The sequence below is a fragment of the Rhineura floridana genome, chromosome 8 (assembly GCF_030035675.1).
Source record: "Rhineura floridana isolate rRhiFlo1 chromosome 8, rRhiFlo1.hap2, whole genome shotgun sequence".
NCBI lineage: Eukaryota > Metazoa > Chordata > Lepidosauria > Squamata > Rhineuridae > Rhineura > Rhineura floridana.
In genome coordinates, this window is record NC_084487.1 from 122092210 (window position 1) to 122668925 (window position 576716).

The 576716-nt window shown below is 41.7% G+C and overlaps 1 protein-coding gene and 2 pseudogenes across 1 annotated transcript; 1 reads left to right on the top strand and 2 right to left on the bottom strand.

Moving 5' to 3' along the window:
• Positions 1-132086: 132086 nt before the first annotated feature.
• On the bottom strand, positions 132087-149830 carry LOC133363369 (serine/threonine-protein kinase 4-like; annotated as a pseudogene).
• Positions 149831-151321: 1491 nt separating this feature from the next.
• On the top strand, positions 151322-483941 carry SEMA3A (semaphorin 3A). Its single transcript, XM_061582314.1, has 18 exons — positions 151322-151374; positions 240183-240442; positions 323034-323191; positions 329554-329616; positions 353039-353158; positions 398816-398909; positions 404772-404891; positions 431605-431747; positions 434375-434489; positions 434604-434673; positions 435444-435588; positions 439193-439412; positions 447275-447366; positions 460306-460347; positions 465916-466073; positions 469699-469766; positions 477915-478057; positions 482413-483941. The coding sequence occupies exons 2-18, from the start codon at positions 240328-240330 to the stop codon at positions 482866-482868; spliced, it is 2322 nt and encodes a 773-aa protein (XP_061438298.1). The 5' UTR covers positions 151322-151374; positions 240183-240327; the 3' UTR covers positions 482869-483941.
• Positions 248618-248738, bottom strand: LOC133363458 (5S ribosomal RNA; annotated as a pseudogene).
• Positions 483942-576716: the final 92775 nt, after the last annotated feature.

The following is a 576716-nucleotide window of genomic DNA, read 5'->3' on the forward strand; positions in this document are numbered from 1 at the left end:
CTTCCCTCTACTTAGCAAACCATGAGCCTTGATAATTATCTTTGCTTCCAATGTTATCAGAAATCTGTGTTCTGCTTTCACACAGGCCACGCTACATCATGATTGGTTTGGGCTGAGTGCTTTTTGAATCAGATAGGCAGAGAGAATCATACTTTCTCGTCGCTCATTTATATTGGCCAATGGGAAGAATCAGCATTCTCTTTGGGTGGGTAGTTCAACAGACGCCTGATGTGCTTTGTGGACTTTGCAGCTTGTTAGTTCACCAGCTCATTAGATCTTTCGTTCATCAGAGGGCAAGTATAAAAGGGCTTTTCACAGCCCAGTGTGTTTCAGCCCACTGCTGAAGGTAGCATTGAGTCAACCTATTGTGATGACCCCAAAATGAATTTCTGAAAGGCTGAGTGGTAGGCTACTGTGTTTGTGGTGATGGCTCCTTCTTGCTTGAACAAGATGAGTCATTCACTCTTGTTTGAGGACCAAGGTTCTTAAGATTTTCTCTGAAAGTGTGTTGGACTGTAAGCAACCTAGATCAGTGTGTCCCAAGCTTCTGATTACTGAAGCACATTCACCCCACCTCAGTTTTAAAAGTGGAAGCACTCTTAGACCCACTTCCTTTAGTTTTAGAGTGTGTGGGAGTCAGAAGCATGTGCTTTCAAGATATCCACCTCCACTTGTCCTTGGTCACTCATTGCACACAAACAGACATGTATACCTGTGTCAAATGGCACATGTAATCAATTCTTTACACTATAAGAGCAGAGCTTAGCATCAAAGAATGCACACTTGTGTTCTAAAATAGAAATATGATTCACATACAGGTTGTTACAGAATAAAAAAAGGCAGTTGGAGCAGTCTGAGTGTCCCATGAAGCAATTGCTCTCCTGGACCTACAAAATGGATCCTTTGAGAAAGCACCCCAAACTGAATTCAGTGGGGCTGGGGCAGCCCAAATTGAACCCAAGCAGGAAACCTTTAAGACTGAGACCTGACAACCATATGATAGGTCAAAACATGTCTGAAGGGTTTCTTTTTGCCTACGGGATAGAGAAAAGGTCTTGATGAGCGAGTAGGAGTTATCCTGGGTAGGAAATGAATAAAGAGAGATCAAATTCATCCACATACCTCTTGGTGGATGGTTTTTAACCTTATGATATGTTAATAGCTATTAATGGGTTGACCAGCGTTGGTAGTGCATCACGCATGGCGTTTTAGTGAAACCAGGCTCTTAAAAGGATCCAGCCCCCCCCACCCTCAAAAAAGCACAAAGGCTATTCTGAACCCTGAAAGCAGCTTTGACTCAGCCCCAACTCCCTGCATATATCTCCAAGGTGCCATCTTTGCATGTCCAAAATTACTAGCTGGAACAATGATTTCATGTTGCATTTTAAGAATTATATCTATCTGTTGTGTCTACTCTCTGTGTGTAAAAACATTTTTACATGAGCAAATTCTTTTAAAAAGTAGCTAGTAAGCTAATTAAATAGCAAAGGACTTTCTCTGGGAAAACAACATTGATTCACTCTCTGTTTCTCCTTAGACTAATTAGAACCAAATGATGCCTGTGTCAGATAGCTGGCTTGCACTACTGAAAAAATAACATCATGGTGAGAATTAAAAAAAAATTCAAGGCACAACACATCTGAAAAGCATAATGAAACAGGAGAGCACGCAAGCCTCCACTCAAGTTTTTCTTCATATATCTATTTTCGGCCTTTGTGTTATGATTAGTTTACTTTTGTAATAAACTTTCCATGTTCTCGTCACAAAAGACTTGCTGTCTTAAGAGCAATGTGGTCCTTCATTTTTTCCGAAAACACTAAATATGACGGTAGGGTTTGATCAATCTACTACCCTTTGCTGCCAGACTATGACTGCAGAAACAGGGGAGTTATCGAGTATTTAGTGGGCCACAATTCATTGCAAGTGGGATACGTTTAGCTTGTTGTGCCATATGGTGTGGAGAACTGTCATAGGCATCATTGATAGCTAGGAGCAGGACAGAAACCTGCACAAGGAAGACTCTGGACCAAGTCACGGAAATGCAGTGACATTGAGAGCACCTTTCCCATGACTTCTTTTCATGCTGCTTTGGTAACATTTGGATTGAGAAACCATAGCAGTGAGGGTGATTACATGGTTCCTTAACTATTTAAGTGCTATCCTGCATCCAGTGCCTGTGCCGGGCTATTTTGCACCCTAGGCAAGGCTAACTACTTGCACCCCCCCAAAAAAAATTGCTAACTTCAATTTTCAAAAACAGATGCCTTGTAGAAAAAATGAAAAGCACAAAACTTGAAACTGCTAAATTTATTTTAAATTGCAAGAATAAGTAATACAACAATCTTTGATTATCTTTCTCAAATACAAAAGAAAATCATAGAATAGGAGAGTTGGAAGGGGCCTATAAGGCCATCAAGTCCAACCCCCTGTGCAATGTTTTAGCACACAAATCATTTTGAATTATCTTGTGAATTGTGATGTTAAAATTTAAGTCTCTTAAAAGTTTCAATTTCAGGCACATCAAAATCTCACTTTGCGTGCCTTTTCCTTTGCAAATTTTGTCATCAATTCCTTCAGGTCAATTGCTGATGCTTGGGCATGTTCAGCTTATATAGTTGCCAAGCCAACTAGTCTCTTTTGCAACATTGTTGAGCGTATGTAAGTTTTTATAAGTTTGAGCTTTGAGAAACTGCGTTCACCACTTGCCGCTGGCACTGGAAGTGTGAGAAGGATCCTTAGAGCAACAGAAACATTAGGCACATTATCCAGGAGTTTTTGTTGTAGTATGAAGAGAAGTACTCCTTGTGGCGGCATAGACTTTGGAAGTCTTCGAGCTATTGCTATAAGTTCACAGCACGGATCTTCAGCATCAATATCTTTGTTTCCATTGTGCATCAATGATTTTTCCAGATTCTTGCAGGTCTTAAGTACATCTTCAGTAGATTTTTTGTGGATACTGTATATATCATACAGGAAGCCAAATAGGGAATTATATTGTTGTAGCTGTTGGAATCTCTCTTCAACAGATTGTATGGCCATGTCTAAGACAGCATAGTAGAAACCTACTTTGAATTTCTGCTTTGGATCTTGCGGTGCCTCTTCCTGGGCCTCATACTCAAACTGCAGTTTCTTTCTCCTTTTTCTAACCTGTTCTGTCTCAAAGTTTGGTAGTATTTCTAGCTCCTTTGCAATCTCAGTAGCATCTATCAAAACTTGTTGAAAACCCTCATCCCACCTGCAGCCCACAAGGTAATTCTTAGTCACTTGCAACTGGCTTGTAGCTGAATTTAAATCAGCTTCCTTACTTTCTAGTAGCTTGCTTGTGCTTGTCATGAGTCACATGGCGCAACGTATCCAGCTGTAAACAACACATGTTGCCAACTAAGAATAAGATTTTTTTCTTAGCCAAAAATATCACCAAATTTCAAAAATAAAATACATATAAAAAGGATAAACAAAAAACAGAATATAGAAATTTTTCATAAGACTTTATAATTAATTATATTCCATAGCACCATTGTGGTATTTATCTTAAAATAAAAAATATAAATTGTCAGTTGCATTTTTTCCAAGGGTTAAAAAAACTAATCTGTATAAAACTGTGCCCCTCAAAGGTCAGTACTGTGCCCCTCTGAGGTCTGCGCCCTAGGCGGCTGCCTAGTTGGCCTAATGATAGCACCGGCCCTGCCTGCATCCCATCTGGGTGACAATCAGGCAGTAAGGAAGCATGTCCTCAGGCCTTCTCTATGATTTCTGGATCCAGCATTGTTGGGACCAGATGGAAAGGAGCCAGAGAAAAGCAGCTGCAGCGTGCCTATTGCATGTGACTTGACTCAAGAAAGATGTGCAGTGACATCCCAACAGAAGATATAAAGAAAATGTGAGGCTATGTGGGATAATGTAAGGCTATTTGATGTAACCTAACCTAACTTTCTCACTATACAGTATACTTTCTATGTTTTTTACATGGAAGACCCTTAAACAAAGACCCAGCTCTAGATTTACGTTCCGAAGAGATATAGTGCCCAACTCAAGGGTGGGGGCAAGGATGCACCCACAGACCCCGTCCCCAACTCTCTAAATTACGTGAACTGTCTGACCTTTACATGAGTAGTGCAAAGATCTGAAGGGAGGTTTAAAGCATGTTCAGTTGAACGTGCTTGGAAACCTTCCCATCACTGGGAGACCTGCCTTATCAGCATTCCCAATCACAGAGAGCTTTCTGAGTGTATTCAAATGAAGATGCTTAGAACTCCCCTTCTGACCTTCATGCTAAGTATGCTAAGATTTAAATAGGATCCTGCATGCCTGGGGGCTTTGAGATGGGGCTTGCTTGCATGAACACCCTTAATCCCACCCACAGTTTCAGCAGTCACATGTTCAGGCAAATGCATGAACACACCTGTAGCCTAAGGGGGCTATACCAGATGATATTTTTTAACTTGGTAAAAGTTAAGATCATCCACTGAACTTGGTAAGCATAAGCCTTACTTTCTTCATTCCATTTACTACTGATTTCTTGTATCCTCCTGTTTTGTTTTGGTTTTGGTTTACACACACAGAGAGAGTGGTAAGCGGCGGTAACGCAGCCGAACCTCTGCTCACGGCCGGAGTTCGATTCCAATGGAAGGAGGAAGTCGAATCTCGGGTAAAAGGGGTCGAGGTCCACTCAGCCTTCCATCCATCCGTGGTCAGTAAAATGAGTACCCGGCATATGCTGGGGGGTAAAGTAAGGCCGGGGAAGGAACTGGCAATCCCACCCCATATATATGGTCTGCCTAGTAAACGTCGCAAGACGTCACCCTAAGAGTCGGAAACGACTCTCACTACAAGTGTGGGGACACCTTTACCTTTTTAAATTAATTAATATCCTGCCCTTCCTCCCAGCAGGAGCCCGGGGTGGCAAACAAAACCACTAAAACCACTCTAAAATATCATAAAAACAGACTTTAGAATTGTATTAAAACAAAACGCTTTTAAAACTATATTAAAACAAAACATCTTTATCAAAAAGCTTTAAAAACATCTTAAAAAGTAGCTCCAACACAGACGCAGACTGGGATAAGGTCTTTACTTAAAAGGCTTGTTGGAAGAGGAAGGTCTTCAGTAGGTACCAAAAAGATAACAGAGAAGGCGCCTGTCCAATATTTAAGGGGAGGGAACTCCAAAAGGTGGTGCCACTACACTAAAGGTCCATTTCCTATGTTGTGTGGAACGGACGTCCTGATAAGATGGTACTTGCAGAAGGCCCTCACCTGCAGAGCACAGTGATCGACTGGGCATATAAAGGGTAAAACAACCAGGTATCCTGGTCCCAAGATGTATAGGGCTTTGTACACCAAAACCAGAACCTTGAACTTAGCCCGGTAGCTAATGGACAGCCAGTGCAATTTTTTCCGCAGCAGGGTGACATGTTGGTGATATCTTTCCCCTGTAAGCAGTTGCACTGCCACATTTTCCATCAGCTGCAGTTTCAGACCAAGGGCAGCTCCACATAGAGCATCTTACAGTAATCCAGCCTGAAGGTTAGCAGTTCAAGGACCACAATGATCAGGTTATCCCGGTCCAGAAAAGGCTGCAGCTGTCTTACCAACCAAAGCTGGTAAAAGGCACTCCTAGCCACTGAGGTCACCTGGCCCTCTAGTGACAAAGATGGATGCATGAGCACCCCTACAAACCTGCCCTTTCAGAGGGAGTTAGACTCCATCCAAAGCAGGCAACCGACCAATTATCTGAACTCGGGAACCACCAACCCACAATGTCTCCATCTTGCTAAAACTCAGATTCAGTTTATTGGTCCTCGTCAAGCCCACCACCAAGTCCACGGACTGCTCCAGGGCTTGCACAGCCTCTCCCGATTCAGATGTTACAGAGAAATAGAGCTAGGTATCATCAGCATATTGCTGACACCTCACCCCAAACTTCCTGATGACTGTTCCCAAGGGCTTCATATAGTTGTTAAACAGCATTGGGGACAAGATGGTACCCTGCGGCCCCCCACAGCACAACTGTCAGGGGGCTGAAAGACAGTCACCCAATGCTATTATCTGAAGATGATCCTGGAGGTAGTATCGGAACCACTGTAAGACAGTGACTCTGATACCCATCTCACTAAGTCAGCTCAGAAGGATACCATGGTCAATAGTATCAAAAGCCTTGAGAGAACAAATAAGTGTAATAGGGTCACACTTCCCCATTCTTCTCCCTAAAAATGTCATCCATCAGAGTGACCAAGACCGATTCAGTCCCATAACCAGGCCTGAACCCAGACTGGGATGGGTCAAGATAATCTGTTTCATCAAAAAATGCTTGCCATTGCTGTACCTCAACCCTTTCAATCACGTTCCCTAAAAAGGGGGTATTTGCGACCAGTCAGTAGTTGTCACAAACCAGTGGGTCCAGGGTGGGCTTTTTCAGGAACAGTCATATCACTGACTCTTTCAGGGTGGCTGGAACCACTCACTCCCGCAATGACATGTTGACCACACCCTGGATCCACTTGGTCAAACCCCCTCGGCAAGCTTTAATAAGCCAAAAAGGGCAAGAGTTGAGAGGGCACTTTGCTGGCCACATCATCGCAAGTGCCTTGTCCACATCATCAGGCCGCATCAACTGAAACCAATCCCAAGAAGTTGCAGGAGATGTTGCACTGGACACCTCATTGGGACTACAGTAGATGTGGATGGGGCATAAAGATTGCTACAGAGCCCAGTAACTTTACCCTCAAAGTGCCTTGCAAACAATTCACAGTGGGCCTCTGAAGACTCTAAAACTCAGTTTCCTGGAGTTGATGTCAACAGACCCCTGACAGTACGGAAAAGCTCCACTGGACAGCTACTTGAGGATGCAATGGTGGCAGAGAAGTGGGCCTTCTTTGCCACACTCATAACCACACAGTAGGCATGGTTATGATGTTTTACTTGTGCCCGATCAGCCTCACAGCACATCTTTCACCACTTGTGCTCTAGCCATTGTCCAGCCTGTTTCATTGCCCTTAGCTCACTGGTGTACTAAAGTACAAACCGGGCTCCACAATGCCAGAGAGGACAGTCAGGGGCAACTGTGTTAAGATCCTGATGCACCTTGCTGTTCCACAGCGTGACAAGGGCTTCAACAGAGTCTCCTGCTGTATCTACTAGGAAGTCCCCCAGGACATCCAAGAATCCAGTGAATTCCATTAGTCTCTAGTGGTGGACCATCTTAATCTGTCCACCACCCTTGCGGGGGGGGGTCAAAGCTGTAAGTCTAAAACTTAGCAGGAAGTGGTCTGACCATGACAATGGGGTAACATCCACCCCTATCAGCAAAAACTAAGTCTAGAGTGTGCCCTGCCCTATGCGGGCCAGTGACAACTTGAGACAACCCCATGGTTGTCATGGAGGCCATGAAGTCCCAAGCCAGAACACTAGAGGCATCCTCAGCATGGACACTGAAATCATCCAGGACTATCATTCTGGGCTCCTCCAATACCACAGCCAAGACAGCCTCTACCAGCTTGATCAGAGAAGCTGCTGGGCAGCAGGGTGGATGATACATCAGCAGCAACCTTAGTTTACTGTCTCCTTGGCCCAACACCAGGTGCAGGCCCTCGCAGCCAACTCCAAGATAGAGGGGTTTCCTGGTGACAGAGATGGAAATTTTATAGACCACAGCAACCCCTCCCCCGTCCCTGCAGCCTGTGCTGGTGTTGCACCAAGTATCCAGGTTGGCAAAGCTGGGTCAGATCAATTCTTCCCAGCTCACCCACCCAGGTCTTGGCAATGCACACCAAATTGGCACCCTCATTTATGATCAAATCATGGATGAGTGTGGTCTTATTGTGTACCTATCTGGTGTTAAGCAGAAGCACACACAGGCCAGTGGGCACAGCAGTTGAGCATCGAGGAACCCATCCATAGGAGGAGTGGGAGTGAGGAACAAGGCATAGATAGCCTTGCCATCGTCTTCTATGGTAATTCACCACCTCCCCATGGCTGTACCTCCCTCTACCCATGATCACTGAAATTGGGGTGGCATCACCCATGTTCCTCCTTACTCAGACTCCTCCTAGACACCTGATATGGCCCCAACAAGAGCTCACCAACAAAACCTACCTGAATCAGTTTTCCCAGTAGGCCTCTGAGAGAATTGGGAACAGTCATACCCACTCAATATTCTTCACACAGGGCATATCTACTTCCCCCCCATCTCACACCCAGGAAGGACTAGCCTTCTGCCAGTTACAGACTCTCACTCTGAAGGCATCTGGTGACTTTCTCCTATCATTCAGTTAACTGCACAGGCTCTCACCCTTCACAGGAACTACATATGCACGTTATTCCATCCCCACTACCAGTCTCTTTTAGATTGGCAACCGTGTCAGAGGCAGACCCACTGCCCAAGGGCAGTGGGGCTTTTGTGCCCCCTGATCTAGCCAGGAGCTGATGCAAGAGGCTGCAAGATTGACTGCAGGGGGGCCTGCAGTCAGGAAAGCTCTGTCTGGATTCAGGGTCAGGCAGGGGGGCCCAGTCCTTGCAGCGCTTACCAGGGACCTCAGCTGTCTCAAGAGACAGCAACCCAGAGGAGCACGCAAGCATCCAGATGCTCAAGTACTCACTCCCAGGACAGGTCTTCTCCAATCCCCCAGTGCCACATCTGGGGTTCAAGAATTGGGAATTGTATTATAGTGTTATGGGGTTTGGGGATTGAGATAGATGGTTTCTATGAATCTCCTTTCCAGCCTCTGTTTTGAGACCTGCAAAGGAAGAAACCTGCTCCACTGGTCAGACTAGTTTCCTTTATTAAGCTAGTCGGGAGGCTGATGGGTTTGTCAAGTGGCTACTAGTGGCATATGTAAGAAAGTAGCACAAAGAGAATATAGTTATTGGAACTCTTTCTGGAGAGAGCCCTCCCCCCTGCATCCTGGAGCGAAAGAGAGGCTTGTGTTTTTAGTCTAGTCTGAGGAAAGGCTGGGAACTGGAGACAGACAGAAAGGCTTGCTTGCTTTCTGTATCCCCAAAGCTATGGGCGATGGGGAGCAAGATTTGGACTGATAGTGCTGAGAACCCCTCCATCTTAGACTCAGATTGTAAATATGTGTGAATAAACCATATATCATAAAGACACCACAGTCTCCACTGACCTTCTTTCCAAGGAAACCAAACCCTGGACAAATGCAGGAACCCCTCCTAGCACTGTTGGAGCCTGTTTCATTACTGGAGAGCAAGCATGGCGTACTGGATATTATATTGGGCTAGTATTGGAGTAGAACTAGGGTGTGGCCATCCTGGACTAAAGAGATGAGGGTTCAAATACCTGCTTGTGAAGTTTGTTAGGTAGATTTGGGCAAGTCACTTTCAGCCTAGTCTACCCTAGAGACTAGTTTCTGGATTGACAAAATGGGATATAGGAGCATAAGGGGTATAGGAAGCTGCCTTACACGGATTCAGACCATGGATCCATCTGGCACAATATTGTCAGCACTGATGGGTAGTGGCTCTCCAGGGTTTGAGATAGGAGTCTTTCCCAGCCCTACTTGTAAATGCTGGAGACTTAGTCTGGAGCCTTCTGTGCGCAAAGCATGTCCTCTACTGCTGAGCTACATCCTGTGTATACAATCCTGAATGTATTAGAACAAGAATGGGTTTGTATATATATAAAATGTATGTGTGTGGAGAGAGAGAGAGAGGCATGGGCAGCTTAAAAGTAAACATACTGTCCTGAACAAGAATTCGCTCTGCATTCAATAATTTCCCACAATGCAGCATTGTTGCTTGCAGCAGGTGTTTGCTGTCATGCCCATGTGAGCAAAGAAACTTTCATTCTTGAGATCAAGCTATTTCACTGTGCTAGCTGGAAAACAAAACCCTGTTTGCAGTCACCACACAGTTGAAATGGTATGAATAATTCCCAGCTTATAGCAGTCACGCAGTTCCAGCTGTGTGGCCATGTTAACATGATATAGTGGTTCGACGTGTTCCAATGCTAACATCAACAGGAGAAGGGGAAGCCTGTGATGGTTGGTGAAGATTTACTTCCCAAATCATGGCCCTTGTTTCCTGGCGCAAATGGCCATAGAGAGTGACGAGTGACCTGCTGTTCTCAGCTCAGACAAGTTACAAAAGGCGAAAAAGAAAAACAGTGCACCCGGTCACTGTCAAGTGAACTCTGCATTCATCAAGTCAAGGAGATAGATGTCTTGCTACTGTTATCTAAAAGCCTTTGCAACACCACAGTGCCTTGCCTTGAAGGGAGAAATGGAACAACGCACTAGAAAAAAGTAGTTTGGCTGATTCTAGCATTCTTGAGGGGGTTTTCCCCCTTAGCTATTCTAAGTTAGTCATCTCTGGCGTTAATAAATTAGAAGCCAGTATTATTTTTAGCTAAATTCTGGCAATTCTTCTGTTACTTACTTTAATTCTTACTGTTAATATTTTTATAGGTCAACAGATGGCATATATGAGCAATGGTAGAGCACTAAAAACCTTTATAGATGGTTTCATGAAACATGTAAAATCAAGTACTACGATTATGTTGTAACATCGGATGTTTTACTTTTGGGATTCTACAGTTTGCGCTAGCTTCTGTGAATGGTATTAAGATACAATGGTATCTTGGGTCCCACCAGGAAAAGCTGTGCTGACGTCTATAAAGGGCTACTGTAAAGTTGCCAGGGAGAGAGAAGGGAGAGAGGCTGCTTTCACACTGCCCTTTATTCTGTTATTCTGACAATTTCTTCCCTGGTAATTTGCACATTATGTTTGATCACACAACATACAAGCTCGTTCTAGAATTCTAGGAATATTGTGCAAGTTTTAGCGCTAATTTTCCATGATAAGTAATACCAGAAACAATCCGTTTGCAAGCTTGGGAACCTGGAAAATCATGGGAGTTTTTCCCTAGCTGCAGTCACTCACGTGACAGGCATCCCAGCATGCAGTGCATTCCCGCCCTTTAGGCACACTTTGTCTACATGACAAAAAAATGTGCTGGTATTCCAGGGAAGGCTTGAGTAGCAGCAGCATTTCCCACACACACCCCTGTATATATAACAACGCAAAAATATGTGTTAGATGCTAAAGGGAGAAAGGTTGCATGGCAATGAGATCTTAGACTTCCTTCACAGTGGGGAACTACAGTGCACATGTGTATAATGTGTTAATTTCAGCCGTGTGAAAGACAATTGCGCGAAATGCCGGTATATCTGCTGAAAAAGCTGCTGTCCCTTAACGGAAAAGGTACTGCAGTGTGAAAGGAATTTTAGAAATCGGGACAGAAGCGCTACCATTTTCATCCATTAAACTAACCCAATAAGCCCCATGTCTGAAAGCAGCAGGGGTTAAGGATGTGGTGATGCAAACAGTACTGTGGTGAAAGTGTGTTACTATTTGGAGGAGTGATCATCTGCTTCACAGAAGCAGTGTAGGAAGAAGAGACCTGATGTTTGAGGATGTTGAGATGGCTGATTGTAGCTTGATGCTCTAGCCCTCATTTGTATTTTATTTTTAGTCAAATACAGCCTTCCCCAACCTGCCCCCCCCGATGATTTGGACAGATGGAAGTTATAGTACAAACATCTGGATGGCGCTAGGTTAGAGAGGGCTAGACTAATAAAAGCAGTGTTTTCATAAGAAGCTGTGTCTGTTCTTGGTGCAATCCAGAGAACGCCTCTGAAACTTTATTACAAGAAAGGGGAGAGGCATAGGGGAGAGGAATGGCTCGACAGAAAATACCTGAGCATTGTGGTTTTAAAATTTGAAACCTAGGAAGTCTCTTAGTCAAAATCATTAAATTAAATTGTAAATTAAGTTGTAAATTAAAATAGCTACGGCTTTCTGACATTTTCACGCATAACACTTCTCAGTATGACAAGGAGTAGACTTTCTGGCAGGGTAAAAACTTTCATGAACTCCCTTGCTTACCTTCCCCCCCCCCATTCAGTCTACCCCCCCCCCATTTGCCACCTGGTCACAACTGCTTCTTTTCTCAATCTGCAGCTTTGGCACCATTAAAAAAAAACACTGCCCCAAATCAAATGTTAGTGGATATCAAATATGAATTATTGACCTTATGTCTGAATATTGGAAGAGTATTCAACCTCAGAATTTGCAGAGGAGTATTCACTTGGAAGGACTAATTCATTTTCTTTTCAGCTCCATGTCAGACTCATTTAATTTGAGGATATAGTTGGCTCATGGTTCCCTTATCAATGGATATGCAATATACACATGACTCAGTTATAATACAGAATATTATGTATCCAAACACACACTCAGGAATACATGATTTATTTCTCTGTCAAACTGGAATATAGGTTTTCACTCATATAAAAAAATGTGTTTTATTTTTGTACTGGCTGATAGCAGCCTTTATTCTGTTTCCACATTTCTTTCCTCTTATTGACCCCTCCCCACAGCCACCATATGTATCTTTATTTAATTTCTCCAGAGTAGATTGATTATGATGCAGCATCCCATTTAAAGAACGTTTCTATTCCACTTTTTAATTAGAAAAGAGAAAATATGAATCTCTGGCAATGCATTCATCTTCAAGACAGGGGAATGATCTGAATTTACATGCAATCCCACTTTGGCTACTGGAGGCTAAACAGCTTTCTGAAGACCAATTTCAAGATGTGAAGTTGCCACATGAAAAGCAAACGGAATATTATTTATACCCTGCAACAAAGGTTCCTAAACAACTTGGCTTCTCCACTGAAGGTACACAGTAAGCCTCACCATGTTAGTTTTCTTCTTAGCTTTCTGATTCACTGTAGGAGAAATAAATTATCTCCTCCTGAAAAATAACATTATTAGCATGCTTTTTTCGTTCAGAATTGATTGTTTGCAGCTGTGATGTTATTGAAATGCTGGAAAGACATTCACATTTGATTGTGGGGTAAAAGAGGAAAAACACAGGTTAGGGCTTTGAAACTGAGGCTATCAAGAAAACCCTGGCACTGGCACAATTGTACACAGTAATACCTCGGTTAACAAATTCTTCAGGAATAAAGCTCATTTTAAGGAAGGCTTTTTAAAGATGAAACTGACCGGCTTTGGTTTGCTAGAGATACACTTTCAAGCCTATGCCTTTGCTTTAAGGCAAAATTGACTGCCCTGTGTCTTTGTTTTGCTATGGATCAACTGAGAAGCCTGTACCTTTCCTTTAAGGTGAAACTGACCAGCCTATGCCTTTGTTTTGCTGTCAACAAACTGATAAGCAGAGCTTGGAAAAGTTACCTTTTTGGCCTACAACTCCCATCAGCCCACTCCAGTGGCCATGCTGGCTGGGGCTGATGGGAGTTGTAGTTTAAAAAAAGTAACCTCTCCAAGCTCTGCTGATAAGCCTGTGCCTTTGATTTGATAGGGTGAAACTGACAAGACTCTGTGTTTGCTTGGCATTGAAGACATCTCTTGCTTTCTTCCAGGGCTGGGGAGGGAAAGATCCAGTATGATTCAGAGGAGGAAAAGGAAGGGATGGGGTAGATGGGTGGGTGGATGCTGGGTAGGCACCCTTTAAAGCCCATGTTGAAACTGCCCCCACCATCTATGACCAGGTGTAGGAACCTATCCCTGTTCTTTCCATGTTATTCCTACCTCTAGGTAGCAACGTTTCTGTTAAAGAAATAATGTCCAGAAACACATCTACTTTGTTAACTGAGGTATTACTGCATTTGAATCTATAACCCTAGTCAGGTCTTAGAAATTATATTTGAAGGAGTTAGCATGACCCACTTGCTGCACCACCCCTGATGCTATGTCTCCCACCAGCACCACTCTGTCTATGTTTGGGCAGAATGTCTGGAATGGGAGAGTCTACTAAATGTTCATAGGTTCTCTCCATGCTCTGGAACCATCTTAGCCTTCTAGCTCACAGGCGGATTCTATGTATGTTCAGCAGGCTTCCCTGTTGCAGACACTCTTGTTGAAGAATGGGGACAGGGACAGCAAGGGATGCTCTCCCCTTCTCGTGATTGTAATTGCATTGTTTTTAGTGCCTGAACAGGGGTTATGAATGTCTAATGTTCATGACCAAGGCATATACATTGTCCAGTTCTAATGGGTGTCAATCTGTGCAAGACCAAGTTGGCATTTAAGGCGTAAATGGAACCATCTAAACCAGAATTTTTCAAATGAAGACTGGAGATTCATCAATAAGGAGAAAGGCTAGAGATCTATGTTTCAATGAGCTGCAATTTTCCTATTAGCACTATTGCATCCAAATAGCAGAACCATGTGGATAGGCCATTCACATGGGCCCCTCCTAGTTACTCATCACCCTCCCTCTTGGCTGGGCACCATCACTTGGAAAGGATCTATGCAATTTGCCCCTCCATGTGGTCTGAGTATCCTGACATATATTATTATAGCCATGCAAAGTGTCATTGCCACCACACCCAGGAAAGAAGATTCGTGAGACATGGCATTGGTTTAAATGTTATATTTAATAAATATAACATGATTCGAATACAAATTCAAACATATCCAATTGTAATTAATAACTACTTATAACCCACGGGCAGGTGAGGAATTGCACTATTCTGGTGGGGATGGAATCCCCCCAGTCTCCTGGGCATGTATCACAGCTGATAGCTGTGGTCTCTGATGCAAGGATATGGGCCAAGACTCCCTCCTTGCCCAGTGAATCTTGGGAGCGGTCTGCCATGCGCATCCTGGCCCCACTGTACACGTGTTCACTCCAATGCGCATGACAATCCACAGGGGCACCCGCCAGTTATCTGCAGCCCGGAGTCCTGTAAGATTCCTGAGGGGTGTCCTTACCCAAAAATGCCTCAGAATACCTACCTCTCCCTCCACCAAATTCCTCACCAGCCCAAACTCAGTGCCAAAACTGGCCGTCACCACATCACTCCCTTAAAAGCCAAATGAATTGCCCCCACAGTATAAAGTAGGCAAAACGTGAAGGGCTCCAAAAAGCGGGGCCCAACCAAAAAAATGCTACTTGGCCCCATTGGCGACCGGCAAAGCCCATACTGCCAGAGGGAGGGAGGGCACGAACAAACACGAGGACAAGAGTTAGGGAGGGGGAGCGGTATTAAATACTACCGCTCTCCTCTCCCCCCCACTGAGGCATGACATGGCCTCACACTACTCCCTCACCCAATCGAGAGTAGACCTCCCGAGCCTTCTCTACCCATAGGGGATGAAGGCAAACCCACCCCCACTCTAAGGTGGGAACGCCATTGCAGAGAAACAGTTCCAGGTGTGATATGGTGAATGATGCCTCTGAAATCAAGATCTTTGTGGCTTGGGAAGAGAGGGTGTGTATATGTGTTGTGTAGGTCAGCAGTGCTGAATTGGGAAGTAACCATGTCATCTGTCTAACTGACATGGTTCTCATTTCCAGACATGACTTCTCAGGCATTGGATTGCACATGGAAGTTGCAGCCATGACTCAAATATACAAACCTAGGTGATAAGCACACTAAAGCAAATGCCTGAGGTCTATATAGATGAATGCATGTGAGACTGCTAAGATCTTGCTGGCTGGCTTTGTGCCCTGACCTCCACAAATTCAGGGTCCATCTGCGCCATGAACCCCCTGATGTTCAGTGCACATGATCTGTGACCTCCACTTTTGCAAGATACAAATGCACATAATATAGCCTATGCACATTGGGGTGTATGCACATAGGCTGTTATGCAGACAGGACCTCAAATTCATGGAGGCTGTTGGACTATTAAGTGCAACCTGTCACATATTCATCTATATATGCTTTGAATGACTGTTCAGGGCTACTATGCAGTCTTACTATATCTTGGCCTCAATTAGTTATCTGTAAAAATCAGGAAAAAATGGCATACATTGTGACAATAAAATAATCCATCAAACCCAAAGAACAGTTTGCACCACACTCTTTCTCCCCTCAACATCTGGATCCAACTCTCCTTTGGCATATTTGTTTCTTCTTCAGTACAAAAAAAAGTCATCTAAAACCAGCAATGAAAAGATTAAGCCTTTTATTAAGCCAGAGTTGAGCAGCATGTTTACAGTAACCGCGGCAAAAGGAAAGCCCCATTTCAGAGTGGCTAAATTATTTATATTCTCTTGTCATTGAGTTTGAAGAATGTACAGTGACTAACTATTATTTGTAAACAGGATGGATTATAAAGCCCTTTGTTAAAAAATATAGTGAAGCAAGTTTATATAGTCAATTCCCACTTGGCCTTTTCTTGGTACCATGTGAAGTATAGCATGTCTTACATTTATGGACAAAGTCACCAGGAACTCATTGCTCTATTTGGCCATTTCAGGATAAGGCATAGTGTTGTACTGTAGAAGACAGCAATATTTATCATGCTGAGAACTGTAGTGATTCATGAAGATTGTAAGTTCAAATTGTACATGACCCGATTGCCTGCAGTCTTGCAAATTACAATAGTGGACCTGATCCACTTTGGACAAGTCATCAGTTTGTAACCTTTGGTTGCTCCTAATAAAAGTATAGATTTTAGGATCTGTATCAACATGGCTTATTTTTAAAGCTTTTGATAAAAATGTAAATGTACTGCCTTCAAGTCAATTCCGTCTTATGGTGACCCCATGGATAGGGTTTTCATGGTAAGCACTATTCAGAGGGGGTTTACCATTGCCTTCCTCTGAGGTGGAGAGGCAGTGACTGGCCCAAGGTCACCCAGTGAGCTTCATGGCTGTGTGGGGATTTGAACCCTGGTCTCCCAGGTCCTAGTCCAACACTTCCTGCTTAGGAAGTTTTACCTTCCTGAGCTTGTCAAAAACACTTAGCTAATCAACTAGACCCAACTATGACATGTGGTTTAAAAAAAACAAAACACTATGCCATATACTTCACAATCACTTCAGTTTAATATAAAAATATGAAATTATATTAAGACTTGTTCTTTGTAGCACAGGAGTATTTGCATGCAGCAAAGTTATCTGCAGTCTGTTATTAACCCAATACTGATTACTGTATTACATATTATCTCTGATTTCACACTGATGCACATTTCCCATCCACTCAGAACATAAGAACATAAGAAGAGCCTGCTGGATCAGGCCAGTGGCCCATCTAGTCCAGCATCCTGTTCTCACAGTGGCCAACCAGGTGCCTGGGGGAAGCCCGCAAGCAGGACCCGAGTGCAAGAACACTCTCCCCTCCTGAGGCTTCCGGCAACTGGTTTTCAGAAGCATGCTGCCTCTGACTAGGGTGGCAGAGCACAGCCATCATGGCTAGTAGCCATCGATAGCCCTGTCCTCCATGAATTTGTCTAATCTTCTTTTAAAGCCATCCAAGCTGGTGGCCATTACTGCATCTTGTGGGAGCAAATTCCATAGTTTAACTATGCGCTGAGTAAAGAAGTACTTCCTTTTGTCTGTCCTGAATCTTCCAACATTCAGCTTCTTTGAATGTCCACGAGTTCTAGTATTATGAGAGAGGGAGAAGAACTTTCTCTATCCACTTTCTCAATGCCATGCATAATTTTATACACTTCTATCATGTCTCCTCTGACCCGCCTTTTCTCTAAACTAAAAAGCCCCAAGTGCTGCAACCTTTCCTCGTAAGGGAGTCGCTCCATCCCCTTGATCATTCTGGTTGCCCTCTTCTGAACCTTTTCAAACTCTATAATATCCTTTCTGAGATGAGGCGACCAGAACTGTACACAGTATTCCAAATGCGGCCGCACCATAGATTTATACAACGGCATTATGATATCAGCTGTTTTATTTTCAATACCATTCCTAATTATTGCTAGCATGGAATTTGCCTTTTTCACAGCTGCCGCACACTGGGTCGACATTTTCATCGTGCTGTCCACCACAACCCCGAGGTCTTTCTCCTGGTCGGTCACCGCCAGTTCAGACCCCATGAGCGTATATGTGAAATTAAGATTTTTTGCTCCAATATGCATAATTTTACACTTGTTTATATTGAATTGCATTTGCCATTTTTCCGCCCATTCACTCAGTTTGGAGAGGTCTTTTTGGAGCTCTTCGCAATCCCTTTTTGTTTTAACAACCCTGAACAATTTAGTGTCGTCAGCAAACTTGGCCACTTCACTGCTCACTCCTAATTCTAGGTCATTAATGAACAACTTGAAAAGTACAGGTCCCAATACCGATCCTTGAGGGACTCCACTTTCTACAGCCCTCCATTGGGAGAACTGTCCGTTGATTCCTACTCTCTGCTTTCTGCTTCTTAACCAATTCCTTATCCACAAGAGGACCTCTCCTCTTATTCCATGACTGCTAAGCTTCCTCAGAAGCCTTTGGTGAGGTACCTTGTCAAACGCTTTTTGAAAGTCTAAGTACACTGTGTCCACTGGATCACCTCTATCTATATGCTTGTTGACACTCTCAAAGAATTCTAATAGGTTACTGAGACAGGACTTTCCCTTGCAGAAGCCATGCTGGCTCTGCTTCAGCAAGGCTTGTTCTTCTATGTGCTTAGTTAATCTAGCTTTAATAATACTTAGTTAATCTAGCTTTAATAATACTTTCTACCAGTTTTCCAGGGACAGAAGTTAAGCTAACTGGCCTGTAATTTCCGGGATCCTCTCTGGATCCCTTTTTGAAGATTGGCGTTACATTTGCCACTTTCCAGTCCTCAGGCACGGAGGAGGACCCGAGGGACGAGTTACATATTTTAGTTAGCAGATCAGCAATTTCACCTTTGAGTTCTTTGAGAACTCTCGGGTGGATGCCATCCGGGCCCGGTGATTTGTCAGTTTTTATATTATCCATTAAGCTTAGAACTTCCTCTCTCGTTACCACTATTTGTCTTAGTTCCTCAGAATCCCTTCCTGCAAATGTTAGTTCAGGTTCAGGGATCTGCCCTATATCTTCCACTGTGAAGACAGATGCAAAGAATTCATTTAGCTTCTCTGGAGATATGAACTTCCTGGAGATATGAATAAACAATATTGAATGCTCAACACCTACTTATCAACAAATGCTGTATTAACATATAGTATCAATTACATTGTTAAATTAGAGTTTGGATCATATAGCCCCCCCCTTTTAATTTAGGATGTAGAATTTATTTCCCTTCCCCCATTTAATTTCGGTCTAAATGATTTCAGTGTATGAAAATTCATCCACTTTTTTAAGCACTTCACAGAGGAGATGTACAGAAACCACAATCAAATCAACACCTAAGTGAAATACGAGTCAAATTTAGTCCCCAAAAAATTGTAGGAATGCTGAGGGTACTTAAAATAATGTAGACTTTTAAAAACTGCTCAGGGCCCATTTCTATTTCAATATAAGGTCTGGGCATGCCTACTGGTCCCCCCCCCTTTCTTAATAGCAGATGTTCATGCCATATCAACAATTGCTTTTGAAATTGCCCTCACTTTCAAAAATGGTTTGTGAAGCAGCCTAAGTATTGGCATAGTGAAGTTTGGAAACATTACATCCAAAGATCTCTTTGGCATACAGAACCAGTTGCATGATTCTTTGAATCCAAGCCACTGGCGTAGTATTATCATATCATTCAGGTAATAAGAGGAGGTAAAGGTTTTGTTTAATCCAAGATGGGGAAGTTTCATTTCCTTACTTGATACAGACTGAATGGCATACCTGCTGGAGTCTGAAAAGATTTAATCTCACATTTTTCTAATATGATTTCCTTATGTAGATAGATGGAGAGGGAAGCCATGTATTTCAGGCAGAGAAAAGTATGCAAAAGCATTGCAGAAAATTGGGGAATAACTCTCACCTTGTAAAGTAATACCAAAACTGTGACAGAGAATATTATTCATAATTCATCCAGAGGAATGGGATAATAATGGTTTATTGATATTTACATTAAAGTGTTTAGATAATGAAAAATGAGCCTTCCATCCCTTTTGTATCACATAACTCTGCAGATTCTATGCACATTTGCTTGGAAGTAAGTCCCACTGTTCTTTGAGGCTCATTTTTTATCCATGATTATTATTATTTTATGACACTTTTAAACCGCCCTATAGCAACAGGCTCTCTGGGCGGTGTACAATATGATAAAACCACATTAAAACCAACGAATGTGGGTAAAACATGTAAATATAAAACACATTAGAACAGATTAAGACAGTTCATCTAGATGCATGCAGGACTGCAGCCCTATAGTGTAAGAAGTTAACTGATCTATAAGCTATAAATGACATTGTAGGGGAACTGAGTTCCACACAAGAAAGGGCCCACTTATCCATTACATATAAGGCCGCATTCCTTTCTGATCAATCTACCAGGGGGCATGTGTAAGTGTTGGCTGGGGCCAGAGGCAAAAGTATTTTACCTTTATACAGTAGGGTTGTTTCTACACACATTCACATACTCCTAGTTGTCCTCCATTCAGGCAAGCAAAAGGCATTATCTGAATCCAAGGATACATTCCAGCCCTTGGGAGAGGGTGTGGGTGGGAGGGAATGTGGCCTGGAGTCAGCCCTGAGGGCCAGGAGAGAGGGCCACATACACACTCCTGCTCTGAGGTTCCCCAGCCCTGCATTACACAGAGCCCAATGTTTTGATTAAATGTAAATGTACTGCCTTCAAGTCGATTCCGACTTATGGCGACCCTATGAATAGGCTTTTCATGAGGCTGAGAGGCAGTGACTGGCCCAAGGTCACCCAGTGAGCTTCATGGCTATGTGGGGATTCGAACTCTGGTCTCCCAGGTCATGGGAGCCGGCACATCCATTGCCTTAAAATAGCTTTCTTCGCCGCCGCCAGTACCTCGCAGCGCCCCCAGAGGCAAGAAAGGGAGTGCACGCTATCACGGGATGGCTAGTCCCTTTGGAGGCATTCAGTGCATCATCAGAGAAAAGCAGACAGAGTAATCTTGGCTTTTGAAAGTAAGATATTTGAAGGAATTTCAAGTGAACAGTTCCTCTGCAAGTCTCTCATCTCTAAGTTACAAAATGGAGGATGGCGTTTTTGGGAGTCATGAAGATCAGGTCCTGAAAAAGCTGAAGAAGAGCCAATTTGTGTCCTTTCAAATTGAGACTGTCTTACCTCCAGAGCAGAGCATATCTAGTATAAAAAACCTGGCTGAATGCGGTTCTCTTATCATGACACATTTATATGTTTTTTCTTTTTTTTTAATAATGTTATTTGTTATTTAATTTTGAAAATTGCATTATTGTATTGATGTATTATGATGTTATATTCGTGTTTTCGTAAGCCGCCTTGAGGGCCTTTTGGCCATAAGGCGGGGTATAAATTATGATGTTATATTCGTGTTTTTGTAAGCCGCCTTGAGGGCCTTTTGGCCATAAGGCGGAGTATAAATTTAATAAATAAATAAATAATAGTTCAACTCCTTAACCACTACACCACACTGGCTCTATGTTTTGATTATTGATCCACAAATTTTGGCTTGGCTTATTAGCCAGCCATTATTTGTGTTTGTCATTACCACCTCCCCCACTTTCTCAGGTACATGCAGCAAATGTGGTAGAGAGATGTCTGTCCTTACTTAGTGGTGTGCTTTGCAGAAGACATCAAACAGGGGCATGGACCAACTGGCTTTCAAGGCTTCCTCCATGTCTATGATTTTATGAAAGCCAGCAGTGAGACATGTGCTCCTCAGTACTACAAAAACTCAGTGCCAAGTGAGACAAGTGACTGAATATTGTCCTCTGGAACAAGCAAAAGAATCAAAGGAAAGATCCTTTCTGTAACTTTCCACTGTTCTTTAGAGAAGAAAGAAGGTGGCTGGAATCTCTCTGCATTCTGGATCACTACAGGTATGTTGAAAATCCTGGAAGAATCTCTGTAGCCTGGAAAGCAGTCTCATTCCTTAGCCCTGACTGTTGCTGATTTGGTACCCGGGCAAATCCATGGGGTTATTTACTTGAAGGATCACATTCTGCCATATATGACCACTCGACTACTTCAATCTGCAGAACTGGCACTTTATAAGTGCCACATAATGTCACTGCACACTTGCAAGGAATCAATCCTTTGTGTGGCAGCACCCACACATTTCAACTCCCTGCCCGTTGATATTAGGTAGGTGCCTTCACTGCCCTGTTTTGGCACCTGCTGAAAAGTGTTTTTGTTTAAGCAAACCTACCCAGACAAAACACCTGACAATACACAAATGGCTGGGATATAAGCGGACTCTCAGTGCAAGAGGTGGTCCAATGCAGGCAAAGTTCAACTGAGTCATAACTACCAAATTCCATGTATAAATCCATTTAAAATGGATTATTCCTCCATCCCTGATGTTATGTCCTATGGCTTGGATCACCAACACATGGAAGTATGTAGCATATAAATAAAATATGTAGAAAAGCTCAGTCCCAAAATACGAACTGGTTTAAATAGGTTTCAACAAATTCAGATGTTGTGCACAGTCAAATCTATATCTCCTTAGACTGAAGATGCAGAATTACATGTTCAAATGCTCCCCCACTGGCAATCCTGATACATAGAAAATGATTGTACCAGGGAGAAAACTAGACTAAATCTTTTCCCTCTGAAACCTAGAGTGCTTCCAGATGGGGTTTTCATATTGCAAATAGGGCAATCAAATATTGCAAAAGGGGTGTTGGCAACATACTCATTTTTAATTCAGCATATTTTCCACAGATAAATTGGTGGGGAAATACAGGGTGACATTTTGATGTCAATGACATTGTGTGGGTGCTGCAAAAAAACTTGCATGCATGAGAACTACTGATCTCACAATAAACACCCATCTAGAAGCATCCCTTATTTTACATGTACAGGGATGTGTTTATATAAAGGAGAATTCAATAGTACAATTTCTCATCCACTGAAATGGCACAGTGCAGGAAAAGCTTTATCATATGATCTATAATTCAGTGTACTGATCATTACATAATTCTGTCTTCTCTTCAAATAATGTTTCTCTTTATACGTATTAGTTCATAGCTTTTAAAAGCTCTCAAATTGTCCATCAAAATCTCTAGCAAGAGAGGCCCAAATTGCACCATAACAGCTTATGGCAAGGGCCAAAAAGAAACTCTACCCAGAGAGCAGGGCAGGGCACTTCAGCACAGCATAGAATTATAGCCAGCATGGATTGTTCACATTCCACAGTGTTAAATTGAAAATACCCTCATGCCATTCTGATCCTTCCCATAAGCTCATTTCAAAACAAAACCTTACAAAACATATAGTCCTCAACTCAAAAACGCTTGCTTAACAACCCTCTAAATTTTCATGGTGATACACAAAACAGTCAGAGAGAATCAAGAGTTCAAAGTCTAAAAAAAGAGAGAGAGAAACAGACCCCTTTTGGACTTTTTTCTGTCATAATCTGTTGAAATTCATTAAAATCAGCCATGTCCACAGAGTACCTGTAATCCTATTACTGATGTTGCCACATACTCTGACTTTCATCTTCTGCAGCTTAAAAGATTAAAAAATGCCTGGCTGATTTTTAATTAATTTAATAAATTTAGCATAGAATTCAACGGTAAGGCCGGGCATGCTCAGTAAGAACCAACTGTCAGTGTTCTGAAAACCAGACTCACAGCTGCTGGGCTTGGCTAATCGGGGCCACACCCACACCAGACTTTTATTTCATTTGAGACAGTCATGGCTTCCCCCAAAGAATCCTGGGAACTGTAGTTTGTGAAGTGTGCTGAGAGGAGACTCTTATTCCCCTGACAGAGCTCCAGTGGCCAGAGTGGTTTAACAGTCAGCTGCTCTGATTAATGCTCTGTGAGGGGAACAGGTAATTCCTAGCAACTCTCAGCACCCTTGACTAACTACACTTCCCAGGATTCTTTGGGAGAAGCCATGACTGTGAAAAGTGAAATAAAGGTCTGGTGTGGATGTGGCCAGGGACAACTTTGGTTTAAATTTGTGTGGGAAGCTACATGTGCCTGCTGTAGAATAAAAAGGTGGGGGGAAACCCTGAAAAAGAATGATACTGTTCACAATATTTTCCTTTTGGAAAGGAAAGGGGCTTCCCCTCTGCCCAGTGCCCACACATCCAATCTCCTCCCTGCCCCTCCTATTCCTGCCCTCCTCCTGACCTCCCTGCCCCTCCCCCAGGTCAGTTCCCCCTATCCTAAGCATGATTGCACAGGAGGAAATCCCGCTGAACTCAAAAAGCATGCAAATGATCAAACCTGCCCTCCCCTCCTCCTCCCTCATATCCCCTCCCTCTTGCCTCCCTTCCTTCACTCCTCCCTTCCCCATCCCCTTCCAATCCCCTCCTTCCCCCTTCTCGTTCCTCTCCCCTGCCCTCCTCCCTCCTTATGGTTTCTTAAGCATGATTGCATGGGAGTAAATCCCATTGTACTCAATAAGCTTGCAAATGATCAAACCTGCCCTTCCCTCCTCCTCCCAGAGAATCTAACCTAGAAAATTATATTCCTCTCATTATTCATTATAGAAATCTTTGTTAAATTTATTTTTATTAATTTCAAAGCCTTTTTATTGGTCAGTGTCATATGATGGTAAAAATAGCCTTTTTTGTTTCAAACTGGAGGTTATGCTCTATTTCTATTTGGGGCACATTAACAGTTGAATCTGAAACTGCAGTTTAAAATCAGACGGATTACAATATATAAGCAATGACTCTAGCTGTTGGAAAAAACAAACTTGGCCTGCCCAAGATGCATGTTTTCAGCCTGCTATGTTTAAACTACTCCACTTACGGCAAGGTGGGCATGGTCGATTAAAAACATAGAGCCCACCTAGAATTTTGCTAGACTATATTAACCTCCCACTGTTTTATCTTGTGCAAACTGAGACACTCCTCATGCCCATTGGAAACTATTCTGCAGAACAGTCAGTGCCATTATTCCACAATTGTTTTTTGAGCTTTTTTTTTAGTGTTGCAAAGTGTTGCTGTAGTTCACATATTCACAGAAACAGAAGCAAAAGAAAATGATTTACTGTAGGAAACTTCACTAAAATTGCAAAGTAAATAAAACATATTTAAAGTGACTATCTGAACAATATCAACTGTTTAAATAAAGTTGCTTCCTCCCTGCTAAAACAAGATAGCACAGCACATCTCTTGTTTCTGTTATTTGGGCTGACTGCAGGTGTTGTCACCACTCCCCATATGCTCAGAGGCACATGTTACCAAATTCTTCCAAGCTGCACAGGAAGTGGATTGGACTGTGAAAGACCAATCCAAATTCTGTTTTCATTTTGACAAATTTGTAGGGCAGTACAGTATCTCAGAGAGGAGGTCAGGTCTCCTGCTCCCCTGGTGCATTCACTATAGCTGCCCAATTTCTGTTTTTAAAGTTTGATAGAAATAGCTGTGGGCTATAGGTACGTTCTTAAACCGCAAGTTTTTTTGCCTATTACTGAATTACATTAGGGGCAAAAAAGGAGTTATAAATGGAAAGAGCAAAAGCCAGTATTCATCCAACAGAAGACCTTTTCATGCTTTGTTTTTAGATATTCTAAAGATACTGCATTAATAACAACAAAAAAGGCATTGAAAATGTAACATATTTGTTAGTGTTTTTAAAATTGTAAATTTCCTGTACAAGAGAAGTTAATTAGATTTACTGTGATTGGCTAAATGTTGGAATTGCAACTGCAAGCATTAATAAAAATCTTTGTAATTTCACTAAAAGATCACAGACCAAAATTACACAATTTTCACATTTAGCTTCTATATAGATATTTGCATAAATTGCATGCCTCAGGACACAATTGAGCCAAAGTTAAACACTGTTACGTCACATACATTTTAATAGCCTGACCACTGTTGTCCATGCACTGGTAACCTCCAGGCTGGATTATTGTAATGCACTCTATGTGGGGCTGCCCTTGAGGTTGGTCCGGAAGCTGCAGCTGGTGCAAAATGCGGCAGCGAGACTGCTCCCTGGGGCAGGGTATCGCCAACATGTCATCCCGCTGCTGAAGGAATTATTTATTATTTATTAAATTTATTAGTCGCCCATCTGGCTGGTTATTCTGCCACTCTGGGCGACATACAACATAAAAACATACAATTTACATTAAAGCATAAAAAAATCTCAACCAATGATAATAAAACCTAACCCACCCCAAAAGCCTGCCTGAATTGCACTGGCTGCCCATTTGCTACTGGGCCAAGTTCAAGGTTCTAGTTTTGGCATCCAAAGCCCTATACAGCTCGAGACCAGGATACCTGAAAGACCGTCTTACCCCTTATATGCCCAGCCGATCACTGCGCTCTGCTAGTGACGGCCTCCTGCAGATACCATCTTATCAGGAGGTTTGTTCTGCACAATATAAGAAACGGACCTTTAGTGTGGCGGCACCTACCCTGTGGAATTCCCTTCCCTTGAATATTTGGCAGGCGCCATCTCTGCTACCTTTTCGGTGCCTTTTGAAGACTTTCCTCTTTTAATAAGCCTTTTAAGTTGAAACCTATCCCAGTCTGCATCTGTGTTAGAATTGCTTGTTAATGTTTTTTTAAATAATGTTTTAACCCTTTTTTAAAAATATTTTTACATTGTTTTGTTTTAATGTGTTTTAAGGTCTGTTTTTATGATGTTTTAAAATGTTTTTAGAGCTTCTGTTTGCCGCCCTGAGCTCCTGCTGGGAGCAAGGGCGGGATATAAATCAAATAATAAACAAATAAATAATATAGAAAGGTTAAGCACATGTTTAAATCTCTTCCATTGAAATCAGTGGACCTTAAATGCACTTCGCTTTGGCTGAATTACTCCCTCAGCATATATCCTAGTGCTCTGATTATCATTATGGGATAGACATAAGTGTGCATGCTGGGGCATGGTGGTACCTAATTAATATGCAACTTGGGGATGGAAAGATCTGTCAGTTTTGTTTCGGTTCCTCATTTTTCCAATCTTAAATTCAATTCTCCACATTTCTGCAGCAGCTTATGAATTAAAAAAATTCCTTGTGAAAATTATCCAGCATTTTAGTGCGAATTTCTCCAAATAAACACATTTTTGTAGGCAGTTTTCACTAATGTGCACATTTTTGCAAGGAAATGCTCATCATATAATGTGTTTTTGTATGTTATTTTCCCTCATATATTCATGTTTATGCACACTTTCTCCTAACACATGCATTTTTGTAAACATTGGTTGGTTGGCAAACTCCATCGCAAAGTCTGAAAAAGTGCGGATTGTGAAGGATGGCTGGGTTTCGGTTCTCATAATGTTTCAAAAAGTATGAATTTAATAGATTTGGATTGAAATGCAAACTGATCAAATTTCTTGTCCATTCCTAATGCAGAATCACATTTGTACACCGTGCAGAAATTTGTAGGCCACACAATATATTTAGTTGCTCACTCTCCTCTTAAGTCTCTTAAATTCTGAGCATTTTCCCTCTCTTCCCCCCTCCTTGGCCACTGAGTACAGATAGGAGCCTTCATTTTGATAGCAAGCAAGTCACATAAACAAGCACTATTGGTACTAGTAAATGTTGCAACATTGGAATCAACATCTGGGATCACTTATATTATCTTAGCCTATTGAGTTTTTCAACGCTAAAAGATTTCAGAGGTAGCAACCAGCACTGATTTCCCTTTTTCACAGCAAGGATTGCCAGATGTCCCTTCTTTTAAGGGACACCTCTTAGTTTATGGATTTAGTGTGCCAGTCCCATGAAACATCATGGACATTCCATATTTTCAGAGCACTGCAAATCAGTAGGGTAGTCTCCAGGTGCTCACATGTCCTTGAGAAGCAAACTAACAGTGATGGCAGCACCTGTTTCTTTCAATGCACATCTGCTCCAATCAAATAAAAACTGAGGTCTGGGCTAAGAATAGACAAACCAGCCTATTTCAAGGCCATTTCACTTCACATGTGTTCACACTTGAGTCTGTCCTGTCCTGTTTCCATATTAATCTGTGGTGTTTTTTAATCCACATTAACAAATGCATTTATATACATATTTACATAGAAGTTTAGAATGTTTTATATCAAAATACATATTTTCTTTCAAAAGACACGTTTTAAAATGTCTTTTGATACTTTTTTTCTGCTACCAATTGGATCAGAGCATTTTTAAAAATGCAGAAGCTGATAGATAGCTACACTAGATCTGCCCAAGTCTAGGAGTGCAGGTGTGGTTGGTTCATATCAGAAACTGGAATGCATTTGGAAATGTCAGAGGACTCATCAGACAAGGATGACTCAGGAGTAACAGCAGCAGACCCAGAAGCAGCAGACTCAGAAGGAGAAACGGAGGAAACTCCTGAGAACCCAGCTCCTTCTCCCCCTCAGCTGCAGAGCACCCCAGACACAGCTGAAGCTCTTCAGCCAGAAGCAGTCAGTGAACAGGATACTCCCCCCTCACCTGCAGAATGTAGACAACAGAAGGTCAGGCAGAAGAGGGGCAGGCCTGTCCACTTAAGGCCAAAACGCTGATGGCTCACACCTGCTGACAAACCTGCTCCTTAAAAGTCAAACCTTGGTTTCAGCTTGTTGCTGACAACAACGTCAGGAGTGGCTTCATGTGTTTCCAGATTCCCTGAACCTTATGTTGGACTGACCCCTTGGCAATTGAACCCGGACCTCTACTGACCTCGCTTCTGGTCTTCTGGCTTGGCACGTAAGCTTGGAAAGGGCCTTGCCCTTATCACGCTTCATCCTTGTTAGCCTGGCAGATTTACGACCAAGCTGCCAGCTAAGGACTTTCCCGCCCTGGTAAATACCCAGGAATTTCCAGCCCCCACCTGTACTGCGATCCCAGTGCAGAGCTGACATGGCCCATGAACATCCCCAATTGGAGGTCGGCCAATATCAAAGGTGCTATGGACTTTGAAGAAGCACGAGTACAGGACAAAAGGGACAAACGAGCTAAGTGGAAGGCACGTCAAGTAAATCCTCATCGTGACCATCTTCCATCTGGAAACCTATGTCCTCACTGTGGGAGGCTGTGTGGATCCAGAATTGGCCTCCACAGTCACTTACGGACCCACTGTTAAAGACCTTATCATGGAAGACAATCTTACTCGGCCATGAGTGATCACTGATGAATGAATGATTACATTGTGATGCTTATCACCCCTATAACTTTACCACATTTTTTGCTGATATAGTGGTTTAGGATTGGTCCATAAAAAGAAGCTCCTGGTGGCAGGGCTATGTTTGTTTCTGACTTTTGTGGTACAAGAGCATGCTGCCTCTGTTTAGGAAATCGCAAATGAGTTATACTGACCTCAATCTAAAGTCTGCTAAAGAAAAAAAATACCTGAAGTCAGCCTTGCTATTGTTATGGAGCCTGATCCCATGCACATTTACTTGGAAGTAAGTCTTTAGTGAATGCAATGGAAATTCCTTCCTTCCAAGCAAGACTGTACAGGTCTGCAACCTTACAGTGCATTTCTATGCATGCCTACTCAGAGGTAAGTCCCGGTGAGTTCAGTACGGAGTTCATGTAAGTGTGTACAAGACTGCAGCCTTATTGTGCTTTAAATCAGGATACATTGGTTTTTCTTTCTTTTTTTCTACATTTTTGGTGGGTAGTCTTGACCCTTAGACCGAGAAGCTCAAGCAAGCAGCTCACAAGCAAAGAAGATAAAAGATTTCGTGTTTTGGGAAACAGTGCCAAAGATCCCTTTATTTTATTTACTTCTTCCTTAATCCATCTCTGAGCACAAATAGCACAAATACAAATAAGCAGCTTTAGGGGGATTTCTAAGTGGCAGGCATTGTTCTGAATAAATTGTCTCAGAATGTAAAAATGTCACTCTTTCCCCTCCCCCTCCCCGGTGCTTTCAGCTCCATTGTTTGCAAACTGTGACATAGTATCAGATTCCTGCCTTTTAGTTAAGCACTCGCCAAGGAACAACCCACTGCTCATGACTTGGCACTCCAAGATCCAATTGTGTAATAGGTGTAATTAGGGGCCCAAATTATGATGAACTACAAGGAATGTCACTGTGAGATTGGCTGTAACCAATGAGGCCTCGACTGATCCTGCTGGTTGAGGGAGGGGAAAAATGTGTTGACCTTTTGGTATTTGTCCATGATCCATACATGTAGTTAGCGCAGCCTCCCGCCTGCCAGTCTTTTCATCACTGTGCTTTTAAAACCATTAACTCTCTTTGTAATTTTAGCGAGACGTACATTTTTAGCTTATCACAAGTGAAATCTTAGAAGATGCCTTTCAACATATGCCAGGCAGAGTTTAAAAGAGGTGGGGGGGGAGCAAGGCCATTATGATCACTGGAAAGGTAAGAGAAATTACTCAAGGTAAAATGATGCCGCTCTGGTGGAATATGAGAAGTATGAAAAAATATCATTCTGTAGTTTGAAGAGATGCAATAAGCTATGTATGGGAGTGGCTAGAAGGAACCATGAGACTGCAAAGCATGGCTTTGTTTGGTTTGCTACTCAGTTAATCCAAAGAAGTTGCCATCTTGTCTGTGTTTACTGGTGAGGAAGCCCATCTGAACTCAGTATGACTTAATGCTGAGTAAACATGCTTAGAAATTGTGCTATAAGACTGCAGTCTAGGGTTGCCAGGCTCAGAGCCTGAGGATGATTCTGTATCTTTAAGAAAAGAGAAAATTCAGCCAAGTGCAGGTTTGCTTGCAACACTGTAATTGGAAAAACCACAAGGTGAAATTCTCCCTTCTCCCTGCACAACTTTTAAAGATACAGAAGACCTCTTGGTTGCCAGGCCCAACCTCCAAGAGATCTTCTATATCTTTAAAAGTTGTGCAGGGGAAAGGGAGAATTTCACCTTGTGGTTTTTCCCATTACAGTGTTACAAGAAAACCTGCACTTGGCTGAATGTTCTCTTCTCTTAAAGATACAGAATCATTCTCAGGCCCTGAGCCTGGCAACCCTACTGCAGTCCTAAGCTCATATGCAACCCAATGTTATGCAAATTGATGCAAGTACTTCTTGCTGAGTTCAAAATGACTTTCTCCCAAATAAGGGGCATAAGGATTGCAGTTTTACTAGGAAATATATCCCACTGACTACTTATTTTATAGGTACTTCATGAACATGCATGGAATCAGGTTTTACAACTGTAATTCTGTATATACTTTCCTATTATTGCAATTTATAAACTTCAGTTGGTTCAGAATGCTGCAGCTGGGCTCATTACAGGAGTGTGATAGGGGGGGTACCTACTGGCTAGTTATTTGTTTTACACTGAATCTATCAAATTCACACTTCCCAAAACATTATGAGAACTGAAACTTGGCCATCCTTAGAAATTCACACTTATCCAAATTTCGCAGTGAAGTTCTTCAACCAATGTTTACAAAAATGCATATATTAGGTAAAAGCATGCATGAAATGTATATATTAATGAAAATAATATACAACAATGCACTCCATTAGGATAAATTGCTGGCAAAAATGTGTGCATTAGTCAAAGCTGCATTCAAAATGTGATTATTAAGAGAAGTTTTCACTAAAGTACTGAAGAATTTTCTTGAGGACTTTAAAAAAAACCATGAAAATTGCTGCAGAAATGTGGAGAACTGAATTTGAGATTGGAAAAATGACAAACCGAAATTGTCAGTACCTGTTAGGGAAGAATTGCTGAGCTGGTTCTTCTAACTCACCTGCCGTTCTTCATACTCCACTGTTTCTAGTTTGAGCTTGTTGGACAACTGATGCTAAAGGGGAGAGAGCTTGTACATATGAGGGTGTGGCAAGTCCTTGCAATCCCAACGGTGGATCTATATCAATATTTATGAGTTGCACCCATTGTTCTTGAAAATGTTGAGGCATCTTGCCTGAGTATGGGTTTGTCAAGAAAAAATCCTGTCAAACTAATCTCATCTCTTTTTTTGATCGGGTCACTAGCTTAGTAGATGGTGGAAATGCCATAGATGTCATCTATCTAGATTTCAGCAAAGCATTTGACAAAGTCCCCCACGACCTTTTGATTAGCAAACTGGTCAAATGCAGACTAGATGGAAGTACTGTCAGGTGGATTCACAACTGGTTGGAAAACTGTACTCAAAGAGTGTTCGTCGGTGGCTCTGCTTCGGACTGGAAGGAGGTTTCGAGTGGAGTGCCACAGGGTTCTGTCCTGGGGCTGATACTCTTCAACATTTTTATCAATGACTTAGATGACGGAGTGGAGGGAAGCCTTATGAAGTTTGCGGATGATACGAAACTGGGAGCGATAGCTAACACAATGGAAGACAGGAATAAAATCCAAAGGGACCTGGATAGACTAGAAAATTGGGCTGAAATTAATAAAATGAAATTCAATAAAGACAAATGCAAGATTCTGTATTTAGGCCACAAAAACAAAATGCACGGGTACAGGATGGGAAATACACGGCTTAGCAGTAGTGCGTGTGAGAAGGACCTTGGATTTGTAGTGGATCGCAAGTTGAACATGACCCAGCAGTGTGATGCTGCGGCAAAAAAGGCAAATGCGGTTTTGGGCTGCATAAACAGAGCTATAGTTTCCAGGTCGAGGGAAGTAATAGTCCCACTATATTCTGCATTAGTCAGGCCTCATCTGGAATACTGCGTTCAGTTCTGGGCGCCTCATTTTAAGAAAGATATAGACAAGTTAGAGCGGGTTCAGAAGAGGGCGACAAGGATGATAGCCGGTATGGAGAACAAGTCTTATGAGGAAAGGTTGAAGGAACTTGGCATGTTCAGTCTGGTGAAGAGAAGGCTGAGGGATGACATGATTGCACTCTGTAAGTACCTGAAGGGCTGTCACATAGAAGAGGCTACAGATTTGTTCTCTGCTACCCCAGAGGGTAGGACTAGATCTAATGGTTTTAAGTTGCAGGAGCGTAGATTCAGATTGGACATTAGAGGGAACTTCTTGACAGTAAGGGCGGTTCGGCAATGGAACCGACTGCCTAGGGAGGTGGTGGGATCCCCTTCGCTGGATGTCTTCAAGCAGAGGCTGGACAGCTATCTGCGGGAGATGCTCTAGCTGTGGATTTCCTGCTGTGAGCAGGGGGTTGGACTCGATGGCCTACAAGGCCCCTTCCAACTCTATGATTCTATGGTTCTATGTGTTGATATATTTGCTTGTGAGCTACAATTAACCTCACAAACTAGATCCTAGTTCAAGATGGTGGTCCAATAGTTCAGAGAAAAGTCCGCTATCACAGTGCACGCACCTTTGCCATAACCTTTGACTGGTGACTCAGAGTGAGTTCATGCATGCAAGAGCCATTTGTGTTCTCTAGACCAGCCTTTCCCAGCCTTTTGGTTCCCAGATGTTCCTGGACTATAAATCCCATCAGCCGCAGCCAGCATGGCCAATAGTCAGGAAGTATGTGAATTGTAGTCCAGCAACATCAGGGGACCAAGGTTGGGAAAGGCTGCTCTAGACGATTGTGAACATAAGCACTTCATATTGACTGCATGCAGGAGCAGCATTAATGTGGACCAAATGCCACATGGAGACAGCAGCCAGCAGCATTGCCCTTTCTCCGAAAGAATGACCAAAAAGTGGAGCTGTATTTTCCTACTATGCTACTGTGTCACACCGTGCACAGAGCTGCCAATTCTCACCCAAATATCCAACATTTTAAAATGGGGTGTCTCAAGTAAAATTTGGTGGAAATACAGCATTTTTAATTTGGCTCTACAGTAGACATCAAAACCCATTGCTGGGTGAGGGGGGGGGGAAATGGGACGATTATTCTGTAAATAACTTCACACCCACATGAGAAAAACACATTTTGCAATCAAAAATATTTATTGCAAAATGCCCACCAATTGGTTGGAATGTGTCCTGCCCAGAGTAAGACTCACGAGACGGAGACGAGAGTGGAATTAATTCTTGTTTTATTAAAGTAACATTGAAGGCAATGCGTTTCATAGGCACGCTATGCTAACTCACTACCATCCCTAACTAAGCTACTTAAGCATACTCTGCGGCGTGTAAAGAGAGTTGACTCAGCACCCAGATCCGGGGGGTGCAATCTTAAATAGGAAAGGTCTTCGCTCGTAATCTCTGACTCTGACCCTCTGACTGAAGCACTTCTCCCGGCGTCTGGCATGCGGCAAAAGGGGGTGTGCCTCCGCTGGCTCATCAGACAACACAGTCTCGAAAGGTGTCTACTCGGCTTCAGGAGGCAGGGAAATGCTTGATGTGCCATGAGGGGGGCTCAGGGGGTGGAGTTGGCATGCACACCAAGACATCCCCCAATGTTTCGGGGGGGCGTCTGGAGGTTGAGCGCAGTCTTCTTCGGCGGGAGAACTGACCGTGGGAACTGGCACAGTGTCAAACACACCTCCTGCCTCCTCGTCCAGGAAAGTCTCAACACCCTCTGATTCTTCTCCCTGCCCTAACGGAAGGAACGGAAGCTCATCTAGCCCCCCTCCTTGATCCTCCTGAGGGCACTGGGGCTCAACAGAATGTGTATAGAGTAGCTGGCTGATTGTTGATTGTAACACATTTTATTCTAGGGCTGCTAATTAAACTTGGCAGTCTTCTTTTACCCTTCTGTAATGTGAGGTACGTTGGTTGCTTGGCATGTAAATAAGCTTGAAATGAAAGTGGGGATTGGTGCAATAGCTGTTGATGTCACAAAGCACAGAAACTAAAGGAAGGGGAAATATTGGTATTCCCCATTCAGTTTTTAGGGTAAAACAACATTTAGGAGGCTATCCTAAACAGAGGCTACTGTAAGAACAGAATATGGAGAAACCAATTTGTTCCCCATCAGAAAGGGTGTGAGAAGGGGTGTATTTTATCATCCTATTTGTTTGATCTATATGCAGAATTTATCATACGGAAAGCGGGATTGGACCAAACTAAAGGAGGTGTGAAAATTGGTGGGAGAAATAACAATAATTTAAGATATGCAGACAATACTATACTACTCGCAGAAACCAGTAATGATTTGAAATTAATGCTGATGAAAGTTAAAGAGGAAAGCACAAAAGCAGGACTACAGCTGAATGTCAAAAAGACTAAAGTAATGACAACAGAAGATTTATGTAACTTTAAAGTCAACAATGAGGACATTGACCTTGTCAAGGATTATAAATACCTCGGCACAGTCATTAACCAAAATGGAGACCATAGTCAAGAAATCAGAAGAAGGCTAGGACTGGGGAGGGCAGCTATGAGAGAACTAGAAAAGGTCCTCAATGCAAAGATGTATCACTGAACACCAAAGTCAGGATCATTCAGACCATGGTATTCCTAATCTCTATGTATGGATGTGAAAGTTGGACAGTGAAAAAAGTGTATAAGAGAAAAATCAACTCATTTGAAATGTGGTATTGGAGGAGAGCTTTGCGGATACCATGGACCGCAAAAAAGACAAATAATTGAGGGTTAGAACAAATTAAATCAGAACTATCACTAGAAGCTAAAATGATGAAACTGAGGTTATCATCCTTTGGACACATAATGAGAAGACATGATTCACGAGAAAAGACAATAATGCTGGGAAAAACAGAAGGGAGTAGATAAAGAGGAAGACCAAACAAGAGTTGGATTGATTCCATAATGGAAGCCACAGACCTGAACTTACAAGATCTGAACAGGGTGGTTCATGACAGATGCTCTTGGAGGTCACTGATTCATATGATCACCATAAGTCCTGATCGACTTGGCAGATAACACACACACCCCACCCAAAAAGATTGCAGGTTAGTCAAACAAAATATATTACCCAATTCTCTTCTCAGCTTTCATATCTATTAGCTTCTCCCACCCTTATCAGCAAAGCAGATGAGGAAGAAAAGGCAAAGGAACAGATTTGGATAGACATGGAACATTACAAACAATGTACTTCATATATATGAAAAGAACAATATATTGTTTTGTGTTTGTGCACGAATTCCCAAAAGACATATTCTATGATGTGCATGCCTGTAGAAAAGCCATCTACTTTTTACTTCCACATTTTGTAAGAAGCACTATCTTTCCATTTCATCTGAGTCAGACTGCTCTGGCTGGAGCTGCACTCCTCCTCAGGGAACAAGCACATAGTCTGGAGGTGCTCCTTGATTCCTGCCTGTCATTTGTGATGCAGGTGGTCTCATGAGGCTGGCCTTGAAAGCAGCTGAAGAGTTGCAGGTAGTACAAAAAGCCACTGCCAAGTTGTAATGTGGGGCAGCAAGATGAAATCATGCACTATTGATCCTTAAAGCCCTGCAGTGGCTACCTATGAACTACTGGGCCCAATTCAATGTGGTGGTGTTAGTGTACAAAGCTCTGAATGGTTTGGGACTCAAGTACTTAAATGAGTGGCTTCCCCAAGTACCATCCAGCCCATGCACTGAGTTCAGAAGGTGAGGCCCTGCTCGTGGTTCTCCCATTATGTATGATCCATTGTGCAGTGACACAAAGCAGTGTGTGTCTTCTCAGTGACAGAACCCCATTGTGGAAATCTCTCCAGTTGGAGATCCGGTTATCCCCCACACGATTATTGTTGTTGTTAATTTTTTTGATGAATTAGTTGCTTACTACAGAAAAGTCTTAAATTGCTTACAAAAAGTTTAAAAGCCAAAAGGGCATAACATGGAATACAATATTTCAATGAAACCATTTCATTGACCCATAAATAAAACCAGCAGAAAAACATCAAGCATTTCAGCAACAATAACAGAGCATCCAAAAGGCCAGCAATCGGCTTGTCATAATGAGTCAAATGCCTGGGAGAAGTTTTAATCGCACACCAAAAGGATATTAATGATGGCACCAGATAGACATCATTGGAGAATTTTACAAATGGGGAGCCACACCCCAAAAGGCCCTGTTCCTTGTTGCTATCCTCCAAACCTCCCTCAAAGGGAAGGAGAAGGGCTTCGGATAAAGACCAAAGGATCTAGGTATATTCATTTTGGACAAGGAACTCTAAAAGATGTTGGGATTGTGAGCTGCAAAGTGCTTTAAAAGATAAAACCAGCACTTTGAATTGGCCCCAGAAACATACAGTTGTCACCTATTGTCATTTAGGTGATAACTTAAAAAATATTTATTAAGTTCTTTGGTACATAGCTGGAATTCAATAATACAAGGACTGCTATCTGCTGCCCTGTGCTTCATTGTTGATGTTGTTGCTTTGATTACTGTTTTATGCTGACTATATTTTTTATATTTGACTTTACCCACCCTGGGCTCCTACAGGAGGAAGGGCAGGATGTAAAAATAAATAAATAATGAGGAGAAAGTGGATCAGGAGCCTTGCTGGATCAGAGCAATCATCCACCCAATCTAGCATCCTTTTTCCAGCCAGGTGCCCCTGGGGAGACCAGAAGCAGGACATCAAGGCAGTAGCCCTCTTTCATTGTCACTCCTGAGCAGTTGCTATTTAATTTTCTTTCTTTTTTTTTATGAGAGTAGATTGTCACAGATTTTTCAAAACATCTCACCGGAGCTGCATTTTAAATTGCAAATGCAATCAGTGTTCAGGAGGACATAAGCGTGTGTTTCTGTTCTGCTAGTTGCTCTTCTAATGGAAAAGCTGCTGGTTGTGTGACAAGGAAATACACTGTTTCAATTGGTGATCCATACACCCCTCTACAAATTGGAACATTATGTATGTTTTCATGGCTTCTCCAACTTCTTAATGAATCCATAAGCAGTCTAATAAAGGAAAGGGTCACCTGGAAGGAGCCAATGACACAGCATGAGCTGTGGGTCAGCTGACTAAGCCTACTGAGTGAAGGGCACATAAATGTACCCTATAAAGGCAACATAACACAGCTTGGTATAAAAATCCATTTGAGTTAACAGCCTATCTGTGAGATATCAAAGAAGATGCTGAGTTATTGAAAGTGGTTTATTGATTGCTTTAAAAAAGAAAGAACAAGGTCAGATCTTGCTTCAGCAAAGTGCTGATTTTAGAGCCTATTAAAGGTTAAACGAATTCCAAATATTCCATATTCCATCAGTGCAACTGAATGTAAACAAGTGTATAAGCACATTGTTGGACAACACTCTACAAATAAATATCTGAACAATGTTAGCAGATAGGCCATGCATGGGAGCCAGTTGGTTGAGAATGATTTGCACCAGACCAAAATAATAACAAAAACAATAAATCATGGATTCTGCATTTTGGAAACCTCGATACCTTTATGAAACTGAATCATATTTACATATGATCTATTTATAATCTCCCAACTAAGCATGCAGGGGTGGATGGTGGAACTGGGGAAATTCTGTAGGTTTGATGAATGATTCTGCCCATGATAGACACCTAAGGTACCCTGCAGGACCAGCCTTAGATTCTCAACCACATCGCCAAGGAGAATGAATGATAACAGACCATGCCTAGTCCATGTGTTTGCTACTGCTGGAGACTATAGGTTGAATCCAGTGTTAATAATACTTCGGGCAGACCCACTGAAACCAGTGAGAGTTATATTTAGTCCTGACTAACATAAGTATTTATTTAATTGGGTCTACTACTATAAGCATGACTAAGCCTGGATCCAATCCCAGTGGGCCTCTAGAGTCTAGATTATTTATTTATTGAATTATTTATAATCTTCAATTTCATAAAAGCATAGATATTGTTGGAGTCTATCTTCTATCAGCTCCAGTCAGCATAGCCAACATTTATATAATTCTTAATTGGACCCAAGTGGGCTGAAACTATCCTGTCCCATTAATTGCTGTGGGACTTTGACAACCTTCTCTGGCCTGGGGCCAATAAATTCAGAAATCCTGATTTTTTTCCATATAAATGAGAACCACCACCCCGAAATGACAAAATTTATTAAGAGATTCATGGAGTATTGTAGAGAGAGGAAGAGATTATGATGTTCCAGTGGTCTTGGCTAGATTCCTTCAAACACACATGTTCATGTTCCTGGAACATCATGACACATTTCATACTCAGACAACAACAATTGATATAATGAGTAAATCTGTGTCATGTTTAGCCAGAAGAGCCATAGATTCTTTTCCAATGTTCTTTTTATCCATATGAGACCATTACAGATGTGCAACATGCAAAAGAAGTATCAGACCACATTTTTTTCACATGGCCAGTTTGTGACGGTTGTGTTCTCATGTAGGCTCTTTAAAGCGTCTTCATGGTAACGTTTGTCTAATTCAGGTAATATCCAACATAGTTCCTTAAGCAGTTCCTAGTGCAGCCTGTGGCACCCTATAACTTTCCACAGATTATTAAAAATGTACACTCCAGATAACACAAAGGAAAATGAGTGCTGGCAGGATGGCACTGGACAAGATCTCTGACATATTGACATTTGCTCCCTGCTAGTTGTGAGCAGACTCCATTATGTACAGGATGTAGGCTCAGGAACCAAAATGTATTTGTGACTATGTGATCTTTTGCCACCCTGAGCTCCTTCTGGAAGGAAGGGCAGAAGAATGAAGGAATCAATCAATCTTTTATTTTCTGTTGTACCATATACGTATCAGGATAAATACAAGAAGCACCACAGCTTTCATCTGATACATTTGTTTATTTAAAATATATCTATCTGCCCTTCTATCCCACAATAAATAAATAAATGCACAATAAAATATATATTAAAATAGGTAAAAATACATAAAATAGCTAACAATTCAAGGGGAGTGATATTAAAAGGGGGCTAAATAGGTAAAACTCGAAAGGGGGGAAATAAAATCAGTTTCAGGCTATACCTTCAGTCCATTCCAAAGGCTGTCCGCAACAAAGTGGTTTTCGAAAGTCTCCAAAACACCATCAGGAAGGGAGTCTTGAGTGAACTTCTTGGGGTAGGGTATTCCAAAGCCTGGGGGCCATGACTGAAAAAGCTCTCTTCCAGGTGCCTGCCAGTCTAACTTTCATTCCAGGCATGCAGAGGAGACCAGAGGCAGCTGATCTTAAATCATGAAAGTTATATATGGACATAAGCAGACCCTCAGGTACATTGGTCCAAGGTCGTTTAGGGCTTTAAAGGTAAAAACCAGCACTTTGAATTGGCCCTCTAAACAAAGTGGGAACTAGTAGAGTCAATAAAGGACAGAAGTAACATGATCCCCACATTGTGATCCAGTTAACATCCAGTACATGCAATTCTCCATTCCATCTTTCTTTCTCTTGGGAAAATTGTATGGACATTTATTTATTTTTTTTGGCATGTATGAAGAACGGAAGTATTTATGCTATCAAAGGCAATGTCAACAGAAAGCGTCTTGCCTTGCTCCAGCTAAATGTTGGCTACTGTACAATGGATATCTTGTTTCTGCTTCCCTTACTTATGATGTGAACCATGGAAGGACCTTAGATCTTGTTTTCATGCACAGAGGAAAAGGAATCTTCCCCCAGGTGAGTTTTGTTCTGAAGTTGGGAACAAGGGTTGCCGCCTCCTATTACTGCTTGAGTTGCATCCTGTGTACTTCTTAAAGTTCATGGACTAGTTTTAGTCAGTTGCATTCATTGCAGGCCTGATACACACCTAGGGCCAGGCCAGTCCTACTATGGACCCAGAGGCTGTATGCAGATGAATTCCTTAAAGGACAAAACAAAGCCCTATTTTTCTGTGTCCTCTTGAGGTGTGCATATACGGGCATTTTGGCACTCAGCATGCCAGAGCATTCACCAGTATCTAGCCTTGCTCCTGAATTCTGATAGTGCCCATGGCCAGCACTGCCTTATGCCACCTTCATATTGAGCATCAGCTGCTCCCTATCCTTGATGCTTGAGGTCTGCTTTCGTAATCCATTCCTTGGTGCAGTCTAGATTAGATTACTGCAGTGTGTGTGCTCACCATGGGGTTGCCTTTGGAGAAAATTCAGAAACTTCAATTGAACCAAAATGAAGCAGTCAGAATTCTAACTGCATTTTAACATAATCTAGGCTGCAGGGACTGCAGAACATTGGCCCCCAAAGGCAAAGGTTGTGTGCATGTTTTACATGTGAAAGATTTGGCACCTCCAAATAGGTCAGGGAAAGGGCTCCTGTCAAACCCTGGAGAACCAGTGCCAGCCAGCATAGACAGTACTGAGTTAGACAAACCAGCGATCTGACAATATAAGGCAGCTTCCTGTGCTGCTAAAGATCTACCCTGGCTCCCTGTCAACTGCTCTTTACCAACATTAAAATCCTACATAGCAAAGGTCCTGTTTTTCTTAAGAAATACTTTCTCCCATCTCTCACTCTCTCTCCCTCACTCTCCTCTTGTGTGTTGAGAGAATCTGTGGAGGCTCTTATATGAAGGCCCATACCACCTGACTGTAAAATCTAGAATCTCATCAGCTACGGTGCTACAATTGTGGAACTCCCTGTCCATAGATTTTATTGTCTTCATTGTTTTGTTTTGAAATTGTGAACTGCTCAGAAAGCATTTCTGCTGGAATGGTGCAGAACATTAATAAATAAACACATTTAAGATATATGTTAGTTTGTGCCTTTTATTTAATGGCAATGTCCAAGATGGACTTCAATGGACACTCTACAAATATTAACATAAAAGCATCTTCAAGACTTCTATAGACTTTTATCCTAACGGCAGTAATGCTTTTGTATGTGCAGTCTTTTCAGTTGCATCTGTTATGTAAGGTCAGTTTTGTACATCTTTGAGGGATTTGCCACAGTGTGACACCAGCAGAAACCTGATCAGACACTTGCAAATGCCAACATTAAAGCATCCTGAGAACACTTAACCCCACAGAAGCTTATCCTAGCAAGTATACATTTTCGAAGGGCTTTTAAATCCAGAAATCCCAACCAAGCCCTTAAGCCCACCTGTCACCTTGCAAACTTTCCCAGAGTGGCTGAGCTTTAAAAGGTGCTTGTTTTGAAAGCATTTTTCATATCTGTTTGTACTAATTCTAAGTCTAGCCACAACCTTTAAAAAAAAAAAAAGGCAAAAGAAAAGAAACATTTTTAGCTGAAACACAAAAAATGCTGTGTTTCTCAAAGCTAATGTAATTGCATGTCTGCAATCAACCTTAGGAAAACAATCCATTGTGCAGTATGGTATTGAAATTATTCATTAAAATGGGCTGTTTCCATTACGCACAGGTGGTAAACCTGTCTCTCTCTCTTTAAATATATATATATATAAATACAAGGCCCAAAACGAGCGAGCCCTGGCAAGCAACACATAATGGTGTCATTAAACTGATTGTACACATGCCTGTTGCGGCAGATGCGTGCTTTCTTTCAGCCGATATACATTTGGATTGTTGGTTAAGATCAAACAAATGCAGGCAGAAAGAAATGTCTGAGTTCTGTTTGTGAAAAGATCGGTTTCCTTCAGAGCCTGGACAGCTATAAAATAGCCAGACTTGCGCGATCAGATCCAACGTCTGTCCTTGTTTTCTTTGATTAGAGCAGTGCTCACCACATTAGTCCCCCCCCCCAGTTCACTGTTTGAAACAAGCCAAGCGATTGTGTGTTGCATCAAGTGTCACTCCAAGAAAATATTTCGGCAAGCCAGCTGAGGTAGAGAAATATACAAAACTTGGCAGCTGCTGTGTGTCTGTAATATTTATATGTACGTACATATGATGGCCTTTTGGTCTCATCGAGAAATGTTGCTCTCGGTTTTAATTGCCTCCCTCCCAATGATTGTTTACTCTGCCTTACGAAGTGACATGGCCTGGGGTGCTGTTGCACAGCAGAGGATACATTACATTTGCACACATGTCCTTTATTGAATATAGTTCAATAAAACTCTAGCAGAAGAGCTGGTTCCCTCTTCTTTAGAAAGAAATTGGTTAAGGTTCAACTCTGCGTGTGAACCAAGTGACGTTCAGATATGAGGAGAAGGTTTAAGAGGTATATAAGTTAGGATAATGGATTTGGGTGATGGAGGCTGGGATATTTATTTATTTATTTAAAACCATATATTCCACTTCTGTTTATAAAAATGGCGTACAAAAATGGATAATGGAAAGGTAGCCCTTTTATGTCTATACTTGGGTTTCTTGATACTGGATACCCAATCAGCATGCAAAGTTCAAAATATGATGCAGGAACAGAGCAGTGAGAGAAAAGGGACTGCTCTGAAAATTAGAAAAACAAGAATGCTCTACACCAATCTACTCTTATGCATCTCTCAGTTATGTCCCCCATCCTCCAGAATTTTGAAACCTCCCCCAATAACAGGAAGAGAAAGGAATGGGAGGGATAGAAACCTCACGCTCTGAGTGAAGTGGTGGCTCCTCTTTCACAGCGAGCATGAGATTTATCTCATCCCGCTTTCTGTGGCTATCAGTGGAGATGCCTTCAGAGTTCTCAACAGATAGAACTTGCTTAGCCAGGCTCAAAGACTGCAATCCTAAACTTTCATATTTATATAGAACATTCATATTGATTTACCTCATAATATTTGCAACAGCCTAGTCAGGCACAGCTGTATTATTATTCCCATATTGCTTGCACATGAGAGCTCAGTCTGGGAATTAGTGGCTTGGTTAAGTCCTCCTAGTGAGCTCATGGGAGAGGCAAGTTGTGAATGGGAAGCTTACCACTCATTCTCTTAGTTGCTACATGGCACCACCTGTCATTGAACTAATTGGACTTACTTCCGTTTCCGCCGGGTTTCCGCTACGCCCAGCAGCCGAGGGTGGGAAGGCAGGGAGGGGGAGTGGCAGTCATCTATCGGGAATCTTTGGTTTTTACCAGACCTCCGCTCCCGAGGACCAAGTTAGTTGATTGCATGTATTGGAGGTTGGGCCCGAAGGGCAGTTTAGGGATTCTGCTTGTGTACCGCCCGCCCCGCAACACAGCAGACTCCCTGGCCGAGGTGATCTCGGATGTACGAGTGTTGTCCCCAGAGCTATTAATTCTCGGGGACTTCAACGTGCATGCTGAGACCACTCTCATTGGAGCCCCTCGGGATTTCCTGGAAACCATGGCTTCCTGGGAACTGCACCTTAATAATACTGAGCCCACCCACGTAGCCGGTCATGCTCTCGACCTTGTATTTGTCCTGGGAGAGGAGGGAAGTGTTCTGAAAGTAGGGGCTATTTCTTATACCCCTGTGTCATGGTCAGATCACTATCTGGTGAATATAGATTTCTCGTTGTCACACGCCCTCCGCAGGGGCAAAGGACCTATTAGAATGGTCCGCCCCAGGCGCTTGATGGATCCAGATGGATTCCTGACTGTGCTTGGGGAATTGGAACCTGCTGAAGGTCACTCGATCGAAACCCTGGTGATGGAGTGGAATGAGGGGATCACCAGGGCATTGGACCAAGTTGCCCCGAAACGTCCTCTCCCCCTGAATAGAACTCAGATAGCGCCATGGTATACACCACGGCTGCGCAATCTGAGGCGGGAGGTGAGACGACTAGAACGCCGGTGGCGGAAATCTCGCTCCGAAGGTGCTCGGACACAGGTCAGAGCAGCAGTAGCTGCCTACCAGGTGCCAGTAGAGGCGGCAAAGAAGGATTTCTTTGCTGCCTGTATTGCATCCGCAGAGTGTTGTCCCAGGAGGTTGTTCCAGGTGGTCCGAAGCCTGGTCGGTCCAGTTGCTCAGGTACCCCTGGAACATTCTAAGACCTCCTGTGACAAATTGGCAAAACACTTTGCTGATAAAATCGAACACCTAAGGAGCTCGATTCCGTGCGCCGTGGATGCAGTGAAGGAGCCAGAATTGACCATCTGCAATCTGGTCCAGTGGGATCGGTTTCGGCCTCTCCCTTCTGAGGAAGTGGACAAGGTGCTGTCATCTGTGAAGCCTACCACCTGTCTGGGTGATCCTTGCCCATCATGGCTCCTTGTGAATTGCAAGGAGAAACTGGGCGAAGGGATTAGGGCGGTGGTAAACACATCCTTAGTGGAGGGTGTGATGCCACTGGCCCTCAAGGAGGCAATTATAAAACCTATCTTAAAGAAGTCCTCCTTGGATCCCCAGGTTTTGAACAACTTTCGCCCTGTTTCGAATTTGCCATTTTTGGGCAAGATCATTGAGCGAGTGGTGGCTAACCAATTGTCAGCACACTTGGATGAAACGGATTATCTGGATCCATACCAATCGGGTTTCAGGACTGGACATGGAACTGAAACAGCCTTGGTCGCTCTGGTGGATGATATGAGGAGGGCATTAGATAAGGGAGAATTCACCTTTCTTGTTCTCCTAGATCTTTCAGCGGCTTTTGATACCGTTGACCACGGTATCTTGATGGATCGCCTGGAAGGACTGGGAATTGGAGGCACTGTTTTACAGTGGTTCCGTTCCTTTCTCTCTGACAGGCACCAACAGGTAGCATTGGGAGATGAGGTTTCAGACCCTTGGCCCCTCACTTGTGGAATGCCACAGGGTTCTATCCTCTCTCCCATGCTATTTAATATCTATATGAAGCCGCTGGGATCTATCATCAGGAGATTTGGGCTGCGATGTCACCAATATGCGGATGACACACAGCTCTATCTCTCGTTTAAGTCTTCACCAGAGTTGGCTGTGGAGACCGTGTCCAAGTGCCTGGAATCCGTGAGTGGATGGATGGGAAGAAACAGGCTGAAGCTAAATCCTGACAAGACCGAGGTACTGCTTGTGGGAGACAGGGGTAGGCTGGGTCCTGTTGACCTGAGGTTTAATGGGGTACAATTACCCCTGAAGGACCAGGTCCGCAGCCTTGGGGTTGTTCTTGATTCCAGGCTGTCCATGGAGGCTCAGATTTCGGCAGTGAGCCGGGCAGCCTGGTACCAACTACACCTCATACGCAGGCTGCAACCCTACCTCCCTGTTCATCAGCTCCCACTGGTAGTACATGCCCTGGTCACCTCTCGATTAGACTACTGCAATGTGCTCTACGTGGGGTTACCCTTGAAAACGGTCCGGAAACTTCAACTGGTACAGAATGCGGCGGCTCGTTTACTTACAAACAGCTGTCGCCGTGATCATATTACACCAGTATTATTTAATCTACACTGGCTTCCAGTAGTTTTCCGGGCCCAATTCAAGGTGTTGGTGTTAACCTTTAAATCCCTATACGGTTTCGGTCCGGTTTATCTGAAGGAGCACCTCCAGCGTCACCAACTATGCCGCCCGACAAGATCAGCCACGCAGGGCCTTCTCTCAATCCCACCAACAAAAGTGGCTAGGTTGGTGGGGACTAGAGAGAGGGCTTTTTTGGTGGTGGCCCCCACTCTCGGGAATTCCCTCCCGTTCGATCTTTGACATGCCCCTTCCATGGATACCTTCTGCCGAGCCTTAAAAACTTGGCTGTTTGGTCAGGCCTTTGGGACTATTGGGATGGGCTAATTATATACTCAATGCCCGTTGCTATGTATTACATTTGCTGCTATTTGTCACTGTTGATTATTTGCATTTTATTGAATTTACTGTAATTACTGTATTATTGTATTTTATTGAATTTGTTATGTACGCCGCCTAGAGTGGCTTCGGCCAGATAGGCGGCCTAAAAATTAAATTATTATTATTATTATTATTATTACTTGCAAGCTAGGATATGTAGAATTGGGATATAATGGTGTTAGAACTGGCTCAGTTTGAAAAATAGTAGTTTGGCATAGTTTTATTATTGGGTTCAGTGCTATGTGTGTAAGTCTTTGGTATAAAGTAGAAAAGTAGAGCATTTTTTGTTTTTTGTATTGCTATGATTTTTAAAAAAAAAAAACCTCTTGTCACTACCAGTAGCCAAAAAAACTATAGGAAAAATTCTGTAAGGATTCATTTAATAGTGACTTTTATCACATATTTGATGCTTTGTTGTTTTACTGCTTTTTGCTTTGCCTGATAAATATTTATAGCTGTCATTTTTATTGATAGTGTCAGGAATATATGAGCCCAGCATAGTTTGGCAAGGAAATAGAGCAAGAGAGTACAGAAGATACTCTATATAGGATTTGGGGGGGGGGAAACAGCTGAGGAACAAGGAATACGCTATAGAAAGACAGAGAGAGGATGCAAAAACTCAAGCAGTTAAATAATTTAACATTCCGCCTTTTAGCTGATGAATTGATTCCTTCAATTTGAATAAATTTTCATATTGCAAAAACTAAAATATAGGAGCCTTTTAAAATAAAGTGTTAGAGAACAAGCAGTTCAATGCAAGTCTAACTGAGAAGTGGAACATGCTTCCAAATACATACAACAGGATGGGACTGCAAAACTCTCTTGTTAGAAAGAAGGACCTGAAGCTCAGTGACAGAGCACGTGCTTTGCATGCAAAAGATACTAGGTTCAATCCTTGGTGTCCCCAGGTAGGATTAGGCAAAGATTCCTGTCTGAAACCTTTGTGTGCTGCTGCCAGTCAGTGTTGACAGTATTGAGCTAAATAGGCCAATTGTCTGACTCCATATAAGGCAGCTTCCTAGCCATCTTTAATATTCATTATTTCATTCCCTAATACAATAATTCATCACAACCAAAATAATCTCAGAAAGTCTTAAGCAGTTAGCAATTAGAAGGGTATGATTAAGATTTTCCGAATTGGTTAATCAACTAACGCTTTAATTATATGATTTTGCCATTCAAACCAATAGTTGTTTGTGACATTGGATGTAAGCTATCTATAAAGATATCACATCTTTGCTTTCAGCATGCGAGCTTTGACATTTAAAACATCTTGTGTTGATTCAAGTGATAATCTATTTAAGGATTTTAAGGATGCTGTATGTAAGATTAGCCAAGTTTCAAATGCCCCTTTATTAGGAGCACAGAGACAATATTATGTCTTTGTAAGCAGAAAGCACTTTGGCACACATGGGGGACATTTCCTTCCAGCAAGAACCCCTTGTGTTGCTCCTGGTGTGCTACTCTGAAGCCTCCTTGATCGTGGGACTTGTGAGGAGACGTGCAGATTTCTGCTGGAGTGAAAGCAGCAAAGATTTCAAGTGTGAGCAGAACACTTTTAGATGGTTCTTTGGGTCATCTTTGTCCCTTCTGTCATGGAAACAGATGTAACAGTTTTAGAACAGTGGGGATGATTTTCCAATACTCTCTTACTAGTGCTGTGCCTACCTTTTTTGCAGTGCATAGCCGGGAAATTAAGAGGCAAGACAAGATAAGGTGTGGGTAAATCAAGGGCCACATTTATTTGAATAAAGCCAATTACATGCTTGATTGCATGGTAGAATGATCTGCAGAGCCATTGTGGAGCTTATCTCACGCCCATTGGGCGAGGGCACCCTGCCATGGGAAAAGGCGGGTGAGCCAAGCCCAAGCCCTTCTTCCAGGACCCATCCCCGCAGGGTGGTTAGGGAGGCCTTCCTGATCCACCCCCCCTCAAGGCCACACAACCTCTGAGTGGGTGGTACAGGTTAGCCCCAAAGGTGAGCCTTATCCTGCCAACCGGCTGCACAACCTGGAAGGCAGGCCTCAGAACCCACCGATCATCTTAAAGGGTGCCTAAGGGTGGTCACCAAACCCTGCCTTGTGAAATTCCACCACAATCCGCCACAGAAGAGGACAAGCAGTTTTCTGCTGGTGTGAAAGCACCAAAGATTTCAAGTGTGAGCAGAACACTTTTAGATGGTCCTTTGGATCATCTTTGTCCCTTCTGTCATGGAAACAGATGTAAATGTTTTAGAACAGTGGGGATGATTTTCCAATACTCTTACTAGTGCTGTGCCTACCTTTTTTCTAACCATTCCTTCTTCATCAGTTAAGGAGACAAGAAGTTGCATTTGAAAATTAACAAAGGGGAGACAAAAGTTCACTGAAATTTTCATGGGTGGAGTGCAGACTTTTTTCTGCTTAGTTACTTTTGGGGTGGCCAAGGGGTGTCTTTTCTTTCATTCTACAACTCATCTCTCTGGTGATATGCATGATGCAGCCTTCCTGGATGACTTTGTTTCCTGAAAGCCCCATGATGTCCTCAGGTAGGCATTCCTGAAAGTATGGGAAAGTGAGGAGAGTGCCTACCATACAGCTGACAGCTGTTCATTGTGATTTTTGAGGGCTTTTTCCTTTGAAATAAATAAATGCAGAATGTTGTTTTTTAATTTAAAAAAAGGTAAAAGGAAGACCTTCCTTTAAAAAATATCAACAATCACACCAATCTTTCCATGCTTCAGTGAAAGCTCAGGGAAAGAGGTCATGAAGTCACTACTCTCATGAGGCTTTTCTCAGATCAGGAAGTGCAGGTAGCTGGGGAGGCTGCAGAGTGCTGGATAGAAGGTTAATGGAAAGAAGGGGGAAGAACAGTACCCATGGCCACCTCACCTCTTTTTAAAATCCCATGTTGATTGGGATAAGGAGACACAAAACAGCTGTATGGTGTATTTCTTGGAAGGGACTTACTGGATTCACAATTACTCTTGTAAATCCAGACCTAATTATTTCTGTCCATCAATAAGCTGGGGGGAGTGTAGTTCTGCAAATTTGAAGAATCTGAAATTCTTTTGTATTATTGGTTGCAACAACAATTTGTTCTCTGTATACTTTTACATACCTCTGTATGTTTTTATGTTTTTAATGTATTTGTCATGGCTTTTGGCTAGTACAATAAATTGAATTGATTGGATTAATTGAATTGATTGATTGAAGAATATGATGCTGGTTGGTTGGCTCCTTATAAGGATACTTCCTTCACAATCCTCAAAAGAATTTTGCATTTTTAAACACAATCTTTTAAAATTAATTAATAAAGGCGACAAGCGGAGATCCTATGCAGATGTAAACCTCACTGAGTTGAAAGAGGCTTAATCTAAGGAGTGTGTATATAGGTAAGGTATATAGGGATACAGCCTAATTAACTGATAAAAACATGAATGAAAGTAGCACTTCTGGAGAAGCAGAAAAGCAGGTGGGTCCACCTGAAGCTCGTGGGGAAAAACAAGTCTGATAGTTGAGCCAATGTTCATTTTCCATTCATTTTGGTTATAAAACTGGAAAGAATATTTCTTCCTACTGTTGTTTGAACATCTTATTAATTAAGGTTAAGATGGAGAATTTAGTTAACCAATGTGTTCTGGAAGTGTAAAAAGTACCTTTAGACTCAGAATTTTACAATTAGTATGTGCAATGTGAAAATGTGAAACAATTTAAAGGCAGGGGCTCTCCTTCAAAGGACGTCACTGTGAATAAAGATTCTAAGATCTGCTTTGAAAAAATCTGATTAAGGAATGTTGTGCTATTTAGAGATGCTTGTTATATTTACTCTGTAGTGTCCTATATATTCATAAAATCAGAACATCAGTCCCCTCTAGATTTTTTCCTATGGGATAAGATATGAACAAACACCTAATATAATTAGTCTGAAAATTGTTCTTGCCCTTTATCATGACAAGGGAAACATCTGGGTGATCTGGAATGTTGCTTTCTAAGTCTCACTAAATTAAAATTAATTCCTTATTTTCTCCTGCTGACCTGCATTTTAAAATCTTGACAATTTGTGACCATAATCCAGAAAGTGGAAATATGTTAAACCAAAACTTTCTGGAATGTTTCTTATGAGTCAGACTGTCAGCAGAACCATGGAATTTGAGAAATAAGAGTTAATCTGAACGTGTGAACATGTGTGATCTTCATTACAAGGGAAGTTCAGGAATGGTGTTCAACTTAATTTTGAGAGAAGCATATCTGACATTCTTCATCTTCATTTTGAAAAACCTCTAATAATTTTCCGAGGAATTCCAGACTGGTTTCCTAGAACACAAGTTTAAACATCCCAGGCATAGATTCTTATATCCAATGGTGCTAATGAAAAGCGCTTGTATTTTTGAAAGACTGGACATCCAATTTTTGCAGATCTTCTTTACGCAGTGCTGCCCCCCAAGCTGTCCCTGAGGGTTGGGCAACTCTCTGGAACAGTAAGGTATATGGTGAGAAGACTATAGTAGGTGGGGGGCGGGATTGGCCAAAATTAGATGTCCTGCCTTATGTGAATGGAAGCCTTTTCTGTTACTGTAAAGCCACTATTGAATGCAACTCATTATTAAAACATTAAAAATACAAGCCAATCTATAGAGATTTTTATAATTAATATTATTTCTAAGATCAACACTGGTGACGAAGTGCATTTGTAAATCTTGCTAAACGTTTTCAACAGTGTGTTCATTTATGAAAATCAGAAGAGTTGAATCCAGTGAGATTAGTCATCTCAACCTAGCAGCAACAAAATCAGTCTCTAACACACATTATGATTTTGAAAAAACACAGACTCTTGAGCTAATGCCCTTGTTTACACTTGTACCTTTTGAACCAGAATAGCCAAGAATAAAATGCCGAATTAAATGTATAACATGTAAATAGCTCATGTTCTGAATGCTCTCTCTTTACTTTATGTGTACAGTAGGGCCCCGCTTTACGGCGTTCCGCTTTAAGGCGTTCCGCTGATGCGGCGGCTTTTGTTTTCCATTTTAAAGGGTTTTTTTTCCCTTTTGCACAGTTTTGCGCCGTTTTCGTGTCATTTTCGCGTGACGCGGCCCATTCAAGCCAATGGGGTTCCGCTTTAAGCGGGGCCCTACTGTAGTGTCATTTGGTCCAGAACACAACAAACCGATAAAAGCTAAAGCTTTAAAATCCATTTTGCAATCTAAATGGAATATGTTTACTTTATTTGATTCAGAATACAGTTACTACTTTCCCCACTTATTGCCAGTTCTCCAACCAACCAATATTAGGGGAACTGTGCATACAAATGAATATATTAGTGAAAATAACATACAAAAATGAATTATATTAGGAGAGATTGCTTGGAAAAATGTGTACGTTAGTTAAAACTGCATACAAAAATGTGTTTAGTAGGGGAAATTCAAACTGAAATGCTCAAGAATGTTCATGAAGATTTAAAAAAAAAATCACCAATTGCTGTAGCCATGTGGAGAACTGAATATAAGGTTGGAAAAATGAGAAACTGAGAAAACTGTGTTTTTTTCAACCCTAGTGATAACCTATCTCTACCTATCACAACTATAACAATTTCTTTATCACGTGTACAAGTTAAATGCACACATTTGTTTCGACAGAGAAATTCATTATTCTATGCATATTCAATAGGCGTAAAATAACTTCTGTTTCATAAACTTGATGAAAACATATGAAAAGTTTTGCTGAATTCCTTCATATTCTTCTTTAAAAACTACTTGGTTCCTGCCAAAAGATGATTTCTTTCTATGAGGTAAGTTGAGTGGCCAATACATATTCATTTCAGCTGGTATGCATAAATCTGCTCTGAATAGCTGCACCTGTAAAAAGAGAGGAATCGGAAGTGCATTGATTCATAAAGAAGCCTCACTGTGTTCAGTGGGACTTACTGTTAGGCATGGATGCAGAAGAATATAGGCTAAAAGATGGTACACAACAGACATTTACAGCAGATCTCCAAGGTATATATGGCCAGGGCCGGTTCTAAAGGCCAGCCAGGTTGGGCACTGGCCCGAGGGCCCCAGAGCTACAGGAGCCCCTGAGGGGCCCTCCACTCCCCTTCCACGATCTGCCTCCCCGACACCCCCCACTTACCTGTCAGCCAGCTTTTTAGCATTGCCCTTAATGAAGATGGCGGCTGCGGCTTCCCTAAGGTACTGAAGCTGCTGCTGCCATCTTAGTTGATGGCAGAGATGTGCGCGCATAGCACGCACGTGTGCCATCAACAAAGATGGCAGCGGAGGCTTCATTCCCTTTAGGGAAACTGCAGCCGCCATCTTCATTAAGGGCAATGGTAAAGACTAGACAGGTAGGGGGACCGTGGGGGGTGCAGGGCCCCCCGCATGCCTGGAGCCAGCCTTGTATATGGCAGAAGGCATTCCCTCACATATGGTGAACCCAGAGCTTGGAAGTAATTTGTTACAAGTAAAGAATTACTTGTAATTAATTACTTTTTTAAAGAACGAGTGGGTAATTTCCTTACATTCTGATTATAATAGAACTAGGAGTAATTTTATTACTTTTCTGGAATAATTGTAATGTTTCCAGCATTACTTTTGGGCATTACTTGAGGGGGGGAAGGAGGGGAAGTCTTCTGCTCCTCTGACTTGTGGATGAAAATCATGTGCCTCAAACTGGGCTTCTGTGTAGCGTCGCTCTTCCCTCATGCCCTGTGGGTGCGTATGAGGTGACAAAGGAGGAGGTGGAGAGTGAGACGGGGTGGAGTGGAGAAAACACAGTTTTAAAAAATGGATGGTGGTGGTGAAGAATGGAGTGGAGGGGAAAAGGAGCCAGAGGACAAGAACATGGATAAAGTAGGAGAAGGAGGCAACAGCAGAATGGAGATAAAGAACTGTGGAGGTGAAAGATGACAATGTACGTGTATGTATGTGTGTGTGTGAATACTGTGTTTGCACTTGGCACACAAAGTGGCCTCCACCACCCTCTCTGGCTACTTTGCTGCATTTGCAGTATTTTAACTTTTTTGCATCTCTGGGGAAAATGTTTGCTTGGGTGAGTGTCCCTTAGTTGGTTGCAGGGCAGGGTCTAGGAGGTGGTTAAGTGAGAGAGATTATGCTTGCTGGCTGAGTGGGGGGGTTGCACTTGGTTTGGCATGCAGAGATCTGAGTAGTGGGATCTGCCTCCCTCCCCACCTCCCTTACCAGCAGAGAGACCACCAATGCTATCTTATGGATAAAAAGAATTATTCTACTGCCTCTATATGGGTGTGTTTATTTTTAATATTGTTTTAGGCTACTTAGATGTGCAGCAGCCAAGGCCAGTATCTTGTAGGCATTTTTTTAAAAAAAGTAACTGAAATATAATTGCAGTGATTACGTTTGAGAAAAAGTAATCAGTTACTTTCAGAGCAATTGTAATTGCAATGGTAATTACTTTTTGGGCCATGTAATTGTAACTGTAATTTATTACTTTTAAATGTAATCTTCCAACCTCTGGGTAAACCCCGCCCATTTGGGGATTTAAAAATAAGCACAACACTTTGAATTGGGTTTTAAAAACTTATATTATGTGTGGTCAATGCATCATTGTGGGAGGGAGTGGTTCCAGCCACCTTGAAAGAGGCGGTGATCCGACCACTCCTGAAAAAGCTCACCCTGGACCCATTGGTTTGTGACAACTACCGACTGGTCGCAAATACCCCCTTTTTAGGGAAAATAATTGAGAGGGTTGTGGCGCAGCAATTGCATGTACTCTTGGATGAAACAGATTATCTTGACCCATCCCAGTCTGGGTTTGGGCTTGGTTATGGGACTAAATCAGCCTTGGCCGCCCTGATGGATGACCTTCATTGGGAGAAGGACAGGGGGAGTGCGACCTTGTTATTCTTACTTGATCTCTCAGCACCTTTTGATACCATTGACCATGGTATCCTTCTGGGCTGACTTGGTGAGATGGGTATTGGAGGCACTGTTTCCAATACTATCTCAAAGGTTGTTCTCAAAGAATAGCATTGGATGACTGTCTTTTGGCCCCATGGCAGATGTGCTGTGGGGTGCCACAGGGTACCATCTTGTCCCCCATGCTGTTTAACGTCTATATCAAGCCCTTGGGAGTGCTCATCAGGAGATATGGGGCGAGGTGTAAGCAGTACACTGACGATACCCAGCTCTATTTCTCTATAACATCTGAATCGGGAGAGGCCATGCAAGCCCTTGACCGCTGCCTGGACTCAGTGGTGGGCTGGATGAGGACCAATAAACTGAATCTGAATCCTAGCAAGATGGAGGTGCTGTGGGTTGGTGGTTCCCAAATTCAGATAATTGGTCAGTTGTCTGCTTTGGATGGGGTCTTCAAACCTCTGAAGGAGCAGGTTTGTAGTCTAGGGGTGCTCCTGGATCCATCTTTGTCGCTAGAGGGCCAGGTGACCTCCATGGCTAGGAGTGCCTTTATGAGCTTCAACTGGTAAGACAGTTGCAGCTGTTTTTGGACCAGGATAGCCTGACCACTGTTGTCCATGCACTGGTAACCTCCAGGCTGGATTACTGTAATGCTCTGTATGTGGGGCTGCCCTTGAGGTTGGTCCGGTAGCTACAGCTGGTGCAAAATGCGGAGGCGAGACTGCTCACTGGGGCAGGGTATCGTCAACATGTCACCCCGCTGCTGAAAGAAATGCATTGGCTGTTGCTACCGGGCCAAGTTCAAGGTTCTAGTTTTGGTGTACAAAGCCCTATACAGCTCAGGACCAGGATACCTGAAAGACCGTCTTATCCCTTATATACCCAGTTGATCACTGTGCTCTGCAGGTGAGGGCCTCCTGCAGATACCATCTTATCAGGAGGTCTGTTCTGCACAACACAGAAAACGGACCTTTAGTGTAGTGGCACCTCCCCTTAAATATTAGACAGGTGCCATCTCTGCTATCTTTCTGGCACCTATTGAAGACTTTCCTCTTTCAACAAGCCTTTTAAGTTGAAAACCATTACAGTCTGCATCTGTGTTGAAATTGCTTTTTAATATGTTCTTAAACCTTCTTTTTTAAAATGTTTTTAATCTTAGATGTTTTGAAAGTTTTTTTAAGTAATGTTTTTGAAAGTGTTTTGTTTTAATGTGTTGTAAAGTTTGTTTTTATGATGTTTTGATGTTTTAAGTGCTTTTGTTTGCCACCCTGGGCTCCTGCTGGGAGGAAGGGCGGGATATAATAATAACAACAATAATAATAATAGCAGCAGTGAGCTACAATCAGTGTAATGTGCTATATCTTGCTCCCATCAAAAGGATTTGGGCCATCTTTAGAGATGTCTCTCCCACCCATTCAAAAATTATGTTGTGGCTTTTGCACATATTACAGAGCAGACATGAGCAGGAACCAGGCCCATGCTAAGAAACCCCTCCTCTGGTGGCTATGGCTACACTGTAAACATTTGAAGGGAGGGATGGACCTAGTTATTTGTTTAAAGCTGAATCTATCAAATTCACACTTTCCAAAATACGTTGAGAACCAAAACAAAGCCATCCTTAAAAATTTACACTTATCCAAATTTTGCAGTGCAGTTCATCAACCAATGTTTACAAAATGCATACATTAGGTAAAAGTGTGCATAATATATATTATATATATTATATATATATATATAATATATATATATTATATATAATATATATATATTAAGACAGTTTTGAAAGCAACAAACAGAACCCCACTCAAGCTTGCTCTGGATCCCTATAAGGATTCCATTAATCACCTATATATATATATATATATATATATATATATAACTGAGAATAACAAACAACAATGCACTCCCTAGGAGAAATTGCTGGCAAAAAAGTGTACATTAGTCAAAACTGCATACAAAAATGTGATTATTAGGAGAAATTTGCATTAGAATGCTGAAGAATTTTCATTTTTTTAAAAAAAAAAACATGCAAATTGCTGCAGAAATGTGGAGAACTGAATTTGAGATTGGAAAAACGACAAACGGAAATTGTCAGTACCTGTTAGGGAAGAATTGCTGAGCTGGTTCTTCTAACTCACCTGCCGTTCTTCATACTCCACTGTTTCTAGTTTGAGCTTGTCGGACAACAGATGCTAAAGGGGAGAGAGCTTGTACATATGAGGGTGTGGCAAGTCCTTGCAATCCCAACGGTGGATCTATATCAATATTTATGAGTTGCACCCATTGTTCTTGAAAATGTTGAGGCATCTTGCCTGAGTATTGATATGTTTGCTTGTGAGCTACAATTAACCTCACTAACTAGATCCTAGTTCAAGTTGGTGGCCCAAAAGTTCAGAGAAAAGTCTGCTATCACAATACACATACTTTTGCCATAACCTTTGACTGGTGACTCAGAGTGAGTTCATGCAGGCAAGGGCCACTTGGGTCTCCAGATGTTGCTGAACTGCAACTGCCATCAGCCCCAGCCAGCATGGCCAATGGTCAGAAAGTATGTGGATTGTAGTCCAGCAACATCAGGGGACCAAGGTTGGGAAAGGCTGCTCTAGACGATTGTGAACATAAGCACTTCATATTGACTGCATGCAGGAGCAGCATTAATGTGGACCAAATGCCACATGGAGACAGCAGCCAGCAGCATTGCCCTTTCTCCGAAAGAATGACCAAAAAGTGGAGCTGTATTTTCCTGCTCTGCTACTCTTTTATTATTATTATTATTATTATTATTATTATTATTATTATTATTATTATTATTATTATTATTATTATTATTATTATTATTATTATTATTATTACCCCGCCCTTTTTCCAAAACTGGAACTCAGAGCGGCTTACAAATAAAAACTACACATAGATAAAAAACATACAAAAATATACAATTAAAATAGAATTAAACTATTCGTAACATTAAAACCATGAAACATACACTTAAAATACTAAGACAATTTAAAACATTAAGAATAGGACCATAGAACAATACAACAGACCTTATGAGGTCCTATCTTAAACATCTTCTAGTCCAAAAGCCTGTCGGAATAAAAAAGTCTTTGCCTGCCGACGGAAGGATAGTAAGGAAGGGGCCATTCGTGCTTCCCTAAGAAGAGAGTTCCAGAACCTGGGGGCAGCCACCGAGAAGGCCCTATCTCGCGTCCCCACCAATCGCGCTTCCGAAGGTGTTGGGACTGAGACTGACTGACTGACTCTTTGTTCATATGTGTTATATTGTGCACAGAGCTGCCAATTCTCATCCAAATATCCAGAATTTTAAAATGGGGCATCTCAAGTAAAAAATGGTGGAAATACACAGACAGGCTTCCACATGATCTGGAAGCCTGCTGTGGTAAGTGGTAGCACTGACTTGGTATCCTGACCACCATTTTGAATCCTCCACCGTGCTCCAGACCTCATGTCATTCTGGAGCATTGGGGGAGAGAGGGGGAAAGGAACCTGTCAAGAAAAAAAATGCAGAGGATATTTGGAGAAATTTCTTCAAAGGAGGGTGGTGAGGATTCCCATAAATATTCCCAGAAGAATGTCTTCTGAGAAATTTTGGTTAGTTCTAAAAAAAAAAAAAGTTGAGCATTATATACCACCCTGATGTATTATATGAAAGTGTGGATTACTTTACTATATATATATGAATTCATATATTTATATATGTGTGAAAGTGTGGATTACAAATAAATAATATAAATAAATAAAGTTATATATAGTTTGGACCTAAGCCATATGCTCTGTTTGGAATGATCACCAAGTCCTCCAACATTATGTGTGTATTGGGGAGGGGGGAGGGTTCTAAACAAGCAGTACTCTTTGTTTATGTTGATGAAGGGAGTGCTGTGCATAGTCCTTCAGCCAACCGCTGGAAAAACAGCCATTGAACTGTTTTTCAGCTCTGTAGCACTACTACCACCTAAGGAATTGTGTAGCATTTCCAAGTTCATGTACCAATGATCATAAAACCTGCTGAGAAACTGGGAGCAGTAACTTTAACTCTGAAAGCACACAACTGAAATTGAAATAAGAGTTCTAAATATAATACGTCAGCATTCATTGCAGACACACGTTTGGCCATGAAAGGTGCATTTGAAGAGGAAACAAATGGAAGCTGTCTGAACTAATATTGAACATGCCATTTGCAGGATGAAAGTTAGTGTTAAATTCAGTTTCGTCCTTCCCCCCCCCCGATGACCAAAATACATTCTAGAAGCATTCATTTAAGAACAAACGAAAGAAAAATATCAGTTCTGTTTTTCACAAATCCGGCCAATTCTCTGCTTACCAAATTGAACACTAGAAATGTGTTATACTTTTTCCTCGCCCTTTCTCCAAGAAGCTCAAGTTGGTGCACATGGACTCTCCTTCCTAGATTATCCTCACAATAACCCTGTGAAGCAGGTTGCTGTGAGAGATAGTGGCTGGCCAAAGGTCATCCAGTGACCTTTATGACTAAGTGTGGATTAGAACCTTGGTGTCCCCAGTCCTAATCATATACACTCCTCACTCCACCATAATGCCTTCTTTTCATTGCCTTGAAAAACAACCACCACCAAAACAGTGCTCTTATTAAACAGTGGCCTCTTTGGCCATTTTAAGCTTAATATGTGAAGCGTTAGTACTCTTCTTGTGTTTTTATGACACCACAGCAGTTTGGCCAATGGCTGGGAGTGGAACAGCTTGCAAAATAAAACAGAGCAGACAGTTTGTTCTACTAGAAAATATTTGGCCTACTTGAAAATGCAGAAACACCTGGAGTGGGAGACAGGTTCGTATGATGAAAACTAAGGCTGGAGGTATGGGACACACAAAATGAGAAACCAGATCATTATCACTACCCACCCATGAATTCAAACCACATATGAGCAGGTGTAGAGGATTTATAGGCTAAAAGGTGGTATACAACAGACCATAACAGCAGACCTTCAAGAACAGGGAACATATACATATGACTTTTTTTTTTACATAATATTGAGTGATAAATCCATATGATCTTAATACATACAGGCTATGTAGAAAAGCCAGTGTCAATGCTATGCATTGAAACCACTCAAGGATTTTTTCCCCTTCTACATACCCATCATCGATATGTTAAGAAAATTATGTTAAGCCCATTTCCTGTGTTTGCTCTGATTTCCTGTGTTTGCTCTGAGCTGCTAGTGTTTTCTCTAAATTGTACCGGTAATATATTTTTATACATATGCATTCTAATGTATGGGTTTGCCTCCTCATTAAGAGACATGTGAATTGGTTCTGTTTCAAAAGGAAAAAATCCTCCACATTTAGGCCCATTTACCACAATCATCAGGAGCCAAACATTTTGTACATGCAGCCAGTGGGGCCTCAGGAACTGCATACACACTGAGCATACAATGTAATGTGTGACCAAAAACATTTGTGCAAAACATAAACAAGGATGCTTGATTCCCACATTCCTTCATTTATTTTTGGAGGGGGAAGGATACAGAGAAGAAGGCATGAGTGTATGCTTTATCACATGTTATTGCATATGCACAATGAGATATGCATTACTCTAAATGCCTCTCTTATGTTTGAACGTCTAGCCGGCAATTGTTTTGACATTGGGTAGAGTAGGTTATCTGTCTTCTTCATTTCCTGGCTAGTTCTTCATTCACATTTTCAAGTTTGTAAATCATGAAGATATTACTAGTTCTTTTGAAAATCCTCTTAAATCGTTCATGGAAAATGTTACTGAAATAATATCACATAAAACAAAAGAGACTAACCCGAAGGTGCAACAAAATCTGTTTAATAAATCTTCCGTGATTATCCAAATACTTTTCAAGCCTGTACAGCTCTTTGTCAGGGATGTGCTCCCTTATCTCACAGCCTTATTTTTCCAAAGTCCATATTCAGGTGGCAGCATTGACCGATAGGACATGACAATATGTGATTCATGTTACAGAACATTTTGTATTTGTCTAGCTTTTCTCTCAAATATTATGCATTCTTTCCACATAAAAAGGTTTGTTAATGCCAAATTCTCTAGGCAAACAGCTGGTCTTCATATGCGCAACAGACTACTGAATATTCCATTCTAGGAATGATTTATAAAAGCAGACTCTGGAGGTACAACTTCTTGTTGTTGTTTTTAATGTCACCTGTATCTGAGAAAAGTTCTCTTTCAGTTTACTGTGTGAGCAAGGAATATGCAGACAATAAAAGGGCTTTGGAACATCCTGCCTGCACATGGTGCTGGCACTCACCATGAAGTAGATGTAATGTTTTTACAGCATTCTGTTCCTTTTTTGCCTCCTAGAATGATCCTTTGAAAAATGCCCATGGGTCTGATAACCAATATTGGCCTCTACATCTGATTTGAGTAAAAGTGTGATATTTTTCAATGGATCTAATTAAATCAGTGCAGTGTCTGTATATGAATAATGAAATATCAAAGAGGAGCTTCTTACATCAATGGAAACTACTGACAAAAAGCTTCTTTATTCTACATTAGAATCTAGCAGCAAATTGTATAGTCTTTCCTTCTTACCATGTGATAACCACAAGTGGATATTACATTTCTTCAGTATTTCTCATTTCCAACTCCATCTACCCCAAAAAATACTTTTCATACTTCAACACCTTTTTAAGCCTACAAATTAAAAGCATCTGAACAATTGCTATGAATTGGTGTGACCAACCTGTAAAATGCACTCTTTTGTACCTTCTCAGCTGTGTCCCAGGTTGCATCTACTGTGCCACACAAAACTTCATGAAGCCACTTACAAAAAAGCTTCCTTCTATTTTGCATAATACTACCTTTCATTTGTGTAGACCTGCTCTGGGTACCATTTCTTGGGGAAGAAGCAGTAAATATGTCTTGAATAAAGGGGCAAGACATGAGCAGGTGATTATCTGGGGACACTTCAGGTCTCCCAAAAGTGCTACTTTTACTAAAAATGTTCAGACATGAACATTCAGTGCAGCCCTTTCTTCACCTTCTAAAATCACCAGTGCAACACCACTACAGCGTACATGGGCATACCATCTTGTGTGATGTAATATAGGTAGGGGTGGCCAGGTGAACAAGAATTAAGAGCTGCAGCATTTTTAATAGCTGGACAGAAGAGGGAATTTCAGGAGGTATGCTTGTCATGTAAGGTACACCTCCTGAAATTTCCTCTCCTACACAACTATTACAGGCACATGAGCCCTGTCCAATTTTGCATCTAGCATTTGGTGTTGCTTTGCATACCTATGCATATATTTGCCAGAAGAACAAATGTCAGGATTAGATTACCCCTTACCTTTGGGGGTTTAATTACACAAGGCACAATCCACCTGAGAGCTGATGTATCAGCTATGCAGGTTGGGAATGACATTAGACCTAACAGCACCCTGTTTCCTATGTGTCTGTTTTCAGTGCAGGCTATTGTGTGGATTACACCTCCTGTTTTCCCACCCAACATTCCTTCCCAACTCTATGCAAATTACACAACCTTAGAGCTCAGATAACTTGCACCACATGGAAAGAGATTGCTGGCCTAGAATAAGAGATCAGAAACAGAGCTCCTGATCCCTGTAATGGTCTGGGTGGTGTGTTGTATGTGAGCATGTCAAGGGGAAAAGAGAATAAAAGGGACTCTATGGAAACTTATTGTGATCCTTCTGTGAATAGGTGCTTTAATTGCTCTCGCTTGGGTCATGCCCTAAAGTAATTGGCTTATTTAGGCATAAAAGTTAAGCCCCTTTTACTTTGAAATAACTTTATTTTCTACCTCTTTTACCACCACCCCATCTCTTTGTCTTTGTATTTATACCGTTCCTGATTCCCTTCTCACCAGGGCCAGTGCCAAGATTCAGTGTGTTTAGGCACCAGCTGAGGACCCTACCACAAAAGGGGGGCTGCTGACCAGACCCCGACAAGAGCCCTATTCATCATTGCAGCCTTCTTGTTCACCTACCTCTTGCCTTTCCTCAGATGGGATGAGCAAGCAAAACTCTGCTAGTAAGGGTGAAAGTAGTTTCCACTGACTGCTCACTCATTGGCTATGTCTGGCAAAGAAGCCGCTCATAGCAGGGATAAGGCAGAGAAACACCAGTAGCTGGCAGCAATGACAGTGAGGGGGTAGAGGGAGAGGGGCACAGAGGCTGAATTGCTCAAGGCCAAAGCTGGAGTCAGCATTGCTTCTCATTAAATTTACCTCCTTTCCTTTGCTCTTACACTTGTTATTTTTCTCTTATTGGTCCAAGGGCTTGTTCACATGGAAGCTGGACTCCGTTTTAAAGATGAAGCTTTTCCCATCACGATAGAGTTTAAAGGTTCACACTTCTTACCTTATATGAGCGCTCAATCCACTGTTTTCCATACTGAAGGGAAAGGGTCAGTCACACAGCTTCCTAATTACCATGCTCTCTTGAGGTCAAACTATCACTCCCACTGGTTACCTTGGCAACTGAGCATGGTCAGTTTGTTCCAGAGTAAGTTTCATTAAAAAAAAGAAAAAATCCTCAAGTGCCATTGTTTTTATTTTCAGAATCCAGCAGAAATATAAATATTTGTTTGAATGAGTTATGCTTTTTTGCACAAGGTAGGGGGGAAAGAACATAAAAGCACTGTTTGCAGCAGGCTTGCAGAACGGGAGCCAGCAAGAAATGACATAACAAAGGGAGGAGGAGGGAGTGGGTGTGATCTTACCAATGCATCGGGGCTAAGCGTCTACAAGCCCCTAGAGATGCAAAGCACAGACAGTTTTTCCTTCCCTTTTCAGATTAAAATGGATTGATTTGCTGCGGATTAAAAGGGGAAAGCAGCAGGACACCTTCCCTTTGCCTCCTACATCATGTGAACTGTGCAAATTAAACAGGCATGGAAGTAGAACCCATCTCACGTTAAATCGCCATGTGAATTCTGTTCCCCTGATATTGCTCTATTTTGCTATGTTTTCCAGTTTTGTTGAAAAGACTCATCCTATCCTCCATGCCTTTCCTCGGTTTGCATCCTATCCTCCATGCCTCTCCTCCGTTTGTCCCTTCTTGTAGATTGCAAGCATGCAGGCAGACAATTTGCCTAGCTGCCCAATGTATTTTTTTTCTTTTGTGTGTTAATGTGGACCATTTATGCATGGCCTAGTACTGTAGGATGTACTAGTCCAATCAGGAATTCTTTCACAGCAATGTTTGTGGTTTTGGTGTAAGCTGCTGTTTACAGTATCCTGAAAACCAGTCATTAATCAGTGCCTAATGTATTTCAACAGGGAACACAAAGACAGATGGAAAACAGGAAATTCTGTGCTTATTTCTTTCTGTTTGCCTTGGCCACTGTAGCATGCCTAGGAAGGAACAGTCTTGCATGATCCTGTTGCATTACTTTTATACCTGCAGAAGCTACATAAGACAAAATATTTTGCAAAGAGGAGTCTCATAAAACTATATTGATGCATATGCTCCAAGGCTCAAAGCATTTGACAAATGGATTTGGGTGAGGTACATGCATTGAGGTGAATAAAATCCCTGAGGCCATGCTCATCACAATTACATAACATTCATCATATAATTAAGAACAAACTGAGCAGGATGAATAAAGAAAAAAAAGGCCTTGGGTTATAGTTTTGGCTTTGGAAAAACAGTGATGATAGGATGAGTCAACTCAACACATCCAACATGAAATCCAAATATAATATTAATTTCTTAATAATAATTTTGTATTGTCAAAGGTTTTGGAATTCACCAAACTGGATCCCCCAAAGTGCCATTTGACACACAGTTATGTGATTGACACAATATATTTTGAATGTATAGACTTTAATTACTATTATTTAATAACACAGAGATTATTAGGCCAAAAGCAAGATCTGTCTAATCTATTATGATTTTTCTAGTGAAGGATAAATGTCTCCTCTCTGGCCTTCTAACAGTTATTTATAATATCAAGTTTCTTTTGTCTTGAAAACATTGTTTTGATGGATATCTTGAAGGCTGATGTCAAGAGCACCATCAATGGAGTGCAAGGTGAGCAGTTCACACACACACACACACACACACACACACACACACACACACACACTGAACATTTCATTTTTTTTCACTTAATTTTTATTCAAATTTTCAAAACCAAAATACAAAAAAAAACACAAATCAATAACTAATATAATAAAAAAGAAAAGAAAAGAAATATAAAAATATTGACTTCCAATTTGTAATAGTTCAGCTATAAATCTATAATATATAACAAACCTATCTCTTAATAGATTATAAAATCACCTTCCTCCAGCGGTTATCTTAATTGGTTTCAAATCTCATTAACATCATATCATTTTAATCTTCCACAAAAAGTCAAAGAGAAGTTTCCAATACTTGAGATATATATCAATCATTTTTTTTCCTAAATAAACATGTCAACTAATCCAACTCATCAAGTCTACTAAATCCAGTAATTTCAAATCGCTCTTCTGTCTTTATCCGTATTAGGTCCATCTTCCATCTTCCATCTCCACGCATCCAAAAATCTTGCTGTCATAGTCATATAATAAAAGTCTGATAGGAATTTCCTCCATCACAGATATTTTCTTGCCATGAATTCTGAACATATGACTGAAGTATTGCTGCAAAGCCGCATCTCTGTTCCTCTTTTCCACATGATACACTAATACATCTCTTGAAGATTTTTCCATTGACACAAACCAGGGATTAATTCTGTTAACTTTCTCCATTTCAAATTCCATCAAATTCTTCCAGTCCAGGAATTTTTTTGAACCGATAATATCTTTATCTCCAATCTTTTCAATTCCTTCAGGGACAGCGCTGAATTCCAAACTATAATATTTGTCTCCAGGATCCGTCAGAGCCAGGAAATCCAAATCTTTTTTCATGTCCATATTTAATCCAATCTCCAAAGTTTGAACCTTGCCTTTAATTTCTCTTTCATCTTTTTTTGGTTTTCCAGATCTATCTTTATTCTCCTTTCTCATAGAATCCTGAATTTCTTTCAGCTCCTGTCTCATTCATGAAATTCAATTTTCCACGCTTGTCTATTATTTCTCAGTTCTTGTTTTATTGACTTAATCTCATTCATTATTTTCTGAAACATGTCTAAAGATAAAGTCCCTTCTTGTACATCCATAATCTTCTTAATTGTCATTCTTAAAGCCAAAGGAACAAAACTCCTTCAATTTTCAATGTCCCAAGCAAAGAGCAGTTTATTTCTTTATCCAGTTACAAAGGAGTTAATCTTTCCAACCAACTGACGTCACACGCTAGACAGTCCTTATCTCTTATATGCCCAGAAGTGCAAAAACAGCTTTAGTTCACAGCGTCCAAATAACTAGTAGCAGAGAGAATGAGCAGATTCGTCAAAAAGAAAAGTAGATCAGGAAAAATAGTCCCATGCATATATTACACAAAAGTCTTATAAATCAAAAAGATTTTTCTTATCTCTTCCAATCAGAAATCCCTCATCCGTTGTAATCTTTAAAATGCTATTTTCCATATCAGCTTTTTGCAATAAAAGAAAGATAGGCTATTTTTGTTTTCTTCCCCCTTAGTTCCGTGAGTAAAGAAGGAAAGTCGTAACTCACCTAGGTTATCTTAATTGCTGTTACTTTGACAAATCTCTTTAGCTGTATAGATAAGAAAATGATAAGCATAGACAGGAGGATTCCTGCTAGTCCGTTATTCTTTAAAGAAAAAAAAATGGGTCACTAATTCAGCTGAGCTAGCATAGAAATCCTCGCTCCGTCTGAGCAGCTGGAAGCCTTTCTTTCGCAGACAATTCTGATGAATTCCAGACTCCCACAGTCACGACAAAGCTATGTGGGAAATCTCACGTTTCTTCCTTATCCAGAAGAAATTATCCCCAGTCAGAAAAGACCCTTCTGACTGAATTTATAGCTGAAAAAGTTTCATCTAAGACGGGAGCCCGTCTCAGAGCTACACAGGCGGAGGGATCCTCCTGGGAAAGTCACACACTGAACATTTCAGACCACATGTGATAATTCCTCAGGAGCATCTAAATCTCCGACCTACATACACTGAATTACATAAAGTGATCCTATGTAGTAGTTTCATATTCCACACGAACATATTGCTGTGTTGATAACATTGTATCCTTATTATGAGGGATAAAAAAGCAATCTCAAGAAATATTTTATTAAAGAATTTTTATCCCACCCTTCAAAAAAGAAAGAATAGAAAAGTCCCCCCCTCCTCCCAGATAATCTATTTTCAAAATTGTTTAATCTTACCCCATCTCCTCAACCACTGCAATCCACAAACCAGCCTTCAGAAAAGTTTGGCTAGTATTTATATTTTCCTTGATGGAGTTCTTTGGTTCAGTGTTGTGCCTTTGGTTACCAAGACATGAAGCTGGCATATAAATGTGTTAGTAATCAAGTAATTATAATGTAATTCTCCTATGGAATTGTGTGACTCCATCCCTCTAGCACCTTCTGTGCAATGTGCAACAGAAGACTTAGGCTTCAATCCAATACATAGTTACCTGGGACTAGGTCCCATTGAATCCAGTGGAGCTTACCTCTGAATAGACATGTGTTGGATTGCAGCGTAAATGGCCTAAAAACCCAGTGGGAGTATTGTTTTGCCCAGAGACAAACACAAGAATATGTATTCTCTAATTTTAGAAGGAATGGGCAATATAAATGGTTGTAAGATTCTTCAGTGACCCAGGAAAATAAAGAAAATAGGTCTGAGAGAGTAGGGTTTTATTGCAACAACTTGAGTGTCAAACAAGTACTTAAATTGAAGTCTGTTAAAATCATAGCTGTCTGGCCAGATCTAGCTTGGTACTGAGCTTGATACGTGCTCAGATGCCCACCAACAAAGATGGAAAGGTTGGCAGGTACACAGAAGAGGGCCTTCTCAGCGGTGGCCCCACAACTGTGGGATGTGATTGCATATGAAGTTCCCTTTATATTTTCTTTCCTCTGCTTACTTTAAAAACAACACCCATGTATTTTCAAATGGGTTTTAAAAACCCACCTTACTGTGGCTTTTAATTGCTAATTGTTGGACCACTCTGGTTTTCTTTGGTTATGCTATATATGGTATTTTGTTTTTCTAGTGCTGGTTTTAACAATTTGTTTGTGTTTAAATTAATACATGGTCATTATTGGGTGTTGAAATTGTGATTTCCTGCTTGTGACAAACTCTAGACCGCTTTGTGAAGCTTATGCTTAAAAGTGGTCTAAAAATATTTCAAATTAATAAATAAAACCCAGATCAGAATTGCTCCAGATTCTAGACATGGAGCTGAATTGTAAACATTACAGCAGCCACTTTCTCCCATGTAAAATAACTATTGGAATTGTATACATGACCAGTGTCTTTTTGGCATGCATTTGCTCTCAATCCTTCACTCTGATTTGTCAAGCCACTACATAGGTTCTGCCAACGAACAGGAGGGTAAAAAATGACAACTTTTGCTTTCTCACAAAAGTCATAACAAACTTTTTGGATCTGTGCAGCATTTTTTTTCCATGCAAAAGGTTGGTCGATTCCACATATTTTTCTAGTGAATATATTGTTGACTTCTGAGGTTTCATGGATTAAAAAAATATTCCTGACAGTCATTTTGATTGGACTTACCTCAACTCCAATTTTCAGTCTGGCAGTATTCAAGGCAAAGTTAGACCCTCTCCATCTTCAGAGACTTGCCTTTCAACACAGAGGAAAAATGCATATGTTGAAATGGCAAACAAGCTGTGTTTTGCTTTTCACATATGTGGAAAACAGGGGATTGCTTTTGGCGGTATTTCTTCCATAATGATAATTTATTCCACAAAACTTGCTTTCTTATGGCTTTTCTCATTTCTCTCACCCTCCCCAGCTTTCTGTCAATGATGCTGTTTCCCTTTTAACTATTAAGGCAGCTTTTTTGTTTATTTTTTTTCTCCTCTCAGGTCCAGGCTGTCATCAGCTCCTGTCAGTTCTTCCTTTATGACATCCCTAACATCTGTCATCTGCCCCCTCCTTCCTGCAAATACATTAGCCCATGTTTGGGCCATTCCCTCATCTATCCTTTCCTGGCCTCTCTGTACCTTCCATCACCGTCAAAAAACTGTTCTGAAAGGCTGCAGCAGAAGTCACCTTCAGGCCATGGGTTTTATCTGGTCATATTTCTTCACAACATTGTACACAGTCAAGCCTTTCATTCTCCTTTTTAATAATTTTAAACATATCGGTTTAGAACTCAGCATCTTTGCCTTCCTGGCCCCTTATCTTTATCTCGGGTTAGCGTTTAATAGCAAACAGAAGTCTGTGGACAGAGAAATTGCAAAAGAACACCACTTACGGCTGGTGATTCTTTGGGGTGGAGGAGTGAGTACACCTGTTATGTTCCCCCATGCATGCAATACAACATGTGATTGAAGTGGGCACTCCACAGAAATGGCCTGCACAGATGGGAAATATATTTCTTGAAGCCCCATGTGATGTATCTATGTTTGGGCTGTACCGTTTCACACAATAGGTAAAAGTCAAATGTTTGAATACATCCCCGTAAGTCCCATATTTTGAAACACAAAAAAAGTAATTTTACCAGAATCCTGACTACCAATGAAAGTTCAATGTCTCAATTTTCCAGTGCCATGTAATTCAAGAAACAAAGAATAAAAGGAGAGGATATATACATCCATAAACAAAACTGGGAAAATTAGATATAAATCTCTGTTCATCCAGTAAACCTATCAGTTTGACCCTAGGCAAAAATTGTAATCTCTTAAAAGGATTACGAGAAAAGTTAAGGGTGTGTTATAAACCAAAGTGTAAAGTACCAAGCACATTAAAGCCCTGTTTTAAAAGAGTAGATCTTATAAGTAAAGCACCCTTTCAGAAGGTCTCAAAAGAAAGCAAACATACATGAAATATTTGTCTGAACTTTCATATTTAAGGCTAGGAGTGGGGAGGGCAGCTATGAGAGAACTAGAAAAGGTCCTCAAATCCAAAGATGTATCACTGCACACTAAAGTCAGGATCATTCAGACCATGGTATTCCCGATCTCTATGTATGGATGTGAAAGTTGGACAGTGAAAAAATCAGATAAGAGAAAAATCAACTTATTTGAAATGTGGTGTTGGAGGAGAGCTTTGCACATACCATGAACTGCGAAAAAGACAAATAATTGGGTGTTAGAACAAATTAAACCAGAACTATCACTAGAAGCTAAAATTATGAAACTGAGGTTATCATACTTAGGACACATAATGAGAAGACATGATTCACTAGAAAAGACAATAATGCTGGGAAAAACAGAAGGGACTAGAGAAAGAGGAAGACCAAACAAGAGATGGATTGATTCCATAAAGGGAGCCATAGACCTGAAGGTACAAGATCTGAACAGGGTGGTTTATAACAGGTGCTATTGGAGGTCACAGATTCTTAGGGTCGCCATAAGTCATAACTGACCTGAAGGCATATAACAACATTTAAAATATACCTTCAAAAACCCAGGGGATGATATATGTGAGAGGAATAGTTACTTGAGAGGAAGGCATGTCATCATATCTCAGTTGGGGAAAAGGTGCAAGACCTCCATTTGTCACTTCTGGGGGCACCAGTTTACAAAATGGCATGTAACGACCCTCATAAGCTTTATCATCAGCTGAACAAATAATATGATTCATAGTACAGGTTGTGTTAGGTAGTATTATACCTGAACAGGGAATTACAAATGAATCTCTCCATGTGTGTCAGCCCCACCCACTCCCTGGCTGAACTTTCCAGTTGAGTGGGAAGGTCTGAAAGGGGGATTCTAAGCATGTTTAACTGAAATGTATTTGGAAGCCTCCTCATGATCAGGAACCCAGATAACACAGAAGCCTCCTTCACAGAGCCGCCCCTAGGCACCGGGAAGCGGGGAAGCGGGGCAGTTCCCCCGGGCCCTGTGCTTCGGGGGGCCCCCGCGCTTGGCGATGAGAAGCTGGGCTGCGGCAGGGTTTTTTCTCTTCAGCCGTGCAGTCTCGCCAGCCGCTTCCCGCTCTTGGGGAATCTCCTGCTCTTTGGCTGCATGCCTGAGCGGTTTTTCCCCTCTCCGCTCATCAGCTGTGAAGCAGGTGTGCGTGTGGTGCTTAGCTAACTAATTTTAGGTGGGAGGTTTGAATCTCCTGCCTGAGTGGCTTCCTTGTGCTGCCTGCCGCCCGCTCATCAGCTGTGCAGTGCGTTTACAGGCAGCGCTTGCTGGCTTATTCTGGGCGGAGGGGTTGAAAGAGAGAAATAATGTGGGGCGGCCCCAACTATGCTTTTGCCCTGGGCCCCGCACATGCTAAGGACAGGCCTGCTCCTTCAGATCTTACTTCTCAATGTCGAAAGGCTATCGTGGAGTTGATGGGGTTGTTGGGGGTAGGGCTGGCATGTGCAATTCCATGCCCGCTACTAGTGTTGCCATTCCCTGTTCAGGAACAGCACCTGAGCAGGACCAGAGCTTGGAAAAGTTACTGTTTTGAACTACAACTCCCATCAGCCCCAGCCAGCATGGCCACTGGATTGGGCTGATGGGAGTTGTAGTTCAAAAAAGTAACTTTTCCAAGCTCTGCAGGACTATGGACCAGGAAAGATTACAAGTTATTCTAAAAATATCTTGGAGCCTTGCCTCCCATTTTGCTTCAAGAAATTTTGGAATGACAATGGATTGGATTCAATATTTGAATAGACCTGTTGAAATTAATTGGTATAACTAACTTAGGCCCATTAATTGAAATGGGTTTACTTTGAGTAGAGCTTAGTTGAATATAATCCAATGTCATGATACTAAGGCAGCAATCCTTACTTAAGTGTGTATTAACACATTTACCTGAAATTAAGCCCCAATAAACACTGTGGTACTTATTATTAGTAAACATGCTAAGTGGTGAATTTGTTGACAAATACAATTCAGTTTGTCTCTCTGTAAATGACAGCTTTGTGCTACAGAGGCTGGAGCAAATGCTTACTCCTGTCCTAGGCAAAATATGCAAAAATAATCTACTCAGGATATTAATATAAAGCCTACATTTTTATTAAATTACTGGTATTGTTACTGCAGAGAATTCAAACTGCATGAGTGCTTCCCCATATGGTTAATCATCTGTATGTGAAGCAACCTTCATGGAATTGCAGTATGGTTGTGCCAATTTTAAAAATACTTTTAACCGCTAGCTAATTCCTCACCAAAAGAAATTTGATTAACTGGCATGGTTAGCATATGTTAAATTCAGAGACAGAAATATTGAATATAGTTCAGGATGTAACCAGCTGCTACCTACTAAGAAAGCCTTTATGTTCTTTTGAGCTACTATAATGATTGCAAAATGGTAATCAGCTTACTTACAGCAACTAAGATGCCAAAACACTGGAATATTCCCAGTCAAAGCAAGACTAGTACTTTTAGATCTGAGATTTTCTGTCTATACCAAACTAGCAAATGTGGTTCAAATCAAAGCAGGATGGAAGGAACAAACATTTGTGCAAAAATAGTTTCATTTTTTGGATTAAGTTTAAAGACAATGCAAATCCATGTGAGATGTTTTCTCTAATATAATAATGATTGATTGTTTTGATAAAATGTATTTTTTAAATGATGAAGCATATGAGATGGTCATAAAAACAGGTAAGACTGGGTCACACAAGCTGCACTTAATTTCAGACCAGCTAAAGTTTCCTTAACAAAGACACAGTACAAAGCATAGTACATTTGGTTTCCTAGATGTTGTGTTTAAACTGGGATATGATAGTAACAAGCTTTAAAGTTTCTTAGGGGAAAATGGTTAGATTTTCTGCTTCCACGCAATTCATATAAGCAAATCACTGCTCCTATGAAAATAGGGAATTTGGCTGTAACAGCAAACACATTTGCAGGATTTAAATGTATGTTTTAAAAAATTATTTCAGATGAGAGGTTCATGAAATGACCTTGCAAATTCTTAAGACACTATTTCTATATAACCCTTTTCAGTCTAACCATCCTTTCCCCTACCATGTACATCATTGTACTCACTCAGCCTAATGCCTTCCACATTGTCGGATTTTCTAGTTTTAAAAAACATCCTCATTAGCATTTTTTCAAAAATGTATGTTATCTAAACACTGTATGTGCATTGTATATCAGGCAGATTTATCTGAATGCTTTTTTCCTAAACTGTAACTCTGTTAAATGCATCCACACCTTCACAATCTTTGAGTGGAATTGGATGAAATTTACAGACATGATTGCGCCTTCTGAGGGCATGAATCATGCCAAATGTCAGAAGGATAGCTGCAGGGTTTTCCCACAGGAGAAGCCATTACACTTTTGGGATGGATAAAAAAAGGAATAATTTAATCTCCTCTAGTGTTTTGGGGTCTCAAAATTGCAGTCATGAGAGAATTTGTCCCTGCGTAAGAAACATGCCAAAATACAAACCAATAGGTCCAGAGACATTTGTTCTAGGGACCTTTAAAATTGATTGTGAGGAGGCAATGGTGAGTATGCCAAGCCTCCCGGTGAGTATGCCAAGCCTCCCTGTGCTTCCACTGCTGACCCAACCAGAAGTAAACACAGGTGGGCCATGGATGGTACACTGCAGCAGTGGACAAAGGGAGGGTTCCATTCATGGTCAGAATAGGTCAGAAGAGGAAACCAGGGAGGGTGAATTCCTTGAGCTCACTGGTCTGCTAAGGAAGAGAGGAGGAAGGGAATATTTGAGGGTCACATTCTCATTTAATAATAATAATAATAATTTTATTTGTTAGTCACCTATCTGTCCGACTATACGGACACTCTAGGCGACTTACAACAACAATTAAAATACAATATACAATATACAATAAATAAAATACAGATTACAATATACAATACAACTGATATCAAAACATCTGATTAGTACAGCAATCTAATCCATCCCGAAATTATAGGCCTGCCTGAAGAGCCAGGTCTTTAAAGCTCTATGGAAACCCGTCAGGGAGGAAGCATGTTGAAGATCATAAGGGAGAGAGTTCCAGAGAGTGGGGGCCACCACCGAGAACGCCCTCTCCCTGGTCCGCACCAGCCTAGCTGTTTTGACTGGTGGGACCAAGAGGAGGTCCTGTGTGGCTGATCTTGTGAGGCGGCTTAGTTGATGATACTGGAGGCGGTCCTTCAGATAAACTGGGCCGAAACCATTTAGGGTTTTAAAGGTCAACACCAACACCTTGAGTTGAGCCCGGTAAACCACTGGTAACCAGTGTAGGTCTACTAACACTGGGGTAATATGGTCCCAGCGACGGCTATGCTTAATTAAGCGTGCCGCCGCATTCTGTACCAGTTGCAGTTTCCGGACTGTTTTCAAGGGTAACCCCATGTAGAGCGCATTACAGTAGTCTAAGCGAGAGGAGACCAGAGCATGTATCACTTGCGGAAGCAGATGTGCAGGAAGGTAGGGTCGTAGCCTCTGTATCAGATGTAACTGATACCAAGCTGCCCGGCTCACTGCTGAAACCTGAGCCTCCATGGACAGCTGGGAGTCAAGAATGACCCCTAGGCTGCGGACCTGGTCCTTCAGGGGCAATCTTACCCCATTAAGGACCAAGTCGATGTTTCCCAACCTTCTCTTGTCACCCACAAGCAACACCTCAGTCTTGTCAGGGTTAGAATGGAACAAAGAGAGACTTGCAAAAAGGATTGTAGAAGGGTGATGCCCTCAATATCTGGGGATTTAATAGGCAAAGGTGAAGACTGGCATCAAAGAAAACCAAGGGCTGTTGATTCTGGGTCTAGAAGACCCAGTGGTGAGCCTAAAGCTGAGAAGTGGTGAAAGATAAGGGAAGACAAGAAGGGATCTACATTAAAGAAAAGTCTGGGTGAAGAGTCCAGTGATGAGAAGGTTCCGGAGCTCTAGAATTAAAGGTCCCACCAGGTATAAGAGTGTCCTGGGGCTCTGAAGATCCCCTGAGGAGTGAGTGGCTTTTATTAACAGAGGAATAGTACTTTTGGATGGGGAGAACTAAAAAAGATTCACTTCCTAGGTAAAATCATTCCACCTGATTATAAGCTTGACCCCACCCTGCTCTGATATTTTCTCTCCCGTTCCCCATCACCCCTCCCTGCCATTATGATGTTATGATAAGCTTAGAAGCATTCCTTTCTCTTTCAGCAGACACTGGTCTGCAGAATTCTTTAATGTCTGGATTCTCAAGATGTCATGAAGCATTTTGGGGGGTTCTGCTTTAACTTGTACCACCTCAGAGGGGTCTCACATTGCCTCAAAATTTGAGATTTGTCAGAATCTGATCTACACCCCTAGTTTAAAATGAGCTTAATTATCTGGATTTCTCCTTCATCAGTGGAGGATTCATAACAAGGAATTTTTAGCACTAGCAGAGCCAGTGTGGTGTATTGGTTAAGGTGCTGGACTACGACCTGGGAGACCAGGGTTTGAATCCCCGCCTAGCCATGAAGCTCACTGGGTGACCTTGGTGATTTAGTGTGTGTTTGGGGCTACTCACATCCCCTTTTATTTCTCATGGTTCACATGACATTATTGGCAAACAGAAGCTATCACACAGTTTTCCTCCTGTAAATTCATAGTAACCCAATCCTCTGATAACACGAAAAGGGAAGGAAAACACATCTTCATGCCATATCTCTAGTGCTTTTAGGTGGGTGTGTCAATCATTCCCCTCTCCCAAGTCTATGCTTGTTCAAACAGTTTTTAAAAGTTACTGATCATGTATAGGTTCTGTTCAGAAGATTAGATGAAAGTGTGAAGGCTGGGGTGTTCCCATGAGCATGATCCTGACCTCCATACACATACACATACACATATTTATTGTGCACAGCATTTGTAGGGCTTATAACTAGTGTTGGTGCCAAAACTGATAACTGTCTAATTTGATAGAGGAATTTGTCCAAATTGTAATCCTCAGCTGTTTTATGAATCAAGCGCCATTTATCCCAGAACATTTTCTCTAGTGCAGCATGTTAAATCAGAGGTGTCTGCTACCAAAATCAAAACTGCTTTCTGCAGCAACTGTGCATTGCATACAGTTGTCTGCAGAGAAATTGCAATGCATGAACACCTACTTGAATGTATAACAGCTTCACATGATCAGTGATCAGGTCACCCAGTAGCACAGGTGTCTCAACTGTGCAGGGCCCCTAGACCTGAGTAGGTGCTCATATTTTGGGATTTCTCTGCAAACAACTAAATACAACATGTTGTTGCAGAGAGCATTTGCAATGTTGGGGATGAGCCTAAATGTATGACCCCCACTCTGCCCTTGGAAATGCCCTACATACAAATAACAGAAGAACAGATGTAAGATTCCATGCACACATGATCAGCTTTCAGCAAATCAGGCACCCAAAGCTAGTTCCCTTGTTTTGTGGAATTTTTCATTCTGCTATTACAAAAGTAATGTTATTTTATTTTATTTTTAGTGTCTCTATGAGTCTTATAATGCCAACTGTTTAATGAGACTTTGGTTAAATTGCTTATCGTGGAACAACACTGCACAATTGCTTGGTAAGGTTTTAAAATATCCATGTTAGCCATTAATGAAGAAAGGAACTTTTAAGATATTGCTCTTAAGTGCTTCTGTAATGGAGGAATATAGACAGACATATCACCAAATTTTCCTACTTGGGTCCCATCTAACAGATTTTGAGATCAAGAATGAATGTTTTAGGAAACCTGATTAATAAAGTCAGTGAATATCACTTTCTCATCTAGTGCTGACTTCAAAACTGTGTGAACAGGAAGATGAAATGGCAATATAATCAATGGAGATTAGTTAAATACGTATAGGTTCCTGTGGATCTATCATATTTGTTCCCATGCAAAGATAAAAGTTCTAAGAATCTCAAACCTGATTGTTTATGCATTTGTTCCAGGATGTTACTTCTAAAGAGCCTATAATGCCATCAGAAGCAGTTTTTTAATACTTTTCTCCAACCCATATAGGCTAGCTACTATTCTTGAATTAAAATCTCCATGCAGCACCATTTGGGCTTTAGAGAGCTGGAAATCAAGGTTCACTAGGGATACAGGAAGCTATCCCTAGCTATGAAGGAATGTCAGTTTTTATTTCTCTCAGTTTCTTATTTTTCTGATCAAGTTCAATTTGCCACATTTCCACATCAGCTTATGGTTCGTTGGTTGGTTTGAAAAAGTCCTCATAAAAATTTGTCAGCATTTTAGCATGCATTTCTCCTAATATACACATTTTTGCAAGCAATGTTTCCTAATATAATGAATTTTGTATGCTATTTTCAGTAATTTGTTTTATATTTTATGTTTTTATAGGCACCTTCTGGTTGAAGAACTGCATCACAAAATGCAAAGAAATGCAAATTTCAAAGAAATGTTGCTGCATTTTGACTTGACTATTGTTTCCCATTCCTATCCTAGATGTTATCAGTACCTATGTTTAGAAATGGGGGGGGGAGATATAGTCCTTTGTATGTGTAGCTATTTGCCCTGGATCAAAAGTATCCAAATAACTCATGAGAGACACTATTCCATATTTGAACGTCAGCCTCTGAGTCATTAGAAACAAACATAGCTAAGTCACTGCCACCTCACCCTTTCAGATGTTTTTTTTTTTAACCGAGGGAATTGCAGACCACCAAATTCTGTGTCAGGGTTTCATATGTAACAGAACAGTTCACTCGCAATCTATTGAAAGCCAGCCTTTGACAAATTATTTGTAGTTCCTCTATTGGTACAAACACAGAAGTTCTTTGGGGTTAACCCCTTACTTCTGATGAAACTCTTCTTGACTGAAAGCAAGGTTAAAACAGACATATAACTTACAAAATATGTATAGTGGGAGGATTTTATTTTCCACGGCTTTTCAATATCTTATGGTATTATTTATTTATTTATTTATTTATTCATTCATTCAATTTATATACCGCCCCATAGCCGAAGCTCTCTGGGCGGTTCACAACAAGTAAAACATCTGATATACAATTAAAACCACATATCAAGCAATTTAAACATACATTAATAATATCAAAAAAATTAAAACATATGTATACACATACAAATACATATTAAATATTATAACACTGCCATTTTATCTCCTGTTTTTTTACTACTTGCTTTTACTACCTTTATTGAGCAGTGACTTTCTGCTAGCAGAAAGTGGTTATGCTTCCACAAGGATGGGCATCCAATTTTTGCTGGCCCCCCTACCTACTGTAGCCCTCTATAATATCTCCTATACTGGTTCAAGAGATCCCTCAGCCCTAAGGAGCAGCTTTTTTGACCAGCAGATTTTGAGTGCATGTGCGAGGAGATATGCTTTCCACTAATGCAAAGTCACAGCAGGGATGGGTAAGAAATTCGACTCAGTTCTCATTTAAAGCTGAATTTATCAAATTCACATTTTCTGAAACAGTATGAAAATGCAACCATCCTTCAAAATTCTCACTTATCCAAATTTTGTGATGCAGTTCTCCAACCGACCAGTTTTACAAAATTGCATACTTTAGGGGAAAGTGTGCACAAAATGACTATATTGGTGGAAATAACATACAAAAATACATTATATTAGGATAAATTGCTTGCAAAACATGTGTACATTAGTCAAAACTACATAGAAAAATGTATTTATTAGGAGAAATCCGTGCTAAGATGCTGAAGAATTTTCATCAGAACTTTTTTAAAACAAATTGCAAATTGCTGCAGAAATGTGGAGACACTGAGAGAACTGATATTGACAGATCATTCTGTCCCTAGTAAAATAGTAAATAAAACACATTGCTTTTACATATTTTTGCAAATTACCCTGAATTTTTTTGTTTTTGTTTTTAGATTGAAGGATGGGGTGTGTGTGGGGTGTGTGTGTGTAACAATTATTTAGAAACCACCTTTTGGCCATACAGCTGTCAAAGCAATGCACAAAACAGACTTATCAGTATCTGCAAGTTAAGTACTGAGCATAAATCCCACTGAACTCAGTTGAACTTACTTCTGAGTGGAGATGCATAAGATTATGCTGTAAACAGAACAAATTAAAACAACAAAGCAAAATCAAGAGCAGAGCAACAAAGTCTCAACAAGGGTAAAAGCTATCTATCAATCCCTGGATAAGCCAGGCATATGGTACCAAACTAAATCATAATTGTGAAAAGGAAATGTGATAGCGTGCATGTACGCAACACCGTAGGCACACATATGCCAATATTATGAGCTAGGAGAAAACTCGCAGAAAATAGACAAGGTTTTCCAAACACCTGTCAAGGAAGTATGTAAATATTCAGCCAATTCCAAAATGAGCAAGGGAAGATCACTTACCGCTACTGATAACATGCAATTGTTACTTAGCAAAAACATGCGCGGGGGTTGGGGGGGAGATAAAGATTTAGTGGCTTTGTGCTTATGCACATTGGGTTTTACGTTCTGTGCCCAATGTGCATAAGCGACCTGGATCCAGAAACAGGGTGGCTAGATGTGATCATATAGCCTCACTGTGTGTGGAGTATACATGTGCTAAGATACTTGCAGAAGGATTTTTTTATTATACTTTGTTTTCTAGTCCAGAGGGAATAACAATGCTTATATAAAATGGTTTTGGTTTTGCTCCCCATCTAGAATGAACTATCCAAGGGAGGGGTGCGCAATTGCTGCTCCTCTTGCTGATTTCTCACTCACCCCTTTAGGTAGATCATTCCAGATGAGGGGCTACATAATACTGGTTTTAGTGAAGAGGTTTATGCTGAAACAATACAGGATGAATGAACCGACAGTTTTCCCTCAATCGTCTAAGTGGTAGTTATGCTAGACAGAACATTTGACTTTTGAATGAAGCATTCATTTCCAGTCCCTCTAGCCAAAAATAATTGGGGGGGGGGAGCTTGGAAGAGGCAGTTAAGTTGAGTCAGACTGCAAAATTATTTCCAAAGCTTTTCATAGCTGATGAAAGAACATCAGGCATCGATCCCTAAAATTACAGAAAAAGAATTTAAATGTGGTGGTGGCAGTAGAATAAAAGTTTGTTTCATTTGGAACCCAGCTGTTTAGCTGAGTTCCTGCTCTTTGTAAATATCAGTGAAAACATTTCCTGCTTCCTTTGAAACCGGTCTAGAGATTCCCAATTTCAGCCTATCAACTCAAACAATCAAGTTCTTCTGGCTTAAATTTGGCTTTTGTTTCAGCAAGATATGTTATTATTCTGTACTTATTCACCTTTTTGTGCCACCTCCCCAACCCTGTGAAACAGCTGTTGCCTCAGACATTCAGCCCAAGACATTCTTATCAACCAAACTGAGGCGGCTTTCTCACTTGCCATCTGGCAACTATCTGGGGCGGGAATTCTTAATGGCAAAGCACAAATTCAACTTTTCTGAAACTCCAAGTTGCCCGAAATTTCAAATTTAAATATTCACCTTAGCATTTCAACTTTCTGCACACAAATATAACTAATTATAGCTTAACAGTCAGGAGCTGGAGATTCCAGGCCCAAATCCAGCCCAGTGAAGATTCACAGCTGCCTCCACAGTTGCCAGATCAGAGAGATATGTGGAGGAAACGCTGCATGGCATGCAATAGGACTTACTTGGCAATCCCCCTCTGGAAGGTGAACAAGTCTTGGCTTCAACCCTGTACCCCCTCAATGGCCATTCCATAAAATTTTGCTGATCAAAATGTGGACTTTTGTAGCACACTTATCTAGCTCATATTTCTGGCAGCAACACATGTACACACCCCTGATGATGATATAAACACAGTCGGTATGAACCAGCCCTTTGTGTATTTCCATCCTTTTAGTATCCCTTTAAAGGGAATATATGTTTCCACAAGCATATTGAACATTTCATAGATTTACAGAGCAATCCAACTCAGGGGAAGCCGGTGCAAGTGGTGCCGGCATAAGAGAAGCCAGTGTAAAGTTCCGCCACATCCAACTGCTGTTCAGGAGCCTCTGGGTTGACTGAATGCCAGCTCAGCTGGGAGCTGCACACAGGGACCAGAAAAAGTAAAAGCCTGTTCTCTCAAATACCCCTACTGGGGAGTAAGCCCTCCACATTGACTTCTATTATATTTTTTTTCTTAGACTAATCTTTTTCCTGGTGTAACTTTTGCCTGAATTGGGACCCGCAGAAATGTTCCAAACACGAGCTGGATGCGGCCTAAATCCCCTCAGCCCCTCCCCTGTCACACCCTCAATACTCCCAAAGGCACCCTCAGAACTTCCCTTTTTGGGGACTTACACTGGTCTCCAATGAGTCAGCTGAGCCCTGGCTGAGGGACTTACACCAGCATAGCCTAGCTGAGCTAGAACCCAGCCATCTTAGCTGGAGATCTGTTGCATCCATCGCCCCTCAGCCTGGCGTAACTGCAAGTTGGATTGTGCTCTAAAACATTGTCAGCACAGCTATAGGAGCCCTGAAGATGCTATACATGCCCATGCACTGTACGTGTGAGTTGAAATTCAGAAGTAAAAGATGCTATCAATCCAGTGTTGGTGAATGTACACATTTGTCCTTAGAAGTACTTCTAGAGAATTCACTGACTTGTCTTACATTGCTTGCTGAGGGAGTATGCTAAGACATAAGAATATATCTGTTGGCTAGGGATTGTTTTTTGTCTGTAGGTTGCTTGTGTGTGATGGTGGCTTTAGTAGACACTAATGGCCTCAGTTGTCCATGCTCTGGTGACCTCCCACCTCAATTACTGTAATGTGCTCTATGTGAGGATGCCTTTGAAGACTATCTGGAGGCTTCAGCTAGTGCACAATGCAGATTGGTTAGTGAGGCAGCCCGATGATACCATACGCCACCAGCCCTGAAAATGCTGCATTGGGTGCCAGTGAACTTCTGGGCCAAATTCAGTGTGTTAGTACTAGCATGCAAAGCCCTAAATGGCTTGGGACACCAGTATTATCTCCAGTATCAAACATCTCAGTCTCTAAAATCAGCAGGCGAAGCTGCTGGGTGCTACCCAGTTGCTGTTGACCCGTGGCAGGGCCTTCTTGGTGGCGGCTCCCCATTTGTGGAATACCCTCCCTCTGAGGTGCATCTGTCCTCCTCTTCCAGAAGGAATTTAAAAACATTCCTGTTTACCCAGGTATTTGATGAGTGAAAGCTTTTGTTCCAGGCAACCTTGAAATTATTAGCTGTGAGAACATATGGATGCTTTTAGATATTTTAAATATGCTTTTATTTTATTTCTAATTGCATTGTTTTAATGCCAATGTGTTTGCTGCCCTGGCTGCTTTGGGAAGAAATGAGGAATATAAATTTACATTTATAAATTTAATAAATGATACATTTATTCATTTATCATTAAATTTGCACATTGCAGTTTGTCAATTGCATAATTCTGATGACTAACAAATTCTGGTAGCCTTTCCCAGTCCATCATACATTCAACAAATCTTGCCAAATGTATGTGAAAAAGTATTCCATGGCAGAAATTGATTAATCAGTCTGTATGTGGACTAAGTCATTTTCATGTGTTTTCTGTCATTAATCCAATCCATTAATCCATTAATTCCACATTAGTCTGCTATGTTTTTTAAAAACATCTGCACAAAATTTGTAATATAAATATGTATCTACATACATATTTATAAGCATAGTGTCTCTCAAATATGCATTTTAAATGTATTTTGGTTTCTTTTTTCCAGCCGAGAACTGTGTCAGAGCATTCAGGAAGTGAGAAATCTGGTGGATAATTAAATTCTGATTGGGGTGGCCAGATGGAAAAGGAGACAGGGCTCCTGCAACTTTACCACTTGTGCAGAAGAGGGAATTTAATCAGGTGCAGATTGCATGACAAGCTACACCTGCTGAAATTCCTTCTTCTGTAGAACTATTAAAAGTGTTCTTTTGCATCTGGCCATCCTCGTTCTGATCTGCGCATTAATCTGGGAGGTCATTTCATATTGGAATTTACAAAAATTGTATTTCTCAGGCATTCTTAATCTATGACTCTGGTGGTGCCCTGGTTCCATGATGGGTGATGCTGGTATGGGAAAGAGCTATAGTCTATGTTCCTGTGGGCTCCCCACATTATACTGGTAACAAGGGAAGCATCCATGATGCAGCAGCTTCAATAGCACAACATTCAGAGGCACCTGTGTCTTTGAAGCCATTCTATATGAAAAAGCACTCATTCTGCTGGAAGAGTTACAAATGATGAAAAAAGTGTCATTTTAAAATTTTCATTATATTAACTGAAGCCACCCCATTCATTATTGTAGTGATGCATCCATCTCCAAACAATAGGGAAACATGTACTGAAAATTTCTAGCAGTGCCTAATAAAATGTCATTTATTGCTAGCAGTAGAGCTGCTCTTAAAATACTTGGAAGAAACAAATCACCAGGAACAGATGGCATACCAATAGAGTTGCTACAAGCTACTGAGACTGAATCTGTCCACATTTTGACAAAAATTTGTCAAGAAATATGGAAAACTAAACAATGGCAGTGATCCTGGATAGACCTTTTCTGTGATGGCCCCTCAGTTATGGAACTCTCTCCTTCCTGAGATACAATTGGTGTCCTCTGTTGACGTAATTACAAATGTTCCTCTGCTCTCCCAGGTTTTTGCTGAGGACTCATTGCAGTGCTCTTTTATAGTATTACTGTTATATTTTGATTTTTTAATATTTTTCATTTTGTGTATTTTTACTGGGATTTTGTAACCCGGCCTGGGACCATAAAATTGATAAAGGATGGGATATAACTGAAATAAATTAATAAATAAAATAGGTGTATATCGGATTGCTGCTTCCGACACGCAGCCAGTGCAATACATTAAAAGCATGGTGGTAGCAATGATTGTGCTTCGTGAGTTATGCATGAAAGCAACTCTTGGTCCCATATAAAAACTGTGTATCCCATATAAGAACTAACTTTATTTTACATATTGTTGCTACTATAAGAACCAGTCAAGAGCAATGATGTTCTTCAGTTTCAACATCCATCCCCAAAAATGCACCCCTTTCCTTTTGTAGGGAGAGGATTTGTTACATTATAAGTACTGTACAGCATTTGCCTTGGCTTAATTTCACTTATATGGCTCTTACTTATGTGGTGAATAAATCACTTTTATTCTGCCTAATCACAAAAAATGAAGCATTGATTTATAAATAAGGACACACTTGATATTGAGGTTCCATGGCTTTTCAAAGGTTAATAAATGACTAACAGATGTTATGTCAATGTTTAATAGCATGCTATTGCTCTTATGATTTGACAGAATGTTGTAAGGAATGTTATGGATGTTGGTAACATATGTTTGTGCTCCTGTGACCACTAGTGAAAAGCAACATACAAGTACAGGTATTCTTGATATAAGTAAAGACATTGCTGAGTTTTGTAATTTCCTGATGTGGAATATGAGCCTCAGCCACTTACAAGGCTTTGCCGTCAAGGTGAGGTGACCATTATCACACACACACTCCAACTTCTGAAGCCCAGACTTAACACTTAATTGGAAAAGAATTTACTCCTTTCCGTTCTCAAACCCAGAGCTTGGAAGATTACTTTAAAAAAGTAATAAATTACAGTTACAATTACATGGCCCAAAACGTTACTAATTACTGTTACAATTCAAATTGCTCTGAAAGTAACAGATTGCTTTACTTTTTCTCAAAACTAATCAATACAATTACATTTCAGTTACTTTTTTAAAGGCCTACAAGGCCTACAAGGTGCTGGCCTTGGCTGCTGCACACCTTAGCCTAAAACAACATTAAAAATAAACACACACATATAGAGGTAGTAGAATAATTCTTTTTATCCATAAGATAGCAATGGTGGTCTCTCTGCTGGTAAGGGAAGTGGGGAGTGAGGCAGACGCCGCTGCTCAGATTTTTGCATGTCAAACCAAGTGCAACCCCCCCCCCCCACTCAGCCAGCAAGCATAATCTCTTTCACTTAACCACCTCCCGGAACATGCCCTGCCACCAACTAAGGGACATTCACCCAAGTAAACATTTTCCCCTGAGATGCAAAAAAGTTAAAATACTGCAAATGCAGCACAGTAGCCAGAGAGGGTGGTGGAGGCAACTTTCTGTGCCAAGTGCAAACACAATATTCACACACATAACACACACACACACGTTGTCATGTTTCACCTCCATAGTTCTTTATCTCCATTCTGCTGCTGCCTTCTTCTCCTCCTTTATCCATGTTCTTGCCCTCCGTCTTCTTTTTCCCTCCACTCCATTCTTCACCACCATCATCCATTTTTTTAAACAATTGTTTTCTTCACTCCACCCTGTCTCACTCTCCACCTCCTCCCTTGTCGGCTCCTACCCACCCACAGAGCACGAGGGAAGAGCGATGCTGCACAGAAGCCCAGTTTGAGGCACATGCTTTTCATCCACAAATCAGAGGAGCAGAAGACTTCCCTTGCTTCTCCCCCCTCAAGTAATGCCCAAAAGTAATGCTGGATACATTACAATTACTCCACAAAAGTAATAAAATTACTTCTAGCTCTATTACAATCAAAATGTAAAGGAATTACCCACTCGTTCCTCAAAAATGTAATGAATTACAAGTAATCCGTTACTTGTAACAAATTACTTCTAAACTCTGCTCAAATCCAACCCATCCACTTACACTGCCTTGAAAAAATACTCAGACCCCTGACCAATGCTCTCATATTACTGAATTAGAAATGGTGCATTGTAATTTTGTTCTGTATGATATTTTATTTTGAAACACGAACTCAAAATCAATTATTGTAAGGTGACATTGGTTGGGAAATGTTTGTAAGAAACATAAAAATCTGAAACATGTCGCTTGCCTAAGTATTCAACCCCCACATTAATATTTGGTAGAGTCACCTTTCACTGCAACAACAGCTTTAAGTCTTTTGGGGTAAGTATGTACCAGCTTTGCACACAGTGTCAGAGGGATTTTGGCCCATTCTTTCTTGGCAGATTCACTCCAGGTCGTTCAGGTTGGTTGGACATCACTTGTGGACCACAATTTTCAAAGAGCACCACAGATTCTCAATGGGATTGAAATCAGGACTTTGACTGGGCCACTGTAGGACATTCACCTTTTTGTTCTTGAGCCGCTCCAATGTTGCTTTGGCCTTGTCCTTGGGATCGTTGTCCTGCTGAAAAGTGAATTTCCTCCAAAGCTTCAGTTTTTTAGTGGACTGAAGTAGGTTCTCTTGCAGTATTTCCCTGTATTTTGCTCCATCCATTCTTCGTTTACATTTAACAAGATGTCCAGTCCCTGCTGATGAGAAACATCACCACAGCATGGTTCTGCCACCACCATACTTCACTGTAGGGATGGTGTGTCTTGAGGCATGGGCAGGTTTGCGCCACACATAGGGCTTTAAGTTTTGGCCAAAAAGCTCTCTCTTGGTCTCATCTGACCACAAAACCTTTTCCTGCATCGCAGCTGGGGCACTCTCATGCTTTCTGGAAACTCCAGATGTGCTTTCAGATTGTACTTTTTGAGTAACGGCTTCTTTCTTGCCACCTTCCCATACAGGCCAGTGTTATGCAGAGCTCTTGATATGGTTGACTGGTGCACCATTACTGCACTCCCAGCCACTGAACTCTGTAGCTCCTTCAAAGGGATTGTTGGCCTCTCTGTGGCTTCTCTCACAAGTCTCCTTCTTGTTTGAGCGCTGAGATTTGAGGGACGGCCTTTTCTTGGCAGTGCCTAGGTGGTGTGATGCAGCTTCCACTTCCTGAGTATTGATCCAACTCTGATTATTGATCTATCTCTTGGATATCGCTGGGATATCCAAACACTTGGATATTTTGTACCCTTTTCCTAATCTATGCATTTTTATTACATTATCTCTCATTTCATTTTCCTTCAGATCCACAACCTGGCCAATGATCTTTCAACAGTGGGGGGTTTTATCCTGACAATGTGACAGCAACGTTAATGGTTCACAGGTGGAGGCCAATGGTAAAGTAATTGAGTCCTGGATAGGGCACTTTCTTTCATCTGTGTGTAAACTGGGAGCTTCTAAAGCACAGGGATTGAATACTTGTGCAAGCAACATGTTTCACTTTCTTATATTTCTTACAAACATTTCCCAACATGGCCTCCTGCTGGGAGGAAGGGCGGGATATAAATCAAATAATGAATAAATAAATAAACATAAAACCAATGTCACTTTACAATAATTGATTTTGAGTTTCGGTGGTTCAAAATAAAATATCATACAGAATGAAATTACAATGTATCATTTGTAATTCAGTTATATGAGAACATTGGTCAGGGGTCTGATTACTTTTGCAAGGCACTGTATATAGGTCCTGCACCAGCATCAGCAGCTGCTATTCTGGCAGCAGCTGGAAGGAAGAGAGGTCAGGGTTGCTCGCTCACTCTTTTCCTCACCCCTTCATCCTCTTCCTGCAGATGCTCTGAGTATTTCTTTTTTTATCAGAGTTGGTAAACTATTTTCTTTGGTTTTTGCTCTAACATATCAGGTATGTAGATGCCATTGTAGAACATGGACTGGGGCAGGTGAGAGAACATTAATTATGTGCTTTACAACTAAACTAATACGTATGGCCATCTAAAAGGGGGTTCCTGTAAGACCATTTAAGTCCAGAGTCTAAAGTTACCCAGCAGCACCACTGACATGAAGGTGCAAATATATGGTAAAATGGTCATCCATAACTCCAGTGAGAGCTTATACGGACAGCTCTATTGCAACAGATTCTACCATACATTAATCTACATATCTGCATCGGATGTGACAAGATGATGGTGAATATATTCCTTACCACAGTTGGGCAGGAATATTAGCATTACAACAATCTCCAGGAAATTGGCTAAGAGGGAAGAAATTCCTGCAGGAAAGGGCCACACCCAGAAACTTTCTGGTGCAAGTCTAGTCTCAGCCACAAACTCACTAAGTGGCTTTTGTTTTGTTCAAGCGCGTATACACACGTGTGCATACAACATTGGCCTTAGGAAGTATTTGTAGCTCAAAATATGGCATTTGGATTTATAAATCTTGAAATTTGGTTCTTCAAATATCAAAACGAATAACTCCTGAGAAACCAATATCAGAATAAAAAACTGAGTCTTAATTCTCAAATGCCAGAATGGCTGGAGAATTCCTCTATGGGTTGTGGGTTCTCCATGGGGATGGGTCTGCTAGGAGACCACAAATATAGGCTTGCCAGCAGTGGCCAAAATTTGAATTCTGATGACCAGCAGGGAAAGTTACCCTCAGCACAGGGAGGATCCTAGTGTTTCCTTCAAAATGCCCTCAGGCTGTGCTTTGTACTGGGATGCAGCATCAATGTCAAGGTAGGAGAGGAGAGGTTGTTACGAACACACACCATCCACTGTTCTTCCCCTTAAATCCATTGACTCCCACAGCCCTGAGTTAACATAAGAACAGGCCCTCTTGTGTGCCTTTTCAACAAAATAATTGGGCCAAACACCACAAAAAGGAAACCAACTCAAGAGCATGGTTGTTACCAATTTTCCTCAGAAAAAGAAGGCTTATTACTTCCTGCAGACCTCTTCTATTATGTTTATGCCTCTTGCTCTACCCCACAGTATACTAACAAAATGTTATGTGGGTAAGCTGTCTTACGCTGCCTTTCCCAATTAAATTAAACCAGCCAACTCTTATTTGGCTAACAACTAATCTTATTATAGCATAGAGGCTGCCACACACTCCTCGGAATGTTGCCTTCGAGAGCTAAAAATCTGGATGAGAAAAGCCAGGCCTTTCTGACAGTGCAGTAATTAAAACAAAGTCATCCACTTAGCTGAGATCAGAAAAGAGTAGAGTTTGAAACTCTCCTAAGAGAAATAAATTGGGGGAAACTGCCTTTCAGTGGGTTATTGTACTAACCTTTACATACCCTTGTAATAGCGTGCCCCACTGGAATTGAAGATTGAAGAATAGCTTTGTCCAGCTTGACTTGCTGGCAACCTCAAGTGAGAAAGGGAATCGGCTGCCTCATTATAAACACCAGTGCTTCACTGGCCTTGTGAGATATATTGAGGAGCGCATGGCTGAGAACCAAGACTTGCAACATTGTAGTTGCTAACTCTGAGTATGCTGGCTGCTTCTTAATTGCTTTGAGAGGGCCCAAGTTTCCCAACCAGCAAAGCACCCTAGGATTCCACCTCTATTCACTCCATGCCACACAACTATGGGAAAGAGTTCTAGCAACAATCTTTTGGATACCCTCTCTCTTGCCAATTTTCTCCACCAATGATGGGGAACCTATGGCCCTCCAAATGTTGCTGGACCCCAACTCCCATCACCCCCAGCTACTGGCCATCAGCTGGGGCTGATGGGAGTTGAGGTCCAACAACATCTGGAAGGCGACAGATCCCCTCACTTTTCTACACAAAAGTTCTGGTGGCATAGGTGCATTTTTCTTAATACAGCACATTAATGTTTCCCAGCACATCATTTGCAAATGACTGATCTATGCTCCCAAACAGGCAGGCCTAGATCAGTATCACTGCTGCAGCAGTTAACATCTCAGTCTGTTTCTCCTTCATTACCATGATATCTGCTTTGATTCTGACTTCCTTTACTAGAATTACTGGTTCCATTTACGTCAAGCAGACTTCATTTCAACTTCACAAATGGAACTTCAGATTGGCTGGTTGCTTCCTGAGAGGCCCAGAGCAATTCCTGACTTCTGTTCTTAGGAAATAACAAAGACAAATGCATGAAGAATAGAACAGAGGAGAAAAGCAGGTTTCTGGGGAAGCGCCTGTGGATTAACATAACTAATAGCAGAGAATCAAGCTTCTGTGCCCTAGAGTTTGATTCTTAACTTTAGCTCCTTCAAATGGGAGCCAATATTCTATATACTACTTGTGAACTCATTCTCCCAGAGTAGATCCTTATGAAACCAAAATGGCACCATCCATGCACAAGAGAGCGGCATCAGCAGGCTCAAGGTTTGCAGGAGTACTCTTAAGGGGAGGGAAAAAACCCAAATCAGCCCAATGAGGAATAAGAATACACGATCACCACCAAATGGTAACTAATTGTTGCAGGGAGATGGAAAGTGGGGGGAGAGGAAATGGAATCAAGACTGAGATGCTGTTGGTGAGGGGTTTCTCTGATCAGATGGTGGATATATACCCTGTCCTGGATGGGATTACACTCCCCCTAAAGGAGTGGGTTTGTAGCTTGGGAGTTCTTCTAGATCCTTCCTTGTCACTAGAGGATCAAGTAGCCTCGGTGGCACGGAATGCGTTCTACCATCTTCGGTTGGTAGCCCAGCTACGTCCCTATCTGAGCAGAGAGGACCTTACATCAGTGGTACATGCTCTGGTAACCTCGCGACTGGACTACTGCAATGCGCTCTATGTAGGGCTGCCTTTGAAGACAGTTCAGAAGCTTCAGCTAGTGCAAAATGCGGCTGCCAGACTGATAACAAGAACTAAGCGGTCCGAACACATAACACCTGTTCTGGCCCGCTTGCACTGGCTTCCAATTTGCTTCCGGGCTAAATTCAAAGTGCTGGTTTTGACCTATAAAGCCTTATACAGCACAGGACCACAATACCTGTTGGAACGCCTCTCCCAATATGAACCTGCCCGTACACTGCGCTCTTCATCAAAGGCCCTCCTCCGAGCTCTGTCCCACAGGGAGGCTCGGAGGGTGGTTACAAGAACTAGGGCCTTTTCGGTGGTGGCCCCCGAACTGTGGAACAGTCTTCCCGATGAGGTACGCCTGGCGCCGACGCTGCTGTCTTTTCGGTGCCAGGTTAAAACCTTCCTCTTTTCCAGGGCTTTTAATCTAACTTAATTCTGTTTTAAATTGTATTGTAATTGTTTTTAGATCTCCCATTCTCTGTACTTTGTGGTTCGTTTTATTGGATTTTATTGTATTTTGTATTAATCTGTTGTTCACCGCCCAGAGAGCTATGCTAGTCGGGTGGTATATATATTTAATAAATAATAATAATAATAATAATAATAATAATAATAATAATAATGGAGTGCCCCAATAAAGGTCCTGATAAAGGTCATGGCTTGCTGGAATCCTGAACAAGAATACACTACACTAGGGATGAGATCTGGTCGGTCGGTCGGTCGGTCGGTCGGATGGATGGATGGATGGATGGATGGAAGGAAGGAAGGAAGGAAGGAAAGTATTTTGTTGACCTAACAAGCTGGTATCTATTCAAGTTTGTTCTTTGTTTGCTGATGCATTTACCAATCTGGGTTTTTTTAAAAAAAGGAAATATAGATAAATGAAAGGAAACATTGATAAAGTTATCGTTCTTAATATTTATATTTTATAGGCTGATTTATTTTTTTAAAAAATCCATTTTCAAAAATAGCTGCAGAAAATCACTATATAAAAAGATCTAAAGAGCAGCCTATGCACTATGAGACATTGGAGGCAGGACATGTGTGTGCATTGTTGCCCTCAATCCCAGTTCATCCTTTTATGTGTTCAGATGAATGCCTGAAAACAGCATAGTGAGCATCATATGACATATTATGTAAGCATAAAAGTACAACATTAGTGGGAACTTTTTTTTTTGCAGAGCAGCATAGTTGCACTTATGAAGATGGGAGCAACCATACAACTGGAAATGAATTGCAAAGTGGCCATCAAAGTATTTGCATACCTGACACTGAGGCTACAATCTACGTACTTACCTGGGCATAAGTACCATTGAACTCAATAAGGCTTTCCTCTGAGTAGAGATGTGTAGGATTGCACTGTAAATGTGCATTTTGAGTTTCTCTATCTGTAGCTCAAATACACATTGGCTTGAAATATCTATCTTACATTAACAGTAATCACTCAGGCACACTCCCCCTCCTCTCCTTTGCCAACTCAATATCGCCATTGTAAGGCCCCTTTTTCATTCATGGGGAAAACATTTAAGGTCCCTGTATTTTCCCCATACCTCCCTCCTTCCTCTGCTTCAGCTCACTAAGGAATGGAAGAAAGTATCAGAGAGAACTCCACTTTACAAATAATTTAGGTCTCAGTTTTCTATTCTTGTGTGGCTGGTGTGCTCCTTGTTGGGTAATGTAGGATGCCAGGGTTATAACCACTGAATCCCACCCTGTCTTCCATTAAACCCCAATGATTAAGGGGAAGGGAGCCCCACAGTTTAGTAGCAGAGCACATGGCTTGCATGCGAATGGTCCTAAGTTCAATCTCCGTGTAGTACTGGGAAATACTTCTATCTGAAACATTGGAGAGCCTCATTTAGTGCTGATAATACTGAGCTATATGGACCCATGGTCTGACTGCATAAGGCAGTATATCCTTGAAAGCTATGTGACGACTCTCCACCTTCTTGTAAAGAGTTCTGTCCCATAGTCTGTAGCCTGACTATGGTTATGGTTTAATGGTTTGCTGCCATATAAGAGAAACACCTAAACATTGTTCCTGAAAGCAGACACAATGATTGCAAAATCTATGATGCTTTGTGTCTGAGCCAGATCCATTTATCAGGGCTGAGAAACAGTGTAATAATTGCACATCAAGTCCTGCTGTGGACGTCCTGCTAGCTTCACACACACTTTCACACCAAATTCAAAATGGGCATGCATTACAGTAATATGTGACTTTCCTCAATTGTTACTGAAAAATCTTTTTCTTTTATTTTCTTATGTCATAACACTGGGAAGGTAGCTATAGCCACATGCAGGGGCAGTTTCCCCTTCCTGCTGCTAATGGTACTGAATAAGATTGCAATCTGTTCTTGGAAGAGAAACCAAGCACACAAATGCACAAGCATATGTTGGCTATATTATTGTGAGCTGTTCTCCACAAATACTGAAGTTCTGAAATATGGTGATCAGGAAACAATACCAGCATCTGACTCTCACTGACTATTCCTTTTTTGTTGATGTTGACAAGAGGCTTTCTCCAGCTTCTTGACATTCTAGGCACCTTTGGAAATCCTGTGTTGATCTCAGACCTCCGTCCGGAATTATGTTCCTCTCAGCAAAGGAATGGTTTCACAGAAATTTAACACACAGTTCATGCGGTCAATTTTATCTGTATGCTTTGCTCTTAGAATGCAGTTATTTGGAGAATGTGTCATCTGACCCATAGTTTCAAAAGATACAGCTGTTGCTTTGGGCAATGGGGGGAGATACATCCCACTCTTGCAGAGGTTGAAAAAATGTACTGTTGCAGTTGTACATCCATGGAGATTCCAGCTCACATGAGACAGTCTCCAGTCAAATGTGTCTCTCAGGGTGCCTAAGAAGCATCTCATGGAAACAAAAATGACCATCTAGCAGTGTTGAGAAACAACTTCATAACCTGAGTGAACAATACTAGAGTTAGTCTTATCAGTTACAAAGACAGGTAATGTATGACAAACACATATATGGACCAAATTTGGGGTAATTTCTTTTATTGATGCATTCTGTTGGGATCTTTGTCACTTGTGTACCTTCTGATGTGGATTGGGCTCTCCACTGCCCTCAAAGAATTAATCCAAGATGGGATAATTGAGAGAGAGAGAAAGTAATATTCCAAAGATTAATTGCAAAGAGCAAAAGGATGATCAAAAAGTGGGCACATTCACACCAGACATTTATTCCACGATTATTCCACTTTAAACAGTCATGGCTTTCCCCAAAGAATCATGGTACGTATCATTTGTGAAGGGTGCTGAGAGTTGTTAGGAGACCCCTATTGTCCTCACAGAGCTACAATTTGCCATAATAGTTTAACAGTCATTTCCTCTTTCCAGGAAACTCGGGAGAATTGTGGCCAATGAGTGAAACAGTTTGGATTTTTCAAGGAAAATTTAGCAATTTACCCATGAAATAACATTAATTGTGGTATACTACATAAAAATGGGTTGACAGAGTTCAGGATGTGTGAATCGTATTATAATATGTATGCTTACGGAAACATTTGGAGAGTCTTGTAGTGGGATTCTGAGAGGAACTGCCAAGACCTTCAGAGAAAGGTGTCATCTATGACGGGGGGGGGAAGAAAAAGGATGAACATAAAATGGAATCACAGAGGAAGCAATAACACTGCAATGGAGATAATGGGCAGCTGTCCTTTCCATTGGCCATCGTAACTTATCTACAGGCTGGGCCCGAAATGATTTCCTGGATATGAAGTAAGACCTGCTTACAAGTCAAGAAATGGCCCGTGGCTAGAAAGCCACACAGTGAACAATTTATTTAATGGGGAGTGAAATCTGTTTACTTGTAGAAACCTGCTTGTGAGCAAGAGTGAGGCATGGAAGCCAGGAAATGGCCTTGGCTGGAGAGCTACATATAAAAAGCAGAGGAAGGCAAGTGGGAAGGTGCTCTGTAATTGCCTATTATTGAAAAGGGAGGGCAACCATGTCTCCTACTATACTGGTGATAGGTGAAGCATTTTCTCTTTGATGGCTATATGTAAGATAGACCCAGGAGTCTTGGAGAAGACAGAATTGGGTGATAACACTTCCTTTCCAGTCAAAGTCAAGGGGGCTCAAGGCTTTCCTTGCCCTGCCCTCCTCACAGTTAGCAATTGGGAAGCTGTGTCCTTATTAATGAAATATCTCCACTAATGCATACACAAAATTCAAAAATATGAAATGCATTTAATCTAAGGTCATAAGGACTTTCCAATATGAGTGCATGTTAAAAACTTGGCCATTACAGAAAAAGACATTAAGTTCTGATATGCTGTAGTGTGCAGTTTCTAGAAATTCATGTCTTTTCTCCAGTGGCCCTGAGTAATAGAATATTTATTTTGTTCACAGAAATCAAACTAATCTCCCTTCTAAACTCATCTCCACGTGGATGAATGCAGAAACAAATAGGTTTATGGGGAAATAAATTCTACCATTTCTTCAACTCTGCAAGTAAATGCCCACATCAATTTTGTTAAGCTCATGAAAAATAGATTGCAATAGAAGTAGTAGTGTTATTGAAGGCATGGAATCTCTGCCATTAAATACTGGAAGAGAATGGTACAAACATGAGGCTGGTTGAAGCAGCATAGATTTATGCCACTGAGCAGAAGAAAATCCTTAACACAAGAAAGAGCAAAGAAATCCCAATTTGCTTATTGAAGAGCTCTTTATGAGTAAACGTAATCATATCGTATATAACATATATTGGCATGTTATTGTGAACTTTACTGTTTAACGTCTCCTCTCTTAGATATATACTATATCTGCATAGAATATAATAGTCTTGGTGTACTTAGGAGGTGTATGAACTCACTCATTCATGGGTCTGTCACATGCAGATACTCCAGGACTCTAAATGGAAGAGGTCAAGATAGGAGTGCTCAATTCTGCTCTCACCAATTTGGCTCTTCCCTGTCTCCCCACAAATCATTCAGGAATTATGTTACCTTGAAACATGGCATGAAAGCCACTGTAGCACATTCCATCATTCCTGGGCTGTTCTGGTAATGCAAGATGTTCAAGGTCATGTGGGAACAGACCATGACACAACTTTCCATGCCAAGATTGTCACTGTCTCTGAGAGGGATAGCAACACATTATATGTGATTGTCAGTTTTGGAGTGGTGCAGGAGGAGCAGACACTGCATCTACTCTTATGCCATTGAGGTAATGTCTGCTGAGGCTCTTAAATCCAAAGCAATAACAAATCTTGAGTGCCACTCTAAATAGCCCAGTGTTATAAATGGCCAGATCTTAAATTAAATTAGCTGAACTCGTTAAATAAATTAGGTTTATATTTATTCATTTATTCACAAAATATTAGTAATATTTATAAACCACCAACTCACAAAATATTAAGGGGGTGTACCTTAAAATCAAAACATAAAACTATAAAATCGTAAAATTATAACAAATGACCAACACTGAATCAAATTAATTCTCTAAGAACACTTGGTGAAACATATTTTCAGCAGGTAACAAAATACCAGGATTGTAGGTGCCTGTCTTTTGTCAACAGGAGCAATATTCCCATTTATTGGTGCCACTATGCTATGCTGGGCTGAGCAGAAACTGAATGAATATGAAACAACTGTGGTTAGTCAGGAGGACTTCTCCAGATTATCACAATGATCTGGCAAGATGATCCTTCAGATAACTTGGCCCTAGGCCATTTAGAGCTTCTTACACTAACAGTAATGCCTTGAACCTAGCTTAGTAATGTATTGGCAGCCAGTACACAGCTTTGAGGACCAATGTAGTATGCTAATGCAGAGCTGTTCTAGCCAAAACTTGGGCTACAGCATTCTGCACTAGCTGCAATTTCTGAACCACCCTCAAGAGTAGCTACACAAAGAGTGCACTACAATAGTCCAGTCTAGAGGTCACCTAGTTCTGCACCACTGTGGCTAAGTTATCCAGGAATGGCTATAGCTGGCATACCAGCTGAAGCTGGAAAAAAAGCAGTTGTTGAGAATACACTTGCCTCCAGTAACAGTGATGGACCTGAGAATACTCCAAAGCTGTGTACCTGGCCTGCTCCTTCAGGGGGTGCAACCCCATCAAGAACTGGCAACATGCCAATTTGCTGAACTAGGGAACTACTCACCCACAGACCTTCTGTCTTATCAGGTTTCAGCTTTAGTTTATTGACCCTCATCCAGTTCATCAATGGCTCCAGACACTGGCCTAAGACTTGCATGGCCTCACCTGATTCAAACGTGTACAGCTGAGTGTCATCAGCATCCTGGTGGCACTTTGCTCCAAATCTCCTGATGATTGCTTCCAACAGCTTCAGGTGAATGTTAAAGAGCCTTGGGGAGAAGATGGTAATGTGATGCTCCTGTATTTATAATACTATAAATATGGTAAGTATGGGTTTATTAGAGTATATATGGTAAGTAGACTGAGTGAGAGGGGGGAGTACATGGGCTGGAATGCTGGAGAATGTTGTATTATGATTGGCTGAGCATTTGAATGTCTGAAGGTATAAATGAGAGGATGACAGTTGAGAGACAGTTCTGTTGGTGGGGCTGATTGAGGTGGTTGGTTGATGATTAGTGGGTTGGGGTTGGTTTGAATTAGATGGGTAGTGAGGCAGGTTATTGACGGCTAAAAACATAAAGAGTAACGCATCTGATGAAACCGTATGCTTGTTAAACAATACCTTTAAGTAATCTTGTTATTCCCTGTATATATAAATAAATATTTCTTGGTTTACCAGAAGGCCTGATCCTTGGCTGGGTTACACAGACCAGAAGGGTGGGCAGGGCATATACCAAGGTTGGGAAACAGTATCAGTGGTGGCAGCGGTGAAGAGATAATGTAATGTCATCAAGTATCCAGAGCAACCCAGGGCTGTATTCTTTATAGGCACAAAAATACAGGGGGTTTGTGGCCTGCAAGTGCACCTAGACACAAAGTAGCAATAAGCCAAGAGGAGACGAAGGCACAGTCTCAAGGCAATATTGTTTTACAGGAAGGTCTGGTGGTGCTGCCTAGCAGTGGGATCTTGAGAGATCTTTGCTAGAGCCGGTGAGAGAACCATTTAAAGACCAGGACCCTGAGGTGTAACCGTGACAAGGGGGTGACCGCAGGCGGAATCCTAACAGGTGGCGCCTGAGGTGGGATTCTGACAGGAAGGGTCCTGACAGGTACCCTGAGGGATCATATACTGCAAATGCAAAGGAACTGACAGTCAGTCACCCAAAGCCACCTTTGTGAACAGCCCTGCGGGTAGGAACTGAACCACTAAAGTACAGTGCCACCAATTCCCATCCCACAGAGCTACTCCAGAAGAATATTATGATCAATTATATTAAACACCACAGAGAGATCAAGTAACAGCAGCAGGGGCACACTTCCCCTGTCCCTCTCATGATAAAGGTCATCCATCAGGGCAATGAGGGATGATTCAGTCCTGAAATCAAACCTGAAGCTGGACTGAAATGGCTCAAGGTAATTCGTATCTTATTTATTTTATTTATTTAAAAAGTTTATATCCCGCTTCAGTTCCAAAGAATTCTAAGCGGCAAAAACAATGACATAATATAAACAAATTATACAATATAACAATATATAAAAACAATTATCTCTCACATTATACTTCAAAAGCTAACCGAAATAAAAAGGTCTTAACTTGACGACGAAAACTAATCAAAGACAGGGAAAAACGAATTTCCTGCAGAAGAGAGTTCCAAAGAGTTGGAGCTACCACCAAAAAAGATTTATTCCTAATGCCAGTCCGATGAATTTGAGAAAAGGAAGGAATATTAAGGCCAGGGTCTGATGAAGATCTTAGGGGACGAGCAGGTTCATAAAATGAAATACGATTTGATAGGTAACTAGGGCCTGAGCCAGATAACGCTCTAAATGTTAACATCAAAATTTTAAACTGAATTCGATAAGAAATTGGGAGCCAGTGTAGTTGTTTTAGGAGTGGGGTAGTGTGGGCTCGCCAACTCGCTCCTGTTAACATCCTGGCAGCTGCTGTTTGGACTAGTTTCAGTTGATGAAGTGTTTTAAGAGGAAGTCCTGTGTAAAGTGAATTACAATAATCTAACTTAGACGTAACCAAGGCATGAGTGACCGTGGTTAGGTCAGAGAGCTCCAGAAAGGGGCGCAGTTGGCGAACGAGTTTTAGGCGGGCCAAAGCGCTTCTGGAAGTTGCTAAAACATGGGCCTCCAAGGTCAAGGCTGAATCTAGAAGGACACCCAGACTACGAACCTGGGTCTTTAAAAGGAGTAAAGTTCCGTCAAATGACGGTACATTCCCTATTTCCAACTTGGTTCGGTCCCCAACCACCAGCACCTCTGTTTTATCTGGGTTCAATTTCAGTTTGTTCTGCATCATCCAGGTTTTAACTGCTGTTAGACATTTATTTAAGGGGAGGATAGCATCTCTCATATCCGGAGGGAAGGAAAAATAAAGCTGGGTGTCATCAGCATATTGGTGAAATCGAATTCCAAAACTCCAGATGATCTCACCTAGCAGCTTCATAGAAATATTAAATATTATTAATATCTTCCAAGAGTGTTTAAAGTTATACCATCACTACTCCCTTGATTGCCTTGCCCAAACCCAGATTATTAGCAACTGGACAGTAATTGTTCATCACAGTTTGATCTAAAGTTGTCTCCTTTAGGAGTGGTTGCATAATAGTCTCTTTTAAATCCAGAGGCATCATTTTTTTCCTGTAATGAGACATTCACTACTGTTCGGACCCGCACAGTCAAACTTCTCCGGCTAGCTTTAATCAGTCAAGACAGGGAAAGGTCAAGAATGCATGTGGATGGACGCACACTAACAAGCACCTTGTCCACATCTTTGGGCTGCATCAACTGAAACTGACCTCATAGAACTCAGTTAGATGGAATATTGGATGCCTCATCTAGACCTGCCATCATAATATTTGTATCCTGCCTCTGTATAGCTCAGAGGCAATGTCTGACAACAATTAAAAGCAATTTAAACATTTGAATAATAAAAAGCTGCAGCAGCAGAAGTGATGCAGTGGGTGTGCTCAGAGGCAAATGGATCGCATAAGGCAGTGATTGTGGGATTTGCACATTTACCTAAGTTATAAAACTACCTTGAAATGTGTATTTGTGCCAAAGTAAAGAAGAAGAAAGGACACAACCCTACCACTTGACTTCTAAAAACAACTTCAGAAGATCCCATCCAAGTGGCATTTGAGTTATGTCAGAGTACTCACTGCATGCATTGCAGCTAGAAGTGCATTTTACCAGCTTTTGTTGGTAAGACAACTACAGCCATTTCTGGATCTGGATAGCCTAACCACTGTTACCCATGCACTGATAACCTCCAGATTGAATTGCTACGCTGCACAACCCTTGAAGTTGAAGCTGGAAGATGCAACTAGTGCAAAATGTGGCACCTCAACTGCTCATTGGGATGGAATGTCACCATTATATTACACTGCTGCTGAAAGAATTGCACTGGCTGCCAATTAGCTACCAGTCAAGGTATTGGTGTACAAAGCCCAAATAACTGGGACCAAGATACCTGAAAAAATGTGTCATTTTCTACATATGACTGTGTTCTTCAGGAGAGGGCATCTCACAGATTCCATCCTATCTGGATGTCCATTCAGGCATGATGTCAGAATCGGACCTTTAGTGTGGTGGTATTTACCCTTTGGAACTCAGATATTGTATTTTCGGCACCTACTAAAGAAGTCCCTCTTTTAACAAGTTTTCTATAATCTTTATCCCAGATGGTATCTGTCTTGGATTTGAACTGATTTTATATATGTGCTGTTGTTCTCTTACGCTGCCTTTATACTAATAATTGCTTTTTAAAAATTGTTCTATATATACAATTGTTTTAACTTTTTATATCTGTATCTGTTTCATATATGGTATTATATTGTAAATTGCTTCGGGATGCCTCATGGGGAGCAATTCATAAATTAAATAAATAAATAATACATTAGATTAGAAGGTAGCAGGAAACAGTATCCAAGACAGAAGACAAACAGAAGTAATTCTCCCCCGCGCAAAAAAAAGATGAATGGTTAAATTCTCCTCTCCCCTCACTTCAATTGCAGTGCTGCAAGCAACACTCTAAACCACTTATTTATTTATTTATTATTTGATTTACATCCCACCCTTCCTCCCAGCAGGAGCCCAGGTTTTGTTGCAATTAAATTTAATTTGCATTTCATTAAATAAATAATAACTAAACACTTTGCACAGGTGTTCAGTGGTTTTGTGCTTGTATTTGAGAGCAAGCAACAATATTATCCAAATGAAATGGAATCAGGTTTGCCTCCTACTCATACAAACCAGCCAATAAGGGAGAATCAATTTCCTTCAATATTTCAAAACTGAAAATATCTCTAGGGTTCTTAACTATCCTTGTATAAAGGAGCTCCTCATTGCTAAATCTCTGCTTGCTGTACTGTTGTCTTCTGTTCTGCAGTGGCTTCAGAAGCAAGATGTGTTAGCAAAACAAGTAAGAATAATGTTTAATAGATGTTTGCAGCCTGATCCTATGCATGTTTGAAGCAAGTATGCATAGGATTGCAGCTGCTGGTTAAACAAGAGGTGTTGTTTTGGCCTCTCTTTCATCCCAGCTAACTAACAGCTGCAGTCTTTCTATTGTTGTTGTTGTTATGCCACAAGAGTGGCTGTATACTGCAGTCAGCATGGATTTTTTGCAGTCCGCAATGTTAAATTGAAAATACCCCCCATGCCATTCTGATGCTTCCCATAAGCTCAATTCAAAACAAAGCCTTGTTGTTGTTGTTATGTGCCTTCAAGTCAACCACGACTTATGGCAACCCTATGAATCAGTGACCTCCAAGAGCATCTGTTGTGAACCACCCTGTTCAGTTCTTGTAAGTTCAGGTGGTCTGTGGCTTCTTTTATGGAATCAATCCATCTCTTGTTTGGCCTTCCTCTTTTTCAACCTTCTAACTTTTCATGGCAATACACAAAACAGAGAGAATCAAGAGTTCAATGTGTAAAGAGAGAGAGACTGAAACCAGAGCCCTTTTGGACTTTTTTCTGTCAGAATTCTCATAATTTGTTGAAATTAATTAAAGATCAGCCATGTTCACAGAGTATCTGTAATCCTATTACTGACCTTGCCCCATACTCTGACCTTCATCTTCTGCAGTTTAAAAGTTTTTAAAAAATGCCTGGCTGATTTTTAATTAATTTAAGAAATTTAGCATTGAACTCAATGATAAGGCCAGGCATGCTCAGTAAGAACCAACTGTCAGCATTCCAAAAGCCAGACTCACAGCTGCTTGGCTTGCCTAATCAGGGGGCCCCACCCACACCAGACCTTGATTTCACATAAGACAGTCATGGCTTCCCCCAAAGGAAAGTGTAGGGAAGTGTAGTTTGTGAAGGCTGCTGAGAGGAGACTCCTATTCCCCTGACACAACTCCAGTGGCCAGACTGGTTTAACAGTCAGCCGCTCTGACTGAAGCTCTGTGAGGGGAACAGGGCAACTCCAAGCAACTCTCAGCTCCGAGCTGGAACACTAGAGGCAGCCTCAGCATGGATATTGAAATTACTCAGGACTATCATTCTGGGCACCTCCAATACCACAGCCAAGATGGCTTCCGCCAGCTCGGTTAGAGAAGCTGTTAGGCAGCAGAGTGGACAGTATACCAGCAGCAACCCTAGTTTACTGTCTCCTTGGCCAGACACCACGTGCAGCTCCTCACAGCCAGCCCCAAGACAGAGTGGTTTCCTGGTGACAGAGATGGAAATTCTGTAGACCACAGCAACTCCCCCCCCCCGTTCCTGCAGCCTGTGCTGTTGTTGCACCAAATAGCCAGGTGGACAAAACTGGTTCAGATCAACTCCTCCCAGCTCACCCACCCGGGTCTCAGAAATGCACACCAAATTGGCACCTTCATCCATGATCAAATCATGGATGAGTGTGGTCTTATTGTGTACCAATCTGGCGTTAAACAACAGCACACACAGGCCAGTGGGCACAGCAGATGAGCAACAAAGAACCTATCCATGGGAGGAGCGGGAGCAAGAAGCAAAGCATAGATAGCCTTGCCTTCAACTTCTGTGGTAGCTCACCACCTCCCCATGGCTATACCTCCCTCTACCCATGATCACTGAAATTGAGGTGGCATCACCCATGCCCCTCCTTATTGAGACTCCTCCTAAACTCTTGATATGGACCCAACAAGAGCCCACAAACAAAGCCTACCTGAACCAATTATCCCTCTGAGAGAATTAGGAACAGTCAGATCCATTCAATATCTTTCACACAGAGAACATCTACTCCCCTCCCTGTCTCACACCCAGGGAGGGCCAGACTTCTGCCAGTTACAGACTCTCATTCTGAAGGCATCTGGTGACTTTCTCCTATCATTCAGTTAACTGCACAGGCTCTCACCCTGCACAGGAACTATACATGAGCCACATGCCCTCCCCACTACCAATTGCCTCTAGATTGTTTTTTTTAAAAAATAGAAGGGGGTAGTGCCCTCACCCTTAGGACTCCCTAAGGGACAGCTCACCACCCAAGCACAGCTGGGCTTTTATGCCCCCTGACCCAGCCAGGTGCTAATCCAAGAGGCTGCAAGATTGACTGCAGCCTCTCTCTGGATTCAGGGTCATGTAGGAGGTCCCAGTCCTTGTAGCACTTACCAAGGACTTCAGCTGTCTCGTGAGACAGCAACCCAGAGCAGCGAGCAAGCAAGCACCCAGATGCTCAAGTAGTCATTCCCAGGGCAGTCTTCCAGTGCTGCAGAGAGTAAGCCCCAATAAACTCAGTGAACTTGCTTCTCTCTGGAAGGCAATATGGAGACATAATAGGGGTGTATGTTTTATATTGGGAATGAGTATCAGAAAACAGGGATAGTCACTTTTAAATAATATCGTGGAGTGTATGGAGCTGTACATTCCTCTACCATTGAGATGTCATTCTCTATGTAGGGATACAGTTTTACTTAAAGTTCTCCAGTCCATAAAGAGGCCTAGAGATTAATATCAAGCTGAGCTCAGGAAGAAATAACTGATGAGGAGAAACTGAGATTAAACCTGCAGTCCTATAAACCAGGAGCTCTTAATCTGTGGTCCATGGACCCCTAGGGCTTCAGGGAGTCTGGGAACCAGGCACACAAAAAATCAATTTCCAATGCAATAAAATAAATTGTATGCAAAAGTTTGTGTATGTTTTCTGGGGACGTGTTCCATAGCTTTCATCAGGTTCTCAAAGTGGTCTGTGACCCCAAAATGGTTAAGAACCACTGCTATAAACACTTACCTAGTAGTAAGCCCATCATAATCCACTAGGACCTACAACTGAGTAGAACAGTTGCACTGTTAGTCCAGGATGGAATCCAAAAGTCTGTATGCATTACCATGCATGTACTGCCATTGTTTCAGATCGTCCTTCCCACTGCAGCCCCTTGACACCTCCCAATGCTCCTGAAGGTTGGTGACCTTCCAGAGTGGCATCCACCATAGCTTAAAGAAGTTTGCAGTCAGAATTTAAAACCACCAACGACCCACTTGCACAGATGTTCTCTCACTGTATGTGTATAATGCAGGTTAGATGTTAGATGCAGGTCTAGGCTCCAGAAATATTTGCATTCCTGTTTAACAGCTACAGGTTATACAAAAAAAAACCCCTAAGATAAATGGGATTGTACCACCTAAGAATGTAATTGTGTCTTTAAAAGCAGCTCCTCAACAAAATTTCCTTGCATGCAAAACTTCTGGCCCAGGCTGAAATCTCTGACTTCAAAATTCCACCATTTGCACCATAAAACAGGTATCTCTTTCTCCTAAGCACTTCCTGCCCACTTTGACGGCCTGTGATCTCAGACCCAACAGCTGACTTGTGGCCTGTGTTAGCGATGCATTATGACTTCATTATGAGATATCAGATTTCACCTCTGCAAATGATATGAACTGGTGTTGTAATTGCAGACCAAACAGTAATTATATATGCTTTCCTGGGAAAGAAATTTAATTTAGTAAATTAACAAATGTTGGAGAACGCTGAATGCTTTGCTGTCGGGACTACAGCACCATGCCTTTCTTGTCCTCTGTTTCAGCCATATGTTCCATACTTTCTGTATAATAGGCTCTTGTTTTGCTAAATTCATTGGATCTGGCAGATAACTGAATTCCAAAGAAGGCTCTGAATTTACTTTATAACCGAGACTAATGTCAAATCTGAGCTCTATCTAATAGAAATATTGAATAACCTCATGCTTATCGTATCTGTATGCCAGCTATGACTAACTGTAATAGCCCCCCTCAGATCACTATCCCTGATCTATTTTCCTCTTCCCAAAGATTTGTTTTTGGTGAGGAGCCACCCTAGAGTTTACCCACATCCCCTGCTACAAGCCAAGCTGGTATGTTAAGGTTTAAAAACATTATTCATACCCTGTAATTTTAAAAACCTTGACTCATGGTGTCCAGAATTCAGCAAACCTACCCTGCAAAATGAGTCAACACTTCTTCCACATATCATTTTATCTGTTTATACAATTCAATATATTTGTGTCCCAATATTTTAAACATTGCAAGAACTCAGGAATTTATTTTCACATGAACTCTGCAAGATTATTATGGTATGGTTTTAAAATAGTGCTAAGAAAGGCAGAAATAATGTTCAGAATAGCAGGGTTTTTTTTTAAAAAAATCATATACTGTAGATGTACATTACCAAGAAAACAATATGTGATACTGAGACTGTGCAATACTGGAGAGTTGGAGGCATATAGTTTTTCTATGTGTGCATTTGTGCACTTTTGTCCATACATGAGCACTTTACATTTTTTTGCCTCTGATACTATGTTGAAATTTCCCCATCACAATATTTGGTGGTGCTTGATAGGATCTTTAGGCATTGTTGTGCATTGTTCCCACTCCTCAATTACTACTTACTTGCTCTTCATTACCTTCACTACTTTTTTCCCAGCTGGGCATGGGTGTGTAGACAAAGAGTTGGGTGTTTGGGGGAGGGGGAAGGCAGCTAGGAAAGGACAGAAGGAGGATTATGATGGTACTACTACTAATAAAAATATCTCCCACATCTCCCACTTTAATGAGTGCTGCTGTCCTCTGTGCCTCTGTCCCCTTCTGTCTCTCAGGTATGGTTTTAAGATGCACAGAGAAATCTCAAATTCTTCAATGCACAGAGGAACAAAGATACTTCCCCCTTCCCCCACTAGTCCAGAATTTTAACTTCTTCGCTCCATGAAGTTTTCTAACAACAAATGAACTGTAACTTAGGCTGGATCATGATATTCATTTCTTGTGTTTAAATAGATTTGCTGTTCAAATCTGTAATGGTGTGGTAATCAACCTTGATTTAGGATGCAATCTGTCTCCTTACCTGGGATCAAGCCTTAGTGTGACTGACCTGTGAGTAAATGTGCACTGTGAACAAATGTGGATTACTCCGTAGGGTATAATCCATGATCACTTATCTGCCATAGAAATAAACTCCGCTGAAAACAGTGGGTCTTTCTTTCAAGTAAGCGTTGGGCTCGGTGGCACATAATTGCTCATATTATTTATCGTAGAATCCAACTGCAGAAGAAACTCTTGACATTTTTTAAGAGAATGCAGTTCATCTTAACTGTATATCTGTTTTCATATTTTTGTTCATATTTTCTTTCCTACGTTTCATTTGTTAGCTAGACTTTATTATCCATACCAAACGCCTGCTTGCTGTGTGAGGTAGAGAGACCATTTCTGTTGTTATCATTGATTATTTCAAGACAATGTCCCCCTCAGCTTTCATCTGCAGAGAGTTGGAAATATGAAGAAGCACCTCTTAAGAGCTAACTTGAGACCTCCTGCCAGATTGTGACCACACAGGTGAACTGCCAGGGTTAATAAGCACATTGCAGTGAACCCAGCCCTCCACAGCAGAGGGATGCCCTCTCAAAGCCAGATTATCAGTGGAGCAACTGAAGCTGTAAAAGGAAAACAGTAAATTAATAAATCATTAAAAAAAATTAAAGCAGATCACTCTTCTTTCCGTAGCCCACCACCCTCATACCCACCTGAAATAATTCCTTAGAAATCAGTCCCCTGTGCACACTAACTTGGGAGTAAGCTCAGCTGAACACAAGTGGGTTTTATGCAGCTAAAACATGCAATAATCAGGTCAGATTGGTTGAAGTTTTGGAGCTGTACTAATTTGGGTGGGAGTCGGCCGAAAAGCATGTCCCTTTACAGGACAAAGATGCATCACTCTGGTTAATGGAGCCAAAATTTGATGCTTATGATACAAGCACCAAATCCTGTTTTGCAGGCATTTTATACATCATATATCTTCACAACAGCGGTGTACGGTAGATTAAGCTGAGAGGTGATGACTGACTCAAGGCAGGAAGTCAAAATAATGATGAGCTGGACTGCCTTCAAGTCGATCCTGATTTATGGTGACCCTATGAACAGGATTTTTGTGGTAAGCGATATTCAGAGGTGGTTTATCATTGCCTTCCTCTGAGGCTGAGAATCAGTGACTGGCCCAAGGTCACCCAGTGAGCTTCATGGCTATGTGGGGATTCGAGCCCTGGTCTCCCAAGTCATAGTCCAACACTGTAACCACTACACCACACTGGCTCTGTAATGATGAGTTAAGTGACTTTAAAATGTAAAAATCCTCAGAGTATTTTCAGGTTTGTTTATCAAGGTTGGCAAAATGTTTTTTGTTTCGTTTTTGCTGGGAGCTATGAATCTCCACATGCTCAGGGTATTTTTGTAGTTATCAAAAAAGCTTATGCCATAATAAATTTGCTAGTCTTTAAGATACCACAAGTCTTACTATGTGGTACCTTATTTCATGTGTTCCATTTTGGGAGAAGGGTACCCTATTTTGGAAAATGCACCAAGGCCCCCATGCAAGGCTAAGAGCAGCAGGAGTAGAAACAGAACCATTCCTAAAGGCATGGGGGGAAAACAGTCACTGGATGTGGCAAGTTGACAAGAAAGGGGGTGATGTAAGGTGCTGAATCCAGTGCTCAAATTAGGGTTGCCAGGTCAGAAGCATCCCAAAGCCTGAGATTTCAGGGGCAGGCCCTAGTGATATCATGGGGAGGGGCTGCAGTGATGTCATTAAGCATGATATATTAAGCATCAACCACAGTTGCTTGGAGCATACCATTCAAACAAAAACATTTCTCTGTTTGGAAATTAAGATAGAAGTCTTAGCTAAAATATAGAGCCTGGGTAGGAAACATTTAATCTAGCTTACTTGCTTCTGGAAAGAAGGATTTAAGTACCCTCAGGCCAGGCCAGTAACCAGAAGGCCATTGTAGGAAGAAAAATGTCTAGTGTTGTGGAGATGTTACATAGGAGCACTCAGGAGTAAAGACGGGTGTCTCTGAAGGCTGCAATTCTAAACACACTTACTAAGGCCCATAGAACTCAAAAGGACTTACTTCTGAGTAGATATGTATGGATTGTGCTGTTGGTAAAGCTTGACTAGGGATCCTCTGCAAAGATATCCATATCCAAGCAGGGTTGACAACCCCCTGCCTGGAATGCCCTGCCCTTATCTTTTAATGTGGCTGCTCCAAACTTCTTTACAGATTTGACCCTCCACTTCCAAAAGAGAAATAAATAAGAGTAAGAAGATTCTCTACCCTTTTCTGTCTACCTCGTGGGCTGCTCTAAACTCACTTTGACAGCCAACCCAATTCTAATGAGTAATAATTGACACAGAGAAAACACACATGGTTTGATCTACCTTCACAGACAGCAGCTTGGGAACAACAACAATTGCAGCCACACTACCCAGTATGTGAATTCTATTTTACCACTATTGGGCAAGAAACCAACTGTCATGCAACCAACAAGATGCATCATCAGTGGGTTTAAGGGAGTTGAGCTGAGCGCATGGAACCACTGTTGTTGCTTCTATGGATATAAGGGAGTGAGGTTAAAGGTAAATGAATTGCAAACAGAAAAAGAAAAACAAAAGACTGTGATGATTTTCTAAATACAATACCATACCAACAACAACAAGATTCCTATGAGTACAGCAGAAAACTCAGCATCCCACAGCCAGTCAGGATTCCTAACCAAAACTACAAAAATCCTGGCAGCCAGTCAGCTAAGGTCACAGAAATCCCCATGCAGCACAACCGGATGCAGGAGCTGCAATTAGTGCAGAATGCTGTGGCACGATTCCTGACAAGGGTGAGACCCTATCAGCACATAATACCTCTGCTCTGAAATCTGCACTGGTTGCCCATTTGCTACCAGGCCAAGTTCAAGGTGTGCTTTCCATGCTATGAGTGCCGCATAGTACTTGTTCTGTTCTTGTAAGAAATCATCCCTTTAGAGTAGCAGCACCTACGCTTTGGAATGCCTTGCCTATTGACATTAGGCAGACACCTTCATCATACTCTTTTCAGCACCTGCTAAAAACATTCTTGTTTAGGCAAGCCTAGCAGGCATGCAGAAGGTATTGTGGATGTTTTCTGGTTTTAACTCATTGTTGGTTTTATTATTTTGACCATTTTTAAATATCTGTCTTTAACTGTTTTTGCCACTAAATTCATTGTTTTAATTCCTTCTGCAAACTGCGTTGGAATTTCTTACAATAAAGCGGTATATAAATGTTGTAAATAAAATACATAAATAAATGTTGGAGTCACTGTGGTCCTATCTTATACCAGCTCAGGCCAATTGATACCATCCAGCTTAGTACTCGTGACATGGACTAGCATTGGCTCTCCATGACTCCAGACAATAGTCTTTTCCAGAAAGTGAATTTTGGACCTTTGCATGCAAAGCATATGCCCTGCCACTGAGCTACAGCCCTTCCCCTGTTTAATTTTATTTATTTATTTATTTATTTATTTAATTACGCTTTTAAACCGCCCTATAGCAACAAGCTCTCTCTGTTTAAAAAAGTATCTTTTAAAATTATTCTTTTCAATTCACTAATGAATGCACAGCATACCTAGGGCAGATCCACATCATTCATTTAAGGCACATTAAACACACATTTGAAGCACATGAATCCCACCACAGAATCCTGGGACCTTTGATTTGTTAAGGGTGGTGGGAACAATAACTGTGAGGGGGAAAACTACACTTCCCAGGATTCTTTAAGGGAAGTCATGCGCTTTAAATGCGAGTTGGATGTGTTTTAAATGTATTGTGTGGATCTACTTAATAAACTTTGCCTGCATGTAATTTTTTTAATAAATTTGTTAAAATGGAAATGAGCTATAAAATTTACTGGGTGATCATCGGCGACTCACCATCTCTCAGGATAAAAACAACAGAAGGGAACCATGACAACAACAAGAAAGAAGGGAACACTTAAAATGTAGAGGAAGTAATAATGTACAACTATAGTGTGAAATCAAATACTTATCGGGACCTGGTATAAAGAAATATTTATATAAGCATGACTACCAAAGATGTTTATTATTTACACAACCTGTAAAGATATTTGTAGTGTAATCCTACTTTTGTTTACTCAGAAGTAAGTCCCAATGTATTCAATGGGGCTTACTCAAATAGGGAAGCATGCACAGAACTGCAGCCTCAAGTGAAAAGGTACTTCACTCACCCAACCCAAAATTCAGAATCATGCCACTTTAAGCTGTTATGTACCTGTTTATACTTTTTATTGTTATTGGATTTTAAAGGGATTTATTTCTTGTGAGCTGCCTTGGTTTCCAGTTAGCAGTACTATCTCACAGGGTTGCTGGGAAGACTCCATACACACACACACACTGGAGATGAAAAAATACATTGACCCCATATAATAGTTTATTGTCAGAATGAGTTGGTCATTGCAGAACTTTTTATAAAAAAAATATAAAGTCAGTATTAGTTTCCTACATAACAAAAGCAGTGATATCTATGCGGGGCTGGCCCCAGACATGCCGGGGCCCTTGGGCAAAAGCCTGCCCCAGGCCCCAGCACTCCCCTTCTGTGACTCACTCACGGCAAGAGCTTTGGGACTCCACCATTCCCTTCCTTAACTTACCTTCATGGCAGGGATGTGAGCGCACAGCACACATGTGTGCCATCAGCCAAGATGGCAGCAGAAGCTTCAGCCCCTTAGGGAAACCTCAGCCGCCATCTTTCTTAAGAGCACCGCTGCATGCACAACTGCAGAACAAGGTAAGTTAAGGAAGGGAATGGCAGAGTTCTGAAGCTCTTGGCCTGCAATCCGCAGCAGCAATCCTGCCGCAAATCACAGAAGGGCAGCAGAGGGTCTCCCTGGGGGCTCCTGTAGCCTCAGGGGCCCTTGGGCCAGTGCCCCACCTGGTCACCCCTTGGAACCGGCCCTGTATCTATGTAAGCCCTGTCTAATTGCTTTAAAAAATAGGATTGGAGAGGGAGAGAAAGATTTACAACACAAACACAATCCTTTGCTCACTCAAAAGTCCCATTAATTTACAGTACAATCCTAATCATGTCCACTCAAAAGTAAATCCTATTGGATTCAATGGGGTTTACTTCAGGTATGTGGGATTAGCATTGCACCTTTACTCCCAGAAAAGCAAGTATTGGATAAAAGCTTCATATTGGGAAGGTTTTCAAAACACTGCCATTGTCAACAGCCCAGGAAAATTTAAATTTGTTTGACTCCTGCACACGAGAAAAAAAATACTTTTGATACTGCTGAAAGCTATATACTTACTCAATTTATGAGATTTTCAGATAAACAGGAAAAAACAACAGTTTTCTACCTTTGCAATGGAGTCTAGGTACGGCCCAGAAAGAAATCCCTTGTCAATCACAACCCTGACTTCACTTATTGGCTACAAACCTCGAAGGGTGGGGTTAGAGCAGCCAGCTAAGAGATAATTTCACGGAAGTTGCGGGGAGATGGCTGATGTTTTGGTGTATATCTTGTGAACCAGACCACCTAGGAACTTATATTTTTTTTAAATGAAAGCTGAGAGTTCAGAGATTAAGGTGACTCACCCAGAGACCCGGAGAAGGCCCACAAAAACTGGAGTCTCCGGGCAAAAACCAGACACCTGGCAACCTTAGCTCAAATAATAGAGTAAGAGGTAGGGAGGCCTTTAATGAAATTCGCAAGCCCTAACCTTGATTCTCAATCAATTAAGTCAAATCTTGGTCTCCATGGCCAGCTGTGTTTGGGTGTGGTGGAGGACACTGTCTTTTTGGAAAATTCAACTGTCAGCTTGGTCAGCTAATGTACAAGAATTGGGAGTGGGATGTAGAGGCAGAATCTTGTCCTTCACCTCAAACATCTTGGATCAGCCATGGATCCATTCACTTCTGTAAGGGAAAAGTAAATCATTCTGCTATGTAGAAGTTATGAAGGAAACTACTTTCAACTTTGGCTAGGCTTCCATTGATAGGAATCTTATACTAGGTGTGGTGCTTCTTTGCGCACAGAAATTCCATCCCTACCCCACCTCCCATAGCCCTTGCAGTATTTATTTTTATTTATTAAATTTATTAGTCGCCCATCTGGCTGGTTGTCCAGCCACTCTGGGCGACGTACAAGATAAAAAACAATACATTAAAACGTTAAAATTTAAAACCATAACAGTAAAAACCTAACCCACCCCAAAAGCCTACCTGAAGAGCCAGGTCTTCAAGGCCCGGCGGAAGCTCATCATAGAAGGGGCATGGCGGAGATCATTTGGGAGAGAGTTCCACAGGGTGGGGGCTACTGTTGAAAAAGCCCTCTCTCTAGTCCTCACCAGTCTAGCTGTTTTAACCGGTGGGATCAAGAGAAGGTCTTCTGAGGCTGATCTTGTTGAGCGGCATCCCTGACGATGCTGGAGGCGCTCCTTCAGATAGACTGGGCTAAAACCATGTAGGGTTTTAAAGGTCAAAACCAACACCTTGAATTGGGCCCGGTAAACAACCGGTAGCCAGTGCAACTTCTTCAGCACTGGAGTGATGTGATCTTGCTGGCGGCTGCCTTTAATCAGACGAGCTGCCGCATTCTGTACCAGTTGCAGCTTCTGGACCGTTTTCAAGGGTAACCCCACGTAGAGCGCATTACAGTAGTCGAGGCAAGAGGTGACCAGGGCATGTACCACCGGTGGGAGCAGATGGTTGGGAAGGTAGGGGTGCAGCCTCCATATCAGATGGAGTTGATACAGCACTGCCCGGCTCACAGCCGAGACTTGATCCTCCATGGACAGCTGGGAGTCAAGAATGACCCCCAGGGTGTGGACCTGGTCTTTCAGGGGCAATCGTACCCCATTGAGCACCAGGTCCACATCCCCCAGCCTTCCCTTGTCTCCCACAAACAGTACCTCGGTTTTGTCAGGGTTCAGCTTCAGCTTATTCCTTCCCATCCAGCCACTCACCGACTCCAGGCACTTGGACAGGGTTTCTACAGCCAACCTCGGTGAAGATTTAAATGAGAGATAGAGCTGCATGTCATCCGCATACTGATGACATTGCAGCCCTAATCTCCTGATGATTGCCCCCAGCGGCTTTATATAGATGTTGAACAGCATCGGGGAGAGGATGGAACCCTGTGGCACCCCACAAGTGAGAGGCCAAGGATCCGAGCCCTCATCCTCCAATCCCACTCTTTGGTACCTACCAGAGAGGAAGGAATGGAACCACTGCAATACAGTGCCCCCCATGCCTAACCTCTTCAGGCGGTCCAGGAGGATAATGTGGTCAACTGTATCGAAAGCCACTGAGAGATCAAGGAGGACAAGGAAGGTGCTTTCGCCCCTATCCCACGCCCTCCTCATATCATCTACCAAGGCGACCAAGGCTGTTTCAGTCCCATGTCCAGGCCTGAAGCCCGATTGAAATGGATCCAGATAATCCGCTTCCTCCAAGTGCGCTTGCAACTGCTTTGCCACCACCCGCTCAACCGCCTTGCCTAAGAATGGCAAATTTGAGACTGGGCGAAAGTCTCAAAGTATCTGGGCCTTTCTGCCCACCACACCTATCATGACAATGGACATTTTGCTAGTCACATAATAAGCAGCAAATGGCAATCACAGAATTGCCTTCTGGTCTCCCAAAGCCAGCTTTAGGCTTTGCCAAAGACTTATGCCATGAAATGTCACCGCATAACACTGCCATTAGCAGAGCTCAGAAAAGTTACTTTTTTGAACTATAACTCCCATCAGCCCAATCCAGTGGCCATGCTGGCTGGGCTGATGGGAATTGTAGTTCAAAAAAGTAACTTTTCCAAGCTCTGGCCATTACTATAAATATTATTAACTGACTGCTGTATTCTAAAATAAGACTTTCCCTCTGCAGATGGTTTTAGTTGTGAACTATAAATGCAATTTCCTTCTGAAAAGTGGGTCTCTATCACTTCATTAAAAGTGATAGATACTCAAGCACGACTCATTTCCTCCCAGAGGCAGGAAGCTGTAAGTTACTTGCAGTAGAGGGGCAAAATAAGACACAGACACATCTGCTTGGGTTGAACAAGGGCCACTTTATTAAACTATAGCAAAAAAAACCCTTTTGTAGTGACCTGCAGAGGGAAAACTTAGGTGCGGGAACTGTCTATAAGCCATACAGTTCTCGGGCAAATAAGCCCCAGAGCTCCGCCCCTCCATGCCGCACGCCGCGCGCACCTAACAGCTGTGACGCACAACGTTGCCCTTTCAAAAGATGGTGGCGGCAGCATCACCCTCATCTGCAACTATGCCCCACTTGTCCAGGCTGCGCGGGCGAGCGGGGCGGTATATGCAAACAAGTTACCTAACTCCAGCTGCATACGTATGATTTTGTGTACACTCACATACCTTAAATCCGACTTTGCTTATGGGGTTGGGGAAACAGATAGATAGACAAGGCTTATTCAGTCAAGGTGTTCACAGAAAAATCAGGTACAATCCCTAAACAGATAAGTGAGTTACTCAAGGAAAACTATAGATTTCCTATCCGCGATGTGTAGGTTTGAGGCAATAACAAATAAGTGAGACGAGCTGAAAAGATTTGTTGACATATCAGCTGGGAAGGAATCACACATTATCTCAGCAAAAGGTAACATCAGTGGGGGGAGCAGCATTTGTAAGACAGGAAGGCTTGTTTAATCCTTCCCTGGCCTGCCAGCTTTCTCTTACAATGTACAGTCATTTCCTTCCCAGTTAAGTCTGACTTGGGGGGAAAGATGGGATAAAACAGCTGTTTTATGGTTTTGCATGTTTTTAATCTGTTCCTTGCCTCTAGTGCTCCCTGCCATGGAGAAAAAGGGTTGTTCCCATTAGCACAGTATCACTCTGTTCCTTTGTCACACTGGAACAGCCTTCCCTGACATGGTGCACCGCCATGGGGCTGATGGGAGTTGTAGTCCAAAACATCTGGATGAGACCAGGTTGGGGAAGGTTGCATTAGAATGTTACAGAATATTGGGGAACGGCCTTTTATATTTTATATTTTAAATTGTATGGGCAGGATCCGATGTGCTGTTCTGCTAGGGCAAGGATTTATGCTTGCACAATGGAACTTCCCCCCCTCTCCTCTCCCCACACGTGTCCTTTCCCCTTCCCAAATCTGCTCCAGAGGGTTAGAGAAAAACCCCAGAACAGGCTTAGGAGGCACATGAGGGGAGGAGGGAGGGAAGAGTCCTGTTGCTCAACATAAATCCTTGGGCCAACAAAACTACTCACTTAGGGCTACATTGGATACAAGCCTGTGTCTTGGTCTTGGATGCATCATAACACCTTCTGAATAATTAATTCTAGGTCATACAATTTACAGCACTGAAAATTCCTCCATGGTCTTAAAAGTGATATGACACATGATGCGGTACCTAGGAGACAGAACATGAAAAGTGAATGTTGATCAGACTTGGCTATTGATCCATCTGAACCTGTAATGACTAATGCAATACTCTGTTGAAATTGAAATTGGAACTTTATTTTTACCCCGCCCTTTTTCCAAACTGGAACTCAGGGCGGTTTACAAACAGAACTACATGTAGTTAAAAACATAGAAAAACATACAATTAAAATACAATTAAACTATGCACAACCTTAAAACCGTAAAAGGCACTTAAAAATCTAAAGAAAAAGCAACTCCTTCAGGATTAGTGGCCTGTATTAATAGCTTATATGAGCAGGCTTTGCGTAAGTTGAATTGCCTGTGGTTCATGTGGGCTTGTGGAAATAAAGGGATGGGCAAATTCCAGCTTTTAGTGTTATTACTTTGAACACTGATTTTAAAACAGTGATTGCCTGTGGAAGCAACAGAGGAGCCTTAATATCCCAAAGAATGAGTCTCTTCGGGGAAAGATTTGGCAACTGCTAACTCAGAATATCAGAAATTTTCATTCTTTTAATTCTGTCACTGGAGACCCACACGTTACAGAACACAAAAGTAAATAAGTCAAAGAATCTTGTAGTACCTTGGCCCCACCAAGCTCCTTCTATATAGAAATAATGGAAGGATTTATCTCTGTGCTGTTGGATTGAGCAAAGAGTGACATCTGCTCATCTAACTTTTATCTGGCCTGACAAAATGTATCTGCATTTAGTAAAGACATCTGGAGGGAACACACTCATGGTTATGCTTGGTTTTCGTTTTTTTTCATTCGCTCACAAGAATCATGGCTTTTCCTCCAGCACCTTTCAAAATCTGTGATGTGATGGTTAATAATACTTTACCATTTTTAGAAATAAACCAAGCAACAGTGCTTTTAGCCTGAAGTTTGAACTGAAGCCAAACCATAGCTTTTACAAAAGTAGAAAGTCATTTCAGAGAGGCATCACTCCCGTCCCTCGGCACATACACACATTTCTCTTGTTCTACTGGAGGCTGTAGTCAAGCTGGTTGGGCAGGGTTTTTAAATGATATAAAAAATCTGCCCGACCTGTTCAGTAAAGCAGAGAGTGGGATGAGGGATCACATCATTAACTGAGATCCTGCTTTCAAAGGTTTTTGGGTACTATAAGCACTCTGTGACATGGGTGAACCATGACTGGATATCCCAATATTATTTTGCAAACTTAAACAGAGTTGTGGGAGTTTCCCTTATCAAGATAGCCCCCCAAACTGCTCTTAGCCCATTGGAAAAGAGAGAGAGAGAATCAGGCCCCTGAAGTCCCGTACCCAAACAGGGCTCCAGTGCTGAGGTAAAGTGTTCAACACCCCCTCCCCTAGCGATGCTACCTGAATTGCCCCTGATCACAGACCTCCCACATCATGTGTGTTTTGGCCCTGAAAAGCTAACCTTGGGTACCAACTTTCCCCCAAAACATTCCTGATGCTGTTGATTATATATTCTTTATGGGGACAGTTACATGAACTGCAACTAGTTCTATGAGGTCACATCATGCCCTGAGGTGAACTTGCTTTTTCACGATGAGATATTTATTTATTTATGATTGGTGAAAGATGCTGAGATACTAATGGATATGCATTTAGAGATACAAGAATTAGAAAGACTTAAGAGAGGATTTGTGGTATTGAAGTCCTCTCAACTAATGTAGATTTGCCCCTGCTGCGAGACCAAATGTGTAATATGCTGCCCTGGGCTCCTACTGGGAGGAAGGCCAGAGTACAAATCTTCTTCTTCTGATGATGATGATGAAGAAGAAGAAGAAGAAGAAGAAGAAGCAGCAGAAGAAGAATAATTAATCTTGGGAAAATATTTTCGCATTGCAGAATGCCAGAGTGACTTGTCACTGCTGCACATGTAACCAAATTCAGTACTGCAATATACATTCTTCACCTTGCTCCTGAGAAAGTACTACTTGTTTCTTTCTTATACGGCTAGAGATGTAATGAACATTCCTCATCCACAGTACTTTCTGACATACTCCTCTGTGTATATGACATCTAACAGTATTTGATATCAAAAGAGCATCTGTGGTTTGAACTTCAATGTGAGTTGATATTTGACAGTCAGGACTAACGCAAATTATATGTTAAATGTGTCTATGCATTTAAGGTGTAGGAGGAAGAGAAAAATAGTAACCATGGGTCCAGATCTTATCTGGACTCTGCTACATCATGAAATTTGCCCTTTTCCAAAGCTGTTATTTGCCCCAAGAGGGAAGTTGCTATCTCTTTTAAACTTCTGACGAGCTGCTAATGTCTTTTCATAATGTAGATACATAGTCTTATGGCAGTGAATTGGTTTCATGAAAACTAGCGGTTCTGAAAAACCTTCAGAAGATGAGTTGAATAGGCTATTGCATGTCAGTTACCACTGCTGAAGTTATTACATCTGGTTAAAAACACCAAAATCTGCTGAAACAGTTAACCCATGGCAATATCAGAGTCCTGTGGCATCTAAAAGTCTAGCAAATTTACCATGGAATAGACTGTTATAGTCTGGAACCCATTTAATCAATATAATTTTGTGAGTTCAGCCACAATAGATTATTTCTCCAGCATCATCGTACTGATGCCTCCTGGTCCATTTGTCATCTTGTACAGTCTCCCCTGACCCGGTGTTCTTCTTTATCTTGTGTCCATACTTTAGAACTTATCAATTTGTTCTCCGATGTACAGAAATTGTCGTCATGGAAATGGATTTCTTTCTTTCTTTCTTTCTTTCTTTCTTTCTTTCTTTCTTTCTTTCTTTCTTTCTTTCTTTCTTTCTTTCTTTCTTTCTTTCTTTTCCAGTAATATTCTCCAAATCATCAAGCTCACTTAAGATTGCCAACCTGACCTCAGAAGTGTTTTCCATCCTTCCTCATTTTTATATCATCTGTTAATGTAAGGCTCTCTCTCCAAGCCTTCGTTCAAGTCATTAATTAAAATGATGAACTAGAATGGGCCAAGGACAAAACAGGAACCTGCTTTATCTTCTTCTCAGTTTGACAGTGATCCATTAATCATAATTAATCCCCCCTGTACCGCTCTACTGTACTCATTGTAACCACTTGATGGTAATTGTCAGTCCATACTTATTTCTTAACCAGATGTCTGGTAAATGGAATTGGATCAAAATCCTTTCCAGTGTTCTGCAATGTGTTTCCTATTCCTGAGTCAATCTTAATAAATGCTAGAAGATGTTTTGGGATACTATGCCCTTATTTATTTATTATTACAGTTATACATTGTATAAAAGGACAGTAGTCTAATTTCATAATTAGGGGGCATACTATTTATGACTGTTACATGACTCTAAGCAAACTGACATGAATGTACAAATACTCAAAGAGCCATTCATACACTTTTTCATTCATTCATACAGTTCATTACAAAAAAAACCCATAGAAGCTGTACAGTGCAAGATTGCTTCCTTTTCTTCCTATATACTTGATTGCTTTTCTTAAGCAAATGTGCATTGCACCAGTTATAATATAGGCACCTTAAACATGAGAGGTCACTAATATCTAAATGAAAACACAGAATAATAATCTTAAACCTATATACATAATTTATCACTTTTATCCTATTCAGTTTCAGGTGTCCCTTTATGGCTGAGCTCCAGTACATTTAACAATTCACATGAGAAGATATTTAGTAGGTGAAGCTTTTCCTTGTATAGGAAAGCAGTGATGAGGAAAAGCTTCACCTGTTAATTTTCTGTCTGTTTCTAAAAGTGCAGAAACCTTGCCAGAAAATAGTGCAGTGCTCTCAGTCAGTGTGAGGAGACTTCAGGCTCAGAAAAGGATCAGCTTTGTTGTGTGGTTTCTAGAACCAGAGACTGGTGCAAAAGCCAATAGTGTAGAATTTAATAATTCTGAGCCGAGGAATTGGTTCTGAGTATCAAAACTGAACAGAGCTCACAGTCCTTCCACATAAAAATCCATTTGTGTGTGTGTGTTTCAATTCGTTGCTGCTATTCTTAAACAACTGGGATTCAGATGTCCTTGTTGATCTATTGCAAATCACCAGAGATCTACCAGTACATCCAGATCTACCTCCTCCTCATCCCTGCTCTAAGTTCAGTAGTGTAGTGTCATATTCAGAGGTGCAGGGTCCCTTCATGATAGTCACAGCCACGCCCCTCCCTCTTTTTTTGCTGCTGGGTTGAGAATGAAATCCTTGTTAATCCTTCTCTCACAACAACAGATGTACCTAGGAGCCAATACGCATGGAATAGGAGAGTGTTAACTACTGAAAAGGGTCTTCTTAGTGGCTGACTCACCTTTCACTCTGATTAGCTCCAATCATCAGAAAAGGACAAGGAAGCGTGTTAGAAGACTCTTCTCAGTGGCTAACACACTCCCCTTTTGTGTTGATTAGCTCATAGGATGCTGGAGACATAGAGACCCTGCTGGGACCCTGCTCCCAAAAAAGTAAGGGATCTAAGACCCACTGAGACCCTGGACAACTACACCACTGTCTAAGTTACTGCTGCTTTGGTTAATGGGATGTTGCGCCTGGGAAATCTGTATGTAAATAGCATATAGGGTCACTATTTCCTTGACTAGATAGCCTCTCCGCCTGCTTCTTTTTACAATAGTTCGTTTTTGCGCTTTTGGACCCCTACATGAGTCCCATTTAATCCCAGATGAATTTATCTGAAAAACAGCAAGGCAGTACTGAGAAGTAGGGATGGAAAGTCCTGTCAGTTTCAGTTCTCTCAGTTTCCCATTTCTCCAATCTATATATATATATATATATATATATATATATATATATATATATATATATATAGTGTATAGCTTAGCTCTGAGAATCAAACTTATTGCAACACTGAAGATAAATACCAGAGAAGGATCAGTGAACTTAAAGAACACCTTCTTCGAAGAGGATATTCTCCACATATTATGAATTGCAACATCCACCGAGCCTCCATTCTGTCCAGAAAAAACCTCCTCCATCATACTGAGGTGTCAAAGAGCAGAGAGCAACGGATTCCATTTGTGGTAGATTTCCATCCAGCATCTCTTAACTATCACCGAGCAATCAAGGAGAGCTACCCATTGCTGGCAAACTCTGAACATCTTACCAGAGCCATCAACAGGCCTCCTGTTATAGCATTTTGCCAACCTCCTAATTTGCGCAGACTGTTGGTGAGAGCTGTGCTTAAGCCACCTATCACCAATCCAGGGTCTCATCCTTGTCATTCCAAACGCTGTATCACCTGTGTGTACCTCAGGGAGACAGCCACTTTTACAAGCACTAGGACAGGCAGGACATATTACATCAAACAGAACATCACCTGCAGGTCCTGCAATATAGTTTACATCATCGAGTGCAAAAGACCAGGATGTCATATCCAGTATGTAGGAAAGACCACAACTGACCTACGCATGCGCTTCAGGAACCACAAGTCGGCAATGTTGACAAAAAAACTGGAGCAACCAGTTGCAAAGCATTTTAACATTGAGGGTCACAGCCTGTTGGACTTTTCCATTACAGCGATAGAGATGCCAGCAGATCCAGCAGCATTGACCAAAAGGGAGAACTTTTGGATTTACTCTCTGGACACATTGGCACCACATGGCCTGAACCTGGAGGACAGTACCACCACTACTTAGCTTCTGCAAATGAAGCCCCTCTGAGCATTCCATCCTCAAAGCTCTGTAACTGCCACCTTGGTAACAGCATTTGTATGTTGGCAGCTGATGAAGACGGAAGCTGAAACGTTTTGTTAATATAATAAAAACCTCTGTTTGGTTAATCACAATTACGTTCACACACACACACACACACATATATATATGTGTGTGTGTGTGTGTGTGTTTTAATTCTAGGCTGCCTTTTGGCCAAAAAGGCCCCCAAGGCAGCTTACACACAAATAAAAAACAGAAATACAAATAAAAACAGTACAACTTACAAACACTCAAACTAACAAAATTATAGCATTTCTAAAAAAAATCTTAACTTCAGTTCTCCACATTTCTGCAGAATTTTGCATTTTTAAAAAACAAAATCCTCATGAAAATTCTCCAGCGTTTTAGTGTGAATTTCTCCTAACAAACAATTGTTGTAGGCAGTTTTGATTAATTTATACATTTTTGCAAGCAATTTCTCCTCATCTAATGCACTTTGCTTCTTATTTTCATTCATAGATTCATTTTTATGCACACTGCCCCTAACATATGCGTTTTTGTAAACTTTGTTTGGTTGGCAAACTGCATTGCATAATCTGAATAAGTGCGAATTTCGAAGGATGGCTGTGTTTCAGTTTTCATATCGTTTCGGAAAGTGCGAATGTGATAGATTTGGCTTCAAATGGAAACCGAATTGAATTTCTCACCCATCCCAACTGAGCAGTAATAAGTGACACTTAAGAAGGTTCAGGAAGAAGCAAATCATCTCCATAACAACTACTCATGCCCTCCTTTGAAGCCTAAGTTTACAAATGTCTAAGTTAATGAACTTGTGTGCAATATCATTGATTTTGAAATAGCATTAATATATTTGTCTTTCATTTTAGGATTGGGAAAAAAAGAGATCACTTGGACCACAGGACTCAGTTGGATCATAGTTCCTAAGAACTCTTAGGAAATTATGTTATTGGAAGGTAAGAAACATTTTCAGCTATTTAAAAAAAAGGTAAAGGTGTCCCTGCACTTATAGTGCGAGTCGTTTCCGACTCTTAGGGTGCCGTCTTGCGACGTTTACTAGGCAGACCATATATATGGGGTGGGTTTGCCAGTTCCTTCCCCGGCCTTTCTTTACCCCCCAGCATATGCTGGGTACTCATTTTACCGACCACGGATGGATGGAAGGCTGAGTGGACCTCAACCCCTTTTACCGGAGATTCGACTTCCTCCTTCCGTTGGAATCGAACTCCGGCCATGAGCAGAGCTTTGGCTGCGTTGCCGCCGCTTTACCACTCTGCCATCTCTGAAAATCCAGACTTCTCTGAAGAAAACATACACCGTTTTGTTTGTTTTCAGGCCATGCTTGTCTCTTTGTCATAGGCCACATTTACACCATACATTTATTCCACAATTGTTCCATTTTAACCAGTGACCGCTTCCCACAAAGGATCCTGGTGAGTGTAGTTTGTGAAGGGTGCTAAGAGTTGTTAGGAGACTCCTATTCTCCTCACACAGCTATGGTTCCCAGAATGGTTTAACAGTCAGCCCCTCGTCCTCTTCCCAAAGAACTCTGTGAGGTGAATGGGGTCTCCTAACAACTCTCAGCACCCTGCACAAACTGCACTTTCCAAGATTCTTTGGGAGAAGTGGTGCATAAAATGGCATAATAGTGGAATAAATGTATGGTGTGAATGCGGCCATACTCTAGTTTGACCAAACATGGGATTCATGAGACAGCTAAGCAGATGAAGGGGCAGATAAGGCAAGAGGTTTAAGGTTCTGGTTTTGGTGTACAAAGCCCTAAACAGCTTGGGACCAGGATACCTGAAAGTTCATCTTACCCCTTATATACTCAGTTGATTATCCCTTATATACCCACTTGATCACCCAGTTGAGGGCCTCCTGCAGATACCATTTTATCAGGAGGTCTGTTCTGCACAACATAGGAAATGGACCTTTGGTGTAGTGGTACCTACCCTTTGGAATTCTCTCCCCTTAAATATTAGACAGGTACCATCTCTACTATCTTTTTTGCACCTACTGAAGACCTTCCTCTTTCAACAAGCCTTTTAAGTAGAGACCTTATCCCAGTCTATGTTGCATTGGAATTGCTTTTAAAGATGCTTTTAAAGCTTTTTTTAAAGTGTTTTTAAAGAAGTTTTGTTTAAATATTTTTCAAAGTCTGTTTTTAAGATGTTTTAGAGTGTTTTGAGTGTTTTTGTTTGCTGCCCTGGGCTTGTACTAGGCCGAAGGGTAGGATATAAATTTAATAAATAAATAAATAATAAGAGTATGTTTGGCTCTCTATGGCTCTCATTTAGTTTTATGGAACATAGTAAATGGGTTCTAATTTTTAAGTATTTGCAGAGAGACTGTCATGGTTCTGGCCTCAAAGGAGGCCTAGCCCAAGACTGGGGAAGTGGGGAGCTGAGAAGCTCATTAGGGAATTGGATCAAGCTCCCATCACTGAGCCTGAAGATGATCGTTGGGATCCTGCTGAGCCTAGAGCTGATAAGTGGGGGCTCACAGAGACAGAGACAGCATCTTGCCCTAAACCTGAGAAGTTGAGTGTCTTCTTCCACATGACCACGTTTCCCTAGTAGAACAGTGAGCATGCCAAGTGGGAAGCCACAGAGAGGTCGAGAAAAACCACTCATCTTCAGGTTAGATATTTGGTCCTTTTAAGAATCCCCATTCTTCAACCAAGGTGGTAAAGACTGGGAGACGTGACGGGAGGCAAAAGCTCATAAGGAAGGTCTCAGTTAACCTCCAGCCTTCGTTGGAGGATGTTGCTCACTAGAAGCTGTCCATAGGGCAGCAACCACTGGCTTGCCTTACTGCTGTGCATTATGAGTACCAGACAGATCAGAACAGGCAGTATTTACCTCAGACCCAAACACTCGGGTCTCAGGAGCAGCATAGTAGATTTACCCACAAACCCAACAGTGTTCCTGATTATACCTTATTATTTACTTCCATTAAGTCTACCGTAAACTCCTAGGGGCGGAAGGCTGATGCTGTAGTTGAAGGTCAAACCTCCCACCTTGCATAACACTTGGTGTTTAAGCTTCCACTAACAAGGATACATCATGAGGAGCTCTTCATTTTTGTACATAGCATCCCTAACGAGTGAATGTGTAATATATTAACTGTCCGTCACCTCCTGTCCAATTTGGGTCATTTTGCTAGTAAGTGATAACTATCACTTATTGACTGCAGAGTTTGGAAAAGTTACTGTTTTGAACTACCACTCCCATCAGCCCCAGCCAGCATGGCCACTGGATTGGGCTGATGGGAGCTGTAGTTCAAAAAAGTAACTTTTCCAAGCTCTGATTGACTGGCAAATTTCCTTTGATAACCTGGCAGCCATTGTTGGGTAATCACATGAGTTAAAAAGTAGAAATGCCATTGATTTTTGCTGTAATATTGCTGCTTCAAATATCAAAATACTTGGGGTTTGTCATTCTTTTCTCTCTAAGTATCTGTATATAAGAATTCCCTATGCATGCCCAGACCAAAAGCCTGTTTAGTTCAATATTCCGTCTCTGACAGTGGCCAACCCAGTTTACCCTGGGAAGCTCACAAGTACAACAAGATGGCTGTTGCCTGCTGCAGCATTTGCTGATCAAACCTATACTCGCACTGAACGTGGAGGCTGCATCTAGCTGTCATGGTTAATAGCCATCCTTCAAGCATTTGTGTAATGTTTTGAAAAAAACTGTAACCCTCCTGCTTTTATGTGTCTTGTCAACTACAGCTTTGCAGTTATTTATTTTCCCCTCCATCTAAATTGTCCTCTGTGTACCAATAAAATGAGTCACATTTTAATGAAGGACATTTCCTATGCACTAACAAAGTACTTTCCAATTTACTGAAGGGTGTGGTTATTTTCCCCAAGATTTGGAGAGTGGATTAGTAGTCATTGTGACCCTTAAATATACACCTGGAAGATAAAGACAGAGAGATTGAAGAGCAGATACCAGACAGCAATATATTTAAAAACAATAGTACAATGATGAGTGTTAGGTAAACAGAACGTTGTAGAATGTAGCATGCAGAGACAGAAATCCCAAGGAAACATCTGAACGGATTGTACTGCCAAGTCATTTCCCCTAAGCAACCAGACAGGCACTGGCTATAATCAAGAGCCATGTGCTCCTTGCTTTGCAAGTGTCAGGGTGTCGTAGAAATAAGGAATATGGTTCATTGTTGCATTGTTCTTATCCTGTCCTTGAGAACAGCGTGGGGATCAAGAAACCTAGACTGGAACAAACCTACCCAGGCAAAAGCGTGCTCATAGCAAGTATGCAAGACCAATTTGGGGGTGGGCATTTTGAAGATGGGAGTGATGAGTGGTGGACTATACAACTCAGGACCAGGATACCTGAAAGACTGTCTTACCCCTTATATGACCAGCCGATCACTGTGCTTTGCAGGTGAGGGCCTCCTGCAGATACCATCTTATAAGGAGGTTCGTTCTGCACAACATAGAAAACAGACCTTTAGTGTGGCGGAACCTACCCTGTGGAATTCCCTCCCTTTTAATATTAGGCAGGCGCCATCTCTGCTATCTTTTCGGTGCCTTTTGCAGACTTTCCTCTTTCAACAAGCCTTTTAGGCTGAGACCTATCCCAGTCTGCATCTGTGTTAGAATTGCTTAATATGTTTTTTAATAATGTTTTTAACCCTTTTTTAAAGTTGTTTTTTTTTAAAAAAATGTTTTTAACGCTTTTTTGTTTTAATGTATTTTAAGATCTGTTTTTATGATGTTTTAAAGTGTTTTTAGTGCTTTGTTTGCCGCCCTGAGCTCCTGCTGGGAGGAAGGGCGGGATACAAATTAAATAATAAATAAATAAATAAATAAATAAAATATCCCTCAAAATGGATTGCCAACTCTTTCTCTATATGCATTTCATGTCTGTGGATTGGCATTTGTGGTGGGTGCAGAGCTTGTACTGCTGAAGGGGCTAGATTTGGTACCAAAGCCTCCAACTGCTGTACTCTAGTCAAGCAGCAGTAGAAAAGAGCCATGCCACTTCTCCTCCATTCTCTGCAAAGAGCATTCTAAGAACATAAGAAGAGCCTGCAGGGTCAGGCCAGTAGCCCAACTAGTCCAGCATCCTATTCACACAGTGGCCAACCAGATGCCCATTGGAAGCCCACAATGAGGACCACAGTGCACTCTCCCCTCCTGCAGGTTCCAGCAACTGGTATTCAGAAGCATACCGCCTTCTCTGAACAGAAGCCCAGGTATAAACCTTCCTGAATATGACTTGCTTTTGGAAAAATTACTGACGTTGCCTATTGCTAAGGTGGCTAGATGCAAAGGTGGCCTGAGTAGACCTGTTTAGAAAAGGGAATTTCAGTCTTAAGGGAGTGAGAAAGGTGCATTTGTCCAGCTATTAAAGGCATTGGTCCTTTGTTGTCCTTTGCATCTGGTCACCCTGACCATTTGTAATAGAAAGTCCTGTACATCAGGATATCTGTGTGTGAATATATAAAGAAAACACCTCTAGACCCCTGTCTCTTTTCCTGTATCCCTAAATCCTCCAAGAAGAAATGGATTTAGTTTCTGAATGGAAGCTCCATTCCTTCTGGATCCAGAACTAACCATTCGGGCTGGATCCCTATGTCTGTTTTCAAAATACAGCCTTAACAACACTGCCCAGTGGGGTTTGCATTGATACGTACAAGCTAAAGTGAACTGAGGTCCAGCTGATCAGGAGTCGCTGTGCTATAAAGTCTTTCCCAGATGTTGAAAAATTAGGATGTAATGATTGAATTGTACTCTTGGGAATTAATGGCTAACAATTAGTATTGCCCCTACAGACTGATGAGGTTATTGACATGCCAATCATACCAGTTTAACTAAGTGTTAACCTAGTGTTCCGCTCCCTTGATACAACCATGCATATTATTATAATATATTTCATAAACTTGCACTGGTCTTAGAACTCTTTGCTTGAGTAGATAGCTCGTTAAATTCTAAGCTCACTTGTAGCACACAAAGTAGCTTCCAATTGTATGATCCTGCACCCTGAACAATTAGAGAAGAAGCTCAGAGTGGCCCCCCAAAGGATGTTGTTATAACCCCCTTCTCCTGACAGCTGCCACGGCATGCAGAGCGTTTCCTGCTGCTGGGGCGGCTTGCTCTGCTGCATTCTTAGAATATGCATTCTAAGCTATCATTGTTATGTTTTTGTACTTGGGTGTCTCAAAGCAACTTACACAATAACAAAGACATGGGAACATAAGAAGCTGCCTTATATCAAGTCAGACTGTTGGTTCATCTAGCTCAGTATTGTCTACACTGACTGGCAGCGGCTCGCCAGGATTTCAGTTAGGATTCTCTCCTAGCCCTACCTGGAGAAGCCGGGGATTGAACCTGGGACCTTCTGCATGCAAGGCAGATGCTCTACCACTGAGCTACAGCTCTCCCCTAAGACATTAAAATCAGATTTAAAAAACAGCACTAACTAAAAATATATTTAAAAGGAACAAGGTCTACCCACTCCACTTAAAGAATGAGCACAACAAAGGTCACTGACATATCTAACTATCCTCCGAATTGAAAACCAAAAGCCTGGGTAAATAAAAAAAAAATCTTGCCACCTAAAAACAGATAATGATGGTGTCAGGCATCCTTCCCTGGGGAGACCACTCCACAGAGCCACTACTGAAAAGGCACATTCTCATGTCACCACCCTCTGCACCTCCCTCAGAGAGGACACCCCAAGAAGGACCTCAGATGAACACAGTGTCTGGGATGGTTTACGTGGAGAGAGGCTGTCCTTGAGCTTTTGGAGTCCTGAGCTGCATAAGGGTGCCTGAATGTCAGCTCAACTGCAGCCAAGATCCTTGCTCACTGTTCACCATGTCACCACATTCAAGTCTATGACTTCTCCTGCTGATAGTAGTTTCCATACTTGGGCCCAGAAGAAAGGCAAGCTGGGTATTAATGGTGAAATGCAGGAGGGCCTCATTGGTGACTGAATGTCCCTGCTAAGTTACAGCACACTTGGCAGAGCAGCAGCACCCTTACACAGAGGAAGGGAAACTGGCAAGGGAGGTGAAGTTATCATCAAACTCTGTGGGAACCACTCCTGTCTGTGAATGCAGGATGCACAATTGCATACACATTAGGAATGAAGATGTGATTGCCTTGAAATTCTACTGAAAGGCTAAAATACACATTATTGTTGCATTTTTTAAAAAATGTGCTTAAACTGACCACTATTATTATTATTTTTTGGGGGGGAGAAGAATTTGTGGGGCTCCAGTCCACAACATCAATTTCCGTTGAACACCACCACCACCATCCTGATCTGCTATTTGCCTTGCATGTGCAAATAGCAAGGTGCAGTGATTTTTCAGCACAAAATTGGCAAGGGGCTCCAACCTGGATCTCATATTTAAACCTTGCCATAAACTATCCAACTCACCCATGGGCCCCTTCATACATTAACTGTATGAAGGAACCTCACCTGATAACTGGGCAAGCCCTGCTGGCTCCCCACCCAGCATCATGTGCCCGGACTAGCACCAACCCCAGCACACTGAATACTGACTTTGAAAGAGTATTCCCTACGTGTGAGTTTATGCACTTATTTTGAGGGTACTTCTGATACCATGCAGCGCTCCCACACTAACTTGGGACAAACCTACTGGTGTATATTAACTGCTGTGAAGAAAACTTGACTAATCTGCAAACTGAAGGACCTTCAAGGTTTTATTCACACTAAAACATCTACACATTTTAAAGGTCATAACGTATAGGAGTTTCAACAGTAACTTTAATCAGCTGACGTTTTCGTTGATTAATCTGTGGGTGCACATGGGATTAAGCAGGATAACTCCCTGTTTAATCATTTGAGCTGAAACAGAAATACAGGCTTTGTTTTTTGAAGCCATTTTGGCTCTGGTGTGTATGGTAAACAAAGACGGCAAAACACCCTGTTGAAGATAATGATTGTATCCTTATTGTGAGTCAGGATTTTTTTCAATAAAAAGCAGGTTATTTTATACTTCCTCATATTGAGGTTTTAGCAATACTGAACTTTTATTTTAATTTAGTAATTAATTGCTTAAAAGGGTAATTTTTATATACATGTATATACTTGTCTGCTCAGAAATACGCCCCATTTACTTCAGTAGGGATTTTCCAAGTTAAGTATGTATAGGATTGCAACTTAATAAGTGGACAACCTTATTAAATGTTTTACCTGATGTTAATGCAAATATTTATATAGAATTCATACCTTTCTAATGGTTCTTTATCTCAAAATGATTTAACGTGGTTATAATTAAAAGTGCTGGAGGTTACAAAACTGTATATTCCCTGCCTTTACACTAAAGTGGTGATGTAGCAGATGCCCATTAGCAAGGATGTTGCTGGTCTGCAACTCACATACTCCCTGACTATGGGCCATGCTGGCTGGGCCTGATAGGGGTTGGATTCCAGTACACCTGAAGGGCCATTTTTTGAGGAAAATAGTTGTTTCTCTCTCATTTTTGTAGTATATGTCCAATATAAGCAGTGTTTTTTTGTGGGACAGTGCTCACCGACACAGATTACAGTCACCTCTTTTTTTATTACCCATGGCAGTAATGTTGGTCAAGGGAAGAGTACCCACACCTCTATTTTTTATTTTTTAAATCTATAAGCCATCAGACCAAGCAGAAAGTGCCTTCATGAGACTGTTTAATGTGGTGACTAATATGGCTTTCTTACTCTTACTAATTTGTATCCTGATGAGAAGACATTTCATTGGTGAGAGACAGTGAAGTCATCTTCCCACCTATCTCGAACACACTGAGAAGGGTCATTACTCTGCCAGAAACATTTTTGCTTTTCCTAAGCATTTCTCAGATGTTTTGCTTGAAAGAGAACTCCCCAAGTTTCCTTTAAACTTTGCTGTAGGAGAAACCAGGTGGGTAAGCTAGTGCTGTCCAAAATCCTTTTAGGAATATTGCTCTTCTCACTGAAACTCTTTTCATTTCCTTTAATGTGCCCCAGATGTTTCAAATAAGAAGAAAAATCCCAAATTCACTTTGAATTTTATTTATGCAAAAATTTGGTTGCAGTTCTTCTCGGGTTTAGGAGGCAAATAACCACAGCAAATAAATAGCACTGAGCAACTGCTTCATGTTCTCACAGTGAACAAGGAGCCTTGAAGGAACAAATTTGGTCCCCAGGGCTGACGCCTTTCTTAATTACTAAATTCAATTAGGCTTGTAAAAACTAGGCAGTTCACAGGAGGGTGACGCCGGCATCAGAAGGTAGCACATAGGGCTCCTTCCCAATGTCATAAAACAATACTCTGAAGATAACTTCAAAAGACTTGGATGATTCAAAGTAATATTTGAGAAAATGAAAAAAGTGTTCTGAGGTCATAAGAGCTTTTGGTCCCTGATACACTTGCCATTTATTTCAGTAGGGGTCCAAATGTTTTGCAATCCAGCTTGAACACTGAAGCTGTCTGAGGAATAGAAAAGGAAACAAACTTTGCTTTATCCTATTTCCTGAACATTTTCATGATTTTTCACCTCCTTTCATGCATATGCTTTGAAAATGTACACAAACCTCTGTACTGTGGGCTCCTGCTGGGAGGAAGCGCGGGATATAAATCAAATAATAAATAAATAAATACTCGAGTGAGGATTATACTGCCGCACACAGATCCATTCTTAATCCACCCTTATCTGGATTTTGTGCAGGTAAATTAGAAGGAAAGTGTAGGATAACTTCCTGCCTCTTATCTTGCAGAGTTATGCTACAAAGGCCGCTGTAATGTAGTGATTAGTACTAGAGGGCAAAAATACACAAATACCCACACAAGCATTGAAGGTGGACGTTATGGGATACCTCAGTAAATTGTTCTTTCCCCACTACAAACAGCTTTTAAAATTATCACATGAATTTTAAACAGAAAAGAAATGTAGGGCTTTCATTGATAAGTCATAGAATCATAGAATAGTAGAGTTGGAAAGTGGCTATCCAGCTGCATCTTGAATGTCTCTAGTGTTGGAGATCACACCACCTCCCTAGGCAATTGGTTCCAGTGTTGTACCACTCTAACAGTTAAGAAGTTTTTTCTGATGTTCAGCTGAAATCTGACTTCCTTTAACTTGAGCCCATTAATTCCTGTCCTGCTCTCTGGAATGATTGAGAAGACATCCAGACCCTCCTCTGTGTGCCAACTTTTCAAGTACTTGAAGAGTGCTATCATATCTCCCTTCAGTCTTCTCTTCTCAAGGTTAAACATACCCCTAACTTTCTTTTCCCATCCTTAGAATATTAGACCAACCCTTCCCCACTCTCACCCGAAAACACAGCCTAGGACCCAAAGAGCTTCTTGCGCACATACAAGGGCCTTGTGATAGGTAGCCCTGTGGAATTTTTGAGTTTTTTTCTTTGGACAATTGACTGCCATGCCACATCACAGATGGCTTTCCATGTGGCATAAAGAGCTTCTTTTTTAGAAAAATCAAGTTCACACAACTTATTTCACAGTTCTTTGGATCCTGGCCATTGAGAAAAGTACTACGAAAAGACCAATGTATGCTCTTCAGGAATCCAATGTTCGGAAGACGTATCTCAAATATATTTACATTATACTTCCAAAATGCCATTTGGATACAAAACTATACATAATCACAGATAAACCAATCTAACAAATAGAAATAAACCATTGTTTTAAAAATGAAGTAAAACATTATACGTTTATAGCTTCCCAATAAAGGCTCACCTAATTTTATTCCCTTACCATGTTCAACATTTGCTTCTGTAGTTCTTCATTATAAGCTTGACTCGGGACAGGACTGGTAAGGAAAGAAGGTTTTGAAGAAAGTCAGTTGTTGTAGCTATAGTTTAGTTGAATGTGAGGCAGGAGGACATCTCACTAGGAACATGTTTGAAGTTCATTCTCCTGCTAATTTCAATTGCAATAGAAAAGGCTAGAAATTTGCCAGGCCTGTTTGGTTTCATATCCTTTATATGATCCAGTTTTGTTCATGGCAGAGCTTCATGGGCAGGCTGTAATCAGCCTGAAGTCTGCAATGTATCATTCACTGTTGTTGTGTTTTTCAAGTGCCAGACAGTAAAAGCAAGAAGTATGCTCCAAGGACAAGCAGTGTGTTGCTCACTCCTGCATCAAACAATGTGCATTCAAGAAAGCATAAAGAAGACTCTGTACATTCAATATTAAAGAAATCAAAATGATGCCCCTAAATGAATGAAGGCTGAAGGCTGTAATCTAAGTTAAGCTATTTTGCATTTTTATGCATTTATATTGCAGCAAAATATGGTTCCATGTGACCCTCCTTTGATATCTACAATTCTCCCTTCTGCCTTCTGGGATGTTATTTGGCATTGCCTACACTCTCCAATGTCTTTCTAGATTGGATGCTGAACACAGGGCTGTCTCTGAAAACAACTGCTCTATATTGAGTTTTCCTTCCTTTCCTGGTAACTTTCAGGCAGATGTACCTGTGTCATTCACCCCTTATCATAACAGTAGTAGCCAATTATGTCCTAAATATTACAGAGGAAAATTCTTGATGACACCCCACATTAAGGCTCACACCTTTTTTTGCTTCCCATGACTATAACCTCAAGTAGTGGCTAGGACTGTGACACAGAGGGGGAGGAGCCATCAAGGTTAGGAGGGCTAGTGGCACAAGCTGAGTATATACTGAACCCAGATCCTTACACTGAGTCTGAACTTGAGATATCGCAAACCTAGAACCCCCAGAGATGGCACTACCTTAGCCAGATTTCAGTGAGGGGCCAGCCCCATCAACACCAAGGGCTTTACATGTACCAGTGTTCACTCACCAATGCAGGCAATGCAAGAGGTAGGAACTAAAAGAGAGGTGATGGAGTGCTAAGCTTCAGGCCAAAGAGTTACCCCTCTAAGCCTCTTCACTCCTGAGGAAGGGAGAAAAGCCTTGAAACATTCTTATTTATTTGATTTGATTTATTAGTCGCCCATCTGGCTGGAAACCCAGCCACTCTGAGCAACGTACAAAATAAAGGCATATAAACATCAAACATAAAAGTATATAAACATCAAAAAACAAGCAATAAAACTAAACACAAAGTAGAGCTATTCCCCAACCTACACAGCCCAACCCAAAGATCAGAAAGTCCTCCTAAAGAAACTGCGTTTGAAGGCTGGAGGGTGGGGCAAGGCAGGTGGAAGCAGCCTCCCCTGATGGCAACAGAGTCTCTCTCCCCTCTTCTCTAGTTCAGGATTCTTAATTTTGGACTGGGGACATAGTTACTGCTCATTTATTTTTCTTTTGATTATCAGCTCAAGACAGACAGCCAGACCTGCTTCCCTTTCATGGGCATACTCTCACCAGGACTAGAGATAATGGCTAAAATATTCATAATGGCTAGAAACATGTATATATTTAAGCTATGCTTAATGTTCATCTGTGAACACACATTGCTTTCAAGTCCCCAAAATGTTATGCAACGCCCCCTCATTCACCTTGTTAGCAGCCTATCCAATCAGTTGCCACTTCAGCACGATTTTCTTCTTTGTTTTCTTCTTCCTGTGTATCACATAGCCCATCAGATATGGCTATTAAAGAGAGCAAACAAAGTAAATTCAGAGTGAGGGCAATGCTTTCTGAATTGTGTTGCTCTCCCTTTCAACCAACTGAGGCTCACACATTGGGTGTTCTGTATTATCAAATCACAACACCATATGGCAGTTTCGGATTCAAGATAATGCTTTCTGCCTTGTGTTGCCTCCATGCTGCATGCATGAACACTTTCACATCTCTTTTGAGGATCACCAGAGGTGGTTGGGGCAAACGTGTTTGTGAAAGTGTTCCCCATATTTTGGCTCAGGCTGGTGTTGGAAAACCATGAATTACACACAGCACTAATTCTAAGGCTGCTTTTCAGCTGTCCCTGTTACCTTTCCGCTGCAATAATGGATACATTAAAGCAGCGTTCATTTTGCTTATGACGTTTCTCATTTGAACTGCAGTGGCATGCAAGGTCACAAAGGACGCTACAAAGGGATTAGAATAAAACCACAAGATAAAAGTGAATAAAGATTGATTTCTCTTTCATTTTTGAGTGCTGCAAATAGGTAAGCTGATTTCAGTGAGGTCATCAGTCACAAATGGACAGTAATTTGAAAATGGATTACTCCAAAGTTGCAATTTCTGCTCCACAGCAAAAAGTAGTTCAGTGCTACAAGAGACCTTATAAACTGATGGAGATCAATGCCTACTTAACATGTCATAATATAGTGGGCACACACTGCAGTGACGACAGAGTTGCTTGAATTGTTTTCTTCCTTTCTGTCTTCTCTTCTTCATTTACCACTCATAGGTGCAGTGCGGCATTGTTTTGTTCCAAAACTTCACCAGACCATTCCCCAGCCTTCTTCTGGCAAAGTGTTCGGCTTTTAGGCTGTTTTAACATGTGAACTTAAATGACAATATTTATGGTACCAGTCTTCCTTACTTGAAAGCATGTCCCACTTATTTGAGTAAAAGCTACTTCCTCCAAGTGACTACTTAGTACTGAACCCTCCATCAACTTAAACCCAAGTCCAACTAGCTTGCAGATCAGACTATAAGATATTTACCCTTACCATTGTCTGCAATAATGTTGAAGCAGGAATGAAAAACTATATCTTTATTCACATTCTGTTAGGACTAACTACAGTGTGTTCTGCGACTCGCTTAGTTTCATAAGTTTCCTCAGAAAGGATGTTAAAGGAGGAATAAAATATTTTAAAATGGCATGATGGTGAACCATCTTTCTAGTATTGGAGTGAAACACCATCTCTCAGCTTAATTGATTTCACAGGCTGGTTGAGAAGAGAAAAGGCTTATATGAAAAAGATATCTTGGGATGCCATTATAGTATATTTGACGGTCTAAGGATAAAATAGTGTAACACCCTGAGCCCCTTGAAGTGGAAATGGACTGCCTTCAAGTCGATTCTGACTTGTGGCGACCCTATGAATAGGGTTTTCATGGTAAATGGTATTCAGAGGGGGTTTACCATTGCCTTCCTTTGAGGCTGAGAGGCAGTGACTGGCCCAAGGTCAGCCAGTGAGCTTCATGGCTGTGTGGGGATTCAATTTATTTATTTATTTATTTCATTTCATTTATAAACCGCCCATAGCTAGTAGCTCTCTGGGCGGTGTACAACAGAGTTAAAATACAATGTTACAATAAAATCAATAACAAATATCAGCAAAATTTAAGCTAAAACATTAAACATAAACATTAAAATGCCTGGGAGCATAACCAGGTCTTAACCTGGCGCCTAAAGGAAAGTACTGTAGGCGCCAGGCGGATCTCTTCAGGTAGGCTGTTCCACAATTCGAGGGCCACTACAGAAAAGGCCCTAGATCTAGTAACAGTCCTCCGGGCATCTAGATGGGTTGGTACCCGGAGGAATTTGAGAGCTGAAGACACAGAAAAGCCTACCTACTCTCTCTGTGACATCCAGTTCTGTCTCTCATAACACTAGAACTCATGTTCTTACTTTGGCACAACCGTTCCAGAGATGGAGGTCTCCCAGGTCAATCTGGTCTCCCAGGTTATAGTCCAACACCTTAACCACGTAATAAATAAATAAATAGCCCACTGAAATTTTATACAGGTGCAAATATATATTTATCTGACTCTAGGGCTGCAATCCTAACCTCACTTACCCTGAAGTAAATCCCATTGAATTCAATAGGACTTCCATCTGAATATATGGTTAGGATTGTGTTGTAAGCCACTTTGTATGGGTGCCTGCAATCCAACCATTGTTGTTGCACTACTGCAACAGTCTGCCATCCACATATTAACAAAAGGGTGCACTTTTGCACCAAAAAGGGTTTAGTTCAAATTATTTAGCTCTGCACATTATGGGGTGGCAGGGGGTGGGAAAGATTTCAAACAAAGCTGTTTCTTCTGTACCTCTCTGGCATGAGAGGAAGAAAATGGCAACTGTTATGTGTTGCACTCCTTGTGCCTTCAGTTATCTGTCACTTAGCAATTACAACTGTTGTTATTAAAGGCTAGTTTCATATGCAAAAGGTTTCAGATGCCAATCTTATGGGTAGCAATAAATACTAGGGGATAAATAAATACTAGGGGATAAATAAATAGGGATACTATAGGGGGAGAATAATTAGAAGCTCTCCTTTTGAGAGGACTCTATTTGTTTTAATTGAGAACAGAATCTGGAAATTCACCTGCCACCGTTAAGATTGGAAGAGCTTAATCCTGGCCTTTATGGCAGCAGGGGGCCAAGCTTGGCGGCTGAATGTGACTACACCTGTTTCCACCACAGGCATTTGTGCCCTTTAACTTGTATCTAATCTGCTAATCATTGTTATGTTTGGAGTTTACAGCCTTTTTCTGGAGATTGCAATCAAATGTCAACATCTGGTTAATAAACCAATGACACTGTGATTATGGCATAGCAAATTAGAAGTGAGGTGTGATTTCCTGCCTTCCAGTAAGCTCCCGCAACCAAAAAAAGACAGTTTCTCTGGGTGACACTGGTTTCTCTCTCTCTCTCTCTCTCTCTCTCTCTCTCTCTGACCCTGGGAAATGAAAGTGACTCTTCAAAGGATTATTGATAGAAAAAGATTCCACTGAACAAATGCAATTGCCAATGATGTTGATGAACAAATGCCCCTTTCATTAAAATATAGGAAAACAATCTGTGTCCATTTCAGTTTCACATATGTTCATCCAGAAGTCCATTCTGTCCTATTTCCACATCAATCAATAATTTTTAAAAATTATATGAGAAGTCACATTATTTCCCCACAAAAAAGCTATTTTTTTTCTACACAAAATCACGTTTTTGTATGCAATTTATCTTAAAATACACATTTTATACCCTATTTTGAGCCAGGAATTCTAATGCAAACTTCAGAGAAGTGCAAACACCGAAGGCTGGAAACTGCTTTGTAAGAGGGATAGGAATTAACCCTGCCCCTCACCTAAGTCCCACTCCTTCGGGTAAGTATGGATACCTTTCTAGGTCCCCCACTACTTTAACTGGACTCAGATTAGCCTCAAAGGTGCTCTGTATCCTTCCCACTGGTCCCATAGCCCTGAGCAGAAAGTGCCTATCTTTACCTGGTTATTCTTCCCATGTCTTCCTGCCAAAATGTGACCAGTAAGCCTAATTAAAAATGTCTCCATGCTAACTGTCCACAATCCATCAGAGCTATATTTCACAGTAGCTGAAAACCTGCCCACAGGGCCAATGTGCAAGCAGGCCAAAAATTCCTCCTTGGCAATTCCTCCTACAACAACCAAGGAAGGTTGGGTGCATGCTGAAGAATGAAGAGAGAGGCGGGGTGTGTGCGAATAGCCTAACACCCTCTGCCGGTGCTGACATATGAGCATATAACCACATTGTCTCTGCCCTTCTTCCCTCCCTGTCCACAAAACATGCCCTGGCCAAATGCTGTGGCACAGCCTTGGGTGGGAACCTGGTAAATCTTTGTCTTCTCTTTCCTCTGTCTGGTTCACTTACTCTAAAACCTTCTGTGTAGAACGTGTAGTGGATGCCACCATATATACTATACTCTATTTAGTATTAGCAGAAGTGGGTCACATGGGAGAAGCTAGCAACATTCATTCACTCACTCACTCATTCATGCCCTATCTTTCCATGATTCAGTGCCAACATCAAGACACAACAATAAATTATAACAATAGCAAAAGAATGTAATATAATTAAGAAGCAATAGCAGAAATAAATGTACACAGCAGAAGGGTAAAAAGAAAAAAGAAAATGACAACTCAGTCACAGATTAAAAGATCAAAATTATATACATACATACATACACATATATATAACATGTAAGAAATAAAGAAATTAAAAGTCTAGAAAAATAAAAAGGTGTTTCTCTGGCACATAAAGGACGTCAGAGTAGGTGGCTGGTGAGCTGGCCTTGGGAAGAAATTCTACCGGTAGGGCTCTAACTCCCTGCTTGCCACCTGCCTCACCTCTGAAGGTGGAAGCACATATTGAAGGGGCGCTGCTGCTGATCTTAAGTGACAGGAAATACGATTCCATTCCATGCCAGCATTATGCTTCTAACGGTCCATGGCTATAATGGAATGGAAGGAGTGTCAAAGGCTCAGTGGCGTCACTAAGGTTGGTGTCACCCGGTGCGGTAACTCCTTAGCGAGCCCCCAAATGTCTTGTTGAGTGTGCGCGTGCGTGCACAAGGCCAGCCACCCATGCCCCTCGGAGGGCGCGCTCCGGAGGGGCACCCAGCCAGAGAAGCAGGCCTGGGAATGCTGGTGCACCTCCCTCGCCCCGCCGACGCTGCTCCCGGTCTCGCCCGCCCACCTGCCTGCCTCCCTCCGAGGAGTTGGCTGCTCCGACGCCGACCCGGAGCGCTTCTTGGCTCCTTTGCCGGGCAACAGCACGGGCGCCCTGTCACGCGATGGGGCGGCTCTGGGTGTCACCCCCCTCATGGTGTCACCCGGGTGCGGTCCGCACTCCTCGCACCCTGCTAGTGACACCACTGCAAAGGCTCCCCCCACAGGACCTCAGCCCTCTGGCATTACAGGATCAGTGTGGCAAGCAGACATCCTGCAGCAGCTCCCATCCTGCTGGGGCAAAATACAATAAAAATAAAAAATCAGGAGCTGCGCTATAGCCACACACTTTGCATGCAGAAGGTCCCAGGTCCAATCCTTGTCATCTCCAGGTCCTGTTTGAAATCCAGGAGACCAACTGCCACTCACTATAGACAATTCTGAGCTAGAGAGACCAATGATCTGACTTAGTATGTTCAATATGTTCATAGGCAGTAATGTCCTCTCTCTCTCTCTCTCTCTCTCTCTGTCTGTCTGTCTCTCTCTCTGCAAATGAGAGGGGGGGAAGGAGGCTGCCTGTACCTGTAGTTATTTTTTTATAAAAAAATAATAAAAACATTGCCAAATAATTGGAGGCACCTTTTTAATTGACCAAAAGGTTTTTGATCAAGCAATTTAGCTGATTTAAGGCTGTAATCCTAAAGAGCAAGGGGAAGGGGAAGAGAACACAGATACAACACAGTACCCATAGTGGATTTTTTAAAATTCAACTATTTCCTTCTCCTTTATTCACACCCCCTTTTTGGATGCATCCTTTGAATTCATGGCTTCCCCCCGTACACTCCAGTACACCCCCAATACATCCCTGGCACATACTCTTTTCAGCCCTACCAATGTTGGAGTTCTGATGCTGGTTGGACAAGGGCCACAGAGATCCAATCCTTCCAACAGCCAGGTCCATAGGGCTGCCGGGTAATTGACTCAAATGTTTGTTGCAGCGCTAATTATGGTGTGTGTATATACCACACTTGATGCCCTGCCTGCACTAATGGTGTTGTTTGGAACACACACATCCCATTCTGAGTCAAAAATATTATATATATATGAACGTAATTGTGATTAACCAAACAGAGTTTTTTATTTTATTAACAAAATGTTTCAGCTTCCGCCTTCATCAGCTGCCAACATACAAATGCTGTTACCAAGGTGGCAGTTACAGAGCTTTGCGGATGGAATGCTCAGAGGGGCTTCATTTGCAGAAGCTAAGTACTGGTGGTACTGTCCTCCAGGTTCAGGCCATGTGGTGCCAATGTGTCCAGAGAGTAAATCCAATATAGATAGATAGATAGATAGATAGATAGATAGATAGATAGATAGATAGATAGATAGATAGATAGATAGATAGATAGATAGATAGATAGATAGATAGATAGATAGATAGATAGATAGATAGATAGATAGATAGATACAGATACAGATACAGATATAGATATTTGTACAGTGGACTTTTCAACAAAGCTGTTTTTAATTCTCCATAGATTAATGCAGGCTGTATTCTGAGTAACAAAAAATCTGCTTGTTCATTGCCCTAAAATTATTACTGTTATTGTTACAACACACTTGTACTGAAACATTTCACTTGGAAGAAATTCTATATAATTTGTCTTGCTCTATTAAGATATACCATAGGATATTGCTATTTTTAACACATCCAGGTGGAATGAAGTTTATTTTGAGAGATATGTTACAGTTAACATTTTTTGTTAGAAAAGCTTCAATTCAGTCTATTAATCAGGACTGTTTTAAATTGGACTTGTTTAATGCTTCTCCGTGGAACTCAGCACCTGCTATTTTAGCCTGTGCATTATAGTGGAATGTGCTTTGGAGCTGGCATTGCCGATTAAACTATCCCCCCTTATAGAAATGTTATCATCTACCTGGGAACCCGTAATAAACTCCCCCCCATCCCTCCATTATATTTTTACATTCTGAAATTGTATTAAACATATAGAATCGTAACAGTTCCCCAGAAATTGTTTTAATTTGTAGTAAAACAATTCAGTTTTCCATAGAATTACAACACATCCTCTTTCTTTTCTAAGAATGTTAGCAAATTTATCTTCCAAAGAATGGCACTCTAACAGTGTAATGTTTTGTGGTGCATATTGCTTCATAAGCTTTATGCCTCTAAAGATGAACTCATTTGGTTTTAATTTGAGCAAGTTTTAAATTTCCATAAACTATAATGAAAATCCCTGTGTTCACATTAGCAAATGAGAATAACTAGTATTTTTTATATATGGAGTAAACCTTTGCTGACTCTGGCTCAATATTGTCATATTGTGTGTGTGTGTGTATTACCACACATTTTGAAAAACATTCTAGAATGAGAAAATATAATAAGTAGAGAGCATTTGAAGGCCACACTAGTTCTTACACTGAAGGAGTGTGAATAATCTCCCAATCTTTTGAAAGAAGAAACTGAAACACAGCCTCGGAAAAATTAGCAGAAGGATGGGCTGATTAAGCCATTCCCTTTCTGCAGTCAAATTCCCCCCACCTCACCCCAGCTACTATCCTTCCCATAAGAGAAGACATTGCAAGGTCTGTATATCGTTTCCCCTTTGGAAAAGAGAAAAGGTCCACATAACCTTTCTCCTATGGGGAAAAAAGTGGCTTCAGGAAGGCAATTTTGAGTGGATTAACAGTAGGGAAATAAGCCACTCTAATCTTCCCCCTACCATTCCTGCAGTCAAACTGCCAACCTCCAGTTGCTGCTTCTCAGGGTTTAAAGGCAGGACACTGTTAGGGTGTCTTACAGGTAACATCTCATGGTTTCCCAAACTTCTGAGTTCATTGACTCCTTGATGAGTTTATAAAGTTGTGATCAGCTCCAACCCAAATTCTTAGGAATGTAAATGAAATAAAGTCAAGCAACATCAAACATTTATTATTAATCATGAATCACCATCTTATTAAATACATTGGCATTGGCAAGGGAGGTGCACTCTGTATATGCCCATATCCTTTATTCTTGAGGCTCATAGTTCCTAATTTAATTTCTCACACTATACCTCATTAACCTCTCTTCTACCCCTAGGCCCTTTTTGGCCCCCTTTTGGCCCCTAGGTCTTTGTTCACTCCTTGCCCATTCCCATCAACACTAGGGGATCAATAGCAATCACTTTGGGAAACCCAGATCTAGTTTGATATTTCAATCAATCCAAAGCTTCACAGGCAAACGCGGAGAGCTCTAGAGAGCATGGGCATCAACAATAATTTGGATATTTCTGTTGGGTATTTGAGTCTGTTGTAAGCATAGTGGAATTGTCTTTGTTACTGAAGACAATAAGGGAAGACCCCCAGATGTTGAAGCTCCCTTGCCTGCAAAAAGCACACCTGGATCAGACACAGGGTAATATATTCTCCTACTGGGAGGAAGGGTGGGATATAAATTTAATAAATAATAATAATTCAACAATCTTTTTATTATATGTAGTATTACTATTGTCTTCCATCTATACTTGGCTATATTGAAGGAATGAATATGACATGTTTATGATGTAGTCCAGTGGTTCTCAAACTTTTTTGGTTCGCGGCACACTGTAAAACATATAAAAATTTTCTGGCGCACTTCGTGTACAAAATTAAAAATATATTAATGTATTTTAAACTATGAATAAAAATAAACTATAGAAAACTATTACTTACCCTATACAAATGGGTTTCTTCTCATTTTTAAAATATACTTTCCTAATATTTGAGGCACACCTAGCCACCTCTTAGGGCGCACCAGAGTGACTGGACGCACCGTTTGAGAATCACTGATGTAGTGACTGATAGTGTGAGCTGATTGGTCCTGATTTATTTATTTATTTATTTATTTGTTTGTTAAATTTTTATACCGCCCCACTAGCATAGCTCTCTGGGCAGTGTACAACAAAGAAGTACAAATATATACAATAAAATCCCATAATAAAATACAACAAAAATATAAGAGAATAAGAAATCTAAAAACAATTACAGCACATTTTAAAACTAAATTAAGTTAGATTAAAATGCCTTAGAAAAGAGGAAGGTTTTAACTTGGCGCCGAAAAGATAGCAATGTCGGCGCCAAGCGCACCTCATCGGGAAGACTGTTCCACAGTTCAGGGGCCACCACTGAGAAGGCCCTAGTTCTTGTTACCACCCTCCGAGCTTCTCTATGAGTCGGAACTCGGAGGAGGGCCTTCGATGTAGAACGCAGTGTATGGGCAGGTTCATATCGGGAGAGGCGTTCCAGGAGGTATTGTGGTCCCGCGCTGTATAAGGCTTTATAGGTTAAGACCAGCACTTTGAATCTGGCCCGGAAGCATATTGGAAGCCAGTGCAAGCGAGCCAGAACAGGTGTTATGTGTTCAGACCGCTTGGTCCTCGTTATCAATCTGGCCGCCGCGTTAGTCTGATCCGATTGGCCCCTATCTTATCTTTGCCATAATAAGCTGGCCTTAGGCAAGCTGTTAGCCCCCCAACTCTTCTGCAATGGGTGGATAATTGTTGTGACCTTTTTTACAGGAGATCTCTTACACATTTCTTTTTTGTATGCAACATTTTCCAGTCCTGGATTTCTTGAAAATGTAGTTGCTACTGCCTGCCTGATAAGGCACAATGTGTCAACATTTTAAATAATCTATTACACGGCAGCAAACCCAGGTTTGCTATCTAGTTCATACTTTGCAGGGAGCTGCCATCAATCCCAGCTCTCTAACATGCCTTCCTGTATGATGCATAAATCTGTCACGCCTGCTTTACATAGCACCTGTTCGTTGCATTCACATTTTACATTTTTAGGTGTACAGTTTTTTAAAAGATTAGGTATACATTTTAGATACTGAATATGTGAAGCAGGACTGAAAGATTAGGTTTGTGAGTAAATTAAATAAATTGTATTCAGATTTCACAATAAACGATGAAAAAGTGCTCATACTCAACACCTGTTACCCTGGTTTTTCTCTTCCCTGTTCTTTTCTCTTCCTTTATCTTCTTCACTGCTGATAGTTTTATTTATACTCATTTTCCAAAAACTTCTATAATGCCATCATTATGAAAAAGAGTATCATGACAGTGAATGCCATAAAATTAACAAAAATCCAGTCATAAAACAAGTACAAAATACATCACAAACGCACACAAATAGTTGTAAGCTTTTTGGGGCATATGCCTGTCTTTTCATTTATTTTTATTTATGTTGCCCTACCAAATTTCATATAGATTGATGCCGTTCAATTATTATTGTTGTTGTTATTTTATTTTATTTTATTATTATTGATGATGATGATGAAATCTCATGAAAGAGGAAAATATGCTGAGATTATTTAAAAAAGAACTCCCACTCCTCATTTTTTATTTTTTCTAATTTTAATATGGACTAGAGTGCTTTTAGTATTGTTAATTTTGTCTTCAGTATAAGCTCTCTTGGGATGGTGCTGTACTGACTGAAAGCTAGCTATACTAAGGAAGTGCTCAGCTATGGCCCACTGGCTGAAGTCAAAAGGCCAGCATCTGGTACTATTCTCTTGATATTCAATTGCTTCTTTCTTTCTGCTCTTTTCTGCTCAATGTGCAATGCAAGGAGTTGTGTTTTTCTGTTAAAGAGCCCTAGTGAAATAGCAGCCTTTTCAGCATAAATCTGTTCTCACTGCCAACACCCTGAATAAGCCAAACAGCCACAGGCCTGATGCCAGGTGAGAAGGATTTTTTAAAAAATCAAATCTATCATCTCCTTTCAAGCTGCTAGAGGCCTTTCCTTCTAAATGTGAGCCTAGCTTAGAATTGCCTATTGTATAAATCTAACAGTAAAATTACAGGGTGGTGATACATATTGCAAGCTTTTTCCATTTTATACTTAGATACAGAGCATAATAATATATTCTCTCTGTGGTGATTTTAAGGAACGCTTGATAATTTATAACAATAAATGAAGTGGTTGCATAGAGCAAAATTCAGCACATGAAGCAGTAGCCATATCTAGGTTGGAAATCTGGGTTTTCTCCTAGCAGTATCCTATAAGAATCACACAGAAGCAAAAGTGAAAAATGGCTTATCCAATTGAAACTTCATGGGGAATTTAGGTAAGCACAACATAATTACTAACTTAGGCGTCTGGTTAGGGGGTTAACACCCCTACTGATGTGGCAAATTCCATGGGACCTTTAACAGCTACTAAGTGGCCAGGGTTAGGGTTTTAGGTTTCATCTGAAAATGCAGTTCACTAGGCCATTTCCTAGTGATCTGTGATGATTATTTTTTTCTGTGTGACCAATGTTTATGCCAAGTTTAGATAAGTTGTGATTTATACGCTGAAGGGATTTCAGTCTGCAAGAGAAGAGTCTCTGCAAAACAGGGATGCTATCATGGAAAGGGCAAAATAGGAGACATTTGGTTTGGTTCACTTCAGAGAAAACAGGAGACATTCTGTGTCATGCCACAGCAGACAAGTGTCTTGCCACATGGCGACATCTGCCACATGGAGCAATTCAGAGGAGCTTCCGTTATAGCAACAGTTTCATATGAAACTGCCATCATGCTGAAATCTGTGAAAAACAAAAAATAAGGGCCCTGTTAAGAACATACGCTCCAGCATTTCATATATAGGAACACCTGCATATTATTTGTAACACCAACAGCCCAGTCCCAGACACGCCTCCTCAGAGGGAAGGCCCACTGAGTTCAATGAGGCTTGCTCCCAGGTACACTTGTATAAGACTGCAGCCTTATTCTCACAACAGAAGCAAATAAGCAGGGTGTTGAGGCTCGGCTCTCCCTGAAGGAGCAGGGAGGGGAGAGGCATGAGCTTCAGGCGCCTCAGCTGCCAGAAGGCGCGGAAGGCCCAGGAGTTGTTGAGTCTGCTCGGGACCTTGGGGGGGGGCAGTGAGCCTGAACTCCAGCCAGTTCCCACGGGTGGCGCAACCTCCAAAGAGGAGAGTGTGCCACCTCCAGTTGTTCCCGAGGACCCATCAGGGGACGCCCCAGAGATTGTGCCAACTCCTCCCTTGCCAAGCAGTTCCCAGGACACTTCCAGCGTGACGCCCCCTTCTGACCTCGAGTCTGCAGCCCAAGAGCAGGTGTCTTCCGATGAGCCGTTGGAAACATGCCCCCCTTCACCTCGTGCCCGCCGCCGCAAGAAATGGACAGGGCAGAGACAGGACTTGCGAAGGAGTCAGTGATTATGATTGAAAATGTTCCCTGCTTAAGCTGGCAGATCACAGAGGGTAGTCGCTGAGTCAACTTCCTTTACACGCCGCAGAGCATCTCTAGAGTGCCGATAGGGATTTCTAGTGAGTAAGGTTTCTATATGAAGCACAATGTCTGTGATGTATCCATTACTTTAATAAAGCAAGATTTAATTGCACCCGCGTCTCCGCCTCGTGGTTCCAGCTCTGGACGGGACACAGGGTTGAGGAACCTATGGCCTTTCATATGGTGCTGGCTGAACTCCAGCTCCCATCATCCCTGACCATGGCCATGTTGGCTGGGGCTGATGGGGGTCCAAAAACATCTGGAGGCCACATGTTTCCCATCCCTGTGAATAGGGAACGTAAAGACAAGTAAGGGATGCTGTGGATATACAGGGTGGCCCCACTTCCAATGTCCCTGCTTGAAGCCTAACCCTACACACTTCACTCTCAGCCTGAGCTGGAAGGAATCCTGGTTCTGAAGGACAGATGTGCAAATTCTCAGCTTTTCTGATAATCAGGTTTCTTGGAGGGTTACGTGTGTACCAAAGTTCAGCTTTCTTGCAAGCGTAGGAGTAGTTTTAAGTATTTTGTGCACACTGTTTGGTACACATCTAGACTCTTGCTTTGAGCAGAAAATGTGCAAATATTTTTCTTACACTGTATGGGCACCACATTTCAAGTCTCAATCACATGTGAGTAGCTTAACAATTCCAATACCCTTGTAAATCAGAATAAAACAGGCTGCAATTTATTTAATGTTTTACTTGCTACCCGCAGTTGCTCTTCACTGGGACTGCAGTCCTAAACTCACTTGTTCAGAATAAGTTCCATTAAACACAGTGGGGCTTACCTCTGAGTAGACATGCCCAGGTATGGCTGATAAACCTGTTTGCCACAGTGTGAGCGACATATAAAGAAAATCAATCAATGTATCATTATGGTATTATTTGTTTGTTTTTTGCCATTCCTGTATCTGAATTGAAAAATAGATCTATTTGTTAAGAAAAGAGGAAAGCAAGAAAGTCCTGTGACAGGATTTATATAGAGTATAGAAGTTCACATAATAAAATTGGCTATGATGCCATTGAATAAAGATGGAGGGGAGGGGCTGAGGAATATATATTTACCTCAGGTTCTATATGTGTGGAGAAGGAGGGCTGCATGGAATCTGTCCCTTTAATTTCAGAGATATGTGTGCCACTGTGCACTGATGGCATTATTCTTTGGGACAGTCATTTGCACAAGCAGATACATTGTTTTCACAAATGCGATACAAATCATGGTTGTGGATTGCTTCTGTATTAATTCTCACAACTGTGCATCATGTTCTGCTTTCAAAGGCATAGACTATAGAAAAGACTGTGCAGAACTATCGTCTCACAAAAGCATGCATAATTAAGCTTCTGCTTTCTTTGTGTGTAGATTCAACTATGCTACTTGGAAACCTGCTGCTTTTCAGGATACATTTTCAACAGCAAGTGTTTGGTTTTCACTTTGAGAGCAGAAACTATGGATGTGTGTGGCATCCCCAGAGAGGATGTCTATTTTGTATTTGTGAAGAAAACACCCAATTCAAATTCTAGGTAATGGTAGATGTTACAGTTTCCTAGGGAACCCTGAGGCAAAACAAGCATGGGCGCATAGAATTCTAGAGACATACAGTCAAAGATGTGGCTGGTTATTTTGAACTGATATGTGAAATGCAGAATATCACATGTACCAAATCTCTATGTGCATCCTGCCCAAAAGTCCTATGTAAAGGTTTTCTCTACCTTCCTCTTTCCTCTCTTTTGAAAGAGGTGTCGTTACAAAACTAGGTCCTTTGGTAGGAACCCGTAGCTAATAATCACGGTATTACTCCTCAATTGCCCTTGAATATGTACTGATTTGTGTCATGTTCTCTTTTGATTCATTTTCTTTTGACCAGAACACCAGTCAGACAACTAACTGCATATCTGGCATGCATATCACGACAGGCAATGTGCGCCTGCGTACATCATGCACACAGGTGTTCCAGTCTATATCCTTTGCCCTGCCAGCAGTTTCTTTTCCCCTCTCAATTGGCAATCAAGACTTTTGGCAGTCTCATTTGGATGGTTAACAGAAATGCATGAAGCAAGTGTAGCCCACCCACTGTGAATGAATGAAGGCTCATTCAGCTTCTCTTGTCACTTCCTGGTCATTCTCATTCCTCAAGCAGCACGTCAAAAGGAGCATGTGAATCATCTTGGAAATATTTCCAGATTAATTGGGGTGGGGGGTTGATAGAGAAAGGATGGGAGTGATTTCCCTAGCAAAGCCCTATGCAGATGAAGCATGAAGTGTCCAGGTTGTTTTTGTGAAATACTGCTTGTTTTCTTACTCATCTCTTTGACTATCTTTACGAAAGCACACAGAGAGGTCAAATGACTATCCCCAAGGTCAGTATGAGTCAATGCCTGCATTCAGACTGAACCACCACCATCCGCTTGACTCCCGATCTTTTGTTCTAGCCACTAAAACCACCCAGAATTAATTGGTGCGGCCTTCCAGCACATGGCAGCAAGTGGTTTCCTTTATGCTTCTGACAATACTGTGGTAGGATTTTCATGCCAAAGTTATAAAAAAAAAAAGTTGCTGCAGAACAGAAATCACAAAATGTATGAAGAGGGCTATATACAAAACTGGGGAACTTTGTCCTAGAAACAGAGAGTGTCCTATGCTTCATGTAAAGTAATCTAAGTATTTCCCACAAAGGACTGTTTCCTTTTATGTCAGCCTTTCCTTGAGAATATTTTTGCTGTGACCAAGCTTTTCATAGCATGGGGAAAAGTGAAGTCAGAACAACTGTTGTTTGCATTTCCCTCTCTGAAAGCCCTAATTGGAAGAGTTGTTACCCCACATTTCACTTCAGATGAAACTGGAAGTTGATTCAGACATTTGGGGTGGGAGACATGTACAGAGCTTAGGGATGAAAAAAAGGAGTATTGATATAATCAGCAACCTCTTACAACATGCCTAATTCAGATACACACATTCACAGGTGTAAATCTGGGTGTTACCTGCCTCTGTCCAGTACTGGATGTCCTGTTCAGTTTGGGACTCAGTAAGAAACTGTCCATGCAGTGGAAAAAGTTAATAAGAGGGTTAATGTTGCCAATGAATGTCACCTGCAGTGAACTTTGGGGACAAATGTATTAGTTCCAGCTTGGAAGAAACATGAGTTTAGATAAGACTAGGAAAATTCCTCACAGGGTAACCTACCAACTTCTATGAAAAGCAAAACTCAAATCTAAATTGGAGGATCCTGTTCAGGCAAATTAAATAAATAAATAATGGCTGAGGGAGGCTGGAAGAGTGTTAGGAATGCTGACAAAAAATTCTCAAGGAGAAGGGGGGATCCACACTAGTGATGGGCAAGAATTTTGATTCAGTTCATATTTCAAGCCAAAACGATCAAATCCATACTTTCTGAAGAATATGAGAACTGAAACACAGCCACCCTTCACAATTCACACTTATTCAAATGTTGCTATGACGTTCACCAACCAACCAATGTTCACAAAATGTATGTATTAGGGGAAGATGTGCATAAAAATGGATATATGAGTGAAAATAACACGCAAGAACGCATTATAAGACAGAAATGGCTTGCAAAAATGTGTACATTCGTCACAACTGCCTGAAATGTATGTATTAGGAGAAATTCACACTTAAATGCTGGAGAATATTATTATTGTTATTAAATTTATTTATACCCCGCCTTTTGTCCAAAGCCCTCAAGGCAGCTTACAAAGAAAAATGAACACAAGTATAAAAATTCATCAGTAAAAGCAATACAATTTACAAAAACTAAACTAAATAACAAATAACATTATTAAGAAAAAAATGTCCTTCTATGCAAGCCTCACAAGGGTCTGTCCTATCCTTTTGACCCTCCGCAAGAGTTTGTTGCCACATTCCAAAGTGGGTGAAGTTGACTTGGCATTTGGACTTCTTGGTCATGGAGCACCCACTTGCCCAGGATGTATTCCACGTTGTTGTGCACTGTGTTGTCGTCACACCCCTGGTATGGCTAGCTATTAAACGCGACGTTGATAGCATATCTCTTCGCTCCGGGCTTGCTGATGTGGACCGCAAGGCCATTTTCCCCAAACTAAGCCCACTCTTCATTGTCCCTTCATCTTCTGCATTTATGACCATTCTTCTCAGCTGAGACTCTAAAGTGTTGTCGTATTCTGTCATGGTGTTGATGCCATCACTCATTCCACAAGCAGCTCTGATTGTACCAGTTTCTTGTCCCTGTGCCCGCACCATGGTCCTAGAATCAGTTTCATTTTCTTCTGAATTTTCTTCATCATCATGATACATCTCACGCTGAATTTTCCTGAATTTTCAATTTAATATCCATTGCCTCATTAATCAGGACTCGCGGGATGAAAACTCCTTTAGCACTTTTAACGAATGGATGCTGGAGCAGCTGCGTGGCAGTGGCTCTTTTTTCTGGACATTTCACAAGACACTGTTTTACAAAGTCTGTGAATTCATCTGACCAGAGTTCTGTCTTTCGGAAGGTTGGAGGTGGATTTGTTGGAATCATGAAAATTGCCCTCATAGGGTGAATATCAGCATACGGTGGCTTTCCTTCAGCCATTTCAATGGCAGTCATGCCCAGAGACCAGATGTCTACTAGACAATTGTATCCAATTTCTTGGATTACTTCAGGTGCCATCCAAAACGGAGTTCCTATCACTGTTTTTCTTTTTGCCATGGTATCTGCAATTTGGTCAGCTACCCCAAAATCTGCAAGTTTAACATAATAATAATAATAATAATAATAATAATAATAATAATAATAATAATAATAATAATAATAAAATTTTCTTTATGAGTCGCTTATCTGGCCGAATTAACGGCCACTCTAGGTGATGTACATTACACAATAAAATACAATATAAAAAACCACAATCAATGAGTAATCTAAAAAAAACCCTTCCAGTTAATAACAGCATAAAAATTAATCCACTCCAGAGATCCTGTAGGCCTGCCTGAATAGCCAGGTCTTCGAGGCCCGGCGGAACCCCATCAGGGAGGGGGCATGGCGAAGGTCAGAAGGCAGGGAATTCCAGAGGGTGGGAGCCACAATTGAAAATGCTCTCTCTCTGGTCCGCACCAGTCTAGCAGTTTTAACTGGCGGGACCGAGAGGAGGTCTTGTGTGGCTGATCTTGTCAGGTGGCATAACTGATGATGCTGGAGGCACTCCTTCAGATAAACTGGGCCAAAACCGTATATGACCTTCTGTATTGAGTAGTATGTTGCCAGCTTTATGTCACGATGTATTTTCCTCATGAAATTGAGGTATTCCAGTCCTTTGAGTGTTGATTGTATTATCGTAGCAATTTCATCTTCCATCAATGTTATATTCCATGACAATCCAGAGGTCCGTGTTCTTAAAATAGCTGCCATAATATTTGACTACATGAGGACTATCACATTGCTGCATTATGGATATCTCTTTAATGATCTCCTGCAAGTCAGACTCAACAGGAACTTGCTTAATTGCAACAACTTGGCCTGTTTCTTTATAGATAGCTTTGAAAACACTGCCCTAGGACCCTTCTCCAAGTTTTTCTAGCACATCATACACTTCTGGTTGTTTTGTCAAACTATCTTCATCTAACTTCCTTAGCTGCCAGCTGCCGGCGCGGGTGACATAGCTGCACAGTCTCCATGGCCGCAGGAAGAGCCGCCATGTGAGGGAGGTGGTGAGGGTCGGCGCACCTTATTGCCGCTGACCGCCGCTCCATCTCAGACACCCTCCTTCACTTCTAAGCACTTCTGACTGAACCTCACAGCCCCGCCTCCTGAACACCAAGGACACTTCCGCCTCGCAGCCCAAATCCCGCCCATTAGCCAGAAACCAGGGGAGGGGGGAAATTATTGATATTAATGAATATTTTTTTTTAAAAAATGCAAATTACTGCAGAAATGTGGAGAACTCAGTTTAACATTGGAAAAAATGAGAACCTGTGAATTGACAGATCTTTCCACCTATAATCCACACATGTTTAGCTATGTAGCTCTTATATTGCCTGAAGAAAATATATCCCTTACAGACTGAAAATCATACATCCTTGGCTTAGAATGGGAATTTTGTTGTTCCAAAATGCTTGTATTTAACTACAAGATAACAATTATGATTCCTGACTTCTTATCTGGCTTGGATTTATCCTCTCCCTCCCATCACCCACAGAAGAGTCTCCAATTGCTCCCACCAACTTATCTGGCTGCTGCTCCAGCAGTAGGAGGAAGAAAAGGATGGGGTCTTTTCCCCCTTCTCTGTCTGGGGCTAAAGCATGGCTACATCAGTGAGCCAGCACATGGAGTTCTGGAAAATGTGATTTTCTAAGTCTACCAATGTCCTGTGGATGGGGTTAGCAGGTTTGCAAATGGGTGAGGTTGAAACCAGATCCAGTTGTACTTCCAGTGATGTAATGAGGGGTTCTGAGGTTATGATCAGACCATACCATGGTCCTGATGATATTGGGGGGGAGGCATAACTGGGTCTGAACTGAGATTTTCTCAACTGAAGAGGGGGGAATCATTTGGTTTTCCAAGCCCAAGTACAAATTGCACTGGGCATGGTTGGTTTGCCCATCACTCATTATCTTTATTCTCTAAAGAATTTCATTTAAAGAGCTGGAAAGTTAACACTTCTGGATTTCAAAATCTTTTATTATGTAAATCCCCTCCAGAGCTTACCCTAACCTGTTTCCAGGATCAGCTTCCTTACCATATGGGGTGGAAAATGAATGTCTAAAGATCCATTTTGTGTAAGTCTGTCAGCTTGTCTTAGAAATATGCAACAACTATAGTTCTTCCCTTGTCCAAAATAGTGGATGCTAGTGCTAACTCACTCATTTTTTTAAAGTGGATGTTTTCCAACAAGGATACCTAGAAATAGGTATTAATTAATTAATTAATGTCCTGCCCTTCCTCCTAGAAGATAGTTTCCTTATTTTTATTTTTAAAAATTAATCTCCCATTCCCTTCCTTTTGCGGCAGCTTAAATAATGAAAAGTAAAAGTAATGCTATTGTACAAAAGAATTAACCCCCTTAAAACACTATTTTTCAACAATCAAGATAAAACCCCAAACAGCTGTGCCAGTTTAACCAAAGGCCTGTTTGAACAGAAAGATGCTGGCTCACTAAGAATGGCATGTGAGAGGACCTGGTGGGCTCTCTCCCTGCTCCTCTCCTTCTCAACTGCTAGAGGTAAGTAGAAGTTACTTTGGTAATATTTATAATGAAGTCCCTCAAAATAGGTTTCATAGACCCCAGTTACAAGTACCTCCTGGAATTTCTACAGGTTTTTTTCAGGGCAGAATTTGGATTATACTTGTTGAAATGTGGATAGTTATGGCACCTATTTATGTACTGATTCACATGTTTCAAACTGTCCCTGTTTATGTCGGATAAGTCCTGTTTTCTGGTGCTGGTCTCTAGTAAAACACTACTCCTGTTTTGTCTTGGGGAGGGGTCTTAATTTGTCAGAGTTTCCATTTGTCAGGTTTCAGTTGCCTCCTTTGGGATCTCTGAAGGATAATCTGAATGAGGAGCAGATGGAATGTGATTCTAGTGTTTGAGGTGCGGTTGTAGTTTGTCTGAAACAACCAGATCCAATGAGAGATGAAACATTCTATTATACTTCATTAGGAAACTGTAATGGTCAGTTCGCTAACACAGAAGGCAGTACAGCCCAGGCTGTTGCAAAGTAAATGCAATACATTGCATGCAGAAAAGAGATCTCAGCAATGCATAATTGGTCTGTGCAAGTGATTTAGTAGTCCTTGGCATGATGGTGTTACAAATATACCTATCCGATTTTAATCAGGGACGTTGGAAGATATGCAACTTTGCTCTAATGTTTTGAGGAAAGTAGACTACCCAAAAACATCTTATAGAGCAGGTGACAAAATGTAATCAAATTTGCTGATGGCTAAAGTGTAATCACAGGATGTGCAATATTGATCATTAAGATTCTTGACTTTTGACTGAGTACAAGAGTATATTGTATTATATGGGGGGCTTGTTTGCAGACTTGCAAAGGACCTGATGATTGATCTACGGCTCAGGTTTTTCTTTTTTGTTTTATAAAAATGAGCCATATTTTGGAGTGGTATTGGCATGCTTTGTCTTCTCTTTCTTTCAAGCTTTTAGCTAAATCTGCAAAAATCAAGCCATATCTCGAAGGTTAACACGTATTTTTTTCTGTGTGGTTTTGTATATGTGGTGTGCATGGTATGAAAAGAACAGATCATAATTTGCTATATTGTTCAATTTATGACAATACAAGAAAGGATATTCGCTTGAGTTATTGAGACATATTGAAAATGAAAATGATGAATCAAAGGTGAAATTTCTTCTATACAATCAAATATACCTATGCCAATTTCATGGTTGCTACATTCACTCAGGATAGCAGGAGAATGTTTTTGCATATAAAAAGTGGTGACTGGAAGTGATGTTATTGTCAAGATCAGATCACCCTCATAGAACAGACTGGTTTTATTTTATTATGATTTTATGCTGTTTCCAGCAAAGACTACGATGCAAAGAGTTATTTCAGGTGTGCCAAGAGTTTGGGTAGGCCCAGTGGAACTTTTGGCTTTCCCTCTCTGCTTTAAGCAGCCAACCCCTGTGCCAGATTACAGTGTGGTCTGGTGGGCTGCTTTCACACTGCACTTTATTCCATTATTCTGATGATTTCTTACCTGCTACTTTGCGCATTATCTTTGATCTTTCACATCACGTACAAGCTAGTTCTGGAATTCTAGGGAAATATAGTGCAAGTTAGCGTTAGTTTTCGTGTTAGATGATACCAGAAATAACCAGTTTGCAAGCTTGGGAATCCGGAAAATTGTGGGAGCTTTTCACTAGCTGCAGCTGCTCACATGACAGGCATCCCAGCATGCAGTGTGTTCCCGCCCTTTAGGAGCATGGGATTTTTTTGTCTGATGAAAACTGTACCAGTATTCCAGCGTAGACACAGGTAGCAGCAGCCTTTCACGCACACACACCTGTGTCTCTACAACTAAGCACAGAGGGGTTGCATGGCAACAGGATGAGATCTTAGACCTCCCACACAGTGGGGAACACAGTGTGCATGTGTATAATGGGTGTAGGGACGAAAACAATATGTTCATTGCAGCCATGTAAAAGACAGTTGCACAAAATGCCAACATATCGGCTGAAAAAGCTGCTGTTCTTTAATGCCACGGGTACTGCAGTGTGAAAGGAATTTTAGAAATCAGGACAGAAGCACTACCATTTTCATCCGTTAAACTAACGCAATAAGCCCCATGTCTGAAAGCAGCCATGTTTGGAGTGTTAGAGATGGACTGGAGATACTTGGAGTAAAACCCCACTTGAGCCACAAAGATCACTGTGTGACCCAGAGCCAGTCACTATCTCTCAGGCTAAACAGGGTTGTTGAGATAAAGTGAAGTAACCTTATCCAATTATGCCGCTTCCTTAAAGAATGCTGGAATATAACTGCGAGTAGCAGGAATGATCATAATCACAAACAGCTTTTGCAAGTCCTCTTGGTTTCAAAAGAGGACTTCCATGTTGGGCAGTGAAGCAGGGGACTTTTGTTCAATAAGCGCAAGGTCAAAGCCTCCTGTTGTATAGTTTTTGAACCTACTCACTGCATTTTGTTTTATGTACTTCTGAGCTAATGTTATTGTTTAGATCTGTGTGGTAGCTACAAGGAATAAACTGATGATAATAACAACAACAGGAGCAAGGAGGGGAGGAACCATCCAGCCAAAGATGGAACTGTGTCTGACAAGGTGGAAGGAAAGAGAAAAATGATTTATGTGGCTGGTTAGGCAAGTGACTGGTTTTTGTTCTAAAGCTTATTAAACACCCTCTGCATGATGCTAAAAGCCATTCTACACATTATGCATAATGAGACAGCAGATTGCAGTGGTAAGATTCTGGTCTATACCACTTCAGACTACAGTTGCCTGGCATTTTTTAATGCTCCCGCATACAGAAAGCTCCCTACATGTAGCAAACTAGCACAAAAGAAAGACAGGTTCAGTCAGAACCTCTTTTTCTGATGTGTTGCTTTGCTATGGAAGTTTTTTGCACTGGGGAGCCTTTAGAAATATTCCCCACCTCCAATATTTGGAGTTTAAAGTAGTATGTTCTCATGAACCTATAAAAATGTGCATATCAGCCCATCTCTTTATTTTATGGTTAAAATGAAGACAGTGATACTATTGCCCATTAGAGTGGCAAAGTCTTCGTGACAGTCCCTATGTTGTTAAAATTTTATAGGTGTTAATTCACTGTTTGTTACATTTGCACCACACTCTTCCTTCTTGTGGTAGACAGGGAAACAATCCCATTTCATCCTCAAAATTTATGAGATATTGATTTATTTATATCCACGTTTCTGTTTGGTTTAAATGAAATAGGAACAGTTTGTAGTCCTATTTCTTAGCAAAGTATTTACACAGCAGCGGAACTTAGAATAACCAGTCCCACCTTCCCCTCTCATGCACACTACTTAAATTGAAATAAACAACAGTCTTCTTAGGTAAAAAGTATAGAGAATGTTTACTCACGACCTTTCATAGTTCAGGAAACATAGGCTCTAGCTTGGATAGAAAAATAGAAGTCTTAGTCCATGGTAATGGTCATCTTGGAAGAGAAGCATATGATGCTTCTCACTCCCTCCAGCTTAATAGAGAATATGCTAAAGAGATCAACATCCTTTAAACAAAGAAGGAGGGAGAGAAGTAAATAACCCCACCCTTTAAGGAAGTTACATCATGGTAAACAAGCACAGAGATGTCCCCCAATTCTAGCTAGAAGGGGCATCTCCTTATCAGTGGGGATGCATGCAAGTTTGTTTATCCCAACAGTTTTCCCCCAAGGATCTCAAGGTAATGTACATGGTTCTCCCCTCCTCATTTCATCATTACAACCCTGTGAGGTAGATTAGCCTGAGAGATAGTGTCTCAAGGTCAATTCATGAAGCTTCATGGTCAAGCTTCATGGCTGAGTGGGGATTCAAACCCTGGTGTCCCAGGTCATAGTCCAACACCTTAGCCACTACACCACACTGGCTCTCAAATGAGAAACCAGGAGGACCAAATTTGACAGGTTCTTCCATCCCTATGACATTACATAAACAGTTGCATCCAAAAATCAGAGTCATCCTCTCAATGTTTGCTATTACATAAGAAGCTGCTTTATACTGAGTCAGACTATTGGTCCATCTAGCTCAGTGCTGTCAAAGCTGACTGGCAATGTCTGACCAGGGAGTCTCTCCTAGCCCTACCTGGAGATGTGTGGATTGAACCTGGGACCCTCTGTATGCAAAGCATACAGCTATGGCTGAATGCGCACAACAGGGCCCAAGATCACCCAGTGAGTTTCATAACTGAGCAGGAATTTAAACTCAGGTCTTCCAAAACTGTACCTGCCACTCCCCCACTGCACTAACTCTCGGGCTTGGACTACGTATGCTGCTAAATGTGGTAAAATCAATATTTTAGAGTATACCACTTCAGACTAGGGATGTATGAACCTGTGCTGCATGTGAAAGTAAGGTTGTCATTTTTCTCCTTGCACACTGAATTTCCATTGTTTATGTTTCTTTTGTTAGCCTGGCACATTCCTATATGTTGGGGAGAATGGGTCTTTGCATAATTGATGGCTAAGCAGGGGAAATGGGTGGGGCTCCCCAGGGCCTGGCAAGCCACACTAAGAGTAGCTGAGAGCTAGATGCCGTTTGAGGGCTTTAGATTGCCTGCATGTGTTTTAGAATATATGTGAGACAAATGGTGTCCCATAGCTTTTCTAGGAATAGGGTGTTTGCGTGATCTTTATTTATGGAATTTTTCAGGCAAGGGAACAGAGATTGTATTTCCTCTGCAGAGTTTCAAATATAATTACATCCTTATTGCATTAATTTCCACTGTGACTAGTGAAGAACAATACCCCACTTCATAAGGCCATGTGGATGGCTTAAAATATTTTACACAAGGGAAAGGAAGTCCTTTGGTTTTATCGACATATAAATAAAGAATTGACTCTGTTTCACTTAAATTATAACCCCTCTGTTGCCATCCTACATGCTACAAGTCTATGACCCTGAGCCATAGATGAGTCTATAGGTTACCGGGAGAAACACTTCATTGCACTTTCAGCAATAAAAAGGGTAATTGGCTTCCTGCATTATATATAATTATCCACTGATGCTTCTCATTTGCTAGCAGTTTGGGATGCCTCCTGATAATCAGAACTCCCAGTTAGTTACAGTTATTTAACAGGATTTTTTTTTCCCTGCAAGATGGCCGTTTATTGTGCAGAAGGTCACAACTCCTTAATGGGTCCTTCTTGCCTTAACATGTGCCAGTTGTTGTAATATCTGGGGTTGCGGGATTTTCAGCAACTGAAACAGCATAGCGGCTCTTACTGACAGTAAGAACTTAATATTTTGTCTACACCAAAACAATGTCAGTAAAAATAAGATTCGTGCATGCATGGGTGTGTGCATGGGGTGGGCAGAATTCCCAGTGTTTTGAGGAATGCCCATAAAATGCAAGGCTTGTATTGAAAGAATAAACCTCCAGAAACTCTCCACTTTGCGTTTCAAAAAAAAAAGGAAAGGGGATCCCAACATTCACTTTTCACTCAGCATCAAGGGCATTGTCAGGAGGTGCTAAGAAGGCCTGAGCCTCAGATCTTTTGTGCCGGTCCCCAGATATCATGCCCTTTCCCCCATTTTTTGTAAAAAAGAAACACTGTTCTTGTTTTTTACTCTACTTGCTGGCAACTGGATGGACCGCAAAGCCCAGTGCTGGTGAGACCCCAGCTATCCATCACTTTAATTCCCCAGAGACACTTGTTTTATTTTTTTAACAGTTTTTATTAGATTTTGAATATTTTATGTGCAAAAAGAAAAAACAATACATGCAAGGGGAAAAAACATACTCACACAAATACACTAAACAATAATTAAGGAAATAATGACATTTACAATAAACAATTGTTATGTACCTATGTGGAGACAGAGAGGGAGAACACAAGAACATAAGAAGAGCCTGCTGGATCAGGCCAATGGCCCATCTAGTCCAGCATCCTGTTCTCACAGTGGCCAACCAGGGAGATTTGATTATTGGCCCCAACTTGCCCATTGTTCATTGTTTATGCAATCAAGTCTGTGTAGGAAGTCCATATATCCAATCGGTTTCCATCCTTTCCCCACTTATAGAAGGCCACTTTCTCATAAGCTGCTTGTTGGGTCACGTTTTCGGTCCACTGTAGGATTGGGGGAGAGGATCTTTTCTTCGACTATCGAAGAGTTAAGCTTTTAGTCACCATGAGTGTTTACAGCAGCCAATCACGTTGCCCTTCAGTCAAGTTCCAAAGGGTTGGTACTTAATTCAAAAAGATGCCGACATCTTTGAAACTCAGGGATGTGTCTAGAACCATATTTATGTGGCTGATTACCTCTGGCCAAAATGTCACAACTTTTGAACAAGAACATGGCATGTAACACAGTGTTGCGCGAGAGGCATCACAGCACCCACACCTATCTGTTGTGGGGGTCTAGTACACAATAAAGATGGCTTTTTGCTGTGTTAGGTGTAGCTTAATATCCACAGCAACCAATCTGAACGAGGTTAATATTGTTTTCCACTACCTAACATGCACAGGACATTCCAACTTGCAGCCCTTGTTCGAGTTTTATCATGTGCAGAAGAAGCTGCTCTTGGTGACAGATTGCAGGTGGGGCTAAGGACCCAATCCACATACAGCATACTGGGCCCACTGTCACCTCATAGTTCAGAGAAAACCCTGATGGCCATAGTTTCCCATTGTTTAAAAGTCAGCCTAAATTTGCATCTCTACATATAAATGAGCATATGTAAATTTGCGTGATGGATTTGTACCTTGCAATACCCCTTCTCACCAGGGGTTTGGCAGGAAAGGGAAACCTCTAATTTATTCTTGGAGGAAGGAACAGACTGCATAGCAAGAACTAAGTGCTCCTGTCTTGGGTTGGTGCTCCACACATGTTCCTTCATCCACAATGTAGAAAGCACAAAAGAAAAGAACAGCCAAGTCCAGGAGCAGCTGGTACAGTGGGGTAGAGCTGCACTGGTGCCCTCCCAACAATGGGTGAGGCAGAGTGGGGAGGTTGAGGCTGTTCAGGCTCACCAGTGCAATCAATCCAAAATTCCTGCCAGTGCACCCACACAGGCTCGACCTCACTTCCACCCTCCCAACTCCCACACCATCCTGGTAAGTGACAGCACCATGGCACCAGCCCACCAAGCCAGCTGCTCCAGGCAATGTCACCCTAGAATAATTAGGAACAATAAATTATGGCTTTTGTAAAAATCCTCTCTCTTGGTCCCTTGCTCCTTTCATTCCACAGCTGATCTTTATGTTGCTTATTCACGGCTCAGCCAATTCCTCGTGAGATTTCAGTCTATGTGAAACATGCCATGTTGTGTCGCATGGTCATTTTATATCCCCCACCAACATCTGCCACAGACAAATGGGCAGGGAACAGGGAGAAACTCACAAAATATGCTATTTCATCGTGTGTTGCTTGTACACGGTAGGACTTGCATGTGCCTTTTAGGTATGTATTTCATACTGTGAATCAGTAGCATAATAATATTGTTTAGCTTTTACGTAGCACCTTTCAGGTGCTCAGAGGATAAGCTTGTGATTTTTAAATTCAGGGCTACCTACCTACTACATCAATGTTTGAAAAAGTTATATTAAATAATTATGGTCAACAGTATGATATTGGGTTTCTTGACACACAGTAAATAAAACTGGAGGGTTACTCCTTTGCTTTTCTTTGAAGTCTTGTGTGGAGAAAAAGAATTAAGTTCAATAGGAATCTCTTTCACTAGGCATCAGTCATCAAGTGTCCATTTGCAAGGGAATTAAGGTGCCTGTAAATGAAATGACACAACTAAGCAAGCATCACCTGACCCTTAGGAGTTTGAAGACACACTCTCCCAAACTTCTGAGGACTGAGTTATTGCCCGTAGCTCCTTCCTTACCAAAAAATGGCCCTGAGTAAATGAAGTGCTGCATATGAGTGTGCGTGATAAGGGAGGTGGAACAGATTCCTCTGTGACCCTGAGCTAAGGAGCGTTGACAGGCTAGACACAGAGATTGAGGTTTGAAAGAAAGTACACAGGAACATATCTCTGCAGCAAGATGGAAACAGCTGCTATGCTTATCAAGCAGCAGCACTGAAATAGGGTGCCTTCTGTAGCAGCCAAGTCACAACACTACGTGTGCCACTATGAGATTCGAGGTGCCTCTAAAATGGGGGTCAGAGGACACAGTCAAAAGGTTTTATCAATGGTGTTGACACAATGGGACTCTCCATTGCCTTCTTGCTGTTTCATCCGTTTGCGGCTTCATCTGTCTTCTATGTCTTGGTGGTCAAATACAAAGGAGTGATATTGGGCAGGTGCATCTCTCCAGAAATGTCGTTTTCTGTTCAGTGACTGAATGTAGCTCCCTTTTCCTTCACACTGGTAGACTGGTTCTCACCTTTGCCAGTAGATGGTTAGAAAAGAAACTCCAGGGTCTGCAGGTTAATTTGAGACACATTCACCAGGGGCATTACGTTATTTCAAATGCAATCAAAAAAGATAACACCACAAGGGAGCTAACATGCTTTGAGAGGCTGATACTAGAATATGGACATACTATAAGAGGCTTGTTTTCTTTATTAATTTCTACTTTATTAATTGAGACAGAAATAATTTCTTCCAGTGCTTTGAGGATGGCATGGGAGAGTGACCTGGGTGTGCAGATATGTGTGGAATAAACTACCTGTTCATTCTATCTCAGTGGTCACCCAAGAAAATTCCTTAAAATGGGTTCATAAATGGTATTTGACACCACTCAGACTGGTCCATATTATAAGCGCAGGGAATAATAACTGCTGGCGAGGTTGTGAACAAGGAGACACTTATATAACGAAGCATTGAGCAGGGGGTTGGACTTGATGGCCTTATAGGCCCCTTCCAACTCTACAATTTTATAATATCCATATAGTCTGGCTCAATGTGATAAGGTATATAAATACTGGGAGACATTTTATTTTTGGAAATGAGAAAAATAACAAAACAGTATTGTTATGTCCCCAGTGTTCATATTGTTAAACATCTGGGAGGAAGAAAATGGTGGAGGTTTTCAACAGGCCTTTGATTGGCTTATTATTGGCAGCTGCCAGGATGCAGATTGCAAAGAAATGAAAACAAGCTGATAATTTAACAAGAAAACTGGGTCACCTGTCTCTGTTATATTGTAATGGCTGAAAAAAAATGACTTACAAATTGTGACTAGCAAAGGGAAAATCATCTGCAGTGGACTTTCCTGCAGTATGGGACATGTTTGTATTTTATGTTCGAGAGCATAGGTCCACAACAGGAATGACTGGGCCATTCCTCAGGCTCTGGGACAAGGACAAGAATTGTAGATGGAATTGTTACAAAACTGGAATATCCTACCTCTATCATTTGGTTTGAAGAAATGAATGCTGCATAGTTTAATTGGCTATATTAATATGTGTAGTGTCATCTTATTGCTTTTTAAAAATACATTTTAAAAGAAAAATTCTAGAGATTTATCTTCCTTCTTTAGGTTCCCAGGGAAAGGTCTAACATCTCAGGGTATGGACCTAGAATCAAGGAACAGGCAGTTTTCTGCTTAGCTGGAGAGACTTTGCCACTTGTGCCATCCCATCATGTCTATCAGGCTCCATCCCTGGTGAAGCCAGGTGCCACCAGGCTCCAGTCCTTGATCTGCTGACTCTGGTCTCAAGGTCTGGGCCTCGGTATTGGAAGTCACCAAAGTCTGTTGCAATAAAAACAGTTTGTTAAGACCACTGGTGAAGGTGAGAAAGTAAGCTAAAGGTTTATTTTCTTCTAGCTTACACAGTCATCTCTGAGTGGGAGCTCAGGGTGGCATGTCCTTACACACAGATGGAGAACAAAGGAGAGAGCAATCTGGTAAAGAAGAGGGAAGAGGGGCAACCTTCCCCCAACCAAACAAGGTTGCTTCCTGAGTTACAAAAGAGTGAGTCAGTGAGAGGAACACAAGGATTACTTTTTCTGTCTATCACCCCCTGCTGGTTCAGGTAACTAACTACAAGCTTTGTTGTCCGCCATTCTAACACTCAAGAGACCTGGAGTCCCAAGTCAGTGGCCAGAAGTGCACCAGCTAAATCATATACCATTGATTTACAAAGCCACAGAATATAATTATCACAATATTTAGCATTTTAAATACAAGAGAATTGCCCTAAATCTTTTCTCTAATTCTTCTGGTGGGTATTAACATTTTAATTCTGGTATGAATAATTTAGTTAAGAGTTAGAGCTTGTTATGCATGATCATTTTATATTTAACATGCACATGCTTCAAGGTGACATGTGTTACTCTGAGCCACGCTAACCCTGGCCTGAAGATTCTGTTTAGAAGTTGTAATAAAAATGCCAAAAGGAAATGACAGGAGTGTTCAAATATAGCAGTTACAAAGGAAATCCAAACAAAGATTTATATGCCCAATTAAATTAACGAATTCCCTAGGTAAAAATGTAAGTTGTTAGATAGGTAGTACACTACACAAATATCCAGCAGAACTGAATTATAGATGGGCTGCCCACAGAAAAGGTTCAAGATCAAAGAATATCAACAGTCTTTTTTTTTTAAAAGGGGGTATTTCCAATGCTTATTTGACATTTATTACATTTTAAAAAAATAAATGTTTTAATTATTTAGAGACGCTGACTTTTCAAGTTTAAGGAATGTACTAGGAATCAATCAAGTACTGATTATTATTACTTGATTCACAAATACTATAGGTACTATAAATGTAAATGTACTGCCTTCAAGTCGATTCCGACTTATGGCGACCCTATGAATAGGGTTTCATGAGGCTAAGAGGCAGTGACTGGCCCGTCACCCAGTGAGTTTCATGGCTGTGTGGGGATTCGAACTAGCAGCAGCACTAAATATCTTGCTGCCAGGATCTCAGATGCCAAAGACTTGGAAAACACATTCCATAAACATGCACACACAGAGGCCGTTATACTATACTATACAGTGCCTTTTAGGGTTCATGCTCTCAAATAGGTTTATGCTGGAAGGCATTTACTTAATGCTTACCACCAAGGATACTTTCTTAAATCAAGGCTTTAAAAATATAGCATGCCTATAGGGTCAGCTTAGCCCAATTTGTGCATTCTGCAATTCCATAGGAGCAGAGAATTCAACTTTTGTTGAAAAATAATTCGTTTCTCACCTTTATGGCTGTGAAAACATGCTTGAAAGTTTATGTGAAGAATGTACTGTATGTTATAATCTTAGAAGACAAGGAGTGGCCGAATAAAATATCTAGTAGGTGAGGGACGGGATCCATTAGCTCGCTGTGTAGCTCCTTGCAGTACAAAATTATGCAAAATAATTGAAATTTTGCAAATGTGCATAATTTGCACAGGTTGTATAATCTTTTCTTCATAGAAAATTTGGTAGTGCATTGTTTTTATAAATTTGGTAGTGCATTTTTTAAAAAGCACACCCAGCAATATGTGTGTGTGTGTGTGTGTGTGTGTGTGTGTGTGTACACATGCATGCACACACACATATACACACTGCTTGCTGGATCAGATCAAGCATTCCATTTTGAGAACAAAAGATGCCTTGGGCAGCAAAACTCACAAGTGGGACATGAAGGTGAGAGAGTGATTCTGTTGTTTGGCTCCAGCATCCATTACATGCAGACATGCTGCCTCTGATCTGCTGAACTTATTCATATACAAAAACTAGAGCTGTGTGGGCATAGGCTCTGAAAATTCACCATCCCATTCATTGGCTAAACATTGGAGTGATCATTTCACTGACATTTTCCAGGGAGTGAGAGTCACCATTAGCAGTGGCAATAGCACAGCTTCTTCCTTTTCCCCTAAGTTTGTGAGGGGGGCAGGGAAGCATGCTAGCTACCACGTTTCATTCTCCACAAGGTCCCAGACCTAGCATCATCCCAGGGTATCATGTATGTTTGTATGAGGGGAGGGGCAGAGAAAAAGAGAGAACAGCAGCCTCAACAACAATCACAAAAATATAGACAATAGTCAGAGAAAATTGTCCAAAGTCACTTTTATTTTCAACTGCAAAGGGTAAGAAAAGAAAATGTCAGAAATTTTCTCAGAAAAAAAATGCTGAGAAATTTCAGCTCACTGTTAAAGAAATAAAGTTTTCAATTCTGCAGCTGATCATTGTAAAGGCATCATGTTTCCAACAGTGATCAGCCATATGCTTTGGGAAGCTCACAAGCAGGACTTGGAAGTTACAGTTTCCCCCTCTTGTTTATCCCCAGTAACTGATATTCATAACTACACTGCCTCTGTCCATAGGGCTCCTATTTATATATCACGGTTATTAGACCTATTTTGATATCATGTGACCCCATCCCCCATCATCATCATCATCATCATTATTATTAATAATAATAATAATTTGCTTTCCCATGACTTGCACACTCTGATTGTGGTAGGCAATGCAAGTGGCAAACACTCCACCACACGGCATGGTGATGCCACTCTTCTGTTTTTGGAAATTTAACAGGGGCTGTATATTCAACATTTTCTAACATGTGCTGCTCAATTAGTACATCCCAAACAGAGTCATGTGATGCAGTTGATTTGGGGGTGGGGAGAGAACACCATAACTTAATCTGGAAAAGGTGCTTTTTAAATCGGTTCAGAATCTTGTATATTTATATCCGTGTGTTTAAAAATACAACCCAAAAGATGTTAACCATATGCCGTCCTCTGTTTTGTGACTTCAAGGCCTATATAGTTACAGGGCCTCTTTGAACTTGAGACCAAAACCTGCGTTTTGCATTCCAGTGCATGTCAAGCCAGAAGGACCCTGTCATTCCTGCACTGCGATACACCATGTTGTGGCTTTAGTTCTATGCCACACAGTATGTCAAATGTTACATTTATGACACCCAGTAAACTTGGATTCTTTTGAAGCAGATGTTTTGGTCTGAACGGTCATTTAAAACACACACACTTTCCATATTTCAATTTAAAATGTTGCTTACTCATGCAGGAATTTTTTGCTTAGAAACAACTACCCAGTCATCCAAATGCAATGTAAACCTTGGGCACTTTTGTGAAGGGATGTGCAGGCGCTCAAAGTCCGACTTCCTCACATCTCTGTGCATCCCAGCTGAGATCAAGTTAACTGAAAATGCCCAGGCAAAAGATTGTTTTCAGTTTGGAGGTTTCTGAATCCTAAAGGTGTTGCTTCTTTTGTGCTATAGTTGCCCACCAAAAGCCATGCCAACACTGAATCCTACTGTGCTGAAGAGATCTCCACCTGCTGCTCAGTTGTGTAAGGTCAACCTTCACACATGCATATTAGGAGAGAGAGAAAGAAACTCATGCTGCCCATTATCAATCACAAACAAAAACTACTTGGGAGTAGCCATCAATCCTCTTTGTTGAAAGCAGAGAGGATTATACTACCCAAAGGGTGTATTGCCATTGTCGCAATGCAAGCAATCATCAAAGTAATTTTTGCTTTGCCGCAAACAGTAGGCAGAGGGTTCAACTGAGGTTAAACTGTGTTAACAAATGAAAGCAGTTGTATAGACCTGAGTAACATAGCCCTGTTTGTCTTTCAGTGCAACCCACAGACTGTTCCAAAAATGGCTTAAGCCACTATAATCCATTAAAGTTAATGGGATTTGTGTTGTGGGCTTCAATGTCTTCCTTCAAATCCTCACTAAAGCCCAACTTTGGGGGGAAGCCTTTGGTGTAACCCCTTAATCTGCATCCTTCACAAAAATAAAAGCGAAGTGTGAGCTACAAAATTTGCAGATGTTTATACCCATCCCTTCCATCCCACAATAAACTGTTTTTACATTATTTCAGTTTTATATTGTGATGTGATGTGTGATGCGTTATATATTCTTTGAGGTGTATAATAAAATAAAAAATAAAAATAAACGGAGGTCCTAGATTTTGCTAAATGAAATCCTAGATGGCAAATGCAGACATATCCCCTTTTGCCCCTCCATAATGAACCCATTTGTATTATTAGCAAACTTCTGGCCTGAATGTTCCTTCATTAAAAAAAAAAAAGCTGCACATGACATTTAGCATGTCACTCTGCCCTAAAGTGAATGGTTGTGGGGGCTTTTCGTTAGCAGGTGCAGTGTGCAGGTCCAATCCAAATTAGCATGGGGGGTATGGATCTTTAACCTTTTGCATGCCCTATGGTCCCAATCCAGATTCTCCCACACCTGCAGTTTGCATTGCCGAACAAAGGTCCCCAGTGAATGGAACTTTTAGTGGCAGTGCAAATGCAGACAGAGCCCACAATGGAGGGCAAAGGGGGTAAAGGCCCCTACTGTCTATTTGCCAAAACAATCCTGCTATTAAGGGCAAAGCTATGTGGTGGGCAGAACAATTCAAGTCATGGGAAGCTGGTGGAAAACTCGCTGTTTGGGTGCTGCTGGGCTGGCTGAACACTGGTTCATTTGGGAGTGAAGCACACAAATGGAAAAACAAAGGCCGGGTCCGACGAATACCCCTACCAGCAAGTAAGCACTCCCTATTGAGCACCATTGTAATTATTTTTCCTATGCAGCAGAAATATTGCCCAGATCAGGACCCATGGGAGTGCCCCGAACATGAGTAGGATGTCATGTAAGCCCCCCCCTTGGCTCCTCCTCCGCTAAGCCCCCGGAATGCCCTGTTTTCGGGCCTTCTGCCAGCTCTCTGTGCGCCAGGCTGGCCATCCCCAGCGGACCACTGGCTGAGCTGACAGGGTCCTGGCCATGTCACGGCTCAGCCAGAACAAGGGCTGCCAGCAGAGCCCAGCGGCGCCAGGAGCCTCCTGGCTCAGCCACCTCCCCCTAGCCCAGCGCAAATACAAGTTGGATTGTGCCTTAACATAATATGTAGTTTGGTCCTAAATGTCAGAGAGAAGACACTTCTCCTAGCTTTCTCCCTGACATGCTAGTTTTCTATATGCAGATCCTGTTTTTGTATTGAGGAAGATTCCATCATATGAACCCATCCTGCAGCAGTACAGCCAAGACACTGATTCACCAACTTCAGGGAAACTAGTCTAGTCTACTAGAAATTGGCTCATGACCTGATAACATATTTCATGTTCTCCCACCTCACATCATTGGGTAGTGGATAACAGGAGAAAGGGGAATATCAGGATGCAAAGTAAGTTACAGAGGTGGAAGATGTCATTTTTTGTGAGACTGCACATGTGCAGTTTAACAGGATTTGCTCCCAGGTAACAGTGTATAGGATTTCAGCCTTAATGTCACTTCTGCTTTGGACCTTTGATTGGAAATTGTTCAGAGTTTACCATTCCTTCGATAGAGGGGGAGAATTCCTTTAGACCAAGCATCTCAGTGCATCTTTTTTGCAAGTCCAAAAAAAGAAAAGAGAATGAAAAACTATCCTCAATGTCTTGCCTTTGTCATGAGCAAAACACACTTTGTAGCAACTTTTTTATATAGATTCACTGTTTGTTTAGAATAATGAAAAAGGGGTTGAAAGCAACTTTTCACCAGAAATGTGCAGAATATTTCTAAGCAGTGTACTAAATTGCTTGAGCATTAGATAATTCAGCTCCCTCCAACCTACAGCAATTTTACCTAATGATAAAATTAAATGTGTAAGCCTTCAGGATGGGTTATTTCTGGAGAAGCTGCAGCCCGTTTTCAGACAGACAAGTTTCAATAAACACCCTGTCAGCTCTTGTTTATAGAATTAAAAGAACTTCCATTTTATTCTCCCTTTAAACATACCTTCTTCTACACAAAGCTCTTTGATGTCTTTTCCCTCCCCTCCCCCCTCCACTTTCTTTCTGCCTAACAGCAAAGGCCCTGGAGGGAATTCAATAAAGCCTCCATTTACAGCCATAATATGGCAGTGTTCGCACTTCAAGTGAAAGCTGTTTATGGTGCTTCCATTTTTAGAGAAGGGGAGGCAGAAATTAAACCTTGCAGAGGACAAAATCCCATCCGTCCGCATACAATCCAGGTCACTCAAAGGCCAGTCTTGACAGTTTAGCTGTGACACTGTGTGAAAAATGTAAAGAGATCCCTTGATTGCTATAATTTTTATTCTTACCAAGAGCCAGTTTTACATTTCTCTTAACACCGCACTTCCATAGAACCCTGCTTTTGTAGAAGAGATGGTAAAAGAGCTTTGGTTAGACTGCCAGCTCAGCAGAAGGGCGTCCCTTTGGAGAAGTATCACAAGCTTGCAAAGTGATACCATCAGTTAGATATTATACAGGCTTGCAAAGACACATCCAAGAAGGAAGCTCTTTTTCTTCTTTTCGCTAAAAGCAATCCTATCACAGCTTAAACGATCAAGTTCTGTGGGGACTATTGCTGACATGGAACACGCACTTGATAATTCAGAACTTCCCTGAATGTTTGTTGTCTTTTAAACACATTTTAAGGCCCTCCGTGGCGCAGAGTGGTAAGCGGCGGTAAGGCAGCCAAAGCTCTGCTCACGGCTGGAGTTCGATTCCAACGGAAGGAGGAAGTCGAATCTCCGGTAAAAGGAGTCGAGATCCACTCAGCCTTCCATCCATCCGTGGTCGGTAAAATGAGTACCCGGCATATGCTGGGGGGTAAAGAAAGGCCGGGGAAGGAACTGGCAAGCCCACCCCATATATACGGTCTGCCTAGTAAACGTCGCAAGACGTCACCCTAAGAGTCGGAAACGACTCGCACTATAAGTGCAGGGAGGCCTTTACCTTTTTAAAACACATTTTAGAACAAGAATAAGACTGAAGTCCTGTGCATACTCACTTGGGAGTGGGGACTAACCTCTGTTGCAACCAGTGAGAATTCCAGGTAGGAATTGGGCTGCAATACTGCTAGTTTATTTAATTATTATTCATGTTGGGGTGTAACCCCTGTATTACTATTAGTAGTTACAGATGCTGTTAACATAGTGTCATCAGTGTACATCGTGTTTTACATTAGCAACAAGAAGGTTCTCTGCTGCTTCAGGGTGTGGTCTGATGAGAGGAACATGCTGCAGAGAAGGTTAGATGATGGTTGCCTGCTCTCCCACATGATCCAGCTCTCCTCGGAGTAGCAGCAACAAAAAAAATTATCTGCCCTGAAGAGCTTGCTTTCTAAAGAGACACATTTTGGGAGACAGAAGAGAGGTTGGAAAAATAAAATGACAGAATATTCTCAAATGAGGTCACATGTATTTACAGTGAGACTTACTTCCAAGTAAATATCCATCGGATTCACACTGACTGAGCCAAAGAACTCAAGAGTTTATGGAAACGGTGTCCTTTGAAGAGGTAGGAATGAAAGGAAGAAACAGAAAGCATGAAATTCAAGCTCTGGGAGGTATGATACAGGACAGTAAAGCCAAAAAAAAAAAAAAAGCAGACCTATTCAGCAACGGGAGATTTTGGGTTGCTGAGGGTGCTAGAGTTGGCAGAACAAAGGGCATGGGTTTAGTTGTGGTGAGATATAATGGGAAAAATATATAAAGAAAGGAAATTTATATTCAAAGCCACCTTAATTTCCAATAAAGGTCCAGAATATTACCAAAAGTGGAGTGATGTCTGTGTCATTTTCCTCTGTAATTACTACCCCAAAACCTTTGCATTTTGATGCTTCTACCACATGTAATTTAAACAAATGTAGAATCTGCACACCAGTGCATTGCATAGTCTTGCAGATGGTGTGGCCACTTACACATCACCAAAAAAAGAGGAAATTCAGCCCTCAAAAGTGACAGAAATTTACATACAATTTGCATATGCTGATTTCTATCCTTAGATACAATTTTTGAAACAACTACGATAATTGAAATATAAATACAATACTTCCCACCGTAGGGGAAGACAATGACCAGGAGCCGTGGACCTGCTCAGTCTGCTCTCCAGATGCTAACTGCTGCCAGGCAACTTCAAGCATTTCTGCTTTTTCTTCTTATGGTTCTTTATCCCTAAACAGGCAGAGAGCTGGACAAGCCTTCAAACACTGTCCTCTGCAGGGCACATGGCCACCCTAACCCTGGAGATAACTACGTGGCATATCAAAATTAAAAGTTGCATATATTTGGACAGACTATCACAGTAAAGGCATATCAATGTTACATTCTGCCATGTGGATCTAGAGTTGCTATGGGTTTTTGTGATTATATCACATAGATAAAGAACAATATAAAAGCGCAGAACATTTTACACAGAATAGAAGGCTGACACCAGCATCCAAGATCTCCACTGCAAGGTGCAATATTACTTGCCCTGTTTTGCAGCTACATCGAATGATATGTTAGCTAGGATAAGGAAACTGAAAATGGAGGTATTGGTTTTGGTGGTAGCCCTTTATCCTGAGTATGGTGTGATTGTGGTGTATCTTGAGCCACAGTGACCAATCATAAGAGTTCCCAAAGTTCTTATTCCTGGCAGACCAAACTCCTTGCCAGGGCCGGCTCCAGGCATGGGGAGGCCCTTAGGCATCAGCTTGCCCCAGCCCCCCGGTGGGTGGGTGTGCACGCGTGCGCATATGCACACACACGCAGCCCCCCATGCGCTCCACCCACGGCCCCCTACCTGTCTAGTCTTTACCATTGCCCTTAATGAAGATGGCGGCCACAGTTTCCCTAAGGGGAATGAAGCCTCCACCGCCATCTTTGTTGATGGCAGATGTGCGCGATACGCGCACACATCTCTGCTATCAACTAAGATGGCGGCAGCAGCTTCAGTACCTTAGGGAAGCTGTGGCCGCCATCTTCATTAAGGGCAATGCTAAAAAGCCGGCTGAAAGGTAAGTGGGGGGGCGTGGGGGGGTGCGGATTGTGGAAAGGGAGCGGAGGGCCCCTCAGGGGCTCCTGTAGCTCCAGGGCCCTCGGGCCAGGGCCCAACCAGCCCTGCTCCCTGCCAATTTCTTGTCATTCTAAAACTCTATGTTACTGTGTTCAGCCACTGTTTAAATCTAAAGCACAATCCTTCTCTTTTTCACTTCAGGGCAGTTCTTTCTGATATACCCTGGTGAAAATGGGTGATTGTATCTGATGTGTGGAGCCTGGTGGATTGGGGGGGGGAATGAAAGCTGAAGTAATTTCTCCCCCCATCCCTGCAATACATGCAAAAATTTCCCTTTTTTGTGTTTTAGGATTTTATCCCCTCTATCTCAGAGGCAGAAAAGGTTTACACACACACCCTGTCTTGGGAAAGCTCTAGTTTACAACCACAGTGTCTGTAGTAAATATTGTAATCACAGCCCATCTCTGTCACTCCTTCTGATTGCGTCCTGCTGTAACTCAAACACATGTAAAGGTTGTAACCTCTGTTGCTACAGGGTTTTTTCCTCCTTTTTTATTGTCCAAGTCAAAAGGATTCTCAATCTGTAAAAAGAAGAGATGGTTTTCAATAAAATATAATTGGAGTTGTGTTTTAGATAGAGTGACAACCAGATGCTGAGCGAACGTTGGCTACAATTAGAAAAGATTTTCAGAACATTTAGTCTATCCAGAATTATCAGCAGACATTTTGTAATTCTGCTTCCCTTCTCCCCCCTTGAAATTTACATATTGCAGTACCCCTAAGACACAAACCCTGGAACCCATGGGAACTAGGGGAGAGTGGGATGGGTTGGAGGCTGGTGGGGGTTGTTTGCCCCTAGCGGGTGAAGTCTAGCGGGCCATAAAGCTTGGCTGTGCATTGTGTCTAAGGGGGAAGGTTGACGGACATGGGACAGAGCTAATAACACCAACAAACAGAAACGCCAGTGGCATTCACTTGAGCCAGGCTCAGAAATAAAGTTTGGGTCCTCCATATCTTAACTCTCCTGGAGTCCAAATCTTGAAGCCCCCAATCTCTAAACTAGAGAATAATCCATTATCCCCTCTGCCCAAAAGCTCTGTCCCTCAACATCCCCCCAATGCAGTTCCCACCTCCCTTTTTCTTCCTATTTAATAAGTGCAGGAGTGGAAGAAACAGCAGAATCACACAGCAGAGGGAGAGGACGGAGTCCTGCCCACCCTTTCCTTCCTTTTTGGACACTCCAGCAGTGCACCAGGATGATGGAACCCAGTGGCCCCTGGGAAAAGTTGTTCTCCCAAAGGCTTGTGCAATTACAGCAGAACAAGCCCCTGAGATTGGAGTGGGGAAAAATACCCATCTCTGTGTATAAATTTTACTGCTCATGCCAAAGGTCCCCAAAACACATAAATAAACACATAAATAAACAGAACACAACATCTTAATGTATTCATAAATTAACACAAGCAAGCAAGCAAATATGCTGTAGAATTCACTCCAATATTACCCTGAACAGAGCTTGCAAAAGTTACTTTTTTGAACTACAACTCCCATCAGCCCAATCCAGTGGCCATGCTGGCTGGGGCTGATGGGAGTTGTAGTTCAAAAAAAGTAACTTTTCCAAACTCTTCCTTGATAGGCTTCAAGGAGAAAGAAAAAGAAATTAATGGGAACGAGGAAAGATTTAGTTTCTTTTTAAAAATTAATTTATTTAACATTAATAAAATACAGATCTAGAACAAAAAGTAATCTCTACTGTCAAGAGAATAAGGCATAAGAGGGTAATTTTAGTATTTTTAGTATTTTAGTATTTGTATTTAATGTTTGTAAAGATAGTTATATGTTTCATCTTTTTTTTCTCTAATTACTTTTGATTTGTATTTAATATGGGTTTATTATGTTAATCTCACTTTTGTTGTATGTTTAAATCGTTGATTTGATGATCAGGTGGTTTTTAAATTGAATGTAAATATATATATATATATTTATCCAATGTACACCGCCCAGAGAGCCTTGCTATGGGCGGTATAAAAATTGAATTAAATAAATAAATAAATAAATTGAGGAAAAAGGAAATAAGTAAACACTGAGAGAGAGAAAACAATTGAAAAACTATATAAGAAAGATCAAAATACCATAGCCCCTGACCACAAGAAAAATGAAAAAAGACAAACGTGGCCTCTATAAATATATCCATACAAAGTAACTGTGCATCTCCTTGTAGCACCTTAAGGTAATGAGTGAGTATTTCTGAAAAAATGATGTACAGCATGTTTTGAAACCAGTTATTCATGGTAATGCGGGTGGCATCCTTCCAGCCCTGAGCTATCCCAAGCCTTGCACTACTAACAAATAAATCACTAAAGTTTTTAGAACAAGAGTATAATTGGCCCCTTTAGATAACCAACAAAAGGCCTGGATCAAGGTGTATTATTTGGCCAGTAGTAGCACTTATTTCTGACACTACCTCAATCCAGAGCTTGGAAAAATTACTTTTTGAACTACAACTCCCATCAGCCCAATCCAGTGGCCATAGTGGCTGGGGCTGATGGGAGTTGTCGTTAAAGAAAAAGTAACTTTTCCAAGCTCTGCCTCAATCCAGAACTGATTCACTAGAGTCAGGCCCACGATAAATGCCGGTAGGTCCCAAAGGAACCACAATTGCGCCAACAATGTCTGTTGTTGATATTCTGAATATATGCCATTCTGAATATATGCTATTTTAATTTCTTGAGATGTTAATCTGTCCCCTTGAGATGATGACATAGATGGATCTATCCATTGTGCTCTACATTAGTCCTAATTAGAGTGGTCATGTGTTCTACATTACAGGGGACAATCCTCTGTCTGAAGGGCTATGAAAGGACACACCTGTCTTTGAAAGGCTGTCCTGTCCAAGTCTAGTTTAACAAAAAGAACCCTAAGAAGGGAGAGGAGCAGGGGCCTTGAAGTTGCCCATCAGTAGTTAACACCTGACCAAACGTCTGCACAGACACACAGGCCATCTGGTCACAGTCTTCTACACTATGGTGGGATGAATTGCATTTCTCCTTAAATTATAGTAGTTATTTCTAAATTTGGATCTATAGAAATTCTCACATGCAACTTTTATACAAATCGGAATCCTCTTTTTGGGGTTCATTACAGCAATCCAAAAGGAACATATATGCAGTTATATTCATAGGGTGCTTGTAACTCATGAGACTTATTCAAGAGGTGGGGCAGCTCAGTGACTCAAAGATGTCCCTTCCATTGAATCAAATGAGGAAGTCACCACCTGCAGAAGTGAATGCACATAAACATTACTTGTGCAGCCCTCAAGTGCAGCAGGTAGTATCCCCCAGTGGAATGAGGTAGTTCAAATCCAGGAACTCTCTGAGTGGTTGTGTGGACTTAATTATATCTGGGCAGAGTCATGTGTTTCCTGTTGCTGTTATTGTTTAAGACTAGAGACATTTATTTATTTATTTATTTATTTATTTATTTATTAGATTTTTATACCGCCCAACTAGCAATAGCTCTCTGGGCGGTGTACAGCAGAAAATACAAAATACATCTCATAAAAAGTGCATAATAAATATTACAAAAACGTATAAAGTGCAAAAATCAGATTACATAATTTTTTTAAATTTAAATTAAAACGCCATAGAAAAGAGGCAGGTCTTAAGCTGGCGCCGAAAAGACAGCAGCGTCGGCACCATACGCACCTCAACGGGGAGACTATTCCAGAGTTCGGGGGCCACCACTGAGAAGGCCCTAGTTCTTGTCACCGCCCTCCGAGCCTCTCTATGAGTTGGGACTCGGAGGAGGGCCTTCGATGTAGAGCGCAGTGTCCAGGCAGGTTCATATCGGGAGAGGCGTTCCGACAGGTATTGTGGTCCCGCGCCGTATAGGGCTTTATAGGTTAAAACCAACACTTTGAATCTGGCCTGGAAGCATATTGGCAGCCAATGTAAGCGAGCCAGAACAGGTGTTATGTGTTCCGACCGCTTGGTCCTCGTTATTAATCTGGCCGCCGCATTTTGGACAAGCTGTAGCTTCCGAACGGTCTTCAAAGGCAGCCCAATGTAGAGCGCATTGCAGTAGTCTAATCGCGAGGTTACCAGAGCATGTACAACTGATGTAAGGTCCCCTCTGCTCAGGTAGGGACGTAGCTGGGCTACCAACCGAAGTTGGTAGAACGTGTTCCGAGCCACCGAGGCCACTTGAGCCTCAAGTGACAGGGAAGGATCTAAGAAAACTCCCAGACTACGAACCCGCTCCTTTAGGGGGAGTGTAACCCCATCCAGGACAGGGTAAATATCCACCACCTGGTCAGAGAAACCATCCACAAGCAGCATCTCAGTCTTGTCTGGATTGAGCCTCAGTTTGTTAGCTCCCACCCAGTCCATTATCGCGGCCAGGCAGCGGTTCAGCACATTGACAGCCTCACCTGAAGAAGATGAAAAGGAGAAGTAGAGCTGCGTGTCATCAGCGTACTGATGACAACGCACTCCAAAACTCCTGATGACCGCACCCAACGGCTTCATGTAGATGTTGAAAAGCATGGGGGACAGAACCGATCCCTGTGGGACTCCACATTGGAGGTCCCACGGTGTCGAGCAATGTTCCCCAAGCACTACCTTCTGGAGACAACCCGCCAAGTAGGAGCGGAACCACTGCCAAGCAGTGCCTCCAACTCCCAACTCCGCGAGCCTCTCCAGAAGGATACCATGGTCGATGGTATCAAAAGCCGCTGAGAGATCAAGGAGAATCAGCAGAGTTACACTTCCTCTGTCCCTCTCCCGACATAGGTCATCATACAGGGCGACCAAGGCAGTCTCAGTGCCGAAACCGGGCCTGAAACCTGATTGAAATGGATCTAGATAATCAGTTTCATCCAATAGCGCCTGGAGTTGGCCAGCAACCACTCGTTCCAAGATCTTGCCCAGGAATGGAACATTTGCTACTGGTCTGTAGCTGTTGAAATTTTCTGGGTCCAAGGAAGGTTTTTTCAGGAGTGGTCTTACTGCCGCCTCCTTCAGACAACCAGGGACCACTCCCTCTCGTAAAGAGGCGTTTATCACTTCCCTGGCCCAGCCAACTGTTCCATCCCTGCTAGCTTTTATAAGCCAAGAGGGGCAAGGATCTAGTACCGAAGTGGTTGCACGTACGTAGTAAGATCCTCCATGGCGCAGAGTGGTAAGCGGCGGTAACGCAGCCAAAGCTCTGCTCACGGCCGGAGTTCGATTCCAACGGAAGGAGGAAGTTGAATCTCCGGTAAAAGGGGTCGAGGTCCACTCAGCCTTCCAGCCATCTGTGGTCGGTTAAATGAGAATCCGGCATATGCTGGGGGGTAAAGAAAGACCGGGGAAGGAACTGGCAAACCCACCCCATATATACGGTCTGCCTAGTACATGTTGCAAGACGTCACCCTAAGAGTCAGAAACGACTCGCACTATAAGTGCGGGGACACCTTTACCTTTTTTTTAGAGACATAGTAAAGTACCTGTCTAGCTTCGAGACTGGTATGTCTTCTGAACTTCCTATAACAGTGTCTTTCAGCAGGTCATTATTTCACCTGCAATATAGGAAAAGTCCCACTCCGCCCACCTGAGTGAAGCCTGGATAGGCAGTGCATATTTGCGGCTGGGGTTGAAGCCCCAGTCACCATGGGAAGACAGGGCAGCCATCGCCTGTCACACAGGGAGTGTGTGCGCGGCACACTGCATAAATGGACAGGGCAGCAGCAGGCCTATTTAAGCCCAGGCCACCCTCCCAGTCTTCCTCTTGACGCGTACTCCCTCCCCGCCCTCCCATTACTATGGCGTGTTCACGGTCGCTTTGGGGCCGAATAGGAATTTTTGACCTGCCCACCCTGGTTGGCGAACAGGTTTTCGGCCTCTTCCACACTGTAGCAGTGGGATGAAATCGGGTTAGGGGGCATTGTGTTTAATAGGTGATTTCGGCTAATTTGGCTAATTCAACAAAGTTAAGGTTAATTCCCTGAGTTGGGTTTAAGTTGTCTGGTCAGTTGTGCGGCTAGGTGCGGGAAGGGAAGTAGGTAAGGACAGATAGGTGGCCCCCTTAGGTATCTTTGGAGGTGATTGGTGGTTCCAGAGGCCTGCCAGGAAAGGCTTTACAGCCCGAGTAGGCTTCTGGGGCCCACTTACCTCATCCACCTGGAGTTGTAGGGCCCTGGGGGGAGGTGATGTGGGCTTACCCTTGCCCCAGCAGAGGCTGGTTGCCCGAGAGCTGTACTCCAATGCTTGCTTATAGACAGTTCCCTCACCTTTGTTTTCCTCTGCAGATTAGTTTTTGGTTATAGTTTAACAAAGTGGCCCTTTGTTCAGCCCAGTTTACTGTGTCCATGTATTATTTCAACCCTCGGCCGCAATAACACCGATTTGCCTTGCAGAGTTATAGGAAGGACTGTTAAGTTAATGTAAGTGAAATGCTTTGGGTACTGGCGGAAAGTATTATAGATATACCATTAAAGATTCTATGGCCTCCTGTCCTATTCATCCCTATGAACAATAAATTATGATAATAAGAAAATATAGAGGAGGAAGGTGGACAGAATCAGGCCATGTGTGTTTTATTTTCATAGATATATGTTTTTAAAGTAGGCAATTCAGTATTCTTGGATTTCTTTTTATCCCATGGAGTAATCAAATTATTTGGCATGGGTGCATGTACAAGTCACTAAGGAAGCCTTGGAAGAGGTAAATCTGGTTGTATGCACTGAACACTGGAAAGGATTGGAGCTGGAAATGATATGGTTAAATATATTTGTCCTTGGCAAAGAAAAATCCTCTTCTATTGTGTTAGCAATCTTGTTTCATGGTGTTAAGAGGCCTGCTTGCACTGGCTGCCTTTATGTTTCCGAGCTCGATTCAAGGTGCTGGTTTTGACCTATAAAGCCTTACACGGCTTGGGACCACAATACCTGATGGAACGCCTCTCCCGATATGAACCCACCCGTACAATACGTTCAAGATCAAAGGCCCTCCTCCGGGTGCCTACTCCGAGGGAAGCTCATAGGATGGCAATAAGGGAGAGGGCCTTCTCAGTGGTGGCCCCCAAATTATGGAATGATTTATCTGATGAGGTGCGCCTGGCGTCAACACTGTTATCTTTTCGGCGCCAGGTCAAGACTTTCCTTTTCTCCCAGGCATTTTATCATGTGTTTTATATTGTTTTAAATTTTTTAACTGTGTTTTTTAAAAAAAATTTAAAGATGTATTTTAAATTGTATTTGTTTTTAGTTATTGTAAACCGCCCAGAGAGCTTCGGCTATGGAGCGGTATACAAGTATAATAAATAAATAAATACATTATTCAACTGCCATATCTGCCCTTGCCTTAGCTGGATCCATATATAGGAACATGGGAAGCTGCCTCATACTAGGTCAAACTATTTGCCCATCTAGCCTAGTATTCTCTGCTCTCCAGCTTCTCAGGCAGAGGGTTTTCACATCCCCTTTCACATCAAGCCAGAGATGATGGACGCTGAACACAGGAACTTCTACACGGCCAAGCGTCTGCTCTTCCACTGAGCTACAGTCCCTGATGTTATCTCCTGTTTCATATGAGAACTAGGAGGTCATCTAATTAAAGAAAACCGAAGTTTGGTTAAGACAGGAGTATCCTGATCTCTCTCCTGTGAATGATGTGGGAGTGAGAGCTCACGTGCCAAGGGTGTCGGGGAGAGAGGGACAAGTGGGTGCCTGTCCTCCCCTGGAATTCTTAATGGTGGGTAGAGTGGGTTGCTAATGACCTGGGTAACAATTCATAGACTTTCCCCCCTCCCCACAATATTTCTGCGGACACTCATGCACATGGCACACCCATTCTGCCTCTGGAATTACTAGAAACCAGCTAAAGTTTTTAAAAGATCCATGCAGACACTATGTGGCAAGCAGGCATCGCTGTTCAGGCCTACACAAGTTGGCCTGAATAGTTCTCTTCCTCCACTATGATGTCTAGGTGTGCCCAACAAGCACCTCAGGAATATGCAATGTAGCTTCTTACCACATGTAGGAGAGAGACTGGGGAAGAGTATATATTGTCTTCACTTGGCTTATGTTAATTATGTTAATGCATCTTAACGTTAGTATGCTAGAGTTTATTTTATTTTATTTTTAAGTTTGTTTATATATAAAAACTGTATAATCCAGTCTGTTTATATGCAATTCTTCTGCCTTTCTGCATTTAAATATTTGTGTTTGTATGGCGGGTCATTAATCACAAACAATAAAGTAAGTAAGTAAATTATGTTAATCTTCTTGAAGATGATGCCACCTGCAGTTTTTATAAGTACATATCTTTTTTTTTTTTTTTAAAAGGCTTCCTAATTAATGAGGGCACCTTTTAGTCAATCACGAAGTTTGAACAGATTAATCTAGCTGATTAATTGGCCGGACATTGCAGTCCAAATAGAAAACTTTCTGATATTTGTTTTGGTGCTATGTGAGACTTGACCTCAAATATGCCTCACATTTTTTGGTTTGCACAAGCAACGTTTAGCTGGAACATGATGGATTGAGACACTATAATACGTGTCAGCTTCAAGGGTGATATTTAACTGTGTGTCTCTTTTTGACAGCATCTGGGAGATGGAGTAGCTAGAAGTAAAACCAGTTTTTTTTTGTAAGTGATAAGAGTCCTCTGGCTATAGCTAACATCCTGCCTCTCAATAATTGACTTTTTTATCTCATTGTAACTCTTCAGAATGTCTTTATCAGCCTCTCCTTGTGTGTCACTGTATGGATTTAATTCATATTTTTCTTCTTCTTCTTCTTTAGAACTTAAAAAAAGTTCTTATAAGCCAATACAAATGTAATGATTTCACAGGAAGAAAGAAATTTACAACTTAATGCAAACTTATACATGTATACTCAAAAGTAAGTCTCATCGAATTCAGTGAGACTAACTCTCAAGAAACTGGGTATAGGATTGCAACTTAATCCAGTGCAAGTATCTTCTTCATAAAGTAAAAAAAAATGAAGCCTTTACATAAATACCAATAACAAAACACTTAAGCTGAAATGCATGTATACTAGTAGTGAGAAGTTTGTTCCTTTCACTGAGGGCTAATTTGCATTGATGAAGTGATAAAACTCAACCTTTATCACTTCAGGTGTTGGATCTTATCTTTAAAGCTTTCCCATATTTTAAAAGGCAAAAAGGCACAAAAAAAGAAACAGATATCAGGAAGGGAACTCTAGCTTAGCTTTCTCCCTGGTATGTGTGTGCAAGGATTCCACACATACCCCAATTGGAAAGTATTCTGTAACAATGCACTTTCCCACTTGTAAGTTGCAGTAGTAGTCGCGGAACAGTTTCACCATCTCATCTACTATTTATGTGAACTGGGCCTCATTGGGATTATTTGCAAATAAAAATGCATAGGGACTGTGCTGTTAATGTGGTTGATGTTGTACATGCATGCATGTATGTGAACATAAATATACATGTATTGTAAATAAAAAACATTTTTGAAATGGTTTAAGAGTTCATTATCAGACTGGCTTTCAGAAAGCAGCTTCAAGGTGATGAAGTGTATTTATCTGATAAGGTGCCTGCACCTTTTTGCTTGATTTGAATTATAAGACAGGCTGGTATAGCACAGTGGGGAGGACAGCCTGGCTATGAGTCCAGAGTCTGTGAGTTCAAATCCCCACTCGTGTCTCCTGGATGTCAAGGGCCAGCTAAAGATCACCCCCACAGGGAGTGGCTCAGGGGTTATGTGCCCTGCCACCTGTGCAGCCGTGGGCAAACTGCATAGTCCCAAGGAGTTGCCCCCCAGCTGGCAGTTGCAGACAAGGAAGGAGCTGGCTTGTGCAGCTGTGGCAAGCTGAGCAAGCCCTAGCCAGCTGGGGAGGACTAGCCTTAGAGGGAGGCACTGGTAAACCCCCTCTGAATACCACTTATTCATATTATTACCATGAAAACCCTGTTCATAGGGTAGCCATAAGTCGGGATCGACTTGAAGGCAGTCCATTTCCATTTTTCAAATTAGACATGTTGGTTGTTACACTTTCACTTTTGGCCCTATATGTACCATTTGATGAATGTTCAGAGCCAACATTTCTGCATTTGACCCACTTTTAACACTTTTAACATGGCTGAATTGTTCAAAGACGAAGACCATGCAGACATTTCAGTTTTAGAGGCTTCTGTTTATTGAAACAAATCTTACTTGAAATCAAGCCTGCCTCCTTGTAGGAAGAGCTGGTCTCTAGAGTTTTGCAATAGAGACAGGTTGGTTGCTTTAGAAAGGGCATAAGAATAGATTACCCTACTGTAGTTTTGTCTTCCCCAGCTCTGCCTCACCAAACACCAGGAAGAGTTACGTAAATGATTTGGTTTTGTTTTCAGAAGTGAACTCGTTAAGACCCAGGAAAAAAATGTACTCTTATTAAGTTTCAGCTGTCTGGTTGCTTTTTTTTTTAAGCCACTCCATCCATCGCTAAACACTAGACGAAATGTCTCACCAAACTTTGCCGCTCCTCAGAAACAGTTCTTTGGCCTACATTTTTTTCCAGATACTAATCTGGAAAGAAATCATGCAGTAATTCTTCCTACCCAGTCATTCCACGAGACTTGATGTTGAGAATTATTAGGAAGTGGATTGGATATAAATCTGCCAATATCATAATGCCCTTAATAATAATAATAATAATAATAATAATAATAATAATAATAATATATGGTGCAACCATATTCAGAATACTGTGTACAGTTCACCAAAAAACACACAACAATATAGCACTGGGAAAGGGCCAGTAAAGAGGGTTTCATAACGATCAAGAGAGTAGTGGGGCACCTTTCCTATGACGAAAGGCTAAAACGTATGGGCCAATTTAGTTTAGAAGAACAAAATACCTTTTTTTGTGGTGGGAGGAGAGAATATAGTAGACTGTTCTGTTGCTGCTGCTCATCAAAGTGAGTGTTATTTCTCAATTTATAAGACCTTTTCAGACAATTTAACAGAATGTGCTGGGGAGGGAAATAGGATTATGCCTGCTGACCCTGCCCTTACGTACAATTAGTAACTGACCTAATTGTAGTGCAAAATTGGTTAAGACTTGTTGCACATGTTACGACAATATAGATGTATTTGACAAAGTTACCCTCCAGTTCACTGAAGCTTATGCTACAATGCATCCGCTATTGTTGTCTTTGCATTTTAGACTAACATGGCTAATTGTTGCAGGGACAAGCCTACCATAAGACACTTCTTGTCTCAAGTAGTGGATTGGTAGGGGTGGGGAAATGAGTACACGCCCCCATTGCCACCTTTCCAAGCCTCTGCCACATTGCTAGAAGCCAGTGCTTCCCTGCCTGTCTCTGCAGCAGCCCTGCTCAAGTCCCCACTGCCAGCAGTTGCCTCTGGCCAGTTGCTCAGTGACCAGGTCTGCCATACTGGTGAGTTGCTTTAAAGAGAAAGTGTGTAGTGACAGCTCCCCAGCAGGGCATTCCAGTGTTTGCTTAGGCTGGCTGGTAGCTGGAGCACCAGACCGGACAGTAGTCACCCACCAAATGAAGCGAAGTCACAGAGGGAGAAGCCTTATATAGGCCCCCTGCTGCCATCTCGCCAAAGTCTTGTGAGACCCTGCAAAATCTCACAAGCAACTTCTCATCGAACTTAGCTGACGTCTTGCAGTCTTTGTGTTGGCCTCTGCACGGTGCCAAAGCACCTTTGGTAAATTGCAGCTGCCAGCAATGCGGGCTCTATTTCAGACAGCAAAATGGCTTGGGCCAACCCTGTCCTCTGGAATTTTTTAAGAATAATGTGTGCATGGTTCTTTTTATGGGCCGTTGTTGGAAAAGGGATCCAACTATCTGCCTGATCCAGCAAAGCTCATCTTGCATTCTTAAGTTCTTTGTGTCAGATCCATGAACTGAAGAACCTGTCAAAATTGCCACTGTCCTTGATTACCCAACATCCTTAATCTTGCTCTGAGAAGCACAGATCTAACGCTTCAAATGTAAGAATATATAGTGATGCGATAGGTTGCAATACATGATACATTAGGGACACAGGTGAAGACAACTGCCATTTAGAGAATGTGAGTCAATCATTGCGTTGCACTTCACAGCTGGCAGTATGTGTATGTGTGCACAAATCACAGGGTTGATGATGGTGATAGTAATCATTAACATTTATATGTTAAGGGGGAATGTAAGTTATGCAGTGAATGTGCATAATAACCGGCACATTCACCAGGCCTCATGGAGAATGCAAACATTAACCTTCCATGAAGAGGAAATTATGCACATTTTCTGGTCAATGTACATAATCTCCAACAGGCCTTGGGAAATGTACATATATTGCCTGAATTTTATACATTCTCCGATTAGTAAGCATAATCTCCAACTAGCCTTGGGGAATGTGCATATATCACATGAATTTTGTACATTATGAATTTTGTACATAGAGCTCAGCCCTGACAAGTAAAAATGCCAAGCTTTTTCTTTTTTAGTTTTTCCCAAGATCTCAAAGCGGCAGTCTTTCCTGTCCCAGATATCCTTCTATAATCCATTTTAACTGAGAGGGGCTCTTCTGTCAATTTCCCATGCTCTATCTAATCAGCTGTCTGCACCACTCAGCCAATCCCAGACCAGAGGTGCTGTATGGCCAGGAGGTCCCACCTATCCGTCTCCAGGCAGAAAAACTTTCTGACAGTAGTTTTTTTATCTTTAAAGGCTAGCAAATGTATTATTACATGCATTTTCATCTATTACCAAGAATAATGCATCTGATAAAGTGCCATAATAACTTTGTTAGCGTTTAAGGTGCTGCTACTGTGTTTTTGTTGTTGTTGTTTTGCTAAAAATGCTCTAAGAGCTGTTGTGGCTGTTCACAACAGGGCTGTTGTGAAGACAGCAGACTTTGGCAAATTTAAAATACTACTGTATTTCAAAAAGTAGCATGGTACAGGGGATGGTTTAGATGAGAACCCAGGGTGCACAGCCTATACGTCGTATGGGAGCATGACTTGCACCCTTCCTGCACATCTCACACTCAGGCAAGTCTGCCCCAGCAGACAGCTACACACTGGATTTGCTGAGAACCTACATGTAAAGTCCAATGTTTGTAGACCTGAATATCCTGGTTGTGTCCCAGGGTTTGTTTTTTTAAAGTTTTTTTTTCATGATTCCAAACCTGCCATCCCCACCCCTTCAGAGACACCTCCCCCAATTCAAAATCAGAGATGGGCTAGCTGGAGATTACATTTATATCCATTCCACCTTTCCTCCACGGAGCTCAAGGTAGCATTCGTGGATCTCCTTTTCCCCATATTATCTTCACAAGAACCCTGTGGGGAAGGTTAGGCTGAGAGACATTGACTGGACCAAGGTCACGCTGTGGCTGAGTGATGATTTTAACCCTGGTCTCCCAGGTCCTAGCTTATTTAGTGTTCCTCCATCATATTCCACTCTCCAGAAAGAAGACACAGAAGTGAATAAGAAGCTTAGGCTCAAAGCATGAGCCCTGGAGCCAGTCACCATAGACTCTCACAGGGGAAAAGTAAAGGCATGTGCAGATAAAGGAAGCATGAGACACCTGTCCTTAGTCAGCCCACCTGAGATAGGCCATGCAGCCTCCAATAGGACCTGGTTCACGCCTGAAAGCACGTTGAACTGGAGCAGAAGAGATGTGTACCGTATTCCTGATGGATCTGTATGCCGATCCTTGCTCATGGAGAGTCAGCCTGCTATATTGATTGCCTGCCTCAAATGAAATAGGCAGTGGGTGTTCATAGCAGAAATAGATGTGTGGCTGTCGCTGGTATAGAGTGAGGGCTGAACTCCTGCCTGGCTTTCCACAGTTTGGTGGGGCTAGGGCAAACCACATGCCAAGGTAAGGGAGCAGTGTGCATGTGTGTGGTTTGCCCCTAGCCCACCCAAGAGTGTGTGTGTGTGTGTGTGAGTGAGTGAGTGAGTGAGTGAGTGAGTGAGTGAGTGAGTGAGAGAGAGAGAGAGAGAAAGAGAGAGAGAGAGAGAGAGAGAGAGAGAGAATGTTTCCAGTAGTGTGCGCTATAGGTTTATCTCACACTTGGGGCTTGACGTCTGAAGCACTTAACCAAAAAACACTGGCCACTACTCTCATAGCCAGCATTCAAACATAACCTGGTAATTTTAGCCCAGTTCATCCCAGTTTGGCACTTGTGAATGCATGAGAAATTATGAGACCTGAGAAATTAAACTTTGTTTGCTTTCGCATGCATAAAACAGGCTATGGGCAGTATAAAAATTTAATTAATTAAATAAATAAATAAATAAATAAAATAAGTGTCTGTTATTTTTCTAAGGTACTTAGTGCACTGAGATGCAATATGGAGGAGAGTTGTGCTGCTTCTGAAAGATAGGGAGGGCATGCATATTGAGTCAACAGCCAGTGGCGTCACTAGGGTTGGTGTCACCCGGTGCGGTAACTCCTTGGCGAGCCCCCAAATGTCCTGCTGAGCGTGTGCGCACATGCGCACATGCTCACAAGGCCACCCACCCATTCCCCTGCCAGGGCATGTGCCGGAGGGGCACCCAGCCGGAGAAGCAGGCCTGTGAATGCTGGCACGCCTCCCTCGCCCCGCTGACTCTGCTCCCGGTCTCGCCCGCCCACCTGCCTGCCTCCGAGGAGGAGTTGGCTGCTCCGACACCGACCTGGAGCGCTTCTCGGCTCCTTTGCCAGGCAACGGCGCAGGCGCCCTGCCCCACGACGGGGCGGCTCTAGGTGTCACCCCCTCATGGTGTCACCCGGGTGCAGTCCGCACTCCCCGTACCCCACTAGTGATGCCACTGTACAGCAAGGATAGAGGAAAATATAGCTGTGAGAGAGTGTTGAGCACCATCCCCACGTTTGTGTGTGTGTGTGTGTGTGTGCGTGTGTGCGCGTTAATGGAGAAATCTTTACTAATATAATCAGAAATGGATAGTGGGCAAAGACAGCACGCTAACAAACTTATCACTGTCGTATTTCTGAGAAATGTCCCTGGCTTAAATATATTCTTGCTGAGGTTACAATATGTTTCTCATTTTGAAAGATGTCACATATTTTTAAAGATCATCCCTTGGTTCCAAATTCTGAAGCTCCAGAATGGCCTCCTTTTCAGGACACTTTAGTTCCAAAGAAGCTCATAAAGCAGCCATTAGATTGGATTTATTTTGAAATTTGGGTCTGGCAGCATTTATGTCTAATGGCAAAAAAGTCCTTCTGGAGGCTGTGGGCTGATAGCAACATTCTTTGGCTTAATAATATTTATTTTATTTGCTTGTTTTATTTAAAGTATTTCTATCCTGCCCTTCTACCCTATAATAGGGCACTCAGGGCAGCTTACAAAAATAAAATCAAACATGTACATAATAAAATTGTAAACAATAAAATCACAAAAACATTAAAATAAATTAAAATACATAAAATACAATTAAAATACATAAAATACAAGATAGATAGATAGATAGATAGATAGATAGATAGATAGATAGATAGATAGATAGATAGATAGATAGATAGATAGATAGATAGATAGATAGATAGATAGATAGATAGATAGATAGATACAGAGCTTGGACAAGTTACTTTTTTTGAACTACAACTCCCATCAGCCCCAGCCCACATGGCCACTGGATTGGGCTGATGGGAGTTGTAGTTCAAAAAGTAGCTTGTCCAAGCTCCCAAAGGCTCTCCGGAACAAGATCGTTTTCAGAAGTCTCCAGAAAACCATCGGGGGGGAGCAGGGTGGACGTCTTGGGGTAGGGTGTTTTAAAGCTTGGGGGCCACAGCTGAAAAAGCTTTAATAAAAATGTGATTCAACAAAACAAGTGTTTTTTTTTAAAGAGAGAGTGAGAAAATGTGAAAGCTTTACTTTATGTTCAAGGGCAAAGTATGGCCAAGCATCTGAAACTGTAAATGCATTTTTCTGTCATTTAAAATGCTTGTATTCACCCTCAAGCAAACTTTTATTTGTTTTGGGAAAGGTGAAAAAAAATTGTGGTATTGGCCCTCTTTTTTATAGTGGATTTCACCCCCGCTAGAGATGTCTAATGAGAAAAGATAATGAATGTAAGATGTCTTTAACGATACAATTAATCGTTTTATTTTAAAAATGCCTCTTGCCTTTACTGTATTGCTGATCAGACTCCATGAGCCCAGAGAATGCAAACATTATGTTAAAATGCAGTCACTACATTCCCCCCCCCTTAATGAGTAAGCTCAATTTCCTCCAGGCTTTTTTATGTAATTGTACATACCAGCAATTCAAGTGCTGCTGATTCAGTCCTCAGTCTTGTATGCCGTTCCCCATGCTTCAGGCAGACTGTCTGCCTTTTTATTTTCTAAAGTGTGCATTTCATTAAACATTAAATTGCGGACTTAATTTTTTATTATTTTAAAAAAAATCAAAATCAATTTCAAAATAGTTGGAAAACACCTCCAGGAATGAGGAAGGTGGATTCATGACGACACAGGTGCTAGTTAATCAGTGCTGTGCACAACCAACTCCTGCCAGTAGAGTATTCCTTGAGTTCTGAAAGAAAGCTGTCCATTTGAACAGAACACAGTGAGAACACTTCCCCAGCAGTTGCACTTCTCAAACAACATTACTTGCTGTGCAGGGCTTTGGGCAGGAAAGGAATCCTTCTGGGGTTGCCAGGAGTCACATTCAGAGTCTTGGGGGTTATGGAGCATGGTGACTCAGGACAGCCTCTTTCGACACCAGAAAGGTGTGGCCAGATGTAGAAGCAGGCTGTGCACTGCTCAAAGCAGGTTATGGCTTTCCCTCAATTAGGCAAGCAGGTGGAGGTCACACGATGGCTCCAGCCTCCACCAGTTGTGCACTGCTGATCATATTTATTGCAGATCTCCACCATTAATGTTAATAAAGTTGTTGCCTTAGTAGTTCACCCTGTACAAGTATCTCTATTCTGAGCGTGGGCACAAAAGCTTCCCCTCCCCCATTTGATTCTTGCTGAATGTATAAGAGTGGCATTAACCAGATGCTCATTCCTGATTGGTCTCAACGGGGGGGGGGACCTCCCCTGACCACAAGTGGAAGAATATTTGTTCATGCGCGTTTGACCTAAAGCTGCCCTCAATGCACATTTTTGCCTGCAATGAAATATACGAGTGGAGCTAACCACAGCAAAATGACAGAGTACTGTTAAAACCATAAGTGGAATCAATGGAGTGAAACTTCCTCCTTATTGTGCTGTTTGGATTCATAGCCCTTTATTTAACATTTATGTTCAGCCCTAATGTTTGGCTTGTGTTGGTTCAGTGATGGAATATTGGAAAGCCTCTCTCTCTCTCTCTCTCTCTCTCTCTCTCTCTCTGAAGGGTTGAATTGGCCCAAGACATCTGGCATTCTTGAAGTTACAACTTATCTTCAGCAATATAAGAGCAAAGAGAGAGAAGAGCAGGAAATCTGCTTTTTTGTTCTTCAATAACACGCTTAGAGGGGCAAACACTTGTAACTCAAATCATGCTTTTGTTGGGATTGGGTGAAAAATGTCCCACTGGGTGTCCTTAATCCATCTTGAGAGAGACATCCTGGGGCAATTGACTCATTTGCAAATTCTCCACATTTTTCCTCTACTGGAGATGGAATTGGTTTATTGCCAAAACCTGCTTAAACAGTAACCTATATACAGTTCATTCTTTAAAGAAAAGAAAAGAAAAGAAAACCCACTTCCCACTCCTTTATCATTCATAAATTTACCTTCTATTTATTCATTTATTATTTGATTTATATCCCGCCCTTCCTCCCAGCAGGGGATGTTCATGTGCTAATAAAATAGATGCTCATATTTTCATTGTCATGTTCTCCTTCAGGAAAAGGATTGTGCATATGTGCAGAGATCCTGAAAGCCTACCAAAACATTTAAGGTGGCTATTTACATGGAATAAAGTGTAATTTGTGATGAATAACGCATAGTGACTCATGCCAAATGCATCACTGCCTTTAATAGGAGTCTGGAAATGTGGTGAAGGGGAAGCCTTCTTAGCTCTTTTTATAATCACATCTGCATAGTAGTGGTGGCATAAATAAAAGATCACATGACCTCTTTATTTTCTGGATGGAAGCTAACATGCCCTCTTGGCAGACAGCAAATCACCTTTTAAAGCTACTTCTGAACTTGAGAATGAAGGTAGAAGATCATATGCTTGAATGCTGCCCCCTAAAAGAACTTGCTGTCCATAGAAAACTAGATTTCAGGAGAAAGAGTTCTAGCCTATCCTTCTCCCAAACATAATGGTGTGTGTGTGTTTCACACACATGTTCAAACAAGAAATAGAGTCTGAACATGAGGTAGCACAGCTCAGAACAGTTTTACCATGAGATTCACTGTTTGTGTAGACAGACGACACCTAATTCAGTGACAGAAGAAATTATTTAACTAGTCACTGCAAAACTGGTAGAGAGTATATTGTTAAACCAAAATAAAACCAACATAGATGTACAAGTATGAACAAAAGTAAAAAGCAGTATTCTGATAGAATCTGTACATTTGAAATGCAATGAACATAGGTTTGGACTGAAATTCTACTCCTTCCCATTTTTATAAGCTCTGTTTATACTCTGAAAAATGTCTTGCTCTTAGAGGGTGTTTCTGTAAAGGAAAGACCTGTAAAACTTGTGATTTTTTGACACCTCTCTTGTTCCCAACATGATCCACAATGTATGTTGTCTGTCATGTATCTCAAATTCCCATTCTACAGGAATATGGTCAAACTTAATGACTTACTTTTCATTCATTTACTGGTTGTCTCACATGTCTGGCCCTACATTTATACAGCCTCTCCTGAATACTTAGAGGATTAAGGGTGCCATTAAGTGAGAGCAAAGGGCCTTACCCGTTTGTTTCAGTCCAATTGCAATTAATCCTCTAAAGCACCTCTGTGTCTATCCAACTCATTGGTTTTGGAAGCAGAACAAGTCACACACACACAGAGGCCACTGCTGCCACGCTGCTTGTGGTGGCAGTGACCGAGGGTGGGATGCTGACAGAACAGGCCCAATGCCAGCCAGTGCTGACTTTAAGAGTGACTCATGATCCAGCAGATCCTGGCCACCTTAGCTCTGTCCCAAAGAGACAGGCAAAGAGGATGCAATCTTACGTTCTTCTCCTCTGATCTTCACGCCTCCTTTGCTTGGGTCTTGCGTGGGTCCCGTTTGACCCAGTCCCATTTGACCCAGTAGGTTGGAAGGTGAGCAGTGCTGAAGAAGACGAGGAATCAAAGAAGCAGTGGCTGTATTTTATCCTCTGATCTATTACACAGACACAATCCCTGGGTTTACCACCTTGCAATCCTAAATTAAGCACATGCCTTTAGCCCTTTAATTCTTCTGTTAAAATCAATAAAACTTAAAAGTGGTGGACTCTGGCACTGAATAAAGGACTCTGGATTTACCCAGAACATATTAATGATAGGAATGGAAGCAAAAAAAAAGAATAGTTTTAGGCAAGTATGAGTCAAAACACAAACACCAAGAAAGTCAGACGAGCATACCATTGGAACACTGTTGCCTAGCCCTGCCAAAACATCTAGCAATACTCTCAAGCCAAAAAAGCGCAAGAAGATGCCAGCTTGGGAAACCACCCACTAACCCACTGGCAGCTTCTAAAACAAATCAGAGTTTCCAGTCAGGCCCTGGATCAGCTGCTTGTCACACCCTAGCAATGAAGAGAACAGTGCATCTCTCATTTGGGTGGAAGGACTGTACACAGATGGCAGCGCCATAAATATTAACTTGGAAGGTTTTAATTTGGAAAAATAACATCAATGCACCCAAGCACATATGACTTATTTAGGGTTTGGGGAACATGGTTGGCAAAACACTCATCCAGTGAGTCAAATTTGTTTGCACTATTTTTTGCCGAACATATTGGTTTAGCTCTTTCGTTGCAGCCAGTCTATTATAAACAATTTGCACACATACTGGGCAGAATTCACAGTGAATTAAGGCTGATCAAAGCTGATGTGGAGCCCTAGCCTTCTAGCATTGTGGATAAAAGCATAAAAGGGCCGAGGCTGAGGATGCAGTGTCATCGAAATTCTGTGTTTCCTGTCTTCGGCTTGTATTACAACATGTAATTTTCATTATAGCTTTTGATTTGGAAATGCCCTTCCTTTAGGGATTTACTTTAATGACAGCCTCCATGAAATACTTCCTGGAATGTTCTGAATGTATATTTAAGATCTGATTTTGTAAAATCTGCATTTCATTTTTAAAGTGTGCAATTCCACATGGCTCTACTAATAATCCAAATTTGTACAATAATACAGCCGTTCACCTCACCCACACCCAGTAAAATGTAGATTGCATCATTGCAGAGAGGCTACTTCGTGCATAGAATTCCCATTCTACTTGGGCTTTTCTTCATGCAAAGGTACTGCTGGCAGGTATTGCTGAGACGTGGTAGTAGGGCAGTCACCTTTTTAACTTGGCAAATTATAGATAATCCAGCCATTGACCACGTCAGCAGAGCAAAGCAAGCAGGACCTCAAGGGGCTTATTGCAGCCATTGTGTAATAACAAAGGCCTAGACCAAACCTCATCTTAAAATTATTTGGCCATAGCAGCCTAACTGTTCATTATGCCCTTTATTACTCTATACAGTTATTTCAATTTTCAGAGTCTGTAGCCAGAAACAGCAGGGAGAAATGTTGCAATGTGCGTGCCAGTGCTCAGATGAAAGCAGTGATATCAAAAGATGGGTGGTACTGGCTTATCAATTTTCCACTGGAAATGTTACTTGGGCTGTGAGCTAGCAAATCCTCAAGATTGGCATTGTGATTGGCATTCACAACTTGCAGCATTATGGCAACAAACATTATGTTTTATTAATGAGATCGTGCATGTCTTTTTGAGGAAATCACCTGAAAACGAAATCTCACTGGACGTATTCCAGTTGGATTCCAGATATTGACAGTGCTAAGACCTGGTCTAGAATCAGCATGTTGCTTCAAAGATTAGTTGATAAGTATTTCAGCTATTTCCTTACCAGCTGTAACCTGCTCCCTTTGGAATGATCTGCTTGCCTGTTTTGTTTACTTCTTAAATATACTTGATGCCATCAGGGTGGATCACAATATGGCCTTTCATGAAGAGTTCTGAGTTATAAACAAACTGGGATTTTGTAAAATGCCTAGAGAATGATTTGCACCCCATATGCTAGAATAGGGAAACTGACACAAAACATGTAGCTATATGTCTGACAATTCCCCACTATCCATATGCACACTGAGCACACTGTCATAATTAACTTCCTCTTAGATCGTTATCATTTATCTGAAAATCTGAGAGGTGGTAATCCTGTGCTCACAGTTAGGCAGCTTAAATTACACTGAAGACCATTGGGATTTAAACAATTTAACTGCACAGGATGGCACAGTCCCTTTGCAGATGCACAAATGAATGACACTGAAGTAGCATGTGCCACACAGTAAGGAACTTGACAGCACACACATTTAATTTATTTCATTGTGATATGCACAACGGCACATATCAATAACATTAACGTAACATCATGCCTTAGGAGTAGAAGAAACACTAGTTCGTTACTGAAATAAACACTTTATCATTATATTTCTTTGGGAAACTTCAGAACACCTATCAATTAGATTACAGGGTTCTCCAAATTTTGTGATACAGTTTCAGTTGAAAAACTGAACATGAAATGCATATTTTATAAGAAAAATGCATATAGAACTGTGCTGAAAAGTGTCAAGGATTGAAAACAGTAAAGGATTGGCAAATTCCTACCATTACCAGCACAATGAGCAAAGTAACAATATGCTCAGCATTCAAAGGATAACCTGTAAAACATTTCTGAATCCTCTGATTTTCTGTTTTATTTGCGTTCATGTGTCTTATATTGCTTTTATTGGTTGTAGGTTGTGTTGTTGGTCTTGTTTTAATGATACATTGTTTTTTAGAGTGTAGATCAGAGAGATTTTTGTGAGAATAAGTTTATAAATGCTTTTAAATAAATAAGCAAACATGAAACTTGGAGAAGTAATTCTCCCATTCCTCAATAAACTCAATGTTGCCCAATGGTGAGATAAAAACTGCATGAGCAAGGTTTGCTAACATACATATAAGCACTTCAGTACAATATGGAAAGATCTTCTACACAGCAAGACGACAAGTGGGGTGTAGAGGTTATGAAAGGGACCAGCAGTCAGATTCCTCTCCAGATGATGAAGCCGAGGGTTCCAAATCAGAAGAGGAAGGGCACCCAGGGCCAGTCCCAGAAGCACTGCTTGAAAAGTGTGCAAACATTTGTATTTTATGACCAGAATATGTAAAATTAAATTGCAAATGCTTTGTGCTTATTTAAAAACTCTTCAAAAATCAAGAAGGAACAAACCTATAACTGAGCACATGCAAAACTGATGTGAAATATAATAGGCCAGGACTGGATTTAACTTGGAAACTCTAAAGCATCTTTACAACTGTTGGACAAATGTAAGATATTGAAGTGCTGAGGCATTCTCAGAAGTCGTTGGCTTTGTACACATTTAATGTCATCTATAAAAGCAACAACAGTGAATCTGTCACTAGGCACAGAATCAAAAGTTCCTCCAATGAAATTGCCAAGATCAAAGGGCATATATAATAGCCTTAAAGGCATCTCTTCTTACACAGGGCACTCTTAGCCCCTCTATTGGCCTTTGGGATAAATTAAGCACCTTAGGATAAATGTTGAATAAAACATAAAGCAACGAAGGGTTAGATTTCACAGGAGATGAATTAGTTGGATTATGGACAGGGAAATAAGGAGCCTGGGAAAATACAGAGCATTTGCATTTCAATTTTTTAAAAAATAATAAAAAAGAAACAATGGCAATTATCACATTTAGCTTTGAAACGATCTACCCATTTACTTACTCACCTCTACAACAAGCCTTTCAGGCCTTGGCTGCTGTTAAACCAGACTTTCCTGTTTTCTGTGGTGAATTCTTGTTTCTCATCCATTAAAACAAATTGCAAAGTTCTTGTTAAAAATGAAATATTTTGAAAAATGGGAGCACAGATTCGTAAAATAAAGGCCAGTCGCTTCAGCTGAGCAATTTTATGCACACGCTCAAGAACTCATAACGATTCTCTTCTTCATTTCAGTGGAAGGTAGTAATTGATGCACATATTTGTCATTTTCTTGCACAATTCATTGAAATGAATTGATAAACCCATGCTCACAAGCATTCAGCGTATGCACTGGAGCACATGCAAGACCCTAGAATGAGCAGTTTTCATAAGTTGCAAGTTAAGAATGTCAGAGGAATTAACTGAAAATGAACTGTCAAGTGAATTTCCTTCTGTCTGCCCATTCAACCCCCATTGCACTTTTATAGATTACACTAAATGTGAACAAATATTCTATGAAAGCTCTTCACCATAGTTTTCTACAATGAAGAGATTTTTTACAAAAAAACCACATATATACATTATACGTGAATAAGTAAATACATAAATTGCAGTGCAATATACGTTATATGCATATTCACTGATGTAGACATGTGGCATTCACTTTTCTTGTTTCTGAAGTGTTTGTTGCCAAAGGTGGCCTATATGCACTAAGACCGCAACCATAACCATGTTTACTCAGAAGTAAATCCCACTTAATTCAATGAGACTTACTCCCAGATAAATGTGGATAGGATAATCTGCTTCCTATTGTGGATTTTAAACACCAATGGAATGTATCTGACCCAGAGTGCGGCAGCTGTGAAAAAGGCAAATTCCATGCTAGGGATCATTATGAAAAAATAAAACTGCTGATATCATAATGCCAGTGTATAAATCTATGGTGTAGCCACATTTGGAATACCGTACATAGTTCTGGTCACCTCACCTCAAAAAGGATATTGTAGAGTTGGAAAAGTTTAAGAAAAGGGCAACCAGAATGATCAAGGTGATGGAGCAACATCCCTAATCACAGTCTTGTCTAATCTGATGCCTTGCCCCTGCAGGAGCATACAGGGCTGCTGCTGGGCTCCCAAACCAACAGGGAGTGCATGAATGTGCTAATTGCTCAAACTGGTGCTTCCATGTGTGGTTTATATTTACTATCAACACCATTTATATAGTTGCAGCAGCTTGAATATGATGATCACGTAGGAGCCACCAGGCATCTGAACCACGCCTAACAATTACTTTCTGCTTAAATGCCAGAGCTTGGAAAAGTTACTTTTTTGAACTACAACTCTCATCAGCCCCAGCCAGCATGGCCACTGGATTGGGCTAATGGGAGTTGTAGTTCAAAAAAATAACTTTTCCAAGCTCTGTTAAATGCATAGTTTGCAAATAAAAATGAGAAGAGCCTGTGCATTTTGGAGGCATACTTTTGTATTGCAGAATTGGCTCTTTTGGCTGAAACTACAAAAATACTGCTTTATTTTGAACAAAGTATTATTTTATCAATTCTGCTGCTTTGCTAGGAGTGGGGAGGGGCATCCCCAATTCTTTCATTAAAAAGATACCCTATATAATGTGCAGGGTGCTTCTAGCTTTCCTACAAAATTTGGCATGCAGTTGTTGGCATATCAGCAGCTCTCCATAAATGCTTTTAGCTACATGGCTAGGAATTGTTATTAACATTATTGTTATTAACATTATTGCAGCATGTATGTGGAGAAACAGCAACCTTGAGCTAGGTCAGTAATATAATTCCTACCTTACAGGGAGGGGAGTAATAAAATCAAGATAGAGTTGCTTGCCTAAAGTAATAACTCCACGGAAAAGTCAAGATTTAAACCAGGAATTTTCTGAAAAGTAATGAGTTTGTGGAAGAGTCAAAATTTGAGCAAGGGATTTCTTAAATCTCTTTGATACTGTGCCAGTCCAAGGCACTGGAGAACTGGAATGCATTGATGTAGGTGGTCTGCCTGAATATGTGAGGACCCCCTATTATCAGGGGTGGTGTACCTGTGTTCCTTCAGATGTTATGGCACTCCAGCACAGCACGGGATTTGTAGTCCAGCAACATCCACATGCAGAGGTAGTGATCTAATTATTTTGAGTTGCAACCTTATTTTGGGTTGCAGACAGCCCATTACTTTTAAAATAGAGGGGGGGGGAAAGATGCCAATTTTCCTTATATTTCCAGCCACCCAAAAGATGGAATTCAGTCTAGTAACTGTGAACGACATTGAAAGAGATCGTATTGACTTCACATGTCATACATGTCAAAAGTCAAGTTGTCTCCATGACTAGGAATGCCTGTTACCAGCTTTGGCTTCTGCTGTCCTAGCCAACCCCATTGGATTCAGACTCAGGCTTACTGTTTTTCTCCATTATGGTTAACGTGGAATTTCAGCTTAGAGCATATCATGAATCAGCTTACAGATTACCCAGGATTCTGCATCTTTACACAGTGGTGCAGAACCTGACTACTCAAGGTAAGATGTTGTTGCAACAACTAGATGTACCCCTTGAGGCTTTTAAAGGAGGCTCAGGGTGAACTCTCTATTTGCGTGGGGAAGGTGTCTTTGCACGTTAGCAAGTGGGCATTCCTACAAACAGGGTAAAAAATGGGTGCTTATTGTGCCTGCCTGTACATCTGCCAGTGCATCCTTAGTGATGGGGGAAGGTCAGGCAGATATTCTTTGGACACTGTCTCTGGTCCAGCCTCCAATTCCCTCCCCCAAAGCAGAGGCAGCAGCAGTGGCTGGAGCAACAAGGGTGGAAGAACAGATGCCTTCTTAATGTCAGACAGTAGCGTTTCTTCAGTTGGAACTGAAACTAAGGGTGCAGATCTGTCACTGTCTAAAGTACTGAAGCCTTCTCCAATTTCAGCCTCCTCCCTTGGAAACCCACTGGGTCACTTCCCAGGGTTGCAGATCCCCTCCTCCTCCTCTTCCTGATCACTCCAGGAATACTCTGTGGAGCCCATGACAGCTATGCTAGCTGCAGCCATTTCTGGATGGGTCAAGCAGTAATGATCTCAAAGCTCAATTACTGTAATACTCTCCACGTGGGGCTATCCCTGAGGTTGGTTTGGAAGCATCAGCTGGTGCAAAATGCAGCAGCTCAACCGTTGGTGGCCATGGCCATTGTCAACATATTACACCTGAGCTAAGGGACCTGCGTTGTCTGCTAATCTGCTACTGAGCCAAGTTCAGCATTTTACTGTTGGTCTGTAAAGCCCTGAACAACCTGGGAGCGGTGTATTCAAAGGACTTACTCCTTCTACCCCTGCCCAGTCCTTAAGATCTGCAGCTGAGGCACAGTTGACTGTGCCCAGTGGTCAACCTTTAATCTACTGAAAACAGTACTTTTAGTATGGTGGTCCCTAGAATGTGGCACACTCTCTTAATTTAGGCTGGCACCATCAGTGATGACATTCTGGGTGCCAACTGAAAACCTATTTCAATAAGTTTTCTCATGAAGCGATACCTTGTAATTCAATGTCCTGTGTACATTTTTACACTGTCCTGATTTTATTGTTTTTGTTTGTTTGTACACCACATAGATATTATTTATGCTCTGCAGTATAAAACTCAAATAAATCATAAATACGTTATCAAGGTCATGTGAAAACAGTAAAGGATTGGCAAATTCCTACCATTACCAGCAAAATGAGCAAAGTAACAATATGCCCAGCATTCAAAGGATAACATGTAAAGCATATTTGAATCCTCTAATTTCTGTTTTATTTGCTTTTAGGTGTTCATATATTGCTGTTTTATTGGTTTTAGGATGTGTTTTTGTTTTAATGATATATTGTTTGTTCTTTAGACTGCAGACCAATTAGAGATTTTTGTGATAATAAGCAGTTTTTAAATGCTTTTAAATAAACAAACATGAAACTTGGAGAAGTAATTCTCCCATTCCTCAGTAAACTGTGTGTCTTATTTATTGAATTTATTTATTGAATTTCTTAGTCGCCCATCCGGCTGGCTATCCAGCCACTCTGGGCGACGTACGTGTCTTCCAATGGTAAGATGAAAATTGCATGAGCAAGGTTCACTAGTATACATAGAAGCGCCTCAGTGCAATATGAAAAGATTTTCTACACAGCAAGACAGCAAGTGTGATGTAGAGGTTATGATCAGGAGTCAGATTCCTCTTCAAGTGATGGAGCCGAGGAAGGGCACACAGGGGCCCCAGAAGCATTGCTACCCAACAAGCCTTTGGGACCAGTAGCCAGAGGATGTGGCACTCAGGACACCATTGAAAACCCTGCCTCAGTAGGACACTCATTGAGAGGTCTGGGCCCTTTCAAGGAAAGCAGCACCTTCCAGGTGGGACTAACAATTAGGGTGCATCTGTGGTTGCTGTCACATAAGGCTGAGTCTCAGTTTGCTCCTTAATGAAGCATTGTTGGAGCTTTGTGTTCCCAGTACACAGCCTGAACCCTGCCCTACCTTGTCATACCTCTAGTCTGAACCTTGACCTGCATCCATCCTGAGCTCTGCTTTTCCAGAGAACAGGACAAATTAGAGCAGAGTTAGCCAACATGATGTCCTCCAGATGTTGTTGGACTCCAATTCCCATAAGCCCTGGCAAGCATGACCAGATGCTGGGAGTTGTAGAGCAGCACATTAGCTATTTCTAGAGTAGAGAACCCCTAGGACTGAGGGGCTCAGATTCTAATCCCTGCTCAGCCATAAAGCCTCACTTGTAACCTTGGGCCAGTGCCTATTTCACAGCCTTACATACATCACAGGGTTATTGTGATGATATAGGTTGTTGCCTCTTGACATCAGGCAGGCACCTTCATTGTACTCATTGTAAGAACATTTTTGGTTCAGGAAAGCCTATCCAGACATGGAGAAATAAATCTGTATTTTAATCTGTTCTCATCTGATACATTATTAATTATTATTATTATTATTATTATTATTATTATTATTATTATTATTATTATTCCTGATTTTCATTGATAATGTCAGTGTTTGTTTCATTTTTTATATATGGCTTAAAGATTCTCTTTACAGTCAAGTGGTATACGCATTTTATTAAATAAAATAAAATAAATAATACAAATAGGCATAGGCACCATCTAAATACCTTGGAGCAGCCTTTCCCAACCAGTGTGCCTCCAGATGTTGTTGGACCACAATCCACATCTTTCCTGACCATTGGCAATGCTGGCTGAGGCTGATGGGAGCTGTGGTCCAACAACATCTGGAGGCACACTGGTTGGGAAAGGCTGCCTTGGAGGAAGCATGGGTGCTCATAATAATTTCAAATGCCTCATGGGATGCTCCCTTTCTACAGATCCTCATTCGTGAGCATATAGAATACAACCAAATAAACACAGGACACTTTTATTAAACTGCATAGTAATCCATGCAGTAAACACTCAAGCTGTGACCACATTTCTTCATTTCAAAGAGCAAAGCTTCTGCAAAACTCTTGGATTTCCTTTTTTAAATGAAGGAGACTTTTCTTTTTAAATTGTTTAGTCCCAAGAATGACTAAAAAGTTTCACATTCTACGATTCTGTTATGAAGTTAAGCTGGCCTGGTCCTGTAAGATGCTAAGATGGGAGAACACCTAGGAACTTTATTTAACATTTATGTTCAGCCCTAATGTTTGGATTGTGTTGGTTTAGTGATGGAATATTGTAAAGCCTCTCTCTCTCTCTCTCTCTCTCTCTCTCTCTCTCTCTCTCTCTCTGTCCACATATGCTGCTCTGAACTCTTTGGAGTAATAGTGGTGTATAGATAAAAAACTGTAATATGTGGGTTAACTTGAGATCTTAAGCAAGACATTTTCTCTGATAAAATGTTAACATTAAAACTGGCAACTTTTCAAAATGAAATAATTTAATTAAAATACTTAAAAAAAAACCTTAATGATTACATTTTTGAGACACACAGCTCTGTTCTGCTGTGATCTAGGGTTGTTGTACATAATGATCAGCCCTGTCTGAAGTATTTCTTGCTGAAATGTACAACTTTGTTAACAACTTCAGATTGAGGGTAGGAGAAAAATATTTGAATAATGCTACACACATACCTCTGTGCACATATCAGAGGTTTACACATCATATTAGGGTGTCACAAGAAGGTTCTAGTCTATTCATATATGCCTGGATGGGCCAAGAGCCCTCAGTGCCATTTGCAGACAAAACCACCCAGGAGTCATTGGAGAAAATTGCTGTAAATATTATTGGCAAAGACTCCACGTTGTCTGGCATGGGGCTCAAGTTTAAGTTAGCCCAAAATACCAAAGATTTTCCCCCTCAAAGTGAAAAGGTCTCATGAGTATTTTCCCAGTTATTTTTAACATTCTTGTAGTGTCAGAATCAATCACAGGAATATCTAACAGTTGTTCTGTGCTTCCAATAGTTGGACAGAAAAGACAAATATGAGCTTCTGTGACCACTCTGGCCATCTGAAGAAAGAGGAAAATTAGCCTGTGGTGCAGCTCTAACTCCCTTTGGTTATGTGATTTTTCAGTTCCTCCATTGGTGGGACCCTGTCATTTATTTTCTTCCTCAATTATCCTGATAATGTGGTCATCTGATGTATTTACAAAACTTTACACCATTGCAGAGAAAGGAACTGATGAACGAATGGCCCTCGTAGCTCTTAATCTTGCCAGGACACAAGACAAATTATAAATGAACGCCAAAACCCATTGCCATCAAAGAAAGCACTGGTTTCTTCACCACTCATATTGGTTTCAGTTGTACAAGCTGAAAATGCATCACAGCTGTAGCCAACTCTTTTGCAATTATTTTGTTTGAGTGCCTGGCTATCTGCCCCTTTCAACAGTTTGTGAACATGGCAAATAGTTTAATATTCATGCCACTGCTATTTTGGCACAATATAATGTGAATCAGATGCCCCGTAGTTGGAAGTGAAAAGAAGAATTACATCTCATTTATGGCTCTTCCATTGTCCCATAATAAGATGCACTGTGATGACAAAATGTCATACATAAAGAAGATATTGTTAGTGGCCTGTAAGTTACTGTGGGCACTGAGTATGTGTAGCTTTTTAGTAAAGGTCTGCTCTCAACTTAGTGGTGATTTCTAATTCTGGAAGTTTCCTAGAGGGGTTTATCAATCAAATACCCTTGTATGCCAAGCATGTATAAATTATTTCTGGATGCTTTTATGAATGCAAGATTTCCAAAGTACTCAGCATAATCAACCATTTGTGATGTCGTCCCACATAGGTCAGGAGCATGTGTTTGACCTCAGTTCATCCAAGTTTTGGAAGGTTGCTTAGGCAGTAACAACAGCATTTGGTTGCCACAATCAATTTTTAATTTCTTCCTGCTTCTGGCTTAGTGCTTTTGGAATCCCAGACGTTCTTTAGCCACAGCGCTATATTTCAAATCTAGTCCCAGCAAAAACTGTATATAAGTGGTTGTTTGCCAGACATCTGATAATAACCAAGGCACATTTTCTCTCTAAACTTAAATTGGAGGCACGCTTCACTCTAAAAGTAAACATTTCTGTTGTAAGAGTGTGGAGAGAGAAAATTACCTATCTTCAGAGCACATTCTCTGTGTTCTTTATGAGTCACTGATCTTGGCTTGCACCCAGATTGGAAGGATGTAAGGCCAGAGCACTGCACTGATGGATTAGACAATCTCTTATGAGGGTGGGTAAATTCTGTTTTCTCCCTCATTGAATGTAATTGACTCACTTCTGTCAAACCTCTTACAAAGACACACCAGGATCATCCATCTTTAGAAGAAGCTGATTGGAAGGAGGCACACCCAGAACCGTGACTCATGCAGAAATGCAACAGGCAGACTCTTATCAGGGTGAGGAAATTCAAAAGAGCCTTATTTCTCTCAGTACACTATCACATCTGTTTGGGACTGTACTTTACTGTAATTGCAATTAAAGTTTTGTCTAAGAGCCTGATCTCATAATCTTTTTTGTACACCATAAATGTTCAAGAAGTGCTGAGCTCCAGTCACGGCAGTGCTGACTGACGTTTGAACACAGAGTGAGGACTGGCCCTTAGAGACAATGAGAGATTATTAAATATTATAATGATGTGAACTCTTCTAGATTATTGTAATACATAGAATCATCTGGAGTAAGCTGCATTGCTATGGGCATTTTTTATATTATACAAAACTGGGCTGTACTAGATATTCACATAACTCAATCTGGATTGACTTTGAGCTCTCTTTTATCCATTGGCTGGCTACCTGGCTACCCAGCAATTACTTTTTCCTTCTGGGTGGCAGAAGTGCCTTTCCAAAAATCATCTCACTCATAGGGATGATTTGGTGGATGAAGTGTCAGTTACGGGAACTCTCGGGGAAAGTGACCACACCATCCTTGAATTCTTGATTTTAACAGAAGCAAAAGCTGAGAGTAGCCATACGCACACCCTGGACTTCAGGAAAGCTGATTTTAATAAACTCAGAACAATTGTAAGTACCGTTCCATGACAAGCAACCCTAATGAGAAAAGGAGTCCAAGATGGGTGGGAGTTTCTAAAAAAGGAAATTCTAAAAGCTCAATGGCAAGCAATTCCAACAAGGAAAAACGGGGGGGGACAACAGAAGAAGCCAATGTGGCTTCACAAAAAGCTTAGAGAAGACCTGAAAACAAAAAAGGACACATACAGGAAGTGGAAAGAAGGCCAGACCACAAAGGAAGAGTACAGGCAGGTATCACGGAATTGCGGGGATGGTGTCAGGAAGGCTAAAGCTGAGAATGAGCTGAGGTTAGCGAGGGATGCTAAAAGCAAGAAAAAAGCTTTCTTCAGGTATGCCCATAGTAAAAGACAGAGAAAAGAAATAGTGGCACAGCTACTTAATGAGGATGCCAAAATGATAACAGATGACAAAGAAAAGGCAGAAGTGCTCAATTTCTACTTTGGCTCAGTCTTCTCCCAAAAAAGGGTCTATGACCCTCACGGGAAACATGAAGTAGAAGGGGCAGGATTGGAGCTTGACATTGATAGGCAAATGGTCAAGGAATAACTAATCACTTTGAACGAGTTCATATCTCCAGGGCCTGATAAACTGCATCCTAGAGTATTGAAGGAACTGGCTGAAGAACTCTCAGAACCGCTGTGTATTATCTTTGCAAAGTCATGGAGGACTGGTGAAGTGCCGGATGACTGGAGGAGAGCTAATGTTGGCCCTATCTTCAAAAAAGGGAAAAAGGAGGAACCGGGGAACTACAGACCAGTCAGCCTAACATCAATCCCTGGAAAAACTCTGGAGCAGATTATAAAGCAGTCAATCTGTAAGCACCTTGAAAACAATGCAGTGATTACTAGGAGCAAACATGGATTTATGAAGAACAAATCCTGCCAAACTAATCTTATCTCATTTTTTGACTGGATAACCTCCCTTGTAGACTGCGGGAATGCTGTGGACATAATATATCTTGACTTCAGCAAAGCTTTTGACAAAGTGCCCCATGATATTCTGATTAGCAAGCTAGCTAAATGTGGGCTGGATGGAACAACTATCAGGTGGATCCATAATTGGCTCCAGAATCGTACTCAAAGAGTGCTTATCAATGGTTCCTTCTCAAACTGGGTAGAAGTAATGAATGGGGTACCACAGGGCTCAGTCCTGGGCCCAGTGCTCTTCAACAGTTTTATTAACGACTTGGATGAGGAGGTACAGAGCATGCTTATCAAATTTGCAGCTGATACAAAATTGGGGGGCATAGCTAATACCGTGGAAGACAGAAACAAAATTCAAAGGGAGCTTGATAGGCTGGAGCATTGGCCTGAAAACAACAGAATGACATTCAACAGGGATAAATGCAAAGTTCTATACTAAGGAAAAAGAAACCAAATGCACAGTTATAAGTTGGGGGATACTTGGCTCAGTAATACGACATGTGAGAAGGATCTTGAAATTGTCGTTGATCACAAGCTGAATATGAGCCAACAGTGTGATGTGGCTGCAAAAAAGGCAAATGCTATATCAGGCTGCATTAACAGAAGTATAGTTTCCAAATCGCATGAAGTATTAGTTTCCCTCTATTCAGCACTGGTTAGGCCTCATCTTGAATACTGCATCCAGTTCTGGTCTCTGCACTTCAAGAAGGATGCAGACAAACTGGAACAGGTTCAGAGGAGGGCAACAAGGATGATCAGGGGACTGGAAACAAAGCCCTATGAAAGAACTGGGCATGTTTAGCCTTGAGAAGACTGAGGGGAGATATGATAGCACTCTTCAAGTACATGAAAGGTTGTCACATAGAGGAGGGCCAGGATCTCTTCTCGATCGTCCCAGAGTGCAGGACATGGAATAATGGGCTCAAGTTGCAGGAAGCCAGATTTCGAATAGACATCAGGAAAAACTTCCTAAGTGTTAGAGCCATATGGCAATGGAACCAATTACCTAGAGAGGTAGTGGGCTCTCCGACACTGGAGGCATTCAAGAGGCAGCTAGACAGCCATCTGTCGGGAATGCTTTAATTTGGATTTCTGCATTGAGCAGGGGGTTGGACTTGATGGCTTTATAGGCCCCTTCCAACTCTACTATTCTATGATTCTATGTTTTCTCAATGTTTACAGGCTCTGCTGGGTGCGAGGCAGCCTTTAGTGTTTGGCAGGGGGAGAGGCAAAGCCCAGCTATCACTCACTTCACGACCATCAATAGATGGAGTGACATTGGGTAGGAAGACATAAGGTGTGCCAGTATGGAGATAAAAGAACAAATTTTCAGGTGTCTCTGAAAGAAGAAGGAATGACTTCACAAGTGAGGAATAACTGTGACAGAGGAGGAAAGGTCCCAAGAAACAAGAGAGTCTTCTTACTTGCCTGGCACCTGGCAGTCTGGGAGTGCAGTTTGGCCTTCAGCCCTTTCCATCTGTCCCTGCCCAATGGCAAGGACCTCCCCTTATTAGGTGTACCACAACTGATTCCTCCTATACCCCTCATATGAACAGTAACAGGAGCACTGGCAAAATCTTCCCTTTGCCTCAAAGAGGGACATGAGCATCTTAGGTGAATAATAAGAGGAGGGCTCTACCAAAGCCCCTGTTGCTGTTCCACACCGGGGAGAAGAGATTCAGCGGGCCCTTTGCTAGCACCTTGCAAGACTGAATCCGTTGGCAGAGCTTCAGTTGCTGGTTTTTCAGTCTTTGGTTCGAGATATAAGTTGTCAGCCAGAATTACCCACTCTTACAAGGTGAAACAAAAACAAAACCAATGGGAAAAAAAAACAACTTCAGAGCTGTAGAAAGCTTCTTTCCCTATAGGATCTGCACGCTCCCCTGAACATGGAAACACCTTATTTATCTTATATCTTCTGGAGCTGCAGTGACTGCAGTTTTATAAGTTCACAATCTTAGGTCTTAGTGATGTTGCCAGAAGCTACAAGAGAAGCGTAGAGTTCTGACCTTAGGCTTCATCTACTTAATCTGCCGAAACTATTTTAACTGTCAGATTTTCCCCTTTCTGATCTGAGCGTTTAAAGAAAAGATCGCCACTATATACAGTGTGGAGGAGAGCCTGGCTGGGAGTCCAGAGTCTGTGAGTTCAAATCCCTGCTCGTGTCTCCTGGGTGTCAAGGGCCAGCTAAAGATCACCCCCACAGTGCGTGGCTCAGGGGTTATGTGCCCTTGGCACCTGTGCAGCCTTGGGCAAGCTGCATAGTCCCAAGGAGCCCAGTTGCCCCCCAGCTGGCAGTTGCGGACTAGGAAGGGGTTGGCTTGTGCAGCTGTGGCAAGCTGAGCAGGCCCTAGCCAGCTGGGGAGGACTAGCCTCAGAGGAAGGCAATGGGAAACCCCCTCTGAATACCGCTTACCATGAAAACCCTATTCATAGGGTAGCCATAAGTCGGGATCGACTTGAAGGCAGTCCATCCATGGTGATGAACACCATGGTAGCCATTTAGCCACTATTGAAAACACAGCAACAGGCTCCTGAAAATTGATCATTACTGTTATATCTGTCCCGCTCTGTTGTCATCTGTTAACCAGATTTCGTGCCAATAGTACTGGCTTCCACATGCTACTTGTTTTGTTTTAAAGTCTTTCTATATTATTTTAATATTCCATTCCCATTCCTACTAATGCTTTGCCCGGCCAGTTCCTTGAGCCAAAACACTGGATTTTGACAGGGGAGGTTTGTATAATCAGGATTAAGGTTTGTGGGAGGTTTCTGAGGTTCCGAGAGGTATTTCATGCCACTGGCAAGGAGGACCATCTAGGCAAGAAAATGAAGTGGAAAATATGGAAATAATTTTGCAACGAGAGAGGAAGAGCAATGCTTATGTTATTATTATGCACAAAGGGTTTTTTTTAAAAAGTTACTTAAGAGAAATGAATATTAGTACTAGGAGATAAAACTTCAGCAGGAGGAGGATAATCATGGCCAATGGGCAGACTGAAAGACTCCCCTCAGCTTGATTCAGACTCACTTTATTATTGAAGAGCTTTGTCAAAGAATTCTCAGGAGAAGAAAAAAAACTCGCCTGTTTTCTGAGAGTTCTCTTGTGACGCAATGTTGATTGCACCTTATCACACTGCCTTATCGTTGTTGACTGTCCCTCAACATTTGATGTGGGTTTTTTTGTCCCAGTCCTGGACACTAATCGCAGTCCCTGAGCTACTGATTCAGCATCCAAGCTATGAGAATGGGGTGAGCCAAAGACAAAAGGGTGGTCTTATATACATTTTTCCACCTTTCTCCATCCAAGCACTTAAACATTTGACAGACTTCAAGGCCTTTTTATGCCCTCGATGGTTTAGAAAACATTTCATATCCTTTTAGAGAATTTTTGGCAAGTATTAACAATGGGGGTCTACCTCAGTTTTTGAATTTTGTGGAAGATCTGCAAAAATTACGTCTATTGTAACCAAATGGCTGGGTGGGGGGAGGCCATCAAAAAGTTGCAGTTATTGAAAGGCATGATGATGACAGAAGTCATATTATTACTTCTTCTATTTTGTATTTTTCTTAATGTAGAGTAAAGGTTTTCAGTCACAGCATGATTGAAAACAGCTGATGATGCAAACTTAATGTCAGAATGAATGAATGCAACTTTGCCTGTATAGCTTCAAATGATATTTGGATTACAGAGCTTTTTTAGCAGAACTCTTTCCCCTTCACACATGGCACCTCTTTGGGTATAAATGACAGTTCATTGCATGAGCTATAGACCCTCCTGAGCCGCTTCTGTTAGGGAAAGGTAATTTCGGAGGGGAGTAAATTGGAGTGAGGAAGTGGCACAATTCACTACTCTCCCACTGCAGCATCTCCTCCTTCCGTGTCTGCTATTTCCCTTGTGGGGCTCCAAACTTGAGTCTGCAGCATCACACAGAGAACTTCTGACGGAAAACATGGGGCCAGTGGCCACTGAGGGAATTTGTCTGGCCAGTAAGCCCCACCCCAAACTTTGTACCCATTTCAGGTCTCAAATATGACCTCGCCTTTTCTCTGCCTGCAGATTGGGTGGTGAAATTCACAAATGCATCGGAAAAATTGGCAGGAAAAGCAGCTTGAGAGAGGAATTGCAGTAGAAAAGCTGTGTCGGGGGGATGAAGTGGCCCCTCTCCCTTTTTGCTTCTTTGCTCCTAAGCTTCCCTCCCGACTAGGAATTGATGCCTGAACATGGTAAGCTACGCACTAGACTCCCCTACAGCAAACTTCCCCAAACTGATGCTGACTCGACTCCCACCATCCCAAGCTAGCACGGCCAATGGTCAGGGATGATGCGAGTTCTATTTCATAACATTTCGAGGGTACCAGGTTGGGGAAAGCCTTCTCTACAGGGCATTGTGTCTGCTCATATTCTTATAACTGTCATTCCATCTATAGCTTTGAAGGGCAGGATCCCCTGGCTTGGTGGGATTTCCTTTTCAGAAAAACACAGACTAGATTAGATAATGAAATCTCATAGCCCCCCCCCCTTGCATTTCATTGTTCAAATTACAGTTGTGCGTAAATGGCCCCTCAGAATTTTCTACAGAGGAAACATTTCACCAGATTTCTCCAGGGGGAGGAGAAATTCCCTAATAGTTTATTGGGGTGAGACTCACCAGTAGCAGTAGCAGTAATACTACCATTTCTTTATTCTGCCCCCCCCCAGTTTTGTTTTGCATTTGCTGCCACTGCCAGAGCTTGGAAAAGTTACTTTTTTGAACTACAACTCCCATCAGCCCAATCCAGTGGCCATGCTAGCTGAGGCTATGGGAGTTGTACTTTAAAAAAGTAACTTTTCCAAGCTCTGCCACTGCAAATATCAGTTGCAACTGTGGGAGGCAGACTGGGCATTACAGGGGAAGGGATATAAGACATCTTTGTGCTTGCATCCCTTCTGGTCCCCCTTCCAACCCTCTGGACACTGGTAGCTATGCTGGGAACTCCCTGGATCTTACTGTCCTGCTGATGAATGCAAGGTCAGTGACTAATAGAACCACTTAAATTCAAGACTTAATCCTAGATGAATGCGCTGACCTTGCTTGTATTACTGAAACCTGGCTAAATGCCCGAGGCGGAGTAGGTCTCTTCCAACTCTGCCCACCAGGTTTTGTGGCACTCCAGCAGCCTAGATCCAGGGGATGGGGAGGTGGGGTCACAATTGTCTGCAGGGAATCTATCTCCCCTCTCACGTACCCTGTCCCTAACACCTCCAGCTTTGAGTGTGTGTGCCTGGCGTTTGGTCAGGGAGACAGAGTGGGGATTCTCTTGGTGTACTGTCCACCCCACTGCCCAACAGTCTCCCTCCCTGAGCTGGTGGAGCTGGTCTCGGTGTTGGTGTTGCAGTTCCCCAGGTTGATGGTCCTGGATGACTTCAACATGCATGCTGAGGTTAGACTCACAGGTCCAGCTCAGGACTTCAGGGCTGCCATGACAACCATGGGGCTGTCTCTAATATCATCTGGACCAACACATTTGGCAAGACACATACTTGATCTTCTGTTTGGGACAGGAAGAAGGTGATCTGAGGGTGGAGGGTCTCTTAGGGACTCCGTTGTCATGGACAGATCACCACCTGACAAGGTTTAGGCTTTGTGCCCCCAGTAACCTTCGTAGGGGTGAACAGCCGATTAGGATGGTCCGCCCCCAGAGACGCATGGATCCAGATGGTTTCCTGACTGCTCTGGGGGATATTCCCAGCATGGCTGGTGATACTGCCGAAGCCCTGGTCAATCTCTGGAATACGGAGGTGACCCGGGAGGTGGACACTATTGCTCCAAAGCGCCCTCTCCCACAAGGAAAAGCCCATAATACACCTTGGTTTACTCAAACTTTGGGCCTGATGAAACAGTAGGGATGACAGCTAGAGCGACAATGGAGAAAAACTCAGTTCGCTTCCGATCGAACATAAGCTAGAGCTCATTTTCGAGTCTATCATGTGGCGGTGATGGCAACAAAGAAAGTGCACTTCTCTGCCACCATTGCATCTGCTCAGTGTCTTCCGGCGATGCTTTTCTGGGTGGTTCGGGGTCTTTTGGGTTCTGGCCCAACATTAGACTCTGAGCCCTCAGTCACTCGCTGTGACACATTTGAGAAGCACTTTGCAGATAAAATTGCTCACATTCGGACTGACTTGGACTCCTCATTCACTACAGTTGTGCCAGATGTCCCCGAAGTTTCCTCTGGTCATTTTTCTATGGATATTTTTCAGCTTGTAAAGCCTGAGGATGTGGACAGGATTCTGGGAGAATCGAAGGCCACTACTTGTTCCCTTGACCCTTGCCCATTCTGGTTAATCAAATCTGCCAGAGGGGGAGTGGCTGAGTGGTTGGCATATTTAATTAATACCTCCCTAAGGGAAGGTTCTATGCCAACATTGTTGAAGGAGACTGTAATAAGACCTTTGTTTAAAAAGCCTTTGTTAGACCCTGTGGATCTTAACAACTTCCGCCTAGTCTCTAATCTCCCCTTTCTGGGCAAGGTGATTGAGAGGGTAGTGGCTGCTCAGCTACAAGTTTTCTGGGATGAATTGGACTATCTAGACCAGCCTTTCCCAACTAGTGGGCCACCAGATGTTGTTGGACCACAATTGCCATCTTTCCTGACCATTGGCAATGCTGGCTGAGGCTGATGGGAGTTGTGGTTCAACAACACCTGGTGGCCCACTAGTTGGGAAAGGCTGATCTAGACCCTTTTCAATCAGGCTTCAGGCCTGGTTATGGGACAGAGACTCCCTTCGTCACCCTGCTTGATGACCTACGCCAGGCATCAGACAGAGGAAGTGCATCCCTGTTGGTGCTGCTGGACCTCTCAGAGGCCTTCGATACGATCGACCATGGTATCCTTCTGAAACGTCTAGCTGGGATGGGATTGGGAGGCACTGTTTTACGTTGGCTCTGGTCCTACCTGACGAACAGGACCCAGAAAGTGGTGCTGGGAGACTACTGCTCGACCGCCTGGCCATTGGCCTGTGGGGTACCGCAAGGTTCCATTTTGTCTCTCATGCTCTTTAACATTTATATGAAACCGCTGGGAGAGGTCATCAGGAGATTTGGAGTACAATGTCATCAATATGCTGATGACACTCAGCACTATCTGTCCCTACCACCTGACTGCAGGGAGGGAGTGCTCATCCTAAACCGGTGCCTAGAGGCTGTGAAGGGATGGATGTGGACTAACAAACTGAAACTTAATCCAGACAAGATGGAGGTACTGCTGGTCAGGGGACAAACTGCATCAGGGACGGGGTTGCAACCTATTCTGGATGGGGTTGCACTCTCCTTGAAGGAGCAGGTCTGCAGTTTGGGAGTCCTCCTGGATCCTGCCCTGCTGCTTGAATATCAGGTGGCTGCGGTAGCCACGAGTGCTTTTGGCCAACTCAAACTGGTCTACCAGCTGCGTCCGTTCCTGGAGGCAGTTGACTTGGCCACAGTGACACATGCATTGGTGACATCAAGGCTTGATTACTGTAATGCACTCTATGTGGGGCTGCCTTTGAAAATGGTTTGGAAATTGCTGTTGGTTCAAAATGCAGCAGCCAGAATGTTAACTAGAGCACAGCGCAGGGAGCATATCACCCCTGTGCTTTATCGACTCCACTGGCTCCCAATTTGTTTCCGGGTCCAATTCAAAGTGCTGGTTCTGACCTTTCAAGCCCTAAACGGCCTTGGACCAATGTACCTGAGGACCGCTTATACCCATATTTACTGTCTGGGATTTAAGATCATCTGCCTCTGGTCTCCTCTGCATGCCTGGAGTGAAAGATGTTAGATTGACAGGCACGCGGGAGAGAGCCTTTTCAGCTGTGGCCCCCAAACTCTGGAATACTCTACCCCAAGAAGTTCGCTCTGCTCCCTCCCTGTTGGTTTTCCAGAGACTTCTGAATATGATCTTGTTCCGGAGAGCCTTTGGGAGGGACTGAAGGTAGAGCCTGACACTGATTTTATGTCTTCTACATTAAATTTTACCTTTGTAGTCCCTTTAGTATCAATCCCTATATATATATATATGTATGTGTGTATTGTATTTTATGTATTTTAATTTATTTTAATGTTTTTGTGATTTTACTGTTTACAATTTTATTATGTACATGTTTGATTTTATTTTTGTAAGCCGCCTTGAGTACCTTATTATAGGGTAGAAGGCCAGCATAGAAATATTTTAAATAAATAGATAAACAAACAAACTGTGTTGGTAGTTTGGCTGCCATTTTGCATCTCTGCAATGCTTTGGAATTTAGCGTTCTTCCACAAAAAATGGTGGAGAATATTCAGACAAAATTCTGCAAAGTGGTCTTCTTTTTCCTGAAGAATGAGAAAAAGAAATATCTCAGAATTTTTCGCAGAAAAAACGTTTTGAAAAACTTTGGCTCAGTCATAATTCGCATATTTTGGATGTTTCTGGAGGCAGAGTTTCTCGTCAGGGAGATGTGGCCTCCCACAATAATAGGTGTGATTTCTAGGTGACAGGAGATAGGGCAACACTTGCCCTAGCATTTAGGTTAAAATCAGTAATGGTTAGGGTAAGGTGGAGTTGGGCTGCACTGTTTACCTGGCTTTCAAATGCCAGGATTGCTGCTAGATGCTGAGGGGAAGAGGCACAAGGCAGTGGGAGGTCAGCAAAGTAGAGGTGCAGTGTCAGGACGGTCAAATTGGCTTCACTGCAGCACTTGCACCAACCTCCCTGCCACTTTGCCACTTCCCCTCTCAGTGACCAGCAATGACCCCAGCGTTGGGAAGCCAGGTAGGCAGCACAGACCCACCCCACTGAATGAACTGTGGTGCCGATAGCCTTCCTCTTTACATTTGCGTGATTCACGATCAAGTCATGAAACCACTAGAGTTAAAACTAGCCATGACTAACCTAACTCCATTGATTTCAGTGACTATGCTCTTAAAATGACTAGGTGCTGATCAGTCCAATAACCCTGCATGATCTCCTACTTTGGATACGTGCTTTAGGTTTTGCATTAAATAGCTGATTGACGATATTTGTCTTGGTGGGTCATAAGCTGCACAGGCCTGCCCTCACATGATGATTGCTGTGGGCTGCAGACAATAACTGAGATTTAGATCAAAGAAAGGTGATTTCATGTGGCCGCTCACAGATAAATTTATTGTTGAATTCACTCCATTAGCCATGAAATGATACAGTGATGCTTTATGCTTACATCAGCCATACTTTGTTTCTGACAATAGAGTGATCTCTGGCACTAGGGGGTAATCAATTAAACTCTGATCTGATCCCTTTGCGGTCTGCTTTTTATAGAATCAAACATGATTATTTCTAAAATTAATGTTTGACATATAGACATGTCTGTATTATAGGCAACATTTTTCACTTATGTAGGGTAGGAACTGCTGTCTTCATGTCTAAATTTTTTTTTATCAAATGCACAACCTCCTATATGAATCACAATGCTTGCTGAAGTCTATTTAAATGTATATGTCTTTAAAATTAAAATCAAATGAAAAATACTGGGAAGCCCCACGCTATTTTAGAAGGTTTAGATTTATTACTGTATTGGGGTGGGGATGCCACAGATTATGTTTCTGCATGAGAAACTAAAAATACTGATGTTTCTTATTATATATTTTCTATTTTAAAAATGTCTTTATACTTCTGTCCAGACATTTCGATCTGTCTGATCTTTGTTCTTCTGTGTGCTAAAGGGGATGCCACATATGATCCCAAGTTTAAAATTGCTGCTTTTGCAAGTTGCCTATTTATAATTCAGCTACTTTGCTATAGTCTTTGCTGTGCTAGTGGCTTGGGTGGATTTATGGCCTTTCCAAGACTGCTTGGCTCACACAGTTTGATTTTTCTCTAACTAAACATATGATGATTTTTATACTTTTCTCCTTCCTATTGCTTATGGAAGACAAAAGGATCATCTATCCAAGAAAGGAAAAGCTTCATTTGTAAAGATGCCCAATTTCTTTTTCTTTTCTTTTCTTAAAAAAAGTGCTGATGACCTCATTAAAACATTTATGTGTCATCAATTTCAAGCTGTCAAATTATGTCATGTTTCATCTAGGGCAACCCAATTCCTCATTAGGCCTTGAGCATCCTTTAGTTGAAGTCACTTGAATCTTAATGACTTCAGAGGAGCTCTAATGTGACCTCTTCTTTTGTATGTTCTCATCCCAGTGTTTCCTTCCTCTGCCAAAGTGGTAATAAAATAATCAAAGTCGCTTATGCAGTGAGTTACTCTGCTTTGACAAAGACATCCAGACCAGATCCTTAAACAGCAGTGGGCAACACATAGACCATAGTTGATGAGTGCATAATCGTTAATTCCAGTGGATTACCTACAGCCTGTGAATTTCTGGGATTCTAGGAAAGAATGTTGCACTAGGTAGAACTTTGTATGAACCAACAAGGCATTTATTTGCAAGGACAGAGAAGTGCTAATAGGCTACAACTTTGTAAAACAGCAATTAAAATTCTGCAGAACATTACAAATTAACAAATGCAGAATGAAAAGCTAGTGATGGAGGAGAGCACCCTAAGATCCCTTATCCACTGGGACCTGGTTTGCTTGTCCTGCCAAATGGTCCTCAGAGGCCATTCCACTATTGAGCTGCCACAAACATCATTATGGCCAGCTGCCATCTCATGGTGGATAGCCTGACAGCTGACAGCCAGACCAAACAATCAGGCCACCTGCTCCTCTGCCCAGTTTTCACTGACAGCAGCTCAGGAAGCCATCCTAACTCCCCTTACTTGAGACCAGATCATGACTAGGGTTGCTAGGTTCAGGGCCTGAGACTGATCCTGTAGCTTTAGGAGAAGAGAAAGTCAGCCAAGTGCAGGTGTTCTTGCAACACTGTAATGGGAAAAACCACAAGGTGGAATTCTCTCTTCCCCCTGCACAAATGTTAAAGATACAGAAGACCTCTTGGAGGCAACCAAGAACCTGAACCTGGCAACCCTAATCATGACAGCCATTCTATCTGAGCTTTAACCTGGCTGCTCTTCCGCCACCAGTCTACCTCTAGAGTTGGGACAAGAAGAAATAGCAATTAAAGCCAAATACATTAGACATATACCACCCTGGCTTAAACGACCACAATACCTGCTGGAACACCTCTCTCGATATGAACCTGTCCGTACACTACGCTCCACATCGAAGGCCCTCCTCCGAGTTCCGACTCATAGGGAAGCTCGGAGGATGATAACAAGAACTAGGGCCTTCTCAGTGGTGGCCCCCGAACTGTGGAATAGTCTTCCCGATGAGGTGCGCTTGGCGCCGACGTTGCTATCTTTTTGGCGCCAAGTTAAAACCTTCCTCTTTTCTCAGGCATTTTAGTCTATTTTAGTCTTTTATATATGTTTAACTGATTTTAGATTTGTGGATGCCTACATACATGTTCCTTGCACTGAATTATTGGATTTTATTGTGTATATTTATATTCCTCTGTTGTACACCACCCAGAGAGATATGCTAGTCGGGCGGTATAGAAATTCAACAAATAAATAAAATAAAAATAAATAAAGGCAAATAAGATGCAGCCTCTCAGCCAATCTGAGGGTGCACCAAAAAATTCCTTCCCAATCCCACACAGTGACTTCAAAAAGGGCTAAAGACACAACAACACAGAGTGGGTGTGCAAATTGCCTAAGTAAATTACTAAACTGACCTGATAACATCAGGCAGGCCTGGCTTTAATACTCAAGCCTCCCACCCTTTAGAATACACTAATTCCTGAGTAATACCTTTCCAGCAGACATGTCTAGCCCTCTCATTTGTTATGTACACCTGGAAATCACCACTCCCCAGCTTCAACTGCTTTGGTGAAGCGCTTTTTTTCCCCCAAAGCAAGAGTACAAACTTGGATGGCATAGGCTGCAATCCTATACCCACTTACCTGGGAGTAACTCCCATTGAATTCAATAGGGCTTACTTCTAAGTAGGCATGCATAAAATTGCACTGTTAATGTTGATTATTCAGAGATCTTGAGTAGTTATTTATGTCTTGTGAATTTAAAACTGTGGTAGACCAAGGGGATTGTCTTTTTTAAAAAAGACAAAAAGCGCAAGACTAACGCCTACTCATCTGCGCCATATATTACACTGGGGTAACAATTTTATTAGTCCCTCATAAACATTTGTTTATTTTAAAAATGTATACCCTTTCTCCTACACTTAAATGGCTCACAAAGAATAAAACATTACAGCTGAAGCTCTGCTCACGGCCGGAGTTCGATTCCAGTGGAAGGAGGAAGTCAAATCTCCGGTAAAAGGGGTTGAGGTCCACTCAGCCTTCCATCCATCCGTGGTCAGTAAAATGAGTGCCCGACATGTGCTGGGGGGTAAAGAAAGGCCAGGGAAGGAACTGGCAATCCCACCCCATATATACGGTCTGCCTAGTAAACATCGCAAGACGTCACCCTAAGAGTCGGAAACGACTCGCACTACAAGTGTGGGGAGACCTTTACCTTTAGGGATTGGTGAGAAGTTCAATTCAGTTCGCATTTCAAGCAGAACTTATCAAATTTGCAATTTCTGAAACAATATGAGAACTGAAACACAGCCATCCTTTGAAATTCACATTTATTAGAATTTTGGGATGCAGGTCGCCAACTAAACAACATTTTAAAAAATGCATAAAAATTAATACATGAGTGGAAATAACATGCAAAAAGGCATGAAATGATGAGAAATGGCTTGCAAAAATGTGTCCCTTTGTCAAAACTGCCTATAAAAATGTATTTATTTGGAGAGATTCACACTAAAATGGTGGAGAATTTTCATGAGGATTTTTTAAAAAAAAAATCGCAGATCACGGTAGAAATGCAGAGAACTGAATTTAACGGTAGAAAAATGAGAAACTGAGAGAACCAAAAGAGACAGATCTTTCCATCTATGCAGTCAATGCAATATCCGTGAATTAAGAATAAATAATGGAAAATATTAAAGCCAGTAAAAAAAGGAGCAGTAGGACAAACAAAAGTTCTGAAAAGGTAGACTGGAATAAATAGAACTTGAATTTCTTTCTTTAAAAGATACACTTTTTGGCAAGGTACATATTCTATTGCGTTGGGGCCACTGGAGAGAAAAGTCCTGTCTCACCTTGTCCCCTTTATTGGTGGGACATTATCATCTGCAAACATTTCAGCCAACTGCACTGGCTGCAAAAAGCCAGAACAAATTTTAATCTCTAGTCATCAGGTTTTGCAGGTTCTTGAAACACTGTGAAAACCACAAAAATGTGTTAAGAACAATAGAGCAGAGTGGATGTACCCATACACATTATAGCAAAGATGGCACTATCATTTTACAACGTTCAGCTCTTTGTGTGGGAGGAGGATCTTTTCCCACCATTTCAAAGCCAAGCCATTCAGACAACCAAACTACATTGTCACTATACTGTTGTCATGGTAAAAGTCCACTTTAGATGTGGAAAGTAAATCTCCCCATATCTGTTTTCTGACATTTCTGATTTATTAACTTTGATGAAGAGTGCAGTTTACACCTCTTGGAGTTCTGTGTTAGGCTTTGTGAAGATTTCTGCTTGTATTGTTCAAGGTTAAGTTTGCTATAATCTGAACTAGTGACATCTCTTTAAATAAATCTAAAAGTTTAAAAAAGTTACAGGAAGAAAGAAGGAAAATATAGTGTTTAGTTGTAATGACTTCCATACTCTGAAAGTCTGCCCTCATAAAAACTGCCAAAAGCTAATAACTCTTAATAACTCTTAATCAGCAATAAGTGTGCAAAAAATTCAGATGAGGAAGTAGATCACAGCCAACTGTTTCACTTAACGCAGAAGAAAAGTATGCCATTAGCCATGCCTCTAAAAATTATTTTTTTTCTTTCAAAAGCAAATGAGTTCAAGACCTTCTGTTTTGGTGCTAACAGTAGATAACTACTTTCAGGTCTTAGCTTCCTATGCCAGACTCTTCAAAGAATGAGAGCATGATGGCGTGAAATATGATCTGAGTCTAATTTCAAAATCATGAGAAATGCATTATCTCAATCAATATCATTGCAACGTTTGTTTCCATAGTTATACTCCAACATTTTAGACTATTTTTTCATTCTCAGAGCACATGTTTATTTAATTTCTCAGTGACAGAGACCTTAGAATGTAAATGTACTTAGACTAGTAAATGATTAATCATCTGTCCATGCAACTTTGATTCTGCATGAAACTATGAATGATGCTGTCATTCAATTATTCAAAAGTGTCGCTGAATGAGCCTTAAGAGTTAAGGACAAGACTCTACTCTGGTTCATCCATTTATACCACATTCAACCTGGGGTCAAAGTTCAATTTTGGGGAGAGTAGTGGCAAGAGCTACTCCCCACAGCACAGAGAACTTCTAGTGTGTGAACTCTGTGCTCCATGCAAATTCCCACTTGCAAGTATTTACTTTGAGTGACCTGTTGCCCCTCATTTTTTTAAAGGGGGAAGGATCTCATGCTCCAGGCCATCTAGCAATCAGATGTCCACATGGGATACCCAGTTCACACACTAGAAGTTATATGTGTTGTGAGCAGAGGTGTAATTGTCTGGGGTTACAGGGGGGTCATAGACCCATTACTTTTTTGGGAACAGGGTCCCTATGTACGAGCCAATCAGAATGAAAAGGGAGCATGTTAATCACTGAGAACAGTCCTTGTCCTTTTGTGCTGATTGGAGCCAATCAGAGTGAAAGGAGATGAGTCAGCCACTGAGAAGGCTCTCCTCAGTAGCTAACACTCAGCCTCCCCTTTCATACTGATTGGCTCGAGGGATATCTGTTGTGGTGAAGTATGGATTCACCAGATGACAGGGAGAGCAAGGGAGCTGAGGGAAAGTGGAAAAGGGGGCATGGATGTGAGGGGGTGTGGCGTGACTATCATGAAGGGACCCTGCACATCTGAACTTGCCACTACATTGCTGGGTGTGAAGGGAGTGGCTTGCACCATTTCTTTATCATGAGAATGGGAAATAAGTCGTTATCTCCATAGCGCAGATGCAGGTGGTGAGAGAGAAACAGAGCGTCCACCTAGTAGATATGTTTTATGGCAAAGATGAGATTTGATCTGAAGTAAGGACTACCTGATTTGGAAATCATGGCCTTTCCACACTTGCCTTTTATAGTAGCACAGCTGTTGCTGGGGGGTTTTCTGCAGATTTTTTTTTTTTGCATGCTTCCACACAACAATGCCAGTATACAGCTACTATTCCAGAAAAATGTACAAAACAATCACATTTTTGTCATCTACCACAAAAAAAACCCTGGTATTTGTGAAAGATCCAGAACAGATTCTCAATATTTTCATTTGTGTGGCATGTGTTAGACCATCATACCTGCTTTCTCTGTGAAGAGGTTGGGGGACATGGTCTGGGAGACATCCGTTTCACACCACTTCCCTCTGACCAGCATGAAATGTCAGTTTAGAGGTTGGGTGATGTTCTGAGGAGAAAATGGCAATAGTGATGGGAGTTCTGCGAAGAACTGTAGTGACCATGGGGTCCCATACTCTGGTCTGACCTCTTCTAATCTATACTCCCACAAGGTCAGAATTCTTAGGCATTATATACCAAACACAAAAAATCGTGAAAGGGTTCATGCTCATAACTCCATTTACTGGCTGGAGGGACAAAGAGTGTATAAAGGGGGTAACTACTGCCACAGTACTTTTCTCAGTTTAGGCCCAGCCTGCCATTAGTGTGGAAGGGAAAAACTGCACTCACTCTCTTATAACAGCAATACGATGTGACTAAAAATGAAGACAGTCAGCTTTACATGCACTCTTAAAAATGTTGGATCAAACAGCAACTATAACACTAAAAAAGGTAACTGCGGAAAGGCCCCCAATCTCTTGGCCACTCTACATTACCCCAGCTCTTAGTTATCCTCCAAAAACCTCTCTAGTAAAGATGAAACTCAAACCTCTGCCTGCTGAACAACTGTAGGTGTTAGAGCCTTAGGACAATGGAACCAATTACCTAGAGAGGTAGTGGGCTCTCCGACACTGCAGGCATTCAAGAGGCAGCTGGGCAGCCATCTGTCGGGAATGCTTTGATTTGGATTCCTGCATTGAGCAGGGGGTTGGACTTGATGGCCTTATAGGCCCCTTCCAACTCTACTATTCTATGATTCTATGATTTCTCTTTCTTCCATTCCTCTGAGGGAAGGGGAATGTAGAAAGTCAGAATTTAGGGTGGGCTTTATGAACTTCCACACTCTTGCCTCATCTTGAAGACACATTTAGGCATGGTTCTTAACATTATCTACAGAGCATGGTTTCCGCTGCTGTGTGGTTGCATCTTTTGCCACTGTGATAACAGAGAGACTAGATCCCCCTCACCAGAGCTGATCCTCCTGGGTCGTTTGTCCCTTGGGTTGTGAACAGTTGTTATCTCTGTGTCTTTGTCATGAGGTTAAGAGGTATGTGCATTACAAAAGTATAGTTATCTGATAACACCCTTGATTTTGGTGGAATCATTCTTCCATTCATCAATTATTACAGCTTCTGAACATTTTCATCCGAAGAAACATGCCGCTTTGTGATTTTCTTTCTTTTTTTGACAGAAGCAGGAGTTGTTGGGTGCGTGGAACAGAGCTGTTTTGTAATTCTTTAAATGTGTAATCGGAAAACGGTGAAAGCTTGAAACAATTTCTTTTTCAAAACCACACGCGTGCAAAGTAACGTTTGGTTTCTAGACTTAAAGCTAGCAGCAGGAAAATATGGCCATAACAGAGCCATTTCTAAGACCACTAAGTTTTAAAGCACCCAGACACACGTACACACATACTTGCATTTGCATAAACCTGGAACTATAACTCCACTGTTGTGTATTGGGTAATAAATGTAATCATGTTACTGTAAATGAAAAGATTGTTAAGCTGATTAGATGAAAAGAACTTTTCATGCAGATTTGAAAACTCACTTATGGTAAGCTTAGAGACTCTATATTATTAGAGTGCCAAGAGTTCTGCTCATATTTGAGGACTTTTCAGCTTCCCTTTGCAGGGCAGTCCCCTGTTTCCCAAATCTGAGGGTCTCTCTGGAGTAGCACTCCATTAAGTACAAGGAGCTCCTGCAAGAAAGAAATATCACTTATGACTAGAGCTGTAAACGCCCCCCAAAAATGGAAAAATTCAGAAAAAAATGAAGAAAAAATGATTATGGAATGTTTTATTTTAACATAATGAATAAAATGTTTCATTGAATCTTGCCCCGCCTTTTTTTCCCTCAGTTCTTTTTATGGGAATGGATGCTTTATGTCTGCTTGACACCGTGGAGGACTAGCAGAGACATAATTTTCTTTGTTATTAATGTTGATGGTTTCTTCTATGTCTTTTTAATTGTTTTTTGCCTGCTCCTCATAAACAGGCAAAATGAAAGAGGTTCCTTACAGTTCAGGTGTTCCTTACAGTTCAGGATCTTATAGATCCATTAGTTACAAAAAAAAGTAAAATTTTTAAAAAGAAAATTCAATTTGTAATAATTGTTTGAATAAAATGTACTTTTAATATACCAAATGTATATTAAAACTCCTTCATGACAACATGACAGCGACAATTTTGGATAACGATGGCTTTCAGAGCAATCCATTCAGAGTCGGATCAGGCATAAATCATGGATGTGTCATTGCTCCTACCTTATTTGCTATCTTCATTGCTATGATTCTACACCTTCTTGAGGGGGAACTGGTGTGGAAATAATATATTGAGCAGATGGAAAACTTTTTAATCTCAGTAGGCTGAAAGCAAAAAGTAAGGTACTTACAACCTCTGTCATAGAACTTAAATATGCCGATGATAACGTAGTCTCCGCACATTCAGAGAAACATCTTCAAACTGTCCTAAATGTCTTTGCAGAAGCATATGGTTAATATCAAAAAACCCAAAGTGCTTCATCAACAGGTGCAAACTAGTCTCTCTGTAGCACCATCAATCCAGCTTAATGGTGCGATGCTGGAGAACGTTGATCACTTTTCCTATCTTGGCAGCCGTCTCTCTGTAAAAGCTGACATCGATGCTGAAATTCAACATCATCTGAGCATTCCGAGTGCCACATTCTCCTGAATGAAGCATAGAGTGTTCAAGGATTGGCATATTCGCAGGGAGACCAAAATGCTTATTTACAAAGCCATTGGACTACCGACCTTACTGTACACCTGTGAAACATGGCCCATTTAAAAACGCCACTCACAACTTCTTGAAAGATGGTTCCTGAAGATGGTTCAGAAGCTGCATCTAGTGCAGAATACGGCTTCCAGAATGCTGAGCAGTGTGCATTATTGTAATCATATAACACCAGTTTTAACTGAGTTGCATTGGTTTCTTGCCCGGTTCAAGATATTGCTGCTAATGTATAAAGCCCTGAATGACTTAGGATCCAAATGCATGAAGGCATACGTCTCCTGTATCAAGTTGCCTGGGCCCTGAGATCTGCAGGGGAGGCCTTTCTGGAGGTCCTGTGGAACATCAGGCAGTGACATGAGATAGGGCCTTTTCTGTGATGGAACCCTGACTATGGAACGCCCTCCCATCAGAACTATGGCTGGCATCTACATAGTATGGGTTTTGACACCAGCTAAAGACATCTCTTCACCAAGGCACTTAGATGTAGTTGATCATTTGAATGGGACACTGTTTTCTTCTGGTGGCTTGGTATGGATTTTTGTTTTGGGCTCCCCCCCCCCATTTTATACATGTGACAAGGAGGGCAACCTCACACGGAGTTCTACAGCAAGTAAGCAGGAAGGAAAAGGGACCTGAGGGGGGTCAAGAGGATTGCAAGCAGGATTGGGTGGGTGGCACCGCATTGTGACCATGAGGATATCCATCAGAACAGCATCTGAGTCTGGAATCCAGCTCTGGAAAAAAACACAGGTATTTTCTTTTTCTTTCTTTTCTAAAAAAAGTTCAGATCGCTGAGGGCGTTGAGGGAATTTGCCCATCATCACTAAACAGGACTGTAGCAAAACCTAACACAGGGGACAAAGAGACCTGGAGCTGGGCACTGTTGACAAAAACGTAGTGGGCAGGTGAGGGGGATTTGGATGGCAGGTAGCCAAAAGGGTACCTAGAATGCTAGAGGGCTGCTGTGACCTTTAAGAGTTGCGTGGAAGAGGGATTCTGCCATTTGTGGGTTTATCTGTCACTGCAGCGTTGTGACTTGGCAGCCACTTCTTTGGCTGCAGGCTGCTACAGGCTTTCTGTTTTATTTTATTTTATTCATGCTGGTTCCACTGATAATGCACTGAAAGCCATAAAGATAGGCTGCGTTTCTCCATCTAATTTATTTCACGTTCCCAGTAATTTGCGACCAATAAATCTATGGTGGCTTTCACAGAATGACACAGTGTAGAACCGGTAGCTCTAATTCTACCATAGTTTTGGTTTAGAGGGTTTTGATTTGTTTTTGTTGCTTGGTTCAGCTTTGTAATATGATGCGACTAGACAATATCCTCCCACAGGATCATGTGTGAACCATTGTGCAAAGTAACATACGCTAACTCACACAAAACATACGTATAAGACCCTTGCTTATGAGAATTTTACTGTAATCAGTGCATTTCTAGAAGGCTGGTCTGTGGAGTTCACTTTTTGAAATACGAAACAAGGGTTCTCTTTCTGAAATGAGTCGGGAATGCAAAGCTGAGGCTTGTTCAGACAAGCTATCTAGAGTATTAACCAGGAGTCTCATGAACTGCAGCTGAGACCTACCCTAGCAAGTTTTCTCTGAAAATGAAGATGCACTGCACATATTTATATAACCATAATGTAATGTTCTGTTTGCATTATTTGGGATTTTGAAAAATGCTTAATGTCTGAATATAACAGAGATGGGAAAAGGACAAAGGAAGATAATAGCTTGTTGAGTCGTTTATTATATTTACAAGTCATTCTATAACAATATTCTCTGAGTGATGAACAAATAAAGCAGCTTAATGATGTCAGAGAAAATAAACAGTAGAAAGCAATAACTGAGGCAGCACACTGCAACTCTAAGTACATCTGTTGACATAAAAAGTGCAAGTCCCATACGTCTAAAATACAAATCCAATTGACAGGAGCGACAAACTTCTTCAGTACTGCATGTAACGTCTGACAGCGCTGAAACAATAAGATCTTAAAAAGACTATGTGAATAGAAAAAACGTTCGCCACTCACCAAAAATATATTAATGTAGGCTCCGATCAGACTCCTCTGGGGGCAGCATTCCCAAACTGAAGGGCCACTATACAGAAGGCCCCCTCCTTTATAGGTATCCTCTGAAGTAAGGAGATACCTCAGGAAGGGCCCCGACTGATATCCTAGAGCACAGGATTTGCATATAAAAAGGTCCCACCTTCAATCTATGGCATCTCCAGGTAGGGCTGAGAAACACACCTGTCCGAATCACTGGAGACCTGCTGCCAGTCAATATACACAATACCGGAACTAGATGGACCCGTGGTTTGATTCCTATGTTCCGACTGAAGTGTGTAAGTTTATTATCCATGATACTAGAATCAAGCTATATTATGAGTAAAGCCTATGGCTGAGCCAAACCTATTTTTACAGTCAGAATGGAGGAGGTACCTTTTTTTTAAAAAAAAAAAACATTTATAATCCCACATATTCTACTATTACATGGCTTTCTATCAGATCATGGTCCACATCTGCTTATCATCAGGTACTCCTAGACCATTGGTTGGAATTTTATTTTCAGACAGAAAGAATAGTAGCCTTCAAGGAGTAAATATTTAGGAATTTCCATAGAATTTCTAGGCAAGCCAGAAAGCAGCCCTCCAAATGTTTTGGTCTACAACTCCCATCATCCCCAGCCAGCATTTCAATGGTCAGAAATGAATGAAAAACCCCTAGCAAGCCTTTCAAAGGACACTGGACAGTCTTCCAAGGGAAAGCTGGAGACTCTCCAGCCTAGTCCACGGGGCCTGGCTCCAGTGGACTTCAGTTTGAGCTAGACTTCACTGAACTTCCCTTTATATGCCCTGTGTAAATTCTCCCTCTAGACTAGGGGTAGCCAACATGATACCCTCCAGATGTTGTTAGACTACAACTCCCATCATCCTTGACCATTGGCCATGCTGGCTGTGACTGATGGGAGCTGTAGCCCAATGATATCTGAAGGGCACACATTGCCTACCCCTGGCCTAGACCATGTGAGTCTTGGTACTGTGACTGCCATTTGACCTTCCACCATCCAGGAGTGTTCCTGAAAATAATTATTTCTGAGCAGGTGCAATGCACAATAAAGTGGCTGTGATCTCCATACAAATTGTGCCATGCCACCCAAACCTTTGCAGCTGTGTGTGTGTGTGAGTGAGTGAGAGAGAAGCAATTTAAAAAGAAGGCTATATTGCATCATGCATCAGTTTGACATATCTGAAACAAGCAACCACAAAAGATTTTGAGGGTAGGGGTAAGACAACTGAAAAAGCCATAAATTCTTCAGAGGATCCTCTGAAAGGAATTGTTTCAAGTGCACCACTCCCATGTACGCAACAATATTTAATGACATTTGGCTGAAATTAGCATGTCAAGACTGTAAGCCAATATGATATTATGGGAGGTATCATAGCAAACAACATTTTTCAGATCAAGTTTTAAACCCTTGCTTTTGGCTCTCACAAGCGGGCACGGTGGAAATGATGACTATGTCACAAACAGAGGATTATCATGTCAGGTGGGGAATGAAGAGCAAAATACATTTATGTGAAACAACAGCAATTCTGTTTTTACGCACTGGCTTTCTGAAAAGACAGAATGAAAAATGGGGATCAGAGTGAATATGCTGTGTCGGCTACATAAGAACTCCCTGTTCCTTAATAGGATATACATTTTTTTCCCTTCCAGAAGTTTCCATTAATCAACAGCTGCTGTTTCAAGGGCCACATTTTGTTTTGACTTTGCTATTCCACATTCACATCATTCTAAGCAGACCAGTGTAGCATAGTGCCAAACAGTGCAATCCTATACATGGCTGCACACAAGTAAGTCCTATTGAATTGAATGAGGCCTTCTCAAGTAGATATCGGATTGCAGGCAGTGTGAGAGAATGACATGTAAGCAAAGTCCCTAGTTCAAATCTCACCTTGGTCAAGAACTGACTAGGTTGCCTTAGGAAAGTACCATTATCTCATCTCTGTCCCCTATTTGTAGTACAGTGATAATAATTCTGACTTTAGAGGATTGTTCTAAGGATTGCTGAGAGAAAATATGGAGAGAAAATGCTATACATATGCAAAAGAGATTCAAAATATAAGTACTTCATTAATGCTTGGGGGTTCCCCCCCCCATAAATTGTTTTATAATGTAAATGAGACCCTCCCCATCAGCCATATTATTCATGTGCATTACAAATGCCTCTCTTTGGCATTACCAGCAATCAAACCTTCATATAGGTAGCACAAAAGGAGACTCAAAGATTATTCAGGCTTTCAGCATTTAAAATATTGTTGCTGTTTGACTTTGATGAAATTTCTAAGCAATGAAAGACACTTGCTTCTCTCCAAATAGACAAGGGTAGCTCCTGGGGTTCTTGGGCCATTTGCCCTACCAAGGCCTCTTGAACGTCCAGAGACGAGAAGGCAGAGGTGTATCCAATGAGGTCTTCAGCCTTCACAAACTAAGGCTACAATCCTATGTCCACTTACATGGGCGCAAGCCCCATTGAATTCAGTGGGACTTGCTTCTGGGTAGACATAGTATTGTGCTGTAAAAGAGTCCTAAGCTATCCCCCGTACTTGTACAAGAATCTGGGGTGTGTTTGCACCCACTGGATCACCTGGCTTTGCAGAACCTGCTCTGAGCAAGAAGCTTGATTATCAGTGCCAGCCCTTGGATGAGTGAGGGTCATGGTACTTGCCCAAATCCACCCCACCCACCCCGACATTAGCCAGAGAAATAGGCAGCGGAGCGAGAACTGAACAAAAGTGCCTGGGCAATATTTGGGCAGAAAATTAAGAATCTTTGTTTGAAAACATTTCCCCTCTTTCTCCTATCCCCCCCCTCTGCTGAAGCACACACACAAAAAAACCCCACCTTGGAGCACCTCAGGAGCTCTGTAAGCAGTTGGTCTCTTGCCAACACAATAAGCCCTTGTAGGATGCTAATTCTAGGTTTCCGTGCACTCTCCTAACTGAAAATACAAGGAGGTTAAAGTTCTTTAGCTGCAGCAGTTCAAAGGATCTGCTAGGGTGAAATTAAGGTGGCAGTAATGTTACATCAAATCCTTTAAATGAGCAAAGAGAGAGGCTTTGTAGGCAGCAGCGGCACAGCATGAAGCCACAAAGGAGGGTGTTGCAAACCTGATGCAAAGAAGTCTGTAAGATGTTTAAATCTCATCATGCAATCCTGTACAGGGCTATTCAGAAATCAGCTGCGCTGCGTTCAGTGGGACTTACTCAAAGGATTACACTGTCAATGTGTTTCTGCCAATCTTGTGGTTTTTTTGTGGAGATATCTGATGGCAAGTGTAGGGCCAGTCACTGTGAACCCATTGTAGGCCTAATCACATGGGGGGATCGCACCCCATGTATGGGCTATATAACTTTAAACTGCAAGAGGGAGCTCACAAGATTGAGTGTTCCTCCATATAAAAACTTCCCCACAGACAGAAAATTATGTTAAAGGAAAAGACTCCTGTTCTAGCCAGGGCCAGCGTCAAAGGACAGCCAGGTCGGGCCCTGGCCAAGGGTCCCTGTGACCCAGAGGGGCCCCTGAAGGGCTCTTCCTTAGCATGGGAGGGTCGTGCTTCTGTTCCACGATCTGCAGCAGCATTGGCTCCCAACCCTGCCACAGATCAAAGAGAGGGAGCTCACAGGCACCCCCCATAATACAGTCAGTACAGGCTTCAATAAGCCCGCACACATGGCCCACCTACCTCTCGCATCCCTCTGAATGATGTGTGTGCTGTGCTCACATGCCTGCCATCAAATAAGATGGCATCAGAGGCTTCCCAAAGGGACTGACGCCCCTGCTGCCATCTTGGTTGATGGTAGGCATGTGCATGCAGCAAGCATGTCATTTGCAGAGATGGGAGAAGTATGTGGGATGTGCGGGTGGGCTTATTAGCCCTGCGCTGCTTGTATGGGGGGTTGGGCTAAGCGGTGCTGCGGGCCCAGGGCAGGCTGGTGCCCAAGGGCCCAGTCATACCTGGCACCAGCCCTGGTTCTAGCCTCGCTTTCTGGTTGAAATGCCCATTTTCAATCTACAAGGTCTTTGAAACAGAATATTTTTGAGCAGTTTGTAAAGAGAATGAGTGAACAAGCCCTTGGAAAGGGCACTTGAGACAAATGCATCAGGCTAATTTAATAATAAACAGTCATCGTTTCCAGCATCTTCGAGATCCATCTCACTTTCTTGCTTATGTATTTAAGCAAATTGCGTATGCAGTACACATCCTTTTGTACAGCTCTCTCTCTCCCCCACCCCCTTTTCCTTGGAGGTTCTGCTGATAATATTCTTAAACCTGATGCCTCTCTGGCAAACTTGTCTGCAACAAGGCATGCCCTTTTTTTTTTTTACATTGAGGTCAGAAGATCACAGTTTTTAGCAACAGCATCTCTAAGAGCAATATTTCACATGCTATTTTTTTTAATATGGAATCCTCGGCATCCACAATCAATCCACAGTGTATCTGAAGTAGGATACCTGTCTGAGAACCTAGAGAGCTTCTACCAGTCAATAGACAGACCCAATGGTCTGACATGGTACTTGGCATATGTCTACATGGAAACAGGACAAGATATCCGTTTGCTTAAAAGCAAATGAAGTCTTTCATTTCAAAACTTCAGTGCCCGCAACTTTCCTGTCTTCATCTGTATTCAACAGATGCCTCGTTTTTTCCTCCTCGCTGCCTAGTCTGTACTGATGAGTATAAACAATGGAAGTTTTGTCTCTCATGAATATATTCTTGTTCCATTTCACTTGAAGGTGGAGATAAACACTTAGAGAAGAAAAAACAGCACAGAGAGGTAGTTATAATTTAAAATGTAAAAATGCAGAAAGCTTTCAGAAACAGTTGATAATTTTGACGTGCTGTAACTGTAGGATGGATACACATCAAATGGCGGTGCGAGGAGAGAATGGAAGGAAAATCATATGGAAAATAATCTTAAGTACAGAGGACCCAATGGAATAAAGAGGCTGAACACAGAGGACACATTAAAATTCTATCTTGTGTGAAAATACACGGTATTCTTTATATGAATTTTATATAATTTCAGACATGATAAAGAGTATAGTATTTGCCTGTGCATGAACCATCATAAGAATGTTCTCTTTATTTAAAAAGATGCCAAATACTCAAATATGCAGGTGTGTGTTTAAGGTAAAACAAACAAAGACAACCTAAAGTTACCTTAGATAGGTTATGAATGGGGAACTTTGGCCTTCTGGATGTTGTTGGACTCCAGTTCCCAATCCTATCAGCACAGCTAGTATGGCCAATGGTCAAAGGTAACGAGAGTTGTAGCCCAACACCATCTGGAGGGCCACAGGTTTTCCATCCTTGTCTTGTCTCCAAGATACATTCGTAAACAGCCCTGGGCAGTACTTTGAAGTGCTGATGATGAGGAGGTGTGAAGTCACCACCAATCAGCTGATGGGCTTTTTGTAGGTATCAGCTGCATGACTGAGTTACCTGCATCGGTTGCGCAACTGATCCGGTTGGCTTGGAGACATCACCCATCAACTGATTCAGCAAGGATTAGCTGCACAATCAAGTTCCCCATGAGGAACTTGGTCATGCAGTCAATCCTACCACATCTCTCCCTGCCCCATACTTGACATCTGTTGGAAGTACAGTAGCAGCGATCATTTCGTTAGGCTGCAATCCAATACACACTTACCTGGGAGTAAGTCCCATTGAACCCAATGAAGCTTAATTTTGAGCAGACACGTACTGGATTGCAGGCTTAGTAACCTAAGAGTTAATTCTGTTGATAGTTAGACAGCTAGTCAAGAGGGGGGGCAGATGAAGGTGTTGCCTAGCAACCAGTCAGAATGGCCTGATCCTTGCTGAGGTAACTTGTGCTCCAATTGGTTATGCGGTTCTGAGGGAGTTTTTCCCTGTATGTGTAGTTGAATGTCTTCCTTTCTAACCCTCAGAACTACTGCAACCTGGGGAAATGGTGGTCCCCCAGGGGTTGTTGGACTTCAACTCCCATCAGCCCCAGCCAGCACAAACTATGGCCAGGGATGGTGGTAGTGGTACTCCAGCAGCATCAAGAGGCCCACAGGTTCCCCACCCCTGGCCTAGGGCAATTCATATAAAGGGGAGGATGGGTGAGTCACACTGCCTGCCCAGCCTGAATGAATCCTCTTACCATATCTTGCTCCCAGGTCTGATGACACCCAGAAAATTCCTTGGCAAAATGTGTCCTTAAGTAATGCTTCTTGCTTGCTTAATTGGAGAATACAGAGAGGTATTCAAATGTGTGTATAGAAACTAGCCCATTGTACAAAGGTAAAGTTTACACTTGCTGCTTCACCCATTTAGCTTTTGGCCCTGGCCACCACTTCCATATGGCCCTCAGAAGGTTGCCCACAAGGGAATGAGGCCCTCAGGTTAAAAAAAAGGTTTCCTACCCCTCCTAATCCAATCCCCTGCTCAGTGCAGAAAACTTGCAAATACAGCATCCATGATACTGCAGCAAAGCAGAGTCCACTGTCTCCTGTGGCAGCCTGTTCCACTGTTGAACTGCTCCCCTAGGGTTTGGCTGAAATCTGCTTCCTTGTCATTTCTACTTGAGTTTTAGCCCTGCCCTTTGGCGCAACAGAGAAGAAGTCTGCTCTATCTGCTACATGACTTCCCTTCAGATATTTGAAGACCACTGTCATGTGTCCCCTTAACCTCCAGGCGAAACACATCCAGCTCACACAACTGCTTGTCACGGGACTTGGCTTCCAAAATCTTCATCTTGCTTTCCCATTCCAGTTCTTAAAATGTGGCACTTTGATGTGGACATTGTGCTCCAGATCTTGCAGTTACCAATACCGGATAGAAAGAAGAAGCCAAACTCCTTTTTTTAAAAAAAAAAATGTACCTCTCAAAGTTCCTGCAGTGTTGCATATAAATTCATTGTTATTAACAAGTTTAATGTTTTATGAAGCAGTCATAAACCCATTTATCTGAGAGTTAGCTCCAAATTGAACTCAGTGGGACTGACTTCTGGGTAGGCATGTATAGGGTTGTGCTGTTCAACTGTCATCTTGATGATGATGATGCTGTTGCCCTGAAATCTTGTTATTACCTTTCTGTTTGAATGGCAAGACATGAATCAATAATAAATGGTTCTGCTATAATCGTTACACATCTCTCTTTCTTTCCTTTCCTTCTTCTTTGCTTTGTGACTAACTAGGCCCATCTCTTGTTATCTAGCATTGCTATTATATAACATCCCTGAAGAGATATTTTAATCCTTTTGTCCCTGTTTATTTCAAATATTTGGAAGTGCAGTGACACAGGTACCACTTGGATACAAAGAGACAGAAGGGCAGCTTTTTTCCAATTTGTTGCAGAATCAGCCCAACAGAGAGGAAGTACTTCTTTCCCTTTCCTTTCTTTTGTTTCCTTTAAAAAAAAAATCCTGATAGTGTCTATCAAGAAAAGCAAAGACAGAAAGTGTGTGTTATCCTTTTAAGTCTGTAGTTGAGTTGGTTTTCTTTTTAATCAACCAGCTCGCACTGCCAGCTTTCATGAACATCAAATTATGAAATGTTTACTTTGAGTTTTCCTACATGGTACCATTCCCCCTATTTCCACTGAATACCTTTGAATTGATCAGATAGCTGTGGTCTTTTTTTTGCCTCAAAACAACATGTTCCAACTATTTAGCTTCCAGTTTGTGTATGATCTCTTATGATCTTCTGCAGAACATCACACACACACAGAATCACTGTTTCTAATTCTTAGTATCAGAAAATGCCTCATTAAAAAAGAGTTATTCTTCCTCCCAGCCTAGAAGGCAAGCAACGAGAGCAGATATGTGCAATGATGACAACCTGTTATTATAATTTTGTTGTATTTTTGTCACAAACTAATGAACCATTCTGGAGGAGAAAGAAGGGGGGAAGCAATAGAAAGAGAAATGATCATAGCAGATGTTGTGCTGAGATTCTCTTGTGGGTTTTGTGCAGAACTTGTCTCAAACTCAAACATACCTCATTCATTTCAGAGACTTTTAATGAGTGTGAGACATGGACAAATGGAGTTCATCTCCGCCTTCTCAAACATTTAACAAAAGTCAATGAAAGTTTTGCGGGAGAAGTTGGAAACACTGAGGCAAACTGGATGGTGTTTGAGCTAATCTGGTTCTAAGAGCTGATCTGGACGTTGCAGTAAATGTAGAATCTGAACAACAAGAGTGGCTCCAGGGCCAAAGGGGTTGCATCACTAAATGCATTGTTACTTGGGCTGTGCATGTACCCCTGATCCAATTTGTGGCTTCAGTTTGTAAATACAGATCACACCCAATCTGGTCTGGATAAATTTGGACTCGATCCAACCCAGTTCAGATATAGATCTGAATCTGGATATTACAAATCTCTTGAAATCCCCTTGACTTAGATTGCAAAATTGAAACAGCCATAACTTTCTTGTTTTTCACCAAAAGACATGAAACTTAGAGTCATGATAGATACTATACAGGGGATTGAACCTGCCAAGTTGCTTGTAGATAGCTCCAGTTTTCACATGAAAATGGACATAACAGCGTTGTTTTTTCACACAGGGACATGACATTTGGTGACATGGTACCCTCTATAAAGGGAATTAAGCCACCACCACCCCCAATTTCAGGTGGGTAGCTCCAGGAGATTTCCTGACAGGCGCCTTTAAATTTTGCTTTCTCCTAAATTTTTTAAAAAAGAAGACTGAGTGCTCAGTCATGCCAATTCTCATGATCTTGTGTTTCCCCTGTTCCTTTCTTCAATTTTCTTTTTTTTTGGGGGGGGGGATGAAGCTTTTTAAAAATTAGGTTTGCAATACTAGACATGGCCAGGTAGCATTAGTCAGGCACAGGCTGGCATCACCATAGAGGTAATGTGCACATAGGGACGTGAAATTTGGGGACATGGTAGTCCTATAGAGAAGAGTACCCTGGCCAAATGTCAAGTGAGTAGCTTCAGGGGATTTCATGCTAACCACCTTTAAAATTTGCTTTTTTCCAAGATATTTTTTTTAATCTTGTCATACAGAGGGCAGATTGCCAACAGCAGTAGTGAGTGAGCGAAAAATAAAAATACTGTTTCATATAATAACAATAATATTAACTCCCCCCCCCCGGTGTTCCCCCATATGATGTTGTAATTGTTCTTTTTCAGACACATCATTAGAGACTGTTTTGAGCTACAAATCTATACAAATTTCCACAAATCGATGCAGGACTAGCCAATCCACACTGTGGAGAGTTGTAGCTGCTTCGATTTGGACAGGATACATAGAAGCTGGAACTGGCCCTATTTGGTTTGTTCTTTGTGATTTTTAAAATGCAGTGCACAGCCCTAATCATTAGCAACCATGTCAGTCTTTTATTTTAAACTAATAGCAGGTGAGGGGGGGTTTCCATCAGACCACAGTGCATAGGAAAGGCAGTTTTAACCATTTTGCCCTCACTGTAATCTCAATGAAAATTGCTCTCCTCATGCTATTATTAGCCCTGGAAGAAAATCTCTCATTGGATCAATGGAAACTTCCCTTTCATTTGCAGCTTTGGAAGTAGGTGGGTTGCACTTCCATGGTAAAAGGAGCCAAGAAGAAGAATTAAGCCTTCCTTCCTTCCAATACGCTGTGATCCTGACAAAAAAAAAATGGCATGATTGGGTATTCTTCGTGTTAATAGGAGCAATGAATTCCATCTTATAAAAAATATACAGTATATCCATTCATTATTCATATTTTTACGTACTTGATTTTTCAATACTTTGAAGGGACCTTGGTCAGAAACCTGCTCCTGAAGGAGAGAAGAACATCAGTGGGAAGAAGCACTGCACTCTTGTGGTGGCTCGCAAGCTCCCCAGTAAATTCCACTGAGTTTATTTATTTATTTATTTTATTTTATTTATATACCGCCCTAAGCCCGAAGGCTCTCTGGGCGGTGTACATAAAATAAAAACAAGTACAATATATAAATACAATAAGTACAATGAATCAAAAACCAAAGACAAACAATACAAGAACCAAACAACGTCAAAATACAAAATAATGCTAAAATACTGTAATACACTTTAAAATGCCTGGGAGTATAAAAAGGTTTTCACCTGGCACCGAAAAGATAGCAGCGTCGGCGCCAGGCGCACCTCATCACGGAGACCATTCCATAGTTTGGGAGCCACAACTGAAAAGGCCCTATTTCTAGTCACCACCCTCCGAGCTTCTCGATGAGATGGAACTCGGAGGAGGGCCTTAGATGTTGAGCGCAGTGTACGGGTAGTTTCATATTGGGAGAGGCGCTCCACCAGGTATTGCGGTACCATGCCGTGTAAGGCTTTATAGGTCAAAACCAGCACTTTGAATTTAGCCCGGAAACAAATAGGAAGCCAGTGCAGATGGGCCAGAACAGGTGTTATATGAGCGGACCTTCTGGTCCGCGTCAACAATCTGGCCCCTGCATTCTGGACTAACTGTCTGTTGTCTGTTTTGGTTATTTTTAGTTCCTCTCCCTGTTATTTTAATGGTGTTAGTTAAGTAAGGTAGAATGGAATTTAATTTCAACATGCAGTGCCCATGGGTTGTATTCAACTAAATCCTACTCAGTTTAGGCCCATTGGGATTAATGAACCCAAGTTAGTCATGCCCATTCATGTCAATGGGCATTGATTAGCATTGAAAACCTCCTCATGGAAGCATGCAAAAGGAAACACCACTGGTTGTGCTAGGTCTGTCTGCTTTTTAATTATTCCCCTGTTCCATGTTGATGACAGAACTAAAAACAATGACCACAGGTTCCTTACCATTTGGAGCTTACCTTTGGGTCCAGAAAAAACAGCAGAAGAGTGACTGGGAATTAATATACTGATCTAATCAGCATTACATAAGACTCCCCTCTCTGCTTCCCTTGAAAGCATGTTCAAAGACCTTCTTCATCATCATCATCTCCTCCTCCTCTTCTGGTTTAATAGTGAATCAAGACCCTATTATCGACACCTACTGGCGGAAGAAATTAACACATCTCACTCACAGCCTTTCATAGTGCTTTGACAAACTGCCAAAGAATCTCCAACATTGAGCCCCAAAGATCTTATATCAAGAGGCCAATCCCACAGACAAGTTTGTAAGCCCCAAGTTGCTAAACCTGTGGAGGAGAAGCTCTCTATCTTCCACATATCCCATGCAATCCTCATTTACTTTTACAACCCATACCTCCATTCTGAATAGTCTTCAGGCCTGACATGGAGTCTGAAAACACAACCACAGCTCAGGTCTTTTGCAACAAGTGGTCCCTTAAATAGCTTTAAATGTTAAGCATCTGCTTAAGTACTTTGCTGATGCGGGCCTGAAGAAAGGAAAGTTTCTGCCCCCCTGTGGTCTAGATTATTTAAAAACTAACTGTAGACTCTTGGGGTGTTTTCTCTGTTTTGGCAGGGAGCCAACAGTCATTTAAGAAAACCAACACAACAACATTCTGTTGGTACAGTTTTATTAAAATATGAAACTCACACATATTTTGCCTTCCCTCATATCCATAGTTTCTTGTTTTAAAAGTCTGTATCATTTAGAAACAGGCCTGGAGATGAGAGTAAAGGAAGACACATTCAGTTCTGAAGCAGATTCAAAACATTCTGTTTTAAAACAGCTCTGATCCCAAATACACTACGAGGAAGAAGTTATATTGATTTGAAAAGGGAATGGTTTCATATAAGGTGTTTCGAATCAGGATAATAATTTGAAGCTGCTTAATAGTCACTTGCCTGGTTGCCTGAGATGGGTAAAACGTTGTGTCCTGGTAACTCGGCAGGGAAGCTGTAAAGAGGCTCCTTCCTCACCCCTTTTCAGGAATGCCATGCATGACTAATAGCGATGGCAGAGAAATGTGGTTCAGTTCACCTACCTAATTTGTACCTCTAAAACCATATGTGAACTGAAATGCATCTATCTTTAGAAATTTGCACTTCTAATTTTGTGATGCAGTTCTTCAACACACAAATGTGTACATAAAGGGAAAGTGTGCATAAAACTACATAAAAAAGGTAAAGGTGTCCCCGCACTTGTAGTGCGAGTCGTTTCCAACTCTTAGGGTGATGTCTTGCGACATTTACTAGGCAGACCGTATATATGGGGTGTGATTGCCAGTTCCTTCCCAGCCTTTCTTTACCCCCCCCCCAGCGTATGTCGGGTACTCATTTTACTGACCACAGATGGATGGAAGGCTGAGTGGACCTCGACCCCTTTTACCGGAGATTCGACTTCCTCCTTCCGTTGGAATCGAACTCCAGCCATGAGCAGAGCTTCAGCTGCGTTACCGCCACTTACCACTCTGCGCCACAGAGGATCTTATAAAACTACATATATTGGTAAAAATAACATACATTATATTGGAGGAAATTGTTTGCAAAAATGTGTATATTAGATAAAATTTCGAACAAAAATGTGTACATTAGGAGAGATGCACACTAAAATTCTGATGAATTTTCTTGAGGACTAATGCAGAAATGTGACAAACTGAATTTAAGATCAGAAAGATGCTGAGCTCTAAACCAAGAAGCCACTGCTTCAAATTCTACCTCAACCAGGAACACACTGGGTAATTTTAGGCAAGCCTATATTCCTTCAGCTTCAGCACTTAATCTGCAATATAGGAATAACAATACTGTTATAATACCTTCTACAGATTTGAGATAACATGTGTGAAAAGCTCTGAGCACTCTAAAGCAGTGGGTTTTAACCTGTGTTCAGAAGAGCCCCGGGGATTCCTTGGAAGCTTTTCAGGTGTCCCTTGAAGATCAGAATGGTAGACAAGTTTGTCTGAAAGTCACCTGCCAATCACTATTGCCTTAACACAGGGCTGGATATGTTCTTGGGTGTACTCTCAGTTGATGCATAGAGACAATCAAGCACAGCAGACCTGACCAAGAAACCCCTATGAACCAGATGTGAACCCTAGGACAAATGTTCCAGATCCAATCCTCCGTGGCCGAGAAACTCATGTGTTTCTTGAAGATAGAAAGTTAGAAAACCACAGTTCTAAAGTGTTTAATTCCCATTGGCTCAGCTGGGCAAGTGAAGTTGGAAAGATACTAAGCTTTTTTTTTTAAGCAGTCTTAACTTCCACATGGGTTTGCAGCATAAATATGATGCACCAACAGAATTGTATAAATGATGCACTTTACAAAGTCCCAATGGTGGGTCATCTTTGGTGTTTTGTTTGCAGTGTGCTCCGGCACAAAAAGCTGTAATTCACTGAGCCACTTCTCCAAATAATCTCATTGTGTCAAGGGGTTGTTCTGCTGAATGAATGTCTGCGGTAAGTAATCCATGGAAAACAGACAGGCGTCTCTTGTCATTTTGGAGTGTTAATCCATTGCCTCCAGAGCATGAAAGTCCACAAGGATAACAAGTGTGGGAATGACCAAAACTAACATTATGTTTGGATCTTATTTTCTCAACAATGCCACAGATCAATGGAACTGCTGAGTGTGTCAGATAAGACATGGTAGGATTAATGAATTAAGCTCAGGAAGCAGAAGGGGTTTGTTGAACATGCAAGATCTCCTTTTTATCATGTTGGTGTGCTGCCTGTTAAATGACGAAAATGGTAGGGGCAAAATGTTACGGTCCTTGTTCATAGCAGGATTAAATCCCATCACAAAATAAACAGCTACTCCAACTTGTACATGGAATCCAGGAGTAAAATGAGCTAACCCTATCGCTATGTGGCACCTGTGACAAAGAAGTGTGTACAAAGATAGCTCCAGTGGTATCCTGTACCAGTTAAATGTATCGAGTCCATTCTTCTTTGCTGCTTGTCAGAGTCCCATTATAAAGAAGGTTCCATAAATTATTAGGCAGACTGCATTGCTCCAGTATAGCTGGCTTTATGGTGGTTAAAATGCCATTAAGAACAGAGATGAAATGGATTTGAGGAGTTAAACTCAAATTAGTTTCCAAAAATTCAGGTTATATTCCCCTAATTTGAATTTTCCTCATCACTACCCAATATGGAAACACTCTGATACAGACATGTGATGTGGACAGTCTTGTCCTAAAAATCAGCATTATGATTAAAGCTTTAAAAATCTCTCGGAGATGAGTTCGAAATTAAAAATGTGAAAATTTTCAAGATTGAAATTTGAATTTCTGTATAATTCCTTTTTTGTCTCTGCTATAGAATATTGTATAATTCAACTCTATGCAGTCCATCTCAACCCATCCACATTACTTCTGTCCAACAACTTGCAAAAACAACAACCAATACTGTGTCAATAGCTGATGTTAGGAGAGAAGCAACCTCTCTATGGTGGAACACAAGCTTCACATGCAGGTTCAACTTCCAGCTTCTCCAATTAAAAGGAGATTTCATATCAGAGCTAGAAAAGATCCTTGTCCTTCACCATGGAGAACTGCTGCCACTTGCAGTAAATATTATACTAGGCTAGATAGACCAAGGGCCTAAATTAATATGAACTTTATATGTATATAAGTAAGGTACCATCTCATGCAACCACCTTGCATACTTTCTTGAGCCAAGTCATTTCTTCCCATCATAAACAGTAAAATACATATTGGTTTACCAGTTCAAGTCCACTTCTTGTAATCCATGTGCACTGGTGTCTCCATCCCATGCTGACATGCTGATGGTGACCCATCTATGCCCAGTGTCCACATAGCATGGCATATTGCTGTTGAGCAGAAGATGAGTGCAAAGCATGCAGCCTGAAAGCTGGTATAGAAGTTCTAGATTAACAGCTTCCCAGACGTCAAACCTAAGGTGCAGGCACCAAGAGAAATCACAGGAAGCTGTCAGAAAGGTTCCTGCAATATATTCTCTGCCTTTCAATGGCCAATCAGTTGGATGAGTATTTGATCTACGTGGGGATGAGCATCCCTATCCTAGGCCACAATTGTGTTATGCTTAATTAATTGTCTGTTTCCAGAACTAGATTGGAGCATTAAGACTTGTGGGTGTAAGGACTGTTAAGTCTCTGTGCAGCTACACTGAAATATTTGCATTTTTGTGTAGGTTTCTCTAATTTTAAAGGCAACGTGTTTTTTTTAAAATGTTCAAAATCAGTAGATGTTCCTCTTTATGGGAGTAACTTCGTGTTGTGACCAACACAGCCTCTGCATCCTCGTATTTAACTAGCCTAAAACATATGTAGATTATTTCATCCTGGAACAGTTTGAAACACTGTAGGAGAAGGGCAAGGAACCATAAACACTTTTGGACAAGAAGCATGTTTAGAAAAGACTGGCTTCTTGTATATTTGATTATGACGTGGAAAATCTAGGAATGCAAAAATAGAATGTTCTGTATGAGCATGTCTGCATGAGGCTTTGTTCCAGAGACCAGGTGTCTTCATTTAGTTATCCTCTAATATGCTAGGGGTTCCAAAGAGGAAACTCTGGCAACTTCTCCCTGCACCACATTGCTGTGGTTTACCAGGAGAAGGAGCTGGTGGTGCTTTAAGCATAATATCCACTGTTCTGGGATGCCATCAATGCAGGTATGTGGAAGACTGTACTGCAGCCTGCTATCTGATGGATCTCTCCCCCACCCCCACCCCCAGCCAATTTTGCTGTTTGGCAAGTTGTCCAACATAGTTTCATCTTTCCTAAAAATCCCTAGAATCTGACCCAGGTTCTCCGTCTGAGTAAACTCAATTTCACACAAAAGAATGAGCTGGATGTTGACTAACAATGCTACTTACCACACCAGTGCTTCACTTCCCAGCAGTGCCTGTGTAGGAAGAAGTCACCTAATGTACTTCATGGACTCAAATGTTACTGATGTGGTGTGGGACCCAACCATACGGCTAGAGCAGCCATACTGTATAGATGATGATGATGATGAATAAATAATTTGCTTATACACCACTTAGGCTGCTAAGCAGTTTACTATAAAAATCAATTACACAAGCACTAACATATAAGCATCCATAATTAAAATACACAGTAAAACAATCCCATTAAAACAAAAAATAAATATCCATAATTAAAATATGCAATAAAACAATCTGATTAAACGAACAGCAATTAACACATGAGACTCAGGTTGTCTTCAATAGATAAAAATAATATTTATTGATTACATTTTTCTCTCCCACCCTTCCCTCAATGATCTTAGAGTGGCATATGTGGTTCTCCTCCCTTCCTCATCCCATTTCATTCTCACAACAAGCTTGTGGGGTAGGTTAGGCTGAGACATAGTGACTAGCCCAAGGCTATCCAGTGAGCTTCCTGGCTAAATGGGGATTTGAACCCAAGTATCCCCAGTCCTAGTCTGACACTCATCTAACCACTACACCACATTGACTTTCAAGAAGAATAGTTTCTTGAGAATGTGTGTATTGATGAGCTTTTTTAAAAAAAAAACATTACTAGATATCAGCGTGAATACAGACTAACTTATGGAAGCAAAGAAATCCTGGTAAAACAGAAACCACAATGTGACCAAATTAATGTTTAAGTGTGCATAAATGTGAGAGCCATGTATGGGTTCTTCCTTTCCTCTTTTGAGACAAAGGTGTTGGGGAAGGGAGTTCAGTAACAGATTATTTCATTAAGCTACAGCCTCCCCAAAGAGAGGAAGACAATGGGATATTTTTAACATGGGGTGGGAGGAGGTCTTTAGAGAATGTCCTGTGTGGTTTACTAGTCTCATTGGACATATATATGAGTCTTGACATGAACTTTTCACTAGGAATTTCTCTTGCGGACTTGAAGGTTATTTGGGAGGAGGGTGTTAGAGTTTCCTAACAAGGTTTTAAATTAAACTCCAGTAGTAAAGTTATGTTGATGGAAGGCTCTCTTAACTTACTTTTTATAATTTGTGAAGAAGTTTTAAAAAAATCATGGGTCAGATAGATTATTTATGGGGGTAGAAAGATTCAAGGACTTTAAAAAGAAATATCAGGGAAAAAACTACTTAAAAATGGAGATGGGGAAACAGCAGGGGGAGAGAATGTTTGTGCGTTTGACGTTAAAATTTATTGCTCCCTGCCTTTCCCAAATGGGTCCCTCCTCAAATCTTTGACTAGATGTTTTTTGCATGTGTTTGGTGACAGCAGGAGGAAGGGAAGTGGGTTGTGCTTTGCTTGTTCTCCCATTGTCAGACACTCTAGAGAGAGTGTTGGGTTAAAGAAGAAGGAGAAGGGGAGAGAGAGAGAAACTCTGCAGATTCCTGTGTCATCTCTCCCTCTCTCTCCCTCTCCATGTGTACAAGAAAACTCAGTGTTGCTGCGCCTCTCTGCCCCCTTTTTCATTCCTCCAGCCTACAACTGAAGTCGGAGGGGAGCAGGAGAACGGGATTGGCTTGTGCCACAAGGCGATCACCGAGTATAGCTCAGATTTTGAAAAGAGAGAGAGAGAGGATGGCTAAGGGGAAAGCGCTCGCTCCTCCACAAGCATAGAAGCTGCGGCTCTTGTCAATTTCGCTGGTCAATTTCTCTTTACCATTTACCGGTTGTGCCTTTTTTCCAGCCAGTGCCAACTGGCTCCCTCCCTCTGTGTGTGTGTGTGTGTGTGTCTCCCCCAACACCGTGTTTCTCTGTGTGTCCGTATGTGTGTGGTGAGGGTGGGAAATCGCTGGAAGTTGTGTTTTTTTGCCCCCCCCCTCCTGCTCCGGCGACTGTTCTTAAAAGCAGCAGCAGAGGAGATGTTACAAACCTGGCCATGAGGTTGTTTGATCGTCCTGCGTTTCTGAATGAAACTGATCCGGATCACCTGTTACCTCTCAGTTTTTAGATCGCTTTGAACTTCTGCGTGGATTCATCTCCCATCCCCCCCCCCCCACTCCCTACACACACGAGACAAGAAGGGAGCACCGGGGGGGGACATCGGCGGTAATATAAAAAGGGGAACTGTACAGTGTCCTCTTGCAGCATGGGCTGGATCAGCTGGATTGCTTGGCTTTTCTTGGGAGTATTACTACGAGGAGAACGAGCACGCTGCCAACATGTCAAGAACAACGTGCCACGGCTAAAATTGTCTTATAAAGGTAAGCCTGCCTTTTTCTCCGTTATTCTTCCTTGCTGGTTGCATTCCCGCTGATCTTTCCCCATTGTCCCAGTTTTAACCGACCAATTTCCTCCCGATTTGTCCTCGCTGAGGCAGACCAAAATCACTTCAAAACCCCGCTCTCTCCTAGATATCGGTCTCGTAGCTCTGCCCAGGCAGACAAAGAAGGAATCCGCGTTAGCACCCAAACGCTTCCAGAACCGCATTTTGTTCTGTGCTGAGCCTGTTTTCATTTAATCACCGCAGACTTCGAACACGAAGCCAAGAAATCCTCCCCCTCTTTGCATTATATTAATGGTGATGTTCAGGGTTTATAGCGTTCTCGACCACCCTACTTCTGTTGGGATGGTCTGTGTCGTGATTCGTTCTTCTGAGGGCACGAAAGGGTTAATTCGTAGTCATGAATATTCAAACGAGCACAAGTCTGACAGTCAGATGCCTAACATAAGCAGCGGAGGACGGGTTTGCCAAGAAAACTAGGAAGTGTTAAAAAGACGATTGGAGGTGCGTTAAAAAGACGATGGGAGGCGGGGGAAGCGACGACAGGATACTCACTGCCTTCGATAGACGGCAACTTCTTCTATGTTACGCACACGTTGTCCGCATGAATCCGATCAGGGCAAACAACAACTGAGCGATCGTGAAGAGATGACAACTAGGAGGTTGTCCTCAACTTATTCGGATGAACCCCCGTGACACCATCCTGCACAATTTAGCACTCAGCGGTAAATTTGAGTACAATCTTGCTGCTGTTGCAAGTTCATGCTGTTGGGCACGCCCATTCCCTCCTCCTTCCAGGACTTTAAAAGCACTGCTGTATGTAATGTAAGGTACCTCGTATGTGTCTTTGGCTCATGGATGGAAAGAAGACACAATTGCTCCATAAACTTTGGATTGTTTTAGAATAGGAAGGATTATTCCACCTTCAGATGTGAAACAAGTGGTGAAGCTTATTTTCCCTCATGCGGAAGACACGGAGCATGGGTCTGTTGTTACAGATCTCACCCCACTGCACGCTGTATTTATGTCTGTGCAGGTTATGGCAGGGGAAGGAGGAAAAAAGCATCTTGCGGTTTTCCTTTTCTTAAAAAGAGAAGGATTCATGTTTTTGTTTCCACCAGTTTATGTATTGTTTAAATTAAAAACCCAGTGAAGTCTGAGATACTAATTAATAGAGCGATTTAAACGATGTCTACCCAGAAGTAAGTCTTGCTGAGTTCTGTGAGGCTTACTCCCAAGTAAGTGGGGTTAGGACTGCAGCTTAAGTAACGCTCCAGCTGCTGGCGCTGGGGTCGTTCCGTGAAAACTGATGAGGCTACTCTAAAGTAAAGGCTGTGAGGGCCTTGCACGTTAGCTTAGCTGCTCAGGGGCTGGATGATGCCAGACAGACGTCATTTGCACTCCTTGCCTCAGCAAATTAAAAACCGATTTGGAAAAACACACAAAAAACTAATGTGTGTTCTGACTTCAGTGTGAAAGCAGTGTGTGGACATATTCTAAAACAAGCACATATGGTGTGTGTGTGAAGAACACCCTATAGTTCTTGGGATATGCTAATGAATTTGCCATGAAGACACAGCTAATAAAAATGCAAGAAAGTTACCTTTTGCTTTCTAATATGAGGTGTCACTGTATAATCAGACTCCTAAATTCCCTTAAATTGATTTTAATTGCTTATGATCTAATTAACTTTAATGTATCTATTGAAATGCAATTTCATGTACCCTTAGTGGGTTATTTAAGTTGCTGATTTAAACTGATTTGTTAACAAGAACAATGGCTCATTAGAAGTAATGTACTATTTTTAACTCTCATAGGCTGCAGTCCTTTACACCTAGGAGCAAGTCCCTTTGGATTCACTGGGATCTACCTCTGAGTAGACAAGCATAGGAGTGTACTGTTAGGCTGCAATCCTACACACAGTTTCCTGGAAGTAAACCTCACTGAATACAGTGGAACTAATTTCTGAGTGAATAAGGACAGAATTTAGCAGGGGCCCTTATTCTGCCACCCCACAGCACAAGGAATGATGATTTATCCCATGGGCTTGGGTGATGTTTTTCCTGGTTATTTTATCTTGATGGGTTTGGATGCAGACTGGGATATTAAATCAGTTTGTTGTTTTGCTTCAATACATATTTTATTTATTTTGATGAAGATTATACCTGTATGGTGGTTTCCTGCTTCTGCCATTATTGTTTAATATCCATCAGTTTAGACATCAAATTGGACACTGGAAGATGTGCAGCATGACCCTATGCGTATTTACCATGAAATAAGTCCTACTGGATCCAACAGGACAATTACAGCCCTAGTGATCTTCTTCCTTTGGGGTACTATTTATTGTACATATTTGCATTCTACAATTCCAAGGAGCTCATGACAAGGTACATCAGATTATTCTATATTAACCTCCCAACAACAACCCTATAAGATAGGTTAGATGTGAGTAATAATTTCAATTTGAGCACAGCCATCCACTGAGCTTCATGGTGAAGCTGGAATTTCAAATCTAGATCTCTCTGCTCAAAACCATCCACTACAATATGCTGGCTCTGAATCTACTATTAAAACTGAGTGAACAACAAAACCAGCAGAAGAGGCATCTTAGTGTCCAAACCTCAGTTCTTCGTTAGAAACTCAGATCAATTGAGCCAAGTGTTTAAGCACAAGCAGACATTTAAATGTGCAAATGGTAGATAATGTGAGAAATTTTGAACACTTTTAATATGTTTTATAAATGCTGTGCTAAGCATTATTATTTATTTAAGCTGCTTGCATACCTCTGTGTAGCATAGGTTTAGCTGTGCTGTTTGAGGATTGGGCTGTTAATGTGAATGATGTGTTCTAGCAGTGCCCCCGTTGTCATTAATATCTAGTTACCAAGGGACATGGAAGACTAAAGAACATGAGCTAATAAAGCTTTGGATAATTAATTGTCCTTCTAATGCCCCATGCTGTGAATATTTCCTCAGTGAAATGAGCACAGCAGTAGCTGTAAGTGCTTTCTCTATATTAACAGAGAGATGTTGTTGAACAGGAGATTAATATGCTGCAAAATAGCATGGTGGGTTTGGCATGACAGCACCACAAGGCATTTTTGTACTACTGAGATCAACTCTGGGGAAGGGTTTGGGGAATTTGTTTCCCAAGCACTATTCACAATGTGAAAATATTGCCCTTTGGCTACCTGGCAGGTGTCTTTTAGGGATAGGAAGCTGGGTAATTTAATAACACGAACTATGAAATGAACAACTCTCTCTGTGTGTGTGTGTGTATAGGAACATACTAAACAATTTTCCTTCTTTTATTTTACTGACTAATATTGCACACTCTTTCTCTGTCTCCATGTGACCAGTTAGGTTGACTACAAAGCAAATGTCTTGTAGTCAGAAAGTTGCTGCAAAAGAATCCTAAAGGTTTCTTTATATAAGCAACTTGTTTCTTCCTGACTCTGCTTATTAAGCAGAGTTAAACTTTATATATTTGTTTACTTTTCAGAAAGTTTTCTACCCTGCCTTTCAGGGTAAACTGCCTTCACAAGATTTAAAATACAACAAAATCAACTCCACTAACAGGAAAAAGGCTTGCCATAAAACATTTTTGAGGGTGATTTGTGAAGGGTTAAATCCCCACCAACCTTAATTTCCTATGGTCACTTATTTTCAAAGTCTGCCAGTAGCCCTGTCATTTCTCAGGTTGCCAGACAGAAATCTCGGTAACCTCTCTTTTATCGAGTCCTTGCAACTTCCTGTCATTCAGCCTTGTACCAGATTGGAACCATCCTAAACAGCATGTATCTAGATGTATCTAGTCATGGACTGTTTCTTGGAAAGACCAGGAGCTTAGACGTGGTAACCAGGATCCAAAGAACCAGGTGATTAGTTCCATGTGGCTAATGGGGTTCTAAAACTAGCTTTTCTCATCCTTACACCTTTCAAACTTGGGATAGTTTTTAAAAACTCCTTTTGATATTGCATGTATAGGGTCAGCTGCTTCTAGAGGAAAAAAGCAAACATTTCACTGAGCACATTGCAGGCCCATAGGTGAAGCTAAAGTAGCTCTTTGGTGCCCAGTGGTAAGTTTTTGTGTAAATAGGATCTTTTCCAAAATCCCTCTTTTTTTTTTCCTTCTAAAGCAGTCATAGTACAATTAAGGTTGCGATATGATGCAGTGCAGCAGCAGCAGCACACAAAAACTATAGATAGCATATTGGTCCATCTGTAAAAAATCTATAAGCCCCATTAGGGTAATAGTTTTATTAGGACCAACTAAAATGTCACAAAGTAGGGTGTATGCTTTCCAGAACTCTTTTTTTTTTTTTATCGTGGATGTAAATATTGGAATGAGTATAGGACTTACTCCTGCTGGGCAAGTGGGGATAGTATCGCACAGAGCCATAGAGAAGTGGTCCCTAGTAAAAAAAAAAAAAAAGGTAAAAGTGTCCCCGCACTTGAAGTGCGAGTCATTTCTGACTCTTAGGGTGACGTCTTGCGACGTTTACAAGGCAGACCGTATATATGGGGTGGGATTGCCAGTTCCATCCCCGGCCTTTCTTTACCCCCCAGCAGATTTTACCGACCACGGATGGATGGAAGGCTGAGTGGACCTCGACCCCTTTTACCGGAGATTCGACTTCCTCCTTCCGTTGGAATCGAACTCCGGCCGTGAGCAGAGTTTCGGCTGCGTTACTGCCGCTTACCACTCTGCGCCACGGAGGATCTTTGGTCCCTGGTAGTAAGCCCTGAAAGTTGGTAGTTTGTAACAGTGACAGATTCTGCTCAAGGTAACTGCAAACTGTTTCCAGTAAATTTGGACCTAAGTGTAGAGTAACTGACATAACAATTGATGGAAAACTAAGGAGATTTCCACATACACTCCCAAAATTTATTTAAATAAGGTGTCCTTCAGTACATTGGTTATAATCTTGAGACATATCTACAAAGACTGTGGCTTAGGTGAAGACCCAGGGAGTAGAAACCAGGCAGCACACATCCCTTGTAGTGGATTCCAGTATATACCTATGATATGGCAATGCCAACTTCCTCTCAAAAGATTTGCCTTCTAGGTTCCATGCATAGACTCCTCTCCTATACATCGTTATTTCATTTCGTTAATTATGGGTAATGCAGCGCATCATTTCAAGGCACTGGAATGGATTTGTAGTATTGTGTTAAAGGAGTGGTTCATGTGTGTACGCCCCATGATTTCCAATCACCTCAGCCTGTCTCACAACTGAATGTATGAACTAACTCTGTGAAAAACATAGTACGGAATTTAGGAAGAGGTAATGCATAAGTCCTTTATTTGGTGATTGAGCTCAAATGTTCACAAGTGAATAGCGTGCTTGTGTGGATTGCAGCTGTCCCTTGATGATTTTCAGTCCAATGTGTGACCTGCTGTAGCTGATGATGTTCTTAATATGTTACTGTATATTTTACTGTATCATATCTTATTCTTGTAAACTTTTCTTGCAGATTGCTTTGGGACATTCTGTGCGGGTAGTGATTTATATATTCAGTAAACTAAACTAAACAGTGAATTATTCAATCAGTGTAGGGCGAAGGCACATCATTTTGATGGTTAGCTTTAGTTGTAAAAAGGTGTCCCACTTGTCACACTTCACTAGAAGAAGGGAAAGAAGTAGGATGAGGCACTTGGGCTTCTTTGTAGCCCACTTGTCAATGAAGTATGAACTCGCCCACAGTTGAAGAAGAGCCCTGGATGGATTGCAAACTAGCTGGGGAAGGAAGGAAGAGGAGAGTATGCTTGACCGTCCCCTTTGTCATCTCCCTTGCCTGACACTCAGTGAGGGGGCCGCCATTGAGCAAAGAGAGGATGGTGAGGAGAAGGCAATGACTACAAACTCTCTCCTCTACACCTCACCACTACAGAGCATCTGAGTGCTGCTCTTTGCAAATGGAAAGCAGGATTACACCCTAACAACTGGTTTGCCTGACTCACTAAACCACACTGCACAAATGTGTGGGTTCCTAGAGAGAAGGTTGCAGTCACTTTGCTTCTCCCTGCTCCTTTTTGCTGCCACGCCAAGCCAAGCCAAGCCAAGGCTTGACTAAGTGTGTCGTCTGAATTAGGACTCATGGTTAAGCTCTGTCTCGCTAACCACTAGCTGTAGCCAAGAATTGGCTGAGCATGTAGTGCGAAACAGGCCCATGCAATTGGCTAGCTCAGGGCCGTACTGCTCATTGCTCTCGTTCTCTCTCCTCCATGCATGTTTATATAAATGACATAACCACATTTTAAAACAAACAACATATTTGTGGTATAACTGTAATGTGAGCCAGCTCTTCATCTATTACTTTTGGGTATGTGAGAAATTACATCAAAGAAGGCAACTGCCAACCAACTCTTCTATGTTGGGGATTCCTTTTAAAACTAGGTTTCTTCTCCAGGATTTCTTTAGTGCAATGCTATGATGCTCAGGTTCCTGTGTGTTTTTTGGGGGGAAACTTGGGGGTTTTTTTTTATCTGATCATTACATCTTTAGAATGAGCTTTTGTTGATTTAACATACAGACTTCAATCTTTGCAGTTGCTACAGATCTTCCTATTTGCTCTTTGTGGGCTGCAAACATATTTCATTTCCTCCCTGACCTTTCTTTCTTTCTTTCTTAAAACAGCACGACAAATTCAATCATGCAAAATTAACTGTGGTATTTCACATCAGAAATGGCAATATCTATATTCTTATGGGCTACTCTATTCTCTAGATGGTGATCTAGGGCCCAGAAGTGTATTTTGCCACACAATCTTAGCCCCTCGTGATCAAATGTGTCATTTTGGAGTAAATGTGCATTCAGGTTTGGTATTACATATTGTGAAGGAATGGGGCACTGCTGTCCTGGACTGTGACTATGGCCTATGTTTTTTATGCGCTGCAACATACTACATGGGAAGACAAATCTTTCTGGGCTTTGTTTTGATGAGCTGTTTGTATGGTCTGTTGCATATCTTCCTTGTCTGTTCGTTTGGGGGTTATAGAGTAAATCTGCTCGAATGACCTGTACCAGCTGATCACATGACTATCCTGCGGCTCTAGTATAAAGGCAGTGAAAACTCCACTGCATATGTGAGAAATGGCACAACCTTCATCTGAGGGAGGGAAAATTAAAAGTGCCAAACTTTCTATGGCCTGTAAGCTACTTTCTGGCTGAATTGTGATGTGTGGATCATGTGATTGACAAAGGGAATCTATAACTACAGATGGCCTGTCTGGATTAGTCCAATTCAAAGTAGGACTCCTGAGATAAGTAAGCCTTTAGACCAAGGTGGATCTAAATAATGGCTGCAACTCTTGAGAAGATTCTGCTACAGGGTATGTAATAGGGATAGACGATTACATTTTACACTCTATTGTGTTTCTGTCTTTTTTTTTTCCTCCAAAGGGAACATACTGGCTGTCTCTAACTTCTGCATTGCGTATCTTTCTCTTTTCTCTTAAACTCTGTAATTGTCTGTTCTTAGTAAACTTTAGGTCATGTTTCATAAACCTGTTGTGGTCTCCCCTTATTTTAACACCCTCACACCTAGATGTCACAAAATTGTGCTACCTTGAGAGACTTCAGGAAGACCCCAGGGAGATTTGGTGATTGAGTGATGGGGCAACCTGGTAAATAAAACCTTTGTCTGGTGGAGGTGAGTTCTTTAAGGGGGAAGAGTGGGCTGAGCAGAGGGTTACCTGAGAATTCCCTTCCCTACAACGGTATGGGCCGTCACACACACAAACCCCAAAGATGTAACATTTCAGTGTGTAAAACTGTATATGTCCCACAACCTTTGAAGGAAAAAGATAAAGTTCTCCTTAATGAGAGCAACAAAGGACAAATGGTTGACTGTCGTACTTTGCATTCAACAGAACAAAGTTTCAAAATCCATTTTGCTGCTGTCCAAACTGCAATGTAAGTCAGATTCAGACGCAACTCAGTCTGAAAGTTCAACCAAGGACTAATTGAAAGGAGAGTTGAAGCAATTCTTGGTTTGTTTCTGTTGTGATATGCCTTCAAGTCGATTATGACTTATGGCGACCCTATGAATGTATATGTGTGTGTGTATGTATATGTATATATAAATATATGTATTCATAGGGTTTGCATGGTAAGAGGTATTCAGAGGTGGTTTACCATTGCCTTCCTCTAAGCCTACGGCACCTGGTATTCCCAGGCAGTCTCCCATCCAAGTAGTAACCAGGCCTGACCCTGCTTAGCTTCCGAGATCAGACGAGGTTAGGCGTGTGATTAAGGTAGTATGGCCATAGGCCAATTCTTGGTTAACACTATTTAATTAGCATTAAAAGTGCTTTCTTTGGATGCTACCTCTTAATGGAATAATAAGCTGCAATCAAGTTTTAAATATGTTATTGGCTTTTCATTGGGCTTTTGGAAGGGTGACAAGTACTGTATGTCTCAGACATCTATATTTGGCCTCTGATGGTACCATAGCTTGAGTAGATCAGCTATTCATTTGCTAAAGAAATTTTGAAGAAAAAGAGAGAGACAAAAAGAAACTTTATTGCTAGAGCAATGAAGAATATAGAGGTACTAGACTTCTGTTTTATATACCCTTCATGCAGAATTATTTCTATTGTAAACCATGACAAATCGGTATTAGTGAATTTGGGGTTTGTTATCTATTTTTGTCAGACGATGAGTTCTTCACTAAATGTATAAAATATAAAATACAGCTTCACTCAAATACTCAGCTAGGTGAACTTCATAAGAACAGCGTTTTCAATAATAGTTAAAGAAAAGCTGTGATAGAGATTTTCATATACTTGATTGCATTCTAAAAGGTTCAAGTTTCACTTGGTCTTAACTAGAGACCCAAACTCATTGAGTTTGAGAAGGGTCTAATCCAAATTATCTTGGTCAGTTTCTCCTGTTGCTTATCCATGCGAGGAATTCTATTTGGCCAGCATCTTGTCGGAAAGGTTTTGATGTTCCCTCATCACAATCAGTAACGTGAAGAGGGAGGCTGGGTATTAGTTTAGAACCAAGTCCATTTTGTACATGATGATATACATGGTCTGGGTATCGCTGAAAGTTAAGACATGAAGAATATTCCTGCAATTTTCATTTTTTATAGATCCATATTTATTTTACCAGACCCTTTTTCCAGATCCAGAGATGCCTATTGATTCTAGCTGGTAGTGTCTACAGACCTTTTCATATCAGTCATAGCTCTTTATGTCTATAGCTCTACAACCAGCCAGTGATTCTTCTCTCATAACATTTAGGAAGATAATTCATAGACTCTAAATCAGGTCATCTTCCAGGACTAAAAGAGTTTTCTTTCAAGCACCACTTTTTACAGTTACACAAACTATTTGCATGACTCAGATTCCTGGACTAAGTTTTACACATACTGGAAGCATACCTATACATATATGCACATCTAGAAATATTTCTACATCCTGAGTCAGATTTTTTCTTTCTTTTTCTTTTTTGTTATGGCACCATAAACTCATTGATGTAAACATTTTGGATAGAGCTTACATGGCTAGGAATCAAAACAATATCAGACCTAGGTTCCTCATTAATTCTAAATATTGCTAATGCTAAGACTGTGTGAGGAGCTACTTCCTTGAATCTTCATGAGTTAGAATAGCCTCTAGCACTCTTTAGCCAGAAAATATATTGAACTGATACACCTAGCATCAATTTAGTAGAAGTGAGGAAACAACTTTCAAAAATTATAGGTGATAAGGACTTGCTGGGGGGGGGGGAGAAAGGGAGGGGATGATGTAACCCTGCTCTTTCACTTCAGTCTGGAAAATGTCTGGGATTAGTTCTGGGCATGAGTGTTATATAAATCTCTTTGGATGTAAAATGAACAGCTAAACCACCTGAGTAAGGTGTGTATGTGTGTGGGAAGTTTTTCCTTTTATCCCCCATAGATGTAAATCCACAAATACCTGATCTCTCAACAAGTGCCAGAACACATCTGTCAGAAGTGTCTATTTTAGATGCGTAGGAGGAGAGCACAAAATGCATGTTGGAAGATCTCCCGTCTGTTCTAGCTAAAGTTTTCTTTCCTCATCCCCAGGGAAATGTTCTCAGCGTAATAGACAGCCAATTTATTCTAGCGCAGAACACTTTTTGTTCTACACTAATACTGTTAAAACTCATTTCATTTGGAACATTTGAAAATCCTCTTCTTTATTTTCTCTCCTACTGTCAAAATTTAGCCGGCAAACTCTTTAGGGCAGGGCCTATCATTTTTTGCTGGTGTTACTTTGTAAAAGGCAATGTATAGTGACGGTGCCACATAAACAACTAAATAATTATAATTAAATAGAACAAGAAGAATACCAAAAACAAATTGCTATTTCTAGGATTATGTGTAGTATTTTAGGTTTCCAATAAAACATGCTCCCATATATTTTAAGGATAAGGTTAACAATTACACCAAATTCAGTACTGTGGCAATAAATTTAATGCATTTACATTTAAATATAATTTTTAACCTTAAGAAGTTCACAAATGCTTTGAGAATTTGAGAACTGCAATTTAATTGGCCTGCACTCATTGGAAAAAGTAGCCAGTCTTTATTCTTTCACCCAGCAAGCAGTTATAGATGTTACCTTAGGGCTTTTATTTTGATTCCCAAATTTAACATTGAATAACACCTTGCTCTATGAGTTATCCCAGTGAATTCCATATCTGTGTTTCAGTTAAGTGTTAATTAGTTTATTTTGAGAATGGTGGTAATAACTGAAGAAAGGCATTTATAATGACAATGCTGAGAGGCAGCTGTATACTTTGGTGAAACCACCTGCTTCGCTATAACATGATCCAATTTATGGTTCGACAGATTATTTGGAAATGTGAAGTAAAGTAGCCAGAAATTTCACTTTTATAGTGCTCTGTGTGTGTTGTGGGGGAGATGTTTGTATGGAAGAGAGAGAAAAAACCCTTCATGATACAAGATTATTGCACCCAAACCCACCCAAAATGACGAGGCAGACACCAAGAATATGGGTTGAGAATGGGCAACATTTTATTAATGCCAGTTAAACCAATTGAATCAAATTAAACCCATTAAAGCCAATAATCTCTTAAGGAATAAACCAATTAAGTTAGATAGAAAACTGAATTAAGCCAATCAACCAAACTGAGATCTGCGGAGGAACCTAGATCATTTTAAAAGATAAGTCTGGGCTCCTGTACATCAGACAGGAATAAGCATTATATTGCTAAGCTTTGGAATTTGATCTTAAACAGCAAAAAGCTGGTGCTTTCCAATTTACCAAAATCAAAGAGCTTTATCTCGCAATTGCAGCAAAAATTACACTTACTAAACCTCTTGAGGGGTATTGCCACAAGTACTTTCTCAGTTGAGGACTTAGACTATGTAATATGTCTATCCTCCTCTGGAGCTGCTATGCAGGCAATGGTAGCTTTTAAGAAGGCCAATGTAGCTAAGAAATTATATGCTCTTAGGGATGTTCTGTACACCCATAACATAGTGGTGCAAAGAGTTTTTGACAACATAGCTCCACCTATGCCCCTGATATCTAGTTTGAACGTCTGTCACCGTTCCCCCGCGGCCGAGGCTGCACTTACATTGTGCCCAAAGGTTTCACCTGAGGAATCAATCGTGCAACCACTTGAAGAGGAGGAAGTCCAATTATGCGTGGAGCATTGTCAAGATACGGCACCTGTTCAAAGTCCCTATGAATCGGCGATCAACGAACTGGCAAGCAATTCATTTGTCATAGAGGAGAACGGACTTTTGGAGTCCTATGGAGCTCTACCATTACAAGCCCAAGAGAACATCATATCGAGACTGGATTCTCTTAGATCCCATCTGCTTGCATTGACTCAAATACCCAAAGAATCCCCTACCCACAAAGATTGCAGGGAGACAGAAGTTCTTCATGCTCCGGACAATAAAGTTGGTCCTCTGCCCCGTCGGGAAAAGTTGGAAATCCAGGTGATGGCAGAAATCAACCCTGTTGCTGACATGCATTATGTAGCGGACACGTTGAGTTCCTCTGGGTGTGATCAGGGGATTGGTTTAGTCCTTACATTGACAAATCAGTCCAAGTTGGCAGATTTAAGGGGTGTAAAGACCGCTGAGCAAAATAATGCTAGACTTCCATACCCTTGCCCCCCTCCCCAGATGAAGTTCCCTCTTAAGGTTGTTTCTAATGTCAGTTGTTGGAGCCCTATGCTAGAGGGGATCTTTTCGCTTGAGGGACCTAATGAGGTGCAGGTGAAGAATGATATATCCACTAGGGTCCTGGGAAAAGTCAGGACTATAGAGGCCCCCATCATGCAGGGTGCTTCCTCTATTCCATCTATGGCCCCCAGTAAGCAGTTCAGTAATCCTGTGCAATCAAGACTTTTGATAACTTCTCCTGGCCGCTCTGTAGATAACATCTCTGCTACAGGTAATGTAAGGTATCACTTAAATTGACATAATGTACTTCAGACAGACGCTTTGCAACGTGGCAGGTTGGTCCAACAAGAGCTCCAACCCCACATTTTTCATGCTTCTCAATCAGCATCATATTATAATGCTCCAAGAGACCTGGCTCATAGAGAAATTGTACTTAAGTGGTTTTGTAAGTTATTCTCTAGAGGCAGTCTTAAGCACTGGAGGTGGCCGGCCAAAAGGTGGTCTAGCAACCCTGATTTCTACCAGATTGGGCGCAACGGCGTTGAGCCTAGAGGGGCTAGAGGATATAGCAACCGCCTTACTGTTGAATATACAAGATGATTCTTTTTTGGCGATCAACATTTACCTCCTTCCCGCATCTAGAAAACAACTGATAAGAGAACAATGGTCGAAATTACAGGATTATGTCACCAACCTTATGGCCAAGTATCCCCAAGCCTTTGTTATTCTGGCAGGGGACTTCAATGCAAGGTCAGGCACTAACAATGCAGCATTGTATGAACACTTCCATCTAGTCCCTCCAATAGTGGAACAGCCCTTTTTCTGTCCGAGTAGGCAATCTAAGGACAAAGGCTGTAATTTTGCTGGCCTCTACTTCTTACAGATGGTCCATGCCCTTGACCTGGTTATTCTAAATGGAGGCGTGGCGGGAGATTGGCACGGCGAATTTACTTACATTTCTTGTCCACCATTGATTATATTGTGATCTCCCCCAATTTGTTGAAATACATCTCCAGGTGCAAAGTTGGTGTCAAGGAGGAAAGTGATCATCTCCCTTTGATCTTTACACTTAAACCGGGTCATAAAAAGTTACTATTGGACCGAGAACCTTTATATAACCTAGCAGCGGAGAGAAGAGCCACCCGTATCAGATGGTCCCCTGCTATTGCTAACAAATTAGCTAAATCCCTATATTCTGCTGAAGCTCTAGGCATTAGGAATAAGCTTTTATTTGCCTCTGCTTCATCATCTGTCTGTTTATGGTATCAGGAGATGGTGAAATTTATAAGTAACTCCTTAATCCTTAAAAACCAATGGAGACCAGGCTCTCTAGAGCGGGCGTCAAAGCCCTGGTTTGACCAGGACTGCATAGCATTGAAGAAAACCCTCACGTCCATTTATAAAAGGTATAGAGCCTCTGAATTATCAGTACTCCCCACTGAATATTTAGATACTAAAAGACAATTTAAAAATTTAATAAAAGAAAAGAAAAAGCTACATCAAAAAGAAGTTTGGCACAACTTAATAGAAGCCTCTCGTTCAAAAGACTCTGGAAAGTTTTGGAAGCTGGTTGCAGGGGGGTGCCAGCCCGTTCCGCCGAGTATCGAATATCATATATCAGCTAGCACATGGGAATTATACTTCGCTAGTATATTCGCCAAAAGTGATAAATGTGATAGTCCCAAATGGGAAGACGTTAATACGTTACCCCAATGGCCACTGGTCTCCATTTGTGAGACTGCAGCACTTATTAACAAACTGAAAATGGGCAAGGCACTCGGTGTAGATAATATTTCCCTGGAACTTCTTAAAACGCACCTGGACTGGTGGGCTCCCATTTTGGCGGCCTTGTTTACTGTAATAGATCAATCAATCTCCATCCCAGAAGACTGGAGAATGGCCATTGTGATACCCATCTATAAGAAGGGCAAAAGGATGGATCCTTCAAATTATAGACCCATAAGCCTTCTTAGTATCATTAGTAAACTTTACGCAAGCCATCTTCTAGAGAAGCTAACATCTTGGATGGATGGTGAAAACATCTTGGCCGACGAACAGGCCAGATTCAGACTTGGGCACTCCACCATGAACCAGGGCCTTGTCCTTCAGCATTTGGCCGAAAAATGCTCTTTATGCAAGGGAGGGGCTCTTTTTACTGCTTTTATAGATCTCAAATAAACTTTCGATGTAATATCTCGCGAGAGGCTGTGGGTGAAACTAAGGGACACAAACATCAATAGACGTTTACTTTGCTTAATTCGATGTTTGCACGAAAGGACCCAGATAAGGGTAAGATGCAATCGGGCTGGACATCTGTCTGCACTGATTGCATCTTTTAAGGGTGTAAAACAAGGATGTGTCTTGGCCCCCTCTTTATTTAATTTTTATATTAATCCATTGGTTAAACACCTAGAGACAGTAAATTCTCATCCCCCTGCACTTATGAGGAGACATATCTCATGCTTATTGTACGCTGATGATATTGTTTTACTTTCTCAAACGCAAATTGGATTGCGCCGCTCATTAAGAGAACTTGCAGCCTTCTGTACTGATGAACTTTTAAAAATCAACTATGCAAAATGCAAGGTCTTAGTTTTCTCCAGGAAGAGGCATAAGTACAGATGGCAAATTGACAATCATTCTATTGTCCAAGTTAATGCCTTTAGCTACCTTGGTATAGTATTCCAATCCTCGAGATCCTGGAAGGCACATCTCGTAAGGTCGGTTGAGACCGCCCAGAAAACGGTAAAGGCTTTGCTTCCCTTTTTCTATACAAGGGGCGGCTCATATGTTCATGCGGCTGTCCAGGTGTTTAATGCCAAGGCTCTTGCGCAACTACTTTACGGGACCCAAATTTGTAGCGGGGGCAATTATACATTGCTGGAGGTGGTTCAATCCAACTTTCTGAGGTCGGTAATGGGTGTCCCATGCTGTGTCCCTAATATGGCACCACGTTTGGAACTGGGTGCCCTTTTAATCGAGACCCAAGTTTGGATACTCAGATTCAGCTATTGGCTGAAGTTACTATTCATACCCACAGGATTGGCCCCTTTAACTCTGGAAGATCCCTTCCAGTCTCAATGGAAGCAGACGCTGTCCAACAAATTACAATCTCTTGGCTTTTTGCTGCCAGTGATAGGGTATACGAGGGTATACCCTAGGGTATACGAGGGCCAAAACAACAATCAATCAACGCCTTAGAGACATTGAACTCCAGAACAACCAGTGCTTGGCTGCTGTCTACTCCTTAAGCCACATTAATATGAAACCCTTTGTCCCCGCCTCCTATATTTCAAATCTATCTACCCCGAAATTTAGGAGAGCATTTACCCTGGCACAATTCAATGTTCTTCCTTCAGCACTATTGGAGGGCAGATATAAGGGTGTCCCACATTCTGAACAAACCTGCCCCTGTGGTGCTGAGGAGGTGGAGTCGGTGTGTCATGTATTGCTCTGTTGCCCTTTCTATTCTAACCTTCGCCACAAGTTTATTTTCCCAATTTTAGCTAATCTCTATCCTAGTTCTGAGGCTGAGTTTCTGCGACGTTTATTGGCGGATCGGGATCCTCGGATTACTGCAAAGGTCGCCTCATTCTGTGTAGCCGCTATGGTTCGCGGAAAGGAACTATGCGCTGCGAACCAGCCTGACTCCCTTCCACCCTGATTCTTTTATAACATTCCTGGACTACTTTTTAATCAGCCCTTGCTGTTATTTTGCATTTTACTGCTATTCCGATATCCAGCTGATTGTATTGTATTTGTATCGCTGATCTTCGGTCGTAATAAAGATATGTATGTACATCTGAGTGCTATGAAACTTAATTCCAGCAGCTCAGATGTTTGGGCGAAGAACCTGGGCTGCAGGCCACAGAGTAGTGAACTAGCTACTCCTGGCCTTTCATTGCCAGCACATTAACTGTGCCGAGGGAGTCATGTCCATCTCACCCTCGACTCCAGCCTTGAGGCATTGAGTCTGTGATCTGGGCAGTCCTCAAGGAGGGCTCCTGTCCCCAGCATCTGGCCTTGAGGCTTTGATGGATAGGTCTGAGGAAGCCCCATTTCACCTTCTAGAAGGTGCCTCAAGGTTCTCACCAATTTGTTTTGCCACTTACCCCCTTTTACCCAAACCCCGCACTGACCCTGCCAAACCTTTTTAAAAATCACTCCAACCCATCGTTGTCCCCCAGTGTGACACAGGCAAAACAACCTCCCTGTCAAAAAGACTTCTGGAAGGAAAAATTCCTTTGCAACCAGCAAAGCCCACACTAAAAACCAATGGGTGGGCGGGTACCACCAAACCTGGCAATGAGTGGGAGAAGGGAGAAGGTGTGAAAGCCAGCCAATCAGACAGCTTTGCACACGGCCCCCAGGCAACTAAACATCTGCATCCAGCACCAGGGATCATGCCCCATCAGAGCTGGGCTGGGTGCAAAAAGTGATCCCCCCTTTAACAGTGAAGCTGGGGGAGGGGACCAGGATCACAGTTCTTATCATACACTGTCAACACAATCCAAAGAATCATGAGAGCAGAGTCATAGTGCATGGTTTGAGTGACCTCTTTCTCTTCCCTGCCTGCAAAATTAAGTAGGCTTGTTCACACATTACACTGAACACAGATACAAGCTGTCTCTACACATGCAGAGTGTACACTTGTTGATTTGTACAGCTCAACTATTGTGTATGCAGGTACACAAAACTGTACACTTCTTGAACATTACATGTGAATAATTGCTCAAATATACAGCTCAAATATTTGTGTACCCAGACTGTACACTTGTTGAATATAATGTGTGAACACCCTTTAGGTGATCAGCAGAAGAGGATACTCCACTGTTCTCTCAAAAAGAGAGAGAGAGGCTCCATCAGTTCAGCAGAAGAAAAGCAGTCTTGTAGGTCTCTAGATTGGAGTGGGTGACATCTATGTGAGCTGGGCTGCTGGATTCTGTCCTGCCCACAGTCCAAGACACGAGATGGAGGCAAGGCTTGGTTTAATTCTCATTTTATTAGTGTGATGCTTACATCCAAAGCAGTGTGCTTCATACACCTGTCTATTCTGCCTCACTACTTGCCCTAACTAGTCTAGCTAAGCAGTCTCTCCAGCATGTGGGGAGAGTTGACTCATCACAAGAGTCTGGATGGACACCTGCTTAAGTAGGGAAGGTCTTCACCCGTAACCAACGGCTCCTCCACAGTTCCACCCTCTGAGAGTCCCTCTTCTCATGCCTTCTCGCATGGGGTGAGGGGGGGCGAGCCTCCGACGGCCCATCTGACAGTGGGGCTTCGCTAGGTGATGGCACAACCTCAGGGAGCAGGAAGTTGGTTGGCAGGGAAGCGTTTTAAGCACCAGGTGGGGATTCTGGCATGGGTGGGGTTGGTGCGCATGAAGGTTGCTTCCCAATGGCTCAGGCGGGGAACTCCCAGATGGGGCGGAATCTGCCTCGACAGGAGTGATGGGCGAGGAAGTCTGCGGGCTGAAAGAGCCCCCCTCCTACAAAGTCCCCAGGGGCCTTGTCCTCATCTGACTTGTCTCCCTGATCTCACTCCCCTTGCACCTCGGCCGTAACAGATGCCCAGTAGTACCCTGCAATGGGGAGTTTGTAATTGTGGTGTTGCTACTCCAAGACTCTTAGCTATGCTGCCCTTCTAGGTTGTTCTTAGCAATAAAGCTGGTCTTCTGTTAGGCATCTATTATGGCCTGGTATTTTCTCTGAAGTAACCTCACCCCACCTCCACCCCAGCAGTCATGATTGTGCATATGAAGGGGCCAGCTCAAAGCCTTCTCCTTTTCTTTCTGGCAGGATTTTAATACCTTTAAAAGCTGCATAGTAAGCAGGAATGTAACAGCTACAGGACCACATTCACACCATACATTTATTACACTGTAAACAGTCATAGCTTCCACCAAAGAATCCTGGGAAGTGTAGTTTGTGAAGGATGCTGAGGGTTGTTAGGAGAGCCCTATTCCCTTCATAGAGCTACAATTCTCAGAGTTCTCTAGGAATAAGGATTGACTGTTATGGTACTCTGGCATACTGTAGCTCTGTCAGGAGAATATAACTCTCCTAACAACTCTCAAGAGCCAATATGACATAGTGGATAGGACTACAACCTGGGAGACCAGGGTTCGAATCCCCACACAGCCATGAAGCTCACTGGGTGAGCTTGGGCCAGTCACTGCCTCTCAGCCTCAGAGGAAGGCAATGGTAAAACCACCTCTGAATACCGCTTAGCTTGAAAACCCTATTCATAGGGTCGCCATAAGTTGGAATCAACATTTCTATTTCAACAACTCTCAGCACCCTTCACATACTAATTTGGTCCCACAGGAAGCACCATTGGATTGGTTCAAAAAAGGATTAGATAAATTCATGGAGGATAAGGCTACAAAGGGCTACTAACACTGATGGCTATGTTCTATTTCCACTGTCAGAGGCAATACACTTCTATTGCTTGAAATCCCAGGAGTGAGAGAGCTATTGCACTCAGATCCTGCTTACAGGCTTCCCATAGGCACGTGGCTGCCCACTCTGAGAACAAGATGATGGATTAGATGGACCTTTCATCCGATCCAGCAGGACTCTTCCATTCTTAAGTATATATCATCCCTTGCTAGATTGGTTCCCTCTGTATTATACATATTCTTGCATAATTATACAAAACTGGAAGATTTAATAAGATCAGGACCTTAATTTTGATACTTGTTAATTATAATTACACTTCCTCACTTTAATGTACATCCCAGAGATCTCAGGCCTGTGGGTTTAATACACTTCACTACAGATCTCTCAGTAGAATAAGAAAACATCCACTTGGCTTTGTGTCTCAAACTATCACTCTGTTTTGTGTCTCCCATATGCCTTAAGTTTAGCTACATTTAAATGCCATGAAATATCCCAGGAAAAGACTGGTTATAGTTGCATCTGTTCTTAGCCCATATCCCATTATGTGATGTAATGTTCAAACTAGAATTCATTTCATAGTAAATACATCTGTTTCATGACTTCTATGTTAAATATGGACAACCCAGAATGAGTGACAAAGCTAAAGAGTTATTTTATAAATGTCATTATTTGAACTACAACAAATTAAATGTACAATCTGTTCTTTCATATCATTCTTCCCTCCATGCAGAAAAGTCTACTGTCAGGATGTGCAAGTGGTGTGAAAACTAACTAGTGCAGTTATTGCATAAAGAGCTATTTTGAATTTTGGAATAACGGGAAGTGTGCTGGACATGAGGAGGCATTTAAATCCTTACTTAGCCATAAAGCTGGCTGTGGGCAAATTTCCATTTCCTTGCCTAAGCTACCTCGTATAATTGCTAAGATGATAATGAGCAGTCCTGCCTGGTCAGATCAAGGGTCTTGTATCCCATTTCTAAACAGTGGCCAGGTCAGATGCTCACAAGCAGAGCACAAAGGCATCAGCCCTCTCTTCTTGTTTGACATGAGGATAAAATGGGATAATTTCAAGTATGTTGATCTAAGGAACTTAGAAAGGTGGGCAGCCGCCTTCCATTGGTCCACTTAGCTCTGTGCTGTCTATACTGATCGTCGCTGGCTTTCCAGGGTTTCAGAAAGGGGACATTCCCATCCCTTCCTGGAGATGCCAGGGATTGAACCTGGGTCCTTTTGCATACAAAGCATGTGCTACAGCCCTTCTATAAGAATGTAGTGCGAAAAGTAAGATAGCTGTGAAGTTTTAGGGGATTTTAGCATGACTGGCCACTTTTTTGTATACAAATATTCTTTTATAGAGAGAGAGCATGATTCACCACCTCCTTAGTCAACCCAGTCTTCAGAGGTTTTCCCCCCCTAGTGATCTGTGGTTTTCAACATGTGTCAGAGAGAGGTAAGGCTGTGACGCTGGCCAAAGGGCAGCAGGAATTATTACTCAGCTTGTTTGCTTTAGGACGGTTGTATTAAGATCATCTTAAGGTATATAACTCTGCGGCATAAAAGAGTAAACAGGAAGTGTTTCCTTGTTTGCTTTTCTATCGCACAGGAAGAGTAGCTCCAGACTAGTGACAACACCAACTAAAATGCAAGACAACCTAGACCTGTACTTTGGGCACAGTACTTCCGGCAAGACTGAGTGAGCAATGCAGCAATAGTAAAGAAGAGCAATCCAATTAATAAGTACAACTAGGAAGAAGAAGTTGCCTTTTACTGAGTCAGGCTGTTGGTCCATCTGGCCCATTTCTGTCTACCCTAGTGTGTCCTGAACTTTTGATACTTGAGGTACATCTCTCCCCCTGCTTCCCCCCCCGGATTAAACAAAATAGAGGCACACGATTCACTCTTACATTCATATATATATTCTCAATCAGCTCCCAAGAGCAATGGGCATGTATCTTCCTTGCGCCTGTGAGATAGTCTCGTTAGTCTCAATATACGACATTCCATATAGTCCAGTTAATATTGCATCACAACATTCTGCATTCCCAGTGTTTTGGGCCAATGATGATGTTTCCGGGAATTGCTGTGCCTGTCCACTGTTTGTTTACTGAAAATGTTTCTAGACTGCTCTATCAAAGATGGTTCCAGGGTGGTTTATATAGGCTACACCAGGGAATCCTGGTGCATGCTTACTGCCTCTGCAGGGTAATTTTCCTACCCACACATACTGGCAGAGAGAGGGGGAAATTAACGCTTTACGTGGCACCTTACTTTTTAAAAGCACTCTGTAATGCCTCTTCGGGCACAGTGATGTGCCTGCCCCTGGCATGCTATTTGGGGATCACTGGTTTACCTTGACTTGCAGCAGGTCTCCAAGTTCATAGTCACTCCCAGCTCTCCTAACTGCAGTCCTTTCACTAAAGATGCTGGTAGTGGAACCGGAGATCTTCCATATGAAAATCATGTGCTTTACCACTCAATCTTTTTGTATTGGCACAAAGATGTTTGGGGAGAGCTTTGCTTTCATTCTACATCCCCTAAGATAGGCCCAACCCACCATTACTATGAGTACACATTTTACCTTCTGCCAGACATATGGAGGTGATCAATGTATGGAAATTATATGAGAAGGTGAGGTGGAATCGCTAGGCTAGGAAATGTCTGGTTATAAGATTTTAAAACCACACCAGGAATGGAATGTTACATTTAAATGCCTGTGATTTTTTAAAAAACCAAACCAAAAATAATAATTAATGATGAGTGGTTGAAACAATAAAGAGCATTGTGGCACTTTAAAGAGTAACACACGGATTACGGCATACAATTTTGTGGACTAAAGCCCACGTTCAAATGCATCTGACAAAGTGGGCTCTAGTTCATGAAAGCTAATGTCCCAATCCATTTGTTCCTCTTTAAGGTGCCAAAGGAGTCTTTTGCTGCTGCTGCTGCTGCTCTTTTCTTCAGCCAGTGAATACAGCTGTGTCTCTGGAGCTGGTTAAAAAGTGTGCACCCCCCATGTGAATAAGTATATATATATGTCAGAGCCTTGCTAAACATTACAGCTCTGCCCCCACCACATAATAAATCTGCCTTTTCCCAACTAACAGGAGAGGAAACATTAGGGGATAGAAATTGCATGCAAAGCAAAGGAGATACCACTGCATTTATAAGAACATAAGAAGAGCCTGCTGGATCAGGCCAGTGGCCCATCTAGTCCAGCATCCTGTTCTCACAGTGGCCAACCAGGTGCCTGGGGGAAGCCCGCAAGCAGGACCCGAGTGCAAGAACACTCTCCCCTCCTGAGGCTTCCGGCAACTGGTTTTCAGAAGCATGCTGCCTCTGACTAGGGTGGCACAGCACAGCCATCATGGCTAGTAGCCATTGATAGCCCTGTCCTCCATGAATTTGTCTAATCTTCTTTTAAAGCCATCCAAGCTGGTGGCCGTTACTGCATCTTGTGGGAGCAAATTCCATAGTTTAACTATGCGCTGAGTAAAGAAGTACTTCCTTTTGTCTGTCCTGAATCTTCCAACATTCAGCTTCTTTGAATGTCCACGAGTTCTAGTATTATGAGAGAGGGAGAAGAACTTTTCTCTATCCACTTTCTCAATGCCATGCATAATTTTATACACTTCTATCATGTCTCCTCTGACCCGCCTTTTCTCTAAACTAAAAAGCCCCAAATGCTGCAACCTTTCCTCGTAAGGGAGTCGCTCTTATCTACTGAACAACTAATTTTCCTCCTCCTCCTCTTCCCAACTCATAGGGAAAAACAGCCTATCGAGAGAAATATAGATTTCTTCTCTGATCTGGAGTCTAAAAGTTTCCTTCGTCATGCTAATGGATGACCTAGGCTGGGAAGTATCACCCTGGGTTTCTTCTGGGAGGAAGGTTGGATATAAATGTAACAGACAAATAATGGTTTTCCTGGGCTTTTCAGTGGCTTTTCATACCATCCGCCATGATCTCCTTCAGAGGCACCTTACCGGGATGGAGATAAGGGCACCATTCTGCAGTGATTCCAGTCTATCCAGCAGGTAAGTCTCAGAAGCTGTTACTGGGAGACCACTGCTCTGCCCCATGGCTATGGCCTTCAGGGTGCCACAGGTTCCACCTTGCCTCCATGCTGTTTAACCTGACACCATTAAGTAAAGTCTTCCAGGCATTTGGGGAGTTCCATAATGCTGATGACTTTCAGTTCTATTTCTAGTGTGGAAGCTGAGGTCCAGGACTGGCATCTGATATCCATGGAAGGTTGAATGGGGGTAAACATACTGAAGCTTTACCCAGTCAAGGAAGGGTTGTTAATGGCTAGGGGAATGGTTGTCTTTGGGATTAGGGTTCAGTCTGTTCTGATTGGGGCTTTCCTCCCCCCTTAATGGTCAGGTTCACAGTTTCTCTTTGATCCAAACCTCCTGGATGTTTGGATGCTAGTGGTGCCCAGGAGTGCCTTTCACTAGAGCTGCACGCAAATGGCTTTTCACAGTTCCCCACTCTGTGTGTCAGCAGAGAAACTGGGGAGACCATTTTACCATATGGGTGCAAGGGGTGTAACAAATGGGACCGTTTCTTTCCAAGCAGAGGAGAAATTATTGAATAGTTTCTCAAGGGTGTGGAGCTCACGCTTATCAGTGACAGTATCACAGCTACTTTCCCCAAAGTTTTTTAAAAATTGTTGCCAGTATAAGAGGTGGCAGCAGCCTGGACACAATGTCACATCCAGACTTATCCTTCTGGGGCATTGTGTTTGGGGGGGAGGTGGCTGTCACTCACATACACAAAATTGTGAATATTCGGAGAAACTTTTGAGAAGTTTCATCTCAATTCTGCTTTTAACCGCCCAGGCTGCCAAGCCAACTGCATCTTCTCAAAGAAAAGAAAGATCTAGTTGTTGTCATTTGTGCCCTGATACTATTCCAGGATAGACTTCTGCAATGCGCTTGATGTGGGGCTGCCTTGGGAAAGTGTTCAGAGATAACAGCTCCAGAATGCAGCAGCAAAGGCTATTGACTGAGGAGCACCACAGAGAACATAGTACTGACTTCTTTGTGTCCAGGTCCAGTTAAACGGGCTTGTACTGTATTTATATACTGCTTTTCAGGCAGACCAAACAAATCATAAGACGTTAATAAGCATCTATTTTCAAAAAAGCTGCAATAAAGTTTGTTTAAAAGAAGCTGTTACTGCTTCTTCTCACTCCCCTCAGAGCAAGCTAGTTCTGCAGAAGCTCCGTGGTGACAGTTGGTGGAGGGAGGGGCCAGTTAGGGAGCTGGGTGGTGGCAATTCCCCAAGCTTTTTTCTTTTTCCCTTCCCCTCAGGGCATGTGAAGTCTTAATGGTCTGAGACCAGGTGATCTTAAGGAATTCTTAACTCTAGATGAACCTTCCCAATCACTCAGATCACCTTTGGATGCCCTGCTTCCTGCTATCCAGATGGGTGGTCATGAGAGATAGTCACCTGTGCAACTCCCTCTGAGGAAAATTTTGCCTGGCTCACATTCTGAGCCTTCCTCCTCCCCATCACCAACACCCTGCTCAGACTTCATCAGCATCACTCTTTTAGGTTTATTGACATTTCTGTTCTATTGACTGTAATAGATAGTACTAGCACTCACTACAGTATAGCTATCAACTTGAAAGCAGCAGGGAGCTGAGAACAATTTTTAAACAGATAGATGATCTGGGGTGGACATCCCAGTTCTACCCGGCAATGGGACTAAGTCTGCCCTGTCCAATTTCTGTATGGATTTTAAAGAGAAAGTTCTTTAAAATCCACATGGAAATACAAATGTTAAAAAAAAAAAACTAATATGTGCCTATAAGGCACTCAGAGGGCTCCAGCATAGCCTCTGGCTGTTTTTTACTTTTTAAAAAAAATCTTTTTGAAAAGCTCCGGAAAAGTCTTCAGCTGCCCACAGCTTCCATGGGGCTTCTTGTAAACACGGAGTAGCCACGATTTTGCCATGCAGTTCCCTCAAAGAGCGATGGAACATCATCAAGTCCCATCAGTCCCAGAGGGACTTGCTCCTCTACTTAATGCAGAGGAACTTTGTTCCATTGAAATGAATGGGTCATGCACAAGATTCCAGCACTTCATTAAAACTTGGACAGGATAAGTTCCTGATAGATGTATTCAATGAATAATAAGAGTTCAGTTGTAGAGGTCTCATTCAGTTCCTGAAATGTAATAGGAAGATGTCTGTGCAGAAGTCTTTTAACTACTTAATATATGTTTCAATGTCATGACCATCACATGAATTTTGGTTTGCAGTGACTTTTGTTTGTTGTTACGTGCCTCCAAGTCGACTATGACTTATGGCAACCCTATGAATTGGCGACCTCCTAGAGCATCTGTCATGAATGACTCTGTTCAAATCTTGTAAGTTCAGGTCTGTGGCTTCCTTTATGGAATCAATCCATCTCTTGTTTGGCCTTCTTCTTTTTCTACTCCTTTCTGTTTTCCCCAGCATTATTGTCTTTTCTAATGAATCATGTCTTCTCATTTTGTGTCCGAAGTGTGATAATCTCAGTTTCATCATTTTAGCTTCTAGTGATAGTTCTGGTTTAATTTGTTCTAACACCTAATTATTTGTCTTTTTCGCAGTCCATGGTATCCGCAAAGCTCTCCTCCAACACCACATTTCAAATCAGTTGATTTTTCTTTTATTCGCTTTTTTCACTGTCCAACTTTCACATCCATACATAGAGATCAGAAATACCATGGTCTGAATGATCCTGACTTTAGTGTTCAGTGATACATCTTTGCATTTGAGGACCTTTTCTAGTTCTCTCACAGATGCCCTCCCCAGTCCTAGACTTCTTCTGATTTCTTGACTATTCTCTCCATTTTGGTTAATGACTGTGCCAAGGTATTGATAATCCTTGACAAGTTCAATGTCCTCATCGTCAACTTTAAAGTTACATAAATCTTCTGTTGTCATTACTTTAGTCTTTTTGACGTTCAGCTGTAGTCCTGCTTTTGTGCTTTCCTCTTTAACTTTCATTAACATTTGTTTCAAATCATTACTGGTTTCTGCTAGTAGTATGGTATCATCTGCATATCTTAAATTATTGATATTTCTCCCTCCAATTTTCACACCCCCTTCATCTTCGTCCAATCCAGCTTTCCGTGTGATATGTTCTGCGTGTAGATTAAATAAATAGGGTGATAAAATACACCCCTGTCTCACACCCTTTCTGATGGGGAACCAATCGGTTTCTCCATATTCTGTCCTTACAGTAGCCTCTTGTGTAGAGTATAGGTTGTGCATCAGGACAATCAGATGCTGTGGCACCCCCATTTCTTTTAAAGCATTCTATAGTTTTTCATGATCTACACAGTCAAAGGCTTTGCTGTAATCTATAACGCACAGGGTGATTTTCTTCTGAAATTCCTTGGTCCATTCCATTATCCAACGTATGCAATATGATCACTGGTGCCTCTTCCCTTTCTAAATCCAGCTTGGACGTCTGGCATTTCTTGCTCCATATATGGTAAGAGCCTTTGTTGTAGAATCTTGAGCATTACTTTACTTGCATGGGATATTAAGGAAATAGTTCAATAATTACTGCATTCCCTGGGATCCCCTTTCTTTGGAATTGGGATGTATATGGAACGCTTCCAGTCTGTGGACCATTGTTTAGTTTTCCATATTTCTTGACAGATTTTTGTCAAAATTTGGACAGAATCAGCCTCAGTAGCTTGTAGCAACTCTATTGGTATGCCATCTGTTCCTGGTGATTTGTTTCTTCCAAGTATTTTAAGAGCAGCTTTCACCTCGCATTCTAACATTTCTGGTTCTTCATCATACGGTTCCTCCGTGAATGAATCTGTCATCCTTTCATCTCTTTTATAGAGTTCTTCAGTGTATTGCTTCCATCTTCCTTTTATTTCGTCTCAGTCAGTCAGTCAGTGTGTTCCTCTGTTGATTATTCAACATCCCTACTCTTGGTGTAAATTTCCCTTTAATTTCTGTAATCTTTTGGAACAGGGCTCTTGTTCTACCCTTTTTGTTGTCCTCTTCTATTTCTATACAGTAACTATTGTAATAGTTCTCTTTGTTCCTACGTACTAGTCGCTGTACTGTTGCATTTATGTGGATGCTATTACCGAATAGTATGCTGTTATGAGTGCAGCAGCTCACCATGTTGATCTGATGATTTCCACCATGTTAGATTATTTTCTTGGAAGAAGTTTCAAACTTCTTCAGAAGTTGCTGTCCTGGGCTCCATTGGGAGGAAGGGCAAGATATAAATTTAACAAATATATATATATTTTAAAAATAGAGCTCTTTTTTCTGCACCTGAAAGTAAAGCAGTCCAGGAACAACTTTAGCATTTGGTTCTGCTAGTTGTATGAAGTGGCCTTACAGTCTTTTGCTAAAAGGTTGCATTTAACCAATTGAAGTTCTACTAGGTCAAATTAGTAAAAATGGTGTCAACGTACATGCAGAGTCAAGGTGTTGCTTCTTTAAAAGCCTTTGTTCCAGATGCCACAGAGATCAGAGGCAGTGCAAATATGTTTCTTATTGAGGTTTATGGTACAACTAGTTTGGGTTCCCTTTCTTAATAGAAAACATTCTTTTCATTCTGTCCTTTAGATGTCTACCCATCATAAAATGTGACTGTTTTATCACCCATCAGTCCTTATATTGCATGAGATTTGTTGGAGTTTACTCCTGTATGAAACAAACTATAACAAATTTGTGGCTGATAGAAACATTTGCACAAAAGAAACTGTGTCTGAGTGGCCTCGAAAAGGGGACATTTCTCCCACTAGTTCATGAAAGGCATCCAGGAACTTTCGGCAAGATGTTTGAAATGAGTAAGCACATGGTCTCCAGCACTGTCAGACAAGATATTCAAAAGAATGCAGGAATTTCATTGCTTGCTTATTTGTATGGTTTTTTTAAAAATGATCTCTTAAAGTCTTAAGGAAGCCAGAATTATAGAGTTTCTGCTGTGAAGGGAACACCACCTGAGCTACTCTCTGATGAAGTCACCTGAAGTTCTGGCAATGGTGACTTTCAAGCTCAATGAACGCACAATGCTGCCTAGAGAAATTGTGTTGTTAAGCAGTTGTGCAGCCATGCAGATAACTTGCCAAAGTGCAAGGGAAATGCCTGTTGAAACAGAATCCACGCACAGAGAAGACATTTATTTATTTAAAATATTTCTATCCCGCCTTTCTACCCTATAATAGGGCACTCAGGGCGGCTTACAAAATTAAAATCAGACATGTACATAATAAAACTGTAAGCAGTAAAATCACAAAAACATTAAAATAAATTAAAATAGATAAAATACAATTAAAATACAACACACACACACACACACATACATATATATAGGGATTGATACTAAAGGGACTACAAAGGTAAAATTTAATGTAGAAGACATAAAATCAGTGTCAGGCTCTACCTTCAGTCCCTCCCAAAGGTTCTCTGGAACAAGATCATTTTCAGAAGTCTCTGGAAAACCAACAGGGAGGGAGCAGAGCGAACTTCTTGGGGTAGAGTATTCCAAAACTTGGGGGCCACAGCTGTAAAAGCTCTCTCCCGTGTGCCTGTCAATCTAACATCTTTCACTCCAGGCACACAGAGGAGACTAGAGGCAGATGATCTTAAATCCCAGACAGGTAAATATGGGCGTAAGCGGTCCCTCAGGTACATTGGTCCAAGGCCGTTTAGGGCTTGAAAGGTCAGAACCAGAACTTTGAATTGGACCCGGAAACAAATTGGGAGCCAGTGGAGTCGATAAAGCACAGGGGTGATATGCTCCCTGCGCCGTGCTTTAGTCAACATTCTGGCTGCTGCATTTTGAACCAACTGCAATTTCCAAACCATTTTCAAAGGCAGCCCCACATAGAGTGCATTACAGTGATCAAGCCTTGATGCCACCAATGCATGTGTCACTGTGGCCAAGTCAACTGCCTGCAGGAACGGACGCAGCTGGTAGACCAGTTTGAGTTGGCCAAAAGCACTCCTGGCTACCGCAGCCACCTGATATTCAAGCAGCAGGGCAGGATCCAGGAGGACTCCCAAACTGCAGACCTCCTCCTTCAAGGGGAGTGCAACCCCATCCAGAATAGGTTGCAACCCCGTCCCTGATGCAGTTTGTCCCTTGACCAGTAGTACTTTTGTGACACATTTAAATGTTTTTTCTTTTCTTTTAATAATGTTATTTGTTATTTAATTTTGAGAATTGCATTATTGTACTTGTGATTTTGTAAGCAGCCTTGAGGGCCTTTTGGCAATAAGGCGGGATATAAATTTAATAAATAAATAAATAAATAATACTTCCGTCTTGTCTGGATTAAGTTTCAGTTTGTTAGCCCACATCCAGCCCTTCACAGCCTCCAGGCACCGGTTTAGGATGAGCACTCCCTCCCTGCAATCAGGTGGTAGGGAGAGATAGAGCTGAGTGTCATCAGCATATTGATGACATTGTACTCCAAATGTCCTGATGACCTCTCCCAGTGGTTTCATATAAATGTTAAAGAGCATGGGAGACAAAATGGAACCTTGCGGTACCCCACAGGCCAACGGCCAGGGGGTTGAGCAGTAGTCTCCCAGACTTTCTGGGTCTTGTCCGTCAGTTAGGACCAGAGCCACTGTAAAACAGTGCCTCCCAATCCCATCCCAGCTAGACGGCCCAGAAGGATACCATGGTCTATCGTATCGAAGGCTGCCGAGAGGTCCAGCAGCACCAACAGGCATGCACTCCCCCTGTCTGATGCCCAGCGTAGGTCAGTCTCTGTCCCACGGCCAGGCCTGAAGCCTGATTGAAAAGGGTCTAGATCAGCCTTTCCCAACCAGTGTGCCTCCAGATGTTGTTGGACCACAGTTCCCACCTTTCCTAGCCATTGGCAATGCTGGCTGAGGCTGATGGGAGTTGTGGTCCAACAGCATCTGGAGGCACACTGGTTGGGAAAGGCTGGTCTAGATAGTCCGATTCATCCAGGAAAACTTGGAGCTGAGCAGCTACTCAAATGATACATTAGTATCATTTTGCTAATGTTGCCCAGTGTCAATGAGAAATGAACTGGGTGATTTGTGTATCCTGTACCTTTTAAAAAAACAACACCGTTCCATTAATTAATTTGTTAACAGGAAGAAAGGAGCAAGATTGTGGATGAAAACTCCAAGTTTTTCCGCAATCTTTTTATGTGCTAAAATGGAACAGGTCAATTGATTATTTTGCATTATGAACATCTAGAGTTGTTCTTGAAACCTGAGTCAAAATGTTATTAGAGCCCAGCCAACAGACTTTGTACCTAGATGAAGAGGCATAGCTTTTAAAGTGCATATGATTAACTGTCACTTGCTTCCTGTGCTTTAATTGATGTGCACATTATTATTCACAAATTTTGTTCTTTCCAATTTAAATGTCACTGCACCTATTGCTGTTAATGGACAATTGGAAGATTCTGGCACACACTGCCCCATGACTAGAGTCAAGTGCAATCCTATTATATTAGAAAATTATATTTCAGTTGACATTTAGTTTTATATATTATATTATATAGTGTGCCACCCCAACACTCTACATTATTTGTCCATCCGCTCCTCTAAAATCTTTGATCTCTCTACTGTTTTCTCTGGGAAGCTATCATTTCTGCTTTGAGGAAGACCAAAACTGGGCCCTAAAGGGATCCCAGAGGCTGGGCAGTGCCTGTAAGTCTAGTATTACAAGCCTGTGCATGTATTGACCAATAATAAGAAAAATGCACAACTCAAATATTTTTGACAGGCAACATTCATTCCATGGTGATCTCCCCTTGACATCCTCCCATAGTTGAGCTTCTGTAGTGAAGACATATCATATAGTCAGATCTGTATTTCACCATGTTTTAAACTACTTTCTGAAATACACTGTGGTGAAATGAGAATCTGGCCTTGCTAAAAATGATGGTGTAAAACTAACCTTTGCCTTAAGGTGCCATTCCTGCTTTTCTGAACTTGCAGGTTTTTTTCTGCAGGCAAATGAAGTAGGTTTCTTCCTTTTGCACAAAGTGACAGGACAAAACCAAAATTAATCACCCAAGTTTTATTTGTTTATTTATACAAAGTGACAAATTTTGCAAGTTAAGTTACAAAGTGAAATGTGGGCTGTTATCTGTTAAAAAGATAACAGAATACATTTAAATAAAAACATAACTCGTGTTTTTTAATGAAAGGTATTCTACCAAGTGTTTAAAAGGTAACTTTCGTTAAGTTCTCAGAATTTAGCATTTTATTTGCATTAGGCTATCAGGAAACAATGGAAAAGTTTAGAAAATTATTTTTCAGTTGACTTTTAATTTTATTTCACTCAAAAGATACACCAACCACTTCTTAGATTATAAACAAAACTCCAAGCCTAGAAACTCTTTGCTGGCTGGTCTAACCAGAGGGAGGAGAAAGTCAGCAGAGCGTGCTTAGTATGCAAAAGTCTGTCCTGTTCCTTTCTCTTCTTTTTGATTGTTGTGTTCCCTGAGAGGAATTGTTTTCAGATCCATACTTCTAGATTCATACTTGGGGGAGGGAGGAACAGTTTGCAGGTATTTAAAGTGAGCATTTGTAGCTTTAACAATTGTTTCTAGAGACTAGGAGGGATTGTAACTGAACAGAATAAGGAATTCCCATCACCACCACCCCTGCTGGAATTAATTCCCAACAGCCTTGGCTTCAGGATAGGAAGACTAGAAAACCAAGTGGAGGTTCAAGGGCCTGGATGAAAGAATACTGCACCAGTCTTTCTCCAGTTAGGGCTTTACAGCCTGCATTGAAGGAAGTGTGAAACTGATTCCCAGTAATCTTGATTAATGTTTTTCTTTTTGTAAAAAATAAAATAAAAATCAAGGCTTGGGGTGAGGGGTAGATGCCCTCTACTCTACTAAACTGACAATATCAGGGCTGATTAAGTATTAAATCAGATAGTCTTGCTTCCTTAGTTTGTATGGAGCTTCCTCAGTATTGTCTGATTAATCATTTATTTGCATTTTAATCAGTCATTGCTCATTGCTGTGTTATTGTTAACAGGAAAATTGCCATTTAGTGTTTGTTTTTGTATGAAGGAAGTAAAACTAGCAGGCAAAGCTTCAAGTTAAAGTGTTAAGGCAATGAAATGAAAAACTGGGGCAGGCTCTTAAAATCCTGCCTCTGGATTCACATGCATAATTCCTTCACCGAATGCATGAGTGCATGTAAAGTTGATATGTAGCTTGTGACTTCTTGATTCACATTTCTTGACTGATTTGCTTTTCTGTGTATGTTTTGATCAGTCACTATCTTTGGACTAACCATAGCCTCACTACTGTACCCCATCTGTAAATATATATATATATATATATATATATATATATATATATATATATATATATATATATATATATATATATATGTATATATGTATATGTATATATATATATGTCTGTCTGTCTGTCTGTCTGTCTTAGCCTGTCTTCTGTCACACTATAAAAAAATTACTCGTTTTACAAATGTCGAAACCCTTGATAATCTACATATATGCACGTTTTTATGTTTTGTGACTTGATTTGTAGTCCATGGGTGAGATCCTGTATTTTTGTTATTGGTTCTACACATAGTTCTTGTTCTTGGGGCACAGTGTACTTGACTGGGTTATGGTAGATTGATATCAAAGCCTTATACTGTTGGCGGGGACAAGTGCCAGGATGGAATTCTATGTGCTGCCTATGCACGACAACAACAGCCAAGCTCTGCCTTTTGACAATTATGACCCTGTTGTCTCGCAAATGGGTTCGTTGCCCGGTGCGCAGTACAGCCAAATGACCACACCCAGGTTGAAGGGTCCAACAAACTTTATTTTGTTCTGGCCAGAAAGAGGTGCAAGGCGATAATTTGCAAAACAAGCACACCCCTTATGGGGGTGCTACACTTTTATACATTGCAAAGCAAAAATTCATGGCACATTCTAATTGGCCTCTTAGTGCCAACTTGTCACCTTTCCATTGGTTGATCTTCTAACTATGCCCTCCACTTCTTATGCACACGGCACATTAATTTCTCCTCCCGTATCTGTATTCAGTTTCCAAGCATGTATTTTACTGATAAGGTTCAGAAAGCATGTAACTTCTCTAGGCCTCATAAAATTCAGTTCCTTCTTTGTTTTTCTTAAAAATGCTGGCCCTGAGTCATCAACCCCCTCATAAACAATTTTTAATTCTTGTTGATAGATGAAAAGTTGTTATTCTTATGTCTCATTCTGTGTTACAAATTTTAAATGTTTGAAAAGATCTACTTTTCTATATACATAAAAATGTAAAAAGTCACCACACTGATCACAGACAGGTGGTGCTGCAAACTATAGCATTATGAAAAATTATGGTGATGGGTGGGCAAGGTGCGGACCGAGGCTGGATTGCATTGAGCGAGGGAGATGGGTGACTGACTGTCCTGTGCAAAGCACCTGTGAGGTGGGCCAGTGTCAGGCAAGTTGGTGAGGGGGATGGGGGTACCTGGGATTGCCATTCCTGGAGTTCGTTGGTGGTATGTGACACAGGGGTGGCAGCCCCTAGTATTTGAATATTTTGTAAGTCAGTTTAAGACTTTTTGTAAAAAGTGATGAAGTGTCATCATCATCATCAAATAAAATCCTGTGGACAAGCAGAGAAAGGTGGATGTGGAGAAGATTTTAGTTAAACATACAGGGAAAAAGTAGTCACTAGCTTGGCTCCCCTTGTTGACTTATCCTTCCAAATCTAAAAGAAAATTGGTCATCATCATGCTTCTTAAGATCCAATTTCTCCTTGGAATTGGGAGGTAAAACAATGAGCGAGTGAACTGCTCCTGCCTTGTGTAGACGAAACAGTATGTAGTCAGCAGCCTGCAGTTCTCTCTAGCTACCTATCTTCTCAACAGGCACAGCTGTTCTGCTTTTTAAGCAGTTATGTGTAATATGTAGCCTGGCTCCTGAGGTTCTGCAGTGTACTAGGAAATCTTGGTTAAATGTTGCCTCTTTTATGAGCTTATTAGGCAGCCTTAGTTAAGCCGCTATATGTCTCTCTGTTCCCCCATCCCCTTACAATCCAGGGATAATAATAAAACTGACTTACACTGCAGAGCTATTTTAAGGATTACCAAGATAATGTATGTGAGGTGCTCTGACAATAGTACATTAATGAAGTCCAATACGTAATGAAGTCCTATGTGTTATTTCTCAATGTTATAAATAGGCAGGGGGGAAATAATATATGCCAAAGAATTTAAGAAATCATCTTAGCATTTTAGTGGCTAGATCTTCAGTGAGTGGGTGAATAGTATTCCTTTAGGAATACTAAATAAGTTTTATTCCTAAATAAGTTTTTCAATAGGAAATGCCTATTTCTAAGCTGAGTTTTCAGGTGTGCTTAGAAATGTCAATATGTTGGAACCCCCATATTATCAGGAGATGTAAAGGGGTCAGACTAGAAGGACTGTTGTTTTCCAAAACAAGCTGTGTAATCTCCTTAGTTTTAACATACCTATTTCTGATAAGTGCTATGAGGTATGGAAAGCATTCCTGAAAATATAAACCCATACTGTGTGCATGTGTATTTAAAGGCATCTGCTTGTTCCAATGGGATTAACCTTTTGCAGGAGTTAAATTTGGAACAATGGTCCTTAGTTATAAAAGGTTTCCTTTATTTTCCATGTGGAATACCTAAGGAGAATTTCTCCTTGACTTGCGTTCCGCCTTCCAGGATTTCTGTATTCATAGGTATCTTTGTTTTACTTCAGTATAGTTCAATTCAGTAATAGTAACTGACAAGCTATGTGTTACTTTGAAATAATGTGTGTTATGGTTCACCTCAACTCTTTGGAGACCCAGCTAGTGTGTTAAATTAAATGCACAGAAATCTGCTCTCTCATGAGTAAAGGACTGCATATGATGCTTGCTATTCGGTCTGGCAAAATCTTTATTTATTTATTTATTATTTGATTTGTATCCCGCCCTTCCTCCCAGCAGGAGCCCAGGGCGGCAAACAGAAGCACTAAAAGCACTTTAAAACATCATAAAAACAGACCTTAAAATACATTAAAACAAAGCAACGTTAAAAACATTTTTTTAAAAAAAGCTTTAAAAACATCTTTTTAAAAAGGGTTAAAAGCATATTATTAAAAACATATTAAAATCTTGCCCACTCTTCTGCTTGGATGTAAATCTTATCAGCTTCACCTTGCCACTGAGTCACTGCACAGCTTTGAAAGTTAAAACAAAGCAAGGGGAGAGAAAGAGCAAGTGGGTTTGTGGAAAGATGCGTGGAGCAAGTGAGACATGGAAGCTTCAGTGGCAAATAAGCTTCTTTGTCTTACCTCAGTGCAAGTTCCGTGTCTTGTTGTTGTGAACCATGCTTTTTCGTTTTATAAATTTGGGTCTTGTTGATTTTTGTAAAACCTAACGTCTGATGGCGGACAATGGGATTCTGATGAATGCTTTTGCATTATCCCATTGCTGGAGTTAAATCTGGAACAATGGTTCCTACTTATAAAAAAATCCTTTATTTTCTATGTGGAATACAAAAGGGAATTGGCAAAAATGCGATGTCTGCCTTGCACAAGCTAAGTGCTTTCAACTAGTATGCCACTGGATACAACCCAAAGCTTACTGCAGATCACAAAGACTGGCAACTCCTCCCCCATTCTGGATGGTAGGTCTCTGTGTGTGTGTGTGTGACTGATATTGCTTGGATAATATTTCTGCAGCTCAGCACACTTGGCTCCTATCTGCTCAACCTGTATATCTGTAAATACATTATTTATTACAAAAAGCCCACTGTGTCCCCAGTACTCTCACGCTCTTAGTAAACCTGTCTGTGGAACGGCATAGTATTCAAGGGAATAGGCAGTGCAAAACTGCTTATCACCCCAGAAGCACGATAAGAGGAAGTAAACCTCCTTTGCTCTTTCTTTTTCCTAACTTCGTAGTAACTTACAGTTCTCCTTAAAATTCTAGTTTGAATCCTACTTAAATTATCAGATTTGTTGTTGTTGTTATGGGCCTTCAAGTCGATTACGACTTGAGGCGACCCTATGAATCAGTGACCTCCAAGAGCATCTGTCATGAACCACCCTGTTCAGATCTTGTAAGTTCAGGTTTGTGGCTTCCTTTATAGAATCAATCCATCTCTTGTTTGGCCTTCCTCTTTTTCTACTCCCTGCTGTTTTCCACAGCATTATGGTCTTTTTTAGTGAATCATGTCTTCTCATGATGTGTCCAAAGTATGATAACCTCAGTTTCATCATTTTAGCTTCTAGTGACAGTTCTGGTTTAATTTGTTCTAACATCCAATTATTTGTCTTTTTCGCAGTCCATGGTATGTGCAAAGCTCTCCTCCAGCACCACATTTCAAATGAGTTGATTTTTCTCTTATCCGCCTTTTTCACTGTCCAACTTTCACATCCATACATAGAGATTGGGAATACCATGGTCTGAATGATCCTGACTTTGGTGCTCAGTGATACATCTTTGCATTTGAGGACCTTTTCTAGTTCTCTCACAGCTGCCCTACACAGTCCTAGACTTCTGATTTTGTGACTATTGTCTCCATTTTGGTTAATAACTGTGCCGAGGTATTGATAATCCTAGACAGGTTCAATGTCCTAATTGTCACCTATGACCCTGTCCCAGCTTTGAGATCATCTGGTGAGGCCCTGCTCAATATTCCATCTTTCTCACAAGCTTGCTTTGTAAAAACACAGAATAGGGCCTTTTCAGTGGCTGCCCCTAGATTGTGGAATTCCCTCCCTAGCGAGGTTCGACTGGCTGCCTCACTTTCATCCTTTCGTGCCCAGGTTAAGACTATTTTATTCAGACGGGCTTTTAACTAATATTGTCTTTTTTAACTTTTACTGATTTAATCTATTTTTAATTGTTTTAAACTGTATATTGCTTGTTTTTAATTGATTCTGGTTTTTATTTGTAAGCCGCCCTGAGTTCCTTGGAAAAAGGGTGGGGTATAAATATTTTAAATAAATAAATAAATAAATAACTGTAAAGTTACATAAATCTTTTGTTGTCATTACTTTAGTCTTCTTGACGTTCAGCTGTAGTCCTGCTTTTGTGCTTTCCTCTTTAACTTTCATCAGCATTCGTTTCAAATCATTACTGGTTTCTGCTAAGAGTATCAGATATCTTCTTAAAAATTAAACCTTAAGTAAATATTTGCCAGATTTAGTGAAGGACTCATTGCCCGAAGTTAATTTCTTAAAAACAGAGATTCAAGAACAATTGTTCCTGCTTTCTCTTTCAATTACTCCTCTTTGCTATTTGATGCTCAGATTAATTCTACTGGATCTAATTTTTACCCAGATCCCTTGGAAAAGTGAAGTATGTGTGTGTGCTTGGGGGTGTGTGATCTGGGGAATGGGGAAAAGTGACTTAAAAAATGGTTCTCCATGGCAGCTACTCAAAAATCCAAATGTGCCCACATGCCTGAAAAGGTTGGCAACCTTTGCCTTAAGGCTGCTGTACCTCTGCCTTAAGACTACTGCAGTAATTTCATGGAAATCCCACTGAAACCTTGAAGAAGTGGGTGTACAGTGGGCATTGTAAAAACCTTACTGAAACTAGAACCCAGGTTTACCAAATCTTGTGTGAAAATATACCATGAATTTATATATTTATTGTATTTGTTACTCATCTGAGGGAGGTAGTATTTTAGTCTTCCATCAACCCTTTCTGAGGTACGTCTGAGTGACAGCGACTTGCCAATGGACTGGTCATCCAGTAAAGTCCAGAGCTGAGTTGCAATGTTATTTATCTAAGGAATTTATACAGATACTGCTTCTTCTACATTTAAACCAGTCATCAAAACCCTACCCTGCGTTGCCTTTCTAGCTTCTCCTTTTCCCTAGGAAATTAAACTGAAACAAGTCTTCTGACTGCAGTAACGACTTGGTTTTTACTCAGAGCTTGGAAAAGTTACTTTTTTTGAACGACAACTCCCATCAGCCCAATCCAGTGGCCATGTTGGGTGGGGCTGATGGGAGTTGTAGTTTAAAAAAGTAACTTTTCCAAGCTCTGGTTTTGCTTGACATTTGTTGCTGTGCTTCTTCTTGGTATTAACATACAAGATTTGCTTGTGTTTGTACAAATGAATAAAATGCAGCCTCAGTTAATTATTTTTGGCTGTAATGATTGTAAGCCCGAGTGTTCCACTGAAGTCTAATTATTGTATACTTGCTGTGGATGACATACTCTTGAGGTGATTTCCAGTGACAGCTTTTAATTGAAACTGCACGGCTACATGCATGAGATCCTCTGGAACTCAGATCGGTATTTCTGTTCACTCAGTAGGACTTAATATCTAAAAAGAATGAGGTGCCAGGGGCCTAGCATACCCGCCAGGGAAGGTTTATTCTTTAACCTCAAACACATAGGGACTGGCTGTGGATGTAAGTCAGGTAAAAGTGCCACTGAGTTCAGTAAGGCTTGCTCCTATCAATGGTCCAACCCCTGAGTAAACGTGCGTCGGACTGCACTGCATATTTCACAAAATATCTTGTATTACCATCCTGAACTACATTTGGCTGAAATATATTGCGTACAGTCCTTGAAAAGCAGCAGAAAAGCCATGTGTGAGGTTTCAAGATGATCGGATAAAGAGTTGTACAATGAAGTACTGTATGTCAATGCTTATTTAAAGGGATTCTTTTCTTTTATCATTCAGTGTGATGCTGTATTCTAAAACTGGCAGCCTAATTTCTTTCTTATGCCATCTGTTCTTTTTCTTCCTGTCTGTTGGGGGAAAATCAATAAATTAATACTAGCCATTAAAGTCGAGCTATTCAGTAAGTGGCTTTGTTCGAGCTGTTACTGCTGATGGTGGTATTCAGCTTAAGTAACAAGTTGGTGCAGTTTGGTATCTGTCAAAGGGTTATTTATATATTTACCAGATTTGTATACTGCTTTTGACCACAGCAGTGATCTCAAAGCAGTTTCCAGAATGCTAAAACAATATCAACACTACAACACGTTTTAAATATATAAAACACACTTTAAAACATCCTAAAGAAAACAATAGCTAACAAGCGACAGAGCGAAGATAACCAGACCCTCCAAAGAGCTGGGAGGACAGGAATGTACTGATTTAGCATCAAAAACAAATGGTAAACAGCACAGTAGCCCATCAATGATGTGGCCATCTGTGCCTCCAGCAGGAGAGGGTTCCACAGTTGGGGAGAATTACCAAGAAGCTGCTATCCACATCCCCACAGGGAGCAACCGTTGCCAATGGAACAATGCAAAGGACACCCCCTCCCTTCTGCTGACCTCAGAGTCTAGATTGGCTGATATGGGGAGAGGTGCTCCCTGAAGTACCTAGGTCCTAAGCCATTCAGGGCTTTATATGTCAACATCAATACCTTAAATTGGGCTCAGTAATGTATCGGTGGCCACTGCAGGTCCTGCAAGATTGATAAGATGCCACATAACACCTCAGTGTCAACCAATACTCAAGAGGCAGCCTTCTCCACTAGCTGCAGTTTCTGGACTGTCTGCAAGGGTAACCCTGCATAGAGTGCATTGCAGTTAAGGTGGAAGAGCATGCAGGACTGTGGCCAGGTTATCTCAGTCCAGGAATTGCCTGGCTTACCAGCTGGAGCTGGAAATAGATGCTCCTCACCATGGAGGCCATTTCATCCTCCAGTGACAGAAGGAGATCTAGGAGCACCTCCAGGCTACATCAGAGCTTGGAAGTAACTAGTTACAAGTAACGAATTACTTGTAATTCATTACTTTTTTGAGTAACGAGTGGGTAATTCCTTTACATTTTGATTGTAATAGAACTAGGAGCAATTTTACTACTTTTGTGGAGTAATTGTAATGTTTCCAGAATTACTTTTGGGCATTACTTGGGGGGGAGCAGGGGAAGTCTTCTGCTCCTCTGATTTGTGGATGAAAATCATTTGCCTCAAACTGGGCTTCTGTGCAGTGTTGCTCTTTCCTCATGCTCTGTGGATGGGTAGGAGGCAATGAGGGAGGAGGCGGAGAGTGAGACGGGGTGGATTGGAGAAAACAATTATGTAAAAAAACAGATAATGGTGGTGGTGGTGAAGAATGGAGTAGAGGGGAAAAGGATCCGGAGGTCAAGAACATGGATAAAGGAGAAGGAGGCAGCAGCAGAATGGAGATAAACAACTGTGGAGGTGAAGATAAACAACTGTGGAGGTGAAAGATGACGTGTGTGTGTATGAGTGAGTGAGTGAGAGAGAGAGAGAGAGAGAGAATACTGTGTTTGCACTTGGCACACAAAGTGGCCTCCACCACCCTCTCTGGCTACTGTGCTGCATTTGCAGTATTTTAACTTTTTTGCATCTCAGGGGAAAATGTTTGCTTGAGTGAGTGTCCCTTAGTTGGTGGCAGGTCAGGTTCCGGGAGGTGGTTAAGTGAGAGAGATTATGCTTGCTGGCTGAGGGGGGGGGTTACACTTGGTTTGACGTGCAAAGATCTGAGTAGTGGCCTCAGCCTCCCTCCCCACCACCCTTACCAGCGGAGAGACCACTATTGCTATCTTATGAATAAAAATAATTATTCTACTACCTCTGTATGTGTGTGTTTATTTTTAATGTTTTAGGCTACTTAGATGTGCAGCAGCCAAGGCCAGCACCTTGTAGGCCTTTTTTTTAAAGTAACCGAAATGTAATTGTAGTGATTACTTTGGAGGAAAAGTAAAGTAATCAGTTACTTTCAGAGCAATTGTAATTGTAATGGTAATTGCTACTTTTTTGGGCCATGTAACTGTAACTGAAATTTATTACTTTTTAAAAGTAATCTTCCAAGCGCTGGGCTACATACCTGCTCCTTCAAGAAGAGTGCAACTCCATCCAGAACTGGCTGAACACCTAGTTCCTAATGGCTTACAGTAAGGTATACCACGGCTTAACTTTGTCTGCCCAGGCTGGTTCTCAGTGAGATAGTAAACTGTGTCTGGGTGACACTACTTTAGACTTTACTATTTTACACTGTAGATGGAGGATAGCATATTTAATGTGCCTCATTCAGCCCTGCAAAGTAGGCCACTATTATTTTCCCAACTGTGAAGAAGCATCTTTTTAGTAGTGGCTCCCAGGCTGTGAAACTTCTGAATTTCTTTATTTTATTTCACTGGTCTTGAATTATTTTGTTGTTATTTTGGCTCTTTTGGAATAGGTTTATATTTGTATTATTCTGCTGATTTGTGGTTTTTAGTTTTGCCATGATTTAGTTGCAGTTTTTAGTTTGAATAATGTCATTTGTTTCTTTTTGTTGTAAGCTGTTTTGAAGGTGTTTGAGTGGAAAAACCATCAGAAATACAAATTTAAAAATAAATGAAACAAGAAATAAACAAACTAGGGGTGGGTGTGGGAAATCTGTATTATTGGATTTCTTAATGTCTTTTTCTTTGAAGCAGCTCTGTGTGTGTGTGTGTTGTGGGGGGAGGATAATTTGGATCAGGACTGTGGCAAGATTATTTGGATTGGTACTGTGCCATTTCCCTGACTTAAATCCACCAGGAAACGGCTACAGAAGTCTGTCTCTTCCCCCTCTTTTGGTAATAGCAACTGCATGCAGGGTGGAGTTGTGTGTTTTCCATCTGGTAAATAGCACAGATGGGGAGAGTTAAACTTGCCCTCCCCAGTATTACAAGCTAGATCCAAATCCCACTACTCACTCCACTGCTGCTGTTAACCAAAGAAAAGGGCACCAGGAGATGTGACCACAGATCTAGTCATGTCCAGCTTTTTCCTGAGAGAAGAACAGTGACTTGCTTAAGTCCACCTAGCAGGTAAGATCCTCAGGGGGGATCTGTCTTATGGGTCCGTAGCTTGCATTCGTCATGAATACCTTATGCTAGCTACACTTTGTATTGAAGGTGACCCAACCCCAGACCTCTCTGATGTCATAACGGCTTTTCTGAACGGATGTGGCTCAAGATATTTTGGTGCTTGAAGCAGAAAAGCTAAATGGCATATATAGAATGAAAATAATAACAATAGCAAACAAAATTCTTGACCGTTTGTTATCCTTTGAGGGCAACGCAACACATGGCATGTGAAGTGCTGCCTCACTGTGTCTAATGGCAGGTCTAATTATGCCTTCGGAAATTATCCAGAGCAGTATTATTTGAGGATGCTTTTTTCCCTTCTACATAAAAAAAGGCAGATTATCAGCTAAACATTTGTCAGTTGACTGAAAATCCTAAGCATTTTAGTGGCTTCCCTCAGTTATGAGTTGCTTCAGCTGAGAACGTGAAGCATGCTATCAGATTTCTATAAGAGGAAATGGAGCATGGCTGGATCCTCATTGTTGTGGGACTCCCAGGATTAAGAGAGTTCTAATCAGGAGCTTGAAGAAATGCCGGTAGTGTGGTGAGTAGGAACCCATTCCCTGATCTTCAAGGCTTCTAGGTCAAGCCCTGTGGTGTCTTTAAAAGACTTTGCCTTTTAAATTTCCACTATAGAAAAGGCTCCATGGTTCCTCCTCCTCTGTCATCTGCCTCTCTCCCTAATTATGTATTAAAGTGCCTCAAACCAGATCAGACTTTGTACCCACTTAGCCCAGGATTGCCGCAACCTTCCAGGGCCTCGAGGAGAGGCCTTTCCCGTCACCTACCTGATTCTGTAAAGTGAAGATGCGAGGGATTGAACCTGTCACCTTCTGGATGCATACCGTGTGCTTGACAGTAGTCCCTCCCCGTAGCTCAGCTTCCCAGCCCTGCAGGTCTTCACTTATGCTACATACCAGGAGACTGAGAGAAGTGGGCAACAGGACCATGGGAGAGATGAGCAGGAGAAGAAGAGTGGCTGCCTTGTCTCCTGCTATAGTAGGAAATTTAAACTGCAAGGTCCAAAGTCTGCGTTAGGTAAGGTGGCTGCCCTACACCTGACAGTGTATTTTCCTAAGATAAGGATATAAAAAGGGCTCACTGTCAAATGTCATCAGTATAATTTGCAGAACTTCTTTGAATTTCATATTTTCCTCTCTTTCTGTATGGATAGGCAATTAAGAGACGTTTGACACAGGGATGTCTGAAAAGCCTAGTCAGTGTAATGATTAATATTTTCAGGGAAACTGACAGTTTGACAAAATGGTGCTAGAGAAAAGGCCTTTCAGGGAAATTTAAAAGAAAAGAGAAGTGCTCATAAAAAAAAGAATACTGCTAACTACAACCATCTGTTGAAGCCAAGTGGATCTTAAGCTGAAAAAATGTAACAGTGATGTAAGGGTGGGCTCATACATAGTAAAGGAACTGGTAAAACAAATGAGAGATGTGGTCTGTGATACTTTCAAGTTTCAGTCTACATGAGGGCTGCATATGCTGTGATTGTGGAGGCGCACACACAATAAGGTACTATACACAGAATTCAGTTTCAGAAGAACCACAAAGGCTATTTAAAAAAGCAAGTTTCTAGCCCTCATGACTCAAAAGATGTGATTTTAATGCCTGCAGAAAACTCAGAAGCCAGTAGGATCAGATAAATTATGTATATTTTCTCATTTCAGTTTAATTTGCATAATTTGGAGTGCTATCTGCCCCCTTGATGGTTGGGGTGGGTGGGTTATGATACTTCCTACTGGTGGTTCTCCCACTGGTGTTAGCAAGCAGAATGCCCCAAAATGGAGTGTTTTGGGTAAGGTGCTTACGGCTTTGAATCCTTGGTCCCCACACAGCTGCCTGAAACTGGCATAGTGGAAAATAGCAAATTTTCCCACACACATTCTGTCCTGCCTAGCATGAGCTGGCATGGTTTGGGATGTGGCAGTAGATCCACCACATTGCTTCCCTTCCCCCAAAGTCCATTTAGGATTACTCTGCCCAGATGAAGCCTTTTTTAGTTGAGGTTTGAATAATGTATGCACATAATTTTGATTTTATTTAGCACAGAGCGTGCACAAACTTTACCGGTACTGAATGAATACAAAGGTAATCCCAAAGCAGTGAAAACATGTTTGAATCATTATTTATTTATCTTTCCTGCTGGTATACCTCCCTGTCTCCTAAACGGCTCAAGGAAATATATATTGCGCAATGCAATTCCATTTTATCCTCTCAACTTGTGCATTAAATTTGGCAGAAAGAAGTGAGCAGAGTGGGGATTTGAATCCAGGTATCCCCAAAATGCTATCCAAATCCCACAAACCTTTTTGATTCATTAAGGCAATTGCAGCTGAACAGTGATGCATGGTGGCCTGGCAGATTCTCAGTGGTTACAGTCACAGGTAAGCCGCCAAAGCAAGTTTTTTTTAAGCCCCTGTCTGTCATACATGGCTAATAGGCTATGTTCATCTTGTGGATGGTCATAACTCAGTGGTAGTGCTCATGCTTTGCATATAAAAGGTCCCAGGTTCAATCCTTAACACTTCCAGGAAAGACTCCTGCCAGTTGGGGAGTCATTTCCAGCCAGAAGATTACAAATTCTTCAGGCCTAGTCTGTCTATTAAACCAAAGTGGTGAATGACACACAAAACCACCAACAGAAAGTGAATTTCTCTTGCACACCTATTAGGATTGTGTTGACCATGCTGTTTTCACTTGCAAATCTCATTCATCTTCCCAGACAGACTGATAAGATTTTCACATCCTTGCTGTAAGATGTGTCTTTGTTTGTTTTTCTCTTTATCTAACATCTCCACAGTATTTTTGTTACTTACTTATCTGGAATCAGGTATCTTGCATTAGATTTGCAGCTGCCAGAAATAAGAAGGGAGGAGCCCATTTCAGGGGCTACTTTAATGGACTCCCTGTGTCACTTTCTATAGCTTGTCTCAAAAACAGCATTAAATAAACGCAGTCCAGATAAGAGCTACAACATGAAAGTCTGGAATGCACCCTATATGTCACATGGAAGCCTCTTCATCAGGAGATGCCATCAGATATAACCAGATTAGATAAGTTTCTGAAAGGTAAGATACATGTCAGTGAAATTCTGGGGCAACGTTAATAATGAAATATATTAGGTTTTGCAGACATGCCTGCATCAAACAATCTCTTAATTGGCTATATATTTATGAGACTGAAGCACAAGGAGGAGGAGTATCTATTTTTCTTAAGATCAGAAAGGAGGGTCAGTATTAACTTAATGCAGGCCTGCCCTGAAAGGAAAGTATATAAGCTCATAGCACTGTTTCATAACAGTTGTGACAGCTGTGTGTGAGATTCTGAACTGGGGCTCAATTTAGGAACATAGGAAGCTGAATCAGACCATGGGCTCATCTAGTTCAGTGAACATCATTTAATCGTTTTTTTAAAAAAACACATACATCCGAGAAGCATTCGCGGTTTTAATCAGGCACCTGAAACTCGTACCTAATATGAATGAGAAGTAGTGCCCAGCTGGGTTTTCCTTCAGAACAATCTCTCTGAATATCAGACTGTACTCTGCAGCAGTTTGTATGTGGGTTGGTTTTTCTTTTTCTTTTAAATTATCCTTGTATCTGTTATCTTGCAAATATTTGGAAATTAAAAAAAGAAAAGAAAAAAAATCTTACCTACAGTATACCATTTTGTAGGTGGGGGTGGGGGGCTTCCCACTCACCAGTATTAATACAGAAAAGAAGAGCGGTCAGAAGGAGGTTTATGTCTGGACAGTGTTAAAGTGGACCAGGCTGCTTTGTTGGGGACATATACACATGTTCTTTAACATGATCTCAGTGCTCTTCTTGACTGCTGTAAAGAACAAGACTCCTTGACTAAGCCACCTTTTGCTTGGTGAATCTCTTCTCACTGTTTGGATCAATTGTCTCAACTATTACCTGCAAACTAGCGGTGCTTATTGTTACCCATCCAGCCAAAATGCCTCTTTTGTTTCTGGTGTGTATTTTGTTTTGGCAAGGTGTATATGTGAGAGACTTTGAATTTGCAAGGAACTCTCCACAGTGGTTGGTGCTATAGTTCCCAGAAGGCTATGCAAGAAGTGTCGGCGCCTGGGCCGGATTATCCATTAGGCTTAGTAGGCTGAAGCCTAAGGGCCCAGAGCTCTTGGGGGGCCTGTGCATAAGCTAAAAAAAATTATAATACCGCCCGCCATCCCCCCGCTTCACTTACCTTTTTCTCCGCTGTTTTTTGTGGTTTGCCATCAATCAAGATGGCGGCTGAGGTTTCCCTAAGGGGCTGCTTCAGCCCCTTAGGGAAACCCCAGCCGCCATCTTGATTGATGGCAAACCTGCACACGCAGTGCATGCAGCCGCAAAAAAGGAGAAAGGCAGGTGAAGTGGGGGGATGGGATGGGACGCAACGGCGGGCAGCTCAGAAGCTCCTGTCCTGCGATCCCTCCTGATATTGCCTAAGAAGAGAAGGGCCCCCCAAACACCAATCAGCCTAGGGGTCCTCCTTATCTTAATCTGGCCCTGGTCGGCGCTAGGCATCAGCGTGAACCACCATCATTACAAGCTGGGGATGGAACTCTCAGAACAGACCAGCTTTTCCCCAAATGTTCAGAGAGAACTTGTAAATACCAAACCATTTTTAAAATTGAACTGAGAAGCATGGTCACACATCAGTAGTCATGTGAATGTTGTTAATACACTAAACAAGACAGAACCATTTAAAACTGAAGGTGAAGACAGATGCACATTTGCTGTATTAAAATGCTATTAGCTGTTTCAAGGATACCGAACTCAGGAATGGGAAACCTGTGGTCCTCCAGATGTTATTGAACTCCAGCTCCCATGAGCCTCAGCCAGCATTGCCAATGGTCAGGGATGAGGGTACTGTAGTTCAACAACTTCAGGAGGACCAAAGGTTCCCCATCCCTGCTTTGACTGATTGGGGGTGAAATATTTAAAGTGATAAAAAGTTTGGGCACTTTCAAAAACCAGTTTAGGTATTCCTTGTGATGGTGGCTTAAGGCATTATACTGGTGGTGTATCTTTAATAGTAAAGGCTGTAAACCCAAGTAACAACATCCACCTGGCTAAAAGTAGAATTGTATGAATAGTGCTTTAGATCTGAACCAGGGAAGTGCACTCTTTCTGAATGGTGTTTTTGTTTCGTGCCATTCATTTCATTGCATGGGCTGCTGCAAAAGTATTAGGATGTGTTTATCAAAAGTGGGACACACTCAATACGTTCAGGCATAGTCCAAAGGTTAAATGAGGGGTCTGGGTTACCTGTGTCAAAATAATATTTACTAGTCCCAAAAACAGCTGGTAGCATTTAATCGGGAATTGGATAATAGAAATGTCCATGTAATCAGGTGATCCAGAGGGAAATGATTTCATGCAGTGCACTTAATGAGGTTTCTCTTTTCTGTCATATTCATGTTATCCCTTAGCCCCACTCTGAACAATAAAGGCAAGCATCAGTAGAAGTGTGCCTGTGATTATTACACCAAGGGAATTTAATCCCAGTGTCAATATTTGCACAAAGCTGAGAAAATCTATTTTATATGGGCTTTTGTTTTGTTTTTTTCTTCTTCTCATACTGCTTTGACGGGATCCAGGCAGTGTTTCATAATTCAACTTGCCAGCAGTACTTGACACGACAAAATATTATTTTGTGTGTCCCCCCCCCCCCGCTTCTTCAAGTAATAGAAAGCTTCATGGACAGTTAGAACCTCCTTGTGAGGAGAGAGTATTGGATGCTTTTGCTTGTTGTCAAGTGGGCCGCATAAGTAGATGGCAAGCAAGTAGACAGGCGATACTAGTCCCAACACAACATTGGACCCTGCTCCTGCCAGCCAGAAACCGCTTAGTAGTCTTCACCAGCCAATTCTAAGCCTTTGTTTAAAAAAAAAATAGTGAACACAAAACATATTCCATAAAGACAGCTGGGATGTGATTCCATTGTTAGCCACCAAAGGCCATTAAATCAGAATTCTGTTGACCACCATTAAATATTAGGCTAGCCACAAATGTAGAGAGAGATGTTACATTCCCAAAGAGCATGTTTACAGTAGTACTCAAGGTGGTCCTCTTATTTGTAAGCAATACTGTTAACTGCGGCAGATGTAGAGACATCTGTAATGCCACATCTACACTATACGTTTAAAGCAGTACCATACCACTTTAAACAGACATGGCTTCACCCAAAGAATCCTGTGAGCTGTAGTTTGTTAAGGCAAACCCTTAACAAACGATAGTTCCCAGATTTCTTTGAGGAAGCCACATCTGTTGAAAGTGATGCTGCTGCTTTAAATGTATGGCATAGGTGGGGCCTAAGTATCAATCCTGTGCTCACTTATGTTTTTGGAGTAAGCCTCACTGAACTCAGTGTGGCTTACTTCTGAGTAAGCATGCACAGGATTGCACTGTTAGCAACTAAATGCTCTTGGATTAGATGAAAGGGAGAGGGCCTTCTCAGTGGTGGCCCCCAAGTTATGGAATGATTCCTCTGACGAGGTGTGCCTGGAGCCAACACTGTTTATTTATTTTATTTATTTATTATTTCAATTTATATACCACCCTTAGCGAAATAGCTCTCAGGGCGGTGAACAAACAAAATAAAATACAATATATCATAATAAAAATACAAAAACATATACAAACAAACAACGAAAAGCACAGCAAAAACAAAATAAATACTACAAAAATTAAAATACAGATTAAAAGATTTAAAAAGTTAAGAAGATTAAAATGCCTGGGAGCATAAAAAGGTCTTTACCTGGCGCCGAAAAGATAGAAGTGTAGGCGCCAGGCGTACCTCTTCGGGGAGGCTGTTCCACAACTCAGGGGCCACCACAGAAAAGGCCCTAGATCTCGTAACCACCCTCCGGACTCCCCGATGGGTTGGTACCCGGAGGAGGGCCTTAGATTCTGAACGAAGTGAACGGGTAGGTTCATAGAGAGGCGTTCCACAAGGTATTGAGGTCCCACGCCGTGTAAGGCTTTATAGGTCAAAACCAGCACCTTGAATCTTGCCCGGAAGCAAATAGGAAGCCAGTGCAGATGCGCCAGGACAGGTGTTATATGCGAAGACCGACTGGTCCTCGTCAATAATCTGGCAGCTGCATTCTGCACCAGCTGAAGCTTCCGAACTGTCTTCAAGGGCAGCCCTACATAGAGCGCATTACAGTAATCCAATCTTGAAGTTACCAGAGCGTGGACAACGGAGGCGAGGTCGTCCCTGTCCAGATAGGGGCGTAGTTGGGCTTCCAGACGAAGATGGTAAAACGCATTCCGTGCCACCGAGGCCACTTGGGCCTCGAGAGACAAGGAAGAGTCGAGAAGAACCCCCAAACTACGTACCTGTTCTTTCAGGGGGAGTGTAACCCCATCCAGAACAGGGTAAGCATCCACCATCTGAGCAGGGAAGGCGTTCACCAACAATGTCTCAGTCTTGTCTGGATTGAGTCTCAGTTTATTAGATCTCATCCAGTCCATTATCGCAGTCAGGCAACGGTTCAGCACATCAACAGACTCACCTGAGGAAGATGAAAAGGAGAAATAGAGCTGCGTGTCATCAGCGGCTGCATGTAGATGTTGAAAAGCATGGGGGACAAGACCGATCCCTGGGGGACTCCACAATGGAGAGTCCATGGTGTCGAGTGATGTTTCCCAAGCACTACCTTCTGGTGACGATCCGCCAAGTAGGAGCGGAACCACTGCCAAGCAGTGCCCCCAACACCCAACTCCGCGAGTCTCTCCAGAAGGATACCATGGTCGATGGTATCAAACGCCGCTGAGAGATCAAGGAGAATCAACAGAGTCACACTCCCCCTGTCCCTCTCCCGACAAAGGTCATCATACAGGGCGACCAAGGCTGTTTCGGTGCCAAAACCGGGCCTGAAACCGGATTGAAACGGATCTAGATAATCGGTTTCATCCAAGACCACCTGGAGTTGGTTGGCAACCACCCGCTCCAGAACCTTGCCCAAAAAAGGGACATTCGCCACCGGTCTATAGTTATTCAGATTATCTGGGTCCAAGGAGGGTTTCTTTAAAAGAGGTCTCACTACTGCCTCCTTGAGGCTACCAGGGACTACTCCCTCCCTCAAGGAGGCGTTAACCACTTCCTTGGCCCAACCGGTGGTCCCAGCCCTGCTAGCTTTCACTAGCCAAGATGGGCAAGGATCCAGAACAGACATGGTTGCCCGAACCATTCCAAGCACCTTGTCCACTTCCTTGAGCTGCACCAACTGAAACTCATCCAATAAAGAAGGACAAGGCCGTGCTCCGGACACTTCAATGGATTCATCTGTCACAACATCAGAGTCAAGGTCCCTGCGGATACATGCGATCTTATCTTGAAAGTGTCCAGCAATTTCGTTGCAGCGGGTCTCAGATGTTTCCATAGTATCGTGGGGGCCAGAGTGTAAGAGCCCTCGCACGACTTTAAAAAGCTCCGCTGGGCGGCATAAAGATGATCTAATAGAGGCAGCAAAATAGAGCTTCTTTGCTGTCCTTACCGCTTTTGTATACAACTTATTGGTGGCACTTACCAAAGCATAGTTGTATCCACTGGGAGTTTTCCTCCATCTGCACTCCAGCCTCCTCCTCTCTAGTTTCATCGCTCTCAGCTCCGGAGTATACCACGGAGCGGTATGAGCTCTACACCGGAGGGGGCGCGCGGGAGCGATCATGTCAATAGCCCGGGTCATTTCCGTATTCCACAGTGCGACCAGGGCCTCGACAGGAGCACCAGTCCTATCAGCCGGAAAATCTCCCAGAGCCCTCTGAAAACCTACAGGATCCATCCGGCTCCGGGAGCGGATCAACTTAATAGATCCTCCACCTTTGCAGAGGGAAAGAGCCGCTGTGAGTCTAAATCTCAACAAGCAGTGATCTGTCCATGACAATGGGGTAGATGAAAAACACCCCACCACCAGATCACCATCTCCATGTCCAGTGGCGAAGATCAGATCAAGAGTATGTCCCGACACATGCGTTGGGCCAGTAGAAAATTGAGACAGCCCCATTGTTGTCATGGAGGCAATGAAGTCCTGAGCTGCGCCAGATAAGACAGCCTCGGCATGGACGTTGAAATCCCCCAGTACCAAAAGTCTAGGGGATCCCAACAACACCTCCGAGACTATCTCTGTCAGCTCAGCTAAGGAAGTTGTTGGGCAGCAAGGTGGACGGTACACCAACAGTATTCCTAGTCTGTCTCCCTGGCCCAATACAAGGTGGAGACATTCCAGACCAGTTGCCGTCTGGACAGGGTGCTTGGTGAGAGCCACTGTTATCTTTTCGGCACCAGGTCAAGACTTTCCTCTTCTCCCAGGCATTTTAGCATGTGTTTGAAATTGTTCTTATATTGTTCTAAATTTTAAAATTGTGTTTTAAATTGTTTTTAAAATATGTGTTTTAAATTGTATATTTGTTTTAATGTTTTTGATTGCTGTAAACCGCCCAGAGAGCTTCGGCTATGGGGCGGTAGACAAGTGCATTTAATTATTAAATAAATAAATAAAGCATAAGATTTACATGTGGAAGTATTAAAATTGTATTAAATGGGAACCTCCATACGATAAGCACCAGCAATGTGAGATATTGTATTCACCTAAAAGCACATTAGTTACTGCTTGTCTCTTAGAAGTATCATGCTGCTCTTGGGTGTCATTGCAACTCTGGATGTATCCACAACTCTATCCATCTGAAGTTTGAAAAGAAATTATGACAAGGTAATTGGAACCGTCCATTGGTTTTTGTTCCCACAAAATTATGCAGAGCTATCTGACCCTGCTGTTCTGTGCACTGTTCCTGTAATATGACACACCTTATGAATTTCCCTTTCATAAGTAAATTGAATATGCTTTTCTTTTAACTTGTAAGTCCAGTGATTTTTTTCCTTCCCTGAAAACACTTGCTAGCAAATATATTCTATTGAGACTAATGGGACTTACATGTGAATATATCTGTGACCAAAGAAATCAGGATGTGAAAAGAAATGTGTGTAGTCGCATCCAGTGATGGAAAGGATGAAACTTCAAGCAGACATATGAAAGCAATAAGCGTTCAGATCATTGTGACTTCATTTATTATATGTAATATCATCTTGATGCCACACTAACGTGATAGATTTGGAAAGGCTTCCTTTCTTCTGGGCATACTTCACAAATACATGGATCAGATATTCCTTGTGTAACAAATGTGAAGTACATACCCAATGGCTAGGTTCATGTGGTTTGGGACGTCTTGCCATCCGATCACCAGGATTCTCACAGTAAGTTGACAGTAAATGAGAGGGGTCTGTGTGTCTCTTTCTGTGTACACGTATGAGAAAACTGACAATGCTCTTCAAATGGTTTAATGGTGGAGGAAGTATTTTGTCCCCATCCCTTGGATGGAGCAGGGTACTTGGCTAATCAAGGAAAGGCATGGGCATACCTACTTAAGGTAGCTATATCTCTCCTGACCTGCACACTATAGCTGCAGTAAGATCCTGTGCACCCACTTGATTTCAGGCATTGTGGTTCCTATTCCTAAATTGACTAGGAGATTTCCACCAACTATGCACTGTTGCATTGGTTAGGTTCAAGACGTGTCTTCATTTGGCCTCCATAAATAGGTCACAAATAACAGATTTAATGTGAGCTCTAATGAAGGAAAGACTCATAGTGGACATTAGTGAGACTGTAAGCCATTGGAGTGGTGAAGGGAGGATTACCCAAACCAACTCTTCATGGCTTACCACCCAAAATGGGCCTGCTCTAGGAAACTTCCCTTGGGCCCTGATTGTCCCCAAGGCTTTCTGGCTCAGAGAGTGATGACTGTGACAGAGCCTTCTCTGTGTGACAGTGGCAATGAAGAGCAAAATATAGTTATATAATTGAGCCAATAGTTGAAGTCATGGTGAGGTTGCTTTTGAAAACAGAACAGCAGCACATAGCATCTTTTACTTCTCACCTTGTTAGGTAGCACACCTGTACTAAGTTTGAGGGAGGCTGGCTTCAACTAGCTAAGCATGTTGCAGATCAGACATGTAAATTAATTTAGTCGTGGCTCATAGTTAAATGCATTCATGTCTCATGTCTTCATGAACAAGGGTTTGTTAACCAAGTGATGAGAAATGAGGTGCATGTATGAGTAGACTGGGCCCCTACCATACAGTTAGCCAAAGCTTGAGATAGGGCTTTGTAAAGAGGCTTCTCAGTGCTGCCAGTCAGTGTCAGCAATACTGAGGTAGAAGGAACAATGGGTTGACTCATCCTAAGGTACCTTCCTGTGTTCCTAATTCAGAGTCTTGAATACCCTGTCCTCACTCTCAATTTTGATTTCAGGAACAGAATGTGTACCTCCTCAGGGAAACAATTGTTTCTCTGCTATTTCTGACATATCGCGAATTAGTGTGAAAACTTTCAGGTTGCTTCAGATTAACGGACAGGACATAACAGTTTGGCACGGGTTATTATGTCAGAAAGTGGGCTGCAGGTAGAATGAAGAGGGTTTAAAAATCACTACATATCTGAAGAGTAATACTAACAGTGTTGGGATCATGCTTTGCCAATCTATAAAAGGGAGGATACCTGATCTATAAAATGTGTGTGTCTGCCTTCCTGTGTGTATGTGGTCTATGTGTGGAAATAGAAATGAAATTAATTAATGGAAAGGTAGGTGGGAATAATTATGGGGAAGGAAAAGAGAGGAATTAGTGCATTATGGGGAAAGGTGTTCTTACTGCTTTTTAATGAATTATGACAGCTACAAAGTGAGGAATCACTAAAGTAGCTTGTTGATAAAGTAATAATCCAATATTACTGTGGCATAACTAAATAAAGAAAGGGGAAAAGATTTTTTCCCCTCTGGTCACACCTGCTTTTATGCTTTGGCCACGCCCATTCTGATATGCATTCCCCAGAGGGTTGGTCATGGGTCAAAGTGGCCCTCGGCCTCACAAGGAACCCAGGGCGGGAAATCAAAGGACAAAGTGCTAAACATTTCTTAAAAGGTCTTTAGAACATTTAAAATGAAAAATAAATATGACGTGCCACAGATTACCTGATTGAAGCTTGCGGACCCCGCAGACCACAGTTTGGGAACCCTTGATATAGTGCGCCTCATGATTCTAGTGAAATTGATGAGGACCTAGGAGAGGATGAGGTATGGGTCTTTGGAAAGCAATAAGCCGAGGGAAGCAAGAGCACCATGGGGAGGAGGGTTGGAAGAGAGAGTGAACAGAACTGGAAAAGGTTAAGAAGAATATTCTTAAATTCGGATGCATTTTGCTTTTAGGAAAAATATCGTTTGAGCCAATAAGTTGATTATGAAATTTTTGCCCCATTTATGAATAATTTCTTCATTCGATTCTTCTGGTCAATTCCTTAAGCGCCACATCTGTTTTTTCCACACACTTCCAAACTACTCTGCATAAAAATATTTCTTTTGCATTAAATTAAATCAAGCTTGTTTTTAGGGTCACTAAATCATGGCAAGATGGGCAACAATCACCATTATCATTGTTAACAAGACTAGTAGCACTTGGTGTGTGAGCACACGCCCACACAGACTACGTAAAGAGTATAATGTTTTAAATTTGTTTTTATAATGTAAAGACTGGCTCCTCCAGGAGGATGATTGCTATACCTAGCTGATCTCTCAGGGGAATATGGGGCAAACATAAATACATCAACTGAAGTAAAATGAGTTTAAATATGAATTTCTCCCTTGTTAGTGGCAGCGACTGTGACTATTTTCATAATGTAAACATCCTACTCACAGTAATCCAATAAGGACTCTAAGGTAGAGTCTGTTTATTTGAAAAAGCAAGCTCCTCATGACCGTAAAGCTGTTTTAGTGGAAATATACTAAGACCAGTTGTGTAATTTGGAACTGTAACAAATGCTTTTGTGACATAGGTTAAGGAAGCAGAGGTATGATACAATACATATATGTAGTGTCTTAATGAGATTTTTGTGTGATGTTTAGGTTTTTCTTTATTAACCAAGGACCTGTGAATAGATGGGCTGAAAAAAATTGCACAAAGCTTAAATTAAAACGTTGTGTAAATTAAGGATTCCTTTTTACTTATTGATTCCTCATGGTTTTTAGCAAAATATCCTAAGCATAACAGTACTGCAGATGTGTTAGCCACAATTTTGAACTTATTATTACTACTACTTTTATTTATTTCATTTATGATTTGCTTCCCATGAGGCATCCAGAAGCAATTTACAATAGCACATATAAAACTTTCCTATATACAAACAGTTAAAACAAATGCATATATTAAAATAGTTTATAGAAACAACTCTAAATATAAAAACAGTTTAAAACAACAACACATATGTAAAATCAATTCACATCCAAGATAGATACCAACTGAGCTAAACATTTTAGAAGGATTGTTGAAAGGAAGAATTTATAATCTGGGACAAATTGTATCCAAGTCTTCATTCTGAAGCCTTCCCAGATGTCTGCGCTTCTTGAAAACCCCATGATGTCCTCAGCTAGGCTTTCCTGTAGGTGAAGGAAGCTGTCTGCCTTGCCTCTGACAACGGCTCATTTTTGTTTTCTTTTTTGTGAAAACTTTTCACTTATTAAAAAATCAGTTTGGCAAGATTTTTTTTTTTTTTAAGATAATAGGAAGGACTTCTCAGAATCAGTGAGCGCTCTGATCTCAGGCACTTGGTAGCCAGTCTTCCTGACTTTCAAGTGCTTCAATTAAAGCCAAGCGGAGGATGTCATGAGGAAACTCCTCCTGTGAGATGCTTTCAGATCAGGAAGTATGAGCAGCCACAGAGGCTGCAGGGTGCTAGGGGGGAAATGTAATGGGAAAACACACATACACCACCCTTGTCCATCTTGTAACAATAAGGTAAGCGCAACCCTATATCCATAGAAATTCTAAAGTGCCCTGTGAATGAGGCAACCCCCACCCCACCTCACAGAGAGAGAGAGAGAGAGAGAGAGAGAGAGAGAGAGAAAACTATCTTTCATGGGAGAAGAAAACTTTCCAGAAATTGATAGACAGGTTTTGGCACAGTGGCACTATTTTCTTATGGAATTTCTGTAGCTGAAGAATAAGACACAATGTGTTTGTTACCTGTAAAATGTTTATTTTAAAACAGGAGCACGTCCATGGGGGTGCATGGTGAAGAAATGTGTCATGCCTCTGTCCACTACTGAGGTGGAAACTAGTGTTGCGCACCACCCAAATCTCCGAGCAGTGGGAGATCTTCAGGGTTCCCTGCGCTTACCCAGGGTTTGGTTTCCTTGGAAGGATGGTCAGCAGAGACTGTGGTGTCTTTATGAAATACGTTTTGTTTATTTACACACATTCCAACCTGATCTTAAGATGGAGGGGTTCAAAGCATCAGCAGTCCAATAGATCTTGCATTTTCAAGCAGGCTTATAGGAGGCATCCTGAAGCCATCATGCAGGGAGCTGGCCTCTCTGCATGTCTCCAGTTCCCAGCCTTTTTTTCTGACTCCACTAAAAACAGGGGGCTCTCCTCAAGGCTTTTAATAATAATAGGATCTCCCTGGTGCATTTGCCAGTTAATAGGCACTTGATAGACCCATTCGTTCACCTGGCCACGAGCAAAGGAGACTCATCTAACCAGCGGAGCAGGTTTCTCAGCTGCAGAGCCCACCTCCAGGTTCCAGGGTCCAAATCAGAGGCTGGAAGGGGACTCACAGAAGTCATCTTTCTCAACCCCAAACCCACAGCACTAGATTTTTTCCCCTTTGAAAAATCCATCCACCATTTGGTGCATGTTGGCATTGCCTTTCACTATATCAGGGTTGAACTGAAATATGCGGTTTCACAAAAATCTTTGTCAGAACCAATAGCACTTCCTTTCAGCAACTTTTTGGGGGGAGGGTCCTTGCTGATGGGTTGTGTGAGTATTTCTTGTATGATCTTTGATAGCTAGGACAACGATGTAACCTCTGCAGGAGCATTGCTCTCATACTTAAAGGACATCACTTGCCCTGACTGACATCAGCAAGTAGTAAGCAATGGTAGACTACCTGCAGCTGTGACATTATTATACCCAGTACATGATCCCTTAGTGGCTTAACTTTCTTGAGGAGGGTTGAAATGGAGAGAAAAGCACATGCTGAAGTGGCAGCATTGACTTCTCCTGACATGTCTGCATTATCTGTCATTCAAGTATATGCACTCTAGCATTTCATTGAGCACCAGGTTAGAAGCCCATCAGGCAACTGGCAACATCAGGGTAGATGTTCTGGGGAAAGGTATGGATGTGTTACAGAATTACTTCCTTTTTAATACAAGGATATTAATGTAGACTAGTTGCGTGCTTTTTTTTCTGTTGTATGTTTTTGAGTTATGATTTATATTGAATCGTTTTCTGTAACCATGTAAATATTCTCCTCCAGGAAAGCCAATGAAGCATTTGCATTGTAGGTGTTCCACACTGTGCTCTTAGCCCAGATTTGTGTGGTGCTAGCATGCCAGCAACATGTCTGTCCAGGCTTGAGTTGCTGCTGTGCTGATGTTGTATGGTTATGGGTGGGTGCATGTGGCATGTGCCTTATTTCAAGCAGCTGTGTGGGTTAACTAAATGGGTGCTATCAGCATGCTTAAACCAGGCCTCCAAGCTTTCAAAAAAGTAACCACAAATTTCCTATTAAATTCTTTTGGTAGGAGCACTATTCAGAATATGCTTCTAAGATCTCCTTTTGAAACAGCAAGTTGGCAGGAAACTCTGTACGGAGAGAGAGAGAGATATTGTGTGCCTCACTAGAGTTTGCACGCCCCTTAGGGCTTGTCTAGACCTCAGTAGGACTGATATTCTGAGGGAAATTACCACCAAAATTTCAATTACAACTCTTCTTGCAGTAGGTATCTCTTCATGCCATGCCCAGTTATTGAGCTCCTGATTGCATTTAATAGAATGCCTTTGCCAACTGCTTTTAATGTATGGTTGATTGCTATAACCAACGGGCTGAGCTAGCAGTGATTTGCTGTGCTGGCTATCTGTGTAAAAGGCATGGCAAACCAGGTAAGATATTATACATGCAAATCCTTTTTTTTAGTCAGAGACTGAGGCTTGCAGCAACTTCCTTGCAAAATGCTCCATGGTGAAAACTCAAGATGACACTCATGCATGCTCCTTCTGCAAATGATTCAGAGAAATAGACATTGAAGGCAGGAAAATGTTGCCCCCTCTCAGATCTGCTTCTGAAGCAACTGCTTCAGATAACTGAACTTGTAACACCAGCCCTGCACTTCTGGAGAGCTAGTTGTATCTTCTTTCCTGACATTTTACCGTCCCAAAGATAGTGACGGGTTAATGTTCTTCCAGTCCGTATCACTTTTGCTTGCATGTTTATAACCAACATTCCATCCCATTCCATCCCATTCCATTCCCTGCATTAAACTGTGACTCCAGCCTCCCAATATCTATTCATTTAAAACATTTATATCTTCCTGTACCTAAAAATTCAAGGTGATTAACAAAAGGGGAAGAAATACACAAAAGGGGAGAAAATACACATTTAAATAATATTTATTTATTTATTTTATATCCCCCCTTCCTTCTAGAAGGAGCACAGGGCAAACACAAACGTATTAAAACTGTTGGATATGTGTGTATGTGTGTATGTGCCTCACATGAGTAGAAGAGCAAAAACGTAATTATGGGGTTAATCCAGCCAGGGTGAGCGCCAAGGACATTGGCAGGCAGCTGTGCCCAGCGAGGCCAGTCTTATCTACAAAAGGCTGGAGAGAAACTGAAAGAAGCTCTGTGGGGGAAGAAGTTCTTGCTAGGGAGTTGTTGTAGTCGTGAGGGGAAGAGAAAAGTCTTGTAAGCTGTTTGCTGTCTTTAATGTCCAGAGTAAAGGACTCTTAATGAAGTTCTGTGCTTGTGCTTGGATTTCTTGAACTTCTTGCTGTTCACCTGTAAAGAGCCGGATTCGCAATTCCTACGCACACCAACAGGGTTATGGGCCCAGATCCGGTGCACTTTACTGCACAGTGAAGACTGTTCTGATCCACGACAGTGCTCCGGAAGGCAGCTTGATCGTGCCTTGAAGAGGTGAGCAAAAATGGCAGTGAACATGTCTGCGGGCATGCCAGTGGAACGACTCACGGAGACTAACTATGCCAGCTGGAAACTACGGATGAGAGCGTTTCTGATTAAAGAAGACTTGTTTGAAGTTATCGACACCACCCCACCGGCGGTTCCTCAGGCGGCCTGGATGCGTAAGGATGAGAAGGCACAGGCTTTTATTACTTTGGCACTCTCTGACTCTCAATTACTATATGTGAGAGACGAACCCACAGCAAAACGGATGTGAGATGTGTTACAAACTGTACATGTGCAACAGACAGCGGGGAGCAAACTTTGCTTGGCGAGGAAGCTGTACCAGATGCGTCTAACTGAGGAGAGCACCATGACCGAGCATCTAACAGAGTTCAGACGTTTATTTGCAGAATTGGAGGACAGAGGGATCGAGCATAGCAATCTACAAAAGGTGTACATAGTTTTGTCTTCACTTGATGAAACCTGGAATAATCTCGTGATGTCAATGGAAGCTCTGCCAGACGGAGGTCTAAATCTGGACTTTGTGGAGGAAAAACTGAATCAAGAATGGCAAAGAAGACAGGAGTCGAGAAGGACTAAGCCGAAGGAAGCTGTCAAAAGCAAGCAGTCTAACTTCAAGGAGCAGCAGGGGCTGAAATCCTGTTATTTTTGTGGCGCACGGGGTCATATACAAAGGAACTGTGCAGCCAAGCGGAAAAGCAGAGACAGTGGCTGGAAGCAGTCGAGTGTGAACTTTGTAAGCGCAGAAAAGCCTCAAACCATCAATACTCAATGGGTGTGTGACAGCGGTGCTTCTCATTGTCTTTTAAAGGACCTAAGCCTGTTTCACACGTCGAGAGCAGTAAAAGACTCTGTTTTGTTGGCTGACGGATTCAGGAGGGACGTTAATCCAGCCAGGTTGAGCGCCAAGGATGTTGGCAGGCAGCTGTGCCCAGCGAGGCCAGTCTTATCTACAAAAGGCTGGAGAGAAACCGAAAGAAGCTCTGTGGGGGAAGAAGTTCTTGCTAGGGAGTTGTTGTAGTCGTTAGGGGAAGAGAAAAGTCTTGTAAGCTGTTTGCTGTCTTTAATGTCCAGAGTAAAGGACTCTTAATGAAGTTCTCTGCTTGTGCTTGGATTTCTTGAACTTCTTGCTGTTCACCTGTAAAGAGCCGGACACGCAATTCCTACCCACACCAACAAAAACAACATTTTTAAAAACATATTAAAATGAAATATATTTTTAGAAAAGCTTTAAAAACATCTTAAAATCTAATTCCAATACAGACTCAGGGTGCTTTCACACATGGGGCTAATAGCGCTAGTTTTCCGGATTAAAAAGGTAGCGCTTCGTTCCATATTTAAAAAATCCCTTTCACACTGCAGTACCTGTTATACCGGCATTTTGCGCAACACTCGTTCACACAGAGCACAGTTTTTCTTCCCCCCCCTCATTCGACCTCACGTGACACCGGATGAGCTGGTTTGAGGCCTTTCGGTGCATGGGGGGGTTGAAAGAGGCGCGATCGCAAACGCGATCAGCTGACAGGCGCAGCAACGCAGCAGCAGAGGCTCTGCAGCACAGGCTCCTCTCTCAGGAGCAGCTGGGATCGGCTGGAAGGCACGACGAGGGCCGTTGGTAAGGGGGGGAACGCACTGCATGCTGGGAGGGCTGTTGGTAAGGGTGGGAATGCACTGCCTGCTGGGATGGCTGTCACATGAGCAGCGGCAGCTAGCGTAAAACCCGCGATCCTCCGTGTCCCTGGCCTTGCTATCGGAATTTTCCCAGTATCATTTATTGCGGAATTTAGCGCAAAACTTCCACTACATTCCACCAGAATTCCGGAGCTACCCGTTATGTCATGTGAAAGCTCAAATTTTATGCTCAAATTAACAGGAAATAAATCGTCAGAATAACGGAATAAAGTGCAGTGTGAAAGCACCCACAGACTGGGATAAGGCCACTTTATTTAACATTATTTAAATAATGTTTAAATGTGCATTTTCTCTCAAAATAGCATTTTAATGTGCATTCTGATGCACTTAAAACTGCTGCAAACTGCACTGCAACATTTCGATCCAGTGGATCGTTAAGTTATGATCCGCACATTAGTTCAAGAAATGTGGAACAAAATCATTTTGTCAGTTTGCATATGCATTCACAAAGATCAGAGACTGATGCCTCACTCACATGGTTCACTATTTGCATGCTCAGTGCAGTCACATGGGACAGCTCCTTAAGAAAGCAGCTTCCATGTGGGCTGGCATTTGTGTGCATGAGAAGGGACTGGGAAGCTTCTTTGTTGGTATTGTTGTTTTTGCTATTAATGTAGACCTATGTTATGCAAACAGTGTGTTGTGCACTACGCAGAGAATAAAAATGCCATACTTCCTGCCACATGACATGTGGCAAATAATTAATGGACAAGGCAAAATGGAAGGTAAAGTTAAAGTGACAAATCCATAGGTAGGATGGGCCAGACAGGTAGAGGAGGATACTCGGCTGTTCAGGAGAAGCTATAAGAGAATTCACTGCCTTGAGGAGTAGGGAAGGAATGTTGTTCTGTAGGAAACACAACGGCATAAGGTATGGAATGGAGGTAAGAAACAGAACTATAAAGCAGAGCTTAAAAAGTTACTTTTTTAAACTACAACTTCCATCAGCCCCAGCCAGCATGGCCACTTGTATATGCTGGGGCTTCTATGTAACTGCTATAACCATTATGCAAGGCTGCCATTGCTTTTAATATGTATAAGTGCCTTTAGGAGGTTAAGATTTAATAGTTAAGCTTATAATGCTGCCTTCTGTAGCTTTGGACACCTGCCAGAGACTTAGCTTGTTAGAGATTAAGTCAGAGAACATCCAGTTGTGCCTTATCTATGTGAAGCTAGTAGGCTGGGAGATGGTCCCTTTGATATAGTTGTTAACGAACCACATGTGCCGCATAGCCGTGGCACATGTGCTGGGGAGACAGGGTGCCAAGGAGATGTCAAGATAGCTTCACACAGCAGCATGAGTTCCATGCATGTGCAATAGCTAATTAATTATATGCCTTGGACACCTAGTACAGACCCTTTCTCAAGTAGACCAGATAATCTATCAAGTGCCTTGACACCCCAGATCAAGGGACTGGGATACTTCAAAGATAGTATGGCTTTGATGCTTAGGTTGAAGCTGTCTCATTGGCTCCTTGGAATTGAACTTAAAACTTAAGCAAGTCCACAGCTGGGGCTAAGACAATTGGCATAGTCGGCAGGATTCCAAGCGACTCAATGTTTAGACCTTAACGCCTCTCTGCGAGAGACCTTGGGCCTGTTCCACTGGGTAGGCATGCCTGTCATGGCCCAGTTCAGTGCACAGACTGCAAGTGTCCATGCAGGGACCTCGCAGCCTGTTTCATTTATTGGGTAGGCCTGTGTGCTTGTTAAATTACTCGATAAAGTCTCCCTGTAAGTAAACTCTTGAAGCTGTCTCATTGACTCCTTGGGATTGAATTTAAAACTTCAGCAGGCCCACAGCTGGGGCTAAGACACCACAGGATTGGGCTGATGGGAGTTGTAGTTCAAAAAAGTAACTTTCCCAAGCTCTGCTATAAAGCTTGTGTGGAGGGGAAAAGACAGGAATATATGTTTATAAAGAGGCTAGAGAACTATCCTTTTTAATAAAGTTGTTCATTAATAACCTGCACACATAGATACATTCCTGGCTACTACTATATCTTCAAACTTCTTCCTAATCCTAATGTGTGAAAAGTGAACCTCTCTCCATTTCATTGTGTGTATGGCTTGACTTGCATTCTGCTGGAGGGTCAGCTACTATTACAAGGGAGAGTTTTCATTGTAGTCTTTAGCTACGTACATTAGGGATAGGTGAGAATTTCGATTCAGTTTGCATTTCAAGCAGAAATTATCAAATTTGCAATTTCTGAAAAAATATGAAAACTGAAACACAGCCATCCTTTGAAATTCTCATTTATTAGAATTTTGGGGTGCAGTTCACCAACTAAACAACATTTACAAAAATGCATTTATTTATTTATTTTATTATTTGATTTATAACCCGCCCTTCCTCCCAGCAGGAGCCCAGGGCAGCAAACAAAAGCACTAAAAACACTTTAAAACATCATAAAAATGGGCATTAAAATACATTAAGACAAAACAACTTTAAAAACATTTTTTTAAAAAAACTTTGAAGACTTTTTTTTAAAAGGTTAAAAAACATTGTGTGTGTTTTTTAAAGGTTTAAAAGCATATTAAAAAGCAATTCCAGCACAGAAGCAGACCAGGATAAGGTCTCAAAGGCTTGTTGAAAGAGGAAGGTCTTCAGTAGGTGCCGAAAATATAACAGAGATGGCGCCTGTAGGGTAGGAAGTTCCACAGGGTAGGTGCCGCCACACTAAAGGTCCGTTTCCTATGTTGTGCAGAACAGACCTCCTGATAAGATGATACCTGCAGGAAGCCCTCACCTGCAGAGCGCAGTGGTTGACTGGGTGTAAAAGGGATAAGATGGTCTTTTAGGTGTCCTGGTCCCAAGCTGTATAGGGCTTTGTACACCAAAACTAGAACCTTGAACTTGGCCCAGTAGCAAATGGGCAGCCAGTGCAATTCTTTCAGCACTGGGGTGACATGTTGGCGATACCCTGCCCCAGTGAGCAGTCTCGCTGTTGCATTTTGTACCAGCTGCAGCTTCTGGACCAGCCTCAAGGGCAGCACCACATAGAGTGCATTAGAGTACTCCAGCCTGGAGGTTACCAGCGTGTGGACAACAGTGGTCAGGGTATCCTGGTCCAGAAACCACTGCAGCTGTCTTACCAGCCACAGCTGGTAAAAGGCACTCCTAGCCATGGAGGTCACCTGGGCCTCTAGCAACAAAGATGGATTTAAGAGGACCCCCAGGCTACGGACCTGCTCTTTCAGAGGAAGTACAACCCCATCTAAAACAGGCAACTGACCAATTATCCGAACTCAGGAACCACCAACCCACAGCGCCTCCCTCTTGGTAGGATTCAGACTCAGTTTATTAGCCCTCATCCAGCCCACCACCGAGTCCAGGCAGCAGTCCAGGGTTTGCATGGCCTCTCCTGATACAGATGTTACAGAGAAATAGAGCTGGGTATCATCAGCGTATATTAGGGGAAAGTGTGCATAAAAATGAATATGAGTGAAAATAACATGCACAAAGGCATGAAATTATGAGAATGGCTTGCAAAAATGTGTCCATTTGTCAAAACCACCTACAAAAATGTGTTTATTTGGAGAAATTTGCACTAAAATGGAGAATTTTGATGAGGATTTTTTAAAAAAAAATTGCAGATCACTGTAGAAATATCGGGAACTGAATTTAAGATTGGAAAAATGAGAAACTGAGAGAACCGAAACAGGCAGAGCTTTCTGTCCCTAATGTACATACACATTCTTACCTTTTCATCTAGTGTGAAAGTACCCTAACAATTTGACACCACCAGCTGGAGAATTAGTGGCATATAAGAGGGGGGAGTGTAATATTTGCACGAGTTGAAATGAACTCCAAACACTGTGTAGAAGGAACAAACTTTATTGAACAGTGTGTTGCTGCAGAACCAAGAGCTCTACTTTCGTTTTCCTACTGCTCCCACCCCCAACTGATTCCCCTTACAACTACTTCTAATTCACTTGAGTTCCTACTCACATTACAGGGAGATTACTTCTAAAATGATTTTTAAATCCCTGTACCACTCCATAATTTGAAGAGATGGTTCAGATATTTGCTACTTGCTTTATGTAGAACAGAGTAACTACCCCAAGGATGTTTCCACGAGGAAGAAATAGTGGCTGATCCAGGTGCAGCTGCTGCTCTGGTGGGAATTTGTTTTGAGCGCAGCAGCACATGTTTTATTTATTTATTTATTTATTTATTTATTTAGTTTAATTTATATACCGCCCTAAGCCCGAAGGCTCTCTGGGCGGTGTACAAAAAGATAAAAACAAGCATAATATATAAATACAATAAATACAATAAATCAAGAAACAAAACAAACAAACAATAAAAGAACCAAACAGCGTCTAAAATACAGAAATGCTGTTAAAATACATTTTAAAATGCCTGGGAGTATAAAAAGGTTTTCACCTGGCGCCGAACAGATAGTAGCGTCGGCGCCAGGCGCACCTCATCGGGCAGACTGTTCCACAGTTTGGGGGCCACCACTGAAAAGGCCCTGGTTCTAGTCATCACCCTCCGAGCTTCTCGATGGGATGGTACTCGGAGGAGGGCCTTAGATGTTGAGCGCTGTGTACGGGTAGGTTCATATTGGGAGAGGCGTTCCACCAGGTATTGCGGTCCCATGCCGTGTAGGGCTTTATAGGTCAAAACCAGCACTTTGAATCTAGCCCGGAAACAAATAGGAAGCCAGTGCAGATGGGCCAGAACAGGTGTTATATGAGCAGACCTTCTGGTCCGCGTCAACAATCTGGCCGCTGCATTCTGGACTAGCTGTAGTTTCCGAACAGTCTTCAAGGGCAGCCCGACGTAGAGCGCGTTGCAGTAGTCCAATCTAGAAGTTACCAGAGCATGAACAACTGAAGCGAGGTCGTCACTGTCCAGATAGGGACGTAGCTGGGCTACCAATCGAAGATGGTAAAAAGCATTCCGTGCCACCGAGGCCACCTGGGCCTCAAGAGACAAGGAAGGATCGAAAAGAACTCCCAAGCTACGAACCTGTTCCTTCAAGGGGAGTGTAACCCCATCAAGAACAGGATGAACATCCTCCATCTGAGCAGAGAAGGCACTCACCAACAGCGTCTCAGTCTTGTCTCGATTGAGCTTCAGTCTGTTAGCTCCCATCCAGTCCATTATCGCGGCCAGGCAACGGTTTAGCACGTTAACAGCCTCACCTGAAGAGGATGAAAAGGAGAAATAGAGCTGCGTGTCATCAGCGTACTGATGACAACGCACCCCAAAACTCCTGATGACCGCACCCAGCGGCTTCATGTAGATGTTAAAAAGCATGGGGGACAGAACCGATCCCTGAGGGACTCCACAATGGAGAGTCCAGGGTATCGAGCAATGTTCCCCAAGCACTACCTTCTGGTGACGACCCACCAAGTAGGAGCGGAGCCACTGCCAAGCAGTACCCCCAACTCCCAACTCCGTGAGTCTTCCCAGAAGGATACCATGGTCGATGGTATCAAAAGCAGCTGAGAGATCAAGGAGAATCAACAGAGTCACACTCCCCCTGTCCCTCTCCCGACAAAGGTCATCGTACAGGGCGACCAAGGCTGTTTCAGTGCCAAAACCGGGCCTAAAACCGGATTGAAATGGATCAAGATAATCAGTGTCATCCAAGAGCCCCTGGAGCTGGCCGGCAACCACCCGTTCCAGTACCTTGCCCAAGAACGGAACATTCGCCACAGGTCTATAGTTGTTCAGGTTATCTGGGTGCAAAGAGGGTTTCTTCAGGAGCGGTCTCACTACCGCCTCTTTTAGGCAGTCAGGGACCACTCCCTCTCTCAAAGAGGCGTTTATTATCTCCTTGGCCCAGCCGGCGGTTCCGGTCCTGCCAGCTTTCACCACCTCATTGCACAAATCACCATAAAAGAATAATGAGTGGCTGTATCTAGGGATATAGATGTTTTCTACTTCCACACACTGTTGAAGCATTCCATAGAGTCAAATTCTCAATCTGGCCTGTTTGGGTGGTTTTTGTTTTTAAATGTAATTTGGCAGGGAAAGATTGCAATTTTTGTGGTGCAAGGTGTCTGGGAAAGGCTCTGCCTCCCTTAAACTCTACAAGAAATGCAGAGGATATAATGATGAATGTTAAGGTTTCATGGTGCGATAAAGGCCTGGAGCAGGCATATAACTGCCTCTCTCCTAACTGTGAAACAATTGGGAGTACCCTATGGCTTTACGTGTTTTTGTCCTCTCCTTACTCTCATCTCACATGAATTCCTCCCTCTCCGCTTTTTTTATTTTCAGAGGTAAGCATGGTTTGTGTTATATCTATATTGGTGTTTTCACGAACCATTGTCAGCTCAATCATAGTTTAAAGTATGGTTTAGTGCTAACTGTTGATAGTGAAAATGCTGGTACAGACTAGATGTACTGCTGCACCATGGGTCATTCCAAAGATGAAAGTGTGAGAGAAATTTGCATGTGAGAGATGGAAGAAAGTGGGGAAAGTGTTTGACATTAGTGGCATTTCCAACGGAGAATATTACTTTTCCACAGGATGTAATTATGCCGTATTGAAGTTTTATCTTTTACGAAATGTTAATAAAAGAATATTGTAGTAAAACATTTCAGTTGGTATCTGGGAAATTCTTCCAGAGAGCCTTTAACCTTTGGTATTATAGGGAAAGCACAGGCATTCTCTTTGGTATTATACTTTGGTATTATAGAGAAAGCACAGGCATTCTCTTAATTTTCAGTTACTCACTACTTGCAGATGTAATCCATCTCTCAAGAGCAAACTGTGGTTTCATAGTTCAGAATGGATACCTCTAATAATAGCTAAAACAAGAATATACTGAAGACACTGAAGTATTCCTGTAGAATTAAACTCTCAGAATAATTTTGCAGTCCTGTTATGAATGAAAGCATTACAGCATAATTTGAGCTTGCCTGCAAAGTGATACACAGCATTTCACACAGCCCTTCTTTCTCTCCCTAATGTTAATTATAATAAAGCATTGATTGGTTTTGCTTCAATTTTGCTTTCATTTTTGGGGTGCAACCCTCAGCACACTTACTTGGAAGAACATATTGGTGCATGTCTGTCAGAAAAAAGTGCCTAGGCCAAGGATCGCCAACCTTTTTGGGCTCATGGGCACATTTGCAACCCGGTAAAATGCCATGGGCACCACAACCAAACACATGTTTGTTTGTTTATTTATATATTACATTTATATACTGCCCCATAGCCAAAGCTCTCTGGGCGGTTTACAGCAATTCGGTATAAGGCAGCTTCCTATGTCCCTATCCCAACTCCAGCAAGACTGTTTGCTGAGGCCCTTGAAGCTTCCAAATTGCCTTCAACGGCAGCTCCCCCCCCCCCTCCAGTGTAAAGTGTATTGATTGCCCTAGCTGACCTTCGTGGCTTTCAGGAGCTTGGATGATAGGAGCAAGATCTCTGTTTTCCAAGGAAGAGTGTAGATGGCGTATAAATGTTTAAAAGTATAAATGTCCCTTAAGATACTCAAAGAGATGCTCTTGGTCTTGTAGAAGAAGTGTTTAGACTTAACTTAAGAGAATGAACATCACAAGATCCTTAGATAATATTTCTGGATCCTCTTTACTCTCCTCCAAGTCCACGGCAATCATATTCCAGGGGACTAGCTGTGTTGATCTGTTCTAAAAACAATCAAAGCAGGCCTGTGAATGACACAGAGCTTGCTGGCTTTCCCATCCCCTCTGGATCAGCTTCCTCTTCTTGAGTTGGGCTGGTCTTGCAGCCTGATCTATTGGCTACAATAGAATACTTATTTCAACCCTAATTTCAGTGGGAGGAATGGTGGGCAAAGAGGCCCTGTGGGCACCAAGGAAGGCCTGTGCAGTCACATGTGCATCTACAGGCATCACACTGGCGACCCCTGGCCTAGATCATACATGTAAAAATCTTGGCATGGATACAACAAGTGGCTCATGCAGGACATTGACAAAAGACTGATAAAGACAAGTGGGAACAAGGAGAAGTGAGACAAGGTGCTCAGCAAGGGATAGAAGAGGCCAGAATAAAGAGAGAAGTACAAGGAAGTCAGACTGGGAAATGCTTAGGGTCAGAAAAATACAGCCTACAGCTGGTCAGAAGCAGGACAAGGAACACTCCTCTGCAGCAGCCAACTAAGCTTTCAGCTAGAGATCATCCACTGGAGTTGTGGATGGGGGTATACAAGGGGAGCTCCTACAAGTCCTCCAAGAACAGAGAAGCATGAGCAAGAAGACCCAAAAGGGCGACTACAGAGCTTGGAAAAGTTACTTTTTTAAACTACAACTCCCATCAGCCCCAGCCAGCATGGCCACTGGATTGGGCTGATGGGAACTGTAGTTCAAAAAAGTAACTTTTCCAAGCTCTGGAAATTCCAAGTGGTCAATCAAATCCTGGCATCAACTCCTCTGTTCTGGAAAAATATGGAGATGCCCTCCCTGCTGAACTGCTGACACTAACCTTTAGAATTGTTTTCTTTTAAAAAAATAATTATTAGTACTCTGTTAAGACCCAGTCATGCTAAATAACTTCACTGTTGGCCTTAACATTCAGTTCCCCAAGACATGTTAGTTATTTATGCTTGCATGGAACCTAAATATGGATACACTCTTCTCCACCCATCCCATGCCCTTGCTTGTTACCATGTCAATGGCTTTTCCTGTTAGGGACATGGAAACGCAACAGGAACAATGTGGCAATGAATTCTCTTGAGCAATACATGGAATGGGGAAGAAACTTGCTGCGGTGATGGCAGTGACTACGCAGGTTAAACCGTCTTGTTCAGAAAATACATGTGGGTATCTGGAACGTCTGACTAAATGTTTCCAAATATTACTTTGTGGAATAAATGACAGACTTTCATACATACATATTGGTAGCAATCCCCAGGTATCTGAACGTAAGATTTATGAGTACCCATGGTTTTAGTTGCTGTTGCTGAGCAAAGCCCTTCTTGCTGAAGTAACACTTGGTTCTGACATTACAGCAGAAAAATTGATGTATTTTTTTAAAGAAATAAAATCTAGCAACTGTAAAAGAAGCTGGATGGTAAGACATTAGTTCCCAACACTATTTTGTAGAAATGATCATGATGTTGACCAAGGTCCAACACCAAATAATGTCTTTGTATTTTACTTCATTAAGATTTGGTTCACTGATTTTTAAAAATGATTTTTCACTTTTATAAAGGGAAGAGAACTTTCCAAAGGTTGCTTTTCCACCAGTGGGAGATTTGAATTTGATCTCTGTCTGGAAGAGCCAAGAGGTAATTATCCCAGCAGGAAGAAACTTCTGGCTGGGTTTCTGGGGAGACCTCAAAAACTGTTATCCCTTCATTCCTTCTGCTGTCTGATGGAAGCATAGATTAAGTGAATGTCCATTTAGAATCAAAGGATTGCAGTGCAATTCTCTTGATAAATCTGAAATCAAATTCCATCAGGTGGATACTGAACAAAATACATCTTTTTAAGGCAAAGGAGTGCTGAGAAGATTGACTACCAATTTATGACTCCATCAAATGGAGTGACTGGCCAGTGGGAAACCACTCAATAATTGATTTGTGTTTTGTGTAGAAGCATTGAAATAAAAGATTGAGCTACACTCCCCATATTTTCCGGCTTATGTGCAAAAGAAGAGTCAATGTGTCTCCTATGGGCAAGCGTGCACACATTATGCTGGAACTATAGCAAGAAAGCACAGTTCATTATGCCTTCTGCTTTGGTATTTCTGTGTAGTGTGTGAAGCTGCAGCATACCGAGGCTGAAAATCTGGGCTTCCATTCAGCTTCCTTTACCATGCGGCTGCAGCATCTTTCTTGAGAGAGTGTGAAAACAAAATTTATTGCACAGAACTTGCAAGAAACTGCTCACTGCATGGTCTCTGTGTTTGCCCCACGCTTTTTTTGCATGTATATTCTGCAACTTGTTATTGAGGCAATAATGATGTATTTATATGGGACCGTCCACTCATAATTCTACTTGATTGTTGCTTCCTCCCTGTTAAAACAAGAACAGCACAGCGCGTGTCTTGTTTCTGTTATTTGGGCTGATTGCAGGTGTTGCCACCACTCACCATATGCTCAGAGACGCATGTTAACAGATTCTTCCAAGCTACACAGCAAGTGGATTGGTCTGTGAAAGACCAACCCAAATTGTGTTTGCATTTTGACAACTTTGTAGGGCAGTACAATATCTCCGAGAGGAGGTCAGATCTCCTGCCCCCCTGGTGCATTCACTATAGCTGCCCAATTTCCCTGGTTTTAAAAGTTTGATAGAAATATCTGTTGGCTATAGGTACGTTCTTAAACTGCAAGGATTTTTTGCCTGTTCATGAATTTAATCTGGGAGGAAATGGAATGGGATCCTGTGCAAGTTTGCTGAGAATGGATTAATCATTTGCATGCTTATTGAGTTCAGTGGGATTTACTCCCCTGCAATCATGCTTAGGATAAGTGAAACTGGCCATGGGGGGAGGAGGAAGGAGGGCAGAGGGAGGGCAGAAGGGAGGAGGGGGGAGGGGGAAAGGGGAGAGGGGGAGGAGGGCAGGTTTGGTCATTTGCATGCTTTTTGAGTTCAGTTGGATTTACTCCAATGCAATCATGCTTAAGATAGGTGAAACTGACCATGGGGGAGGGAGGAGGGGAAAGAGAGAGGGGATGGGAAAGTCAGGTTTGATAATTTGCATACTTATTGAGTACAGTGGGATTTCCTCCCATGCAATTTTGTTTAGGACAGGTGAGACTGACTTGGGGGAGGGGCAGGGAGGGCAGGAAGGTGGAGGGAAGGGGGGAGTTGAAGGAGTAGGGGAAGGGGAGGAGATTGGGTGGGTGGGCACTGGGCAGAGGGAAAGCCCCTTTCCTTTCCAAAAGGAAAACATTGTTAACAGTATCATGATTTTGGGGGGTTTCCCCCACCTTTTTATTCTACAGCAGAAACATGTAGTCTCCCACCCAAATTTAAACCAAAGCTGTCCCTGGCCACATCCACACCAGACATTTATTCCACTTTAAACAGTCATGGCTTCTCCCAAAGAATCCTGGGAAGTGTAGTTAGTGAAGGGTGCTGAGAGTCATTAGGAGATGCCCTATTCCCCTCTCAGAGCTGCAATCCCCAGAATTCTCTGGGAAGAGGGCTGACTGTTGCTGACTACTCTGGTCACTGAAGCTCTGTCTCCTAACAACTCTCAGCACCCTTCACAAACTACATTTCCCAGGATTCTTTGGGGGAAGCCATGACTGTTTAAAGTGGTATAAATGTCTAGTATGGGTGTGGCCCCCTGATTAGCCAAGCCAAACAGCTGTTAGTCTGGCTTTTAGAACACTGACAGTTGGTTTTTATTGACCATGCTTCAGTTATCATAGACTCTGATATTAATTTTCTTAAATTAATTAAAAATCAGCCATGCCTTTTTAAAACTTTTAAATGCAGAAGATGAAGGTCAGAGTATGGGGCAAGGTCAGTAACAGAATTACAGGTATTCTGTGAACATGGCTGATTTTTTAATTAATTTCAATAAATTATGAGACTACTGACAGAAAGAAGTCCAACAGGGTTCTGGATTATTTTATTCTTGTTTTAGATTTTGAACTCTGGATTCTCTGACTGTTTTATGTATCGCCATAAAAACTTAGCGGGTTGTTAAGCAAGCGTTTCTGAGTTCAAGACTATAAGTTTTGTAAGTTTTTGTTTTGAAATGAGCTTATGGGAAGCAGCAGAATGGCATGAGGGGTATTTTCAATTTGACATAGTGGAATGGTTAAAATCCATGCTGGGTACAGTATAGTTATAAATAGAGGCAAGAAGGGTTCCTTCAAAAAACAGAAGTCTCATCCAATGAGAAGAACAAAAAAGAACGTAAACTTTGGCAATGTCTGTCCAGAAATAGCAGGTGAAAGTATTGTTAAAGATAAAACAACCAAGCGTATAGAAAAACAAGCCTTGTTGAAGCAGAGGGTGCAAGGGTAAGTCCTGTCTCACCAACCTATTAGAATTCTCTGAGAGCGTCAACAAGCATATAGATAAAGGTGATCCAATTGACATAGTGTATTTGGACTTTCAAAATTAATTAAAAATCAGCCATGCCTTTTTAAAACTTTTAAATGCAGAAGATGAAGGTCAGAGTATGGGACAAGGTCAGTAACAGAATTACAGGTATTCTGTGAACATGGCTGATTTTTTAATTAATTTCAATAAATTATGAGACTACTGACAGAAAGAAGTCCAACAGGGTTCTGGATTATTTTATTCTTGTTTTAGATTTCCAAATATTGTTGCACCACAGAATTGCATAACCGCATTATGATATTGGTAGTTTTATTTTCAATTTATTTCCTAATGATCCCTTCCAGGGAATTTGCTTCTTTCATAGCTGCCACACCCTGAAAGATTCCCAGTCTGCTTCTGCGTTGGAATTGCTTTTTGACATGCTTTTAAACCTTTTATCTAAAAAAAAATGTGTTTTTAAACCTTTTTTTAAAAAAAGTTTTCAAAGCTTCTTAAAAAAATGTTTTTAAAGTTGTTTTGTTTTAATGTATTTTAATGTCTTTTTTTTTTTTTTGCCGCCCTGGGTTCCTGCTGGGAGGAAGGGCGGGATATAAATAAAATAATAAATAAAATAAGTAAGCTTAGCAGTCATAGAATAAGAGGTGAGGTCCTCTTGTAGATCAGGAATTGATTAAATAGTAGGAATAAATGGATAATTCTCCCAATGGAGGGATTTAGAAAATGGAATCCCCCTAGGATCAGAATTGAGACCTGGCTTTTTTACTTGTTCATAAATGATCTAGGGTTAGGGGTGAGCAGTGAAGTGGCCAAGTTAGCTAATGAAACAAAAAAGGATTGCAGAGAGCTCCAAAATGATATCTCTAAACTGAGTTAATGGATGGTAAAATGGCAAAGCAATTCAGTGGAAATAAGTGTAAAGTGATGGACGTTGGGGCAAAACATCTGTTTCACATATACTCTCATGGGTCTGAACCCATGAGTCTGAACTGGTGGATAGTTCAATGAAGATCTCAATCCAGGGTGTGGCAGCTATGAAAGAAGCAAATTCCCTGGAAGGGATCATTAGGAAATAAATTGAAAATAAAACTACCAATATCATAATGCGGTTATGCAATTCTGTGGTGCAACAATATTTGGAATACTGTGTACAGTTCTGGTTGCCTTACCTCAAAAAAGGATATTGTAGAGTTGGAAAAGGCTCAGGAAAAGGTAACCAAAATTATCAAGGGGATGGTGCAACTCCCCTATGAGGAAAGGCTGCAGCATATTGGGCTTTGTAGTTTAGATAGCATCAGAGCTTGGAAAAGTTACTTTTTTGAACTACAACTCCCATCAGCCCCAACCAGCATGGCCACTGGATTGGGCTGATGGGAGTTGTAGTTCAAAAAAGTAACTTTTCCAAGCAGCACTGTATAAAATTATGCATGTCATGAGGAAATTGGAGAGAAGTTGTATTTCCTCTGTCATAATACTAGAACTTGTGGTGATCTAACGAAGCTGTATGTTGAAGAATTCAGGACAGACAAAAGAAAGCACTTCTTCATACAGCACATAGTTAAACTATGGCATTCCTGTGGAATCCCACAGAAAGCAGTGATGGCTACCAACTTGAATGGTTTTAAAAGAGGATATAAATGGCTATCAATGGCTATCAATTGGCTATCAATGGCGACTAGCCACAATGAGTATGCTCTACCTTCCCAGTTGGAGATAGTGTGCTTCTCAATATCAATTGCTGGAAACTGCAGGAGAGGAGAGTGGTCTTGCTTTCAGGTCCTGCGTGTGGACTTCCTATAGGAATTTGTTTGGCCACTGTGGGAACAGCACGTTGGACTAGATGGGCCATTGGCCTGATCCAGCACACTCTTCTTAAGTGTTTATGTTCTTATGTGTGAACTGCTGCTAAGGCAGAGATGGAGAGTCTTTCTCCTATGAAGGGCTGTTATCCCCTGGGAAAAGTTAATCAGAGGCTTCAGCCCAAGGTGGGCAGAGCCAGGAGTACATGAAAGTTGTAGGATCGTGCAGGTCTTCTTCTGACTGTGTCACCCCATGTCATCTTTACGTCTTGTGCACTGGTGCATGAGTGTGTGTGTACATGTGACACATGCAAGAACAGGAAGAGAGAGGAGTGGAACCACAGAGTTGGTGCTGAGGGTGGCTTTTGGGCCACAGGTTCTCTACCCCATCAGGTGTCAGTCTCAGCAAGTCCAGGGCCCTTGGATGCCATTCCATATAGAGCCAATACTGCTCATCTGCTAGTCCATTTGCCAGATTTAGACTGAGGGGGGGACAGGACTGTGGGGGCAAAACATATGATGCATCATATGAGTCTATCCGTCATATGTTTTATCCATCAAATGCTTTGGCTCTTACATGCCTGTGAGAAAATAGGGCTGCACCTCAAAATGTTGCCAGCATTTGATGTGCATGTTGTCTGATGAATGTTGATCACACACAGGCTTGAAAAGGAAAGAAAAAGCTGGTTTCAGCCAAAGTTTCTTTAAAAGCAATGATGTGCATAGCACAGGAAGTTTGTGGTTAAACAGTATGTTGAAGAAAATCTCCCAAAGCCTACAGGCTATTACATTAACTGTCTGTCATCCCTTCCAGTTTTACACCCTAACACATAATGGATTTTCCTTGATGTCTGATTCGCCAGCCTTGCCTTAACAGAGAACTGAGCTAGACCTCATTGCTTGAAACTTGGCATCTTGCTCGGTTCTGTGGAGGTCTGTGACTCAAAGCAAAAATTCCAAACTCTTTTGTGAATTGCAAGTCAAGTGTATTTCCAGAGCAGAACGGGCTGCTGTGCAAAGCACTCCTCTAGACTCCACCAGTGCTTTCAGTCTCTTCACCACTGACATCTATCCAAATTCTGCTGTAACTGAGAATATATAGAGGCTGTCGGAAGGCTTAGAAGATCTAAGCTGGCCTTCAATATAATTGAAAAGGACACTTTCTCAAAGTGCTGGATATCTGATCAGAGAGCAAAGTAGGTATTGCTGAACCAGACCAACCTAGGAAATGGTGCTGATAGCAAAGTCTTGAAGTGGGGTGGGGGAGTATGATGCCACAGACTTACACACTTGGGAGAGAACCTGGATATAGGCCATCTAAACCAGCTGGTTCATTGAAGATGGTTATTTGCCTACATACATGGTGAGTGGTGACTGCTGTCATTGTATGATTCCATAGCTGACCCCTAAGGATTATTGAGTATGTGTGTTTCATCCACGTCCTCTTGCATATATATGAAACAAAGTATCACTTGCAAGACACACAGATTTCTGAGATCAAGAAAACAATCCACCTCCAAAGCCATGAAAATTCAATCAACTGTTGGGCTGGGAGGGTATGATGAAGGTTCCAGAAAGATTCCAATGTATGCACTGTATGTATGTTAATTAGTCTGTTCAGTATTAAGCTTTATGGGTGGTATTCAAAGTTAGTCCTACTCAGACCAGACCCATTGAAGTTAATAGGCATGACTAACTTAGAGCCATTAATTTCAATAGGTCTACTCTGAGTAAGACTTAGTTGAATACAACCCTATATATTTCTATCACCTGCTCAATCCTTCAAACCAGAGATGAGGAACCTGTGGTCTTCCTGATCTTGTTGGACTATAGCTCCTATTATACCTGACCATTGGCCATGTTGGCTGGGGTTGATGGAAGTTGGAGTCCAACACCATCTGAAGGGACACAGCTTCCCCTTACCCGACTTAATTCTGTTTAATATGCTTGTGTTTGTTTGTTTTTAAGAAGATAGCTTATTAAATGTATGCCCTACTATGGCTTCATGGACACAGAATTGTTAATGCTTGGTATTTGACATGGAAGGTCAGTTGATACAACTAAAGAGGTGTGGAGTTGCTATAGAGCTGGTAAAACCCCAAAATTGGGTTGAACAGTGGCATGGTAAATGTGAGCTGGGTAGGTAGACTAGCAATGGCTTGAGCATTTCACTGTACTTAAAACACACCTTCAAAGCACATCTGTTCTACTTTGCTCATTCTGACTGACCCACTTTCCCTTACTCTCTGTGTCTTGTCCATCTTTTGATTGTACAGCTAAGGACAGAGCCTATGTCATATTTAACACTGCCTAGCTATTTTAGGCACGGAATAAATAAGTTATTTGGATCACTTAACAACATCCTTTCTCAACATGTAACTCTGGCTGTGTGCCCTTAGCATTTATACTAAATGTTGTAGATGATCACATGAGCCACTGTGCTGGCAACTACATGCTTATCGTTGCTAGACTCCCCCTCCCCCCAAATTTGTCATCTGATTCTGTTCATCTGAGTACAGAAAATCCAAGTCTACCCTTATGATAAATGTCTTAATAATCACCCTATGGTTTGTGCATCATATTCCTCTGCTACTTTAAACGACACATTAAAATCCGAATGGTACAATATGTTCTCATAGTCCAAAACATAGTCCGGGGGGGGGGGTGCTGTTAATGTCTTGCTGATGGAGAGCAAACTGTAGGCTCGACCAAAAAGACTATGAGAGTTTATTTATTTATTTATTTATTTATTGCACTTGTATACCACCCCATAGCCGAAGCTCTCTGGGCGGTTTACAGCAATCAAAAACATTAAAACAAATATACAAATTAAAACACATATTTTAAAAACAATTTAAAATTTAAAACAATATAAAAATAATTTAAAACACATGCTAAAATGCCTGGGAGAAGAGGAAAGTCTGGACCTGGTGCCGAAAAGATAACAATGTTGGTGCCAGGCGCACCTTGTCATGGAGATCTCACCTGCATTCCATTTGATGTTAAACAAATTTTGATCCCCGTGGTATGATTTATCCATGATCAGAGCAGGCATGTGAATAAGCAAATAAGGCTGACATCTTCATGTCTAGTTAGTCCCTCAGTGTGAAATATTTTCAAGACTTCGTTAAGGTAGCAATTCTAAAGGCCTTTCCTCTGGTGTAGGACACAGTCATAGTTGAGAGGAGAACAGAAGACTAGCCAAATACTCAGGTTCTATTCAGGTCAGCATGAGCTTGACTTGTTTAAATAAATTCTCAGGTATGTGCTACTTCCCCCCCCCAAAAAAAAACAGAAATTCTGTTCAAACCGATGGCAGTTTGCACTGACTTGACAACATTTACAGGTATCTGGAATACGCCTGAAAAACGTGAGCTGTTCAGATCAATGTAACATAAGCCAAATTCTGCTTCTGAATTATTTATTGCATACAGTTTGAGAAATGATTGAGCAGAAACTGAAGTGGGACCTTTCGCATTGGCCTACGGCAAATTTCATTCTGAAAGCAGCCACTGACTTTATAATTGAAACAGAGCAAGCATTTTGAGGAAAGAAGACCAACTTCAGCCCCTTAGGGAAACCTCGGCCGCCATCTTGATTGATGGCAAACCTGCGTGCGCAGTGCACGCAGACACTAAAAACAGCAGAGAGAAAGGAAGGTGAAGCGGGGGAATGGCGGGCAGCTCAGAAGCTCCTGCCCTGCTATCCGTGGCAGTAATCCTGCCGTATATTACGGAAGGGGAGCACAGGGGCCCTTGGCCAGTACCCCACCTGACAGCCCTTTGGAACCGGCCCTGATCTCTGCTAATATCTATACAAATTTACCGAATATATGGGAGGGGGCACGCCAGCCTCCAACAGCCCATTGGCTCCATACTCAACTTTCAATCATTAGGACTGAAGATGTGAAGGGGACTTTTTTGGCATTTTTTATTTATTACATTTATATCCCATCTTTTCTCCAAGGAGCTCAAGGCTCTCCCCCTCATTCAGTCCCCACAACACCCCTGTGAGGTAAGTTAGGCTCAGAGGCAGTGAGTAGCACTCCACCAGGCTTTGCCCCTATCTTACCCCTAATCTCCTATGCATTGGCTCCCAGATTTTGCCCCTGTATGATCCTCATAAGAACATGAGAAGAGCCTGCTAGATCAGGCCAGTGGCCTCAGGAACGCTGTAAACACTAGCTCCACCTCTCAGGTGGCCCCTGTTGTTTGTTTCTTAAAATTATGTCCTGCCCTTCCTCCCAGTAGGAGCCCAGGCATGTGTTCTGTATCTTGAGTGTGTGTGTGTGCGCATGTGTTTGCGTGGGTGGGGTGTTGGGGAGTGGAAGTACCGTGCCTCTTGTGCCTGTGTATTCACTAAACATTCCTAACAATATTCCTTATAAACATAAGTATGTAACTCTATGTGCATACCTACCAAATGCCAGTGCTCTGCTTCCCTTCTTCCCCAACTCTTCATTCCATTTCCTTCTCCTTACTCTGACTTCCCTGTGCCTGTTTTTAGATTGAAAGCTCCTTGTTATTTTATTTTCTTCTTTTCTTACATTTATATCCCACCTTTCTTTCTTTGTGAAACCCACGGCAGCATACCTGTAGTTCCCAGGCAGTCAGCCATCTAACCACGGACTAGGCCCAGTCCTTATTTAGCTTCAGCAAACCCTTATATGCCTTCGGATCACGTGGCCTCATGGAGTAGTACCTGTCTTCTCATTTTTTTTAAGAGTACCATGTATATAAACAGTGTAGTAGTAGTAGTAGTAGTAAATAATGATAAATAATAATAATAATAATAATAATAATAATGTAGCTGTCCTGCAATAAAAACAAACTGGTCCATTGTGAAATTAAATATCACACTGAACTTTTGTAAGTTTTTTTTTGGTAAAGGAAGGAGATTGTGGGCATCTTTCTAATACATCCCACTTCATTAGCCAGGTCAGGGCCAGCTATTACAGAGTAAGGCTGCAATCCGGTACACATTTACCTGGTAGTAAGTCCCATTGGACCCAATGGAGCTTGCTTATGAGTAGACATGTGTTGGCTTGCAGCTTAAATGATAGTGTACAGCAGTTGAAGAAGAGTCTTCAGCAATTTGAAACAGTAAGAGGCAGGAGCTTCCAGCAGTGAACCCCTGTGAGAGGCCTAAGGTCTTTTAAGTACCCAAGAATGTTTTCGTCTCTAAATTGCTGAAAGAGTAGAGCAGAGGAGGAAGAAATATATTTTACAACTCTTCGGCCCCTGCAGAGTCTTCCTTCCTTCATATCTTTGAGCAAAAGAAACGGTCAGAGAAGTGGTCTAATTTACACCTATAGAAACAAGATCTAATCTTCAGGCAAAACAACTTGTTAGTCAGGCTAAGCATCGGCTAGCTGTAAGGAAGCACCCACTGGATATGCTGTCAGTAAAACAAAAGTCTGGAAACTGAAGAAAAGAATATTTGAATGCGAAAGTATGGAAAGCAATTTAGTAAAATCCCATTGGGATTGCATAATCTCATTTCTTGACTGATCCTTTATCTAATATTAGGAGATGCATAACAATGAGAGGATGGTGCCTGAAGCAAAGCAATGAGGATGGGGAAATTAGCACAACTGGCACAATCGAAGCAAGTTTTAACTTATACAGCTAATATATACTACTGTTTTTTTGGATGAGCTACAGTACTATGTTTGGACCAAATCCAGTTCTCATTTAAGACAAGAAGCATTTTAATTATGTTAATAAGTAGTGGGATTTGTGTACAACCTACTTTTTTTTTCAAACTAGGATCACCAGAGCACAAAAACAAGTCAGTAAGTTGCTGCCAAAAGCAATTTTATTCAAAGCAGACAGCTTTCAATTACTGGATTTACAAATCTCCATAGAGTTGCATCAATCTTTCTTGGTGACACTTTCATTTCCATTTCAGTCGGGCTGAAACAAGATGTGTCAGTGGAGGTGTGTGAATGCATCTTTCAACTATTTGCAAATACCAGCAGCAACAGGGAAGGAACTGATCATGGCCAGTACCACAACAGAAGGGAGGGGCTGTTTAACCCTCCATCCACCACACACCATTTCCCTCCCAGAACTGTTAGGAAAACCTGTAAATTTTTTCTGCTGGGGAAAATAGTTACTTTGTGGTAGATTTTTCAGGATCAGTCTGCCCCTCCTGCCCAACACAGGCCATACTTCAGCTGCTGTTGAATGAATGAATCATTTATTACGGTCACAGACCAAAAGATTAAAATCAGTATAAAAAGCCACAAAAAATACGTATAAAAGACAACTGCTGATAATTACTACAAGCCAAATAAATACAAATTAAATAGTTCATTAGCCAGAGGACTGGCAGTATTTTTTCCTAATTTGCATTGTTAAAAAGAAACTTTGCACCACTTTCGGTAACAGAGGGTGAGACATCCCTTAAACAGAACAATACCAAATTTGCAGAAATATCCCTAGGCAAAACAGTTAATAAAGGGGAAATTTTCCCTTTTTTTGCATTCGCTGCACAAATTACAATACAGTAAAACAAGTTGAACAGTTTCCACTGCATCAGCTCTGCAAGGACAGGTCCTTTCACTAACTGGGATTTTGTTAAATTGTCCTTTCAGCAGTTCCAATGGCAGCACATTAAAGCGGGCAAGAGTAAATGCTCTCCTGTACTTTGGAATAGTCAGTGAGTACAAGTAGCTGCTGTTTGCAAAAGATTGAAAGAGATGGATATGCATTCATGGTTTTTATTGTCATGTCTAGTTTGGCCCAAAGTCTCTAATTTTAGTCATAATCTTAAAGTCTTAAATATGTCTCCTTTTTTCATTCCTTAACTTCCTTTTCAGAGGTTTCTTTTCTTCATATACCAAAAGCGTGCAACAGGGAGGGAAATGATCTTTCAATTATTATTCAAGAAACAACCCTTGTCTAATTGTCGCAAGTGCTGGAGTACAGTTACGGTCACTAAAAAAAATAATTGGGAAAAGCATGGAGGAAGGCAGTGAATGATTATGTGAACAGGTGGCCATCGTTTGTACAAGTCATGTGCACAGCATGTCTCCATCCTTAAGATGAGATCCTTACGCCTAGAAGACCAGTATTCATTCCAGTGGCTATTTTCAAGCATTCATAATTTTGGGCTCTTTCCTGGTTTGGTTCTGTTATAAACCTTGACTTGTTTAAAAGGCCCTCTTTGTCCCAAAACGTGGCTTGTTAGTATTTGAGTTTTCCTTTGGTATTGTTTGTGACTTCTTGGTGCTAAAAATCAAGATTAGACAATAAACACAATGAAACTAATTAATTGATTGAATTTGCATCGAATGAACCAGTGCCATTGCTGTGTTCTTCAGCTGCCTTTTGAGGATATGATAGCAGTCATTGATCAAATAGTTATGTTCCAAAGAACAAAATGTAAAATCTGAAAGATAATCAAAACACCATTGTGACACAATGGGTAAGAACGTACGGAGAGTCCTGCTGGATCAGGCCCACAGTCTCACAATGCCAGCCATACGCTTATGGGAAGCCTGCAAGTAGGAGCTGAGAGCAACAGTGCCTTCCCCGTTTGTGAATTCCAGCAACTGGTATTCAGTCGTATACTGTCTCCCAGAAGTGGAGGTAAGGCATTGGACTAGGGGTCTTGGAGTTGAAATCCCTCACCACACAAGCCCTCTTCATGCATTCCTTGCGTGAAGGGGCAAGAGAGACAATGGGGCCGCAGAGTCCCTGAGGTCACACAGCTCACCCAGCCCTCATGTGCTGAGGGATAACTTCTGATGTGGCAGACGTTGTCCTTCAACATGTGAGGGGCTAGATGAAGCTACATCACTTGCAGGGCAGAAATAAAAATGTGACTCCACAGCCGCTTTCCTTCCATGCTGCCCCTTTCACAAGTAATGCATGAATATATATCGTCTCTATGATTAGATTGCTCCCTGACAATATTTTCTTGATTTTTTCCTCCCCATAAAGTTATAACATTTGTACCATCCTATCTTTTTATATACTTAATTGTCTTGTACAGTACACTATCAGTGGCGCTTTTCTTACCAATATATATATTATTTCTAGGATATGCCAATATTTCTTATCATTTGTTTCTGTAATCATATTATCAAATGGGAAAGTAACAGACCAACCTATTGGATATTCTTGTTTCTTTAATCCTGAACAGATTTCAGTCCATTGTTGTTGTTTTCTGTGCTGCTTTTCAACTTTTGTAGAGTAACTCCTACAAACTAAATTTAATGTTTGTTTTCCTTTGAATCCCTATAGTGAGCATGTAAGCACATGCAATGCCAACAGTCTGTAGCATCCGCAAGTATGCGGAGAATTTTATATCCCGTTGTTTCTCTGAATTTCTGATTGGTTGAAAATGTATGGTAAAATTCATCTCACCTCCTCCATCTTGGAGCCCCCTGTACCCTTAAAGTTTCCTCCACTGTAAGAAAAATTGTAAACATAACCCCATGAAGTAGTAGTCAGTAGTAGCAGTAGTCATAGTAGCTAATTTCTAACTGCCATTCTGCTGAGAACAAGGTTGATTGCAATATAATAAGACAACAGCAAATGTAAAATAATGGTCTGAAAACTAAAACATCAAGTATCACAGTTCATAGTAACATCAGCATTCTGAGAAAGTCTGCCAAAATAGATAAAAAAATTGTTTAGAACCAAGGTCTTTGTTCATCAAATTAACTAGAAGTATCTTGTCTTTCATCCTACAGAAATGTATGAATCCAACAATATAATCACTTTCCACGGACTGATCAATAGTTCCAGTTACCACACATTCCTTTTGGATGAGGAGCGAAGTAGACTCTATGTTGGAGCAAAAGATCACGTATTTTCTTTCAACCTAGTCAGCATCAAGGAATATCAAAAGGTACTTTCAATCTTTTAACCACTTTTAACCACTTTTCCAATCTTTTAACCACTTTTTGATCTAGGTATATGGCAGCCTTTCCCAACCTGATGCTCTTCAGATGTTTTGGACTATAACTTTGTGCTGGCTGGGTCTGAGTTGTAGTCCAAAATATCTGGAGGGTCCCAGGCTGGGTGAGGGCTGGTCTGTGGGTGTGATGGTCAAATGTTTGGGTACTTGACTATGATGATGCCCTGGTTATTTGTGTGGTGGTAAATCTGTGTCTTAGCTATTCACGCTTCAGGTCTGCTCACATAATGTGATTCTCCCCATAAAAGGATCCCTACATATATATATATATATATATATATATATATATATATATATATATATATAGCATGTTAGGGAGACAACTAAACTAGAACACTGGTCTTCTTCCTGTCTCTTTTTCTATATGAAGGGAGCTTGGGGTTATGCAGAAGCTTTCAACCCGTGAACCCTCATTGGTAGGCTGAAGCGTACAGTTCAGATGTAGCTTAGTAAGATCTAGGCTTACCATCTCTGAGAGATGTTTTTTGCAGGACTTAGTTCCTCTGGGCTTAGTCCAGTTAAAGTCATTTGGACAAACTTCATCTGGATGCAATCTATAAATTAAGTACAGATGGAAGTAGATTCTGGGTAGATTCATAGTGCATTTCCTTCAGTAGTGAGTAACTACAGAAAGTTCCCGCACACCAGAGGATTTCCACATCAATGAATATGTTTCGAGACATACATCAGCCCTAGCACAACTTCTTCTAAAATTAAGCATTTTGGTTTTGGCCCTTACTGATTCTTGTGTTGGACACCCAACCCAAGTGTACCACCTCACAACTGATGACATAACCCACTGGACAAAGGGAGATTGTGTGCTGGCAACACTGTACTTTGTTTACAATAGACCATAAAAACAGATTGTCTCTGCCCTATGTGGATAAGCAGTACTCCAGTCTTACTTTCCTTCCTAAGGTGGTCTCCTTCTTTCACCTCTCTCCAGATCATCCTACATAGATCCTAAATATGAATAGGCAATGCACATCCTTGATATCTAGAGAGCTTTGGCATTTTACCTCTCACTTGTGCACAGATATCTCAAAGGAGAATGAAAGGATGTTTACCTGTTACTGATGTTTTTTGAAGGGTCTTCTGAGTAGTCACATGTACTGATCTTCTTTTCTGCTGCTGAAGTCTACTTCCTGACTGACATTCTTTATTTTTGCCCTGCCTATAAGAGCAGGTATACATAGGCACTTTTCCTGCTCAATGGTAGAAGCGTGTCTTCTCTTTAGCGAAATAGTTTTAGAAATTTCCCAAAATGTCTGGTCAGGTGCAGAACCACTTGTGTGGCTGCAGACAGCTACCTGAAGAATATCAGGTACAGGTAAACTATCTATATTTTATTCTGTTCATCATCCAGAAGCCATATAGGCTGAGCTACTATATAAAAAAAAAGAATGTTAAGGGCTGATTTTCTTGCTGTGGGAGACCACTGAAAAACCTGCACATTGCTACCATTTTACATTGTGGCTGCAATATTTGTACAATCTGCTAATCATGCTGCATTATATTGATCATGTGAGGAGCAGAGCTTGGAAAAGTTACTTTTTTGAACTACAACTCCCATCAGCCCTAGGCAACATGGCCACTGGATTAGGCTGATGGGAGCTGTAGTTCAAAAAAGTAACTTTTCCAAGCTCTGGGAGGAGTCAGCAAACCAGCTCCACTCCTGGAGGTTCTTTGTGTGATTGGGACAGTCCGTGTGGTGACGAAGCAGTCTTCAATTGTTGTGGTCATGATTTGAAGCCCCCAGAATGCAAAAGTAATGCCAGTGGTCCTGCAGCATGATCTGTGCATGTTTATTTGGAAGGAAATCCCATAAAATACAATGGGACTTTCATTCTAGTATTAGTAAGTTTATTTAAGAATGTAGTCCTATAGTGCAATCCTACACATGTCTTCTCAGAGGCTTGAAGTTAGAATTAACTCAAATGCAACTGCAGCCTGTTTGCCTAGACTTAAAACAGCTAAATTTTGAACAGCCTTTTTAAAGCTTTCATTGGTAAACAAAATCAGGGTGATCAAAACAGCAGACTACATAAACAGACCATGAACCCTTGTTCCATTCTCCCTTCCTTGGCATCACGTGCCTCCACGCAACATGTTCCTGCTATTAATAAATCATAATAGATGGGACACTAATCGAGGGATGATGAATGGGTAAAATCTCTTTCCCTATGATCGAAGACCTGACTTTTATTTGAAGTTGCACATTTAAATTGGAAGCTGATGCACATTTCAGCAAAATGTTTTTTTCCCTTTTAACATAAAAATACATTCATCATTTAATATATTTCTATGAACTGTTCAGCCTGTGTTGAAAATGCAACTGAAATGGAGCAACCATTTCAGTCAAGAATTGAAATGTGTGTGTCTATGTGTGTGTGTGTAGAATCTCTACATGAATCTTGTTACAAAAGAAATATAGTTTCAGTACTAGTGATGTTATTTCTGACTTGGTATTGACCTTTGGCACATTAGCTTGCTTGAATGATAACAATAAATACTTTGGTCTTTAACTCTGAACTAGGTCAGGGTATTCCTTTCTATTCTCTAAGGATCAAGATGAAAGCAAAGCTGGGTATTCTCTATTCTCTTCAGAACAACCATAGAGGAAGCTGGTTATTTATTTGGATGCTCTGTGGGGTCCATAGTGTAATGCAGAAAACATCTGGAATAATTAAAAAAAAAAAGAGTGCTGCCAAGGGGGAAAAACTGTTCTTCTAAGTTATGAGAACTTAGGGCTAATTCACACATGGTCTCTGAACCATATCTATTCACATACAACTTGTGGTCCTTGATCATGAATAGACAAAATTCACAGAGCATATGTCTACTGATGGATTTAGACAGACGGTGAGGGCAAACGGGCGAGGGCTTTTGCCTTCATCTCTGTTTTGAGCTTCCTGGGTGCATTTAGCTTGGAACTGCTGGAAAGGTGATTCTGAACTACCTGGAGCTTTGGTCTGATTCTGCAGGTATCAATCAGATCAAAGCTCCATCTAGTTCAGAACCTTGTTTCCAACAGTTGTTGATCAGATTCTTCCAGGAAACCCCAAAGCAGGCTATACTCAGCAATTAGTATTCAAAGGTAAACTGCCTCTAGACATGGAGGGTCCTTCCCCACTTATCATTTACTGTGTATTTATAATGTTCCAGACATTCATTTCTGGGTGGGCATCCACACAATGTTGTGTTTGTTTTGTACATATCCCAGTTCCACCCCACCCACCAATGTTAATGCAGATTTCCTTTATTGGGGGAAAAATCTGATTAGTACTGTTAATATTGGTATAGTTGTGAAAACTCCAACCAGTTGGCTGTTTCAAAGCAGAACTATTTAATTTTTGAAGACAGTTTGTTTCCCACATATTATATGATGGAGGGAGGCTCTCCAACGCCACACCATGTTCAGCTCTGGTTTGGCACAGCTGGACACACCTGAGCCATTTTATTTCTGGGAACTGCATGGCAAGCTTGTTGCTTTTGCTTCAACCTATGGCTCAGTGGGGAAGGAAAGAGAGATGGCAATCTTGCTGTGCATTAATTTTTTTTTTAAAAAAATCCCTTTATACCAGAGCAGGCCTTTTTAAAGTTTATGTGCTGCAAGAATGATGTACAACAAATGCACGAGCACCTGTACATCAAACATTTCCTGTGGCATGATAATTTCAAACAAATACACCCTGCTTGGTGCTTTGTGTGCGTGTTCATTGCGGTGTCCCAGTTAGTTGAAAGCATGGAGAAAGGAAGCATGGTCTGTGCATGAACAAAAGAGGCATACGCTGCCCACTGGTATGAATGTAAAAACAGAAAAAGTGTAAATGTTGTGATATCACGTATTCTTCTAAAAGTAGAATGAGAAGAAAAAGAAACCAGCAGAAGGCTTCCATGTGGAACTGCCAGGAGTTTCTATCTAGCAGTTAATCAGAGCTTGGAAAAGTTACTTTTTTGAACTACCACTCCCATCAGCCCCAGCCAGCATGGCCACTGGACTGGGCTGATGGGAGTTGTAGTTCAAAAAAGTAACTTTTCCAAGCTCTGGTTACAATTAACAGCTGTCGACATGCCAATGCTCCTCCGTGAATTTTTGTAATCCTTTTATAGCCATCTAAGCCAGTGACCATAACCACATTTTGTGGCAGTGTGAGAGGCACGTTCTTTTCCATCCTGAAAGATGCATCCAGCCAGTAAGCATAATGATACAGATCTGCATCCTGATGGACTTCATGTGTGTAAGCCTGCTTCTGCGTGTGGATTCCCTTGCTGGATCAGAGCACTTTTATTTTTCAGCTCCGAGTTAATCCATTCTGTTTTTCTCAGCCACCTTTTTATTCACCTGTCTCAGCACTTTTTTAGCCAGGAATAGAAGCATAAGCTTTTGAGACAGCCTCCTCATGAAATTTTCAACCTGATTTTATAGTCTTACAAGGGTCTATTCAAGCCTTTTATCAGACGTATTCAAGCCTGAGGGTCTTTTTGAAATCCAGACTGAAGCTCCAAACTTTGTATATTTTTTCCTTAAGTTTGCCTTAATCTGCTGTATATTTCTAAACCAACCTTCCCCTGCTTTATCAAAATGAAGGTTACAATCCACTCATGTTGCCATTCATATTGCATTATCTGAGGCTCCCAACTGAATCAGCCTGACATTATTGGGAGATCATGTTTTATTCTATATGTAATTCCTAAAAGCTTTTTGAAAGAAATGAATAATTCATAATTAGGGTCTGTGGGTTTTTGCTGTATAAGACAGAATGGATGTTCCAGAAGAACTAATATTGAACACAAACTGAGGTGAGATTCAGCAGTGGTTAGGCCTCATCTTGAATACTGCGTCCAGTTCTGGTCTCCGCACTTCAAGAAGGATGCAGACAAACTGGAACAGGTTCAGAGGAGGGCAACAGGGATGATGAGGGGACTGGAAACAAAGCCCTATGAGGAGAGACTGAAAGAACTGGGCATGTTTAGCCTGGAGAAGAGAAGACTGAGGGGAGATATGATAGCACTCTTCAAGTACATGAAAGGTTGTCACAAAGAGGAGGGCTGGGATCTCTTCTTGGTCATCCCAGAGTGCAGGACACGGAATAATGGGCTCAAGTTGCAAGAAGCCAGATTTCGACTGGACATCAGGAAAAACTTCCTAACTGTTAGAGCCATACGACAATGGAACCAATTGCCCAGAGAGGTAGTGGGCTCTCCGACACTGGAGGCATTCAAGAGGCAGCTGAATAGCCATCTGTCAGGAATGCTTTGATTTGGATTCTTGCATTGTGCAGGGGGTTGGACTTGATGACCTTACAGGACCCTTCCAACTCTATTATGCTATGATTGTATGACTCTATGATTGTGAATCTCAGTAGAATTATTGGCATCAAAGCCAATATGGTCATATGAACCAATATGGTCATATGAACATCAGAATTGCCTTAGTGGATCAGATGCAGGTCCATCTACTTGAGCATTCAGCTTCTCAAGGAGGCTAGCCAGATTCCTCTAGAAGCCTGCATGCAAGGCACAGGGGTAACGGCTGTCCCGTATTTGTTCCAGTAGATGGAATTCCTTCTGGACATGAGAAACTTATTTATCAAGTGTGGATAGGTCTATCCAGCAGCCCTGTAGCTAGGGTGGGCAAATGGGTACACTGCCCCACCCAGAGCTGTGCTTCACCTCCCCTTCTAGGATTTCTTTGGGAAATTGTCTTTTTAATTTATGACATGACAGGCAATGACAGCTCCCATTTAAAGAATGTCAGCTTGTTTTAAGAACAGGAGCATTTTAAGAATAGGACTCTGCAACATTCAGTGAATAAGGCAGTGCACATCAAAAGCCTGATCTGGAAGAGCCCCAAAAGTCTGCTCACTTGAGATTTTCCCTGATTGAGGGTGGGTTTTTCATTATCACAATCACTCTGTAATTACTTAAGTAATCTTGAAAAAAGGCCAGCCTGTATAAGATCTACTAAATCTTATTTTGAGAGGAACCTGCCTTCTGGTTTGACATCTGAGTTGGACCATATTTACATGACTCTAGGGCCTTTGGTTCTATGAAAGCCAGCAGAAGACAAAGAAAAACAGCAGCATGTAGAAGAATATTATCTTCTATGCAATAGCAATAGCAACCCAATGAGGACAAAAACAGATATTGATATTGTATCTGAAAAGTATTTAAGTGGTGGTGATCAAGGGGAGAGATCCTTGGTGGCCAGCATTTTGGGGACATTCTGTACAATTCTGAATTGTTGAAGCATGAAATGACCTAAAGTGATTTTTATTTTACATCTTTAGATTGTTTGGCCTGTATCTCATACCCGTAGGGACGAGTGCAAGTGGGCTGGAAAAGATATTCTGGTAAGTACAAACCTCCTTCCCTCCTTTGTAAAGCTAGTCAATATTTCATGAACTCCCATATTTTTAAATTTTAAAGCTTTGGATTCTTTCTTTTTCTTTTTACTCTTTTATTTAAGAATCACTTCATTGTGGCAGGTTTGGACATGGGTAGCCTTTTCTTTCTTCCCATGTAAACCTGTGAGGGTAGGTTTACATGGAATGGAATGAGTATATAATCGTTCCCTTTTTTAAGGACCCTAAAAAGTTTGACCTCATTTCTGTAATGACTGAGGCTCTCAATTTGCAGTATACACTGAATAGACAGACCATTGTGAATGCAATAAGCCTCATTAGTGTCAAGAAGTTGCCTTGAAGGCCTCAGGGGTCTTCCCTGACAGGAACACATTGATGCCTAAGTGATGTTAATTTCCCCTTCTTTATTGTGGTTTTTCTTTTAAAAAACACACACCAGAAGAATGAAAAAGAAAATAGTTATTTTATGCATTCATTCTCCTACAACCTCTCTGCCCCCATTCCCTCATCCCTTCCATATGAGCTATTGGAGAGAAACCTGATTGAAAATTGTAATAGTATTGAGAGGAAAAAAAGATGTGGGGCATTTACTAACCATACGGGAAAAATGAACACATTCCATATAGGAAAGGGGAAATCACTGTGCTTGCAATAGCTGAAGAAAGAATGGTGCTTACTCCCGTATGTATATATCAGGGGCTTGGCATTTGGAGATGATTCACTAAAATATTCATAAAGGCAACTGTCTCAGGTCGTAAGTGAAAATGGGTTCCCTAACATAACCTAGTCCCTAGTGAACAGTTGACACTCTCTATAATTTTTTAAAATAAATGTTTAAAATATCAGAGTTGAGTTATAGCAGGACTAAGACAAAGGAAGGGATTTAAAACATGCCTGAGCTGAAGCAGGAGAACAGAATTTTCATGTATAAGACGATGCCGTCACACGCTTACTCTATAATATATGGGTTGCATCAACTGACAGTAAGGCTTCTGTCAGTGGAATAGGGAGGGAAGCAATTTTTAACTATTCCCCTTCCCCTGTAGTCCCCAACACACACACACCTACACACACATCTGCTCTAGAGGGTACCCCAATCCTCTGGAGCAGCTTTGGGGAGTGGGATGCTGGTAGCTGTTGTGGGGAGAGGGACTAACAAAATACTGCTTCCCTCTCTGTTCCACTGAAAAAAATCTTAAGGTCCAGTGGATAACATTGTTGTATACTGTCTATTGTTTTCAACAAATTTCAACTGTTGCAGTTGCCATAACAATCCAAATGATTCAAGTGATGTTTTTTATTGAGCCAGCTTTAGAAAGTGGAGCTGAACTCTTCTTCAAGTATAGGCTTTTAAGGGGGAAAGCAAAATATGATGATACATTTTCAGAATCCTTCAGGACGGTTTCAGAAATTATTTTGCATGTTTTCCTTGCCTTTGGCAAAACTTCAGAAATACATATAGATGGTCAAGAAAATCTCAGTGGGCTTTCACGAAGGAGAGAACAGAAAAAAAATAAGAAACATTCAGTTTAATATTAGTATCAGCACATTCTTATCAGGATAGCAGATACTGCACATTTGTGATTTCCTAGAACTTTATAAATCAAGTTCCTGATTTTTTACAGCAGTTTTTATTTTAAACTATGTGATTATTAATCTCAAGGCACAACCAATTCCATCATACTGGAAACTCAAATTCCCTAGCAATAGGCCAGCTGCAACAGCTGCATTGCGTAGATGAAATGTATATTAACTGTATGTAGTGTATATGAACCCCACTGGTAACCTCAAACATGACCTGAGACTAAAGGTTTCTTTTGTAACGATATTGAATTGTATACTGTATTTCACTCTGCTGGAGTCTGAACGATTCTTTCTATGCTTCAGTGTCAATCACACAGTACCATGAAACTGATATGGTTTGAGGTCTTGACATACGAAGTGCCAGAGTTTGTACCATACATTGATAAATAGAGGAAACCCCCATCAAATTTCATTTTTGAGAGGAGAGGGAGGAGAAGGGAAGAAAAAGATTCTACATGTGGGGGGGGTTGGGGGGGGGAGGACACTTTCAAACATATAATTTTGATTAAAAGTCCAGTAACCAGAGAGGATCAAAACTTCCAGCCTATAAGTGCTGACCTTTATCTCTCTGTACTGCATCCTGTTACCTCTCTGTGTGCCGTAGGACTTGTACACACACACATGTGAAAATCTCTGAGGAACACATATTTTAGCAAAAGAAATGCAAGCAGACATTAAGGGATGCCAAAAATAAATAAATTGGGGAGTACATTGCTAAAAACATAAAGACCAACAACAAAAAATATTTAAATACAGGGGAGTCAAAGCTGTGCTAAAAGAGGAAAAGGAGATTACAGAGAAGCTGAATGAATTCTTTGCATCTGTGTCACAGCAGAAGATGTAGGGTAGATCCCTGTGTCTGAACTTTCACAAAGGGAGTCTGAGGAACTGAGGCAAATAGCAGTGACAAGAGATGATGTTCTAGGATAAAAACTGACAAGTCACCAGGTCCAGATGACATCTACCTGAGAGTTCTCAAAGGACTCAAATGTGAATTGCTGATCTTTTAACAAAAATATGTAACTTGTCCCTAAGACCAGCCTCCATACTCAATTATTAGAAAGTGGCCAGTGTAACACCATTTTTTAAAATGAATCCTGGAAAATACATACTGGTTAGGTTAATATCTGTTCTGGGAAAACTGGTGGAAAGTATTATTAAAAATAGTTACCAAGCATATAGAAGAACAAATCTGTTTGAAGCAGAGTTCTTTGAGAATGTCAACAAGCATGTAGAGGTGTGTTCCAGTTGACATTGTGCACTTAGACCAGGGATTCAGAACTCTCCAAATGACGGTGACTGACTGTAATCATTTTATTTGTTTAGCAATATGCCATTACAAACATGGACCATTGAAAGCTGAGACACAAATTTAGCTCTTAATTTCTTGGCTGCCAACGCAAACAAGGAAACATAGAGATAAAAAATTTCCTTGTGCGATAACAAAAAGCATACAAACTCACTTAGTGTAACAAAAGTTTTCCTACAACTAAAGTCAGAGAGATATTTCTCATGAGGATCTTTGTGTAAAGGACACTGGGTAATATGATGAACAACATCCTCTATAGCTGTTTGACAAAACACACAAAAACGGTTTCCTAAGGGAAGTTTCTTATAGCGACCATCGAGAAAGGCAGAAGGCAAGACATTAAACCTAAACTCAGTAAAGGTGATTCTATGTGGAGCTGAAGTAACTTCTTCCAAATAGGTAGCTTTCTGGTGGTCTGTTTTAAAACAGGGTAGAGACTATAAAATCTCGAAGATTGGATAGGTAGCATATCAGTTAAAGAAGCTCTCCCATACACAAACAGCTTTAACTGTAATTTAAACAATAACTAAAACTCAGTCAGCTCACTATCAAATTCTCTGAAATGTATATAAAGCAGCAACTCGTTTTTGAGCATTTAAGGGTGAGCCATAAGCTAAGGAGATCAAGTGAGAGGGTGGCAAAGCTAATATTGTGTTGTGAAAATTTAGGAGTCAAATCTGTGCTTTGGCCTGAACAAAGGTCAACCAACTTCTGCACAAACATGCACAGCAGGAGTGCTAACAGGAAGGCCCAAAACTTTCCTTAAAAAAGATATTTGAACCTTCTCCTACACATGAACTAATGATTGGCTAGAAGCTCTACACCATATGACACAGAGGGGACAACCTTAGCCAAGAAAATTTTTAGGGCTGAAACAACCAATTGCCCACCCTTGGTGTAAAAGAATTTCAAAATAGTTCCAACAAGACATCTTGTTTTAGCAACAATAGCATCCCTCCAAATATTGTTTGACTCCAGCTCCCATCAGTTCTAACAAGTATGGCCAATGGTCAGGGCTGGTGGGAACTGTAATATAACAACATCTAGAGAGCCTCCGTGGCGCAGAGTGGTAAGCGGCAGTAACGCAGCCAAAGCTCTGCTGATGGCCGGAGTTCGATTCCAACGGAAGGAGGAAGTCAAACCTCCGGTAAAAGGGGTCGAGGTCCACTCAGCCTTCCATCCATCCGTGGTCGGTAAAATGAGTACCCGGCATACGCTGGGGGGTAAAGAAAGGCTGGGGAAGGAACTGGCAATCCCACCCCATTTATATGGTCTGCCTAGTAAACGTCACAAGACGTTACTCTAAGAGTCGGAAACGACTCGCACTATAAGTGCAGGGACACCTTTACTTTTTAGAGAGCCATGGGTTCCCCATCTCTGAGTTAGACTTTCAAAAAGTCTTTTGATAAACTTACTTGGGAGTCTTTGATACTTCAGCAGTTGGGGAATAAGAGGAGAGGTATTCTTATGGTTCAGTAACTGGTTAAGGAATAGGAAAGCAGGAAGTAGAGATAGAGTCTCCCAAGGATTGGTATTACAACTTGTGCTTTTTAACTTGTTCATAAACGATCTAGAGCAGGTGTGGGAACATTGGCCCTCCAGATGTTGCTGAACTACAACTCCTATTATCCCTATCAAGCATGGTCAGTGACCAGAGATGATGGGAGTTGTAGTTCAGCAACATCTGGAGGGCCAATGTTCCCCACTCTTGATCTAGAGATGAGGTGAGCAGTGAGGTAGCCAACAGAACAATGCTCATTCTGTTAAGTGGGTCTTAGTAATTCTGAGAGCACATACAGCTTTCCAAGCTTAATATCTATGATCTGTTTCAAACCAGTAGTACATGCCTTCTGCCCTTTTAGACTCTTGCAAATATTTTTAATTGTTTGCAACTAAAATGATCATAATAATGTGATATTTGAAGTGCAGAGCTTGCTGTGGGTGTGGGTGTTTGTGGGTAGTTGCCAAACACCAAATGTTTCAATAGTGTTTTCCTAGATGTATGCGATGAAGGTAGAATTCCAATATTACATAAGCTAACAGTACAACTCTGGACTTCTTTATGATCATTTTAAAATAGTGTTTTGCAAAGAATGTAAAAATGATAAATCATAGCATTTAGGAAGTTCTTTATATCAGTGTTTTCAAGGTCTTTTTAAATTACTGAATAATTTTTGGAATATGTTGTATGTGAAAGACCATGACCTGGTTCACAAATGCATGCAGGTCAATGATTTCTATACCTTTGATTACTGTGCCCTTGATGACTGGTTGATGATGAGTATGTTATTTGACTGCATTGAAAAGCATTGTATGAGGTGATGAGAGGTCAAATGTTTCTCTCCACTAAATGAGTTCTGATTTAGAGCAAGTCATGCTGTTTGATGTTCAGAAAGTGTAGAACACTGAATGTAGTGTGCAGCATGTTGCCTTACTCCATGCAGTAGGCACTGACTTTGATGCCATACAAAAGGCTTTTTATAGTGTTAAGAAGAAGAGTGATGCGGGCCAACAGTCAGTCTTCTGCACCCCATTCTAAATAGTGCCAATTCCTAAAAGAAAACCCTGCTTTGCATCATCTATGAACTATACCCAATTAGAGATGTAAGCTATCCAGTTCTGCTTACTACAGTTTGCCACTGTGCCTACAATGCAACAGCTACAGGTTGAGATAAAATTCCAGTTCCCATCAAATGGAAGACCAGTTTGGATATCCATCTTTATATATATACACACACACCTTAGGAGAAGGACCATAGCTCAGTGGTAGAGCATCTGCCTTGCATGTGGAAGGTCCCAGGTTCAATCCCCAGTATCTCCAGGTAGGGCTCTTCCCATTCTCTCCTCCCCACTGTGAGAATTCTTTACCCAAATAACTATGGAATTTCCTTGTTCAGTTGTTCACTTCTTCCTGTGAAGAGAGCAAGTCAGTCCACTGCCAGTCTCTCCCAAGAGACCTTGACCACTCTGTAGACAGTAGCTTCCCTGAACTGGTTTCCTTGCTGACCAGAGAAATGGGCAGCTATGAAGCTAGCCCAACTGTGTGCTGTTACACCATGAATGTGGGTCTAAAGCTTAATACCCACACCAAAAGGGGCATGAAATATCAGTTGTTAATTAGTGCCGTTATACTTATAGAGATGAATTCATGTATTAGGAGAATCTCTTTCAATGCTTGGATTATGAATGAAAGATATTATAAGGATAGGGGATAAATGCTGCATTTTTCTGTCTGTGGATTAGTGTTCTATTTATGAGAACAGCTACAGGGATTTGTTTCCTGAGAAAGCCTCACATTCATCAAATGAAAGCAGTGGGATTTTTAAAAAACATAAATAGGATTGAATCTGTGCTTAAACTCTCACCAGTGATGCTCCAAGTTTTAAAGATTATTTGCCAATCAGCAGGGCAGAAGAAAAGCTCTTAAAAAGCGGTGTTCTGTTTTATATTTGAAAAATCAGCTATACCACTGTGCCCTCTTTTAGCCTGTCAAGCAATGATGACTTGCTTTTTTTAAAAAAAATCTTCTTTTTCTGACTATATTTCACTGAGAAACTGCTATTCACAGTTCAGGCTCCTCACCTACCACTGGTTGCTCCCAACATAGGTATTGGCATTTCTCCCTTTCCACAGAGGGAGATTCCATTTTTAGTTATCATGAGTCATTTACCTGAACAGGAGAATGTTCACCGTGTGGCTAGTGGCAGAGGACTGCATGCCCCCAACATCTTTGCAACAGCCATGCCCCTGATGGCCTTTCCTGTGTGGCTTGGAGAAGATCTGCATGCAGCTTCTATGCCCATGAGCAGACTCTTCTGCACACATACGGATTGTGCTTTATCAGGGTCCCTGATTGTGCAGAGGCCTCTGCTTGCATTCAAGCAAGCTGTCTTCTGAGATGTAAATCCTTCAAAGGCCCCTACAAGTACCATTCTGTTGACATATTTTAAAAATGCAATAAACAATATCCACACGTTAAAAATTCATCAGGATCCTTTACACAAGGCAGTTGATTGTATATCACCCGCGGGAGGGAAGAAGGATAAGTCCAGCTGAAGCAGGCTTTGAGATATACTTCAATTGCCTTCCTCTGTCTCCTGGGAACCTTCTGACAGGAAGGCAAATTGTTATGGGGCGAGTGGGGAGGTTAAAAGTAGATCACCCTTGGGGGGGTAGATAAAAGCAAGCCCTGTGGTGGTCTTTGCCTGCCTCTCTCTCTCTCTCTCTCAATGTATTTCACAGTACATTTCTTAAATGGTAATGAAAGCCTTCCTGAGTCAGACCAAAGTCTATCTAGTCCAGCACCCTGTTTCCCGCCCGAAGGCTCTGGGAAGCCCACCAGGAGGATATGAAGGCAATAGCTCTCTCCTGTTGTTCTTCCCCAGCAACTGGTACTCGGATGCATAATGTGCCCAAACCTGGAAGCTGCATATCGATTATGATTAGAAGTCATTTATAAGCCTACTTAACCTGAGCTACCCTAATCCCCTTTTAATGCCATCTAAACTAGCGGATCTTGGATGGCCTTCAGTTCTTGTATTATGAGTGAGGGAGAAAACCTTTGTCTGTCCGCTTTCTCCGCCTTGGAGTGCATCTGCCATCTAGTAATACTTTATCTTGCATTTCTAATTCAATTTCATCAAATGAATTGTACAGCTGGTTCACTCTTCACCACGTAGCTGGTAATTCATTTGCCTCAAAACTTTCCAGCAGAGGCACTTCTCCCCCCCCCCCATGAAAAGAATAACCAAAGCGAAGATCACAAGGGTGAGAGACTTGTAGGATTTTCTACAATTCAAATCCTAGTATTGTTGCCTTAACTTCATACTCTGAAGTAGCCTATAATAGCAAGGACAAAAAGGGCATTGCAGATTTCTGAAAACTTTCTGTTCCCAAAATGGGCATGTAACAACTAAGGAAGGATAAATAGATCCTTCCTATCTACTTTTCTGGCAGAACAACTTAGTCTCTGTTGTAGCAAAACCCACCTATTGCTTCCTGTCTCACTTAGAAAGTCCCTTCCTAATTAACTGATTTCCAAGGCTCTAGAATCCTGTAAGGGTGTCACCGGCATGTTTGAAAAAGCAACTTGGCAAAGCCTGCTTCCACAAGTGATACGCTGTGCCAAATTTTAATTGAAGGGAAATTTTAGGCTTCCTTCAGTGAAGGTGTTTTCATCCTAATATTTCCGATGGGATAGTAAGGAAAGGCAAAATCAAAGTAGCTTTCAAACATTGAATGCATGCAGTAGGGGACATGCAATTTCACACTATGAGCTTCTGTGGTATGTTTGTTGACAACATATACACATTGCTAAGCAACTACATCTTACAGATCCAGCAATCTGTCGCTCCCTTTCAACACTTCCTGCATGTACGTTCCCTCTCCACTTTTGACTGAGAACTTTGAAGTTCATTTATCACAAATGACTGCAGCTGGAAATCTTTACAGGATATACAGAACAGGGAGTAGAAAGATTGACTGACTTGTAAGTGGTTTATAGGCACATAACAGGCTGGCAGAGGTTGTATCTGCCTTATGAGCAGGTGTTGATACTAAGAGCAAGTGCCACCTTTAATCTTGATCTGTAGTTTATCATCCTTCTGAGATCTGATGCAAATGAAGTTTGAGCCAGAGTATGAGATGAGACAGAAACCCATTGAAGCCAATCCCAGAATAACAACTACTCTGTGGGTCCATGCTTTTATTGGATATTCAAATCTGCCAGGGCTTGGCTTACAATCTGGACCTCAGTGTGGGTAATGCCTCCCTGAAGTTCCCACTGCTTATGGTGGCAGTAAAACCCTGTTTTTCTTTTTAAAAAGGATCATTTGATTTTGGATAATTATTGCCTGGTACCATTCTTGAGTGAGATTCTGGAAAAGGTGGTGGTTTCTCAGTGCAAGGTGGGCTTGGATGTTCCTGATTATTTAGATCTGTTCCAATCTCATTTCCAGCCTAGTGTTGGGACCAAACAGTCCTGTTGGATGACATGCTGGGGAATGGTCAGGGGGAGCATAACCACATTCTCCTGGACCTCTCAGCAACCTTCAGTACCATCAATCATGGGATCCTTTTGAGACTCCTAGCCAGGGTAGGACTTGGGGGCTTGGTGCTATGGGGGTGTAATCCTTTCTGGAGGGACATATCCCCAATGGTAGTGCTGAGGGACTCCTCCACCACAGTCATTGGCCTTTAGGGTGCTTGAGAGTTCTGTCTCTTCCTCCATGCTCTTTAACATTTACCTAAATCTGCTGGGAGAAGTATGCAGATAACATGCAGCTCTACCTCTCTTTTCTCCAATTATTCCCGGGGAGACTATGGAAACCCTGAACAAATGGCTTGAGGCTATTTTTGGATGGATGACAGCAAAGAAGCTAGGGCTAAGTTAGATAAGATGAAGGTGTTGATCTGTATGGAGATGGGAGACTGGTGCTGGTTGGGATTGAACTATCCTTGAAGGCCCAACTGTGCAACTTCAAGTTCCCTTGTACTCAGCACAATCTATGGAGGTGTAGGTGGTGTCAGTTACCCAGAGTGCCTTTTGTCAGCCTCAGCTGATTCACCAATTGCATCCCTGTTTGAAAAAAGTACACCTTGTTACAGTCATCATGCCCTGGTTATATCCAGACTAGATATAGATATAAAATGCTCTACATGGAGCTGCTTTTAAAGATGGTTCAGAAGCTTCAGCTGGTAGCTGTGCAGCCAGCCACTTTCTTGTGGGACAGCTGTATCACCAATTCTGTTCCAGCTGCAGTGCTTGCCAGTGTATTTCCAGGCCCAATTTCAACATCCTGGTGATTACCCTTAAACTCTAAATGACTTGGGACCAGGTTATTTGAAATACTTCCTGCACCTCAATGAGCCTGCCCAGGCTCTAAGATCAGCCATGGAGGCCCTGCTCATGTGCTCATTAGTAAGATCTTTCAGGTTGGTGGACACAATATAAAGGACCTTTTCAGTGGTTATGTTGTGATACATGGTGATGTCCTCCACCAAAGAAAAGTGATGGCTTAAGCAAGATTGGCAGGTCCTTGAGTCTGGAAGAAAGAAGGTAAGCAAGGAGAGGTCAGGACCTTGGACAAGGACCAGGGTGCTGGTTCAGGACCATGGTTAGCGATCCTGTAGCTGAAGAAGAAAATGCAAGTTGTGTCAGTGGTATCATGTAGAAACTGCCAGTGTTTTAATAGTCAGGTATAGGTAATCAAGATGCAAGCACCACCCCCTGACTGCTGCATTTGGCTAGTTAAAGGGCCATGCATTTTTTCTGCAGCTGTTGTTTTTTTCTAGGCAGTGGGGTTTCAGGCTGTGGGGACTGCTTTGACAAAACCTTCTTAGGGCTTTCCCGATCCTCCACAGAGTCTGTGGTCCAGTCATCTGAGTTCAGTGACAGAGGTGTGTCCTTGAGGTTTAAGGGATATGACGCAGGCTCCAGCACCAGTGAATCCACCTTGGAAAGACTGGGTAGTAGATCCATCTCCTCCCTGGGGTCCTGCTGCAGGAGGGCTCCACGTTCGAGGATTCCCAGTACAGAGCAATGACAGGTGGCCCTAATCCTATGGCATACCCTTCCAGGTGATGTACACCTGTCTCCTTCCTTGACTGTTTTTAAACAGACTATGTTAAAGCCTGTTTTCAATGGACAGTTGCTGACATTTTAAATTTTGATTTGGAATGTGATTTTTAATGCTTTAGTTAATGCCATGTGATACACATTTTACTCTTTTGTATTTTTATAAGCCTTGAGAGGATTTTTATCTTTTCAAGGCAGCATAAACATATTTTAAATAATTAGCTCTTCTTATATTGTATTGTTTTAAAAGTTTTTATTTTGCTGTTCACCGCCCTGATGTTTTGCAAGAGCATGGTATAGAAATACTTTTATAAATAAAATAATAAATAAATCGAACAACTTAGGGAAAGTGCTTAGGCATACATCATCACAGTGTTTGAATGTATGTTTGTTGTTGAACTGTAGCAAAATGTCTTTCATGACAGGGGGAATGGGGGCGTGGAATAATCTAGGTGTGCTTTGTGCACAGACCCATTATGTGCTCCCTCTCAGTGAGTACTGGGTAGGGCTATTCAAGTCAGGGACAGGCAGACTCCAAGTACAGCACTTTACTTTTTCCCATTCCCTTTTAATATCACATATACTAAATTATTAGGTAAATGATCATATATAATTACATATATGTCCACCCTTTCTTCCCAGAAGCTCAAGGCAGAGCACATAGGTCTCCCTCTCTATTTTATCCTCACACCAACTCTGTGGAAAAGTAGATTGAGAGCAACTGGACCAAGTTCAGGGGTGTTGTTAGGCTCAAGCCCCAGGCCTTTTGCAGCAGGCGCTGAATCTCCTGCTCATTCTCTCCCATTTGAAACTTTGCTTTACTTTGCTTATAGGGCAACTCTGTGCACTGCAAATCAGTGCTGGTGAGATCCCAGTCCACGCACCATCTTAATTTCCCTAGAGGCACCTATATATTAGCATATGCAAATTTATGTCACAGGCCTGCACCCTGAGCCCTTTAAGTACATAACAATGCCTTTACAGGGTCACCCAGTGAGTTGCCTGGCTGAATGGGGATTTGAACCTTGGTCTCCCAGTTCTACTTTGGCACTCTAGAGCAGCCTTTCCCAACCAGTGTGCCTCCAGATGTTGTTGGACCACAACTCTCATCTTTCCTGACCATTGGCAATGCTGGCTGAGGCTGATGGGAGTTGTGGTCCAACAACATCTGGAGGCACACTGGTTGGGAAAGGCTGCTCTAGAGTACACCACGTTAGATTGTCATTGTGACACCAGGTGATTGACAAGCTGGTGGCCCACCCACCTGTTGAAATCGTCCACAGGTTGGTTGGGGAAGCTGTCTATGGCCCACCAGCTGGCAAAAGTTTTCCACCCGAGTTTAAGATTGTCTAACTCTACATAGGTGGTTTGTGTGACATTATCTCTGTTACTTACGCCTCTGGATACTTGACAGTCTTTTGGAGACTAGCTCTCCTGTGCACATATTCTCTGGCTCTCTTCAACAACATGCATTTAAAATTGGCTGTTGGTAATGTATTTAGAGAAAAGAAATCTAAATCTTCCCATGAACTCTGTTCTATCAAGAAATCAGAAAGATAAGTTGAGTCACTCTGGTCAATGAACACTTAATCAAAGAGATAGCAAGACTTGAGCTACTAAAAATACTTTATCAATGTCCACACCCCCTCAGCAGCTTCATTCTGAAAATTCCCAGGAGATGTTCCAAGGCAAAGAGGAAATCTAATTTTGTGGTTATCACTTTTGTTACTTCCCTTTCAACAATACCCATCATGCCTTTGAGTAATACCATTCCTGAGGGGGTTGAAAGTTTCAAGCTGTTGGTATCAGAATGCTGTATATCTAACCATTCCTTTTTGTTTGCAATTATTTGTATTTTTCCAAACCTTTATGACAAAACTGAACAGGATTTTCTCTTGAGTAGTAGAGACAGGTTCTGACAGAAAGTTCCTAGCGGAACATTACCTTACGGTGAAGCTTGTTTATAGAGTGATGCGGTACCAATAATATCCTTCAACATAGCAATTCTGACAGCTGATTTACCTCCAGGTATGCCTCAGTCTAGCTTCAAGATCAGCATTGTGAATTCAGGTTGGCTACTGTCCAACTGCCTTTTAGTGTGTGCGCTCTCTCTCTCCTGTGACCTGTGTTTGGTTGTATTGCTTCATCCCGCAGATGGGGACTCCCTCATGGTAGGATGGTCCATCATACAACAAAATTCCTTCACACAGGAAGTGGCATGTTAGGGAGTAGGGTTTTAACCCAGCTGTCTCCCTGACATACTTCTTTTTGGTTTTGTTTTGAACAAACCCAAAAGTACTATTTATCATGGTATATTTTTTAACAAGCAAAATGACATGGGCAGCTAATAAGTATAATGAATTCTAAGCAATAACCAGGACAAATGTTCAGGGTGGTATTCAAGTAAGTCACAGTCAGAGTACACCCACTGAAATCAATGGACTTGACTAATTTAAGTCCATGTATTTTAATGAGTGTGAATTAGATGCATATAACCCTAAGAATCCAGGCCACTGTTAATTGTGTGGCCAATTCACTGGGAAGTGTAAGGGAATGATTTCATGCACAGGAGAGTCAAGTGTAGCAGGTCTCCATCGATGATACTCCCCCTTGTCTTAGTCTCTTCCATGGTCTGCCTCCTGTCCTGCTCACTCTACTAGTACCGCCACCACCACCACCGCTACTACTGCTGCTACTACTACTATATCTACGTGTATTTTTTCATTCCTTGCCACTTCAAGCTGCAGTTGGTGGAGGTTGTAGTATCAAATATTTAAACACAAGTAAAAACAAGCTCCCTGCCCACTAAAACGTAGCCTATTGGGGAGAAGGCTGCACTAGAAATCTACATTTATATATTCAGAGAGGGGTTTTTTTTAATGTGGAGAAGTATTCAGACATTCAGCCCTCTCCTTTCATTCTGATGTGGTAGTCCCACGACACACAAATCATATGAGGCTACTGCTCATGTATACCAGCCTTTAGATTTTAGGGTGCCTGTAAGGGTATGTCAATGGGGTCATTCAGTTTCTTGGAGGGGAAAATCATGTCTTTTTTTTTAAGTAGCAGAAGAGCATGTGCTGATGGTTCTGATAATAAATTGTCTTTTTTACTTTTGAAACCTGGGTGGTGTTTTTTTCAGATAGATGCAATATTCTTCCAGTCATCTAAACATGCTTATGCAGAAGAGATAATGACTGGAATCTTGTGAAAACACCAAGTTCTGTTTTATTTTTTTCATAAGCAGCACAGGTGTTTTGACAGATGGATGGACTTTATTTTTGTAATCATCCAGGAAAACATCTGTGTAACATATCGTAATCAGTGTTACGTATCTTTTGTGTTTGTTTTTTTAAAAAACCTTCTGTGCTTGGCTCCTGTGCTTCTATATACATTTGTAATGTTTGCTCAGGCTATTCCCTCTGTGTGTAATTCCTTCTATCTGTTTGAAACCACTTGAGAGCCACTTAATAATAAATATAAAGGTTTTGTTACTGAGAAAGGCATACTGGTTTTCAGATGGCGTCTGTCTGCAGGGAAATCTAGAGCTAACACTTCATTCTTTGCATTAGTGTGGTTCTTACTCTCTCTAAAGGATTTTGGAACTGTATCTGGGGCCATTACAATCTAAGAAAGTTACCAGTAAGCATGATCTGATGAATCAAGGAGAGGCTCATGTTAACACTGTACATTACTGATTCTCAAATGGTGACGACATAGGAGCCCTATGTCGTCATTAGAATCTGATTATTGTCAGTGCTAGATCTTTTTTCTCCAACATCTCCATTAAACAAGCACCTCACAAACTTATTGGGACTTGGGTGATTGATGGTCACAGTATCTGCTAGAGGCTTGAGATCTTTGTGTGGATCTGACATTTATGTATCACTGGATCATGATCAAAACAAGCACAAAGGGAATGGAGTGGGTTTCTTTAAGGCATTGTTCTTCAACTTTGGATCCCCAAATGTTGTTGGACTACAACTCTCATCATCCCTTCACCAGTGGCTAAGCTGGCTGGGAATAATAGGAGCTGTAGTCCAACAACATTTGGGGACCCAAGATTGAAGAGCAGTGCTTTAACAGCAGCGGGGAATATGTGATGAAAACATCTCCACTAGAACTCCAATAGGCAGTTTCACAGTATTTCTAAAAGAGCAAATGGCATCCTTTGGTATGAAGAACTGTAATTGAACATGGGATGCCTATGTTCAAATCCTCATTCAGTTGTTGACACCTCCTGGGGACTTTTGACAAGCCACTGTCAGCCTCTGTTCGCTTTTTATAGAAGGGTGTAATGTGAACCATGTTTAACTCTCCCACTGAAATTAATGAAACCTTAACTTTGGCTGAATCAAACCCATACTTCATGATACACATTTATATATTATTATTTTAAAATGATTGATTTCCAGATGTGAAAAATAATAGCAAACGAGTCAATGAATGTAGAGTGTTCAAGGAAAGCACTAGAAACATGCTAAGTGATATTCTTTTTCCAGTGAAGGACCCCAGTCTTACCCAGACTAAACATTGCTGGTGTGCAGTTACATGTGTGAATGTTCCTCCAAGAAAAATATAAAATAAATTAATATAAAGAAGGCTAGGTTAGAACCCTTCCTCCTAACATATATCCTTTTTCTATTTCAGAGAGCATTTTGTATGGGAAATGCATTTAATCATGTGATTTCCCACCTGCAGTTGGAAGTGATGTAGCTTTGAAACAGTGATCCCATGTGTGGAGATGTTTGTGCAGATCAGGCCTAAGCACTTCATGCAGTCCAAAATTCTGTGCTTCCTTGCTTACTCATCTGCTAGTGTGTGTGTGTGTATGTGTGTGCAGAGAGAGAGAGAGAGAGAGTCTCTGCTGTACACCAAGATCACACAAGCTTTAACTACTCTATATTGTTAGCATTGGCTCTCCCATTAAGAACAAATATCCTGTCGGCTGGATGGTAAGGCAGCAACAGTGAACAGCTGCCAACTTGGACAAGCCCAGTTTGAGGGAGGCTAAGTCATTCCGGGCTCAGAGCCAGAAGAGCGGGAGTGACTGCTTTGTACTGAAGTCGACACACTTTGTCACCAGTATCCAGAATAATACTGTTTGCCAAGTTTCACAGCGAAGATATGTCTGAATACCGTCATACCATTGCTCTGTGGAGGGAAGGGGAGAACCCCAATAAAATTGGCAGAATATTTCAGTCTTGGCTGTGTCATAACAAAGCCCACAGGGAGGCTTTTTTATACCACTTGGCAATTATTTTACAAATGCAAATTTAATTAGGCTTTATAACAGCCTGTATCCAAGGGGCTCAACACATTTTTTTGGCACTTCCTATTTCCAGTTGAAAGTGGCTGTTTGGGTGGCAACTAACATTAAGTAAATAGGACTTGTCCCATAGAAATATGGAATGGGAGTGGGTGAAACAACAGTCAATTTTGTAGCATCTTAACAATTAATAGTTTTATTATGTCATATTTTGTACACTATATATAAAATGATTATATATCTGTTGAAGTAGGCCATAGTCCTGAAAACTTTATGCCACAATGAATCTGTTAGTCTTGAAGCCCCTCAAGACTCTTCAGTGTCTTAGTTGCTATAGACTAAAATGGTTACCCCTCTGGAGTATCGGACTGGTAATAGCTACTGAATAAATCAGTATCTTTATATGCAAGGCCTTTGAGTTTCTCCTATGCTTTATAGGGAATGTTTATCGGGAGAGAGAAACACTACCATGTTTATTCCCCTTGCCCTTTTAGTGGCTTTCAATGCCATTAACTGTGGTATCCTCCTGGAGTGGCGTCGGAGGTACCATATTACAATGTTCTCCTCCTACCTTTAGAGAGTATAATTGGGTGACTTCTATTCAGCCCCGTGGCAATTATGCTGTGGAATTTCACAGTATTCCATCTTGTCCTCTCTATCTAATATTTATATGAAACCTCTGGAAGGAGTATGTTGCTGAGAGACAGCTTTTTCTCTCCATTCCATCTGAATCAGGGTAGGCTGTAGATATGCTATTTGGAGGTGATGACAGACTGGATGAGGGTCAATAAACTGCAACTAAAGTCTGGTAAGACAGAAGTGTTTTGGATAGGTTTTTCTGCCTGGGAATCAGAAAGACACCCTGTTTTGTATTGGGTAGCACTTTCTCTAAGGGAGCAGATTAGCTTGGGGGTATTCCTTGACCCACTGTTGTTGTTGGAGGCTCAGGTGGCCTTGGTTGCAAAGAATCCCTATTTCCAGCTATGACTGGTTCTCCAACTCTGGCTGTTCCTGGACCAAGACAGCCTGTTATTGGTAACCCATGCTCTGATGGCCTCATGATTGGATTATTGTGAAACATTCTCCTGGGACTACCCTTGAAAATGATAGTGCAGAATGTGGCTGCCAGGTTGTTAACTGAGGCAGTGAGATGGGATAATGTAACACTGATTCTAACAGCACTGGGTGCCTGTATGCTACTGGGCCTAATTCAAGATGCTGGCTATGGCTTATAAACAGCTTAGGACCTGGGAGCGCCTCCTCAGTACCAGCCAATAGAAGCCTTGAGATCAGCACTTGTGTGTGTGTGTGTGGGGGGGACAACACTCTGTTCGCAGTTCCTACCAGTATTCGTAGACATGTAGAAGGACCTTCTTTGTAGTGGGGCCTTGACTCTGGAATGATCTTCCCTTAGAAATACATCTGTCTCCAACATTACATTATTGATCTTCAGACATCAACTGAAGACATTTTTATTTACCCAGGTTTTTACTGTTCAAAAATAATATACAAAACCCTTACCAGCAACACCAAGTATGTGTTTTAAACTGACTTTGTTACTTAAATTATCATGTTCTTTATATTTTAACAGTGGTTGATATATTCTGTATATCACCCTGAGCTCCTTTGAAGGAAGGCTTAACTATATTTATTCTACATAAAAATAACAACACACAAGCCTTATTATAGTGGCAGAAAGTGCTATATAGGGAGACTTAGGTTTAAATTTTATCTCAGCCTTAAACTCAGTAAGTACCTAATATAATAGAATTAAGAATTTTGATGTCCCCCATTAATTGCATGAGCATATAGGCCCAAATCATGTAGTCAACTGAAAGTGGGCTGTTTGATAGCATGGATTAGGTCAGTGATTCTCAAACTTTTTTGTTTCGCGGCGCACTGTGAAACATATAACAATTTTCTGGCTCACTTTGTGTACAAAATTAAAAATATATTAATATATTTTAAACTATGAATAAAAATAAACTATAGAAAACGATTACTTACTCTATACGAATGGGTTTCTTCTCATTTTTAAAATATACTTTCATAATATTTGAGGCACACCTAGCCACCTCTTAGGGCGCACCAGTGTGCCTGGGTGCACCGTTTGAGAATCACTGGGTTAGGTCTACGTACTTTGAATTTGGTGCCAGAGGAAGAACAGAAGACTCATGGGTGGGTGAGATGGGGTAATACTGGTTTTCCCCACACATGAGATGATCAGGAAAATATCATCTGACAACAAGAATGTGAGAAAGGGCACAATCCACCAGAAGTTCATCAGGACTAAGGTTAGAATCCTATCTTCACTTAAAGGCAGTAAACTCTTTTCAACAAATTGGGATCCAAGTAATCATGCATAGGATCTGATAGACCCAGTGATGCAAAATCATGGCACTTATGTAGCAATCCTAACTCTATCTGGGAGTAAATCCCATTGAACTCAGTGGGACTTACATCTGAGTAGACATGGTTAGGATTGCACTATGAGTTTCCCTAATGTATGCCCTACCTATTTCATTAGGCCATAATTGTGATTAAAGTTTGCAAGATCGTGCCCAGTAGGTGATAGCTAAGTCATACTCAGAGTAGACCTATTGAAATCAATGGACCTACTCTGAGTGTGACTAACATTGAATATCACCTAGTAGGTTTTATTGAATCAATGGAGAAAACATCACTTTGAACTCTTTCCCTCAGTGGAGATGAAATCTTTGCTATCAATTTTGTGTCATTTTTGTGGGTTAATATCCTCTGTTACTCTCTCTTTTTTCCATTTGCATAAAATATTTAAAGGAATCTAATCTGCTGTGGCTGTACACGGCTCTAACTGAACTTAACAGTTCTTTTAAAACAGCTGTAAAACACAGGAAAACTATTTTAGCCATTGTATCTGGAATGGAAACTTTCAATGGTAAATAGATATATTTTATAGTTGAAGGTTTATTGCTTTTAGTAGCCCCTCCTAGAGTTTCATTAGCTCTTTTATTTCTATAATCCTTAGTTAAAATAAGATGCTTTGTAGATGAGAGACAAAGTAAAAAGAGAGGGTGGGATACGCATTTTGCTGCCAGTTATATTAGCATTAATGTGGACAAGCTCTATTGACATTAATAGAGCAGCATTGTGTAAATCCAAAGTAATTGATGGAAGAATTTAGCCTAAGGGGGCAATTCACATCCCACTTAACACACGGCTTGTAGTCTCTTCCACTGTATCGCAGCTACAGAAATGCAAGCGGTTGGCAAATCCCTATCAAAGAATTCTAGAGCATCTTAGATAAACAAATCAGTTTCTCACTGGAGAAACTCTGTTCACCTCAATGAAATTATTGTGGAGTTCGTCCCTTGGAAATCAGTGTAGAATATAGATAACAAGCTAAACACCATTTGTGACCTTTTCAAAAGATGAGAGGCCATGCCTTGGTGGAAGAGCCCATACATAAAGTCCTAAATTCATCTCCAGTTCAAAGGGTCCCAGGTAAAGGCTTGGGGGAAAACCTTGAAGAACTGCTCTCTGCCAAAATAGACAAAGCAGATGAAGTAGAACAAATAGTATGACCTAATGCAACTTCATATGTTCATACACATTCTTGGCTTGTTTTTGAATGTGACAACTGCACTTTTGCCCTAGTGATAAGGTCACTGCTTGCTACTGCAATGTAGTAGAAGATAAGGCAGCCACAGCTTCTCCTCTTCGGTTCTGTACCCAGTCCTGTCATTTATCCTCCCACCTCATTCCTTGTAGCGAGCTGGCCTCTAGGTGTGCCACAAAGCAGATGGGGGAGGCTCAGATGACAGTACCAGCGAGAAAGAAGCCATGGCTGTCTTATCTCCTGCTGCACTGGGATTTTCAAGGTGTACAAACAGTATCCAAGTTGCAACGTGGCACCTTGTGACCAGGAAGAAAGGAAGACCACAGCCCTCTTTTCTGTGCTCTGTGCTGAGACAGAACCCAGGCTGGGTGAAATTCAAGCTGGGTACCAGGCAGATTGAGGCAAGACTATGTAGAGAAAGGTTCAGGCTGAATGCAGAGACTCAGGCTGCACTCTATGGACAAAAACCTCCTATGATGCTTCAGCAGGGGACATTTGAGCCTCAGTCCTATATAGTAGCAGTACAGCTACCTCCTAATTATGAGCCCTGTCCATACTGGAAGGTGCTGCTTTGCTTAAAGGAGCCCAGCCTTCTCCATTAGTCTCTTACTGTGATGGACCAGGGGAGTCTGTCATTGCACTGAGTCTTCCAAGTAGACCCTCCAAGTCCAAGGAGTGCAGTGTTTGCCCACGGTGGCAGTGCTTCTGGGTTGGGTGCTGAGGGTCATTCTCTTTCTGTTTTGGAATCCTCTCCTTCATCACCTGAATAGGACTCCTGGTCCTTCATGCAGTTACCGCTCAGAGCAGGTTAACTGAGGGAGCACCTTCATCGCCACTGCCCTATTCAATAAGTATGATTGAATTGATCAGGCCCTCCTGGTGATGCCACAGCCTATAGAGGTTTGGTTGGCAGAGACAAAGGGAGGCAAGGCCTTTTCTGTGGTGGCATCCCTTTCTCTGGAATTGTCTTGCCTCTGAGACTAGACACTAATATTGATGATGTTTCAGTGCCTCCCAAAAGTGTACTTGTGTTCCCAGACCTTTGCTGGTGTATAATTTCAGCACTGTTATAATTTTATTTATCTCTGCCTAACTTATTAGCTGCACTTTGATTGTACTGTGATTTTATAATTATGTTATCTTTGTACACCACTCTGATGCGAGGAGGCAATAGTTGGAACAGCAGGAAGAGCTTCCTACCCTGTTCCATCCATGTGTCATTGCACCCACAGGTTTCTTTAGCCAGATTTGCCCCTATACAGATGACCAAACATCTAAGAATAATCAACATGTAGAAGAAGGGAGGATTGTGGCCACTGACATTACTGCCAACTTTCACATGTTGATCGGGTCTTTTGCACAGAGCCTGCATATGCTTGTACATACTGTTTGTGTGCAGAGACAGCCTGTACAAATACAGTTTGTAGATGTGCAGTCTCTATGCAGTCAACACGTGGAAAGTGTGAGAGAGCCAGTGGGCACAATCCCAGTCCTTCATTCATGTGTTGTTTATCCCTAGATTTTAGGAATCTACACATGGTAGTTTTTAATTAATTAATACATTGGGTGAGTGAGATTTTCATATATATACTCCACACTATAATGGGGTTGCAATGAGGATGCCGAGTGGGACTCTGTGACCTGATTCACAGATGGGCAGACATCACTTGATTTTCATCACTTGAAACCCACAACTGAATGCATGAATGAATTGAAACCATTCCAGAGCATTGGATTTGAGGCGTTATGCGATCTGAAAGTTCCATCTGTAGTACTTGTTCTGTGATGACTCATTCACACATGGAAGCTGCCATTCATCTAGTGATAATCATGCTTGTGTGAATCAGCTCTGTGGAAGTGTATGGCAAAAATTGAACCTGTTGTATTCTAAACTTGTTTTTAATTGGCTTGTTCGACATTGCCTATTTAATCTATATTATGGGGCAATTTATAAATATAATAAATAAAATCCACTTCTGTCTCTTTGAGAGTCTTTATATGTATGTGTTGCCCTGACTTTGTTTTCTAAGTGCTGCTCTGTATGAGTCCAAAACACACATGTGTGAACGGTTATCACATCTGACTTTGGTGACATGCCACCAGATAGCATGCCACTGAGCAGTCCCACTGCAGCTCTTCACTGGTGCTATAAACAGAGGCATGTTCCTAAAGATAGCGATGCTGGTAATAACACGTCTTTGTATCTGTACCTCTGTGTGCAGTGCCAAACTGAAATATTTACATTGTTTTCATGGTATTGACTGTGCTGTGTGGGAACAGGGGTTCAGTATGAAATCTCCCTTGGACCCAAGTGAATGCACATGTGTATATCACTTGATTTCCAATCACTCTTGTCATGTACAGCTGAACTGACTGTATGAGCTGTAGTGTTTTCTTTGTGGTGGCTCATTTTTGCATGCAAATTCCTCTTGATGCTGCAGACCTAGAGACAGAGTGCTGGAATAACTTCGTAGGGAGAACGTCAAAAGCCAACTTCGCACATAACACTAAACCATGATTTAGCACTACATGCACAAGCAGGAAGGAGCCACAGGCTTTCATGTCCCCCGCCCCCCCATGCAACCGGGAAGAGGAGTTTGCCAGAGTCGGTTTCACTTTCATGAAACCTGGGTGGTTGTTTTATGTATGATCATGGTTTAAAACAAATTTTGGTCAGTTTCTTAAACAAGCGAAGTTTTTTTTTTTAAATTAGTCTTTGATTCATACTTAATAAACCAGGTTTTGTGGAAAGTGAAACTGAACTCTGCTGAAATGCTCCCCCTGACTGCACTGGAGGAAAAGAGAGGTGGCGGAGTATGTAAACCTTAGGCTTGTGGCACCTCCTTTCTGCTAGTGCATGTAACACTAAACCATGATTTAATGTTACAAATGAATCCAGCCACTGAGTCTTATTATAACACCTTAAACACTAATAAATTTATTATGGGTTGAAGTCCATTTCATCACATGCATCAATTGGGGACAGACTTGTTTCAGACATATGGTCAGAACGAAAGTGAGACTTTGAAAGTTGTGCGTCATACTTTTCTTCTTTTGAGATTTTCCCATCCAAACGTTATCGCAACATTTATTTTTCAGAGAAAAAGATGAACCTGAAAAACAATGTGAATGTTTTCATTTGTTATCTTAGGACGATAGTACTTCAAACGGGAGCATTGCTATTTTTTTATAGAGTTGTTTTTATAGCTTGCTTATGAAATGGCCTGAGGCCCCCCTGATGGTTATATTCTCACCTGCCCTGACAAATCCACTCTCCTTGACAGGCTTCCACTTTCTCATCAAATGCTGAGATGTTGCAAAGGAAGGAACCTGAAGGAAGATGGGTGGAGGAAATTTAAGAGACTTTGCCTAAGGGGGAGGGGATTGGTTCAGAACAGCAATTAGCTTTCACAAATATGCAAGAGGTGCCAGGAGGAGATGGAGCCAGGAGGTCTTTTAAGGAGAGACCTCACCCCCTTTGCCAACCCTCACTGGTTCCATTACGCAATTGTTTTAACGTTACAGCAATGTGGGCCTTGCTGGATTGAGAGGGAAATCATTTCCCTCATATCCCATATTACCCATCGGTTTCTGTAGCTTTTTGCTGTGTTTATTTCAAGCACATACAAGCCCAGCTGCTGTCTACATTCTACCTGAATGGCCCTGCTGCAGGTGGCCACATCACCCTAGGATATCTGCGGCGAGGAGCAGAATCTTTACCACAATTGCCCTGAAGGTTACAGAACAATCTCCCCATGGTTTGAAGATGCCCTGTTCACAAGGCCTTTTGGAGAGGATGCAAAACTTACTTATTCTGAAAGGCCTATGTTGAGTAGGTACTGTGGCCATATCTTGCCGTTGCTGCCAATTTTGCTTGGGATGCTGTTATTTTAAACTGTGTTTTATTATTTATTTTTGTTGGAACCACTTTGAGCCTGGAGAGAGCGGTGCAAAGGTTTAAAAGGAATAAGCGACTGTGAGTGACTGTATAAGCTGTGATGTAATGTGCTTGTGCATTATGAGAATCCAATATGTATGCTAACTTCATTTATGCTACTCTTTTGCCCTTTGTAGAGAGAATGTGCTAACTTCATCAAGGTGCTTAAGGCTTATAACCAAACTCATTTATATGTCTGCGGAACTGGGGCTTTCCATCCCGTCTGCACATATATCGAAGTTGGAGGACACCCTGAGGTAAGTGTGCATCCGAATACATCCACTTAAATCTTCATTAGCCTTCGGTCATGAACTCCTTTTTTCCCCCAAAGGTGCATTCCACTTTTTCCATCATATTTAGCAGCTGGAATGTCTGTGGATGGCAATGAAGCTTCGGATTTCAGGGCCAGTGAAGAGTTATCATGATTCACAAATATGGGGCGTGCGCCAACCAGAGTTAAGCACCTTCAAGCCTCATTTTAATGGAAGAGATTTAAGGATGTGCTCCATTCTCCCAGTGAAATCAGTGGGGCTTAAAAATCCTTAACTGGTGGATCAAACCATTTGGTGATGTTATTGAATATTAAATATATTTAGTATAGCCTCTCTGTCCGGTCTGCAAAACCAGCTGCTCACTCTTCCTTTTCTGTTCATGACTGATAGCTAGCTATCTAACCATGCAATATTATCAGCATCTTTGTTCTGATGCCAGTTTTTTTCATCAAGTGCTGCTTCCCAATCTGTGGAGTCTGACATCACAGCTGCTTTCCCCCCATCTGGAGCATACACATGTGTGCATTTCCCTGTTTCCAGGTTTATCTGGAGATGGTTTTTGCCAGGTCAGATGAGGCCTGGTTTGTTTCATTTGTACAGTTCTTAACACACACAAGCCCAGCTCTGGTACTTTGATGTATGAGAGCCGTGCTGTAGCATAATTCCCACAGATGTCAGCGGATCTCCTGCGGGAGAGTCTCTTGGTAGATTGTACCACCTGTTTCCCCACTGCCCTCATTTTTCATTGGTAGAACTAAATAAAGCCAAAATCTGTGTAACTCCAGGCGCAGATTATGTATGTATATTTTTGCTCAGTGGCACAGTTAACCAATACAGAAAGGCAATGGGAACCAAAGCCTCAGTTGGTGGTTTACCATGCCAAACATTTTCATTTTTGAAAGAACACTTTGCCGTTATGGTGTGGGGTGATAGCTCTGTGTGAGAGCACATGCTTTGCCTGAAGAAGGTCCCAGGTTCAATTCCTGCAGTCTCCAGATCTCAGGTCGCAGGGCTAGGAAATACATTTGTCAGAGACCTTGGGGAGATGCTGCCAGACAATACCAGGCTAGATTGACCAATGGAAAGGAAGCAGGGCTATTACATTGGCTTTGCTGGGAGATAGCCATCTTTGGCTGTTTCTGCACTGTCACCTACCAGCAGTTTTCTCATCAGGCTGCAGGAGAGGTGGGGGGAGAAGGGAAACAGGTCTATTGCATTGGCTCTGCTCTTTTTAAGCTGTCATTTAGAAACAGCCATTCCAACCTGAAGAGTTTCTGTTCCAGCTGATCATGAAAAGAGCTGTTACAGCTCTTTGAATGACCAGCTGTAACTTTAAGAACTGAAGCGGCGATTGCTTTTTCCCCTCTGCCTTCCCCTTCCCTTTTCCCTTTAATATTTCCTTTTGTATTCTAAGCTTGGGGACAGGGACTGTCCGGTTTTTGTTTTGATCGGTAAGCTGCTTTTCAGAGCAGAGTTTTAAATAAATTTCATACATTCCTGAATTTGAGGGTGGGGGAGAAGGAAAGTATTCTGTCCTATTTGATGAGGCCAGGTTGTTCTGGCTTAAGAGTAGCTCTTGAAAATAAGGGACACATCCAAAGATAGGAGAAGATATTTTGAAGACCTGCCAAACTAATCAGTTTAACTAGGGTGATATGCACAGATGCAGGGCCTCATGCATCTATCGCCTACTGTTTTAAAATTATTTATATGTTAGGAACATAAGAAGCTGCCTTATACCAAGCCAGACTGAGCTCAATATTGTCTGTCCTGACCAGCAGCAGCTTTCCAGGATTTCAGACCGAGTTCTCTCCCAGCCCCACCTGTAGATGCCTGGGACTGAATCTGCGACTCACTGCATGCATAGCAGATGCTCTACCACTGAGCTACACTCCTTCCATATTATGTGATGCTATCACTTATATTGCGCCCTTCAATATCAAGAAGGACCACAAGGATTTAACAATAACAAAACAAATCACAGCAACAAATCGGTAATAATTTACATGCAGGACAGCAGTTAGTACCAAAATGCACTACCTGCAACCTTTTACGCGTCTACTAGGAAATAAGACCCTTTCGGTTCATTGTGGCTTACTTCCAGAAAAGTGAATACCACCAAAGAATCACATGTGTACCCAGGTGCTGCTACCAGTAAGGATTGGTTGCACCTGCTTGGAGGAGACAGAAGAGCAGAGTATTTGGTCCAGTGTCCCACCCAAACAGGTGGGGGAGGTGGAGACTATGCATGCACAAACCTAGCACCTAGATGGAGGACTACACGCTCAGCAATATGTGTGCTACTTGCTTGGGGCTCTGGTCTCTCAGTTCACATTCTGTTAAAATGACTGTGGAATTAAAATGCAAACATCCATACTGGGGCACATTTATTAAGCCCATCCAAATATAGTATTGCAGATAAAAGGTATTGCCCTAGTATTTGTTTTTGGATTTTTTTCTTACGGGCCAACACGTCTACCTTTACTTTTGGTGGAATTAAACCTTCGCATGCTCATGAACATTTGGTGATGGAGTTTCTCCAGTCATATCATTTTCTCTTTGATGTTTTGATAATATACGGTGTAATTGTATTATGCTAACACGTTTGATATAAAAAGAAAGATGCTTTACTTTATTTGCAATGTGACTTTTGTAGTTATGGCTCCAAGGACATTTCAAATCCATAAAACAGATTTGCCTGATCTTTTCTGGGAAGACGTGTATTTAATTTATGGAGGTGTTTTTAGATCCTTCTATTACATTGGCTTTCTGTAATGTTAGAAGCACATTACTCGGAAACTGCCTTATGGATTTGACATTCAAGTCTGCAAATTGCCACAAAAAATAAAGGCATCATTATTCAAGTGAATGAGGCTACACTTAATCGTTTAAAAGAATCAGATTCCCATCTTGTAGAAAAATTAACATATTCCTCCAATGATGACTTAAGGACTGTGATTATCTTTTTCTTCTCTTCCACATTAAAAAGTCTATTAATTTTTAAATATGCTTATTTCTAGGCATACAGTTTTATAGTGCAGGTTCTTTTTATACTCGTGAAAGATTTATTTCAACACGTATTTTTGTCAATTATTCAATTGTCTATGGACCACACAGACACATTGTCACTGCTTACTGCGTTAAACAGATTGTCCTGAGTTCCATTAGGGAATTGGTGGACATATTAATTAACTTGGTTCTGTAAGATGCATGTCAGTCAGTTATTGGGTATCTGCCAAGAAGATTGCCTGAAGATAGATAGCAAATATGAGATCATTTACTTTTACAATTTTATAAGCATGCAAGATCATCCTACACACACAGACACTTGATCAACAATTTATGGGAAGAGAGATTAGAGATTAGCACAATTTTTTTCTACCAGGCTTAGTCCAATAGAACTATACATCATTATCCGTACTTTCTCCAACTTTCTCTTACTGTACATTACATGGCAAGGATGTTTATATTTGGAGTGTTTTGTTGGAAAACTCCTTTCTGTCTATGACTCTTATATTTAAATAATTTTAGGTTAAAGCTGCAACAGTCCTGTGCATACTTACATGGAATTATGCCTCCTTGAACATACTGGGACTTACTACTGAATAAACATGCGTAGGATAGTGCTGTGTCTGTCTCTCTGAAATATTTTTAACCCAACTTTCAGAGTGCCTTGTCTTCACAAGACAATTTACAAGCCTCTAAAGACATAAAAACACAATTTTGACATTTAAACATAAAGACCACCAGCGGTGAATTTTGCTTACTCAAGTAAAGGACAAGTCAACCAAATATAGACTGGAATAAAAATGACTTTTTTATTGTTGTTTTAAAGCCAGTACTGAGGAGAGCATATGTATTTCCCTGGGAAGGCAATGCCAACGGTAGGGGGGTCACTCGCAACTGAGAAAGCCCTATCCCTAGAACCCACCAGCTTAGCAGCTCTGACTGGTACACCAGAGAGCAAGGCCTCTGATGCTGGTCTTAATGCCCAGGTACACTCATTCATGTGCAGACAATTCTTCAGATAATCCAAGCCATTTAGGGCTTTAAAAGCCCAAACCAGCACCTTGAATTGGCCCTAGAAACGTAGCTAGTATGGCTGATAGAAAATAGGTGTAATAGGGTCTAGCTCCCACAAGGGTTTTTGCTGTCCCTTTCTGTTCAAAAGCAGCCCCATGTTACAGTAATTGAACCTGGATGTAAACAAGACACATGTCCCTTTTGCTAAGTCAGCTGTATTTAGATACAGCCATAGCTGCCAAACCACCATAAGCTGATAAAAAGCTCTCCTGCCTTTGAGTCCAGGAGCAGAGCTTGGAAGATTACTTTTAAAAAGTAATAAATTACAGTTACAGTTACATGGCCCCAAAAAGTAGTAATTACCGTTACAATTACAACTGCTCTGAAAGTAACTGATTACTTTACTTTTCCTCCAAAGTAATCACTGCAATTACATTTCAGTTACTTTTTTAAAAAAAATGCCTACAAGGTGCTGGCCTTGGCTGCTGCACATCTCAGTAGCCTAAAACAACATTAAAAATAAAGAAACACATACAGAAGTAGCAGAATAATTATTTTTATTCATAAGGTAGCAATGGTGGTCTCTCCGCTGGTAAGGGAGTTGGGGAGGGAGGCTGAGGCCACTACTCAGATGTTTGCACGCCAAACCAAGTGCAACCCCCCCTCCACTGAGCCAGCCATCATAATCTCTCTCACTTAACCACCTCCCAGACCCTGCCCTGCCACCAGCTAAGGGACACTCACTCAAGCAAACATGAGATGCAAAAAGGTTAAAACACTGCAAATGCAGCACAGTAGGCAGAGAGGGTGGTGGAGGCCACTTTGTGTGCCAAGTGCAAACACAGTATTCTCTCTCTCTCTCTCTCTATCACACACACACACATCATCTTTCACCTCCACAGTTCTTTATCTCCATTCCTGCTGCCTCCTTCTCCTCCATTATCCACGTTTTTGACTTCTGGATCCTTTCCCCCTCCACTCCATTCTTCACCACCACTATCCATTTTTTAAAATAATTGTTTTCTCCACTCCACCCCGTCTCACTCTCCGCCTCCTCCCTCGTCGCCTCCTACCCATCCACAGAGCATGAGGAAAGAGAGACACTGCACAGAAGCCCAGTTTGAGGCAAATGATTTTCATCCACAAATCAGAGGAGCAGAAGACTTCCCCTGCTCCCCTCCCCAAGTAATGCCCAAAAGTAATTCTGGAAACGTTACAATTACTCCACAAAAGTAGTAAAATTACTCCTATTACAATCAAAATGTAAAGGAATTACCCACTCATTACTCAAAAAAGTAATGAATTACAAGTAATTCATTACTTGTAACTAGTTACTTCCAAGCTCTGTCCAGGGGTATGCCCGGATTTCATTCTTGGCCATTCAGGATGAATACAGCCTCACCTAGAGTCAGAGAATGCTCCATCCAGGTTAGCAGAATTCCAAACCCACAATACATCTTACCTATATTACGGTTTAGCTTGTTTTCCCTCATCTGTCCCAGTATTATCCCTAGAACCTGTTCAGGGTAAGTGTAAGTGACTAAAAAACTTCTCTTTAATCAAAAAGCTGCCACAGATGAATGGTTTCTTTTTGACAGCTGTTAAATTATCCGTAATGCAAGCACTTATATTTAATACATGTTTTCAGAAGAAGCATGCCCTCTTCTCTCTCACACACAAGGAGGAATGCCTCTTCTGCTGAAACAAGCACATGCACAGGATAGTTTTTCTTCAGAAATATTGTTTTAATTCACATATAAGTTTGTGCAGTGTTAATTGACTAATTAATTAATTAAAACTGATGTGATTAATCAGCTAATGTACTCCTGGTGGAATTGCTCTGCATTTTATGGAGATTACAGTTGCTGACTCATGAAGTACAGTAGGGCCTCACTCATACAGCGGGTTACATTCTGGACCCCCGCCGAAAAGCAAAAACCGCTGAAAAGCAGAACTCATTGAATAGAATGGTGCGTGATGCCTGAAAACTGCCGTAAAAGCAGAACAAGCGCCGTATGAATGGGGCTTTAGTCTAATTGTGTCTAACTGAGACAGCCACATTAGCGAAGCACCCTAAAGCAGGGCCCTACTGTATGTTCCTTATAGTATCAATCTCAGTGCTAACAGTACAAAGCAACATGGCACAGCTTTTTAAAAAAAGCATTTACATTGCTTAGAAAGTTTGAATATTTAGCGGTGTATATGGACACCTGATATAAATAAATAATTTACTACTTATGTAAAATATGGTCCCAAATGCTGGTTCCTGCCAAAGATTAAACCTAACAAGGGCACTTTGCATATTAGTTTTCCCCAGAGCACGCTCTGAGGTTGGGCAGAGAACTTCCTGAAGTAGCCTTTTGTAAATTATGAATGGTCAGGAACATATCCTGATGAGAATGGGGTTGTTAGAGAGAGGGTGCTGGCAGTGTGCCATACCAACACCTCCATTTGGGGATGTGCTGCCAAGCAGTTGCTGCAGTTCTCTTGATTGCAAGAGATCTTTATTTGAGCTGGCATGCCCTTGCAACTCAAGGGTCCACAGGCATTAGCTGTGGTACATGGATTTCGGAGCCTTGCGTTCATGCTATAGCTATTCCTGCCCGTCTTGTCCTTACTGAAACAAATCAGAAAGCATCTGTAGCACTAGAAGGCTTGACCATAAAAACAATATAGACCATAAAAACCCGCTTAGCTCTTCCTTACATGCGTCAGCCATGCTTCTTCATAAGCCTTGTAGAAATGTGAAAACATGGAAACATGTAGGGAAAGCAAAGGAAGGAAAGAAGTTGTAAGTAAGGATGGAATTTTCTGCCCTGGGTCCCTACTGGGAGGAAGGGTGGGACAGAAATTAAATAAATAAATAACATATATACATAAAATCTACCATTTGATCTTATCTGAACTGATCTTTTTTCTAATTCCTGTCTCACTCCTTAATCTTAATAAGAAGCGAGTCTTCCCCCCTCCCCAGTTCCACTAAAAATATAAACAATTCTATTATTTATTATTTATTTGTTAAATTTCTATACCGCCCCACTAGCATAGCTCTCTGGGCGGTGTACAACAAGCATATGTTATGTATCATTATACATGTAATATATGCATACACACCCCAGGTTCGCTAAAGTAACAGAATGCATATAACTGTATGAAATACGTATATATCAATATAAAATTATGCTGAAGAAATATAATACTGCATGGGACTTAACTTTTTTGGTGTATAATGTACACATATATAAATAGATAATTTTGCTTATAATTAGTGAGGCTTTTTAAAAAAAGTCCGACCATACACAGCTACCTCGAACATTAGGTGGTGCTCGATGCAAGAGGTGATCCAACGCAAGCAAAGCTCGATTGGGTCAGAACTGCCAAAATCCATGTATAAATCCATTTAAAACAGATTCCTCCTCCATCCCTAGTTATAAGAAATTGTGAAAGCATAAATAAAAATACAGGCTTTTGCTTTCATCTGTTTTGTGTAGCAGTATTAAGCAGCATGGCTATGCATATCTAAGTTGATTAAATATATCTCTCTCTGTCTCCCTTTGTCTTTGTGAGTGTGTGTGTGTGTGTGTGTGTGTGTGTCTGAAAGGCAGCCTGCTACTATTCTACTGGTTGAAACTGTGTCTAGCAATGAAACAATGAAAGCATCAGTTGCCTGACAAGATAAATTGTGTCATTAAATGAAGCCCATGCCATTCATCAGTTGTGAAATGTGACTTTGAAATGCACATCTCCTAACACGTACATTCAGAATTATAAATTGCCTAAGGAATGCTGAGTTGGTTTACATTTAGAAGTGTTCCAGACCTAGTAATTAAAAGACATGTTTTTGTGATCGGTGGAGTGTATTAATGAATGAACCTGGAAAGTAAAATAGTGTTATGAGCATGGGGGTTGGAATGGATGATCCCTGTGGGTCCCCTTCCAGCCTCTGATTTGGAATCCTGTGCCTTGGGGCTGGCTCTGCTGGCCAGATGAATTTCTTTTGTTAAACAAATAGAGTGGCCAGGTTTGTAATGGGTCTATCTGGTGCCCAGCATGGGCCAGGAAGATCCTTTTGTCATTTAAACTCTGCAGGAGAGCCTCCCCCTCCCTCCTAGCAGCTAGCAGAAGTTTGTGCTTGGAGTGTGTGTAGAGAATTGTCGAGAGAATGGCTGGGGCTGGAGGCAGGCAGAGAGGTTATCCCTCTGCACCGTGGCTTAATAGTTGCATATTAATAGTTGCATTATCCAGGTATTTGGTTTTTTTAACCTAGTAATTACCAACAACAACTGAAGGAATATGTGAGAAATCAGCCTTAAATGCCTAAGCTCTAATTTCTAACACTGTGGACTATTTATTTTTGTATTAAGAAGAGTTATATCCTGCCCTTCCACTATTAAAAACAGAGCTCAGGGCAGCTTACAAATGTAATAAAAACAATAACAGTGTAACTTTTCAAGAAAAGTTTGGGAACCCCTGGTGTAAGGCATCTGCCTATGTTCCTATGCTGCTTTCACCCCTCATTTAAGTGCCTGAGATGCACGCATGTGGACATACCTCTTTACAGTTATGGAAAGTGATTCTTAATAATGTGTTACCTGCTCTAGGTCTGCAGACACAAGGTTGCATAAGTGTTTATGGACGTGACTGCAGACTATTTTGTGAAGTTCAAGTTCTACATGACATCATTTAGTAAATGTGCTTAGGATCGCACCAATGGCATTTCCAAGTATGTACTTTTACACAGACTTTGGTTTTCCATAACACAGTGTTTGTCCAGGCCTTCACACTTGGGGGCAGGCACTACTTGCACACCCTTTCCATAAGCACATCAAGGTTGGATACACACCTTAACCAAGACACAGACAACATGGCACTCAAAACAAAACAAAAAAAGTGTGTTCTTGTTTTCTGAAGAGGAAGCTCTTTTTTGGGAAAGTCTTTTATTGTTGTTGTTGTTATTAGCATTAGCATTTAAATCTCACCTTTTCTCCAAGGAGCTCAAGTTGGAGTACTCAGTTCTAGCCCTTCTCATTTAATTGCCACAATAGCCCTGTGACATAGTTAAGGCAGAAGGGCAGCAACTGGTCCAGGATTAACCCAGCACGCTTCATGGCTGAGTAGGGATTCAAACCCTAGTCTCCCAGGTCTTTGTCCAATACTCTAACCACTATGCCACACTGGCTCTCAACTTTGAAAACTCGCTCACTCGCTCACACGCACGCACACACACACGTGATTTCAAAGAAAGCAAGGCCTGCAGACAACAGGTGATTCATTTACAGGTCTGAGCTGGCCAAGTTCCCCCCTTCCCCACTTCCAAATGCTGCCTTCACCCAAAGCACTAAGAGAGACTTTATTGCCACCACCAGCCTCCTGGGAAGAATGAGGAGCTTGAATCAGGCAGAGGGGGGGAAGAGGAGAAGAAGGGAAACCTTACCTCCAACTTTCTGGGCAGGCCAGAGGAGGAGGAAAGTGGGTGGAAGCTCCGGGCACTTTAAAGCAAAGATTGCTGCTACTGCTGCTGCTGCTGCTTTGCTCTGGAGGTGACTCCCCCATTCCTGGTAGCTTGGTTGGGGGCTGCAGTCTGCCAAGGCATGGAGCTCAGTGTGCACGTGCACATGTGTTTGCACACACAGGCACACACATACACACACACACAATGGGAAGGATGTTTACTCCCTCAAGAGTATTGCTAAAGCTAAGGGAGAAGGGGATTGGGGGTTGTTTATCAGTTTCATTGTTTCTTGTCAATTACACATCTTTCCCGCTTCAGCCAGGGTGTAACTGACACGAAACTGATTAGAGGCAAACAGAACTCTGATGCGCTTTTCGCATTATCAGTGAATTAGGTTGCTACAGATTTAAAGGCTCAGTAGCTCCTTCTCTGTGGCTCAGTGCCCGCCCAGACAATCCGAGCCACCTAATGGGTTAAGTGGCCGCCAGGTAGCAGGGCTATAATCCGGGTAAAACCCGGCTAACCGGGCAATACAGCAACCCTACCTTGGGGTATTTCAAGGAGGTGGGTTTGAATGGGAACAGACTGTGTACCCAGTACACTTATCTTCCCTGCAGTTCTCATGCACTGGTACTTCTAACCCATGGAGTTTTGTGCCTATCCTTTGCTTATTCATAGCACAGGCTGTGAGCATGAAACCAGCATGGTATGGGCATTGTAGCTGCTGCAGTGCTGGAATAACCATTGGTACCTGCATTGCTTGAATGCTTTAGTATGTTTTCTAAATATACCCCTAATATGTTACACTATTATTTGCAGATTACATCTTAAAATTCAGCAAACCTCCTTTAGCTGGAGATCAGCAGGTCTCATCTAGAAAACAGTCTATCCCAGCCGGAAAAGTTGTTGGTTTGAAATGTAGCGTTATCTTGAGTCTAGATGAATTTCTGGCCTTTTTAGACTTCTTTGCAATGTTCTGTGCTGGTATAAAGTTTGTAGTGTTGTATTAACATCACTGGCTTGAAACTGACTTGTGGTAGCTGGTTTTTGTTGCAGCTTATTTCACTTGCTTCCAGCTGATACAGGACTGTTTTGTGTTGCAGTTAATTTCTCTTCTCTGATTAACAACAACAACAATGACCACTACCACTACCACTTTAGGCTTCATGTACATCATAAATTTAAATGAAATGTAGTATTACCATCTGTAACATATTTGCTTTTTCCAGTCCCTGTGCAAAATATTTTGCATAGCTCTCAACGTTTGGCCATATTGCGTCCCCCATGATAAGAGGAGGATAAGCTACAGGGAAAAGCTGCACTGTTGATTTAGCTTATGTATATCCCACTGGGAAGTACAGCGTAGAAGTAATATATATTTTATAGTACTTTTATACTGTAAGTTGCCTTGAGACTATTTTTAGTAGTAGGCATCTAAGAAATTTTATTATTATTGCTGTTGTTGTTGTTGTTGATGATGATGATAATAGCAGCTTCCCATGCTTTGTATTAGGGGAAACCCAGGATGCATTTCCCTAAAAAGGAAAAATCCATAGCTTACTCTGAGCTTTTTAGATTTCTTTTATTGTTTACAGTGGTGATAGGGCAATGAAGGAGCTTAGAATCCATACAAAAGGGTGTCAGTCCCACAAGCGCACTGGAGTTCAAGTGAAGTGTTACAAGCCCACATTCATATTTCATGCAGATTATATAATCATGCAGATTATAGAGCTAAATCAGCAAAGGGCCATCACTATGAGTGCAGCAGTATAGATCAGGGTTCTAGCTTCTGGCTTGTATATCTGTTCAAATGATGTTTTAAATTTTACACTAGGGTTCGTTTGGGGGCATGCTAACCTGCTTTATCTCCAATTTATGGTGCTTGTACATGGCATTTATTAGGGCACTTCCCAATCATTTCAATAACAGTTAATTTCAACAGTTCCAAATGAGAGGATGCTATTAGAGAAAAGGCACCTTTGTGACATTATATTTATAATTCTCCTCATAATTATACCTAGCAGAAAAGGCCAGCCTAGTTTCCCTTTTAAATTTATTATAACACTCTTCATTCATTACACTTGCTTCTTTAATGTTAGATTTTTTATCTCTCTCTCCCCCCCCATAATTATAGTAAACTCAATATTCAGAGCTTTTATTACTTGTCTGTTTGAATGCCAAACCGAAATTGCTGCAGTTAGAAAGTGAAAGTTTATTAAGCAGAATAAATTGTGAAAATAAATTGCAAAATGCATACATTTCTCTCATATTTTCCTACTTATGGACAATATTTTGACAGAGAGTGAAGCATCATTTAGAAGGTATTATTGGGACTGGGACATTGTGTGTCAAGAGAGTGTGTCAATAACAATGAAGTTTGCAAACTCAAGATGCACAGTTCCATGGCTGGCTAGTGCTGCTGCAGCTAATCAATAGTAGCCAGTCAGGGCCAGTTCTACCCCTTTTTCTTCTGTGTCAAGGCTAGCAGTGGTCCGGTTGTTAAGTAGCAGGATCAAGACTGTTGGAACTGAAGGGCAGTTGTCTGGTGGTGGCTGAAGTCATTCTGAATGTAGCGTCTGCAGGTTATCCAGAAGGTCAAAAGTAAGCAAACAGTCTGTAGGGATTTGACAGTCTTGGCAAGTTGCTTTGGTGGTGCAGCAGATACTGTAATTGTCTCAGTGTACCTATAGCTTCCTCTTTAAGAAAACTGCTCAGCGGTGTAAGATGTTGGAGTCTTGATACCAGAGCCCCAAGTATGGGACCTGTTACTCTTTACATCTTTTAAAAATATGGTACGTTTTGCCACATTGTAGTAGCTCTAGTGATGAAGTTTTGCTCTGGCATAAAAGACATCCAGTAGCCTTCCCCTTCATTATCATTATCCCTTCCCCCCAAAATACACTTGTTTGCACACAAAGGTAGTGTGTGTGGAGAATTAGCTGGGTCCCTGTTCTGAAACAAGGAAATTAATTGTTTCCTGGTGCTGCTACAGGGCACTGGTGGGTGGAATTAAGCTGTGAATAACATAGATCTGAATTTACCCAAGAGAAAGAACACTAAACCCATAGTATGTGAACAAAATATGTACCAAAACAACACATGAGATTGAAGTAACATGCAATATACACACTTCTGTCAGTATGATGCAGTGCAGCAAAAGTGAGTGTCAAATAAGATAACGTTACTTTTGATTCCGGTCTATGCACCAGAATTCTTTGACTACCACCATTGTTTTCTTAATGTATATTACACTCCAAGTCTCCAGTGCTAAGAAATGCTTGTTGATTGCAAGTGCAAGTTGTATACAGTATGCCACAGCTGAATGGCTTCCATGAATGGGAAACTGAAGCCAGTCAACATACTCATTAGGTTCAAAGAAACAAGCGCCAGAACTGTGGGAAAACTTTTGTCCAGGCTGATGAAGAGGAAAAGGGAGAAGGTGGCACTGCCATGAAAGCAAATTCATATATCTGGACATACATATCCGCTGGGCTCAATGGGTTTTTTTACCCTCACTTTGACCACACATTATGCCATATTGGTGTGAGTCCTTGCTTCAGTCTCCCCCCAGAGAAAAGCTGTCTCATAGATAATAATAGCTACATGCAATAACTGCAAAGATCAGCAGTTCTTTGCCATTCTCTAAAAATCTCCTGTCCTCCCCAGCATTGCTGTTCTCCGTTCCCAAGGGCAATTCTTTTCCTTCCAGTTGCTTTATTTCTTTTAGGCACCAAAGTAACCAAGGAAGGAGAAGCAAGCACTCTCTTCATCCTTCTAAAAAGAGAAAAAACTTCTCCTTTTCTTACTTCAGAGATGTAGCTTAAATGTTCAGAGCTTGGAAAAGTTACTTTTTTGAACTACAACTCCCATCAGCCCTAGGCAACATGGCCACTGGATTAGGCTGATGGGAGCTGTAGTTCAAAAAAGTAACTTTTCCAAGCTCTGGTTTTGCTGTAGAATTTAATAGTCTGGATCCTCATCATCCTTTTCGCTAGAGTTGGAAACACTCACAGTATTCACAGTTTGGGTGTTAATTATTTATCCTGTCAGTTAGGCTATATATAGAGAGTTACTTACTCCTAGTAAATGAATATTCATGCTGCATCTTCAGGGTTACTTTGTGGCATTATGTGATAACGTTTGTGTGATGTGACTCTGCATAATATAATAATGGCATATAGTTAAACGATGGGGGTTGCTTCCACAAGATGTGGTGATGGTCACCAACTTAGACAGCTCTAGACAGGGCTAGACAAATTCATGGAAATTAAAGCTATCACTGGTGCTAGTCCTGATGCCTGTATTCTACATCAAAATACCAGTTGATGCAGAACAAAAATATTGTGTTTGTGGGCTAGCAATAGGCATTTGGTTGGCTGCCACGAGAAACAGGATGAACTTGATAGGCTTTTGGTCTGATCTAGTAGAGCTCTTCTCATGATTGCACAGATGGGTTCCTGTTCAATGACATTGATTACTGTTGACTGATGGAAAAGGAGTTTTAGAAGCACTTGCAGAAATGCTAAGATTTGTTCATAAAACTCATGCTGACAGAGATGTGAGAAGGAGCCATAGTTTAGTAGTCATTCACATGTTTTGTAAGATCCCAAGTTTAATCTCTAGCATCTCCAATTAATGAATGTTGGTTAGTATGGCTAAGAAAGTTGCTACCTCACACCTTTGAAATCAGCTTCCAGGCAGAGTTGACCATACTAGACTAAGTGATCTGATTTAGTTTGGACAACTGCATGGGTGAAGAGATAGTCTTGAGAAATGTTGCTTATATTTTAAATTTCTTTGCTTCTATAGAACTCTAGAAACTTTACAGAGGAACTAAGCAACCCAGTTCCATCCCATTTCAGTCTCAGTGGCACTCAGTCATAAGCCAGTTCAGTCCCATTTTGTATGGATTTTTGAAAGAACACACACAAAGTCCACATTTAAATTGTACACATTTTGTAAACAGTTTTTTCACATAAAATGCACACTTTTAATGTAAAGTACACACTTTTAAAATACTTTTTCATCCATAAAATACACATTTTGTGTGCATGTTTTACATAAAATAGTATTTTTGTGCACATTTTTTGCCCACTGAAATTGCATTACAAAATCAGGAGTAATGTGATCTGATTGGGACTTGCATTCCAATTGGTCTGCTGGGCGAAGTGGACTGAATAAATCCACCACTCCTGAAATTGGGTGGTAACTCTACATAGTGTTGGCTTTTAAATGTGTAAATATTTCCCACTCATATACCACAGACCTTGAGTTTTCTTTGGTAGCCAAAGAATTCAGCACCGTTGCTTCAGAGCAGCAAAAGTAATTGAAAACATTATCCCCCACTTGTTCTTGTACAACATATGAAAAGTTTCATCCACACACCTTAAGGATACTACAGGGAAGCCTGACTGAGCTCTTTGATCTACAGAGACAACAAAGTCCTCCCAGCATCTGGAAATAGCCAATTTCATGAACAGACAATGATGGGCAGGTTTAATTGTGGAAATTAATTGGAGATAGATAGGTTAAAGTGATTTTTGATTTAGGGTAGTAATAGAGAAAAAGTGACATGGAAGGTTATGAAGTACATAAATGGGGAGATCTGTATCAAAGCTGCATTATATATCTTCCACGATCATGCCACAAAGGCAGGTTGACTGACCTTGATATTTTTAAAATCACATTTTAAATGTAATTTGTGCTGCTAAAGAAAGCACCTGCTTTCTGTTTGATAACTCCTTACAAATATCTTGTCAAAGAGACTTTTAAACCATTTAGTGGAAGGAAATAGTGGCTTTGGGTTGTGGCTGATGTACCTTGCAACTGGGTTATAAAATACAGATTCCTTCAATGATATGGTCTTGGCCTGGAATCCCTTTGAGTCTGTTTAATTCTTTGATTGAGACTATCATATCCGTAAATATGGTGATTTCCCCCAGGTAAATTCACCCTTGGTGGACTATAGAGAATATAAAGCTACCACCCATAGTAAGTATGTTTCAATTTTGCTAGATTCCCATTAGCCCTAACACCTGGGACTCAGTGAGTGACCACCTAGTCCAGCACATCCTTAATGTGTCGCCATAACAGGTCTGGCTGATGAGCACTAACACAGCATCAGCCCCTCACTCATGGAATAGGCAAATATGTCACTACTGAAAGATACTAGATGCAACAACTAGGACAGGTCCTATGGAGGAGTTAAGAGCACTGTCTAGTTTAGTGTTGATGGATCAGTTTCAGTTACTGCAACCTGATAACCTGGACAGGCTGCTTGAAGAAGTCCAGCCTACCCCTTGCCTTCTTGGAGGTCAAGAGAGTGATTCATGCTTCATTATGAGTGGGGGTGCTGCCGGCCTTGAAGGAGGTGATGGTGTACCCCCTCCTCAAGGGGATTTCCCTGGACCCAAAGATACTAGGAAGCTACCACCCAGCTGTGAATATTCCCTTTTGGGGCCAGGTATCAAGAAGGTGGTGATGTGGCAGCTTCAGGCATACTTGTATGAAACTGATTATCTCGACCTAGTTGAATCTGTCTTCAGCCCCGATTTGGGACCAAAACAGCCTTGTTGCTGTGGCCAATTACCTTTGTTGGAAGAGGGACAGGAGAAGTGCAACCATGTTGATTCTCCTTCACCTTTCAGTGGCTTTTAATACTAGTGACCATAGTATACTGCTTGACCGCCTCAAGAAGTTGAGGAGGCACTGCTTTGCAGCAGTTTTGCTCCTATCTCCCAAGAGAATATCACTGGGTGACTTATGCTCAGCACTGTGATAATTATCTTGCAGGGTTCCACACAGTTCATTCTTGTCACGCATGCTATTTAACATCTATATAACCCTTATTGTCATTTGAGGCCCAGGTGGCATCGGTAGCTAGGGGTCGCTGGGCCTGGTATGGCCCTTCCTGGATAGGGATAGCCTGCCTATGGTCACCCATGCTGTGGTAACCTCCAAGTTGAACTACTGTAACACACTCTATGTATTTATGGAAGTGGCAGGGTGAGAGCCTTTAGCTTCCATATTTAAACAACCACTGATTGCCAGTGTTTTCTGGTCTGAATGGAAACTTACACATACATTTAAAGCCTTGAATGATCTGGGGCCCAAATATCTAAGAGACCATATTTTCACATGCCAACCTGCCTATGCTTTCAGGTCAGTGAATACAGCCAAATTGGCGATGTCTGCACAGGGTGAATGCGTAGTGCCCGTGGAAGGGCCTTCTTGGTGGCAGCCCCATGTCCTTGGAATGCTCTCCCCATTGAAGTGCACCTGGGGGATGACCAGCGATGCTCCTGCAGATGATCTCACTGCTCGAGCTGGCATCATTGGTCCTAAGTTGTTCAGGGTTTTGTAAAGTAACACAAGGACCTTGAACCTGGCTTGGTCATAGACAGGCAGCTAGTGCAGATGATTTAAAAGTGGTGTCACATGTTGGTGGCCATGTGCACCCATCAGCAGTCTGACCGTCACATTCTGCAACAGCTGGAACTTCCAAACCAGGCCCAAGGGCAGCCCCACATAGAGTGCATTGCAGTAATCCAGCCTTGAGGTTTCTTTTGGGAAACAGGTAAAGATGCATCTCTTCCAGCAGGCTTTTGGATGACTGAAATAATTTATGAACAGTTTGACATTGCTGTGCTTATTACGAGTTGTATAGAAATAATTGGTTTTTACGTGCATATGTATATGGCTATGATGTTGTTTCTTATGTTGTAAACCACCCTGTGGCCTTATAAATAAAATAAAATAAATAAAACAAACAAATAAAAAGATATATTAGCAGAGCATTAATTTCTCATATGCAAACCTTCAACAAGAGGACTATAGTTCTTGTCCATTTGGAAGAGAAGGAGGAAAAGAGGGTATTTACTGACATTAGCCTTGAAACAATTTCAAATAAGTAGATGTAAAGATCTATCTTTGCCCTTTAAAATGTTTGTCTGAGGTCAAATCAAACTGATACATCAGAAATAGACTATCCCTGGTAGGGTGAACCCATGTTAGAAGACCAAAAATTAATTATAAGTTTCCTTAAGGATTTTGAAACAATAATTGTGCCTTGTAATGATATGCCTTATAAGTGTTCAATAATAACTGAATCTCCTTGGATTATCTCGTAGAATTCTTCCCTTGTTTGCGTTGTCCTTTCAAACTCTAGGTGCTCATTTCCAGAACTCAGTATATTTTAGTTAACAAATAACTGCACTCTGGAATCTTGTGATGGACCACAGAGGAAAACCCATTGCAAGTTTATAATTCACCAGGATAGCTCAGTGTCTTCTGCCAATGAAATTGGCTTCCCAATGCCAGTTGCACAAAGACACTAATAATTACCTGGCAGTCAACACTTACGTCAAGGCATTCAAACAGTGTCAAAGTGCACGGTAACGATGCGCGTCGCACGTTCATGTGATTACAGTAAAGCTGAAGGTTACTTAGCCATTTAATGGTTACCTTGGAGGCCTCTTTTCAATAAAGCCATTTCAGACATGCCTTCCCTGTGTGTTTATGTAATGGAATTAACTATGGGGTCCGTAGAAGCCAATTGTTTGCTGGGAAAAGCAGTATTGTCAATAAAGGATACCAAACAGATGGAGTAAAATGGAACTGTTTGGAATATATGCCTCTTAGCTGCTTTATAAGGTTGGTAAAACAAAGATCTTCACAGCATGTGTGCTAGGTGGCTTCCAGGACATTTCAGGCAGCTTGAGCCTTTGCAACAAACCTCTGTCCCTTCCCATTCCTTTTACATCACCATTGTCCCTCCATCTTTCTATGCTGTATTTACACTCTTGTCCAGCTCCACATTTTCACATTTGTGCATATGTGCTTAGATCGATCATAAGTACAATATGAGCCAGCGGTGCAGCCCTGCTGCTGAAAACAGGTAATGAAATCTTAGGCTGTATTACCAGGAACATAGTGCCCAGATCATGGGGTAAAGTTGTATTCTATTCTGCACTGGTCAGATGATATCTAGAGTGCTTTGTCAAGTTCTGGGTAACGCATTGTAAGAAGGATATGGAGAAACTGGGGCATGTCCAGAGGAGAGTGTTTAGGATGCTGAGAGTTCTGAAACCCAAGCCCTATGAAGAAAGGTCGAAAGAGTTGGGTATGTTAGCCTGGGGAAGAGCAGATGAAGAGGAGGACATGATAACAGCCTTCAAATACCTGAAGGGGTGTCACTCAGCAGATGGAACAGACTTGTTCTCTGCTGCTCCAGAGGACAGGACTAGAACCACTGGGTGAAAAATGCAGGGAAGCAAACATCAGGAGAAACTTCCTGACAGGAAGAGCTTTTCAAAAATAGGACAGCCTCCCTTGGGAGCTGATGAGGCTCTCCTTCGCTTAATATGTATGCGGTGGCTGAATGACCCTCTGTCAGGAATGGTGTCATTGTATCTTGCTTTGTCGATCTTGCACTGACCTGAGCTTGGACTAGATGACCTGCAAGATTCCTTCCAACATTGTAATTCTTTGTGCAATGTATAAGAAAACACAGAATCTCGGCCTAAGGATGCTTCCAGATGGGTATTTATATTGTGCGGTCAGTGTTCCCTCTGTATGCAAGATTTTGTTTTGCTTTTGCAATCTCCACCCAATGTCATTGGCATTAAAATGCCAGTCCATATTTTTCTCCATATAATCCAGATTTACCATTTGCCACCACACCCGCAAAGAAGACTCAGAGATATGATATTGGTGAAATGTTATATTTATTCAAATATAACAGTCCTCCTTTGGAGGAACTGCAGTCAGATTGTCCAAATGAAGGGAATTAAACCAAATCAAACCAATTCAAACCGCTCAGGCAGGTGAGGGCTAAACTCTCTCTGGTAGGGCAGAATCCCTCCAGTCCCCTGGGCATGTCAGCAGCCATTGGCTGTGGTTCCCCAGCCAAGGATGGGGAAGCAATTTCATCCCTCCTTGCTGGCTGAGCCTTGGGTGTGCACCCCACCTCCACATTGTGACTCCACCATCCTGGCATTCACCCCAATGCACAAGTGAGTTCAGAAGGGCACCCCCCCAGGTACCCTCCCATGCAACAAGCAGTGGTGGTTTCCTAAAAGGTGCCCTTTGCTCTATAATGCCTCACTGTACGTGTTGTTTACCCCGTCTCTCTCACCTGCCCAAACTCCATGCCCATAAGGCAAGCTGACCTCACCTCTCCTAACGCTGAATGAAAACAAATTCCCACAGCATGAAGTAGGGAAAACGTGAGTGAGCTGAAATCAGAATCCCACTAAAAAAATCCTACTCAGCCCCAGTCTGGCGACTGGCAAAACCCATAGAGCAGGGAGGGAGGGTGGGTGCAGCAAAATCAATAAGGCTGGGTTAGGGGTGGAGCTGGCTTATAAGCCTCGCTCAACCCCCATCCTGATTGGCCAAAAGGCCTCACGCCATGTTTCCCCACCAATCCCTCCTTCGCAGGAGATTCAACCTAACAATTTATTTATTTTATTTATTTTGTTACATTTATATACCACCCATAGCAAGTAGCTCTCAGGGCGGTAAACAAAATAGGATAAAATACATATAACAACATCTTCTTCAGAGAAGGAGGGGGGATGGAGGCAAATTCACCCCCGCCAAATGGCAGAACACCATTCTGGTGGAAATCCGGTATTTTTTTTAAAAAAAAACTGTTGCCAACAAAACATTTGTGATATATCAACATCCACTTGCAAATTAAACCCCTGCCTGGAAGCATCCTAAGATATGGGATGCTGGATCCAGGTATACCTGTTTGATCCCCAGGTCATAGGCTGAACCCTTGCTACCACAAGCATGAACTGATTTTTCTGTACTGCCTCCAAGCTTGTGGAGGGACAAAGTCAAAATGTCTACAACAGTACCCTTCAGACTGGAAACGGATCATATCACAGCCTGGATCCTATTGTTGTGGAGAACTCTTAGAAAGCTGCATACATCTTTGCATCTTGTCTTTCCCATGGAAGACCTGGAGCAGAAGAGCTGGATTCTGGTTGCTCTTCCCCCTCTAATTTTGCACCCCATGAAGGTTGGGAGGCTCAGTGAATTATGCTTGGATAAGTCATGGGAGGAAGGTCAATGGAGCTGTCACTCGATCATGTAATCACATTAAAAAAAAAGTTCAGAACCACTCTGAGGTATGATGCAGACAAAACACAAATGGAAAGGAAAGCAGATGGTCATATAACTCCTAAAGGAGGCACCAGATGCTCTTTCCACACTGAAGGTCTTCTTTGGAGACATACGGTTTTTAGAAGCCTCCTAACTTGATGGAAGAATTGAAAGCACAGGCTGCAGTATTCACTTTGTAGGGCTGCTGGGGGTCTTCCTTTTCCTTAGGTATTTTTAGCTAAAATCATGAAATGTCTGCATGTTTTCCTTTACGATTTTCAAAGAGGAAATGAAAAAGCGTTGTTGTACCTTAATGGCAAATGACATTATTTTCCAAAGCTGCTACTCAATAATGATACCTTTTTTGATAACATGTGTTTGCAAACACGGCACCACCACTGAAAACTGGAAGTATTTTACTGTTTGCAGTACTCTCCACAACCTAATTAATTTATTAGCATGCTTGTGACGGCTTTTTTAAAAAGGTTATGTGATTACACTTAAAATACAAACCATGTGTCAAGTGCTGCCAATAAGTCCTTTATTGTCTCCACTGCTCATGGAGCAAGCTTGTTCCAAGTTTAACTTTCTGCTTGACAAGATGCTGTTGCTCAGACGTAGCGTTCCAGTACGCATAGGGAACTACAAAATGCTTGTGTAATTTTTAAATTCACTAGAGGTTTGATGTTTTCATTTCTCTTGGGCGGATTTGCAGAGGGTTGCCAAAAACACATTGTGTTGTGTTCCTTCCGTTCCTTCCGTGATACCTAGCTGGACTTCCTGATGTTATGATGTGCATCTTCCCCATGACAGCTAATCATGTGCCCCAGAGAATAGGAGCCTTATGATAGCAGGGTGGGAGGTAAATTCAGCTAGACATTGTAGAGGGTAAGGGGAGATTGAACACGGAGCAGTCATTTTTTGGAGCACCCTTGCATTCTTTGTAATACATAGCTCCTGATTCCCCACACGGTGCTAGGTAAGATTTGTAAAGCAAATGCTTCATAAGGTGTAAGAAAGCAGGAAAACAATGGGTTCTCCATTAATATATAAATACTGTATAGTTATAGGCTAACACAATATAAACTGATTTATTTTGTCCTCTTCAAGGACTGTAGGCAAAAGTAAAATAGAAAATTGAGCCTGTTGGGTCAGACCAGTGACCCATCTAGTCGAGCATCCTGTTCTCAGAGTGGCCAACCAGGTGCCCATGGGAAGCCCACAAGCAGGACCTGATTGCAAGAGCAAATTGAAGCTGACAAACTTTATTAAAGGAAGCCAAATAGAAGGTGCTATCAAATATGTGGTTTGGGGTGTAAAAGGAATTCACAGCTTTTATTAGTAGAGTTGTTTATTTCTTTGGAAGGCTTGGCAGGAAAGGAGGGAGAAAGGGGAGCTATTGAAGTTTTTTCTTTTTGCTGTGATCAGATCCAAGAAATCACTATGCCAGAATATATGTTCTTTGAATGGGACACAGCGGCAAACACAGTTTTGCAGTCTCTGCATTACAAATTGCGTCGTTATAGACTCTCCGCCCAGTGCTGCCATGCTTGCAACAGCCACCAGTTGATAGGTTTATTGTAGTAAAGTGGCACAGAGATGGATGTGGGGGGATGGAAAGACAACTGTTATTTGTTATAAAACAAATAATAACAAGCAAACATTGAACAGCCCGGGGAAAATGGCATGAAAGGGAGAAAAAGAAGGCAGAGAAGAAGGAGGGGGAGGAAAGGGGGGGAAGATTGCAGAGGCGAAGAGGGATTAGGGGGAGTACAGAGAACAACCCAAGAGAAGGAAGAGACAAAAACCAGAAAGAAGAGACAAAGTAAAACAACAGATGTCACTAACAGGCCCCCTGTTTATTGAGAATTCATCCCTATTTATTTGCACAAAGTTTGTGGGGAGGTTAGACAACATCAGCTTCCCATGTAGGACCTGAGAGAACATTACATGGTACTGGATGGGCCTTCTTTGGCCTGATCAAGCAGGGCTGTTCTTATGTTCTTATCTCCAGTTTGGCCCTAAGAAGACAAAATTGATTTCTATATTAAGGCAGCCATAGTTTCCTATGGACACCAGTAACTTTCCTGGGACGTGGTTGGAAACAATGGCTGAGACAAAGGGCATTACGGTTAGCAAGGTATGGTACCCTCATGAAGTTGGTACCTGTTCTATAAAAATATTTATATGCTGCTATTCGTTTAAAAAATGAAAGCAGCGTACAGCATATATAAAAATGTGATCAAACTATATAAAAAATTAAAATCAGAAATCATTCACTAACGACTGCAGAAAGATATCTTCTCCATTGCCTGCATGAACCTGTTGACACAGATAAATTTTCAGCAGGCATTTAAAAGTCTGAACAGAAGGGGCCTGCTGAATCTCTATTGGCAGAGCATTCCACAGGACTGGGCCAAGGCTACTAAAGGCTAACTTTTTGCTGTTGTCAAATGAGCCTTTGCAAACCTGGGGGATGACCAGCGATGCTTATGCAGATGAACTCAGTGATTGAGCTGGGCTATAAGGGTCCGTGCGGTCCCTAAGGTACCCTGGTCCTAAGTTATTCAGGGCTTTGTAAATTAATACAAGGACCTTGAACCTTGTTCAGTAGTAGATGAGCAGCCAGTGATTTAACAGTGGTGTCACATGTTGTCAGCCATATGCCCCCATCAGCAGTCTGACCACAGCATTCTGTACCAGCTGGAACTTCTGAACCAGACTCAAGGGCAGCCCTACATAGAGTGCATTGCAGTAAACCAGCCTTGAGGTTACCAATGCACAGACTACAGTAGTCAGGCTATCTCTGTCCAGGAACGGTCGTAGCTGGCAAATCAGACGAAGCTGGTAAAAGGCATTCCTAGCCACAGAGGACACATGAGCCTCTAGTGACAGAGATATATCCAGGAGTACCCCCAAGCTACACACATGCTCCTTCAGAGGAAGTGCGACCTCATCCAGAACAGGTAACTTATCTATCTTCTGGACATGGGACCCACCTGCCCACCCAAAGAGCCTCCATCTTCCCAGGATTCAGACACAGATCCAGAACTTTCACAGCCTCTCCTGATTAAGATGTTGTGAAGAAATAGAGCTGTGTGTTATTGACACCTTGCTCCAAAACTCCTAATGACCGCTCCCAACAACTTCATATAGATGTTAAATAGCATTGGGGAAAGGACAGTGCCCTGCGGAACCCCACAGCGTAAGTGTCAAGGAGCTGAGGAGCTCCTATTCTCTGAGCACAGGCTTGTAGGTAAGAATGGAACTACTCTAATATACCCCCCGATACCCATCCCACTGAGTCAGTCCAGGAAGATACTATGGCCAATGGTATCAAAAGCCACTGAGAGATCTAGCAAAAGTAACAGGGTTGCACTCCCCCCGTCTTTCTCATGATAAAGGTCATCCATCAGCTTGACCAAGGTTGATTCAGCTCAAAAACCAGGTCTGAACCCAGACTGTAGTGGATCTGCCAAGATCCTTGCAATCAAGGATCTGCCAATCCGTCTAATTCAGGAATGCCTGCAGTTGCTTCACAACTATTTTATCCACTGCCTTCGCAAGAAAGGGGTGTTGGCTACTGTCCAGCCCAAACTTGAAGAACTTAGACTCAGACACAGCTGACGTTTTTTCTTTTATTGATGTAAGAGAAAGTTTCCGTTCAGTGCACTTTGTGAGTCTACCGACGGCTTACTCAAAACTCAGCATCCCCCTCTAGCTAACTAGGCATAACTTGGTGGCAACAAGATGTTGACTCAGCTACTAACCCTTCCCCCCGCGCCCAGCTTAAGTAGGGCTGGGTGGGCTCCCTGCTCACACATATCCTGAGTCACAGTTGGGTGCGCGTGTGTAAGCACAGACTCTTCCTGAGCTGGGATTGCTGACTCTCCTGCCACACTCATCTCCTGGACTGGGGTGAAGGCAGGGCTTCAGTCTCTGTCCCGTCCTCTACCTCTGTGAGGGGACGGCTCTCCGCTGGTGGCAGGGGCTCTGGGAGAGGTGCCTCATCAGGCAGAGGAGTGACAAACAGGTCTGGTGGTCTCTCCAGGGGGGTGTCTGGGACTGCTGGAGGTGACCCGTCAACATCCAGAGCGGGGGCCGCTTTGATGTCCCTCCCCTCGCTGAGTCCTTCCTCAACTGGAATGTCCTTGCCCTCCTCCTGCTGACTGGTCCACCCCCTGTTAGCATGGCTCACGACAGTGACTGCCCTAAAGTAATTATACTCGATTGGGTCCAGAACAGGCTTTTAAAGAATTGGGTACACCTCTGCCTCTTTGAGGGCAGAAAGCAATACTCCATTATGCAGAGATGTATTGACCATCTGGCTAGCTTTAATAAGCCAGGAAGGACAAGAATCTAATGAGCAGGTGGTCGGGCACATCACTGCAAGTATCCGGTCTACTTCATGAGGCTGAATTAACTGGAATTGATCGCACAACACCATGTTCACTGTTGGGTTGGACACCTCCACTGGTACTACCACAATAGCGTCTAAATCACTGTGGAGTCAAGCAACTTTATTCTCAAAGTGAATAGCCATCCGGTTACAGTTAGACAATGTATGGGGCTTTCTGCCTAATAAAGGCTGCAATCGAGTCATGCCTACTAAAAAATATCATTGAATTCAATGATGCTTACTTATTCCCATGTAAATTCAGATACTTTTTTTTTTTATCTAGGCATCAAACCATCACAAAAGAAAAGTTTAGCAGGATGAAAGTAATACAAAGTAACCCAGTTAAGTGGGGTTAGGATTGCAGCCCAAATGTATTTAGGACTACAATGCAGACCAAAGGGTTAAGTCAAAGACTTTAGGGGAAAGATTTTGACCTTACTAATATATCCAATTCAGGGATGTGGCTTGGTTTCATAAGTTAAGATTAATGGGATGGCAGAAAAGCATGATATACAGATAAATCTAGAGAAGGAAAAAAGAAGATGACATATGTCTGAAATAAAGTAGTTAAACAAGTTATACTTGTGGCTTACTTTGAGCAAAGAGTAAGTCCCGAACTTTGTGAAGTTAGCCAACAAACCTCTGAACTTGACTTAGTTCTGCAATAACATGGAAATAATAAAAATGAAAATACATTTTAGAATGTGTTGAATATTTCCCATTTAACCACAGAATAACAATAACCAGTACATGCATGTCTGGAGTGTGTGGGCCTTATATTACTGTGCTCTGCAGGTAAGGGCCTCCTGCAGATACTGTCTTATCAGGAGGTCCATTCTGCACAACATGGGAAGTGGCACCAACACTTTGGAATTACCTTCCCTTAAATATTAGACAGGCGCCATCTCTGTTATCTTTTCAGTCCCTACTGAAGACCTTCCTCTTTCAACAAGACTTTAAGTAGAGACCTTATCCCAGTCTGTGTCTGTGCTGGAATTCCTTTTAAAGATGTTTTTAAAGCTTAAAAAAATATTTTTAAAGATTTTTGTTTTAATATACTTTAAAGTCTTTTATTTTTAAGATATTTTAGTGTTTTTAATGTTTTGTTTGCCACCTGGGCTCCTTCTGGGAGGAAGGGTGAGATATAAATTTAATAAATAAATAAAATTATATATATATATAATCGACAAAGACATCACCACAGATCTCAATACTCGTATCGTTACATCTATACAAAACCTTACAAGTAGGAAACTTCTTAAAGAGGAGACTGCTGATCTCCTTGTTAATCCAAATCCCACCCCTGGAAAGTTTTACATGCTACCTAAAATCCACAAAGCCTAATTGTCTCAGGTAACAACACAGCCACTGAAAGGATTTATCTGTACATTGTCTTAAATTTACAAAACATGGTGCAAAACCTCCCATCATATGTCAAAGACACCAAGGACTTCTTGCTTAAAATTGAGTCTTTAAACAAGCAGTATCAATTCCACAACAATACTACTTTAGATGTCACATCTCTTTACAGCAATATACCACATAATGATGGGATTCAGGCTTTAAATGAACAATCCTCCAACAGAGGCTCTCACAACTTTAGCTACGCTAGTCCTGACTTGTAACAACTTTACATTCAATGGAGAACACTACCTGCAACTACAAGGCACAGCTATGGGGACTCACATGGCTCCATCATATGTGAATCTCTTTATGGGTAAACTGGAACAGGAGATCCTCAAAAAGGCCATCAACAAACCACTTATATGGTGGCGATACATTGACGACATCTTTATGTCTGGACAAATGGTAAAGAGAGTTTAGAACAATTTAAAAATTACATCAACTCTATCCATCCCTCTATTACGTTTACATTTAATAGTACAAATGACAATCCACACATCCCTTTTCTGGATGTCCTTCTCACCATTGAAAGCAACAAAATAGTCACTGATCCCTACAGCAAACCCACTGATGCCCACACCTATTTAACCTGGAAATCCTGCCATCCTAAGCATATAAAGAAAAACATTGTGTATAGCTTAGCTCTGAGAATCAAACTTATTTGCAACACTGAAGATAAATACCAGAGAAAGATCAGTGAATTTAAAGAACACCTTCTTCTAAGAGGATATCCTCCACATGTCGATTGCAACATCCACCGAGCCTCCATTCTGTCCAGATAAAACCTCCTCCATCATACTGAGGTGTCAAAGAGCAGAGAGCAACAGATTCCATTTGTGGTAGATTTCCATCCAGCATCTCCTAACTATCACCGAGCAATCAGGGAGAGCTGGCAAACTCTGAACATCTTGCTAGAGCCATCAGCAGGCCTCCTGTTGTAGCATTTCGCCAGCCACCTAATTTGTGCAGACTGTTAGTGAGAGCTGTACTTAAACCACCTGTCACCAATCCAGGGTCTCATCCTTGTCACTCCAGACATTGCATCACCTGTGTGTACCTCAGGGAAACAGCTACTTTTACAAGCACTAGGACAGGCAGGACCTGTTACATCAAACAGAACATCACCTGCAGGTCCTGCAATATAATTTATGTCATAGAATGCAAAAGACCAGGATGTCATATCCAATACGTAGGTAAAACCACAACTGACCTACGCACACGCTTCAGAAATCACAAATCAGCAATCTTAACAAAAAAAGTGGAGCAACCAGTTGCAAAACATTTCAACATTGAGGGTCACAGCCTGTTGGACTTTTCTATAACAGCGATAGAGATGCCAACAGATCCAGCAGCATTGACTGAAAGGGAGAACTTTTGGATATACTGGACACATTGACACCACATAGCCTGAACCTGGAGGACAGTACCACCACTACTTAGATTCTGCAAACGAAGCTCCTCTGAGCATTCCATCCTCAAAGCTCTATAACTGCCAGCTTGGCAACAGCATTTGTATGTTGGCAGCTGATGAAGGCGGAAGCTGAAACGTTTTGTTAATACAATAAAAACCTCTGTTTTGTTAATCACAATTACATTTATATATATATATGTGCCATTATATTAGATAGCATGTATGAATAGCTACGAGTTAAGAAGAAACTAAGAGGTTTGTGATAAGAGGGTCCAGTAGTGGGGAGTTCCCAAATGGCTAAATATCAAACTGTCTGCTTGACAATTACCAAGTGACAAATGCTATTAATTTTGTTCTCCCAAAGAGACCTTAGATTAGACAGTGAATGATTTCCAGTTGTTTTAAATTCATTATGAGGACAGTCAGACAATATTGCATGGCACTAAAATTAATGACACTTTGCAATCTAAAGGAAGCACAGTTGGAATGTCATTTGCCAATTTGCATATGCTCGAAAGTTTGGCAAAAGGTTAGTATGTGGGAGGGGCCACAGCTTAGTGTATGTCAGAGCACATAGTACTGAGCAAGATGGACCACTGGTTTGACTCAATATAAAGCAGCTTCCTATGTTCAGTGTATCCATGAAAAAATAGAATATTCAAAAGGGAAACGAGAGTACGTAGACTCTTATTTCCTTTTTCTTATCAAGTGCTTTTTAAATGTTTTTGTTAGAATTATCTTCGCATTTCAGCCTCCACCTCCGCCTTGCATACTCTTTCTACTCCTCCCACTGACATCATTGTCAGCTGTTGCAACAGGATAGATGTAAAATCTTGCCGAGGGGTGGATATCAAAGGGCAGTGTAGCTAAAACAGATAACTGTGTTTCAACTGTAACATGCCAATTGGTTTCAATAGATTAGATTTTAAAACAAATATTGGAAACTGCGGAGAACCTTTTTCAGCACTGTGCAATATCTTTTGAGGCTTTCAATCTCAGCTATGACCAGTGGCCATGGTTTTGAAAGGAATTTTATATATGCAATTAAAGGATCCAAAATCAAAGAGCCTATCTTACTTTGCAAACTAAAACTGATTTAATAATAATTCCCTTTCCCCAGGAAGCCCTAGGAATTGACATTCTCTAAGGATTCTTCAGATGGAATTCTCTATAGCAGAGATGGGGAGCCTTTGGCCCTCCGTATGTTGCAGAACTTCTGTTCCCATCAGCCCCAACCAGTGTGGCCAATGATCCAGGATAAGAACATAAGAATATAAGAAGAGCCTGCTGGATCAGGCCAGTGGCCCATCTAGTCCAGCATCCTGTTCTCACAGTGGCCAACCAGGTGCCTGGGGGAAGCCTGCAAGCAGGACCCGAGTGCAAGAACACTCTCCCCTCCTGAGGCTTCCGGCAACTGGTTTTCAGAAGCATGCTGCCTCTGACTAGGGTGGCAGAGCACAGCCATCATGGCTAGTAGCCATTGATAGCCCTGTCCTCCATGAATTTGTCTAATCTTCTTTTAAAGCCATCCAAGCTGGTGGCCATTACTGCATCTTGTGGGAGCAAATTCCATAGTTTAACTATGCGCTGAGTAAAGAAGTACTTCCTTTTGTCTGTCCTGAATCTTCCAACATTCAGCTTCTTTGAATATCCACGAGTTCTAGTATTATGAGAGAGGGAGAAGAACTTTTCTCTATCCACTTTCTCAATGCCATGCATAATTTTATACACTTCTATCATGTCTCCTCTGACCCGCCTTTTCTCTAGACTAAAAAGCCCCAAATGCTGCAACCTTTCCTCGTAAGGGAGTCGCTCCATCCCCTTGATCATTCTGGTTGCCCTCTTCTGAACCTTTTCCAACTCTAGAATATCCTTTTTGAGATGAGGCGACCAGAACTGTACACAGTATTCCAAATGCGGCCGCACCATAGATTTATACAACGGCATTATGATATCGGCTGTTTTATTTTCAATACCTTTCCTAATTATTGCTAGCATGGAATTTGCCTTTTTCACAGCTGCCGCACACTGGGTCGACATTTTCATCGTGCTGTCCACTACAACCCCGAGGTCTCTCTCCTGGTCGGTCACCGCCAGTTCAGACCCCATGAGCGTATATGTGAAATTCAGATTTTTTGCTCCAATATGCATAATTTTACACTTGTTTATATTGAATTGCATTTGCCATTTTTCCGCCCATTCACTCAGTTTGGAGAGGTCTTTTTGGAGCTCTTCGCAATCCCTTTTTGTTTTAACAACCCTGAACAATTTAGTGTCGTCAGCAAACTTGGCCACTTCACTGCTCACTCCTAATTCTAGGTCATTAATGAACAAGTTGAAAAGTACAGGTCCCAATACCAATCCTTGAGGGACTCCACTTTCTACAGCCCTCCATTGGGAGAACTGTCCGTTTATTCCTACTCTCTGCTTTCTGCTTCTTAACCAATTCCTTATCCACAAGAGGACCTCTCCTCTTATTCCATGACTGCTAAGCTTCCTCAGAAGCCTTTGGTGAGGTACCTTGTCAAACGCTTTTTGAAAGTCTAAGTACACTATGTCCACTGGATCACCTCTATCTATATGCTTGTTGACACTCTCAAAGAATTCTAATAGGTTACTGAGACAGGACTTTCCCTTGCAGAAGCCATGCTGGCTCTGCTTCAGCAAGGCTTGTTCTTCTATGTGCTTAGTTAATCTAGCTTTAATAATACTTTCTACCAGTTTTCCAGGGACAGAAGTTAAGCTAACCGGCCTGTAATTTCCGGGATCCCCTCTGGATCCCTTTTTGAAGATTGGTGTTACATTTGCCACTTTCCAGTCCTCAGGCACGGAGGAGGAGCCGAGGGACAAGTTACATATTTTAGTTAGCAGATCAGCAATTTCACCTTTGAGTTCTTTGAGAACTCTCGGGTGGATGCCATCCGGGCCCGGTGAATTGTCAGTTTTTATATTGTCCATTAAGCTTAGAACTTCCTCTCTCGTTACCACTATTTGTCTTAGTTCCTCAGAATCCCTTCCTGCAAATGTTAGTTCAGGTTCAGGGATCTGCCCTATATCTTCCACTGTGAAGACAGATGCAAAGAATTCATTTAGCTTCTCTGCAATCTCCTTATCGTTCTTTAGTACACCTTTGACTCCCTTATCATCCAAGGGTCCAATTGTCTCCCTAGATGGTCTCCTGCTTTGAATTTATTTATAGAATTTTTTGTTGTTGATTTTTATGTTCTTAGCAATGTGCTCCTCAAATTCTTTTTTAGCATCCCTTATTGTCTTCTTGCATTTCTTTTGCCAGAGTTTGTGTTCTTTTTTATTTTCTTCATTCGGACAAGACTTCCATTTTCTGAAGGAAGACTTTTTGCCTCTAAGAGCTTCCTTGACTTTGCTCGTTAACCATGCTGGCATCTTCTTGGCCCTGGCGGTACCTTTTCTGATCTGCGGTATGCACTCCTGTTGAGCTTCTAATATAGTGTTTTTAAACAACTTCCAAGCATTTTCGAGTGATGTGACCCTCTGGACTTTGTTTTTCAGCTTTCTTTTTACCAATCCCCTCATTTTTGTGAAGTTTCCTCTTTTGAAGTCAAATGTGACCGTGTTGGATTTTCTTGGCAATTGGCCAGTTACATGTATGTTTAATTTAACAGCACGATTCCCAATCACTGCTCTGCAGCCTTATTAAATGGGATCCTTGTAACGTGCATGATAGTTAACCTGTGATAAAGCTAAAAAAAATGTGTAATGTAGAGATGCCAATAGCTTGCCCTTTGGGTTTGGACATCCCAAACGGTGTCCATATTGCAATTTTCATTGACCATGGTAGGGCTTGGTACCAACTAGTTATGAGACTTCAGTGTTATCTCCAAAAGCAGTGATAGTACTATATTCTTGTGAGCTACCTCTATTCCCCAGACAGTGATTTGGGACCAGAAGTGTGTTTTCCCACACAAACTGCCTTCTCAAGAGATGTCAGCTTACACAATAGAATTGGTGCCTATCTAACTAAAATTACTTTGTTCTTGTTGTTATGTGCCTCCAAGTCGACTACGACTTATGGCGACCCTATGAATCAGCGATCTCCAAGAGCATCTGTCATGAACCACCCCGTTCAGACCTTGTAAGTTCAAGTCTGTGGCTTCCTTTATGGAACCAATCCATCTCTTGTTTGGCCTTCCTCTTTTTCTACTCCCTTCTGTTTTTCCCAGCATTATGGTCTTTTCTAGTGAATCATGCCTTCTCATTATGTGTCCAAAGTATGATAACCTCAGTTTCATCATTTTAGCTTCTAATGGTAGTTCTGGTTTAATTTGTTCTAACACCTAATTATTTGTCTTTTTCACAGTCCATGGTATGCGCAAAGCTCTCCTCCAACACCACATTTCAAATGAGTTGATTGTTCTCTTATCCACTTTTTTCACTGTCCAACTTTCACATCCATACATAGAGATCAGAAATACCATGGTCTGAATAATCCTGACTTTAGTGTTCAGTGATACATCTTTGCATTTGAGGACCTTTTCTAGTTCTCTCACAGATGCCTTCCCCAGTCCTAGCCTTCTTCTGATTTCTTGACTATTCTCTCCATTTTGGTTAATGACTATGCCAAGGTATTGATAATCTTTGACAAGTAGAATGTCCTCATTGTCAACTGTAAAGTTACATAAATCTTCTGTTGTCATTACTTTAGTCTTTTTGACATTGAGCTGTAGTCCTGCTTTTGTGCTTTCATCTTTAACTTTCATCAGCATTCGTTTCAAATCATTATTGGTTTCTGCTAGTAGTATGGTATCATCTGCATATCTTAAATCATTGATATTTCTCCCTCCAGTTTTCACACCCCCTTCATCTTCGTCCAATCCTGCTTTCTGTATGTTATGTTCTGCGTATAGATTAAATAAAAAGGGTGATAAAATATACCCCTGTCTCACACCCTTTCCGATGGGGAACCAATCGGTTTCTCCATATTCTGTCCTTACTTGTGCAGAGTATAGGTTGTGCATCAGGACAGATGCTGTGGCACCCCCAATTCTTTTAAAGAATTCCATAGTTTTTCATGATCTACACAGTCAAAGGTTTGCACAGGGCGATTTTCTTCTGAAATTCCTTAGTCCGTTCCATTATCCAATGTATGTTTCCGATATGATCTCTGGTGCCTCTTCCCTTTCTAAATCCAGCTTGGATGTCTGGCATTTCTCGCTCCATATATGGTAAGAGCCTTTGTTGTAGAATCTTGAGCATTACTTTACTTGCATGGGATGTTAAGGCCATAGCTCGATAATTACTGCATTCCCTGGGATCCCCTTTCTTTGGAATTGGGATGTATATGGAACGCTTCCAGTCTGTGGGCCATTGTTTAGTTTTCCATATTTCTTGACAGATTTTTGTCAAAATTTGGACAGATTCAGCCTCAGTAGCTTGTAGCAGCTCTATTGGTATGCTATCTATGCCTGGTGATTTGTTTCTTCCAAGTATTGTAAGAGTAGCTTTCACCTCACATTCTAAAATTTCTGGTTCTTCATCATATGGTTCCTCCATGAATGAATCTGTCATCCTGGCATCTCAGAGTTCTTCGGTGTATTGCTTCCATCCCTTTCATTTCTCTAATCTTTTGGAATAGAGCTCTTGTTCTACCCTTTTTGTTGTCCTCTTCTATTACTATACGTAACTATTGTAATAGTTCTCTTTGTCTCTACGTACTAGTCGCTGTATTGTTGCATTTAGGGTTCTGACTGTGTTTCTATCTCCTTTTGCTTTTGCTTTCCTTCTCTAACCATTTTAAGAGTTTCTTCAGTCATCCATTGAGGTCTTTCTCTCTTTTTAACTAGAAGTATTGTCTTTTTGCATTCTTCCCTGATAACATCTCTGACTTCAGTTCATAGTTCTTCTGGTTCTCTGTCAACTAAGTTTAAAGCCTCAAACCGGTTCCTTATTTGATCTTTATATGCTTCTGGGATGTTATTTAAATTGTATTTTGGCATTATGATTGCTTTGTTGTTGTTCTTTAGCTTTACTCTGATTTTCCATACGACCAGTTCATGATCTGTACCGCAGTCTGCTCCTGGTCTTGTTTTTGCAGAAAGTATGGAACTTCTCCATCTTCTGCTACCAATTATATAATCAATTTGATTCCTATATTGACCATTTGGTGATGTCCATGTGTACAGTCGTCTCTTCGGTTGCTCAAAAAATGTGTTCGCAAGAAATAAATTATTGGCTTCACAGAATTCAATTAATATAAAACTACTGGATGCCCCTAAACCTGCTAACACATTAAAATACTGTTGTGCTTTTTGAAAAGGGTGTATCTGGTTATTATTAGTCTTTTAACCACTGGGTAAAAAGAACCCAAGTGCAGCTTGGAAACAGTCAAAAGTTCAAGGCTGGCACATCGGGCATGGCAGATAATGGACATGGTCAGTCTTGACAAACTTGTTGGGGGGGGCTGAGTGGAGAAATCAGAAATCAACTTTTATTGTTTCCTGGAAGACTTTTCCAGATGCTTTGTAGAACGAGGAGCCTTGTTGTGGATATTGTGCTTTTTCTAAATGATGCATTTCAACTTCAGATGAGTATGAGATGTATTTTATTTCATAGGGAATTTGTTAAATAAAACCAGCAAAAACCTTCAACCCCATATTGCTATGTAAGCCACAAACGAGATGAAAGTTAAGGCTGTGACACTATTCTCACTGCTACTTTGGTTGAACTGACTCCCAGTGCTGTTGAACCAGTCAGATGCCTGTGCTCCCATGTGAGATGTGTGTATTTATTTTATTGTACGCCATCAAGTCTGCCCTAGACATGTGTTAGCAGTGGTATGCCAAAAGCTGGTTTCAGTACTAGTGCTGGTGAGCTGAAAATCCACAGAGTCTGGCATTTTCCCATATCCAATACAAAGTGAAATGACATTAAGAATAGTATTTTCTCCATTGTATTCCTGAATGTGACTAGATACCCGATCAATGGTGTGGGCTCTATTGAAAACAGCTGAATATAGAACTGGCCATATTGCTCCCTGGTGTATTTTATTAACAGAAAGCTGGTCTGCATTAACTGCAGTCTTGGCTAATTTTCATTCTTAAGGGCACACTTTGATTTTTAAAATGTGAAGAAGGAAAATCAGTTTTCCACTTTCTATTGTCTGAGCAATACCTTTAGATCTTGCTTTCATTTCCTTCCTACATCTGTTGGATGGGGTTGTACAGTGTATAGTAGGCATTTCAAATGGAGCTTGATCTTCTGTTTAAATAAATTGATAATTATAGATCCATGTGGGGATGCTCAACTTAGTCAATAGCAATTCTGGGATTTGCCTTATTTTCATAGGAGTGTGTGTGTGTGTGAGAGAGAGAGAGTAGTGTGACAAACAAGAGTTAAATCAAGTATGCTCAGGATGGCCTCACAATTTCTTCATGAACCCAATTTAAAGCACATGTTTCAGGGTGATGCTCTGATAGCATAACATGTGTGGAATGAGGACCCTCAGACTCTCTTCCTTGTACTTTTTCATTATTCTCTCAGTGTTGACAAGAAACGTAGGAACAATGTTACTGATGTGCATTACAGGAGGCGCTGCTGATAGGGTCAATCCCCCTAAATTAGTGGTGATGGGGAGCAAGTATTTGGGGGAAAGACAACTGTAGCATTTTGTAGACATCCTGTCTTTATCCATAAATAAATAATATCCACAAATGAGGAAAGTAAAGACCAGATGCAAAATCCCAGTGAAATAAGGCAAAAAGACTAGAAGGATATATGGACTTTTAGGTCAGGTTCCAAAGAGCTATGCAATGAGTTCCATGAGTCTGGACTCATGTTTCCCAAGCAGCAATTCCCCATACTACAGAGCAAACCACTTTTAGACGTGAAGGGAGTCTCAGAATAAGTTTGTGACTTGGCGTGGGTGGTCTGCTGTCAAGGAAAAAGGTCAAAAATAAAACACCACTGGATGTCCATAAGTCTTTGGGCTTGACTAAAGTAGCTCTTTGGATCCTAGCCTCAGGATGTCATCCTGCACACAGGCTGCTTAAATCCCATTGCTTCAATTGGATTTAAGCAGCCTATGTGCAGGATTGTACCCTTCATCTTTAAATTATGAGGTTATTGGGCAATTTCAGTAAACTGCAACTTAAAGAATCAGTGTGTGAGTTGGTGTGTTTGTTTTCCTTACCATTCCTCATTCCTTTTTGTCTTTTGTGTCACATCTCTTAGATTGTAAGCCTTTGGGTAGGGTCTGACTTGTTTTTAATTGATCTAAGCAAATCATTCTGGAGAGTGGGGTGAAAATAACAAAAATAATGATTCCAGGTGCATGTTACGGCAATAGTTTTATTACACTCACAACATTGTATGTAAGCTTTCAAATCATCTAGAACTCTTCATCAGGCTAGAGGTGGTAAACAGAGTAATGGGGAGGGGGGAAGAGAAAAAATGGTTTGAAACAATGGTGTCTGCATCTGGTTAGTCTTCAGATGGAATGAGGGAGGAGATAGCAAACATTTGCCTAAGGCTTTTTTAGGTGTTATGCAGGCAGCAGGTTTCACCATGGCCTTGTGGAAACAAGAAGCATAACAATAGCTCAGTCCCTATTTCTGAAAACACAAGAAGATGCCCAGTTTGGCTGCTATTATCTTTGTTTGCCTAGCACACACCTCAAATAAATCTCCACCTTTACTAACATAAGGACCTCCTAGTTGCTCTTGATTACTGTTTTCCACCTGTTAATTGACCTGTGTGTTCCACCTAAGGATGGAAACAGACCTGAATCAAAGACAATTCTTGTGTTTTCGGAGATGGATTAGGGTTGTATCTAAGGGTAAAACTAGATCGGGCATTACTCTCTCTCTCTTTCCAAGTCACCCTGTTCCCTTCCCCTAATCGGGATAATTTGCCATACATACATTTGGTCATACATGCTTGCCAAGGTAAAATCAGGCACAGTGAGTATTGTGGAGGGTGTAGTTGTGGTTTTATGCTATATCAGTATCCATCTGCAGTGCTATAGAAAATACTTTTAAACATTAAAAAATACGTGTAAAAGTCATCTGGTGCATTTCTGCAGAAAGATAGCAACAACGACAAAATGCTTTTAATTAGGGGGAGCCATTTTTAAATTATTTTTGCATGTATACATTTTGAAGAACAAACTTGTTGGGGGCAGGAGGAATCTCTTACTAACATCCTGAAATTCTCCTTTCATGCTGGAAGACACCTGGAACAGAATCCAAGGATTGCAGAACTGCAGAATAATAACTGAGTAGAACTAAGAGAATGTTCTCATCAACTCTCATATGTGTGGTGACTGTGTGTGTATCAATCATCATAAGCCAGCACCCTAATCATACATTCATAATGCATCATGAAAATTCAGGTGACTTCTGAATCAGGAAACTGTCCTTAAGGTGAATATTTTTTCAATCTCGCTGAACAGTCTGCACTAAAATACATCTGTTTCAGAAAAAGCAACACTCAGGGAGATAAATCTATACATTCTTGATATATATAAAAGGGAGGGGGAACCTATAGGCTTCCTTAAACTCTGTGGAGTAATTGCAGCTTGTCAGGGAAAGACGTTATAATTATGTCTACTGGAACATGTGTCTCCAAGCACACAATGGAATTCATCTTTTCATAGGTAATTTAATTCTTTAATACCATTTATTAGTAGGTGGGGGATATTATTTTCCTGTACTTTAAAAACAAAAAGAGAAAGCTGTTTTACATTTGTGCAAGGAAAAACATGAAATCTCACATCCATACCCTTTGCAATCCCAGAGTGGTTATATTGGCATGTGTTGGGCTCTAAAGATCATCATGTCACAGAAATTCAAATTTGATAATTTCGTACATGGAATAAATTACAAAAATAAAGCCAATGGGAATATAATTATTTATTCTGCTTCCACAATTCAGGATAAGGAATGAACTTCTGGAAGTTCAGCAGGAGATGGTGATTAAAAGGGACTTTCGGACCACAGCTGCAAAGGCCACAGAACTCCAACACCTTATCATTGGCCACCTTACAAACTTGTTCCTTTTTTTTTTAGCTTAAACAGGATAGTTTAATAACACAAGGCTGATTCACACACACATGTCCATCACTTGATAATTGCAACATGAAGTAGTGACACACATGTGTGATTGAGCAGTCACAGATCACAGACAGAATTTTGATATCACCATTTTCCCTTCAGCACAATGCTTTTGATTAGAATCGTCCAGCCACACATGCAACTGCCAATCATTAAGTGATGAGAAATCAAGTGATAGATGTGCATGTCTGAACCAGCTCTGAGAATTTCATAATCCTATATTCTGTTCATGATCCCAATTCTGTGCTTGCATCTCACATATACAAATGCAACATTTTTCACTGGAGTTAGCTGCCAGTCATCACGTGTACAGTAGTTAATGTAAAGAAATCAAGTGATGCCTGTATGTTGCTGAATCAGTTTTTTAAGGTGATGTGAAGAGATGTGGAAGTTCCAGCCTTGACGTTATGTATTTGTAATGGCTCATTCACACATTCGCGTCACAATTTGATGTTGCAGTCATCAAATGATGAATGCTCATGTCTGAATCAGTTCCCAGATAAATCAGAACCAGAGTATAACAATATTCTAGCATGAAGATTTTGTCCAAAAGACATTGTTTTACAAGAAACTGAATGTGTAGTTATTGCTTGAATGAGTAAAAGTCTTATGATGTTAACCTCCTGCTGACAAGACAAAGCCTAGTAGAAGCGAATAGGACTAATGATGATGGCAGGAAAATGGTAGAAGTTTTATTATTTATTTATTTCTGACATTCTGTATTTATATACGGTGATGTATTGATCAATAGTCTTACCCACAGCTTCATTATCATAGAACTTTCTCATGTGTTCAGTGATTGTAATACAGTAATGCTAATCTATTTCATAAAGAAATTCTATATATAGAAGAAATTCTGGAAAGATCAGTCTTTAGAGTGATCTCCCGTTTTAATTAGCCTCTTGCATTGCCCACTAACTGTATAGCAACATTTGTTAAATTTATTTTGACACTTAATAGTGTCTAAAATTAATTGTTGCTATTACAGAAGAACAGTAGCCGCATCAAGAACATTTGATACAATGGTGTGTCGAATTTGACAAATGTTTTTGTGCTAGGCAAGAGAGCATTAAGCCACAGGAACACTTTTCTGTGATTTGAGGTCTCTTCTTGCAGCTGATAAAATCCCTTTGTCTGTATTAGGATGTAAGCCTCAACCTGCAAATGTGCTACCACATTGCTCTAAAGCTGTAAAATCAGCAAGCCCACATTTATGATGTTTTAACATCTCGTGGCTATTAAGTTAATTGGACTGACATTTCCAGCACTTCTGACCACTGTAGTTCTTGTATTGCATTATTCACAAGATCATGTTGCCTTGCTTGAATATGGGAAGCTACTATTACATTATTGTGTAATGAATCCTCATGGATTGTTGCCTGTTATCACCCCTGGCAATTAACCAACAATAGAAAGCCAGTGTGGTGCAGTGGTTAAGGTGTTGGACTACGAACTGGGAGACCAGGGTTCAAATCCCCACATAGCCATGAAGCTCACTGGGTGACCTTGGGCCAGTCACTGCACCTCAGCCTCATGAAAACCCTATACATAGCGTCGCCATAAGTCGGAATTGAAGGCAGTACACTTAGCCAACTTTAGGAATTAAGGTGGAACGTCATAAGATTTCTTGAAGCATGCTGTTCCCACATTATGTAATGGTCATCTCAGTAACTAAAGTATGAACTTAGCTGGTGTGCATGGGTTTATCAGCGTTCTTAATATAGGGTAGTATTCAGTGCTAGGCCTACTTAGAGGAGATGCAGTGGTTAATGGATATGACTAACAGGTTCTTAAATATATATATATATATTTAATATAAGTATTTATAAAAGCTGCAGATGGCATACACCATCTCAAATGAGACATTCCTCCTCTCCCAGAAAGGAGTGCCTCTTCTAACGTTTGCTCTAACACACGTAATTGAAGGATTATTTTTATATTATATGTGCAAAATATATATACCTTTTTATAGAATTATAGTTTTTACACATCTGCACATTTCTTCCCGTGCTGTTGAATTCTCTTCCAGCTGTTAACCTTCAAACATCTTTTGAAGACATTTTAATGCCAACAGGCCTATTCAGTTGTTTAATTTCTTTTTTAGATGAGCCAGTCATTCTTATGATTAGTTTATATTGCCTTACAGTGTTTTATATTGTGCAACACCATGACATTTTATTATCAACAACATTTTATTTGTATGCCGTGTTTCCACACACAAAAAGATTATGCTCTAAGCGGCTTACATCTGTGAGAACAACACATCACAAAATTAACAACTGCAAGAATTATTTCACAATAAGAGCAACAGTAAAGCATAGACTAAATGTAACAGCGTACAAAAAAAATGACATTTCAGTATTATAAATGGAGCAACATTACACTTCCTGGCAGTAGCAAAAATAACAAGGTAGTTTGAACAGTGTCATCTTGGTCCAATTGTTCTAGCCACTGCTGCTCTGTCTGTCTCAAATATTAGTCTGATCAAACATCTAGGCCTCAGCTTCCCCAAAGAATCATTGCTCCACTGGCATTACCTTTCCGGCAGCAGCTCCACCAACAGTGTTACAGTCCCCACAATTGCTGAGGGGTGGTATTTAAATACTTCTATAAATACAAAAAATAAAATATGCAGATTCAGTTGAATAAATTGATTAGTCAACTGAAACTCATGTGACTGTCTCTGATTTCATACGGTTAGTAGAACATGGACTAGTGACTATGGAATGGTCTAGGAATGGCAAACCAGCTGTAGCTAGACATAGGTGCTCCATGTGGGCTTCAAGTGACAGTTTGGAATCAAGGAGAAACTCCCAAGCCTACTCCTACCTACCTACCTACTCCTTCAGAGGGAGTAAACCCTACCCAGGACAGATTGGTTCCCTAATTGTTGGACACAAGGACCCCTTATCCACTGAACCCCTGTCTTATCAGTATTTAGTTCAGCCCATTACTGCTTCCAGACACTGGTCCAGCATTTGTGCAGCCTGTCCTGATTTAGACTGAAGGCAGAGAAAGAATTTAGTGTGATCAGTATCCTGACAACATCATGCTCCAAATCCCCAGATGACAGCTCCCAAAGGCTTCATATAGATATTACATAGCATATTAAAAACCCTGTGAGACTCCACAGCACAAACGCCATGGGCCTGAACTGGTCACAGAGTTCTGCTTTTTACATAGAGTATATATTCCCCAATGTTTTTCAATGCATTTTTCCATAAGATACTTATTTTGCATGCATTATTTTTACATAAATTGAGTATTTTTATGTGTACTTCCTGCACCAAAACAGCACTGTAAAATCCAGCAGAGTTCATAATCTGGTTGGGAGTTGCATTCTGATTTGCCAGTGGGTTCAGGAATATCAGATCGGGTCAGTCCACCGCAAAAAGCAGAGCTAACAAATTCCTCCTTCATCTGTAGTCTAAAGTGTTCGTAACATTTTGGTCTTGTGCTCCTTCAAAGCAATTTTGTGTCAAACAACATTGACTTTGTTTAGTTGAACCTTAATTACAGATTCAGTTTTATAAATCCCCAGCCCTGGAGAAGTGTTCTTTTCTGCCTCAGCAGAACTTTGAATAAGATTGCATTTTTGAAAATACATTTATTTTCAATGGGACAAGACAAAAGTCAAAGAGAGAATCATAAGCCTTACATCACTAAATTTCAGTAATTCATAAAAAGCTGAAGCTAGGAGTTAGTACTGCTGTTATTTCCTGTGATGCATGGGCTCTCTCCATAGGCTCATAGTACACAGGAAATCCAAAAGACTAAGTGGAATAGAGTGATTTTGAATGCTACAAATAACAAGTTTTGCAGTCTAGTGTATATGCCAATAAGTTATTTAACAAGGTAGCAACTTCTCTGTTAAAGCTATTACATTTGGATAAGGGATTGTGGACAGTATTGTGAAAACTGTGGAGGGGGGGAGAAAATCGGTTAAAGTACAACCCTAACAAGGTAAGCTCTCAATTGAATTGATTTTAGGATTGTGTAACTTATTGCTTGCATATGCAGTCTACTTAATAACTTGTCTAGAAAGAACACTCATTGCCTAGCATAGCATTTATTTTTCCAGAGGTCACCATATGTAAGCCAGACAGCAATGTAGGTGATATATTATACATGACAACCCTGAATGTTGCTACACAAAGAGATTCCAATTCTCCATGCCCTCTGAGAATTGTTCAATATCCTTGATGGTATCTTATGTCTAGAATACCAAGGACATGGCATTTTTGACGTCCTTACTAATCAGTCAAGGATAACATGACATTCATGCATTTTTTGGATTGTTCTCCTTCTGCCGGATCACCTTGGGCACTCAGATGGAAGAAGCATGAGATCCTTTGGCATTTGTGAGATCAGTTTTTCTCTTAATTGTCATTTGAAACAACTTCCGAGTGTTAAAGATCTCAGCAACTTAATATTCCATCCTAAGAAACGTGACAAGTCCTTTTTAAAAACAAAGATCTATCAGTATTTCAAGCTAATCAAATATTTTGATTCTATCAATTGCTGAGATATCTTACCTGCTAGCTCAGGGGCCCCATTCATCAGTTCTTCATGTCAGGCTCCTCTCCCATACATGGTCAGAAAATATATATTTGGCCTAGATCCAAAGAACCGTGCAGCTATATCTCTGCACCCAAGGGAGCACTGAACGTGTTTTCTCCCCACATGCCAGAATGAAGACATAAGATATATTGAGGCTAAAAGGAGTCATAGCTTTATTAAAGCTTACAGGGATATAAAATAAGCAGAGCACTCCAAAACATACTGAACTCTGACCTAAAAGTGTATGTGCTTCTTTAATGCTTAAGGTGAAAGCGGGGGGGGGGGTTTTCCTGCTGTTTACCTTATAATGTGTGACATCACCCTGGTTCCAAGAGGCACATCAGTCTGATGACAGATGGGTGTTTTTACTGACCCACTCCCATTGAAAGAAAAGCTAAGGATGCACTTTTTGGTTCCTCCCTCCCCAACTTGCATGGACAGTCTTTGCTGGGAGGAAGCCACTCTTGTCCAATGTTCTCTCTTGCTGGATGGCTATGAGAGGTGATTCCTAATCAAGCTCCCCTAAAGTGCTAATTGGAATATTCTGCTTCTTACCTCCTTTGCACTAAACCAACCCATGGTGCCCAAATTCTATAGCCAATTCGATGAACTACAAAAACTCACCCCTAAATTGACCTTCAGCATGGAGTAGGTGGAGGGAAAAGACTTTCCCAATGGCCAGTTGCACAAAATCCCCGTCCCCAATCCTACCGAACCCACAGTGGCAACTGATGCCATACTGCAAAATTGTGTAGAGGGCAAGTAGGCTGATTGGCATGTCTAATGCTGGAGTGAATGGCTGAGGCCAACCTTTTCAGAGAACTCTCCATCCCTCCTTGATTGGCCCAGCAGGCACCATAACCTCTCAGAGCCTTTAAGGTTCAGCTGTCATCCTGCAAGGGGTAAGCCAAGTATCCCTTCCACAAACTATAGGCTGGGGAGCAGCCTTTTCATGCCAAATGGCAAGCCACTTTTGAAACCGAGAGGAATTTCCAAAGCCGTTTATGAGATAGCATGGGGGTCTGCAGGGGATAAAAAAGTTTTTTAAAAAAATCTGTAAGGTATGCCCAAACCCTTGGAAATATCTTTAATAACTCTTTGGATCCTGGCCTTTTTATACATGACCTGTTCTCCCACCCCTTTCTATCAAATATCAAACCAATATAACATAGACAGGACGAACCAAGTTCCTTTATTACATAGCTGTCATTTGCTGTTACTTCCTTTATTACATTGTTGCTGTTTTCAATTAATCATCCTGAAATGGTATACTACGTTATCTTCGGAACACTTTCTGGTTTTTGCCATCCTACTAAAGAATATAAAAATGGTTCAGAAGCTTCTGTGCAGAACATGGCTGGCTGTCGGTTGACAGGTTCAAGGCAAATAGCTCATAAAACCCCAATTCTGTTCCAACTACATCAGCTTCCTGTACGCTTCTGAGCCCAATTCAAAGTACTGTTTTTGACTTTTAAAACTCTTTACAGTGCAGGATCCCAATATCTTCTGGAATGCTTCTCCCAATATGAACCCACCCAGACCCTTAGATCATCTGAGACCATTCTCTAGGTCTAGGGAGGCTTGGAGGGTAATGACAAGGGAAAGTGCCTTTTCTGTTGTGACTCTCCATGCTCTCCCCAGTGAGGTCCACTTGGCAACCTTGCTGACATCTTTTTGGTGCCATGTCAAGACTTACTGTTTCCCCCCACACCTTTGATGGACAGAGTTGATTTTGTTTTACTGTTAATGTGCTGTCCAAGCTTCATGTGGCTGTTATGGTGGTGTTTTTTTCTAAGTGTAATATGTATATTACTGAATTGTAGCTTTTGTATGATTCTTCCCTATGGTGCAATGTATTTATGTTTATGTTTTTAAAATGTAAGTTGTTGGAGACCTTCTCGGTAACAAGTACTAGGTAACTAGTAGTAGTAGTAGTAGTAGCAGTAGCAGTAGTAGTAGTAGCAGCAGCAGCAGCAGCAGCAGCAGTAGTAGTAGCTGTCTGGAGGCCAAAGGGTCAACTGAGCCCTTTTTTCAGAGCCAACTACACATTCAGCAGATCAGAATGTACCACCATATTATGAGAGGGATCACATTTTTCAGTGCTTACCTACTTACAAAAAAAAAAGAAAAAGCACACACATGGAAACTAGCATATAGCGGAAATGTTTTAACTTAGTCCTCTCCCTGTTTTTTTATGCCAGGAAGTGTTTTAAAAATGCAGTCTATTACCTGCAGTCTGGAGGAGGAGAAGAAGAGTACCAGAAGGCTCTACCATATGATTATGCTAAATATATAAATCAGCCTTCAGCTGTTTGAGCAGGTTTGGAAAGAAGAAAAACAGTACATATTGTTATTTTTTAAACTACCAGAACAAAACTGAAACATATTGCAAAACACTGAATCAAACATCAGAAATGCTTTTCTCATCCAAACCTCTTTAATCTACTTTTTTTTCTTTTTATGGATGTCTTTTCCTCAATAGCTCTATATTTAATAAAAATGTGTTGAGTATTCTTTAATCCAGACACCCTTCCCTTTTATGAGCCCCCCCACCTCTGCCACCACTAACCCAGCTTGCCTTTTTTTGCGTGTCTGAGTAAGTGAGGTGTCTGAGTAAGTGAGCTCTGCTGTTCTACTAATGACATGGATAAACCAAATTAAAGACAAACATGAATCCTTGGCATTTGAATATCAGCCTCAACAATCCCAAATCACCCACAGCCCGTGCAAATTAACCTTGTGTTTTTGTGTGTTTTCCCACAGTCACACATTCAGACAACTACTCTTTTGTGGCAATTGCCCTACATTTCCCTCAGCAGCTTCACATCCATCATTTCTGTACTTTATATCCCATAATAATAGAGCATCTGGATGGATTAGTGCAACCATGCGCAAGAAGTGGTGGATGTGAGATAATCTCCTTAAAAAGAATGGTTTTGAATTGACAAGTAATGGGCCCACTTATACAAAGGGTACTACAAGGAAGACTACATTCTCTAGCTTTCCAGTTTAGTTTGAAAAAGTTTTTCAGGCACAAGTAGAAAAACAAGCCCATTCTAATAAAATGTACAGGAAGTAACATAAAGCTTGGTATGTGTGATCTGAACGGGTTGATATTCACTGGTGAACTAATAATTTATATGCAGTAATCTCATTGCTTGGTTAGATTAATTGTTTCATCCTTCTTTCTCTGCAGGACAATATTTTTAAGCTGGAAGATTCACATTTTGAAAATGGCAGAGGAAAAAGCCCCTATGACCCCAAACTGCTGACAGCTTCTCTTTTAATAGGTATGAAATTTTGTAAAAGAAACGTTTTATCTATAGTTACCTGCTTCTTCCTGTTCCTGATACATATCAGAGGTCCTGCTTCCTTATTTTAACATCTTCCCAGGGAGAATTGGAATGTGGTTTTATTTGGCTGTATCACAAGTTAAGACAGGCTTAATCCTGCGCAACAATAATTTCTGTTGATGGATGTGCTAGTTGGGAATTTCCAATCATTACAATGGTGCAAGCATTAAACTATGAATTTGAAACTCATGGATAATGACAATGATGCAAAGTTCTAGGTCTTAAATCATGCAGGTAGCCTATATGTGTAGAGCAGGCTCCTCACTTCAGACCTTCTCCCCCTTCTCCTAATGCATGAACAGCATGGGGACAGGTGCAGCAAGGGATACAATGATGGGAGCAGGGTGAAATGTGGCCTCACTGTCCCCCCTTACACAGTTATCATTCCATGAGGTGTGATACCTGAATTGGCTGGAGAAGGTTCTTGTCCAAAAACGTTAAGCTCTTGGACATGTGTTCTTTGGATCACAGTGTCTTGGCTCTCTTATGAGGTTATGCCCATGCCAGAAAAGTGTGGGTGTGGTGGAACACAAGAAAATTAGCATTTGAACATGCACATTGGTGGCCGTTATGACACTGATAAGAAAGCACAGGAAATTCAAAAAAGTGATTAATGGCTCAATGTTGAGCAACAAGGATATGCTTTTAAAAAACATTGATCCCTATCCTCCATATGTTCTTCAGAAGATAAAAAAGTATTTCAATATGAATTTCTCTTCTTTTGCACTTAAGAAGATTAAATAATTCAAAGATTGACCCAGCCCTTGATACTTTTAAAGGCCTTATTCAAAGAGTGTAGGGTAGAATGTCTAGATATCCTACATCTGGAAATTCAGATGATTAGAGATTGCTACCCTTGGGTCATTTTTTTTAAAAATGCAACCATTTGCCTTGCTGTGACTTGTACCGTGTATTTACTCCAAACAAAAGGCAGAGAAAGTATGCCTGAAACGACTGGTATATAAATTAGTGCCTGGAGCAACTTTAATTTGTGGTACTGCTTCTCCAGGGGAACAGACTTTGCTATTTGCTTTAATATTCAATCAAGAAAGAGTATGATGACAAGTGAGTGTTACGCAAACCTCATGGCATGTCGCCAGATGAAGTCAACAGAGTCTAGCTTCTCATATTCCTTTTTCATGTGAACTCACACTAATACAATGATTTTGTTTCCTTTGGCTTTTGCTTTGATTTTTTTTAAACAATCTTTTCTTCTTGAATGAAAGGCAAATAGGAATTGTGGGCAAGGTGTTAAGGAAGAGAGATCAAGACAAGGAACAGAGGTGATAGCTCTTAATATTATTTAGGAACCTAGAAAGTTTGTCTTAGTCCAGGTGAGACAATTTGCTCATCTGGCCCCATATTGTCTATTCCAACTGGCCCTGACTCTTGGCAACAAATATCTCTTACACACCTGCTTGCCTAATCCTTTGAACTGGGGATTCCACACATTAAACTTTGGATCATCTGTATGCAAACCATGTGCTGTAAAATTGAGCCATGGCTCATTCTACATTTATATACATACTGCTATCATCCCAGGAGGTCGGTAGTGTATATAAAAAAATATTGCATTTTTTCCTTTACAACTGCACTTATGTAGAGAGTGGCTAGCCCAAAGTCACCCAACAGACTTTTTGGCTGAGCAGGGATTTTGAACCTAGACTTCCCTAGTCCATGCCCAGTCCAAGCTGTTCGTTTATAATTGTTACTATGGTGTACTGAGTAAGATGCCAGTTAGGGATGAGGTAAGAGCAGCTCTGAGGCATCGTTTAGCTGCAATTCATTGTTAATACAATGTGCATGTCAATACTTACATTTCCACCTCAACTTTATTTAATCTAGATATAGTGCTAGAACCTATTTCCATTTGACTTTGGCTGCTTTCACTCATGGGGCTTATTTATTTATTTATTTATTTGTTTAATTTAATTTATATACCGCCCTAAGCCAAAAAGGCTCTCTGGGCGGTGTACATAGAGGATAAACAAGAAAATATATGAATAGAACAAATATAAGAAAATCAAAAAGCAAAACAAACAAAGAACAAAACATTGCGTCAAAACATTCAAAAACGAATTAAAATCAACAATAAGATTAAAACACATCTAACTTCTGTGTACTGTATCTGGGTAGGCGCTGGGAAGAGTACAGCAAAAGTCAGGGGGTTCCAAAGTTTAGTGCTGCCACACGAAAAGATTTGATTTCTTTTAACTGTGGAATGAGTACCTGTAACAGTGCCAGTTCCACAGATCGAAGCAGTCGAGTGGACATATATAGGGCAAGGTATTAGAGGTTTATTTACTAATAACAGCAACAGAACAAATGGGCAACGAGTGCAGATCTCTGTGCAGAGGTGTAATGTGCTGACTGGTCAGCACAGACATGCTGTGGCGTTCTCTAACTGCAGTTTCCTGATCAAGCGTAAGGGAAGCCCCACATAGAGTACATTGCAGTAGCCCAACCTTGAAGCCACCCATTGGGTTAGATTAAGTTGCAGTGTTCACCTTACTGAATCCTGTGGGAAGGACAGGGACTACAGGGACTCTCTGTGCCCAGAGGACACCCCTTTGACACACACACACACACACACACACACCAAATGACAGGTATTTACTAGTATAAAACAATATTCCAAAAGTCTGATTTAAAATGCTTTTAAATCTACATATATATAAAAACTCAGGCTCCTGGAATCTCTTGTTCTGGGTGACCTTTTCCCCTCTTTTGACAACTATGAAATAAAAGCAGGCTTCTTGTCTTTCCCTTGATTTATATTGATCTATCCCAAGTCTCTGGAGAGAGGCTGACAAGCAAATGGGGGTAAAGTTAAGTAAAGGCTAACAGAAGCATCAAAGGCATTTTCTCAGGCACAGTACATAATAAGGGCTATAATTAAGTGATTGTCTCTCCTTTTAAAAATAGCAAGTGGCAGATGAGACAGAAAGATGATAAATAGGTAATTAATGTGCTGTTCTCTTTTACTCGATTTTGATTATACCTCCTGCTGGGCACAAAAGGTCTAGTTGCTTTTAATCTTCTTCTCATTCCACATATTTCCACTATCATGTTTTCTCCCAACCTGACTTTTATGATACATAGCCCTTGCCGATGCAGCTGAAAATGTTATGCTTTCAGCCTTTCAAGGGAAGGTAGCTCAACTTTCCCAGCAGGCATGATCAGACATGGGTGCTCCACCATGGAAATGTCTTCTAAAATTGGCATGGAAAATACAAGCATGCCTTGGAACTAATATGCTTGTTTCCAACAAAGTCGTATTAAATTCTGTCTAGGGCATTCACTATGACCGTGACAAATGAAATACCTGAACTTTAATAACCAGTCAATTCATTCCATGATTTTTGCTCTGAAAGGCAAAAGTCCTTATTCGGCGCTCCATGAGCTTCCTGAACTTGAATCAAAGCATCTGGCGAGCACATTCACTCCAGTGTCAGATGCGCTTCCCCACCTACAAAAGAAACAGGTTCAGTTGTGTGTCAACTGATTAAATCGGAGAGCCTGATGGCAGACCAGTTGCCATTGCCTACTACTTGCTGTGCCTCAAGGAAAACTGATGGGGGCTGCAGGCACTCAGAATCACCTGGAAGAAATCTCTGGTCAGAATCCTTGAGTCCCAAAGGCAAGTGACTATGGGAAACCAACTCCATTCCAACAGTCTCCTTCAGTTCCTCAGTCTTGGCACTGGATAGGGGATGATCCTTCTGTGGCTGATCCTTCTGTGTTTCCCTAGACCAATGCTGTGCCCTATTGACCACCTTTCCACACTCCCTCTTAACTTGTAGACCGCCCCTTTTGTCTGTCCTACAGGCTTTACAACATCCTGCTTCTTCTGTCACAGTCTGTAGAAGTTTCCTAGCATTCCTGCAATGCAAAGGCCATGGCATCCATGCACAGAGTTGTCCCTGACCTTGCAGTGAATGGATCATAACTTGCACACATAGGAGTTCTGTACAACATACCGTAGAGTAGCTGTGCATTTATATGGATAAATGTTTTTAAGACGTGAAGAATGTTCTAAAAGCTAAGTAAAGTTATGAGCAATAGTCGGGCATCAGCTCAACATTGCAAGTGGTTCATTCCACAAGACACATTCCTAACTTACTTAACACCATAGCGCAGCATTGTCTGCTCTAACAAATCACAGGTGGAAGGCTTTCCAACTTTGCTACCTGAGATCGTTTCAAATGGAGATGCCAAGGATAGAACCTGAAGTCATATACATGCTATGTAAGATACCTCCAAATTGATTCAACTTATTCTCAGGAGGGACTTTTATTTATCTCCTATTATCTAAGTAGCCAGAAATCTTTCAGAGAAGTTATATTAGTAAAGGTCATTTTAGTCACCAAGGTGCCGGTATCAAAAGGAAAAGTTCTGGGAAGCTAATCAGGTAACATTTCAGCATATTCAGAACATTATTTTTCCACTTTGCACGGTGTTTAGCCTTCCATGGAAATCCAGTTTAAACAGTCTCCCTTCTTTTCTTTTGTTTTCAAAAGCCCAGGGCATATATCTTTGATGACACAACTTTAATTTGCTGTTGATAGGAAAACATGATGTTCCATTTAGCTTACCAGACCTTTGCCCTGAATCATGCTTGCAATTCCAAGACTAAATCCTGGGATACATAAGGTAGCCATGAAAAGAAGTATGTGCAAAGTGCCTTTCTCTCCTACCTGAGTAAATATAATTAACTAAGGGGACTAGATGCAATGTGGGGTGGAGGGAACCAAAACAGCTGTACATTTAGGATACATGTAGAAGAGGATGCAAGTTATTATGACAAATATTTCTCCTATACATCTATGGCAGGTACAGCAGTCTGGTCCTCTCTTGCATAGTCACCCTATAACAGGGGTGGTGAATCTCAGGTTTGAGGGAAAGCTGAATGTGGCCCTCCAGGCTTCTCTGTCTGGCCCTCGGAAGTCACCCGAGGCCACATCCCTCACTGACTCCACTTCACAACCCTGGCTGGACTGTGTCCTTGAACTTTGACTGGGACCTGGGAGACCAGGGTTCAAATCCCCGCTTGGCCATGATGCTTATTGAGTGACCTTGGGCAAGTCACAATATCTCAGCCTAACCTACCTTACAGGGTTGTTGTGAGGACAAGAGAGGGGAACCATGTACACACCTTGACCTCCTAAGAGGAAACATGGTATATGAATGTGTTAATGAATTAATAATGACTCTTGCTTGTCAGAGTGGAGAATAAAGAGGGGTGTGTGAGTATGTGTACAAACTAGCTTACAGTACAAAGGTAAAATTTATATTTGTTGATCTCTCCACTTTTCCCTCTGGTCCCACCCACCACTTGCATATGGCCCCCGGAACGTTGCCTTGAAGGGAATGCGGCCCTAATCTGAAAAACATTCCCCACCCTTGGACTATAACCTGTCTCCATATTTCTGTTTGCTTTGTAGAAAACTGATATGGCTTTACAGACTAACACTGCCCATGTAGATGCTTGACTGTTCTACTTAACTTGTATTTTTGTAAATAAACAAATTTCACAAATATGTCATATGGCTGCAGTACTCCCTTCCTCAGAAGGAAAATTTATCTGTCAAAGGCTGGCCCTGGATTGAAAAAGGTAAACATGGAAGAGCCTAAATTGTATCTGCTGTTGTACTGCAGACATTAGCCAATATAAGTAACTTTCAGTAGGAAGCATATTTCATGTGTTGGGTTTATGACTTATGTTTGTTCCTTTTTAAATAAATTATGACATGTTTGCTGAGAGACTGACACTCACAGCAATTTCATGCAATATTACAGATGGTGATCTTTATTCTGGAACTGCAGCAGATTTCATGGGAAGAGATTTTGCCATTTTCCGTACACTAGGGCATCATCACCCAATCAGGACAGAGCAGCATGACTCCCGGTGGCTTAATGGTAAGTTAGGTGTATATTTTATCCACTTATCCACATATTTTTATCAGTAGTTAATTAATTTTATCATGCAATGCAATTATCCTTCCAGCACCACCTGTGATCTTTAACTAATTCACAATTACTGAACAGCACCTTGGGGTGCAGTATTGCCACAAATGAATGGAACTAATTAGGCATGATTTTATATATGATTCTTTTTAATTACATTGTTTGTTCAGTACAGTTTTGCTTTAAAACAAAGATGGCCACTTGTGTATTATTGGGAGTTGCTCCATTCTGTGATCTGACAGCCAAAAGTATGTTTTGTTGCACAAACCTATTTCCCCCCCCCCTCTCGCACTCACACACATCCTGTGGAATCAGGCTGCATAATAAAATTGGCACATCTAGCACTAAAAGCTTCCCAGATGTGAAGCACATGGGCTCAGGGATAAGATTACATGCAAATATTTAGATTTACATATTTCATACAAATATCCAAAAGAGAGATAAAACATGCAATTGTGGAATATCTCTGCTGCTTACAACTTGAAAGCATTTTTTCTTTATTAGCAAAGCTGTGGGCAATTTCTTTTCTTTCAGCATACCTCAATTAAAATTTGGTAGTCTCCAAGAACCAGATAAAAATGGCTTTGGTGGCTAATTCTGGTCCATAAGTAGAGTTGCCATATTCCAGTTCCATAAATCAGGGCAGGCTAATTTGTACATTATGCTAATTATTTGCTAATTATGCAAATTAAGCATATTAATGGTTGCATTGTCATTTTGTTTTTATCCTAGTAATTACCACCAAAACCTGGGGGAGGATGTGAGGAATCTTTTTTTAAAAAACTTACATTTTTAGCCTTAAATGTCTAGATTCTAGTTTCCACCACTATGGAATATTTATTTATTCATTTATTAAGAGGATTTATATCCTGCCTTTCCACTGTTAAAAACAGTGCTCAGGGGAGCTTACAAATATAATAAAGCAACAAAAACACAATCAATATAAAAACATAATAAAAGCACATAAATAGAAACAAACAAAACAAGTCAGGGCAGCATTTAAAAATCTAGCATAAAACAAAAAGCCAGCAAAAGATCAATTAAAAGCAATGTTGTGACTGAGAGGCTGTCTGTTCCAACAATTAGGAAATATGAAATGAACACACCATTACAACCTGTATCACAGATAGAAATCAAGACTTCAATATTATCAATTCAGTCAATAATCTTATCTAATTAGCTTCAAAACAAACAGTGCTGTCAGAGACTTCCAACACCAGACATCTGTCCCCGCACAAGTTTGAAGCACCTGAAGATACCCAAGCTTATGCTCATGCTAAGCAGTAAATTGAAGATCAGCAATAAATAGGAATTATGTGTTCTGTTTTTAGAGTATTTAGTATCAGGGAGAGGGGAAGCACAGCCTTCTGTGATAAAAGCTGGAACGTGATGGAGTGCTGTCACCTCGTTAAAAAAAATGCAGTGAATTCTAGATACCTGGCAAGCTGTGCTAGCATTAGACAAGGCAGCTTATAGTGAGAAAGGAGTGTGTGTACCTTACGCACCCAGCCATTTTCTGCCTTCCATGAATAATGCTGCTGCTGGTGTCCCCTAAAGGAGCTAAAACCCCCAGCCCACATTCTCCCACAAGAACCTGGCATAGCAGTGGGAATGACAAAGATCTCAGCAACTGCCAGGGGGCAGAAAGGTATCACCAAGAGGAAACTATTTGCACATAACTTTTCCCAGGGTGGTGAGGGTGGGATGGATTGTTCCATTCCTATTGGTCTTAAGGGGGGGAAGGTTGCACCCCACACTGCATTGAATATATGTGTGTGTGTGTATATATGTATGTGGGTTTATATATATATATTCATGTGTGTGTGTATGTGTGTGTGTAAATGAAGTAGGGTAATCTTTGGTGGGGAGATGCCTGCCAGTCACAGAGCTACAATCCCCAGAAGAAGGGGTTGTTAAACCACTCTGGCCATTGGAGCTCTGGGAAACAACTTTCAGCATCCTTCACAAACTACAGTTTCTTTGGGGGAAGCCATGACTGTTTACAGTGGAAAAAATGTCTGATGTGGGCGTGGCCCCCTGATTAGTCAAGCCAAACAGCTATGAGTCTCACTTTCAGGACACTGACAGTTGGTTCTTGCTGAGCATGCCTGCGCTATCAGACTCCAACACTGAATTTCTTAAATTACTTAAAAATCAGCCATGCATTTTTAAAAATTTTAAACTGCAAAAGATGAAGTCAGAGTGTGGGGCAAAATCAATAATAGGATTACAGGTAGTCTGTGAACATGGCTGATTTTTAATTAATTTCAACAAGTTATGTGACCACTGACAGAACAGGGGGTCTGGATTTTTTTTCTCTTGTTTTACAGTTTGAACTCTAGATTTTCTCTGACCATTTTGTGTATCGCCATGAAAATTTGAGGGTTGTTAAGCAAGCTTTTCTGAGTTCAGGACTATGTGTTTGGTAAGATTTTGTTTTGAAATGAAGCAGCAGAATGGCATGGGGGTATTTTCAATTTAACATGGCAGAATATGAAAAATCCATGCTGGCTATAGCATACAGCCACTCTTGCAGCTGTATAATCTGGAGATAGGTGAGATGAGATCTCCAAAGCTCTCCTTCAACAAACTCAGAAATGATGTTGATTGTTTAGACACACACACACACACACAAAGGGAAAAAATTCAGATCATTTTTTGGAGCCAATCCAATAGGTTTTACTAGCATATTAGTATGCATAGGATTTCACCCTTAGAATAGTTAGTTTAGCAGGATTAGCTGCATGAAGAGGCTGAGTGTGGCCTGAGATAGTGGGCCAAGGAGGCCCTGATAATTGAGCCCATTTGGATCTATGCAGCCTAGTCTGGTGGACCAAAAGATATGTGAGTCTCATACAGCTGATGGTAAAATCACTAGATGAGGGCACAGAGCAAAGCCAGTAAGGGGTGTGCATTAGCAAGGGCCAGCTAGAGAAGCCTGGAGAGCGATATTCAGGGCCCAGGCCTGATGCCTCCACCCCAGCCTTACACCGCCAGATCCAGTAGTCATACCGTGCCCAGGGTCCTGGAGAGACAGCAGATGACCCTAGTGGCTGTTACTGCTTTTAGGTAAGCAACAAGGACGTCCCTACTGGGTAGGTCTGCCCCACCATGCAAACTGCTCTGGCTCTTTTATTTTGTACTCCTCTCACAGATCAGGATCATCCTATCATGGGGGAAAGGTCCTTTAATCTTCCATAGCCACACACAGCCCTGCGCCAGGTCCTTCTGGCACTAGTCCTGCCACACTTCTCTTCACAGGGTCCTGCTTTTGGCTCCCTTTCCCCTTACACTGCTTGGGTGCCTGCTTGGCTAAGCTGTCTTCTCAGGCTTTCTATTTCAGAAGACAGGCAACACCTCCACAAGTATTTTCCCCTGCTCCTCACACCTGCGAGCTTTACCTCCTTTTTCAATTCTTCAATAGATTTTGGAAGCAATATTTGTCCTTCCAACCATATGGGTTTTATTTGCTTTAAGCCACGTCTTTATGCAAGTGCTCAGACGGCATCTTTTGGTTCCTCAAAGCTCCAGCTGCAAAGGGAGGAAGTGCAAAAGCTTTGCCTTTGAAAACCAATTGTTGCCCACTGTTAGAAAGAGATTCCACTATGGCTTCAGACTTGTACTGTAAACTAAGGAAGAAGGGGGGGGAGAGAAGCAGGAATGCCTTTTAATTAGATGGGCACCCTGTGCCAGACATAATGACTCATTGATTGGGAGCCCTGTAGGCGCTAACGTAATATAAATAACAACTATGAACCTCTGCCAAACATATGCCTCTGCTGGATGTTAGCATCATGAGAACAGCCCTGAACACACACACACACACACACACACACACACACAGAGAGATCAAAAACGTTTATGCCTTAGTTTTATTTTTACTCTAATTTTTGTCAAGTTAGTTTGACTGCAGAGAATATTAAAGTGCAAAAGGGTTTCTCCCCCTGCATTTCTGTGGACCTATAACTCTAGTCTCTTCCAGAATAACATCTTACTCTCCCCAATTGATTAGTCCCGAGGATAACCTGGCCTAAGGAAAGTAGAGCTCAGTCATGCAAGTGAAAGCCGCTTTTGTGCAGTAGAATCCTTATGCTGACAGCTGAGTCTGGAGAATTTATGCAGCAAGAGAGCACAGTCATTGTCCACTATCCCCACGGCTCATTGCCGAAATTGTGGCATTCCTCTCTCTGTCTCTCGCCTTTTGAATGCGCGTACTAGTCTCTCAGCGCTGAATGTGAGAACTGATTTTCTCAACTTAGTGCTAAGGATACATCGTGAGTGGATAAGGAAACTGAACCTGCCAAAAGACAGTGAAGGATAAGGTTACCCACACAGAGCTTGCAAGCCCTCTAGAAATGAAATACCACCCCGAAGCTTTTATAAAATTTAAATGTGTGTGAGCCACCCAAAAAGAAGTGAAAATACTGGGTTATAGCCCTTTAGAGTAATGGTTTTCAGGCTCAGGATATCCTTTCCATGCCAGTTTGTCTGCCATGGAAACCCAGCGCACTGTAAAGCATTCTAGGGCACTTTCTAGCATGCTCACTCTGCTCATGCAGGGGATCAGCTGGCTTGTTGCCCCTTCACTCTGCATAGGCTGAAGGAGCTCTGTAGTCTGAGGAGCTCCCCAGCAAAGACCTCCCAACAGGGCTCCCAATCAGGGCATGCACAGCTCTCTTTCCCAATGACTGGGAAACTTACACAGACACAGACACACAGAATGAATGAATCTGTCAGTTTCAGTTTCTCACTTGCCCAATCTCAAATTTGTTTTGCCCCATTTCTGCATAAGCTTGTGATTTAAAAAAAAACCACTATGAAAATTCATAAGCATTTTCACATGTATTTCACATATGCTAATTTTGACACCATTTTGCCACTATATACGTTTTTGCAATTTCCCCACAACAGAATGCATTTTCGTACCTTATTTTCACTAATGTACACACTGTGCGTATGTTTTTTATTGAATATACACATTTTTTTCATGCATTCTTTGGTTGGATAACTGTATTGCAAAATTTGGAGAAGTTTTGAAGAACTGTGTTTCAGTCCTCACAAATCTGGTAGGCTCGTATCAAATTCAAACTGAACACATTATTTCCCCATCACCAATGCACAAAAACATTTTTTTTGCAGTTTTTACTTTTTTGACAAATCAGCAGCTTTCATTGTAAAAATCTTCAGCCCAGCAAAATTCAGCATTAGGGGCTGGCATATGTCTTTTGCCGAACCTCCTCCACTGCTCTAAGCAAGCAAATAAATAATTCTGTTCCCTCTTTCCTTTGTGCAGAGTTGAGTAAAAGGACCAAATGTTATGGGATTTTTCATCTTAGCTTATAAGGTCCTTTCTTTTTATACGGTTTAATAAAATGCAGTCCTTGATGTAGTTTATAGCATGCTTTCTGTGGCTTTAAAAAAACCTAAGTGCGAGAGTAACCATGTCAAGTTCCCTGAAGATACTGTCCTTGGTAATCTTTACAGTTACATAAGCAACTGAGTACTATAGAAGCGGAGTGAGTGTTCAGTAAAAAAAGAAATGGTTTCCCCAGTATATTTGAACTAGACATTTGTGTTATGCAGTGGCTTATTCCCGAACACAGGGAAGTAGTCTGCAGATATGTATAGAGGCATATATTGAGCAACTGGGGTAACACTGTCCAGTAAAAGTCAGAATTTTTAAATGTAAACATCTAAATTTGATTTGTATCTGTGCTCTCACTCTGGTTTGGCTAATCTGAAAGTCAGTTTATATCCAGCCTCTGCAGAATGGTTGTCATTTCCAGTACTTGGAAAGTCTATGGCTTGGATCCTAAGTTGTTTTTCTGTTTACACAAGGGGAGGAAGGGGGATTTCTACCACCTGTCCTCTTCCATCTTCAGTCTTCTGCACCATATCCACATTGTTACCAAGGATCAGCCCCCAGGAGCAGATTTGGGGGTGGCAGTGCAGGAGTCTTCAAAAGGAAGTTAGGATCCAAATTTATATCTGGCCATCACACAAGATGTTTGGTTCATGTGGTAAGTTTCCCCCACCAACTTTGCTGGCCACTAGGAAAGTATAGCACTGACATGGTAATGTCTCACACGAGCTGCCTGACCTATTTGATTACTGAATTTAGGCATTACAAGTGTGGGATACATCCATGGGGAAATGGCAAGCTTGCCACAGAAGTAATACATAACCAGCTGTAAAAACCATTTAATTCAGTATATGTGCAGTCTGTCCATATCCAGAAATTCAACCTTTTCAGGCCCAGGACTCACCTGTAACCACAACCTGCAACATGAGACCCATTTTTAGTTGTTACTGTATACATCTGCCTTACTCCTTTCTCTGTGTCTAGAACTTTTCACCATCAGTCTTCTTTGTGCTCCCCCTTTCACACACACACACACACACATTCTCTGTCCTTCCCTTGAATTACAACAACAGAAAATTGTGGTGTGCTGCTGGAGTGATCCACCTTTACATTGGATGTAATTAGCATCTTGATTATGACTAGTGCATTGCTGAATTTTGTTTGACATGTTGAACATGTACAGAGTGAAACATAGGTATTTGACTGGATCACCTTTGTCATCTTTAATAATTTTTACACCTGCTGTTCTTCACTGCATGATCATCATAGCCAATCAAGAATTATAAAATGAAAAAGAAGGGATGCATCTTCACTGGGGAGCCAACTGGGTTGATGTGCTTTTCTTGCAGCACTGTGCTGGCAAGACTTTCACCCTACCATCATAGAATAGTAGAGCTGGAAGGGGCATATAAGGCCATCGAGTCCAACCCCCTGGCTCAATGAAGGAATCCAAGTTAAAGCATATCCGACAGGTGGCTGTCTAGCTGCCTCTTGAACGTCTCCAGTGTTGGAGAGCCCACCATTCCCTAGGTAATTGGTTCCATTGTCGTACCACTCTTAACAGTTAGGATGTTTTTCCTGATGTTCAGCTGAAATCTGGCTTCCTGTAACTTGAGCCCCTTATTCCATGTCCTCCACTCTGGGACAATCGAGAAGAGTTCCTGGCCCTCCTCTGTGTGTCAGCCTTTCAAGTACTTGAAGAATGCTATCATAACCCCTCAGTCATCTCTTTTCAAGGCTAAATATGCCCTAATCCAGCTCTAGTTGTGTGTAAGTTATGCATGATTAGTTTTGGCAGAATTTTAATGGGACTGCCTACTCAGATGCAGAGCCAAATGTACACTTCATTGAACTTAATGCAGTGTGGTTGGATGACAACTATATTTGCATGTATATCAAATGTATATCAAAATATGGAAGCAGTGCCTCTAAGCTGCGCATAACTTTCCTACATAACTAGTCCATTGGGAGCAGCAAGATAGGTACAACTGTTGGTCAGTTACTTCTGAAATATGTTCTCTGACTATATCCCTGATACTTTTACATAGTTACACAAAGGTACAAAAATTATGGAAGAGAGCAGGTTATGAACCTTAGGAAAGGTTTGTGAAAACTTCCTCCTTATTTTGGCAATGTGCTAGGCTAGAAGCCCAACAATCTAGCGTATTGCTATGCTTTGTTGTTCTTTATTGTTATGTTTTTATAGTGTGTTTATTTGTTTTTGTTTTAACATTGTGTAAGTCACTTAGGACCTTTGGGTATCAAGCGACTAATAAATCTAACGAATAAAAAATAATAATATTAATACTCTGTGATAGCTCCACAGCCATCAGTGTGTTTTCAGGCTCAGTTGCACTTTATTACTTGCCACAGTAAATAAAGAATTAAGTAATGGGAGCATCTCATTCTTGTCCTGAAGAAATTCATTAGGAAGGAAGATAATAGCCAGTCTTATTTCTTGTGAACTCTGATAAAATATTGACTTAAGTAGAAATATCATCATGGTTGCCAACAGATCGTCGCTGGATCTCGTCTGTCTGAATTTACTCCCTCCCCCTTCCCCACTTCTTCTGTGACAAATAGTTTAATTAGCATTGACCTCTTCAGTATGAATTTCCTCTTTTCCGGCCACCATATTCAGAGTCTGGTGGGCATTAAGAGATTTACTGTTGACTGCATAATCTGAGTTCATGTGTGTGGTGGAAATGAGTGAGAATTGCACAGAAAAGTGGATGCCACAACAATGCATGTCACTGCATTATGATCCCCTCTGCTGACATAGCTCTCAATAGCTCTCCCTCTGTGAAAATAGGGACTGTTTGCAAATTAATTAGTTTCTGGCAACAGCTTGATTGTTGACCTAGAGTTTGTAGAGTGGAAGAACAATCAGATTAGTGTGTTCAATACAAAGGCCCAGTGCGACACTCAAATGTGGTTTGCCAAACAGTGAAGGGCATGAATGGAGTGAAACAAATTCTTCTTTGGAGACACCATGGCAAAGGTTAAGTGTGATGTGGCTGGGGCACATGGGGCATAAGGGGGGGGGAGATGGATTAGAAATGTTCATCTGCATGAAGGTGGTTAATGCTAATTGACTCTTGAAGTATTGGATACATGAACAGTTTGAGGCTCTGTAGCAGGGGAGAAATGCATTCATATGAAGCAGTAAAAATGGTTTGAATGGGAAATATTAGAGAGAGAAAGGAAATTCCATCCAAATTTAAGGATTTTTAAATTAGTTTAATTGCCCAATCTTTTTCTTGCTTACTCAGAAGTAAGTGCCTTGGATAGTTCAGTGGGACTTTTAAATGTGCATAACATTGCAACCACAGTCTCTTTTGAGCCTAACAACACAATCAGGTAAGTTTAAATAAAAACAACATATTCCTCAATCCTCTAAATCAGCCTTTCCCAACCAGTGTGCCTCCAGATGTTGTTGGACCACAACTCCCATCAGCCTCAGCCAGCATTGCCAATGGTCAGGAAAGATGGGAATTGTGGTCCAACAACATCTGGAGGCACACTGGTTGGGAAAGGCTGCTCTAAATTGAGAATGTTTGCATTCTAATACAAATACTAAAATAATTTGACAGGTAATTAATTCTACAATAGCAGCCAAGAACCTGCACCTATGACTGATTAATTTTACTTTTTAAAACATTTATGTATAATTTAATATTACTTCGGGCGTTACTTTTATTGAAAATTCCATGGTTCTTTTTATAATTTATGTGAAGGTTATTTAAATAGCTTCTTATTGTTCAGCCTTTAAAGTTGCACTTGGTTATTTCTATTCTGTCTGAAAGTTAGAGGCACCTTGTTGTTGTTATGTGCCTTCAAGTTGATCACGACTTATGGCGACCCTATGAATCAGCGACATCCAACAGCACCTACCGTGCCCATAATTTCCAGGCAGACTAGGCAGTTCTACCCATATAGAATTGTAAAGGCTAAACAGCGAACGCCTGCCAGGCATTTTCATATTTTCCCATTCATCACATAGAACAACCTCCTGTTGTATTTTGCCCTATGTGATGTAAAGCTGCTATTTGTAGTTGGAATAAGCTGACAAAGCTTATTTGTCAATAAATTCAGTCCCTACAATTATGTTAGGTTGATTCATGCAACGAAAATGAGGTCACTACCTGGCAACAATACAGAGGAAACAGGAGATAAAAATCCAAGAGCGCAAACTATCCATTGTTTTTAAGAGTAACACTGGCTCATGTGCTTTGAGCCTATGGGGTTTTATCCCCTTTAATTGTATATGTTGATTCATGCCTGCACATTATTGAAAACACCATACTTCAGAATAAAAACGTTTTGAAAAGTTCAGTAGATAATGGTAGATTATTTCTTTAAGTAAACACTTTAAGCTCTCCCCCCAAAGATGTTATGGACTAGAACTCCCTGCAGCTCCAGCCAGCATGGTCAATGGTTAAGGATAACGGGAGTTGTAGTCCACAACATCTAGAGGGCTCCACGTTGACTACCATTGCAATACTGTATAAAATAATAATTAATTTGCACATCTGTACAGTTTGTCCAGATAGCTATAGCCATCACACTGCAGCATAAGCAATACTAACATTGGCTTATCCTGTACTGCATTAATCACTCTTCTTTAAACAAGGGTGTTTTGTCATGGGGGTGGTTCTTCTCAGGACACTGTGTGCTCAGCTTAAAAATATTTTCCTCCCTCTGGCTATCTATTATTCCTTTTAAATCTTGCCCGTTATTTAATCTGAGGAGGTTTGTAAACAGATATTAAGTTGATCCACATGTACACTGTAATGTGCTGAACCAAATGCTGAATAGATCACTGTAGGCCATGGATGGGCAACTGAATCCAGCCAGTGGGCCAGACTGTTATGTCTCCCACCCTCCGTGGGCCACGTTTGAGAGGTGGGCAGGGTTGCCCACCAGTCAATCACCTGATGTCACAATAGCATCAGGTGACCCTTTTTTGCCTGTCCAGTTTGAAATCAATCAGTGCAGGCAAATACACAGCCTGCAAAGCACCTTCTGAAGGTCAGCTACAAGTCTGATCGTGTAGAGCACTTCTCAGGAGGCTTTGCAAGACCTGACAATAAGTTGATCATCAGGTCTTGCAAAGCCGTATGTGCAGAGCTTTGCAAGCACTGACAGTCACTGGTAAGAGGTGCAAGCAAACCCCTTTCAGCTGAGCTGCCCACCTGATGTCTTTTTGATGAGGTAGGGCAGATGGACGTGGCTGACTGAAATGGCCTCGCAGGCCAAAAGGGAGGTCTGGCAGGCCTATTTAGGCCCACAGACCATAGGCTCCCTGCCTCTGCTATATATCTTTGACTTGCTGATACAAATAGCAGACAACAGGCTCAATTAGTTGGCTGTGAAATACATACATGAAGACACCCTCTGATCAATGCATACAGGAACCGAGATAGTGATTTGGGGGGGTGTATTTCCATGACTATTGCAATGTAGATGTAGAGTAAATGTCCTGCAGATAGTGCAGTGAATGCATATGTAAACCCTGAACAGATGACAATGAACATAGCATGAATTTAGAGGGAGGGGGCTCATGTCCAGACCCTACAAATTCCTTGCTTTCATCCTTCCTTCTGAATAGTCTCTTCTCTGCATATGAGCTGTCTGTGCATAGAATGTGCCTGGATCATCTATATTGAACTTTTAGAGGGTATAGATTGCATGGAGAGAGCCTATGCATAGCCACCTTGTACACGTGTAGGCTCTGTGCACAGTTTAGGAAAAGAGTATGCATGTTGGTGTTGGGGTGTGTGACCAGTGAGTAGAACTGCACTCCCATCTTTATTCTACCCATACTGCATAGGGCTTCTTTCTTGCTGGATCAGAATGAATGAGTAAACAACTGCATATTCATAAATAAATACTTTCAGTATTACAGTATATTGTATAGTATATAGTACTACTTTGCAAAAAATGTACTGTGTTGCCAAAACATCATTCCATGGCATGCCCAGTTGCCTTTTGTAATTCTGAAGTTTTTGAGATTGTAAGGCTCAGTAAGTGTTTTTGTTCTGTGGGTCATTTAGACTGCAATCTTATACACACTTACCTACAAGTATGTCCCATCGAACCCAAATGGATTTGCTTCTGAATAAACATGAACAGCATGCTGCTCTCAATTACAGATGTTTTTGCATTAAAGGAAGAGAACAAATTTGCAGTTACAGGATTGCAATGGAAATGTGTGCTGCAAATCGGTGACTGCAAATTTACTTGTGTCCTCTGAGACCTGTGCTGCCTGTTCAGTTTAGCACACAATATGATTCAAATTACTGCTTGTGCAGAGATGTACCATGGGATTGCACTCCATGTTTCCAACTGTTTATAGTTCAGCGAGTTCAACCTTTGCGATTCCGAAAATCAAATAATGTCATGGATGATATCAAATTGATAGCTGGTATGAGATTGCTTTAAAAAAATATTGCATTTAAAGTGTGGGTGTAAATCTTCAGTAAATGTATGCTTTTAAATTACATTTGGCCTTGCCACCACAGCACATTAATGGAAACTAAATTGAAAAATATTCTTCCAGACCTGAATCTGCATCCATTCAGGTAGTTGTGCTATCAAGGGTTTGTCTGCATTGTGGGAAGTTAATTTGCTATATTGCATCCAGGGCTGCAACGTTACTTAGAATTGTGACATTAGAAAGGGGAGATAGCATCATCCAGGTTGAGGTTAATGCTATGTTTTCCACCTTGGTAGCTCTTTCTTGGAAGCTATACATCACTTCCTTTCTTCATTCCCAGTTCATGTGTCAAATTTAAAATATTTTTAACCCCCCCCCCCATCAGCTTTCCAAAGCCTGCCCCCAAAGGTGTATGTTTACTTGCAGGGTTTTTTTTTAATTCTTCCCAATGTTACAAAACCCTTGCGTGTATTTTTTTTAAAAAAACTGCAAGTAAACATACACCTATGAGGGACAGGCTGTGGAAAATCATTCTCTCTGATGTATGCGCTCATTTACAATATGCATGGGGATTTGTACATAGGAACAAGAATGTGAACTCCCACCTGCAGTCTGAAGTGGTTTTCTCCATTTTATCATTTGAGAACATCACCTGGTTCTGCTGCATATGTCAGGCAGGCCTTAGTGAGGTAGACAACAGAGTGAGGTGTTCAGCCAAAAAAAAGAAAAGAAAAAAAAGGGGGATTCCTCAAATATGTTTTGACATCAGATGCACTTTTGTCCCATCTTTGGTTTTCTTTGTGTGGTGGAGGAGAGAGATAGAGATCTTCCTGCAAAATAAAAATCCAAATAAAACTTATCACACAGTTAAAATGTTATGGTAAAGTCAGAGATATACCATAGCTTATTGGCTTAATGGTCGACCATCTGCTAGCTACTCCACAAAGAAAAACAATTACTGTATCGTGTAATATGATAACTGTACAGTTTCATGACAGTGATATTACAGGAAAACTGGTAACAAAATTCTGGAGTGTGCTGGGTTGGGTTTTCTTTATATTTTTATGAAGCAGCTGCATTTTCACTGGAATAATGCAGTCAGAGCTTTTACCTCCTGATGTGTGTGCAGTATTGAGTATCAGTTTCAAGCATTTATTGAAAGTGTCGAACTACCAATTTTATCCAACTCCTTCAGAATTCTTTTCCCGTCAGATCTCCATGACAGTGCTTCAGATGAAACTTCAGTAAGTAATTTGGTTTGGTTTTGTGTCTTCATTGGCAAGAACCAGGGAGAGTAGCTACCCTTGTTGGAAAACCTTTTTCAGACTTTTATAGATTCTCAGCAGGCACATGTTTAATTAACTGGCTTTATTATTGATTCATTATTGAGCTAACTCTTTCCTTGTAATTCTCTTCTTTCTTGTTAAAGAAAGTTGTCCCTGTATTTAGAATGGTAAACCATGGAAGTGGCCATTTGTGAAACTGTGGTTCAAGGCTAGTTTATCAGAGAGAGTCTCCAGTGAATTTCTGTGTAGGACATTGTTTCTCATTCCCTACTTATTTTTCAGGGGTTTATTTCTTTTTCAAAAAACACCCTCTTGTTACGCAATTCAGCCACTGAATAGAAGACCAGCACAGGAGAAAAGTGGCTTCTTAACCTTTTCCCCTGGGCTGTTCTGCCAGAAAACACCTTGAACATTGTCCCCAGCAGCGGAAATGGGGAAACAGTCCTAGGTGAAAGCATTAAGAAGCCTATCTTGCCCTGCGCCACTCTTTTTCTTCAAATTGCAGCTGCAGCACCTGCACTGTAAAGAAAAATTATATGGACCTACAAGTAATGTATAGTTCTACCTTTAGTTCTGGACTTCCATGGTTCAGTGGGCCCAGGCTAGGGATGGGATCCGTTGGCCAGTGCTGGTTCGAAAGCATTTTGTTGACCTAACAGGCTGACACTGATACTTAATACTGCACACATATCAGGAGATAAAAGCTCTGACTGCATTATTCCAATGAACGATTTGAGCTCATTTTTTGTCCACAAGCCACTGCTTTTACTGATCCTTTCCCACCCCCTCCGAAAAAATACTGATATTTTAAAAAGAAATATCAATGTTTTGAAAAGAAAGATTGATAAATTGAAGGAAATATCAATATTTTAGACACAGTTTTTTTAGATGTTTCCAAAAATAGCCACAGAAAACGACTACATAAAAATCCGAACCGCAACAATGGTGAATAAGCGAATTAATGGAAATTTCAGTACCAAATTGGGCGGAATTCTAGCATATCCCTAGCCCAGGGATTTTTTGAAGGTTGAGGTCTGACCTACACATTCAGTAAAATCGCAAGAGTTCTTTTATTTATTTATTTGATTTATGTCCCACCCTTCCTCTCCGAAGGCGCCCAGGGCAGCCCATTACGTTCGACACAGTTACACTGGCTGATACTGAACTGAAGAACAGGAGCTGTCTTACACTAGACAAGGCTCTTTGTTCATTTAGCTCCGTACTGTGTAGTCTGGCAGTGGCTCTCCAGAGCCTCGAGCCGGCTACCTGATCTTTTTAGCTTGACAGACGAGTAATTGAACCCGGGACCTTCTGCTTGCAACACACTGCTCTGCCACAGACTTATGGCCCCTTCCACAATATAAATATGAAAAGAATTACTACCTTGATGAGTTAGAACATTTGCTGTGAGGATTCCATGCAGGAAATCAAAGTCCGGGGAATAAAAAGATGAAAGAAGGCCTGATTATATAGAGTACATGGCAGGAAATAATAAAATGTTGTAAAGATGACTGTAAAAAGGAGGATTTGGGAGCAGACAGATACGGTGTCTCGCAAAGCTGGCAAATAAAAGGGTCTTAAAGGGAGTTTAAAGGGTTAAATAGAGATCTACAAATGCGGGAAGAGAAAAAGATGGTACTACCAGATACTAGCATTGTGTCCTGAATACTGTTGAAAATTATCCGTATGCATTCTGCATTAGAGCCCAACAAGTTAGCCAACAATAGCACTGTCTGAATTATGTACACGATGATTTATTTCCTTGCTTGCACAGCTTGTCTTGATTTTGTAAAGAAAATGTATTTTCAATTACTTTAACAGCAAGATAGATGAGGTGGAAGGATACAATGTGACTACCAATCTTGAGAAATATTTTCATTTATGTAATATAGTCCCTGATCTGTATTCTGCATACGGCTACTTTTTCAGGAACGCAAAGAATCACATATCACAACGAAGCTTTCTACCAGTCTTCAGTATTTTCTGACCTTTTACTCCAACCTACAGCATGGGACTCTTTAATTTTTTTACCATATATTTCAATCTTTCTCCCCCTATTCATTTATCTCCCCGCCTTTCTTTTCCTCTCCTTGTCTCCTATACTAGTCACCCCACTCAACTCTCTTCTTTCTTAAATGGGTGATGCTACCTCCAGTGGGTGGAGCAAAACACATGGATACCCATCTTCTGATGTACCTACAATTCAATGTCCCAATGTTATGCATTTGCCTAGCCACCTTTGTGATTGCTGCTGTTGGGGCACTGGAATGCTTAGCATAGTGGCATCAGGACATGGATCCGTTTTACCACATGTTGCAAAACTGGAGAGAACGTAATAAAAGACTTCCATTTTCAGTAGCAGAGAATGGGTGCAATTCTGTGCACAAGTAAGTTGCACTGAATTCAATGGGTCTAAATTGTGTACTTCTGTCCAATGACAAACGTTTCATTTCCACAAAAATAACATTCCTGTTCTAAAGACAAACCGGCTGAAATAGATCCATTTCTTTTGCTTGTTCACAATTTGCTTGGAAATACACAAGTGCTGTCCTCCCACTAATAATGCAGTAGTCGCACACACCCTTTCACAGATGCGCACTCTCCCCTTATATAACACCTGCCATTAGAGTTGTGATACGCTGCAAAATCACTGCATTACTAGAGTCGCAAGAATGCATATCGGGGTTGATTTTTCAAAGCATGCACTAGTGTAGATACTTGACAGACTTCAGTGAACTAGAATTGACCTTTAAAGTACAAAGAAGGGAGAGCACTCATAGTGACAGGAAGATGGACTGTGTGATCAAACAAGCCGATTCCATTTCATTTCTTTCCCCTGTGATTCCAACCTCTCCCCCTCCCTAAAAGAGTTTTGCTCATTTTTTTAAAAGCTCAACAATATCAAATCAGCGACAAGCCCATAAATGAGATCTTCATGAGCTAAAATACTGGTGTTTATTCTTCACGTTTTCTGTTGCTAAATTAAATTGGAAATTACACATTCTAGCCACATGAATACCAAACAGGGCTGTCATAATTGATGTGATAACACTGAATACCAAAAGGGGTAATGAAGAATATTTTTTGTCCTCTGCTCTGCCAACTGGTGTTTCTTATCCCTTGATGCATTTTGTGTTATTTCACTAACATGACAGGTTAGTGTAAAAAAAACCCCCACAATCATTCAACCAGTGCTTCTTTCAAACTTAACTGCTGCCACAGATTTAATCTTCCCTTAATAGATTTTGTGTCAAGTTTGTCTATACTAGCTGTGAAAGTTAATTATAAGACACAAAAATATATTCAATGTGACCCCAGATTTGTGTGTGTGTGTCTCTCTCTGAGTCTACGAAGAAGAAACTACTAAATATTTAAAATGTCACTGTAAATGAAGACAGGATTGTGAGGGCTGAGGACAAGTGGAATGTGAAGAAGGATTTCAGGGACGTGAGTTAAGGCAGGTGTGGAGATACATCATGATTGTTTTATTGTTCAAATTGTGAACATGAAAGGCAGTTCCATATAGGAAATTGCCTGAAAATCAATTTAACAATGACACTCCATACTGATGTGTGATAAAATTGACATTCAATATTTACTACTGTACTTTGAAAACGCTTCAGAAATTCATTCAAATATGATTCATGACAGGAAGAATTGTGCTGAACATTTCATCAGTTCTTGCATTCCAGCCCCTTTGTTTTTAGTGGGTTTGTGACTGGAGATTCGAATACCATCTGTGGTTCCAGAAATGGAGATGCTCACCTCCATCCTACCCCCAACCACCCAGTAACCCAAAAACAGCATTTCACTTTGCACTTCTCTGCTTGATAGCAAGTCTGCTGTATATGATAGAAAACCCAAAGGGGTATGTGAAAGGCCACACCACAGCAGATGGGGTTGACATTGGTGGCCACTTGCCAGTGCCTGCCCCCCCCAATAGGTGTCTCCCTGCTATACGCCACAGTCCTCACTGATGTTCTTCACCTGCCATTTCCAGGCAAAATGTTTTGTTATTGTGATGTTGATTGTTTTTTGTGGTTTTTATTTTATAACACTGCAGTTATTTTAATTGCTATATCTCTGTAACCTGCCCTCAGCCCATTTGGTGAAGGATGGGCTATAAGTACAAATAAATAAGCAAGCTAGCCTTCTGGACAGTGCTGAAGGTTTGGCTCAGAGGCAGAGGGCAAGCAAAAGGGCAGTCATGATAGTGGCAAACAGGTGGGCATATTGCCCGTGGGACCCCCAATAATGGATCTGTTTCATGAATGCATGTTCATCATTTGTTGATACACCCAAATGTGCAAACGGGCTCCACTGAAAAATATTGCTGTAGTCACCACTGGGTGATATGAAAATTCTGCGTGTTGGGGACAACATTTGGGGCATGCACACAGCCCCCCAACATTCTGACGCACATCCCCCATCCTGCTTAGTTCCTGACCCTCCCTGCGTTGTGCAGGGAAGGTCCGCATGGGGCTTTATTAACATCTGCTTGAACACAAGTAGAACCTTCAGTAAAATCAGGGACCCTGATAAAACAGGGTCCCCAATTTCATGGAGAATTCTACTCGCATTCAACTGAACATGAGTAGAGCCCCATGTAGACATTCCCCATGCATCATGGGGAAAGTCTGGGACTGAGAGGGACAGGGTAGGATGTGCATGAGGATGCTGAGAGCTGGGTTTGCATGCACCTGCCTGCCCCGGTGCACATTTTGACATTCACTTGTTCAGGCCTGAACATGCTTTCTGTAATAGTAAAACAAACGAACTTCCATATATAAACCAGTCCTAAAAATCAACCTTGCATCTTTTATGTATGACCAGATCACTTAAGTTTAACTGTGTAAATTCAGATTTATTTATTTTTAAGTGTGCAATCACATCTTAACATGGCTAGCATTGATAATTACCTTCTTAAAATTAAGCAAGCTAGGCAACTGATACGGAATGTTTTGTGAGAAACCTAATTTACTGGGAGAATTACAGTATAATTTCACTGAACTTCTGTGTTCATTTTTTCTTCATCATATAATTAGTCATTACAGAGAATCAAAACTATTGTTGTCTCTTTAAGAACAAAGCCCTTGGGAACTGATAATTATACAACTGCTCAACATTTCCTTTCTTTTTTCCTTTCTCAACAGGCTTTTCTGAATATAAAGTGTTGCATTTGACAATTTTCCAGACAAAGAAGTATTCTCTCCCTCCCTCCCCTCAAATGGTAAAGCAAATGGGAAATCCTAAATGGCCAGTCTCCCCCTCACCCTTCCTCATTGCTTTAGCAAGTAATTTCAGTTAAATATTCAGTAAAAATATACACTCCTCCCATAATCTAAACCCCAGTTTTATTAGAGATGGATGTTTGAAACAGGTACAAAAAAAATACAATTTCATCCTGTTTTTCATCTGTCATGAATGAAAAATGTATCTAATTCAATAAATCACAATATCCCTAGAGGATATATTTGGGGGGGGACAAGAATCATACAGCCACAAGAGTGGCTGTATACTATAGTCAGCATGGATTTTTTGCATTCTGAAATGTTAAACTGGAAATACCCCATGCCACTCTGATGCTTCCCATAAGCTCATTTCAAAATAAAACCTTACAAAATGTATAGTCCTGAACTCAGAAACACTTGCTTAACAACCCTCTCAATTTTCATGGCGATAAACAAAACAGTCAGAAAGAATCAAGAGTTCAAAGTCTAAAGACAGAGGGAAAAAAACCCAGAGCCTTTTGGACTTCTTTCTGTCAGAGTTCTCATAGTCTGTTGAAATTCATTAAAAATCAGCCATGTTCACAGAGTACCTGTAATCCTAATACTGACCTTGTTCCATACTCTGACCTTCATTTTCTGTAGTTTAAAGGTTTAAAAAATGCCTGGCTGATTTTTAATAAATTTAATAAATTTTGCATTGAACTGAATGATAACGCCGGGCATGCTCTGTAAGAACCAGCTGTCCGTGTTCTAAAAGCCAGACTCACAGCTGCTTGCTTGGCTAATCGGGGCCACACCCACACCAGATTTTGATTTCGCGTGAGGCAGTCATGGCTTCCCTCAGAGAATCCAGGGAAGTGTAGTTTGTGAAGGATGCTGAGAGGATACTCCTATTTCCCTGAGAGAGCTCCAGTGGCCAGACTGGTTTAACAGTCAGCCACTCTGATTGAAGGTCTGTGAGGGGAATAGGGCCTCTCCTAGCAACTCTCAACACCCTTTACTAACCACACTTCCCAGGATTCTTTGAGAGAAGCCATGACTGTCCAAAGTGAAATAGAGGCCTGGTGTGGTTGTGGCCACAGACAGCTTTGGTTTAAATTTGGGTGGGAGACTACATGTGCCTGCTGTAGAATAAAAAGGTGCAGGAAACACTGAAAAGCAATGATACGATACACAATGTTTTCCTTTTGGAAAGAAAAAGGGCTTGCCCCGTGCCCACCCACCCAGTCTCCTCTCCTCCTCCTACCCTCCCTGCCCCTCTCCTGGGTCAGTGTTGGACTACGACCTGGGAGACCAGGGTTTGAATCCCCACACAGCCATGAAGCTCACTGGGTAACCGTGGGCTGGTCACTGCCTCTGAGCCTCAGAGGAAGGCAATGGTAAAACCACCTCTGAATACCGTCTACCATGAAAACCCTATTCATAGGGTCGCCATAAGTTGGGATCGACTTGAAGGCAGTTAATTTCCATTTTCAAACATGATTGCACAGAATAAATCCCATTGAACTCAAAAAATATGCAAACCCACCCTCCCTTCTCCCTTTTATCCCCTCCCTCTTGCCCCTTCCCTCCCCCCTCCCCCTCCAATCCCCTTCTTCCCCCTCCCCCTCCTCATGTTCATTTTTACCTATCTTAAGCATGATTGCACGGGAATAAATACCATTGAACTCAATAAGCATGTAAATGATCAAACCTGCCCTCCCCTGCCCCTTCCTTTGCCCCTCCCCCTCCAATCCCTTCCTTCCCCTCCCCCTCCTTCCATCTCCTCTCCCCTCCCCCTGCTCCTCCCCCATGGTCAGTTTTACGTATCCCAACCATGATTACATAGGAGTAAATCCCATTGAACTCAATAAGCATGAAAATGATCAGACCTGACTTTCCCCTCCTTCCCCTCTCCTCTCCTCTCCCTTCCTCCTCCCCTCCCCTCTTCCTTCTTCCCCCTTCCCTACCCACTCCCGCCGTTCGTCCCTCCCCCCTTGTCAGTTTTACCTATCCTAAGCATGATTGCACGGAAGTAAGTCCCACTGAACTCAATAAACATGCAAATGATCAGACCTGTCCTCCTCCCCTCCCCCTCCTTCCTGATCACATTCCCCTCCTTCCCCTCCCTCCTCCTCCTCCCGTCCACATCCCCTGTGGTCAGGTTCACCTATCCTAAGCATGATTGCGGGGGAGTAAATCCCACTGAACTCAATAAGCATGCAAGTTATCACCCCATTCTCAGAAAACTTGCACAGGATCCCATTTCTTACCTCCCAGATTAAAAAGCAGATAAACTTCCCCTGCTTTTTAAAGTTTGATAGAAATATCTGTGGGCTATAGGTACGTTCTTAAACTGCAAGGCTTTTTGCCTATTAGTGAATATTTATATTGCAGAATATAGATCTAGGCCAATCTTCCTACAAACCACACTGTGATATTTACTGTGTTCAGGAATGAGAAAAGGACATGCTACAAATTACTACAGTGATGGCCTCTTATGGAAGAGCAGAAAGAGCAACCTAATCATAGCGAAATGGAGTCGGCTTGGGGAACGGAGAGATGAACCTTGCATGTAGGTGCTTGAGTTACAACCAGTGGCAGCTGGTGCCCTCTAAAAGTGGTGGGGCTGCTATGAGGTCACAGAGGCATGGCCTATGAGGTAATGGGGGCATGGCCAAGGTCTGGTTTTATTTCCATCCTCCTGCCCTGAAAGATTCTGTGGATGCTTAAACAGGGCAGTTTTAGAAATAGAACCTAGAGAAACTGAAAAGTGCCTTACTTTGCTTTAGGCTGCTTTTACACTGCATTTTATTCCATTACTCTGATGATTTCTTACCTGGTAATTTGCAAATTAAATTTGATCTTTCACACGATGTACAAGCTAGCTTCGCAATTCTAGTGGAATGTAGTGCAAGTTTAGTGCAAGTTTCCATGATAAATGATACCAGAAATAATCCGCTAGCAAGGCTGGGAACCTGGCAGATCACAAAAGTGTTTTGCTGGCTGCAGCCACTCACGTGACAGGCATCCCAGCATGCAGTGCGTTCCCAGCCCTTAGTCGCACAGGGGTTTTTTGCCTGACGAAAGTTGTACCAGTATTCCGGCATTGACACAGATAGCAGCAGCATTTCCAACACACACCCCTGTGTCAATATAACTAAAATAATGTTAAAAGTCAGATGCTAAAGGGAGAGGACTTGCAAGGTGACGGGATGAGATCTTAGACCTCCTACATAGTGGGGAACAGTGTGTGTGTGTGTAGGATGGATGAGGGATGAAAATAAGCCACGTGAAAGACAGTTGCGCGAAATGCCGGTATATCGGCTGAAAAAGCTGCTGTCCCTTAACGGAAAAGGTACTGCAGTGTGAAAGGAATTTTAGAAATCGGGACAGAAGCGCTACCTTTTAAATCCATTAAACTAATGTAACCTTGTGTGAAAGCAGCCTAAGAAGTGGTCCACAAAAAACAGTAAAATTATCTAAAAAACAAAATGAGCATCGTTAGAGCATTGGACTAGGATCTGGAAGATTACTCAGCCATGAATAACAATAGGAACTCTTTTAAAACAGCTCTCTTCTTCTGCCTGCCTACACGCACACACAAGCTACACAGTGGACATTCTTTTCTTTCAGGTTACATCTGGTTAGATGCAGAACTTCAGTCACACACACACAGAGAGCGATGCATTTGGGTCCTGCTTTTCCCTCCTACCCCTCTCCCTTCCCCTCCAATAGTCAGTAAAAAGCCCATCAGGGCCAAAGCCTACCCCCCACCACCACTGCCATCCTCCTCCTCTCCCTCCCTCTCCAACAGTCTGCAAAAGGCCCATCAGGACCAAAGCATAACCCCCCACAACACTCTGCAGTTTTTTTCCTTCCTCGCCGTGCAGCAACATACACCCACCACCTACTCTGCACAATCAAATACTGAACTGAACTTAAACAGAAATTGTGCTGCTGCTTTCAAAGGCTGACTGCCAAGAAAGAATTGTGCTTCCTGCTGCTTGCAAAAGCGAGGGAATTGCAACGCAAAAGAGGAGCCACTGCAAATTGCAAATGCATGCATCTGATTGGCTGAGATTGAAATGCATTAAGGAGGCTCTTCACAGTCCTGCCCTAATGCTATGAAACTTCCAATGCAATTCCCAGGGACTCCTCCTGATTAGTTAGAGCTTATTCTGTGGGAAATAAAATCAAAATGGAGGTGCTGATGGGCCCCCTGCCCTCCCTAAGCCACTCCTACTAGAAGTTTACCCCTGGAGACGGGTGGGACCATTGCAATGATTGTGATTGGCTTTGCTATCGAGATATGATTGGCCAGAACAGATGATGGATGGAAACAAGTCCAGAGTGTCTCTAAATGTGAGGTACTGTATTGAATATGAATGTAAGGAACAGAGAAGGACTGGGCTATATGTTTGGAGTGTTAGGATGGGCACTGCTCCATCTTCCCTTAATGTGGGGCCTCCACTGGTTACAACCATTCACGGTTACATCTGTTACCCCCGGGAACTGGATGCTATGCCTTTGTTTGGATGCTGACCTTACTGAAGTAGCTAGAACCTCTATTGAGTATAACTTCAGCTGCGGAGGGGACCCTATGGGCACCAGGGAAGGCCTCTGTGGGTGCCTGCGGATGCCACACTGGCAACTCCTGAGCTAGAGTCTCACCTTCAGATTTTCTGAGGACACTTTCTGTTTCCTATGGCATGTTTTCTTGTCTTCAGATCAAAAGAGACTTTTGTGTACCCTTGGGCTGCTTCCTGTTTGTGGTGTCCAGTATTGATTTTTGATTCCTTTGTCTTGTTTCCTCTCTATTTGTTGCAAGTTAAGCCTCCAGTAACAAACGTTAAACCAGTAACATCCAAATGGCACAATATTTCCAGAATGGATTCCTTAATTTATCACATTGGCACAAGGCAGACAGTAGAAAGGTTTTTAAATGAGATGTTGGCTACCCTGGGCTCCTTTGTGGATTATAATTTTAATAATACATAAATAAATAAATCTTCTTGCAAATTATCTCAGATAAGAGGTGCCCCTTGTTAGACATTCAGGGCGATGATGTTGAATTCTGTTTGGTCAGTATTGCTACAATATCTCGATAACTAACAACAAATTTTCATGGTATTCATTGTATACGTTACAGTTAAAACCGCAATACAATTCATTTGGGGGCATTTCTTTTCTTGCATTAGTTTTCCTTTTGTTGTTTAGTGACTGCAACTGAAAAGAAATGCTTGAGAAAGACTATTAGACTGATTTTATTTTAAAGAAAACAATCCCCTTGGTTCATCTAAGCTTGAAATGCTTAGAAATGCTGAGACAAGCAAAACATGGTGCTATTACTTAAGTTAAAAAAACAAACAAAACAATAAATCTTAGAGTCAGCTCCATGCCTTTTGTTTCAACTATACACATTAGATCAAGGATGGCTTAATTGTGGCTTCTGCCAATAAAAATTATGAAGAACTGTTAATGGAAGAGAGGTACTCCAAATGTAAAGTTTATAGGAAGTTCTGATTTAGTGACAATTTTTTCCCCATTGAAGTAACTGAGAAAAGGAGATTTGAAAGAAGAAACAGTATATATTGCATGATTTTATTATTTGCTTCTTTTACTTTGATTGTTGTAAACCAGTCTATTTTTAGATTTGGCATTGAGATCAGAGACCTGGTTAATGTTGAGACAGTTATCCACTGTGGCTTTATCCGTCTTTGATCATGCTTAATCGTGTTCTAGTCACGTTTTTTTTTTTTTGAAGTGTGTTTATTTTTAACACACTCGAACACAGATTGTTTGAGACTGGAAAGGAGAAATCCTAAAGTTGTTTTTGTTTTGTTTTACTTTTTGGAACTTGTACAAGTCAGTTTTTCACAGTACCACACGGGAAGATGTATGATGTGCTTAGGTGTAATGCTGATGAAGACAGATGTAACATTTGAAAGTCAAAGTGGGTTTTGTACCCATCTTTGCAACTTGTGTTTCAGATATATGTAACAGCAGCTTTAACAATGGATTAGCAGGCATGCCAGAAAACCACATCAGGCAAAGGGTTATAGAAAGGGTTTCTTGAGAAACAAGGGGTTTCTTTTGCAGTCTGCAAACTGTGTCAAATGAGCACCTTAAGGACTGGGGTGGCGTGGGAAGGGGCAGGGAGGAAGAATCATCTTAAGGGCAGACTGTAGTTGTTGTCATCACATGGCACAACTGGTTGCTCCTGAACTGACAGCAGGATTGCGCTTGAGTCCCAGTGCAACCATGTAAAGTACCTTAGCCTAGATCCTATGAGGTTGGTTTAGTGACTTTAGCATTGGGTACCACTTCACTATTCCAGAAGTAAAAGACAGAAGGTCTAATGTGTTTTGCACTACAGCTGTGTATGGTCCCCAAGTTTTGAATCTTATCTGTTCCAGCCCTTCAGAAAGTTGTCTTATTCAGATCAGATAAGACCAATTCAGAGAGCCCTCGTTTTGCCTTCTGTCTAAATCAGAACCTTGAGTAAATCCCACTGAACTCAATAAGCATGCAAATGATCAAACCTTCCTTCCTCCTCCCCCTCCTGCCTGCTTCCCTGGCCCCTCCTCTCCCCATCCCCTGTGGTCAGTTTCACCTATCCTAAGCATGACTGCAGGGGAGTAAATCCCACTGAACTCAATAGGCATACAAATGATCAATCCATTCTCAGCAACCTTGCACAGGATCCCATTTCTTACCTCCCAGTTTAAAAAGCAGAGAAATTCACTAACAGGCAAAAAACCTTGCGGTTTAAGAATGTACCTATAGCCAACAGATATTTTTATCAAACTTTAAAAAGCAGGGAAATTAGGCAGCTGTAGTGAATTCACCAGGGGAGCAGGAGACCTGACTTCCTCTCTGAAATATTGTATTGCCCTACACATTTGTAAAAATGCAAATACAATTTGGGTTGGTATTTCACAGACCAATCCGCTTCCTGTGTAGGTTGGAAAGATTTGGTAACATGTGCCTCTGAGCATATGGTGAGTGGTGGATCCCATTTCTTACCTCCCAGATTAAAAAGCAGAGAAATGTGCTCAGTTTTAAAGTTTTATAGAAATATCTGTTGGCTATAGATTTTTTGCCTATTAGTGAATTTATTTATTTCTTTTACTGTACCTAACAATTGGAAAGCTATAGAGAACAGAAACAAAATGATCAAAAGTACAGATGGCTGCCCGACTGACGTGAAAACATTCTTTTATTGATTTAAAATATATGGATTTATCCAGGTGGCTAAATAGCCTGAAAGCTCACAGTCAGAACTGGCAGAAATAGTTTCTCAAGGTATTTATTTCACACAATGAAATGCATAATCATCCTGAACCATCTAAGGATGTGCACCCGCTTCCCTTGCAAGTAATATTGCTACTCTTTTGGTTTCCCTTGGAATCCCTTTCATCTGAGAGAGAACCTCCAATTTTTTTTTTATGTTGCTTTAGGAGTGAATTTCCTTAACATCCCTTAGATATTTTGCTTCAAGAGTACTCCCCCAATTCTAATATTCTTTGCTTTTGCTTGGGGTGCAATTTTAATTGTAAGTAAAATCAAACAAAACAGATCCACATGTTTAAAAAAGGACATCTGCCCTACAGTGCTCAGCTCTTTGCCGTTTGGCTTTTCATTGGTGAATTTACATTGGTTAGGCATAACTTCAGCCAAAAAAAAAGTTTTAAAGTCAAATTACTGTATTCTAAATGATAAATAATTTAGCAGTCCCTTTCCTTTGTTTTGTGGATAAAATTATGAGAGCCCCAAATTTTGTTTCTAAGCTTCATTATCAAAGTTTGTGTTTCTGTTTGTTTTATAGCTTTATATAATTTATATTCATAATGCCACTGAGGATGAATGTGGTTTGAAACACATTGGGCTTAATAAAAGCTTTTTTCCCTCATGCCACTGGAAGTCTCCTTCCTTCCTTTCCCTGTGATTGGTGTATTCCTGTATTTTGCTGCACAAGTGATGGTCAGACTCTTCTCAGATCAAATTGGAATTGGGTCAGTAATTGGTGACAACCGAATACTAAAAATTAAGATTGCTTACCCAAAGATTCATCAATCATCTTGCAATTTGGCTGCTCCTCAAAATTTCATCAGTTTCCTTTGGTTCACATGGGCATTAATCACAGCTGAGTCATACACCCTGGAGGGGTGATAGTTAAGGCTCCAAGGGACTGTGGGCAATCCATAAGAACGCTCCAGAGTTTTGTGAAAAAGAAACTCTGAAATCCCTCATCAGGTGTGGGACGATCCCTATGCAAAGGTTCCCTATACAGCTCCAATGCCCATTTTTTTCCTTTGCTAAAATCCATTCAACGTTATAGTGCACACAGGCATTTTCTTTTCAGATCCTAGGTTTATTAGTGCTCATCTGATCCCAGAAAGTGACAACCCAGAAGATGACAAGATCTATTTTTTCTTCCGTGAAAATGCAATTGATGGGGAGCATTCTGGAAAAGCAACACATGCCAGAATAGGACAAATCTGTAAGGTAAAACTGTGACTGAATGATATGGAAATGAATGTACTCACAATTGTAAAGAAAGGTCAGTTCAGAGATATATTTAGTATTTATTCTGGGGATCAAAATTGGGTATTATAAGGTATTTAACAATGGTACGTTTTAGGCAGTGGCATGGACAGTGGCCAGGTCCATGTTTTAAGTGACCAGGAATGGTTCTAGGAGAACTCCTAAGCTACAAACCTGCTCCTTCAGGGGGAGTGCAACCCCATACCACCCCAAAGCATTCACTGTCCTGCTTTCATGGCAAAAGGGGAGGAGAATGCAGGAGAAATGCACAAGTCTGAGGCCACAGTTCATCTGAACAAGGCCTGAGACTCCAAATTAATGTGAAATTAACAAATATACAGTTATTTCTCTATTAAGCTTATATTCCAGTCTCCCTTTCAAAAACTTATGGTGAAGAAATCTGTAACGTTTATTTTATAGTGTAGTGGTGCCATTTTGGAAGTGTTCTCATTGTCTTTATTTCAAATATACTTTTCCTCTTTAGTGCCAAGGTCGATAAAACTAGCAGCAGAGGCTACCGGTAAACAGTGTCGATTGACTGGAACCAATCACAAACCTTCTTTCTCCTCTCTGATCCCCACGACAATTCTGCACAAAATGTTGCCGATACTATATTGTCACTTCTAGTTCCTTACTGAACGTGGCCATGTGCATGGCATGGGAAATCTGGGACCCCTGCACATGGCTGCATTGAATCGGAAACTCCAGGTGTCACTATAGCTTCACTGAGTTTGAGACTGGCTGAACCAGTCTCCTATTCATTGGTGCATATGTATGCAAATTAAACCAAACACCAAGTAGGGTAACACTTTTATTAGGGCCAACTGAAACATCATGAAGCCATGAGCAAGGGCATAAGAAGCGCCCTGTAGGATTAGACCAAAAGCCCATCTAGTCCAGCATCCTGTCCTCACAATGGCCAACCAGTTGCCCATAAGAAGCTCGCAAGCAGGACCTGAGTGCAACAGCACTCTCCCCACTTGTGATTCCCAGCAAATAGAATTCAGAGGCATAATGCTTCCAACAGAGGGGGTAGAACATAACATCATGGCTAACAGTCATTAATATCTTTATCCTCCATAAATTTGTCTAATCCTCTTTTGAAGCCATCCAGGTTGATGGCCATCACTGCTTCTTGTGGGAGAAATCGTCAAGATTCCAAAGAAATCTTCTTCAGACTGCATTTTAAGCAAAACCAATTAGGGTGGTGGGTTAATGGTTGCTTAACAGTTCTGAAGAGCTCAAAAGCACCAGACTTTTCTGTGGTATGGGGCATGTTTGTAATTTATGTTGGAGAGCACAGACCTGCAACAGGAATGATGGAGGCATTCCTCTGGCTCTGGGAAAAGGACTAGAATAGCAGATGAAATTGTTGCAAAGCTGGAAAATCCTCTCCCTCACATTTGGCTTGCAGGAATTGTTGATGCTGTATATTTTATTTGCACTTAGCTATATTGATATGCATAATACTTTCCTACTTTTTTTAAAGTTTGCTCAGTCTGTGACATCTTAGTGGGTCATAATAAAGGCCATGAACAATTGTAAACTTTGGAGTTTTTCTAATGGACCAACATGGATGGCTAGCTACTATTTTTGTGTTAAGTAACTGCAATGGTAGCCTCACCTCAGGTTGGGGGAATGGAGACCTAGTGCCTGGTGAAAAACCTACTATAACTTCTGCTCTGATGTTATGCCTGTTTTCACTATCAGGTGGCTTACCTGGGACTCCAGAGCCATATCCCACTTAGGCCCTGACCAGGTCAGCTCAAATAATGTAACACAGCATCATATATTTTCCACTATGCAGAGTTTTAAAATGTAGCTTTAACAATGAGGAAAACAACAAGAAGATATTCCTAAGTGCTGTATTTTATATGTTCTGCTTTAGTACCCTCAAGAAAGAACCAAAGAAGCTTGAAAACCATTGGATCACTTTCAAGCATACAAATAATCTTTTTCATACACTTGTGGATATTTTGGGGTAGTCACTGCCCATTATTGACTGATGCAGCTTTTCTTCCTTCTTCAGTTATAACAGGGGCAACCAAAGTGGTGCCCTCTAGATGAGGTTGGACTCTCAACTCCCATCATTCCTAATCATTGACCATGCTGGCTGGGGCTGATGAGAGCTAGAGTCCATCTGGAAGGCACCACATTGGCCACCCTGGGTTATAATAATGTGGCAGTATCTTGTGCCCATAGATTACTGTCTGATTACCGGGGGGGGGAGCTAAAATAAATATAATTTTTTAAAGATGTTTGCCATAGTTCATGAGTGTCTAGGAACAGCTGATAACATAATACACTCAGATGCAAGGCCAGATATTTGCTGCCCCAGGTGGCTAGAGCATGCATGTTACTTCGTTCAAGTGACAGCCTTTATATCCAGTATCAGATCATCGTGCTCCATGAAGGATTCAGGAGATGGTTTAGGCCCCACTAGATTCAAGTGTCCTTCCCCCTGACATCCCATGTGGGGTAAGCACTGATTCCTGGCCTGATAACCAGTAGTGATTGTGGCCCACATTCTATTTAAATAACAAGCAGACTCTCTTTTAATGCCCTTACATGAACTGTTTCTTTTATAGAATGACTTTGGTGGCCACAGAAGCCTTGTCAACAAGTGGACCACTTTCCTCAAAGCACGCCTCATGTGTTCTGTCCCGGGTCCCAATGGCATTGATACTCATTTTGATGAACTCCGTAAGTGGTTCAACCATTTGTGAATACAAAATCATTCTCTGGCCAGCTGCCCAATCATTACTAAATTGACTAAGTTGATTTTCATTCTTGTCCCTTATTTTTATTTTTTGACAGAGGATGTGTTTCTAATGAACTCAAAAGACCCTAAAAATCCAATAATCTATGGAGTGTTTACAACTTCCAGGTACAGAACATGTCATTTTACTTCTTTGGGAATGCATGAAGGTTAGCCGTTTTTAAAAGCTTTCTTTGTTAAAATGGTCTTTTAAAAGGGAAGGTAATTTTGCAACCTTTGAACTGCTAGAAACTAGTAGATATAAGACCTTAATGAAATGGAGTTTTCTTGGGAGCAATATACATAATCACTCTAGTCTTTGGCCACACAGTTTGAAAGAACATGTGCATTTTTCTCTGCATCAACCATGTTCTTAGCATTAGTTTTATAGGAGTCCTTATTGAGTCTGATGCATCTTGAATGCAAACTTCTTGTTTTCATTGTCAAGTTTGTGCTGGAAGCAGAATTCTGTCCCTGTGTTTTTGCTTGGGATCTTATGAGAGAATTTACAAGCCATGCAAGCGATAACTCCCATCCCTTTCAGAGATCCATCGCTGGCATGGTTCATAAGCATGCAAGGAAGCTAAACCACCTGGGTACAACAAGCACTACCATACCAGCTATGTGAAAAGGGGGCTTAAAGAAGAAAAGATAGCTGACAATCATGGGGAGTGGAGGGAAAGTGAACTTGAAATGAGGATACAATTCTCTGCTCATGCAAATTGTTTGAACTGCATCACATTTTCAAAGCATTTGATTTTGATTTTGTCAAGCAATTGTACAAGGTTATTGTGGCATTTTGTTTGTTTGCAAAAAAAAGCACAAATAAGGAACAAAAAGCCATTATTCTAAAGCTTTCTGTTTATTCTCTCCACCTATCTGCTTTTTTCTATTATTAGCAACATCTTTAAAGGATCAGCTGTGTGTATATATAGCATGACTGATGTGAGGAGGGTGTTCCTGGGTCCATATGCTCATCGAGATGGTCCCAACTACCAGTGGGTTCCCTACCAAGGAAGAGTGCCATACCCAAGGCCAGGAACTGTAAGTGCAATACTCCTTGGACAGTCAGATGGTACCAAAGAAGGACTGGCAGGCATTAATTTTGGGACATACTGTTGTTCTTTCAGTAGGAATAATCCATGAGGAATTACTCAAGGAAAATTCACATTGATTTCATCCACCAAAAGTAATGGATTATTGTAATTTGTGTATTGCATGCCTTTTCAATGTATTATCTTTAAGTCAACCAATACATTCAGAGAAAATCATGTGGTTAACCCCCCTCCCTGAGAATATAGGTATGGATATCATATGTTTAACTTTGAGTGCTCAGTGTAGAAAGAAAGAAAACTCCCAGTGCATAAAAAGCTAGCTTCCGAAAGGGAAGCTTTTGCCCTCCCATTTTAGTTTTCCATAGACAGGGACTTTACTGTGTTGGGAAACATACCATTATGTGCTTTCCTGCTTGCATTCTGAAGTTGTATAGCTCCAGGAGGTCTATACCATGTGCTTTATCTCAATATGTATGTTGAACTTGGATGATTTCTAAGCTGTAGTATTCGTTAATTTCTCTCTTACTGTTTGATGTTAATATTTGTGTCACAATGCCTTTTAGATAACAGTCATAGGCCGCTCTGTCTCACTTTCAAGCTATCTTTGATAGGCAAACTATCCGTGGGTTCTTCTCTGCAGAGAGAAATCTTCAAAGGACAATTTGCTTGATCCTCTTAAGCTTTAGTCGATTTCACCAATTCAGGCTGCAGGTGGACAGAGGACTTTTTAACGTTCCCCCTATGTAAACAAATTCCCCACATCCAGTCCATTCTGCCACCTCAGGACCCTTATTTTGCCGCCCTGGGCTCCTGCTGGGAGGAAGGGTGGGATAGAAATTAAATAAATAAATAATAATTTTGTTGCATTTTGTTGCATGTGCAATTCAGACCAGTGAATGTCCTTGTAAACATTTTGAATTGTCAGTTATGGAGTACTTTAGGCAATATTGAAAATCCTGTTCACTTTGTATAGCCGTAACATAAACGCAGCCACACATATATATTGAAAATAAATCAATTATGCTGGGCTGAAGACATACCTAATTAATAGATATGACGAAGCCCAAAATATCCACTAGCATTCCAAACATGTTCATTGTAGGCCACAATTCTATGTTGTTGACATTTAAAACCCTAAACAATTTGGGACAGGTTACCTAGCTGACCACCTCTCCCAATGCAGACCAAGTGGATCTTTAAGGTCTCCCAAAGAGATCCTGCTGATTGTTCCACAACCAGCAGATTGATATTTGGTGACAACTTGAAGGGAAAAGTTCAATTGAAACAAAAGGGACCTTCCCTCCCTTCTTTGCAATACAAATGGTAAGTGTGGAGAGGATCCGGATCCATAGCAGGGAGCAAAGGATTTTAGACCCACATTACCCCCCCCCACTAGGGTCCCATTCTGAACTGGGGCCACTGCAGTGGCAATTTATATTAAAAAAAACTGCACTCAAGGGCAGATCTATGCAGTTAAGGTCAAATGTAATTTCCCATATTGGAAATTAACGTCTGAGAAAACATGTTCAGAATTGTGCTGCATGCCTATATGCATCTTTTATTAAGCTCAACGGGACTTTCTCCCAAGTAAAGCTCCATTCCATTGGGCTTCACAGGCTGATCCAGACGGCCAAATAATTGCGCACAATCATGAGGGGGAAAGGCAAGGACGTGACTTCTGGCTCATCAAATACATGTTGTGTGGAGGAACTGACAGTGTTAACTTGCTGCATAAGTAGCTTTTTGTAGGCACTGGATTATGGAGAGGGAAGAGGAATACACTGGGTTTTTAGCTTCACAACTTCCATTCAAACATTTGGAATGTAAAGAAGAAATCAATACAGTATATGAATGATGAATTCTTTAAAACGATGTAGCACTTAGGTTTCCTAAGAGATCACAGTGCCCCATTGCACTAAGAAATTGGAGAGGGGAAAGTGCCCACAAAGTCCTTGGACATCTCGTAGTGTGTTCATTCCTTGTAAATCGAAGGTTTATAGATGGCTGCTTGAAAATGATCAAGACAGTCCATTTAAAAAACCAGAAAAGATTATTCACACATGTTCTTGCGTATGAATTTCCAGCTGCATTAACAATACTTAGCACTACGAAATTACTTTTCTTGTTCAAAGCACTTCACATATATTATCCGATTAATCATTACCTAATTAATGCAAGTAATCAGTATTACTCTCCATCTGGAAAGATTGCCTTGGGGATGTGAAATATGGAATTCTTTTAAATACAAAATTGCTATAAGCTACAAAAAAGACTGTTGTCAATTGTTGGTATCATTTAACTCCTAGAATGTGGCATTGATAACAAAAAGAAGGGAATCTCCTGCAGTATTTCTGGTTTCTAATTGTGTTGGATCTGCAATTATCTCAAGCTTTTATATTCACTAATAAAAGCGGATACTGGAATGTTGTTGCTAGGAAAAGCACCCAATGAAATGATAGCTAATATATGATACAACCAGGCTACATAGAACTGGCTTACTGCTATGAAGAACACATTACTATTCTTCTGAAGGACACTGATTTTTTCCCCTCTCTGTTGTTGAGAAGGTGGTGGCCATGATAATTGATTTTTATCCCTATTGAGCATCTTGCAAGATCAGGATTATTGGTTAATTGCATTTTGGCTTTCATATGGTGTGTGTTTTAGGAATACAGAAGCTATACATGTTATTGTAACACTTGTGTATTTATGTTCTTAAATGAATGTAATGAATGTAAAATATAATAACGCTATCAATATTTTACATTTCAAGTGTTCAAAACACATCACGTATACTTAAGAATGGGGCAAGAGGGGAACTTGAAATGTGAACGTGAATAAGGCTGCCCCAATTCAAGTTGAGTAAGCCCCCTTTAAGTTTGGCCTAAATTCTACCATGCCGTCTTGTTGCTAGTTATCTCCTTCCCCATTCCTCAAGCTGAAGTTTTTTTGGCTTGGGGAAAGATGAGAGGGTAACAGGAGGTAAAAAGGCAGCAAAATCAGATTATTTGAAGTTTTTAATTGTTTGATTGGAACCATCTGTCACAGTTTATTTGAAATGCTCAGTATTCCATGCAACAGCCCTGCAACGTAGGCCAGTATTATTATCCCCATAAAATGCACCTTATCTACAGATATCTGGTGATCTTTTGCTTATGCTGAGATTTGAATTGGGACTCTCACTGGCTTGCCTACAGTTCAGGGCTAAAGGAGCGCCTGCAACTCTGCCATGATCCCATGAAGTTAGGGATGCTTGAAGAATTTGTGAATTCTAGTATCAGTAACTTCCTACACTAGTATGCAGAAGTTAGTTATCAACTGACTTTCACTCTACCTGAATGTTCTGACAAAAAGGGAGGACTAATATGGGATATGACCCACTGATGATACGCAACACCACCATGTCAAAGCTTGAAGTTGTTGTGGAGACATCAGTGCATGCCCTGATCCCTGCAGCAAACCCACAGTCGCACTGGGCTTTCAGTGCCAAAGTGTCAGTGATACTGCAAAAAGGTAATAGAAGGGAAATTTGACAGTTGTAATTTCTTGACAACCTGTCTCTTGACAATATTCTCTTTTGTTCCCCCCACCAGTGTCCAAGTAAAACATTTGGTGGCTTTGACTCGACCAAGGACCTTCCTGACGAAGTCATCACATTTGCAAGAAGCCATCCAGCTATGTACAACCCTGTATTCCCTATCAATAACCGCCCCATTATGATCAAAACAGATCTGGATTACCAGTTCACACAAATCGTTGTCGATCGGGTGGATGCAGAGGATGGCCAGTATGATGTCATGTTCATTGGAACAGGTAAGGGTCTGTCAGCTTCTGTTAGCAAGCAAATGTAAAGCAGAGCAGAATCCAATATGCAGCCTATTTAGCATTGCTTTTCTGCAAGCACCATTGACCACTGACATGAATGGAGTTGTGCCAAAGCAGATTTTGGTGAATTGTAGCCTTGTTAAGAGGAATGTACGTCTGTGTCTTCTAGTGGGCCTCACTGAATTGCTTTCAAGCGAGGCTCAACAGTACTTTCATTAATTTATACTTTATTTAATTGATGTAAGTTATATCCACCACATATAAAGCACATGGCATCCCCCAAAGAATCCTGGGAACTGTAGTTTGTTAAGGGTGCAGGGAGTTGTAGCTCTGTTATGGGTAAACTACACTTCCCAGGATTCTTTTGGGGGAAGCCATGACTACTGAAGTGGTATAAATGTATGGTGTGGATGTGTCCGTAGTGACTGGCCCACTTAAGGCCCTACTTCTCTCTGTGTCTGAGCTATGCCATTTCAGATTTCAGCTTGGGTCTCACATGTTTGGGTACTTTTCCATACCCAAAATAATTTCCCAAAATAAATCTCCTGAAAATAGCATGTTGGAGAGGACGCTAGGCCAAAATACTTCTTTTATACACAGAGGAGCATTTCGTCTTGTGTTCTCCCTCCTCCAGACTAAACGGGTACAGTCCAGTTGCAGGTCTACCACCTCAGTGAGAATTGTGCCACATTCCAAAATGGTTTTTAATTGACATACTGAGTAGGAGCTGAAGCAGATCTAGATTTTGCATGCTACCGTTCTGTAGAATGAGCATTCAGTCTCCAGAGGTGTGCATTAGCTGTTTTTGTCTGATTGCCTCCATTCATTTATACATCCATCCATTTCACATCCTGCGCTTACAATACTCCTAGGGCAAGGTCGGAAATACATTTAAACAATTAAAAATAAAACCACTAAACAACTGCTTCTGTGTGGCCAAGAGTCCGCCCTGATGTTATAGCCTATGCAAGTATTGGCCACATGGCTCTTGCGTCTATGGTCGCATTGCCTCAGCATGTGGAGCTGCTGGTTGGGAGCCATTCCTCACAGTGGCAGTGAGCCACATGCTTGCTGCCAACATATTGTCATGTGTGCCTGAATCTCTGCACCCTGGATTTGGTTCCTTTGGAATGAGAATGGTGTCATTTCTGTGACATGTTTATTTACACATACACACACAGGCTGAGCTTGAGATGGAAGGCTCCCAGTATGAACACACCCAACAGATCTTGTTCCCCATCAGATTTCTAGGGGCAGGGTCATCAAAATGTTTCTTTCCGTCCCAAGTTCGTCTGGCTCTTGTTCTCTCTCACACACAGATACACCTTGGTAACATCACCTTCCAAAGGGGAGAAAGAAACCCATGCCACCTTCCAGAAATATGATTGACCATTAGCTCCTAAGGCAACCCATTGCCCTAACTTACATTAGAAAGCAGATATTTTTGCAGACCTTGTTACAGCTATTACCTTAACAAAGAAATAGTTTTGACCATTTTAGCAGTCTCTTTTTTCTGCAGAATACCATAGCTCTGAGATCACAGAGTTGGAGGGGATTTCCAAACCCCTTATGTTATGTTATGTTATGTTATGTTATGTTATGTTATGTTATGTTATGTTATGTTATGTTATGTTATGGTTTATTTCTATGCCACCTTTTGGCCAAAAAGGCCATCAAGGAAGCTCACAAAAGATAAACACAAATACAAAATACACATCAGAAAAGGACAATACAGTGTACAAAAATTTTAATAACAAAATATTAACATTGTTAAAAAAGCAACAGCAACATCTTTCAATAACAATACAATAACAATCAGCACTTTCCTAATGATGTCTACGATGTTCTGTCATTATATCTGAAGAGTACCTTACACAAATCCAAGATGGGAATCTGGCTTCTCCCTTCATATAGTCTTCCAAACTCAGTATCCCAAAACTCATTACAATGTGTTAAAGCTGCAGTGCATAGCTTTTTCCCCAGTTGCAATAATGTTGTCATGATCTATTTATCTATGTTACCGTATCAGGTTTGCATCCTTCCTTTCCTGCAAAGAACTTAGGGGGACATAGGTAGGATTGTTCTGCTTTGTTCACACAACAACGTATGAGGTAGGTTAGTTAGGCTGAATGATAGTGACTTTGCCCAAGCCACACAGTGAGCTTCATGGCTAAGCAGGGATTCTGCACTCACATAACTGGCTCATGAAAAATATGAATTCTGTGTGAATTGGATCAAAGATAGTTGTTTGTTCTTTCTGTATTTCAATAATGCTTTTCCTCCGAATGGCTAACCAGGAAGCAGTCTCTTAAGAAACCACAGGATTGGTTTTTTTTAAAAGAATCTCTCCTCACAAAATAAATAGCTTCTGTATAGCTAAAAATTCTATGGACGATAAAATTTTCTAATAAACTGAGCTGGCAGTGTTTTTCCTTTCTTTTATTTGTATATGGTTGGTGAGACCCTCCTTGTTTTCTAATATTTCCCAACTGTACTGGCTGAAAAGCATCAGGTTGTCAGAACGGCAGTAAATTGAAGGCTATTCTCACATAGACACTGAGCAGAAATCACAGGTTAGCTAATCGCTGTGCTGTAATTTTTTAAACTAGCTTACAGCATCACAAGTGTTACAACATCAAACATTTGTAATTCTATTTCTCAAGAAAATATTTCATTTTCTTGAAGGAAAAAATAAATTAGTATTGTTGTTTATTTAATGAAATGGCAACAAACATCTATGGTTTCATACAAATTCCAAGATTTCTGATGCATTTTGAACTCAAAACAGTTTATAAGGGGAAAGTTGTTCAATGTAAGAAAACAAGTTCTTAGAGTTTTCTGACATTAAACAGTTCCCCCCCCCAAAAAAGAACTGCTCACCTCTATGCGTGTCTGCACAGAAGTAAGTCCCAGCCTTCAAAGAGCCTTGCATACCTCACACTCTAGTAGTGTGTTTAGGATTGTCAGCCTGTGATAACTTGTTGGAGAAGAGAGCTGCTGATCTTTCTGCATTGTATAGTAGTGCCACCATTGCAGATGATCAGAGAATGTCATTGCAGTTACCAAATCAGCAGGGGTCAGGTGACACAAAGGGCCAATAGACTTCTATCTGGATCTGTAAAGCTGCTTATTCTTATTGTCTCTTATTGGCTTGTATCTGTAAAAGTGGACCTAGAGCAATTCATCTGGTAAAGTTGGGCATCATTGTGAATTAATTCCTGCAAAAAATGTTTCAGGGCCATAACATCTTGGATATGGTGTCCAGGCCTCAGTTTGGCTTTGAGTCACTTGGAGTGCAAGTTTTGATCCTACAGTTCACACCACATGCAAACACATCAGTAGCTATACATTTTTCTTTTTCTTCTCTTTTGCATACTAAGAAAGGTGCATTTGTTTCTTTTCTGAAATTAAATCTGGAAACAAAACAAAAAACACCCTCTGTTATCAATAAGTTAAATGCAACGTTGGAGATACATATTTTAAATGCGTTCGTTCTCTTTCCAGCTTCTGATCATTATGATGCAAGTTGTATAAATTCTGTTATTTTTCTTTTGAGAATTGTGTTGCATGTGTACACTACTAAGTTGTCATATGGCAACTTAAAGCAACAGATTTATTGTGGCATTTGTTTTTGTAGATAAATGTTTATGCTACAGTAATTCTGTTAGTCTTTAAGGTGCTTCAACAGACAAGTGGGATACCAAATAAGCATACCCAAATTAGAGAAATTAAGGGGTGTTCTCACCTCTGTCCCTTCAAAGTATTCAGGGGCTCAGGGCAAACAAAGAATTGGTCCAAAGAATTATACACACACACATAGAGAAGCACTTCCAATATTAATAGTCATCACAATGGGGAAGAGTCCAACACCCCACGCTATGCTAGCTAGGCAAATACAGTCTCAGAATCCCTAGGCTAAAAGGAGGTGACCCTCACCAAAAAAAAGGAGGTGCCAATCCCTGGGGACTCCCACTTTAATACTCGAAGTTCAGGCCCTGTGTGACTCCAGTCTTTTTCTATCCTGATTTCTGGGAGAGCAATATTGTTCCCCCTTCTTCCACTCTACACCCCTACGCAGCTCGCAAAGAACACTGGTACATAGACTGGGGGGGCTGGCTTCCAGTTTAAATCCCAGCTGAGTTTGACAGCTAGCTAGACAATGCGGTCTAGTGAATTGATCTGAGAGAACTAGATTATAATCACTACCGTGGTATGGAATTATCAGGTTGCTTTGGCACAGTATGTTAAATGACAAGTCAGCATCTTTTCCAATGGTTTTGTGCAAGCTAAGGAGGAAATTATACGTTGTTTCCCTGAGTCCTAGTCATAAGGACAGGCTATTAATCCAGCATTATTATTTTATTTTTATAGTAAACACTAACTGGATAATTTGCTCTAACTCTCACCTCAGTAATGGTTGGCTTTAATGCCTCTCCATCACGCTAAAATACATATTTTAACACATCCATTAGCCCCCATAACTTGACTTGAGGGCAAGAGCGGATCATTTAGCACAGTCTGAGTACATTTTTCAGTAAATGTGAATTAATAACAGTAATTTTATCTTGTAAGCTGAGTTATTTACCAAAGCTTGCTGATCTGAAAAGAGGGGCCTGATTCACTTTGTGTGAAATTGTTTGAAATATTACTCCACATAAAACTGATCTTGAATGCAGATAAAGCTTCACTGGATGCCTGAGGCCTGATCAGAGACGCCGTAGTGTTTAAGACCTTGTACGTTTGACCTCAGAGGCTTTATAGGGCAGCAAACCAGTAATCGTGGTGGGATCCTCTTAAAATAAAGCTATTTATTTTAAAGATTCAATGTGTGGATACACTGTGCCTACATGTTAGGCTCACGTTCCATCACCTCTTTGGCTTTATCAATCCTCCATTGTCCTGAAAAGTAGAATTCAAAAAGTTTTAAACAAAGTACCAATAATAATCTAGTCCTTCAGTAGTGTGTCTTTATCTCCCCATAATATATTGGATGCAGACAAACCTGATACAGATTTTCATTAAAACAGTAATTTCCAAGATGGAAGCCACAGTTGCTAGGATGGCATCCTTTGTTCATCCCTCTCCCCCAGTCTAAGATTAGAAAAGTGCTGTTTCTTTCTCCCCCCCCCATAGTTTGCATGTCAATTACTCAGTGTTTGGTGAGGTGGTCTGTCTACAGCTGAGGATGCTTTTCACAGTAGAGAGACAAATGTTATCACTGGCTGCCAGTGAAGCTGCTGTTAAACTCACATGAACAGAGGCCACCAAAAAGTTGCCAATCCTTCCTTGGCATCCCAAGCAAAGCACATGAACATATACCTATACTTATTAATAACATTCCCCAGACAAAAACTAATCAAGCTAGAAACGTTAGTTTTCTGTTGATGGAGGATTAAAATGTTTCTATAACTGCCTGATAAAGTTGCGAAGTTTGAGTTGAATGGTGATACCTTTGCAAGACGTGTAGAAGAGAAATTTCAGTGATGTTGTGCCACTGAAGGTAATACCTGAAATCCAAAGGATCAGATGTGCATATATTATACCATTGCGTTTATGTTTTCCCGTGTCCCCCCCCCCCAGCCCCTCTTCCCTGCCCTTGCATTGGTGCTGAGCCAAAACTGGCTTCTTTTCATTATTATCAAAAAGCATCTCCATTTCTGCCGCATGTTGTCAACTGTCCCTTCTAACATTTAAGTTTTTTTTTTTTTTTTGGCCCGGGCACTAGAAGGAAGTGTGCAGACACCCCCAAAATCTGATTTTAAAGGCACAGCAGTAGTACTGTGCCCAAACACTCTGTTTCTGTTTTACAGTTATGCATTCAATTAAAGGTTCTCCCTCACTGAACATAAAAAAAATTCAAAGCTCATAAAAATTCTGCTCGCCTCAGTCTTGATGGACAGAGGCCCCAGAGTCAAATTCCTTTTCAAGAAAAACAGCATACAAAATGTATTTACTGTATTTTAATGCAATTGTCCCAATGTTGGCTTAAAATTAAGAGTCCAAACTCAAAACCTGTTTGACGGTCAATGGCTCTTTCCAGGAAAACTAGGGAACTATCTATCTCTGAGAGGAGTTAGCATGGCTGGCTGCAGCTTAGAGGAGCCTTACAGCAAAGTACACTGTATTGCTTCTCTGCCTGCTTGGCTTTTAACTTTCTCTGCCCCCTGTCTGTCTAGCCTGGCAGCTGTGCACGGGTCTGGGCAGTCACTCACCGTTTCAATCTCCTGCAGTGTCCCAGAACGCTGCTGTATTGGGCACTCAATGGGTGGGGCATTATGAAAAAATCAAAATGGCAGGCAGCTTGCCAGATAAGCCTTAGCTAGAAGGTGGAATCAGTGCATCCTGCTGGGGTGCTTAGGCCCCAGCAGCTGATGTAGGCTTCTCCTATTGCCTCTGGGAGCTAGGGATTTATTTATTTATTTATTTAATTTAATTTATATACCGCCCTAAGTCTGAAGGCTCTCTGGGCGGTGTACATAAAATAAAAACAAGCACAATATATAAAGTTCTCCAGATCCTTTGGAGGAAACTATGGAGGAAGGCATGAAAGCCATGTTAAGCCATCACAGGTTAGAGCAGGGGTAACCAACTTGGTGCCCTCCAGATGTTGTTGAACTCCAACTCTCATTAGCACCAGCCAGCTTGGTAAATGGTCAGGAATGATGGCAGTTCTAGTCCAGCAACATCTGAAAGGCACCATGTTGGCTACCCCAGTGTCAAACTAGACCTGTGAGACCACTCAGCCATGAAGCTCACTGGGTGATCTTGGACCACTTGCTCTCTCAGCTTAACCTATCTCACAGGATTGTTGTGAGGATGAAATGGAGGGGGAGAATCGTGTCCGCTACCTTGATCTCCACTGAGGTATGGCAGGATATATGTGTACTAAATAATAATAATGGGAAACATTTAGTGTAAATCACTCACTAGTGGTAAAATATCAGATGCAGACATTGAAATGGCATTTGTTTTGTTAGTTGTTTAATACAGTGATTTTCAAGCAAACAGCTTTGTCCATCAGTTTGTCTTCTATGCTACAGCAATGCCTGCTAACAGAACCTGTACTATTACAAAGATTCTTTGGTATGTCCTTAGTTCAGGTTAGTATGCCTTGGAACATGCCGAACACATACCTATGGGTGGGTTGCACTGAAGGAGAAAATCAATAATGGTGTCTTTCAGAGAAGTTGTCTCCTATGCCTGAATAAGTTCTGAGGAACCACAATGTTCTCAGTTAACACTATCAACTCAGTAGAAATGTGACCTTATGAAATGGAAACATAAATATTGGTTGTTGTAGCTCAGCACTATTAAAATCATCAACTGAGTCCCAACAGATCTGACAACTTAATTAATTTGACAGCATCCCTCCAGCTGCCTGTGTGTCCACCACACCAAAGCTCTCTTTCACATCTGCCCTTGTATTTAAAAACAAAACAAGACATGAAAAACTTGAGAATGAATAATAAAATGTAGCTCTGGCTGATCCAGTGCATTCCTGGCTTTCAATATACATTTGTGGCAGCTGACATTTCATTGGTAACATTACACTGCCCTGTTCACTTGCTGACAGCTAAAATGGGTTCAGGGTTCATATTTTTTTGGGGTTTTTTTGCAATTAAAAGATTTCAGTATAATCCCTCTTTGGAAACTCTTAAGAACTTTTGAGATCATTTGGAAGGTAAATGTGTATTCTACAGAATTGACTCTGAAGAACACATCACTGCATAATCCCCCTTTTTGAAATACGATAATTTGTAATATGGGAAACATAAAACTTCTGTTGATTTGAGATTGGACTGCTCTTATTTAAAGTCAAGGGGGGGAAAAGTTATCTGTCTTTATTTCAGATATCGGGACGGTTTTGAAAGTGGTTTCTATCCCTAAAGAGACTTGGCATGATTTGGAGGAAGTTTTGCTGGAAGAAATGACAGTCTTTCGGGTGAGTGTGATTGAAACATTTGTTATCTATTTCAGCTCCCCTGCTGCTGCCATCACCCTCTGCAGACAGCTGCAGATTGAGTTTATTGTGAAGAGTCCAGTGAACCTTTCTAATTAGCCTGTCAATTAGAGATTCAAGCACTAGTCAAAATAAACCTCAGAGCTTTCATTGCCAGTTATGAGCTAATAACAAAAATTATATTGCTGACTTTTTTCTTTTTGTTCTCTGAAACGTTAAAACCAATAGATTCAACTGTTTGCAATTTACAGTGAAAACCATCTGTAACATTTGAAGGTCTCACTGCCTGTCTTCTCCACATAAAAATATACAAAATTAATTCTACATCTGGGCATGTCACAGGAAGACAGGGGCACAGTGAAAAGTCTGTTATCTGACATTGAGGGTTTCTATGACATGGCAATTAAGAATAATTTTGATGAAGTACACAATATAGGCAGAAGTTGGCACAGTTTTAGGAGCTGATTTCCAAGACATGTTTTTATTTAAATAGATTCTGATCCCATGCCATCCAGGGGCATATGCAAAATGAGAAGATAAAAACAGAGGTTGAGTTGTACAACCCAATAAATCAGCTTGATTCAATAAATACTTAGATAAATTAAAAACTTGCCCACAGTCAATCAGTCAGAGATTTTTTTTTTAAAAAAATGAATTATTTTAATGTAAGAATTTTCAAAACTCCTAGAATCTCGCTTATACAGCAGGGGATGCTACATACGGCATTATCTAAAAACACAGGGACTATTTTCCCCCCTTGAGGAAGGACTTTAGCTTAATGGCAGTGCACATGGATGCAGAAGGCCCCAAGTTTAATCCCCACCATCTCCAAGTTGTGGTGGAAGAATTCCCAGAGAGCCACAAGTCAGTGGAGACAGTACTGAACCAGATCGTACAATGATCTGACAGCTTCCTATGTTTCAACGCATTATTCTTTATTCATCTGCAAATCTGTGCATATTTAATCAATCAGATATCACTTTGAAAATTAATTGGCTAAGATTTCTTTAATCTGGTGACATTGCTGTTCAGATTCACAGATCTTTGCAGGCAGTTCCATATTAATCTCTCCTCCTGTCCTGGAAACGGTATTCTACAAAGTGAGGCAGTAGCTATATTTGTCTTGGTTCCAGCCCCCCCTCCCCCATCTTGAATTGCCATTGCTTGATCTCTTTCTGAATAGACATGACATTATTTGGGTAATGTTTTATAGAACTATTTACATTCAACGTCCTGTGCTTTACATGGGAAGCAAAATCTGTGTGTGAATGAATCACCGACCAAGAGACCTGCATGCCTCACTGTCAGGCTCTGTTTAATTATGCAGTGGATTTTTGAGTCTTTGGCTTAAAACAAGAAATAAATCGCAAGTGACAATGAAATCACAAGAGTAGCTGGTGGACTCTGTGTGCAGCAAAAAGGCTCCATATACTATAAAGGAATCTGGGGACCTCACTGCTGCATGATCTTCCACAATCATTGCCACCCCAATTTCAGTGATCATGGGTAGAAGGAGGTATGGCCATGCAGAGGTGGTGAACCACCACCTCCTATCTATGCCTTGTTCCTTGCTCCCACTCCTCTCATAGATGGGTTCCTCATTGCTCATCTGCTGTGCCCACTGGCCTGTGTGTGTTGTTGTTTAATGCCAGATTGATACACAGTAAAACCAGATCATCCGTGATTTGATCATGGATGAAGGTGCCGATTTGGTGTGCATTACCAAGACCTGGGTGGGTGAGCTGGGAGGAGTTGATCTGACCCAGCTTTATCCACCTGGATACTCTGTGCAACACCAGCACAGGCTGCAGGGATGGGGGAAAGGAGTTGCTGTGGTCTACAGAACTTCCATCTCTGTCACCAGGAAGCCACTCTGTCTTAGAGCTGGCTGTGAGGGCCTGGACCTGGTGTCGGGCCAAGGAGATAGTAAACTAGGGTTGCTTCTGGTGTACCATCACTCTGCTGCCTGACAGCTTCTCTGACTGAGCTGGCAGAGGCTGTGGATTTGGAGGAGCCTGGAGCAATAGTCCTGTGTGATTTCAATGTCCATGCTGAGGCTGCCTCTACTGTTCCAGCTCAGGACTTCATGGCCTCCATGACAACAATGGGGCTGTCTCTGGTTGTCACCGGCCCAACGCATAGGGCAGGGCACACCCTCGACTTGGTTTCTGTTCCAGAGGGAGGAAGGGGTGGTCTGGAGATAGGGGAGCTGGATGTCAACCCATTGTCATGGTCAGACCACTTCCTGGTGAAGTTTAGACTTATGGATCTGATCCTCCCGTGCAGGAGCGATGGACAGATTAAGATCTGCTTAAACAGATTAAGGGCTCCTGCTGAGAGGAAGGGCGGGATATAAATCAAATAATAAATAAATAAACAAACAAACTAAGTAAGTAAGAAAGATGATCCACTCCTGGAGACTAATGGAATCCACAGGATTCCTGAATACCCTGGGGGAGTTCCCAATAGATAAAGCAGGTGACCCTGTTGAAGCCCTTGTTACACTGTGGAACAGTGAAGTGCATCAGGCTGTTAACACGGTTGCACCTGAGCACCCTCTCTGGCATTGTGGAGCCCGGTTTTCACCTTGGTACACCAGTGAGCTAAGGGCAATGAAACAGGCTGGACGACTGCTAGAGCGCAAGTGGCAAAACGTGCTGTGAGGCTGATCGGGCACGAGCAAAACTTCATAACCGTGCCTACTGTGTGGCGGTGAGGGCGGCGAAGAAGGCCCACTTCTCTGCCTCCATCAAGTAGCTGTCCAGTGGTGCTTTCCCATATTGTCAGTGGTCTGTTGACATCACCCCTAGGAAATGGAGTTTTAGACCCTTCGGAGGCCCACTGTGAATTGTTTGCAAGGCACTTTGAGGGCAAACTTGCTCTCCTCCATAGCAATCTTGATGCCTCATCCACATCTACTGTAGTCCCCAATGAGATGTCCACTGCTGCAGCTTCTTGGGAACAGTTTCAGTTGATGCTGCCTGAAGACGTGAACAAGGTGCTTGCAATGATGCAGCCAGCAACATGTCCTCTTGACTCTTGCCTTTCTTGGCTTATTAAAGCTTGCCGAGGGGGTTTAACCGAATGGATCCAGGGTGTGGTCAATGCACCATTGCAGGAGGGAGTGGTTACAGCCTCCCTTAAAGAGTAAGTGATCTGACCCCTCCTAAAAAAGCCCACCCTAGACCCATTGGTTTGCAACAACTACCACCTGGTTGCAAATACCCCCTTCTTAGGGAAGGTGATTGAGAGGGTTGTGGCACAACAATTGCAAATGCTCTTGGATGAAACAGATTATCTTGACCCTTTGCAGTTCAGGCCTGGTTATGGGACTGAATCAGCTTTGGTCACCCTTTATCAGGAGAAGGACCTGGGGGAGTGCAACCCTGTTATTCTTACTTGATCTCTCAGGAACTTTTGATATCATTCGCCATTGTATACTTCTAGGCCTACTTGGTTAGATGGGTATCGGAGGCACTGTTTTACAGTGGTTCCAATCCTATCTTCAGGATCATTTTCAGAGGATAGCATTGGGTGATTGTCTTTCAGCCCCCTGGCAGATGTGCTGTGGGGTGCCGCAAGGTACCATCTTGTCCCGCATGCTGTTTTACATCTATATGAAGCCCTTGGGAGTGGTCATCAGGACATTTGGGGAAAGGTGTCAGCAGCACACTGACAATAACCAGCTTGATTTCTCTGTAACATATGAATCAGGAGAGGCCGTGCAAGCCCTGGACCGCTGCCTGGATTCGGTGGTGGACTGGATGAAGGCCAATAAATTGAGTCTGAATCCTAGCAAGACGGAGGCACTGTGGGTTGGTGGCTCCCAAATTCAGATAATTGGTCAGTTGCCTGCTTTGGATGGGGCCATACTCCCTCTGAAAGAGCAGGTCCATGGTCTGGGGAGCTCCTGGATCCATCTTTGTCGCTAGAGGGCCAGGTGACCTTCATGGCGAGGAGTGCCTTTTACCAGCTTTGGCTGGTAAGACAGCTGCGGCCATTTCTGGGCCGGGATAGCCTGACTACTGTTGTCCATGCACTGGTAACCTCCAGGCTGGATTATTGTAATGCACTCTATGTGGGGCTGCCCTTGAGGTTGGTCCAGAAACTGCAGCGGGTGCAAAATGTGGCAGCGAGACTGCTCAGTGGCGCAGGGTATCACCAGCACGTCACCCCACTGCTGAAAGGATTGCAGTGGCTACATATTAGCTACCAGGCTAAGTTCAGGGTTCTAGTTTTGGTGTACAAAGTGCTATACAGCTTGGGCCAGGATACCTGAAAGACCGTCTTATTCCTTATATACCCAGTCGATCACTGCACTCTGCAGATACAGATACCATCTTATCAGGAGGTCCATTCCGCACAACACAGAAAACAGACCTTTAGTGTGGCAGCAGATACCCTGTGGAATGCCCTACCCTTAAATATGAGACAGGTGCCATCTCTGTCATCTTTTCGGCACCTACTGAAGACCTTCCTCTTTCAACAAGCCTTTTAAGTAGAGACTTTATCCCAGTCTGTGTCTGTGTTGAAATTGCTTTTTAATATGTTTTAAACCTTTTTTAAAAAAATAGATGTTTTTAAAGCTTTAAAAAAATGTTTTTAAAGATGTTTTGTTTTAATACGTTTTTAGTGGTGGTTTTGTTTTAATATATTTTAAAGTCTGTTTTTATGATGTGTTAAAGTGTTTTTAGTGCTTTTATTTGGTGCCCTGGGCTCCTACTGGGAGGAAGGGCGGGGTATATATCGAATGAATGAATGAAAATGAATGCCCTATCAGCTACTATATTAAGTCATGAATTAAGCAGACAACCCAAGAGCTTGATTTCTAAAAAGAGAGGCCCTGTGTCTCAGCTTCTGATAGAAATATCTTCTCCCCTTTAAGCTTTCCCTTTACAATTCAGATGTGTAGAGGTGATGACTTAGAGGTGCAAGAAACTGCTGTTACATCACATATTCCAGGTCTGAGCCCTAGCCTTGAAACTGGGGTTTTGAACCTCTGATTTCAAGTATTATCACCTGTGCTAGGGTGGGTGTGGAGCCATGATAGGTATTGGGGCAAAACATGGTCGAACCATGCAGTATCTGATACATCAGGAGCACAGCCTGTCAGAATCTGGTGAGTCCTCAGCAGAAAACCGGTGGACAGCAAAACATCTTTGTTGGGCTGACACTGAGTCTAGAACTCCATGTTTGTGGACACTGCACATATGGGAGACTGCAGGGAGAATTGTTAGAAGGGTAAAGCACTCCTCCTACTCCTCTGGCTTTTCCGAGGTGGTAAGGGCAAGATTTAATTTGCAGTGGCAACACAGAGTACAGAAGAAGGGATACTTAATGACCCCTTGAGCTGTAGCTGTCCCCAGCCACTCTCCCCCCAGCTTTTCATTCCAGACTTGTGTGCATTTGTAAGAAAAAGCAGCAGAAGGCGTTTGCCAAGGAGAACAGTGATCAAAGGGAAGGCTAAAACACCCACAATCTTTTTCTTTCAAATCTATCTTAATCATCACTTTGTTCAGAGGACCAGTAGCCAGTCTCTCTACATTATGTGGTATCTCTTAAATTCAAGATGGAATGACACATTTGCTTTCTTAGGAGGCATCAGTACCAATGACTAAGCCTGGAATCAATGACCCCTGACTCAAATGAAGCCCTGCATAAAGGGAAATATTGAGGGTGTATGGATATGTAGCCATCTTCCTTTTTGCCCTGCAAGCTGTACTTATTTATTTATTTATTATTTTATTTATATCCCGCCCTTCCTCCCAGCAGGAGCCCAGGGCGGCAAACAGAAACGCTAAAAACACTTTAAAACATCATAAAAACAGATCTTAACATACATTAAAACAAAACCTTTAAAAAAATTTTTTAAAAGCTTTAAAAACATCTTTTAAAAAGGTTAAAAACATTTAAAAAACATATTAACAAACAATTCTAACACAGACGCAGACTGGGATAGGTCTCAACTGAAAAGGCTTGTTGAAAGAGGAAAGTCTTCAAAAGGCGCCGAAAAGATAGCAGAGATTGTGCCTGCCTAATATTCAAGGGGATGGAATTCCACAGGGTAGGTGCTGCCACTAAAGCTCCATTTCCTATATTGTGCAGAACTAACCTCCTGATAAGATGGTATCTGCAGGAGGCCCTCACCTGCAGAGTGCAGTGATCGACTGGGTATATAAGGGGTAAGATAATCTTTCAGGTATCCTGGTCCCGAGCTGTATAGAGCTTTGTACACCAAAACTAGAACCTTGAACTTGGCCCAGTAGCAAATGGGCAGCCAGTGCAATTCTTTCAGCAGCGGGGTGACATGTTGGCCATACCCTGCCCCAGTGAGCATTTTGCACCAACTGCAGCTTCTGGACCAACCTCAAGGGCAGCCCCACATAGAGTGCATTACAGTAATCCAGCCTGGAGGTTACCAGTGCGTGGACAACACTTCTTCATGAAATGGCAACACTGCTTTAGTAAGTTTGTCATGTTTTTTCAAAACTGTTTAGCAAGTGAGAGCATGGAGGCCTGCCTGGGGAAAAAAAGATAAACCTTGAGGTTTGCAACCCATACAGGTTTTCCCTCTGTGTTTAGAATAGAAAAAAATATTTCCCTAGTGGAAAATAATTTAGCCATTAGGGAAAATATATATCATAGAATAATAGAACAGTAAAGTTGGAAGGGTCCTATAAGGCCATCAAGTCCAACCCCCTGCTCAATTCAGGAATCCAAGTTAAAGCATGCCCAACAGGTGGCTGTCCAGCTGCCTCTTGAAGGCCTCCAGTGTCGGAGAGCCCACCACCTCCCTAGGTCATTAGTTCCATTGGCGTACCACTCTTAACAGTTAGGAAGTTTTTCCTGATGCTGAGCCGAAATTTGGCTTCCTGTAACTTGAGCCCATTATTCTGTGGAAAAAATTATATGTGAACAGATTGTTCTGTGTTTGTATGTGTGTGCAATTTCACACTCATTTTGTAACTTATGCCCTGTTAAATCATAGGCTTTCTCCTTCCAGTGCCTGCCTTTGTAGTTAAAAGCAAAGGTGGGCTGTTCTTGCTCCCAGCTCGGGAGAAAAGTGGAGGGGAACATGCCTTTGTAGCCTGGGCAGACCAGGAGGAGGGGTGGAAGAGAGACTAAAACTAGCAAAGGCACTACATGGCCTAGCAGGGTGGATTTGCCGTTGCTTCACATGATGTGGAAGCAGGTTAACATAAGAAGAAAAGAAGAGCCTGCTGGATCAGGCCAATGGCCCATCTTGTCCAGCATCCTGTTCTCATAGTGGCCAACCAGATGCCTGTGGAAAGTCCTCAACCAAGACCTGAGCGCAACAGCACTCCCCCCCCTCCAGTTTCCAGCAACTATTATTCAGAAGCATACTGCCTGCAACTGTGCAGGCAGAACAGAGCAGGCTGGCTAAAGAGCAGAAAGAAGAGGTGGAAGTTAAGTGAGGATAGGGAATCCCCTGAAGCCATTAGAGGAGGTGTTGCAATTTCTCCATTCCCTTGCCATGTTGAACATTCTGGTGTGCATGTGGCTGGGAATGCACGTCAGAACATTCAACATGACCAAGAGTTCCTTATCAACTATCAAGTATTTTTGAACGTATTTGCAGGTGCAGATGGCATTTGTTATATATTCACTAATAGGCAAAAAACCTTGAGGTTTAAGAAGGTACCTACAGCCAACAGATATTTCTATCAAACTTTAAAAAGCAGGGAAATTGAGCAGCTATAGTGAATGCACCAGGGGAGCAGGAGACCTGACCTCCTCTCTGAGATATTGGACTGCCCTACAAGTTTGTCAAAACGCAAACACAATTTGGGTTGGTCTTGCACAGACCAATCCACTTCCTGTGTAGCTTGGAAGAATTTGGTAATTTGCTTCCTCCCTGCTAAAACAAGATCAACACAGCACATGTCTTTTTTCTGTTATTTGGGCTGATTGCCACTCACCATATGCTCAGAGGCACATGTTACCATTTAGAACACTGACAGTTGGTTCTTATCAGCCTTATCATTGAGTTCAATGCTAAACTTCTTAAATTAAATTAATTAAATATCAGCTAGGCTTTTTTTTTTTTACTTTTAAACTGCACATGATGAAGGTCAGATTATGGGGCAAGGTCTGTGAACATGGTTGATTTTTAATTAATTTCAACAGATTATGAGAACTCTGACAGAAAAAAGTCCAAAAGGGGTCTGGTTTTTCTCTCTCTCTCTTTACACTTTGAACTCTCCATTCCCTCTGACTGTTTTGTGTACGGCCATGAAAATTGAGAGGGTTATTAAGCAAGCGTTTCTGAGTTCAGGACTATATGTTTTGTAAGGCTCTGTTTTGAAGTGAGCTTATGGGGAGGATCAGAATGCCATGGGGGTATTTTCAATTTAACATTAAATTTATATATATATATAAACATAATTGTGATTAACAAAACAGAGGTTTTTTATTGTATTAACAAAACGTTTCAGCTGCTAACATACAGTATATATATAGCGAGAGAGAGAGAAATTTCAGTGTCACCCATCACTTTTGAGTTTTCACATATCCCTGAAGTAGATGGATCTAATTTAATGTCACCAAAAAATGAATTTAACAGCCTGAGTTGCAATACGCCAAACACAATGCTTTTCATTTACAGTTCCAATCAAACTGAAAGCATTCCAGATGTATTGCACTGATAACAAATGCCTTTTTAACCTGATTTGTGCAGTGTCTCCCTGAACAGCTGAGCAAACATTTCGGTATAACCTGTAATTGATGCCTTCCAATACCAAGTTTAATAACCCCTTTGCAGTGGAGAGTCTGCCTGCTTAGCATCCACTGAGCCATATCCAATTCTCTTTGGGATCGGTGGGGATGAATTGTGAAAGCATGCTGTGGACTGCATGCATATACCTGGATAGAAACGGAAACAATATGAGGAAACTGTAAGAAAATAGAACATTTTTTTCATTTATAGGACAGATGTACACATGTTGCTCAATGAGGAATTCCTACTGAAAAGAGTAGCCTGGCTCTGAGTTATCCCCTCCACAAACATTTCAGCATACTCACCCATCTTCTGACATAATCACGCTTTGGTTTTCCATGTCCCCATCAGCTGTTGTCAATGTTAAGAACATAAGAACATAAGAAGAGCCTGCTGGATCAGGCCAGTGGCCCATCTAGTCCAGCATCCTGTTCTCACAGTGGCCAACCAGGTGCCTGGGGGAAGCCCGCAAGCAGGACCCGAGTGCAAGAACACTCTCCCCTCCTGAGGCTTCCGGCAACTGGTTTTCAGAAGCATGCTGCCTCTGACTAGGGTGGCACAGCACAGCCATCACGGCTAGTAGCCATTGATAGCCCTGTCCTCCATCTTAATCTTTTAAAGCCGTCCAAGCTGGTGGCCATTACTGCATCTTGTGGGAGCAAATTCCATAGTTTAACTATGTGCTGAGTAAAGAAGTACTTCCTTTTGTCTGTCCTGAATCTTCCAACATTCAGCTTCTTTGAATGTCCACGAGTTCTAGTATTATGAGAGAGGGAGAAGAACTTTTCTCTATCCACTTTCTCAATGCCATGCATAATTTTATACACTTCTATCATGTCTCCTCTGACCCGCCTTTTCTCTAAACTAAAAAGCCCCAAATGCTGCAACCTTTCCTCGTAAGGGAGTCGCTCCATCCCCTTGATCATTCTGGTTGCCCTCTTCTGAACCTTTTCCAACTCTATAATATCCTTTTTGAGATGAGGCGACCAGAACTGTACACAGTATTCCAAATGCGGCCGCACCATAGATTTATACAACGGCATTATGATATCGGCTGTTTTATTTTCAATACCTTTCCTAATTATCGCTAGCATGGAATTTGCCTTTTTCACAGCTGCCACACACTGGGTCGACATTTTCATCGTGCTGTCCACTACAACCCCGAGGTCTCTCTCCTGGTCGGTCTCCGCCAGTTCAGACCCCATGAGCGTATATGTGAAATTCAGATTTTTTGCTCCAATATGCATAATTTTACACTTGTTTATATTGAATTGCATTTGCCATTTTTCCGCCCATTCACTCAGTTTGGAGAGATCTTTTTGGAGCTCTTCACAATCCCTTTTCGTTTTAACAACCCTGAACAATTTAGTGTTGTCAGCAAACTTGGCCACTTCACTGCTCACTCCTAATTCTAGGTCATTAATGAACAAGTTGAAAAGAACAGGTCCCAATACCGATCCTTGAGGGACTCCACTTTCTACAGCCCTCCATTGGGAGAACTGTCCATTTATTCCTACTCTCTGCTTTCTGCTTCTTAACCAATTCCTTATCCACAAGAGGACCTCTCCTCTTATTCCATGACTGCTAAGCTTCCTCAGAAGTCTTTGGTGAGGTACCTTGTCAAACGCTTTTTGAAAGTCTAAGTACACTATGTCCACTGGATCACCTCTGTCTATATGCTTGTTGACACTCTCAAAGAATTCTAATAGGTTACTGAGACAGGACTTTCCCTTGCAGAAGCCATGCTGGCTCTGCTTCAGCAAGGCTTGTTCTTCTATGTGCTTAGTTAATCTAGCTTGAATAATACTTTCTACCAGTTTTCCAGGGACAGAAGTTAAGCTAACTGGCCTGTAATTTCCGGGATCCCCTCTGGATCCCTTTTTGAAGATTGGCGTTACATTTGCCACTTTCCAGTCCTCAGGCACGGAGGAGGAGCCGAGGGACAAGTTACATATTTTAGTTAGCAGATCAGCAATTTCACCTTTGAGTTCTTTGAGAACTCTCGGGTGGATGCCATCCGGGCCCGGTGAATTGTCAGTTTTTATATTGTCCATTAAGCTTAGAACTTCCTCTCTCGTTACCACTATTTGTCTCAGTTCCTCAGAATCCCTTCCTGCAAATGTTAGTTCAGGTTCAGGGATCTGCCCTATATCTTCCACTGTGAAGACAGATGCAAAGAATTCATTTAGCTTCTCTGCAATCTCCTTATCGTTCTTTAGTACACCTTTGACTCCCTTATCATCCAAGGGTCCAATCGCCTCCCTAGATGGTCTCCTGCTTTGAATGTATTTATAGAATTTTTTGTTGTTGGTTTTTATGTTCTTAGCAATGTGCTCCTCAAATTCTTTTTTAGCATCCCTTATTGTCTTCTTGCATTTCTTTTGCCAGAGTTTGTGTTCTTTTTTATTTTCTTCATTCGGACAAGACTTCCATTTTCTGAAGGAAGGCTTTTTGCCTCTAAGAGCTTCCTTGACTTTGCTCGTTAACCATGCTGGCATCTTCTTGGCCCTGGCGGTACCTTTTCTGATCTGCGGTATGCACTCCAGTTGAGCTTCTAATATAGTGTTTTTAAACAACTTCCAAGCATTTTCGAGTGATGTGACCCTCTGGACTTTGTTTTTCAGCTTTCTTTTTACCAATCCCCTCATTTTTGTGAAGTTTCCTCTTTTGAAGTCAAATGTGACCGTGTTGGATTTTCTTGGCAATTGGCCATTTACATGTATGTTTAATTTAATAGCACTGTGGTCACTGCTCCCAATCGGTTCAACAACACTTACATCTCGCACCAGGTCCCGGTCCCCACTGAGGATTAAGTCCAGGGTTGCCGTCCCTCTGGTCAGTTCCATGACCAACTGGTCTAGGGAATAGTCATTTAGAATATCTAGAAACTTTGCTTCTTTGTCATGACTGGAACACATATGTGGCCAGTCTATGTCCGGGTAGTTGAAGTCACCCATTACTACCACATTTCCTAGTTTGGATGCTTCCTCAATTTCATATCTCATCTCAAGGTCTCCCTGAGCATTTTGATCAGGGGGACGATAGATTGTTCCCAGTATTAAGTCCCTCCTGGGGCATGGTATCACCACCCACAACGATTCTGTGGAGGAGTCTGCCTCTTTTGGGGTTTCGAGCTTGCTGGATTCAATGCCTTCTTTCACGTATAGAGCGACTCCGCCACCAATACGTCCTTCCCTGTCCTTCCGATATAGTTTATATCCAGGGATAACCGTATCCCACTGGTTTTCTCCATTCCACCAGGTCTCCGTTATGCTCACTATATCAATGCTCTCCTCTAAGACCAAGCACTCCAGTTCTCCCATCTTGGTTCGGAGGCTCCTAGCATTAGCGTACAGGCACTTGTAAGCAGTGTCTCTCTTCAAGTGTCTTTGGCACTTGTGGTTTGGCCTGTGGTAATTTTGCTCTTCTGAATTTATATCCTGTGCCCCTGCTCTCACAATGCCTACTTCTAAGCCTACCCCTTTTAACATTTCATCATTTCTTTGGTTTTTATCCCAGGGGGGAGGTTTATTCCGAACCGGACCTTTCTCAGCTCCTGTCGGGTTTCCCCCCTCAGTCAGTTTAAAAGCTGCTCTGCTACCTTTTTAATTTTAAGTGCCAGCAGTCTGGTTCCATTCTGGTTCAAGTGGAGCCCGTCCCTTTTGTACAGGCCCGGCTTGTCCCAAAATGTTCCCCAGTGCCTAACAAATCTAAACCCTTCCACCCGACACCATCATCTCATCCACGCATTGAGACTGCAAAGCTGGGCCTGGAATACCACAGCAATTTGTATGCCCTGAAGAAGAAGGAACCTGGTTGGCTTTGGTACAATGCTAAACCATGGATAAAGCTCACAAAGGAAAGGAAGGAGAATTCCCACTGGGAAGAGGGTGGAGGTGTGCATTCCTGAAGCTGGCTCCCAATTTACAAACCATTATTTTCAGGGAGCTGGTGTTATGCCTCCACTGGACCTTTGTATAATAAATGCTTGATTAATTCTTATGTTGAGTTTCAACATGCACAATTGCGTGGGCACAAATGCATTTGAATGCATCCATAGCAACAATAATGTTTCAGTGTGAAAGCCATTAAAAACAATAATCTACAAGACACCCACTTCTCATCCTCTTAAGGGAAGTAGCTGTTTAAAGCATCTTTGCTATAACTATCACTCTCTTTTCCAGGAACCCACAGCTATTTCAGCAATGAAGATTTCCACAAAGCAGGTACTGTACACACCATCTTGAGACTCTTAAATATTTATTGGGCTCCATATTTCAGAGATCTTAACTTGGTTCCCTGAAAGGATATTGATGCCAGCTGCATTCTGTTCGTTTTTCATAAATATTAGTTTTTCATGGAAAAATTGACAGACAAAGAAGGGAGAAAGCCCTTATGTGTGCTTTGCTAGCAATGAAGTGGAAATGAACTGCTTGTGTCATCTCTGAAGCAAACACTTTTATTCCCAACTCAAGGGATGTTGTATCACCAGGAGTCACTGCCTACAAGTAGTGAGGGGGAATCTGCTGTTCTCCAATGTCAGCAGCATCGCTGCCAGGCTTCTTTTTCTATAACATGGACTAGGGGCTAATGCATATGCAAAATGAGGGGCACCGCCGAGCCAAAGTTAAGCACTTTTTCAAAGACCCATTGATCGCATTGGGAAAGTTACACAAACTCAAGTGTACAGGGTGTCCAAAATAGCTTTTATACTTTTATACAAAGTGTGAATCACCATGCTTTCAAAGGTCAAGCAATTGCCACGTATCTGGGACATCCATAAGCTCCGTTTTGGAAGAAGAAGCCAGCACCTCAGGAAGGGTAATGGGCAAGAGATGCAGGGACTCTGCCTGTGGTGCATCCCCCCCTCAGACATAGATAGATAGAAGTTTGCTCATGAGTACGCTGATAATCTGGGCATATGATGAACCTATTCACACAATTAATTCCAATGTGCTAATTCAAGCTGCGGATCTCACACTAGGGATGTGGTTCGCTGCCTACTTCCGATCCGCTTGTATTCCAGTAGTCTGTCGTTCCATGCCAATCCATCCTTTTTTTGTTCCCACTTGCTTTGGCACTTGCCGATTCAATCTTCTGGGGGGTTGGTTGCGAAAAAATGTGTAACTTTTAACGTAAATGCCTATGTAAATGATCACGGTGGTTTATTTTTTCCTATTTATCACACCTACACACTGTTACGAATGCATCAAGTTAGATGAAATTACAAAGATAATTACATAAAATTGGGGGGGAGGATTTAAGAATCCATGCCAGTTACAGCCACAGCTCGCTGCAAAAAATCCCTGCCAGTCTGAAAAGATAGCAGACTGATGAATTCCATCGGAATCCGGTACTAAGTCCGATTTAGCGGATATTCTCCGCCATCCCTGTCTCTCACACACAAACACATAAGAGAACCCCATTTCAACACAAACCTTTAAAAGGTTGTACATCAGGTCAGCTTCAGATGTTACAGCGCCTGAAGCCACTTCAGTGTATGAGTACTTCTGGTTGTTGCATTTCTGCTGGGATGTCTGAGGGAGAGTTTTTATAGCTTAGATTGATAAGATTTGCATGTGAATCCAGGTGTGGATGCTGTAATTTCTAAAGTTATTCTCAGTCGTTCCCCTCCCAGGCCTTCAACGGAAGGACTAGTAGAAGTGGCTCACCAGGTGAGTCATTATGCTCATTTCCCACAAGGTGGGTTGCTGCTGCTTACCAGGATGGAGAAGCATGAGGTAGCAGGCAGGTTGGCATGGTGCAGATGTATCATTAAGAGCACTAGGTTAGCTCACTTTCTCCCTTCCTCTTAGCAAGCAACACAATCCACCTGCCCGGAAGATAGTGTAGCAGAGCAGCAAGCCACTTCTCAGGGTTACACTGTTGCAAAATGACATATTGAGTGCATAAACACAGATTCTTTATTGGTGTAGTCTCTAATGAGCATACCTACACAAATGACTCATACAATGACTCTCACTCAAAGATTGTGAGGGGCACTTCAGGGAAGAACTGGAGGAGCAATTCTGGTAAAGGAACATAAGAGTCAGAGAATATTGTGAGAACATAAGTATTACATCTTGAGGCTTTACTCATACAAAATTGACACCCATGGCAGAAACCCGTTCGTCCAGCTAGGAAAGTCCAATGAAACAAAAATGTTTTCACTTGTTTCCAGAAAGTGCAGATAGTGGGCACCTGTCATACCTCAACAGGAATGCTGTTTCACAGAACACGAGAAGCTCCCACAAACCACAGGATCTACTGGGTATATAAGGGATGAGGCAATCTCTAAAGTCACCTGATCATGAGATGTATAGAACCTTATATATAGTACCAACACATTGAATTTGGCCCTGTAGCAGACTGGTAGCCAGTGTAAATCCCTCAACCAAGGTGTTATATGCCAGTGGTAGTTTGCCCCCACCAACAACCCAGCCACCACATTCTGCAGCAGTTGCAGCCTTTGGACCAACTTCAAGTGTAGCCCCCTGTAGAGTACAGTGCATTAATCCAACCATGAGGTTACCAATGCTTGATCAACTATGGTCAAGCTATCCAGATCCAGGAATGGCTATAGCCATCTTACCAACCAAAGTTGATAAAAGGTACTCCTAGCCACTGAGGACACCTGCACATCCACTGACAGAGCTGGATCCAGCAGCATCCCCAAACTATGCACCTGCTCTTTTAGGAAGAGTACAATCCCATCCAGGGAAGGCAAGTTACTGGACCTAGGAACCACTCTTCCAGGCCTTCTGTCTTGCCAGGATTCAGACTCAGTTTATTAGCTCTCATCCAGCCCACCAGTGCATCCAAAACCAGTCCAGGGCCGCCTTAGCCATTCCCAATTCAGATGTTGCAGAGAAATAGAGTTAGGGATCATCAGCGTACGAATCATCAAATCTCCTAATGACCGGTCCCAATGGCTTCATGTAGATGTTAAATAGCACCAGAATGCCCTGCGGTGCAAGAAGCACTCATCCAGTGATACCTTCCGAAACGGTGGGAAGACTATGCTACCTGTCTCTAAAGATGCTTACTGTGGCACGTGTTCTTTTCCATATCAGACAGTACTGTGTTAAAATTCAGCTTTATTTAACAAAGGCTATGGGAAAAGGTGCAGCTCAGCTGTACATGCAGAAGGTCCCAGGTTAAATCCGCAGTATCTCCAGGTAGGGTTAGGAGAAACTGAAACCCAGGATTGTGGGTCTGGTTTTGTGTAAGGCAGTTCCTACAATGTGCAGTTACTAAAAGGAGTTAGGCTTCCCCCCTCTCTTTTTTTGAAACCAGAGGCCATTGTGCAGGGCCTGTTCAAAGACTGTATAAATCAGGGCCACTTTGGTATGGAAGCTTCTTACAACTAGAAAAATGGTGGCTAAAATTGTCACATTAAGTTACAATGAAATTCATGAGAAAGTCTTTCGTAAGTCCTTGGAAACCTTTTTATGTTTTTTTTTAATATCTTGAGGCAAGATGCAAATATACAAGCCTGTGTTTTATTTATGTAACTTTTCTAAATTTATAACAAATCCTTCGGATGTGAATGTTTTGACTTTTTTTTTTAAAGGAAATTGAAACATATATCCTATTGGTCACCAATACAGTTTTGGGTGGGGAGAGGATAAATCCATCTCTACAGTTCAGTCCAACTGAGAACCCCACTTGCATATTGGAATCTTGCCCAAAATGAATGTGTTTGACATGAAATATTGTGTTTGGGGCCACTTCCCTCACACAGTTTATCACCTAAAACAACAAGGGGGGAGTGAGGTTTAAAAGAATGTACTATTATAGAGAAAACTATTTTCAAAACAAAGCTGTCAAGATTTATATATATATATATATATGGTACCAGAATGCTCTGCTTTTGTTTATTTTTACAAGTACATTCTTTTTAAAGGAGCCGATTACATTGTATAATGAACCATGCATTTAAGCACAACTTCTCAATCAAAGGCCTCTTTATGTATTCAGGAGAGATTACAATTCTCCCTGATCCCTTAGAAAACAAATTTACAACATTAATGTTCTCTCCAGCTAAGAGAGCTTAAGTTATTCATGCAAAGTGAAGCCTATAAAGTGCGAGTGTAGCCTCAAGTGAAGGGAGGGGAAAAAGACAATACATATATGTGATACACTATGACAAGCTTTTGGCATTGATTGCATCCTTGAATTAAAGGTGTTTTTGAGAGCATGTTGATTCCTGATTCTTGAACACTCCCAGCTTTATCTAATAAGTGCATTGTTCTGTATATTCTGTGAAATTGGGAATTTTCATAGAATGACATGATGAACTTTACAGCCCATGCAGAGCAAAAGATTACAATCAAGTCAGCTTCCCAAAGCTCATCCCTTGGCTGAAACACAGCTGCTTCCCTCCCTACTGAAGTCAATAGAGGAACCTGTGCCTGCAGACGCTCTATGTAAGCACTGGAGCATTTGCAGACCTCTGGAGTGGAGCCAATGTGTTTTCCTCCACAATTTCCTATTTGATCAAGTGGCTTGCAGATGAATCTTGTTGGTTAACCTTCAGAATAAATAAAGTTTATAAAGCACTTGGCACTTAGGCATCCTGATCCTGTAAGACTGGGGTAGGACATTATCCCCACCCTTGCTGGGCCAAATTTGACAAGTAGGCAGGCCACCCACCTGTCACTCACCTGACATCACTCTGATGTCAGATGATGCTGTGGTTTTTTAAAGCCTCAATTGTTGGGACTTCAAAACACAGCATTGGTAGTTTGAAAGCCGTTTTGAAGCACCCCAACGCTGTTCTTTGAACCTCCAATTTGAACCTCTGGAGCAGCATGGGATGAAAGCCCTTTTGCAAGCAACCCTGTGCTGCTGTTTAAACCTCTGAACGGTTCTGGTAGAAGAAAGGGTGGCTTGTTCCACCACTCTACAGAAAGCATCTTAATTTGAGAGACTGGAGAATGTGTACAGGAATGTGACATGGAAGGATGAATGGACAGATAAGCAGACGTAGATTATTACAACATTGAGTAGGAAGCTGGTATGTAAATGAATTCGCATTCCCACGTTCAGTGGCATGTTGTAATGTCCAAAAGGGGACCTTGCAGCTCTTTGGCTACAGCTAGAAATTAGGAATTTCCCTATGGGGGAAATGCATAAATTCCTTTTAGAGATGAATGGATCAGCCCATTTCTGATTAGTATAAATTTTGCATAAATTCATTCATAAGTCCATTCTATCATGTTTTCATGTTTATCTGCAACTTACTTTTAAAAATGCATGAAAATAATATTTTAATAGATTTAATTACATATTTGATCACAAAATAGAGATTGAAATAATTTTATCTCAGTGAATGCATTTCTAGATGTATTTTATGCTAAAATACGCACTTTTGAGGAATTTTTGGCATGCTTTTTGAACCGGGACTGTGCTGCAAAATTCAAGGGTAATTATGTTACAATCCACACATTAGTCTGGGAGGAGCGGATCAGGTCAGTTTGCATCAGAATTCATACAGATTAGCTGCTGGAAGATATTGTCATAGGCACAGACTTGTGCACCATACAGGAGCTGAGTAATAACTTTTGCCACAAAAACCTGTATAGCATTGAATTCCTCACGTGGCCCTGTTTCTTTTTCTGTCATTATAACGTCCAATGGGGATAATGACGAGTCTGCATTTAGAGCCTCCGCTTTGTGCTGCATATCATAAGGGCCAGAGCCTGGTAGATACTGGAGTGTATATTGCATAAGGGCCTTTGGAGTGAAACCCATCTACTTACCATTTCTCTCTTCTCCCCACCCCCAAATAGCAACAGCTGTACATTGGCTCAGCGGTTGGCGTTTCACAGCTTCCTTTGCATCGCTGCGATGTGTATGGTAAAGCATGTGCTGAATGCTGCCTTGCTAGGGACCCGTATTGCGCCTGGGATGGCTCTTCTTGCTCTCGTTACTTCCCTACTGCCAAGAGGTAAGGATGGATTTGAATATCTGATCCCCCTCTCCTGAAATGACCTCACCTGTTTCTTTAAGCGATTGTTTCAAGCAGTAGTAGGCGGTGGGATGGGGCAAGGGGGCTCACCTGACTGCCAGTTGCCCGCATCACTGTTCCATTCCGCAATGGAGAGGGGAGGGGCAAGTTGGTGGCATGGTGCAAACACACGCTGGAGCCAATCCAGGGCTCTTTCCACTTTGCCCCTGCTTCGCCCTTTCCCCTCTGTCCCAGTATGCAGCATCAATGAGGGCAACTGGCAGTAAGGTGAGTGCCACTGCTCCAACCCACTGTCCACAAGTACTTAAACTGTAGCCATGTTCAAGTGTTCACCTGAGCAGAAGAAGACTTTATCTGTGGACAGTCAGGGGTGTGCATGCAAGCCCCACACTCAATGTGCCTGGGTGTGCAGGTTCCACTTCAGATCGTCACATGTTTAGTGCAAAGGTCTGAAGCATGTTCTGTTGAACATCTAGGAGCCTTGTCTAAACACGATTCCCGAACACTGACAGGTTTCACCCTCTTCAGACCTAAACACACAACAGTCTGAAAAGGAGCCCACACACCTGAGGAAAATGAGTACATTTTGCATGCACGTCTCTCCCCCCTTCCACAGATAAAGCCTTCCTGTGCTCAGATCAATGCCTGAACACAGCTTATATTGAATATATAAATATAGGAGTTGCCTTGAGGTCCCAACTAGTCCAACATTTGGTGTCCAGCAGCAGCCAGCCGGATGCCTCTGAAAGCTCATAAACAGGACATGATGGTGACTGACTTATAGAATCATAAAATAATAGAGTTGGAAAGGGCCTGTAAGGCCATTGAGTCCAACCCCCTGCTCAGTGCATTCATTCCCAGGATCTAGTATTCAGGGATAAAATTCTCCTGTGTATGGAGGTTCCATTTAGCTATCATAACTAATAGCCACTGATGAACTTATCCATGAATTAGGCTTAAACCTTAAAAAAATAGTGAAAAAATTATTATCAGCATGACTCTATAACTACGCTCTTTTTGAAATACTCTTCTATTTCATGTTGTACAAAATAAAATACTAAAGTAGCCCTTTAGTTGCTGGCCTTTATATTTTCAATATGATAGACCAGTGATTCTCAAACGGTGCGCCCAGGCACACTGGTGCGCCCTAAGAGGTGGCTAGGTGTGCCTCAAATATTATGAAAGTATATTTTAAAAATGAGAAGAAACCCATTTGTATAGGGTAAGTAATAGTTTTCTATAGTTTATTTTTATTCATAGTTTAAAATATATTAATATATTTTTAATTTTGTACACGAAGCGCACCAGAAAATTTTTATATGTTTTACAGTGCGCTGCGAACCAAAAAAGTTTGAGGACCACTGTGATAGACCCTGAGGCATCATTAATTTTTCATGGACTGGTAAAATAAATGCTTATACTAGACTAAGTAAAACAAAGATTGTGGAAATTAACAAGTAATACGTCAGTTCCTGCAAGTGATTTCAGCTTGCTGCTTCTTGAAATGGCTGGCAGACACCCCAATAAAAATAAAGTGTAAATTAAAAAAGAATTTTAAAAAATTAATAATAAAGGTCAGCAAGGAAGTGTCTTTCACTGCATGTTGTAAGCTCATCTAAAGACCAATAATGTGATTGTCTGATTCTTACCTGCATGCAGTTTTTGTTTCTTTAATCGTTCCAGGACAATAAGCATGAATGAAAAGTAGCATCTCCCCACACTGCTGCAGCTTTCCATCCCCACCCCACCCCGTTCTCAAGCCTGTGATGTCACAGACATTCCCAATGAAGCCTTGCTTGGTACTTAAGACAAATTATCAATTGCCTCACTTTGATGGAGGTTCAGTCACTGAAATACTAGGGACTCTCAGATTGACACATGGCCATTATCTAGGCATGTAGCCCAATGCAGGTTTACTTGAAAATGACCCTATTTTGGACATTCTTACACCAAAAAAAGAAACAGAAAATCCAAAACGGGATGGGCCAGAATGTATTCACAAGTTGTGAGACATCCTTTTATTAGAATTCACATCCTAGGGAATAGAGCCTGTTTGTTGGTAACAATTATTTCCCCTAAAGAGGTTTTAGATTGTGAGATTTGCTAATCACTGTAGGCTTTCCGCATATTTAGGGGGTGATCTATTGGTGCTACCATACTACATTTTTAACAAATGTATTTTGGACCTTTATGATTGGGGAATAATTTTTTAGACTTTGGCAATGCGAAATCCAAAGAAATATCACTGAATAAAACAGAGGCTAGACGAGGCTATAAACTGTGAGGTTTCCTTTTGGCTCTTTGACTTCTGCTTATGTGATTTCAGGATTTAAAATTCCATCATTGTTCAGCCACCTAATCCTCTTTTCTTCCTCCACCCCCAGCCCCACCTCTTGCCTGACTTCTCATTCCTTCTGTGATTCTTTTCTTCTCCAAGCGAAGTGTTCGGCCTCTTAAAGACATCTTTGTTTGCCCTGTTCTTTTCTTCTACTCTAAAACATCCCCTTTTCATGGATTGAACCAGGAGTTTGTGCCACTGCTGTTTTGATACAAAGGAAACAGGCAAAGCAAACACAACAGTAGCAATCTTAGCAGAAAACCAATTAGTTCAAACGGTTTTGTTTTCTACAATATACATTTTTTTAAAAAATGACACAAGGTGTTTGTTATTAAAGCAAAGTGAGATCCAGTGGAAGGTATAGTGATGCTTAAAGCTATATTGCTGTGGAGTGTAATTATATTTTGATAGTGGTTCAAACCACTAACTTAGACTTTGAACCCAACTGTAATGTTCTAACCAACACATATAATTCACCCTACTTTGTGGGAAGTTTTGTTGTAGATTTTAGCCATTTTTTTTTAACCAAGCAAGGTTTACTTAATTCTTACTCTACTCATTCTTAAGTTCATTGGTACTTCATTGTAGTGCATCACCATTCTGAGGGCATATCTATACCTCAAATATATATCAGTTTTATGCCAGCATAACCATCATGCTTTGAATTGTAGTTTTGGAAAAGTCCCAATAATTCTCTGTTAGAGAATAAAGCTTGGCTGATCTCACTTTCTCATGGAAGATGTGGAATTTAAGATGCACTCTATATATTTAAGAAAGCTGTAGCTACCTTGTGCTCATGTTGAACTGTTATTGATCCAATTGCTTGCAACCCAGACTCTTAATTTAGTTGTAATCAATACCACCCTAGAGGCCTTGCCCATTGCGAGAACAATGCAATATATGCTTGCTTGAGTTGGAATTATTGACTTCAGAGTGCAGAGACATTGACATAAAATGGTTTATAATGTTGTTCACAAAGTAACGAGTCACGTCCTTCAAGCTCCCATATCTTTGGCATACTATTAGGTCATAACACTGCTAATGTCAGCTTGTTCTTTTGGCTTTCCCCGACAGAGAAATTGAGCAGGTGAAACTTTCCCAACAATTCTCTTTAGGCTAGGAAAACCTTCAGCAGCTAAATTTCTGTGGGGTCAGGTGGCTCTTGGACCATAAACAAACCCTTCTAAAATATTCCTCTTTTTTTAAAACATTCAGTGATTGAATGCAATTTAAATGTGCCCGTTTTTTCTATTATGTTCCCTTTAGACGCACTAGACGGCAGGATATCCGAAATGGTGACCCTCTTACTCACTGCTCTGACCTACAGCATCATGGTAAGTTATAGATCATTACATAAAGACAAACCATCTTGACAAGGGTCAGATTTGGAATCGGAGCATTGGCTAATCTATTCCCCCTTACCTATAGGAAAATAACCATACTGGCCTGGTCCTAAGTATGCTTACTTACAAGTCCCCACTGAGTTCAAAAGGGCTTACTCCCAAGTAGCCTAAGCTGCAATCTAATAAATCCTATTGAATATGAGGAAGGTGCTTCTGAGTAGACATATTTAAGATGGTGCTGTAAGTGCTAGTACTTTGCCCAGTGCACATTTCTCCTAATTTATGCTAACCATTTTCCTAATATAATTCATTTTTGCATGTTACTTTTACTAATATACACATTTTTGCACACTTGCCCCTAATATATGCATTTTGTATGCATTTTGGGTTGGTGAATGCTAATTGGAAGGGTTTGTATTAAAATGTATGAAATGATTTTCTCCCACATCCCTAGTTCTCTCAGATAAATGTGTATGTTTACTTAGGAGTAAATCTACTAAATTCAGCAGCTGCAATTCTATATACATCTGGGATTATGCCCCACTGAATTCAGTGGAACTTGTTTCTAAGTAAACGTGCGTATGACTGGGTATGTGCATTTGCTTTTTTGAAATAGCCGCCCTGGGCTCCTGCTGGGAGGAAGGGCAGGATATAAATCAAATAATAAATAAATAATCTTTCTTGCTAGTTCATTACTCTTACTTAAGAGACTGATGATACATAATCTTGTACTTTCTTAAAGTAATATAACCAGAGTATCACGCCCAGAAAGCTAGAATTTTTCACCTCTGTTCACCTTAAGTTGTTGGACTACGACCTGGGAGACCAGGGTCCGAATCCCCACATAGCCATGAAGTTCACTGTGTGACCTTGGGCCAGTCGCTGCCTCTCAGCCTCAGAGGAAGGCAGTGGTATCCCCCCTCTGAATACCGCTTACCATGAAAACCTTATTCATAGGATCGCTATAAGTCGGGGTCAACTTGAAGGCAGTCGATTTCCATTTTCATGATTGAAGTATAAACAAGCTTCCTAAGTGTCTTGTGTATTTCGTTCACAAGGCCAAAATTCTGTCCTAACAGCTCAAGACATTCTATATGCTTTGGAGCTGTCTGATTTCTCCATTGTGGGGTTAGGCTCATATTCAGCCTGTGACGAGGAAACATTTTCTACACAGTTTATTATGTTGATTGCACTGACTAAAAATTAGTCCTACAGTGCTGTGAAAAAGTATTTGTCCCCTGTCTGATTTTCTGCATGGTTGCATATTTTTGGCACTGGATGTTATCAGATCTTGAACTAAACCTAATATTAGGGAAAAGGGAATCTGAGTGAACAAATAACACAACATTTTGATACTTATTTCATTTATTTATTAATGAAAGTTAAGCAATACCCAATGCCCCCATGTGAAAAAAGTAATTGCCCCCTTAGACTCAAAACCTGGTTACGTCACCTTTAGCAGCAATGACTGCAACCGAACACTTCCTGTCATACTTGATCAGTCTCTCACAGCTCTGTGGTGGAATTTCGGTCCACTCTTCCATGAAGCACCACTTTAACTCAGTGACATTTGTGGGTTTTCAAGCATGAACTGCTCCTTTCAGGTCCTGCCATAACATCTCAGTGGGGTTTAGGTCTGGATTTTGACTAGACCATTCCAAAACTTTAAATTTCTTGTTCCTCAACCATTCTGATGTAGACTTGCTTGTGTGTTTCGGATCATTGCCTTGCTGCATGACCCAGCCACACTTCAGCTTCAGCTGACGGATGGCCTGACATTCTCCTGTAGAATTCTCTGATATAAAGCAGAATTCATGGTTCCTTCAATGATGGCAAGTCATCCAGGTCCTGATACGGCAAAACATCCCCAAACCATGACACTGGCACCACCATGCTTGACAGTTGGTATGAGGTTCTTCATGTGGAATGCAGTGTTTGGTTTTTGCAGACATAATGGGGCACATGTTGCCCAAAAAGTTTCATCCATTGTTCCAGAACTCTTAACAATCGTCCAGGTGCTTTTTGGCAAACAACATTCTATGGACAGATGAGTCAAAGGTGGAACTTTTTGGGCAACATCTGCACATGATGGAAAACTAGCAAGTGTCAAAGCTCCACAGCAGAGTATATCCTTTACATGCAGAATATAACCTCCAGGCAACTCCAGTTAAGGGTGGGAAAGATATCTGCATGATACATTGGAGAGCTGCTGCCATATGGAGGGTGCACAATTTTGGGCTACATGGACCAGTGGCTTGATTTGGCATATAAGGAAGCTTTGCATGGTATGTGCATCATTGGTGCCAGCCTTCTATAAGATGCTGCAATCATGCATTCCTCTGTGGGGGAAGAAATGCACTGGTCCATCACCCTCCAAGCAATATGGCCCCTCAAAAACCAGCTGTTAGGCACATAAAATTACTTGCAGCATAATGTTATGCACGACTACTCCCCCAAACATCAGTATGTAGCATTGCAGCCTAAATGTTGTAAGTTAGTTTTTTTAAAAAAAACATTGGTTTTGGTTCCACATTTGATCACTTTAGTTAGTTGCTAGGTGCTCGTCTCCTCTCATTTTGCATATAGTTGAGCAGTTAAATAATATTATTATTTATATGGTTATTGGTTGAAAGTTTCCAGTCCAGACACAGGATGGGATATAAACTAGTTTGCCAATTATTCACATTCCAATACAGGACTGAAAAATTCATTGTTTGATCTCAAAGAACACTTATACAGCACTGCCCTCTACTGGAGAGATACAGTCATTGCTGGTTTTATGCTAATCACAATGCCTGACTCTAGAATGATCCTTCATGTACAGGCAATAGAAAGCAGCGATGTTTGAAGAAGATGTTCATAAGACCTTTCTGCATCAGGGCATTTTGGAGGGGTGTTTGTGCAACAAATACACATTTCTTCTTTTATTGCATACGGGTTACATGTCAGGCTGTTTTTTGGAGGATAGGCGAGATATAAATCTAGTAACAACAATAATGTATCCAGTGAGGAGTCAGGCAACTTGCCTCTTCATGCCTGCAATACTTTTTTATTAACTTTTTATCCCATTTCCTCCAACCCCTTCCACTTTGTCTCCCCCAAAAGCAAACTCGCCGTGGAATCATTGCCTAAAGTTGAGAGCGAGTGATGCTGAAATTATTTGACCACGCTAAGAATGACTTTCTTTGCTCCTGCAAAACTTTTCTAAAGCCGAGTGGTAAATCAAATTCTTTCTGAAGCAGAAATATGGGGTTGGGATAATGCCCAGGCTGCAAAAAGGGGAAACCTTGCCAAACTCATTTCTTATAATAATAATACAATTTTTAAAAGCTTTTACCTTTGCCTCCTGGTGCTCCAGCAGCCTGATATGGGCAGAGATTGGGCTCCCTGCAGTCCAAGCCCTGTACATAATGAAGCAAATGAAAAGTATTGCAGACAGACGGCTATCAAAACAGCCTTATGGTATGTTCCAAAACTGTAAAGGCTGGGTCACCAAATAAGTTACTCCTGCTCTATCACAGCCCAACAGACATTCAGGTCCCCTCCCAAACTAATATTCAATTTCAAGCCTGGATATTTGATCCAAACATTCTATTGCTTTACACTCAGTTTTTTCCATCTGACGCAGGAAATCTAAAAAATGATCACAATAGAGTCTCTTACCTAGCTACTGTTACCTTCCCCAAGTTCAGACAAGCCTTCGCTTTCAAATAGTGCCAACCTCCATGATCATTGGCAGACGCCACTGGATCCTTTGGTGCACGGAATTTGTATTTGAGGAGCTTCTGCAGTATCTTCCGCATGATATGCTATTCTGCTCTAAACTGCACTCAGAATTTCTCTGTGCTGTTTTAGACCAGTTATAATCAAGTTCTGTTGCATAAAAAAATATAAGCAATCTGCTGTCTGATAGAAACACTTATGTGACCCTTTCCCTTCATGCCTTGGCAGCCTTGAGAATCCAAGCAAAAGCTATAGACTTGGAAGTTTATCGCTGGGATGATTTCTTTAATCTGATGAACCCATCGGTATATCTGGCTATTATACTATGAATTGTTGCTAAGTTTTAATTTTCAAGTAATTATAGTCTGAAATAGAATTTTCAGGAATATATTTCTTAACTGTTTCCCTCTGGAGAGTTGCCACTGGCCACTGGCCGAAAGCAATCAAATCTTATCCTACTGTATATTATTAATAGCTGGCTTTTGTCATAGTAGAACAGCCTGGGGAAAATGCCACAAAGTCCTTTCACAGTTTTTCTCTTGCACTCATGACATTCAGACATTGACTGGAAGATCAAAGGAAATGAAAATATTAAAAGGGGGAAGAGAAAGTGAGGTAGAGGAACCATGACTCAGGTGTGGAGAACTTCAGGCCTAGTGGCCAAATGCAGCTCTGCCGGCCTCTCTATGTGGCCCCTGGGACACTCCCCAAGGTACATGCCCTTCTGAGTCATACCACTTAACCGCCCTCCTCTGCACCTCCTTGCGTGTTTTTGCCGGGCTAGAATGTGTTCTTGAACTCTGAGAATGTCTCTTGCATGCCTGGATAGTGAGAGGCATACGAGAGTGTGCCTAGAAACTAGCCTGTTGTACATGTGTTGTTCTGCCCACTTTTGTCTTGGGCCCCATCCGTCAATGACAAAACTGTTTCTCAAAACTGCCAGAAAGAAGGATGGGTTCTTTACGTATACAATATATGCCCAAAGCATTTTGGCCAAAAAATGCCTCTACTGAGGGCTCATTTTTCTTGTTTCTTAGAATCAGAGTCACAGAAGAGTAGAGCTGGAAGGGTCCTACAAAGCCATCAAGTCCAACCTCCTGCTTAATGCAGGAATCCAAGTTCACAAACTGATCTCAAAAGCTTCAGTTGTAAGAAGAACGATTAGGGCAAAATGTCAAGTTAACGTTCAGCACCCTCTTCCATCCACTACTTTTCTGCTTTTAATTGCCCCTCCCTCTTCACTGCAAACGGCACAAATAGATCAATTTAGAAGGCGGAAAGTTGTACTGCTCACTCATGTACTATGGAGCATTCCACTTACTTGCTGGGAAAGAAGCAATCACAATCCAGAAAGAAGCCAATCTGAGCAATTCATTTCTTATTGACTTAGTGTCTGTTGATGATTTGATGTTTTGTTTCTACACACTGGTTGGCAAGACTTCCTTTCATTCGCCCCCACTTGGGCTTTGGTGGCTGAACGCCCTTAAGGTAAAATGTACAATTCCAGGGTCACCATAAGAGCAGTTGGCCTGCTTGTTGTTTTCTTTTGGGCACTGGCAATTTAACAGACAGGTTTTTGTTTGCCAGATTAGTAGTACATAGCCCACAAGAAGTCAGTTAAGTCAACATGACAATGGATTGCACTGCATGAGGATTTGAGTAATATATTCTTCATTTGTTTGTTTGTTTAATTAATTAATTAAATTTATATCCCACCCTTTCTCCCAGTAGGAGCCCAGGGCAGCATTTCTAGAACAAAAATGAGGTTTCTGTAAAGATTCTGAACCTCAGACAAACGCCACAAAAAAAAAGACACCCCCCTTAACAAAAGAATCCTCATGATATCTAAACACTCTTAGGAATTTGTCTGTTGTAGCACAAAAAGCAGAGTTCTGTGACACTGTAAAAACTAGCCATTTTATTTTCACTAACTCTTGTCTGACAAATGGGTTCTGCTCAAATGAAGACCTAAGCCACAATGAAATTGTTACAGCCAGTGTTAGGCATGCTTAATCCCATGGATTTAAATGGACTTAAAAAGTAAAGGTGTCCCTGCACTTGTAGTGTTTCCGACTCTTAGGGTGACGTCTTGCGACGTTTACTAGGCAGACCGTATATATGGGGTGGGATTGCCAGTTCCTTCCCCGGTCTTTCTTTACCCCCCAGCATATGCCGGTACTCATTTTACCAACCACGGATGGATGGAAAGCTGAGTGGACCTTGACCCCTTTTACTGGAGATTTGACTTCCTCCTTTCGTTGGAATCGAACTCCAGCCGTGAGCAGAACTTCGGCTGCGTTACCGCCGCTTACCACTCTGCGCCACGGAGGGTCTTTAAATGGACTTAGACATGCCTAATTCTGCATAGTGCTTGGATCTGTGGCACCTGAAGGACTAACATCCTAAGAGCCATGAGCAGAGAGAAAACAACCGCTAGCACTGTTTTGCAGTCCTTGCACAGGAGTGCTATTATAGGCAGGTTCTCTAGCAGTTTTCATGCTTTGGCTTATGGAAGAAATTGTGCAGCTTCTTGGGCAACCTCTTGCACGAGCGGAAGAGCATCTAACACATGGAGTAAAAGAGGCTTTCTGCCACTGGAAGATGCCTTCCATGTGTGGAAAGGTACCTTTAGGTCTCTAGCCCAATGTTATTTTGTTCACTTACCCTTTCTTGTGTATATTCTCCCATAGTTATTGAAACATTGCCATTTAAATTTGTAACAAAAAAAAGAGTTAAAATGGAGTCTGAAATCTTATACCTTAATTCCTTTGTGGTTCTGGAGTAGAAGCAACTGCCATATAAATCCAAAGGCAATCCAACATTTCCAGCAAATTGATGGATAACTTGAAAACAATGTTGTTACAAAAAGGAAGCAATTTATTTCACTTCCTTTTTTTCCCACCCAACTGTAAAGTCTGGTTTATTAGCCTTGTTATGTTTCCATAAATTACATGGCTTACAAGAGGAAATGATTAATTGAATATGATTTCCACAAAAACAAGGTTTCTGGTCATGAACAGCTGCTGCAACACACTTTAGTGCCAAATAATCCAAACACACTTTAGTATTTTTGAAGGCCTTACATTTTATGGCTTTCTGTTAAAGTATCATGATCATAGACCTCTTGAGACATAATTAGATCTTCTGACACAACACCCAAACCCTGCTTCTTGAAAACTTTTTCTCCCACTTTAAAGCCCATTAAAATAATTGCCCTGAACCTAAAGGATACAGTGAGCGGAAATCTTCAATGAATTAATAACTCTGTTTGGAATATTTGTCACGTAGTAAGTAATTAATGCCCAAGTAGGTAGGCTTTTGTTTTGTTTGTAGATTTGACTCCCATATAAGAAAAGAGTATGTCTAGGACTAGTGCAGGCATTCCTGACCGTTTAGCCATAGTTAAACAATTTGGTACACACTATGGGGATCATACACTCGTTCCTCTTTTCCTTGTGGGGCACAAATTCTGGAAGGTCCTGGTGTTAAAGGCTGAACCATAGGTAGTAGTCTGAAGTGAGCTTGAACCAGAAGTCCCATGATAAGCCAGCAGTCAGCGTCAAAGAGCAAGTCAGGACTAAAGAATGACCAAGAATAGGAAGCAGCCTTATACTGAGTCAGACCATCTAGTACAGTATTGTCTACACTGACTGGCAGTGACTCTCCAGGGTTTCAGATGGGTGCCTCTCTCAGCCCTACATGGAGATAGATACCAGGGATTGAACCTAGGACCTTCTGCATGTAAAGCAGATGTTTTTACCACCGAGCTACCCTCCTTCCCCAAATACAGGGATACATCAGTAGACTGTTGTCCAAGCAAGTCTCAGCTACATCAGGAATCCCTTTATACTCCTTCCTGGCTAGCCTGAGTGGGTGGAGTCAATCCAGGGCGTGAAGGTACTTCACTGACAATACTGCTGCCACCTCCAGTTCATTGACTCACCACACAGGGCAGCTCCTGACATTTGGGTTGTGAGAAGAACCCTGGTTGGCGCCACTAACAGCTTTTACTATAACTGCAAACTAACTGCATTTAGACCTAGTGAAGGAACCTCACATTCCAGCAGGAGATTTCAGCCAGGGATGCTGTTTCTTAAGAGTCGGAACAGATTTGGGATTTGCCCCCAAATGTTGGCAGTGGCACCCAGTAGCATTACTTGCATCTCCCAAGTTCAGGTGCTTTGTCAGCCTGTTATAACGTTCCTTTATGAAACTTAATGCAGACAACGCAATACAGTCCATCCAACGTTCATTTGCTTCAGCTTGATTTGGATGGATTCCTTTTCAAAACGGGCAACCCAAACCGGGTACTTTGCTGACAATTGCACACTTCCCTCTACTTGCTCCCTTCCAAAGGCGCACAGTTCTTCTAGTAACGTTTACATGTCCTTGTTTTGCCTTCATCATTCCCTGCAGATAATCCAAGTGGACACGGGCTTGAAGAGAAGATTATCTATGGAGTAGAGAACAGCAGCACTTTCCTAGAGTGTAGTCCAAAATCTCAACGTGCTCTGGTCTACTGGCAATTCCAGAAGCAAAACGATGACCGAAAGGAAGAGGTATGGGTTCTTTAGATTTCAACCCAGGGCTTACTGGTTCATGCTCAGTCTCTCAGGCCCATTCCTCAAGAAGGCCAGAAATTTGTGACTTGTCTGTACTACTTCAGGCTGTAGGAGGGGGGCTCGCACCACCAAATCATCCATATGGAAAATTAGATGATACGTCAGGGAGGAAGGTTATAGCGTAGCTTTCTCCCTGGCATGCTGCAGGGCATTTTCAAAATTAGCAGCATTCAGTTATGTGAGGCCCCATCTTCAGCCTGAACTGGTATGGTCAAGACACAGATTTACTGCATCAGGGAGAACTATTATTCAAAGAGCCTGAGCTGATATATTTATCTCAAAGCATCGTTTCTTCAGCTTTGCCCTGGGGGCAGTTTTGTCCCAGTCCCCTTTGGCCAGAGTGAAGATATGGAGGAAGATATGATATGGATACCCAGCAGTTATGGGGAAGGTATAAGATGGCAGCATTCCCTTTCCCAACCTTTTCAGATTCACATAACTGGCCCATCTATCTTAATACAGTAGTATGGGATTAGCCAGTGACCCATTCTGGCCTGTGTAGGACATTTTGGAGTGCTTCGCCAAATCAGCAAATGGGGATTGTTCTCTCCCCCCTCCAAAAAAAAAAGAGTGATTTGGCTTATTGGTTGACAACTGGCAGAAACTGGCTGCAGGGAGGGAGGTAAAATGGGCTACTCTGGTGAGCACCCAGAGCCACCTGGAGGGTGAAGTGTTAGTTTCCCAACGTACCATTCATTGCTGGCTTAACAGGATGTAAGATGGGAGCTGCCCTTGGGCCCTGGAAGCTTTAGCCAATTATATGCTGGTCAGCAAGGGTGGAGTGGAGTGGAGCAGACAGGTGAAAGGAATAGATCAGCAGTCTGGTTTATCTGGCACACTGAGACCAGATGGTATCATTCAAAGGGAAGCAGTCTCTCCCAGCTGTTTCCTGAAGATAACGATGTCCACATGTGAGTTGAGGTCCATATTGGCTATGAATATTGTGGCCCTTACATCCAAAGATTCTGTTTTGCGTCTTTATTCCATTTATGCTGCCCTGGGCTCCTACTGGGAGGAAGGGCAGGATATATATTAATTAATTAATTAATTAATTAATTAGGGCAAGGGGGCAAAGAATGGAACATAAGAAGCTGTATCAGACCAAAGGCCAACCAGAGGCGTGTAGGAAGCCCACAAGAAGCACAGAAGCCCAATGGCTGTCTCCTTCCCACGATCCCAAGCAACTGATATTTAGAGGCATACTGCCTCTGATACTGGACATGATATGTAGCCATCATGATTAGTAGCCATTTGCAGCCTTATCCTCCATGAATTTGCCCAATTCTCTTTTAAAGCCACATCCAACTTGACATCCATCACCACATCATGTGGGAGCAAATTCCGTAGTTTGAACCATGTGCTGTGTGAGAAAGTATTTCCTTTAGTCTGTCCTGAATCTCCCACCATTCATCTTCATTGAATGGCCCGGGGTTCTGGTACTATGAGATAATATATCCACTTTATCCACACTATGCATAATTTTACACACATGCAGCCTCACATTTTTTTTTAAGCTAACAGGAGGGTTGGGTATTTAAACATCTAAGAAATGGCCATCTCCAAACCTGGTGGTCTTACAAGTCACTACTGGGGCTTTTAGGAGGTGGCAGCCTGTACACCTCCTCCAAAACCTAATGTTTGCTTCATAAGGTGCCAGTTTAAAGATGTTTAGATGGCCAGACTTTCCCGCCTTTATGAGGTAAATAGATTTGCATGGGCTCTTGGTCCCACTGTGCTCAGCCACTGTACTAAACCAACTCTTAAAGCAAGCTCTTATATAATAATAATGATAAATAATAAATTTAATTTCTGTGTCGCCTGTCTGGCCAGTGGCCACTCTAGGCGACGTACAAAATCATTAAAACACAATATAATAAAATACAATAATACAATATAAAAACAGTATAAAAGCAATACAGCTGCTCTTAACATTCGTGTTGGTCTTTTTGCTTTTTGCTTCCATGGTGATCTTCACTTGACGAGCCCAAAGCAGTGCTTTTATCATAACCTAAATAGGGGCCATCTTTGTATCTTGTAGCAGTAACAACAAAACCCCTGTATTTCTTAATAAGGCACTTAACATCTAAAGTAATCCCCATGGAAATAAAAAACCTTCCTGGCCATTACATATACAGAAATTGTTAAATGATGAGTTCTGTGTGCCCTGCTCCTCCCCTTGCACAATTACCTATATAATAATAACATGGTTATACTTTTCATTTTTCCCTGAGGGCTCAAGAGGATTAGTAGGAATGTAGACATCCTACTAGTCTACAAGGCCACTTCAGCACCTCATTTGTAACAGAATGAGCTTTCCCCTGCTGGCTAGATAGCTTCACCTGAACTGAGGGCTGGGAGGAGAGAGAGACAGAACAGGAACTTTATAGGACATTTCAGTGGCACTTTGCATGAAGAATCCAATGGAGATATTTTATTCAGGTGACAAGTTTCTCTCCAGGACCACAACAAGATGTTTTGTAACATCGTGCTTCCAAAAGCTCATTATTGGAGCTTTTTTTTCTTTTGTAAGAGTGGAAAGAATCAATTAGCCCTACGAGTCCTGCCATGTCAGGCTCAAGCCATGTGGATAAATAAGGTTGCTGAATGGTGCAATCCTTCACATTTTCACCCATGTTTCATCGGGCTCAATGGGATTTACTCCCAAGTAAGTGTACATAGGATTGCAGCCTAAGTGTGTTTCTGTGCCACCCTTGGCTCCTACTGGGAAGAAGGGAGGGATATAAATTGAATAAATGCAACACACACAAGCATAATACATATACACACAACCCATGCAATAAAATTTATGTACACCACTACTCAGCTGGAGATGCTCTTTGACAAAGGAATAGAAGGTGGCAGGCAGGTACCACAGTACATCTTGCCTCCCAAAATGCCTTGCTTCCAGGTACCATTGCCACAGACGTCGTTAGCTAGGAAGCACTTTTGTTTCTGCCTTTGACAATGGGAAAGGGGGCTATACTCAGAGTCCTAGGACCAAAGGACACCAAGTGCTACCCCATAACTCCTAAACTCCGGTTTAGCATTCAAGAGAGCAGCAAAGTGCATATGCGAGCCCTAATTCCCATAGATCCCTTTGTGGCCATTTGAAAAAACTATTCCCGATCTTAGGTGCTGGCCTGTTTGCCTCCACACACACCCTTCTGTAAAGGAGTCTTGGGAGATTTACTCCCCAAGTGAGGGGTGAAGCTGGGGGACCACGTGGTCTCAATAGCCTAATGGCAGAGGGCTGGTAGCTGGCTGCTGTTTACGTCAGCTTTGCCCCCAACTAGGACTTCCTCTCATGGCTGTCGGAATTTCTCTCTATTGAGATGCGTAGCAAAGTTGTGTAGCGCTGTGGAATGGGGAGCATTGAGCGAGCTGTGTGTGTGTGTGTTTGAATCTCTGCTAAGATTCTACCCTCCCTGCAAATTAGTCAGACAGAGACTTTAAGCTTTAAAATAAGAAACAACTACTTTATTCTGGAAGTACATGATTGATAGGAAAGAGTTCTATATCTAGCTAACTAGCTATGCTGGAGCAATGAGCACTGGTCCCAGTACTCGCCCTCATCCTGGTTGAGAGGAGAGACAAAGAGAAGATGTCTGCTCCCCTCTCGAGAGAAAGAGAACACAGAGAGAGGCGGGAAGGAACTGAGATCAAACATCCTGTTGCTTATCAGCCTAGCAGGAAGGGAAGAGATGGAAGGATGGAAGGGATAGGTATAGCCTCAACCAGCAAGGGGTCTAGCTCTCTAGCTACCCTTATTAACCCCATGCAGCCTCAACCCACCAAGTTGGAGTTGAACTTCATACATTCCAACAATTGCAGCATCCTCCCTCCCTCCCTAAAGCAGTGTGGGTTGTACTAGTCACCTTTTTAAAGGGCTGAGTAGGAATATTGGCTGGCCCTTAGTTTCAGGGTGGGCATGCTCATAATATACTTGGCTGCCTTATAGAGTTGTATAACAAGTTCAGAGAATGGTGAATGGTATCAGGGAGCATGGTATTTATCACATCTGATAATTTAGTATTTAGTATTTAGCATTCATCCCCAATCCTCTCTAAAAAGATCAGAGTAGCATTTCATTTTTGTCTCAAAGCATCTCACCGAGGTAGGTGAGGCTGACATAAAGTCTTATTCAGTGGGCTTCATGGCTAAGAATAGTGTAGTGTCAAATCCAAGCCTCCAGGGTGGTGTCACACATGCTAGTGTCACACAGTGTTGAGGTTCTGTAAGGGAACAGGAGAAAACTGTTGAAACAGTGACCACTTTCTTTTTTTCCATGACAGATCAAAGTAGATGATCGCTTAATCCGGACAGACCAAGGTCTGTTGCTGCGGAGCTTACAGCGGAAGGACTCGGGCGTTTATTTCTGTCATGCTGTAGAGCACGGCTTTATGCAAACTCTCCTCAAGGTGACCTTGGAGATCATAGATACAGAACACCTTGAAGAGCTGCTTCACAAAGAGGAAGAGGGTGATATTTCCAAGAGCAAAGAAACATCTAACAGCATGACCCCAAGCCAGAAAGTCTGGTATAGGGACTTCATGCAGCTCATCAACCACCCCAACCTTAATACAATGGATGAGTTCTGTGAGCAGGTGTGGAAAAGGGACCGCAAACAACGCCGGCAAAGGCCCGCCAATGCCCAAGTGAATACAAACAAGTGGAAGCATCTACAAGAGAACAAGAAAGGGAGGAACAGGAGGACCCATGAGTTCGAGAGGGCACCACGGAGTGTCTGAGCTACAGTTACCTCTAGGAACTTCATCCAAGTAGAAACTTGCATAGACAGATAACTGGAAATAAAATGCAATATACATGAACTTTCCCAAGGCATTTTATGTGGATGTTTACAAAGAACTAGGAGGCTTAAATAATTTCCATCTTGTTTAAAAAGAACCCATTGGATCTCTGATCTCCAGCATTTCAAGGACATAAGCTCACTCTGAAACTAACTTATTGTTTCATGGGATCTGCAGTGAGACTGACTCAGCATTTCCCTTTGGACTGAGGTATAAAAGTGTCATATGTCATTCTATCATTCTGAAAAGGAATAAAGGGGGAGGGGCAAAACAGCTGTCATCGCCTATGCTACTTTTCCTGAACTTAACTAAAAACTTGCATGGACCTTTATAAACTGATGAACACCTTCACACTTGGTTGTATGCAAGACATTTTTTTTCTCCTTTTTGTCTTTTGTCTACCAGTTCTCTTGTTTATATATGTATTGGAAGAATGAAATCAATACTGTATGCAATTGCTTATCGGAGTTGGACCGCCATGAACCACTGATTATCTGAAGCGGATGCAATAGCAAGTGGAACGTTCTGACCTACTACTGATGACATCCCTAACCTCTGACCTAAAGATGTATTTTATTAAAACAATTATTTAAATGTACCCCAACCAATATGCAGTCAAAGATAGCTCTTTCTGGAGGGAAAATAGAATAGGTTTTTTGTCTGACAATATTCTAATATTCTAATTTTTAATTTTTTTAATACGGAAAACAGAGTTTTCAGGGTTTTGTTGCTCAGTTTTAATTGTTTTCAAACGTTTGTTCAAAACAGTAAGCAATCTCAGCTACTCACCAGACAATCTATACTATGAGTAACTGCCAACATAATTTCTCCTTCCAAACAGAGTTATTCTGGCAAAAGAGTCTCTATTGCATGGACATATTTCTCTTTCTTTATTTCTCCCTAATTGTTCAGTATGAAAGACTTCAACTTGTATAATACTTTGATACAAACAGAAACGGATTGAAACAATGAAGGGAAATTCGGTTGACTTAAGCTGTATATTTTCTTTTTAATTTCAAAAGACTGTGAATAGCATTAAAATATTTCCTCTGCTCATGAACTTATTATATGGATGGCAAAAACAACACTGTAAGGTGCAGAATGCAGTTGACGTGTTGATACTGCTGATGCAGTGGTTTTCAGATTTCATTCTGATGATGCCTGGTGCCTAACAGATTTGGACCAGTCTTTCATAGTGAACTGACTGCCAAACTGGAATGTGGCCCCAAATCTGCTGCAACACAACAGGAGTTTCAGGGCATACAAGTTATCATGGAAATAATTCCCTTAAAGTAGAAGGTCTGAAAACCACTGGATTAGCAAAAATGTTGGCCTCAATCCAGAGAATATGAGTGCCAAAAAGATACAAACACACATTCCCAAACCCACACAGATATGCAGCACATAATGCACTAACATAGGGTGTAAATGGACCTGTATAGGAATATATGGGACTCCCCATGCATTACTTCATTACTAGATGTAGGTTATCTTCTCCCTATATGGCAGATGTGTGTTCTGGTAACAGCAAACATTTATTTCCATGGGCAGATTTGTGTTCTTTAGACCAAAGTGGTGTATACAGTAGGGCCCCACTCATATGGCGGGTTACGTTCCAGACCCCCACTGTAAAGCGAAAAATGCTGTAAAGCGGAACTCATTGAATAGAATGCCGCGTGATGCCTGAAAACTGCCATAAAAGCGGAACAAGCGGCGTATGAGTGGGGCTTTATTCTAATTGCGTCTAATTGAGACCACTGTATTAGCGAAGCGCTGTAAAGCGGGGCCCTATTGTATCCAGATTTGTGTTCCCAGAATGTCCTATTTCTGGGTGTAGAAATCATTATCCAAGAGATGAGCATGCAAAGCCAATAGCGTTAATTAAATTATACTCAAAATATTTAACCAGTATAAAGGCTTTATCCTAAGCCCGTCATTTAAACAAATGAACACTGTCAACAGACTTTTTTAACTGGGTGATTAACCTTTACACCACAGGTGGAGGACCTGTGACCCTCCAGATGTTGTTGGACACCAACTCCCATCAGCCCTGGTCAATGGGAATTGTGGTCCAGCAACATCTGTAGGGCCACACACATTTAACCCATCCCTGCTTTACACAAATTGATGGGTATTTTACTACAAGACACATAGAAAAGAAACTATATGCAGAACAGGCTTTGGGTATTAACAGTTTGATAAAATCCAAACATGTGCATCATTTGATTTTCCTAAGCACGCTTATTAGGGATTAAGTTCCATTGAATCTACCAAGAGTTGCATCCCAGAAAGCATGCTTTGGATTGCACATTCACACACCCATTCAGATGTAGGGGGTGAAACATTAACAACACCAAAGTAGAATGTGGTTGACTTACATATCCCAGAATACCTCTCACTGAGGACAACAGCAGAGTTACAAAATAGCATTCAGGTACATTTCGATAGCATCTCAGTGTATCTGTTCAGTGGGAATTTGATATCACCTTCAGTGTGTATACTTTTTTTTTAATAAGGAAGATGAGGTGGAATAACAGTGCATATGGATTTTGTTTAATACAAAGGCATATAAGAATCTGTGAGTTGTATCATATTCAAAGCCTCTACTTGTGGAATAGCTGTTCTGATTATATGTCTGCTATTATATTTCTCTGCACTGTGGGCCAGTTCACACATTTCCCTTGTCAAGGATCATTCTGTACTGAAGGGCGCACGTGTAAGCATTCCTCCATACTGCGCATATAAGGCATTGCGTGAGCCACCCATAGATTTAGGCATTTCCAAGTGTGATTTGTGTGAACGCACAGCACCTTCAAATTAGGGGGAAGGATTGCATAAGCCAAGTCTACACACCCAGTTAAAACTCTCAGCTCACCCAGTGCCATCTACATCTAGCAGAGATGACTGCCTATACTCAAACCCACTACAGCAGAACGATAATCCTCGGTTGGGTGAGCTGATTGAATTGGCCCTGTGATCTGTTGTTCTTCTGGTGTCCATAGAATATTACTGAAGTAAATGGGCATCTGCAGGCATTTTCATTTGCCATGTCTAGATTTATACATCAGTACAATCCCTTAATGACCTTTATGATAATCCAAAATCCATTGTTCTTACCATATTCATAATACAGTAAATATAAGTATATACAACACATTCTTTACAAAGCGAGCCAAATCCTTTTGTCTCAAGTGATGTTTTTGGCTACAGTGGGGATTTTAATATTCCAATTACACCCAATCAGTAAAGAGGCCACATTCCCAATTTTAAAGAAGTTGTTGATGTCAATCCTCTTTGTTTACTCTTATAATGAATCCATTTTATTTTACTTCATTGGCTTCAAGCAAGTGATAAAACCTGAGCACTTTCCAAGGTTTTCTGCCCAGTGCAAACAAGCGTACACAAACATTAAAATGGAATTGAAGTGTATTCTGTTTGCACTAAACAGAAAGTATGATGATGCCTCCAGTTTGAACTCTTCAGTTATCTCCATAATCAGTTATTTTATAACACAGTTTACTACTTAATAAACGTTTTAGTAGATGCTTAATAATTGTAACTCAACCAACACAGAAACTGTGCACAGATGACAGGGTTTCAGAGACTTGGAGATGTAATTGTAAAGCTGTCATTGCTCACAGTACCTGTGTTCAATATTTGTGTCTTGCTCTGGTCAAACATGTTTTGTAGGTTTCTTATCATTTCAAGCTGTGCCCTGGAAAAGCCAAAATTAGGCATCAGAAGCATTAAAGACAGTTGCGCAATCGATGTACATGAGTGTGACCTTCATGTGTGGCTATTAGAGACCACCTACAGTGAGTAGTATACTTCCTTTCCACCCCAGTGCCCGGAGCTGTTTTAGAGGAGATGATTTTGGGAATCAATGGAGCCTCCTGTAGCACATGCACCTCAATGTGCTGGATCTTTATTCGGAACAGGAGATTCATCTGTGCATCCCATATTCTCATCCAACTCTCCTCCTTGTTCTAATGTCCATTTTTCAAGCCTGCATAGGGATTGTGCACACATATATTTGCTTGTGGATTCCTTTTAAAAAAAATCCCATTTCTAAGAATTAAAACATTGATATTTTTTTACATTTTTTTATTAATTTCATCTAAACTCTTAGCTGCCTCATCTCATTTACTTTAGTTTTAAAGAAGCCTTCGAAACTAGAGCTGTCAAGCAGGTAAGAATTTTAGTTTCAGTTGGTCAAGCATCTGCCGTGAAACTGATCCAACAATTACTTGACTCAGACCGCAGTCCTAAACACACTCACAATGCAGTCCTATACATATCTACTTGGAAGTAAGTTCCATTGAGTTTAGTGAGATTCCTGGGTTATAGAATTGTAGCCTTACAGGGCAATTATATGTAGTTATACTTAAGAATAAATTCCACTGAGTTCAGTAGAACGTAATCCCATGTCAGTGTGCATAAGATTTCAGCTATACTAGACAGCAAAGCCCACTTAGTAAGTGGGACTTACTTCTGAGTACACAGGCCAAGAGTTGCACTGGTAGTTTAAATAAACACGCATATTATCCAAACCTCTATATTGTTTGGGTTTTTTTCACAATGCTGAAGGAAGTATAATTTTAGTCAAAAGTTATCTTTTGATTTCTTTCTCATTCCCTGTGGCCGCTAACAGCTACGACTACGAATGCTCTTTCAGTCCCACTTATTTAAGTTTCCAGTGTAAAATTGGCTGCCACAAATTTATCAACTCAAAGTTGACTAACAAATTAAAGCAAGGATGGCTAACCTTTTTGGGGGCCAAGGACCACATTCATCCATGGCCAACCCCCCCGGGGCCACTTGCCAGTAGCGAAGGTGGCCACCCTGCCCCTTTGCACACACACGCTGGTACACAGCCGCCCCTTCCACCCACCCCAGTGCTGAAACTACACAATTTTTGCCTTTCTGCCGACACTGCTAATATCAGTCTGGGTAAGTCAGATCAGGCTCCTGACCTGGGGGTTAGTCAGCCCTGAGGTAAAGACTGTAGTCCTAGATGTCACGAATGTAGAGGAAATGTAAAAAGTTTTATAAAATAGTTGTCTGTTTTCCATGAATGAAGACAATTGCACAATTGCACAAACAAAATGATGCAACCCAGATTCTTTTTTGTGGTTTATTAAAGCAGAGTTTATTTGAACTGAACTATATGAACTTGAATGACAAGGATTCTTCTCCCCTATCCCATTACCATAATCAGATGATCAGCACTACAAACTATGGATCAGGTTATATGTGAAGCAGAATCATGTGATAATCTTTTTACCTTAACTATCACTTCAGGCCACAAGTAGACACTGCATGATTCAATGTTTTCTGAAGGAAACCTTCTGTGCAGAGAAAATTAGCACTAGAAAGCAAAGTTCAACCTATTTTCCTTCCTGTCATGCTATTTTTCTACATTCCAGGTAGAAAAGCAACAAGAGCAAGATACTCTCAGTGAAAACCTCATGAACCAGAAGGGCTATTTAAAATTCTCTCTCATTGCCTCTGCTTGTCTTGGGTCCTCCATGCAAAATGAGAATTATGGCAATATTAGGATGGTGGCCCCGGTGTGGACTCCCAGAACCTTGATCTCATCCTGTCGTAGCAAAAGTGTGTGCGTTGAGAACAGCATCCAAAAATGTGACATGCTCATCTGCAGCCTAAAGTGGCATAGTCTATTACTTGAACACATTGTTCAATTGGCTGTATAAAATGGCATTTTGACAGTTTTTATTGTCTGTCTGGCAGTCAAGAAGGAATGACTGCCTAGATTCAGGAGTACTGCATATCCTTGGGCAAGAACCACCCTTATATACTAGATGCAAGGTGTGTTTTTTTCCTTTCACAGCATCTTATTGTATCTAGTAGTGCAGATCCAAGAGAACAACCCGGGAGCAGAAATGGTTTCTGCACAACACTTCTCTTTTTGGTGATCACCATTGGCTGTCATGCTGCACATGAATGCATGCACTGGAGTGTCCACATATTCTAAAAGCAAAAAGATTGTTTTGCATGTGAAAGGAGCAATATCCCATGCGTACCCAGAACATTTCACACTAAACAAAAGAACAAGAATCCCCCGCAGCTGCAGAGTTTTGGAAGGCACCCATAGTGAGATAAATCCGTACATAATTTATACGTGCTATTTCACATTAGCAAAATGTCACAAGATTCATGTTCAACTTATGGAGGAGAGAAGAAAGAATTTGGGAGCATGTTCCAGCCAAAGTTAAGATAATTTTAAGAACAATTTATTACAATGAAGCTTAAGCATATAGTTAGAATAGATGACGATCTGTCCCATTAAACTAAATGGGACTTAAAAGTGCCTACTATTTGTAATCACAACCCTCTGAACATCTATTTAATGTTTTTTAAGTTTCTGTAATAGTTTTTCTCCTGCATTGATTTGGATCACTACAAAACTGGATAAGTAAGTCTTCTGCACCTCAAAGACTAACAAATTTATTATGGCACAAGCTTTCATGGACTATAGTACATTTCATCAGATGCCAACTGGTTACTCTTTACATTGCCACAAGACTCTTTGTGTTGTTTTGTCTCAACAGACTTAACTCGGCTACCTCCGGAAATGTTGACATAACAGGTTTGCTAAATGGTTTTGAAAAAATGGACAAGCTGTGATTCTAAACACATTTACTATAGGAATAAGCCTCATTGAACATAGCAACACACATCTCGGACTAAACATGTCTAGGACTGCAGTGTTAATGGGCTGTATCCAGGCTTGGTCATTCTCAGAGCAGACCCCTTGAAATCTAACTAAGATTTAACTGTCTGTCTTCCGTGGGTCTTCTCAAAGCACAATTAAGTTTGGATCTATCCTGATGAAGTTAATGAAGTACAGTATCAACTGTAAAAAAAAAAATCTGCATGTTCCTCAGTGCCCAAATAAAGCCACTTTCCCTGATCTAGCAAAAGATGCCATTGAATCAGTCGGATTTATTGTGGACCACAGGTTCTTGCGTGTGAAAAGCTTCAGACCACTAAAGCTGGATCAGGTCACTATGTAAAAAACAACCACCACCATCAAAAAACGTATGTGAATGCTCATCAAGGAATCTCCCCTTGACATAAATATGTATTAATTTGTCATGAGCAATGGAATGAGTTTACCAATTCCGTTTGTGCTACCTATCCATTAGCTAGCAGAGATGTAAATACTGAGAAATAAATACTGAGAAGCAAGGAGGCACAGTGTGAAGTATTGCTATCTAACAAGACTCCATTTTAGTGCATTTGCCAGAATGCTCTAACATAAGGTTTCACCACTCGCATGAGGAAAAGGAGGTTTAGATATCACAGTTGCTATGTACCATTCCACAAGGTGCATTCCTTACTAGTAAACAATGCCACTTCTGTATTTATATCACTCCAGCTCAGATGGGAACTAGAAAACACGAGAAGAGCGGGAGGGGGGGATGTAATGAAACTGCTGCTGTAAATTATTTCTTTTAGCATGTATTTAGTTGTTAAATAAACATTTCTTCAAAATATTTGAAGTTGGCTGTCTTGACTGTTTACATGGAAATGTTCCCTGTAAACTTAATGGAAGTGTGGAGTGCATTACTGCCAATATAATTGTGTCACTTTTCTTTTAACTCTCCGTACGCTAAGCCCAACGTGTTTGCTTTTTGCTTCTAGGTTGATTATATTTAGAACAGTGGTCCAGCGTCAGCTAAACTGAGAATGGAGAACTCCCACATTCTAATCCTGATTTTTTCTTCTTATGTGGTCCTCGTGCAACAACTTCTTACTATAATGTGCATTACTTTTATAACAGCAACAAACAAACAAGCAAACAGCTGGTTCTGTTCATTGCAATGGCATATATGAACCATGTCTTCATTATACCATGCTGAGTACTGCAGTCAGTTAAAAACGAGACCCATTTGTCTTGCTGGGCCATTGTTATACCGGTGTTTACATCAGTAAATATGGAAAGTGTGAAGAACAAGCGCAAGTTCCTAAACACTTAGGGCAAAGATGGGGAACCTATGACCCTCCAGGAGTTGTTAGACTACAGACCAGTGGCCACAGTTGTCAGGGCTGATCGGAGCTTTAATTCAGCAGCATCTGGAGGGTACTAGGTTCCCCACCGGTGATTGACTGTGGTTCCACGCTGCATGCCAACGGCATGTCAAGGAATGGACTTGCCTTTGCATTTTATATGCTTATCACAGAAAACAGTGAATTAACACTTGTGGTTGCCATGTAAAGCAAGGAGAGGCGCCTGCTGTGGCCTTTAGCCTAAATTTGCGGGGATGATAAGGAGGGGGTAGGGTGTCCCACCCACTTTTGGTCCTGGTCTCTTCCAGTTGTGGCTTCAGCTCTGCCCTCTGCACACACACCCAACAGATTCCCCTAAAAGACCATGGCCCTCCACAAGGAAGAAATGTTCTCCACCTTAATACAAAGTGTGAAACATCTCTGCACCTCTGTGTAGCAAATGGGGAAATCATTGTGTGTAGATCTGTTTCACCATATACTCGATTGACACTGATGAGGGCCTATTGGACAGGCCTTTTCCACTGTGATTAAGTAGAGGTTCTGCTACCAAAACAGTTTAGCCTGCATAAGCGTTTGTTCAATGCTGTTGTTTGCATGCTATGACATATACTGAAATCTCAACTCAGCCTATATTATAGCTTTGTTTTTCAGTGGCATACAGATGGTTTGTCCATCTTGAGTTAGGCTTGAGGTTGTAAACTAAGGACTGTAGCTCAGTGGTAGAGCACATTTTTTGCATGTAGAAGGACCCATGTCCAAACTCTGGCATCTCCAGATAGAGATGGGGAAAATTCCTGCCTGAAACCCTTGAGAGACACTTCTAGTCTAAACTGTAGAAAGAGACAGAGTCTTGTGCCTTTAACAGCAACTTGATATACAGGAATCAGCAGCATGTAGCTTTTCACAGCATGAAGCTAAACATCCTCACTTGTTAATTGCTGCAGATCAAAGGTCTTCATGCCCTGCTACAAGGGGCACTTCAGAAGCTGATAATCCTAAACACCAGTGGTGTTATATCACAAGGCTCTTAGAATGAAAGTGGTTTGGGATAGCAAGCAGGAAGGACCTACCACTGTGCCAAATAAGGCCGCCAGCTTTGCTCTTACAACTGTGCTATAAACAGCACCTTGATATCAGCAGGTGATCATGTTTAGCTCCATGCAGTGAAAAGCTTCACCTGCTGATTTCTGCCAATCAAGATGCTATTAAAGGCTCATGAGCAGATCTGGGTCATTTTTTTCCCTGATCTGTTGGCAAAGTATCTGTTGTGCTAAAATCCTCTACCTGATGTGTTAGTTTTCTACAAGTAGGGAGAGTTGAATGTGGGAGACTATTAGAAATGCAGTCTCCCCAACCACAGCCTGAAATACAAATGCAGTAGAATGAAGAGCAGCAATTCAGGAATGGTATTTCCCTACCTCCACTGCCCAGTTTGAAGTGTTGCCCTCCACCCTTACCTCCTCAGGACCCTAAAGCAGGGGTGGTAAACCTTTTTTCAGTTCAAAGGCTGCTTTCCCTTCCAGGCAACCTTCCAGGGCCCACGTGCCCAGTGGTGGACGGAGTCAGAGACAACAGTAAGCAAAATAGCAAATGTGAATGTTAGCTTTGAACAGCAGGCTAGTTTCTACAAACACGCACAGCCCTTCTATCTGCCATCCAGGCAAGCGAGAAGCATTGCCAGAGTTCAAGCACACCTTCCAGCTAGGCAAAAACACTCAGGGAAGGTACAAAGCTGGTCCAAGAAGGGGTGTTGCCTGGAGAGAGGCCTGGAAGGCAGCCTTCACCCCCTGGGGCCTGAGGTTTCTACAGCCTCATTGGCACCTCATTCGGTTCCATGAGGAGAACAGCGCTAGCTGTGTGGCCCTCACAAAGCGCTCAGTTTGAAGAAATATTATAGAGACTAATAAATATATGGCTTTAGGCAATGTGAGCCAATTCAAACAAGAGCTGGGGTAGCTGGCTCTAAAAGAACCCAGTGAGCTTGGGATGAGATCTTGCTCAGGGCCTTCCTGAATTACATCGCAAGAGATTGGCTGGGCAAGGAGAGGAGGGAGGGAGAGACCTATACAGACAATTGCCCATTTCTTTTACACACCTAGTCAACATTGGCTTTCCCAGTCTCCTCATACAGAGGCTTTCCAGGCGAAATGCAAGAATACTGGCATTTGCAATGTCCATCTTCTCCTGTGACATAAAAAAACTGAGAAAAAGAAAAAATTGAAAAAATGAGCAAGGACTTAATGGCCTTGTAGGCCCATTCCAACTGTACAACTATGTCCAACTATGATTCTACGATTCCTCTCAAAGATTGAACTAGGCCTGCCATGGAAAACTTAGTGGAGTGATCAGGTTTTCACATAAACACCTCTAGGAGTCTGAGCTTCTTGAATTACCAGGAAGGCCATTAAGCCTGGGATTTATTTTCAGTTTCTTTCCTGAAATTTAGTTTTATAGGAACCTTACTAATTGCTTTATTTCATCAGCCAAGCTGTCCACCTATCAAGTCCAATGTTCACAGCCAATATCAGCTATTACAGTGGACTGCAAAAGAAGCCTTTGATTGGGGAGGTCTGTTCCAAGATTTTCTCATTTCTCAAACAAGTGTTTGGCATGCAGAAGGTCCCAGGTTCAATCCCCAGCATCTCCAAGCAGGGCTGAGAGAGACCCTTGTCTACAAGCCTAGAGAGCTGTCAGTCAGTGTAGACAAGACTGAGCTACATGGACTGACAGTCTGACTCAGTATAAGGCAGCTTCCTCAATTTAATCTTCCTATACATCGAATGCTAGAGTAGGGTTGCCAGGTCTCCGTTTTTTGGCCAGAGTTTCAGGGAAAAAGGGGCCGTCTCCGGCCTCCGGCAATACTTTGCTTAAACTGGATGATCTCCGGCTTTTCATTGGCCGCCTTCCCGCCCTTTGTCATTGAGGCAGGGAGAGCTGGTGCCGCCGGGGCCGGGCTCTGTCTTCCCAGGCAGCAGCTTGTCTTGGACAGGGGCGGGCGGGAGCAGCAACGAGGGGCTGGCCCTGGGCGCGCAAGGCGGGCGCTGCTTAAAAGGCCAGTCGGGCGAGCGCGGTGCTGTCATTCTCCCTCCTGCTGTGGGCGCCGCTGGGCGGGAGTGGCCGCGATGGAGCTCGGCAGTGGTGGCAGCGGCCGCCGCCGCTGCAGCGTCTCTGGCTGGGGAGCGCATCCCGGCCGCTGCCGCCCAGCGGCGCCCACAGCACGAGGGGTGAAGCGGCCAGGCGTCCTCGGGGCTAAGAAGGAGCTGGCCCCATCCGGCGTCCACTGCTGCTGTGGGTACCAGGCTGGAGAGAGAGAGAGAAAGAGAGAGATGCTGGAGAGAGAGAGAGAGAGAGAAAGAGAGCGATGCTGGAGAAAGAGAGAGATGCTGAGAGAGAGAGAGAAAGAGAGAGATGCTGGAGAGAGAGAGAGAGAGAGAGAGAGAGAGCGATGCTGGAGAAAGAGAGAGATGCTGGAGAAAGAGAGAGATGCTGAGAGAGAGAGAGAGAGAGAGATGCTGGAGAGAGAGAGAGATGCTGGAGAGAGAGAAAGAGAGAGAGGCTGGAGAGAGAAAGAGAGAGTTTGGCCCTAATCCTCAGTTTCTTACTATTTCCTCTGGATAATTGCACTGCTGGAAACGGACAGAATCATCATGTAATTGTCTTTTCTTGACAGGATGTGGGAGTGACATTGAAATGACAACAAATAGGAATGTGTGCCATTGTTCCATTTTTCTGCACATTTCCCATCTCCCCAAAGCAGTCTTCCCCAACCTGGTGCCTTCCAGATATCTTTGGGCATACAGCTGCCACCAGCTAACATCTGGAGGGCACCAAGCTGGGGAAGTCTGCCCTAAATTGTCAGCTGCTTCAGGTCTATCAGATCTAAGCATATGGTCACCCTGTTGTGGGAAAGTTCCCATTAAACTGACTCGTGCTGTCTCATTAAGTCTCTAATGTGGCAATTTAAGCGAACAGACCTGATCTTGTTCTGGGTTTTGGACTTCCAGCAGGGGCTTAGACTAGAAGGACTAAAAGGCCCCTTCTAGCTCTGTGATTCTATGCTACATGTAAGTGTGTGTGTGTGTGTGTTACACACAAACGCACAGGCACACACACAAGCATACTTTTTATCTTTGATCAATTTTGCTTAGAAAAAAAGTGTCTTGTTCTTGTCAGTTGACTTCCTTTTTTATTCTTTGTATGTACTTAAACAAGCTGGTCTGTTTTAAAAGAAAAGCTTGGTGGTGTTTGTGAGAGCCCACGAAAGAGCAATTTCAGGTAACTGCCACAGCCAAATGGTTAAGAATTGGCCTTATGACATAATGTGTACTGGCTGGTCTCTACAGAATTCCAAACACCATTTCAGACTTAAGGCTGCCATCTATTATCCCAAAGGCAGCCAAAGTAGCATCCTCCAGATATTGTACTAAAACTCCCATGAGCCCTATCCTGCTAGGCCAGGAATCACAATAGTCCAAAAACTTGACTGCATCTGTTTAATTATATGCATGGAAATGGAAATGGACTGCCTTCAAGTCGATTCTGACTTATGGCTACCCTATGAATAGGGATTTCATGGTAAGCGGTATTCAGAGGCGGTTTACCATCTAAGGCTAGTACTCCCCACCTGGCTAGGGCCTGCTCAGCTTGCCACAGCTGCACAAGCCAGTCCCTTCCTTGTCTGCAACTGCCAGCTGGGGGAAACGGCTCCTTGCGACTATGCACCTTGCCCACAGGTGGCAGGGCACATAATCCCTGAGCCACTCACTGTGGGGGTGATCTTTAGCTGGCCCTTGACATCCAGGAGACACGAGCGGGGATTTAAACTCATAGACTCTGGACTCCCAGCCAGGCTCTGCTCCCCACTGTGCTATACCATCTGTTGCATGAGCATACAGTTAACATACAACTGACTTCATAGCACCATGCAGATAACAACTGGCTCATTCTGCATTAGCATAGCTGCTGCAAGCACTCTTAGTTCATTTTTACAAGATAGTTCAACATGCTATCTTGTTCATTAAAAAAATGCATTCATTCCTGACTTTACCTCTTACCACTTCTCCAGGCTGTAAAAAATAAAATAAAACAACTTCCACTTTCCTTTTTTGTATCTTTAATTCAGTTGTTGTTGTTAATGTGCCTTCAAGTCAATTTCAACTTATGGTGACCCTATGAATCAGCGACCCCAATAGCATCTGTCATAAACCACCCTGTTCAGATCTTGCAAGTTCAGGTCTGTGGCTTCCTTTATGGAATCAATCCATCTCTTGTTTGGTCTTCCTCTTTTTCTACTCCCTTCTGTTTTCCCCAGTATTATTGTCTTTTCTAATGAATCATGTCTTCTCATTATGTGTCCAAAGTATATGTGTCCAAAGTCAGAGGAAGGCAATGGTAAACCATCTCTGAATACCTCTTACCATGAAAACCCTATTCATAGGGTCACCAAAAGTTGGGATTGACTTGAAGGCATTCCATTTCCATTTTCCATCCATACTCCCTAAGATGGTGAGAAGGAATGACCTTGTCACTTCAGCTGGACCTCTTTTAGGTAAGATTTCTATTTTAATTTCCAATCAGAAATTTTTTTTTGAATAGTATGCTGCACGCAAGCGTGGTTGATACAATGTATCATGCTTCATGACGTCACTAGGGCCCGCCCCATGACATCACTAGGGCCCGCCCCATGACATCACTAGGGCCCGCCCCCATTTTCTCAGGTTTTTGGATGGTTCCGACCTGGCAACCCTATGCTAGAGTGGGAAATTACCCAGGAGAGGTGTGTGTCCCAAATTTTGTTTTCAGAAGTGCAAATTGAGAAATGGAATTTGATCACTCAAGCTTGCAAATATGATTATCATTTAAGGCCACTGAAAGGAGTAAAGTTAAACTACCTCACTAAAGAGGATATTTCACTGTGCCAGCATCCCACGTGTGGAACTCCCTACCCCCAAAGGATAGATGAGATTAACTTCCTCTTTATTTGTATTCCGCCAGCAATTGAAAACTTTCCTTGCCAAACTTTTGCCTCCTGTTGCTGCTTAATGTTCTGATTGTGAAAGTTGCTTTTTGTGTTTTTGCTGCTGTTTTTAGTTTTATTTGTGTTTTAATGCTTCAATTGTTGCTTTTATATTTGCAAGCCTTTTTCAGCGACTCCTTTGTGGAGGGCAAAAGCAGAGTATAAAACTGTTAAATAAATAAATAAATACAACCACATCTTTATTCAACTCTCTAATCTCCATCGGAGGTGCTCAGCTTGGGTCAGCAGCACAAGCTCTTTCCGTCCACAATGCCTTCCTCCATCCTGTGTGGTTCACGCGTAGGGTCCCTTCCTTACTACAGCAGGAGGTGGTGTTTCTTGTAGCTCCATTTCATTGCTGCTATGGTTGTTGAAATGTATGAGGTTCAACTCCAACTTGGTGGGTTGAGGCTGCATGGGGTTAGAAAGGGTAGATCGGGAGGAGACCTCTTTGTCACCAGGCTATACCTGTCCTTCGATCCTTGCCGTCTCTCCCCCTCCTGCTAGACTGATATGCAAAGGATGTTGATGCCAGTTCCTTCCCGTCTTCCTGTTCCTTCTTCTCTCTCGAGAGGGGAGCAGGCATCTTTCCTTTGTCTCTTCCTCTCAACCAGCATGACAGCTGCACTGGGACCAGTGCAGACTGCTCCAACATAGCTAGTTAGCTAGATATAGGACTCTTTCCTATCAAGCATGTACTTCCAGAATAAAGTAGTTGTTTCTTATTTTACAGCTTAAAGTCTGACTAATTTGCAGGGAAGGTAGAATCTTAGCAAAGATTCAAACACACACACATAAGTTCGCTCAATACTCTCCGCTCTGCTACGCAACTCAATAGAATTCCGACAATGGTAACATTGGAAGGGTTGGTGCCACGTGAAGGAGGTCAGTCTTGCAGCTCTTTTTCAGCCAGTCATCTTCCTGGTCAGGAGAGGCAGGAGTGTGGCAAATGCAGAAGTGCAGGGACCCTTCGCTTAGTCATAGCCATGCCCCCCCCTTTTGCTGCTGGGTTGAGAATGCGATTCTTGTTAATGCTTTCTCCCACAACAACAGCTATCCCTAGGAGCCAATCAGCATGAAAGGGGAGAGTGTTAGCTACTGAGAAGAGTGTTCTCAGTGGCTGACTCACCTCCTTTCACTCTGATTGGCTTGCAGGATGCTGGAGACATAGGGACCCTGCTGGGACACTGCTCCCAAAAAAGTAACAGGTGTAAGACCCCGCAAGACCCTGGACGACTACTCCCCTGAGGAGAGGATAGATGAATGGGCACTAAGAGTGATGTTAAAATTCATGAAAGGACAGGGTGCAACTTTCTCTTTGCAAAAGGAAAGGATTTAACATCCTACATATGGACTGTGCTGATGCTAAGTGTTGCTGCTGAATATCAGCTGCCTGGGAATTGAACACAAAAAATTGCAGTATGGTCAGGGGAAATAGTTTGGAGGTTACCGGAATGACCACTTTGTTAGAAGTGGGGCAAGACCAACTCTGGTTTGGGTTCTTTTGTTTGTGTTCCAGAAGGAAGATAGAGTTTGGGTCCTCCAGCTGACTAGGCTTGCCTACCTTTACCCAGGGCCGGATTAAGCTGAGGAGGGCCCCTAGGCTGATTCTGAGCCTCCCGCCGTCCCGTCCCATCCCATCCCATCCGCTTCACCTACCTTTCTGCCTCTTTTGCGGCTGTGCGCACTGCGCGCACAGGTTTGCCATCAATGAAGATGGCGGCCGAGGTTTTCCTAAGGGGCTGAAGCCTCTGCCGCCATCTTGGTTGATGGCAGCAACGCGTGTGTAGCATGCATGCGTGCCATCAACCAAGATGGCAGCAGAGGCTTCAGCCCCTTAGGGAAACCTCGGCCGCCATCTTCATTGATGGCAAACCGCAAAAAACAGCGGAGAAAAAGGTAAGTGAAGCAGGGGGATGGCGGACAGTGCGGAAGCTCTTGTCCCGCAATCCACGGCTCCTGTCCTGCTCCGGGCCCCTAGGCTTCAGCCTACTAAGCCTAATGGATAATCTGGCCCTGCCTTTACCTGTGCTGTTCTCTACCTAACTTCCTTCCGTTGTAAACTGATATGCTCAGGGAAGCTGACCTGCCCCTCCTTCCTTTGTCTTCTTCGACAGTCAGAGGAAAGAGGACACATCTTTGTCTTTGCTCTCTCGCCTGAGCCATGAGGGCGATACCCAAGTCTGGGCATGGCGCCTCCAACTTAGTTAGAACTAGGTATGCCTTTCCTATCTACTATGCATTTCTATAAAGCAGCTGTTCTTATTTTACTAAGTCTCAGTGATCTAAATGCAGGTAAAAGCCTGCTTCTACGGTAAATACAGAGCTTGGAAAAGTTACTTTTTTGAACTACAACTCCCATCGGCCCAATCCAGTGGCCATGGTGGCTGGGGCTGATGGGAGTTGTAGTTCAAAAAAGTAACTTTTCCAAGCTCTGGAATACACACACTGGCATACACAGCTCAGACCACGGAGGATCTCTGCATATATATACATATTTCCATAATACGCTTTTCCCTATATAGGCCTGGGAGATCACTGAGCTCACCTGGGTATAAGGATGGAAGGATCTGTCCGTTTTGGTTCTCTCCATTGCTCTTTTTCCCAGTCTTAAATTCAGTTCTCCCCATTTCTGCAACTCACAATCTTTAATAAAACACCATCATAAAAATTCTTCAGCATTTTAGTGCAAATTTCTCTGAACACATTTTTTTTGTAAGCAGTTCTGACTAATATACACATTTTTGCAAGCAATTTCCCCCTAACATTCATTACATGTTATTTTCATAAATATGCATTTTTATGCACTTTCCCCTGATGTATGCATTTTTGCAAACATTCGTCAGTTGGAGAACTGCATCACAGAATTTGGATATGTGCTCATTTTGGAGGAAGGCTGTGTTTCAGTTTTGATATTGTTTTGGAAAGTGTGGAGTTGATAGATTCAGCTGTCAGTGTCGACTGAAATCAATGTCTTTCGCATCCCTACATGGGGAGCTCCTATTAGTGGCATTGCACATTACAGATCATTGTATGGTAGTGACCCAGAAACAGGCATGCCCTGCTGTCGCCCCTGTCCTCTGGAATGCTCTTCCCTCTGCCACACAGGAAGCCCTGTCGTTCTGATTTTCTCTTTTCTCCAGCTTTCCCTGACCGCTAAAGCTGGACTCTCCCCTGTTGTGCTTTATATTGCATTGCCACCCTGGGCTCCTTCTAGGACAGCCTTTCCCAACTAGTGGGCCACCAGGTGTTGCTGGACCACAACTCCCATCAGCCTCAGCCAGCATGGCCAATGGTCAGGAAAGATGGGAATTGTGGTCCAGCAACATCTGGTGGCCCGCTAGTTGGGAAAGGCTGTTCTAGGAGGAGGGGCGGAATATAAATTAAATAAATAAATAATACATGTTTGAATTCTTTGATGTTTATACAGATTGATTTATTGTACATCTGAATTTCACTGTACATCACTTACAGATTTTTAAAAAAATATTAAGCAGTTTAGAAATAGTCTTAAACAACCAAAGGCAATATACCCTTTTACCCGCTGCTTTAAAAGCTTCAAGCAGACATCTAGCTGGCCTAACTGGGTTATGGTGGCCAAAGCAATATAAAAAGGAACAAATACAATTGTAGCATTTCAGATTTTGATATGGCCAGAGAATATTACAATATTATTTGACACATTTGTCCACATGTGCAACTAATAAATTATAGGAGGGTTTATGTGTGTGTGTGTTTAGATATAGATATTGTAGACTATATATATTTGATATAAAGTCAGGTAAGCTGTATGCCAGAGGTCATTTGATTAAAGGCTCTACTTTATATATATATATATATATATATATATATATATATATATATATATATAGGATGGATGGATCAGTTTATTGCAGTCACAGACCAAAAAGTGTACAAATCTATAGACATACAAACAATCCATCCATCCTATATATATATATATATGTATGCATATAATCAGAATGCCCTCTATGTTTTCATATGTTTTGTATGATTTACTCTGTTGGAAAGATATCATGTTTCATGGGAGGAATGACTTGTGGTATGGGCTTTGGCCAACTCCTTGTATTGCACATACTTTATTAGCTTGAGAAAGAGGTTTGATAAAACAAAGGGGTAACATGATTTTTCCATATGCTTTGGTTTGCCCTTGAGGGGGGATTGCATGTTTCTGCAGGGGATGTAATGCACTGAGGCAACTAGAAGAGGGAAAGGGATGGAAGCCACAGAAGGGGGAAGTCAGGTGTCCAACTGGATTGGCACATTAGAAGCCACTGAAGGTCATTTCTGGTTGTGAGGGCTTAGAAATTCCTCAGTGCTCATATCGTTGTTCTTCGCTGCTGGACAACCAGGAATTCCTGCTGCTTCCTGTCAATCACATCATGGACAGCTAGCTCAGTTTCTCCCCTTTAAGGAATGAAGAGAGAGAGAGAGATGGCAATTTTTAAAAATTAACTGAAATACCTACAATGATCTTCGACCACTCCCGGAGGGAAGAATTTCCCTTGTCTTTTCATAAAACATAAAGCTGATGTACCAGTTTGCCTTACTACAGCTGACTGACACATGCCACAACGTCAATCTATGGTAGTGGTTGTTAATCCGAGACCCTTTTTCCTAAACAGCCAATCCATGGAAAGATGCCACAAACTATTATGTGCTGCTTCTATCCAGTTGAAGGCAACAGTTTTGCATTCAGTGACTGACACTGTATTAGCCAGAGAAATCTTTGCTCAGCCCCAGTTCTAAGACACATTTCCCTCTGTGCATCTCACAGAACAATGCATGTGAAGAGCACAGGAGCTGCCGGAGGCGATAGCCCTGTTCCGTGCTTAGAAACCCTTGTGCTAAGCACATGAAGGTCTCAAAAGGAGCCGGCATGCCTCGAGACCTTGGAGGTGGGGGTTGCATGTGCATTCCTGGCCTAGCATCCCTGCTTTTAAGCCCACAGGGGTTGAAGAGAACACCTGAATATGGAGCATAGCAACATGGGACTTGGAAAGCTGCATTAAATGAGTCAGGCCATTGGTCCATCTAGCTCAGTACTGCCGACACTGACTGGCAAAGTGAAGGTCCGGGTCTAGTTTGCCGAGAGATCAGTCCAAGTCAAGGTTCAGGGGATAGGAAGACACACAGTGGTCACACCTGACGTTGTAGTCAGCAACAAGCTGAAGCCAAGGTTTGACTTTTAAGGAGCAGGTTTGTCAGCAGGTGTGAGCCCTCAGCGTTTTGGCCTTAAGTGGACAGGCCTGCCCCTCTCCTGCCTGACCTTCTGCTGTCTACATTCTGCAGGTGAGGGGGGAGTATCCTGTTCACTGTCTGCGTCTGGCTGAAGGGCTTCAGCTGTGACTGGGGTGCTCTGCAGCTGAGGGGGAGAAGGAGCTGGGTTCTCAGGAGTTTCCTCCATTTCTCCTTCTGGGTCTGCTGCTGTTACTCCTGAGCAGAGCTTGGAAAAGTTACTTTTTTGACCTACAACTCCCATCAGCCCCAGCCAGCATGACCACTGGACTGGGCTGATGGGAGTTGTAGTTCAAAAAAGTAACTTTTCCAAGCTCTGCTCCCGAATCATCCTCGTCTGATGAGTCCTCTGACGGGGCCATGACAATTTAGCAAAGCAGGCTCCCTGCTATAGAAGTTCCCTTCTCAACACAGGATGGCAATGCAAACAACTAAAATGGGCTGCAACTGAGGTCGTGGGGCCTACAGTCTAATTCCCACTCTCTTCTTTGCATGTGGCTCACATGCCTAAAGAGGGCATGACAGAGGTGGGGAACCCTTTTGAGCCTAAGGGCCATATTAAGAACGCAAGAAAAGTCCTTCTGGATCCAGCCAAAGGCCCATCTAGTCCAGCATACTGTTCTCACATCTGGCTAACCAAATGCCTATGGGAAGTCTGCAAGCAGGACCTGGGGGTATAGCCATTGCCCTTGTGCCCTGCTTTGGAGATTCTAGTACCACCCAGCTGGCCACAGTTGGAGACAGAATGTCTGCACTTGATGGGCCTTGGTCTGGTGCAGTAAGGCAGTTCAGACTGTCTTATAAGCAGGGAGAAAGGAGCACACAGGTAGTGTAACTTCGTCCACTACTCCATTTCACGCAACGTGTGCTCATTGCTCCTTATCACTCCTGCTCCCTATATGAAAGGCAGATCCATTGAGTTTGCAGGCCAGGGGCCAGGCCTTGAAAGACTATGGCAAAAGGTACCTGGCTTATTCTTTTTCTGTCTCCTGCGGTTAACTAACATGGCCAGATCCATATTTTGGAGGCCTAAGGTCTCATAGAAAACAGCCTACTTAATTACAAGTACGTAATTGACTTTTGAGAACCAGTGTGGTGTAGTGGTTAAGGTGTTGGACTACAACCTGGGAGACCAGGGTTCGAATCCCCACACAGCCATGAAGCTCACGGGGTGACCTTGGGCCAGTCACTGCCTCTGAGCCTCAGAGGGAGGCAATGGTAAACCTCCTCTGAACACCGCTTACCATGAAAACCCTATTCATAGGGTCAACATAAGTTGGGATCGACTTGAAGGCAGTCCATTTCCGTTTCAATTGACTTTTGTCATGCAGCAGAGACCTACAAATTACCCTTCCCTTTGTAGCTGGCCACTGTGTGGAGGGGGAGATGCACCCATATGTGCACATGTGTACAAATGTTCTGTTTCCTGTTGGAATGCCTCATTCAGAGGGATGTAGATTGTCTATTATGTAAGAGGTTTGGCCATGCCATTGCCATATTACAGCGTTTTTTTCATTGTAGTACCGGCATGGAATACTGTCATGCCTTTTTTTTGTTGCCCATGGCAACCATCTTGTGCTGGCACCCATGGCACTTTTATCAAGATGTCAGCACCTCATTTTTTATCCCCCAAAAACCAACCACCACCAAACCCTGTCATATTACCATAAAAGGCTGTAAGCCCTATTCATTGGCGATCACTCGTGGCCGAGTAAGATTGTCTTCCAAGATAAGGTCTTTAACAGTAGGTCTGTAAGTGACTGTGGAGGCCAATTCTGAATCCACACAGCCTCCCACATTGAGGACATAGGCTTCCAGACGGCAGCTGGACGTGATGAGGATTTGTTTGATGTGCCTTCCACTTACAGTTCACCCTGTATTCGTGCTTCTTCAAAGTCCACAGCACCTTTGATAATAGCCGACCTCCATTTGTGACTTTCATGGACCAAGACTTTCCAGTTCTCAATGCTCATGTTACATTTTTTTAGATTATCTTTAAGAATATATTTAAACCTCTTTCGCTGTCTACCAATATTCCGTTTTCCATCCTTAAGTTGGGAGTAAAGTAGCTGCTTTGGAAGATGGTGATCAGGCATTCGAACAACATGGCCAGTCCAGCGAAGTTGGTGTTGAAGGATCATTGTTTCAACACTGGTAGTCTTTGCTTCTTTCAAAACGCTAACATTAGTCCATCTGTCTTCCCAATTTGCAGATTTTTCCGGAGGCAGAGTTGGTGGAATCTTTCAAGAAGTTGGAAGTTGTGTTTATAAATGGTCCATGTTTCACAGACGTACAGCAAGGTCAGTAGTTCAATGTCTTTGTAAATAAGCATTTTGGTTTCTCTGTGAATATCCAGATTTTCAAACACTCTATGCTTCACTCGGGAGAATGCGGCACTCGCAGAGCTCAGACAATGTTGAATTTCAGCATCGATGTCAGCTTTTACAGAGAGATGGCTGCCAAGATAGGGGAAATGATCAACGTTCTCCAGCATCACACCATTAAGTTGGTGTAAGCCCTATACGGTTTGATGATTGGTACAAGCCTGGTCTGCTTTGTTGTTGCTGATTGGCACATGTCACAAATGGGTTTGTCCTTTCCCTTTCCTTATTGAGACTCCTTCTGACTATTAACACTGGAGCGAAGAAGTTCAAAGAGACCTTCCTCTTTTCCCAAAATGAATGCCCAGGTGTGGGTGAGCGTGTTAGTTTCTTATATCTTCAGGCCTCCTTGTTCTGGGAAGATCTGTGCTTGTCTCCATTTTGTAAGTGGATACTATTTTCTGCAACCAAGCAAGTTGAAGACCTTCCTGGTAAAATAAACTGAGCTATGAGATGTAAAATGCTTGTCTTATACTTATAAAGAGTTGCCATGTTTAGAAATTGTCTTCCTTTTAAAATATTTTAATGCCATTCAGACTCTAATTTCCTTAAACATTGTTTTAAAATGAAAGCCTGTGGCTTGGGTTCCTTTACAATTAAGTCGCCCATTAACTCGTCTGGGTAACATGGTGACAAATTTGGGGGCTCTTTAATAAGAGGCATTTCATTAAGCTTTCTAACAGGAGTTAGATGCTAACAGCTACTTGAGGTTTTTAAAATAAGGGTTGGATACTCTGTGGCAGCCCAGAAGTGGACTAAGGGTTCTGCATCCCGGTTTGTCACAAGGTCTCAAAACAAAACCACGTCTTCATGCCATAACTAGAAAGCCAAAGCCAGCATGTTCCAGTCAGTACACAGGAGGATGTGGATCAGCATTAAAATCCAAGTCCTGCCGTAAGTTGGTGGGGTATCTTTGTACAACTGAGCATTTTGCAGCATCAGTTTTGCCCTTCTGTAAAATGGGCATTGTAGAAACCCAACTCAAAAGACTTGTGAGAATGAAATGACCTAAATACTCTAAAGCGAAGGCAAATTTTTAAAATGCGATAGAATACATATTTAGAATACTAATCATTGTTAAAGTTTTAACATCTGTATGAGAGATGTTTTCCTTTTGAGTATGATATCTTTCCCAAGCATTCTGGAGAGCATACTTTCTCTTGCTGGAGCTTGCTCCCATACACTAATGTAAGGACAGGAAAAAGGAAATTGCATGCTGGCGGGGTTTGCAGGGGACAATGGATAAATCTCTTTGCTCCTACATGTTAAAAGGATTCATTATTTCACCATATAATTCTTATTGCGCCTTGAAGTACTCCTGGGTAAACATTAAGTCCCAGTGAATGTGTTAGACCTTAGGCAGCAAAGAAGGGCTTTATGAGCTTTCATATATTTTGAAAATATTATGTGCACCTGCATGTCAAGAAACCCCCCTCTCCAACTGGAGACCAGCAATCATAGGCTCCTTGCTTTCTAACACATATTGAAAGGAGATATACTGAACATAAAAGGTGCATGCCTGCCATCTAGTGGTTATTCACAAAAGCAAAAATGACAGGAAAAGAAGGCCTTTTCAACTCTTATGCTATGAAACATTGCCATCTTGCCGTTCTGTCGTTCTTGAATTTTTAACTTATTTTTATTTTATTATTACATTTATATCCCACTTTTCCTCCAAGGAGCTCAAGCTGGTGTGCAGAGTTCTTCTCCCTCTCCATTTTATCCTTACAACAACCGTGTGATGTAGGTTCGGCTGAGAGATTGTGATGGGTCCAAGGTCACCCAGCAAGCTTCATGGCTGAGTGGGGATTTGAACCCTGGTCTCCCAGGTCCTAACCCAACACTGCAACCACTACACCACACTGGCTCAACTTGTGTGTTTGTATGTGTAGAAATGAGTGGCTTTCTGTTGTTCCATTCCATTCTTGCTCTGTGGCTTCAGTGTGCCCTGCATTCTGCTCTGCCTGTCTTCTGGTTTAATGTTGCAATTCACCACATTTTCTAAATGTTTTCTTCCAGGTTACTGAGAGGCACTCACACATATGTGAACTGATAAAATCTCAGCACAAAAAGGAATCTTGATGTAAGCCCACAATTTTCATCGAGATGTCATGTTGCACTGTGCACACTGCATTGCCACATCTGTAACCTCTAAGGAAAAAATGCAACCTGGAAACACGCATCTGTGCTGCAGCCAGAAAAAAAGTCTGGAAATCAGAAACGGAAGAATTGCTAGCACATTGAGACTATTCCAGAAAGAAGTAATCTGGAACCTGACAATCCCAGGAAAATTTGGATAGGGAGGGAGAATTTTGTAAGTATGCCTGTGTCTTTGTGCATGTGTTTGCGTATGTTCTTAAATTTCTGACATTTAATGCAGTGTTTTGGAAATTACCCCTTACTTTCTAAATAATGTAGTTGACTGTCCAATCAGAACTACATAAGGAGTTAAAGTTGGAAGGAGAAATACACACACACACACACAAAGTGCCCCGTGCATGCATAGAAATCCTTTAGTGAATGTTCTGGACTTTTGGGATCCCTTCCCTAGATTTTGAAAATGTTGGTTTCTTTCTAGGCTTGTCATTAACAATCATCAGAAAAGGCGAGGGGGCACTGCGCTTGTTTTGTACACTGCAGAGTGTACCAAAATCCCACTCCTTGACCAAGATTTCTAGCTGATCTCTGTTTTTACTCTGAATAGAGACAAAGGGAGGGGGGAGGGCTGGTTTCTTACAGGGAAGCATTGACGCCTATTGCTGGATCTGCATTTGCCTCTGAACAGGTGCTCGCCACTGGGATGCCACTGTTTCTCCTGTTTTATTTTAATGCCACTCCAAAGCAGCTTACATTCAAAAACAGCAAAAGATAAAAATAACAATAATAATACATAATTTTAAAGCTTAAAACTACAATTCAGCAACACTCCATTTATATATATATATGGGCAAAAAGACATAATTCAACAGACCATCACCCAGCTAACAAACATCACATCTGAAAGGCCAATAAAAAGATAGATCTGCAGGGCCTTCCAAAAACCCTCCAATGTAGAAATTTGATGCAAATCCAATGGAATGGAATTCCGTAGCCATGGGGCTACCACAAAGAAGAGCCTCTCTTTTGTGGTGCCACCCACCTTACCAACCTAGGGGGTGAACACACCAGGAGAGTCTCCAAAGCTGATCTTAAAATGCATGCAGGATGGTATCAGTGCAGGTGGTCCAATACACACCTTGGACCCAAACTGTTTTGGAATTTAATCTCAAAACCAGCACTTTAAATTGAGCCTGGAAATGCTCTGGTAACTAGTAGAGCTGATATAACAAAGCTGTTCCAAATGCTGACTGCCTCGCCCCTCACCATGGTCTGGACCAGTTTCCTGGACCAGTTTCAAATCATCTTTAAAGGCAGCCTCTTAATACATGTATTTCGTTTTATCCTCATCCTTTCAGTTTTTTCACCCTGCAATAATGGTTTTGCTTCCTGTTACTCCAGATGGTTTGGGTTCCATTGACAATTTTTGTGGCTGCCTTCATTCAATGTAAGCTGTTTCCTTGCCGTGTAAAGTGTGCATGAAAGAAACCAAAGTCATCAGCAGATTTTAAATGCAAAAAGCAAAAGTATTAAATTTAGAGTACTAAATTCCCACTGACTTAGTTTAATAGCAAATAACATGAGATAAAGTTGCTGGCAGGAGAGATTGCAATGTCTTCAGCAGAGGCAGTCCTTACCCAATTGTTTGTTTGTTGTTTAAAAAAACAGAAATACCAAAGGTTGAATTGGGGACCTTTGTATACAAAGCTTGGATTGTACACCTGATGGCCTCTCCCTATTCTTAATTCCACAAATTTAACTGATTTATGTATGTGTCTTTCTCACAACTGTTCTCATATCCCATCATGCACAGGATGCTAAGTTGCAGAGTAATGGAGGAGATGCTTACATTTGGGGAAAAATGTTGCTGAATTGGATACATCAGTCTCTACCACTGCTAGGCCCAGTGGTAAAGGACAAGATGGCAGCCCCTTAACCTGCTCTCCATGCAGATGCTGATTGGACTGTCAGTTGAAACATACTTCAGCGCTAGTGATGGAAGAGCATCTACCACCACTGCATCCAAGGACAGCAGGCTGGCTTAAGCCCTGCAGAACAGGCTATGTGGCACACACAGCTATATCCTCCAGCAGGGGAGAAGTATGGCTGCGGCTCACAAGGAACAGCCAGGATGCTACCACTGCTGCACCACCACTATTACCTAGCATCTGCAGCCTGATGTGGTCACCTCACTCTAGCTAATGGTAGGATCAGCCCTGATCATTGCAGGCCTTTAGAGGAGCTCTAAAGACTTATTTATTCTTTGTAGCATTGCTTAAATAGGTTGTATCGGGTTGCTGAACTGAACTAGTTTATTATTTGTTGGAATTTAGTATTTCACTAAACTGGATATTTTTGAGTATTATGGCTGGTTCTGTCAGTGGTGGTGGTGGTTGTTATGTGCCTTCAAGTCGACTACGACTTAATGGCAACCCTATGAATCAGCGATCCCCAACAGCATCTGTTGTGAACCACCTTGTTCAGATCTTGTAAGTTCAGGTCTGTGGCTTCCTTTATGGAATCCATCCATCTCTTGTTTGGCCTTCCTCTTTTTCTACTCCCGGTTATTTTTCCCAGCATTACTGTCTTTTCTAGTGAATCATGTCTTCTCATGATGTGTCCAAAGTATGATAACCTCAGTTTCATCATTTTAGCTTCTAGTGACAGGTCTAGTTTAATTTGTTCTAACACCCAATTATTTTTCTTTTTCACAGTCCATGGTATCCAAAGCTCTCCTCCAACACCACATTTCAAATGAGTTGATTGTTCTCTTATCCGTGTTTTTCACTGTCCAACTTTCACATCCATGCATAGAGATTGGGAATACCACGGTCTGAATGATCCTGACTTTAGTGTTCAGTGATGCATCTCTGCATTTGAGGATCTTTTCTAGTTCTCTCATAGCTGCCTTCCCCAGTCCTAGCCTTCTTCTGATTTCTTGACTATTGTCTCCTTTTTGGTTAATGACTGTGCCGAGGTATTGATAATCCTTGACAAGTTCAATGTCCTCGTTGTCAACTTTAAAGTTGCATAAATCTTCTGTTGTCATTACTTTAGTCTTCTTGACGTTCAGCTGTAGTCCTGCTTTTGGGCTTTCCTCTTTACCTTTCTTCAGCATTCGTTTGTCAGTGGTTATTTTAGTGCTATGTTTTATTGTTTGTTTGTTACTTATCTATTTTGTGAGAAGATGCCTTGGGGGGAGTTCAGACCTTTAAAGGTTGCCTAGAAATATTTTAAATGCATAAAGAACTTGGAAATAAGCCCCACCACAGATTTCAATGGGGCTTCCTCCCAAATAAATGTACCTAGGATTGCCGCTTTAACACACCTCTGCTTTCAGACAACCCACAAGCATCTGGAGGGAGCAATAATGTAGGAACACAGGAGGCTGCCTTATACTGGACAAGACCAGTGGTCCATCTATACTGACTAATAGCAGCTGTCCAGGATTTCAAGCAGGGGTATCTCCCAACCCTACCTGGAGATGCTGGGGATTAAACCTGGGACCTTCTACATGCAAAGCAGATGCTCTCCCACTAAGCCACGGCCCTTCTTTACCTCTGTGGTAAACTCTACTTTCCTAGCCCACCATTTTGAAAAACTATGGAGATTGTGATGTTCCTGTATTAATGTATATATGGTAAGTGCTGTTTGTATAGGAGATACATGGTAAGTGGAATGAAAGAGGAGGGGGGAGTAAATGAGCAGTAGAATGCTGGATGATTGGCTGAGTGTTTGGATGGTTGAGAGTATAAATGGAAGGATGACAGTTGAATCTGGGTGGACATTGGTGGGTTGTTTGAGAGGTGTTTGAAGTGGTGGACGTTGGTGGGTTGTTGGGTGGACGTGAGTGGGTTGTTTTAGTGGAGTTTGGAGGTGGGTGTGAGTTGGTGTATGTCAGGAGAGTGTGGAGAAAGAGGGAGGTGGAGTTCGGATTAGTAATAAGTCAAATATCACAGTAATAGATGAAACCATAAGCTTGTAGATCATTATCAAAGTTATCTAGTTATTAATGTTATTTAATAAATACTATTTTGGTTTACCGAAGGCCTGATCCTTGGCTGGGGTTTCACAGACCAGAAGGGAGGGTAAGGTAATAACCAAGGCTGAAGGGAAACAGTGACAAATGGTGGCAGCGGTGAAGAGGAGAAGATAACATTATAAGTATCCAGAGCAACCCCGAGTTATGAGTTATCTGCATTGATACAAAGGGATTGGGAACAGCATAGGCATGCAGTCACGAATGTAACTGGATAGAGAGACTCAGGCAAGGTCTCTGGGAACATTGGTTGTAGAACGTGACTGGTGGTGCTGCCTAGCAGGGGGATCTATTGAGATCTGTGCTAGAGCGGAGAGAGAAACCATAAAAAAGGACAGTCCGGACTGGTGGAGTCCCTGGTGGTGCCTAGTGAAAGGCAGTAGCCACGAGCAGGTAGGAACCTGACAGGGAGAGCCAGGGAAGGGAGGCTGATGAGATTTGATCTTGTGTTCTTGCACACTTCCTGCAGGAAAAAGTGCAGATACTGGAAAAGGTAGTAGAGAACAAAGGAGTAGTTAAAGAATGAAGGGGTTAGAAAACACAGCAGAGAAACGTTCTATCAAGCACTGCCCACTGGTGAGGATAAGAAACACTGGGATATCCAATGCTTTGTTTGTAATGCATAAAGAACTTGGAAATAAGCCCCACCACAGATTTCAATGGGGCTTCCTCCCAAATAAATGTACCTAGGATTGCCGCTTTAACACACCTCTGCTTTCAGACAACCCACAAGCATCTGGAGGGAGCAATAATGTAGGAACGCAGGAGGCTGCCTTATACTGAACTTGTTTTAATGTGTCATTATTATCCAGAGAGAGTCCGAAGGGACGCAACATGTTTCTGTCCAATATGCATTCAACAAGTCCTTCCCCCCGCCCCCTCTTTCCACAGGATCCAAGTGGCCCCAAGTACAGTTCTCATTCTTTTTCCATAGTCAGGAATAGCAGCCATTTATTTATATAGCAGAATGTTAAGAGATACACTGGGGTAGGTGGTCATCATTGGAATGGGGGCGAAGACTTTTCCCTGTTCCCAGTGATCCCCACAATTAAGACTCAAGCCTGCTCCTATCCAATACCCTTCTTCTAGGTTCTGTTCCAGAGTCACATTAATATGTGATGGAGTTTTGGGAGAATGGCTCAGAATGCTGGAAACTAGCTTTTGATATACAGAAATAGCTCTGTGATTCTGTTTTGATATTATGCACAGAGCTTGGAAAAGTTACTTTTTTGAACTACAACTCCCATCAGCCCAATCCACTGGCCATGCTGGCTGGGATTGATGGGAGTTGTAGTTTTAAAAAGTAACTTTTCCAAGCTCTGATTATGCATACTATAGAATTTGTGTATATTCTTTTGGTAGTGTCATTTCATTTGGTGGATAAGCCAAATGTTTCTTTTCAAATTCACGAGCATAAACTGGGCGTTTCCCCCCCAAAATTAATGTGGAAACGTATTCGTAGCCAAGACTTCAGATACCGCATTGGCTGCATAATTGAATAAGGCAGGTCATATTTGACACAGCTTGGTTTGGAAGAGGACCCAGAATAAAGAAAACATTACAATAGAAGCAGCTGAGAGTTGAACAATTCAACATAGGGACATTATTGAGGGAAAGTGGTAAGTGGCCAAGTGAAGTTGGAAAGCTAATGACCTTAAGAGAGGGAAATGCAGAAAATGGTATATTTCAGTGCCAGCATGCCCTTCCTTATAACTTCTTAAGTTCAGAAGGCTGTGGGATCTTGGATTGTGAACACAACTCTCAAGTGCACAAAAATAAATTTTCCACTGAAATCAAATATTAAACTATCAGGCAGAAAGGGTACCCCTAAATAATACAGCCTTGTCCCCAGCTGTCACAAGAAACCAAATCATTCACATAAGCTTCGGGAAGTCTTTTCCTACTCTATTGTGAAACACTCACAGAGGTCTCAGTTTCTGTTGGTAGGCTGTTTTCTGTCCTTATGATAAGGAACATTCTAATTTCAAGTTTTAAAATGTACCTGTGTCCATTTGTTTTTGCAGATGGATTCCTTCCCTCACTTGCCAATAGATGGACAGATATGCAGAAATCAGAGAATAGTAGAGTTGGAAGGGGCCTATAAGGCCATCAAGTCCAACTCTCTGCTCAATTATTCAGGAATCCAAGTTAAAGAATACCAGACAGGTGGCTGTCCAGCTGCCTCCTGAATGCCTCCATTGTTGGAGAGTACACCACCTCCCTAGGTAATTGGTTCCATTGTCATACCGCTCTAACAGTTAGGAAGTATTTCCTGATATTCAGTTGAAATCTGGCTTCCTGTAACATGAGCCCATTATTCTGTGTCCTGCACTCTGAGATGATTGAGAAGAGATTCTGGCCCTCCTCTGTGTGACAACCTTTCAAGGACTTGATGAGTGTTATCATATCTTCCCTCAAGCTTCTGTTCTTAAGGCGAAACATGCCCATTCTTTCAGTCTCTTCTCACTGGGCTTTGTCTCTAGTCCCCTGATCATCTTTGTTGCCCCCCACTGAACCAGTTCCAGTTTGTCTTCATCCTTCTTAAAGTGCACAGTACTCAAGATGAGGCCTAAGCAGTGCCAAATAGAGGAGAACCAGCACTTCATTCAGTTTGGAAACTACACTTCTGTTAAATGCAGCCTAAAATAGCATTTTCCTTTTTTGCAGCCACATTGCACTATTGGCTCATATTAAGCTTGTGATCAGCAATTCCAAGATCCTTCTCACATGTAGTATTGCTGATGTGCTCCCCTCAGTCAATCTTCCCGGAAACTCTTTAAAGTTCTCCTTTCTGATCCAGACGGGAGATTTATGTCACAAACAATTCATCCAAATCCAATTCTACCATGTACACAGTTGGCACACTTCTGTCCAAACACTCATCTTTTTAATCTTAGATTTTTTTCATAGCTATTTTACAGTGCTTTTGTTTTGTTTTGTGTTTAAGAAATGAGATGGTGGTACACATATCTTGATATAAGTGTCATGGGTGCCAGCACAAAATGGCTGCCATGGGCAGCAAAAAAAGAGGAGATGGTACTCCATATTAGTGGGTAGTGTCACACACATACAACACACACATACACAAACAAAGCATTGGATATCCCACTGTTTCTTATCCTCACCAGTGGGCAGTGCTTGATAGAACGTTTCTCTGCTGTGTTTTCTAACCCCTTCATTCATTAACTACTCCTTTGTTCTCTACTACCTTTTCCAGTATCTGCACTTTTTCCTGCAGGAAGTGTGCAAGAACACAAGATCAAATCTCATCAGCCTCTAGTTATCATGTTTCACAGTGGGAGGTTTGCATTTATGGGAAGGAGCCATGCACATCTGAGATACAGATAGATTTCATAGGTTTTGTGTTGTCTCCCAAATGGCTCCGTTGCCCGGTGCGCAGTACAGCCAAATGACCACACCCAGGTTGAAGGGTCCAACAAGCTTTATTTCGTTCTGGCCAGAAAGAGGTGCAAGGCGATAATTCGCAAAACAAGCACACCCCTTATGGGGGTGCTACACTTTTATACAAGCAAAAATCCATGGCACATTCTAATTGGCCCCTTAGTGCCAACCTGTCACCTTTCCATTGGTTGATCTTCTAACTATGCCCTCCACTTCTTATGCACATGGCACATTAATTTCTCCACCCATATCTGCATTCCAGTTAGCCATTACAGTAGCAGTTTTCCAAGCACGTATTTTACTGATAAGCTTCAGCAAGCATGTGACTTCTCTAGGCCTTGTAAAAATAAGTTTCTCTTCTTTTTTCCCCTTAAAAACGCTTGCTCTGAGTCATCATTTGTGCAAGACTGATATTTAGCTATACCAAAATTTTAATAAAGAGGTCTTATGCAAGACCTCTGTATTTGTTTATTTGCTTGTCTGAAGACCCAATACATGTACTGTGATTAGTTTACAAGGTAATGCCCCCAACATGTGTTGAGATCTTGAGAGAAAAGTTCCTCTGAAATCGGCTGTTATTCCAGCTTGCCTTTAGTATGCAGCAATTGGTGGAAACAGACATGCTTCTATTGTTTAGGCCGCCAGAAAGAAAATGGCTCAGTTGTGCTCAGCTGAGGAGCAAACAAAACTAGGGCTATGGGGATCACCAACCAAAACATCACTACATACGTGTCAAAAGTTCAAAACCACTAACCCCCCCAAAATGCACAAATGACTATTTGCAACAGGTTATTTTTACGTAATGAATTTTCTGCAGGAAGAGGAAATCCAGATTAAATGCAAAAAAGCACAAGCTGGCATTTTGATGATGATGATATCATGCGGATGCTGCAAAATAAAAACCTTGTGTATTTAAGCAGACCTCTGTCTAGAAACACCCTCTATCCCTATATGAGATTGTTCTCACACTCCTTTCAGTGACCTCAGCCAACATCTGGAACAAATGTAAACATCTGTTTACATGTTCTGTTTTATTTAGTCTGCCTCAGCCTGCCTTCAGAATGGACAAATTCAGAAGAGCGTAATATAAAAACACATCCAAAGGGAATAAAACATTTAAATCAAATAAAACAGAGTATGAGTCAAGCAGACAAAATGCATTAAAAACCTAACCTTTCTGCTGGTTTAAGCATAATCTCCAAAAGCTAGCACCTTTTGGTAACAAAAGCATGCATGAGAACCGCTGGCTTGTCCTCTGACAACCTTTTCACCAAGCAGAATTGGTGAATGGTGCTTCCTTAGCCAGTCTTGGTATTAGGTGGAGTGATGAGTCTGGAAGGATGCTAAGGTTGATGACAGTCTTCCAAACCTGACATCCCAATACCACAGGGTCTTCTGACTGTCACTACTTCATCTTCTAGTTCAGCCTTCCCCAACCGGATGCCTGCCAGGATTTTTTTTGTACTACAACTCCCATCATCCCTGACCATTGGCTGTGCTGGCTGATGGGAGTTGTAGGCCAAAGCATCTAGAGCACCAGGGTGGCCAACGCTGCTCTAGATTCAGCTTTCCTTGGTTTGCCTCCAGTTATGGCCAGACACTGTAAAAACTCAAATATAGGAACATTTGGTTCAGAAATGTTAAAATACATCTTCTGTTCATCCCATGACAGTTGATGATGTATCATTGTACAGTTTTATGCAGCAGACTCATATACATAGCAGAAGAAACAGGAAGAACCTTTGTGGTTCCAACAGGAAGTGTCGAGGAAATGATGGGACTGTGTAAAAGCCGGAACGGAATGGAACAGGCCGGAACGGGCCCTTTATAAAAGAAATTGATGCCAAAAACACTGGGATGTGTTAGAGACACTTGAGAACAACATTTAGGAACAAAAACCATTCCGATCGGATTTTTATTAACCCTTTAACAACCAAAATGCCCTCCGGAACGGAATGAAACAGCCCGGAACGGCAACTTCCCAGCGAGCCAGTCCTCTGAAATCCACCAGTCCCACATGACTACATGGGATGCATGCAATAAGACACAAAACTTCCACGCAAACCACGTTCTGATACCATTCCAGGCTATAATATGCTTTTACGTAAAACAGCCCAGAACGGTGACTTCCCAATCAGCCAGACCCACCAAATTCACCAGTCCCACATGACTACATGGGATGCATGCAATAAGACACAAAACATCCACACAAACCACGTTCCAACACCCGTTCCGGGCTATAATACGCTTTTATGTAAAACAGCCCGGAACGGCGACTTCCCAATCAGCCAGACCCACCAAATTCACCTGGCCAACATGACTCGATGCGATTCATTCAAAAAGTCATAAAACTTCCACACAAACCACTTTCTGATACCCGTTCTGGGCAATAATACGCTTTTACATAAAACAGCCCAGAACGGCAACTTCCCAGCGAGCCAGACCTCCCAAATTCACCAGTCCCACATGACTACATGGGATTCATGCAATAAGACACAAAACTCCCACGCAAACCATGTTCTGATACCCATTGCAGGCTATAATACTATAAACAATATAGTACATTGTTGTTTTTCTTTCCTAGCAAGGTTTTTGTAGTAAGCTATACTAGTACTGAATGCAACTACAGATAGCTTTTGGTGCTAGAGAATAGCTGCAGTTTACTCTTCTTCCCACTAGGGGCACTATAAGATCTGTTGGTCCGTGCAGAGACAGGATGATCCCTTCTTTTTTCAGACCAAAAAGGCAGCAGCCCAGGTATGCTATATTTGTACTGTGGAGGTGGCTCAGTGGCAGCAAGTAGTGTCTTCTCTCATTACCTACAGCAGAAAAGCCATGAGTGTAGCATACATGCGTAAGTTTGAGCAACTTTCACCATTTAAAGCTCTTGAGAGTTTGGAAAACCCAGTAGCAGGGAAAATATCAACTCTCCCAGCTGCTAAGCCAAAATGTGGGCAGCTGTTTGTCTATAGCTACGAAGGCCACAAACATAAAAAAGATGACTGGAGATGTGATCAGTACAAATGGATTTAAAAAGGAGGGCGTTTGTTGCCAAGGGGGGATCCTCTGGTACGAAAAATATACTTTCAAAGACTAATTAACGCAGAGCAAATGTTTCACAGATATGCATATGAAGTGCCTGATGGAAGTGTAGGCAGAGTAATTGTCCATTACCTTGGACAGGATGAGAGACCTGACCCATCTGTGCCTCATGGAAATATGAAAAAATATCCCATGAGATGTCATGTACGTACCATGCCTTCTCTATTGTCAGAAGCTATGGGGCAGAAACACTTTGGCCTGTGCAAAGTTTACCAGCGTAAAATAGCAACAACAATAGTTTCAGCTGAACATATGAAAGTAATGCTGCCTAAAGATACACAACAAATAAAAAATAAACTGAAGTATGAGAAACAGAAAAACAGAATCAGCCATGATGATTTATATGGTGTGTATGAGCTTCACTATGCTCTGGAAGGGTTTGTATGTGAATTCACTCTTGTCCCTGAAGTGTCTGTAATTTTGGCACTTCCAGAAATTATTAGCATATTTGAAGAGGTGATAATGTTGAAGTCAAACACACTTTTGTCTTATGACACAACCTTTCAGCTTGGAGACTTCTATGTGTCACCTTTAATTTTCCAGTGTGCTTTCTTTGAGGAGAACCCAGCAATCCCTTTGGCCATACTGATCCATGATAAGCGCATAACAAATGTGCATGAGCGGTTTTTTTTATTTATAGGAAAACGTGTGCCCAAGATCAACAATGATTCCACTGTGATAGTCACAGACAGAGAAGCAGCTATTGTGCATGCTATTGAGAAAGCTATTCCAGGCTGTGCACATGTCCTTTGCTGGAACCATATTGTAAAAGATGTAGAATTCTGGGTCTCTGCACATGAAGGAGGGAAAGGTGATCAGAAAGTTTACACCACCAATATTCTTCAGCTTCTGGATAGTGAGAGTGAAGAAGAGTTTCTGAAATTGCTGCACAAATTGAAAGTAAAGTGGAGTGCAGGCTTCCTCAACTATTTTGATCAGAAGCTGAGAAAAGTTGTTATGACAAACTGTGGAAGATGGCTCTTGGAAAAAAGAGGGATCTATAAGGGAACCAGTGGCATTACCACAAATGTGTCTGAAAGCATGAATGCAGTGTTCAAGAGGCTATGCGGTGAGAAGGAACTGAACATGGATGAAATGGTTTTGGTTTTTTATTTCCTTCAGACATACTACCTAAAAGAAATTTTAAGAAGATTGTGTGGAATTGGAAATTACCACCTCTTAGCAGAACATAATATCAGAAAATTAAATCCTGCTACTACACAGTTTCCAGTAGACTGTGTTCCTGTAGATGACATTGTGTATTTCATAAAGCAGGGAAAGATGGACACAGACCATGTGCCTGAACTTCAAAGAAAAGACCGTAAATCAAAGACTATGGAAGGTCTAGCAGATTTAATTGTAAAGCAAAACCGCATATTCTTACAAGCACAGTCTGGCTGTTTCCTTATCAGAGGATTACGTGAGAAGGAATATGTGGTGAAATTATTTCTAAAAGAAACATGTTTTTGCAACAGTTCCAAGACATGCTACCATGTTATGGCAGCACAGATGTCTGTAGGAAAAAGTCTTCATTGGACAAAGGTGATGTATTCTCTGAAGAAATTGAGGATGAGTGAACGAAAAGGAAACTCTGGAAGAAAGAAACCTAGACAAAAAGATGAGTTAACCATATTGGCTGCATCAGATTCCCTTCTGATGCACGGTTATACTACAACTGATGCCTCCCAACAGAGAAATGAGAAAAATGAAAATCAAGCTGCTAGCAAGGAAAGGCAATTATCATCCTTTGCCTGTGATCTTGAGCAGGAAGCCCCCTATTTTTCAAGTACCCCTCAAAAACCTACTTAAGGAAAGCTGATGGGGAAAAATGAACATGTTCCATGGGAATCTATAACATGCTATCCATGCATGAGAAATTCAACCATACAAAGGGTCTACATCAATGCAGATGACATGAAGTCTCTTCTGAATCAAAACTGGCTAGTTGACACTGTAATTGAGGGATTCCTAATTACTAGAACAAATCTAGAGACTGTGAAAAGTACAGATGTTGACGTGTGTGTCTTCAGCCCATTTATTATGCGGTCCATGGAATTACAGGGATACACAACAAGTGTTCATAACTTTGGCACAAACTTGGATGTTGTGATGAAGGACATCTGGCTCATCCCCACCAAAGTACACAGTTCTCATTGGGTATTAATGATTGTGTTCTTCAAGTGGAAAATTATTCTGTATCTTGATTCCAAACATGGCATCTCCACCAAGTACACCAACATGCTGCAAACATTTATAGAGATGCAGTCAGCTTCAGCAATGAATTGGTCAGAGTGGATCATTCATGCACCTCTTGACATACCAGTTCAAAAGGACTTTTACAACGGTGGGGTGTTTGTCTGTCTGTCTGCACATGTGTTGTGTAGTGGGTCTCCAATCCCCTTCCCAGTAGACATGGTCCCTGTACGGCAGTGGATTGCTATGGAACTGCTCAGCAAGAATGCATTACTTCCACAACCAAGTGCAACTCAGAGACAGCAGCAGAGAACAAAGAAACAAATAAATCAGAAAGTCATGACCAATTTCAACACTCCTGTCTCAAGAAATGTGCCTAAAGGATCATTGTCTACAATTGCATTCTTATCTTCAGCAGTACAACAGTATTATAATTCATCTTGGTCATTGTGTTTAATGGGTAATCTGTGCAAGAAACCCAAGGAGGACACAATGATTCTCTGCCAGGGAGTCTGTCAGGACTGGTACCATCTGTCCTGCCTTGAGATAAATCAAGCTCCTCGTGGCATATTCAAATGTCCAAAGTGTTGTGACAAATGAAGAATCCATGCCACAGGCAAAAATGTTTTCCTCTATAACATGATCTTGTCTAATGTTTTATGATTATTTTCAGTGTTGATAAATACTGTTCTATACTTGAAATGATCTTGCACACCTACCTGCACAAAAGGGTACATTTGTGTTCTATTTATTTTGCAAAATGTTTACAAAAATATTGGTTCAGTTGCTGCTATTTATATTATGTTACATTTATATCCTAATGTTGTTTTAGAATATATATATATTTACACATATTTGTATACATTGTTTTAGTTCTTGCTATGTGTGTTTATTTTTTACTGGATTCATATTTTTCCAAAGAATATAGCTAATGATGCTATATGTTAAAATATCTTTAGAAGAATGAAAAATCATTACAGTATTTCAGAACTACTCTTTATAGTTATATTTCTTTATTTGTGTCATCGTAGCCATACATAGAACAGGTGTGCTAAACCTTTTCTGGGTGGAGGAACGGATGCTTGCCCCACCACTTTGTAGGCCAGATAATGTCAGAGGTACTGACCTCAACCCTGACATCCGATTGCTTTGTTTTGTGATTTTGTTGATATACACTGTTGGCCGGGTGAATTTGGTGGGTCTGGCTGATTGGGAAGTCGCCGTTCCGGGCTGTTTTATGTAAAAGCGTATTAAAGCCCGGAACGGGTTTCGGAACATGGTTTGCATGGATGTTTTGTGTCTTATTGCATGCATCCCATGTAGTCATGTTGGCTGCATGAATTTGGTGGGTCTGGCTGACTGGGAAGTCGCCGTTTCGGGCTGTTTTACGTAAAAGCGTATTATAGCCCAGAACGGGTATCAGAACGTGGTTTGCGTGGAAATTTTGTGTCTTATTGCATGCATCCCATGTAGTCATGTGGGACTGGTGAATTTCAGAGGTCTGGCTTGCTGGGAAGTCGCCGTTCCGGGCTGTTTCATTCCGTTCCGGAGGGCATTTTGGGTTAATAAAAATCCGATCGGAATGGTTTTTGTTCCTAAATGTTGTTCTCAAGTGTCTCTAACACATCCCAGTGTTTTTGGCATCAATTTCTTTTATTAAGGGCCCATTCCAGCCTGTTCCGTTCCAGCTTTTACACCGTCCCGGAAAGGATGCACAATTCCCCATCATGACCCTCTGCAGGCCTTCCTGCCAGAAACAAGCACTAACTAATCAAGGAACCCTATGAAATAGGTTTGCAAAGTGTGTTCCACAAAGACGACCAAGTTAGTTGTCTGAAGGAAAGAAAACAGTTTCCATGCAGCACTGAGACTTTCTAGATTTTCCTTCCCCATTTCAGCATTGCAGGAGGGCTTCTTTAATTTCAAAATCTTTTTGTAGCTGGGGGACACAAAGGGTTGAGGACAGGAGAAGTTCTCAGAAGCCCTGATTATGGAAGCTTGACCCAGGGCCTGTCACCTGCTGTGCGTGGTTCTGGTGCTTGATGAGATAATGCCTTTTTCTAGAAGTCTATTTGATGTTATGGTGGATAGTGAAATAAACATAAGGATAGGTTTGCAGTTCTGGTTTGGAGGCAAACTGGCTTGTGCTTAATTTGGATGTCATGGCAAACAAAACTTAGCTATGAACCAGGGAGGAAGAGAATTGGAGCACAAAAAACCTGAAGCATGGCTCCAGCAGCCAACCTAAATTATTACTGATATTTTAGCTGCTTTTTTAAAAAAGATAAAATCTTATATATAACAAAGAGATTTTTATTCTGAAACTATTAGATTCAAATGAGTAATAGCTTTCAAATAAAAGATACAAAATATGAAATCAGTGATACTTTTAAAGATCCAGAAATAAGAACATGTGAGAAATCTATGAGATTATTCCGCTCTCACCTTTTAATTCTGAAGTTTCTGCAGCAACATAAGATACCAAGAACTGGTAAAATAGCCTAAGGCGTTGTCTGTATATTTAAAATAGTTTATAACAGAGGTAAACAAAGCCCTGTTTCTCAATGTAACCAAAATCAAAATCCAGGCTTGCTAATCAATGCATGAGCGGCTTCCCTGCCTTGTAATTATCTATAGGGATTAATAATGCTACAATAAATTAAATTCATTACAGGTAGATTAGCTCTGGCGAAGATAGTTGGTGTTTTGTTTTGTTTTTTGAATGTATGTGGGCACAAGTAGCATTTTGTACTCTATAGTACTTCTTCTAAGTATGGTCTCTAAAATCTTGGTGCTTTTAGACCATTATAAAAGGAATTAAGTAATGTATCACAATTATGAGATCACTTCGCAACAAACCCGAAGAATGTGGCATATAGAACTGGTTGTCATACAAAGAATTTCATATTTTTGAGAGCCTATTTTCTAGTTCCTGTACTTTTGGGCGGGTAAGGGGGGACTAGCAAAGGAGCAGAAATTCACAAACTGGTGGGCCAGACCTTCCTGGGGAGAAAAAATTTGAATGTGATACATATATTGAGTCTAAGGGGAAATGGCACAAATGGAAGCTTTGGCAGATGCTTCCACATTGTTTGAAAACAGAACAGCAACCACCTCGTATAATTATACCAATATTTATTTTATTTTATGTATTTCCCCTCTCCTACATTCAATGTGGCTTACGGCAATATTTAAAACAATAGAAAAATAGAACAATGTAAACATTCTTAAGGCCTATTGTGTTGTGAGTTTTGAGATCTTGATCGCTGTGAGTAGAGTTTACTAAAATATCCTTAATGTTCTTTTAGTAGTTACGGATGTTCTCCTGACTAGGCACACTACCCACAGGGAGTAGAGTCTGACCAGTGCTATGCTGGGGGCAAGGAACACAGTCTGTTTTTTGAACTGGGATGAGACAGAGTTGGAGCTTATGTACTTGGAGCTAGCTGGAACTGGACTCAAGACTTGCAGCTAGCTGAAATACTTGAGTCTTTTAAAGACTTTGGTCAGGGATTAACAGCTGTGTCATCTTCGGAAAGGAGTGTATTTGGCATTTGCTGTGCTTGTTTATTTGTAAATCAAATATTACAAAAATGCCACAAGTCTCTAGTGCTGTTTCCCATCTGAAAGAAGCCTCCCCTGGAACTTCTTAACACCACTCAAGGAAGTGGGAATGTAAATAACACAATTGCACATTACAATAACATATGAATTCAGAAGCACACGCACACATACACAGAATCAGAATCTGATTAACTCTCAAGATGAGATTTCCTGAAAAGATAGGTCCAGACATATCCTAAGTCTGCATAAAGAAAAGGAACGACATGCATACACCTTACACATATGTGATCGTCATTTCTAAAAATCATTTGGTCATGAAGCAGCCATCATACTTTCAGTGTTATACTTCATTATGACTTCTCAGATAAGAAGCCAGGGTGGAGATTATTTCTCCATGTAGAGGCCCAATATTGACAATCACCACTGGTGCCAGGCAAACGTTAAAATACATTTTCTTTTAAATTGCAATAGATACAGTAACAATTCTTGTTCCTCTATTTACTAAGCAATTGAATGCAATTATAGGACCGATACTGAAATCTGAGAGTTAGAAATCCCTAATGATGATCTTTTCAGATGTATCATTCATTGCAGGATCTGTGTGTTAACTGTGCATTCCTCTAACTGCTGTTCTAGTGTTGGCTTCTGTATGCAGAATAATGGTGTCAGCACATCAAGTCTCTGTACATGTACAGAAAGGCCTGCCCTACATTATAAAAGCATCTGTAACTAGGGTAGAATGGTAATGACGCCACGATACATTCCTGCAAATTTCCTGTCCACATTAGTTAATGCAATTCAACCATGGGTGGAATTGAGTAGCATCTGTAATGGGAGCAACAAGATAGTGGCAAAATGTTTCTTTAGACTTGTTGCAAGGGGCAAATGAAGTTGCTCAGATGTTTTAACTATGATGTTTTTTAAAAAGATGTTTTTGTCCATTAACTGATATCTCATCAATTAAACAACGGAAATTAAATGTAGGAAAACAGCACCTAAATTATGCTAAAGTGAATTACAGCAGTGATTCTCGATGGAGCACACTGAGGATGCTGAGGGAAGCTTGAATCTGAATCTCTAATATCATAGAAGTGACAAACCCTTTCCCCATAAATATATTTAGATCCCTGCTGGACTGATTTTAAATCCTTCTTAAATTGCATTGGGAAATTGAAATTGCATCTTTGCTGCTTTGGCGTGCTTATTAAAGTAAGTTGCAACCAACCTTTGAGGAACAATCTGTTTCCCCTTTCTTCATATCTGCTTCTTACAGCCTTATGAAACCAGAATGATTTAAAGCAGAGCTGGGGAACCTGTGAACTCCCATCTTCCCTGACTATTGGCCATGCTGGCTGAGGCTGATGGCAGATGGAGTCTAGCAGCATCTGAAGGGCCACAGGTTCCCCATCCCTGATTTTATTTGAGTTTGGTATATATTGCAGTGGAGTACATAAATTCTAAGGCTGTTGGTTGAAAGAATAAAGAAAATTAACATTTATTACTACTGGGAAATAAAGTCATTCTGAGTACAGGAATACATATAGCCATTAGAAAGTTAGGAGTCTAGCACTCTCACACAGTATCAATCCAACAAGATGAAATAGAAAGGAAGGAAAGCCCAGAAAAGCAATCTATGTATCAACAAGTGGTTTACTCTAGAAGGAATCAGCAATGGAAGAATAGGCTGTCTTTCTATCTATTACCCCCCCAACCCACCCCACTCACCCCCCACCCCCACACACACATTGGTTCAGGTTACTTGTTGCAAGCATTGGTACTTTACTCTCAAAAGATTTAAAGGATGATGTTTAGGAAATGTTACAACAAGATGGGTATTTACTTCTTCTTTTTTTAGTATTCCTACAATTGTTGAATTTTGATGATCTGCCCTTTATCCTAGCTATGGCCTCTAAGTCAAATATTGTGCCTCCAAATATTTTTATATTGAGTAGAAAAATAAGCAGGGTGCAAGCTTCTTGTACCAGATGGCTTTCAGGTTACTAATAACAGCACTGTTTAGATTACAGGTGGAGAAACTGTGGCCCGCCCTCCAGATGTTGCTGGTTTCCAAAATCCAAGCCAGCACATGGCCTATGGTCAGGGATGATAGGAGTTGTAGACCAACAGCATCTGAAGAGTCATAGGTTCCCTGTCCCTGGTTTATTACTCTGAACATGGAGAATACAGGATCAGGCCACACACACACTTACCTCCATGCACATTCAGCATAATGTTTGAAAGAACCTACCCATGAATTTATGCATGCAAACTATGTAGATATTATAGAGAAGTATCCCTGAGTGTCACCAGCATACTGATGAAACCTTGCTTCAAAACTCCTAATGACCACTCCCAGTGGCTTCATATAGATATTAAATAGTATTGGGGATAAGGTGGTATCCCCCACAGCACAACTGCCAAAGAGCATCTACATCCTCCCATTCTGGATTTGAGCCTGAAAGATCAAGGAATAGTGTGGGTACATGGAGGGTATGTTGTGTCATTTCACAACATAATTGCTGTTCATGGGGCAAATCTGTTAAGGCATTAGCCTTAGCTTCCCATTTCCCGGCTTTGTGGACCTTGAGCCATCATGAGATAGCCTTAACTCTGATCTTAAACTGGCAGGGTCTTTTTTAATCTCTGAATAATCATAACAAACATTGATTCATTTTTAATTCAACAGTGCTGTAAAGTCTATTATACTTGGGAATACAGCACTATTTGATATTATTCTACTGAATGAAAGCTTTTCTATATATGAGGTATACCTTACACTTTAATTAATTCTATAAATGAAATGCAATTTAAGCAATGAAGACTGATGGGCCGTTTCCTCTCTGAAACCCTGTAGTCTGAAATTTAGCTCTAAATAGCTATTCACAAGTTATATTTACCTACTGTTATACATAGAAAAAACAAACATTAGCAAATGTGAAGTTACCTGCTCTAAAGTTTCTATTTGTTTCTAATTATAATAATGTAAGCCAAATGTTGAACAGCAGGATGGCTGGTGACCAAGGGTTCCTTTAATAACAAGTAGCTAGAAAATATCAGCTTTCATGTTTTACCTCAGCGAGCAGGCAACAATCCCCAGAGCAACTGAACATGCTATTGTATATCAAGAACAGGACACACCATTGTAATAAATATGTCTTGTATGATTTAGAGCACAACTTCAGATTTTTGCATTTGGCTATCATTCTGGCATCCAAAGGATGCACTTCAGAACCATAAAAACCAACTGGTGCTTTACTATTGGCTCTCTATAGAACTAGACAAGAAAGGGTACAATGTTTTGTTGAGACCTGTGATAATATTACACTCACAATATTCATAGCATGCACACCTTCACTGAAAGGTGACATAACAGTGTTTATATAGTACATCATGAGTGTTCAAAGTACTCTATATATCTCAATAATCATTACAAGCTACGTTGTAGTTGCTGTTGTTGACCACATCCGCATCAGACATTTCTTCCACGTTAAACAGCCATGGGTTCCCCCAGAGAATCCTGGGAAGTGTAGCTTGGGAAGAGTGTTGAGAGTTGTTAGGAGACCGTTATTCCCCTCACAGAACTCCAATTCCCAGAATTCTCTGGGCAGAGGGGATGGCTGTTAAACCACTTTGTCCATTAGAACTCTGTCAGGGGCACAGGAGTCTCCTATCAATACTCAGCACCCTTCACAAACTACACTTCTCTGGATTCTTTGGTGCAAGCCATTACTGTTTAAAGTGGAATAAATGTTTGGTGTGGATGTGGTCAGTGTTTACAACCCTACATATGTGTTGTGGGGGCTGAGGCTGATACAGATTGGCTTGCCTAATCGGTTCATGGTACGAGCAAGATGTGAACCTTGCACATGCTCAGAGATACTTTACTTTCCTGATTCACTGCTCTGCTACTTAGCCACTACACTGCTCTAGGTTCTGAAAGTATAAGTATATTAATCCGAAGTTTAACATTCACATTACATATTCCTCAAATGGGAACAATATGAAAATTTGGAAAGCAAGGACTCGAGGGCAATGTGGTGTTTTCTTGTGTTTTGATTTTGGAAGGATCAAAGTATGAGCCATCCACTCATTAGGAGGCAGCAATCTATGGCTGTGAACACACTAGTCGCCAGAGCAAAGTATTTCCATTAGCTACACCTGGAGGAGGAACAGGTTGATCTGACGATCAGTTGCAAAATCTCTTTGAAGCTGATTAAAAAAACCCAACGCACTCAAGCTGCTCCCACCAGGTTTTACAGTAAAAAGGGATAGGGTTCGACTAGCGTCATCTGCCCCTGTTTTCAGAAGAAAGAGGTGGAGTGTGTTTCTACCCTTTGTATGCCACCAAATGTACACTTGACAGCCAGACTCAGCCAATTTCTATTCCTTGTACCTGTGTGATACACATATTTCCAAACACCTTTACTGTATACAGATTACATGTTTAAGTGTACACCTAAAAATGTAATAGATAGGGTGGATTTATGCTTCAGCTAGTAGAGCGTATAATGGGCCCAGATTTAGGTCTCCCACTCAGCTATGAAGCTTGTTTGGTGACTTGCATTTGCAGTCATATGCAGATGCACCTGGCTTAGTTGATGTGAAGAGGAATTGCAATGCACTCTGAAAAATGCTCTAAATAGCAACATCTCATATACGACCAAGCTTAATGGAAGCCTTTCTTTATTACAGTGACCCTTGCTAATTAAAACCAAAATAATCCCTTTTCCAATTCAAATAGGACCAAAAAAAAAAAAATCTGGCTGAATTTAATATGGTGAACTCTGTATGTCAGTTAATTAAGTTGTTGTTCTCATCTTCCCATCCATAGATTAGTCCAATAACTGTTCTAGGTTTTATGGAGGCCCTTTCAGGTTAGCTATTTTTCTTCTTTAATTTGCTTTATGGACTTGTTTCAAGGCTTCCATCTCAATTTCCTTCCAACCCAGGGACACGAGTAACAATAATAAAATCTTAGTTGTGTAGCTTCTCCTTTAGCCATTCATACTAACATAAGAAGAGCCTGCTGGATCAGGCCAGTGGCCCATTTAATCTAGCATCCTTTTTTCACAGTGGCCAACCACATGCCGATAGGAAGCCCACAATCAGGACCTGAGTGCCAGAACGCTCTCCCCGCCTGAGGCTTCTCAGAAGCGTACCGCCTTTGACTATGGTGGCAGAGCACAGCCATCACGGCTAGTAGCCACTGATGGTCTTATCCTCCATGAATCCTCTTTTAAACCCAACCAGGTTGCTGGCCATCACTGCCTCCTGTCGGAGCAAATTCCATAGTTTAACTATGCACTGTGTGAAGTACTTTTGTCTGTCCCGAATCTTCCAACATTCAACTTCATCAGATGCCCGTGAGTTCTAGCGTTATGAGAGAGGAAGAAAAACTTTTCTCCATCCACTTTCTCCATGCCATGCATAATTTTATAAACTGAAAAGCCCCAAATGCTGCAACATTTCCTCATAGGGGAGTTCCTCCAATTTCCTGAACATCTCCAGTTCTACAATATCCATTTTTGAGGTGTGGCAAACTGTATACAGTATGCCAAATGTAGTCATACTATAGATTTGTATAACAGCATTATATCAGCAGTTTTTTTAAAATCCTTCCCTAATGATCCCGAGCACGGAATTTGCCACTGGGCCAACATCTTCACTGAGCTATCCACTATGACCCCAAGGTCTTGCTCCTGGTCAGTCACTGCCACTTTAGACCCCATGACCGTATATGTGAAATTAATGTTGTTTTGTTTTTTGCCCTAATGTGCATCACTTGACACTTGTTTATATTGAATTTCATTTGCCATTTTACCACCCATCCACTCAATTTGGAGATACCCTTTTGGAGATCTTTGCAATCCCTTTTTGTTTTAACCACCCTGAACTATTTAGTATCGTCAAGAAACCTGGCCACCACACTGCCCATCCCCAACTCTAGAAAATTTATGAACAAGTTAAAAAGCACAGGTCCCAATACCAATCCTTGGGGGACTCTACCTTTTATGTCCCTCATCAGAAGAAATGTCCATTTAGTCCTACTCTCTGCTTCCTGTTACTTAACTACTTTACCACTAGTGTCTTCCATCTTTGACCATGCCTCTTCTTTCAAGAGACAGACTGCAAGTAGTATTACACAATAAAGTACCTTTAAGCAGGCACAGACCGCCTTGAACTCCACCCCCACTAAGCAACTGCAGCCTGTTCATACTTAGAAGTAAGGAATAGGCCTCTATTCAAGGCAGACCTTTCGTCAGATGTTGGCACGGTCAGGCAGCTGCTGAGCACTTCAGGAGAGCCCACCAGCACCAACCCCGGACCAGGTACAGTTGAGCAGCAACAGCTATCATTGAAATGAAGTGAAGAATGGCAAATCAGCCTTTGATTCACTGGATTGCTAGAGATGGATGTTAACAGGAAAGAAAAACAGCAGTCCATTTACAGCGCTTTGTGCTAGGATTGGAGAAGAAATTTGTTCCGTTTGCATTTTAATGTGGACCTACCAAATTCACACTTTTCGGTGTTTCACAGGGAAGCTCTCCAGCCAAAGAAGCTGTACAAGAATGCTTATATTAATGAAAATAACATGTAAAAATGCATTCTATGGACAAAATGAATGCATACACTGGACAAAAGTGCGAACAAAAAGGTGTATATTAGGAATAAATGCACATGAATTTTTGTTCAGACTTTCTTTTTCTAAAAAAACAAACGTGGAAATGGCATGAACTGGATTTAAGACTAGGGGAGGAGGAATGAACTGAGAGGAAGTGGAATTGACAGATCCATCCATCCCTACTTTGAACTCCCTTTTATATATCAGTTTTAGTCCAGTATTTAAAAGCATCAAATTTCCTACATTACCTGTCCTCCAGATAATATACAGCCATGAGAGTGGCTGTAGACTATAGGCAATGTTAAATGGAAAATACCTCCCATGCCATTCTCATGCTTCCCATAAGCTCATTTCAAAACAAAACCTTACAAAACTTACAGTCCTGAACTCAGAAATGCATGCTTAACAACCCTCTATGTCCATGGTGATACACAAAACATTCAGAAAGAATCAATAGTTCAAAGTGTAAAAAGAGAGACTCCTTTTGGACGTTTTTCTGTCAGAGGTCTCATAATTTGTTGAAATTAATTAAAAATCAGCTATGTGCACAGAGCACCTGTAATCCTAGTACTGACCTTGCCCCATACAATGACCTTCATCTTCTGCAGTTTAAAAGTTTAAAAAATCCATGGCTGATTTTTAATTAATTTAAGAAATTTAGCATTGAACTCAATGATAAGGCATGCTCAGTAAGAACTGTCAGTGTTCTAAAAGCCAGACTCACAGCTGCTTAGCTTGCCTAATCAGGGGGCCACACCCACACCAGACCTTTATTTCACTTTAGACAGTCATGGCTTCCCCCAACAATCCTGGGAAGTGTAGTTTGTGAAGGCTGCTGAGAGGAGACTCCTATTCCCCTGACAGAGCTCCAGTGGCCAGACAAACCAGTCTGTTAAACCAGCCACTCTGATTGAAGGTCTGTGAGGGGAACAGGGCATCTCCTAGCAACTCTCAGCATCCTTCACTAACTACACTTCCCAGGATTCTTTGGGAGAAGCCATGACTGTCTAAAGTGAAATAAAGGACTGGTGTGGATGTGGCCAAGGACAGCTTTGGTTTAAATTTGGGTGGGAGGCTACATGTGCCTGCTGTAGAATACAAAGTTGGGGGAAACCCTGAAAAAGAATGATACTGTTCACACTGTTTTTTGTTTGGAAAGGAAAGGTGCCCAGTGCCCACCCATCCAATCTCCTGTCCCCCCTCCCCTTCTTCCCTCCCCTCCCCTTCCTGCCCTCCTCCCCTCTCTCCCCCTCCCGCAGGTCAGTTTCACCTATTCTAAGCATGATTGCAGAGGAGTAAATTCCACTGATCTCAAAAAGCATGCAGGCTGATTGCAGGTGTTGCCACCACTCACCATATGCTCAGAGGCACATGTTACCAAATTCTTCCAAGTTACAAAGGAAGTGGATTGGACTGTGAAAGACCAACCCAAATTGTGTTTGCATATTTACAAATGTGCAGGGAAGTACAGTAGTATCTCAGAGAGGAGGTCAGGTCTCCTGCCCTCCTGGTGCATTCACTATAGCTGCCCAATTTCCCTGCTAAAGTTTGATAGAAGTATCTGTTGGCTATAGGTACGTTCTTAAACCTCAGGGTTTTTTTGCCTATTAGTGAATATTTTCCTTACATATTTGGTTTTAACTGTCAGTTTGTTTTTCCAATTGATGGATTTGTAAGTCACTTTGAGATATTGTCTTGTGGAAAGCAACAAATGAAGGTAATAAATAAATATAGGTGAGAGACAGTTTCTTGCCAAAGGGTGTACAGGGCACTTTGTGGGTATTTGTAGAAGTTGAACTTAGGTTGTCCCATGGTAATTCAATGATACACTTTACTCTAGTTGGTATACCCTACTAGATTTTATTCCAAAATGTTAAGTTAACCTAGGCAATTGTCGTTTGTCCAATCATCTAATTTTTTAAAAAAAATTCTCCATGAAGATTGTTTCTTTTAGGTTCAAACTAGCAGTAGAAACAAACTTGCAAAGTTGCCTCACAGCCTCAGCCTCTGGGCATGAAAACCACTATGGGAAATGACTGAGCATTGGCTCACAGAAGCGAGTTTAAAATAAAATCCAGCTTTTTCTTAAAGCCGCAGCGGAAAAGAAACCAGCTCTGTTATACTAATATTTGTTTAGTTCAGGCCCTTTGTTAAAATGGAGAGGGAAAGGGGAAGGTTTTTAAATTACATTTTTGTATATGTTTTCCTTGGAGAAGGAAATACTTCAATTTTCTCATCTACCTAAAAACAAAATAATCAAATCAATCTGTTGAAGAGAGAGAGCACCTCAAAAAGAAGCGGCTAGTAAACAAAGTCAAAAAAGAAAGGCAGGAGAACCAGCCTATGTTTATCCAAAAAAGTGGAAAAATATCCTTTAAGAACTCATTTCAAGCCTGCTGAATTCAGAGGTAACCATGTTCCTGGTGCTAATTGACGGATGTTCTCTTTTGTTTAATTGCAAGGGGTAAAAATATACTCCTTGCAATTCTTTCTTAGAGTCAATTCTTCTGTCTGAGAACCTTATTTCATAAGAAAGAAACTAGACAGAAGCACAATTTTCTGAAGTCAAAGAACACGTGGGAAGAGGTAAAGCATGTCAGCTGTTTGAGGCTGTGAGTCCTGCTAGCATGCAACCAATGTTCCTGCTCCATGTTATCAGGGTTCCTGATTACAGGGAAAATTCTAAGCATGTTCAGCCACGCATGCTTAGAATCCACTTCAGTCCTTTCCATGCAGTTTGGGAAACTTAGGGATGCAATACGCAGGGTTGACACATGTGGAGATGGTTGGGGTGAGGCTGTCATACACAGCCATGTGCACCCTATGCTTTATTGTCCCCCGCGCACATGTGCACACACATACATACACACACAGAGGTCTGAACATCCAAATAGGACAAATATCTCAACAAAAGCATTCTTCCAACTATCTGTCAAGATAACTGGAATGCATGGGAGGGGGAGCCTTGCAGGGGAGGTCACTGGGTGGGGAGTGGGATGTTCAATCCCTCTAGCATCTGCCATTTCTTCTCTGAAAATGCTCCGCCAAGACTGTTTTGCTTCAGCGGGACTTGCTTATCACGGCAGAGAAGCAGCAATTCTTTCTTCAGCACTCTGGCTGCCATTTTCTTTTCTAGACTGTGTCATTCCTGGGAAAAGCACACGAAGTGGCACTAAGAGAAAGCAGCCTCTCCCCCATTTTTCCATTCCCAATTGCAGCATCCCTCTGTTACTTTCCGGGAGGGGACTATCCGGAATGTGTTCATGTGTCTTATGTATAACTTCTAGTTTGACCCTCAGTAATGAGATTAAAGTAATGTGCACCGCTGGCTGCGTATGATACAAATTCTTCAGACAGCACAATTTTAAGATGACAGATCTATTCCCAAGTCTGAGTTACTGGGTTATTCTATCGCACAGGACATGCTCAAACAAGCGCTAGGACATTGCCTCTGGGGAACAATTTTGAACATGACAAGAAATTTTACTTGATAACTTAATAAAGTCTTTGCCATTTTTTATGCATTTGGTAGGGGGCTTGAGGAAAATGGAAATGAGTAGCACTCCCCAATTGCACAAGGACATTCAAGATCACAGTGCAAGCTGATCTCAGGAATGTTGATGAGGACAGGAATATAACAAAATTGCTGTAGCAAGACTCTGGAAACACCTACCATTTTACATAGGACTGATGAGTTATCTCAGCTGGAGCTGCATATTCTGTTTTATTTCTTCGTAACGTTCGTATCCCGTTCTCTGAGTCCATTTTATTCTAGTCATAACACCAGCGCGCACATGAAAGCAAACAGTTGTCTCCTTATTTGTTATGTTTGCGTACCTTCCTTCTTTTCCACAGCAGGATACAAGGAATTCAAAGAACTTGGGCCTTGCCATATATATATTTATTTTATTAGGCAGGCAGATGAGAAATGAGGCCTTATGGCTAGCCTTTTCTTTTCTCCTTCTTGGGAACAATGGGCCCAGGTCCTTCATGGTTTGCTGCCCATTTAATAGTATAAAATAGTATAGTATAAAAAGGTCATTTTCAGAGAATAGCACTGGGTGATTGTCTTTCGGCCCCCTGGCAGTTGTGCTGTGAGGTGCCACAGGGCACCACCTTGTCCCGCATGCTGTTTAACATCTATATGAAGCCCTTGGAAGCGGTCATCAGGACATTTGGGGAAAGGTGTCAGCAGTATGCTGATGATACCCAGCTTGATTTCTCCATAACATATGGATCGGGAGAGGCCATATAAGCCCGGACAGCTGCCTGGACTCAGTGGTGGGCTGGATGAGGGCCAATAAACTGAGTCTGAATCCTAGCAAGATGGAGGCGCTGTGGGCTGGTGGTTCCCAAGTTCAGATAATTGGTTAGTTACTTGCTTTGGATGGGGTTGTACTCCTTCTGAAAGAGCAGGTCCGTAGTCTGGGGGTGCTCCTGGATCCATCTTTGTCGCTAGAGGCCCAGGTGACTTCAGTGGTGAGGACTGCCTTTTACCAGCTTCAGCTGGTGAGACAGCTCTGGCTGTTTCTAGACTGGGATAGCCTGACCATTGTTGTCCATGCACAGGTAACCTGCAGGCTGGATTACTGTAATGAGCTCTATGTGGGGCTACCCTTGAGGTTGGTCTGAAAGCTGCAGCTGGTGCAAAATGTGGCCGCGAGACTGCTCAGTGGCACAGGGTATTACTATTATTATTTTTTAATTAATTAATTAATTAATTAATTTGTATCCCGCCCTTCCTCCCAGCAGGTATCGTCAACATGTCACCCCACTGCTGAAAGAATTGCACTGGCTGCCCATTTGTTACTGGACCAAGTTCAAGGTTCTAGTCTTGGTGTACCAAGCCCTATACAGCTTGGGACCAGGATACCTGAAAGACCATCTTACCCCTTATATGCCCAGTCGATCACTGCGCTCTGCAGATGAGGGCCTCCTGCAGATACCATCTTTTCAGGAAGTCTGTTCCGCACAACATAGGAAATGGACCTTTAGTGTGGAGGCACCTACTCTGTGGAGTTCCTTCCCCATAAATATTAGACAGGCGCTATCTCTGTTATGTTTTCGGGGCCTATTGAAGACCTTCCACTTTCAACAAGCCTTTAAGTTGAGACCTTATCCCAGTCTGCATCTGTGTTGAAATTGCTTTTTAATATGTTTTTAAACCTTAAAAAAAACAAAACGTTTTAACCTTTTTTTAAGATGTCTTGAAAGCTTTTTTAAGAAATGTTTAAAAAGATGTTTTGTTTTAATGTATTTTAAAGTCTGTTTTTATGATGTTTTAAAGTGGTTTTGGTGCTTTTGTTTGCCGCCCTGGGCTCCTGTTGGGAGGAAGGGCGGGATATAAATCAAATAATATAAATAAATAAATAAATAATAGAGGAGGGAAATTGACACGCTGAGCTTAGGAAAGAATGCAAAGCAACTTAGTTCCAGGGGCACCTACACAGAAGAAAGGATAGCTTCTTGTAAGAAGAGCCTTCTATAAGAGCCCAGTCTACTGTTTCCAGTAGTGGCCAGGCAGATTACGGTCATATCCACACCATATATTTAAAGCACTCTTATACCACTTTAATAGTCATGGCTTCCACGACAGAATCCGAGAACTGAAGTTTGTTCAGAGTGCTGGGAATTGTAGCTCTATAAGCGGTCTTCTAACAACGCTCAGCACTCTTAAACTACAGTTTCCAGGATTCTTTCCTGGAAACCACGACTGTTAAAGTGGTGTAAGAGTCCTTTAAGTGTAGGGTGTGGGTGGGACCATCTTTAGGACAGATGTAACCAATGTGGAGCCTTCCAAATATTTTTGGACAACAATTCCCATCATACCTAACCATCGGACATGCTGGCTGATGGACTCCAGCAACATCTGGAGGGCACCACATTAGCTACCTGCACTAGGAAGTCCAAAAGCAGAACATGAAGGTAACAGTCTCCCTCCCTCCACATACTACCTCTGAACATGGAAGTCCCACAGCTGTGATGGGTAATAGCCATGGATAGACCTATCCTCTGTTAATTTGTTTTGACTAATGTCATTTTAAAGGAATCTAAACTAATAGCCGCCGTCACATCTTGATTTTTGTTACTACTTTTTTATTTATTACATCAGTATCCCACCTTTCATCCAGCATGGGACTTAATGCAGAGTATATAGGGTCTCATCAAAGCACTGACCAGACCCCAGATCTGCTTAGCTTCAGCATGGTTGCTGCCTCAGACCATTGCTATCTTGTAGCAGCAAGATCTATAAATTCCTTCTGAGTTTTCTAAAGAAGTATTTGTAAATGCATTGGGTGTGTAACCCTTCTCTTCTAGTATTACAAAAGAGCTAAAATTATCTCTCATTTCTCCACACCATTCATAATAACTATAAACCTCTGCCATGTCCACATCCCATGTAGAAAGGGTGGTGCATCAGTACCATAATGCAATAGGAAGAGTGAAGAATCATCAAGTTGAACTTGGCCATTTTCAAGTCATGCTGAATGCAGGCCTGGTTAGTAGGCCACAAAATGAAATGTAGCCCCAATTCATGTTACTGTGGCCTGTTTTTGCAGATCTATGGAGAAAGAAACAATAGAGGGGAATTATGCTCCTGATGTAGATCATCAAGAGAAGAGAGAAAAGAATTAAGGCAGGGATCGCACTGTTGTTATGACTGTGGTCTTTCCCCTCATAGTCGACATATAAAAATGTAACTTCAATTTTGCAGAAGGTTTTAAAGAAAAGTGGAGGCTTTTTAACAGAATCGTAAGTGAAGCTGGTTTCAGTTTCTTAGGTAAGGTAACAAGTATCCACAGAAATATTTCAAGGGGGACATAAGGTCTCTGAATTGTTACTACAGATGATTGGCAACCCACTCCATCCACCATCACATTGAGAATTCCAGTGGGAGGGAGGGAAGCACCCCCTTTCTTCCTCCCCTCCGCCACATACACCCTTATAGGGTAGGGTGAATTGAAATCATGATCAACTTACACTCATTTGCAGTCCACTGATTACCTGTGCTTTTCATCTTCAATAGTGAGATCCTTATAATCATTTTCATTTAATTTTCTACCAGCAGTTGTAGATGTACCCTTCCTTTCTTCTCTCTGAACACAAGTGTGTGTGTGCTATTACTGACAGGCTGCAATCCAATACACACTTAGCTGGGAGGAGGTCCCATTGAACCCAATGGAGCTTACATCTGAGTAGACATGTAACTGGATTGCAGCCCATATTTTTTCTAGCCATGTATAATAGCTGAGGCTTTCCAAAGAGTTAAGGAGCACATCATAGTTCATTAGGGAAAGTAGTTAAAAACAAAAGTGATTAAAAATAAATTTACTGTAATGACTACATTAATAATCTCTGAACTAAGTAGTCCAAGGTAATAATAGCTCCATCCCTTGCCAGATTTTAGAGATTGAGTTTCTTTTCTTTTTTAAAAAAATGCATAAAATCTAGTTCTGATATGATTAAAACTTCATTTTCCAGCATAATTGTAGCAATCAGGGTTAATTCTGAATTAGAATCCCAGAGAAAGAGTAATTCGGTGTGGGAGATGTGTAATTAAAGCAATTTGATGATATCTTCACGGTCTAAATGAGTGTTATCAGTTAGTGCTCCTGCTTCATCTGAAAACAGCCAGACTGTCTAATGCCTTGTCCTCACTGAGGTAGTACATCTGTGTGTGGATGCATATTGCACCAGTATGCCAGCTGGCTGGGGTGGTTCAGCTGTGCCATGGGCTGGCTTGCTGGAAGCTGCTTGATACTGTCAGACAACTGGTCCATCCTTACTGTTGTCCACACTGACTGGCTGTTGGGCTCTGGGGTTGGAGACAGGAGTCTTTCCCAGCCCTGCCTGGAGATACCAGGGATTGAACCTGGGACCTTCTGCATGCAAAGCATGTGCTCTCCCACTGAGCTACAGCCCTTCTCTTTCAGCTCTTGCCGTCCCTCCTACAGGAGGCAGTGTAGTGACCAATTCATGGCTGAATAAGAATTATCCCCCCCCCATTGGCCTGATTGGCCTTGACTGAAGCTTTTGCTTTTGCCTACTCTACACTGTTTCCGTGAGGGACCTGAGACAACTGGTAGTTGGAGCTGCCTGATCTGACTAGGGTGATGCATGCCTTGGTTACATCCCGCCTAGACTACTGTGACGCACTCTACGTGGGGCTGCCTTTGAAGACTGTTTGGAAACTTAAATTGGTACAAAGAGCTGCAGCCAGAGTGCTAACCAGGGCTGGTTACAGGGACCATACAACTCTCCTGTTACGACAGCTCCACTGGCTGCCAATTTGTTTCCGGTCACAATTCAAAGTGCTGGTTTTGACCTACAAAGCCCTATACGGCTCAGGTCTAGGCTATTTGACAGATCGTATCTCCCTACATGAACCTGTCCAGGATTTGAGATCTTCAGGTGAGGCCCTTCTTGTGCTCCCCACACCTTCGCAAGTACATATGACGCGGACACGAGATAGGGCCTTTTCAGTGGCCGCCCCTAGGCTGTGGAACTCCCTTCCGAGTGAGGTGCGATTAGCTCCCTCCTTGCCGTCTTTCTGGCGACAAGTAAAGACTGTTTTATTTCAACGGGCATTTGGGATAGAGAATGACCAGGATTAAGTGTCATAGGTTTGATGACTACATTATATGATTTTATTATTTTAAATTGTCCGCTGTTTTTAACCTATGTTTTATGGTTTTAATTTTTCTCATAGTTTAATTCTTTTTAATTGTATACTTCTGTATGTTTTAATTGGTGTTATTTTTAGTTGTAAGCCGCTCTGAGTCCTATTGGAAAAAGGGCGGGATAGAAATAAAGTTTATTATTATTGTTAGTGCAGGGTGAAAGGGGGGATCCTCAGACTTGTTCTAAAGTCTGTGGAAATCTGGGGCAGGCCCAAGGCCTCCCTTTGAAGGCCACCTGGCACACATGCTTAAAGTCTCAGGACTTAGGAGGATTGTGCACTGGGCCTCTCTCAACCAAAGGGACATACCTAGTAGCAGGGACATACACTTTAAGCTTATGACAGGGGTAGGCTCACCTTAACACCATTATAGTGAGGAGGTAGCAAAGCCAAAGCCTGTACAGCTACTCAGGTTCCCACTGCAGACTTTGTGTCCTATGAATTAAAATTGTGGCCTTTCCTTCATCTTCTCTTCCTCGCCTCTTTATCTCCAGGTTGTGGATGCAATGGTATGTCAGGATTCTAATACTGAGCAATGAGCATTTCTAACAATGAATAATTCCAGCTACTCCAGACCAAATGGTTTTCTATTGGGGATATGGCACATCCTGCCCCTAATGGTTAGAAATGGTTGTCTTATGCACACAAGAATTAAGAGCCTGCACTTTCACCTGCCATGAAATCTGCCCAGACACGGCCCAGTTCCTGGAACTGTCTGCATATACAATACTGGAAGGAAATGAGAATTGCATCACTGAGAGCTATTTCCCATTTCATGTGGCACCCTGGTTTCACTAGAGGTGTGAACAGTAGACCCACATTTCTAAACATGCAGTGGACATGCAACAGGAAGTCATAGTCAATCACATGACTCCCTATTGTGTGTTTGCTATGTGACCTGTTGTGCTTGAGTGTTTAGAGATATATGTTTCCCTTTCCCTTTTTACATTTTCTCCGTGAGAAACATGGCAGTAATGGAAAAGCCCTGAGTTGACTGGATGTCAGAGGAAAAAGGGGAACAAACACATTTAACTTACGATCTTCTGACTGAATGGTTGCCACCATCAACACAATTCATCCTGTGTACTCATCCTGTGTGTTTTGCTTATGTTAATCATTTTGCTGTTGTGTGAAAGTGTTTTTTTTTAAAATAAGGAAATCACATCTTCCATTACCCAACTTCAAAAATAGTTTGCTTAAAAAACAAAGCTATGTCTGTCATGTGGTATGAGTTGGATTTCTGGTTATTGCATAGGAAACAAAATGGCCAAGGCTAAAGTCTGGAAAATGGGTTGGAGAAGCACCATTTGGTAGCCAGGGGCATTCTTTTCTTTTCTTTTTTTATTAGAAAAGATATTTTTCATTCCTATTCAAAGATGTCCTGTTTGCTTTGGACGCTTCATATTGTGATTTTATATTAAAAATCTGCAGATGACTTTTATGAGAAATGCTGACTGAGGATGAGAGCTCCTTATGGCTCCTTTAAGATGGCTTGGAATCTTGCTTGCCAAGGAGTTCTTCTCATGATAAAGCATGCAAAAGTATGAGCCCTTGTGAGGGTCTAAGTATGGACCACATAACCATCTTGGTAAGCTCCCAGCATAATAAGAAGGTCTGGGGATAGCTGCTATGGGTCTCTGAGACTATAATGATATCAGAGGCCATGAGGATAGGCACCATGCTCGTTTCAGGGAATACCCATTCTGCGATGGTGACTTGAGGTGCACCGGAGGCTAATAATACAGCCAGACACAGCAGAAACTTCAAAAGGAAGAGCAGAACAGCAGGAGGGAGCCAAGTCCAGAAGACTGAAGACAGCTGGGCTCTCTGGCCATCTGAAGAGCTGGAGCAGAGGGGCATTGGAGAAGCAGAAGACCCCTTTGTTGAGAAATAAAAGCAGAGCCAGGATGAAAGAAGATCCCATCAGAACTCTTTCTTGAAGATTTTCCAATCCCAACCATGGAGAAATGAGCCAAGGGATAACTTGGCTCCATGGGTATGGGACTAAAATGAGATCCTAGTAAATTTTCCAGAACTTAGAGCCCTGTTTCTTCGGCTGATGTGCTGAGAATTGGGCTTGCCATGGAATTAGACATCCCTGCCTCCCCTCCCCTCTCTCTTACTCTCTCTCAGTTTCAAATGGAGTAGTCCAGATCTCTTATTTATTATTATTAGTTATTTATTATTTGATTTATATCCCGCCCTTCCTCCCAGCAGGAGCCCAGAGCGGCAAACAGAAATGCTAAAAACAGTTTAAAACATCATAAAAAGACCTTAAAATACATTAAAACAAAATGTTAAAAACATTTTTTAAAAAGCTTTAAAAACATTTTAAAGGGTTAATCCTACCAGTAATTCTGTCGTTAATCTACTCTATATTTTGGAAAGTTGCTTTGTCTCTTTATTTGTTCTCTATACATTTGGACACTTCTTAAGCAACCAAAATTTGCTTGATGGTTCCTGAGACACAGGTTTTGTCTATGTTTGGATACAATTGAATTCCATTCTGAATCAAGATAGCAGAATAAACCTTTCACAACAGCATTGATTTTAACCACTGATTTCAAAGCTGCACTGATTTTGAACTTACAGGCATTTTTCCCAGGCCATGAGATATTTTTATTACCATTTTCTAGTAGCTGAACACAGCTGATTAATCAGCATTAAGAAAACTGCAGGAGTCTGCTCCCTTGAGGATAAAATGGATGTTTTGCCCTTCAGCCACAAACGCCTTAGAAACGGTCAAGTCACATTATGTTTTGGTGCATGCACCACTGTTGTTCTCACCAACAGCTTCAGCAATTAGATTTGTGGAGTGTAAAAACTTGCCATTGGGCGAGTTGATACATGCATCTTTAATTTTTTCAAAGCAGCGATGCAGGGACACTCATCTGGATCAAAACCACACTACCAGCCAAAGGGGCTTTAGCCCATTACCCCACCATTTTCCTGACTAAAATTGCCTCCTCATATCGCTATTTCCCCAAGAGAAAGCTGCTATGGGTTCCAATAGCAGCTTTCTTTCTGAGGTAAATAGCAGCTTTGGGGGGGGCATGATTTTAAAAAAAAACCCTCTCCCTGTGCCAAAGCCACTCCCCCCCATGGCTGCTATTTTTTTAAAAAAAAATTAAAGATACCCAAATCATTTTGTGTCCATGCATTTAACTTACTGGACTTCCGGGAAGGATTGCTTCGCTTGTGCCTGCCTCTGAGACGAGCTCTCGTCTCAGAGGAAGCTTTTTCAGTTTTAAAACCAGTCAAAAGGTTTTTTTTGACTGGTAAAAACTTTCTCCCAGGCAAGGGAGAAACGAAGAGATCATCCACAAGCTTCGTTGTGTTTGTTGGGGGACTTGAATTCATTAGGATTGCCTATGAACGAAGGACCAGCCAGCAACATTGGACGGAGCCAAGGAATTTCAAGCAAGCTCAAACTGATTAAGCGAGACGTTTTTCTTTTCTTCAAAGAAAAACAGATTCTAACAGGCAAGCATTCTTCTTTCTATCCTTATCATTTGGCTTAAATTGTTGCAGTAAAGAGATTTGTTAAAAGAATCAGCAGTAAAGAATCCCTGGGTGAGTTATAACTTTTCTCTTTTATACACGGAATTAAGGCGGAAGGAAATCGAAATAGCTTACCTTTGTTTTTATTGCAAAAAGCTGGCCTGGAATTGAGAATTATAAAGATACAAACGGATGAGAGATATCTAATCTGAGGAGAAAAATTTTGATTTATATGAACTTTTGAGTATTATATGTCTGGGACTATTTTTTCTGGTCTACTTCATTTTGACGAATCTGCTTGTTCTTTATGCCACTAACTATTTGGATGCTGTGAACTAAATTTGTTTTGCATTCTTGGACACATAAGAGATAAGGCAGTTTGTGCTGTCTACATTATGATGTCATCAGGTTTGGAATATTAACTCCTTTGTTGCTGGAAAAAGAAATAAATTGCTATTTGCTTGGGAATAGTGCTATATTGGAAATTGAAGGGGTTTTTTTTCTTCTTGGTTTTAAAATGACAATTAAGAAAGTGGCTGAGACCCTGGAAGTAAATATGTTTCAGAAAATAATGGATGAGATTGAGATAACGAAACAAGAACTTAGACATGGCAAACTAGAGATGAAAATTGAATTTGGCAAAATGAAGCAGGAGCTGAAAGAAATAGGGGATTTTATGAGAGAGGAGGTTGATGAGATCAGAGATATAACTAGACAAGCAATAGAAAAAGAAACAAAAATTAAAGGGAAGATGCAAGTGCTGGAGATTGGAACAGATATATCAAATGTGGAACTGGAAAAAGATTTGGAGTTTATGGACCTCAGAGATAAAGATTACTGTTTGGAATTCAGCGTTGTCCCTGAAGAAATTGATGAAGATATCAGAGATAAAGCTATCAATGTTTCGAAAAAATTTCTGGACTGGAATGATGTGATGGAGCTTGAAATAGAGAAAATTTATAGAATTAATTACAGATATGTGACAATGGAAAAACTCTCAAGAGATGTGCTAGTGCATTTCATAAAAAAGAGGAACAGAGATATGACTTTACAACAACATTTCAGTAACACATTCAGAATTGATGGCAAGGAAATATTTGTGAGGAAGGAAATTCCCATCAGACTCTTATTATATGACTATGACTATGACAGCAAGATTATTATGGATGCAAGGATGGAAGATGGAAGATGGAATTAACACTGATAATGGAAGAATGGCTATTGAAATTACTGGACCTAGCAGACTTGATGAGATGGATTAATCGACATGTTTATTTGGAGAAAAATCGATGGATATATTTCTCAAGGACTGGAGACCTCTCTTTGACTTTTTGCGGAAAGAATAAAGTGATGTTAATGAGATTTGATGATTAATTAAGATAACTACTGGAGGAAAGTGATTTTGTAATATATTAAGAGACAGGTTTGTTATATATTATAGACCTATAACTGATCTGCGACAAATCAGAAGTCAACATTTTATTTTATTGTATTAGTTATTAATTTGTTTTTGTTTTGTTTTGTTTTGTTTTTTGAAACTTTGAATAAAAAAATTAATGAGTAAAACTTACTGGCCTACACATAGTAAACCACAGTGTAGATGAGCCCTTAGTAGCTACAGCTGGACTTACTTCTACCCCCCCCACCGCCAAGTTATCCAATTACCCTTGAATGCTGAACTCTCTCTTGTTAGTCTACTGTAATTGACAGTAGTTGTGTTTCATTATTTAACTATTTTAGTTTTGCTGTGCAGGTAAAGTACAACAACAAAGGTATCGTACACACATACCTGATTTTAAAGATCACAGTGATTGGAAACAAGAAACCATGTCTGAACCCAGTAGGTAAACATAATAGTTCACCTCTCTAAAAATGGGAGGTTTTGTTACACTGGGAGATAAATTCAATCTCGTTTGTGCTTCCACGAATCCACGTACAGATAGAAGATCTCAATTGTGAGGAACCCTAAGACGTGGAAGAAATTGTTGTTGTAGATTGTTTTTGTGTGTGGTAGGTAAATAATACATGGCTTTAATTTCACATTGGAATGCTCTGTACGCACATACCAAGTGCTGACGTAATTTGCCATATCAATCTGGAGTTCAGCATTGCAAGCCTGAGAAGGGGATAATACTAACATCTGTCCATTTTCTGCTGCTCTCTTTGCCTGACTCTTCACTGATTTTCATCTGTTTCATATTTCAACACATCAGTCAAGTAGATGGTTGGACATGCAAGTTTCATACAATTTTACTTGACCTGAAATGGATTAGATCAGTAGTTCCCTGACTTATTTCTCCATGGACCATTTGAAAATTGCTGATGGTCTTGATGGACCACTTCATTATTTTTCTACTTGTCGTAGTAACTGTAATGAGCTGTGCTAGACGCTGTATGATTTATCATTTATTGATTGATTAATTATTTCATTTATGTCTCGCCCTTCCTCCCGGCAGGAGCCCAGGGCAGCACAATATAATTGTACCTTTATTGCTGCTTCAGTTTTTTTTTATATTGCATTTTATTGTGCTACAATTTGCATTCCATAGAATTCAAGCTGTAACACAAGAAAATGCAATAGGAGAAATAAAAGAACCAAAAAACATGCAATTTCAAATCATTATACATATTTAATGCAGGCATTTCTCCAACCACCTGAATGAAGTCTGCAGACCACTGGTGGGCCACAGACCACAGTTTGGGAGTCCCTGGATTAAATCATCAGCCTGAATATGGCCTGATACACCTTACTGTGCTAATATATACACAGAGCAATGTATGGTGAAACCAATTTTCTATAAGACTTACTCCTGTAAAAATTGGTATTAGCTTAGTTAAAAAAATGGAAAGCAGTCCTGCATTTTTTTTAATCTATTCTTGGTGTTTGCATTTATGTTCCTTCTTACCACAATGTTGCCACAAAATCAGCACATTAGTCTCACCATATATTGAAGGATGAAAATGAAAAGGGATGCTTTTACATATGAGATGTACCATGCACTCCTATGCACATTTACTCCCAAGAAAGTCTCACTGAATTCAGTGGAGCTTACTCACAGTCTTCAGGTGCATAGGGCTGCAGCCTTAACGTGGTTCTTGCCTCAGCTGGGTTTGTAAAGGGAATGCAAAATCTACATGTCAAGATAATGATTTGTATTATAAATGTCTCTTTCTTCCTTTCCTGTCTGATCAAAGTTCAAATGCATAATGCCTGAGCAGCTCGAAGGCAACTTAAGATCAAAAATGAAAACATTAAGAGAATAATGGTTCAACCTTATGGTCTGCTCAGGGCTTAGATTACACTTTAGGTTTTCACTCATCTCAGTTTAGTGACAAGGTAAGAGTGAGTTTACAGGCCTACTCTCAGAGATAGCCAAAGTTAAACTGAAAACACTGCATACCTTTAAAGAGCTGGTTGTTTCCTGTCTTTGTAGTATCCCATACCTATAGAAGCGTTATCAGCATAGGACAAGCAGACACCCTGCTTTGGAAGCAAATTGACGCATGCCTTTGGCATGCTTATACAAGGTCATTGATATATTTTTTGTAACAATAGTCATTGTGTAATGACCGGAGATAACCCGAAGTTATAATCACATCTGGTGTGAATGAAACACGGGAATGAGGTGGGGGAATAGATGGATAGGAGTGCTGAAAGGCAAATAGCCCTTGGAAATGCTTTCTAGAAGCTACCAAGTTTGAAACCCACCCACCCCCTGGTTATCCAGCTCCCAAGTTGGAGCCAGCATGCAGATGCCAAACTGTCATGTTGTGCAGGTCCCTCTTTTCAGTTTTATTTTCCAGCAGTATTTGTTCTATAAGGGAATCTCCAGAATGGAACTCAGATTCATACTGTTGCACGCCTTCCCAATCTCTGAGCAGTGAGATTTCCGGGGTCCCTGCGCTCCTCCAGGGTTTGGTTTCCTTTGGGAAGAAGGTCAGCGGAGACTGCGGTGTCTTTATGAAATATGGTTTGTTTATTTACACACATTCCAACCTGAGCTTAGGATGGAGGGGGTTCAAGGCATCAGCAGTCCAATATCCAGCTTTTCCATCTGGGTTGCAGGAGGCAGCCCAAATGCCACGGTGCAGAGAGCCAGTCTTTCTGCCTGCCTGCAGTTCCCAGCCTTTCTCTAGACCCAACTGATACTACAAGCCTCTGCTGGCCTCCAGGAAGGGGGGGATGCTCTCCTGAAGAGTTTCAATGACAAAAGGGTCTTCCTGGCCCATTCACCGTTGCTGGGCAACTGATAAACCCATTATCCTACCTGGCCAATCTATTTGATTAACAAAAGACTCGTTTGACCAGTAGAGCCAGCCCCAAGGCATGGGATTCCAAATCAGAGACTGGAAAGGGGACCCGCAGGAATCATCCATCCCAACCCCCATGCACATTCAACCAGGGAGCAGGGGTGGAGTAATGCAAGGACTCTCTCAGCATAAGGTAGCCTCCAATGTGAATTAGGTCTTCCATGTAAGCACCAGATCACACAAATTCCAGAGTCTCTTCCCTTAGTTCCTCATCCTATAAAACACTGGAAGTAGTGTGGCAGATGAGAGGGCTTCACTCAACTCCTCCACCGTGCTACTTCAATATTTCCTGTGACTTGTTTGGTGTAGGATAGAGTAGTTCACAGAAGCAGCAAAAATAAATCCTTGTAGAAGTTACCAGAGTGACATGAAGCATGACTGGACATTAAGCTCTCACATTCACAAGCTTGAGGTTCATGGCATGTGTATTAGACTCCACATTGTTGCCTAGAGCTACACTGCATAGGTGTTAGCACTTTTGCTGAAGAAGCAGATTGCAAAGTACTTTTGTGTACTTCTGCTGAGATAGCATATGGAAAGTGCTGTTGCATACACCCCAATCTCCAAGTGGCAAGAGACTTCCAGGGGTTCTAGCACTTACCCCGGGTTCGGTTTCCTTGGAATGAAGGTGACTGGAGCCTGTGATGCCTTTATGATGTTTGGGTTTATTTACATATATGTACAACATGAACATGTTGGAAGGCCAAACAAGAGATGGATTGATTCCATAAAGGAAGCCACAGACCTGAATTTACAAGATCTGAACAGGACGGTTCATGACAGATGCTCTTGGAGGTCACTGATTCATAGGGTCGCCATAAGTCGTAGTCGACTTGGAGGCACATAACAACAACAACAACATGAACATGAGACTCACAGCAACAACACACCAACAACTCTTTCTTCCCCCTTAGGCTTCCAGGGAGGCGCCCCAAAGCCATAGCTTGGGTTCAGCACAGAGAGCAAGCCTCTCTGTGTCTTTCCAGCTCCCAGCTCCACATCAGACCCAAACTGAAAAAGGCTACCTCTTGGCCCTAGGATGGGGTTGTTCTTATGGCAAAACATCTGCTCTTGACTAAGTCTTTAGACACATAGGTCAGGTACTTGACAGACCTGGCCAGACCTGTTATTTTGACAAAGAAACTGGCTTGACCAGTTCAGCAGATTCCTTTACCATAATCTCCACTGTTATAGATGCAGAATTACAGGCTTGGCGGGTATCCACAAGCATAATCCAAACCAACCCCCCAATCCTATGATAATACTTTTGTATGTGTGCCAGATTTGTGAAGTTAGTAATGGAGTGCATCCTCCAGTACATAGGAACATAGGAACAAGCTTCCCTATACTCCACTGGCCCATCTAGGTCAGTATTGTCTACACTGACTGGCAGAAGCTCTCCAGAGTTTCAGACAGGGAGCCTCTCCCAGCCCTACCTGGAGATGCCAAAGATCAAACCTGGAATCTTCCGCATGCAAGGCAGATGCCCTACCATTGAGCTATAGCCCTTCTAGATGATTGATTTTGTTAGCAGAATGCCACCTTCTTTGGCTTTGGTTCCAGAACCAATAGCTTTGCTGCTATATAATCTAAAATTCTGGAAAGATAGACTCATAGGACACACTGAAAAATAAGTATTATTAAAGCATCTAAATGCATAAAACATGTGTTTCTAGATGGTGATAGATCAAATTTCTAAAAGTCACTGGCCAAGCAAAATTAATCCTCCTGTTTAACTGGGGCATTTGATATTCCGTTAGTTCGTAGAAAATAATATTCTTGAAAATTGATATATTGGAATGAATTTTGGTACATGTTTCTACCACATTATTCTACATTTCATGTTCAAATCCTGGCTCAATCCCCATACCTGTTTTTAAAGGAGAAGGGAGCAAAATGTGTGATATCTTCTTTAAAGACTTAGATAGAATGAGAGCTAGTATGCACAGTTAGGATATTCAAATCACAGCTTGCATGAGACCACGACTACTAATTTTCAAAGGAATCAGGAAAGCTGTAAATGCACCATAGTGCAATATCTGAGAGACTGGAAGTAAAGTAGGTATGCACATTCAGAGCACATAAGTACATAAGAACAGCCAAAATCTGTTCTCAGAGAGGCCAACCATGAGAAGTCTGCAAGCAGAACCTGAGCACATCAGTACTCTCCCCACGTGCAATTTCCAGCAACTGGTATTTATTTATTTATTTATTACATTTATATCCCGCCTTTCTTTTCATCATAGAAACCCAAGGCACCTTACATATAGTTCCCAGGCGGTCTCCCATCCAGGCACTGACTACACCTGGGTGCTGGCCTTTAGAGACACACTGCCTCTGATAGTGAAGGTAGAACATAGCCATGTGGTTAGCAGCCACTGATTGCTTTATTTTCCATGAATTTGTCTAATCAATTTGTCTAAGGGGTAAGATCGTCTTTATATACCTAACTGATCACTGCACTCTGCAGATGAGAGTCCCGGCAGATGCCATCTTATCAGGAGGTTCATTATGCATAATATAGGAATCGGGCCTTTAGTGTTGTGGCACCTACCCTTTGGAATTCCCTTCTATTAAATGTAAGACAGACATTGTCTTGGTTGGCTTTTTGGGACTTACTAAAGACCTTCCTCTTCCAACAAGCCTTTTAAGCACTGATGTTTCCCAGTCTGAAACTGTTTTGGAATTGTTTTTAGATGTTTCAATTGTTTTGTTTTTGTTTGTCACTCTGGGCTCCCTTGAGAAGAAAAATGGGATATACATTTCAATCCTCCTCCTCCTCCTCTTCTAAAGCCGTCCGAGTGGTGGCCATCACTGGCTCTTGTGGGAGCAAATTCCATAGTTTTAAATATGTACTGTGTGAGTAAGTGCTTTCTTTTGTCTGTCCTAAATCTTCCAACATTCAGCTTTATTTAATGTCGCCAAGTTCTACTGTTATGAGAAACTTTTCTGTATAACACTGCATAATTTTATTTACCTTTCTATGTTTCAAGTTCAAATGCCAACTTTACCCCATACCTCTTGGTGGCTGCCCCGAGGCTTTGGAATTCCCTTCCTAGGGAGGTAAGAATGACCCCCCTCCTTGCAGTCCTTCCACCGACAAGCAAAGACCTTCTTATTCCAACAAGCCTTTGGAATTGAAGGCTCAGGATAGGGCGTGAAGGGTGCTGTATTGCTAATGTCTATTATATTATTTTTAAACTAGTTTGAACTCTTTTAGCTATATGTGTGTATGGTTTTAATATTGGAAATAGTTTAATCTTATTTTAATGTAGACTTTGTATGTTTTTAATTATATATATTTTTTATCTGGAAGCCGCCATGAGTTCCAGTTTTGGAAAAATGGCGGGATATAAATAAAGATAATAATAATAATAATAATAATAATAATAATAATAATAATAATAATAATAATTTCCATGGTGGGAGGAAAAATATGAAACGGAACATGATGCAATGTATGACGTGAGGCCTCTTGAACATTGTGCTTTCCTAATTAAAGGGATGTGCCCTAACCAGAGGAAATGGCTTCTTTGTACTGCTTGTCTGCTCCCCTGTAATAATGAACTGGTTAATGTAAATGAAATGTACTTATTTTTATCAGACAAATGTTGAAGGACATACAGGGAAAGTGTTGCTACATCACTGATTTTTTCACAATTGTCTGTTTTCTGTTAATTTAAATTGGAGCCCCTCTTTTGGAATTTAATCCTGGCTCTGAACGAAGGATTTGGATTTGCTGTGGAAGTGCCTTTATCTGAGTGCTCTAGCCTTCAATATCTTGATCAGTGTTCCATTTAATCTGGAACAAGTTTGATTTATAAAACGTTGCACATTTCACATTTTTGTTACGCCTCTCTATTGATGGGAGGGTGTGGGAGGAAACTTTCCACAAGTCCTTAAATGTAGATATTGGATTCAGTCTTTTGTTTTGGGAGTAGAAGAAAACAGCTTGTTGTAGCCTCATCACGTTGTTTCCTTGTGGTGAAAGTAATCAGGCATTGTGGAACTGGCTACATACTGCACACTGCTTCTAGAGATTGATTCATTCTGGAGGCTAAGAATGTAGATGAGACAACTCATTGGAGGCATGCCTTACCTCTGTCAGAAACTTGAAATGTGATCAGACAAGGGGAAAGGGGGCAAGACCCTAGTAGTTTAAGATGGACAAAGACAAAAGCAAATTTGGTCAACCACTGACATTTAATGTTGGAAACGAGTCTTCATATGTTTTATATATATATAAAAAATCATCTGTACCATTTTGGGGAAGCCTTTTAATGTCCTGGAAATCAAGCTTTTTATAGAAACAGAAGAGCAAGCTAGTGATTTACAGCCTCTTAAAACAACCAGTGCTGGATTGACTAATATGAAGATGGCATGCAGAACTGTAAACTTTGTCCGTTGTGTGCCTACACACTGCATTTCTTCTCTGCCTTTTTTGGTTGAGCATGATTTGGTGACATGACTAAAACTCTAAGCTAGTTTGGATATTGCCTCTGCCATGACTCCATGTAGTGGCTCACCATTTCTCACTCAGCACACCACCCTGTCCCCATCTGCAGTGTGTGAATACTAATAATACTAATACTAATACTTAATAATAATAATAATAATAATAATAATTAATATTGAACTATCTTGAAGGTGTGGGGTAAGCATTACAAGATCACGTATCCCATGTCCTCTGAACACTCTAAAGCACTGTTCTTCAACCTTGGGCTCCCAGATGTTGGACTACAACTCCCAGCAACCACAGCCAGCTTAGCCAATGGCCAAGGATGATGGGAGTTGTCGTCCAACAACATCTGGGGACCCAAGGTTGAAGTACAGTGCTAAAGCTATATAAATGCTGACAGTATAATTTCTTCACACTATAGAGAGGCCAGTCGCAGGAGAAGATGGCTTCCCTTATTCTTCCAAGCATACTGGAAGTCTGTTCCAGTATAAAGAGAAGATACTAGGAAGCCTCCTTTGGTCCTTCATCCTTTCACCTATCACAGCCTTTCCCAACTAGTGTGCCTCCAGATGTTGCTGGACCACAACTCCCATCAGCCTCAGCCAGCATTGCCAATGGTCAGGAAAGATGGGAATTGTGGTCCAACAACATCTGGTGACCCACTAGTTGGGAAAGGCTGACCTATCCGCTTTCTTCTTCCTCCAGGCCTACCAACTCCTTTCCCGGTTTGGCCTCTCTTCCCCAGCCACAGCTCACCTCTCCTGTGGCCAGTTGTCAAGGAAAACCTGACCCTGCTCCTCACTACTAGCAGGCCTGACAGCAGCATCTATGGCTAGCTCAGGATCCCCCCGGTCAAGTAGCTTGCTAGGGCCTCTGTGCTTCCCTTTTTCTGGCCATGCCCAGCTGGGGTGCTCTTCTAGGCTGAGGAAGGTGTGTGTCTGCAAGTTCTTGGTGCAACTAGGCAGGGCCTGTCATGTTCTCTCCATTTGACCCCTTCTTCCTGGGTCAGATTTGGAATATAGTTTAGTTAGTGGCAATATCAGCCCATCTCCGTTCCTGACAAGAAAAGGGAGAGGCTTTTATTTTTATTTATTTAAAGGTACTGTTTTGGGCAATTCCCATATAACGCGGCTCACAACCATAAAACAACCAAAGTAGAAAGACATTAATATGAAATTATAAACTTAAAATCATGCAGCTTGCTGCATGGCTCGGCAAGAACATGGCTTGCATATGGTTCAGAGCATGGGCAGGTTGCCTGGGAAAGAGAGGCATGAGAGATGTTTATGCAATTCTGTGAGCTCTTCTCCACCGTTTACCAGCTTCTGTCACTTCTGCTGTGATGCAGCTATTTCAATCATGCTGTAACATTTATTTATTTATTTATTTATTTTGTTCGATTTATATACCGCCCACAGCCCAAGGGCTCTCAGGGCGGTGCACAACATGGATAAAAAACAATAAAATCACAAAAACAGTAAAATATACAGCATTAAACAAGTAAATAACCAAACATAACAAACAACCCAAACCTGTGCATGTTTCCTCCCCACAAAGTTCTGCTGTGTTCAGTGCATAGCATTGCTCCCAAAGAGGCAGAAGTCTGTTCTAGTTTACTGTCCTCATAACCTGGAGACAGAGATGCTGTTTGCTGTTATGTGATCACAAAATGCTGAACAGCATTCATGTTACCTGCAACTAATCTGAGAATGCCTTTCCAGTGGGCTTTTTCAGGAGGTGTGGAGGGGAAACAGATAGGTGTGCATTGTTTCAAACAGACTTCTGCTGAATTTCTAAAGTTGTGTCTACACTGTACCCCTTCGTGCTGTAGATAAGGATGACAACAGAAACTGTCCAAATGATCTGGACTTGGAAAAAGAACTTTTTGAACTCAAAAACACCTATTTTAAGGAAAGTTCAAGTTTACAATCCCCTGAATTCTTATTTGATTTGGATTAAACCCCAAGCTAGAGAAGATTTCCTGGTTTCCCTCCCTGTTTCCTCACCAGCCCTCCCCATCCAATATCATCACTGAACAAAACATCCTCTTCCATCCTTTCCATCTAGCACCCCCACTGAATAAAACAAACCCTTTCCTGGCCGTTCTTCATTTGTAGTTACCTGTTTGCCAGTGAGAATGGTGTTTGCCAAGTCAATGGAAAGAGAAGGAGGAAGGGACAGGCTTCCCTTTCCTGCCTGGAAGTGTCAAACAAGTAATTAAAAGGAAATAAGTGTGTTTTGGGGATGGGGAGGCTGGTGTGTGGGCAGGGGTGTAGCTGCCAGGGTCTGGAGGGTCTTAGACCCTTTACATTTTGGGGAACAAGGTCCCTATGTCTCCAGCATCCTTTCCTGTTGATTGGAGCCAGAGTGAAAGGAGGTGAGTCAGCCACTGAGAAGACTGTTCTCAATAGCTTATTCTCCTTTCATGCTGATTGGTTCCTAGGGATGTCTGTTGTTCTGGCAGAAGGTGTGCACTGGAAGGACTGACAAGTGTGGCGATGACGATGGAGAGCAAGCAAGCAAAGGAAAGTGGAAAAAGGGGTAAAGGAGGGGGGAGCTTGGGTTGAAGGGGGCTCTCTCTTTCTGCTGCACAGTCTGCAGTTTGTTTATTTGTTTATAAAAAAAGAATCTTATTCTCAACCCAAAGCAAAAAAAAAAGGGGGGATACGTGGTTTTGTTCCAGCCCAAAGCCAGGAGTAGCAGGAGAGAAGACAAGAAAGATAGAAAAAAATATGTTTTGGGGGGGGAGGGAGTGTTTATGTGTGATGGTGTTTCAGCTTTTAATGATGTTCTACATACAAGTGTTGGACATGGTAAGGTGAAATGCAAATGAACATGCCTGTGTGTATGTGTGTGTATGTGTGTCAGAGCTTGGAAAAGTTACTTTTTTGAACTACAGCTCCCATCAGCCCCAGCCAGCATGGCCAGTGGATTGGGCTGATGGGAGTTGTAGTTCAAAAAAAGAAACTTTTCCAAGCTCTGATGTGTGTATGGTGCAGCTAACAACAGAGGTTAGGATCAGGAATTTCTATGCTTATGTTTCCTCCTAAAACTCACAAGCTCTTCCCAAATGCAGTTAGTATGACAACCAAGAAGGGGAACTCAGCAAAGGAAGTTCCTTACCTTACAGCATGTTAGTACATTTGCCCATTTATGTGCACGGAATATAGTTAATCAAGCTGAAAGGCAACACATGGAGATCTGCATTGATCGTTGTAATGCGTTAGTAAGGGAAACTACTCCAAACAAAGTAAGAGACTGAACACTGATTTTATTATATAATCTTAGAAGGGGGTGTGGCTGGTCAGGGGAGTGACTATGAGGGGACATTGTGTGACTGTCATGAAGGGACCCTGCACTTTTGAATTTGCCACTACACTACTCTGTGCAGGGTACGATAATTTAGAGTGACTCAAATTTTATCCAAGGTTTTCCCATGGGAGGGGGGAGAACTTGGATCATTTCCAATACCATCCAAGGTGAGATAAGGAAGAGCTCGCCCATCTCTACTTCATACCAATTTTAAAATAAAAAATCACAGCACATACAAGACCAGCATGTCATGTGGAAACCGTACTGATACATTTGTAAACTATGTGGTGAGAATATCTTGAGGGGAGCACTCTATGTGTGCAAAGCATAGGTTCTTCCTCTGAGTTATGAATCCATACAAATGAAGTACGGTTGAGATCAATTTGGCAGAAACCTTAGGCTACAATGTGTTTGGCATACTAGTGAATCTATCACTGAATCTGACATTGTTCCTGATAAATCCCACTGAATAGCTCACAAATTTGTTGTTGTTACGTGCCTTCAACTCGATTACGACTTATGGCGGCCCTATGAATCAGTGACCTCCAAGAGCATCTGTCATGAACCACCCTGTTCAGATCTTGTAAGTTCAGGTCTGTGGCTTCCTTTATAGAATCAATCCATCTCTTGTTTGGCTTTCCTCTTTTTCTACTCCCTGCTGTTTTCCCAGCATTATTGTCTTTTCTAGGGAATCATGTCTTCTCATGATGTGTCCAGAGTATGATGACCTCAGTTTCATCATTTTAGCTTCTCATCATAGTTCTGGTTTAATTTGTTCTAACACCCAATTATTTGTCTTTCTTGCAGTCCATGGTATGCACAAAGTTCTCCTCCAACACCACATTTCAAATGAGTTGATTTTTCTCTTATCCACTTTTTTCACTGTCCAACTTTCACATCCATACATAGAGATCGGGAATACCATGGTCTGAATGATCCTGACTTTAGTGTTCAGTGATACATCTTTACATTTGAGTACCTTTCGTAGTTCTCTCACAGCTGCCCTCCCCAGTCCTAACCGTCTTCTGATTTCTTGACTATTGTCTCCATTGTGGTTAATGACTGTCCCGAGGTATTGATAATCCGTGACAAGTTCAATGTCCTCATTGTCAACGTTAAAGTTACATAAATCTTCTGTTGTCATTACTTTAGTCTTTTTGACGTTCAGCTGCAGTCCTGCTTTTGTGCTTTCCTGTTTAATTTTCATCAGCATTTGTTTCAATCATTACTGGTTTCTGCTAGTAGTATGGTATTGTCTGCATATCTTAAATTATTGATATTTCTCCCTCCAATTTTCACACCCCGTTCATCTTGGTCCAATCCCGCTTTCCGTATGATATGTTCTACGTAGAGATTAAACAGATAGGGTGACAAAATACACCTGTCTCACACCCTTTCCTATGGGAAACCAATCGGTTTCTCCATATTCTGTCCTTACAGTAGCCTCTTGTGCAGAGTATAGGTTGCGCATCAGGCAATCAGATGCTGTGGCACCCCCATTTCTTTTAAAGCATTCCATAGTTTTTCATGATCTACACAGTCAAAGGCTTTGCTGTAATCTATAAAGCACAGGGTGATTTTCTTCTGAAATTCCTTGGTCTGTTCCATCATCCAACATATGTTTGCGATATAATCCCTGGTGCCTCTTCCCTTTCTAAATCCAGCTTGGACATCTGACATTTCTCGCTCCACATATGGTAAAAGCCTTTGTTGTAGAATCTTGAGCATTCCTTTACTTGCATGGGATATTAAAGCAATAGTTTGATAACTACTGCATTCCCGGGGATCCCCTTTCTTTGGAATTGGGATGTATATTGAACACTTCCAGTCTGTGGGCCATTGTTTAATTTTCCATATTCCTTGACAAATTTTTGTCAAACTTTAGACAGATGCAGTAGCTTGTAGGAACTCTATTGGTATGATATCTGTTCCTGGTGATTGGTAGCTTGGTGGCTTTCATTTTAATGTGGATGAGGCTTTCCCAATAATAATAAACGGGGCCATGAGATGACCATCTAGCCTAATTATTTTGGTACATATGCCCAAGATTCAGAGTTGCCTGTCTTCTTTCCCTCTTCCTTTGCCTGCTTTCTGTAGGTTGGCCTGTTAATTCAGAGAGGTAGTCTTCCAAGCCTCCTGTCACATTTCCTTTCCCAGCGTACTTTTTGAAGGCTGTTGCATTTCTCCATTGTTGAAATATATCCGAAAGCAGTGCTAATGGGACCCACTTAACAGACTGTGCAACAGATTTGTTTAATGGGCAGTAGTCAATGGTTTAGAGCACTCCTCCCAACAGGTGCTTTTCTGTTTTCTCCTCCACATCTTTCCCCTGTTCCAACTGTCTGCTTTAATAGATTAATCAGTTGCTCCAAAGAACTAAAATTGACAATGGGAAAAGGGTTTTCCCTTCAGGAAGCTCCCTAGAAAAGTGCTAAGCATAATAACTGCCCCCCTTAGCAGGAAAGGCCTCTATCTGTATGGACACTCTCTTTCACATGCCATCTGCATATTTATCTGCAATGTCCACTGAAGTCTTCCTAAAGTTGTTTGGTTTATCTTTTGATGGGGATGTATACCTCCATCCAGGGCTACAGACTGCAGTGCTAGAAGGAGTCATGATGGTGGCAGAAGCCCATTTGATTTTTCCAGTTCCCTATGAAATGGGAAGATGGGGTATATTTAAATGCCGCATGAACATAAGAAGAGCCTGCTGGATGTGGCCAGTGGCACATCTAGTCCAGCATCCTGTTTTCACAGTGGCTAACCAGATGCCTATGGGAAGCCCACAAGTAGGAGCTTAGTGCAAGAGCACTCTCCCCTCCTGGGGCTACTGGCAACTGGTTTGCAGAAGCATGCTGCATCTGACTGTGGTGGCAGAGCACAGCCATCATGGTTAGTAGCCCAGCCATCATGGCTAGGAGCCATTGATAGCCTTAACCTTCATGAATTGTCATGAATGGGGAACTGTGAAGGGCAAGCTGGACACCTCACACACACACCCCCCACAATTTTCTTAACTGTTCCATTCCCATGCACAATTCCACCTGAAACTAGTCTTTTAACTGCTGCTCTCCCAGCATGGGTTACATCTGGTATGGAAGCTCTACCAGGAAAAAAGGTAGAGCTGAGTGCCAACAGTTTTCTTTGGGTTGTATTTTGTTTCTGATTGTTGTATTATTGTGAACAGCTCTGGAATCCATTATTGATGAAGGGTGGTATTTAAACATTTTAAATGAATAAAAATGAGTCACTGCCACCGCAGATAAGAGGAATTTGTGTGTGCTGCAGAACGCTGCATACATTGGTCTTTAGGATATGTTTGGCAATCAGGCAGAACCCGATGTCTATAGAAGCAAGCTCAGTATAAACCGCCATCCCCACATGCCTCAGCTTGTGGTAGTTGCACCAGTTTGCCATCTACATTAGCTGCAGCTGCCACTGTTGGGGGGGGGGGCTTGAAAATTGATCTTTAGCTTAATGGGTTTTGCATTGGAAATCAGAACCATGCTAAAAAAATCTTAGAAAAATATTTAACCCATCCAAGCCCAGAATCTCAAGGTTGGTACCTATTTTATGCACTAGCCACAGTGCCTAATCTTTTAAGATCTCTTGCCTGGTTTCATACAACAAAAGGGAAAGAAGAAAACTGCACTTTCCTACTTGAATTGATCAACTGTTGGAAGCAACTGGTGTACACCAGAGCCATTTTTGACCATAATCATTTTTTGCTTCACTAATATATATTATTTCATTTGTCCTTACAAATGCTAAAATCTTTCTTTGTTATGAGAACTTACATGTATATATGAAATTCTCTGGGTCCTCAGCTTCATCTTGCAACTTGGGGCTATTAACATTAGCAGTTTTAAACACAGTTGAAGTTCAGCGATTTCTACCATTTGACCTTTTTTTTTTAATGATCCAATGTTTTCAGATAGCAACTCCCCAGTGCTGATAATTCCCTCCTATGTAGTTTTAACCAGGACAGGATGGTCCCTGATATAGACATACATCATAGTATTCATCACACCAGCTTAATATACCAAGAACCACTGAAAAAGGCAACTTTTCTTGACTTCCCAATAAAAAATGTTGTGATGTGAATCATTCCTCGGTTTTGCCAGATAATAAAAGTTGCTTTTGCTTAAGGCAAAATTCAGGCAGCTTTCATTTGGTGTTTATCAAGGGAAAGTCAGCTTTGTTTCAGATCTTTAGCCTGTTCCTCCAGACCAAGATGACTTAAATATCAAAAGCAAATACATGTGACATTCATGTGGAGAAGTCTGATATGACGTCCTAGTTTACGGGTGAAGAATTACCAGGAGGGGGGGAATGCAAGATTATTATTTCGCTCACTACTTCTCTCTTTCATTGGATATAACTTTGCAATTGCCAAATGTAGGATTTTAGATTTTACTATGTTTTTAGAGAAGTCCATCCCTTATAATATGAAGCTGCAGGACAGTGTTGAATGTGTTGTATATGACACACTGTCAGTTTATGAGGGCTGACAGGGATGTCTGGTCAGTAATGCACATGAACCAAGTGTTCAGTCAAGAACACTCCCTAAATTCACAGAAGCATACCAGGTTTCTTTATTTTTAATTATTATTTACCTATAGTTAACAAAATAAACATAATTTTCATAGTGTAATAAGTACTAAAAAGGTAACATCAATGAATAAATGATGGGAAAACTTATGCACATTATGTGCAATATACAAAGGTTTACAAAACATATATTATTTCCCTTTTCATATAGATTTCTTGTTCCTTTATAATAATGTATATATGGGTAAATATTGTCTTGAATCTTGCTGTTCCAAAACATGATAAACAAAGACCACGGTTCTATAAACCTATTTACTTGTCCATTTTTTCCTCTTCTTAGGTATGTCAGTGTTAACATTAATATTGTCTCCCAGACTTTATTAAACCAGTCCAAAATTAATGGGGCATCTTTCTTTTTCCATACCTTAGCAATAGTTATTTTTGTTACTCTCAAGAGATTCGAAAAAAATTCTAAATCAGATTCTAGAATTATACCATCAAGAAAATTTAACAACAATACTTTAGGGTCATTTGAATATCCAGCTTTGTCTGAGATTATGTTGCACACATTGGTCCAATATACTTGTATCACAGGGCAGCTCCAAAATACATGTAGACAATCTGCTTGATTATTATCACAGCTCCAACATAGACTGTGTGCCAGAGGATATATTTTTGAAACCCTGTACGCTGTCAAGTACATTGGTATTGTACTTTCTAGAAATCTTCTTTTAAATTAGTTGATATTAACCGGATAAGTTATTTTTCACCAAATCCATGCCCATGCCCAGAAGAGGGCAACCAGAATGATCAAGGGGATGGAGCGACTCCCTTACGAGGAAAGGTTGCAGCATTTGGGGCTTTTTAGTTTAGAGAAAAGGCGGGTCAGAGGAGACATGGTGGAAGTGTATAAAATTATGCATGGCATTGAGAAAGTGGATAGAGAAAAGTTCTTCTCCCTCTCTCATAATACTAGAACTCGTGGACATTCAAAAAAGCTGAATGTTGGAAGATTCAGGACAGACAAAAGGAAGTACTTCTTTACTCAGCGCATAGTTAAACTATGGAATTTGCTCCCACAAGATGCAGTAATGGCCACCAGCTTGGACGGCTTTAAAAGAAGATTAGACAAATTCATGGAGGACAGGGCTATCAATGGCTACTAGCCGTGATGGCTGTGCTCTGCCACCCTAGTCAGAGGCAGCATGCTTCTGAAAACCAGTTGCCGGAAGCCTCAGGAGGGGAGAGTGTTCTTGCACTCGGGTCCTGCTTGCGGGCTTCCCCCAGGCACCTGGTTGGCCACTGTGAGAACAGGATGCTGGACTAGATGGGCCACTGGCCTGATCCAGCAGGCTCTTCTTATGTTCTTATGTTCTTATTCCATCTGATTTATTTCTTGTTGAATATATTTTTCCCATTTCTTCATAAATGCTTCTTTCTTATTACGTTTCATAATTATAGAATAAATATTTCCAATTAGATCGTAGTTTCTCCCTGAACATAACAGATTTTCATATCAAACTCAGTCTCTTCCCTTAGTGGCCTGTATTTCCGTGGTTCTGTAGAAGATGTACAGAGGTTCCTCAGCAGACAAATTGATATGAACAGGCGTTTCTGAAGGTCAGAAGAAGTGTGATAGCCTCTGAGGTAAGTTAAGGTTATAATGTGTGCAAGCAGCCAAAAGGTAAGGGTAAAGGTTTCCTGTTTCAGATTTGCCCTACTTGTGTTTCTTTTAAATTCTATAAATAGAATCAGAAGAATATAAGCAATTTTAAAAGATTATGGTAATTTCCCTCGGCACTGGGAAATGTTATTTAGAAAGCTGGGGACGTAGTTTTATTTTAAGAGATAGTAACATCTGAGGAAATGAAAGCATATTTTCATCTCCATTTTAAAATGACTTTTTTTTCCTGTTGTTCCTTTAGTTTTGATGGCTGTTCTGGAAAGTATTATTGTGGTTTGTGGGCTTTTATATTTATATTCTGGCCTTTTGGTTGGAGATCAGAATGAGGATTAATATATTTTAATATTGTGTTACATTTGAATTTCTTTCGTTTGAGTTCATTTTGAAAATTAGGCGGGGTGAAGGTTTTTAAAAATTAATAAAATAAAGGTGGCTATACTTTCTATTCCTTATCAAAGGACACTTCCATGCAACCTATTTATTGAGCATTCATCCTGATTTATTTGCAGGGAGATCAGACCATGCTAGTTATTTAATAAGCATTCACTCTGATTTGTTTGTGGGGGGGGTGTCACTGACAGGTAAGTGTTATCTGTAGTGAAATGTTAAGTTAGAAATCACAGTAAAGAAAGAGTTAACTTTCTCCTAGAGGGTATTACACACCCTAGGAGAAGTTAGACTGATTTAATTTGTTAGCTAGTTAGTGTTGTGTGTGTTTGGTGAGGGCCAGCATGGAACAAGCACAGATGTTTTTACTGTCTGAAGAGTTGTTAAATAAAGAGCTTCTATTTTATCCTTGGTCTCATCCTGATCAATATAGCATGATCCACGCTTCTCCGTGCATTTTCTCATCACTTTCCTTATCGCAAAAAATCAGATCTCTTGGGGAAGCAGCTTTGTTTCGTAAGACAAGGCTGTGTGGCTGCACTTTTAGCCTCATCCGTGGAGTCATGTGACTCTTCCCAGCCCCTCACATGTTTAGGGTGAGCATGTTCAGCGAGGCACTTGTAGAAGCTCCCTGCTCAATTAAGAATGTTGGAAAATCAGGGTTTGTAACCCTACTGGGAGCCTCCTCAGATACAAAAACCTCCCCATTGCAGACATTCAAGCTAAACATGTGTGGGGCCAGGGGAATTTGGGGGGGGGGCTCAGAGCAGGGCTAAATATGCAGCCCCAAAGCCCTGTTGCATCCATGTTCTTCTGGTGAGCAATGCCTGAATAGGGTCCATGCCATGCCTTGATCTGCTCATCTTAGATTGAAAAAGTGATTCAGCTAGAAGGATGAGGAAAATAACCTTGTGACACTTTGACAAGGGGCCATTTAGCTTGTGAAAAGCAGAGGTCATGAACTCATATTTTTGAGATTTTTATAGTTGCATGTCTTGTTCAGGCTTTATGCAAAGTGTGAATATGTAACCTGCCACTCAGATGCAATACCATCTCAGATGCATTTATGGTAAGAGTCTTTTATGTCTGCATCGAATTCAGTTTAATTATATGATCTACTTTTTAAAATTTAAGATTACAGAGTAAGCTAACTGGCAAATGCTTTGCTGACATACGTAATCAGATTGTTATACCAGTCTTTTTAAGCAACAAGTTGTAATGACAGGATATGGTTTAACACCCGATATGTTATGAAGTCAGCATCTTGTGCTTTAGGGTAAATAGTATTTAGTTTTTCTTTTGTTTTCTTGGTATTACATATGTAGGCAAAGATGCAATGGAAAGTCATGTCTTGAGATGAGTGTTGGTTTCAATTGGCACTGTTCAAAGAGAAAATAAGATGAAATTCAGCTGGAGGGTAAATCTAAAAATGAGCTGTAAAATTATATTTTACCAATAGCCAGAATAATCGTCTAGCACAGTGGTTTTCATACTGTATTCTGAGGATCCCTGGAGTTCCTTGGAAGCTTATCAGGGAGTTCCTTAATGAGAAGCTCAGCAATGGTGGGCAAAGTTCCTTAAAAGAATCTTGCCTGCCCACTACCAATCTTCTGAAACCCACAGATGTGGTGTCTTTTCTGTTATGTACTTTCAATTGACGTGATGTGATGGAGGCCTAACAGGCCTGGCATGAACTCCACATACACTGAATGAATGTATCTCAAGTAGGAGCGACTGTGGTGCACCACCAAAAAGAAAAAAGAAAATAAGAAATGCATCATCCAAAAACGAGGACACAGATTTGTACAAAATTTTCATTTGGTAATTTATGTAAAGAGATACAAATTTAGAAATAATTACTATAATTTAAATAGAAATACATGACATCAGACCATAGCAGGGAAGACTGTGACCAGGTGACGTGTGTGCCTTCTCAGTCTGCTATCCAGGTGCTAATTGTTGATGGCCCTTCAAACAGGGGACTCCTTGAAATAGAGGACTGTATTCTCTGAAGTAGGATCATAGAATCATAGAATGGTAGAGTTGGAAGGGGCCTATAAGGCCATCAAGTCCAACCCCCTGCTCAATGCAGGAATCCAAATCAAAGCATTGGTAACAGATGGCTGTCCAGCTGCCTCTTGAATGCCTCCAGTGTCAGACAACCCACTACCTCTCTAGGTCATTCGTTCCTTTGTCGTATGGCTCTAACAGTTAGGAAGTTTTTCCTGATGTTCAGTCAAAATCTGGCTTCCTGCAACTTGAGCCCATTATTCCATGTCCTGCAATCTGGGACGATCGAGAAGAGATCCCAGCCCTCCTCTGTGTGACAACCTTTCATGTACTTGAAGAGTGCTATCATATCTCCCCTCAGTCTTCTCTTCTCCAGGCTAAACATGCCCAGTTCTTTAAGTTTCTCCTCATAGGGCTTTGTTTCCAGTCCCCTGAACATCCTTGTTGCCCTCCTCTGAACCTGTTCTAGTTTGTCTGCATCCTTCTTGAAGTGTGAAGACCAGAACTGGACACAGTACTCAAGATGAGGCCTAACCACTGCTGAATAGAGGGGAACTAATACTTCACACGATTTGGAAACTATACTTCTGTTAATGCAGCCTAATATAGTATTTGCCTTTTTTTGCAGCCACATCGCACTGTTGGCTCATATTCAGCTTGTGATCAATGACAATTCCAAGATCCTTCTCACATGTCGTATTGCTGAGCCAAGTATTCCCCATCTTATAACTGTGCATATGGTTTCTTTTTCCTAAGTGTAGAACTTTGCACTTATCCCTGTTGAATTTCATTCTGTTGCTCCAGCCTATCAAGCTCCCTTTGAATTTTGTTTCTGTCTTTCATGATATTAGCTGTGCCCCCCAATTTTGTATCATCTGCAGATTTGATAAGCATGCTCTGTACCTCCTCATCCAAGTCGTTAATAAAAATGTTGAAGAGCACTGGGCCCAGGACCGAGCCCTGTGGTACCCTACTCGTTACTTCCACCCAGTTTGAGAAGGAACCATTGATAAGCACTTTTTGAGTACAATTCTGGAGCCAACTATGGATCCACCTGATAGTTGTTCCATCCAGCCCACATTTAGCTAGCTTGCTAATCAGAATATCATGGGGCACTTTGTCAAAAGCTTTGCTGAAGTCAAGATATATTATGTCCACAGCATTCCCACAGTCTACAAGGGAGGTTACCTGATCAAAAAATTAGATAAGATTAGTCTGGCAGGATTTGTTGTTCACAAATCCATGTTGCCTCCTAGTAATCACTGCATTGACTGCTTTATAATCTGCTCTAGAGTTTTTCCAGGGATTGATGTTAGGCTGACTGGTCTGTAGTTCCCCGGTTCCTCCTTCTTGCCCTTTTTGAAGATAGGGACAACATTAGCTCTCCTCCAGTCATCCGGCACTTCACCAGTCCTCCATGATTTTGCAAAGATAATAGACAGTGGTCCTGAGAGTTCTTCAGCCAGTTCCTTCATTACTCGAGGATGCAGTTTATCAGGCCCTGCCAATTTGAACTTTTTCAAAGTGATTAAATATTCCTTGACTGTTTGTCTATCTCAAGCTCCAATCCTGCCCCTTCTACTTCATGTTTGCCAGGAGGGTCATAGACCATTTTTTGGGAGAAGACTGAGCCAAAGTAGAAATTGAGCACTTCTGCCTTTTCTTTGTCATCTGTTGTCATTTTGGCATCCTCATTAAGTAGCTGTGCCACCATTTCTTTTCTCTGTCTTTTACTATGGACATACCTGAAGAAAGCTTTTTTGTTTCTTTTAGCATCTCTCACTAACCTCAGCTCATTCTCAGCTTTAGCCTTCCTGACACCATCCCTGCAATTCCGTGATACCTGCCTGTGCTCTTCCTTTGTGGCCTGGCCTTCTTTCCACTTCTTGTATGTGTCCTTTTTTTTTTGTTTTCAGGTCATCTCTAAGCTTTTTGTGATGCCACATTGGCTTCTTCTGCTGTTTCCCCCCTTTTTTCCTTGTTGGAATTGCTTGCCATTGCGCTTTTAGAATTTCCTTTTTTAGAAACTCTCCCCCATCTTGGACTCCTTTTCTCATTAGGGTTGCTTGCCATAGAACTGTACTTACAATTGTTCTGAGTTTATTAAAATCAGCTTTCCTGAAGTCCAGGGTGCGTGTACGGCTACTCTCAGCTTGTGCTTCTGTTAAAATCAAGAATTCAAGTATGGTGTGGTCACTTTCCCCCAGAGTTCCCGTAACTGCCACTTCATCCAACAAGTTCAGGACAGGTGATCCTCTGGTCAGAACGTTATCTCCAACACAAGTCAGAAATTTCTTGGAGGGGCCGTGTTTGGCAGATGTATGGCCAGCCTAATCCCGAGATCCTTTGTATTAAGCAGGGTTTCTTCAGCAGACCAATCAATGTGGAAAGTGTTCCCTCAAGATAGAAAGTTTTAAAACATTTGCTCTAGCAAAATATGGTTCAACAAAGATAAAATGTACAAATCCATCTGAGACAAAAAAGGAAAACAATAGGTTTTACTCCTGAAAGAGTACCTGCTAAAAATAAATGACATGTTTCTGTTAAAGCAGCAGCGACCACTGAAGCAAGTCGGTAAGGAGACACTCACCTAGATATCAGTGGCAAGTAAGAAATGTCTCTAGACAATGAATCCGGGATGCTTTATGGACTTGTTTTTTTAAAAAAAAAATTAGGCCCAAACAATTAATGCAGATATTTGTGGGCTGCTCATTTTTAGGCACTTACGTGCAAAGCTAAAATGAAGTATTGTCCATGTGTGAGACTCCTATGTTTTTTACACCTACATGTTAACTTAGAAGATGTGCCCAGCACAAAGGAATACAGAAAAGAAAAGGAACTCTTTTATTATGGCTGAATCTAGTTACCCATTTAATTTCAGCAAGGGAAAAGCTCAGATAGCAAGGTATATGGATAGTGTCCTTACATAGTTTAGTCACTAGGCAGCACTAAGTTGGATTTGGGTTGAATCAGGAGTTCACAGCTCCGCTTCTGTTCTTGTTTGAGAGACACAATTAAGTTGTCTAGTTTCCCAACTGATGTGCCCTCTAAGCCAGGTATGGGGAGCATGTGACCCTCCAGATGATTTTGGACTCCATCTTCCACCATCCCTGTTGGCTGGCACTGATGGGAGTTGGGAGCCCATCAATATCTAGAGGGCCACACATACGAAGCTCCGCTCGCTGCGCAGCTGACGAGCGGGGCATGATTGCAGGTGGGGGTGAAGACGCTGCCCCCATCTGTTAATGGGGCAACGTCGCGCATCGCGCCCGTGACATCAGCGCAACGTGCAGCATAAGGGGCGGGGTCTATAGGACTATTTGAGTCCAGCCGCCCCTTCCACCTTCCTCTTCTGCTGCTCGACGCACGTGGGACTCCGGAGGCTTTCTGAGGCCAGGCTGACTGTGCGGTGGCGAGCCCCCCCCCCAGTCTCATCGGGAGACAGGGAGGCAGCGGCAGCGAGGTGGCGCATAGCGAGGCTTGGTGGCTGGCACCAAGGCCTACGCGGCGAGGCTCCTGGCCTTGGGAGGCCCTGCGGCGGCAGCGGCAGTGCAGTCACTATGAGGCGGCAGCGCAGGATCGGAGCCAGCAGCGGCGAGGACCACAGGCGAGACGGCCTTTGGCCTGCAATTTTTAAATTTAAATTTTAATTTTAATTAACGCGGGGGTAGGTGGTGCACGACCCCAACCATCAATCCTTGCCGCGTGCAGGCCAATTAGGCTCCCCCCCTGGATAATTGGGTGCCGGGAGGGGGTATAGAATAAGCAGGCGGGCCCCTTCACAACGTTTTGAAATCACGTCGTTTTGTAAGCGGGGCCCCAATCTCCCTCTCTAGACAGGGTTGGGCCAGGGAGACCCAAATCAGCTAGATATGCCACCCAAGAAAGGACAAGGGGGGCCAAAAGGGAAAGGAAAGGCCCCCAAAGCGGGGGGGAAATGCCCACCCCCAGCGGCGGTGGGGCCAAGGAGCGGGGAGGGGCCACCATGGGCGGCCATAAGTAGAGAGTGGCAGAGGCGCCATCCAGGGCGACAGAGTGGGTATAACATGAGCCCTGCTGGATCAAGCCAGAGGCCTACCTAGTCCAGGGCTCTGTTCTCAAAATGGCCAACCAAATGCCCAGTATGGGAAGCTCGCAAGCAGGTCGTGAGCCATGGGCGTCCCCAACGGAGAGGCCAAGGGGGCACTTGTTCCTTCCTGGGTGAATAATGCTCCCAGCTTTCATTTAAAAAATAAAAATAGTACGTTTCTAGCATTTGTAGAACCTGAGACAAAACGTACAAGGGAAAACAAGTGAACAGGCAGAGGCTGATCTCTGGCAGCAGCCTAGGGTCTAGTCCTCAGCATGTGCTGTCTGGGGTTATACTCTTTTCCCCTGCCTCCTTTCTCTCTAGATGCCCCTTTGTTCCAAGTTCTCTTTGCCATGCCAACTAGAGGGGGGGGCAGAGGCAAGAGCAGTTGCCACCTCCTCTTCCTCATTTGCATTGTCTCCCGTGGCAGTTCAGTGCTCCTCATCCTTGCTGTTACACAGCCAGGCCTAGAGCAAGAGGGCAGGCGTGGCACTGGAGGCAGTGGCAACTGCTCCTTGCAACACTACTCACTTTCTGAGGCGCGAGAGCAGCAATTGCCCTGTGCCACCAGACTTCTGAGAAGGAGGTGTTGCTGTGCATGGCACAAAGTGGGGGGAAGGCATAGCAGACAACCACCCACCCACGCAATGGGGCTTGTAACTCCAAGGAGCTGCTGCTCCCAAGTAGTGTCTGTGAGTTTACCTGAGGCAGTGAGATCTTAGCAGCTGCCTTACAGTGCCAATCCCTGGGAAAAAGGGTTGATGCTAGCACCATAGAATCATAGAGTTGGAAGGGGCCTTGTAGGCCATCAAGTCCAACTCCCTGCTCACAGCAGGAAATCCATAGCTGGAGCATCTCCCGCAGATAGCTGTCCAGCCTCTGCTTGAAGACATCCAGCGAAGGGGATCCCACCACCTCCCTAGGCAGTCGGTTCCATTGCCGAACTGCCCTTACTGTCAAGAAGTTCCTTCTAATGTCCAATCTGAATCTACGCTCCTGCAACTTAAAACCATTAGTCCTAGTCCTACCCTCTGGGGCAGCAGAGAACAAATCTGTACCCTCCTCTATGTGACAGCCCTTCAGGTACTTAAAGAGTGCAATCATGTTACCCCTCAGCCTTCTCTACACCAGACTGAACATGCCAAGTTCCTTCAACCTTTCCTCATAAGACTTGTTCTCCATACCGGCTATCATCCTCGTTGCCCTCTTCTGAGCCTGCTCTAACTTGTCTATATCTTTCTTAAAGTGAGGCGCCCAGAGCTGAGCGCAGTATTCCAGATGAGGCCTGACTAATGCAGAATATAGTGGGACTATTACTTCCCTCGACCTGGAAACTATGGCTCTGTTTATGCAGCCCAAAACCGCATTTGCCCTTTTTGCTGCAGCATCACACTGCTGGGTCATGTTCAACGGATATGTGCAACAGGGAGATAGGAGGCAAGAGGCCTTCAAAAGGGTAAGAAGGAGCCACCGGCTGCTTAGGGACAGGTGTCCCTTCCCCAGTTAGACTCCGGGTACTATGAACTTGGTTAGCAGGCTACCCGGTTTAAGGGTAGGTTTGTTATGTTATGGTGTTTGCCTTTTGTTTCCCCGTCTCATACCCCAACTCCTGGCTGGCCTTCATGGCCTCCAACTCACAGCTGGCCCTCATGGCCTACAATCTTCACCCCGTTTAGTCATGGCAATAACGGCTGTGGTCAGAATGTACAGAAGTACACTTGGTCACGCCAGTCTTATTCAAAGGGGCAGGCAGTGAGGGGTCCACACTAGTTAGTCTAGGATCAGTGAGCTGCACTCAATCATCATAGTGCGCGCATATGCCTTATGCATTTGAAGTGGCAGAACATTACCTATGGTATGCTATAATTCTCGCATGGAGTGCTTCAGAGCCTTCCGTGAGGGGGCAGTCAGGAGACAAGTGGGCTCCTAAGCAGTGGGGCACTATCTGTCTGAGTGGATGTTCATAGGATGGCAGCTTGTGGGAGGCATGTTAGCACCTGAGGTTTCAGCTTATAGCATGAAGGATCCTGCCCCGGTGTTCACATTTCTGTAACAAGATTGACTCTTGCCCAGGGCTGAAATCTGCACAGGGGCAAGCTTGAACCGTCCCAGATGAGATCCTGGATTGGGACCATGAAGTGTTTCCTTTCGGCCCTCTTGATGTTAGGGGTCTTTTAATAGGGTTATTATGCTATGATGGGGCTTGAACACCCATACTACGAATTCAGGGTTATGGCTGCCTTATGCACCGACCTGGCCATGTGGTTCCCTTTCCTGCGGTTGCAAGCCTGGATTCGGGAAGGGGTTTTAACTATGAATGTTACCTTTCATTAACTCTTTTCCGGGGTTGGAAGGCGACTTTTGGACAGAAGAGCTCATGGCCTGGGGTCGGGTCTCATAACTCTCTTATAATTAGGAACACTAGAATTCATGGCCCTTGCCTGTCCCGTTGTTCTGGGAGAAGTTTATGCAGGGAGTCAGAGAAGGCCATAAGCCTATCTATTGCCCTAGCATGACCACCAGCTATCAGAATGCAGAATAGGGCAGCAGGGGCAGTGTGAAGGGGGGCTAATCCCGTGAGCTGCGCGCTGGAATTCCCTTGGATTCAATGGGTTACATTGCCCCCAGCATGCTCACCAGCTTCCAGAAACAGGTATTCAGGAATTCTGGGCCGGCAAGGGCTATATGCCAGAGTGGCCTTTCCGGTGACTCACCTGCTGATATTCCTGATAGACGGCACGGCAGGAGAAGGGGCATGGCAGTGGGAACACTTAGAGGTAAGCTTTCTTAGCCAGGCTGGCGGTTTTTTCCCTATCCCTATCGACCCTTCTTGCTGGACATTTTATGGGTGTAGTGGACCAGTGGGAAACGGTCTGTTCCTTCAGTGAAGACCCAAGCTATTCCAGGCAGTGGCTCATACACTGTTTTGAGGCTTTCAGGAGAAAAGAGGTGGTGGCTGGCTCTACGTGAGACCTCTCTCGACATGCCCTCCAGTTTTGATGTTTCCAGGGAGGGGGGGTTATGCTTGCTCAACGTGGAAGGTCTAGAACGGACCAGAGGTTTAAGGGAAGGCACATACGGTTGACCTTGCCTCAGCGCCCAACCTCTGCCGAAGGATATTTATTCACCCAGGCTAATCTGGACCCCCTAGCTATAGGCCATATATGCCTGTCTGGGTCAACAATACCAGTTTTGGCGTTAACAAAACAAGCATTGCAGGGGCTGGGGTATGACCCCTTCCAGTCTGGAACCTATTCGATTAAAATGGGAGCTGCTTCTATGGCAGCAGGTTTTTGGTTTCCTCCCGGCACTGGTACAGGACGTGGGACTTTGGGCCTCTGATGCATATAATGGCTATATTCCCCCCTTTTAGAGGGCAGGGGGATGCGGCGGCCTCACAAACGAGCATTGTAGGGGCTGGGATACGACACCTTACAGTTGGAACCTATTCATCTCGAATTGGGGCTGCTTTTATGGCAGCAGGTTTTAGTTTCCCACAGGCACTGGTACAGGGCGTGGGACTTTGGTCCTCTGATGCGTACAAGGGCTATATTCCCCACTTTTAGAGGGCAAGGGAATGTAGCGGCCTCACAATCTTCATTGTTTTGACAGGTTGCTGGACAGGGATGGAGCAGATGCACATCCTAATATGCGGCCACAGCATGGTCTTCCGGGCACCCTGGAGGGCAGCGAATTCGAGCATGGGCTCGCAGTTGGGCCTCAGTAGAGGGGCTGTTGTGCAGTGGCTGGACCAGCAAGGAATGCACGGGGAGTGGCTCCTACCCGCTCTGTTCCAGCAAGGTGTGGTGCAGATATTTCTGCAGGCAATGGTCATCCACCTCGGTGGTAATGACCGCGGCGTGAAGCAGGGCAAGGCCCTCAGCGTACAGGCATGTAAGGACATGCAAGTGATAAGGCAGCGTTGGCCTTTGGTGCGTCTGATGTGGTCAGACATGGCGCGGCATATGGGATCCAGCTGGAATTGATCATGCATGGAAGAAAGTCAACCGGCAAATTCGGTGGGCGCTTCTTGGGCAGGGGGGGTTGGCCATTCCGCATCCCCGCATTCAGCACTGGAAGGGTGAACTGTACAGGGCCGATGGCGTTCACCTGTCTCATGCAGGTAACGACTTATTTTGGGCGACCTGCAGGGGTGTCTGCGAGAGATGTTTCTCGGCAGTGGGGTAAAGGGGGACTAAATAGAGATTTGTCCCCCTTTTGTGGCGGGAAGGTGCGGGAAGGGAAATAGGTAAGGACAGCTAGGTGGCCCCCTTAGGCACCTTTGGAGGTGATTGGCGGTTCCAGAGGCCTGTCTCTCAGGGCTTTACGGCTCGAGGGCAGGATATGGGCTGCTTCTGGGGCCAACTTATCCTCATCTACCCAGGGGTTATATGGCCTCAGGTGGGGATGACGTGCGAAGGTCCCCCTACTCACCTGCAAGGTGTGGCCGGGGTAAAGGGTAAGCAGATGGGCTTGCCCTTGCCCAAGCAGGGGCTGGTCGCCCGAGAGATGTGTGGCAAGCTACTTGCTTATAGACAGTTCCTGCACCTAGGTTTCCCTCTGCAGGTCACTTTAAATTGGGTTTTTTGTTTACTATAATTTAAATAAAGTGGCCCTTGTCCAACCCAAGCTGACGTCTCTGTGTTTTATTTCACCCCTCAACTGCAATCACCATCCCCGCTCAAAGCCTTCCATGACACTGTTGTTTTGATCTTTGCCTTCCTAGTTAACAGCTGAAGCTGAGCTGAAGTAACTAGAAAATGTGCACAGTGTTTCAGTGTATGTTTAGCTGAGATCAAGGAAATGTGCACTGATCCTGCAGTACTTTAATGTGGATGTCATCACAACTACACCCAAGTAACAGATAATGAACCCTGAAGGTAATCTTATCTGTGAATGTCTTCAAAGAGCAAGCTGTTGGATGGTCTGTATACAAAACTGTTAAGGAAAGTTAGTGGACAGTTTCTATGTGGGTGTCAGAGAGGGGAAGAGCCCTAATGGTGTTTGCCAAAGGAAGTTTCAGCACTGGGAGGAAAGTACACTAGACACTTCTGGTGGCTTTGTAATTGCCTGTTTGTTTTTCAGTAGTGCAAGTTGAGCAGGTGGAAGATCAGAAAGACATGCAGGAATTAAAAGTGGCAATCTTTAAATCCATGCTTGCTCAAAAGACAGCTGACTCCGACACTTTCCCCATGCTGCATCCTGCCAGTCAATTCCATAAACTTAGTTGCTTCCTTGGCTACCCACATTCTGTAATCCCATAAGTTTTTGTTTCCAGCCTGCACACCCTGATGTGACCCACATTCCTAGCTCTAGAAATATCAACTGAGCATTTGTGGCCATTTACAAGCACCTTTAGATACCAAATATTAAAGAGACTGCCTCTGCCATCTCTTCACTTAACAATATCATTTCAATTCCATCAGGAATGGGTTATCAGAGGTAGTAGCAAAACTGACTGAAGCAAAGGTGAAAATTTTGTTGTTTCCAATATAGATGTCTATTGAACACCCTTGTATGTTAAGATCTTCTGCATGATGAAAGACTAAACAGGGCCTTTTCTGCTATTGCCCAAGTCAATGGAGCAATTTCCTGGAGGAGGTACATCAATATGCATCACTTTTAGCAACGCTGAAGCATACTTATTTTAATATTTTCATATATGATACTTTGAATGACATGACTGGCTTTTATTGTGAATGCTATATTGCATTTTCTTCATGATTTTTTGGGTGTGGTTTTTGCTGGTTTTATAGTTTGACATTTTTAATACTGTAAGTCACCAAGCATCTGGAGAGGTAAGACAGACAATAAACAACCAGGAATCTGCAAATTTATGTCCTTTGACATCAGTGATGAAACTGGCTTATCTTCTTTTCCTGGTTTTCTAATTTCAGTGATTAACCTGCTCATTATTAATGTTCCAAGCTGTATAATTTTTGACTATTTTCTCCAGGCCTTGGACCATAACTCCACCCAACAGAAATGGATCCCTTTCACAACTTCATGAGTTCAAATTGACCTTCCCATTGCCTCCCATGTTTTGTAATGTTAAACTTATTCTAAACCTAATTATTAGTCTAGGAACAATAAGCTCTTTTTAAGCCCCATTAACTGGTGAGAAAGAGTTACACCCCATTGACATCAATGAGTTCAGCAGCCTGATCCTGTGCTCATTAACTCTGAAGAACATTCTACTGAATTCAATAAGACTTGCTCGACATTAAGTATACATAGCATTGCAGCCTTAATTATCATCATCATCATTTCAAATTAAGCTGCTTGGGTCTCATGAGTCCAGGAGAGAGGGATATGCGTTTAGGAAAAATGGCAAGCATAATCAAATATGAGTTTATTTCATGAGATCTGGCAACGTGCTTGAGTGTTCATGAAAACACGAGGAAAAAAGGAGTTTTTCTTTAGGCAGCATTGGGAGAAGGAATTGTTCAAAATCAAGCTGCGAAAAAAAGAAACTCCAGGAGCAAAATAAAAGCCACAAAAGAATGTATGTCTTTCCTGTGGGAGTATGCTTTGCATTTTTTTAAAAAAAGACTTTTAGGCCAACCAGAGGACAGTCAGTTTTAATAATCCAGGCTAGAATGGAATGTCACTTCAACAGTACCAATGCTTCTATTAGTTTTGACAAAAGGGGAGTACTTCCAAAAGATAAAGATCAAAGGATTTGAGCTAGGACTGGGAGGAGAGCTCAGATAAAATTCCAGTTCTACCCTAATATTATTACCTAACCTGTGCAGTTTCTCTCCTGTCTTGCCTCCCTGCAGGTCATATGAAATATAGATGCAAGGCTTTGCCTCTACTTTGGCGGCTTCCTATCGCCTTCCAGGTTAATCTCTCCCCGTTCCTTCTTTTTCAAAACACTTCACACAAATTCATTTCTCTGCTATCACCTCTTTCCACCCTTCTCATTCTTTGTCTTGCAACTCGCTGCCCTGGTCCTCTCAGTTCCTTTCAGATATGTGCATCATTTATTATTCCACAGCACAAAGACAATTGCAGTCTATTAATATTATGGAAAGTGTCTTTGTCGTAATGTGCTGATGCCGTTCGTCATCAAATCTGTGTTTCTTCTATAAAATCAGTTTGGAATCCAGTTTATATGAAGGGGGAGGGAATGCTGTCAAAGTCTTTGAATAAAAAAATATATGCATCAGGAGAGCTGGAAAAGGGCACTTTCAGTTTGGCCAGGGAAATGTCCTCCCTTTTTGGACCTTGAGACTTCAGCAGGTATCCCGATTGCTGTTTATGGACTGACAGGGAATGATTAGGCGCTCCAATACTAGGCCCACCTGAAACCTAAATCCCAAGTAGGATTCTAGGAAATGTTGATTATGTCACCCAGGGCAATTAAAAATAAATATGATAGCCTATCCTTAGGCTATCTCCGATGCTACTTTGGGATAGCACGGCCTGACACTATTCCTGCTTGCTACTTGCTATGTATTCATAAATACACTAAATAGCACCACTGCAGTCCTGTGCCCAATTTCCTGGGAGTATTTCATTGAACTCAGTAATATTTACTTTTGAGTAGGCATGTATAGAATGTTTTCCAAAACTATATTTAACTATTAAAACTGTGGTTCTTGGTGTAACCTTGGTCACAGTAAGCATCTTGATGCTTGCCCTGCTGATTTTATTCTGGTGAATGACTGGACTATTCATAAGTTTGCCAGTGGTAATCCAACTTCTATATCAGGTGGCTCTTCGTTGCAGATGTCTGTTCTGCAAGCAGAATTATCCCAGGCTTTAAGTTACTGCGTCTCATATTCTGTTCATGGCCCAGCTCAAAACAGCCTTTGAACAAAGAATGAAAGCCAGACATATTCTCTTGAGAAAGACAAGGTTGTAGACATCTAGAATGTATCTTTATTGTAAAGGATAAAATAATAGTTGCTGGGATAGTTCAACTCTGAATGCAAGTTGGGGAAGATAGTGCGGATGTGTTAACTTTATTTGCTAAACTTGTCCTGTTACATCTCATTCTAGTGGTCTTTTCTTAATTGCCCTTCCCAACTACAGAAATGTACAATGATGTCTTTTGCTTTCACACGTATAGCAGTGGCACTGCCAATACGATTAAATAAGTTTGGATTAACAGCTGTTTTCTCTCAATGGAAAAAAACCCCAGACATTTGGAGAATGAGTAAAGCCAATTATTTTGGTTTTGCCATGTCTGCAGCTCTTTCTGAAACTCTCTTTTCTTTACTCCCATTCACAATATAGTTTGCTTGCCAGTAATTCTTGACAAAGTGTTGGACCCAGGCTAAATGAGTTGCACTTAGCTTCCAGTGAAATCAATGGGACAAAACTCAAGTCATGACTAAATAGTTCCACTGTCACATCAGCTTCTGTACATGCCACCAGTTCATTCCTTACTAACATGTTTGTAGTAATGGAGAGAATACACAAGCTGGAAAGAATGGCTGAACAGTCCTATGTCATTTAGGTGGGCGTAACTCCAACTCACTGGAGTTTACATGTATCGGATTGCCCTGTGAATTGCTTAAATTGGTTACATAGGACTAATAATTCCAGGCATTACAGGGTCATTATAAGGATTAGGGAGAAAAGTCCTTTGAACACTCCAAAATTTCTCTTATTGTTGTTTTACTGGAGCACAATTACAGAAGTCAAAATATTTATCAAAGTATATGTTTTCTTTCGATGTGCCTCTGGCTAAATATTGATTTCCAAAATAGGCACGTTTTAATAGAGTCTCTGATTTTTTGGGATTATGAATTTTTTGTAGAAATAGAACAGAAGGATGCATTTGCTTAGCGTATGAAAAGTATGTGCCTTCTTTTAATTACATGTCGTAAACCCTTAACATTCAGGGTCACTTTTCAGCAAAGAATATCTGCAGTTTAACCACATCTAAAATGATGGAACTGATTAACTTAAAATATTTCCCTCTGCAGCAAAGTACCCACCCCTGCCCCCAAATATCCCCTAGCCCTTTCCCCCCAACTTCACTAATAGCCATTTATTCAAAATAGTAAAATCTAAACCAGTGTCCCTTCCAAAAAAGGGTCCATATTAAGCTAGCCCAGATTACTATAATCTGGTTAGTGCTTGTGCTGACTGGCTCAAGCTTTTTGACCCAAGGTGCTATAAGCACTATATTACTGCTTAATGACTCAAGAAGATCAAAACAAATACTGTCAGTGTCCTCTTATTTCCCCCCTCCCCCTGAGTAACATTCAATAAAACTAGATTCATGTCCATGGTATGAGTTGTCCCCCCAATGCACTCTCAGTCAGACCCCTTAGCACTTAAGCATATATATCTGAATATAGTTAAAGTTATCCCTTTGTTATCTCTTGTTCCTGCAATCTCTTTTTTCCAAGAAGTAGGAGAAATTGTGATGAAACCTGTATCCTTATGCAAGGACTCATTCATATAAGGAACAGTAGTGACTCTCTAGCTGCAATTTTGTAAAAGAGGAGGATGTGTTGATTCCTCTTGCAGAGTGTCATGCTTACGCTGCGATCCCCTTGTACATTTCCCCCCCATCTCGTTCCTCTAGCAGTGAGGGAGGCTTGTTGTCCTTCATCTGTTGTTTCGTCCAGTTCTGCGATGTCTGGTTGTTCTATGTTACATGCTGTGAGGAAACCCTGAGCTGAGAAGTTGGCTGTTCCGTGTTACTAGGAGCCTGAATGGGAATCCCCTATGGTATTTAATGTTTGCTTGTTGGAGAGCAGTTGTTATCGGTCAAAAGTCCCTGCGTCTCTGCAAAGTTTCTGGGCACAGGTCTTGTAACACAATGACTGCTTTATTGTTATAAAACAGTTCCTTCATTTTTCTTACTTTTTGCATGAGTTCTTTTTTTTTGGTGTACCTTGCAAAGCATACTATGATATCCTTTGGGGGCTTTGTCTAGAGGTTTTGCTGATATTGCCCAGTGCGCATGTTCCAAATCCAACGGGGTGAGTTCAAATTCTGGGGTGACGGTAGTCAGCCATGCGGCTATAAATGATTCCATTGAGGGAGAATGTTCCTCTGCTCCTTCTTTAATTCCTCTAAAACGAAAATTTGTGCATGATTTTGCAACTCTTCAAGCTTATTTTTTTATAATTTGATTTTGGCACCTTATA

What these genes read in the sequence shown, in the direction of transcription:
- SEMA3A (XM_061582314.1), top strand. Translation starts at nt 240,328, where the DNA reads ATGGGCTGGATCAGCTGGATTGCTTGGCTTTTCTTGGGAGTATTACTA. An exon ending in GGGCTGGAAAAGATATTCTG is followed by an intron (nt 329,617 to 353,038) that starts GTAAGTACAAAC and finishes TGCCCTTTGTAG; the next exon opens with AGAGAATGTGCTAACTTCAT. An exon ending in GAATAGGACAAATCTGTAAG is followed by an intron (nt 431,748 to 434,374) that starts GTAAAACTGTGA and finishes TTTCTTTTATAG; the next exon opens with AATGACTTTGGTGGCCACAG.